Below are 565,651 nucleotides of genomic sequence, written 5' to 3'. Positions count from 1 at the left end.
TGTCCTTGCAAATCCAGAAGAATGTAGTGAATAGTGTTTTCTTTCAGTTTCCGATAGCTTTGTGCTGTCTCTAGTTTTAAACTTTGTGGCAGGCTGATTTACAGTGTTGCAAAATGTTCTGTTTCTGTGCGGTTAACTAGAAACTCCCCACACCTGCTTTTCACCTTCCTTGAGTACCTGTTCCCTGGCTTGGCTTTTCAGAGTTTTGTAGTATCAGCAAAAGCTCTGGTTTTAGCTGTCATTGATTTTTCAAGCATTTGTCCTTTTGGAGTTTTTCTTCAACAAGATGATAGCTAAAGCTGAGAGCTCTGAATAAAGCACAGATGGAAGCAGAATCAGATTAATTTTCCTGGCTGTATGCAAAATTAACACCCTGTTCAAGGTATGTCAGAGGCTGACAGTGGTTCTGTATCTGTTCATACATCTGCTCTTTAACCATCTCTGTGGCTTTATGGCCATGCACTGTTCGTTAAGCCTCCCTTTTTAAACAGGTCACGATTACAGAGGGCACTGTGGCTGCCAGCTCAATGTAACTGTGCTCAGCTGACAGTCAGCATATGTAATGTTTTGGCATTGTTTAATGTTCTTGTTTGCTTATATGCCTCTAACAGGGAACTGTTGGTTCATTGTAATCAAAATGTATTGGTAACGATGTGTTCTGCATCTTAAAGGTGGTGGTATCACTGCTAACACAAAAGCATTTTTTTCTTCAGGCTTCCAAGGAGAAATGGCTTCTGATCTCTACGAGCAAAAGCAGAGCTGTCTCAGTTGGACAAATACAAGATGACCATCTTCATGCATTTGAAAGGAAAAAGGGCTACAATGCACAAATGAGACTTCGTCAGGTGGTTTAAGAGAGAGACAGAGCCAAAGAGCCTGCCAGGAGTGGCGGTTCTCAAGCTGTGTGGCTGGTGGTGCTCTCCCAAAAATTGTTGCGTGAAAAGAGGAAGGTTCACAAAGTTGTGCAGCTTGGAAGTGTGGACCTGGTTCATACATGTGTATCCGTAGGAACAAAGTCTGAATCTTTGGATTCCTGTTATTGCTGCAAGGTTTACGTATGCATGCGAGTTTGGTGTAATTACAGCATGTTAACAAGATTTAAGCGGTGGTAGGGGAATGGGTTTGGCCGTACTGTGTGCTTTTCCAATCATGGTATGCCTTCAGCAGGCAAGTGGCTTTATGTTAAACAGCAGGAACTGTGGTGGAGTATTAAATGCCTAAACTGGTTCTGATCTTGAACCTTTGCTGGTGCACCCCAGTATTCCTGCTTGTGTCATAGAGAGAAATGTGCTGTACTGCTTAAATAAAAATCCAACCCAGCTGGTCTCAGGCTACTGTTTTGCACTTCCAGTACTGTTTCCATCTTTATGTGTTCATGTTCTGTTTGTTTTCCTCTTTCATTTGCAGATGGCTTTGCATTCCCTAGCTCATGGACTAGTGAGAGACCTGTGCCTTTAATATAAACCAGCTGTCAGCTGTGCAGAAAACTTAAGAATTCAGTAAACACTGTGGAGGGAGTATACTTGTACCACAGTAGTATCTCAATGCTAAGCTCGACTAAAATCTAGTGTGGGTGACTTCAGATTTGATTAATGTCAGCAGTATTCTTGGAGAGTGCTGGAGAAAGCATATTCTTTAATGGTTCATACTGGAAAGGTTCTGGCACAAACTAAACAGCTGTTGCAGAGGACGCATTCAAGGCAAGTCAACAACCTTAAAGCCCTAATCCCCAAGCCTGCTTTTCTGTCCCAAAAGTCAATTGTTCAGTTGACTAGGGTATAATTATTCATTGTTTGCTACATACTTAAAATAACAGAAGCATCTGCTCCTTTTTCAAACACAGCTTTCAGGTTAATCTTGCCACACGCTGTTCACACTAATGCTAATACCATTTTACCACAGTATTGAGCAGTAACGTAGCTGTTGCTTAGGCCATACTGTCAGTATAAATTGTAAATAAACTGGTGCTGTATTGCCAAATGTTCAGCTTGTTCTTGTCTGCTGGTCTGTGACACACGTGTAGATTTCATGCAATTAGAATGTAAGTTATCAAGACTGATGTTCCAAGCTCCCGTCCTTCAAAGGAAGGGCTAATACTTGCAGTGATTTAATTAGACCAGCAGTCTTGCTGACTAGCCAAAAAGGTAGTAACTTAGGCGGTAGTTGTGAAGAGGAGAACCTAAGGCATGGCATTGGGAAGGGGCAGGGTGCTTGAGGGGGAAAAGCTAGATGTAGCTCCCATGTCCCTGTCCAGTAGGGTGTGTGCTCGTGTGAGCCTTTCCCTACCTTGCTTCATTTGCCCTGCTTTTTGCAGACATGCTTCATTTGCTTTGCTTTTTGCAAACATGTTTCATTGCCAAAGGCCCATACGTTACCTGCAGGCTGCTCTATTATTTCTGCTTGTTAATGTTGTAGACTGGCTTGGCTTTCCCTCACTTCATGGACTTACCTCCCCCCACCCCCACTGTGCTCTTAAGTCCCTGCATGACCCTTCCTGGCATTTCATTGCTATTGACTGACTGATCAGCAGTGCCTTCCTCTTCCCCTTACCTCAGGTGCTGACACTGCATTTCCCCCTCTTGATGCACTGGGGTCTTGGTTCTTGCAGGTCCTACCCAAGATCTTCCCCTGTTCCACAAGCTGAAACGTGGTTATTAAGGTCTCAATAGCTGGAGCTTGCTGGCCCCTTCTGAAAAACCCAATTAATCGAGATGCTCTCCTTTACTTTGCAGTTCTATCTCCTGGAGGGACAGACCTGAGTTCTTGTAAATGACTGGCTAGATGGCTTCCTTCATGCTGTTTATTGTTTTGAGTTAGTGTTTAATCACTTGTTATTAATTGTAAAGAAGCACAGAAGCAGTCTGAGTCTGGGCCGTAAGAGGGGAGCTAAGTAATGAAGTGGTGGACTGTGGGAATTTTGGAGCTTAAAGTTTCAAACTTCACCTGCATTCAGATGGAACAGCGCTGCCTGAAGCTCTTACCCCAGCCAAAAGGAAGTGCCCTGTAGGCAACAGCTTGTTTGGGGGGCTGAAACGGGTAAGGAAGCCTCAGGGAAGAGTTTGGGAATGAACAGTTTGCAATGAAGGGAGGGAAAGGACGTTGCTGAAGAGGAATGTGTCTAAGGCAGCAGTTGTACAGACCCTCAAAGCTGATGCCACTGCCAAAAGAAAAGATCCTGGAGGCTTCTTTGGACAGGTTTTCTACCACAACTGCTAAACAATCTCTACCAAGGAATTAATTCAAAAAGCTAATTTTGTATGTATTTGCTTGTATTCGCTATGATGGGGATACAGATTCAGGTCTTTGCAGGAGTAATTAATTTTCTTTTGTGGCAACATTACTGTTTGCCAACATCAGGCTACATAGGTATGGACGTGAATAGAAAGTGGGATAAGCTGCATAGTTTACCCATGTAGAGTTTGTCAAATGAGCTTAGGGACTGTCTCTAACTGCAAAGTGATGTGTGGGATTTTTTAAAAGATTATGGATATTCAGTAGGTCTCATTGAAGGCAGTATTGGTAGGCATCTGATTGAGGTTACATGGGACATTCTTAATGGAAAACAAGGGGTGGGATGCTGAAAGTGCTGGTTAGCATATAGATAAAATATTCTGGTTCTGTTTGCTGATGTGCAGCACTTCTCTGGAGCTGTGTATGCAGCTTTCAGTGTATTTCTGTGATGCTGCTATGAACAGAGAAGTAAGCTAGTGCTTATGATAGCTTTCTGCTGTGCTTTAGAAATACAACATACTATTCAGCAAAACAAAAAAAAAGGCATTTTTTGCTATAATAGCAGCAAATAAAAGAATAAATTTCAGTAGTTGGCAGTGTTTTTCTATACTTAGAACTGTTTGAATTTCCTGCCAAATGCTAACTCAGAAGGTTTTATGGGTGTACTAACATCTCCTTGTCAATGCTGGGTTTTGAGCTTTTGCCTCTGGTACGCCTTCGCTTTCCATCACTGTTGATGCTGTGTCTATTTATAAAATAAGCTGTCATATATTCTGAGGACCCTGAAGGTGGAGCTTACATGTTTGAAAACATTCTCAGAAAACTCAGCTTGCCTTTCTTTTCTGTCCTTTTTTTTTTTTTTTTAATGGAAACGCATAGGCTTTACATTAGTTGCTTTTCCACTGCCCTATTAAGCCCATTATTCCTGTTAATTTGTGTTTTAATTAAAAGAGAAATAATAGAACAACCCAACTGTTTGCTCCTGGGTACAGTCAAAGTCGACTGGTGAGAACTGTGGAGTAACTTTTCCTGGGCTGGGTCTCTGCTGGTGAAGACTTGAATGCCTTGCTCTGTCCTGGCTTTTTAAGGCCAATATTTAAGAAGGTGTGCTTAGTGTTTTATTCACCCCACTCTCCCACTTTCTCATTGGTATAAATAGGACCATTTAGTAGCTTAGCTGGATTTTGAGATTTGGATAGCTTTTTCTATTTCTGCCCACTGGGTAAATCTTTATTTAGCTTTTGAAGTACTCTGGTACCCTTCTCTTTTTCTAGGAAAAATCACTGTTCAGTCAGAAGTCAGCTAGTCTGATTTACTGTGTGAACCTGGCAAACTTAAGTCTGTTTAGCTCCACACTGCATCGCCAAAGGCATGTTCGTGATGCATGGACTGTTGTGTTTTGCCAGGGGTTGGTGGAAGGAATTAAGCAGACAGCTGTTTTAGGTAGTGTGTCCTTTGTAGGTTGAGGGAGTGGACTGGGTGATCTCAGGATCTCTTACAGCATCTTTACTGTTCATGTATCTATGACGTGACTAAAATAGTCCCTGATTTCAGATGCTTTTCTTGTTGAATGATGAACATTCTGGATGCCACAGTGATGAAGCCATAGAATCAGGTTTGAATTTGCCTGTTACATCTTCTGCATGTTTGATGGCATGAAATGGAAATTTACCGTGTATTAATTGGCTGATACTTCCTGGTAACAGATCTAACAACTCCTACTGTTAATGCTTGGTTTTATGTGCAGATAGACTTGTACTTGAATTATAGAGGCTGTCAAAGAACAGATAATGAGCCTTTTCTGTCTCAGCCCAACAGCTGAAAAGAGCAGGTTGTTTTTTGCGACATCAAAGAGTAAATCATGTCCTCCACAGACATAGCATGTGTCGGCAACAATTGATTCTGCTGGTGGATGTTTGAAAAATCGTTAAGTCCTTTACCCTTGTAAAAATAGGCTCTGTGTGGCTCTTTGCAATGTAATATCTTCATTCTTTTGAAGAAGTGCCAGAGTGATGATACTGTACTGCAGTTTAGTTTTCAAGAGAGGAGCTAGACTATTTCTTCAGAAAGAGCGAAAAAGTTCAAGATTTTAAGGAACTTTTTGTAGGAGATGGCAAAGGAATCTGTTAGAGCTAATTGTCTTGGTTTACAGGTCTTTCCAAGAGCAAAGATCTTTAGAAATTGTCTGAAACTAAGTCTCTAGGGATGCAGATACCCGTGCAGTTTGCCCATGATTTTTTGGGGTTGTTTTCTGCAACAAGCTTGGAAAAACATGAGTAATGCCTTTACATTTGTATTTTGTTTTCATTATTTTTTTTCAGATGTTTGTTTAATCCCTAGAATAGCAAGATAAGTCTGGGAGCTTTGATTTTTTTTCTTTTTGAGTTATTTTGCAGTGAATGGATCCTGTTAAAAAGGATCCTAATGCCAAAGGGAGGGATTGGTTGCACAGATGCTAAGAGTTCAGGCAGATACTGCTGTGTTCCCACTGGCTTTCGTGAATTTGGGGGAAGACCCGTTTTCAGGGTTGGATGAATTTTCTATGATTCAACCTCCATGCTCTCTATACAGTGCCTCTAGTGAAGCAGAGTTAAGGCTAGGCTGCAGACTTCATTGAGGAGGTTTCTGCATAGCTAGGCTCAGAATAAAAGAGCCACGTGGTTGCCTGTTTGCCTATGAAGCTTTGTTCGCTGTGCTCAGAAACCAGGAGAGGACAAACCCTTCTCACATTAGCATCTTTCCAGTTTGCATTTAGCTGCACATGAAGCAGGTTTTGCAGCAAAACAGAGGAGACGGCGACCCATATAAATCTTGTAGTGGAAAATTACTTTGTTGCATTTCACTGCACAAGCTGTCCAAAAGCTGCAGGTAATGTTTCTGAGTGAAGAGACCCACTGCCTGCCTGGAACTCCCATTCAGGAGCTGGGAGGCTTGCTCTGAATGTGCTTTCACACGGTTGGAAGGCTGATAGGGTGGATTTTTTTTTCCCCCCTTTTTTTATTTTCTTGGCAGAGAAGAAGTGAAATAAAAGATTAATTGGCTTGAGTGGCTCAGATGGCCTGTGTGGAGGGTGAAGAAAGAGTGGGTGATTCTTTCACCCTTTAGGACCTGTAAGAAGGGGGAGCCCTGTGCAACACCACTGTCCAGACTTCCTGTAAGAAGGGAAGATGAACGTTTTTGAAGATCCTGCCTGGGCTAGGAGCCATCTCTTGTTTAAAGCAAGACTAGCAAGAAAGGCTGGAAGGCTTGCCAGTGACTTGATGTGTGGGCTGTCCTGTGGGTGGCTGCTGTGTTTTTGTATGTCTCTGTGTGCCTTGGGGCTCAGTTGCACTTTTGGGATTGTAGAATAGGTCATCTTGGGTACCCAAAGTTTACCCAAAAGAAATTTTTCCTAGTCCTTTAAATTCCTTTTGACCCTCAGTTTTTTGAATACTTTGCCTGTGTCTTTGCTTCCTGATTGTTACGCTCTTGATCCTTGTCTGTGGGGAGAAATGTATTGATTTTTTAAAAAAAAGTTTTCTGTTAGAAAATCAGGGGATTGTGTTCTAGTTTTGCCATTGTGTTATTTATTTCTTCCTCTACTACTTTTAAAATCATTTTTGTCACCTGGTAGTCAGGAGGTACCTTGCGTGACCAAGAATGAAAATGCTCTTGGTTTTCCACATCCCATGCTCTGAGTTCCTGCTGGGAAAGAATTGCCAGCTTGCAGTTTGAACAGCTGATGATTTAAGGGACACCAGAGCAAGCCAGAGAAACAGCATTCGCTGAAGAAACGTAGTCTTGTACTCGGGTGTCTGGGAATGGTTTGTTTTACTTCTGCTAGATGACCGAGGCCATGGGGGCTGTACATTCATTTGTCTGTAGGTCCTTTGGGCACTGCAAGCCCGGTGTGTCTATGTATTTCTCATAAATTTTGCTCTTGCTTGACTGCAGCTCTGATGATAAGTCTCTTGTTTCACCCTTGGCCTGTCCTTTCACCCTTGTGGTACAGCTGATAAGGAGATTGTGATGGAAACTGTTCTGGTGTACTTCTGATGCAGAAGTGATTCAGGTGCTCTCCAGGAGAAATTATTTTGATCCAAATCTGTATGCAGTATACGCCACAGTAGTATGGTCATTGGGCACGGGTTCAGAAACCTCTCGTGTTTTCTGGAGAGGAGGGAGAGACACTGGTACTGTGAATTGAAAGATACCCATAGTAAATTTGCCTTGGTTGCTCTTTGCAGACATGCTGTGATTGTGCACCAGGGTTGAAATCCCTGTTGTGTAGACAGTGCAGTACTTAATTCTTTGTTTGGCAGTTGTTTTTCATGGTGAGACAAAGGATGTTTGTGCCTGCAGTTCCCTTAGGCTGGTAAAGATAACACTCAGGAGAAGCTGTCATGAGAGGACCCCCAGCTCTGCCTTGCTGGCCAGGTACTGTCTGCCCAAATGCAAAATATGCTCGTTCTGAGTGAATACAGGATCTTTGTCCACATGTAAATTACCAGGCAAATTTTTATGTTCCTGATGTTGCACTTTCAGGAAAGACTTTCTTCTTTCAGATTTAGGTGTGTCTAGAGAGAGAATGTATTTTTCACATCCACTTTGGAAACATGTGTGAAGCAAACACTGCTTCAGATTTTGCCAGTGGCTGGACAGAATCCAGAAGTTTGACAAAAGCCTTTGGTGAATTAAAGGAGAAAATGTGATGTCAGCAGGGATTTTTTTTAGATTTTGGAGTGACGGCATTGGGTGTTTTGGGGTTAGGTTTCTTTCTTGTTCTTTTGGTTTAGACATTACTTTTATTGTTCCCAGAAATCCATTTATGATATTGTTCAATGTCTTCAGTTTGTACCTGCTTATTCTCTAACTCATTTGTATTTTGCAGGTAAGACTGACTTAAGTTTCCTGGTGAAAATGGGGTGAAAAGTATGTTGCTGCTGCCTTTGCCTGTGCATACCAGCAGCCCCCTGTGCAGAGCATTTATTTCCTGAAATTGCTTTTCTGCAGAGCAAGAGCAGTTTAATTTAGCTGAATTGCTCACTAAAGACATACCTGATAATTTTGCAATGCCTGTACTTCAGCATGTTGTCTTGGATTTATCAGGAGGAAAGAAGTTGTTTATTGATGGATAGAGGCCTTGCCCTGGTTGCATTTTAAGTAGACATCTCCCTGGAGATGAGGTGTAAATGTCATGTTACTGATTAGCATTTGGTATGGGGTACCTGAGCGGAGGAAGAGATGCCTTGGGTCAGTCTCCAAAAAAAGAGAAACTAAAATAATTCCTGAGCTCTGACAGAAGTAGTTGGACAACGTCATTCACAGCGTTTTCTGTTCCTGGTTCCAGCTTGTGGTTCAGTCACACTAAGTGCTTTTGCAACCCAGACATCCGAAGAGCCTGTGTTTTGATGTACTCTGGTTGTGGCTGGAGGAGTTCAGACGTGACTCTGGGGCCTTCCTAAACAAGCGGGGTTTTCTTCATGCAGGGCTGAAATCCTGGCATATGTGGGAGCCCCCCAGGAGAGCTCTGTTTGGCTGCAGCGGGATCTGCCCCCCCCGGCAGGACAGCTAGTGGAAAGCCCCATCCTGCCTGGTTGCTCACCACGTCACTGCTCTCAGTGGGAAGGGGTGAGTGGCAGTCACCTCGCAAGTGTGAGGCGAGAGGAAACTGCCAGGTGGTGTCAACTGAGCAACCAGCCAAATGAGACAAAAAGTTTTAACAAAAAGACACTTCTCTCTTTGAAGAGGGCTAAATTATATCCTGATTGCTCAGCATCTAAATGCAGCTACCTACCCTTCAGTGATCTCTCTTCCCTTTCTCTTCCATAAACCCGTTCCAACAATGGAAATAGGCAGTAGGTGCTAATTGTGGGGGTGGTTGTGGAAAGCTCGTTTTGAGAGTAGAGAGCTGTGATCAGTTTAGCTCAAGCAAAACGTTGTGTGGCTTTTTTTCCAAAGTTGTGGGGTTTGTGTGTGTATTTAGCTGACCTTACAGCATTTCACAGTGGACTGGTCTGCAAACCCTGGCTCTGGGGTATGTCTGCTGGGCCCCTCTCAAAGACCACAGCTGCAGGCAGACCACGTGTTGCTTGTTCCTGCTTGTGCGCTTGGGGCCTCTGCCACCTGCTCCTCTATTTGCTGCTCTCCGTGGGGCAGAGGTGGGTCAGTCTAAGGCGTTGGTACTCACTAATGTTCTTCTAAAGCCCCTGTTTTGTATTTTCCTCCTGCCAGTCCTTTGCTGTTTCTGCTCTCCTTAATACTTTGGGAAACTGGGCTTGAGGTGTGGAAATGTCACTGGAAGCCTGGCTGGCTTTCTTCACCTCTTCATTGTCGGGTTTGCCATGGGAAGTACTAAAATCTGTTGAACCTTTCATCATGGGCTTGTTGCAGCCAGAGCTGGTTGGCAGTGTCTTAGTGATACCTTTTTTTCCCTTTTGGAAAACAGCAGTTCCTTTAGCTTGTCGAGAAAAGTGTATGGCTTTTGAGGGTAGATGTTTCTGAAGTCCAGAATATGGTTCCTGGCTGAGAGGAGACAGGTGTGATGGAGGCAGGTTTTGACAGACAAGAGGATAGCCCATTCCCTGTGACTGCTCTAGAAATCATGCCAAAAACTTACCCAGGGTAGGGTGTTGGAGTGTCGTCTTTTTCACTGTTCTGAAAAACTGTTCCTGAGAGCCTTAGCTTTAGCCTAGGGCTACAACAGCTGTTGAGATGTTGAAGATATTGGTGCATGATCAAACTATTTCCATCCCAGTTCTGTCTGTACAACAATTTTTTGTAGAAATGCTTAAAAAAAGAGGTCTTCAGGCTCTCTTAGAGTTTCAACTAGCTGACAGTGTTCAAACCCTCTCAGCACTAGTGTGGAGCAGGTTCAGTGTGTCAGCTCCTAAACATTGCCAAGTGGGAGATTAATAATTTCACGTGTCTTGGAAAAATTGATCTCTGCTTTCAGCTGCCAGCAGTTCCCGATAGGGAGAACTGGTTGCTCACTGGCATGCAACATCATTCCTGCTCTAGACTGGTGGGAAGCAAAGGAAGTTGCGTTGCCTGAAGGGTTTACATGTTTTTCGTTCTTGATTGCAATGATAATTGAGGGCCTCAGTGTTTCTGTCCATAAAATGTTAATGAACTAGATCATTAGAAGTGTACTTTTATGTACATGCATGTATATAGATATATATACATATGAGTGTGTATGTGGTAATTATTTTGAGGCAATAAAGTATATTTTTGAGAAAAATTGTTTAACTAGCTGCTGTGTGATCCCTTTAATTATTTTTTTGTGGTAGTGGTTTGGGTTTTTTTGTAGCTTACTCTTCCCAGTCAGAATACTTAGGAGAAAATGGAAATAAAGCGTTGGGGCAATTGTTCCAAACTCTGTCTGGACTCAGAAAATGATACTGCAGATATAAAACATTATGAAATTTCTTAACTTACTTGCTTTCCACGGTGATAAGAGGTATGAACCCTTTTAGCTGGACAAGGCAAAATGTCTGCTTCAGTCTGGACATAAGCTCATGTGTAATTTTATTTGTCTCATTACATATAGTTCCTCAAAATATGTGAAAATCTAACTGAATAAAATCTCGCTGATAGTGATTTAAATGGGAAGTGCAGTCAGGCTATTTTTGGAGACAAATGTAATGCATTTTTTAGAGATCTTGAAATCTGTTAAATCAGTGGAAAAAAAGCCCTTTTTAGGGAGTGATTTCAAATATAATCAGTGAAGTTTCTATTCCCTTTTTCTAAGCTGCATATCATCACCTGACAGTGGTTGCTTCTGCTTCTCTCAAACAACTGAGGCTACATAAACAGTTTAAAGTTAGTTTTCTTTAAAGAGTAAATGGCCAGATTTTCAAATACACAAAGAACACAGATTGTTGTGAAAATTGTTTCATAAAATTCCTGCTGTATTCAGAACTGTCTTTCTCTCTCTTTTTTTTTAATGCAGGCGATATGGATTATGGTTTCGGTTGCGGAAGTTAATAATCTGGTTGCTGGGAGTGTACATAGCCATTCCATTTCTAGTAAAACTTTGCCCTGCTATTCAGGCAAAGCTGGTCTTCCTAAACTTTGGTAAGTCACTCAGTCTTTTGGGATGGGTGAGGGGTGAAGGGGAGAAGTGTCTATCTTTCATTTGTCTGCTTTCACTTTCACCCTGCATGTGTACAGATTGTGATGGGTATGTACTTTCACTGGCTGTAAATTGTCCAAACAACGGTTTGGAAAGCATTCTCTGTGGCCCTAGTGGTCTTTGTACCATGTCTTTACATGAATACAGTGACCAAACTGAAGCCAACTTTCAGCCGAAAGGGCCTCCTTCAGGAAAACTGTGCAATATATAGAATGCATTTTTCTGAAAGGTTCAACAAAGTTGCATGAATAGACAGCAAGCCAGTGAAATTAGATCCAGTGAATTGTTTTCCAGGCAGTGACTCTTCTAAAATGGTTTCAGGCGAGAGTATTCTGGTTGGGACAGAAGGGGCCTGTTTATGCAGTCAGACAGTGTTTTCCTTGTGTCTGTTTAGCCTTTGCATTTGGTCAAACTGGTGGTGCAGTGGATCTGGCAGGCTTGCTCAGCTCCCAGGTTGCCCAGCGTGGTCTGAGTATCCACAGGATGGAAAATGATGGAGCATCACTGTATGAAAGATACTTCTTTGTGATCTAAATTTGTCTTTAAACCTTACTTGTGTTTTGTAAAATTAAGTTTTGAAAAATATCTTCCTTTGATTGTAGAAGCTAGAAGGACCAGCTATGGATGTGTTGCTTTTATGTAACTTACATCATTTTGGTTGCATGCTCTGTATATTCTAACGCTTTGGATCACGGTCACTGTGAAGTGTGCACATGTGCAGGCCAGCTCTTGTGCCTTGATTGTCAGAACTGACAGCTGGGTACCGTGAATAATGCAGGTTACTTCCATTTTCATCACCTTGATTTTCAGTGATGATTTTAATTTGCCCTTGCAGAGCTTCGTTGGGTCTCCCTGAAGTTCCTACCTCTACTAATTCCCAAGCGACTGAAATAATTGTCCCGTAACTTTCTTGTACTAGTACTTGCAGTAATATCACTGGAGCATTGTTCCTACTACTTTATATAATGGCAGTCAGATTTTACTTGTAACAGTACTTCCATGAAAAACTATACAAAATACATTCTAACACACTTAATAGAAGTACAGTGGCATGTTTGAGTAATTCTCTACTGGAGAGTGACATTTTTCCTTCAGAGGAGTGGTGTAGGGTTTGCTCTGTCATATTGTTTTTTAACTTTCTGAATATAAATCACTACTCCTCACCCATCTTTTTCTCCTCCTTTTGTGTAGTTTGGGATTTGCTTCCAAAACAGTAGCGCAGAGCTTCAGGAGTAAGTGCTTGCATTGGTTTCTCCAGATAGCTAAAGATGAATTGATAGCCATGCTCCCATGTTACCAACCAAACCAAGGTCTGGATTTGTTCTTGTGTACTTTAGAAAACGGAGATTTCTAGAAACATAAGTACAGACCAGATCAGATTTAGTGTATTGGTATGATTAACAAATCATGTGATGTGTTGATGTGATGTGTTGTGATACCAAATAGCTCTGGAACATGTCACTAAAAAAACCCTTAATGTGCTAAATCTCCATGTGATGTATGCCTATATGATGATGATGGCGATCTGTTTGTCTGTGTGTGTAGATGGACCATCCCAGTGACAAACGCCATACATAGAAGTAGCCTGTACTTCTGTATTTTTCTCTTGCTTTGAGGTAGATGCTTACCTGATCCCCATCACTACTATTGGTACGTTCCTGTTCTTATCTTTATAATACAAAATCTGGCAAGAGAAATATCTGGGAAAATCAAGGCACAGAGAAGTTGGATAATTTTTCCAGATCACTGCTAGAAGTGACTTGTGTGCCTGTCCAGACCTTGACCGCAGAACTTGCCATCTTCTTGGAGTCATCAAGTTCTGCAGTGCCAGTGCAGTGACCCAGTGGGTCTCTGGTGGCAGGCATGCTTTGTCTGGGACTCTTCGACATGCTTTTGCATGAGAGCAAACAGACTTGCACAGGTATAGATTTTCAGTTGAAGGAGCCAGATTTGTCAGGTTAATATCGGCTGTTGTCTCCTTTGGTTTTCATGTTTGTGGAATATTTACTGATTTTTTTTTTTTTTTTTTCGGGGAGGGGGAGGGGATGAGTGAAATGAGATTTGACTGTCACCATTATTAGTGCTTTGGGTGTCAATAGCACAAAAACTGGTATGTTAATTGTTATGCCACTGAATTTCAAAGAGACAGACTTCCTGGTTCTGCTGGAGTGGAGCTCAAGTTTACGGGAAAAGCCTGAATTATTGGGAGAAGAGTCCTTCAAACTGCTGGATGCTGTCAGTAGTTAGCTATGGCATCGCTCTTGGTGCTGGGTGTGTCAGAGGCTGCCTAGAGAGGCCATACAGCATTAGTGATGGAAAAGGAAGCATTTAGGCTAAGCACATCCCCTCATTTAGCATATTGCACAGTGTCTGTAAGATGCAGCTTGTGAACCAAGCAATGGAAGACAGAGTATGGAAAATGTTTGGGGTTTGATTTTCCTGATGTTGCTCACGTTTGAATCATTAAATATAACAAGCAATGAACAACTGTGTATTGTGGAAGTTGGGGAACGTAAAACATTTGGAAGAGTGAATTGAGGTGTAAGATTTTTGTTTTGAAGTTTCTGGCCTAACTTGATCTCTTTTAAATGCTGCAGTGTCTGTGAGACATGGCAATTATTTGATAGTCTTTGGAGAGTGGGCTAACGAGCTGCATATTCTCCTCAGGCTCAGGAGGACAGTGTTTAACACAATTTATCTTAGTCTTACAGGACAAGAGCAATGTGGTATCTGTTACTATAATGCAGTATCTCCTTTAGATTGTTGTATTATAGAGACTGAAACCACAGGTCATCCTGAAACATGTTACAGCTCTGGAATGCACCCTTTATTCCAGGGAGTTTGTCCATCGGTAACATCCTTTACAGCTACAATGCAAACAGTAAAAGGTCTGTCAAATAAGCTAACCCACCCCATGGACGCAGCAGGAGTGACTGTCTTGTGTCTGGGAGATTTACAAAGCAGACTGGGCAGAGATGATTAAATGTGCATCCCAGGAAGCTTTGTCTGTCTTCTCCACCTCTTAGTTTTAGCCTGCTCGCTGGTTCTTTGATGGTTCTTGTGTCTTCTTACCTTGCTGTCTTGTTCATGTTTTAGTTGCAGCTGTAGCCTGTTCATTCTTTCTCACAAAAAGTATTGAGGTCTTTCCAGCACAGTGGATCAGTTTGTATAACTCTCCAGTACCTTGGTAAAGCAGTTTTGTAAGAAAATAAAGGTAAAAATTAAAAGGTTTCATATTATGGTGGGTTTCTTTTCCCCTTTTTCTGTTTTTGTATTGCAGTGAGGGTCCCATATTTCATTGACTTGAAAAGACCACAGGATCAAGGTTTAAACCACACCTGTAATTATTATCTGCAGCCAGAGGAGGATGTAACCATTGGAGTGTGGTAAGGAAGCCTGTTTTGTGCAGTTTTTGCCACACATCTTTATCCTTCTTTTTGTCCTCAGTGTTGCCTATCCAGTATTTTTGCTCTCTGTGTGACAGCTAGTGCCTGCTCTGATTTGTGGATGCTTGTGTTTTCCTCTGCCAACTAACTGAGTTTGTGTTGAAAAGTATGTGAATCTCTGGAGCTTGTCTGAACTGGAATCAGTAATGCATGAAACACAATTAGACAACCTGTGCATTCAGAGAAACTTCGTAATTTGGAATTGTAAAGGTTACAGGTTCTGCATTACTACAAAGATCGTGTCTCCCTATCAGATGAGACCCAAGGAATTAAATTTTTGTCATTCAACTGCTGTTCATTTTTTGCTTTGCAAAATAAGTGTGTGGGAAGACTGGAAAACAGGACCAAAGTGTTTCAGAGTAGGAGGAAGAATATTCTTGTATAAAACATATGTAAGATTTGGAGAGGGGGTGAGAACAGAACACACAGTTTACTCTGCTAACAAAATAAGTGACAGTCTCAGAACTCACTTGTCATTCCGTCCTCATGAAGATGATTTTTTGGTCCCAAGCAAGGGCAGTACATTTTAGCTCCTTGTTACTCAGGATCAGCTCAGATGACTGGTTCTCCTGTCTGAAAAGGTCTGCTTTCAGTGCTTCCTGTGTTGTTACACCAGCTCAAACCAGCCTCTGCATCTGTTTCTCATGATCACTTTCTATTGTGTCTCAACACCAGAAGTTTCAAAGCCACAAGAAAAGTGCCTGCTAGCTTTGAAGAAAAAGAAGTGCCTGCAGTTTGAGTATGTGTGCAAGAGCAGCAAACACCTGAAAAAAAGACTAGGCACCATGTCAGGTGTGGAGGTTAGGAGCCTGTTCCTTAATACAGCCAGGGATGTTAGATCTGTAAACTGTAGCATTTGGAGTTTTCAGTTATGTGAAACTTGTATGTATCCCCTAGTGCAGTAGAGATTTTCTCTTCCCTTGAGGGTATATGACCTTTTGAATGGGACAGTAATATCCTGCTACATAAAGATGGCTCCTTCCCTTTCAGTGGATTTTGGTGAAAGATGTCTTTAGAAGCCAGAAGTTCAGTCTTTCCAGGATAGGCTGATAAATAACGGTTTGTATCTTCACTTGGGCGATTAAAATTCTACCTGTTAAGCTGTTGAATAAGTTTAGATTGCAATCTTGAGATTTTGTTTCCCTTACAAGTGTACTGTGTATCCTTACTGAAATGGAACTTGCAGTTGTGGTGGCATTTCAGAGTCAGTGTCATTTGTCTTGATACTTACGAGATAGGCTACAAACTTTTCATTAAACCCTTGCTTTAATGCCAGTGTGTGGTCTTGTGTTTGGTATACTTCTGGAACAAAGCCTTCAGCCTGCTTTGTTCATAAGCTTGCAAAAGGCTTGAGGCAGAACAGTTGGAGAAGTTGGGTCTCATAGTTATTAGGGTGCTTTTCCTTCTCCAGAACACATGTCTGCTGGCTGCATGCATGCAAGTAGACTTTTTACATTTTGTTCCCCTTGTGGTGGTTTGTCCTCTGATCTTTACATCTGGGAGGAAGGTGTGGTAGGTGGAGTTTGCCTGTTTTCCAAGCAGAAAGGCTTCTGAATACTTAAGTTACTTCCAGCAACTGTAAGCTAGCCTCCGTCTCAACAGTTTGAGATCGCTGTGAGCATGTACTCTCTTTCAGTGGTTGTCTTCTGAAGTAATTATCCAATTTAAATGCCTACTTTCTCTTCCATCTGTCATTCCTCTCTGTCCATTCTACTTGTGTTGAATTCTTCCTAGCAGGCTGCCCAGCTATATTACCTACAGAATAACAGCTGTGAGTTAAAAATTCCTGTTTCTTCTAGATTGTAGCTTTTCCAGCTAAAATGTTATACCTTCAAGAGCCGGGTGTATGAAAACAAAGTGCATGATCTTTTAATCGGATTCTGAGCCCCTCTTTTTCCTCAGATTGACTATGGAGTCAGATGTGCCTCTTACCAAACATTCTTTCCAAAACTAGTTGACTTTGATTATTCTGAATATCTGCTGACCTAGCTGGGAATTTTGTTTATCATATATAAGTATGCTAATTGAAGTAATTGAGTGCCATAAAAGCTGAGTAATTGAGATTCCTTCTCAAGAACAGCAGGAAGTTTAGTAGTTGTGCTTTGATTTTGCCTGTCAAGTTTGATGTCTTGCATAGCCTTGGGTTTTGAAGGCAACAGTGGTGGACATGAACATGTAGAAATAACCCTAGCCACTGCCTTTTAAATTTGGCCATTTGTCAGCTAATCATGACGGTTTTGTTAAGGGGGTGTGTGAGGTGTGTAATCCTGAGTTAGATTTGATCAGAACTCAAAATCTGAGTGGTAGCCACCGAGTAGCAGCAGGACAATATAAATTTTCCTTCTGTACACAGGCATACGGTCCCTGCAGCCTTATGGAAGAATGCCCGAGGGAAGGACCAGTTGTGGTTTGAAGATGCTTTGGGTTCCAGCCATCCTGTAATCCTTTACTTGCACGGCAATGCGGGAACAAGGTGAGGCACAAAACAGTGGTGGCTTTGTTTCATGCTGTGTTTTCCTGGCTTGCCACAGCTTTGACACATTGGTAAGAAAGATGGGGACAAACTTTATAGTAGGGCCTGTAGCAATAGGACAAGGGGCAATGGTTTTAAACTAAAAGAGGGTAGATTTAGACCAGATCTGAAGAAGCGTGTTTGTACAATGAGGGTGGTGAAGCACTGGCACAGGTTGCCCAGAGAGGTGATAGATGCCCCATCCTTGGAAACATTCAAGGTCAGGTTTGATGTGGCGCTCTGGCAACCTCATCTAGTTGAAGATGTCCCTGCTTATTGGGGGTTGGATTAGATGACCTTTAAAGGTCTCTTTCAACCCAAACTATTCTATGATTCTGTGATTAAAACAAAAAAGTATCTAAAAGCAGTTTGGTGCTTTCCCTTTCTTTTAAAAGGAAAGTGTGTATTAAGAAATGGTGCCTCTCCATTTATTGAATGTTGGAATAGGTTTATTGCAGTTATCAGAAATATCTGTATTGTAGTTTATCTTGAATTGCCTGCTAGAAGCCAAGAGGCTGTAACACTTGCTAGATCAGGTAGGGAGAAGTACTTTTCGGTGTAGTGATCTCTGAATCAAGACACGGGACAGTATTAGTGCTTCTGTATATGTGATTGATGTGCATTAAATAAACTTTTCAGTTCCTTTTGTGAGCTTATTTTAGTAGTTAACACATTCTGAGGGAAGGAAAATCAGAAGGAAAGAGAAAGGTAACGTGCTGGTTTCATTTAAGTGTTGCATACATACAGGACATTTGTCTGGAATAAGAGCATTTCTAAAATTTGTATTTTTATAGTTGACCATGTGTATCAGCTAAAGTAGTAGGTTGCTTCTCTATGCTTTGTTGCTGGATGCTAAAAAACATTAGAACAGTGTGAAACTTTCTGGATGTTTCTCAGAATCATGTTCTTACTGCCACATCTCTGCATGATACAGTGCTTTAGTTCATTTATTAGAACATGTTTTCTTTCTTACTAATCTGCATCTTACAAAGCGTATCAGCCCCTTTCCAAGTTTTGAGTGCCAGTGCATGTTCTTTTGAAGCTGATGTCTGCTCAAAGGTATCTGCAAGAGCAGAAACATTGCAGAAATAAAAGTTCTATGATGCAAAGCAAAGAAACTTTAACTGTGCTGGTAGTGAAGTTTTCCTAGCCTTTACATTGCAGGAATGTTGCCCTTTTTCACCTAAATTTTTGTTTTAGCAGTGTTTTCTTTTGGTACAAGGGCATGTTGTGGAATATGCATGCTGTGAGCCAGGAAATGCATGAACAAATGGGTTTTTGGAAACAGACCTTGTTTCCTTGTGCTGATGTATTACAAGGTTTAATCAAATTGTTGCATTATTTTTCAAATACTGCTTCGCTTGGTTTTCTTGCCTTTGGTGTAGCAAATGATACTAATGGAAGCTATTCTGCAGCTTAATGGTGGTAATTTGGGACCGGTATCTTTGTTATGTGTATATTGATTAGATTTAAATCTTGGCTCCCTCAGGTGCCACTGTGATGAAGGAATGAGATACGGATCGATTATGTATTTTGCATTTTGATTTACTCTGTGTATTGGAGAAGTTGGAGGTGTATTGGCTTTGCCATTTCAGCTTAAATATATATTGCTGTATGTTTCTACACTGCGTATTCAGTCTCTTGTCAAAGGGCTGCTTTATTGATACAGGCTGCATTAACCATAAGTAAAAGGCACTGCCTCGGCTTTCTGGTTTGCCCGAGTGGTCTGGAACTGAGGCAAAAATGTTATGTTTACTTGATCCCCCTCTGTTGCACTTTGAGGAATGCATGTGAAGGCACCAATGTATGCACGTCAAAGGTGACTATTCAAGCAAATGTATCTTCTTCTTTAGACTTCTATCGTTCAAAATTACTTAGAAGCAACCCCTTGCATTTTGCCCTGAGTGGTTTTGGCTGCATTGGGTATTTTGTAGTACCGTTGGAGCTGACAGCTTTTTGCCAGCAAGTGCATGTGTTCTTAGAGGGAGGTCTGGAAAGTGGCATTTTGATTTAGAGGCTGCACTGACTACACCAGTCATAGTGTGAATGTTTTAGAGTTTTCATATGAATGCTAGAGTAAATCTACTTTTACATCAAGAGTAGACTAAAGTTTGGGTTAGCCATGTCATGTTGTGGATATATTTTAAAGCATGTAATGGCACATTCACACTCCTTTCCATTTTATTGACCAGATTCCAGTTTATCAAAAAACCCCAAAACATTAAAGCAGATTCTTCCCCTGGACTTAATTGTAGTGTTCAATTCTGGTTTTCTCTGCTCAGTCTTTTGCTCATGTCTTTTCTGCCTCTGTGCTTGGAGCCAGGTGAGAAAATCCAGGGGCCAGCTGCTTGGGTTAATGTGGTGAGTTCTGCTGAGAGCATCACACCTTGGAGAGCAGGGTTTACTGGCTGGGGAAGCACTGGTGGCAGGAATTGCAAGGTCTGCAAAGCCAACAGGGATACGCTGTTTTGCATGTATTATGGCTTTTTTTTCCCAAAGGTAGGAGGGTGGCTTGAAAAGTTTGTCTTTACCTGCTGCGATAAGAGGTTTATAGGGAGAGGTTGACTTCAAAAGTATGTCCTAGCTCAGCAAAGCCTTGCTGTCTCCTTGAAGCCTGTGAAAAAGCACTCAATGGTGTTTCTAATGTTTGGCATGTTTGTGTTAAACTGGAAGCCTGAGGCAATTGGGAAGTTCTGTTTCTGGAAGCTTAAATGTTCACATGTGGTTCGTTTTTTTTTGTTTGTTTGTGTATATTTCCCTCCTTCTCTTCATGAATGACTTTTGCAAGAGGAGGGGATCACCGCGTGGAGCTTTACAAGGTAAGTGGCTACCTGTGTTGCCCAAGCAGTTACATTAACACATCAGAAGTGCAGACTTCAGAAGACTGCTCATTACCCGCCTGTTGGCAGTGGGGTGCAGCTTAGGGCTCTCAGTCTCCTCTGGGTATGAAGTGTGTATGGGAAGAGGGGTCTGTAAGCCGTGAGCACACTTCCCCGTATTAGAAGATATTTGAAAGGCCTTTTACTTGCTGATGTTAACTGTCAGCTCCAACTCAGCTGACCAGGTTCTTTGCCAGGAATACTTTCATAACACAGTTTATAGGGAAAAATATTATATTTAATCACAGCCATAATTTGATTTATTATACTAGTATACTAATTTAAGGTACCATTTAAGAGTATTCTTTGATGTGTTACCAGTCTGTATATACTCACAATCATGAAATAGAATATTTTCAGTTGGAAGGGACCTACAATGATGATTTAGTCCAACTGCCTGACCAATTCAGGGCTGACCAAAAGTTAAAGCATGTTAAGGGCATTTTAAATGCCTTTTAAACAATGGCAGGCTTGGGGGATGGACTGCCTCTTTCAGAAGCCCATTCCAGTGTTTAATCACGCTCTTGGTAAAGAAATGTTTCCTAATGTCCAAGTTAAACATCCCCTGGCGCAGCTTTGAACCATTCCTACATGTCTTATCACTGGATACCGGGGAGGAGAGCTCAGCATCTCCCTCTCTACTTCCCCTCTCCAGGAAGCTGTATAGAGCAATGAAGTCACCCATCAGCTTCCTTTTTCCCAAACTAGTCAAACTTAAAGCCTTTAGCTGCTCCACACAGGATGCTCCTTCCAGCCCTTTCGCCAACTTTGTTACCCTCCTCTGGACACATTTAAGTCCCTTCGCATCCTTCTAAAATCGTGGGGCCCAGGACTGCACTCAGTACTCAAGGTGAGGATGCACCAATACTGAATGCAGCGGGATAATTGCCTCTTTTGACTGTCTGGTGGTGCTGTGTTTGCACTCAGAATGTGGTTTTCCCTCTTGGCTGCCAGGGCACACTGCTCACTTGTAGTGAGCCTGCTACCAACCAGCACCCCGGGATCCCTTTCTGCAAGGCTGCTCTGTAGCTACTCCCCTCCCAGTTTATACTTGTGGCCAGCATGACTGTGTCATAGGTGCAGAATCCATATTTTAGACTTGTTAAATTTAATCTCATTAATTGTTGGCCAACGCTTCAATCTGTTTAGATCCCTCTGCAAGGCTTCTTGTCGCTGAAGGGAGTCAAGTCTGGTGTCATCAGCAAACTGGCTAATGATGCACTCAACTCCTGCATCCAGATCATTGATAAGTCTGTTGACCAGAACTGCTTCCTTGCTGCTTTTGGCTGTGCTGAGCAGTAGGATTTGGGGGTAGGGCTGTGCTTTGGGTCTTAGACTTGGATTAAGGAAAGCTGGAGGCCTCTCTGGGGGGCTGGACCAGTATGAGGTGCAGGTCAGACTGATGGTCCGAGGAGGTAAATAGAGGGAGAACCAGGTGCTGAAGGGCTGTCTGCAGGAAGGGGGTGGGGGTGGGGTGGGGGGTGGGGAAGGTGAATATTCAGGTGGAAGAAGGCAGAGCTGCAGAGCTGCCATGGGGACAGTGACCTGGGGTGAGCAGCAATGCTCCTCTGCTGCAGGGGTAGGTTGCCAGAGTGAGGGGGTTACCAACCCTAACAACACAGCTGCAAAGCATACATGAGTGCAAACAAAAGAAATCTATGATGGAGATCAAAAAGAAAAAAAAATGTTTGAGTTGAGAACATTATCAGTTAATTATTTATCAGCAATTAAGCAGACAGAAGTTGAAGGAACAGTTGAATAATAAAGTTTGTAGTGGAACTGGGATACAGTTGGCTTTGAAAATGAAACATTAGTCCTGTGTGCATGATTGCAATGGATGTGTTAAACTTGGCATATTTTTTAAGAAGAAACAGGGGATGGTAAAAGTCTGGTTTAAAATGTAACAGCTGCTAATTAAAAGTGCATTTATTTGTTATTAAGAAGAGACGTTGCCAATGCAGCCAACACATAAACATGTATAGAAGATAGGTAAACTGTCAACAGGTTAAATAATTTTTTAATTGCCTGGAAAAGACTAGCTTGCATGAGATACTAGCAGTAAAATAGCACTGTAAAAGCTGAAAACCAGACTTTGCAAGAAGGAACTTCGGGTGCTACATGTCCAGTCAGGGGGTCCATTAGGTAAGTGAGCATATTAAAAAATGGTATATAGTGATTCTGATGGAAACAGCTGTCCTGCAGCACCTAATTTGTTAATTAATATTTTACCTGATTATTCTGCTCTTGTTACCTGGGTTGCAGTGGTATTCTATACTGTGCTGTTGTATATACATAACGACGTCTCTCTGTGATGTTGGCATAGTTATTTGCAAGAGGATGTTGGAAGAAATGGTAACATGTGAGTGCAGATGCTGGAGTGGAACAACTGCATAAGGCCCTGTGAAGGGCCTTTGCTCTGAAGTGCACACAGTATGGACCTTGTCACCTCCAAGGGAACCCCACTGAAGGATCTGGAGCCAAAGAAAGAGAAACAGGAATTGCTTAAGAGAGCTGAACAGCAAAAATCAAAGAAGCTCTGAGTGACTTTGAAGCTGTTGCAGTTGCATCTGCTAATATAAATGCCAAATAACTGTTAGTGGGAAAATGGCATTAAAAAAGGGTAGTAGAATAGCATAACCCTATGGCTAGTGCCAAGAAATAACACAACTGAGTGCAGCAAGGGTGAACATGATGTAACATGTTATTGTGTGTGTGGGAAGCAGAAAGCAGCAGAGCAAACTGTGATACATACGTGAAGTTACTGGCTTTACATCTTCAGATGACCATTTAGATCTGAGTGGGACAATGGAGATGCTTTCTCAATTTCCAGTCAGGTGTCAGTTGTCAGTGTAAGCTCCATTTTTACTTGTATGCATCACTGTGTGCCCCCAAATTATAGTAAATTGTCTAATTGTTTATAACTCCACCCAATATCTATGTAAGCCATTAAGGTTAAAATTATACTATTCCTTTAGAAGGTAACGCTCAGCTTACAGGTATCATTGCAGTTGTATGCTGCGATAGTCCTAGTACCACTAGGTGTGTCATTTAAAAAATTGCAACAAATACTAACCCAGCTGTTAACACTGGAAGTCCAGCTTGTGGTGCAGTGAGCCCTGAAGGTAGTGAATGTTACGCAACCAGCAGGTACCCGATTTGCCGCGGCACTGTGCTGTCCAAACCACCAAGCACTGCTCTGGCCTGCAGTGACCTCGAGAATGGTGTCCTGCCATTGCAGGGGTTTTGAATTTGTCTTTGCATCCTGTAGTTGTCATCTTCATAGCAATTTTAGTCTTTGCGCGAGCTGCATTGGCTGTAAAATCAAGCATGCAGCAACTGAGTAATGGCAGTACATTACAGTGAAGACCTATGTACTGCCCTCAGACCTGTGCCGGCTATCAGGAGGCACACTGGCAGGGTAAACACTCAGAGAAAATCCATTGCTTGATCCTGGTGAGAAGCCTTGAGCCACAGGAGGGTCTGCAGTATCCTAGCTGGGCTAGTGAGTGATAGCCTGCAGTTGGTGGACTGTCAAAAAGCAAAACTGCAGCCTTGTGACCCAGTGTGTATAGGATTACCACAGCTGGTTAGATGGCTGAGGCTTGTAAGGCTTCTTCTGACCTTGCTTTGGAGCACCCAGGTGCACTGTTTTGAGCTTGTTTAGCCATAAAAGCAATTGTCTAACAAACAGGTGGCCACTGGCTAGCTGGTTTTACTTTTGCTGAGCTTTGTATAAATACACGGCATAGCTATATCTACGCTACAGATAGTAACACTTCACATGCAGATAGTGTTGTAGAGAAAACCGCTGTAATGTTTTTGTGTACAAGTTACAGATACAGTTACTCCGTGTCAAAGGAAACACTGATGGCACCCAGCATAGTGTAGAGGAGCACAGGCCTGGTATGACAGCAGCAACTCTGGAGCAGGGGACACAGGGGGCATTGCAGAGGAACGCAGTTATGAGTGTGCATGGAGCAAGGCACAGGCTGACTCCAGATGGCCCTGGGCTGTTCACAACCTGCCAGTGGTCAGCTAAAGAGATGCAGACTTGGGAGCTGAGCAAAAATGGGTTTAGAGGTAACGAAGACAATGTGTCCAATGTATGTTGAACATGCCCTGTAAAGTGTGATTTCATGTTACATCCCAGATCAGACCAGTGAAGAGAAAGAAACATCCAGTGCGTGTCTGAAATGGATGAAAACTAGCCCTGGATGGATCCTAGAGGGAAGTGGGAGAAACCATCACAGTCCCCTCAGCAAAGGAGCTGAGTAGCCACCTTAACTGAATAACCCCTCTTTTCCATGTTATCCTCTTTTTCTCCCCCGCCCCCTTTTTTTTTTAATGTACTAATTGAGAACTGAACGTAATTGTTCAGGTTATCAAGATTTCAATTACACTAGAAATAGTTTTGGTTTTACATACGAGATGATTTCCTTTTGCCCATTAGAAGGTTTAGAATATAGTGTAATACTGAGATTGCTTTTTTTAGTCATGTATCATGTGAAAGCAACAACATTTTAATCTTTTTCTGACTTTTTGTTGTTTTTTTTAATCTACTGTAGACCTGTTTGGTTTGTACTGAGCAATGGTAGCTTGGAATGCTAGCACTGTGTTTACCAAGGCACTTTTCCCAAGCACGTTGATCTAACATTTCACTTGCTTTTAACAGATTTTGTTAGGATTACCATTGACTGCAACTTAAATCTTTGTGACAGAGCAATTGCATGCTTTGGATGTATATGTTTAAGCCTTCTGAGACCTGAAGCGGGCTCTTACATGTTATGTTAACATTCGTGCCATTTTGAATAACGTAAATTGAAGCAGTTGTACTGTTTCACTGGAAAACCTGAACATGTTTGTAGGGGAAACAGGATATTTGTGGATCCTAAGGCCAAAGTTGTTAAAGGAAGAATCAATGTCTAAAATAGCCCGATACAAGGTCTAGGAAACAAATGGAGTAAAATCAGCAGGCTGAGAATAACTAGTGTTTTGAAAAGCCCAGTGCCTGCTACACTAAAAAGCTGTAAGTTGTCACTCTACCATGTCAGGCTGATAATGCTATAAATTGGATCCCTGCACCTTGGCCTGAGGCAGAAGCTGTGCAAGTCTCTGAGATGATTTTCTGCATGTTTCTCTGCCCTCTAGGTTCTCAGCTCCCTCGGGTACCATGTGGTCACGTTTGATTATCGAGGTATGTGGGCTTCTTTTATTATGAAACACTTTTAAATATCTCTTTCTGTAGAAGCAACAAAGAAGTTGCTCTTTTTTTTGGATCTCAGTGGAGCTGTTGATTTATAAATACTTGCTGCCAGCTAATTAGGTGTGGTTATTGCTTCTTTTTTTCGTCATGGGTATCCAAAGGACTTCCAGAAATTTCTTTCCAGTGCCTTCCTGTGTAGCACAGCTTCTTGATGTCCGGCTCTGTGGATTGGCTTCTATCTGCCCTCATGCAGAGGGCTTGCTAATTTGGCAGCTACAGAGCAGAGGGTGAGCCAGGCATGTAAACTGTCACAGCATCCAGTTAAGGCATCCTCCAGGTGGCAAACTTGCCTATATGTAGTCTTTTTGATATGATCTAATTGACTTTCCTGAGGTCTCACAGAGAACTGAAGCTGCACTTCTTTTTTAAAAGCCGATAGGTAAGACACAGAGAAAATGACTTGCTGACAGTTGGTAATGTCCTTGGCAGAAGTCGTGACTGTTTTACAACTCTGTGCCACCAGCAGTCATGCATCTGCTGCTCTTTTTCTCCCTTCTTAGTACTTAAGCCATGCTGCAGTGTAATGCCACTGGAGATCCAGGAAAGCAATTAATCTGTTGTGTTTTTATCAAGAAGACATCCGGGAGAGGTTTATTTGTAGGAGCTTGCCCTGTTTTTCAGTCCTGCTGGCAGCTGCTTTTCTGGCTGCTTATTAGGTATCAGAAGGGATGTGGGATGCTTGCTGCTTAATGTAAGGTGTGTAGACATGCTGCAATAGCGATAGAGCCAAAACAGTCAGGAGTCAGTGGAAAATTGCTTGAGGGCATTGATCGAACAGCATGGACAAACTGATGTTATAACAGTTTTGTGAAATGTGCTCGGTTTTTTGACCCTAAGCATCCAGTTCTGCTGCTGCTAGACACTCCACTGACAAATTAGTTACACACATGCAAAAGCAACTAAGGTTTGGGAGCTGAGCTGTTGCAGATGGTTATGTGCAAGCACACAGTGTGGCAGTGTTTGAGATCCAGCTTTTATTTTTGTTGTTGACTAAATCCACAAAAACTCCTTGGCAGGCAGCAGTTACCTTGTTTAAATGACTGCAGATCAGTCAGGACTTTCAGCCCCAATTGTAGAGGTGCACAGTGAAATAAGCAGAAACTGTCCATGTCTTGGGTCCCTTTGCAGTTGTGGATGGGTCTGCATGGGAAAAGCTGGCTGGCTTTGACCAGTTTGTACAATTATCAGAGGGGCTATTTGTTTTTCAGGCTGGGGTGATTCGATAGGCAGCCCGTCAGAGAGGGGAATGACCTACGACGCCCTTCATGTCTTTGACTGGATAAAAGCAAGAAGTGGAGACAACCCTGTCTATGTATGGGGACACTCCTTGGGCACAGGGTAAGCATCTAATCTCAGCGGGACTTAGCAGCGTCTGAAAAACACTAAACAACTGACCTTGAATGAAGGTGCTGTTTGCCATTGTCCCCAGGCTGTCTTGGCTTTGAGTCTGTGGCATAATTGCTACAGATTAGCTTCCCCTTTGCTCTCTACAGTGGGAGGAGGGCTACAGTGAATGACTATGCAGGAATTGATCTTGAACTTCTGTTGCCCAGAAGGTTATGCTCAAAAAAAGACAGAGTTATATAATGCAGATTGACCGAGTGGTGCTGCACTGATGTCTTCTGGTGAACCTCTGTGTCCTTCAGAGCAGAACAGGCTTCTCTGGTACTCTGAAAGAGTATTTTGGACCAGCTGCACGTGTACGTGAATTGCCCTTAAAAAACGTTTTCCTCCTGTCCCAACAACCATGCTGTGTGTAATCTTGCACGTGCCTGCATGACTACGCTGTTGGCCATCTGCGACATATGTGATCATGCCTGGCACAGGGAAGTTCAGTGTCAGGTGTTTTTAATTTTCCTTTCCAGTGCTGTCTGGAGGTGGGTCGTGTTCAGTAGGCCCACAGCATGTACTCTTACACCCTTGATCTGCGGAGGAGCAGAGGGCAGACACAAGAGTGACTTTTGAGTTGTGCTGTGTGCAGATTGAACTGTTTTGAGACCACAACAGCTTGCCTTGCTGTCCAACAAATGTGTTGCTTGGACATGGAGGTATTTCAGGATAGTGTCTCTTCGTTGTTGTGATACTAAACATCATGCTTTGCTTGTAAGAAGGCAAAGACTTTGGCTCTTCCTCTATATTTTTGCTATGTCCAGGTTCCCTTGTTGGGTCAGAGTGTGTTCATGATATTTCCCAGTGCACTGCAATCTGAGTGGCCTGGGAGTCTGGTCCCCAGCTGAGTTCCCTGGTGACTGTAGCCAGCCTAGAGTTTGAGGTTTTTGAAATATACTGTGCTTGGAGGATTCAGCAACTTTGGAACTATCCCTGTCCCATTAGGGAGGTACATGAGGGAGACCTTGCTGCTTTCTGACCCAGCTATGGAAGCTCTTTGCAATGTCACCCTGGGACACTGCGCGCCAGCTGCCTGGAACACAGCACCCCTCTGCCCATACTCCTGCATTCCCTCTTTCTTGCTCAGCCTTTGTGGTCTTGGGATAAGAGGCTATGTCACACTGCTGCAGATCTGCTGGGAGCCTGAGAGCCACCTTAAAGGAGGTTCTTCTAAGTGTGCTGTTTCTTTGGACTTGTTTGCTTACCTAAGTGCTGTCACCTGATGCCATTTGAGACAGCTGGGGTATGGGAGACCTGTGAGAGCCCAAGCCATTGTGGGCTGGCTGTCCAGACCTCAGACAGTGAGAGGGGTCGACATTATGGCAGTTGAGTTGTACCTCTGCCACCTACTACTGCTAGAGCTTGGTGCTTTGCAGAGGGCCTGCGCCAGATTAAATGCTCATTGTTCTTCTTTACAGGGTTGCAACAAATCTTGTGAGGCGCCTTTGTGAGAGAGGTAAGTCTGGCGGGTGGGTGCTCTTCCCACCCAGCCCGGGTCCTGCTGGCATCCCAGATTTCCACATAAGTTTGCGGTTGTGACAAGGCTGTTCTTGGCACACCATGTTGGCAGCTGCTCTTATAAGGCAGATGCTGACCTTGCTGGCTCTCTGTCTGCACCCCTGCATTTCAGCACATTGCCTTTGGCTTTTCAGAAACGCCCCCGGATGCCCTGATCCTGGAATCTCCATTCACGAACATACGGGAGGAGGCGCGAAGTCACCCCTTTTCTGTGGCAAGTACACAGTGGCTCTCACACTAGTGACTTGTAACTGTATGCTTAGAAATTAACCTTCAGATGTGATGTAACTGAGCTAACTGCATGACTTGTGGGGCAGCAGTGATACTTATAAGCGTCAGGGGCAAAGAGCTGCACTTAAGGCAGCTCCTGGGAACACAGTACAGTAAGCAGTACCAGAGCCATGTGTGAAGCCTGCTCAAAGAAAACAGAAACCGTGATCAGAAGGGGCAGTAAATATAGAGGGGAATATAGATTCTGCTCTCAGCAATGGGCAGCCCTTTCCTTTTGTGTTGTAGCTTCTTTGTTGCAGGAGGCTATTCTGTGGGCTGCAAGCAAAGCGATGGCAAAGCTGGGCTTTTCGTGGTCACTGCCCCATCCATGTGGCCTCTTTGTGCTTGCATGGTTTCCCTGATGAGTTCATTCTGATGTGGCCATCTCTTCCATCTGGCATGGCTGTGAGTTGGCTTTGAGCTGGGCAGACACCAGACTGGGTGTTGGATGTGGCCCGGTTGGTGAGTTGCCCTGGGATAAACCCCTCTTTCAGGAAGACTGTTGCCAGCAACAGCACGATACATAGAGAGCTGGACCATACAAGCATCTAGAGAGCCTGCTCCTGAGCAGGCTGATGAGATGGGCCTGAAACAGGAGAGGAAAAATAATGCTGGTGGAAACATGGACCATCTCACTGCAGAAAGTGCAGCCAGCAGCTGAGGGATGTTACTGGGGTGGTAGTGACCTGCCCCGTTACTGCTGTTTGTATAACTGTCCTGCTGGTGCCTGCCACTAACTCAAATTTTTCCTCTCAGATATACAGATACTTCCCTGGCTTTGACTGGTTCTTCCTTGACCCCATCACGACAAGTGGAATTAAATTTGCAAATGATGAGAAGTGAGTTCCCTCTTTGTCGGAGTTTCAGCTGTGGCTGCAGTGAGCCATGGCAAGCATCAAGGAGGATAGACATTAGACTGCACTCCTGACTTCTTTTTTTTTTTTTTTTTTTTTTTTTTTTGTTACACTTGCTGAAGGGATTTCAGTCACTCTCACAGCCCTAGTACAGCACAGCTTTGCACTGTGGAGCTCTTCCTTTTTTAATTGTTCTTAATAAGGACAGGTGCAAACAACAGAGCACAGACTTCTCAGGGATATGCTGGTTTGGTCCATGGGATTTATGCTTTTCAAATGTACGTTACATGTTAAACAGTATCATTGGGACACTGAAGGTTTGGGAAGATTTCTCTGTTGTACATTTGCATAAGCTACCCTGTGTGTAACAACATGGGGTTTTTTTTTCACTGAGCCTTTCATTCAAGAGCCTGAGCATTTGTGAGTTTGGTTTGCAGTACTGAAACCAAACCAGACCTTGGGAGGATGATGCTGTGCAGCAGGGTGAGGCACTTTTCTCTAGTCTAGGCAGCAAGTAGCTTTTATGAGGATGCCTTTCACTAGTAAATTTTATATAGATCAAATGAATGGTGGTCAGATAATAGGGTTTTCAAGATCTGAACTGCAGTTAATGACCCACAGGACAAGTTTGTCATTGCAGTTTCCTTGAAAGTCAAAGTATGTTGATGGTAGAGAATGATGGGATTGCTCTGAGCTTTTATGGTGTTGTTTTCTCTTTTACAGTGTGAAATACATTTCATGCTCCCTACTCATCCTTCATGCTGAGGATGACCCAGTGGTACCATTTCAGCTGGGAAAGAAGGTATACACATGTAGCTCTGCAAACTGATCTGGTGGGAGGAAGCGGTGTGGATAGAATGATATTCCAGCCAGGCAAAAAGTCAGCAGTGGGAAGGTATGTGTAGAAACACATAGACCACAGGGACTACAGATTCTGTGGTGTTGGAGATGGCAAATCAATATGAAACGGAGCTAGAGCTAGCAAAGCTGGTCAAGCCAGGTCCAGCTGCCCAGCTGAGAGGGGTGCTGGTTTGGTAGGGGTGGCTCTGGTTTGGAATGACATGTGTCCCTCACCTGCCTCCCCTTGGACTCAGCTTTACAACATTGCTGCAACGTCACGGAGTTTCCGAGACTACAAGGTGCAGTTTGTTCCATTCCACACAGACCTTGGCTACCGGCACAAGTACATCTACAGGAGTCCAGAGCTACCTCGAATACTGCGGTAACAGCCCAGCTAAACCGGGGTGTCCTCTGGCTTGGGCATGGGGCTGGGGCATGGGGCCTTGGGGCATGCTCTGACATGCTCCCAGGATCTCTCTTAGATGTGTAACAGGTGCCTGTGTTGGGCAGCTCTTCTGGGCAGCTGGATACCCTCTGGTCTCTGGTGTGGCTGAGATCCTTGGGCTGGCTTAGCACAAAGTCAGAGCTCTCCACCTCCCTGCAAAGCAGGTTTTGGGAAGGGAAGGTACGGAAGGCTGGGAGCAGTTCTCCTTTCTGGCTCATCTTTGCTGTAAGCTGCATGCTCTGGAGGAGTTGTTTGCAGAGCAGCTACTTCTGCTTGCCTCTTCTAGTGGGAGCTGCTGATGGGTGAGAACAAAGCTTGGTGCTGTTGCCTGTAGCTGCAAATGCACAAGCCCTGATATTTGCTAGGGGAATGGGAAGACTTGCAGGCTGCAGCATGCCACCAGGGTGTGGGAGAGCTGAGTGTCACTTCTGTGTCATTTCCTTTCCTAGGGAATTCCTCGGAAAATCTGAACATGAGCATCATCACTGAAGACTGGCTGCTTGACAGCAGAGATTTTCCTTTCTTTCCTTCATCTCTGTCTTTCCTCCCCCCTCCCTGTTGGTCAACCTGCCATTATTCTATCCCTGGCACTAGAGGAGGTCAGGGATTCCCATTCTGGTCCTGATGCGTACCCTTGGCAACTCCAGCTCCCGGCATCGACATCCGTGATGGTAGAAGAAAGAAGTTGTTGGCTTCTTTTTTGACATGGATGGATGGGTGGTAACAGCCCAGGAGCCAGTACCAAACGGTGAAAAATGTAAGCACAACAAAGCCTGGCAGATGCAGCGTGGTACCACTGAGGACAGACATTCCTAGGACACGTGTGTCATGACCAAGGGTGTTTCTTTCATTTTTAAACACTGCTGCTGTTTTTGAATCACGTAGAGACTCATTTGTAGGCGAATGGCTTTTGCCGTGTCTTCATACCACAGTTGTCTTGCTTGAGTTTGAGGTGTTCTTTTTCTAGGAAGTACATGTTTTGCCTTTCCTTTTTGCTAAGTGGTTGTATTTACAAATACACAGAAGATACGCAGGTGGTGGGAGAGACTTTTATTTAGCTCTTCAATCACGATGTGTTGCAAGCGTTGGGCTAATCACACACATTTGGAAATAAAATGAAAGATTTTTTTTTTGTCCTTCCTTTTCAAACATCTGTTTATTGGAAAATGTTAGTGCCCTTTTTTCTGTACCTTTTTCCTTCTGATCATCACTTCTGCTCCCATCCCTGCTATCCTCTGTGGAGGTCCTCCCCTTTTTCACATGCACTTCCTATTAGGACTGAAGTGACTTAGGTAGATGAATTGCAGACTTGGGAGTTTAAGCTGGAAAGTGTGAGATTACTTTTTTGCTTGATCTCCCCCTTCCACAAATGTGGGCCTGGGATATGGGAATGGTTGTCTTCCATTCTCCCTGTGCATACCCAGACAGACATGTGCTTCCTTTGGGTGGGAAAGGCAGGGTTTTTCCTCAGCTACCTTTTAACTCCTTAGGTCAGGTTTTCGAGTTCCTGGTGGCTACACTGTTCCTCTGTAGTTAAAAGCAGGCAGTGGTATGCAGTTCTTGATGCAAAAATAAGTCTGGTGTGTCCCTCCACTTCCCTTCTGTGCTCTGGGCATCCCAGGCACTTCCAGTAGCACTTCTCAGCCCCTCTCACAGCCATGGGTCGGAGCATGTTGTCTGGGAGGCAGAAGGGGAAATGAGCCTCCCCCGCGGGGAGAGGTTCTGGGGGTGCCCTTGCCCTGCTTGGGGCTAGAACAGGGGCTGGTTTATGCCATTAGCAAGCTGCACGCTGAGATGAGAGAGGGTCATACGCTGGCTCTGTGGTGTGCAGCTGGGGACCTGGCCCTGCCCCCATCAGGCTATATAGACAATACCAGGTGCTGTGGGTTTAGTCACTAGTGCTCAGAGTGAATTGTGCTGCCCGAAGAGTCTATTCAGGGGTGTACAGCATAGTGTAAACTGCTCAGCATGTATCCATGTTGTATCTGCAGGCTCATACTAGTTGCAAAGCAGACAGTACCTTGTTCTTGTACTGAGATTCTTCTGCCATAGCGTGGTTGTCCCTGAGGTTTCTGACCCACGATACTCATAAGCTAACTGTGCCACTTAAATTATGTTTGACGCACTTGTATTTATTGCACTGACGGAAGAGAAACACTTACTTGGCTCTGGAGAGTGACGTGCATATTCCAGCTCATGCTGCTGCTGGCAGCTGGCTTGGGGCACAGCGCAGCTCGAGCCGGAGGCTGGCGGGGCTGCCTTCCTCCCACGTGACAGAGCTGAGGGTCCAGCACGGGAACTGCTGGTGTTGGTGATCCCAACACCGCCATTCCCATTAGTAGGCCAGTGATATGTCTGGAAAATTAAACTGAAATGTTTATCTGAAAGTGGTGTAGTTTTAATAAAGGCATTGACTGCTGATCACTTCAGCTTCACCTGTATTACCTGGCAGTTTCTGGGACACTTTTTTTTTTCCCCCCCAGCTGGGCAGGTCAGCTGGGTGTGTGGCAGGGCTGTGGTAGGGTTGTGCATGGGAGATGAGCTCGCAGCTGGGACTGGGCAAGTCTTTGTGACTGCTGCCAGGTCTGGGTGAGCAGCTCTTCTGGAGCCTGGTGGGTCTGTGCCTGTAGTCTGGCTGCAGCCAAGGCTCTGCTTCCCCACTGGGGAAGGGGGAAAGGGGAGCTGCCCGTGGTATTTCTAGCACGGGAGCCCTGTGTACCATTTGCAGGGCAAAGCCAGCACTGTAATGCCCACCCCAGTGCACACAGTGAGCGTGGCAGGTGTGCAGGTAAATGGCTTTGGCCCCGAGTAGCCCACTGCAGCCTCTGGTAGCAGCTCCCTCCTGTACACCCTGTGCACTGGCAAGGCTGATGTTTCTGCGATGGGCATGCTGCCCCCATGACAGTGCTAGCACCATGCCAGCTGCAGGGGACCACATCCCATGAAGCCGTAGCTGGAGATGGCCAGCTTGGCTTCAGTTCTCATGGCCTGAACTTGTTGCAATCTGAACCTACAGGCAGAGAGTAGTCACAAGTCAGCCCAAAGTCAAACCAGCAGGTGTTCTGGTTGTTTTAATGAGTTGGTGTCACACAGGGGAGTACTGGTGTGCTACATGACATTACTGGTGTTAAATTCTGACCCCAGCACCGGGAGGGACAGGTGGACCAGCATGACCCAGCTGCGGAGGGGGGCAAGAGCTGTGATACACATTCAGCCCCTGGGCAGCACCCAGCGTACAGCTGTGCCTGGAGAGCCCAGAGCCTTCTTGGGACACAGGACCCAGCTGGTGGCAGCCGGGACCTCTGTGCAGATACAGAGGCTGGAGTGGCTTGTTACTGGGCTTGTACTTAACAGAGAGGTGTGGGAGGAGGCAACGGCAAGCTCTGTGGCAAGGAAGTTGCTGATCCCAGGCCCTCTCCTTGTGGCACACAGCGTGTGAGATGGGCGCCTGCACTGGGGCCAGCTGCTTTAAGAGCCAGCCCTGCCCCCTCCAAGTGTTAGCAGGGAAGGGGGTGACCGGAGGGGCAGACTTCCCCTTTCCCTCCCGAGCTCTGGGGCTGGTAGACCCGCTGGAGGAGGATGCGAGACAGGCCCTGCTGGCTCAGCTGCCTGTGTGGCAGGGGGAAGGAGGCCAGGCCAGACTGCATGCAGGGAGAGAGGGGAGGATTGACTTGGAAAGCCCTTGTTAAGCATGGAGCACAGCTGTGGAAGACTGATCTGTGGTCATCTCACTAAAAGCACTATGCAGCACATGCAGGCTGGATACATAGGTACAAACACAGGGTCCTTTCTCCTCTTCCCCAGCTTCTGTTCCTCAGTCAAGGCTCCTCAGAGCATCCTTCTACCCCCCCCATGCCCCCAAGGGAAAGGCTTATTTCTGCAGAGCTGAGCCCGTGTGACTGGTGGGGAAGTGCAGGTGAGGCCCCCTCTGCTCGCATCAATCCCGGGGGAGGTTGGGGGGTGGGATTTTTGTGGCTGATGGCTCCACACCCCAGATCTCCCGGGCGTACTCCGTGATGGTTCTGTCACTGGAGAACTTGCCCGAGCAGGCAATGTTCCTGATGACTTTCTTAGTCCACTCCCGGGGGTCCTGGGAAAAGGAGAGACAGTGTCAGCAGTCAGCCCCTCTCCCAGCTCTGCCCTGCCTCGCAGCCTTGCAAAGGGCACACACTTGGCTGGCTTCAACACCACGGCATGGGGCTGCTGAAGCAGCCAAACCTGCTCGCCCTGCCCCATGCCGCCACATGTGGTGTCTGTAAGAAGGACTCTGCAGCAGCACACTCATCCCAGCGCCCCCCGGCCCTGCCACTGCACTGCCACGACCAAGGACCCCATCCTCCCCCTGGTAGCAGGCAGCACTTACCATGAACAGCTGGTCCACTTGGCCTTGGCATTTCATGTACGCCTCGTAGTCTGCAAACACCTTAAACCTGGAACCCAAGGCAGAGTAAGGCTGGGCTTTGCCTGCTGCAGGGTCCCAGGGGACCAGGCCAGCTGGAAAGGGGGCCTGGGCCAGCTGAGAGCAGCCCCCCAAAAGGGGACACTTGCCAGAACTCACCTGTCGTGGTACAGGAGCATGTTCACAAGGTCCCTGAAGCAACCAGGTTCTCGAGGGGAGAAAAACCCACTGCTGATCTGGTCGATAGCCTGTCGCAGCTCTGGCAGGCGCTCGTAGTACTCCCGTGCGTTATACCTGTGTCCAGCAGAGACAGGCTGTAGGGATCGGTGCTCGCTCCCGGGGCCAGCACCCAGAGAGCAGGACCCAAGATGTCTGGGGCAGGGAGGGCAAGCAAGGATGTCGTATGGCTCCTGGGTGAGGGGCCTTGTTCCCGGGGCCATGTCCCTCAGCTAGTGGCTCTGAGACTGTGCACGGTGCATGAAATGCTTCTGTGCCCTGGCTCACGTCCCATTCACAGCCACTGTGCTCTGGGCAAGCTGCTTGGGCTGCATCCCTGATGGACCATCCACTGTCCAGCTCAGGGTGGAGGCTGCCTCCAGCCCCCTGCTTTGTTGTGCTCCAGCACTGCCCAGGGAGCAGGGTGTCCCTCCCAGAGCTCAGAGCTGGGACCTGTATCCCCATCTGATAAGCCCTGGCACGCATCAGGCCCTCCCCAGCACCAACCCTTGGCGATCCAGGGCTTCCACATCCTCCACTCGCATGCCAAAGATGAAGAGGTTTTCTTCGCCTGCCTCCTCAGCCATCTCCACATTGGCCCCATCCATGGTACCAATGGTGAGGGCCCCGTTCACCATGAACTTCATGTTGCCTGTACCTGAAGCCTCTGTGCCAGCTGTGGAGATCTGCTGGGAGAGATCTGCTGCCGGGATCACTGCCAGGTGCAAGAGAAGTAGGAGTTAAGCCTTGGCACACTGCAGCTCCCCAGGACCTGGGCCCAGCACAGCAAAGCAACCCTGAGCATCTGCTAGTGGCTCTGCTGACCTCAACCTCCGTCCAGGCAGTGCGGCTCTGGGGCAAGAGCCAGGCTCAGCCTTGCAGCCCCAGGCAGCTGCTGTCCCTCCTGCGTGGAGCTGCCCTCCTGCCCTGCGTGCAGCCCTCAGGCCCGTCCGAAGGGAGGGCCAGGTGACCAGCCACGACAGCCTCTCAGGCCAGCCAGTTTCTGGGCTCAGCTGGGACATGCCCAGCTCCTGAGACATGCTTACACAAGACCAGACGTACCCTTCTCAGCCAAGGATACCCGGTAGTTCTCCAGGAAGATGACCTTGAGCCTGTCCCCCACATAGGGATCGTTGTTGATGACCTCACCGATGGACGTGATGAGTTTGATGATCATCTTGGCCATGTGGTAGCCAGGGGCTGCCTGAAGAAGAGCAGCCCAGAAATGGTGAAGACTTTTAAGGAAGGGAGAACATGAGAGGTGCCACTGCGGATCCTCACCATGGGGAGAATCCAGGCCTCACCCCTGCCGTTCACATGGATCAGCAAAAACACCCTAATGGGAGAAGCCCTGGGCCACAGGGAGAGAGTGATGGGGCCTTGTTCAGTCCGATTAGTCCACCAAGGTGTTTCCTGAAGAGCCCGCCAGCAGACACATGCTGGCTAACCTACAGTGGGCCCAGCAAAGCCACAGAGAGGGGACAGCACCTTCAGCACCTTCCCCACGCCCACCTTGAGCCATGCATGCACCACGCCTGGAACACACATTACCTTTCCTCCGATCATAATGGTCCTGGGCACAAAGGATTTGGATGAATCACTTCTGATGCCTGGAAGAGCAGGGCACAACAGCACAGAAGTGGAGATAAACTGGACGGAGATCACTGCATGCCCCAGAGGTGGGCTGGCGTCCCAGCCCATGTCACGTGGATCCAGCAAACTTGCAGGACCCTGAAGCCCAACCTGGAGCGGTGCTGGGCGAAAATGAGCTGCAAAGTCCTTGGGGAGCTACTCAAGCCAGCAGGATGCAGAGCTCCCACAACTCGCCTCTCTTCGGGGCCCAAAGGGAGCACTGGGGAGCGGGGTTGTAACCTGCCCCAGGTCAGCCCTAACACCTGCAGTAGAGGCATGGGGGTTGCCTGGACTCTGGACCCCTGCTGGGCTGGAGATGTGGGCTGTGAGCTCTGTACCACCCTTCAGACCCTGTCTTCCCTCCAGGAGAGGGGCACTTCGTGCCAGGAGGGCAGAGCTAGGCTTGGGAGACCCTGGCCACCAGCCGGCATGCTTTTAGATGGGAACCCTGGCAGTGAGAGGCCAGGGGACACCCCCTACCCACGAGCCCAGGCAGGACTTACGGTTGTAGAGGGTGATAGCATGCAGGCAGTTCAGCAGCTGCCGCTTGTACTCATGGATTCGCTTGACCTGAACATCAAACATGGATGAAGGGTTGATCTTGACCTTGTACTGCTCCTCCAAGTAGGCGGCAAACTTCAGCTTGTTCTCCTGGCAAGAAAATCTGATGAGGAACAGGCATGGTTTCCAGGCCTGGTGTCAGAAGTCAGTGTTTGCTGCTGGGCTGTTCCTGGGAGCATGGTGCCTTTAGCCACCTTCCCCCACCTCCAATGCACATTACCTGTTTGACTTTCGCCACGTCCCTGATAAAAGTCTCATTATTGATGAAATCCAGTAGCTTCTTCAGCTGGCTCAGATCCGTGATAAAGCCTTCCCCAATTTTCTGAAAGAACAAACCACGAGAGGGATGTCCCACCTGTGAGACACCTCACCAAGTCCACAATGGTGCTGCCCCAGTCCCACCACGAACTGGAAGAGGCACTCTGCCCAGGAAAAGGGGCAGAGTTTCTTGTGCAACTTTACTTTTCTGTGTCATCAGGGAGCCCAGCAGTGCAGGGGAAACAAGGCACTTGCAAAAACCCAAACAAGTCCCTGCCTTTCGCGGAGCTTTAGAGGCAGGGTGTGTTTGTGCGTGCGTGTACCAGGGCCTCCTGGCAGCTGGAGATACGGATACATTTAACTGCAGGACGTTACTCAGTTATGGCGTGTCACAGCGTGAAGCACGGGCTTGGTAACCAAAGGAGACAGAGCTGGGGCTGGAACTCCAAAGGAGCTCCTTTGTGCCTGTGAAGCCGAATGCTTCCCCAGACACCCCATCTCGCGCCCCATGGCACTACTCAACAGGTTATGTGCAGCCACCGTGAGGGCAAGGAACTAACCCAAACTTCCGCAAATTTTTTGGCCAGCTAGTCCATCATTGACTTTAAAGCCCTGCCGATACCTCATGTCTACATGTGCACCAGGCGTGCTCCTCCCCAGGCGCCCTCACTCACACCCACCAGCGTCAGCCTCTGCTATGATCAGACCACACGAAGCGGCGATCTGAAGCCAACGGATCACGCTCAGCCCCTCAGTTCAGGTGCTTGCCACTCACCTCAGCAATAACGTCAGCCAGTCCTGGGTTGCACAGCAGGAGCCAGCGCCTCGGCGTGATCCCATTGGTCTTGTTCTGAAACTTCTCTGGCTCCAGCTCATAGAAATCTTTGAACCTGGAAGCCCAGAGAGCTCTGAACCACCCGCCACCACGCAGAGCTGCAGCTGGGCCCCACCATATGTGCTCCTGACCCAGGGCAGCCTCTGCACGTCTCTCCATGACAAGCGTGAACGCTCTGTGCCGCCTCCCGCCCCCACCTCGGCTGCAATGCCCAGGGTTTCACCAGCTCCAAAGGAGAGTGGCTGGACCTTGTGTGCATGTGAAGGAGATAGTGTCCCCAGCCTGCCGTGCCCAGCAGGGCACCCCAGGCAGACCCTGGCACCCGATCCCCCCAGCTAGCCCCCCCGGTTTGCGGGCACAGCCCTGTGAGCAGAGAGTGCGTGTGCCCTGGGTGTCCCCCAACTCACACCGAGTTCTTCACAATGTCCGAGTGGATGCGGGCCACACCGTTGACTGCATGAGAGCCAATCACACAGAGGTGCGCCATATTGATACGTTTGCAGTCTCCTTCCTCGATCACTGACATCCTCCGGAGACGGTCAATGTCCCCTGGGTAGAGAGCTGCCACCCGCTGCAGGCAGGCAGGGGGGCGTCAGTCCCCCATCCACAGGGCCTCGGAGCATTCCCACCCCAAGCGCACCAGAGCGCCCGCAGCCTGCAAGCAGCCTAGTCCCTTACATCCAGATGCATCTGGTTCAGGGCGTAAATGATCTCGAGGTGACGGGGCAGCAGCTTCTCGAACATGGAGACCGGCCAGCGCTCCAGGGCTTCGGGCAGCACCGTGTGGTTGGTGTAGGCACAGGTGCGTTTCGTGATCTCCCAGGCCTACGTGACAGACGGGTCAGCGGGAGGGGAAAGGAGACCCGTGCGAGGGCAGGACAGCAGCCCTTTTCCCTGCAGGGGCCAGCACAGACCTTCCAGCTCCGCTCACCTTGTCCCAATCCACTTTCTCCACATCCACGAGGATCCGCATGAGCTCTGGGATGGACAGGGCAGGGTGGGTGTCATTTAGCTGAATAGCCACCTGCAACACAGACATGCTGGGCTCAGATCTGGCAGTGACAGAATGGTGACAGTGCCCTGCATGGTGGGGTTGGGGTCAGGGTCAGCCCCAAGCCTCTCCTCATGGCAAACGCCCCAGGTAGAGAGCCTGCTCCCAGGGACAGAGCTATTCAACCTTCACAAGTTTTTCTCCAAACTGCAAAATTTTCCGTGGGAAAACAGGCCTGGAGATCACCTGCTTTCCAACCCAAATTGCCAAGGTCTTTGCATATGTGCCCCCACTTGGTCCTGAGCACCCTGCTCCCTTCACGACAGGCAGGTCTGGCTGAACTGCCCCCGCCCGCCCCACCCCTCTCTGCCCACAAACTCACCTTGTCTGGGAAGGTTTCAAAGCATGTTCTCACAGGGTCTCTGCAGCCAAATTTGGAGGACTTAAAGCGGCGGATGATGTCTTGGAGGGTAGCAGCCACCACAAAGTACTCCTGTTTCAGCCGCAGCTCCTTGCCTTCAAAGAACTGCAAGCGCGGGGACCACAGCCATCAGTGCTGCAGCTGCCACCCTCAGCGGGCAGCCAGCCCCCTGGAGATGCTCCTGTCCCCTCTGACAGGCTTCCAAATGGGCCTCACAGGTTCAGCACCTCATCAGGGCAGACGCAGATGTTTCTCATGCTGCCTCTAATGGGGCAGCTGCTGTAGGGACTGCCAAGGGGCTCAGCATCCCACACAGCTGCCTCCAAAGAGAAACAGAGCCTGCCGCATCCACACTACTCCCACAGAGCAAGTGCTGCTCTGTCCCTCACCGCAAGAGCCTTCGCAGGGTTTCTGGACCAAGGATCTTGGACTCCCTGCAACAGGAGTGTCTCTGGACAAACCAGCTGTCTCCCATGCGCACTACACTTCATGCTGGTCTGCTTTAAAACACCAACAGGAATGACAGGGGTGGGGGTAAAGTGCGGGAGACGAGCTTTTCCAGTGCAGATGCTAATCCATGAGTAGATAGTGAGGGCTCTTCCCTTTTGGATCTAGTGCCCAGTCAGTGCATGGTCTGGGTCAGTCCCTGCAGTGAGAAATCTCTTGAACTGGGGATGGAAACGAGTCCCTCCTCATGGCCACCTCTGAAATGACAACTTACTTTTGCAAAGGGTGAGCCACGTAAATTAGCAACTGCCTTGAATTTGAAGGCATTAATACATCATCCCCTCCTTGCAGCAGGGAACAGAGCAACTGTACAATATGGGCCAAACTCAGCTGCCATCAGTCAGCAGAGCCCCCCTGGAGCCAGCAGAGCTGTATGTTCACTGAGAATTACAAGGGCAACCTACTGTATTAAAAACCCTCAAACCAGAACAATAAACATCAGGTGGCCATGACCTGGTTCCAGGGTTTGCAAACAAGGTGATGCAACTACAGGGAGGATGGTCCCGAGCAGCAGGGAAGAGGGGCAAGAGAGTCACTCACGTTGTCATTTGGGTACAGGACTCTGGATATGTTTTCTGCCAGGTTTCTGTCCAGCACTGCCTCGATGTAGTCACCCACGTTGACTGCAGCAAGCAAGAAACACACAGAGCACTGCAGCAGCTGTAGAGGTTCAGGCAGGTCCCCCACACTGTGCTTTTCCCTCTTCTCTTGTAGAGAGACAGGTAACAGGGACATTCAGGCTGGTGTTAATAAGCAGGAACGTACGTGTGAAAGGCTCCAGAGAGATGGGAGATGGGCTAAAAGAAAGGCACATCTCCATGCAGGTTCTCAAGACACATATATTAGGAAGGATGGACAGAAACTGAAGACAGATAGCAGCCAGAGAAGGCAAAACTGAAAGGAAGCAAGTGACCAGCCATCTTGCTTAAGGACTAAGGAGAAATGGGGCTGGGCAAAGAAGCACAGACAGCAATCATGCTCAACTCCTAAAGGGTACAAAAGGCAGCTCACAGTCACAATCAAGAGACATTATGAGGACTCAAGAGCCATCACCTCTTGTGCCACACAAGCTTTCCTGGCAGGGCTGCTTGGACACACACCTCTCTGTGCTTGCCAGTATGGAAGGATAAATCAAATTAGTCTGCTCTAAAATCTTCCCCTTCTGTAACAGGCCAGCACTGACATTTGGTATGTGAGTTGCCCTGCATCTGCTCTTCAGCACTACAATTAGAGCCTGAAAAATGCACTAGAGAGGTCACACATAGATCCAAAGGAAACCAACAGTGAGGTGGGCTTTGCTGCCCTTTTCCTTCAGCACTGAGATGATGCTGCACAGAAATGACCCTCCATGGCAAGCGTGGGTTTGTGGCTCATTTGGTGATGTGGGGAATGCAGTGGCAGGTGGCTTACTGCCTGGGGAAGGCATCGGGCAGGTTTTAAGAGCATGGTAAGTGTGATGGGGATGGGTGCTCTGGCGCATAAGGGCTCTAGAAGGGGTTGGAGACAGCATGATCCATGAATGCACACACAGCACTGTGTTTTGGAGGCAGCCAGGAGATACAGATAAAGCAGGCCAGGAGGGAAGCACTGTGCCAGGTGCTGTGCTCACAGGAAAAACTGCGTCCCAGCTGGGCCGGGGAAGGCAGCGGAGGGATGGCACTTACACTCTTGGAGGTTGAAGTCATTGGGGGCTTTTGCAGACCACAGCCTCATGGTGTTTACAGTGTTGTTCTTGTATCCCGGCACTGGTGTGTCGTAAGGCATAGCAAGGACAACCTGTGAAAGGACAGTATCCCCCTCTGATTAGCAGCACGGTGGACTCAGAGAAGGTGGGAAAGTGGCTAAAACCTCTGCAGGAAGAATCCAGAGGGCACAGGCAACTCCTGGCTGTGGTAAGACTCTCACCTCACTAAAACACACCTGCTGAGCTTCACAGACTTCCCTGCTACCATGGGCACTTCCAGCACCCACTGGCAAAGCATTAATAGGAGAAGCAGAGCTGTTGGGAGCTTTACTGACAAACTGGAGTTACAAGCTCATCGATGAACTGTAAAACAGAGTTGCAAGCAACCTGCTGACCTTCCTATACCGACAGGTATACCCATCAGTTATCCATCAGAGCACTGCAAGCACCTGCAGCTGGCCGCTGCGATTCCCTCTGTGCCGGGGCAGGGCCAGGGCAGCAGGGACCTTTGTGTTTCCATCTGGGATAAACTCCACAGCCTGCAGCCTGCCCGCGAGCCTTCTGCAGCCTGCCAGGACCAAACCCTACCACCGCAGCACCATTCCCAGAGCAATTCACCCCACGTTCAAGGTTTGTTGAACCTGCCCAGGTAAATCCACCGAGATCTCCAGCCCTCAAACTCAACAAGGGCGTGAAGCTACCAGTGCAGCCTACAGAAGATGCTTAAGCATGAGAGTGCTGCACACATGGCTACAAGGTGTAACACTGGGGCTCCCAGCTCAGATTACACTAGCCAGGCAAGGCATGGGTCTGCTTCCAAGCTTGTGTGTTCCAGCTCACTGCTGTGCCAATACCTGCACGCCTCCAGACCTGCTGAGCAGCAAGGCAAGGCACCCCAACCTCAGCCTGGAATGAAGAGCTTGAGGGCTTATGCCAGCAGAGCTGAATGGTGCTTGCAGCTTAGAGCGAGGCCCTGATCCTGCAGCACACAGCCTGGGCCACCTCTCTGGCACTGGCAAAAGGAGCCAGCATTCTCCCAAACAAGTCAGCTTGTACTGGCACAACAGCCCAGCAGCCAGAGGCTGTCCCCAGGCAAAGATGCAAGATGCAGCAGAGAACTGAAGGAGCTGTACTCACAGGGCAGGAAAATCCTGGCAGATGAGTGTGTTGGCCCTGAACAGCCGCTTTGTGCTGGCATCAGCAACACCTCCCTTCTGGGGAGAATCAGCAAGAGCTCAGGCTCTCAAAGCTGCTATTACCAGCACCGAAGATGGAAGCAGGCAGAAAGCTGCCTGGCCTGAGCCACGGGACTGGGGCACACATCACATGGACGGAGCGATGCTATATTTGGAGACTGCGTCTTTGGCTTTTTTGAGGCTTTCCAACTCGTTCCCTTAACAGCACTAGCTGAAAATTCACCTCCTTGTAGGAAGCAGTGTTTCCACTGCGCTGCTTGAGATCCCTGGAACCCTGGTCTACTGCTGGGGTCAGAAGAGGAGCACACTGAAGGCAACGGCACTCGGTCCCCAGGTGGATGTCTGCTTCTCTAGAGAGCTCTGGCACAGTGCCTCTAGGCCAGGGGTCCTCAAACTACGGCCCACAGGCCAGGTGCGGCCCCTCAGGGTCCTCAATCTGGCCCCCGGTATTTACAGAACCCCCACGCCCCCCCCACTGGGGGTTGAGGGGGGAAACCAAGCAGCCACAGATGACCTCCTGCCACTTCATCCGCGCGCCAGCCCCCTGTTTAAAAAACTTGAGGACCCCTGGGCTGTTCACAGGGTTGTGGTTGAACCTTGGGGCTGTGTGTGTCCTCTGAATGGCCTAGGTCAATGCACAGCCTTTGACAACCAAGGTCCCTGGAAAAGGACCTGGTTTACTTCTCCTCTGAGTGGGCCCAGGCAACTCTGCAACTGAGCTTCAGCTCTTGGCGCTGAAGAGAACAGCTTGGCTTTATGACTGTGTGCTCCTCGGATGGCCAGAGCTGGCTCACCAGGCTGAGAGACCCCTGAACGTCATGGGAACAAGGCTAGGTCATGCCCCTGAATCCCAGAGAAATTCATCAAACTTCCTTCCTCCATCCTGGGCGGTGCTTAGGCAGGAAAGGCTGAAGTGTCTTCAATCCTCTTAATAAATCTGCACCTCTTTAAAGCTTGCCTTCCTCAGCTGTAAGACTGGAATGCATTCGCAGCACAGCAGCCTGTGCCCTGAGCAGGCACGTGCTCCCGAAGCACAGCGTCACCTCCCCAGCTGCGGGAGGCTGAAGAGGCGTTTGCTCTCCACGATGCCACAAAACGAGGCCTCCAGGCAGCATGCCTCCAGCCTCCCCTGACAGCACCCTCCCTGCCAGGCTGCTCTGGGAAAGAGGAACTTGCTCTGATCATAGGAGTTAAACACCCACAGGATTGCTCCATGGCCACCCCCACGGCAGCAGCGCCAGCACCACCTGGAAACTCTTTGGGTTTGAGCGAGCAGCAACGTGGACGGAGCCCAGCATGGCTGCCAGGAATGCAGTTCTCCGACATAAATCCACGGATGACTGTGGGGCTTCACACTTGAGACCAGTAGAGAAGGAGGCCCCAGCCAAGGTGGTTACAGCTCCAGCTGAGCACCATCCCTCTTTTTCCTCCCGTCCTGCTGCAGCCCTGGCCAGCAGAGTCACTTTTGTAATGGCAAAGGCAGCAGAGAGGTGTTGCCTGACTGGGAGAGAAGCCAAGCCTGACCACCTCGGGCACTCCGGGGATGGACTCGCCCGCTCCGCGCTGCCCTGGCCCACCCTCCCCCTGCCCAGCACCCAGGGGGACGCTGGTACCTGGGTGTCGACCCACTTCACACCGTCGGGGGTGTGATCCACACGGCCGTAGAAGTGCACGGGGAGCATGTACTCGGGGCGAGCTTTCTCCCAGGGATTGCCATAGCGCAGCCAGTCATCGGCCTCCTCCACCTGCAGGAACAAACGGGGTTCAGGCGCTGGCTTGCATCCAGGTGAGGCTGAGCCAGGCTCTCCGGAGGCAGGCCGGTTGAAAAGCAAAGCTTTAGTAAGCTGGCTTTAAAAATGGATATGCAGAGGCCTCTAGAGGACAGCCGGGCTTTTTGAGACATGGACGACTACATCCCAGCTGGTATAAACAGCTCAGCCTCTGTGGGCTTCACAGAGCTGTACGGGTTTAATCCATCCAGCCTGCACAAGACTCAGTCTTGGGGCCTTCACACCCAGTCCCACCGCGACAGTGGGATACACAGGATTTGGTTCCCTAGAAGCCCATTGTTGCTGTTCCTGGCCACAAACCATCCCCTGTAACCCAGGTCTCGTTACCTGCTCCTGCCCTCTGCCAGAAGGGATTTCTTGTAGCAGCACCCGTGGGAGCGGATGGACTGGGCAGAGCCAGCCAGGGCGGGTGGGCAGCAGAAGCCAGAGGGGCTGAGGCAACCTGGGGAGATGCTCTGTGCGCACAAGCATTTCTGCCAGGTGGGGGGCTGGTCTGAGCCACAGCCCAGCATTGCCACCACCCCTGTTCTTTTTTAAGTAACATTAAGTCAGTTGCAGGGGATGGGTTTTTTTCTGTTTTCACCATTTATAGGGCCCCAGAATTACAGCTTCTTGGTGGGGAAGGAGAAAAAAACCAACCCTCAAACCTCTCGCTCTCCTTGACTTATGGAGAGCTATTTTAAGAGGAAAAAAGGTCCTTTATGCTCAGAAGCAAGGCAAGTATCCTAATGGAAACCCTTTCCAGACATATACTAGAGAAAACAGCCAGCTGGGGCAGTTTTTTAGTCTATTTTCACTTGCAAAATATTACGACCATTAATGCTACAGGACAGTCCCCGTTTAAGCCCCCACTGCCCATCTCCCAAGGAACCTGTAGGAGAAACGACACCCCAGGCACATGCCCATGTTCCATCATGTTGAAGTTCATCCTCCACCAGGGCCCTTCATGAGGTGTTCAGCCACATCTCCATCCTTTGTCTGACTGTGCCCCCTCACTGCCAGGCTGGATGGGCCCTCAGACTGTGACAGCTGTGCCGTGGAGCCCTGGGCAGGGAGAGCTCTGGCCCAGTCCCAGCCCACCCCTACTCCAACACCACCTTGCCACGCTGGTGACTGGCGTGGCTGAGCCTGCATGTCCCTGGGTGACATCTGCAGCACACCCCCCACTGCCCTCATCGCCTCCCTTTGCTCACACGCCCCCCAGGCTCAGCACCATTGGCGGGAGGGGACAGCCCAACTGGCACCAGGGGGTGGGCTCCAACGCCCGACTTACAAACAGCTCAAGGCACCGCAGCACTGCCTGCATGGCCAGGCTTTGCCCACAGGCAGGGGTGGCCACTGCAGCATGAGACAGAAAAAGAAAGGGTGACTTGAGTTTGCCAACGTACCTGCCAGCCATCAACAATCTTCTGATTGAAGATACCGAACTCGTAGCGGATGCCGTAACCATACGCCGCCAGCCCCAGCGTGGCCATGGAGTCCAGGAAGCAAGCTGGAAAAGCAGAGCATGGTCACATGACAAAAAAGCTCACCCCTGGCCCGCTGCACCAGCTAGGGCACTCCGTGCATGGGGGCAAGGAGCTGCCAGAACCAGTGCTGCTGGGAACATCTATCACTCAGAGGAAATCCGCATGCAGAAGGGCCAGCCTGCAGCAGGACCCCACGCATGTCCCGCCTGGCCATCACAAACACCCCAAAGTTGGTGACAAGGACAGATCACCAGAAACCAAAATCCAGCCTCATCACAGCGAGAGCTCTTCTAAGCTTGCCTGAGGTGCCCACGCCTGGCCCGACACCTGCCTGCCTGGTAAAGCTGGGCTTCTGACCCCGATTCACAGCTCCCACCAGCTACTTTGCTATTATTGCTGGCAAAGCAAACCCTTCCAGCCCTCAGCCCAGGGCAGCTCTGGTAAACATCAGCCACAGCATTTCCTCTGCCCTGGGGAGATCTCACCTCCAGCAGTCCTGTGGGACAGGAAGACTAAAATAGCAGCCAACAATCTGCCTATGTGAGAGCTGCTTGGGTGCCCTGAAAAGTTAAGAGATTTCACAGGGAGGTGAGGAGAAAGGCTCCAGACAGCCTCTTCCAGCCGCAGCCCCACCTGCTGTGCTGCAGACTGCATCTCCTGCTCGCACTGGGGGGTGTGTGTGTGCTCGTTTCTGGCCAGCCAGGAGCAGGCAGGAGGGCACCACGCTGCTGAAGGGCTGTGGGGCGCTGAGGGCTGAGATATGCATGCTGCCCTGCAGGCAGAACAGCCTCCAGCCACGCCACCCTTGATCCCCCTGTGCTCTGCGTGAGGAGGGGGCTCCCCTCTCCCCATATTACCTGCCAGGCGGCCCAGGCCTCCGTTTCCCAGCCCAGCATCTTCTTCAATTTCTTCCAGCTCCTCCAAGTCCAAACCCAACTATCGGGGAAAAGAGCCACAGCAGAACACGTCACCAGCCAAAGCCCATGGTCACCACTCCTCTCCAAGGAGGGCAAACACAGATCCCAAAACAACCCACACTGCAGGAAATTAAACCCATGGGGGTCTCTGCATCCTCCCACCCTCCCCTCCACACAAAGCATCTCACCAGCCTCTGGTCCCCAGGCAGCCCACTTAATTGGAAAACAATTTAGAACCACCATCAAACATCGCCTTCCCATGAATTACGTTTCCTTAGAGACCTCAAACAAAACACTTGCTTCCTGGCAGCCCCTCATGCCAGGAGGCCCTTCCACTGAACTCGCTGTCGGAGCTGGGATGGCGAACAGCCGGGTCAGCACACAAGGGACCCCTGTGTCCTCCCAGGTACGCACGCTGCCCCTCTGCTTGCACCTGCCCCGTCCTTGAGGAGAGGCACAACCACGCTGGCAGCTGGTTACGGCAGCGCTCGCCATGCTGCTTCGTGCCTTCCTGCATCATGCCCAGCCTGCCGCCCAGACCCTTGGCCGGAGCCCACGGCTGGATGTGTTTATCGCCTCAACTGCAGCTCTCAGGCCATTTGTTCTCCAGCCTGGGGGCTGCCGCTGCCAGAAGGCGGCTAAGCATGCCAGCAGCAAGGATTCTCAAAGAGCCAAGAGATGCTGCCTCTTAGGCAGGCAGCGGTATCTCACCTTCCCACCTCAGTGCCAGGGGGGACAGCAGGGAGTCAGGCCAACACCATGGGTGCTCCCCAACTCTCTCCCAGTGCTTCAGTGGTCTGCAACCACAAGCCCAGAAAGCCTCATGCATGGCTTGATGGGGTCACAAAACCTGAGGGGAATTCTCAGAGTCATGGTGGACATGAGACCCCTTGATCCTAGCCAGCCACTGGCCGTGACAAGCCCCACGTCGCACGCTACAGCGAGGGAAGTCTCCACTTGTGTGTTGGCCAAATCAGCAGGTGGAAAATGCCTTGCAAAGGGACTTGAGGATCCTCCCAGAAAAAAACCAGCCTGCCGTCCAAGGTGCGACAGCTCAGAGAGGAAATGTGTCAGGTCCCTCCCTGGAAATCCCTTCCCATCTCCCGGCAGGGAAAGTGCTCACCAGGACATTTCATCAGCAATCACAGCACTGAGGGACAGTGACAGAGCCCAGCTTCTGCTAGACAGTGTAACACGGATCAATCCGGTGGAGCAGGGGGGAAGAGGGGAGGGGGAAATCAAGATTTTGGGTGAGAAAGCCCAAAAACTCAGTCAAAAAGGGTCACTGTCCTGCTGCAGAGGTGGCTGCAAGCCTAAGTAACCACAGCCTCCCATTTATGATTGCTTTGGTTGTACTCAGCGGGTTTTTTTCCAGTTTGAACTCATCTGATGACATTTTAATTCAAGCAAACGATTTCTTCCTTCCCAGCGATTCACGTTTATCTGGCAGCGCCACTGCAGTGCCTTCTGTACCTGTGTGTATGAGCTGTAATTTGGTGCTTTGGTGCTCCAGTTTCCCCTTCCGGCCCAGCCTCCCCCATCAGACTACATCTCCCGTGATAAGCCATCATCTCTCCTAGTAATGGAAAGTTCTCTGCAGCCTGGGACTCCCTAAGTCTTTTGGGATACTGGGTGTTGCTTTCTAAATACTCTTCTGGATTTTCCCAGCCAACACAGGAAAACGGTGGTTTGAGAAAACCATACTCCAGCTCTCAAGGAACCCCAAGGTCCTCCCATGGCCATCTCTAGGGGATGCAAAACACTAACAGAGAGCCAAGCCTCGCCTCCTTTAGTCAAAATAACACATCCTTAGAAGGAAGCCCTGAGCAGCGAAGATACCCAGCCCTCCACATAGGAAAATATGGCCAGTCCCTCAGGGGAACCCCGGTATCCCCAAGACTTCACCTGGTAAATGGCTTCATCGCAAGCGTTCTGCAGGCCCAGGTTCACCATTGTGTTCTGCAGAGTGCGGCCCATGTAGAACTCCAGGGACAGGTAGTAAATGCGCTGGGAAGGCAAAGCAAGACACTTACACACAGCATAGCACTTCACTTTCACCAAAACTGCTTAAAATTAAGAGCAGACCTGAGTGTTTCCCAGAGTAGGAACGCCTTCCCGAAACTGGCTCTTGGCGCCTGCCCCTGGACACCACGCACCAGTTTGTTTGTCAGAAGGCTCTGGTGTGGGATGCTAGCCAACCCTCCACCAACGTGTCTCCCTGCCAACAGCCTTCTATAGAAAAATCTTGTTGCCTGTTAAGTGTTTCCCTAATTAACTTAGGGCAAGAATTATCTAGGATGCTGCATGGTATCTTTACACACCGTCAAGCTCAGCTGAGGCGATGCTTACACTGGGCTTGTGAAGTTTTCCCATGCTGAGCTGAAGCTGACCCACAGCCTGCCGGAAGCCGGAGCGAGCCCCCCGGCCCTGCACGCCGGCCAGGCCCGGGGCCAGCCCCCTTCCTAGCAATCTTCCAGCGCTCCCATCACATGGGTCCTCCTGTTCCCCCCACGCCGAGTTTCACACACATGTTGAACAAATAAACTGTCCCATGGGCAGCAGGGTTCCTGGCATGACGTGCAGCACAGGCTCCTCTGCGGCGACTTTCCAAGTTTCAGAGGAGCTGTGCCTGCGCCGCGAAGGCTAACAACAGCCTGCCTGCAGGACCAGAAGCAGGATGTGCAAACTTCTTCCCTAACTCAGATTTATCAGTATAGATATTTTTATAAATAAACAGGGATTTTTAACAGAGAGGTAGCCTGACTTCAAATCGTGCTTCTCTTTGAATCTCTTTCCTTTGTAGCTGGGACCTTTCCCCACTAAGCAGTGGGATCACGCACTCTGCCACCTCTGCTGGGACTCTGAAAGGGTCCATCTGTTCCTTGGGGCTCATCGGAAGGACTGAAAACATCGCACAGTTGCATAAATACTCTGCTCCTTTCAGTCTCCTGCAGGGACATGTTTCTTGGGAAAGTCTGTAAGCACAGCGGACAGTAAGCAAGCCCTCCCCAAGCTCCTCTTAACCTTTATGGGATCTGTACAATCTCTTCCGTTAGTGCAGCAACATGGATCAGAGCTCATTTGTGCGAGTAAGGATAAAAGGGAGAGCTCCACACACCAGCATCACCCCCAGTGCCTGTACAGCCATACCGGTCTGACAGCGCAGTTTGATTCTTGTGTCAAGGCAATATTCATAACCCCGAGAAAAAAGCTGATGTGGGGAGGCAGCTGCCTGCACGTCGGGAAGGTATGTGCCTTTTCTAGCACACACCTGCCCCCTGGGGCTCTCCGGTTTAGTGCTGGATCAGGTCATGATTCAAAAGGCTTAAGGCTTCTGAATAATGTCCTGCAGCCCCTAACACCTCCTACATCGCCACCCTGACTTGACAAGCGTGGAGGAGAGGAGGGAGCCGGCCAAGTCCCCTGGGAATCACCAGCTCCCTGGGGTGCGGTGACCTGGGACAGCTTGTCTGGTTTGCCCAAGGCAGGAAGCTCCTCTCCAGCCTGGAACCTGGGCTGCCTGTGGCCACGCTCTGCAGGAGCTCAGCCAGGACACAGCTGTGCTGAGGCATGTGCCGAGACATGGAGGTGATGATGCCCACAGGGGACACCACCGCGGTGGTGCAGGTGCGGGACACGCCTGTGGTGAAGCATGCAAGAGTAGCCAGCAGCATCGAGGCCTGCACGATGACACGCTTACAGGGGGCTCACAGGGGACATGGCTGTGACAAGGCACAGGGTGTCACAGCTGTGGAGATGCCCAAGGGGGGATGCGACTGCAGCACAGCTCATCGGGACAGGGCTGCAAAGAAGCCTGTGGGGATGCAGCCCTCCACGAGGGATGCCACGCCCATGGGGACACAGCTGTGGCGAGACATGCGTGAGGGACACATCTAGGGCAGGCCTGCAGGGACACAACCATGGTGAGGTGCAGGAGAGCCACGGCCTACGGCAAGGTACACACTGGGTACGTGGCCACGGCAGTGCCCGTGGGGACACTGGGTGTGTGCAAGGAACACGGCCCATGGGGAAGAAGCCATGGTGGGGTGCATCAAGGCCGTGGCACAGGGCCGCAGCTGTGGTGGTGCCCATGGGGACACAGGGTCCGTGCAAGGGCCAAGGCTGTGGCGGTGCCCACGGGGACACAGGGTGCGCGGGCGGGGACACGCACGACTGTGGCGGTACCCACGGGGAAGAAGCCACGGCAAGGGGGCCCCGTTCGTGGGAATGGCCCCGGGCCGCGGCGGCGCCTGCCGGGGCAGATGGCAGGGAGGGCGCAGCCGCCCCGTCCCGGTCCCCGTCTCCCCGCCGCGGCGGGCCGGGGGGGCTCACCTTGGGGTCCCGCTCGTAGTAGTGCTGCTGGGTGCGGATCCAGCGCCCCACCAGGTGGTCGCGCACGGTGTGGGCCAGCGCGAAGTAGTAGTCGCGGGGGGTGGCGACGTTGCGGTCCTTGACGAGGGTGAAGTGCAGGTGGCGGTTGAAGCTCTTGCGCACCTCGGCCACGTCCCCCAGCCCCGCGATGCCCCGCACGCTGATCTGCTTCCGCCGCTCCCCGTCGCTCAGCGGCGCCGCCATCCCGGCGCTGCCCCCGCCGCTCCCGCTGCCGCAGCCGGAGCCGCCGCCGCGCCTGCGCCTGAGCCCGCCGTGAGGCGGGGCCCCGCTCGGCTGGCGCAAGGCCCTCGGGCCCCGGGGCAGCGGCCGCCCTCCCCGCCCGGCCACCGCGGGGTGCGAGGGTGGCACCGGCGGCTGGGGATGACATAGGGGACTGGGATGGGGTGAGGGACGGCATGGGGGGACGGGGACAGCATCTAGGGCTGGGATGGGGTAAGGGGACGGGGATGGCATGTGGGGTGGTGCAAGGGGACTGGGATGGCTGGAGGGGACAGGGATGGCATCAGGGCACTCGTTCCTCAACCCTGCAGGCTCTGGCGTTAGAAGGCACACCACCTCCACCACCACATTTTCATTTTCAGTCGGAGTTTTATTGCCAGTACAGTGGGGTTCAAGCACCCCCAGTACACTCGGCCGCAGAGGCAGCAGCACCATGCGCCACTGCAGCACCTCGTGCTGCCCCAGGGAAAGGGGACAGCTGTGGCCATGAGCCCATGAGCGGAGACAGGCGCTGCTGGCTCGCCAGGGTCTCTTCTGCACCCCCAAAAGACCAAGGGGGTCTGCTCTGAACATCCACACAAACACTACACAATTCCACAGTTAGATTACAAACAGTGCAGCACATCCCCTCCAGTTCCTGCTGCCTCCGAGGTTGCTCCCATCCAGTGTACAGGGCACTGCTGGAGTGGTGCATTGCAGCTGCCCTGCCACGGCTCAGTGCAACCACAACATTCATTTATCCCAGTGAGATGCATCTGCAGGAAGCGGCACCCAAAACACCATGTACATGCAATTCATCCTGGGCCCTGCACCAACCTTGCCAAGACAAAAGCACCTGTGAGGTCCAATAAGCCATGCACAGGGTTTATTTTCATGGCTGCATCTTGTTCACCAACCTTAATCCTGACCAGCTCTACAACTATCAAACCCACCATCAGCCCTGTACCCAACTCCTGAGCCTGGCTCATCCAGATCCAGCAAATCCCATGTTGTCTTCCAGCATCCATCTTCCAACAGCCCCGGAAGCCACATGAGGCAGCAGGCTTTAACCCCGCCGGCCACAGAGGCTCTGACTCTCAGTCCGTATCAGATTCCAGAGTGCTCCTGTGCTTTTGTTTCAGCAACTGGAAAGCACGGCCCAGACTTCCACACTGCATTTCAAAGCTGCTGCCTGTCAGCATCTTTGCACACACACACACAAGTTCACCTTCAACCACAGAAGTAGTAAAATAAAAATCATCACTGAAAAATGCTGACAAACAGGAAAAAACACCTGAAATCAGGACGGCAAAGAGTTCCTTCTGGTGTGAACATTTCCTACAGCGACTTCAGCACAGTACAAGCACATAGTACAGGCATATTCCAAAATGGTGCATTTTTCTCATAAAGATCATAGTGTCCTACAGAGTCCTGGTTTTCCTTCAGCAACGATCAAGTTTTACATCAAGTTGACTGCAGATGCCGTCAAATCAAGGCTTATTCTTTAGACACTGCACTCTGCACTGTCAAAAAGAACTAGTGATGGAGGGAACTGGCAGGGGGTGGGAGGAAAGGGGCCTAGTTTATGATGACCAACCAAAGGTCTCTGGAAGCCAAAAGCAGGCCCTTCAGGAGATTCTCCAAGTTGGGCTTCCAAAAACTGAGATTCCCGAAAGTCGCCTCCAAGAAGCTTCAGTAGTGCAGCCTATTGAGTGAGTCGATGTAATGAAAAGTGGCTCCCAACGCCCAGCTCGTTTCAACATTGTCAATCTTCCGGGCAAGCTGCAGGAGGGGAGAAAGCCCAAACCCAAACAAAAAAGTTAAACCACAATTCTTTGGGAGAAGGAGAAGCATGCAAGTGCAGAAGGTTATCACCACCATGGGGACAGTGTCCCTTCACCCCCAGTCACAGAGCAAGTGCTGTAGCAAGAAGGCAAATCAAGGACCAAGCTACTCGTGTGGCAACTACCGCCTTGGCACCCTCCTGCACACTTTTCCCAGCAATCCACTCTGTGGATCACCTTAAAGACTTGGCTCTTCGGGAAGCCCAGCTCTTGCAGGAGGAAGGTGATGTACGTGAGATCCATGCAGAGAAACGGGCTGCTTCCAGGGCTGATTTCCATGGTCTTGCATACTAAGGAGAAAGACAACAGTGTCTGAATGCACACTGTGAGCTCAGGCCTAGCATCAGCCCCGCTTTGAAAAACCTCAACTGAATCCATAAAACACCCCCTGTTAGCTGAGTTGTGCAGTGATGGAACCTGTGATGATGCAGGTGAAATGACATGCGCACATCAGCAGAAGCACAAAAGCTTTGTCATATTGGAAGGAAGATCAAGGCTTTCTGTCTCTCCCCTAGGACAGCTCAGTTTCTTGTATCTCTCCAGGAAAGGATGAAAAGGGCCTCAAACTTTTCTTCTATCTACTTTAAGCCTTTAAACATCTGAGCGACCTCAGGTATGTTATGTTTCTTGAGCTTAAGCACTCAAGAGATGTTGACAAAACCAAAGGGAAAAAAACCCCAGACAGACAAAAGAAAAGACAAAACCAAAATAAACCCCACTTCCTTTCTCAGAACAAGTTACACAAATGGTAGTCCAGAGAGCAGAACTGCAACAATTGTTCAGTCATTCAGAAAGTTTACCAGAAGTGACTTACCATGTCAGTTTGATCAAAGTCTCAGTTTGTGGTATTAAGAAAAGAATGTTTACATTTGTAAATCTGCATAGGCAGTTCTCTCTACAGCTGATGAAGCGACAAGCTACAAACCGTTTTTGCCCCTTTTCAGATTAAGCATATGAACAAATCTTGAGACAAAAGGAAAAATTAAACCAGATTAGAACAGGTTATGCTAACAGGATGGGAATCCCCCACATCTATTTTGAAAGCATGATTTCAAGACAGCTGTTAACTGGGAAGTTTATTAGTAATTCTTGAGAGAGTTTTGAAATACAAGTATTATATGTCTTATGTGGGCTGCAAAAGCAAGAATTAATACAAAAATGGTTGAGATTTTCAGAAACAAGCATAAGTGCTGGTGAGATGCTACGGAAAGAGGAGCTCGATATTTACTTAAAACAAAAAAAAAATCAGGCTTCTTAGCATGTCACACATTTGCCACCTGAGTATGAATTTACACACAATTACTAGCATGTGTTTGTATTTTACTTACCGTATTTAGCTGCAATTTCAAAATCACTGACAGTTAAGCTTCCTCCCTTCTCTTTATCTAAAAGAAAAAAACCCGTGGTCTTTATTTTTTTGTATAAAGGCAATTGCAGATTCAAGTCATAAAAGTTGGAAATCAAACCCTGAGTCATTGAAATCAATGACAAAACTCACACTTGCTTTAAAGGTAAAAGAACCTTTGAGAGATTCTTAATGTAGATTTAAAAGCTTCGTTTTATGAAGAACTTTTAGCTTCGTTTCCTAAAGAAACATACTTTACAGACTCTCTCACCTTGTCCCCACATTTGTGCTGCCCTGCCCTGTGATATCTGAACACAGTTAACACCTTTGACCAGAACTGACAGGGCAGTGGTGCTCTGCAACATACTAAATCTGAAATTCTTTATAAAACAAAGTGGCTGAGGAGAGGGCTATGTTTGTCCACACTAGCTTGAGAAGCCATCATCTGCTTTCTACCACTGACCACCACAGCCTTCTACACACCAGCATACCACTGGAAGAGATGGGATGTATTCTGAATACATGTGGAATTATCTGAAAATGTTCATTGCATCTAAATACAATTGGTGAAGTGAAACACACAACCCAAGATCACTTCACTGCCCAATAACTTTTGTTTACCATTATGAGGACTTTTTTCTATTTTGGATTGTAGAGTTAATCAGACAACAATGATTTCTGAAATGCAGTTTGTTTAAAAATCATTACCAGAAGTTGCCCAAGAAATCTGTTTATCATTATGAGAGCTTTTTTTCTATTTTGGGCTTTAGAGTTCATCAGACAACAACAATTTCTGAAATGCAGACAGTTTGTTTAAAAACTGTTAGCAGAAGCTGCAGGTTCTATTCCACAGCCCCAGTCCCTTCTCCTATAGAAATTAAATAGTATTCAATATCCAGCTGAGACCAATGCTGCGCAGCAGTGTAACACCAGACCAAGTTCCATGACAGCTTAGCAAAGCATTGTGACATGTATAAGCATAACTATTTCTTCCATAACTTGTCATTTAAAATGAAATGAAGCCAGGAGCAACCGTACCTATAAGACCAACCTCTGCTGCACGGTCATAGTAGTAGGAGAAAGTGTAAAAATCCAAGTCTTTCACTTCCTCAGCTTTATGCACTTTTTTGTAGAGCATCTTTGCCACTTTATTAGAACAAGACTCATACAGAGGCTCACCTAAAAGGAGGCAAAGAAACCCGGCATATTATAGGCAGAGTTACGTATGCATGCAATTTGTTTAGGACCTGGCAGGGAGCAGGCTCTCTTTTGCACAAACTTCATAAGGTCTTCACAGAGAACTGAAATGTGCATTTTCTTCCAATGGCAACATCTACCATCCTCAGGCTGGGGCTAAGTACACAATAGATCAGAGATGGACCACATCATTTGAGGCAAAAGGATTCTGAAAGCCCTGTTGAGCGATTGCTCAACTCCATCTGCATTGCTACTGGCAGCTTTACTGACTGGACAGACACACCACAACAGCATAAGAGGAAAGAGCTGCAGAACTGCTTTAACAGCGCATCAAGAGGAGCCAGACAGAAGAGTAAACAGAGAATCTAGTGCCTTTGCAAGAGGCTGACAGTATATTATTTACTCTGTACTAGCATGCTGGCCTAGATAGGAAGAGTGATAGATCACTATACCTGCCTTCTGTCCTTTAATTTTGTACACTATCTCAGCATGTTGCCATTCAGATTTGAAGCCAGGTGGCAAACAAGGGCTGATCAATTCCTCTCCTTCTCCTACTGTCAAAGTAAAACAAAGCTACATTAGGGAAAAACATAAGGAGTTAATTTCAGATCCCTCACCCCCAGCCCTTCTCCATATTGTCCCACAGCCTCAGCAAGGCACCTCCAAGCCCCAGTCACAGCTCGGATGTCCCACACACCACCACCCCCAAGGCTGGCAAGAATCCAGGTCTCCTGGGATCTAGCAGTGTCACCTCCTGCATTCATCTCAAGCGCACCCAGCCATGGTGACAGGGCTCCACATACCACTCGGGAACCTTGAGCCCAGTGTGAAGGGGGCAGACAACTCCTCCCCCCACAACAGGGCTACGTACCCCATGCTCAGAGCCAAGACTTGAGGAGTGCCCATAACTTACATGGTTTTCCCTCAACTCCTCCTAAAATGGCAAGCCTTGCCGACATCAGCCCAAGTCCCAGGTAACTGCAAAGGGATAACAAAGCACCTGTGAACAACAAACATCCTTCCTCTGATGCTGCACTGACAACTTCGCTGGGACATGCCAGTCTCCTCTACATGTTCCCAGTGAAATGGCTCGAGTCAGCAGCTAACACAGAGAAGGGGAACACTGTGACAACCCCCACTCATGTTACCCTTACCTAGAAGGATAATCTGTCTTTGAAAAAGCACAGGCAACAGCTGTCAGCGGTAGCCTGGCTCTTGAAGAACTGGGAATGCTGAAGTGACTCCTCTAATGTTTCTCCTACTCTCCTCAAAGGCAGCACAGCCTCTAGCATACAGAATTTACTCTTTCTGAGCCCAAATACACCCCACAGCATACGTAGGTGGGAAGAAGCTGCTTCCCTCTGCCCAAAACACTGGGAGTGGGGAAAGACAGTGAGAAGGAAGGAATGGAAAAGACAAAGTGCTATGAACAGACTGCAACTCCCACTCTCCATCCTTCTGCGCTGCTCGGTGGTGAGAAGGTAGAAGAGTTGGGAGTGAAGCTGAGCCTGGGAAGAAGGGAGAGATGCAGGGAAAGTGGCTTTGATTTTGTTCTTATTTCTCATTATCCTACTGTTTAATTGGCAATTGATTAAATTAACTTCTCTAAGTCAAGTCTGTTTTACCCATGTCAGTAACTGGTGACCTCCCTGTCCTTATCTTGACTCACGAGCTCTTTGTTGTATTTTCTTCCCCCTGACCTGTTGATGGAAGGGGAGCAATAGAGTGGCTTGGTGGGCACCTGGCACGCAGCCACCAAAGTTAATCCACCATAACGTGGCTCAGGTTTCTCTGCTTCTTCCCAGCACTCATTCGCCAGGACCTCACTCCAGCGAAACACCTAGCTCTCACTGGCTTCATAGAAAGCTTCTACATGTACAATGGGCCCTCTTTCCCACAACTAACCTGTACGAATACAGCTTGTAGGTGGTGTTAAACATCCGAAATGAAGTTGTATGGCCAGCTGGTGATGTCTGGAGAGTTGCCTGGAGAGAGAAAAAGACGTCACTGCAAGGTTTCTGCCAGCAGCAGCAAACATCAACAACACGATCTTCCAAAACATTAGGAAAAATGTGAAACAACCCTTGCAAGGTTCAGAGAGAGATGATGAATTTGCGAGTATCTGGATTTGACTGCTGATACACAAGACAACCACAAGACATGGGGCTAAAATAGTGTCTTCACATGACAGACTCTAAACTGGTTACATTTCTATTTTTATCCAACCAAACTGGTGTATAAAAGAGTTATTCTAATTAAAAAGGAATCCTTATTCCAGCTCTTAACTGCTTTTGTCAAGAAGCTACAGCAACTGCCTTGTCACATGATTCCCACTAGGGAAAACTGTGTGCAAAATAATATGAAAGCCAGGCACGCATTAACTTCCTACTCAAGTGAATTCAGCTGTGAACTTCTACAAGCCAGAGGAAAAGCACATCACTGTGCTTGCCAAAGAACAAAGGACCAGCCTGTGGCGTGAAAGGGTAATTATCTAAACCACTTTGCAGCCTCTTCCCCAAGTGCACCAGCACAGCTCTCGTGTTTGTGGGGAGCAAAGCTCGGGCAATTAAGCTATTCATGCTGCTCATATCTTAAAACCATCTCCAAGTACAGAATTTCCACATCCTGGACCCTTCACATCCCCTGTCATTCTGCTGTTAAAGAGCATGAAGTCTTGCTTAGCCCAGGCTGGGAGACTAGATACAGCATCCCCACCTGCTGCTTTTTGTGCAGCTTTACTATGAACAGGATCTCTGCTTGGGCCAGAGCCTTATGACCACATCCACAAGGCTTCCAGCTCACACACCACCTATAAAAATGCCACAACAGGAAGCTGAAATGACAAACATAATCATGTACTTTTTACTGCATAATAACAGTTGCTCCTTAGAAAACATTCATTTGCAACTGAGTGAACTCAGGAAAACCATAAACAAGGATTGAGAAGGCATCTGTGTTCTTAAAACCCAATATAGGCCAAACGTTGGACCTGAACTCATCAACAGCATTGTCTCTGAGTTCTTCATTATAAGCAGCACAGACTGAGAGTCAATGATTAAGATGCTCAGGCAAACGCTGCATTTCCCCCCAAGATTTTCACCACATGCACCACCAACCCATGCAGCTGGAGTAAGAGGACTCACAGAGCTGTGAGTGCCTCCATGATTGACTACAACAAGGCAGATGTGACCAGGTGAACTGGGTTTTTCTGTCAGAAGCATGGGCTCTTGTCACACTGACGTGTTTTCAACGGAAACAAATCTGAGCAGTTACAAATTTCTGCACCAGCATTTCCCAACAGTGTGCATGTTTGCATTACCTCGGTGCGTGGAAGGAAGGTGATCTGTGTTGATCCACCACCCAAATCAAGCATCCCTACACTTCTCTTCTGCGGATCATCTAGGCTACCTGAAATGTGTGACAGAAGAGAGAAAGCCACGGTGGGCACCGTGAGAAACTGGCTAGGAACAAAACCAGTGGTAAAGAAAGAGGACAATCTAGCTCCATTTGTCAGCTGCCAGCCAGCACTAAACTATACCATTATCTACTGGACGCTTATTTTGGCTTTATCAGGGTGACCTGAAAATCTTCAAGTGACAGTTTCTCTTATTTCTCTGGTGGCTGTTCATGCCCTAATTACAGCAGCTTTGTTTATTAGGATTCCTAAACATTTTTCAGGGGATGCAAGGAACCTTTTGCAAACTCTACTCTGGTAACCACTTTGTAACACAGAGGAATGTGGTTTTCTTGGCCGCCGTTCCCTGGTACCTTAGTGATATTTTGCAGATTCCTATGGCCAGTGGGGTGACAGACTGAAAAGAGCTGGCCTAAGATACTCTGCTCTCTTGGAATTCTTCCTGCTGCCAGCCCAGAACTCTCTTCTCATTTAAACACAGTTCTTCTTAGATCCTTCAAACACACTTTCCTGACAAAGACTACTGTGTACCAAGTACCTCAGTATACCTCATGATTGCTGATGTTTGAAGTTCTCTAACCCTTCTGGTATTTCCTGTGAGCATAAAAAGCTTTAGAGCACTTGCCATATTGCTACACACACACCGTGAGCTGACCAGAGCATGCAGACAGTATACTGCTTTACTTATTGTCAGAGAGGGCTTCAGCTTCGTTTTTTCCTCACTCTTCAGCTACCCTTTTCTAACTCAGCAGCGTAAACATTTGTGGTATTTCTATGTTACAAATCTGTAAGGAAGTAGCATAGCACTTTCTTTCACTCTGTGCAGCTGCCAAGCATATCTAGAATACCCAGATTAAAAATTTAGCCAGAGCTAGCGGCAGACTCTAAAAAGGAATAAAATGCTCTGGTAGCCTACAGTGAATTGGAAGAAAGGCTACATTAAAGATCTAGGAAAAGTGATTAAACTCCGCACTCTGTCAAGTAAATGGCCGAAACCCTAATGACTTAAATAGGCCAGGCCAAAAACTTATTGCCAGATCTTTCTTTCTCCCACTCCACCCCAACGCACGAACAAATCCCATGCAGGGGCAAAAAAAAGCATGAATTTCACAGTGTTGGTCATATCTTTATGCACATGCTCATGTACACATACCTGTTAAAAAATTTATTGTGATCCAGGCTGAAATACCTAAAAAGGAAAAGATTCAGGAGACGTGCTGTTAGATCATACCATTTCATTTTATCTAACAACAGTAACAAATAAGGTGAGCCGTATTACAAGATCTTCCTGCTTTAAGCATTTTTAAGTTTTCGCATACAGTTTAACTGCACTGTCAACAAAATAATCAGCAAACCCAGACCTTGTCATCGAACAACAGAGAGAGACACCAGAGACCATATGCCAGCAGCTCCCTTGTCCCCCTTTCACAAATGGAGGACTTCTAATAAAAAGTCTCCAAAGGCTGTCTAGCTGGGACCTAAGCAAGAAGGACCTTCAAGAAAGCTGAACAGGACTGGCTCACTGAGCTCCCTGACCCACCTTGCCCCAAAGCTAGTGTTTCCACAACTGTCAGCAGCTGTCAAAACCCAAGATTAGACGGACCTTCTATACCAGAGCTTATGTGGTATTTGGAAGAGAAGCCCTGTATATGAAATGCCTGCAGAACTCTGTATTTTACAGGTCAAAAACTTAGGTGAGAAGTCACAAAGGTTTCAGTCCTTAGCTAAAAGACAAGGAAATGACTGACACTCACATTATTCATTTTCTAGGAAAATATCCACTGGTAGGCTTTTGTTTGATGTCAGACACTCGACTTTCCTTTTGAATACTTAGAATTTTCATCTTTTCAGTGTTCTAATTTTTCCTGTTTTCCTCTAAGTATTTTTGTGTGCCGTACTGTTTCACTCGTCTTCTTGATTTATAAACCTTTTCTCCCTAAATTAGATGAATTAGTGGGCCTTATTTTAACAAACCCAAATATTTATCCATGTGGTTAAAGCTCAAGGCATGCTAGGGAACATGGCCCAGTTCAACCCTTGGCTGACCCAAGGCTGTCACTACTATTAATGATTTTAAAACAACAACAACAAAAAAGAAGAATTACAATGTCTTTCTTCCATTAAGCAGTAAAAAAGAAACTCACGAACAGCTCCAAACAGCTCCAGCTTTCTTAAAGTTTGGTTTCTAAATGGATTTAAAGCATGTTTCAACATACAGTTACTTAGGATTTAGACGCTTCTTCTAATTATTTTAGATCAAGACTGATTCTGGGTTCTGTCTTCAGCATTTTTTGATAAGCATCAACTTACTTCAGCATGTACTTCCCTCTCTATAAAACGTTTTTTCAAACTGAATTCACAATCACACTTATTAGATCATTTATAATTAATATTATGACCAAATACTTCCAGAAAACTCTGACTAGCATTATCAAGAGCACAGTAGGCAAAACCAGTCCTCAACAAGCAGATATTCAGAAGCCTTTTCCAAAAGCGCTGACTGCACAGTGGCTTCCTGATGATCCCAGAGGAACTGCCTGGCACTCAGAGCCTTAAAAATCAGGACAGAGTTCAGGAGTACAAATTGGAAAACGTAGCACAAGATCTCTTTGGCAGGCACTGCCTGAGGCAGCACAAAAGCTGTGTCAAACCTGCTGCTTGTGGGTTCCCACTATGGTGAGTGGGGACTTGTCACAGTGCAGCAGGAATCTCCACGACTGCAGGAAGGCTCTCCGCAGGTTAGCTTACCTTCATCGGTTCCATTCATTATTGACACGCAGTTGTCCCGCACAAAGAAGGGGGAGGCCTGAAAAATCTCCTTCACCTGTAGTTCGCATAAAAGCTACACTCAGAGAAATTTTTTCAGTTGGGAAGCAAGATTTTTTAAAAACTCCGAATTCACACAACTGCTCCTCTTCTTGGGCCAGATCCTGACTGCCACTCACCACTTTGTTTGAAGTTCAAGAGCCCAACAAACATCAGCCTGCGCTCTGCTATAAAAGGTCAGCAATTCACACACCAGCTGTGCAGTTTGGTCCAGAGGCAGGGATGGATGTGTGGGTTTTCAAGCATGAAGACTGCTCAGAAATGCCTTTAACAAGGGATGGACATGGACAGGGAAGGGAACCCAGAACACTTTGCTGCAGCTGGCGAGCCATAGGGTATTATATATGCATGAGAGAAGCAGAAGATGGACACCCTGGCTTTCATGAATCCCCCAGGGAATGGCATTTTTAACAAGAGCATGTTGGCTGTTAATGGTCCTTTACACTACAGCCCAATGAGGTAGCAAAGCCCAAGGCTTCCAGAGTCCTCTAAAATAAAAACTGCAGCACTTCCAGCTAAAATGCAGTGTGGAAAAGAGCAGGCCTGCTTGCAGGCAGCAGAGAACAATACAGACATTGGTTTCAACCACGTCACATTTCTTCCTTCCAATTACTGCCTAGAAAGAGTACTTACTGCACACTTAATAAACTTTTCCCACAGCCATAAGGTCTAGAACATAGTATTTTGGGTTGTTTTTATAGTATTTAAAAATATTCAACATATTTAACATGCCCATAAATACAATTTACATTCTAACCAATCAATGTAACGGAGCAACCTTGCAGCATCAGGCTGATAACATGACCAGTCAAAGAGCAAAGAGCCTATAGCAGCATCCTGGTCAAAACCACCAACAAACATGCCCAGTAAGAACAAGCCTGTGGTGACTGTTAGGAGTATCTCATTACACTTGTTAATGTTATTCATCTCCAGGCTTATCTGGAGCTGTCATCATTCCTCTCTGCTTGTACTCACGCAAATTCTCCCATCAACCCCACCAGAGATCAAGGTGGCTCTGCAGTGCTTTCAGGGTTAAATGATAGAGCGGCTCATGTACATGAAGATGAAGGACATAAAGATACCTTACACAGAAGGGACCAAATTTTGCTGTAAATTTCTGGAAACAAACTGAAAGACAAGAAATACTACCTTATCCAGCAACTTCTGAGCTTTCTCTCCCGGCAGCAACCGTAGGCCAGCTGTGGCTTTCAGGACCAGAGGAGTAAACTTCCACAGCTCCATCGGAACTTCCCTCTTCGCCACCTCCAGGAGCTCCTTTATTCCCTGGCCACTCTGTGAGCACAGAAAGGACAAAAAAAAAAAGGCATCTTAGAAACTCTTTAGATTTGCCTTTCTTGGAAGGGTAAAAGGGTGATGAGAGGTAAGATTCACTGTAAATGTGGAACAGAGACAAATGAGTATCACAATGGCTCTGGAGAAGGTGGAGGACTCCCTATCTCCTACAGCATGAGACCTGGTGGATATAATGGGGATCAGCCAGCAACACGTCAAAACCAAACACAAAGAGTCACTTCGAAAAAGTGACAGAACTCTCTGCCACTGAATGTTTTGGCTACAAATGGTTCAAAAGCCAGTATAATGAATCCTTGGGGGGAAAAAGGACTTTGGAAGCAGTAAAACACTATGAGCTGGGTGTAAGTCTGGCTCAGGAAGTCCCTAAATCCCCATGAGCCAGAAGGTAAGGGAGACAGAAGTCACTTAGTACTCAGCCTGGGTTTTTATACTATTTTCCTGAGAATACAATTGCAGTCATTTTTGGAGGAGGCTCTGCTCCAATCCAACACAGCTTTTTTGTCATTTTCTTAAGCGCATTGACGTTCTTAAGGCAGAGATAGGAAAAACATCCACTGCGCTTAATTAACAACATCACCAAGCAGAATTAGATGTGTTCTGTTCCTTGCTCCTCTGCATGCTGACCAACTTTTACTGTAGTCTTGTATCATTTGGAGACACTTCCCTGAACTGACAGTTCAGCATACTATGCCACAGCAAGACATGGTTTGCAGGGCACATCAAAACCAGAAGGACCAGGGGCATGTACTTTTACAGTAACAGAAACAAAATTACCTTTTCGACATCATCAGCATATGCAGATAGACCTGGCTTCAGTGCTTTAAATGTCTCACGGGTTAATTTGGGAGTCTCTGTTCAAAAGCAGTATTCCGCATTAAGTAGTGGTACAAACAATTTTGCATACATAAAAAGAAAACACTTTTACATATTAACATAATTATGTGCTAATGGAATTCAACTGAATTCTCTGTCTAATGAACTACCAACAGCCACCCAACCTTTAACCATAGCCCGTACTATGGAACTAACTCCTGTGAAAACCATTTTTAAGTATCATAACTGTTTTCCAGGTGCTGGTGTCCACTATATACATATTTTTCATGCACATCAGACAATCATCAGATGGGTGCAAGCTCTGTTTGAGCCCTTACACCTGCCGTGTGCAGCTTTCCAAACAGCACCGGTAACACCCCACGTTTCAGTGTGCTCTGCTGTGGCTAAACTTGACTCCAGCAAAACACACCAAGTGGAAGCTTTACCACCATTTTCAATGGCAGCAGAGGGGGTCAGACTAAGTAATTTGGAAACCTGCAGTACAGACAATTCTGTGAACCTGCAGGCAAGAGAACGTGAGGTTGACAACACCCTCCTCCTCCTGTACCCAACTACACTCCATAGTTTCCTGCAATATATTCCCAAATTGTGTTTAAAGAGAAGCAGGCAAGGAAGAAGCAAAGATTTGGGAATACACTGAAAGAAGGAAATCAACTGACTGCGTTTTAACACCTTGATAGCTAAGCCTACACTACCTCATTCTGCAAACGTAAGGTGCTCCCCACAGGCTAATCACACCATACACCACACTGCTAATCCTTAAAAGCATCCTCAGATCACCTACTAATATGGGTTCTTTCATCTTGAAGTTTCACAAATAGGAGCGACAACATCTAAACAAATGAAGCTTACAACTCCAGAGGAAAACTGGAGCTTTTCTGTACACCTGTCTCACTTCTCAGCAATGTATCTGTTCAGGTGGAATACACAGCAACTTTAATCAAACAGTGAAGTTTTGCAATTTAAATCCAACACTGAAGCCAAGGATACGCTATACCAGACTGCAGCTGGGAAGCAGCTCACTGCCAGAAACTAGAGGCAGCCAGCAACCTCTTGGTGAAAATCTGAGGAAATAAGGCAGTTTGAATTTATAATCCTCTCTTCCACCAAACAGTGTGATGAAAAACTGTTTTTCTTCAGGGTACTGTTCTAAAGGTACAGCTGCTATTTAGTTCACATTCTGACATTACAACATTTTCTGCTTGTTGACTGCTTTCATAATTTCATCCAAACCCACATGCCTGAATCATAGTACGCTTCCGGATGGCTCTCTAGAAAGAGCTGAAGCATGTTGCTTCAAGCAAGCCCTAGAAAAGGATTGTCAATAATCTGCTCCATAAGTTATGGAAGAATTAATCTATCATGCAATGAGCAGGCCATACCTTTAGGCTGCTGTGTAAATTTAAAAATATGGATGCGAGTTCCTGTGCTTCCTGCATCAAACATAATTCCATAAAAGACTGAGAGATCTGTAGTCACTGCCTGATGGTTCAGTTTGTCTCCCTTGCTCTCAGCAACTCCTTCTGTGGCTCCCACCATTGATTTGGAATCCAAGTGCCATTTTATGTACGCAACATAAATAGCTATGCACGCCAAAATCCCAAAAGCAAAGAACCGCTTTGATATCTTCATGGCTTCCATTTGTCAGATGTTTTATTTCTTCCCTTTATCAATTGCTTTATTTCTTGTCCTTCATACACAACCGGTAGCTCCCACATCACTCCTACATCCAACAGGAAAGAAAAGATATGTATTATTTCCTAAACCTCATGAAAGGGTCTGAGTATGATGGTTATTTGATAAGGAGTAAACTTGACTTGAGCATTAGTTAAATACGTAACTGTTAGTTGGTAACTAACCCTGTGGTAAGGAAGTTGGGCATGACAGTCAAATTAAGCAGTAAGTCACTGCAACAAACAGCCTAGTAAAAAAACCTTACACACAGGGGGTGACAGGCTGCTGCTGGAAAGTAAAAGAATTTATGCCAGCAGTTCCTGCAGCATCTGGAGTAAGGCAGATATCAGCTACTGTCTTCAGTGCTCAAATCTATCTCTACTATGCCAGGAAAACCTGCAGTTAAATGCTTACACTTACCCCGGTAGGACAACATAGACTCCTGCATTCAAAAATCTGGGAATCATCTGTGAATCGCTTGCAAAACTGGACCTAGCAGCAAAATCCCTCTCTCCTGTGTTGCCTGTCCTAACCATCAAATGCCTTCATAGCTGCTGGATGCCTGCAAGAGTGTACACCACTTTCCCAATGGTTCAGAAGGAACATATCCATCATCCTTCAGCACGTCACAATCTACAGCTAATTTTAAGACATGAAGCTGCAGAAAACTTTTCCCCATTGCTACTGAGGCCTAAGAAGGAACAGAGTAAGAAGAGTTCAGAGAACCTAAATACAGTAACTGAGGTGGGAAGGGACCCATCCAACCTCCTGCCCAAAGCACAGGCAGCTATGGGGACCGGCATGTTGCTCAGGGCTACACGCAGCTGCATCCTGAAAACCTCCCAAGGATGAAGATCGTGCACCCTCTCTGGGCAACCTGAATCATTTGCAGTTGCTGCCGTTAGTTCCCACATGGTGAAGGAGGTCCCAGAAGACTGGACAATGGTGGTTTAGTCAGCATTTGAAAGGCAAGAGGGAAGAACCAGGAAATTAAGTGTGACACATGCACCCCCAGCTCCAATACCAGGGAAGAAACCACAGCAAAACACAAAGCAAGAAATCTACAAGCACTCACATAACATCATCCAATATGACTAAAAAACAGTATGCAAATTACATATTATCTTTCCTTTTTTGATAGTGCAATGAAGAACAGAAAGCCAACCAATTGATGAAGTTGACTTAAACAAGGTTTTGACATGTGTAACCTCATGCTATGGATTCAGGAGGTGTACAGAAGGCATGAGGGGGAGGAATCTAAATTCAAGGTGATTACAGCGTATCGCCAAGAAAGGGTAAGGCAAAATATTATAAAACCGGAGGCAAGCAAAACCACAGGCACGGATACACGAGAACAGACCAGCCCAGGGGAAAGGCACCGTCGGTCGCCATGGCGCAGCGGGGAAGCGGTGGCGCGGCGATGCGAAGCCAGCCCGGGCCCCGGCAGCACGCAGGCGGGCGGCGATGGCCGCTCCAGCGCCCGGTGCCGCAGGCCCGGCAGCACCGCGGGCAGCCAGCAGCGGTCACGGGCAGCAGCCCGGGCCCCACCAGCCGGAGCGGGCAGCGGCGGCACCGCGGGGGCGGGGAGGCTGGCGGGAGGCGGGGCACGGAGCGGCGCACACGCCGCTACCGCCTCCGCCCGAGAAAGGGTCGGGACGGCCCCCCCGCCCCCGCCGGCGCCGCCGAGAGCTGCCGCAAGGGAGGAGCTTCCCTCAGCGCGGCCCAGGGTGGCAGCGGCTCTCGGGCAGGTACCCGCCGCGGCAGCCGGGCCCTCACCCACGGGGGACCCCTCGCCCGCGCCCTCCGCGACTCCCGGCCGGTCCCGCTGCCCGCACTCACTCCACCGCCAGCCCCGCCACGGCCACGCCGCTGCCCCGCCCCGCGGGCTGCCGCCCCTCGCACTGCGCAGGCGCGGGGCGGGCGGGCGCGGCGGCCCCGCCCCCCCAGAGGTGGTGCGTTGTGGCCGCCCCGGGAGCGGGAGCGCCGCGGCCCGGTGCCTTCCGTGAGGCGCCGCCCCGGGTGCCACATGGCGGGTTGTTAAGCACACACACCCAGCGCAAGACCTGCAGAGCCTCTTGGTAGCGCCGACGTGAGGAGAATGTGCTTAAAAAAGGGCTAAATGCCGCAGAAACAGAGATGTGAGGAAAAGGTGTGAGAAACAGTCCCCCGGGTGAGGGTGGAGGCGCCGGGTCCCGCGGAAGGCAGCCGCAGGGCAGGCCGGGCCTGTGGGAGCGGAGGCCCACTAGCCCTGGGACAAGGCCGCCCAGAGGTGCCTGCAGCCCTGCTAGGCGCCCTCTGCTCCCCCTGGGAGATCCAGTCCTGGCAAGAGCTCTTCACCTGTGAGTCTGGTCCGGTTCTGAGTCAGAAAGCGCTGGTAGGTGTGAGCAAAGGACACCCTTGGGTAGCTACTTGGGCTTTTTCTCCATACTTGGTGTTCCTCTAGCAGTTTTTCTGCTTGAGTAATTTCCTTGATGGCTCTTCTTCCACCTACATAAATTTGTCTTTCACCAGCTAGAATTACTCCTGCAGCAGCTTGTTGCTCCACCCAGTCTGGAAGAATGAGGAGAGGCCCTTTGGGAGAGAGGATGTGTGAGCGAACAGCAGCAAACAAACATGAGGCGTGAAGATAAGAGATGGAGACTGCCTTGCTGTCACTCCTGCAGCTCCGCAGGCATTTGTGCCGACAGACCCCACTGTAGGAATGAGCGCAGAGTTTCTCAGGGTGTCACTTATTCCAGTGACCCTCTCATAGCAGTGTTTGAAAAGTGAATTAGTCATTTTTTCCCATTCCTGCGGATAGCAGGCATTTTTCAAGTACTGGTTACTGTTCAAATCAAACTCCCTGTTTTCCCCAGGTAAATGAAACTGATCTTTCCAACTATTTTTCTGTTTTAATGTTGTTCAATTATATTTAAAAGAAATCACACTGTTAATGGGAGAATACTGCAAAGGAAGATGAAGGCACAAAGACTTCAAATCTTTAAGATCTGTGGCTCCCTCATGACATGATTGCAACAGAATCTATATTTAGCATCTAGGTCTCCTAGTCCGTAAGCGAGACCCTGGCACTTAGTGTAGTTTCTCCACAGAAACCTGTCTGAGTCTGCAAGCAGCTTGGAAAAAAACAGCTGAGAGTGCTCTGGTAATTCTGTAGGTGTTAATCCCAAAATATCTGCTGTAGCACTCCTGTTGGTCACAGCATCTCAGGAGCTGTAAACCCATTGGCAAGAAGGTAGACAAGAGAACTTCAGCAAAGATGCAACCTGACTGCTGGGTAAATGCCCTTTATCTCTGGGACTCATAGGGAGATGACACTTGCAGCTGGACATGGGTGATTGGTCTTGGTGGTCTGCAGTGTGGCATCACCATATTCTGACCCAAAATATGAGATGCTGACATTAAAAATTGTCAGGTTTTCTGGTTATTGCTGTAGCAGCTGTAGCACAGCAATGCTTAGTGGCAGTGTGAAGGTTAATTAAATGCAAATAAGATGGTTTTCAGGTAGCTTTCGTCTGTCTGAGTGATCCCCTTTTGGTGAAACAACAAAAAATGGGGTAGTGAGTTTCAGGCCACGGAGCTACCCAGGCCTGGAGTTGTCCTTTAAAGTGAAAGACCAGGGAGCCCCATCTCAAACCCTGTGGTTGTCGCAGGGATTTTGGGCTGCTGTGAAAATTCCCACCAAGGAGAAAGTTTCCCAAAACCCAGAACAGGACTTCAGTCCCTCACACTTAAAAATACACTCTTGTCTGAGCTCGTTACAACGGGGAGCCTGCTACATGAACAGCTTATTTCTTCTTTCAGTTTTGCAAGAAAACAGGAATACTTCTGGAAGAGTTACTCAGGTTCAAGGACTACTTGCTATTTTTTCAAGACAGAAGATTTATGCGATATCCTAAGATGTTTTTAGGTTGTATTTAGGTGTTTTCCTTAGCAATATAATGTTTTTCAGTCCTAATGAAGGATGCTCCTGTCACCGATTGCTATAAGATGCAATTAAAGAGCCATCAAAACAAGGTGGTCTTCCCCCTTTTCCACTAGGCCCTCATGGAAAACAGGCGAGGCCAGCAGAGAGCAGTATGTTACCAGGAACACCATTTGCCCAGGGCCGGGGCAAAATAGTACAGTATTTATTTCTCATAGTTGAAATACCTTGCAGATGCAACATGTGAACATAGATACGTTCATAAACAGGGCTGCAGTTAGGATTAGAGATTCCTAAAAGTGAATGTAATGCTGGGTTGTTGTTTTTTTCCCTCCTGTGAAACGCATGATTTATGTGCATGGGGGACAGTTTTCAGACTGTTCTTGGAAACCCCCTTGCCTCATTTGGGGACCTGGGACCAAGTGTAGATAGTTTATGGGTTTGCATTTGTTCCTGAGACTTTCTCACACACAGTACTGTGGTCATTCCTAGGATTAACTCAGGCCATATAGTCTGAGGTTTGTAAAAAATTTCCAAATATTTCATCTACGTATTGTATATACTACCTATATGTGCACGTTTAGATTCATAGCTTGGTGTATTATATCATACCTAAGCTGAAATGCAGCTTATTGGGAACCAATTATTTGGGAAATGATCTCTCTCACTCCAGTCTTATAAGAACAACTGTGTTGGATTTCTGAATGAGAATTAATAAATAGTGGTCAAAGACAAATTGTACAAATGTGAGAAACTATGTAAGTAAAAGGTTATTTCACCAGTTCAGTCATGACTGCTGCAGACAGTAACAAGATTATATTGTAGATCTAAATACAAGGTCAGTATTTTTGGCACACTGTACCCATGAACAGCACATGATTGGTATGTTGTTTTGTGCAAGCTGGGTAGTAACATCTGCTAAATTACAGAAAATGCTCGATCTCCTCACACCTCAGAGAGGCACACAGGAGTTCAACCAGCTGACATGTGGACAGTGATGGAGTTTGGGCTGTCTTATGTGGACCCAGATGCACATGTGTGGCACATGAAAGCTGCATAGCTAATTACACTCCCTGTGCAGAGCGTGTTTCCCTCGGCACTGCTGCCCCTGCCCTGCTTGGGGACTGGCTCTTCCAAGCAGCAGCGCAGGTTCGGGAAATCCAAAGGGGTGAGGAGCCTGTTTCCAGCTTGTGGCTGGTGCTGCTGAAGCAGGTGTAGCAGCCCACAGGTGCTCAGGCACCAGCCTCCCAGCTGCTGTGGCTCTGCATCCCAGTTCCCAGCTGTCTCCTGGGTCCCAGATGCTCCCCAGCCACTTAACCAGTAATGCTTTTAATATTATTGCATGTTTAAGGTCCAAAAGAGTAGTACCCCAGGTAACTCCCTGAGGCATTTGGAGATTTTGGGGTTCCTCTGCTAACAGCAGTCCAGGAAGCCAGAAATCCTGTCCCACAGCAGGCTACGTTGGGATTGTCTGAAGAAGAAAAATATTTTGGAAATACTAAGGGAAGTTAACAGCAACTAAACCTACAGCTCAAATTCCCATCCAAGAGTCATTTTCTCCCTTCATCTCAAAGAACAAATTATAATGCTAACCTTTTACATAAATTTAGCAGAAAAGTGTGATGATCATTCAACAGTGAACGTTAAGCTTGTTTCCCTACAGATCTGAGTCTCACAACCCCTTTATCTGCCTGCCGCAAACCACACACCTGTAGTGTTTGCTGTGGTATTTTAACCCCACGTCTCCTCCGTACGCGTACCCCGAGCAGGACAGGCAGCTCTGCAGTTCTGTCACTTAACCTGAAACCCCGCATGGCACTTGCTGCCCTCTGATGCCCTCTACTGTGATTCTTCCTCATTCCTCCCCAAAATTTCTAGCAAGGCAGGACTTGCCACATACTGTGGCTTCTCTGGAGCTGCATCTGTCCCTGGTCAGAGGGCCACGGTCGAAAGTACTAGATAAATGCTGAGTTGCCGTTTCCTTTCCTACAGAGAAAACATATTTCTCTGTCTGCTCTGGATACCCACCAGTTCTTGTCAAACTCATAGAAATTAAACCTCTTTGAGAGTTTTATGTTTCTGGAAATTGTGGCTGAAACTGGTAACTGGTTCGATAGTTTTGGAGGGGCAGTGGGTGGGCAAAACAATCACATAAGCCTCCGATTCTGAGGAAGTCGGGATCAAAACTTGCCTTTGCCATATTCACATGTAGCCCTGCCGCTGCCTGCTTTGCTTTTTGAGCTCTGACTTTGCTTTTCTAATGATGCTCCAATGATTTCTGTGGTCTGAAGTAATATGCCTTTTTTTTCGAGCTAAAGGTATTGTGTGGCCGTTAAGTTCAGACTCTAAAGCACTCTAGAGTTGGGCCAACTGAATATATTTTGCCCTTGCTCTGCGATACAGTAGGGTATTATTGATGATCTTCGTGGCTTTGCATTGGATTTGTCTAGAATAAATGCTGGATGGGCTTCACTATGTTCTGTGATCGTATCACAGAGGGTGTCTCCCAGGGGATGTCACAGATGTTTTTGTTAGTGGTTGTGGCTGTAGTACCACAAAACAGAAAAAAAAGTGGGTCTCTGCTGTTCCTCACTGCTGTTCACAAGCCATGTGCAGAAATGAGCTGTTTTCAAAATGCTGCCTCAACATGGTCTTTTTGGTGCCCTACAGGCTCAAATTCTTCACAAATTTATCTTGACCTACATAATTGACCTATATTATGTGTCTAGTTGTTAAATAGGTTGCACTAATTAGAAATATGAATGGGGATGGCTTAGTGGTTGTTTATTTACATTGAGGTGTGTGCTTGTTGCCTGCAGTGACGTATGAGAGAATCATTTCCAGATTTTCCCCCTCTGCCCCCTCCACATTTGACCTGTGCCTTAGATTATTGCAATAAAACATGAATTGATTCTGCTTTCAGAGAAAAAAAAATTAAAATTGTTTTTATTGCTCTTTAGGCAAGGGGATGTCCTCTAGCACGTCTGTATGCAATGAAATTAAGCATGAGGGTGAAAATATAGCAAAATTTTCAAGCCCTTGACTTGCAGGGCAGCGAGTAGGGGCTGCATGTGCTTTGCACTTTGGTCACTCTATTGAGACACATTTCTAGGCTGGGAAACAGCATTACGACACCTGATGATATTTAAGCATTTTATAAGGAATAGGTATATTTCTCCTTGTACCTGTGCCTCAGTTGCAGACTGTAGGACCTGTTTGAAATCTGGGGTGACATTGAAATGTGGTGAGTTTAATAGAATGGCACCTGCTCCCAACAAGTATGAATTTTACTTTTGACGTTTTAGACCGAGGTCCGAAGCTCGGCTGATTGGCCTCTAGGGGCAGATCCGGATCACAGCTTTAAAACAGATGTCCACTACTACAAACCCTAGCGCTTGTATTAACAATGCTGTCAGGCGGTTTCCACTGCTGTGTCCTCATTCATCCAGACAGAGTGCGCAGAGTGTAATCTAATTAAGGAGAATTCCCCAGTTTTTTTTCATGTCTGCTATCAGTGCATTTTTAACTTCTCCAGATTCATGAGAAATGCATCCATCTGTGGGCTATCAGATAGCACTGTGTTGAATATTATCTGCAATTCCTTCAAGAAGCTTGTTTTGAAGAAAAAATGGGTGGGGAGGATAAGTAAAGTGAAAATTGCTACCATTTTTACCTGCTCACAATTTCAGGAATTGTTCCCCATGTCTCATGTTAGGGATGGGTTTCCAGGCAGTCAAAAATGTATGTTCTACCAGTGGGTGTGTGAGCAAAGTGTTTGTTCAAATATGTATATTATTTATTAGCTAAACTGGCTGTCAAGTGACATAGCTTTGTCTAGCTGAACAGACAGCCTGTGACTTGTCCAGGCGTTTGTTAATAAAGATTTTTATGATCTGGTCACAATCTTGGAGTCAGCTGTGAATATTCTGAGGGCGAAGAACGTCCTTTCTCACCTTATCATTCTGCTTCCTCTGCAGAAAATTGGTCCCAACCTTTTCTGTAGAGCTTTTGAGAGCTTATTACTGTATGATGTGTAATGTTAAAGTTCAAAAAAGCAGCTTTTGGTAAAAATGCTCTGGTTTTGAACAACATTTTGTGCATGATATTTGGAACCTAGAAAGATTTAGCTTCAAACTGACCTCTTGAAGTTCCCATGCTCAAACTAAGGCCAAATTTGAAGTTTGATCGGGTTGCTCAAAACCTTGTCTGGTTGAGTTTTCAGCTCCAAGGATGGACACTATTTGGGCCCTGTCCCAGAACTGAACCACCCATAAGGTGAAGTTCCCTGATACCCGGTAGGAACATGCCATGTTCAAGCTTGTGCCCATCACTTCTTGAGCTGTTACTGAAGATCTCTGGGAAGAGCCTGGCTCTGTCTTCTCTTCTTTAGGTCGCTGCAGATAGCAATAAGCTCTCCCCTTTACCTTCCCTTCTCCAGGTTGAGCAAACAAGTGCTGAATGGAGGGGTAGGGTCTCTTCCCTCTCCTGCTGACTCCCCTTTTGCTAACACAGCGCAGGGCTTGTCTGGCTGCCTTTGCTGCAAAAGCATGATCAGCAGATCCTGGTCAGCTTGGCCCCTGGGGGCTTTTCTATGAAGCTAGCCCTCAGCCTGTCCCCTTGGGTGGGGAGTTCTGTCTGCTCTGGGGCAGGACTTGGCACTTGCCTTTGCTGGCCCTCACGAGGCCCTGCCAGCCCACTTCTCCAGCCTGTCGAGGCCCTTCTGCAGAGCAGCCCTGCCTCCAGCTTGGTGCAGAGCACCAACCTGCTGAGAGTACATTGCATCCCATCTTCCAGGTCACTAATGAAGACCTAGATAGTATCAACCTCTGAAGAATGCCCTTAGTAATCAGCTGCCAGTTAGACTGCAGACTACAGACAGTAGTTGTGGGTTTTGTGCAATGATTTGCATCTTCACATAATTACTTGTTTTCACACTGTTTAGTTTCATCACAAATTTTCTGTCTTACCATTTTTTCAATGACTTATAGGAAGCCTGTTAGAAGCAATTTAAAATTATGAAGAACATAAAACTGAAAGTGTCTGTCTTTCCTTAATGTTGATAATTCTATTGCTCGATACATATAGAAACGGAAGTACAGAAATAAAGCTGGCTGCCAACTCCCTACTACGTATATCACACAAGGTATCCAATCTTAAAATTAAATCTGACTTGAAGAGTTACAAGCACATTCTTCTTCATTGTATGAAAACATGACTGGGTCAGATTGAAAAGCAAAAAGTACCTCTAGAAGCCCGTTCCAATGTGACAGTGCTGTCTGAGGCAGTACAGCCTTCTCTTATGCTGCCTGCCTTGGGCAGCAAGAGGAGCTGAAGCTACGGAGAGTCTGAGATGCAGCTCTGTGGGTTTAGCTCTATGAAACTTTCATGTTGGCTTTATGGAGGGGGATGTAAATAGCTGTTCACAGGTGCTGTTCTTGTATTTATCTCAGAAGCTTCAGAGGAACACACAGGAACAAACCTGGACTTTAATTTAGGGTATCTTCAAAAAGATGGCATTGTATCCAGAGGACTGTGCCCGGCTTAACCATCTGCGTCAGATCCGAGTGCAGTATTGATTTCTTCTTCTCTGAATGTTGCTTCTTGTGCCCTGAGAGCCATTTTTTGAGGTGTTCTGCTGTGCCAAGTGCCCCTTGAGGAGGAGTTCACTGCTCCCAGTCTTCCCTGAGGTTTTGCCCGACCCTGTACATTAGTGATGAATGCTTAGTCTCATAAGGGAGAATGATCCAGAAAGTCACTTTTCCACTCTGAAACACTGTGAACCTCTCATTTGTTAGGAAGTGCCTGAAAGTTTTGTGTGTGAAATAATCATTGTGCACCTTTGAAAGAAAAGAAGCATTCTCATTTAGCTTTTCATTTCTTGCACCAGCTACTGACAAATAAATATTAGTGTCAGCCAGTTGTTGGCCTTCAATCATTCATGCCTCAGGAGCTGAAAGAGTGTTCTCCAGTATTTCTGAGCTTCCTTGAACCTCGATTTTCAGTGGTTTAGTTCCTATGAAATGAATGTATTTTCTAGTGTCCCAGTGATAAATTCACTGTTGATTATAAAGCACTTGTATATAAAAAAAGAATGCAGAAGTGCCTGGATGAATAGTTATGATCAGCTCAGAGAAGCAAGCATAGAAAACCTCTGCTTTTCAACCTGAGGCACTTTAAAGACTTTTTTCCACAACCAGCTTCCCTGCCTTTTAAGAGCTGGGCCTTTTGGAGCACCCACCTTGGGCAGTCAGAAACACAGACACTGAAAAACATTAATTGCTTTTGAATATAGAGTGTCTTCTCTTGTGCCACCTTTTTTCTCAGTAAATGGGGTCACCTACCTGTCTTCTAATATAATTTAGGAAAATAAATCTCTCCTTGCAAAATGTAATCTTAGCCTCTCTGATGAGCTCAGTTACTTTGATATCGTCATGCAGAAAAATTATGCTGTAAGTGAGATTCTCAGAAGTGACTTTTGACGTTACGCACCTGTGTGCTGGTTTAAGCCACCTTCATGCTCAACATGAAACTCAAACTGCATTTGTTGGAGGACAAGCAACTGAAACTGTTGCTACGTTTTAGTAGAAAGTTTAACTGTGGTTGTCTGGAAAGGTGATGTATTAATAAGTTAAAATATTCTGGTTGGGTAGCTCTGTGAATTTAGAAAAGCTATTTTTTGATTCAGCTAATGAACTGAAAAGCTCATCAGTTGCAGAATAGTGTTTGAAATACCCTAAAGGGACCCATTCCTAAAATTGTCTTAGTTAAAGTCTTTGGTGAATAGTTTGGCATGGTTTTGAGGCAGTCATTGCCTCAGCTCATGGCGCAGAAAGCATTTGCAAGGAGGCTTGCTCAAAAGAGCATGCAGGTGTCTGTTTGCGGCTCTGGAGCCTGGTCTGCAGAGCGACATGCTGAAAGCATGGTTTACAGCAAAGTTTGAGGGAACAGGGAGGGCCCAGCATTTTCACACTCTCTTTGAAATCAAAGCCAGTCATTGGAGAGAGTGGGGTGGGAAACAAGGTAAGAGCCTTTAGCCTTGCCAATGCCGGCTTGAGGGCTGGGTCTTCTGGATCAAAGAGTAGGCAGGACCCCAGACTTCACCTTCCCTACACCCCAGTTGTGTTCCTCTGACTTGGGAAGCTGGGATAGTGGGGAACCAGAACCACCTGCGGTGAGTGAGTGGCAAGGGGAAGGGGCAGTGGCTGTGTGGCCTGCTGAGGATGCAGGAGCTGGGACGATGGAGGGAAAAGCCTTGGGGCTGTGTCGTGCTGATCTGGCTGCACCAGCCTGCTCCTACCCCTCCAGCTCTGCTGTCCAGCCCATCAGAGCTACCAGGGAAGCAAAGCATAGCAAAACCAAGGACTTCCCCAGTGGCAGTAGGGCTTGCTCGTGGTAGGGATGCAAAGCCAGAGCAGATCTGCAGAGGCCTGCTCAATAAAGGTACTTCGGCTGGCCTCTGCAGCCTGTGGGTGAAGCTCTTCTCACAGATGACTCAGCTGTTTGAAGAGCACAGCATCCCAGAGGGATGGAGGAGTCCGGTGCTAAACCCTCCCCTGTTTTCCCAGAGTAAAGGGAAAGAAAAATGCTTCTGGGTTGACCTGGCAGCACTCCATCTGCCCACCTCCCATGGAAACCACTTCACCTCTGGTTTGGCCTCGTGAATAACAGGGATTTGAATTTACCAAGCGAAGTGATCAGCCCCTCCAGCTTGCTATTCATTACTCCAATTAACAATCAGTTGCCTGAAAAATGGGCCAATCTGTTTCTTGGATAGCGGCATAGAAAATCCACAAGGCAAGCCAATTAGCATACCAGCCCTCACCGTCTAGGGAATTTAGTTTAGTTATTTGGTTGATCTAAGTACCAAAATATTGTTGTTTTGTTATGGAGCATATAATGTTTGTTAAATGGCCGAAATCCCCTGAGGCCCATATGCTGCTGATATTCTCTGCGTCCTTCTGAGGCACTAAGGCAAAACTGTTTTGTCCCGCACATGGCCCCTGTATTTTCCTGGCATGGCACGGCAGCTGGACGCAGGCAGAACAAACCTTCGCCACCCGGGGTGGGCGGGATAGCTTCCCTCCGAAATAGTTGCACACTTGAGCAAGCCCATTGTCTGCCCAGAAAGCATTTCAACCGCCTCTTACCAGGCAGCCGCCACGTACAAAAACTACGCAGAGCCAGTGTTCGGGCAACCTGTCTGCACAGCATATTGTGTGGGGGCAATTAGTTTGCAAATTGCCCATTTGCACATCCGTGCATGAATTGGTTACGTTGCTCCCACAGGATTTATTCTTCTTATCATTACTATTAAGGAAGAGCCATGAATAAATAAGGTAATTTGGACAAACGCCTTTCTCCCCACATGTACACAGCTCTCGCTTCATTCTCGGAGCAAACACGCGATGGGTGGGATGCCTAGGAGGAAAAGAGCAGTTCCCAGGGATGCTGCCTCGCTGTGTTTCTAAGTCTCTGGGTTGATGCTGGTGTAATGGTGGCATGTGTTGTGCAAAGTTTTTTGCTTATTTAATAGCATGGGGTTTTTTTTGTGGTGAGAGAAAATATGTGACAGCTGTCAGCTTGTACTGCCATCGCTGGTGCACATGCTCTGTGCTCAGAGATGTGACCCCAATCCTGTAACTGAACCACTCCTCCATTTCTGGGGAAATCCTATGTTGGGATTTCAACAGCCAAAGGAGTACCAGAGCCACCAACATATTCAGCCTGATTTAAAGATACGAGGTTTATTCTGGTCTGAGTTTGCTGGAGCTGGTAGAGAGTCATGTTGGAAGGAAAGGAGTCCAACTGAATGGACAGTCTTGCTTAGTGTTCGGCACCTCATTTAGTTTTCCAGTTCAAAAACTCAAACTGCTACCTAATCAGTAGACAAAAACTATAGATGAGGTGTGGGTCTGGGCACTTTGGTTAGACGTTTCAATTAATCTGCACGTGCCAAAGAAAGAGTTTGTGCTCTTACCGCCTTTGATAATCTCTGCAGATGTCTAAGGGTCCAGTTATCCAGCTTTGAACCTGGTGATGTTTCTTCACCATCACGAGGAAGGACAAGGGCCCTCCTGAGCTGGGTTTTAGCTCAGCTGCTTACCTTGCATGCCTTGCAGCCTTAATATAGATATTCAACTCCTGCTATATCATCACCTCCTCGACCACTGGATTTCAGCCAGATGTTATGACCCTTGACTGTCCAGGGACTACTGCCAGAGCTGTGAAAAGTTATAGACAAGCAAGCTGTGGTCAGGAGGTGTGAATGTGCTACATGAACATCTGCATTTCTTCTGGAAAATCTCAGAGGCTGCTGTTGTAGATGGTCTGTACGACTATCTTTAACTTCAAGTCATTGGTCAGGGTAAAGACAGAAAACTTGCTGCTCTGCAAATATCTTTGACAGCTGTGAAGACTTCTATAAAAATACTGGTTTAATAAGAATTTTCTCTTGAATTATTTAGCATAGCGCCTGACTTTAACAAAGGTCTGTGCATTTGCACTAGGTCAGCTGCTTCGTTCCTGTCCAGCCTGGTTCTGGTGGCTTGTTCTCGGACACATAACTCTGCTCTGGCACATCTTCCTTCACCACATTCATCCTTGCCTGTTTATTACAAGAAAAAGACATTAAAAGCCCACAAGCATTGCTGTACAGATGCATGGTGCTGAATTTTCTAGGGTGCTGTGAGCCTGCAGTGTGCATCACTTTCAGTGGGAATTGGGTAGAGTGGGGCATGTGAAAATCAGACCCATGACATGGGTCAGTGTAACTGGTCTGTAGCTAGCAGCAAAGCAGCCCAGGTCACATGGTGTTTCCCAAACAGCCGGCATCTTGCTGAGGGAGGGCAGCAAGTGATGACCAAGGCAGCATGATTACCATGCTTCTTTTGCGGTTTTGTAGGACTAGACTATTTTTTCCAGTAGACTATTTGGAAGGCAAAATGCAAGGACTCTTCGTTTCCAATTACAGAATTTTTGAAGGCAGAAGAAATTACATCTTTCCTGACCTTCTCCTCCAGAAATTCAACATGTATTTTCTTGTGCACTGATTAGGTGAGTTACCTATGGCAAATCCCCCTCTACATCTCTGTCACTCAGTCCCCGGGGGCCACAAAGCAAAAAAACCAATAAAAAACCAAAACAAAAAGAGAAAAATCTGTCTCTGCCCCATATCTTTATGCCCTAGTTTTTGAGAATGTCTTTTCTGAGGGTGAATAATTTTACTGTACCCCATGTACACATAACACCATGTATGAGCAGCTAAGTTCATAGCTATTGCAGCTGAGAACAGTCCATTTTTTTGCCTGCTGTAAATAACATTAGGGAATCCATGGTAAAAAATATATCCCTTCTTTCTTACCCAAATTCATCTCACTTCAGAGTAAGACTGTTGCAACCATGGCATTTTATTCAACCTCTTCTTCAGCTGTTTTAGACACCATCCTAAAGGACTGTCTCCAGTCAGCATCCTTTTCCGTGGAGATGTAGACTTGTGTTTGGCTGTAGCTTTTGTGAAAAAAATGATTTATTTCTGTCGGTTGTGGTTAAATTTTTCTGCATACCTGACCTGTCCCTGTGCTATTTAGTGCTCATTTTTAAATCCTCTGCAAATGTGATGAAAACCCAGTAACATTTAATGTTTCTTTGCAGCCCAGGGGTTAACCAGACTCTACTGGGCTGAGAATAGGCTGGTGTTGATTTGAGGATTTAGCAGTTAAATAGATTCAAAACTAGTCAATATAGACACAGTCAGTATTTTATAACACTCATTTCTTTTAAACCAAAATGAAATCAAATTCCTTTGAGAAGATGTAGCATTATTTTATCAACATGCTTACATTCTTTGAGCCAACTTCTAATCTGATGGAAAAGGGATCATTTGTCTTTCCTGAAACCATAAAAAGCAGGACTTCCCTGGCACTGTGTTAGCTCTCCCAAATTATTTGCAAATTAAGTTATCTGTTTTTGTTGGAGAATTTCCCCTTGAAAAGTGAAGGAGCTGGTAGTTTCCTGCAGCTATCACCAAAAGGTGTGACCACTGCTTCTTCCCTTGTTTAAAAATACGAAAGTTTATTGACTAAAAGAAAATTATTCTGGATGGTGAACAGCAGCTTAACAAGCAGTGTGTTGTAGGAAAGCTAGCTAACAAGCAGGAGATCATGTTTGCTCTTGGTAAATGTAGAGACTTCCTCCTTACTTTCTTTGGCTGTATTAGTCACAGTCCTTTTCGATGCTGTCTTTATATTCTCGTATCGGTCCTCGCCATTTCCTGCCTGCCAGCTGGTAACCACTGGTGCAACGACTTCATTGGAGCTGCTGCAGTTTAAAGCAATTAATGATGTAATCCTATGCCTCTTCCCATTGATGGTCCTAAGATTTAAGGAGCTCAGGCTGTGTGTGGTGTAATGAAGGACCAGGACCCCGCTTTCCTGCTGCAGGCCACCACGCTCTGATCATAACTGTGGTTCAGATGCTTTGGGGAATGGGTAACTGCTGCATGTTATTAAAGACACGCAACTGAAATAATAATCGGATAAAAGGATCATTTATTGTCAAACGATTATGGAGCTGCATTATGTGATTTTGTATCTTTTCCTTCAAAATCTCTGCATTTCAAACCAGCTTGTCGTTTTACTCTGTGCCACTAACACTTTGGTATTACACAGGAGTATATTTCACATGGTAAATTCTGTGGAATATGGATTATGTTATCAGGAAATAAATAACAATTTCTCAGGTTGGCCTTGGCTCTGCTGGTGATAATCGTGAAATTATTTGTCCTTAAGCTACAGCAGCAGATTGGATTCTTAAAAACCAAATAGGGAAAAATGCTTTTAGAGTGATTTCCTTACAATAAAAACATGATAGTCTTAAAGCTAACTGATAATCTTTGTGAGTCCATTCCACGTGAAGCAGGGGAGCAACCAGATTCCCAGCTGATGTAAGTCAGCGTAGTCCCATTAGCTGACAAAGCTGGGTCAGTCCACAGCGGCTGAGATACCAGCCCCGTGACTTTGAAAGAATCATCGTCTTGCTGGCAAAACCAGGGAAAAGACTATAACAGGATTTCATGAAGGCAAATAATATTAGAGAGCAAGTAAGACGGGCTGGGGACTGAATAGGACGGCTGTTCCATTTGTCATTTATTGAGATCTTTTTTTATTGGAACATGCACCAATGTGGGCAAGTTGTCTCGCAGAGCTGCTCAGGGCTGTTAACCTTTTGTAGTACTGTTTAGTATCCATCGCTATAGTGGAGTTAGACTCACAAACAGTACACCTTTAATAATAAAACTCCTGAGTTAATCTCCTTTAGAGGTCTGTGTGACATTACTAGCTATAATCTAACCCTTCCAGGTTATTGTAGATGCACTTATGGGCATAAAACCTTCTTTGGGAGAATTAGGTATTTTCTCATTATGCACGCTAACAGCTTTTCACTGAATATTACCAGATTTCCATGAAAATCTGTTTGATTTTCACTGACAAGTTGCAGAGTTTACCCAGTCTATAAAAGAGGATCTTAGGAATTGTCTCTAATGAGTTGCCCTCTAGCTACCTTTGCATTATGCAGGTGGGAGACTCTCCGGTGAACTGATGGACAATGAAAGCAGTTTGTGTCAGCGTGGGCAGATGCGGGACACGTGTGGGGAAGGAAATGCTGAAGCAGATGGGTCCCTGCTGTATATGGAGCCATTTCAGGACAACAGCCTGGTGGGTGAAGCATCTACCCATCTCCATTCCTCACTCTGCCTGCAGGACTTCACTGTCATGTGTCCTGGGAAAATGTGTGCCCACTCAGGCTGACCAGCTGCCTAGGAGATGTTCAAGGTTTGCAGGGTTGCACGTAGACACCTAAAGTCTGAACCCCAGGCAGCTAAAGCCTGTATTGGATCTGATCTTTAACACCTGTGTCTCAGCTCCTTCAGGGAAAATAATGCTCCATTTCTATGCCCTTGTATGTCCAGGTTTAGCAGATTCTCTGGGAAAGGGACCTTCTCTTGCTTTGCTTGTCATACTGTTAATAAATAACCACAGGAAGGAGACTGGAGTTACCGCGGCAAGAGGAGCTGCGATTGCATGGCTAGCAGCAGCAGGCACCTGCTGCCGAGGAGGTGACTCCTCATGGTGCCACAGATCCCTTGCTGATCTTGTCCCCACCTGGGACACTCAGAAATGCACGGGCAGCAGGGATGCCTGGGTGGGGGGTGCCCAGGCACCTGCCCTCCGCCTCGGGATTGGGATCGGGAGGCAGGCGCTGGCCGCTGCCAGCTACCGCACACTCGCCACAAGGCAGGTCAGGGAAATCAGGTCACAGCAGAGATGGGTTGCAGCTTCACCATCTGCAAAAGAGTTTGAGAGAGTCTGACATGCCAGGTCAGTGGCGGATGTCCAAGGCTCTGGGAGCACGGGAGGCTCTCGTCCCTCCTGGGTTATGAAGGACAAGGACGACTCTGCTGGCAGATGATGTCTCCAGTCCAGTCTGCAGGGTCTTGCCTGCACCCAGCTACAGCTGCAAACCAGTGCTGGTCTTGTGCTCTTCAGGTACTGTGCTGCTGGAATATTTGTATTTATAGAAACCTTTGTTGAGACTGTAGCTGAGATGTGATTATGTACCAAACTCTGAAACACAGTAAGCGGAACAAGCTGGTGCACCCCCATTTGCCACCATGGCTTGAGCATGGCTGTGGAGGAGAACCAAGGTGGAAGATGATCTGGTGTTTAGTACTGTGAGCTCTTAGATGGCTGTCTTGTGAAAAATGGTCTCTGCTCCAAGAGGCAGGTACACAGGACAGACCTGGCAGGGGTGTTCCCTCCATGTCCTAGAAAGCCAAGCTGTCCAAGGGCTCACTGAGAGCTCATGGCCAAGCTGGAAATCCAACTGAAGCCTCTCAAGTGCTTGAGACAAGTCGCCTCCACCTTCCCTTTCTAACTAGCTCATCTCAGGTCCTATGGCTTGGGCAGCTGCCCAACACTGGAGAAATCCCAGGCTGATCTGTGAAACTCTTGCCAGCTAGTTTTGCTTTGGTTTTAATTCATTGCTTTTGTTTTTCAGAGAGTCATTCAATGGGGCTTGGCTTGAAGAGGGGCTGAAATGCCATCACACGCTCTGCACCTCATGAGAGGAAGTGTAATTAAGCCACCTACCCCTTAAGCACACAGCCCACCTTTGAATAATCAGGGGAAGCCACCAAAAGGGTTAAACACTTTATTTAGATGGCTTTGTTTGTTACGTGTGTGCTTTGCTTGTTCTGAGAATTAACGGAAGATAAGCTAAAAGTTCATTTATAAGAGTATTAAAGGATAATTATGATGGAGTAAAAGCAGCGGGTCAAAAGGCATTATGATGAACAGAATCATAATACAGGGCTTGGGAAAATAAGCTAAAATGTACAATGCCTAACATCACTCACTGAATGCCATGGGAAGTGTACTTCAGTTTTCTCTCTGCTTCTTCGCTCCCAATCTAAATTAAAATTGCGTCTATCAGCACCCTGCTATTTGTGCACAAACACATAGCGATAATCAATCGTAGTAACTTAAATTAAACTTTTGGGTAGGCATAAATATGTGACCTTTTAATATCAACAAAATGATAAAAAAGATTTGGTAGGAAATCTGTTTCAATCAGATTAGAGGAGAAGTGGGTAAAGCTGATTACAAGCCCGCTAAACACAGTATTTGGGCAGTATTTGTTCAGAAACAATAGCGTTAATTCTACTTTAACAAGTATTATCTGGAAAATCAATAATTAATGGGAACCCATTATCAACTTGTAATTTAGCACAGAGATCAAGTTGCGAGAGAAGTGAAAGCGAGTGGACAACCTGCTTTTACTTGACCTGTCAAGCTGATGGATTAACGAGTGACAGCAGGTTTCATATTATTTTAAAGGAGATGTGGTAGAAGTAAGTCAATTTGGGCCTCTTGCTGTTTGGCACCACGTCGCCCTCCTGCTTCCTGCCACTCTGCAGAAGAGCCACCTTACGCAGACAGGTCGCTGCAGCCCAGGGAATGATGTCTTCAGTGGCACTTGGTTCTCAGACAAGGGGGGCCACCACCCCTGAATCCACAGGGTGCACACAGAGCAGTGAATGGAGGGAAGAGAGGCAGGCAGAAGGGTGCTGTTTGCAGATAGCATGCGGTTCCCAACTTTCCCTTGGTTTCCCAGCAGCTTGGCTTCCCAAGCGGGCATCCCCCTCCTTAGCATCTTTCTGCACCTCCCAGCCTGCCCAGGTGCCCCCTGCCATTTTCTCTCCGTGGCTGACTGGACTTGCGGCGACATGTGTGAATGCACGTGTATGGCCAGATTCTCCCGAGCCAGCTCCTCCCTTCCCCCACCATATCAGCTCCGTTTGGAGGAACAACCTTATCTGTCCTCTGCGCCACGTTGGGACCAGGACATTGTGCGTGGGCCAGAAGTGGTGTGTGTGCGACTTGTCGCTGGAGTAGGTCATTGCAACAGATGCCAAACAGATAATGGTTTTGCAAAGACAACATGCTTCCAGGGGATACAGATGTTCTGATCAAGGATCTGCGTGTCTGTGTGTGTGCGTGCGCACATGCATCTCTCTGGGTATCTCTGTGTGGGTTTGCCGAGGCTGGAGCAGGCTTTTGGAAGAGCAGCATCGCTGTTTGCTAAATTTCATGTGGGGAGCAGTAAGCCACCATTTCCACCTCACTGCCAGTCCACCCGTCTTCTCCTGGGCAGAGACACTTTCTTCCCCAGAGCTGTTACCTGCCTGGCTTTGGGTAGAGCAGGCTGCGGTTCGTGGGCTTCAATGGTTTAGCAGAACAAGAGAGTAAAAGGAGATAGGTTGGGGACAGTGGACAGCAAGTAAGCTGGTGCTAGAGGGCTTGTGGAGCTCCCAGTGCAGCTGGGCACAGCTATGCAGACACCCCAACTGGGATGTTCAATGGTCAAAAATGGGATTGAGGAAGCCCCTGCTGACACAAGCGGTGGGCTGTGGATAGGAGAGAGGCAGGTGTGCAGGGACACGCACCTCTTTTAGCAGAGCAGTGGACAGAGCTGGAATAGTGATACCTTGGGCTGGCCTCACATTTCCCACCAAACCCACCCGTGCTAGTGGTGCCGAGGAAGGACACCACCACAGGAGGAGAAGCCCAAGAGCTGTACTTGTCTCTCTGCTTCCACTGGCCACGTCCTCCGTCTCTGAGCTGCGATGACTGTCAACCTGGTCCTTCCAGGGTGGCCGAGAGGCTGATGTCCAGACACTGACTGGATGTGGCCCTGGGGCATGGTGCGCAGCCCACGTTGTCATGAGGGCTTCTTGACAGCCAGCAGGGCGGGATGCTCTGGGCAAAGGGAACAGATTGAAGGCAGATTGTGTGGGTGAAGCAGCACCGTGCTACAGCTAGGGAGTGGCTTCAGAAATGGCATTTAATCATTCAACATTAACAGAAGACATCTGTCACCATCCTCAGTGGTGACGGGGCTACACAGCAAAACAATATGTTCCGGCCCTCCTAATCACTGGAAAAACACTACTTTTTGCAGAGTTCTTTTAGTGCCCGGCACAAATCCTTCTATTTTATTATAGCAATCCCAGCCAAATCCTCCAATAAATGGAGTTTTTATTAATGTGCAGCTGTTAAATGAGAAAAAATAAAACTCAGAAATAAAAATGAATCCCTGAATAATCGGGCTGATCCCAGGCAGTAAGAACAAGCAGGCCAACCACATACTTACAGCTTTTTGGTATTACTTAAAAATACGGTCAGGGCTTTCCTTTCTCCCTCCATTTTTTTTGCACAGGACTGATTAGATTTTGCTCAGGAAGATCTGAGCCACTTCTGTGGGCTGGAAGTGCAGCAAGGAGGAGTGAGAGGTGCTGGGATGAGGGTCGCATGCAGTGCATGTGCCTGGTCTTTGCTTGCTGCCACGGTCGGGAGGAGGGTGGTGGGGTGGCACTGAGCCCAGGACAGCTGGGGTCCAGCTTTGCAATGAGGGATGCGCTTGCTTCTGTGCAAAAGTGAACAGCAGAGAGTGTCAAAAAAAGGTGGAAGGAGGTGAGTGACAAAAGCCTTGGACCGTTGCAGCTCACATCAGAAGGATAGGGCAGTTTGTTCTAACCAGTCACAGCCTCTGGCTCTTTGCCTTGAATTGGAGCTTTTCAGGTGAAATGTTGCTCCCCACAGTGCCATTTTGCAGTTAAAAAGGAAGAGAAAGTGATGCCATGACACTGTGGCGGGTGAGGCAGGTGCTGAGCTGTGGGGAAGAGCAGCACCCACCCTGGATTTGGCCTTGAGCTCTTTCCCCATGCACAGGTCCCCATTGCCAAGGCGTCTGCAGCTCCCCTGTCACCAGCGGAGAGGCCTGCTGCGAAGGGAGCAGATCTCCTTTTACACTCACTGTTGCTGCTGGGAGACCTGGTGCAACTGTGCTACACCCACGGAACGGCCATGTGACCGCAGGAGTGCTGGAAGCTGGGCTAAACCAGGTCCCAGGCTACAGTCCAGCTGGCAATAAAATGACCATCAGGGGCCGCTTCCTGATGGCTCCAGCCCAAAGGAGAGTGCTGAGTGAGCAGAGACGTGGGAGACCTGCTGGAGCTGCCATCAGATGCCTGCACGTGTTTCCAGGTAGCTGAGACCTCGGGCACCCACCGTGAGGGGCCCACCTGGAGCTGAGCCTCCAGCCAGAGGGCAAAGCCAGCCCAGGCAGCTCCCTCGGGGCCGACGGGGCTTTTGTCCTGCCCGAGGCACTCAGACCTGAACTGTGGCCATGGGGACGGTGCCTGTCACCAGCGGTCAGACCCTGCTCACCCAGGGGTGCTGCCTGGTGAACGCAAGGCAGGAGGGAATGCCCCGAGCAGATAGCACCCTGCCCACGAAATGGCACGACCACCTCCGCTATTCATTCTGATTAAATTAGAGCCAAAGTAAAGCCCTAATTCTTCTGATTAAAGCTTAGAAGTTAAGCTCTTCGGGCAGGATGCGTGCTTTGCCCTGTGCTCTCCTAAACCACTTTGCCCATTCGATGACAAGACACTAATAATACACTCCTATATGTTTGTTCTCAGACACACATGATGCCCAGTCCATAGGATGTATGAGGTTCCTGGGACTTCCCACCTCCTCCGTCTGAACAGCGATATTTATATGTGGTCACCTGGCTATTTTCAGAAGTGGGGATGTAGGAAGAACTGCTCCAAGGAAAGCAGAGGTCCAGCTCTGCCAGGGTTCAGCATTTAGATGGCTTGGGCTTTTCCCAGAGGAATTGCCCTGGGAGAGACACCCCAGCCCAGGCATCGGCTGAGGTGTTGGCCACATGCTCACTTCAATCAGGTGCTCTACAAGCGTGGGATGTGCCCGCAGTCATGGCCCTGCAGGGAGTGGGTAAAGGCAGCTAAGGCTACACTGATGATTTCGGGTGTCAGTGACAGAAGCAGGTTTAATTGTCACTGTTTTAGCCTCAATGAACAGGTGTTTTACCCAAGGGTAGCTCTGTCACCAAGCTTTGCTCGAGTGGTCTGTACCCTGCTTTTCCACTCTGCAGGACTTCCTGGGGATGGGATCATGCATGAGGTTCACCTGCATTGCACTTGCCTTTAAAGAGGAGCTCCTGGCACCCGTGGGGAAGCCTATCCCTGGGCGAGGCCTGGGCTGTGGTTTCACCAAGGACTGGAGGCACATCCTTAGGGGCCCATCCTCCACATATGTCCAGCTTCTTGCAGAGAAGCTGGGAAACTTCTGCCTCTTAACATCATGCATGGGGAAGCTCTCCCATCCCTTCTCCCCTGCACCACAGCCAGAGGCACAGCCTGGTATTGTTTGTCACAGATCAATGCATTTACCCATGTGGAAAAATGTCATTACCACCAGAGCTTGGCTTTTCTTTCCCCTTGAACTGCTCCCGCTGTGCTGGTGAGGGGCTGGCTAATTGCCTCTTTTCTCAGGTTGCCCCTGGGGATGGCTGCCCTGCAGCCTGCTGTGCCGCTCATGCCTGCCATGGTTCATGCTGGTGCTCTCAGGGCTTCCCCTGGCCTGACCATCTCCTTTGCCAAACAAATGAGCACTCAGGCACCACACAGGGCTGTGGCACTCTTCGCTCTTCGTTACACACCCCCTTGTGAGCTAAAGAAACAATAGGAGGGTCACTTAAAGAGAGAGGGAAGGATGGGCCATGGGCTCCTAGCCAGGAGTGGAGGTGTGGGTAACCCGCTGGTGTGTGCTCCAGACCATAGTGGTGCTGGGATGGCCAACAAGAGTAAGGGGTAGTGGGGGTAGTACCCCCTCAGTGGCGAGTCCCCTCCTGTGTGGGCTGCATCCACCCCCAAGGATGCTCTGCTGTGCCCAGGCAGCGAGAACCCCAAAGTGGAGCTGGTGCAGAGGTTTCCTGCCCCAGTCTGGAAAAGGCAACAAGAGCAGAGGGGAGGGAATTGCCCAGGCTTTCTGCTCCTGCCACCGTAGGTTCATCTCCCAGGGGGCTGGAGAGCTCTTTGGCTGGCTGAGCCTGCAGCAGCCTCACAGGAGGGTAAGGGGCGGATGCTGAAGGAAACCGATAACCAGGCAACTCTTCCCTGGTGAAACCTGAACCTTTCTAGGTACCCAGCAAAAGGAAAAAAGAGCCTTCAATGCCATTTCTAAATAGGAAGAAAATACATTTATTTTACCACCAAAACCCAGTGAAACCTCAAGCTGCCTTGGGAAGGGAAGACTGCAGACAGTGATCCTACAAGGGAGAGGTTTATTTCTTCCTCTGAATCCTTTTCCTCCTTCTTTTTTTCCCAGAGTGTGTCAATACCAATAATATAAGTCCTTAGTTGAGGTCATTAAGTAACTGTTCATTGCTGGCAACATTCAATCTGTTCATTTTGGACAATATGTTCCCTTTTGGCATCAAGGTCTGCCTTGGCTGTGTTGGAGGAGTCATGTCAAAGCAAAGACCGGGAGTTGGTGGGAAAAGTGGAAAGTCCTTTGTGCTAAAATCTGTCCTTTAATACAGGAAAAATTAATCCCACAAGAAAATTGTACATATTTTACAACTAGGTGCTGCCAATGAAGGAGCTGAAGAGAAAAGAACAGGAAAAGGTGGCTCAGAAGTGATATTGGTGAGAGCAGGGCTGAGCTGTAGCAGGAGAAGCAGGCAGGGGGAAGTCCGTGCATGTCGAAAGCTGCTCTTTCTGCATCTGAGAAGAAAATTGCAGAACGCAGTGTGAAAGCACAAAAAATGTGTCCCTGGGAGCATGGAGGGAAGCTGGGCATGAAGAGCTTTCCTGCAGGGTCAAGTAAAATGGTTGAAGCGAGCTGCAGCAACCCTACCTCTTATATTTCTAACACCAAATAACATGATTGCCTGTGAAGGTGAGATGGCCAAGCACGTCTGGCTCTGCTCGTACGAGGGGATCCATGCACGGGGATACATTTTATGTTAGTTTTCTGTTATTTCTACATGTCCTTTAGAGGGTCTGTTTGGGACAAGATTGCTTCAGCACAGGGTCATTTGCTTGTATGCTTCCAGGTGGGCTCTGAGAGACAGCCACACGCCAGTCTCTTTAGCTAAAAAGACACTGGTTTATGTCTCTTGGGAGGGAGTCCAGTCCTTAATTGGGGGGGAGGGTGTGTGTCTGTAAAATCCATTAATGAATTACCTGCTCTGTCTGAAAAGGAATGGAGACGTTGCATGGTGTTGGGAAGCCATGCTCCAAAATCTCCCAGCCCTTCTGCCAACACCACCTCCTCGCTTGGCTGCAGAGTGCAGAGAGATGGCAAAGCTTAGGGTATCACTTGTCACGGCGGCCCCAGAGCCACATTGCTGACCCAGCCCAGGCTGGTGCTGAGGAAGGGACCCGGACCTCTTTGCACAGCCAGGTTCACCTCCAAGCAGAGGCGCCGCACTCGGCACCTGTTTGCATTCAGGAGAGCCCGTCTCGGAGGTGGTATTAAAGGGAAGAGTGAGAGTAGCCGCCTGCGCGTGTGGTGTCCTCTGCTTTAATTAGGTTCACTTCTTTCATGGCAAGTGCTGTCATACCGAGCTGAAAAATCAATACCATATGGCACGGCACTCAGATAGCAAACTTGGAGATTAATTAAAGGAGAAGTAATTCTGTCAAGTCTCATAGCATAGCGCTTATGATGAGGCATGGCTGAACTGGTTTGGAAATGCAAAGGCTGGGCAACACCTTCAGTCAGAGCTGAGCTGGACTGTCCATCACTCTGGGGTCAGAATAAAGTGGCATCCCTCTTTCTCTACTGCCAATGGAGATACATTAGAAATACTGACATCACTGTTTCACATTTTCCTGGATTTCCCTGAGTTTGCTTGTGCATTTTGTTCATGTTTTTTGTTTCCCTGTGTGTGGGTGTGTGTTTTTTCCCTGTGTTTTGTACTGTGGGGCCAGCCACTTGTGTCCAGCTTGCTGCGGGTCCGGACAGGGAGGTGGGAAGGGATGCATTTGTTCCAGGAGGCTTCTGCTTGGCGAAGTGCTGGGTGTGAATGCAGAGAAGGTGCTGCCTGGGGGCAGACCATGCTCCTGGGCTGGGAGCCGGGAAAGCCATGGAAGTCAGCAGAAAGAAGAAAATGCAGAGAGAGGTTCAGATGTTGTGACAATGAGCACTGGGCAGGCACTTAGAGAGGGGTGCCTTGCAGTCTGCGTAGGTAGGGGTGTCTGGGAGGGAAAAAGGTGGTGAGGTGAGAAGAGGTGAGGCAGGGAAAACCCAACCTTCAGATCACCAGAAGGTCAAGCAGTTCTCTCATGAGGACCATCTGCAGCCTAGGCACTTCTCCATCATTCCTGCACCTCCTGGGACCGGTGGCTTCTAAACTAACACCATTGTCTCTGAGCTTTTCCAACAGCCCTTGCAGTTGGAAAGCAGTAGCAACAACGCCCATGGCACCTGGATAAGATGCCTGTGCTAGGATTCGGCAAGATTTGGCTCCCAGCTCTGCCCCTGCCCAGCTGCCTGGCCATGGGCAGGTCCCTTCCCTTCCCCTTGCCCATTCCACGGGGTGCACAGATCCCGTCACTGCCGACATCCTCCTGGCTAATGCACAGCAAGCTCCCCCATCTAGACGGCAAATGCTAAAACTGTGGATGTCAGTGGAGATAGTCTGAAAGACCTTTCTGGGCTTTAACTTTTTTTAACTTATTTTCACGTCATGCCATTATTTGATTGAAGGCCGAACATCTGAATGAAGAAACTGGCTGACAATCTTCCAGTCTGGAAGTTAAGATTCAAAGTTCAGTTCCAAACCCACTAAGGTCAGTAAAAATCTTCCAGGAGGTTTCATTGTCCTTGGGTCGAGACCTTCATGGGACCAAATAACTCTCTGTTCTCCCAAATGTAAAAGAAACCTGAAGTGGTGGTGAAATGCTGTTTTTCCATTATAAAAGAAGGAAGGAAGGAAAGCAGGAAAAGAAAAGAGGGAAAAGAAAGAAGAGGGAAAGAGAGAAAGAGAGAAAGAAAGAGAGAAAGAGAGAGAGAGAGAAAGAGAGAAAGAGAGAAAGAAGGAAAGAAGGAAAGAAAGAAAGAAGGAAAGAAGGAAAGAGAGAAAGAAAGAGAAAGAAAGGGAGAAAGAAAGAAAGAGAGAAAGAGAGAAAGAAAGAGAGAGAGAAAGAAAGAGAGAGAGAAAGAGAGAGAGAGAGAAAGAGAGAAAGAAGGAAAGAAAGAAGGAAAGAAGGAAAGAAGGAAAGAAGGAAAGAAAGAAAGAAAGGAAGGAAGGAAGAAAGAAAGAAAGAAAGAAAGAAAGAAAGAAAGAAAGAAAGGAAAGAAAGAAAGGAAGGAAGAAAGAAAGAAAGGAAGAAAGAAAGAAAGAAAGAAAAGAAAGAAAGAAAGAAAGGAAGGAAGACTAAGAAATCTGACTCCATTGGTTGGGAAGTTTCATTTCCAGGGCATGTACCCGAGTGGGACAATGTCTACCCCTCTTTTGGGAGATGCTGATTTAATGAATGTGGCAGCTATTGTGCGTGCTTGGAAGCCTCACAGCCGTTTTTCTTCTGCTGATATTTTCTTTTCTTTTCTGCTTTAATGAGTGTTTCTCTAATTGACTTGATGATTTCTGTTTAATTAGCACATTTTGGAGGAATGATCAAAAAATAATAAGATAAAGTAATCAGACAAGCATAGTGCGGAGGAACAATAGTGCCTTTGTGGGGCTAATTGGAGTGGACAGTCCATCGGCTAGTTTGGGGCTCCTCACAGTTGGATATTCCCAGCCTAGTTGTGCTGTGTGCCCAGGACTTCCAAGCACCCACATAGACCCAGCTCTGGTAGTCATTTCAATTAGCTTTAATGAGCTGTGAATGAGCACCAAGGAGAGCCAAGCCTGGACCTGCCCAGTTTTGCCATTGCCCAGGTTTGCAGGAGGCTGCGGAAGCAAACGGAGTTTGCCCAGGACCTATGGTGGCCACAGGACCTCGGGTACCACCGGGCAGAGCATCCCTGGGGAGGGCTGCGGCCCGGCTCTCGCACGGGAGGGGGTTGCCTGTGGTGACGTCAGATGGGAGGGTAAAGGGGACTAGAAAGCAACAACAAAGTGGACTGGAAGCAAAAAGCACTGGCTGAAGGAGCAGCCAGAAATCAGAGCTATGGCTGTGATGCCTGCTCTGCCTGGGTTTCTTCCCAAACACCCTGTCTCTCGTGTTCCCATATATATCACCTAAGGGTTCAAACCTCTGGGACAAGCCCTGGTCTCCTCCCTAGGAGCAGGGACAGGGCTTTCCATAGACTGCATCACCTATAGCTCCTGGAGTTACACCAGGCGATGATCTCTGCTGGCTCACAGATGGCCAGTCATGCCTCCAGTCAAAGTTGTAGGTGTAGCACCTTGATGGTCATTTGTTTGCCCAGTGTTTGGCTAGGAATTAATTAGGTGATGAGCTCCAGGCTGCTGTGACAGCTGTCTGTGTGCGGCACTTCCCAGCAGTTTGATTAAATCTGTGACACTCCAGATGTGAGCACCCTGTGCATTGGCACATGGTTTGCTCTTCAACTTCACTTAAACCACGACTGCTCTTTTGGTTTTAATCAAAGGCAAATGCCTTAAGACAGAAATCTGTGCAGAGGAATTAGTAGGGATGTCTCTGGGGCATGTGGAGAGGGACCCGGAAAGGGACCCCCCCCAGCGCCAAATTAGGGCTGCCAATGCACTTGTAGTAAGCTTGGCTGGCAATGCTGCAGCACGAAGCAGGTGGTGCGCGTGGCCAACTGTGGCTGCACTTACCCTGCACACCCTCTGCCTCACCTGCACGAACCTAAGCTAGAAAGGAAGCACTTTCCGCCACCCGGTAGTGCTGGCAGCACAGATTTCCCCATTCACTTAACCGGGCCATGCCACCTGCCCCTGCAAATCCATCACCCCAAAATAGAGGATATTTGGCCATTACATACACCTACTCCTAAGTGGCCAGGAGTGCACAGATAATCCACTGCTCAGCCCTGGCTGCAGCCAAATGAGAAAAATCCCATCACCCACGTCAGGAGGAGGAAGCCCACCTGTAAATTGGAGGTGGGGATTTAGCCTTGCAAAATATGGGCATGCCTCACTGCAATGCCTCCCACTTTCCTGCCTTCTCCCCTAGCGCTAGGCTGTTTCTTAGCTCCTTCTCACCCATGCGTCAGAGGCAGTGTTTTCACAACAGCCATCACTTCCCCATGCTCCCAGCAGGACATGGAGGAGGTGAAAGAAAATGCCTTTTCCTTCTGGCCATCCTTACTGGGGCAGGGACCTTCCCCCCAAGCTCCCACCCTTGCCAAATTGCCTGTGCTGCCGTCAGCCAGCTGCTCACCCTGCTGCACTCCACCCCTGGGCCACCCTACACCCAAGCAAGGCACACCGTGGCCACTAGCTAGCCATCTGGGTTTGCCCTGCAGAGCAGGTACCTGAGGGCTGTGGCTTCAACATCATCCCTGGGGACCAGGCTCCAGCCTCACCCCCGCACCAGGTTTCTGGGATCTGATGGAGGCACACGGCATGGAGCCGGCGGGGAGCACTGGGCTGGGACTTGCCAGTGCTGGTCTGAGGGGTGTGTGTGTGGCAGGAGCCAGGCTATCGGAGCGGGGCTCTCTATCCGGCCAGGAGCAGAGGAGCCTCTTCCACCCCAAGCTGCTTGAAACTGTCAGATAGTCCTTTATTATTGACCCGATTCATATCTAGACCAGGGAGGTGAAAGCTGTTTTATCCCATTACTAATCCCCTGTGCCAGGCCCTTCGATACCTTCTCCTTGCTACACGTTCCTCATCGCAGCAGCAGGTGGTCGCAAGGCGAGCGCACATCCTTCCGGGGTTTCCCCAAGTTTCACATCCTCCAAAGGCAGGGGAAACCTCGGGATCCATCATTGGCTGAGGGGGCGTCTGCCAAAATGTTGTGTGTTATCTGTAATCCCCCAAGGACTTGCAGGGCTTGTCCGTGGTGTTGGAAGGGGACAGCCCCAGGCACCTATCCCACCCCTCACGATGCCACCCCGTAGGGTACTGCAGGGCACAGTGGGTGTCTGACATGGCATTGGACCAGCCACAGGCTGGAGGGGACACCTCAGAGACTGTCCCACCTTGCTGTGCCCCTAGTCCTGCAAAGTGCAGCAGGGAGCAGAGCACAGGGGTCGGGGGTGCTTCAGCATCGGCCACAGGTGGCACCCACCACTGGAACACGGGTCTGCACTGGGACCAGGGTGCCGTGGTCTCCTGCCACCCTGGCTGGAGTCCTTGTGGAAGGGCTGGATGCTGGGGCTCCCTGGGGCGGCTGAGCTGGCTGGCACAGGTGCCCTGCCCACGGCAGGGACAGGGGGGCAAACCCCGGGGAAATTAGAACAAGGGGCGATGTTTGATGTTCTGCTCTTTAAGCGATTAATAATCTTTCGGCGTCGGAGAATCAGCTGAAAATCTTCCCTGGAAAATAATGAGCAGAGAAACATTTACTGATTAGTCTAATCCTGGCTAATCCTATCTGATGAGCATATATCAAGATATCCTTTAACTCATTTATTGTCCAAGGACCGGTGGAGATGCCCCTCTCCACCATGGCTGGGGGAGTGGTGGTGGCAGCAGGCCTGTCCCCCCACCCTGCCCACTGCCCCGTGCCAGCAGTGGCCGCAGCCCCTGTCCCCTGTAGCACTGCACCGGCCACCCTCCGCCCTGGGCAGCAGCATCGTATCCAGGCCACCTCGCCAGCACGGGGAGATTTAATCGCTATTTCCATTTCTGCATCTATCGGCTTTCTCTTGGGTTTGAGCTTTTATGTTTCATAAACTGATTAGGAGCAATTATATGCACTTTATCCCCAAACTTTCCAAATGCCTAGGCCATATGCATATTTAAGGCTTCATCATCTCTCCCAACAGCTCAGCCTGAATGTAAACTGCTGAAATCAAGCTGATTCTGGGACAATGTCAAAAATTAGGGGTTTTATCCACTAATATCTGCTCGGACAGGAAATTTGTTGTGGGTGGTGGCCGGATTATGGCTTCTAATTACTGTAGCAGATCCTCCCCGCCTAGCAGTGAAAGTCTCTGATTCGAGCAAAACTGTGGCAAAACTGGTGAAGCAAAGGTGCCCGAGGGGACCCCAGGGTGCCCCATTCCCCCATGAGGGGCTGCCCTGGGCAGGGGTTCCCCAGGCACCTCTGCATCCCGAGCCCATGGGGACCCCAGCTGGTGCCTTCGGGAGCATGATGCCCATGCACCTCCTGCTTCCCTCACACCCACTTGCCTCTCTTGGTGTGAGGCAGGATGGTCCGGAGGGTCCCCCCCTCCCCGCCAGCCCCCAGCGCTGGCCACGGCAATTATCCTAAATGAAAGTTATTGTTCTGCTAATCCCGGGAACAGCTTGCGAGGGGAGATTTGGGTCTTTCTTTAATAATGCAAAGTTAATGCGGAGTCCCCTTGTAATTATCTTTATCAGAAGGACCCTCAGTTAATCTGACGGTCCAGCAAAGGCCCAGATCAGGCGGCCCATGTAAGCCGGTTGTAAATCGTTTCCATCAACAGATGAAGGGATGGGCCCGGGGGGGAGGGGGGGGGGGAGGGGGAATTGCAGCCCAGGTGCAAGAATCTGGGAGCAAAAGGGAGCACCGAGGCCAGGCACCTCGAGGTGGCCATAGCGGCAGGACACCTGGGGTCAAGGAGGGTCCTGCTCCCCAGCCCCCCGCCTCCCCTACCCCCGGGGTGCTGAGCGATGGTGGTTGTGGGGAGTGATAGCCGGGTGGACGCCCGTCTGGGTGTGTGGGGCTGAAGGGCCACAGGGTGGGATGGGGTTGCTAGGGAGGGGACATGGGGACATGGGGACAGGGCAAAGGGGTCCGGGGAGAAGACCCGGGGAGGGAACCCACGGGGATGGCAGTGAGGCTTATAGGGGACCCCGGGGTGGCTGGGGGTGGAGGGCGGGGCGGGCCCACGGGACCCGGGGAGGGGATGGGGAGGACCGAGGGGCGGGGGCCGAGGGGAGCAGAGGGAGGGGCGGTGGGAGGGGGCGGTGGGGGGATCGGGGCGGTGGCCGGGGGGGCCGGGGGAGGGGCGCGGGGCCCGGGGCGGCGGGGGGGCCGGGGGCCGTTAATCCGGGGATTGGGGAGCGGCCCCCCCGCCGGCCCGCGGTGTGATTGGAGCCGGGGCGGGCCGGCGGGCCGATAAAAGGGGCGGCGGGCGGCGCTCCCCGCTCCGGGCCGGGCCAGGCGGCGGCGATGCCGGGCCGGGCGGAGCCGTCGGGGGGACGCGCGGCGGCGGGGCCGGGCCTGGGGGCCCCGGGGACGGAGGCGCGACCGAGCGGCGCGGGGCTGCGGGCCAAGGGCTTCGCCATCACTGACTTGCTGGGGCTGGAAGCCGAGCTACAGCCGCCCCCTGGCCCGCCCCCCGCTGCCGCCGCCGGGGGCTACGAGAGTGGCGGGGCGCTGGGGCTGGGGCTGGGGCTGCTGTGTGGGCTGGGGGGGCCGGGAGCCCCCTGCCTCCTGCCCGCCCCGCTGCCGCTGCTGCCCGCCCGCGGCCCCCGCCCGCCCCCCGGGCCGCCCGCCCGCCGCCCGCCGCCACAAGGAAAACATCTCCGGTGAGCGGGGCCGGGGGGCGCGCACCCGCGCACCGGGGGGCCCGGCTGGAGCCGCTGCCCGAGCGGCCCCGGGGAGCGCCCCCCCCCGCGCCGAGCTGAGGTCGGCCCCGGGCTCCCCTCACCCCCCACCCCCCCACCCTTTTGGCCCCCCGGGCTTCCCCTCCCCCTCTCCTGGGATGGCATCGCCCGTGCGGGGCTCGGGGCCCGGCCGTCGGTTGCCGTGGGAGGGGACCCCAGCTGCCTGGGGCGCTGGGCTCGGTCCCCTCGCTGCCGGCGGAACGTGACTCTCCCCCTCCCGCATGCTGCTGCCAGACGAGGACAGCCTGTCCGGGGATGCCGGCGAGCTGAAGATGTCTGCAGCCCAGATCAAGAGGAAGAAACGCCGGCACAGGTGGGGCCCAAGAGCAGGGCTGTCCCCATCCCACCTCTGTCCCCAGGCTGGGGCGGTGGGAGTCCCCAGGGGAGGAAGGAGAAGGGCCGCAACTGGGGTGGGGAGGGGATTTTCAGGAGGAAGACCTCGGTGGGGGGGGGGGCTGCCAGCCTGGCCGCTTTGCCATCAGGCTCTGGGCTGTGTGGCAGGATGCTCTCTCCTCTTGGCAGGACGGTGTTCACGGCTCACCAGCTGGAGGAATTGGAGAAGGCTTTCAACGAAGCTCACTACCCTGACGTCTATGCCCGGGAGATGCTGGCTGTGAAGACGGAGCTGCCCGAGGACAGGATACAGGTAGGTGGCTGCGATGGGCCCCTCTCCCTGCGGAGCCTGTGGGCTACTGATGCCCAGTGGTCCCTTCTGCGCTGTGGTCAGTGAGTACAAGTGGTGGGAATGTGGTGGTGGCACTGAAATGCAGCGGGGTGCTTGTGGGGGCAGCTCGTCTTCTGTCCCCCTGGCTCCAAACAGGCTCCAAATGGAAATGCAGAACCAGAGGACTGAGCTGGCCCCAACAGCTGCTCACTGCCACCAGCTTGGCTTTGTCCTCCAGAGACCCAGGCAGGAGCTAGTGCGATTCAGGAGCTGCTGGGCTAAGCCGTTTCCCACCAGTTTGCTTACTAGCTGGTCTCTTTGAGGAGCATGTGGCATTTTAGAGCCTGATCCTGCCCTGCTGTGGAGCAGCTCATTGGCTTAAGAATGGGTGGTGGTCTGGGCAGTAGCCAGGTTGTAGCTACACCTCCTGAGCCTTCACGTGCAGGAAGGGGGTGAGGAGGGGGACCTGAGCATCCTCTGTCATCACTGGTCACTGCATTACGGACCCCCTTTCCTGGAGAGGTTGGTGCTCCATGTGGAGGCAGCAGAGGGGCCCTGCGGGCAGGTGGAGCCTAGGGTGACTTTGGCTGGGATCATGCTCCTATGTCAAAATCAGCCTCGTGTAATGTGTGCTCCCTTTCCCCCTCACCTCCCCTCTCTCACTGACACCCACGTGTGTGCCCTCCCTGAACCCCCTCCCCACACACTGTCCTGGCCACCCTCACACTGCCACCTGCGTGTCCACACCCTGTGCTCATATGCCCAAACCCCTCCACGCACGCGGCCGCCCCTTTGCCCTGGACACACACTCCTCTCTGCCTGACGGGCCCTGGATGCCCGGCCATGGGGGCCGTCTCCTCCCCAATCCCACCCCTCCATGCTCTCCTGGCTGTTACCCCTGAAGGTTTGGTTTCAGAACCGAAGAGCCAAGTGGCGGAAGCGGGAGAAGTGCTGGGGCCGGAGCAGTGTGATGGCCGAATACGGCCTCTATGGGGCCATGGTGAGGCACTCCATCCCTCTGCCCGAGTCCATCATCAACTCTGCCAAGAGCGGGCTGGTGGGATCATGCGCCCCGTGGCTGCTGGGTAAGTGGGAGCTTGGGGCTGAGGGGGTTGGGGGGCAGCCTCAGAGCAAACAGCCCTTAGTCTTCCATACGGCTGCCCTCACCCTTTCCTAGAAATGAACAGGGCCTCGGCGTGAGCTGTATGCGGGCTGCCAAGCACCCTGACTTTTCCACTCCCTCCTTGCAAAGAACAGCTGAGAAAGGGAAAAACCTTTTACAGACGAGTCAGACAGGTGCCCGCACGTGGTTAGGTATCATTTTCTGGTGCTAGTAGCCATCGTGGGAGCTGCAGTGTGTCTAGGAAGCCATCACCCTCCCCCCCCAACTGGAGACAATGCTACCTCAGAGCTACCTTCCGCTCATACTCACCTACACTGAGGTAGCACTTGACATCAGGCTGGGACAGGCTGTCGCAGCACTGCTCTCCCTGTCTTCCCTGCTGCAGGGGAGGTATGGACCAGTTCTACTGCAAGCCATCCTCTCGGGCTGCAGAGTGCAGGTAGCCGGGCTCCAGATTGGGAAAGGCTGGTGACTAGCCTGAGTTTTCCTTGGGGTGCAAGCGAGAGCTGAAGGAAGCAGAAGGAGGGCAGGAGGTGATGCTGAGTGGTCCCAGGCAGATGTAAGCAACCGGTGCCCTTGGCTTTGCTCTCTCCCCTCTGCAAGGCATGCACAAAAAGTCCATGGAGGTGAACAGGAAGGCAGAGAGCCAAGAGAAGCTGGCAGATGGCTGGCGAGTGGAGCAGGAGGAGGAGGAACTCAAAGGGAAGCAGGCCAGTTCCCAGAGGGGCTCCGACAAGCTTGGCCCTGCAAAAGGTTTGGAGGACACAGCCATCGACCTCTCCAGGACAGCCAGGCATGAGAAGAGGGGTGTACTTAGGCAGTGCATCAACGGGGACCCCCCCACGGAGCAGAACGACAGGGACCACTGAGCTCAGGCCACCCCGCAGGAGGCCAGACCTCACAGCTTCCTGGCGAGATAATAATATTTATTGAGAGATATATATATTTTTTCTTAAATAATTGAACTTTTATCTGAATTCAGGGCATTTTAAAACTGGGCACACACACCCCCTTGTCCCCTCCTTTCAAGCTGTTCACTTCTCAGCAGAGCCAGGGTGGAGGGTGGGAGAGGTGTCTCAGTGGGGCTGGGAGCAGTGTGATAACTGGACTGCACTGTGGTCAGCACAGACCATTGCTGGGGCAGAGCTGCCCTTCCCCTCTGGGCTGTGGATGCTTCCCAGCTACCCAGGAGCACACAGCGCAGCAATGCAATGGGATTCGCTCCGTTCTCAAGTGTGCGGGTGCAAGGACGGTGCATGAGTTCACAGACGCCTTCTCCGAGCACTTCCACTGCCACACAGTGCCTGTGCGGCGAGTCCCTCCACTTTGAACACACAATTCTTCCACCTCGAGGAGCAGCAGAGCAGGGTTTTTAAATGCGGTAGCGTTCATCCTCAAGCTGGTGTAACCCGACAGGACGTGCCCGTTTATACCTCCTGAGGATCTGGCCTGCCAATGCAGCCTTATCACTGGATTTACACTGTGTAGCTTCCTTAACTCATGTTTGGGAGAAGGGGGTAAAGCCATTTCTGTTTTTGCAATGATTTTGTATACTCTTGAATGTTATCTGCTACACTATGCATAATAGAACAGACCTTTTTTAAAACCAAGCCATAGTACCCTGGAGCAACTAAAAAAAAAATTGTGAATTGACATAAGAAGATATTTTGTAATTGTCTGTAAAAAGTGTTAATGTCAGAGCTGTTTCTTGGTCATCCTATATTTATGTCTGAAAGCACTTTAGTGATCTGGATTTTTGAATGTGGCTCTCCCTGTTTTGTCTGCCATTTATTTATTTATTACACATCCATAAATAAAGTTGTGGTGTATATTTGCTTTTCATGCTCTGCATTGCAGTTTGTACCTTCCTTTGGCACTTCTCATGGTAGCTGCTAGCTGTGAGCAGATCTTCCCCAGCCTCGTGCTTAAACTGGGCCGGAGAGCTCTGCTGAGGCAGTGTGGTCGCTCCAAGGGGGCAAAGCCAAGCCCTCATGCATCTCCCCAGAACTAAGGTCTAGTCCAGTGGCCTACACATGCCAGAAGGTGATTGATTTGTGTCAGCCAAAGAGCCAAACCACAGCTGATGGGTTAGGAGATGATCCGAAACTCAGCCAGCTCCTGAGGGAAGTTGTGGGGAGGAAGAAAGTTGCTCCATGCTCCCATGCATTAGGGAAAATCCTCCTCAATACAGCTTGAGTGGGAGGTTCTTCACTGAAATGTTTCCCGCCCTGATGGCAGGACAGGCACTCTGCCTCTCAAGTGTCTGTGCAGTGTGCTCTTCCTGTTGCTTTGGAAGGTGCAGAGCTGGGCCGGTGTTGCCACATCCTTGTGGTTGAATACAAGGAGCAGCTGCCCACTTGGGCGAGGTGAGCACATAGTGGGAGGTACCGTGGGGGGCACCCTGGCCTCCCAAGGAGGCACACAGAGCAGCCGCGTGGTCCCAACTGCCCAAGCACCCTCAGCAGTGCATGCGGCCACCCAACTGCCTGACTCCTGGCTCTGACGGCTCCTCATCTCACGGCTGGGCTGAACTGGCCCACGCACATGCTGTGACAGCTCTCCTGGAACACCCCCAGTTTCATCTACCAGCCAAACAAACCAGAAAATTATCAAAAGGTTTTATTAAAATCTGAGTAATTCCAATTTGGAAAGTTCTGTAATACAGCTCAGGGGGTGTGTGGCCATGTAACAATGCTGTCACCTGTCCCTGCTTCTGTTGCTGGACCTGGCTTCTTGCACACAGGCAGCCACAGGCTGTGCTGGGCAGGGGGAGAGCAGTGGATGCTGGCTGGGAAGAGCAGAGCAATAAAAAGTGGCATCTGCAGATTTCCTGCTTTTTCCCCTCCTCTGCTCGGCCAGCCCCCCCGGGTGCCAGGGGGAAACATATGCATGGCAAATACAAGCTTGCAGCAAAAAAAATTGTTTGATGGGAGGGGGGGGGGGGCATATGGAGCAGCAGTTCAGGAAAGGACCAGCCAGGGCTTATTGCAGCAGCAATTAGGCTCACTGAGAGCCGAGACTTAGCACATTGGAGGCCTAATCCTGCCTGAGCAGCATCTGCAAACCTTTTATTTGGGCTGTGCCATGCTGGCACTGGATGCCTGCAATCTTTTTTTTTTTTTTTTTTTTCCTCTGCCCGAGTGCAGATGGCCTGGCTCTTTGCCTTGTGCTGGGTGCAGTGCTGTGGGAGCCGCAACGGCTACAAGGTGAAATACCCCAGCATTGTGCCGGATGCAGACAATGCTTCTGGTAGTGCTGGTAGGCTCCCAGCTCTCACTTCACACGGTGAAGGAGGAGCCGTGGGGAGGGCTGCTGGCCCAAGGCACTCTCATGTGCTAGGTAAGTAACCACAGGTGCAGCCAGTTTTGGGGCTCAGATGTGCCCTTGCCCCGCCACTCACGGGGTGAGAGCCCAAGGGAGGCCAGGTGAAGGTGATGCTGTGGATGTCAGTGACCACGCAAGGCTCAGCTCCTGGTTACCACCAGGGGCTGGCGGCAGGGTATGATGGAGCAATTCTTGGAGCAGTCGCAGTCATTCAACTCTTAGTTGCCTGTGCTAAGTCCAGCAGGGAAGTGCTCGCTGTCCTCCATATGTCACTGTGGATGTAGTGGCAGTAGGAGTAGGACAGCACACTCTTCTTGTCGTTTGCTTCAGATTTGATCTGTCCTGAGATTAGTGGTAATCAAACCCAGCCACAGCTCCTGCCAGCACTGGTTCAGGCCAGGGTCGGCTGCAACAGCACAACAGAAGAAAACCTGACTTATGGCAGTGGCTGCCACTTGCACACATCTCCACCACTGCAGCGGGGCTGCCTATGCAAGACCCAGCAGCCGTCCTGGTGACCACACCAGGGCCTGGCTGGCACGAGCTTCCCTCTGTGAGGGGCCCTGGGGATCCCTCAGCCACAAAGGCTGGGTTCACTCAGGCAGGAGAGCCCTTCCATGTGGCTCAGGCAAGAGGAGTCAGTAACATCAAAGCCACCGTTCAGCAGCTGGCACTGCTGCAGCCTGCCTTCAGTTCACCAGGGCTGCTGCCCGTGGCACACCCAGATCTCCTCGCAGCGCTGTGTGCTCGGCCCTAGCCAGGGACTTAAGCAATCCGCTAAACCAGTCATGGGAAGAAGGGACAAGGAAAGGGAAAAAGGGACTAAAAACGAGATTATTTTGGTATCTCCCGCTTTTAGGGGATTGGAAGCTGACTGTCAGGCACACACGTCTGGTGGGTTGCAAGTGGGTGGTGGGGGTGCCCTGGTGATGGGCCCAGAGCAGGCTGGAAGAGAGAATGCAAATGCAGGGCTGCATCTGCAGAAGCATTTTCAGGGTGCCATTTCTGTACAGCTTCTTCATACAACTTTCTAACTGGCATTTTGTCTCGGCTGATGCTCCCAAGCGGCCGGCTGGATTTTCAGACTGGGAGGTTAGGAAGCAAGTATGAACATTTTGTAAAGTGCTCCCTCGTGCGGAGCCAGGCGCTGGGACACAAGCCCGGCTGGAGCGCTAACCAGAAAGAAGCCTCACTCCTTCCCCCCAGTCCAGCAGAGCCCTGTTCATCTGTGTGCCGACACGCAGGGATGCCTGGAGGCGGAATTAAAGAATCCTGCGGGGGGTTGTTTTTCATTACTTGCTTCTCAGACTGCCAACAGATGCTCGGTACAACGAGCAGCCCCTTCCCCAGAGTGAGCCAGCTTCTGGCAGAGGACACAGGCGCGGATGAGTGGCTCTGAATTCCTCCTGGCTGCTCCTTCTCAAGGTTAGTCCAGCACTAAGACCAAGCACGTTCTTACAAATCAAGCGCATGTCTTCAGCCCACAAAATCTCACCAGGTTGGCACTGGCAAGGACAACCCGTTTTGCTCTGGGTGTGCACCATTTCCCTCTCATTCCAATGTCAGCCGGCGTGAGGCTCAGGGAGGGCTGGGCAGCAAGCCTCACCTGCCATTTTTGGCCCCATTCCCCCCCTTTCCCACCTTCTGCAGCCGTGGCGCCAGGGCCCGGGGAGCAGGGCCTGGGTCCGGGGAGCGCCGGGGCAGCGGGGCCTGGCGCAGACCCTGCCCGAGGCGAGGCCCCCGAGCCGCCGGGCGAGCTGCCCGTTGCCCGTGGCCGGAGCTGCCCGTGGCCCGCGGTGCCGCGCTGCGGGGTAAGCCGCTGCTGCACACCCGCCCTACGCTCCCGGCCGCCCGGGGCCGCTCTGCGCCGCCGCTCGCAGGCCGTGGCGGAGCCTGCGCGCCGCGGCACTCTAGCCGCGCCCCTCAGCGGTGGCGGGCGGGCCCGCCCCCGCGGCCCCATGGCGGTGGCGGTGCTGCGGCGCTGGACGCCCCGCCGGCGGAGCTAGCGCCCGGCACCGCGCTGCTACTGGCGCCGCCGCCGCTGTGCGCGGCGCTGCGCGGGCGGGGCGGCGGGCTGGTGCTGGCGGTGCGGCCGGCGGGGCGCGGCGGGGCGCAGGCCGTGCTGCTGAGCGCCGTGGCGCTGGAGGGCGGCGGGCGGCGGGGAGCGGAGCTGTGGCTGCGCGGGGCGCTGCTGCGGCGTCTGGGGCTGGCGGCCGGCCGGCGGGTGGCCGTATGGCCCGTGGCGCCGCCCGCCGGCCCTGGCCTGGGTGCTGCTGGGCTCGGCGGGGCGGGCGGCGAGGCCGGCGGGCGGCGCGGTGCTGGCGCGGCGGGGCGAGGCGCTGCCGGGGCCGGGCCCAGGCCCGGGCCCGCTGGTGCTGGAGGCGCGCCCGCGCTGCAGGGCTGCTGGGTGCGGCACGCGCACGGCGCTCGCCCCCCCGCCGCCCGCCGGCGCCCCTGTCGGCGCCCCGCCGCGCCGCCCCTCGTCTCCCGCTTCGCCGCCGCCGGGCCCGGGCGGAGGCGGCGGCGGCCCCGCGGTGGCGGGCGGTTCCCGCGGCGGGCCGGGCGGCGGGGCGGATGGTGTGGGTGAGCCGGCGGGGCTGCTGGCGGTGGGGCGTTTCCAGGGGAGTGGGGTGCGGGGTGGGCGCCGGGGGGCGGACGCGAGCACCTGGCGGCGTTGCTGGCCCGCCCGCCCGCCTGGGAGTTCCGCGGGGCCGCCCGCCGCGGCCTGCCCGACGGCGCCGCCCTGCGGGCCCCCGCCTGGCCTTCACCTAGCTGCGACCCCGCCGCTGCTGCGCTCCTCCGCCTGCGGGTGAGCCGGGCCGGGGGGCTTGGGGGTGGCCCAGGGGGCTGGGGGCCGGGGTGAGCCGGGCCCGTGGGTGGGGGGCGGGGGGCGAGGTGGGCCGGGCCGGGGGGCGGTGAGCCGGGGCCGGGGGCTGGGGCCGGGAGGCCGGCGGTCTAGCCAGGCCTGGGGGCTCGGGAGCTGGGGTCGGGGTTGGGCCGGGGTGAGCTGTGCCTGGGGGGCTGGGGGCTGGGGGCTGAGGGCCGGGGTGAGCTGAGAGCCTGGGGGCTGGGGCCGGGGCCAGGCCGTGGTGGGCTGGGGCCAAGGTGAGTTGGGCCTTGGGGGCCGGGGTGAGCCGGGGCCGGGGGGCTGGGGGCCAGGGGCCAGTCTGGTGGAGCGTGACGCTGGGCCCTCTCCCCCCACAGAGGTACGAAGGGCCGGGGCAGCGGATGGAAGGGCAGCCGCTCCGTGCTGGCCGTGCCGCCCTTCGCCAAGGAGCTGTGCCTGGAAATGGTCGCTCGCCAGCCTACAGCACCCGAGGGGGCTACGATGGTGTCCTCTCCAAGCACTTTGAGACGCCGCGGTGAGCTGCCCAGTGTTGTGGGGCCCTGGGGTGCGCTGGTGGTGCCAGGCCCGAGGCATGCTGCTGGCGCACCCCCTCAGCACCTCGCTGTGGATGCTTAGTAGGCTGACGGTGTCCCCTTGTGCTATCTCCTCGTGGGCATGCTTCGCTGGCACACGGCGCCTCCTGTCCTGTCCTTCCAGAGTTGTCTTCAAGTCTCCTTCCTCATGATCTACCACAAAGTGGATCTGCCTCTGGCTGAGGGACTGTGGGCTCCCAGGTGCTGCCCGCAAACCTCCGTTCTGGGGCACGTTTGTAACCCTGCTTTTCAGCCTCGAATGGAGTAATCGGGAGACGGGATGTGTTGCCATCCTCCCGCACAACACCTGCCCCCAAGCCTCTTTCATCCTGCTGCTGAGGCTTTCTGCTGGAATTATACTCACCTGTTCCGGGGATAAGGAGGCTATTTTGTCTGGAAGAGGCACTCTTAAATGGCACTCATCTTCTGTACCCTTCCCAAAGGTTCCTCTTAATAGTCTGGATGCACCTACTCGTACCAGTGTGTGCTTAAACTTTCAGTGGCTATTTATAGTTTTATTTACAGGAAAGGAATGAGTTGGTACGAATAGCTGCATTATTTTCTGTAAAAACAGTTGTGATATGGGGCAGGGAAAACACACAACCAGGATTTACTCTCTGTCACTGCTGAAACTCCCTGCTTTTTTTTTTTTTTTTTTTGTAGGCTTGTCCAGGAGGGAGACATCCTGTGTGTTCCAACATTTGGATATGCCGAGTTTTTAGAAGTAAATGCAGACAAATTCCTAAGGTAGGTGGCAACCTCTGTGACACCGGTACTGCAAGAGAGAAGATACTTTTCTGACACCAACTCTCTTGAAATGAGACAGTTCGTTCCATTCTGATCTGTCCCTGGATTTCAGAGTTTATCTGCCTCTTCTTAGGGGAGAGGGAAATGCTTTTGTTGGATTATGGAAGGCTGCAGCTAAGAGGGAGGCCTCCCTTAGCTCATTTGAATAGTCATGGAGGGAAGGAAGGAAAAAGAGAGAAACTGATGAGGAAAAAGACTAAAGAGGAAGGGGTCACTCGAGGACAGCCAGTGCTACATAAAGAAAGCAAAGTGGAAGCTGGGCTTGTAAACGGGTGACAGACAACAAAGTGTGAATATAACCTCTTACAGTTCACCTTAGGATAACTTTCTGTTTGGCTGCCAATTCTGCCTTTCTTGGTTTTGCTCATATGGCTTTGAAACAGTTCAGTGCTAAGTGCAAGTCAGCACTCTGTCAGGATAGGGGTGCTTTCGGTGGGTTTTGGCTGGTGGCAATGTAAATGCTTCATCTGTGTCAGAAAGGGGGCTGCCTTGGGTAACTGATGCATGTTCTGTGAATAATTGCCTTGAATCATTCATCTGGGCTGTACCAGTGACATGTTGTAACACTACCCAGCTCCGCTATGTATTTTAAAATTCAGTAGTTTTATAGCACTGCTGTGATGAGCATTTTCTAGGCTGTTCCTCAGAGGGAGGCAGGAAGCACAAGTCTTCTGTTGTGGAAGCTTCTGTTACATATTAGCCATGGGGCAAGCCAGAGAAGATAGCAGAGTTCATGGGACCTAAAGAGCTTGGAACTGTGTTGGGGTGCAAGTGATAGAATTACTCAGGGTGGAGAAAATCCTGGAGGAAACCTCTGCAGATCCCTTAATCTGTCCAGTGGGATATCAATGTGGATGTGTTTTTCCTGTGGGATGTTCAGGGCAGGGTGCTTGTAAGGCCCTTGTGGTTTTTGGGTGAGTGCTTGTCTGCAGCTTAGAGGACTCTGTGCCGTAAGATTTTACACACTGCAGGTGAATCTCTGCGGAGTTGTTGTGAGAGAAGCAATGGCACAAAAAGGAATGGCTTGAGCTCCTGGATAGGTGAAATAAGGTTAGTACAGCTGCAGTCTTGCAAACTGAAGCCACTAGCAGAAGCTGTAACTGTTGACAGTCCTGTTGGTCTGCCTGGCCAGACAGCAGAGCAGGATCCATAAAGGATCCATGTGGGGCCTGGGAGAGGGCAAGAGTATCTCTGCTTACCTGTGCCATTCAGCTGTTGTTTTGTTGACAACTGTGGTGTTCCTGCCTTCCAAGATCTTGATGCAGCAATTTAGACTGCTTGTTTTTTCCCTTAGGTGGCCAGAGCTTTACTTCAAAGTGAGGAAGGTTTTAGGCATGGTGGAAGGCGAGCAGTCGGAGGGTTATCTGGTGGACACCCAGAACACCTCTCTCTATCTGGTAAGGTCTCAATGGAGAGCAGGGAGGGTGTACATGAGATCCAAGGCTGAGGTTGTGCTGTGGGTGACGAAGGGGCCTGTGGAGGCCTGGCATTTCAGGACAGACTTTGACACTTGGTACCTGTCTTTTCTCAGGTGGTGTTCCACAGAGCTCTATTTTTCCTTTCCTCACAGGTGGGTTCAACAAACAGCACCGTTCCATCTGCCCCAGCCTATAACAGCCATGAGTTCTGGAGCAGTTTGTCTCCTGCTGGACTTTCTGATGTCGTGAAGCAGCTCTGTGAAGCTCTTCGGCCTCACCTGACCAGTCGGTGAGCCAGAATTCCTTCTAGCAAGCCGAGGCGAGCTGGAACCCTGCTCCCCAGTCAGTGGAAGAACTGCCTCTGTGTTACAGGGCAGGTGCACTGAGCGGGGCCGGCAGCATACTCCTCTCAGGGCCAAGTGGCAGTGGGAAGCTGGTGGTTGTCAGAGCTGTGTGCAGCTGCCTCAACCTCCACCTTTTCAAGGTAATTCCTTCTGCGGTCAGTTGATTGGCAGATTTATAACATAGAAAGAATTATGGAGATGTTCTTTAAGGTAGCCATACCCACACCCCTGCTGCAACTGTGACACGAGCCTACCCAGAAGCTGCTCCCATGCGCATGTGCAGAAAAAAGGAGTGCGAGTATGCTGAGCTTAGCTCTGCTGTGGATTATGACTGCTGGTGGGCTGAACCTCAGAGCAACCGTTTGGATCAGCCTAAAGGTCCATCTAGCCCCATGTCTGAAACTGGCTGGTAGCAGATGGTCAGGAGCACAAGCATGAAGAGATGTTTCCTCTGGCATGTACTCTCCACTGCTCTGTAATCAGTAATTTAGAGATCTCTTGGCCCAGGGGTGTGTGTGCATTTGTACCTTTCTTTACTGATTCTTGCTATTATTGCTGTCATCCTGCTGAACTTTACCAATACCTGCAATACATGGTGGTATTTTATCAGACTGACTTGCTGTCAGTTGATAGGGCATTGAGTTGATGCTATACCACAGAGCTTGGCAGTAACTGAAAAGGGGTGATGAAGGCAAGAACTGTGGTGGCAATGGGCGTTTTCAGTTGCCCCTGCATAGGCTAGGCAAAAGGCATGTTAGAAAGTGAGGCAGAGATGATGCTGAGATCTTTTCCAGCTGGGTGAGGGGCCTAGAAAAGAAACGCAGCCCTGGGTTTGATAACAGTATGTGTGCCAGATCTGGTTCAATATCTCACGGCCTGTAGAAGAGCTGCCCTGTAACTGTGTTCACATTCACCACCCTCCCAAGAGCAAAAAAGCCCCCAGATCTTCCATAGCAGTGCTTGGCTCCTGAAAGGGGAGCAACATCAAAACAATGTTTCTTTAGAAAGAATCAGCCAAGGTAAGGAAGTGTTACACCTGCTGTGGAGGTGAATGAGGGATGCCATGCCACACCGTGAGGCCACTGTGCAGACTGTATTGGAATGGGCTTGAGAAAAGTAAATGGAAGACAAAACAGATGAACAGCAGGGAAAGGGCAGTTGCTGAAAACAAGAGGCATTCTTCAAGGGGCACCAGCCTGTAGGAGGTTAGAGTGAAGGTTAGAGTTGGCACAATCTGGGATGACTTCCAGAGGGTTTCTGAAACGGAAAGACTTGGAAGAAGGAAGATGAAGAGAGCCAGAAGGTTTCCCTTTGTTGTGGAAGGAAAATGTAGGCTGCTCTTTTTTGTGGATATTTTAGAGTAAACTTGTAGAAAAGAAGCTAAGCATTTTGGATAGTGGGTTTTCTTCTGTTTAGAAGTTGGGTCCTGCTAAGTTGACATCAGTCTCTTTAACTGTTTCTTTTCTAGCCAAGTAAAACCGTACAAAGTGGGTCAGTGGGGGAGGTGGATAGAGCCTTGAGCAAGCTGCTGTGCAGCTCATTTGGACATGATCCTTAGTGGTGCTGAGCTCTTACTCTTCTGCAGATGTGCTTAGCTCTGGGGATCCAGTACAAGATTGCAGAGACTTCACAGCATCTTCAGATCCATGTACAGGATATGTTTGGGTGCACTGTGGCTCTGCCACGTCCTGGCAGGTGGCCCTCAGGTTCTAGTGTGATGCGCAAAGCTGCAGCTCTCGTTTAGTTTGAGTGCTGCTTTTTAAGACTAACGCTCTTACTACTGAAGCCGGAGGTATTTGCTTTTCTCCTATGCCAGCTCTTACACCCTCCTTTTCTCACTTAGTGCCCGTGCTTATGTTACTGTTGCACCTTCTCTTCCCTTCCTCCTGCTGTTCTGGCCTGCTTTTCTACCAGGACACAGTGTATCTTCCGGTACCGTAATCTCCAGCACTTGACCGATCAGCAGTTTTTTATCTTTTCTCTCTGCCCTTCTGTACTTGCATACAGATACTGCTGCCGTTTGGCTGTGCCTGCCAGAACCACAACTCCTGGGTTTTTTTCTGTAGTACACAGAGCACAGGAGTTCCTCTGCTCTGCTTCCCCATCCTTACCCTTTACATCAACTCTTGAGACATTCTCCCTGCTCCAGGCTACCCTTTGCAAGAATGAGGCCCAGGGAATCCCAGTGATGGTTTGGCTCTCCCTATGTGACCTCGCAGCAGCAGGAGGCAGCACTGCCCATTTCCAGCAGTGTTCAAGCCTCACCAGTCACCCTCTCCTTTTGGATGACTTGTTTGCCTTTGTAAACAGTGTCTGGGCCTCTAGCCACCCCTAACTTCCCCCCCGCCCCGCCCCATACCTTCTACCTTCCTCCTGCACTTTGAGCCTGTGCAGCACTGGGTTGAACAGTTTCCTGAGCCTCCCCCTCTGCTCTTTGCACTGTTGCACTGAGACACTGTTCTCCCTGTCTTGGCCACTTCCATGACTCCTCCATCCCTTCCAGCTTAGGTTGCTGAGCCGTGACACATGCTGTATCGATTTCTCTGGTCCGTTGGCCTCACCTTTGTCAGACTAGACCCTCCTGCGCCCCTCACCTCCTGTAGAGAAGCAAGAAACAGCCATTTTTCCACGTTGGAGAGTCCTGAATGTGTCTATTTTGAATATGTCCTGAATGTGTCTCTGGGAAACATCCACTTATATCTCCTTCCAGCTGTGAATTGTCCTTGGAAAGCTTTGTGGAAGTGAACGTTGTCCTAGATCCCCCCAGCTGTGCGTGTTGCAACCACCACAGACTGTGTGTTGTGTGGTCTGTCTCGCAGGTTGATTGCGTTAGTTTGTGCAGTGACACCAGTGGAGCCACAGAGGAGAAAGTACAGATGGCCTTCGCCCAGGCCCAGCAGTATCATCCATGCGTGCTTCTGCTGAAAGACATTGAGGTGCTTGGCAAAGACCGGGACAGGCTAGTAGAGGATGCCAGGGTCACCACTACTCTGAGACAGCTGCTCCTGGACAGAGACCCAGCACTGAGGTATGGACCCAGCAGGTTTTCTGTAGGCATCCAAGGTGATGGTTTGCTTCTGGCATTCCTAGGGCAGCAGTCACTGTTACATCAAGGTGACTGATTGTTAATGTGCCTGGTTTTATTTTTAATCTGGTGGACTCTTTCCCAGTTTTGCTTTGTTTACTTCAGAGGACCCTTGTTCTTTCAGCTTAGTGGCAGAGGTTGTCATGGAGGTTTGTTGTCTGAAGCTGGTTTCTGAGTTGTTCAGATGCACAAACCCATCATGTTTGCTGTGAGGCACACCAAAGGTCACAGCAACCCTGCAAGGGAGCTGGGGGCCCAGGAGGATCTTGAGGCTGATGACTGGTAGCAGGGTGCAGAAGGGAGTTATCAAGTGAAGATGTGACTTGAAGGCTCTTGACTTCGACACAGAGCACCGAAAGCAGTTCAGTGGCAAGGTGGAGGTGTGTGGCTGCAAGACACCTTGGCCAGTATCTGTGTGTTTCTTGGAGGAAAGGCTAGCTGTTGGGGAGCAACTTGTTAGTGATGGCAGTGTAAGAGGGGAGTTTCCATAGAGCTGAGACCATGCACTGTCCCGCTTTTCTCAACAGCTGCCCTGTCCTAGTGATCGGCACAACCTGCAAGCCCCAGGATGTTCCTACAGATGTGCAGACTGCTTTCCTTCACGAAGTGAAAATGGAAGCCCTGTCAGAAGAGCAGAGGAGGTTGATGCTGAGCATGCTGACAGCCAGTATGCCTCTGGGCAAAGAAGTGAGCCTATCCAAGCTGGCCCGCAGGACTGCAGTGAGTGAAACCACAGCAGCATGTGGAGATGGGCTGGCTGGGAGTGCTGGGCCAGCCTCCTCCACCTGGCCATGGAGAAAGGGAGCAATTCCCACAGCCCAGTCCACTTCTTCAGTGGTTGACCCTGGTCCTCAGATGTCAGCTTTAACTGCAGGTTTCTAGTGCCTAAGGACTGCACAGCTTTTGCAGAGGCATTGGCTGATGCTTAGCTCTGCTGGAAGACAGAGCCAATAGAAAAAAAAAAGAAGCTAAAGCCTTCAACCAGGGCACAGATGTGCAAAGAACAGCTCTGCAAGGAATTTTTCCCCATACACCTTTTATGACCTAGCTGGAGCTGTGTTCAGGGACTGAACTGATGCTGTTTGTTTCCGCATTCACAGGGTTTTGTGCTGGGAGATTTCTGTGCCTTGTTATCCCACAGCAGCCGGGCGGCTTGCACCCGCATCCAGACCTCGAGGTAGCACAGGCAACAGGGCAGGAGGTGGGGTGGGCAGGGGCTGCAGCCAGCCTGGTAATGCTGGGAGTGGGGCAGAGCCTGAGTCCTTCCCTTCTCTTCCTTTCCCAGTTTCCCAGGTGGACTGAGTGAGGAAGTGGAGAGAGATTTTTGCACTGCTGGGTTCCCAGTGCTTGAGGAGGATTTTAGTGTTGCGCTGGACCAGCTGCACAGCACCCATTCACAGGCAGTGGGAGCCCCGAAGGTAGGATGCTGGGGCAGGGGAAGGGTGGTTGGCTCTCCAGAGCTGTGCGGCTCAAGATACCTCTCTCGGACCTTGCCACATGGGGGGGGCTGTGCTTTGGCACATCACTTCCCGCTGTGTCCTTCCACACAGTCCTCTTACTTTCCCCCCACTAGCACTTTTCACCCTCTTGGCTTTGAATTTGGTGAGGGAAGCCCTTGCTGCTCTATTTGGAGAGCTCAGCTGGCTAGTGCCGTGGGGGTGCCAGCTGTGCAGCTCAGCCTTTCGAGGGACAAAGGCAACTGCAGGCTGGCTGCCCTGCTGAGCTCTCTCTAGCCGTATGGGATATGGGAACAGAGAGGCTGGGGCACAAACTGGTGCGGGAGAGTTTCCCCTCATGTGTGAGAAGCCTTGTACTTGATCCCTGGCCTTGGATACTGCTGGAGCCAGCACTGGTTTTTCTGACAGCTGGGCAGCTTGAAGAGCTTGGGCGTTCTTCAGGGAAAGGGGCATGGAGTATCAGAGAAAGCCAGCAGACTCAGCTTCTTGGGAGGGGCGTGATCTGCCTCTGGCAGCTTGTCACCCCTGGAAACAGCATTTGGGGTGACTGCTTTTGCTGGGTAACGTGGTGTTAGGACCAAGTGAGGTGATCGGAGCCTTTTCTCGCTGCCTTTGGGTGCGAATGACAGAGCTCGGCACAGGGCAGGAAATGCTGGCCTCCGAGCAGTTACTCTGGTGCTTTCCCCAGCTGCCCGCTTGCAGTCCTGCCCTAGCAGGATGACGCTTTGCTGGCGTCATCACCCAGGAGCTCCTCCAGGACTTCATTCATAAATGTACTAGAGACTGAAATGAGCTCTGCTCTGAGGCACGTTTGCCAAGTTTGCTGTAAGATGAATAGTAACCACAGAGCATGCTCGGCAGTGAGTGGTGTGAATGGGAGCTAATTTTGTTTGCATTTTACAGTCCTTTATCAATTTCTCAGTAATTGGCTGCAGTTCAGAAAGCCCATTAGCAAACCTGAATACTCTCAACACACATAACTTTAAATTCTGTGCTTACATGTTATGGCTAGTCACGCATTTCTTTGCAGTTGTAGCCTGAGCCTCCTAGAAAGAACTAATTTCAAACCTCCAGTTACTAGCAGTGTCTGCAACATGTCCTAGACTTACAGTGTTCCCCCCTGAAAACAACCCTGCTGCAGTTTTCCAGCTCCTGTGCTAGTGTCTGTAGGGCTTTTTCTAGTGAGGCAGTATAAGCAAGAGTGCAGAGAAGAGGGCAACTCTTCCATTCATTGGCACTGAAGAAGGAGGGCCTGTGGCCTTTTGCTTTAAAAGCCTTTTTTTCTGGAAATCCTTCTCTTGTCTGACCTGATTTTCCTGGTGGTGGACTTGCTTGGACAGCTGCAGAAATAGCATCAGATAACATCATCTCAAGTGGCAAAGGCAGGAGAGCTAAATTGTCTGAGGGGGAAAGAATTTTGCTCTAGCCTATTTTTAAACTCGTGGTTTGTGCTGACACCTGTTCTGCAGCCAGCCAGCAGCTGGGGGGAAGTGTTCTGGGGCTTTGCTTTCCCTGTGCACTCCCAGGAGAGCTGCTTTGGCGCTCAGGAGGATCAGTCATGCAGACTGTGGCATTCCTGTTATTTCTAAAGCTGTGAGCTGAGCAGAAGCATCCTCCAAAATTGTTTTGCTCAGCATAAAGCGGCACAGTTCACCCTTCTCAAGTTTGCTGCCTTTCCTCTTTTTGCAGTGATCCTTTGCATGTTTGCAGTTGACCCCATCCCTATCTATTTCGTGTAAGCATCCATGGACTTTGTTCTTGCATCCCCCTTTTCGAAAGCAGCTGGTTTTCTTTACAGTGTCCTCCAGGATGTCTCTCTCGCATCCTTCACGTGACAGAGGTCCTAGTAGGCCAGGTTTTGTTGCTCTGGTGTGAAGCCCTTGCACAGCCTCACTGCCCTGGGACAGAAGGTGCCCTGGGTCTGTGTTTCTTTTTCTTTTCTTCCCGCTGCCTCCCCTTGCCTTCCCTCATGCATCCCAAGGGCTGCGTACAGCAGGTCTCTCTCGCCGCAGAGCTGCAGGCAACCCTGGCAGATACTTTCCCAGGGTATTTTTGCTGATACGAGGTGCAATGAAGGATTGGAGACAAGGTGGCATGCTGTGAGTGCAGCTTGCCTGGGGACACATGGAGTTTATTTTCCCCGTTACAAAGCTCAGGAGAGGGGAAATGTGGATGCTGGGTGATCCCACAACTGGGGTGGCTGGGCTGTGCAGCGTGGTGCTGACTTGCTGCATAGCCAGACACAGCTGACAGCACAAGGGACTGATGACTGGAGCAAGCGCTGCCAAGGTGTGCTCGGGACTCAGGAAGAAGTGCTGATGGGGATTCTTCCTCTCTTGGCAGATCCCCTCTGTGTCCTGGCAGGATGTTGGTGGGCTCCAGGAGGCAAAGAAAGAGATCCTGGACACTATCCAATTGCCCTTGGAGCACCCGGAGCTGTTGTCACTGGGTCTGTGCCGCTCTGGTCTGCTGTTGTATGGGCCTCCAGGGACAGGGAAGACCTTGCTGGCAAAAGCCGTGGCAACCACATGTGCCATGACATTCCTTAGGTGAAGAGTGGGGGGGTCATGTAATGGGACTGACATTATCCTGGCAGCAGATGGGCATCCTCTAACTGGCTCCTTCTCCCTGCCCCACAGTGTGAAAGGGCCAGAGCTTATCAACATGTACATTGGGCAAAGTGAGGAGAACGTGCGTAATGGTGAGGAGATGCATCCTGCTCCTGCATGTGGGAAGATGGGGCTTTTCTGTGGTGCTGGAGGGAAAGAAGTGGTGCTTAAACCCCTCTTCCCAACTCCCACCCACACCTGCCAGTGAGGGCATGAACCCAGCTGTCTCCGATGCCCAGTCTGTTCCCTGCTGTGCTGCAGCTTCCCCTCCTGTCACTCTTATCCCTGGTTTTCCTGATGGGACAATAGCCCCTCAGAGACACAGCTGAGCCTCAGGGCCCATTGTGCTGGGTGCTGCCTGTCCCCACTGCTACTGAGCCCCTTGGGCAGGAGCAAGTTGGTGGTGGTGAGGCAGTGAGCTGCTGGTTTCTATCCGCAGCTCTTCCCTGCTGGTGATACAGTGGGTCCTGTTGCTGTTGACTGCTCCGCCAGGTCTTTCTCATCTTTTGTGCTGTCTCCTTCCAGTGTTTGCCAGAGCAAAGGCAGCTGCACCCTGCATTATCTTCTTCGATGAGCTGGATTCCCTGGCCCCCAGTCGTGGGCGGAGTGGAGATTCGGGGGGTGTCATGGACAGGTGAGTGAGTATTGTGTGTTCATGGGAGAGCAGCGTACCCACCGCAGATGGGAGGGGGATGTATGGGATTGCCCTGCAAGGCAGAGTCCATCTGAGCTATCTTTCTCTACTTTTTCCCTCCCTGCTCCCTTCAGCTCCTCTGCATGGCCTGTCCACTCTCGCTGGACATTAGTACTGCTGTTTGCATTGCTGCAGATTCCCGATTGCCCAAGCTTGTTGTGCAAACATTTGGTTAAGACAGAGTCTCCTCCAGCTGCTTCTGTGGCTGCCAGCTGCTCCCTTTGGCCTCTCCAAGGTCATCCTTCACACCCCTACTGTGCGCTCCTCCCATTAGCTGCTGTGTCCCTGCGGTGGGAAACCTTTCAGCTGCCTCTTGTAGAAGCAAAGTCTGTACAGCTTGGAATTACCCAGAAACAAGGTTATTTCCCCCAGGCCTCCTCTGCTGAGCTGATGGTCCTCATCCAATGTTCCTCTCCATCCATGAGGGATTTTGCAGAGTTTTCCAATGACACCGTGGGCCCCTGGCATCCATCTTCACAACCCCAAACCAGCAGCTCTGGAAGGGGCTGGGTATGGTGCCCATTGGTCACCTCAGGTGATCCCAGAACCTGGTAGAGATACCGCCATTCCAGAAGGTCTGTGCCGTACTGTGCTGCCAGACCAGCCTAAGCCATGTGGCCACAGACTAGATCTGCAACACATGCTGTGCGCAGCCCTGAGGACTGTTTGGTGGTGTCACTGGCCTGGCACGGCCGGTCAGGGCATTCTGGCAGCAAAACCTGCTGGGCAGAACCACACAGCGGGGAGAGTTGGGACCAGTCAGCGTGTCTGAGTGGGGAACCTGAGCTGCAGCCCTGCGTGCCTGCCTGTGTTTGGTCTGTGTTGCCGCTGTCTGATAGTATAAGCATGTGTGCCCACCCTGAACGGGTTAGAGCCAGGCACAGGCCCGAAGGGCTGTCTTGGTACCGGGGGTTTGCGCTTGCTTTGCAGTGAGCTCAGGCGCTCACTGGCTGTGCTCAACTGGAGGAGCTGGATGGCTCTTCAGGGAAGAGAAATGTGAGCTGGAGCCCAAGACACGGACCTGGCAGTGGCCTTGCTGGTTCCTCTTTTTGTTTGGCAGCTGAGGGTGGCAGTGGGTGAGTTGCCAAGGCCTAGTTGTGAGTGTCCTGTCTTACTCCCCGCAGAGTTGTCTCACAGCTCCTGGCTGAGCTTGATGGCCTTCATTCCACCAGAGAGGTGTTTGTCATCGGAGCTACGAACAGGCCTGACCTCCTGGACCTGGCTCTGCTCCGGCCGGGCAGGTATGTCGCATCCTGCCCTGCCTCCCTGCAGGGTTGTTCCCCCGAGCTCCCCCAGGCAGTGATGAGCTTGACTGTGCCCTCAGCGTGTTCTCTGCACAGAGACATTTCCTAGAGCCCCCTGGCTCTGGCTTGTGGGGGCAGTAGGAAGCCAAGAGGAGGCCGGTGCCTATGGCTGTAGCAGCAGCTCAAGATGCCACTGCTTGTTATCCCCTGCCGCTCTGGTTATCTCCCCAGCCGTGCAGCAGGGTAATAAGGGACCTGCTGTGGCACCAAACCGTTGGGAAGAATTTGCCTCCCAGGGCACGTTCCTCAGAGCAGGGCACGTTCCTCAGAGCTGCCCCCCAGCCTGTCCTCATGCCTGCAGCTTGCCCATCCTGGGGCAGGGCTTCGTATCTGCTGCTGCACCTCACGTGGTTCCTGTCGGTGTATTTCTCCTGCCTGCCCTGGTCCCTCTGAAGCCCTGCCCTCCACTGCACTGACTGCTTCGCCCCCTCAAGCTTTGTATCATCCACGAACTCGGAAGCAAAAGGAGCTGCCCTAGGGCCACTCTTCAGTCTCTGGTGCACAGGGCTGAGCACCAGTGACAGGTTTGTCTTGGCCTGTTCTCCACTGTCTCTTCTCTCTGCTGACAGGTTTGACAAGCTGGTCTATGTGGGCATAAATGAAGACCGGGAGTCGCAGCTGCAGGTGCTGAGCGCCGTCACCAGGAAGTGAGTGACCCTGTGCTCTCACAGTAGCCTTCTGCCACCACCCAGTGGGTCACAGCCTTCCTGGGGTTGATGCATAGCGTGCTCCAGCTTGGCTTCATGTCTGGGCCCTGGGGAGCACCTGAGTCACTGAGCCACAGCCAGCAGATAGGGGAAGAGGATGGGCAACTTCCATCAACTTCCAGCTGGAGGCTGGTTTTCCTACAAGATGGGAGCAGCTCAGCTGGCTGTCCAGGCAGAAGCGTTGGCAGAGTTCTCCAGTCCCCATACCACATGCTTTTTTTGAGGAGCTCAGCTGGATCCTAACAGTGTGATGAGACTGCAGGGCAGCAACATAGCAGGAAGTTCCTGTTTGCTTCCTGCAGGAGTTCCCCTGCACATCTGCTGTTTGCAGGTCTGAAGGTGAAGGCAGCTCCATTCGTCTCACTGCCCCTCCTCTTATGATGCTGAGGGGTGTCCAGCCTGTGTTCTGTGTGTCTGTCCGAATGCTGGTTGCGTGGGATCACCAAGCAGCAGGGTTTGGCTGCTTCCCCGGCTCCTGAACTGTCTTTGGAGGCAGAAAAGCAAGCCCTGCAACTGAGGTGCAGAGGTACCACCCACCACAGCTGGGTGAGCAGCTGTGACTCTGCCTCTGCAGGGAATCTGTCATGGATAGCCATGATTGCTGCTGCCTTTGACGATAAGCTAGCAGGAGAGGCCAGGGCGTGGGCTGGCTGTGAGCATCTTTTCACACCGTGTGGCTTGGCAGTCGTGCCCTCCAGCACCATGCTGTTGTTCGTGCTGAAGGAGGCTCACTGTCTGCAGCGTGGCTCTGATGGGATGGTTTGGTGTTACAGTGGTTTATACTGTCTGTAATTAAACATGTTCTTTTCCAGCCCTGGCTGTCGGCTGTTCCCAGGCATGTGGAGTGCTTAATTTCTGTGAGTGAGAACTTCAAGTTGCCTTTGATCCTGCTTAGCAGGAGAGAGGACCTTGCTGTGGGGATGTTTCAAAGAGAAGTCACTGCGTTGAAAAAATAAACAAACCAATCCCTTTTTTATTATTTTTTTTTTTTTAGCATGCAGAGCACTGTCCAGAAGCAGCTAAACATGGGGCCTCTGATTCCTCCTGCCCAGTCACGCTGGCTGCCATGTCTCTCCTGGTCTGCTTTTTATTGTGGATTTTACACCTGCAGTTTTTCCTCTTGGCAGGTTTAACTTGGATCCTTCTGTGAATCTCACCACCATTCTAGAAAAATGCCCAGCTCAGCTGACAGGAGCAGACATCTACTCCCTGTGCTCAGATGCCATGATGTGTGCTGTCAAACGCAAGGTGGAATGGATCGAGGAAGGTAGGAGCCTGGCCCCTACCTGTCCCACACATGCTGGGGTGTCCCAGCACAGGCGCAGGGAGGAGAGTCGCTGCTACCAGGAGCTGGGCTGTGTGAGCAGAGCCTTGGCTGCTTTGGGACCCCGTCTGAAGGCTGGACTCTGGGTTACTGGCAGGCAGGCACTGTCTGCAGCTGTGATCATGTTCAGTGCTTGGCCCCAGGGTGAGGGACACAGGTTTTCCTCCCAGTCTCCAGTGGCTGGAGAGGGGGCTGTTGGGTCTTGCCAGTTGCCCTTGTGCTTGGCTCTCAGGCTCTCCCTGTTCCCTCTCTCATGCAGGGCTGGATACTGAGAGCTCTGCTCTGGTCCTGACCATGGAAGACTTCCTGCAGGCTGCTGCAAGGCTGCAGCCGTCCGTCTCTGAGCAGGAGCTGCTGAGGTACAGACTCATCCAGCAGAAGTTTGCTGCCTGCTAACGCTCGGCAGGGCTGGGACTGCTGGAGTGATGGGGACAGCGCGTTAAGGGGTGCGAGAGAAAAGGCACAAACAGGCACCCGCCTGCTCCTCTCCGATGTCTCCTGGGCCCCCTTCTTTCAGGCATGGGTGGAAGAAGTGGTTGTGCGGTTTCTCAAGCCAAAGCCTCGTGTAAGCACTGCTCTGCTCAGCCAGGCTCGTGGGAGGTTCTGTGATGGTCCCTCACATCTCAGGGTGCTTTGTGGCTGTGTGGAGTGTATCAGGGTGACTTCCCCTGCGGGGGGGAAGCTGAGTCTTACAGTTACGGGCAATGTAGGCACATCTCCATAGGTGACAGAGCATTTTTGAGGGAGCAAGGCCCAAACTGCACCCAGTTTGGCAGCAAGAGTAGGGCTGGCAGCAGTTGCTTGTTGGGGTGTCAGCTGCCTGCAAGGGGTGCTGGCCAGAGGGCAGCAGGACGCAGGGCACCACTGCTGCAGCTGGCCTGGACTCGGCGTGGTCTCTCCAAATAAATACAGGCTTTTGGTACTACATACGCACTGCCTGGCCTCGGATCTTTCCTTGCTGGTGGTGCCCGTGGGCTTGGGAAGGCCCTTGTGAGCCCTGCGGGTAGGCTAAGTGCTGCAGAGAGACCATTGTCCTGCAGGTAGAGGGAGGAGTGCACCCATGAACCAGTGGGGTCACCATCCTCTGGCAAAGGCTGCCAGAGTGGCTGGACCTGGAGCGGATGACAAGAGGCTGAGGGAGCAGGGTTTGCTCAGCTGGGAGCTGAGCTCCCTCTGCAGAGGGAGCCCAGTTTCTTCCTGGAGGCACTGGGCAACAGGCTAAGTGGCAGCAAGGGGAATGGCTGCCGAATTCCCAGACGCTGGGAAAAACTTGTCACAGGAAGAGGGTGGGCTCCAGCCTTGGAGATCCTCAACCCTTGGCTGGAGCAGCCCAGAGCTACTACGTTGTGCTGAACACCAGTTGGCCCAGACTCCTACCATGAAGTCCTGTCTCACCTCCCGCTGCAGCCTTGTGGCAGCTGCCACCACCACCGTCTGTCCCTTGCTTCCCAGCCTTTGCCGAGATGCCAAATAAATCTGCACTTGAGCCGCATGTGGCGCGCAGCTGCCTCTGCCAGCTCCCCGCAGCTGCCGGTGTGGCTCCTGGGCAGCCCCGTTAAGCTGGGGGGCCTGTGCCTGCGCCCCCTCATGGGGCCACTGGCGGCAGTTGCGTCCCTGAGCTCAAGGGTGGCTTTTGAGGACCAGCTCCATGCTGAGCTTCCCCCCCCGACAGGCCGGTTCCCCAGGAGCTGCTGGCATTCCATGCACGAGGCCCAGGTGCCGCATGCCTGTGGCCCTGTTGCTCCAGCTCGGGCACCTGTGCGTGTTGAGGCAGCACTGGCCCTGACCGCAGCACACTGCTGGATCTGGCCACCACCTCTTCAGGGCGGGCCAGGAGGGAGCTGCAGCAAAAGCGCCAGCGGTAAACTGGAGCCTTCCCCGCCCTGGGAGCTCTGGTGGGGAGTGTGGGTACCCCTGGATGGGGCTGAGGAGTATCAAAACATGGGGTCAGCGCATGGTTGGAGGGTGCAAGGGAGAAAACCAGTTGCAGTACCCCGCAGCGAGCAGTGCTGCAGCAGGCCCAGCAGAGATGTAAAGCCATCTGGGAGCCAGCCCACCCTTGCCTCTGCTTTAAGAGGAACCCCCTGCCAGGCATGACTGGCACCTGCAGCTGAGGTGCTGGCGGGTGAAATGGTGCCTGCACCCACCCCATTGCTCCCCCAGGCTGGGCACCTCCTTCCCCAGGAGCCCTGAAGCGGCTTGTGGCCACCCCCTCGCCCCATACCCTGCTCACACACGGACACACTGGCTCCAGTAGCTCTCATGAGTGCTCTTAATCAAGGAGAGGGGGCTCCCAGGTGCCTTTCGGCGATGTCCCCAGCACCCCCACTTGTCCCCAGAGCCGCTCGCAGCTCTTGGCCACCACAGTCCCATCTCTGTGGCCCCCTCAGGCCATCTTCTTCACTACGTGGATGAAGTAGCAGGGGACGTGGGCCTGCCCTGGCGTGTAAGGCTGGAAGTCTCCCAGAACGCTGTGCTGGCACTTCCCCTGGAAGGCGCCTTTCAGCAGGGCTGTGAAGGCCTCCAGCCGGTGCGGGTAGTACGAGAGCCGAAACTTGCTGCAAGGAGGCAACGACGGTGAGTGAGGCATGGCACCAGGTGCTCACCCCGTGCCAGGAGCCACCCCCGCAGCCCCTCTCACCTCAGCTCTGGGGCTGCCCCTGCTTCGGCAGGGGGGACCTGCACCGTGTAGTCCAGGGTCACCATGTGTGCTTTGTTGTTCACCAGCAGCACCGAGGTGGTGATGTCCTTGGTCAAGTCACTCTGGGGACCACAGGAGGATGTCTGTGTTCCGCAGGGACTCAGTGGCCCCCAGCCTGGGCACAGCCCTGCTCCCTGCCCCTGCCAGGCCCCCCCCCGGGCCAGGGGGCTGGGGCAGAAGGGAATGGGATGGGGCAGGGTCTGCCGGCCACCCACCTTGTAGTAGATGTTCTTGCCAGGTGGTGCGCAGCCCGTGGCCAGGATGTGATCGTAGTTGCGGTGGTCGATGACCAGGACGCCCCCGGGCCGCACCATGCTGGCAATGTTCCTCAGGGCCAACTTGTGGTCACTCTGGTCCCCTGGGGAGGAAACCATGGCGTCCCCAGGCACTGGCCAGCCTCTGTGGCACAGCCTGCAGGGCCCCATCTTGCCCACATGCATGCACACCCAGAGCTGCCCCCACCATTCCCCCCGCCCCAGTCTCGGCTTGGAGAACCCACAGCCCCACCCATAGTATGAGATCAGGCACGTTCTCAGCCTCAGTGGGGCAGAGCAGGCCACGTGGGGAACCCACCGCCCGGCCTGTGGCACAAGTCTGGGTGTGCCTCCAGCCTTGCCAGAGATGTGATACGGCCGCACACGGCTCCACCACCACCACCGGCCCCAGTGGCCCCGCTCGCACCACAAACCAGGGCACAGTCTGAGCCTCTCCGCAGACACGCATGACACAGCAGCTCCACTGCGTGTAACCAACTGCCCTGCTCACTTATGGCATGAGTTAGGGCACGTCCTCAGCCTGCTGGAAGATGCTGTGTCTCTACGTGTGCGTACGTACCCACACCCCCACCACAGCTCACCTTTGAAGTCAGGCAGGTGTGCGAAGGAGTTGCCCAGGCAAATGACCGCGTCAAACCCATCCCCCGGCTTCTCCAGGTCCTTCTCCAGTGTGAGCCAGTTGGCCTCCTCGATGACTGCAGCACGGGGGCGAGGGTGAGGGCAGGGGCACCCCACCTGCTCAGCAGCCCCCGCCATGCGCCAGCCCCCCACCCCAGCGTAGCCCAGCCCTCCCTTGGCCCCTGTGGGTGCTGCAGCCGGCCTGGGGCCAGTGGACGGGCGAGGGCCGTGGCCTGGGCTTGCCAAGCGGCCGGCAGTGGCAGGTCCCTGCCCGTCCCTGCAGCGAGGCCACCCAGCCGGCAGCACCCAGCGAGGGGCCCGAGCACCGCGTGGGGCCGGGGACAGATGCCGGGGACCTGGCGAAGGCCCCGGGAGGGGCTGGGGCAGGGACCCCTCCCCGCGCCAGGGTGGGATGTGGGTGTCTGCACGCCCCTCCCGGCCCCCGCGGCCCCCGCACCCCATCGGTCGAAGGGCTCCTCCTTGCGCCGCTCCCAGCGCTCCTTCAGCGCGTACTTGAGCATCTTGTCGCTGGCGTCGACGCTGGTCACCTGGAAGCCCTCCTCCAGCAGCATGATGGAGTCCACCCTGGGGACAGGGCTGTCAGCGGGGCCGGGGGGCGAGGGGGGCGAGGGGGGCGGCCGGGGGCGGCGGGGCGGGGCAGGGGGGCCCCGGGGGGCGGGCGGGCGCGGGGCGCGGGGCCTCACCCGGTGCCGCAGGCCACGTCGAGGACGGAGCGGCAGCGGTGCTGGCGGAGCAGCGCCAGGAGCCAGCTGCGGTACTCGGCCGTGCGGCCCCGCGTGTCCCCGATGTACAGCTGCCACACGCGGGCCGCCCGCCCGTCCGCGTACTGGTCTGGCAGCCCCTCCGCCGCCACCCCCAGCGACCGCGTCCGGTACACGCTGTCCACCATCCCGCCGCGCGGCCCCGGCCCGGCCCCGGCCCCGCTCCGGCCCCACTGCACCGGGCCCCGCCCCCCGCCCCGCCCCCGCCCCCCGCCCCCGGCGCCCGCCAATCCTGGCCGCGCCAGCCCCCTGCGCCGCCGCCAATCACCGCCCCCGCCACGCCCCCCGCGGGTCAGGGCCCGCTCGGCCGCCCCCCGGGGTCCCGCAGCAGCAGCCCATCAAGGGTCCCACATCAGCGGCCATCAGGGGTCCCGCATCAGCTGCCCCTCCCCCTCAAGTCCCGCACTAGCCGGGCTGGGGTCCCACATCACTCTCTAGGGGGTCTCACGCCAGCTGGGCCGGGGTCCCACATCAGCTGCTGCCCCCATACATCCCACACCCGCTGGGCTGGGGGTGCCACATCAGCAACCCATCAGGGGTCTCACAGCAGCTGGGCTGGGGTACCGCAATAGCTGCTCTCCAGGGATCCCGAGCAGCCAGGGTGGGGTCCCACGGCAGCCAGGCCAGGGCCCTGCATCAGCTGGGCCGGGGTCCCACAGCAACCACCCCGCCAGGGCCAGAGAGTGGTATCGGAGCCCCCGCCCGCAGCAGGAGCTGCCCCTGCCCTGGCACGGCGGGTGAAGCAGGGCCAGCAGCGGCGGTTCTGGGGAAAACGTCTTTATTTACAGTGTGGCAGGGTGCAGGCACCGCGGGCAGGACGAGGAGCCAGCGCTGGGGCAGTGCCTGTGGTCAACTGCACCTGGAGCTGCAGCAGAGAGGCCACAGGGCTGGGCCGGGGGCTCCGTGCCACCCCCCTGCCCAGAGGGTTGCACCCAGGCTGGCAAGTCAGCTCCAGCCTCCCCCATGTCGCCCATGCTGCAAGTCCCTTCTCCTTTGGTCCCCGCCAGTGCCAGCAGGGTAAGAGCCCCGGGGGCTGGGGCTGTGTGCCTACAGCTCATCGGCCGGGCTGTGGGTGAGCGGAGCCTCCTCCTGCACCCCGCTCTCCTCCAGGGCCTCCCCCACAGCCGGGAGGCTGGCAGCCCCCTTGCTTTCAGCCCCCTCGCTCTCATCCTTCCGGCTCTTCTTCTTCCTGCTCTTTTTCTTGCTCTGCTTCTCCCCCACACTTGCCAGGTCACCCTTCTTGCCTGTCCACTTCTCTGCGAGGCAGCCTGGGGAGGAGAGGGGCAGAGGGAGCCCTGAGGGAGAAGTGGGGCTCCCCCTGCCCTGGTGGGGCTCTCCCCCATACTCCCTAGCACACCTGCGCTGCCCCTGGCAGCAGCCAGGACTTACTTGTGTCCTTCCCTTTTAGCACGTGGTTGGCACAGAGAAACTGTGAGAGATCCTCTGTCTGGTGGTTCCTGTACCAATCCTCGATCACGTCTTCATACTCCTCCACCAGCACGTCGCACTAGCATGAAGACGAGAGCCTAGATCCGGCCACGTGCTGCCAGGGCAGGACAGGGCCACGGCAGCGGGTCCTGCTGACACCCCCATTCCCGGCAGTGCACCCCCAGATGCTCTCTCCCCTGTGCTCCAGCCCATACGGTCGCTGGAAGCCAACCCCACCATGCCGGGTACCTGCTTTTTGAGGTCAGCCACCTCAGCGGAGGTCTCGTTCCATAGCTCATAGGGAATGTCCATCACCACCTTGACGCCCTTGTGCACCAGGTTGTGCAGAGTCTCGAAGGTCTCTGACATGCCCTGGGGGAGCGGTGCCACCCAGTGAAGCAGCGCTCCCCCCACCTGGCTCCAGCTGCCCCTTCCCGGCACCAGCCACATGACCGTGCCCAAGGACATGGGTACAGGCAAACCAGCTGCAGTCAGGGTCCCCAGGGCATCAGCATCACCAGGATGGGGCTCAAACGGCGGCCAGTCCGCCTCTACACACCCGGTCCCAAAAACAACAGGGGGACATGGGCCAGGCAAGATGGCCCCTGGCTGCCTCCCTGCAGGCGAGGGTGGCGGCCTGCCCACCCCCTGAAGGACAGGACCCCACACCTGGCCTGGGGGACAGTGCTGGGGTACATGCAGCCTTGCACCCTAGGTGCCGGCAGGGGATCCAGGGGATGGGGCAACAAAGCCCAGCTCGGTGCCCCTGCAGTGCAGGGGTGGGAGGAGGGTTTGGGAGCAAGGGGCTGCAGGACAGCCCTCACCTTCGCAAATCTGTTACTGCCGCTCCTCTCTTTGTGCAGGTTGTAATCCAACAGGCGCTTGCAGATGTTCTCCGTCACCTCGATTAACCGGATGTCCCTGCACGGAGAGGAGAGGAGAGAGGGCTCAGGCTCGGCACAGCCCCCCAGGAGTAGCCCCAGCCCAGCCAGTGCGAAGGGGGAGTCCTTTGCAGCTGCCAAGCGGAAGGGGCATCCCCCAGCTGCCCACTCTGCCCAGCCCACCAGCCCTGGCACGGTTTAATTTTCTGAGATGTGCACAGTGCAGCCTGCCTGCAGGCTCCTGAAGCCCCCGGCCCTGCAGATCGCAGGCAGTGACAGCAGCCCCTGCGTTCCCCCCTCACTTACGACTGCGTGTACTTCACAGCAGAGCCCTTCCCATCCAGGAAGCCATACTTGGTGTCAATCACCTCCTTGGTCTTGCCAGTCTCCTCAAAAGCAGATTTCAGCTCCACTGCCACATACTTGCACACTGCAGGAAGGAAAGCACAGGCAGGTCAGGGGTTTTCACCGCTCTGGTGGGCAGCGTGACACAGAACAGCAGTGGAAACAAGCACCAGGAGTCGGGTGCACCCAAGCTACCGTGAGCAGGAAACAGATGCCTCAGCTATTCAAAGAAATAACTGGGTATGGCTCAGCCAATTCCACTGGAGATTCTCTGAAGAAGGAACACCCCTATCAATGGCGTAAGAGCATCCACACAGCCAGCTGCTGTGGCACAGCTGAGAAGGCAGACTGCGCCTGCATGTTTCCCAGCAGTCCCAGTTCGCAGCCACCAGAGCACTGGCCTCTGCACCACAAGTTGCTCCCTTCCCTCCTGGAACAGCATGGGGCCTTTTTGCAATGCAAACCCCAGTGTGGGTCATAGCCCCGCCTTGTGACACCAGCACAACCCATCCCAGTCCCTCCAGTGCCCTGGGGACGTGAGGGCTGTGCTGGGGATCCAGCAGCTGGCAGTGCTCAGCGAGCCACGTGACAGGACAAGATGCTGGCCACAGACTGTGCCACCACATGAGAGGCTGTCAGCCCCAGCAATGCTGCACAGGGCACTGCCTGCAGCAGAGACTACAGCACCAACAGAGCGCATGTTTGCTTTTATGAAAACTAAAAGGAAACAAAAGCTTTATTCCTTCTGTAACAGGATCCAACAGAGCTATAGAAACATAGAGCAGAAGAGAAATGTCTCAGGAGTTTACAAGTGGAGATGTGGAGGGATGGAAGCCAGGCATGTGGTCCTTCCTCCCCTGAAGCCAGGGTCCCAGTAGGCTGGAGAAAACTTTGTCCTGTGCTGTGGGCTCCTGTTTGCTAGGAGCCATCTCTTCTTCAAGCCCCACTTTGGGAGAAAGGTCAGGCCCCAGCAGGAACAGTCTGACAGTGACGAGCACTGCATCTTCTCCCAGGCAATGGCAGGAACAGAGCGATGTGCTGCAGGCAGGAAGAGAGTGAGGTGGCTTTTCCAGGGCTGCTGTGCGTGTGCCAAGAAGCCCTGCATGCACCTCCTGCACTTTCCTTTCTCTGCTGACACCAGGGGCTGGAGGTGACTGCAGCCATTTCTCAGGTGGAAAGAGTGCTGCTCCCTGCAGCCCCTCTGGACTTGGGCCTCGAGAATGTCTCTCTCCACACACCTGCTGCAGCATCCCCACACACACCAGGAGCACTCACTGCTGGGTCCGGTTATCCAGATGCTGCCCATGGCTATCGCTGCGTGCTGACACAGGTTCCAAGCCTGGGCAGGAAGAGGAGCAGTGCGTGGTCAGTGCTCGCTATGGTGCTTCTCCAAGGTTACGCAGGTGTCACAGCACAGCTCAGACAGCAGTGTCTCCAGAGCTGCTTCCCCTGCAGGGAAAGCTTTGCAAAGAGCTCTAGAGTTTCATTTCTTCCTTTTCTCTTTGCTGCCAAGCTCCATGTGTCCCTGCACAGCAAAGACAGAGGAAACCACGGCAGACAGCAAAGCTCTGCCCTGGATTGCTTGCAAAGCCTTTGAATCCTTGTGAATCAAGTGGCTGCTCAGGGAGGAAGTACAACTGGGGCTGAACTGCGAGCAGCAGAGACAAGCAGCCCCAGCGATGACCCGCCAAGCAACGTGCCTACTGGAAACAGCAGCGACTGCTGGGGCGCCCCTAAACCTTTCACCTAGGGGACAGAAGCCAGCCACCAGCAGGGACACGCTGCAGAGGCTCTGCTCCGCTGCCGGGGCACCGCAGGGCACCCGCTCCCACCCAGACACACAGCAGCAGCCGCCACTGCCAGGCGCCCCTGTACTCTCCAGGGCCCGGGGATAGCCGGGCCTACCGCGGGGCAGGCCGCAGTCGAGCGTCAGGGCCTCCGCACCACTAATCCCCCGACCCGGGCAGCCGGCGGGCGGGATTCCGCCGCTAAACCGAACCCAGGCGCTCCAGCGGGGCTCCCGGGACCCCCCCCGGCCCCGCTTACCCTCGCACTTGCTGGGCAGCCGCACCCAGTCCGAGTCGTCGCCTCCTGCCAGCGCCGCCGCCAGTAGCACCAGCGCCGCCGCCGCCGCCATGGCTCCGCTTCCGGGGCCACGCTTCCGGGAGCGCCCCGCCCGCCCCGCCGGGCAACCATAGCAACCGCGTGGCATCGGCCAATGGCAGCGGCGCGCGTGGCCCGCTCGACCAATCCTCGCCCGCCCGCCGCCAGCCAACCCGAGCGATCCCAGCGCCTGCCCGGCCGCCGTTGCACGGCCCGCGGGCCGCCCCGCCGAGCCCCCACGTGGGTGGAGGCGGGAGCGCGCGTGGCCCCGGTCCGCAGGCCGGGGGGCGGGCGCGCCCCGACCCTTCCCGGGTCCCCGACACTTTCCCCCCCCCGGAAATCCGGAGATCTGCCCTTACCCTCAGGTGGCTGGGGTCCCCTGCCCCGCACCCGGATAACTCGGGGCCCCCTCCCTAACCCAGGTAGCTGGGGCTACTCCCCGGCCCCCCGGCCATGCGGGGTCCCCGCCACCCCCAGACCCGTCGCTGTAGCTGCCCTCCCTTCCCACCCACACAGGCTTCACTCCCTGCACCCCTGAACAACACAGGGTCCCGCTCCCTCCAGCACTTGGGGGGCTCCCCCCCCACCTCCAGAACTGCTCGGGGCCCCCCCGCGCTGCCCGGCCACACCAGTGGGACTCACCCCTCGGGGCGCGCCTCCGCCTGGGCCCTCAGCAATGGGCGAGGAGGACCGAGGTGAGCAGGGCATCGCAGAGCGCGACCTTCAGCAGCACCACCCGGGTGGCCACCAGCAGGGCTGCCGAGGTGCGCGCTGGCGGCACTGCAACAGAATAGACGAGGTGACACTTGGCACAGGCGCACCGTGCACCGTTGTTCCCATGTCCCCTCCGGGGCTGTGACAGGGCCAGCGCAGGGAAAGCACTCCAAGACTTCAGGTCTGACAGGCTCCCTGGGGGTCCGTTGTGGGTTTTTGTCACCCTCACATCCCCCTTGTGCTAACCCTGAGAGCAGGCTGGCTCCGACCCACCTTCCCTACTGAGATGGAGCTTCATCCCACCTAGCCAGCCCCACGATGCTGTGGGGACCACCCCGACTGTGATACGGCCCCAGTCAGCCCCCTGCCAGCAGCCCAGCAAGGTTTCCTCCCCGGCACCAGCACTCCTGCCGTGGCAGGGCCTGGAGACTCACCTGCCATTCCACCAGGACACGGCTCTGCTGCTGCCTCATTGCCTGTGGGATGAGAGCACGGCTGAGGAGGCAGCAGCAGGTCAGTGCCAGATGTACAGCGGGGCCAAACGCAAACCCCTTCCTGTGCCTGCCTGTGGGGCAGTGCTGGGGGGCCCACACCTGCTCCCCACCAGCCCTGGAGCCCCCATCCTTGGGGGCCACCAGTGCATAGACAGGCAGGGGGCCATACCTGTGATGTGGATGGGGCTGGAGCTGTGGTCTGGGGCGGTCCTATTGGGCCCCACATGGCAGGAGAGATCCCCCTCATCCAGAAGGTCATCGGGGAGGAGGGAGACAGTGCACACAGTGCCACCATCCTCCTGGGAGACCCCATAGGCAAAGGAGTGCAGGGCGCTGCCGTTCCCGCCAGAGATCCAGACGGTGTGCCCTAAGCCAGGGGCCAGGTCACTCACCACGCAGACCACCAGCTGCCGGCGCTGCCCAGCCAGCACCATGCTCAGCGGTGGGGCCAGGGTGGGCAGTGGCGCAGCGGCCCTGCCAGCTGGCAGTGGAACAGGGGTTAGGGGCACTGTGTCCCAAACGTGTCCTACATGCAGCCACCAGGCTGGATGGCCTGCATCCCTCCCGCCTGTCCTAGGCCTTGTCCCTCCTGGGGGTACTCACGGGGCAGCAGTGGGAGCAGTGCGGCAGCCAGCAGCACCCAGGTCACCTCCATAGCAGCCACTGCCTGTGGGGCTGCCAAGGGCTCAGCCCCAACCGTCACCGCCAGCTGCGTCACCCATCACCTGGTGTCGCGGTGGGGCTGCCTCAGCCTGGCAGCTCCCGCTTCCCCCGGCGGCGGCACCGCTGTCCCCCGGCTCCCCTGCAATGGCGCTGCCCGCCTCCCCCACCAGCAGCAGTGGTACCGGCCCTCCCCTGCAATGGTACGGCCCCGTGCGGCCACCACCCCCACCCCCCCCCGGCGCTGCGGTGGTACGGCCCGCCCCGCCATGGAGCAGGAGCAGGCCGCGGCCCCGGCGCCAGCCCTGGCCGAGGTGCTGCGGCTGGTGCAGAGCGGCCACGAACCGCCGGGCGTGCGGCGGCCCCACGTCTCGCCCACGGGGGACAGCCCCACGGCCTCCCGCCTGCCGCCCCCCCCCAAGCCCTGGGAGCGGCCCCCGCACGGCTCCGCACACAGGTGACGTAGAAACGTACAAAAAACTTTTAACAAGAAGCGTAAGGGGGGAGGGGCCATCAACCACCGGCGAGTCGCAGGGCGCCTAGCCCGCAGCGCCGGCTGCAGCCAGACCCCCGCCTTCCTCTCCTCCTCCAGGCAGAGGAACGCACCACGGCCACTGTCCGGCTGCCGCGGCGTGCTGGGCTCCGCGGCACCGACCGCGCCCAGGGCGGCCCCGGCTCGGCCTCCTGTGTCCTGCGGCCAAAGCTGCGGCCTCCTGCAGCAGAGCCTTGGGCCTTCCTCGTGAGTCTCAAGCTTATGTCTTGAAATAAAGCAAACAAAATATGTCCAATCACTTTTAACACGTATCCATCATTAAGGCATACGTTTCACAAGGATTTTTCTTCAAAACAATCTTCTTTTTTTCATCATTTCCAGCATTCGTTTCATGCTGGCTCATGACCTCTTCATCTTTGCAGCTGCAGCCAGTGCTCTGAGAACAAAGAACCCCCACCACTCGACCCAGCAGCCCCGTGGGAACAGTGATACTGCTTGATTTCCATACGCCACATCTCAACAGCTAATGATACTTTCAGGAAGTGCAAACAAACTTCAACAGAGCCACATTTCCTCACTGTTCAGCTTGGAAACAACCCTGTCTCAAATACAAAACGTAAAATTAATCTTGCAAACGTTCAAAGAACCTGAGAACTGACTTAAAGGTTGAAACCCGCAGGGGGCAAAAGCAGGGCTGACACATGCCTCTTCCTTCGCAGCATCATCACCACTGTGCTCAAGGACTACTCCACATTGAGCTTTGTTTTTATGTTCATGGCTGCCAGCTCTGCCACAAAGTAACGGAAGACGTGGGGCACAGGGACAACTTCTATGGTATCCACCTTGTTGCAGACAGAGCAGGAGTACCTCCTGTTGCTTGTCACAGAGGAGGAGTGCGGTGGTTTCTCCAGCACAGGAGAAGTCATGCTGCCACAGCTCATGCAGACATAGGCTATGGAGCCATCAGAGCAGTTGAACAGGCGGTCTTGCAGCAAGAAAGATGTGCCATGAGCCAGCAAAGCATCACGCTCCATCTCGCCAAAGCGAATCCCACCTTCCACATTCCTCCCCTTGATAGGCTGGTTGGTGACAGCGTCTCGGGGCCCTGTTGTCCTCACCTGGAACTTGTCTGAGACCATGTGGCGCAGGCGCTGATAATACACCACTCCCACAAAGATCTCTGCTTCCAGCTCCAGGCCACTGATGCCACTGTACATCTTTTCCGTCCCAAAGAAGTTATAACCTGCGCTCACTAAAGTCTCACCAAAATATTTCAAAGCCGAGTTCTTCTCCGTGAAGGTGAAGGGAGTGGCATCATAGGCAACGCCATGCAGTGCCGCTGACTTCCCCGCCATGCTCTCGATTAACATCCCAATGGTCATGCGGGAGGGAAAGCCGTGAGGGTTGAAGAGGATGTCTGGCACTATCCCATTCTCTGTGAACGGCATATCCTCAGCTGGCCAGAGCTGGCTCAGGATACCTTTCTGCCCATGACGGCTGGCAAATTTGTCTCCAACAGTTGGGTTTCGGGGAACCCTCACAGTGATGCAAGCCTTCTTGAATTTCCCAGTGCCACGGTCATTACTGCATAACCTGATGTTGTCTACAATGCCAACTTCCTTATTCCTGTGTAGGTGGAGAAACAATCACAGCAAAGGTGTCAGATGTGCTTTTATCTAGGAAAAGCAAATGAAGGAAAAGAAAACAAACAGCTTCCCAAGTCTCATAAAATGCCTTGGGACAGCTGGGGACACCACCATTCTTGAAAAGTACTATTCAGTAGTGAAGGAAATCAGACTGCATAAGAGTTAGAGCAAGGAAGAAGTACCCTGGCATCACACAAGTACCATTCATCTGCTTTTTCTAATACTAGAAGCATAGCTGCAGGTGATCAGGTAATGTGCCACCCATGATTTAAAATAAAGCTCATTTAAACCACGTTCATCTGTATCACAGTTTTAACTGGGAGACTGCACCCCAGTGCCATTTGTTTGTGTTAAGGCAGCAGTCCCTCTCCCTACCCCCAAGAAATTTGCACCATCTTTGTGGGATATAAAAATGAAGAACTGGGTTCAGTGGAAAGCAAAGAGGAGAGTTCAGAGCAGGAAGAGAAGGCAAAGTGTGAGCTGAGAGGGCTTTGCCAACAAGTTCAGGGTGTGCTGCTTCTCCAGGTGAACCCTCACCCTGATGTTCCATGTGCCCCGTGTCTGCTGCAGGATTTACTGTTGTTACAGAACTTCCAGCCCAAACTCTCCACTCATTTTGGAGATGACAGCTAAGGAATAAATACTCTTTGTCCCATGTTAAGACAAGATTACTCTTCTCCTTTGAAGTCCTAATAAACAGTGTTTGCAGAAGGCCTATACCTAAGTTTAGCTTCTATTTCAAAGCTATTATTTTGCTGTGTTGAAATGCAACCAGGGTACAGGCCATCACCAGAAAAAAAACAGAAATACCCCTACAACCGTGCTGAAGCCAAAGCCTCTGTCCTCTCTCTCCTCCAAGCCACACGTAAGATCTAGCAGTGTCTGCAGCACTTAGGACAGTAGGGAGAACTCCCTCTTAAGGGCCCAGGGTCTCTTGGCAAACTGGGGGCAGCAGCCGACACAGAGCTGGGAACCTTGTCTCTCTGTAGGAACCGAAATAATTATCTTATTTGGACCATCAATAAACAAAAGCTCAATGGCACAGCAGTAAAATGGTTCTCTAGATAAGGAACCTGAACTAAAGCTGGGCTGGCATGAGATAGCTAGGAAACAGGAGCGTGAGGTGGGAGAGCCAAAGAGGGTTCCACAAGTGCAAGGACAGGGCTGAGCTTACAGATCCCCACCACCATGTGCCCAGTCTCTTTGCCATGTTCTGTCACCACGACGACTAATTCTATGAGTCCACAGCAGTCTCCTCAGGACAGCTAAGGCACCACTTATCACAAACAAACCTTCCCAGTAATGCCAATTACTGCGTTACTCAAGTGCTCCTCAAACTACACAGTGTTATCCTCACTCTATCAATGCTGTAGAGAGACACAGACAAAGCCTAAAGTTGTACAGATGACTGGGAGCACAGGATGCATTTAAATATATCAGGTTTTGTCAATGTTTTTGCTTCCCTTCCCTGAAAGAATTAAGAGCATTTTAATGAAAGCCTCAGCAGCCTTCTCTCTTTCAACTGAAGTTAAAAAATCTTGCAAAACTTTGCCCCAAAATATCCCAGGGGGAGGGAAGGGTGTAGTTAACACGTTTTAATCTAGCGGTTTGGAAGCTGCAGTGTTAATAAAAATTGTATTTGAACCCCTAAGCCTGTAACAACTTTTATTACAAGGTTTTCTGGCAAGTCTCTGGGACCAGGCACTTCAGTTTGGGTTTCTGTTTGGTGTTTCTTTGGGTTTTTTCAGGCAGAACACCTTATGTGAGTCAATTAACAAAAAGCTACAGAAAAGGACTGTGGGGCATGTGCAGAGGAACAGTCCTTGGGAGGCAGCAAGATATTTCTGCAAGTTTTTTCTTTTTACTGGCCTCACATTTTCCTCCTGGGAGAAGTCAGGCTCTGCAGCACACATTGGCTTAGAGAAAAGCCATGATACACACACAGGAGTCACCTGCAACATGAACTTCATGCTCCCTCTGTCAAGACATGGACAGTATTGTGAGAAGGAAAGGGAACACCTAGAGGAAAAAACACTGAAGCTCATCAGGGCCAGGAGCTCTCAAGACTGCTCACCACCAAGCATGCGGGGCCAAGAGGGACAAGCTGTACTTACGGATAGTAGATAGTGAAGGTCTCCCCTGTGTTGAGGTTCATGTAGCTGTAGAAAGGGTCCCCAGGCTGTAGGAGAGAGCCAACAAAAGGCAGTCCATCAGCATCCAACTTCTCTGTAACATTCGGATCACCGAGCCTGATGCCAAATACTAAATTGTCGCCTGTCCTGCTGGCTTTAAGGGAAAGGTCAATGCTCTCCATCTTGATAACGCTTCCATAAGCAAACCCTCTCTGCCAGGAAGTTTTGTTCACAATCTAAAAAGAAGAAACAAAGGCCTGTTAAACGCTTGCTAATAACTTCAACAAAGACAGCATTTACATTCCAATCCCATGTGTACCTTTTCAACATTGCCTTCCTAAACAAAGCCTCCCAGCAAGTCACTGGTCCAAATGGCCCACATCTCTTGTAACCCCAGTATTTGCCAATGCTGGAAGCCCTGCTGCTGCCTTGCATAAGGGAGGGAGCTCTGCTCTACTCTCAGTACACCCAGCACTACCTGTGCAAAAACTCTTAACTGCTGTTGCTCCTGTATCTGCCCTAACAGGCTCTGTGGACTAGCAGAAGCAGAAAATGGTCTCTGCTCAGCTAGGTACCACTCTTCTTCCCAGTCCTCCACACCAAACTCCTTTAGAGGACAGCAGGCTCTGTTTTGGTGGCTTACCATTGCATCTTCCATGTCATAGCCGCTGTAGGAGATGACAGCCACAATTGAATTGGTGCCGATCGGGTAGCTGTCCATACCATAATAGTCATACATGCTGGGCCGCACCAGAGGGCTCTGGGGAGTGTGAAGGTGGTACAGCTTGTTATCTGAGCGATCCTTGTAGTTATAAACTGGAAACCCCATGGTTTGCTTTCCTATAAAGAAAGACAGAAAGTTGCATTTATTCAGGATCAATTCAAAGTACATCTGTGTTTCATCCTCTGTGTACCTTGTTAAGAAGAAAGCGGAAGAACAGTTTAGAGGGATTATTGATCTTAAACCCCTTGGAATTTAGTAGTTGTCCTAGTCCAGCTACAAAAGTTTCTAAGAACCACATTACTCAACTCCTTTCACGGCATTTCATAAAGGACTATTTGTAATTTTGTGTCTTCTCTGCAATTTCAAAATCTTCAATCAGGTTGGTATAGTGGTTTTTGGTTTGTTTGGGTTTCTTTTTGTTGCTGTTGGTTGGGGGGCTTTTGTCTCCTCTCCCCAGAGCTTCCCATAGTGAGACACACCTTACTTATTTCCAGGCCAAAAAGTATTTGCTGCTGCAGTATCAATGTATTGACAAGGAAAACAAGTTTTAAACAGTCATGTTGGTACTTTCAGAAAGGTATGAAAAAGTGGTAGTGTTTTAAGGACATCTTTCTGATAATATTGCCAGAAATTTAATCTGCTAGCAATGGTACTGAGGAAATGAGAGTTGCTCTCGAAATCCCTACCTACACACTTAGCATGATTTTTTTTTTTTTTTTACAAAAAATAAGCTTGTTGCACATCACTTGCACCCCAGCAGATTGAAACCCCACTAAATACCGTATCCCAGCTTCTTTCAGACACCAAATAAATCAATTTAAATCTTTCTCAAATAGTTGTCAGAACCTCCCCCCACCCCTCTCCCGCTGCCACAGTGCTGTATTACTCTCTTGCTACAGATGCCAAGCAAGTGTCCTCTCAACAGCTGCACTGTCAAAGACTGCAGCCACTCACTGAAAACAGGTGGCAAGGAAACCTCACACTAACTACTGCAGAGCATCTACTGTAGCTGCTGGTTAGAAGTAGGTTAACCTCTGTCAGTTGTGGGGGATGAGAGGACTGTTGGTAGCACAGCTGTCAGACACAAGCAGCTGGTGCCATGCCCTTCACTTGTCTATACGATCAACAACATCAAATTAAGAAAAAAAACCAAACAAAACTTACTTTAGTAACATGAGTGCAATGACCTAGAACTGCCCACTGGAAGGCAGCCAGGATGATGAACTTCATTTACTTTGCCATAAAAAAAATAGCTGTTCAGAAATGTCAGTGTTGAAACGACGACTGGAAAGAGCTGTTATTTGGGAATGCAGGAAGACACAAGAGAGAATTTTTTGCCCCCCCCCTCTTCCTTCTTGCCCACGGACTTGTAGCACCTAATAAGTAAATATTTTAAGTACTACAGCACTTACCCATCTGGCACTGGTACATGTTTCTTGGACTTTGGTTGTGGTCAGAGAATGGGATGAGATTGGCCACCACGCTCAGAATGCTGTGAGGGAAGAGCTCCTGGTGAGTGGTCACTTTGGGTTCCACCTCTGACTCCAGCGAGGCCACATTCATGAAGATCTGCAAGCATCAAATGGGACAATGCTCACTTGCTTCCTTCTTTTAAAGGGAAGGAAGCAAAACAAAGCTGCCTCAATGTCTTTTTTTATTCATTTCAGTTTTAGCTGTGGTTGTTGCCTTCACCTTAGTGAATTAGCGGGCAAGAAAAATATCAGACAGCTATTAAACTACTTATCACAATCACTGACCAACTGCAAGGAAAGCAAGCATGGGAATACAAAAACTCCTTCCTGTCTCCTGTTTTGATTGTTCCAAATGGCCAATTTCTCTGGCAAGCCAGTGCTTGGCTGCCCGCAGCCAATTTGGAGAACACAATGTAACAGAGGTGAGACCATACACACAAGACAGCAATCCTTCACCTTAAAAGCTTTGCAAAGTTAGTACTGAGAAAGCAGCTTTCAGTATTTCAAAAAGATCCCTACAATCCATCTAAGGCATGGAAACCAATTAGCACAAGGTGAGAAAAACCTTTGGCCACCTATTCTAGTTGTTCAACACAAGCTCCCTATGTCCAACCCTCAGCTGCTTTCACAAATATTTCACAAAAAAACCCACATTGTTTTTGATGCCAGGTACATCTGTAATAGTCAGCACTTTATAAAAGAAATAGGCAAACCCCACCTGTTCCAGAGTACCGATCCATTCAGTCCTTCCATAGAACAGGTTTCTGACAGGCCGCACCATCCGGCAAGGGGTAGTAAAAATGAACAACCCAGGATAGAGGCTGGGTTTTCCCGTCATTGGGATAAGGACCACTTCTGCCCGTGCAGGAAACCTCTTCTCTTGTGTTATCTGTTTGTAAAAAGAAATACCGATTTAGAAACAGAAACCAACACTGGTTTAGTTAAGCTGAATCCAACACAATGAAAACATCAACCAAAGGTGTAGCTACTAATATAAAATGCCAGAGAACATTTAAAAATACTTCTAGAAAAGTCTCCACCAAAGAAAGGACTGAATAAGTCTATCTTACCTTTTTCAAGAAAAAACGACTTCATAAACCAGCAGACCAAACATATGGATATAAGCAAGAAAAACAGAAACGCCCACTCCAACACTAGCATACAGTCAAAGATAACTTACTGGTTCAGATAAAAAAAACCACCCAACAAATTAATGGAAGTTTTAAAATACAATTCCAAACATGCCTATTTTTGACCACTGCATATTGAGGTTGTTTAGCTAGGAAACATTTTAGACAAGACAACCTTGAAACGGCGAAGGGTTTCTGCAATCTCAGGAGCCAACTCCCGCTCCACCCAGCCCACTACAGAGCCGTCCAGCACAACTCTGTAACACTCTGTGTAAGGCTTGCTTGGAGTTGCATCGATGGGGGTGACACCTGTAAGAGGGGGTCAGTAGAAGGAACAGTCAAAAAAGCAAAGAAAACACAGAAGTCATTTCTGCAGGAAGACTCAATCCACACCAAAAAGCTTTCCGAGACATCAAAAAATTTCAGATTGACAGGGCAAAGCTGTAGATCACTTAGTGGAAAATACGAAGCATGCACCACTAAGAATGCCATTTCCCTCCTCACTTTTCTGACTGAATAAGGACTCCCATTACTGTGGTAATCACAAGTGAGCTGCAGTTTAATTCAAGTCATCAGCAGCATTAGAAAGTCACTGCTTGGTCCAATTTCTTAGAGCTTGTACTGTGCAACCCCTTGTGCTTAAGTGAACATCTTCACTCTACAGCACAAAGCTAAGGGAGATTTACACTGAACTTTATGGTCTCCAAAAGGCTGACACACCTGTAGAAGCAAGGTGCTACATACCACTAAGCAGAAGCACAGCAAGTACAGGTTTAACTCGATTTCACCTTCTCAACAGTGTACAGTGATGGTATCTGGAGAACCTTGCCCAGATACAAGTTTGCAGAGCAGAAAGGTGAAAAGGAAGACTGCTTTGTTCAGTGATCAAGCCAGTAAAACATACCAAGGGAACATAACAAGGGTGGAATGTCTGTCACAGGTGCCATCTCTGTCACTATTTCACACACAGCTGTCATGTGGTTCATCAGACCGCAGGGTTCTCCATCTGGGGTGTCCACAGGGCACAGGAACCCCCAGGATTCAGGCAGCAGCTTGCGGACAGTTGTAGTTCTCATTTGGGAAAATGCTGCCCCTCTGTGTATGCAGCGGAAGTGGGAAAGGTAACGAATGAAATTTAGCTTGTCACCCACCACACACAGACCACTGTCCTGTAACATGCCCAGGCCTGGGGAACAAAATGGAAATTTTATGTCAGGATGTCATTCAGCTGTAACAAATTAAGTATGATGTTATAAGGCAGTTCCTTATTTTTCACTGACAAGCCCTAAAGATGCTTACACAGGACGCCGACAACAGAAAGCACTTGTGCTGTTGCTCGTGCACAGGCAACTCTGTGTCCTGTAAGAGGCCCAGAGACTGAATTACAAGCTATTGCTTAAAATCCAGCTCCTTTTAGAAACACGTAAAAGTCATTCCCAGTGCAGTGACTTGGGGATTTGCAGCTGGTACTTTGTACTGAAGGTCTATGGCCTTCTGATTTCATTGCATTTTCTAGTCAACATTCCATTACATCACCACACTAGGCACTTCAGGGAAGCACCAGGTGAATTTGAAATTACATTAGTGAAGGCATTTCTCTCCATTTAAGATCACATGACCAGTGGGGCTGTCCTGACACATAAATGCCCCTTCTCTGTCTTACACTGCACCTTTTATGAAGAAATAAGTCTTTGGAGGAAAAAAATATGGTTGTTGTTTTAGACAATGCTAAATTTAGTTTCAACTGTTTATCTGAGTAGAGGCTTTGCTTTAATAGCTAACCTGTTTACACCATGCATACAGTCTATGCCTGAGGAGAAATCTTGCCTTTCTCTTAACTATTCCTTTGCTCAAACCACTTTCACTAATTCAGTTATGCCTGCATAAAAGCAGCTGTTTTCAGTTAAGAGCTCAGTTTTATGTTGTCTCTCATCCTGTTTAGCAGGAAAAAAAAAAAGGCTTCTTCAGCCTGAAGATTTACCCGTTTTAGATCGCAGGTTACCAGTTGCCAGAAGATATTCAAATGGCTTGGTAAAGTCTGTTGCCAGGCCGAATGCCTTCACCAAGCTGTCTGCATTTATGCTGATATCTGCCTTTTCTGTTTTTTTCTCCAAAACAAACTTAACAGATTGAAGCCAGCTTTCAAGCCTCTCCTATGGTTTAAAAGTGAGAGATTTAAATTTAAAACAGGAAAATAAAAGCTCAAGGTAAAACTTCAGATCAGTTGGATGTGCTACAGAAATCCTCTGAAATCAGCAGGATGGACAACTTTTAGCGAGCTGAAAGTTCCAGCTGTTTCCCACACCAACTTCATTTTATCAAAACACTTCACACCAACACAGACTTGTACAGAAAAACCCCATCCAACAACTTAGTAATCAATCCCACCCAGACTAGTGACGAGCCTGGCAAACAAAGTACAATAACAGAATTTCATAAACAAAACCAAAACCAGAAACTGTACTATAATCTGACCGCAAGAATAACTCTACTGATTAGCCTGCTAAATACAGTGATGAAGTAAACCCAAATTATTAAGTAAGTTTAGATACCAAAACTTGAAGGCCATGGACACACAGTACTCAGATGTTGCTGAGATAATGGACTGGATTTTCATTTAAACTGTAGTTTGATCACTGCTGTGATCTTTGATACTATATAGAAACAGGGAAAAGGACATAAGTTAGCCAAGAATGCTTTGAACTCTTAGTAAAAATCTACTCTATACAGCCACACTGTGTCTAACTGTATGCTCTATAGTCTATGTAGGATCTTTACATTCAAAAAGGGGCTGTTAACTCACTCCCTCTGCTGATCTGACAGGCCCAGGCAGGAAAGCAGCCTTACCTGGTTCCTGGCGGCAGTTCCATATAGGGCTAAAATGCTTCACAGAACTCACTATTTTATTTCTAAACTCACTGAAACCACTCAAGTATTAGAGAGGTTTTAGTACCCTTTCAGAAAAACAATGCTAAAGAAAATTTCAGCTAAACCAGAAAAGAACAGTTAAAAAAAAATATCTAATAACTCAGAGAAGTATCTTTACTTAGGGATGGGAACTACTGCTTCACAACAATTTTCATGGGATAGGCAAGCTTCTGAACAGGAATACCTTCCTCCTGGCAACCTGCAATGACGAATCCCTAGAAATAAACTGAATTCAAATTGAATTGGAAGAGAACAGGAAACTGCCTTTTTACATCACCGGTGATACATTAACTCTGTAAGTCAGAAGCATGCTATCAACTTCTTGATCGATAAAGGAATTTAAAGATGGAAGAGCGACGACATCATGAATCATCACTTTTGGAAGATAGGGGGTGTGGGTGGGGAGCAGTTATTGTCTTACATGGCCATGTGAAACAGCAGCAATACCACAGGCAGGTCTCCACCACTCCCATATCAATCAATACAACAGAAGTACGCTCTTTCCAAACCTTCTTCAAACACCAGAAGGATTCATATTCCTCCTTCCTGAGACTCCCACCCTGAATGGGGCACTTTCATTTGCTCTGGAAGGCTATGAAGCTCTGTATTCCAGGTTCCAGGTTTTGTACAGGCTGTTCTTCAGCATATTCAGCACCCTACACTGAGACAGCCAAGCCTTCCTCAACTACACTGCCTGGTCAGACTACATCCAGCATGCTCTCAGCCTTCATAGCACACCCAGGCTGCCCAGCCTGGCCTCCAGACTTCTCCTGTCCCCATGGTCACTGTGGGGTCAGGACTGGACAACCAATACATTCACAGGTTTAAACCCCACAAGACCTTACCTTTAAGAACATAAGGAAAAGCTGTCCTGGGGTAAGCACTTCTTGATTCATCAGACTGTCTGGGTTATCCTCCATGCACTCCCCTTTGGCAAAAGCATACAGCTTCCGGGTCATCATACAGAGCAGGTAGAATTTTTCAGTTCTGTCTGTCAGGTGTATGCAGATACACTTGCTGGAGGAAGAAAGGAGGACAGCTAACACTGTCTCTTCATGCTAGCAGTTCTTCAAGTTTTTCCTAAGTAATTTTTTTTTTTTTTTGGCTAAAAAGCCTGACAAGGCACAGGCTTTTCCAGTTGCCCTTAGAAGAAAATTTCAAGAAATAATAATAAAACCCCCACAAATCCAGAGATGGAGCTGAAAACCAATCAACTTGCCTTTTAAGGGGCTAGTTTTATTAGGGATATACCTGGATGATTAGATGAAAATGAACCTTGTGGAAGACTGATTTTACACACCCTGACGTCAGATGTCCTTGTAAGTACAGTTCATGTAAACAGGTATTTAAGTTAGGACCAGTCAACAGCTGGGGTCTGCATGTTATTTTACAGTAGCTGTGACACCAAACACACACAGGCACATATCCACATACGTGCACCCCACCCCGAATCTGAGCTGCTTCTGTCAACGCTATCAGTGTCCTGCTGCAGAAAACCCAAATGCCCACTGCTATCAACCCATGTGTGGAAAACTTTGGGCTGAACACCACTCTAGCATAAGCAAAAAGGCAAGCCCCACCTAATTCTCACTAAAGCTGATCCAGTGCTGCCCAAGATGCTTGAGATCACTTGCACTCCAAGACACAATAGTCTTGTGTCAGCACTCAGAGATTGTTACAGCTTTTCACTTCTGCCCTACGTCGCCCTCTACTGAAGCCTTCGCAACGAAAATCGGAGCGATTCCAACTTTCCTGAAAGTACCCATTCACATCCTAGGTACAACGTTCTGTGCTTCCAGCTGGTCTATGGACTTTTAAGTGGCCCTCTGAGGCACATGCAGGCCGACCTTGTGTTTCCAGCAACCTGACCACTCCCTATGTACTCGAGGACCTGGGCACCCCAAATGATCCTTTTCCTGTGCTAAAAATCCTCTTAAAGAGCAAACACATAATTTACTAGGAAAATAAATTATTTAGTTGAATGCCTGTCACACCAACAGTCTCAAAGCCAGCTCTTCCTTCCTTTCTAACTTATTCCATGGAAGAAGCAAGATTTTACAGCATCTAATTACCATTTTAAAAGATAAATGTAATTCTTGTCATAGCTGCCAATGACTGTGTGACACTAATAAAGTGTTGCAAATTGCAGTGCTTCTGTTCAACGGCCTCAAGCAGTCACAGACCTAGTTTTAACCTTCTCTTTTTAAATATTCTTATTTTTCATCAAATACATCAGAAAATCGTATCTAAATAGCAAGTGACACCTGAAATCATTTTGGGGATACCTGTATCAACCCACTAAAACACATATTTCTGAACACCACAAAGATTATCGGAACAACCTGGAGTCTTATCAGAAACTGTCCCTGGCTATTGTTCTATAAATGCATGTGAAAACCGTAACAAAGCCTGATGCCATACGGCAGAGCACTCTTAAACCTGCCTATAATTTCAATATACACTGAATCACATGCTCCTACATGCATACATACATACTTCAAAATGAAATCTGCCACCTGTTCATTGCTGTACCACTCAGGAAGGTTAAGTTTTACTCTGAAGCTCCTTCCCAGGTATTCGAGGACATTCTGCTGTGTCAAACAGCCTGCATCCACTACTGCTCTCATCATCTCAGTAACGCAGTTCACATAAAAGGTGTCACTTTCCTTTTCTTTGACCAACTCTTCAAAAATCTTGTAGTCTGGGAAATTAACTAATGCCTGAAAGACAGATGTGTATCAGATCAGAAAAACATGTCATAGCAGCACCTGTCCATACAATACAGCAAAAGAACTAGGGCACCCCACTAACCTAGGTTTCCAGTCCTCTGGAAATATCTTTCCACCATGCAAATGGAAAAATACCCTGGCATTGAGGTGCTTAGAGAGTAACGCAGAGGATATTCATACCTCGATGATGATCACAAGTACTCCCAATCCAATGAGACCCTTGGAAAAAATGGAACTTGCACCCTCAAAATTTACAGGTTTCTTTTGTTTAGGTAAAAATTACTACTATCTTTACAGAATGAATTCACATGGAAACATGAATTTAATTCACCATTGTCTCAAGCTGCTACTTCTCATGAAAACCAAAAGGCAATTCAGCTCATACCTAAATCCAACATTCTTAGTTAGCTCTTTGTGTTATAATGGCTTCCTAATAGTTTTCTAATTGTCAGAGTTAAGCAAGTACTCTGTCCACCAATGACTTCTGTATTTACTGACAAATGTGCCTCAACCTTAAGTAACTATTTGTTCATTACATTTAAGCAAGCTTCAAAAAGTTCAGGAAAAATTGAAGGCTACATGAAAAACCAAGGTAGATTTCTTTATGAATGGGGGCAATGTAAGCTCAGTTCTGCTGCTTGGTAGTCATGATACAAACAATCTGGAAGCAGCCTGAGCACATGCTGCCTCTTGTACAATAGAGAGCACTGGGATGACCACACAGCAAGAAGACACCAGAATTACAGCCAGAACAGAAGCCACAGCAGGACCTGGATGGGCCACAGGAAACAAGTACAGTGATGCAGGGGGAGGGTGGATGCTAACCCACCATGACTACTTATGGCAGAATTTGAACTTCAGACAAACAGCCTGCTTATCCTGAGATCCCATGAGCTACCAGAAAGTTAGTACAATTTCTTTGCATATTAAAACAACAGCTAATCAGCTACTTTTGGCAACTACTTTCGCTGAAACAGAAGTTAAAGAAAAGCATTCAAGGAAAAGTGAAATGCATTCTGCAACAGCAATGTGAATACAGCAGGCTGAAAGATACAAATTCACCAAGGTCGATCTACACGATGCTTCCATCATGTAGCCACTGATTTGCTCTAACAATTTGCTGCTGTAGCTGAAATACACTGCTGAAGTGCTCTGCATCTGCCACCAGAGAAAGCATGCTTTTACATGGTAATTTAAAAAGTCTTGGCTCAAGTGAAACTTTTGCCTGCTATCCAAAGAACACTTTACATCCATCAAATGTGCTCAAACAGACCCTTCCAGATCTTCACTGCTTCCAGTTCCAATCAGAAACAGCATTCTATTTTTCTCCTTACAAACAAACAAAAAAAAAATCCATTCACTGTTTACTTTCAGATGGGACAACCTGACTTCAATCATTAATGTTTTTCACTCACCAAACACTCAAGCTGTCATCCTGATCTTTCACATTAGGTGACAAACATTTATATCCTCCAAGAGCTATTCATCCAGAGCCTTTATCAGCAAAAAGCCATGAAACCCATGCGTAACTCTCCCCTCCTCTCCTGACTCCCCCCTCCACATTCCTTTTACATTCCTGTTACATTACAGGCATAAACCTGGTTTCGACTGTAGTTCTTCAGTCACTATAGGAAGGATGACTGAACATACTTAACATGGAATTAGCTTCTTCTTGTTACTTAAATAAAAATGCTTAGCAAAACTGCCGTATTTATTCAACACAGAAAGCACGAGCATTAAGTGTTTACCTTCAGAGCAAATCCCAAAGGAAGGAAGAACAACTCTTTCTGAAAAATGAAATTCAACATGACACAACCATTTTCCAAGTAGTGAAGGTTCATGTTTATTGCAGTGTGCTCATCCTTAACACAGTGCATCACTACTCCTGCAAAAATTAACACAAGCAAAGAACAACATGAGCTGTTACAAAACCAACCAGCTGCATTGCTGTGACATGTTCAAACAGGTGTGAGACAATTCATGAGAGAAACTTTGGTACTTCGTGGCTGAGAACAGGAGGTAGATAACTAGCTGCAGCATCAGTCTGCCATTTCAAATAAATCTACCAGCTCAATTCAGTTCTTAGTGGACAAATGTCACAGGACAGCCAGCACACTTGCTGAGAGGCTTGGAAGATGCATAAAGTTTTCTTGAAAAGGAAAGCCCCAGGCCCCAACTATTCTGCCTGTAACTTTAGGTTGTAAGATACAGCAACACACAAGTGCTCTTCCTAATTGTACTCCGGTCATTTTCACATCCCTGTGTTCGGGGCGGTACCCGCGTTTCCTGGTCCTGCCCCCTGCTATCCACTGCAGGACAAAGAAAAATGAAACAAATGGGACCGTTTAAACTGGCACTGCCTTGAAATGAATTAACGTGGAATTATGGTGTGTGCTCAAGCACCACGGTCCAGTCAAAGCAGCAGCTAGTAACACCGGAGTTTAAAAACTAACTTTTCTGGCTTAATTTTAAACTCCTTTTACTTAGTGTACATGACAAAGGTATGGGTCAGCCAAGGATCTAGTTAACCTGCTTTCATGTACATTAATCTGCCATCTTGAAGTATGGATAAACAAATTCCATTAAATCAGTCCAGTTCAGAAGTTTACACTGACTTCTACTGAAGACAGGGTTTTAGTTACACCTTCCACAAACCAAAAGGTTACAGGTACTGTGAGGCCTGGAACACACCACCTCACTCAGCATGGTTAGCTCAGACAGCTCCCACAAGGCAAGCACCTGCCTCATGCTTGCACCACCACAGCAGTGCTCACCCTGTATTTTTATATTTACTAAACCCCAGAAACATCATACAAGAACTACAGTAAAACAAACTACCAGGAGTTAGCTAGGTCACTCCTGTTTGTCCCAAGCAGTTACTAGCAGGATGCTGCAGGAAACTGTTCAGCTTACCGTACTCCGTGAAACCAGGGCCTCTGTTTTTCCATTTGTGTCTTGTCATCGCAAGAGGGAAATTTCGCCTGGGCATAATCAGCATCCTAATAACTTTTTCTAAGCCATTAATTATGAAGTAGCCTCCCATTTCCTTGCAGGAGAACAAAAATTACTTTAACATGCTTAGAAACTCATAACCCAGCATTTAAAGAAAGAGACAAAACCGCTTGTATTATACTGTGTTATACAGTAAACACAAAAATGTAGTGTTTTAACTTGAAACACATAGCAAGACATACGTTTCAGCATTGCATTTGGAAAGGCTGCACTCCTTGCCAGTGACTATTAAGTATAAATGTAGCATAAAGTGCAAGGAAAGGGATGCATATTCCACAATTTAAAGGAAGGAAGAAAAAAACAAACCCAACAAAAAAACCCTGTGTGGTCAACTGAGTGGATTTGGAGAGCTGATGTTAACTATTTTTTTAATAAATAGTCTGAAGCTCTCATTCTGAGTTTATAAACCAGAGGGATTTTCAGTGCAGAAAATCTCCTTCTGGTCACATACAAACTTAACACTGATAAATGTATAGCTCCCCAAATGGTATGGCATTAGACACAAGGTGTTTCAGCAGCAAGTAATACCATGAATAAAGATACAAGTGGCATACTACGGGGGCAGCAATAGTATGCCACTATAGAACTTCTTTCATAGCTTGCTCACTCTTTTTGTGAGCGCAAAATACAGCACTAAATAATTCTGTACTCAGTTACCGACAGCTGACATGCTACTGGGGAGACAAGGAAAGAGCTGCCAAAGACAACTGAGAATAAAAATGTCTCTTTCAATGTCTGTTCTCTGAATCTTTGTCTCCAGATGCCCATTCACAGCAACACAGCCTCAGCTGCTGGTTAGCAGTTGAGAAATCATACACTGGAACTGCAGGTGTGAGCACGAAACAGATCCCTCTATTCAAAGACAGCTATGACTGCAGTTTTTTCAAGATGCTGTATGGAACCACCGTAAACTGGGTATGTTCAGAGAAAACAGCAAGCGGAACTTGAAACAAAATATAAATGCTCAAGTCTTGTAAAAAGAAGCTGGTCTGATACACTGCTCATGTAAAACGCAGATTTTCCTGACCCACCAAATCCCCATTACCTCTTCCTCCTCATGGTGCTGCATGAGCTCTTGCGGAGAAAGATTATAGAGATTGCACAATTTGGACTTCACCATGATTGGAATGTACCCCAGGGGCTGTTTAATAGTCCCTTGTAGCTCACCATTCACCGACCAGCTAATGTCAGCCTAAAATGACACAATGCAAAGAGTGAGCAAATTAAGTCGCCCTTTTAATCTTTCCTGCTATATCAACCATACATTTAATATAACCACAACCTGTTTAACAAACTTCTGTTGCTGTAAAATGTAATAATACAAAGCAGAACTAGTAGATACATGCATAAAGATGATGCTCTGGAAAACAGTCAACGTGGGTTTACAGGTTGAAGAAAATCATACAAGCCTAGAAGAAGGTGAAGAAGCTGTTTAGTAGAGTGGAACAAAGTTGATAGAGCCTACTTTGCCTTTCAGACACTTCAACAGAGCAGTCTAAATAAAAAAAGGCAGCCACAGGATAGGAAAGGAAACCTCAGAAGTTAGTTAACAGCTAGAAGAAAAAGTGGAAGAAAACAGAAAGCGCTCAGTGAGAGGACTTCCAAACTACAAGCTTGCAGAGACCTTTCCTAAGATTTGTTCACTTAACATGTTCACAGGTAATCTGAAAAGTGAGAAAGAAAAGTGTGTGTGAAAGAAAATGATTTATCAACAGTAACAAGATCCGGCAGCACACATGCAGGAGGACTCCTTTATCGTACAAAACAAGGTAATGAAATGCACTGCAGGCATAAACAATCCTAACATTATATGCAGGATGACAGGCTTTAAAAGAGCTGCTGCCACACAGGAAAGAAACATCAGCATAGGTTAACTGAGCCTTAGGGATTACTAGGGAAGGGAAGTGTTACTGTGCCCCTCTAAATCCACAGTGCAGCCTCACACTGACACCTCTGCACAGTTCTGGTCTCCAGCTTAAGCGATGACTACAGGTACAAAGTGGCTCCCATAGCAGCAGCAGCTCAGCAGACAGGGGCCTGCTTCTCACCTTGGGGAAATGAGAAGGGCAGAAGAATCTAAGGGAGGGGTACATGGTTAAAGGCAGCTCAGTGGCAACAAGAAATGATTACACACTGCTGATTGCTGGGCAAGGGCTGGCAGCAGGAGAGACTAACCAAACCTGTCCCAGCACAAGGCAGTACCTTCTCACACAAGGCACAGCAAAATGTTTTGTTCCAACTGTTCCAAGCACTTACAACTAAACATACACTGGAAAAACTGATGGGAAAGAAAAATAAAAGCACCTCTAGCTCAGGAAAACCCCAGAGTCACTGGGGAAATGGCAGTGAACAATCTCTGACTGCTCCACTTTCATCTTCACATAAGATGCTACACTTACAGTAGCTTTTATGACTGTTAAGTTGTAATGCTTCGGACAAAGAAGAAAAAAAAGGCTGAAATCGCAAGCAAACATTCCTTTGCACCGGGTGCCTCATGCAAACGAACAGCTCAGACACAACTGCACAACTTTAAATGAAAGCAGCAATGGCTGCGCGCTCCTTTCACGGTACAAAGGAGAACACTTGTTGGAGGTGCTTCTCCTTCTATAGGGAAATTTCAGAGCAATTCAGGATGAACATATGATGTGAACAAGAGCGATTCACAACCGCTGACTTCCATGCGGCAGCAACACTGCTTTTGAAATCAGGGTTCCCGCAGGAGCAAGGTATGGCCTGCCATGCTCTCTGGGATGACACAGTCTCCTTCCTCGGAGCACCGCCGGGGCCCGTGTGGAGGTAGTGCGGCAGAGCAGGGCCCGGTGCGGGGCGCAGCTCCCGCCCCCCTCGCGGCGGACGGCACCGGGCGGGGGGTCGCTCGCCAGAGCCCTCAGGGACGCGGGAGGGGCCGTGCCCCCCAGGGCTTCCCCGCGGGGCAGGGACCGCGCGGGGCGGGCGGCAGCCGGGCACTCACCACGATGCGGCCGCGGTAGGTGCTGCGCAGGCCGCGGCACTCGGCGGGGAACACCCTGCGCTCCTGGCACAGCGCGCCGGCCGGCACGGCGGGGGGGGCGAGGGACACCCCCGCCAGAGTCAGCGTCACCCGGCTGTCCTTCAGCGCCAGCTCCAGCGGACACAGCTCCTGCAACGGCACCGGCACCGGCTGCAGCGCGGCGGGGAGCGGCGGCAGCCCACAGCCCGCAGGCCCAGGCCCACAGGCCGTGAGGCCGCAGGCCCAGGCCCGGCCCACCCTGCTTCGCCCCCCAAACCTGCACGGCGCGGTAGACGCCCTCGCTGACGGCGTAGTTGAAGGACCTGATGTGGGCACCGGCCAAGTCGCGCCGGGCCCCGCTGCTGCGCGGCGGCCGCGGCCGCAGCCGGTGGGGGTCGGGGTCCGCGCTGCGCTCCGCCATGCCCGCCCGCCGCGCGCCGCCTCACCGCGGGAAACGGCGCGAGCACTGGGGGGCGCTGGGGGGCGCTGCGGCACAAACGGCCGCGTGCGGCGAGCGCGCCTGCGCACGCCCCCCCCCTTCCCCTCTCCCCTCCCCTCCCCCCTCCCCCCTCCCCCCCCCCCCCCCTCCCCCCCCCTCCCCCCCTCCCCTCCCCCCACCCCCCCGCGTGCAGCCCACCCTCGCTCAGGGCCCGCCCCCCGCTGCCCGGAGCCGCCCCCCGGCCCTCCCTGCCCCACACAGCTGTGCCCCTCTTCGCTGCCACCCATCCTCTGCCCCACCACCGGCCCCAGCCGCGTCATGGCCCCCCGCCGCCACCCCCAGCCGTGTCCCCCCACTCGGTGCCCCACAGTCACCCCCAGCCGTGTCATGTCCCCACTGCTGCCGCCCCCAGACGTGCCCCCAGCTATATGCTCCTCCCGGCAGCACTGCTGCACGACTGGGCCAGCTCCTGGGGTCCTACGTGGCAAGGGGGGTGTGCGACACCCACCACAGGGGGGTTTCCCAGGGGACCCGACACCCCAGGACCCGCTGCCACAAGGACACGCTGCAGCCTGTGGGGTTTGCATGTTTTAATTAATGATGGTTTAGGAGAGATGTGGGTAAGAGTCACCGGAGACTCACAAGCTCCGCCAGCCCCCCACACACATGCTGATGTGGGGGTGGCTGGTGACAAAACGGAGCCTGGTGGGTGCCAGCACTGCTTGTACCCCGCCGTCCTCTCAACACCAGGGTTTTCCAAGGGCTGCCGCGGTGGGCACTGGCAATGAGACACGATTACAAACCTACACGCAGCACAGCATCGCTCTGCTGGGGGAGAGCTGCACGTGGAAAGCAGGAAACGCTGAGAGCAGGGACATGCAAGCAGTCCTGACGGGTGCTGGGCACTGCAGCACTGGGCAGCCAGGCCACATGGATGAAGAGGCTTTTGAGCCTTTCTTAAGACTTCTCCGGCATTTTCTGTGGGCTGTGGCCAGCCACTGGATTGTGGTTGCACGGTAATCATGACCAAGCCGCTCTGAGACAAGCCACGTGGGAGCTACCTGAAACCCAGAGTCCAGCAGGGAAAATGCAGCCAGAGCACCTGGGCCTGAATCCTTCATGGCTGACGTGAAGTGACACAACTAAGCCTAGCAACATTCTGCAGTGTGATAGGTGTCTTCTGGAAACCCAGCACCATCCTTTGCAAAAGCTCAGGAAACAGAGCAAGACCTTTTCTATTGACCTTTTAGCTGACAGATGCTAGAAAATATTGTTGTGTATTCCTAAAAAAAGAAACAAAAGTCTCACAAGGGCTTGTGAGCATCACTTGCAAAGTGCTCCCACAGCTGCAGTGCTCAGGCCTCTGCCAGACGCATCCTCTGCTCCACCTCGTAGCTAATATTTTGGGCAAGACCTTAGGCACTGTGCTCCCCATCCTTTATCATCTACCTCCTGCGCTTTACTTGGGGAGCACTTTGAGAGCAAGTGGTAAATATACGCAATAGCTGCTGTTTTCCTCCTGAGGCTGTTGCTTATTTCTGAAAAAATCAGCAAACAAGTCAATGATTAAAGCATCCCTGAATCACTACCTCCCCCAAGCCCAGCTGAAAAGGCAGGGTATGAAATAGCTGCATCACCTGTGGTCGTGGCTCTACCATCAAGCTGAAGCATTCAGCTGAGCAGCAAAACCAGCCAGCTGCTGACGTGGGGGTGAAAAAGGGGGAAGAAAAGGCCTTGGAGTTAGGCAGCAGTTCACGAGTCACTGCTCCTCCCGGGTGTGCCAGCTGCTCCAGGGGGGCCGCTGCTTCTGCTTGGGTCCAGGCAGCTTTCTTGCCCTTATCGCACTATGTTGGCAGGAATCTCATGTTACTGTGCAGTAAGGGAGTGATGTGGTTTTTCAGTTTCCCTTTTGAGGGGAAAAGGATGGGTCTGGCACTCCAGAAAATGAGCGTTTCTCATTTCATTATGATGGGGAAAATTTTCTGCCATCTCTGCTCTGCTCTTGTTTGTCCTAGAGCTTGTGAGAGCTCAGTGTCTCCTCTGTCACCTCAGGCACATCCTGGACCACAGCACTTGCTATCAGGTCTTCCCTTTGCTGGGCAAAAAGATGTAATTTTTAAGCTCACATGAAAATGTCAGTGGAGATGTGGTGAACTTTGCAAGTTGAGTAACAACCATTACAGCCTACATTTTACCTTGTAGCATTACCCCTACACTTTACCTGGCCTGTTGTGAAATTTTGACACCTATCTGCTATCATAAAGTTGAAAAACCCAACCAGTCCTTCCTTCCCCAACAACCTTTCCCCAGCTTATCACCCAGCATTTCCTGTCTCACAAATTCACGGTCCCTCTTCTGAACACCCACAAGGCCCAAATCCAAAGACAGACCTGGCACTGGGGATCTCGCTGGAAGCGAAGCCACCCGCTGGCACCTGCAGAGCAGGGGAACAAAGCTGCAGCCCCAGTTTCACATAGCTCCTGCTCCCCGTCACTTCTCAGTGTGCACCAGTGTACCCTGCGTCTGCCACACCCCCTGCAGATGCAGATCCATGCTGTGCTTTGCGGCACAGACAACTTTGAGGGGCTTGTGTGGCGCTCTGATGTGCCCTCTCCGTGATGCTTCCACAGGGTTTTGCTAAGCACTCTGTTCTCTCCTGGATTTCAATGGCCCTGTGTGAAATGGTGCCGCTTGTGGATTCACAGCATGTTGCAATGGATGTCCATCCCATGATGGCATGATCAGATCAAAATGCATCACTCCAAGGAGGCCTGAGTGCTTCAGTCCTGCCTACAGAAAGGTGCTAGGATCACCTACTGGCATAGACCTCTGAAATCTCCATTGTGAGCAGAGATAAGTACACCAAAGCGCTAGGATCTTCTGAGAGAGGCAGAAATTCCATTGCTTGGTTCACTTCCCATTACACACAGGCAGCCACAAGCTTGTAAACTCCACAGTCTCTTCTTGTTTGTTTATTTTGGGTAACAGGAACCAGTTTATTTTGGTGTCAACCATCCCTCCCTGCCAGAGGCAGCAGACACAGCCCTGAACACCCCTCACAAAACTTGCTGCTGTTACAAGTGCCACCGTACTCTGCAAAGAGTTCTAGCTTAGGAGAGATGTGCTGGATGCACACTGAAAATTCAGATAACCCTTCACAGGGTGGTCAGCATGCCAGGGATTTAATTATATTTCAAAGTACACATTAGCTCTGAAATTCAGGGACCACAAGGAATTTAACCTCCCCTCCCATGCAAAACATCTGCCTTCCCAGCTGTGTGGCAAGCCTATACACAAGGACTCTCTCCCCTGGTCTACAAAACCTCACCCACCTTTCCCCTTGCTGGGACTGAGCTGTGGACTGTGTTCAGGGCAAAAAATAGCAGTATTTGTCACATGTAGGAGAATAAAATTGGTTGGATCAAACAGGATAAACATTATTTGGGTTGAAAGATTTCAGATTAAAGCCTCAAATGCAGAGCGTAAATTCACTGAAGTGTCTCGGAGGAAGCTGAGATCGGGTTTCTGCTATCTGAAACACTTTGAGCACAGAAGTGATGCTAGAAAACCTACAGCCTGCCGGTGAGCCCCAAAAGGGGTGTCTCTACCTCTTTTAAACAGAATCCAACTGCATCAGACTGGGATGGATACTGATTCAGATCTCATTAGGAAAAGGGATAACTGTAAATAAACAAAATTGCCTTCCTTGTATGGGTTAATTCACCATCTGCATTCAGCACCCTTTTGCCAGCTGCTGCCTGGGCTGTTCAGCCAACCAGCTTGGAAAATGACCTAAGGAAACTGAATTCTTGGGTGCTCCTGGTTTTAGGCATCCTGCGGTGCAGGAGAGCTTGCTCCTTTCTATGTAACAAAGCAGGAACAAAGGAAAGGAGTCACCTATTTGGAGCTGAGCTAAGGCACTAATGATGCAGTAGGTGAGGAAAGAAGAAACACAGCAGGAGGAGGGCAACTTCCCAGCCACGATGTCCCAAGATCATTGTTCTCTTTGCTCAATTCCCTTAAAAAACCCAATGTTATCTCTATAGAAAAGGAGGAGCTAATACAGTATTATAGTATCCCTGTTGGGGTTTCATTTTAAGGTTATTATTTTTTTGTTCTCCCAGAGAGATTTGCTTCAGGTATCAAAGTCACATGAGCTGTTTCTGAAGTGGATTTTGGTGAATGCAGGCAGAGCTATCTGAGCAGCTCTGGCTCATCACAGCTCTGTGTGGATGCCTGATCTGTTGTTTTTCCCCATGATTTCCCAGAAAATAAGAAGCCTGCCTCTGTCACTTTTTGGCATGATACTGAGATAAGCCACTGTGCTGTGCTGACCCAATGGGTGCAGTCTCTCCTATGCACAGCAGACGTGTTCCTGTCGTCATCACAGCTTGATAAAGATCGATGATGTCTGGCTTGTCTTCTGCCCTGTGTCGTTGAGGGGGAAAACGCTAGAGATGGCTACATCCACAATTCCTTGGCAGAGCTCTGCATACAGCTTCCTAAGAGACGAGAGGGAGATAATCAGATGCCCAGGCAGGACAAACCAGCAGAGCCCCGACCAATTTTTACATAAACATGCGTTCCTCCTAGCAAGATCTACAAGATCCTGCTCCCATTACGGGTAGCTCCAGGGCAGCAAACAGGAGGGTGACATCTCTTCTGCCTCCTCCCTGCCTACCCCAGCAGCTGTCTTCTTTTCAAAGAACTGAATCTCCAGCATTGCTCTCTGCCAGACAGGACCACAGAACCCATTATCTAAGTTTACTGTCAGAACAGGCTCCTGGGCAGAGTCTCCACATCCTCAGGCCTCAGACCTGAGTCACCACAAGATGCATGGGGGTAGCCAACAGCTGAGTACCCCCTGTACCAGCCTTCCAGCTCAGGGAGTCGTGATTTATCACATCAGACCCCATTCACATGGGGATGTGCCCCATAGGCACTGCTCTGATGCATTCATGGTTTGATGAAATGCTGCACTGCGCTGCAGCTGCGCACATCAGCTTGTGACCAGGCACAGAGACTTCACAGGACCCTTCAGAAACGTGGGATGTGTTTCACCATGGCATGGCTCAGGCAGAGCAGCATTAGGGAGGAGAAAGACAAGGTGTTTGAGAAATGAGTTAACAATAGCTTCACTTTCTGCTGAAGGAAATACATGTGTAATCTCCCTGAACATGCTGGCATCTGGGACATTTTTAGCACCAGAGCTGTCTTTACTAGGATTAACAATGTCTTTCACTCTATGTCTTTGGGGCTACATGACAGTAAGATGCTTTTTCAGCTCCTGGGAACATTACTGCTTTCAACAGCCAATTTTTGTCTCTTAAATGGGAACTGTGTGATTTGGGTGTTTCAAATTCACATAATCCTGAGGAGGAGAAGACATAAATAGCCAAAACCCTACCTCAGCTGCTTTTGATGGCTTCCACGTGCCCATGGAGGCACAAAGCAAACGGGGCATTGCTGCAACCCAAATCTACCCAGCAACAACCAAATTCTATCCATACAGCAACACAAGGAGGTGCAATGCAGTATTGCACCATGGTGCACATGGTGAATAGGGCATCCTGCACACATAAAGCTCACTCAGCCCTAGCTCTGAAAAGGCTGCTGAACAGGCTCTCTGTTAAGTTTGACCTGAATTTTTTGTCTACTGTTAGCGGTGATGTAATCTAATTGATATCTAATCTATGTCTAATCTAATCAAATTCTAATGTAGTGATGTACAGCCTGTTGTTTGGCTGGGCCTGTGTACGATACAGATGCCCATTTAGCAAAGATTTCCAGTCTCCCGCAGTTGTTTCAATCACATAATACAGCACCTCCAGCTGTGCCTATGCAGAGATGCTCATGGCCACAGCTGTTGGGCTGACCCAGCCTTCCTGTGACTGGCGGATGCTTTGATCCAATGTCTGCAGCATCCACAGTGTGCTCTGGGGTCCTGCTGCCTGCAAATTCACTCACTTTCAGCTGCTGCACTTAATGCTACTCATCATGTGTTCAGCTAACGACCAGCCACCAGTGGCTTCACAATAGAGTCTGAGAAACCACCTGTCCCCCAGAGTGTTAATTCAGCAACATAACTTCAACTCAACAGCATTGGTAACAATGACCCAAGTTATATTCAAACCCATTTGTCCAAAACCTGAGGTTAGCACCCCATCTCACATGGGAAAGAAGATGGGGGATACCAAATACAGTGACAGGAGCAACAAACTTCATTCAGCTGGCACTTAGAGCAGTGCCTGGTATGGGTTAGCCTGGAAAACTCCTCTGCCTTTCACTTTCTTCCACCTTTTTCACTGGGAGCTAGGTCCCAGCCATATTTTTGGTGAAGCAATGAATGGTGGCATCACAAGGGTACTACAGAAACTGATTACTCACTGGGCACATGCTGGGGCCCCATTAACTTCTATCAGCCAGACCTTCAGCTCCTCATCCACCATGAAGTCAAAGCCAAAGAGCTGGAAGCTCTGGTAGTGAAGATGCTTTGTGCTGATTGCAGGCTCTATACACATAAGGCAGCTTCTGTGAAGGTAAAACAGAAACCCAAGATTAAAAGCCCTGCAGACACACCTGCCACACTGCAGCTTCTGAGGGCACGTGTATAGCACAGTTGAGTGGAGGGGTCCCCTGGTGCCCTGGGACTGCCTCAAATCACAAACTAAACCAACACACATCATGGTGACCAGGTCCATCGTGCAATCATCAAAACACATGTGGGGACACACCTGAGTTAACTCCTAAAGAGCTGAGTAGTAGCATCTACCCTCACTACCTCACTAGGCAAGTTGAAAAACATGATGCTCAATTTGAACCTGGAGCAGAAGGCAGAGCCACAAAGGGCTGCACCAGGTCCCCAAGGAACTGCCACTGACGGCTCATTTGCCTCTGAGTCCCTCAAAGATTGTGCCATGTCTTTTGGTGTAAATAACAGCAATGGGGTACTTGCAAAGTAAATTCCACCGTAAAGGATCACTTTATCAAGACCTGGATTCTCTGCAGGACCATGACCTCCCAGATCTCTCTCCAGGCACGTTCTGTGCCCAAGAGATAGCTGGCTCTACGTGGACTAAGATGACCTATGCCAATGAGATGTGCTGCTGCTTGCTGATGTGGGGGGAAGCAGCGAGATCCTGCAGACTTGAGTCCAGCTTCCCTTCCCCTCTTACACCTTACACATTTTTTAATCTCAGCCTCTCCCAGCCCTGTCTTTTGACCCACCCTCTTCCCTTACCAAGTGATCTCACTCCATCCCTCTTCAGCCACAGCTGACAAAATGCAGACACACTGACACATACCCTTGAAAGAACAGCACCTAAGGAGGTCCCTTTTCATTGAGCAATCACATTGCTCAAAAACATTTGTTTATGGCTTTTTCTTAATCTACACAACTGAAACCCTCCCTTGTTGGGTCTGTGCTTCCCCAGCTGTGCTCATACACATTCCCAGTCGCTGAAAGGTTAAGTTCCCCTATACAACAGGCAGCTGACTACCTTATTATGTGTTTGATTTGCAGTAAGATGCTATTCTCAAGCGTTGTGTTCAGGGCATCCATCAGATACTGGTTGAACTCCTCGAAGAACATTTCATTCCCTTCCTCATACCGCCCGTAGTTTTTGGAATATTCCTTCTGAATGCAGTGATTGGTCAAGTGGCAGGTTTTATCCTGGAAATTAGCACTGTTATATGGTTCGGAAGAGGTCCGCAGGACACCCTCTCTGTAGAGGTAGATATTATATTGATGATCCACAAGAACCCAGCTCCTGGGGAGCGAGAAAACAAACACTAGTCTCAGTAACTTAAAAAGAAACAGCATGAAAACGAAAAATGGTTATTACAAAAGCAGAAAAGGTTACCTGATGTCAAACTTGCGATGCCCTGGCTCTAAAAGCAGAGGCCTCTCCAGGTATTTCTGAATCACATGCACTTGTCCCTGCTCATCAATGAAGTCCAGGAGCTCTGCAGCCTCTGAAGAAATCAGGATCCCTTCCCCTAGCATAGAAAAACGAAGACAAAATTAGGTAGAGGATCCTCCTACCTTTGCTGGAAGTTTTTCAGGGCCCAAGTGAACCATGGCTCATTTGCCCAAAAAGCCACATGACATGCAAGTACCCATGTCCCCAGGGCTGGTTGGCACCCAAGTGATGTCATGCTTGCTGAATATCAAGCAGTTAATCGCAGATGGATCTCCCTGTTAGCATGGCATGGGGCATCTGGCTCCCCAGTAACCAGAGCTAACAGAAACGGGAACCAAGTGTACTGAGATGGCATGGCCTGCCTGGGGCTCGTCTGCAGGGGAGTGCCTGCCTAGGTGCAACAGCAGACGGGGACTTTGGCAAGCAGTGAGGCAACTGCTTGGTTTGGGGGAATCTTCTTCCTTTTCCAGCAATTTTTTCACCTGGCCTTACCAGGGGTGTGGGTAGCAACAACACTTGTTGAATTTTGTTTTGTTGAATTTTGTTTTGTTTTCCCCTGTTTTTCAGCAGTTTGGAGAACAGGGGCTTTGGCAGGTTTTTGGGTTGGTTTTTTTTTAGGAAGGTTTTTGGGTTTTTGTCCTAGACTCAGACTTTCTGCCCCTGCCTGGCTTCTCGGGCTGCCAGAGGCAGTCACACTTCTGCAGTGTTGCCTTGCTCATCAAGCTGATTTAAATCACTATTAAAATCATTGCTGAATTAGGAAAAGAACTATCTCAAAATGCTCATCCACATAGTATTTTCCCCTGCTGTGGAAGCTTTTCATTAAAGAAATTACATGTGCCATTTAAATACTGCCACATTTTGGCTGAAGCTGTCACTGTCCATTTCCTGCAAGAGTCCAGATATGAAACTGCTGTTGCAGAGCAATGAAGAGGGAACAGATCCCTTCTAGGATTTGATAAAGGGATGGCATGGTGCCACATGAGGGATAAACCAGCTCAGCTAAAATTATCTAACACTTCTCTGGCATGATGTCCAGTCCTCAGGCATTCAGTTGACTTTTTGGACTAAAGCTGATGACTTAGTCTTAACTTTGTGCTGAGCGTTTTGGAGGAAATAGTGAAAAGAAACACTTTTCAAGGGAGCAGTGTGGGGAGAACGCAGGTTTGGAGCACAAGATTTGACAGGATCATCCCATGGAAAATGCTCCGAGCTGTGATTCCTGAAGGTCAATGTCAGTACAGCCCTGCAGGTGCTTTCACTGCTCCCTGCTCTGCATACAGGAGTCACAGCTTCCCAGCCCTACTGACCCCCTACCTGTCCTTGCGTTCTCTACCAAAAGGAAGTCCTTCAAATTATCTCTCACCCATGTTTTATGCAAAGGGGGAGATTTTTTTAGTCCCCTGATCACAGCAGAGCAGGCACAAACTTGCATTGGTACAACTGCAGGCTGTGCGCTAGGGGAAGGAGGGAAACAACATCTCTGTAAGTCAGTAAAGCCCCTGCCTTGGGAAGATCAGCAGGCACCTGTCCAGCACTAGACAGTGAATCAAGGGAGAGGTCAGCCTAACTGTGCACCTAGTCAGCAACCCAGTGAGGCAGCAAAGCAGCTTATGTGGGGCAGCTGTCCCTCCTCTCAAAGGAAACATCAAAACCTCTAGCTACAGTTGAAAAGTCTCTCAACTTTTAAGTTAGGACATCCTAAACCTTTAATTTCCCTTTTACTGATGGACAACCACACTTCCACTAGACCTGTCCTGAGTTAGGGGCTGTGCCCGAGTCAAGATCTGCCTTGGCAATTAACTTCACCAAGGTTTCTTCTTCATCAGAAGTAATCCCTAGACATTGAAAACTTCCCTCTAGAAGATTAACATGAGGCTCTTTCCACCTTAATTCCCAGCTTATGTTCTTCAGCACACTGATAAATATGAAAGTTTACCCTGCTTTAATGCAGAAAAGGTGGGATCACACTTGAATAAAGGATGGAGAGTCTAAAACTCCCCAACCGACAGCAAACCAAAGCAATGGCCTTTTCAGTTGCCCACAATGACTCTTTGCCAGACTGTTAGACCATACAAAAACACATTCCCCCACTGGCATAATGAAAGGGCTCACTGCCCCTTCCTCCCTGATGAAGATGAGCATACCCTTCTGACGCTTCTTGGTAACACAGCCAAGAGAGCACAGCAACGAAGGAAGCCAGAATGAAGGACAGTTTATCATGCAGCCTCCTTACAGCCATCTCTGGCTTTCACACTCTGGTGATTTTAGAAAGACCGCATCAGAGATGACTCTGCAAATTTGAGTAATACATGTTGGCTTGTTCCCTTTGGAAAGGCCAGGTCCTTCCTCGGGCTGGGCTCTGCTGCCTGGGGCCTGCACACATGGCAGGGCCATTCTGATAACGTGCCCATGACACCGCTGAACTGACAGACAGCACATAGCTACCAAATTATTACATCTATAGCTGTGTCCGGCCGTCTCATCTAACTGCTCATTATTTCTGTAGAGTAAGCAATGCAATGACCCTGGCACAAGAAGGACACATTACCACTCCATTGCCTTATTCAAATTAAAGGGACATACAGGCACTGCATTGCTTGTCTTTGCTCTGGTACCTTCCCCTTAGGCTTGCACGTAATTTTGATGCACCAAGCTCGTGGCTGCTCAGCCAGTCTCTCAGTGTGACCATGGGTAGGTCACTGGCACCAGGCATCTGCGTTTGGCTGAAAGACAAGCAGCAGTATTTCTGCCCAGGTGAAATCAGGCTTAGCTGCAGCACTGAGAGTTGGGGTCCTTGCCCGTTAAGCCTGCTGTCCTGCCTGCTGCCCTCCCCCACACATTCCATTCTGCTCCCTGTTATCACCTGCTCTCCAAATTCCCCTTGCCTGCTGCCTTCTCCCTGCAAACTTTCCTGTGTTTTTGAGGTGCATGTGTAGAAAACTGGAGGTCCTTTCACTGCCATCCATGTCCCAGGTAGCATGTGCACGTTATAATGCTTGCCAGGCTGCCAAACAGACAAAGAAAAGCCCTAAGCTGGCTTAACTGGCATGGATTTGGTAGGTGAAGCCCTTCACAGACAGGCTAGATACCAGCTGGGCTCAGCCAAACCCCAGGACTCTACCGATCAAGTAAGGAGTAAGGAATAATGAGCAGGTGGCTCATTTTGCTGGAGAATGAACCTTTGGCACCAGCTGAAGACTTGGCGATCCACACATTGCCTTCTTTGCTTTCCCGCCGCCTGTTGTAAGCTGCCAAGAAAACTTCCCGCTCATCTGTCCTTGTGTTGTTTATGAGATGGCGAATCCCATTCTGTGCTGGAGCCACGGGGGTCTTCAAGTTTGTTGGGTAAATCACATATGACTCAGGGAACCATGTGCAGGACTCCGATAGTTCAGGGCTTGTCTTGATTAGCCTGGGTGAAGAGAGACAGGCTGTTAATCTCCAGAGTGCCTCCACCTGCACAGACATCATTTAATAAGTAAAAATCATTAACTGTGCTCTTTTGTTTGGTGATGAACAACAGCTTACAGATAGCCTGTGCCAAATTACTATATTTTCCTTAGACCCCTGAAATTAGGGCTTCCCTAAAGATGATATGGCAACCTCAACCTGCAGCCGAGCACTGCTCTTTGAACTAGACCTGCCTGCTTTCATTAAATACTTTGTAGATACTGGGGATATCATGAAACAATCAGTGGAGGAGTTTCCACTTAACTAGAGCTTATGGTGCATTCCCTGCATTGTCTCTGCACAAGGGAACTGAAGAGGTGCGTTTGCTAACACAGAACAGGGCAGGAAGGATGCTGTGATCACAACCGGCAAAAGGGAGGCCAGGGCAGCAATGTTCCCTAAGGTGCTGCTTAGCTCTTGATCCCAATCCCCACTGAGATCCATTCAGGTATCCCAGTTGTGCATGAAGACCACCAGGAACCCACAGAAAGCAAGGACACCAATCCACATTTCGTGTCCCAGGGTGTCTGGGATCCCCCTTGCATCATGCAGCCTCCGATCCCTGACACATCTCTACCACCAGTAAAGTCTAGAGATGCCAGGAAACTCCTGTCGGTGGAGGCCAGGCCTGTTTTCTTTCAGTCAAGGGAGCTGCCTGCCTTTCTGAATGCTCTCTCTGTGCTTTGCTTAAGGCCTAAAGTAGAGCTCATGACTTGTTGACTCTCTCCATGCATTTCTGCCTCTCTGTTGAAATGCCAGCCAGTCAGCAACACCCTGGGAGCCCCGAGGAACATCATTTGTAGTCCCTTGGGTTCATAAGCAGCTTGATCTATGGTTGAGTCCCCAGTTGAAAAGGCCAGCCAAGCTCTGGGAGAGAAAAAACAGGTGTGGAAGACTTTTCAGCACTGCCTCCAGACCACAAGCCACAGAGAAGTCCAGCTGGGGAGCACCGTGAGTGCTTGTTTAAAAAATGCTCTGCTAGTTCCTGACAAACACCATCACCACTGCAAAGAAAGCACCTGGAACTCTGTTCTTTGCAGGGGAAGGAGAGAGAGGCCTCGGATCAGCACACAGTCTGCAGGACTGCATCAGCAAGAGGCAGCACTTGGAACAATGTGGAATCAAATGCCTGAAGGAGGCCGAAAGCTCTGACATGAAGATGCCTTAATGGCCGCAAAGTTTGCACAGGGACAAGCGTATTCTGCAATGAAAGCTCCTCTGCATTTCCCCAGGAGACCCTGGTACAGCCGGTCATGCAGAAATAAGTCCCAGAGCTCTTTCTGGAGATGTCTCCAAGCATTTGTTTGACCAACAAATCTGATTAGCTAAAGGCATATTAGTGTCTCATCTCTGGATGAAACACAGAATAAAAGGAATAGGTTTTTAATTAAATGTCTCCAAGGAAAAAGAGCAGATACATTATTTTTTTCTTTTGATTTGGCTCTAATCTGATTCAATACACTCTATGGTTTCAAGCAGACATAATTCAGTGGAAACAGCACTTCCCCTGAAGTTACAAAGAGGTCTTTCTGCACTCAGATAGCTTTACAGACCAACAGAGGAGTCAGAAGACAGCATGTGCTAGGACACTCCCTGGGCAGCTGTTCTGTGAAATACCCTCCAAACAGGTTCAACACTCAACAACAGTTAGAAGAAAAATTTCTGCCAATCCCATGTAACATTTCAGTGAATTTCTTACTTCACCAGAGATGCTTTGCGGCACAGCTTGTCTGCTCCCCTGTAGTAATTCACCAGCTGCACAAGTCCAGGTTCATGGCCTAAAATGGGGGAACAAAGAGATCAGTCAAACTCCTCACTTAATGAAGACAAACCACCTGCTTGGTGCAAAGGATCTGTGCAGTAGGGAAGGGAAAGGCGGCTGTTTCCTTGCCCTGCATCATAGAAACAGGCTCTAAGCTGGTGCTGGCTCCTGCGGTTTCCTTTCTTTTAATTATGAAAAAGCATGCATTTAACCAGGTCTAGTCTGAATCCGATACTTCCATTTTCCAAAGGAAAATAATAATTTCCTAATTCACATGGAACTGGCAGCACCACCCAAAAACATTCTCCATTTGCTGGTGGGAGTTTTTAAAAGCCAAGATTTCAGTTACTCTTAAATGCAGTAGAAGGATGCAGGGAACCACACCATGCTGCAAAGATCACAGCTTGGGAAAGGGCCTTGTTTCTTTGTCACATGCAGCAAGATTCCCTGTTGGACCCATTATCACAAAACACTGGGAAGCATTAGAAGATTGGGAGTCTTGCTTCCCTCTGCCAGTTTGCAGCAAGCCCCCTCAGATAGCTGGGGTGGGAAGGAACCTCTGTGGGTCTCTGCTCTAAACACCTGTTTGGTCAAAGTCTGAGTAGCTCAAGGATGAAGATTCCACTGCTTCTACAGGTCCTTGTTCCAGTGCCTGACTTGCCATCCTGTGTCCCCCTGACTATCCTGATGGCCCCTGCTGGAGTCACTCCAGAGCATCTATGCCTTCCTTGCAATGGGAAGTCCCAAACTGGTCCCAGTATCCAGCTGTGGCCTCACAAATGCCAAATAGATGGGTATCTCCTCATCAACACTAGACTTCACACCACAGCCTGTACTCCTTCACCTTCTCACACTATATGAATGCTTGTGCTCAGCTGGAAGCTCTCTAGGGGGGACAGGACGGCAGCAGGTGTCCAAAGGGTAACGCTAATCAAGGCAATGCCACACAGCCTCTCTCACGTAACCAGTGCAGCTGAACACGGACGTGCAAGAGGCAACTGATGCCTGGGGCAATACCTGGGTGACTGGTGACAACAACCGACAAGAGCATCAACAGGGAAAACATGCCAAAAAACTGCTCTGGTTTTAAATGACCTAGGACCAGGGTGATCCCCCAAGCATGGCAGTTACTTCCATCTCCATCTCCTCTTTTCAAAGAAAATGCTTGTGGGAGTGATTTATACCCTGAAAAAGGATTCAGGGTTTTAGTTATCCTCCTTGGGGTTTGCCTGGGAAAAAGGGCTTGGGGCAAACATTACCTTAAAGATGAGGCAGCTGCAAGATCACAGAGAGTGAATATCTATTTCCACTCCAAAGTCACAGCCCTGACCTGGATCACTTTTGTGTTCACAGATCTTAAAATGTAAGATAGCTGAAAAGCATCTTCCAGAAAAGATCTGTAACTTCAGACACTTCCATGTATAGTCAGCACTGCCAGGCACTAATTTACTGAAATAAATTAGTAAAAAACGATCAAATTTCCTTCTGTTCTCAGTTTTCGCTTGACTCCTGGAGGAACTGAGGTCCAGAAGGAGATACCACCACTCTGGGTGGCTATGCTGCACAGTGGTCAGCCCATCCTGTTACCAATGACAAGAGGAATGGGGCTGGTGGGAGGGGGAGGATGGAAGTGGCTGAAACCACCTGCTTTGAAACCACTGCTGCTGGATAACTGACCTGCTGGGAGGCACATCCGTGTTGGTTTCCTGAGATTTCCTCCATGGAGCAGTGGGCTGCAATGTGGAGCCTGGTGGCTGGCAAGGAGGGACCACTGGGCAGAAAGAGGAACGGATTCTCGGGCATATTGTAAGGTCTGCATCATGCACTTAGCAGGGTTAAAAGCTGCCAAGGCACTGAGCAAACTGGCAATTCTCCCGTGGCTGGCAGGGAACAGTCCAGCATCCTCTGCTCCATGAGGCCTCTGCAGTCTCTTCTTCCTCTCCCTCCCCCTCCTTAGCACAAACTGCTTTTCCATTAGATACAGCCTCGGATGCAGACACACACAGCTTAAGGGCACAATCATCCAAGAATTAGGCTATCAGTGAGAGCAACAGAAGCCCCTGCAGCTGGACAGAAGCAGGGGTACATGCTGAGAGTCCCCACGTCAAATGACTGAGCTCAGCCCCTAAGTAATGCAAATCCCTACAGTTCCCTGAATTAATGTCTGCTTGCACTGACTACACCCTTTATGAAAACCAAACCATGTCAGCTTTGATGCAACAGTTGCTCAAGAGAACAGCTTTGGGAAGATGCACCAGAGAAGATACAGCTTTTTGGAAGAGGTACCAAAATAACCATGTTATTTTTGGTCTGAATCTACTGATTTCAGGCAATCAGCTCCTGCTGTAGGAGGATGAGTTAAAGAAGCCAGAGCCATAGCATCATCCCTTCTCCATGGGTTATAGATGTATCTTGGCCCAGGCATCCCATGGCAACACATGCTGAAGAGCTCACTGAAGCACTTCCATCAACCCAGGGCTCCTTCGAAGGATGGAAGGGGTTAGTAAGAGATGGCCACGAGCCCACCACAGCTGAATGTGCTGTGCAGGCCTGCTCACAAAGAACTGTACTTGTTCTGCAATGAAGCCTGATGCTCACAGGCCCTGCCTGCTGCCCACATTAAGGCACAGGTCTGCTTGCTGTGCCTGGCTACTGTGTGTGAGCGTCTGCACTGCTTAAGCCTCTACCAGTGTTTCCCTGCCTGCTGTAAACACCCTGACACAGGGAGGTGACCAGATGGCATTGCCATGTGATGGGGGACTTTCTACTCACAAACGTACGTGGAAACAAGGGAAGAGTTGCTGGAGCTGATGACTTTCAAAGCAGAAAGAGCGGTCAGTGCTGGGTCTTGACTGCAAGAAAGCAGCTGCAAAAGCCGCCCTACCCTGGAGCTTCTGGGGCAAGGGGGCTCCGATGTTTCTGCAACCAACAGCTGTGCAGCAGAATCACCCCAGGAAGGAAGCAAGCAGGGCCAAAGGCTGGGGGGAGGCCAGGAGGGCCCTGCCAGCCATCAGATACAGACATAGGGGACTACAGGAGGGAAACGCACTGCTCTGATGGGGTTCGGCAGAGTCCTCCTGCCAAACCTGAGAGGCCTGGTGACAGGAGCCAGTGCAGCAGCTGGCATCATGCATGCAGACCTGCTAGCCTCACAGCTCCTAACAGCTCACCCTGAGCCATGGACAATGACAGTGCATATCTGCTCCCCACTGTGCCCTACCACGCTGCCGGTACCTGCCTTGGCTCTCCCCGCTCGCAGGCAGCTCATGGCACTGTCCCTCCCTGCTCCTGAGTTTCTTCCCACCTGGTGGGGTGGAGGGCTGGGGGGTGGCTGTGCCAGCCCTGCCTGCCAGGATCACAGTGCACATGCAAGCAGGGGACAGGCCCGCACAGGGAAGGTCCTGGGGCCCCACGTGCTGGCAGTGTGACAGAGGGGCTCAGGCAGCCGGGGAAGAGGTGATGTGGGGGGCTCTGGAACACACACACGGGCTCTGGAACAACCCTCACCCTGTGCCAAGCAGGGACTAGATACACTGTCACCCCCACCAAGCCCCTGCAGAGGCACCAACCGCCGCCCCCCCGCCCAGTCTCAACTCAGGGTCGAGGACCTGAGGCTCAGACCTGTTCCCTCAGCTGCCCCACACCGCAGAAGCCCCTCCGTGAGAGGGGAGCTCAGCACCGCGACCCCTGCCCACAGCAGGCGGGGACGCCACCGGCACGGCCGCGCTCCCCCCAGCCCGGCGGGGTGACTGAAGCCCCCTGCACTGGTGAAAACAGCCCCCAAAGCACTGCTGTGTGTGTGGGGGGTGTGTGTGCACCCTGAGGGTCTGCGACACAAGAGGGAGGGGATCCCCGGGCGGGGTGCGTGTTTTCGGGGGGGCAGCGGTGACAACACGCTGTGGGAGCTCGGAAGGGGGGTCCTGGGAGAGGGAGCCCCTGAGCCCTAGCGGGGGCAGCAGCCCCTGGGCCAGGCCGGTGGCCGCTAAGGACCCTGCCGGGGCGCCGGGCAGGGGCTGCAGGGGGACCCCCGGCCCCCGCCCTTTGTTGCGGGCGGGGCAGGCCGGGCCAGCGGGCGGGTCCCCGCGGCGGGGAGCCCGGCACGGGACAGGCCCGTGGCCCGGTGACAGGAGGCCTCCCTCCCACACCGCGGGGAGGCTCCGTGCCGGCCACGGGGGGCGGGGGGCAAGAACGGGGACCCTTACCCAGCCTGCCGAAGGGGAGCCGGTTCCTTTCGCCCAGCATCAGGTTGAAGCGCGGGTTGTCCCTCCGGAGCCGCCGCCACTGCCCGCTGCCCAGCAGCAGCCGGCTCACCTCGGCGTACACGCTGCTGCCCTCGTCCCGCACCACGAAGGTGTACATGGCGGCGGGGACGGGCTCCCCCCACCCTACCCCCGGCAGCGCCAGTAGCGCCCCAGGCCCATGGGGCCCCGCCGCCGCCCAGGCAGGGCCCTACGCGGCCGCCGCCGCCTCACTCGGCTCCTCATGGCCGGGGCCGCCGCCCCCACCAGCCTGCCCGGGGCGGGGGCTGACCCGGAAGTAGAACCGCCTCGGAAGAGCGGTGACGTCAGCGAGGTCGCCCGGCGGGCAGGGCTGCTGCTGCGGCCACCGGGGCTGCCGCGGAGTCTTCCCGCCTCGTGTTTTGCGTCCGGCTGCGGGTTAAGCAGCTCTGCGCGGGGAGGCTGGGTCGGGCTGGCCCTCCCGGGCCGGCAGGAATGATGGGGCTCGTCGTCGAGGGCCTCGGGGAAGGCGGAACAAAGAGCGTCCCGTCCCGGTGATGTGAGCCGTGCGCGCTTGGCCTGGCCTCGCTACACTGATCGTCAGCGCCTCCTGCCCATGGCCTTGCCCTGGAGCTGCGCTGACCTCGCGGCGCTAAATATCGTAGCCCCTAAGGGAAAGACCCAGGCCCGCTAACTAACCCTGCCTCAGAGAGCATGCGTATGGTCAAATAAGTTAGGTAATGCAATATGCAAATGTATAGCCAATCGCCTATACGGGCCTGCCCAAGCGCGGCAGGATTTTGTACGTAGTGGTAATGCGAGTACTGTGTGTGCTGCGCCAGCTTTGTTTACCGGCATCCAGACTCACGCAGCTGTAATAAAACAGTGTCTTGTCTCCGTGGATGAGATTGGCTTGTTGCACGCCGGGAACGGATTTGCATTTTAGGGACAGCACCTTGCGCTGCGCCTGTGGCGCTCAGGCCACTTGGGGGGCGCACCCCCCCCCCCCCCCCAGCGTGGGCTGCCCTGGGTGCCGGAGCCCATGCAGCCGTGCCCCATGGCTGCAGGCCGCTCCAGGTGCTGCTCCAGGCTGTGGGCGCAGCAAGGTGTTGGTTGCCGTTGTGGTCCCCGCAGCCTTGCAGGCTGGTGGGACATGAGTCTTGGTCTTGCCACCAGAGACATGGGCTGGGGCATTGCCAGGTGTGGCCTGGCCCTGGTGAGGGGCTGCACGCAGCCTTGTGTACCCGCACAGGCTGCTGTCGCCACACCGGGACGTCAGAGACCTCGGGGGGTCAGCCAGCATGCCATCCAGCAGGAGCCAGACAGGCTGGAGGCAACAGGAGCCCCATGACATTCAGGATGAAGGGGAAAGTCAGCCGTGACAGAGGCTGGAGCCGGAGGGACTCTGTGAGGGCCCTGGGAGCATGGCAGGCACAGCTCTGAGCCCTTGTGGCAGCAAGGCAGGAATTCTGATACAGATTTGTTGGCCTCTGTCTAGTTATAAATAATGTTGACCAATTTATTGTTTTGGGGATAGCTCTCTTTATTCCTTTTGTTACCCAATTTCGATATTGTTCCAATAGTTGCATTTGTGTAGCTCTATTGAGGTCCCAGAGGGGGTCATAACTGGAGTGCTCTGATAGAAGCATCTGCAGTTGCTGAAGCCTCAGAAACATCTGACCCGCTAGTAAGTGTGTATTAGAGAAACGAAGGTAGTTCTAAATTAAACTATGTCAACAGAAAAGTAGTTGATAGAATCCCTCAGGCTGAAGGAGAACTCAAGGCACTTCATAACAAGAACATTGAACCTCTAGAACAAGTGAACCTTTAAATATTATTACTGCACCGTGAGTTTACAAGAGTGGATTAGGACTATTTCTCCAGAAAAGTGTGTCTATTTTATGTCTGTTTCACTTCAGGATTGGCCTTTATTAGTACTGCTCTGCAACTGCTAGCACTAAGAATTTAACCCAGTTTTTGTGCCAACAGGTTGTTTTAGCCTAACTTTCACTACAGGTTTTCAGTTCTGTATAAAGTGGTTACAGGGGAAACTGTTTCTGAGTTTGGCCATTTGACCAGCAGCCTCAAAAAGACTGACTGAATTTTGCTTTTTACAACTCGGAAAATTAAGAACAGGAACCAGTTTGTTCTCACACCCCCACCCCCTCCCCCCTTTCATCCCATGATACATTGACACTTTGCAGCGTTGGACCAACATTTTTGGAGACCTTTAGCGTTAATCCATTGGGGACAGTATTGGGCTGCTGGACAACCAATGCAAATATTAATAAACCAAGAGAAATCCTTAGATTTGATTTGTTGAGGGTCATTTGTACATACGAGCTACATCTCCAAAATGTGCTTTATCCTACCAGACAGCTTCCCTGCAGTTAGTGAAACCCTTGCCTAGAGTGGTTGCTTTACATAACTGATCTGTTAAAACATGGAATGCCTGTAGAGTTGTGGCACTGCATGACATCTACACGGGACTTGCTTCAAAAGCTACGACCAGGGAGCCTCCTGGCTTCTCAGCAATGCAAGCTCGGGGCAGGTCCTCTGGCCCATTTGCTTGGCATTCATGCTTGATGCCTAAAAAAAGAGGCAAAACACTCAATGTGGTATTCCAGCATGCTAGTAATCGATCAAATGTACTTGGTAGTAACATTAGAAGAGGCCATCGGGTCACCAAGCAGGTAAGCCCTGCCTTAGCTTAGGCATTTGGATGGTTTTCTCTGACGTGTGTCAGAGCAGACATCTGGCTACACGCCAAATAGCAATGCAGAAATACCGGGGAGAACGTTTTCACTCCATCCGTGCTCAGACTGTTCCCCTTTTCGCTGCAGGCTCTCTCAGGAGCGCATCTCTCCTTTCTAGGGCTACCCTGGGTATGGCGGGTGAGGAAGCTACACGCAGGCAGGCTCCAATGGCTGACTCGGCTCCCGCTGGCTCTGGAGAGGTGGGTGAAAGAATCAGAGTGAGCATCTGGGCTGTAGAGACCAGAAAGGCTTTGCTGCTCCAAGGAATCAACAATGGATTCTTTTTTTGGAGATCAGGGAGCCCAACCCAAGCCGTCTGATGTGGAGAAAAGCTGAATTTCTTCAGGATTTCTTTTTTTTTTTTTTTTTTTTTTTAACTTCCACCTGTGCAGCACAGCCTCCCTGGCTAGTTGCAGTCCACTGGCCAGCTGTCGTGTGAAGGCTGGCACTGCTGCACAACGATCCTGTCTGTCTTGCAGGCTGCAAGATTTTGGCCCAGTGCAGCAGGAGGAACTGAAGGGGGTCGGCGCTCTCTGGCTACAAGCCAGGCCGACTGAGCATGAAATCTCTGAATGCTGCAGCAAGATGTTTACTCCTTGGTTAACGGTGTCTGACAGGCTGAACAGAACTTTGCTTCTCCACGTGGAGATGCAATGCCTTTTGAAATGAGTAATCACAACCACATCTCTAGATCAAGCGCATTGTTAATTCCTACTGTTGCACAGGGTGTTTGAGATCGTGTCTTTCAACAGACACAGGCTTGAACGTCCTCTGCCACAGCAGCAGCTCTAGAAGGAAGCTAATGGTTTCTAGCCTGTATGGTGCAGATGTGCTGCTCTGCATGGCACAGCTGTGGTGTCACAGACACTGCAAAACCTGCTCTTGTCCTGCGCACAGTTCTAGTGCCTCTAAAATTCAGTCAGACGGTGTAAGTTTTAGCCAGAGCTCATTTGAGCTGCATCACAGGGCATTTCACTTGTGAAGTTCTCATCTCTCACTAGTATCTCAAAAAACCCAGCCATCCACAACCAAAAACCAAAGGCCAATCCAGCATCCAGCTGCTTTGGGAGGTGGCGGGAGCAGCTGACGGGGCTGGAGAGCATTTGCCAGCAGTCAGTGATGCCCTTGCCCTAAGCTGGAGTGGCGAATTTTGATCTAAGTCTGACGCGGTGGCACTGTGAGGTCAGCAGCTCTGTTGGTACCAGCGCATTGTTGGGGTTGCCAGGTGAGGAATGCAGGGCGCTCAGCTCCGCCCCGGTCAGCTCCGGGGCACATTGGTCTGGCCCTAAAGCCAGCAGAAGGACGTGGGTACATGTTCTCTGGACCCTCGTTTCTGTTTCCTGCCAGGAAGAGGAAATCCATCCCTTTTCACCCTGCAGGTTAGGAGTAATCCCTCTGTCCCGATGGGGACCATCCCAAAGTGATGCTGCGTTGTCAGGAGGGAGGGGGCTGGCACCAGCTGTGCTGGGATGGAGCCGGCTGAGGCCGCTGAAATCCCAAACGACTGGGACGGGCCGGGATAGCGATGCCTGTAGTATCAGCTGGGATCTCGCGCGGTGCCCTGGTGTAGAAAGTTGGTCCTGCCGGGGGGAGGCTGGTTCCAGCTGGCGTTGGCAGCCTGCCCGCCTGCCGGCTCTCTGCTGCTTTGTCTGGGATGCTTGGCGAGGCGGGCAGGGAGAGCTGGGCTGCTGGTTGAAACAGCCCTCAACAACCCCCCTGGGGGTTGGAGGCGACGTTTTCATTGCCCTGTCACCCCCTCGCTGCACCAGTGCGGATTCGGCTGGGAGTGAGTTCGCCGCTGTCGGCTGTGAGAAAGGGAAAGGCTCTGAGGTCTCTCCCTGTGAGCACTGAGGTTTTGAAAAGGTGCTGATCTCCTTAGTTTTATTCTTATTTTTGCCTCCTCCCTTTCCAGCCACTCCCTCCGTCCCCAGCCCACAACCTCTTAAAGAGGAAATTCAATGATGTTGACAGTTCAGCGCGGGGATGGGAACTCCTGATAGCCGAGGGCTTGATGCATTGATCACGAGAAAGCGCAGCCTGGCACCTCCTGGGGAGTGCCCCTGCGCAGATGAACTGCCTGACTGCAGCATCGGGGGGGTTGTGAGCCACGTGGAGGTGATGCCCATGGGGGAAACGCACGAGTGGGACAGCGGGGAAGAGCCTGGCTTCCAGACTCGGGACGGGGTTCGGTTAGCGATTAAGAAGAGTGGAGGCAGCAGCATCTTCCTCCGCGTGGGGCTGCACCCTGCCTGCCAGGTCTCAGACCAGGCAGTACAGTCTCCCTGCGGCTCCGTGTGTTATGGGTGGAGAACCTGAGCGTGGAGAGGAGGGTGGGAACGGATGCCCGCCAGTTAACAGCAGAGGTGGAAAGAGAAGCACCACATCCAGTGCTCCCTTTGCAAGTTTCGTTTCTTCCTGTGGGCATCTGCTGGGGAGATGAGATGGTTAATGACCATGCTTTTGCGCTTTGTTGGCTTGAACTTAGGCCTTTTCCTGGTGTTTGCATTGCAAGGAGATGGTAGCGTCTTGGTTCTCTGTGTGGCGTCTGTAGCATCATTGCTGGGGTGGTTCTCGTCACTGGAGGCTGGGAGCAGCGACCCAGTGGGATGTGGTCACTGCGTGTCCTCCCTGCCAGGCTGGGCAGAGGCCAGCAGTGCCGCAGGGTGCGGCTGGCAAAGGGAGGCGGCCAGGGCTGCTGCAAAGCTGGGGAAAGCTCTCCCGTGCATGCTTTCCCCTTCCAGGGGGGTGTTCTGTTCCAGAGCTGAGACCCTGGATGCACTTCCACCTGCGCCTGGGTGCAGAGATAAGGCCAGGTGGCCCAGGGAGAGCCCAGGTCTTGGCCAAACTGCACCAGGCAGTCTGGAAACGGGCTCTCTTACTGCCGCAGGGCTGCAGGGATTGCCCAGGGTCGTGCAAAAGCGTCCCATTGGACATGGCATGGGCACTTTGCTCGTGGCTGTCTCTGATTGCATCCCTGGTTTTTTCTTCCCCCTCTTTGGTTCTTCTGGAGCTTGCTGCAGCCAGCGCAAGCAGCCCCTGCGGTGTGGCTGGAGCACCGTGCGCAGGCAGCGCAGCGGAGGAGCGCAAACCTGGGAGGGGGCGGGGGGTGTCAGCAGGTTGCCCACACAACACAGATGGACATGGGAAACTCGCTGCTCACAGAGAGGCTGTTGCGCCTCTTTGTTTTCCCCACTAACTGTTGTTGTGGTGTCTTGCAGGCACAGAAGAATAAGGCAGGATGGATGTCTATGACCCTCAGATGCTGAATGTTGTGCTCTTTGGAGGTCTGATGGTGGTATCAGCCATCGGGATCTTCCTGGTGTTCACCTTCATGGAGAAGGTCCTCCGTCCTTCTGAGGAAGCCTTGGCCAAGCAAGGCAAAGGGCTTAAGAAGACTCAGCAGAAGGAAAAAGAGAAAAAGAAGAAAGAGGAAGCTGTTGAGAAAAAAGGAAAAGGAAAGAAAAATCAAGAGAAACCTAATGGACAGGTCCCAGAGGCGCACCAAAGTGCTCCAGTGGTCAGCTCTGTCACCCTAAAGAAAAGCAATGTTCTTCCAGCCCATGAGGAGCAGAAGCATAATGGACCTGTCAAGAAGGTGGCTGCATCCAAGAAGAAGAGCGAGCCAGGTAAGGCCAAGTTCCTCTGCATATATCCCCGTCGGGTAAGCCGGCAGAGGGATCGGAGAAGGGCTGGAGTCATCTCGTTCCCTTAGCAAAGAGCTGGAACGAACCTGCCTGGTGAAAGGCAGGAGACGACCTTGCTGCTCTGCATCACTGGCACCGCTGCGTGGAGCGACAGTCCCCCAGCGAGGCTGTGTCACAATGGAGTCCAGCTTCTGATGCCCACCACGTCTCTGCTCCCTGGCTTTAGCAAAGCGTGCCCAGCTCCGTCTGGAATCGATCAGTGTGATGGAGGGCGGTGGCAGGGCGGCAGGAGCAGTAGCAGAGCCAGGCAGAGGTGGCAGCTGGCTCAGGGAACGCTTGTCTGTGGTGAGCGCCGTCCCCAGCGCTCGTCACGTTGCTTTCAGTTAGAGAGGTATCAAACTTGGCTGTGGACATCTGGGCGGTTGCTGGCGTGAAATGGCAGTTATGGGGTTGAAGTCAACTGAGGCGATGCTACTCAGCCCTGCCGTTGGCTCGAGCGCTCCCAACCCCTCCTCTCTCCTCCCCAGCACCTGCGGACTCGGATGGGCCCCTCTACCTGCCCTACAAGACGCTCGTGTCCACTGTCAGCAGCACGGTGTTCGGCGAGGGGGAGGCCCAGCGGCTCATCGAGATCCTGACGGAGAAAGCGGGCATCGTCCAGGACACCTGGCACGCGGTAGGGCTGCCAGCAGCGCCGTGTCCACCAGGGCTGGGCCAAGCCTCCGGGGGTGCGGAGGGGTGAAGGCAGCCCGTTTTCGGGCAGGCTGTCCCCCGAGGGGCAGCCTTAGAGACAGGAGCTGAATTTTCCCTGGGGCAGAGGGCAGGACCCTGTGCGTGTGGGGTGGAGGGGTTGGATGCGGAGGTGGTGGTCCCCGCTGATGTGCCACCCTGCGCCGGCAGGCCAAGCAGAAGGGTGACCCTGTCACTGTCCTGAAACGCCAGCTGGAGGAGAAGGAGAAGCAGCTCGCCACCAAGCAGGAGGCTGCAGCCGCTGCCAGAAACAAGGTGGAGGAGCTGAGCCAGGTAAGTGCCGCGCAGCCCTCCCGGCACCCCTGGCACGGGCTCTGCGCCTCACGGCTCGCCGTGTGCCTCCCTCTCCCCGCGTCTTACCCGCCCTTGGAGGTGAAGCCCAGGGGTTCTCTGGGCCCTTCATCCATTTGCTGTTTTCTCCCCCAAAAGGGGAGGAGATGCCCACCTGAGCTCCTCTCCTGGGCCTGATCCAGCCCGGGGAGGCACGTGCCCTGTTGGCAGCCGCAGCTGGAGGGGGCTAAAGCCGTGCCCGTAAGAGACTGCAGCTTTCTGCTGCTTTCCGGAGGACAGTAAAGCCCTTCTCATCTCTTGGCAGAGCCCCTGAGCTGAGAAGGTGTTGATCAGTCCCTTTTTAAGGAGCCTGGTGCTCTTTACAGCCCCCTTGCCTGGCTCAGCCCCTTGCCTCCACCTCTCGTTGGGTGTTGAAGTCAGAAGGGACCCCCGGCGCGTCGTGCTCAGCACCTCCTGCCCCGCAGCCGCCAGGACCCTGCTGCAGCAGGTCCATCTGCCTGCAGGCAGGAGAGGAGAGGGCGAAGCCACCCTGTGCACTGAGTGCTGTGCTAAGCCCCGGCCTGTGCAGGCAGCCCAGGGCAGCGGCACGGCATCACCCAGCCGGCCAAGAGAGCACCCCTGCCTTGGCAGGGGGCGGAGGGGGGGTGTGTTTGGTTTGTGGGGGTGTTTTCTTTTTTTTGTTTTCCTGCTTTGCCCCAGACTTGATGTGATGATATTGATCCTGGGGCCGGGGAGGGGAATAAAATTCCAGGCTGTCACTCCTGTCTCTTAGCTGGCCCAGTGTGGAACAACAGTGGCATCCAGTGGCCACTGAGCCCAAAGCTTAATGCAGGAGGAAATGTAAGTGCGGAAGGGTGTAGCTGGGCCTGGGGGCAGCGCCGAAAGGGTTACACTTCTTAAAGTCTTCTGAGCCAGGAGGCCACTTGTTTCGAGTCCCCTTAAAGCAGGGGAGTTCCTGCGCTGAAACTGACCGGGTGGCTTCTCTCCTCGAAGGAGCTGGCGGCCGAGCGGGCCAAGGCGACGGCCGTGGAGGGCAAGCTGAAGGAGCAGCTGCTGGCCCGCGAGCAGGAGATGGCAGCGGTGCAGGCACGCGTGCAGGCCAGCTACCAGGACCATGTCAGCGAAACGCAGCAGCTGCAGGGCAAGGTGAGCCCCACGCGGTGCTCTGCAGCTTCCTCCGCTGGCTGCCGGCTGGCCCTCGGTGGCAGCTGCCTGGTCTTTTGGAGAAGACCGAGGTGGACGAGGGGGCCAGAGCCTCGGGGAGGGGCGAGAGCCCCGCAGTGCTCCTGAGCCGTGGTGCTCACGCTAGAAGAGGGATGTGGGAGCATCCTCACGGGATGCAGCAGCCGCAGGGGCTGTCAGCATCAGCAGACACCTCGCTGTGGCTTCCTTGCCCGTCCCTCTTGCCCATGGAGTGGGCTCCTCAGGGGAGAGCTGAGGGGCTGGCAGCGGCGGCATTAACCCCTGTTGGTCTCTCCCTAGATCCGCACCCTGCAGGAGCAGCTGGAGAATGGCCCCGACACGCAGCTGGCTCGCCTGCAGCAGGAGAACTCCATCCTGAGCGATGCCTTCTGCCAGATCAGAAGTCAGATGGAGAGCAAGTAAGACTAGGGCTGGGGGTGGGGGCAGAGCCTGGGGCCGCCCTCTGGCAAGCCCTGGGGGGGGCTGTCCATCAGGCTTGGCCACCCCCTTTCTGGAGGGTGCTTCTACAGACGCCCCAGCTAGCTGGAGGTAGAGGAGGGAGTGAGGAAGAGATTGCCAAATGGCTTTTGGCGGCCTGGCAGGGGAAACAAGGATGCTTTTCCCAAGTGGAAGGGCAGGGGAAACCCTCTCTGCTTTGGGGTCACCTGTGCTGATGTTACATAGAAGTTACAAGCCATTAGTGACCTAAAACCTAGTTTTGAAAGTAGTTTTAATAACATTTTTATTATTATATATTATATAATATATAATATGTTTATTATTGAAAAATAAAAATACAAAACCCCCTACCAGTAAACAGTGCAGGCATATGTTTATAATAAAATCTTCATACTGTTTTGTACAACCAACCGTTTGTTCCCCAGGGAGCTGACGCAGCCACGTCGGGGCAGGCAGAGCCCACAAATCTGTGAAAAGGGAAGACTGTGCTTGTCCACCAACTGGTGCGATTATTTTTTCCTATTATTTTTTTCTTTTGCCTTTTTTTTTTTTTGCTTGTTGGAGTGAAAGAAGTGTGAAAGTGAGACCCACCATGGAAGGAAGCCTCTCTTTGATGGGTGGCTCTTGGCACGTATCCTTTTGTGTATTTCTGGGTGTCAATGCAATTAAAATGATGTAGTGAAAAGAGCTTATCCTTGCTTCATTTTCCCGGTTATTATTTATTAATTTTTTATGAAGTTTGCAAGCCAGCCAGGTGCTTGGGGTCAGTGAAGAAGGACCCTGCTGTGGCCAGGAGCAGATCCTCTATTCCCCACCTTGCTTGCTGTGCTGCAAAAAGCCATCCCCTCTGTTTTTTCTGCAAGATACACAAAGGAGAGAAGCCTTCCCTTCCAGCCACGTGAGTTTTCACGCTGACGGTGCACCTGAGGTCCCCTGCCATGGGGACAGGGCACAGCAGCACAGCCATGCCAGCCCAGCACAGGCTGCTCCTGCTCGCTTGAACCTCAGTGCACCCCTGAAATTCTGTCCCTGTGGGTCCTGTGTGGTGGTGGTCCTTGGGTACTGCCCAAGGGTATGCTCTCCAGCCTTCTGCTCGCCCCTTGTTGTGGCTTTCCTTTTGAAAATCCACACATACCCACCCTTTTTTCCCCTATTTTTTTCTTTTTTTCTTTTTTTTTTTAATTTTTTTTTTTTCTTTCAAGTTGGTTTCTTAGGAAATGGCAGAGACCACGTCACAGCTCGGTGCCTGCCTCCTCCCAATAAAGCTGCTGAGCCCGGCACTGACATCAGCGGGATTTGAGGAGCTGGTGGGGGGAAAAGGCCCCCAAAGTACTTGATGCCTCTGGGGTGTGTGAAGAACCAAGGCCAGGAAGGGGGATGAAGGCCAGACCCGCCTCCGTTTTGTTCCTAGAGATGTCAGTGTGTGCTCAACCTCTATGTTAGACACACCAGACTCCACGCAGGCAGGACTGGGTAGACACGTGTCCTGTCCCCCCAGCACTGCAGCTTTTGGGGTCATGATGGAGAAGGGATGTGCAAATCACACTTGGGCTGTGGGGTATGTGCGTGACCTGTCTCTGATCAGGCAAGAAAAAGGGGTCCTGCTGAATTCTGGCTGAGGGAACGGCAAGCTGAGAGCCCCCCACCCCCCACCCCCCTCCAGACCTGCCTCCCACCCTTGTCCAGAGGCACCGAGCTCTCTGGGGCTCTGCTGAGCAAGCAAGGGCTGCCGCTCCCAGAACGTGGGGCACCCATCAGTGCTGAGCTCGTCAGTGCTCATTGCAGAAATGGGCTGAGCACCTTCGGGGGGTCACGGTGAGCCATGAGAAGGACCACCCCCGCCTCCCCAGATTCGGTGGGTGGCTCGGTGACACCCCTCCATCACTGCCTGCAGTCCCTTGCGGGACAGGAGCTGGTGGAGTGTCGCACGTGGCCAGAGGGCTGTGTGTCCCCGGCAGGTGGTGGCCCCAGCCCCTTGCGTGGCAGCTGAGACCCCACACACTCATTTACAAGCCCTGCTGCTGCTGCATCCCCCAGCCCTGTTGTACGTGCGTAGGCTGCATATCCGGCAAGTACCCCGGGCTCTGGCAGGTCCATCTCCCCGCACCGGAGGGACAAACCCGGTGAGCAGAGCTTTTCCCCGCAGCCACCATTAGCCTTCAGTTTCTCTTCCTGGACTTTGTGAATCATGGGGAGAACCTCATGAAGCAAAGACGGCCAGTGACAGCACTGTCATGTCAGCAGCATGCCTGGCCCGACACCTTTTGCCTTTGGAAAGCCTCCAAAAAAGAGGGAACACCTGGATTTTACCAGGATTGCAAACTAGGCTGGAGCAAGCTGTTGAGTGTATCGGGGTGGCCATCACCCTCGTAGAGCCCCTGGTAGGAGGAGCCCCGCAGCAGCAGGTGCAGCAAAGTGATGTGATCTTTCCATTTTTCAGCTTTTCCTTTTTTGCTTTTGCAGCAAAGATTTCCTTTATTGTAAGCTCTTGTGCAAATCTTTATTGCCTTCCTTCCCACCTTATGGCTTATCTTGTGAGTTGTTGATACTTATAAACAGCCTAAAATATCTAAAATTATCTATAGTCTTTAAACCTTATATTGATATAGTAAAAGTTAAAATAAAAATGAAAGAATCCTAGATAGTATCTATAACTGTTGGCCAACTAGATGGTGTATAGATCGTATGATTTTTTTTAACCTTTTGCATTCACCATTGTTGCAGATTGCATTTGAGTTACCACATGTTGAATAAGTTGGATAGAACAAGAAATAGTACATGACAAAAACAAAAATGTGGCTTAACCACTTAAGACAAAAGCTCTCTAAGGCTGCTATCAACTTAATATTAGTGTGTTTCTTTGGTGATCCCTATTTTGACATACCGTCTATGCAACATCTAATATTTTTCGAATATCTCTCGCCTCTATTCCTTGGAGTTTTTGTAGTTTCCACTTAATACCATTTGATGTGTGCCCAATAAACAGAGTAGCCAAATGCCCTTTTCCTTTTTCTGATTCAACATCTAGAGTGGTATATTTCCTTGTTGCTTCCTATAATCGATTTAAGAAATTTGTTTGGGACTCTTTCTTATCTTGCTTTATTTCATATTGACAGCTTTTGGGGTGGCATTATGTATTCCAAATAATATAAAATTTTGATATCATCTTATCAATTTTCTATCATCTCAGTCATTAGGGTTCCATGGGGATCTGTCAAAGGGAAATGTAGTACTGCCCTTCGAATCTTGTATCTTTCTGTACTGTCAAATAATATGTGCAATATTGCATCTGTATCTTGCCAATCTGGGTTTTGTGTTTTAATCATCATTTCAAATGCACTTGCCACCTTTTCTGGATCAAATTTCCAGCTGCTATTTTCCAATTATTCAAATCAGTAATGGAAAATGGTACTTTTATAAACATTGGACCATCATTCCCTGCTGCCTTCTGCAAAGAGGCTTGAATCGCTGATTTCAGAAGATCTTTCAGTATTGATGGTTGTCAACTCCTGGTTCTTTTAGAAACAGGAGCAGGTGTAGGGTCTGTTCCCCTACTGTTTCTGATTCCATGTCACTATTATTTTCATGTGTAACTTGCAACCTAGGTGCAGTTAACCTTTCAAAATCTTCTTCTATATTTTCATGGGTTAATTTTAGACACCTCTGCCCTATGTTACAGGCAGAGCAACATTTTTTCAATGTTTTATTGCTCTTGTTATCTTTTCCTAATGTCAAAGCTAAAGGATCCACTGGAGTGAAATTAATTCCACATTTTTTCCGTCACTCTGGATGTTGTCTTAACGTGAAAAACATCAGCACGTATTACTTCATCCCCTTTTCTTTCTAGTCTTAGAAATAGTATTAACTGTAACAACATATTATAATTCAAAGTTCCATTTACTGGCCATTTTTCTCCACTCTCCAATTTATAGAGAGGCCACTATTGATTACAATATTTTATCAGATCTTCCCCCTTTTGGATGATCCTCCTAGGGAACCAGCAATTTGTTTCCAGTGATGTAAAATGTATCCCAGTGGGCTTTTCTTTAATATTCCTTTACTCTGTTTGTCTCCCATTATTTCCAAATAACAACTGACTCCCTCACAAGGACCACAAAATATTTGTCTTGCAGTAAAACTGTGTCTTTCACATACACACTCTCTCTCTCTGGGCTAGCCCTCAATCACTCAGACAATAGGTTAGGATACACAAGGTGTTGCACACTTGCAACATATAACCCCAGTGGTTACAAAGATTTAATTGGTTATTCTCCACCTTAAATTTTATTCCTAATTGTGGAGGAAATATGTTTCTTCACTTTGACCAGTAGTTCCCTTTACCGTTACAAAATCATTATTAATAGGTGTTAAAACCTGGTTTAAGACCTAAAAGCCCCAGAACACAGAGACATTTTCTGCAGGACTGGTGTCCTGAACAATCTGATGTAGGAGTAATTCCCTCCTGGCTTTTTGTCTGTTGCCATCCCCCTGAGGGCCTGGGAGAGGTGGAAAGAAGGAAAGAGCTTAGCTGCTGTGCTTTTAGGACCTGGACATGAAACCTTAGGCAGGCTGGGGTCTTAGCCCTTCTCAGCTCCAGCTCCACCTTGGTTTTGCCATGCATTCCCATTGCAGAACAATGCTCTGATAACAGACTACTTCTGCAATGCTGAGAATTTCAATATTACATTCGAGTTACCCTGACAGCAGTCTGTCCTCTTGCTAAGTTGCATGATTTACTATTAAAATGGGTAACGTAAGACATTGACATGGAAAACATCTTCCAGTATGTATCGATAGCTAGACTTCTTGGCATCTGGAAGGACAACTGGGAGAGCCAGAATAGTGAGAACCCAGGAAACTTAAAATGCACACAATTCAGTGATGGCTGGGGTGGGAGGACAGTGAGGGATCCTGCAGGAATGCAGCATCACCTACAATTGAGACAGTGGTGAACAATTATGGGGGCTGGGGACTTGCAAAAGTATCTAATAAAGAGAAATCCCAGCTCAAAGAGCTCTCTGGTTGAAAGAATTGTACAAAATGAAAGAGAGCCTTAGGAAAGAGAAGAGGATAGCTATCAGTAGCAGCATGTTTCACTAGGGAAGAGCTAAGATTTTATTTCTAATTGCATGCTACTCTTTGCAGTTTTTGGATGAGTGACAAAGCTCATACTGAAAATAAATTCACACAGGGAAATTCCTTAATCAGTTCTGTAAGACAATGCCATTAAATCTGAGAGCATGTCAGTCACGTGCTGTGCAGTTACCTGGGATTATGTGTCTTTCAAAATCAAAGTCTTCTGAACTAAGGCAAATCAGTTGTTACCATAACCAGTCATCAAAGCACGCTGATGCATGGTTAAATCGACTAAGCAAATTTGAATCAGGCAAGTCCATGTTTGTATATGGACAAGAAAAAGTAAGTATGCCCTTGTAAACCTCATGAATCCATGTCAAGCAAGGTGTCACACCTGCAAGCCTTTCTTGATCATGGTCCAGGGGTCGCAGCATGGTGTGACTTGGTGTGAAGTGTGGAAGCCCCAGCTATGTTTCCTAACCCTTAGAATGGTACGAGGGGCAAGCCCATGGCCTTCCTTGTGAAACACTGCACTCTGAAATACAGAGTCATCAGCCAAGGCTGAATGAGAAATCTTATAACTTGTTATTTTTACACATTTAGTCAGAGCTACTGGCTTTTTTAAATGCAAGGGAGAGTCACGCTCAACTTCTGTCTGCCACAACATGCCAGCTCATCATTTCTCACATGATTAAACACCATTTTTCTGTCGTAAATCAAAAGGGCTAATCATCTCTTCAACAAATACTAAGAAACTGCTTTTCAAAAATGGCATGCTGGCCGGGATAAGAAAGTGGTCTGGATGCGGGAACACTGGGTGCACATGGAGGTGCAGCTGGACTGTGACAGCAAAACACAAGGCTCATGTGCTGGTGCTAAGGGTTTCCTATCTTCCTCTTTCGGTAAGACAAAAACCAAAGATACTAAGAAAGAGATCAATATTTAACAAGCCACAAACTTCTATACCCACTGGATTTCACAGCTGAATTTTGTTACCCTTGAGAAGGTCAAGACAAATCATGTGGACCAGATAAGCCGGAGATGACAGATGTGCAGCCATCTAAGCCTGGCTGTGAAGGGTTATGAGCACTGACTATGCTCTGGTGTTTCTCCAAAGGAAGACTAGCTTCTGTCTGGCTCTTGAGTCCTGCCTAGAACTGGGGCATCACTTGAGCTTATCACTATCCCCTGGATGCAAAAAATCATCATGGACCAAGGTCTTGATATTTGTGAGCCTGACTGCAAAAATATGTTTTTAAGACAGAACTCAGCACAAGATGCAGATTTCAATATCAGCCTCATACCCTGAGCTTCGGAGTACTGAGGACAGGTGGCTATTTTATAGGGTTCTCCTTCCTCTTTATTTGTTCAGTCATCTAGCTGAGAATCTCTGCTCCATCCTTTAGACCTCTGGGGTCAAGCAAGAATGGATTCAGACCGGTGGGTGCATGCCTACTTTTCCCAATGTCTCACCCTTGCCCACGTTCCTGTAAAACTGCTGTCAGAGCTAAGACTGACCTGAGAGCAGAGCTTTACCCAGGGGAAAAAATTGATTATGCTGATTATGTTCACCCACATTCACCACTGGGGCTTGATGGCTGAGAGTCTTCAAGTTTCACATGTGCACTAAACACAGCCTAAGGTGGACTAGGCTTTTGTGGTTTTGGATAACACTATGTGCAGTATCTCCAGTGCAATATGAGAGGAAAATATGCTAACTAAATACTATTCATGTGTGTCTGTTTTTCTGCCAGCACTGTACCAACACCTGGCAAACGCTGCAGCAACCAAGGTGGCAAATGCTAAGCTGCACGAATTGCTTGTGCACCTGCATGCTCTCGTTTCTGTTACTGGAGTGATGCCCCTGCCTTATTTTTTCAGGCTATGCTTCTTCCTCGCTGCATATTTAGTCCAGTGTCCAGTATATTCAGGCTTCTTGTCACGGCAATAATGAATGGAAAGACACCCCACCTAATGAAGGGGATTTCTGCCCTGACGGGAGCTGAGCTGCTGCTTTATCTTTCAGAGTGGATGTAGCTGCTTTCTAGAGTAAAATGGAGCATTGCACCCTGTGGACCACAGTGCCTCAGAGACCACAGGCTGAGCACTGCTTCAGGTATCAAACAGAAGTAGAGAATATCAAATAAGAGAGAGAGAGAGAAAACGAGAGAGGAAAACCACATCTCTGGATCTTCAGTTTCTCACCTCTGGTGAGATAGTGAAGTCTTTCCTTCCGTTCATTCTTGCACTCTCAGCAGATGCCGCTGAGCCTGTTTCACTTTGCCATTGGTGATGAGCCACTGGACAGACTCTGGGACCCACGTGGTGTGAGGAGAGAAGACAGTGTTCCTGTTGGAGCTCTGTGTTTCTTACCCTGCATACATGGCCCTGGTCAAAGAGAGGGGGTCTTCTCTATGAGACTTCAACCTCAGCTAAAAATAGTAACTGTGGTGCATGAGAGTAAGAGTAATGGTACACCCTTGTTACACGTACGTGTGTTCTACCCTAAAGGAGTGCAATCTGTTAATTGTAGTATGTCTAGCCAAAATTTTTATCCTGCGATCTTTGGTCAGAGCTTGAATTTTCTGAGCTGGTTGAAGTTTCAAACTCTTACCTATCAAAATTAGCCCCAAGGAGTTTATATTTGCAGATTCGTGCTTTTAGGGACTCTCTAAATGTTGAAATTGTAGCGTATGTAAAATTACCATGTAGAAAGGATTTAGTGAGCTCTATACTTACTTTGTTAATTGTTAAAATTACTTGTTTTTCACAATAATCAAAGCCTTCTGCAAAAGACAGTCAACTGGGCTCTAGATCATTGCGGCTGCGGCCCCCAGTGAAGCATCTACACTGGTCACCGAGCCACAAGGGATACTGCACTGCTGCAGAGCTGATTCGCCACTCTGAGGTCTGCTCAGCAGACCTGTGTGGGGTGGGGGTCCTGTGCCTTACATTGCCATCTGTTCCAGCAAGAGATCCAGCACTTGGCATAAACCAGCACCTGCAGCTCCCTCTCTTTGGATTTCTCTCTGATCTTGCATCTGGCTGCATTCATGGCTGCATGGCCCAGGGCTTCCCAGGGCGCAGTGCAGCCCACCTGGCCTAGAGGGGATGTGGGCTTTGTGCGTCTGCAGAGCACTCTGGGCCCAGAAGGCACTGGAAATACCCCACAGTGGCTACATCCTGCTAGAGCAGCCAACGCCTACCCAAATCCTCCCGAGGGAAGCAGAACACAGAACCTGCCGTTCTCACGGAGGCTTTCAGCTGAGCGTCCTGTGCAGCCAGTAGGAAGACTTGCAACCTTGAAGAAATATGTGAGTATGAGGTCTGCTGAGGTCACACAGTTGTCAAAATCTCTCATTGGAGTCTCCCACTGAAATGGTCCAAGACCAGATCCCTGTAAGGTGTGAGTGATTAATGTGCCCTCGATCAGGTTACAATAAAACTAATGAGCAACTGCTGTCACTGTTCCAGCAGTAGCTGAGAATGATGTGTAGAGCAAAACCACTTGCAGAACTGGTCTTACTGGAAAGTGTTCAGCTCCTTCCCGTAGGCATACAGCCCAAGCCACCCAGGGACACAGGATAACTCATCTCCATAAAATGCATTAACATAAGAGAAAAAAACAATCATGGGAAATGTAGGTTCAAATCTATCTGTGAATTTCGCAGGACTCAATTTTTTATGGCTTGTTTTTATTACATAAATATGTAATTTATATTTTTATATAGATTATATTTATATTTATATATATGTTTTATTATACAATTACTTAAATTCTTCCACTTCAGTTTCGCTTGGCTCTGTACGATCTTTTTTTGTGTTTTTTCCCCCTCACCTCTTTCTAAAAATGCAGGCTGGGAACTTACAGAAACTGTGAGCAAACTCAAGACTGGGGAGGTATTGCATGTCACTGCATATGTCCCACCGTCCTCCTGCTGAGGACACGGCAATGCTTATGAATTGTCTTAGGGGTGTATTTGAAGGGTGAGAACTCAGCCTCAGAGGAAAGGGGCAGATACTTTGATTTATGCCTTTTGTTGTATGACTGGTGAGCCTTACCGAGAACTGGGTAGCATAGATTGCAAGTGTTAATGTTGCAACGTACTGATAAGTGGCTGTTACATGTTGCCTAGACTGTTAGAGCATTAATTAGACTAACAGTAAATTGTAATTCTTGGATCCTCCCAAGAAAGATGTTCTTTTTGGCTGCCCATAGTGAAGTGGCACACATAACGATTTCCAAAACTCTGTTCCTGTGAGCTCTGTTCTGTCTGGTAGACAAGTCCCTACCTCCCCATTGCCTGGTCGAAGTCCCCCTGTACTGCTGGGCACCCACAACCCCGCACACACCTACCCAAAGGCAATACAATAAGGGAGATGCCTCTCAGGGCCACCACGGTGAGGGTCCGTGTGATGGCCAGCATACTGTAGGAGATGCAGGCAGCGCTCAGCATCCCAAACATGACAGAGCACACAAGCAACAGCAGGAGCATGCTTTCCGTCTGAACCTGCCATGAGCACAGGCTGGGTTACAGCAGCTGGAAACCTGTCACAGGAGTAGGGTTTGAAATGGGGCAAACCAGAGACTCAAGAAGGAAAATTAAAATATTGCCCACTCTGCAAAAAGCACAAGGTGCAGTGTCCTGGGAGGAGGAAGTGTCTGCAGATGTAGCTGATGGTACAGGGGTACGATCTGATTCTGAGGGCCAGCCTACCTCGTGAGCACCAGCCATGAGGCTCTCCGATGGAAAGAGCCACACTGATCAAAACAATGGTTTGGGCTCCGCTGTTCAACACCATCATCAAATGCCAGCTTGAAATCCCACAGTGCTGCCCACCCTGCTCCCTCCTGTGGCTGTCCCAATGCCTGGCTCATCATGTCCTTCCCTGACTCGCTCAGGACCAGCCACTGCCACCACTGTCAAGGAGGACAGAGAACTGTGACACCTTCACCCCAAAACTTGGAAGGAAAACAAAGATCCCAAAGCAAAATAAAATGAATCCAATCCACATATGCAAATAGCCCTGGTGTCCTAAGGGGTCTATGAGGAACCTGCTGCGAGGTCATTCCTAAAGGGTTTGGGAAGTTGTAGGACCATCTTACCCCTGGTGCAGAGTCCTCTGTGGAGGGTGGGCAGAAACACAGAAAATCAAACGCACACAAGTGCGCATGTATACACACACAGACGCAAATACATGTGTATGCATTTCTATACAACTTATGAAAACCTAAAAATCAAAACAGAGCACAAGGTAGATATCAGTCTTCTGATGAACATCAGCACTGCATGTGACAAAAAATGAGGTTCAAAAGCATTAAATTAACCCTGTCAACAGGTAACGTTCAGTCTATAGGGACTGAAACCCTGCTCTGATTCTGGCATTAGGGCTCTATTGGTGGCCACCAGAGAAGGATGGTGAATAATTGCTCCAGGGGAAAAAGTGATGTGCTGGGACGTAATGCCACAATAACATCCCTAACAATGATCATAAATGACTTAATGTGGCAGCTAGTTAACGTATCTGCTGGAGAAAAAAACAACCTGTGGCTTGAGCCTGGGCAGCTTGCTGGATCTGCTTTGATATTTAAGCAGAGCCAGTTTGCAAAATTCATCGTAATGCCCCTGGGTCGGAGCAGGAAACACCCAGAAACACACCAGAGCTGCAACCAGTTTCCAATAGGGTAACTGCCTAAGGAAGAGGATGTATTTTTTTAAATGAAGATTTTTCTTGAAAATACAGTAAGAAGTGTATAAACCCGTAAGATTCCCTGCAGGGTGCAAGGCAGCTATTTATGGACCCATTACTAGACTTTCTCAGCAAACGCACGCCACCTGCTAGGAGAACTAGAGGCAAGCTGGCAGGGCTGAGCTGCAGGCTACAGCGAGCTGCTAGAAATAACGCTGCTAAAATTGTCTTCAAAGGGAGAGGTAGGAAAGCACAGCTTCTGAAAGATTAAATGGAGAAAATATAAAAGGAGCAAACTGCACAAGCATAACAATGAAAAAATACAGCCATTTTCATAAATACCCCAGTCTGGAAGTCTGCCAAAGCATCATGCAGCCCATTTGGTACAAGGACAAGGTGCAAAAGGAGTGTTTGGGAAAAAGCAGGCAATAACAGAAAAAATCAATATATATACATAAATATAATTTTTTTTTTTTTGCTTATGTATGTTCACAGTGAAGGTTTTTGGAGAGTTTACCAGGGTAAAATTTGTCAGTAGAGATGTTCTCAAAGCCAAATGTCTGCAGTGGCTTAGAACAAAACAAACCTGAGCTTAATCAAAATGCCAGGACCTGGAGCAACAGAGATGAACTGTGAGCACGAAGGGGTGGGACCTCATTTATGCCAGAGAAAAGGAAGGTTGCTAATGGGACGTCAGCTTCTAAGGGGTCTTAGGGGCTCTGTGGGGCATGGCATGACATCTGAGGTGTAACTGATCTTCCAGACTGACTGCTGATGTGCTGGTGTGCTGCCCCTGCTGCGATCCCCGGGGCTGCCAGCCTTTCCCAGTGTCAACCCTGCCCCCAGGGTCAGGTACTCAGGTGGGCAGCGCGCCCCCAGCCTGGCTCCGGGCTGCTGACGAGGGCACAGATGGCTGTCCAACCTCCCTGAGCTGCCCCCTGAGCAGACTGAAGGGTCCTGCTCTGACTGATTGCAAGTCAAGCCATGGCTTGGTCTTTTTCATTAGCTTCTCCAACTTCTCTCCATTTCTTCTGTATCATTTTGGGATGGGGAAGGAAAACTGCACATGGTATTCAAGATGTGGGGCCACTATGCATGTATGTGTTACTGCACAGTGATAGCCTTTTTCATTTTGTATTCCTTTCCTAATGATTCTTAATTTTCCTAATAATTCTTAATTAAAATTCTTCTTTGCCAAGTGCATGTTTGACTAGAGCTGTCTGTCATAACCCCAAAGTCTTGCTCCTCAGCAGCTCTGGTCAGTTCAAAGGCCTCTATTTTAAATGAGAAGTTAGAATTGCTTCTCTTTTTATTTTAATCTACCCTGAAACGTTGTCTTCTGATGCTCCCATCCAGTAGCAGAACTTGTGAAGCTCCTTCTGCAGTTCTCCACACGCAGGTCTCATCTCTACCAGCCTGGCCACTCAGCACCACCTCCTCACTTGCTCCTTTTCCAGATCATTTATAGTCATGCTGAAAAGTGCACAAATCCAGGCACAGGTCCACATGGGTCTCCATCCATTGTCACAACCAAACACTTACATCTCCTCCCTCCTTCCTCCATTTTAATAAATTATCTAATCATGCAGAGACCTTCCTTCTTATCCTAGGGCAGCTCAGTTTCTTTAGGAGCCTCTGGTAAGGAAAATGCTTGAAATCCATGTAGATGCCTGCTAGTGCATGTGAAGAAATGGGGTGTGTTCATGAGGCATGGATCCTCTGCAAAACCCCACTGATTCTTCACTAGTGTGTCACACCTACCTGTGCACCACCAACTCGATCTTTCAGAACAGTTTCTGCAGATTTGCCTGGTACAGCGAGAGGTCGGGCTGCTGGGCACACAGCTCCTGAGGTCTTGGTGGGACACCAGTCAAAAACTGATTTTAAACATGTCACTTCCCAGCCCCCCACTGCTGGTCGCACAATGCCGACCGTGCCGCAGCTTTTTGGTCTCCAAGGTGGTGCAGGGTGCCGGGCTGACCACCCCACTCCTGGCAGTTCACTAGCACTCACCCCTGTATTTCTCTGTGCCCCCTTCTGGCAGCTCATTTCAGAGGGACCAGATGCTCCTTTGACGCCTTGATCTTCTATTGGCTCTCCCCCCTCACTACCCATCTGAAACACAATTTCTCATTTTGCTCTAGTGGAGACCTTCTCTTCTGCCTTATTTTTTCCTGCTCCTTTTCCTGACTCTGAATTTCTTTCCCTCCAACTGTGCTATGAAACTCTTTCAGATACAAAGCCATGGCACGCAGCTTGAAGACCAGCCAGGCGTCTGGGTCCTTGCACACGTGTGCCCACAGACCTGCAGGGAAAGATATGGATGTAAAAATTCCCATCCTCAGCTCTAAGTCTCTCGGTGCTTCGTGCTGTGAAGCTGGTTCCCCTCTGCTAGGCAGTGATTTTATAGCCTGCTGTACCCTAACGCTAGTTTGCTCCCGGAGGAAGGAAACGGAGCGGTTTCCTGGGCAGGAGGCTCAGGCATGAAGTGATGGACAGCGGGCAGCGAGTGTACGTCCTGATGGCAGGCCAGCACTGCATGTTCTCTGGTAGGTTCCCTGGTTCTACTGTTTGCAAAAATACTTAATTCCTTAATCGATGCCCTTTGTACGTTATTACTCAGCTTTTTTTTCAAGTTTACATTATCACATTCTAACGTTTAACCAGAGAGAGTGGATTTGTTCCTGTCTTTCTCATTGCTCAGCTCTTGAGGAATGTCCCCTGCTTTCAAGAACCTCCCCTGCCCTCCTTCTCAAGCAATGACAGAGTCACTTTTTGCTTTCTGGAGACTCTTTTTTTGCAGCTGTGGCATGCATTTCCTCCGAGCCTCTCACTTGGGTGTCCTTAACCAATTTCCATGTAACTTGCATGGAGGTAACTCTCTTAGCATCTTGTTTTGGCTTTTTTTTAAACATTTTTAGACAGGTTTGTGGTTTTTTTGTTTGTTTGTTTGGTTGGTTGGTTTTCTTACATTTTAGACATTTTTTGTAACATTTTAGACAGTTTTCATATTTTCTGAAATTGGTCTCACAGTGGGGTTTTTTTTCAGTTTTTACTGTTCCTGCAGCAACAAAAGCAATGCACTGCTCGCTGTTGCAGTGCATCGTACCCTGCTGGAGGCCAGAGCCGCCTCCCTGGTGGGCTGCTGCCTGCCTGATCCATGAAGCATTAGCTCCTGAATTGCTTCCCTCTAGGACTTTAACCCAATTTTCAAGGGAGAGGCTGGATCCTCTGTTTGTGATTGTGCTTTGTCCTTTCTCTGCTCCTCTGATTGCCTCTTGCAGGTCACTGGTTTGTTAAGTTCGTGTCACAAAACAGGGGCCCTGGAGGAACAGCCTGAAGGGGATGAAACCTGTCCGAGAGGTATCCGAACACCATGGCCCCCATTGTCACGCCAGCAAAGAAGAAGGTTGCAGTTGCCTGGTTCAGTCCGTGCTGCTCGCACACCAGGTCCCACTGGAACACAAGGCCACAATGAAACTTAGTGCCCAGCCCAGGCCCTGCCTCGCCAGGTGTACCTGCCCTGGCCGGCTGAGTGGGAGGATCCTGCACTGAACCGCAGCAGGATGGTGCTGGGCTCCTGGAAAACATCAAGTTGCATCGTACAAAACTCAGCCCAGTTATCTATCGATGTTGTGACAGCCTCTCTGTGGACACTTGCTGGCCATCGTCAAGCTTTCCTGGGTTCCCCTCACCATGGAGCACTCCCCTTACCCCTCTCCTGGCCCCTGCCATAGGTGCTCTCAGCCTGCCCGGGCGCTCGCCCCCCGCGGCCCCCTCTGCCAGGCTCCCTGGTGTGATGGGCACTGCGGGTGCGGGCTGTGCCGGGCGCAGGATGTGGCTCAGCCCACACCAGGCACCGCTGCACTGGTGCCCAGCTGCCGTGCCTGGACCATTCCCTTTGAAGCCCCGTGCAGCAAGGCAGGAGGGCTGCAGGGTAGGCACCCCATGCTCTTGATGCCACCCTGCTGGTTTCTTACTGAGAGGCTGGCCCAGCCATGCTTCCATCATGTCACTTTCCTGGAGGTGCAACTGCTGCTAATCATTACAGAACGCTGGGCCAAGCCGCAGGGTGGATTTTCTGTATGTGCAGACTTGGAGAAACTTAATTTAATCATCAACCCAGCCTTGCAGCCTCCCTGCCAAGGCCAGCCAGACCTGCAGCAACCTTTCCTGCTGCAAGAGAAAAAGACTCCAGAGAAAGCCCTGACCCCTTGAACATGTCCCAAGGGCACTGTACTGTGGGTGCAGCATCATGAGGCTCCGTGCTCAGCACCCGTGCTGCATGGGCCACCCCTGCCTTTTCCCCCCGAGGGTGACTCACACCTTTCTCCCTGAAACAGTGCAGAAATTGGGTCCAGACCTGGTGCACATCTGACCCTCGCCTCCATGCCTGCCCAAAGCAGGGGTGGTTGGTTGGGTGCTGGGGAGGGAGGAGGCACCAGCTCTAGGCTAAGACTTGGCCCTGGGACAGTCAGCGCTATTGTTTCCAACCCAGCTGTGCCCCTTTTGTCTGACCTAATTGTCCTCTTCCCTAAGACCTCCTGTAGTCTGGAGGAAGGTAAAGTATTAACACCCAGAGGTATCACTGTTAACCCTAGCAAAGTGTTCCAGAAGGTGAGTGGTTAATGTTTGATGGGAAGGGACCTCCAGAAGGCTCAAGGCTGTGGCTGGTAGTATGTCATGTCTCTGTGGAAGGCCCTCTGAGAGCCACTTGGCTTGACAGCAGGAGACACTGCTGGTGGGAGGAGGGAGGCAGTGTGATCTGGGGAGAAGAGGAGGAAGCTGGAGATGGGAGAGGAGGGATGGCCAAGGGAATAGAAGTTTCAAAGTGTTCAGAAAATTAAGACAGCAAGTCAGGGCCTCATGAAATCCTGATAGGGTGCAATCCTGTGCAAATGTCATGGGACTCAAGCAGAGAAAATCCTGTATGTGTGTCTTCCCCCCCTCCCCCCAATCTCTCAATCATCTGGAGAAATTAAAATGTTTATAAGGATAAGTGTCCACTTCTAACTATCAATCTAAGCAAGATACAATAATAAGGATAATAATAATAATAACAACAACAATAACAACAACTATAATAATATAACAACCGAACAACAATAACGATAACTAACAATAACAGTAATAATAATAACATAAAGTTGGCTTCTAACTCTGAGCTTCACAGAACTTCCCCATCCCAGGACATCTTCTCTAAACAAGTAATTTCCACTGCTTAAAATGCAAAGAGTCCCCTCTGATTCTGTGCACCCAGCGAACACCTCTCCATCTGCTCCTCAAAACACTGAGCTCATTTCATTTTCTGCTAGATTGCAGGCCAGGCATTACCTGGGTGGAGATGGTGGAGGTGAACTGTGAGTGGTCATAGACCCATCCGCGCTGGCAGTGCTGGATCACCGAGCTGTTTTCTGGTTGCAGAGAGGAATTGAGCAGCAGGTGAAACTGAGGCTGTGAGAACATCTCACAGGACCTGAAAGTGCCATTGGGCTCCCAGGAGATGCTGATGAGCAGAACTTCCTCCATGGTGAGATCTGCAAATGCCTCCTGGTGTGGAATTGCACAGTGATGAGAGAATGTAGCAGCAAGAAAATTGTGCAGCAGGAAATGCATGGGAAGGTTGATTCTGGGTAAGCAGAAGATACACAAAATAAAAATCTGGAATCTTCCAAAGCCACCGATGTCCAGCAGGAGATCCTCAAATTTCATCTTTTTTGTGGAGTTTGCTCATTCAGAGCAGCTACATACTAAGGAGCGGCAACATGAGCTTGAAAAGCGCTCTGTCCTTGGAGCTCAGCCTCCCCTGGCTCTTCATACAGCCACCTCACTGGACTTTGAGATCTTGCTGAAAGGTTGTCAAAAGTCACAGCAAAACTCTCCATCGGGGGTAGAGCCAAAGAAATGATCCTGTGTGCACACAGTGCAGCCATTGCAGGTGGACCCAGCAGAAGGCACCTTCTCTTTTTGGAGTCCTTTCCTCCTGCTCTGGTTTTGGAGAGGGAGATCCACATCAGGAAGGCAGCTGTGGGAAGGCTGCTGTGGAAGTATTGCTGTTTCTAGAGTGAGGGTAACACTTCTAGTGTGGACAAACTCTGTCTAGTGAGAGCTGACCACAGGCCGGACCAGCCAGGCCATAAAACAGGTCCCCGGGAGGGCGGGAGTGACCCTCTGTGTAGGGATGCCCAGGGGCACCAAAGCTTGGTTGCTGTGCATCAGCTAAGTGGGTTTCAGCACCGTTTGTGTCATCATGACCTGGGAGCAGGGAGCATGGAGAGGCTCAGAGGGTGCCCCGGAGAGAAGAGAGATGAGCCTCTGGATGGATGCAACCATGGAGGTAAACATTCTGGGGAGAAAGGGTGGGCTGTGGGTGAGGGCCACCAGTGTCCTCCAAAGGATGGACAAAGTCAAAATATTTCCCCATAAAGTCCCTGTCTCCACCTGGGAAAGTGCTTTCCCAGGACACATACAAGGAAGCGATGAGAGCTGCAGTGCTGGCGGGTGGAGAGGCTGCACCTGCCGTGTTAGGGCCACAACATACTCCCTGCAAAGTCACAGCCACATGCTCTGGGGACCAGTGCCACCCCTGCATGGACCTTGCACCGTGGTCCTTCCACCACCTGCTTCAGGGAGTGGTTTCCTGAAAGAGGTGGGTCTTCAATGAGAATTTCCACTCTTATGCTCTTCACCAAGAAAACGAGCTCTTTGTTCAGCTACAGGAGCGAAGCAGAAGCATACAGGAGTGAAGCAGGGACATCTGGCAGTGCTGTGCCTCCAGGGTTACAGTTGAAGTTGAAGTAAAGGACAAATTATTTTTATTCATCACTGGTCTTCTAAGAGCAAGGAACAGAAATTCTCAATATGCGGTGGCATGTTTAAACTGCAAAGCAGCTCCAGCCTCCCCGTCAGAAATGAAGCTGCAGGTCATTGCTCTGCAGCTGCCGGGGCTCCACTCCTCGCACGGCACTTGCTTAAAATGTGCATCAGTTGGTTGCTGTGTTTCTCCAGCCCAAACGCATTCATTTAACCAGTCACCACCTCTAGTTAATGACCACCATGTGTGCAACCACTGTGACTGACTATGCCCTGCTACTTAGTTAATTAGACCCAGGACCTGACGGGAATGTGTTGGGCTTGCCTGGCAGCAGTGGGAGTGGGTGGGCTCCTCTGCTGCTGCTTTCACGTATAAAGCTGGAAAGAAGCATTTACTTTTTACTTCACGTGTGTGCAATTTGCCTCTGCATTATTTCTTTCTTCTCCTTGTTGGGATGCCAGTTACTCATCAAGAGGGGAATGACTGAGTCACTGGTGTGCTGGCTTTTCTGTTTCCAGCAGGACTTTCACAGCACCTTGTGTGACACTGGAACAGTCTGGGCGGTGGAAGCAGCGAGGGCATTGATCTGCTCCTTCAGCAGTCAGAGCCACCCCATGGGCAGCTTGGCTGGGGCAGAGTAGCTGGAGAGCTGATCAGCTTCTGCAGGCTGGTCCTTAAATGGTATTTTTCTCCTATAAGAAAGCCTCAGATCAGGAAATCCTCCCTCCCCTCCGAGCTATGCCTGACTGCCCTGAAAATATGTGTCTGTCAGAGCCGGTGAGTTAGGCTACCCTTGCACACAGGGGCAGAGGTGTCCCCAGCTAAGCGCAGCTCATCACGGGCTGGGATGCTGGCAGGGTGCCTGCAGGAGGGGGATGCACCACACACAGGAATGCTCCGTTTTATCTATTATTTGCCAAGGCAGTTTGGCCTGCGAGGTCCTGCAAAGTTGGCCAAAGCCAGCTGAGGATGCCTGCAGTATCACTCTGAGGTGCACCACACTGCAGCAGTGTGTCCAAATGCTCTCGGCAGGACGCATGCCCACCAGAGTTTGAAGCTCCGTTGGGGAAAGCAGAGAGGCAGCCCATGGAGAGGTCCTGGGGCTCCTGAATATCTTTGCTTCGTGTTAGAAGAAAGCAACTTCATGCCATTCTGACCTGGTGCCACATTAACAAGACTTTCCACTCCTTGTAGTTGCCTTCTGTGCAGCCGTTTCAGTTGGTTACACGAACAAACGACAACTGTTTTGGAAGTCAGCTGGATCTGGCCAAAGCTTCTTTTCTTGCCTATCAGAAACATGAACACTGATCCCACTTCCCGATATGAAACAATGTGAGAGACTTCCATGCCTTCAGCCTTGTGTGATCGTGGGTTCACAGCCGCGTTCTCACCCCAGTCGGACCCCCAGACCAGTCTCGTGTCCCTTCCTACAGTCATCTTACGGAACGATTTTCTTTATTTTTTCATCTCACCAGTGCTGTTGGGAAGCTGTAGCAAGGCAGAGGTTCAGCCTAAATCATTAGGCTGCATTTTACTGAGGGGAGGGCAAAGCTAAGCTACTCCTTCAGCCAGGGAAGGAGCGACACAGCAGGAATGGGAAGTCTAGGCAGGATCAAATGTTTTCTGGGGTGAGATATCATCTGATTAAATCACTGTCACCTGCAGAGGGTAATCCTGTGGGAACTAAAATGTTGCCAGGGAGCTCAAGACACACACCTCTGGTTCAGGGAGCAGCACGAGGAGGGGATGAGCCAGGAGCTGAGGGGGCCCCAGCACTGGCTGTGCTCCCTTGACAGGGCACAGTCCCACGGGGTCTAGCACAGCCGGTAAAGCTGGGGATGGGACAGGGTCCAACACAGCGAGGGGATGAACTGGGACCAGGGGCCCTCCAGGGAGCCCGGGCTGGAGCAGAAGAAGGGGCTGGAGGCAAAGCTACATGGTCCAAGGTCTGTGTAGCAACCAGGGCTGGAGATAAGGACATATCTAATGCAGATCAGGCAGGGATGGAAGACCCAGACCTGAACTTAAGTGAGGTCCTGGGCCATGGGCAGAAGGTGGATGGGTGGCAGGTGCAGGGCAGTTAACAACATCTGCTCCCTTGAGACCCTGCCATGCTGTATGTTAAAAGAAATGCCAGGGCTTTCCATCAAATAGTCACACAGTGCTGCCTGGGGAGCTTGGAGCAGGCTTCAGCGCTGGCTGGAACGCTGGTTTTGGGAAGCAGCCTGTGCGGATGGTAAAGGTGTGGGAGTAGATGTACACACAGCCACACGCTTTCTTGCACTGAAAGAGCCAACAGGGAGACTGGATGCTACGGGAGGTTTGCAAGTAGTTACCGAGTGGGTGAAGCGAGGTCTCACGCTTGCCCTGCGAGTGTTTGCCCACATGGCTGAGTGCTCATCACATCCCAGCAGCTCCACAGCTCCGTCCTGCCCTCCCTCCCTCTCCTAGGCCGTTCCCAATGGGATCCTCTCCAAAAGGTGTAAAGAAAAGCTGCAGCATGCCCATGGGTACTGCCTTCACTGCACAGCACCAGATCTCCAGTGTTGGAACTGCTCTGCCTTCCTGCACTGCTCACCTTCCTCCACTAATTACCTCCCTTCCACCAATTTTCTCATTTAAACCTAAGCATCCCCTAGCTCCTCTCTCAGGTGACCAAACATCAGTTTTGATTTTTCTGCCCTGTGTTTGTGTAGGGATACTCTGGACTTGCAGTTTCAGCAATACAGGAACTGACTCGGGCTTTGACCCCTCGAATCAGTAAGAAACTCATCCAGCACTAGTAAGAAGCCTGGGGAAGGGTGTAGGAACAGGGCATTTACCTATAGTATACTTTCCAGATGGTCTTCTTGCCTACAACCTGTTCCTTGTTTGAGGATGCGGTTTTTGTGACTCCTTCTGTTAGAGGCATTGTCGCTGGCTGGATGGTTATTGACAGCTTTCAGTTTACAACTATGCTTTGGGTTAAAATGCCACAATAATTTTATTTTTAGGTAATTTTATATGCCCGCAGACAGCTTGTATGTCATGTATGTAACTGCTGAGGGGAATGTAATGAATGCAGATCATGTCTTTGTTATCAGCTCATCCCAGTACACAGGTTTCTGAAGTTCCTTAAGTCATCTCTTTTCACCCACATCTTGCGACACGTGTTAAACTTAAAAGCCTCCGTGAGACCCTGCCTCGGCAGCGCTGGCTGTTTCCAAAATGTTCCTCCTGCTGTCCGTCTTGGTGTCCTGCTGCTCATGAGACACCCCCTTGGAGCTGTGGTCTGTGCTGTGGGGGCAGTGGCTGGGCAGGGGAGGCCTGTGAGGCTGCCTGCACCGTGCCCAGCTCAGTGCTCGCCGTCTGCAGCTCCCACTGGGCTCCTGCCCTCCGTCAGCCTTACCGAGTGCGTGGTGGTGGCTTTGGTCTGCACCTCATGCAGCTGGGCTTTTTTTTTTTTTTGGGGGGGGGGCATTTGTTGCTGAAATTGGAGCTTGGTGGCCTCTTGACACCACAGACACACTTGCCTGGGCTTTGTCGGTCCATGCGTTTGCAGTATTCCTGGCAAAGCCATGCCTGGGTCTGCAGTGATGGCTCTATCTCAGCCCGTGTCCCCCGTGGGCAGCTCTGGGACAGGCCCTGGGAGGGTGGCTTGGGTGGTTTGCTCTCAGGGTAGGATGAGCTCCCTGGCTGCTGTTGTGCTGTGCACCTCCAGCCTAGCCTGTGAGCACAGAGCCCCACGAGCAGCCCTCCCCAGCCTGCTGAGCAACCTGGTGGGACCCCACTGCCGACCCTGCTCTGCGCGCGGGCTCCCACCAGAGACCTCCCGGGGTCACTTTCAGCCAGAATGATCCTATGAGCCTAGGAACATTATACCACAAGGTTTTGGTATAGTTTAGCCTGTTATTTTAAATCTGAGGCTTTACTTCATTGTGTTTTAAATACAAATTAGTGAATTTAGGCAGCTGACTCAACTATGTCATTTTCTTCTTGAGCTTTTTTTGTAAGTATGAAACCTGTGTAGATGCTGCGTCTGTTGATCTTTAGGTGCCCTCTTCAACCAGACCCATTTAGCAGCCTCCCTGAAGCTGCAGGCCTGAAGGACCCCTCCTCACCTCAGCAGTCCTTGGGTCCAGCCAGCTCCAGAGCCCCACTTTGGGAGTCCATCCTAGCCACCCTCTGGACATGAGAGGGCAGATGAAGGCAAGGCCAGAAATAACGAGCGAGAGCTGCATTTCCTTGCAATGCAGGCTTCCCCTACCATGCTGAGGCACCTCTGCAGCTTGCCTGGTCTGGACTGAGGCTTTTCTTGTCTTGGGATATCTCAGGCTGCCTGCATCAGGTCTGCAGAAGAAAGATCTCTGTGCCCAAAAGCCACTTTGGTTTCTTCATCTGTGTCAGCCAGTCCAAGAAAAGATAGCGCCTCCCCCTACAAATCTGTCTGTTCTTATTTTCTGAAACTGTTCCAGTAAGAGCAGCCTGTTTTAGCTTCTTTCTCCACTTGCCTTCCTGCTTGCCAGAGTGCCTCAGCCAGCGCTGTGCTGGCACCTTGCATACCCCATGCCTGCCAGGGGACCCCTCCCCCCACCGCCTGGACTGGGGGATGAAGCCTGTCGGGCAACCCCTCCTGCTGGCAGCCAGCCCGTGCCGGTCCAAGATATTTCTCGGTTTCACAGTTAATGCTGCTCAGCTTTAATTTTCATCTGCCTATTCCTGACATGGACTTTAAGGAGCTTCTTAGATCCCAGAGTTTCTTTCTATGGATTTCGCTTCTGCACCAGAATCAGTTTTCTTTTGGCTATGGGAGAAAGAATAAATTCTGTCATCATAGGAACATCTTTCCAAGGGAGCACTTATTTTTTATTCTTTCATTCACTCTCAGCATTTTTTCACAGCTCCTTAAAGCCGAGAGGAGCTGACGGTGTTCTCCTGTCGGGCTGGTGTACCCTGTGGACACCAAGCTTCCTGCTGCTCCCCATCACCCCCAGTTGGGTTTCCGTGGGCTGCTTTATCCCAGCTGGGCTCAGTTGTGTCCTGGGGCTCAGGGGACTGGCAGCTCCCACCTGTGAACTACGCAGCTCAGTGCATACATGTGAAGGCAGCGTGTTTGGGGGCATTTAGTCAAGTGCTGTATGTGATTAGCTATGCAATGTAGAAAAAAGAAGCCACCATATCTGACTAACAAAGATAACTTCCTGAAAATCACGTTGACTGGTACAAATTGTATTCTTACCCCATAGGATTTTTATCAGCTAGAATCTCAGACAAAGCACTCATTTGGTGTGTTAGACCATGCTGATGCTACCTGAGGTATTTAACCATATTCTCACTGTTTCAAACAGGTATTTCAGTCCCAACCACAGTCATGCAATCAGGACAAAGTGAATTTAAATTTCACGTCCTCCCCATCTCCTCTTGCTGCTATCTGGGAGCGTTAATCTCTCATAAACACTATTTTAATCAGTGATTTCAGCCACATTTAGATTATTTTTAATACCATCTTCAGTGATAGTGGCCACACATTCCTGCCAAGGACTTTGTTGGGGTTTTTTTTGCTGTTTTTTATTTATTCATGGAGCTGAATATCATTTTGCTATTTGCAATATCCAATTCTTCTTTGGACGCTGCCTGCTTTATTTCTGCACCATTTGATCTCTGCAATTCATATCAATGGCTGATGGACTTGCTTTGCTCACTTTTTGTAGCAGTAAGGAAATCTGCTTTATTAACTAGATTGCATTTACTGTGTTATTTATGACATGGGAATCGTGGCACAACTGGCAAGACTCTGGCTGTCAGCCTCATTCTTGCTCCTTATGCCTTGTGGATGGCCAAGTGAAACTCTGGGGAGGAAGATTTTCCCGGGAGCGTCGTTCCTGAGAGCAGCTGAGCCCACCTGGGGGTGCCCAGCCCTGGTGCATGGGCAGAGGGGGAGCCCCTGCCAGCTGGAGCCTGAAGCATCACAGAGACCAGAGCAGGCACCAGTCGTGCTCCTGGCTCCAAGAGGAGACCTAAAGAGACATTTTCACAGGACTTGGGTGTACTGCAGACAGTTGGCTTGCAAGCCAGGGAGCCCTTTGAAAACACTGGTGAGGGTGAGCATGGAAAGGAAGACCTCACCAGGCAGTGAGCTGTACAGAAAGCTATTTATAAACTCTTTATTTTTTATGCTTCCGTATCTAGCAGCTCTCAGTTTCCTTCTTTTAGTTTCTTTTTGACATGCAGTGATGTGGTTCCAGAGGTACAGTCCTTTTCAAGCTGGCATGCTCACCGGAGGGAAAAGGCACCAAGACATCCACTTCATCCAAGTCCTTTGTGTCACGTTCAGATACAATTGTCTAGAAAGCTCCTCCTGGGGTGATTTCTTTCTTCCCTCCAAATATGAACTCCTGATTTTTGTTCCTCTATTAAAAGTCATTCTGTGTTCATATTCTTCACTTCTAAATCCCTTCAAACTCACCAGTACAGTGAGTTCTCAGGATTAAAACCTTCCTTTGACATACAATCTGAAAGGTAAAATGCTCAGGAGAGAACCACTGCAGCTGGTCTAAATCCAGCCCATGAAACAGCAATGCCTCTTCCCGCAGGAGATGTTCACCTCCATGCTGTCACAGGGTCTGTCTGGGTCCTGCCTTATCAGCAGGATTTGTGAAAACCTCCCAAGCATTCATCTTTCTTTCTACTACTTCTTCCCAAGTCCTTGGGTAATGGCCACATGGTCATTATTTGGACACTGCCAGGATGTACCCCCTCCCATACCACCTGCCACCCCCTGATGCCCACCCCTCTGCAGCTCCAGCCCAGTCAGCTGCAGTGTGTGTCCTTTGGTAAGACACGGAAGGACCTTCACACAGAGGAGCAGAGAAATCCAGTTGATGGAGCTATGTGTGAAATGTGCTGGTGTTGATCACATGATCGGGGTCATGTGCATAGAAACATGTGCATAGCTGCATGCAGGGTGACCTGAACCAGGTGGGCCACACAAGGGGGCTCAGGGGAAGCTCAAAAGATGGTTGTATCACCCAGCTAGGTTCACCTCCTGTTCCGTGGGGACAGGATGCGTAAATGCCTTTGCATTTACTGGTGGTTTAGCTCTTATTTTTGCTAGCTTAATTCAAAACCCTCAGCTCAGGGTTCAGGCTTCTGGGAGCTAAGGACCAGATTTGAGGCCAAACCCTGGTTCAAATTTAATGAGAATATCTCCAAGTTGGTGGAAAACCCATTGTGAGAGAGTCCGTGAGCTAAAGCAATGCCAGCGAAGAAAACTAAAAACACAAGCAAAAGTGAGATTGTTGAGATGGTGACACTGAGCAGCACAAGGACTCACAGACAAAACCCTCAAAGCAGCAGAGAAACCAAGATGGCAACTGAGCAGCAGCAGCACGAGCCTGCGGTGGGGAGCCACGGAGGCTGACAGCCAGCGGCCAGCAGGCATCGGCTGCACCCTAACCGTGCCGTCCGGTCACGGATCTTTAGCCAAGGGATGTGCTTGAGCCCTGTGCTACCCGTCTGAGGCTACAAAGGGTAGCTCTCTGCTGGTAAATGGTCTAATCCTGCAGGGTGCTCAGTAAAGGTGCCCAAGTGAAGGTGGTGAAGGGGTATGGATTTATCAACTGATGAAAATGATCCTTCATTTCAGGAACAGCTGCCCTGTTCCCTCTTCCACAGCCCCTTCCCAAGCCCAGGCAGCGTACTGGGCCATGGTCTGCACAAGGGAGCTACTCGCAGCTTGCACACGGTGAAATGACTGTTGTAGGAGCTGTCCTCAGCTTACACGGCAGCGTGAACAGTCAGACCCTGCCAGGTCACTGCTGTGCTTCTGCTCCGTTTCCAGCTGGTCAACGCACAGGTCCGGCTGCAGCCGCTGGCCGCCCTCAGCACGGGGACAGATGGCGCCAGTGAAACTGTCACGGGGCCAGTGGTGCTCGCCTTGGGAAGACCACGTAAGGCACAAGAGCAAGAGTCCAGCCGTGTCAAACTGGCCCTGGCCAGCTCCGGAGTTCAGTCAAGGTCCCCCAGGCAGGTCCCAGAAGGACTGCACGGACCACCCAGGCGTGGGTCCCGCAAACAGCTGCACAGATGGTATTCAGCTGTGGCACCTAGCTTTCTACCCTAACAGCACCTTTTTTGCTTGTTTGTTTTGTTAAAAAAGCAGGCTTTGCTCTCCAACAGATGCTGTTTGGAAGCGGACAGCTGAGCCTGCTGTCTGCAGTGTGTTGTGAGCAAGGTTCATGGGGAAGGGGCATGTCTACAGTGCAGAAATGCACGAGCACCAACAGCCCCACTCTGGTGCGTGCTTCCAAGCTGCCCCTCCGACGCTGCCTACTGGCATGAACCGCAAACCACCGGAGGAGAGCCAGCCAGCCAGCCTTACCACTGCGGCACAGCGAAAGGCTCCCAGCAATCGGACAGCCCTCAGCTTTGGTGCACCTGTTCACATGCACAAGGCAGGAGCCACATCACAGATGCTCATATTAAAACAAGGGAATGCTCCTGGTCCTTCCCAGCATGCGTTTTGCGGGTGGTTGCAGCCAACTGAGTTGTCATGATGCAGGAAAAAATAATGTACCCTGTGGGGAGATTTTACGGCAAGTTGGGCCACAGCTCTGCAGGAGGTTGCAGGGAAGGCACGGGGGCCACAGCTGCCACACAGCTGGGATGGAACCCAAGCGCAGCCATAGCCAAGGTTCCTTGCCAGCAATTCAGGTAGTATTTCTGCTTCACATGTGGCAACACCAATAAAAGGGAGAAGACAGCAATGAAAAGGTAGACAGGCTTTTAATGGCATGATCAAGAATCCCCTTTTAATAACAAATCTAATAACAACTGTGTCTGATATGAACAAGAAATGGCATCATCATTTATTTTTTTTTTTTTTAAGATGTGATCTGAAGTTACGACAAATTGCCAGGTGGATCTGTACACAGACAGGGCCTCTGTGATGCATGCCAGATTTTATGGCCAAGAAATTTGCCATGCAGTTGAACCAGACTGTGGTTCCTTGGTTGGAATTGTACATTCTGTTGCAGTGTGTAAACATTCTCCAGCTGCTTTCCTAAAGGACGCAAAGAAGATATGTAGAGAGATTTAGCCTTGGGACCCAGTTGCATTTCCAGCCAGGCAGTACCAAGGAGCAGAAGTCCCGTCTCCAGGCCAAAAGACTTCATCAGACTGTGCCAGAGGCAAAGGGACACTGCCTTGGTGTGCCAGGTACAGTGTCTGAGTGTACAGTTACATGCTGTCGTGTTAAAAGGAGATATACAAAATCATCTGCATTTTCAGCTCCAATTCCTGTCCGCAGAAGAAGCAGCCCAGGTCCCAGAGCACAGCAGTGTCACCGACACTGGTGTTCATACACACAGTTTGTCCTGGACCCCCTGCCTAGCCCCCCATGTTCTGCAGCACTCCCCCAAGCACTGGGTACGTGCCAGCCCCTGCCTCCTCCAGCGACCCCATGCCAGCCCCCGTGTGCTCGGGGCAGAGGAGGCAGGAGGTGAGCCAGAGGCGGAGCAGCCCCACGCCAATACCAGCCCCACGCCGATACCAGCCCAGCAGCACCCCCACCAATGCGGAGACCTCACCCCTGCAGCCCCCTCTGGCTTCGGAGCTGAGGGCAGGAGGAGTTCTCACCTTGGTCCCTACCAGGACCCCACCTCTAGGTTCACTGCAGTAGCTCCTTTTAGCCCAGGGGGCATCTACACATACTTTAAACCTGCTTTCCGATGTTTGCAGCTCCAGAAACTGTGGGATGACGATCCTCCTTATAACCCGGAGCACCAGCCCGTGCAGCGCAGGGCTTGCTGCATGGGTGGGGGGCAAAATCTGCCTCAAAGCTTTGCAGGAATCCAGGGGGGCTTCAGTTCCCCGGCCAGAGAGGGACTGCAGGGAGTATACAGTGGCTTCAAAGACAAGATTCCCTAGAGGAGGTAAATTAGGAACAAGGGGACAGGAGAGTTACGGTGTATGAACTGCTGTTATTCCATGGGATTCTGGCTGTATTCAGGGTCACAGCTCACCACAGCCTGCCACCAGCCTCACAAGGAGGCCAATCCCAAGGCTCAGGGAGATGCTGTCAACCTGTCTCAATGTCAGCTGGCTCTGCTGTCACTGTCTGGATGGTCCCAGCCCCTCAGAGCACAGTGATGGGCTGAGGAAGAGGAAAACAACCCTTCAGGGTTCTGCAGAGGACCTCAGGAGCCAGCACACCATGAGCCTACGGGCTCCTGCCCAGCATCGGTGGCACAGGCACACACTGTGGGAGGAAGGGGCCTGAATGGAGCCCAAGCTCTCTCCCTCGTGCCCAGCTGGCTGGCAGATGGAATCAAAAGTGGTTGCAACCTCCCAGGCGGTGCCCGTGTGCTTTGTGAAGCCAGCCGTGCACTGCTCCAGCACGGGCACGTTTCAGCTAAGCCAGAAGAAACTCATTCGATATCGAACTCATGTCTACAATGGGACTGCTACTGTGTTCACAAGATGAATTTAACTGCAGTTGATTGATGTGTGGGGCAAGGCCTTAGGTGGCTGTTGGTGTCTGTGCACATGGGATACTGGTAGGATCATGCCATGGGTCAGTAAACTATACAGAGAAGGAAGAAGTGCGCTAAGGGACCGTCGAGCTGCTACCGGAGCTGGTCAGGCTATCAATAGGTACTTAGCCATCTTCTTATAGAGGATCTACGCTGAGAAAATATCTCTCTGTTGGAAAGGAGAAACATCAAAGATTTTCTTGCCTCAACACAACTTGCTTTGCTTTGAAGCATTTCACTAGCGAACAAACCATGCTTGTGGTAGGCAAGGGCAGACACGTGAGCAGGGACTCCCCAGGCCCTGACCCATGCCACACAGACACGTGGCAGTCATTACAACTCTGATGGCAAGCATGACAGCTGCCAGCTAGCCAAGCTGGGGTGTTTTGCCCCCGTTTCATGCTTAGGAGAGTGGAGCCCCACAGCTTGCATGCGTGGTACCCTGCTCCTCCATCCACACTCACTGCGCACAGCAGTCAGTCCCGCACACATGAGAAGTCACACAGTATCGGGGCACGTCTTTGAAGGTAGCAGGATCCTTTTCAACCTTTAGCCACTATATATAATGGGCACTACTTGTATTATATTGTTATAATAATATATATATATTTTATAATATTCTTTACTTAGAAAGGGCAAGCAAAGTCTCCTGCCTCTCACAGATTCCAAGCACAACTGACTCAGGGATGTCTGCTACTGAAACACCTTTTGCACCTAGACAAGCAGAAGTGTTTGTCCTGCCAACCCGGCAAAGCAGTTAAGCAGCTCCATCCATGTGTCCATGCCCCTCCGTGGCATTAGTCTGACCGGTGCCATCAGTCCTTTTGCTCCCTCTGCTCATATAATCTGTCGTCACACTGGCTTAGTGCTGAGATCTGTCTTTCATATTTGTCACTTGGCACTCTCCCCTGTATCCCTCTTCCTTCACAAGCATCTCCTGGCCAGACAGCAGCCACTGACTCATTTTTACTAGCCAGTGTGCTGTCTTCTCAGCTGGCTGATAAGAAGGAGGTGGGACCTTCGCAGACCCCAGCAAAGTGAAGACTCTCAGCAGAGTGTTTGCTTTATCTCAAGATACTAGGCAGTCCCAAAGACACTTCTGGTCCCGACACAAACAGGACCCCACAATGCTCCCCTGAACAAGACCTACCCTTTCCTACCTCCCATGCACATGCACGCAGCGATGCAGGCATGGTGGCAGCAGGAGGCCCCTTGAAACACACGAGGGCACAACCACCTGCAGCTGGCCAGGACAGACTCTGCAGCAAGGACACTGGCAGGGAACTACATAGTGTCAGCCTGTTCCCAGAAATACCTAAATGTGGGAAAGTTCTGGGAGGTCTGCTTCTCCTCTCCTCACCCCAAACAGTTTTTATTCTTCCTAGCCATTTCCTCTGCCCTGTTTCAGCTTGATCTCTTTGATCTTCTATTCTTTGTGGTGAAGCACAGATGCAGCCACACAACACCAGCAATGTCTGAGCAGCCCTGTGTTGTCCTTGAGGCTTGACAGAGCTTGCACACTATGGTTTGTGGCAGAGAACAGCAGGGTCTTGCCCCTCCCCACCTCCTCGGATGTGACAGCCTACCATGTCCTGCGATGCCAGACTGGATCGTCTGGCATCCCTTAGCCACCTATCTTCTCCCCAATGTCACAGGGCCTCATCCCCTCCCGACCCCAAACAAGATCTCCCATGTTTATTCCAACCATGGCAGGTGCCCTTCCAACCTCCCTGCAGGGCAGAGGAAGGAGAGAGGACCCAGAGGAGCTGATGAGCCTTCTGCGGGGCTGTTTTCACAGTAACACTAGCAGGGAGCATCACTGCTGGTCCGCCTGCCTGCCAGAAAGCCCCTCCAGAGGGACACGTAAGAGGAACGGGAACTGTAACCGGGGTGTGCTGAGCACCGCAGCAGTGGGGTACCCTGGGGTCATGCTCACCATTGAGCAACTGAAGGGCATAACCTCGAAAATCAGAGCCAGGGAGGAGATCCAGAGCAGCACCCATATGGCAGGGGCTTTTCTGAGCCCTCTGACACCTGAGAGAGGGATCAAAACATCACCTGCAGCATGCAGCCTGCCGACAGGGGCTTGTCAGCAGGCCCTGGCATGGCAGTGCCCTGTGACTGGCTCTGCCAGCAAAACACAGCTCTGGGGACCACCCATTAGCAAGCTCACGATAGCCATGCAACTGGGAAAGCCCAGCACTGAAGCTCCTGTAAAGAAGCTCCATGAAGGAGGCAACGTGACACCTAGCCAAGATCACAGCATCACTGGCCACTGGGAAGGGGAGCAGGTCCAGAGACCCAAACCTGCGGGATACATGGGGACAGTCAGGCCTTGCAGGAACGACCCTTAGAAACTTCTCGGTGCCAGTGCAGGGCAGGTGCTGAGCGGGCTCCCTGGGCAGCCAGCAGTCAGCCGGTCTCGCTGCCAGCGCTCCCGATGGCACAGCCCACTCCCACCCGGAATAACTGGGGGAGCAGCCAGGGACAGCAGGGAAGCAGGGCTGTGCTGGGGCAGGGAGCCTGGCAGCACAGCGCCAAGGAGATACAACTGGTGCCAGTCCCAGACCTCCCTGGACCCAGCTGCACCCTCAGACCAGCCCTGGCAAATGGCTGTTATTTTCCATGCTGGAAATCTTTCAGTGGCTTTCTGAAACCTGGTGGCTCTCCAACACCTGACGGCTTTGGCATGTGTCTGCCAGAACCAGGAATCTATTGCACCGAAAAGAGAGACGATACTTTGGTGTCACCACCATCCTGCCTGCTACTTGTGGATAGGTCATGGTAGGAAGACCTCTTAGAAGATGACTAGGCTTCTCAGAAAATCTTCTGATCAGAAAAAAGTCCCCACATTCCTGTGAAAGTTTTTACTGGACAGTCGTTTCACAACTAAAAGCCTGCCTGATTTCTTCATTCACCATTCTTGGCTACACCATCTTCCCTGCTTTCATGTGCCACATGGAAGATCTCTGCCCTGGAGCTTCCCTCCTGACATGGGTATAGCTGGGCCATGGAAAAGTCTCCTTTAAACTCCCCCTTGAACAAATACATTGGTTGTGCTTTGTTGGCCTCTCATGATAAGGCAGGTTTGCTAACCCTGTCAGTAGTCCTGCAGCCCTCTTTCCAGGCTCTTTCAGTGTCATTTTTTGGCACATGCACCTAAGACCTGGATGGAGCACCTGGTAAAGACCTCATCACGACAAAGCCTTACCATCTCAAATGAATAGTCCCCCAACAAATGAACAGGAGTGCCATTACGGTTTATATTTCTGGAAAGAATCTGTGTTTGTGTTTATTCTGTTTTCTAGTTTCTAAACATGCAGGGCATATTTAGGTTGTAGTTTGACCCACACTTCAAAATTACCTGAAGTTCTAGTGCCACCAGAAGTGGTCACACCCTCTGTCCTCTCCTTGCCCCATTTCTGTTGTGACCAAACCTGATGAACGAACCAGCTGAAAACCAAACCAGAGTGCTCAGTGCCACACTGGATCAGCACTTCCAGCCACTTCCCCAAACAGCTGCCCCAGTGTAAGGGGGTGGGACAGTGCAACGAAGCAGCTGGAAGTTGGAGGGACATTTATTTTTTGGTGGCAGCATCAGCTCCATCCATCAAATCACAACCTGACCTTGGAGTTTCCAGTGCTTCTCTGCAAAGATGAGGGCATGGGTTTAGGCTAGAAGCTATGCTTCTTACTCTACTGGGGTGATCAGCATCGATGGAAAACAGCAAACACTTTGAGCTAGATGAAGTAAATTCTTAGCATTGGCAACACTTGAGACTGTTGTATAAAGAGGTAATTCCCGTCGTGTGTTTCTGGACATTTCCCTGTTCAGTTGTCCAAGCAGTACCCTGTTCTCCCAGGCACCCTGTCACAGCTCTCAGGCTCCTTTCCAGAAGAGTATGAGTGAAACACCTTCAGGATTCCTCAGACCTGATGGCACTCAGTGTGACTGTATCGATGTTCAAATGAATCAAGGTTACTACTGTCCAGATTCCTCTATCAAGCTTTTTTTGTCTGCAAACAGTACAATATTTGCAGCTCGTTGCAGCTGCCAGAGGGGGTGTACAGAGCAGCCGTATTTTTGTTCTGCCTCATGCAAAGCCTCTTTTAGGCATGACAGTGGTGTGAAACCCAGAGTATTTGGGTCTGGAGTGTTTTCCCCCGTGAGGTGTGGGGAAAATCTTGTGGACTACCTCAAGATCTTGCCAGGCTCAGACAGGCATCAGTCCTCCTGGCTTTCACTTTCAAGCCTTCCTAATTAGTCTGGGAGCTAAAAAGTTGATTGATTTAGTTCTAGCTGAGCACTAAGCTTCTGCTCTGATAATATTACTTGAAGAGCATAGCCCTTGCTTTTACGTTCACATGGTTGGTTCTCACGCAATGTGTGGAAGTAGTGAGACCTGAGAAACACAAACCCAACCTCCGAACCTCCGCAAGCCAACCCACCTACCCTCGGATTGAAATGCACAAGGTGCCCACAGCGCACCAGCAAACCTCTCCTCGCAAAGCAGCAGCTTTTGAGTATACTACAGGATAATATTTTCTCACCCTGCCATGTAGGGGAACTTTCTACCACAGTGCCAAAATTCATAAACACCAAGAGCGTGACAATAAAGCACAAGGAATTCAGGTGCAAGAGGCACCCAAGCTAAAGGCATCCAGTGACTATTCACATCTTCAGGATGGAGCTGTGTTGGGTGGGCTACGGGTCTGTGGCACCAACCACACGCAGGTTGAGAGGAACCCCACTGCCTATGTTGGGAGATGTGGTCTCCACAGATCACGGTTTGGTATTTGAGACAGAAGCAGCTTCAGTGTGCTCCCTCCTGCGCCAATTAGCAAGCACTCTTGATTTCCCAGAAAGCTGCCAATACATTCCTACTTCCATCTAAATACCCACCACACAGGCATCTGCTGGAAGAGCAGCAGTGTCACTGAGCACCCACACCAGGTGGCCTCCTCTGTGGGACATGCTGGAGCAGGTAGAAGCACCCAGCAAGACCTGCCTGACTCCTGGTCCCACCTGCAAAGGCATCTCCGGACAGGAGAGAAGAGTCCCCTCCACCCCACGCCTGCTCTGATCTCAGCACAGAAGGGTGCATCCATCCCTCTCGGCTCAGCTGGTGACAGTCCCTTGCTAGCAGGGGGGCAGGAGGCGAGCCAACACATAGGTGGATGGTGGCGGCCAAGGCTGGCATTTCCCACCAAGGAGAGAGGAGGGAGCTGCCTGCAGGACAGGAGCCTTCCCCTCCAGCAGCCCTGGCTCTCCTCACCTCCGCTCCTCCTTCCAAAGCCAGGGTGGGTGTTGGCGACCGGTATTGCTGACAGAGAGAGGGGAATGCCGGGGGAGGGGGCAGGATCAGGCACTAGGCAGGCTGCCTGGGTCACTGCTTGGTGCTGTGCGTTAGCAAGCGTGAGCTGCGGGCTGGATGTCTCCCTTGCAGAAGGCTCCGTGGCTCAGAGGCTCTCAGGCCCGTGGGAGCTGATTGCGATGGTGTGGGGTGAGAGTGAGTGAAGCATTGAAGTACAGCTACTGCTATACACTCGTGGGTCCAGCGTGGAAGGCTGTGCTGCAGCATCTCGAGTGTATACTATATGCAGAAGTTACCCAGTCCGTTGGGCTGGCAGAAGATCATTATCTGGCAGCTGCCTTACTTTCCAGGGACACCTGCTTTCCTTTGGTTGCTGGACTCTGAGTCTGGGTTTTTCCCCTTTGTCGTTTTTTGGCCACACCAGGAGAGGGCAGGGGCTCTCCTGTCGGCCCCTGGGCCTGAGCTGGGGGCTGAGGTCGGGGGGAAGGAGGAACTCGCTGAGGAGCAGTCCCTGGTTTATGCTGTCGGCAGGGAGAAGGGCTTTCCCTCCGGGGCGGCAGCTGGCTTCTGGGGGAAGCACTGGGGTTTCTTGAAGGAAGGACAGGGCTCCGAGGGGATGCACAGCTGGACCTCTGTGAGCTGCTCCGTGGAGGAAGAGAAGTGGAGCTCGATGAAGGAGGAAGCCGACTTTGTATTTGCGCTGTTCGGCACTCATTAGGGAGGCTTCCAGCTGGTCTCTGTGCCTGAAGCCTGCAGGGGAAGAGAAGAGGGAGGATGAAGGGGAATTTCTGCAAGGGGCTGCAGGCTCCTGGCAGGTTTGGCATGAACGTGGCTGGGCAATTACAAAGGGTCTCCAGCACCAGGAGGACAGGAGCTGTGCTGTGAACAAGATAGGGCACTGGTGTGAACTCCATCCTTAACTCTCAGTGCTGTTAACTAATGCCTGCCCTGATCCTCCAGCACCCCCTGGGACAACACCTTTTGGCCGATACCACATATCTGGGGCTCTTCTTAACCACATATCTGGGACTCTTCTTAACATGCAGCATGGATGCAGCAACCTCTTTCAAGGCAGGAGATACAGTCTGGGAATGTGAGCATGAGCTGGATTGCACCCTCTGGCCTCTGATGGCAACTGTGCTGGAAGATAAGCCAACCTACAGGGATCCCCTCCTTTCACCCCACACCTCTAAAGCAGAATTTTCTGGACCTGGGGCAGAGCCACAGTAGCAGCTCTGCTCCTGGGCTGGACCTCCAGCCCCAAGGCCAGGCAGAAAAGCCAAAAACTGGCAAATTCAGACGGTCTGCCTTCACTTACATCTCTGTGCTTATTTGATAGGGAGCCAGGTACCTCCAAAAAACTTAGGGCGCAGGGATATGTAGGGAAGTCAGACCATGTGGAGGTGGCCCAGGCTGTTTCAGGTCACTGCCAAAGCCCACGCGTGTGCACTTCCTTCTCTCCAGCTCTTCCTGTGCTGGGCATCTTCTGAGGCAACCGCAACCGGCAGCCTGGCAGCCCATGCTGCTCTGATGGCCACAGCCAGGCCAGGCCTCCCTGCAGTCGCGGCTGTGCCTGGCAGGCTGCAAAACTGGGAGCTCAGCACCGCAGGGGTCTGCTACTAGCAGGATCAGGCCAAATGAAAGAACTTGTGGAAGGGAAGGTGGCCTCAAAGCCAGGGCAGGTGAAGAGAGGCTTGACCCTTTGGCCAGACTGAGGCAAAGAAGACAGAGAGGTGGGAATCTCACACACTGGGGGGGCTGAAATGACTGCAGGGAACAGGGATGGGCCATGCATTCGAGACAAGCCGAGGGGAAAGCAATTGGGGGTGAGCAAAGCCCTGGCTGTGCCTCCTTACCAGGGCCAACCTTCTGCACTGCCCACTCACTGTTTGGTCTTACCTGTACGCGACAGCCGCGTCCTGCGGGGAGCCACACAGTGCTGACATCGCACCGGCCACCGGGCTCTCGATCTTTGCCACCTCTAGAGGTGTTTTCACCGGGGTGATGGGCCGAGGAATTCTGCTTTTTGTGCTTGTGGGTCTCTCGTGTTTCCCAAGAAGGGCAGCCCTCTCCTTCCCTGCCTTCCTTGGGATGGAGTCATCAGAGTCGTGCGTGTCCTCCTCAGAACCAGTGGCCGACAGGGTTTCTGAGGCTCGCCGCCTCTCATCGCTGGAGGATGCTGAGGAGGAAGCCCCCGAAGCCAGCTGAAGGAGGCGGTTTTGCCTCTTCTCCATCACTAGGCGAGCCAAGTCAGGTTGCTTTGCCCTCTTATAAAGCCTCTCTTTGGCCGAGAGTGAAGTTGAAAGGTCTGAGCCGGTGTCCTCCTCAGAGAACAAAATGGGGATCCGACTTCTGTACCTGGAGGCCAGAGGTCTCCTGGGGCCCTGCTGCGGTGTGTCAAGGAGGGTCTCTGCTCGCTTAAGGTGCTCTGCCACTGATGCCAACTTCTCAAGCTCAGGCTCCTTTGTAACCATCTTGCCAGGCTCTCCCAACTCCAGTGAGAGCACCACTTTGTCAGAGAGCTCTGGCTTGGTGTCGGAAGGCTTCGCCATACCATTAGGAAGTGCCAGCTGCTCCCCCACTGTCTCTGAGGTGGTTTCAATGTGATTAGCCGAAAGTGCACAGCTCTCCGTCTCTGCTCCTTCTAGCCCTGAATGTATGCTTCCATTCTCTACCAGCACCAGGTTGTCCTCCAGCTCTTCCTCGATAATGACCTCCTCAAACTGGCCCGGCGGGCAGTATTCCTCATGCCTCATCAGCTGGCCACTGGAAGACATGACATTTAAGTGGGTCTTTTCAGCAATGTGAACAAATGTGCGCTCAACTTTGGTAAAGGGGGAGGAAGCTGTAGCCACTGCCATGGGAGGCTTTGGTTCAGATTTAAGGATTGAGGACAGGGTCCCTGGCTCAGACACATCCAGCTGGCTACCCATAGGCTGTGGCCGCTCGCTCTGCGGTGTCAGTGCAGCAAGAGTGCCCAGGTCGACTTCTGGAGCTAAGTCTGCGGTGACCGGAGACTTTTTCAGATCACCTGGTGAAAACAGCACGAGTGTTTTTGAGCCTTCCTCCAGCTCCAGGTCCCCATCAGCAGTGGACGCTCGACCCTTGGATCCTTTCTGGTCATCAGCCAGGAGTGTGGATGGTGCGCACTCCTGGCTGCGCTCTGTGCTTTTTTGACTCAGGTCGCTGCTGGAATCACTGTGCATGTCAATCTCATCCCCTTCCTCCTCTGCCTCCTCCTCCTCCTCCTCCTCCTCGTCGTCCTCCTCCTCCTCTTCTTCCTCAACTTCTTCCTCGTCCTCTTTCCCATTCATTTCCAGATAAGGTTCCAGAGGTTTGCAAGGGGCAGTCAAGACAACATTTGAGAAATCAACTTTCTTTATCCTCTGGGATACCTTAGGCTTTTCCCAGTAGTCTGACACATCTTTTCTGAAGTCTTGATAAGGCAAACTTAAAGGCACCGCCTTGGGCAGACCATTCATTTCAAATGACTTCAGCATATATGCCTGCAAGGAGACAGATGTGACAGAAGAAAAGGGTTAGTATTCAGACACAGCATTGACACAGAAGACATCAGGATCAGCAGCAGCAGGAAGTGTCAGTGGGAGGCATCTGGTCCATCACACTTCCAAAATACATGCCTAAGCAGCGATTGCTCCGTCATTCGATTCGTGCCAATCTTAGAAAGGAGAGATTCACAAATACTTATCAACAAAGGCAAAAAAACGTGCCAAAGGAGTTTCTTTGTTAGCAGTCTTTAACCTGGACCTAAGAGAGCTGTTTACAAGCAGTTCCTCAGGATTTTTTCATGTTTCCCAATCTTCTGCAGTATTTATACATTTATTTCTGTGCTAATACATTTACATAATCGCTCTTTCCTTATTGGAACCATTCAGCAACTCTCTTTTATGCCTAGGTCACAGTGAACCCAAGGAGCCCCTCTGGGCTAGGTAGTTTCCTGATCGATCACTTTCCAGGTCCATCCACCACTGTCCCTGGGGCAATAACACTTGTAGCACTCCTGTGTTCCCCCGGCATGCCATTTGTCCCCCCTTCTGCTCCCACATCCCTCCAGCAACTCCTAATTTTGTCTTCTACAGGCTTCTGCTTTCACGAAAATGATTGGCAAGTCAGTCACAAAAACTGACATGAAAAGTATCATTATCAAAGATGTTGGGGTGTCCAACCATGAAAGGCAAGGGGAGGACAGGACAGTTGGTGGAGGCAGTGCTTCTCCAGCAGTAGCCTGTGGCACAGATACTGCCCGTAAGGTGCCAGGCTGTGAAATGACTGCAAATAATACTAACAGAAAAGCAGCAGCTCACACATACATGCACACACTTGACCAAACAAGCAAAAAAGGGCAAAATAAATAGGAAATGCCCACCGAAGTTTGGCCTAATTAACAACTGGTTGTAAATGAAAGCCCCAGCAGCACCACTCTGCAAAATGAACTTTAAAAAAATCATTTAGGTCACCCTTCTATAAAGAGGGCTGGAAAGCAAAAGCCTCTCCACAAATGCAACCAGTCAATAATGCATCACATGTTGCCCTTGAAATGTCTAATCACGAACAGAAGGGCTCCAAACATCTGCGTTTCCAAGCAGCATTAACAGCATCAGATGATGTTTTGGCTACATGGCTAAACAAGCACCTATTTAGCTGCGTGGGCTACAGAGCTGCCAACAGCTAGCACGCTCACCTGGCTATGGGAACGGACCTTTTTGTCTCTTGCAGGGCAGGGAGAAGCCCTCAACACCTTTTCAGTCCAATGACACAGTTTGAAATTGTGCTGCAAATCTGCATCTTACTCTGTGCAGAGCAACTACTATTGGTATGCCTGAAAAATGTAAGATCTTCATCCTCATGTGTAACAGGGACATTTCAAATAGACTGTTGGGCAGCATCAAGCTGTTATGCATGGTGATAACTTGTTATCCGTTTTATTTTTTTTTTATATCTTACAAATTAAAACACAAGCTGGTTTGGGCAATCCCTCTGGAGTCCAAAGCTGCTTCTCTTCATAAAAGCTGAAGCCTGGCCCTGTATCAGCCTGATCTGGGCTTTCACTGACCCACTCTTTCTATCAGGATGACAGAGTGCCACTTCAAGTGGTAAGAGGGGCTTACCACCCTTTGCAAAGGAAATTACCCACTCAGCTTCTTCCCTCAGGCATTTCTTGGAAATTAGTCCATTCGGCAGCCAAGACTGGATTCTGCCTGTTGGCTGGATTTGGTTTTCTCAAGAAATACACCCACAGTGCTACCCCTGCAGTCTGATCAAACAAATGCTTCCCCAGTGGGACTGGGACCGATACAGAAGCCTTGCCCAACACCATGCCTCGTGCTGAGCCTCCCAAGGGAAAGAGAGTTCCCCATCCCCAACAACAGTTCCCCTGCTGCTCTACTTCACCCCATTTTCTAGATGCTGTGGTTGATGGCACAGCTGGCAGATTGCTGGTTGCTTTTTGCATATATAAACCTTCAAATCTCCTCTCAGCTCTGAGGAGCTTGTGTCATCTCATCTGCTTTCTGGTCAAGGAGAACTGAATCCAGCCATGCAGTGCACATTCTATATAAGCCAGAGACATGGTTTCTGTGTCCTGCAGTCTGTCCCACCAGCAACCCTGTTTCCAGCAACCCCTCTTTCATCAAACCTCTTTCCCTTGCAAGACGTCAAGCTTTTTCTCAGGTGAGACTGCACTAAGCAATAAGGTGTGACATGGAGCTGGACAGCATGACGTTGTTGCAATAAACCCAGCTGTTGTTTCCTCCTTCTGCTCTGGTCGCCCTCTGCTGTCACTGAGTCGTGCTGTAAATACCTTTCTAGCCTTCACACACTTCCACATCTGGCTGTACAAATTCCTTGCAGTATTTAGCAAATGGACTGCCTTTCTGTCTGTCATTTCATTTTCCCCATGTATTTCCTACTTCCTTGCATGGACACTGCACCCTAAGCACAACAGTGATTGCTTGGCTTCTACCCACCTTTGGGAGACTTGGACTGCTTGATCTGTTGTACAACCCCAACATTGCCAGAATGCATTCCTTAAAGCAGCCCGAGACTGTGGTTGTTTTGCCACTGTAAATGCACACCACAGAAAACCCAAAGAACATGAATATGCCAAAAAATATGGAGGACAGAAGTTACTTACAAACCTAACTAAAAGAAACTCCATTGAAATGCCTCTTGGGTCAAAGATTATTTTAACACAGGTTTTCTTACCTTCATTACTATCATCACCTGAAGCTGTTAACAAGGAAGGCTGTCCTAGGGCATCAAAGTCTGAGACTGTCTTCGCTGTTGAGCTGATGTGATCAGCAGCTGGCTGCAAGTGGCTGCCCTGCTGAACAAGGTGTTCCCAGTGCAAGCCCCTCACTAGAGATGTTTGTCCCCTCTTCTGACAGTCATCATGTGCCTTTTGTACTACAGCACACTCAGCTGCTCCAGGGCTATTCCCCAAGGGCTGGAGAAGAACTTTCCTGCTGTGCTGTACCAATGGGGAGGAACTGTGGGAAGATGCCCTAAGATCTGGAGTGGAGAGGCTTAGCCTGTATCTTAAAACTGTAGAATAACAAAGACGTAAGGGATCTCTGGAGGTCTCTGCTCCAACCACTGCTCAAAGCAGGACCAACTCAGATCTGGCTGCTCCAAGCTCTGTCCAGATGAGTTTTGAGGATCTCCAAGATCCCACAACTTCTTTGGGACTCTGTTCTAGTGTTTGAGGCTCTTCCTGGTGAGAAAGTATTTCTTTATATCTAATTCCTATATCTAATTTTCCTTTCATGCAGTTTGTGTCCATCACGTCTCATCCTTTCACTGTGCCCCTCTGAGAAGGGTCTGGCATCATCCGGTAGTTCAAGGAAGAAATAAGATCCTACCTCAACCTTTATTTCAGGTGGAACAAACCCAGCTCTCTCAGCCTCTCCTCATGTCTTAAGTTTCTAGTTCCAGATCACCTCGGCAGCCCTATGCTAGGCTCATGCCACTGGGAGCAGGAACTATGCCATGAGCTGAGGCAGCCACCAAGTTTTAAAAAGCTACCAAGACCATGAGTGAGGAGAGCAGAGCCACACTGGAGCTGGCTGGATCTGAGTCAAAAGGAATTCCTCCACCTCCAGCAAGCTCTGACCTCTGCCTGCAGAGTCACAGCTCCTTGGACAATGAACCATTTATTTCCCACCCACCTGGGCTCAGATCTTCACTCCTGACTCTCTCTTGACTTGCCAGTCAGTTGCCCAGGAATGTGTATGGCAGTATTTGTGTCTGAGCGTGTGTTCCCCACAAAGTCCTTGCATTTCACCTCTTCAACACTCCATCTCTCCATTTAAATGGAGACTGCGTTTAAACTCCATTTGGCTGGTAACTCCTTTGGGTGACAATAAGTATTTGGAAGGCAGTAAATGTCCCTGCTTTGCACAGAGGCCAGAGTAAGGTTATAGAAAGGAAGGAAAGAAAAATACCTATTTGTTCATATTTGGCAGAGGCAGAAACCTGCCCCTTCAAGCCCATCTCTGCCCCTGTGCTCATGAACAGCTAAGTGGAGTCTGGGGGGTTTGTCTTCACTGTAAACTGGTGGGATTTCCAATTAGCAGGATCATTGGCACTAAGACATCCTCAGAGGAGACTTGCATTGCCCAGTATGGGTGGCAGTAAAGTTCCTGCATCCCAGTGATGCTGCAAATACTGCAACAATCAACAAAGATGCAGACTCCACTTCGCTACAGCAAGTTTCCAACTGTGCGTTGTAAGTTCCCAGGTTGCCCTGTAACAGGAATGTAGCTAGGCGTGCTCTTCTCAGGCAGCAGCACGCAGCAGTCTCACGCTGGTCTGTTCAGGAGCAGTACTGGCATCCAGCTTGTTAACGTGCTTGTGCATGTCCTGCCCAGGTCGCTACAGCAATGAAAGGCGATGGCAGTGCCTGCTCTGCCTGGATGGCTTTCTAGTGACCTCAGGACTCATGAGGGCATAGAGAAGAGAGCTTACAGCTCCCCCTGTGCCTGTGCCCCCGCAGCAGAGCAGTCTGTGGCATGGCAGAGACCGGGCCCAGCAGCCACCTAAAAAGCCTGCTCTCCCAAGTGGCTCTGCACTGATGTCAGGGAAAGGGAACAGTTTCCCACATAAGCCTAATCAATTTTCCCTTAGACTGTAGAATTATTTTTTTTCCTCTTCCATCTCTTGGTTTTAAACATTTTAAATGCAATAATTAGTGAAATAAAAAAAAAACAACAAACCACCAAAAAACCCCCCAAACAACCCAAACCCCACCAAGTACAGGAAAAAATCACAGTTGCCTAACACAAGCCTAGGGAATGCTGTATCTCTCTCATTTACTGTTCTGTTTCAGACGATGCTCTGAACCATGTCTCAGACCATGGTTACTGCTATGGTATCAGTGCGTCCTTCTGCAGTGTTGACAGATGTACGCATCTGCCACACACCAACATCCCTACAGAGGCAAAGCAAAACACACTTGGAAGCATTCGTCATGGAGCAGATGGGCTTTGGACCCTGCCTGCAGGCTGACTCAGAAGAATCCTGACCCTCCACACAATTCCCAGGGGAAAAAGGGACTCAGACACTGTACTACCCTGTAAATCAGAGACCACAGCCTAATCCTCCCAGACCATCACTGTTGGCACAAGCTGCTGTCTGCTTTGGAGGACTTGTGGTCTTGTGCTTCTCCTGCAAGGGGGACAGTTTCCACCACCCTTTCCACAGGCATCAGAGCCTTTGTAGGCACCTACTGCCTGCAGCATCCCTCTCCAGCCACTTCCAGAAAACCACCAGATTAGTAACTGTGCACTTCTCACCAAAGCAGACAGGGTCTACCGCCGTGTTCCCTCCTCCAGCCTGATATCCAACAGCCCAACAGCCACTGGGGCTGAGCCACATGTCACTCTACAGCAGAGTCTGCTGTCACAGGGGGTCACGGTGCAAGGCAAGCATGGTCGGATCCATTGAGCAGCCCAGGCAGGAGCGCATTACTTGTAGGACAGCCACAATTTTGCATCCACCTCCATGGGGTTTTGGGGCCTGGAGGGTCTGGAAGTTTACCAGGTGTTCTTAAACACCTTGTCAAATGTCTGCTGGGAGACAGCCATCCACCTGCCCTATGCACACCACGCTGCCAGCCAGGGGAAGATGCCCAGTGTAAGAAACAAAGACAAATGTGATAAAACGTTTCTGCTGTGTTTGTGGGTGTTGAATTGTACCAGCTTAAGTTTAGCCAGTTTGGATGGTGGGAATCATTAAGGCAGAGCTCTAAAAACTTACAGAAGTTGGGGCTAGCTGTATTCTGCTGCAGCAATATGACCGGGTTCAAGTCAGTGGCATTGGTACTAGCCTAAATTGATGCACATCGAACTCGCAGTGTGGCTTTTCCACAGTATGTGAAACACATCTCCAGCAGTCATGGAACTTCATTTCTGTTCCCAGATCCGTCTTAACTGAAAGTTTTCAGTGATCACATTAGTAAAAGATAATTAAACGCTCACTGTTCTACCAGAAGTCCTTCATCTCCCTGCCCAGTGCTCCCCCGTACCCAAGGACGAGCAGGGGACAACCTTCCCAGAGCCGGAAAGCAAAGGGAGTAGAAAAACAAAGCAAGAAAGCAAACAAAAAAACCCAGCCATCACCAAGCTGCTGCCTTTGATTCTTTAATAAGGTTTTGGTAGTATACAAGCTTTTTTTTCTCCTCCCCCTCCCCCCCCCCGCCCCCCCTCCCCCCCCCCCCCGATTGTCTGGATTAACATACATGGATTTAAAAAAGGCACAAAATCCATTGCACAGCTTCTTTTTTGTTTTGTTTTTGATGACATTGCCTGTTTGTTGTGGTTTCAAGTGTAGGATTTTACAGTACTCTGCAGCATTTACAGCATGGTCTACATACAGGTAATCAATGCATGCTTTTATACAGGAGACAGAATTCAAATTCTCTCTCAGTATTTCTATATACACAATAATACAGTGTTTTTCTTCTGAAAAAAGCTTTAAATCGGTCTTGCATGCTCGGTGTGCCAGAAGAATTAGTGCAAGCATATATTACAGTGTTATTGCAGTACAAAAAGGGGTTGACCTTAGGCTCTAAAGGGATTAGATACAGGAAGAATAAAAAGACTCAAGGAAAACAAGCTTTGGATCCCTTTAGTCAACTACGTCCTTCCAAATAGATCCCTGCTCAGTACTGCCTTTAAAGCTACAGCAGGCTGCTTCCCCATGATCTCCCTGCTGCCCTCCCCCTGAGACAAACTTCCCCAGCTTCTTCAAACCTTCTGTTCCTAGCAATCCATGAGAACTTCTGGCAACTTGAGGAAGCCCTTCTGCTGTGCCTCCAGCTGCTGGAGATCTGCTTGAAGGGGACTTCCCTGAGATCCACTGCTTCAAGCAAGCTCAAGCCTCAGCAGATGAAGTTTCTCAAGCAAACCAGGAAGCACAACAGGTTACCTACAGCTTTTGTCTCCTCTCAGTAGAAATGACTACATCTACCTCCTACTTGAATAAGCAGTTGGTTAAATGTGGTCTGGACTCTCTCCTGCTTAACAGCAACTGAAGTCTAACAGGTGACACAAGGTAATGCAAAGGAAGGATATGCTGGTCCCTGAGATTCTTCATGGGAGCTGGAAAGTCCAAGAAGCAGAAATCAAGTTCCCGACATGACGCTAATTGTTCCATTGGGAATGGGAAGAGGCCTTAGTCCTGAGAGATGCAGATGGCACACAGACAGCAAGAGCCATAGTCCGGTCTTCTCCGTAACAGCTTTGATTTGGATACTATCAGGACCTTAGCATATCCTGGAAGTGACATTATCCTCTGCCAACATAGACTAAGCTTGTTTGGGACTGGGAGATCTGGCAGGATTGACAACAGTGAGTGGAAAAAAAATAGAATCTGAGTTTCTGAAGCAGCTTTCTTCAAACCAGCATCAGATGAGGTAAAAGTAGCAGGGGTCTTAGAGCTGCCACGCTTGCTTGCAGGATCTCCGCATTCCAAGAATCAGCACCATAAGTGTCAGAGAGATATTCTTCTTTCCAGCATCTGACCATCAAATGCTCCACAGCCTTTCTCTTTTTTTTTTTTTTTCTTTTCTTCACCATGGTGACTAGGACAGTCCAGTCCTATGCTGGGTGAGTGCTCTGCTCCTCCCTATTTGTGCTTTCGTATGTTGTTAGGTTTGTGCCAGTTTTCCTAGCGTCTTGGACAGAAGCAACAGCTCTGTAAAGGTGGTACGCCTGCCACTTAGCTTCCCACCCCTGCACCCACCAGTGTCTCAGCAAGAGTCAAGGCAGAGCTCCCTGTGTGGGACCACCTCATTTTTATCAGAGACTCAAGAAATGGTGAGCAAAGTGGAAGGAAATGATAATCCAAAAATTATTCTAGTCCCAACTTAATAGCAGCAAGAAAGAAGAAGAAGAAGGATATTATGAAAGTTAAACATCTTCCTTAGTCATGAAAATAACCAGAAGTCAGCAGTGCTGAGTAAGAACCTGATCTGGCTTTTTTTTCAGGAAGGACCAAGCTGAAGGGGCAAGAGCCCCATGGAAATCTTCCTTGTTTCACTTATTCAGAGGAAATTTGCCATTACTGTGTTTCATGCTGCCAGATCAATTAATTGCACTCAATAAAACTGAGAAACTTGTTGGAGTTGTTGGAGGAAGCCCTGGGGATTCTTATGAGGCAAGTGCACTAGATGAGGTAACCAACTTGAAACACTTTGCATATGAAAAAATAAAACCTCCAAACATAAAGCCATTTTCTTTTCAAACACTAAAAGACATGCAAGTAAATGTAAAATGGGGATTGCTTCCAATCCCCAGGTTACATGGTTAGCAGCTTGTTTAAAATGTACATTCATTGCAACATCATTTTTTTCAATGGCGGCTGTAATACAAAGGAGTTGCAATACATCAAATAACACTTAGAAACATTTCCCAGAAATTAAATCTTTGCACTGTCCCATGGAACTGCAAATGCAGGTCTGTGTGTTATAGCAACCCAAACACAAAACACATGGTATAAAAATGAAACAAAAAGGAAGGTAGTACCGCAGTGATCAGCCTTTATGCATTTTATTTAGTATTTTAACATTACCCAGAATAGGTGTTTGCATACTAATAAATTACGTCCCAGGTGGCAGCAGTTCCTGTCACCAGAACACTCTGCCACCAACTGATGGCAAAGGGATGTGTATGCTACAAGACACTGAATGAAGAAAACTGGACTGTGCCAGGCTGCTGAAATCAGATCTGCAAAGCGCAAAGGAGGCCAGGTGTGCCATCTGAACCTGACACCACAAGGATACTTTCTGTAACCGACTGAGATCCTTTCTTTGCAACAGCCTTTTGAGCACTTGGATGTGTGCAAAGTGGCCCACCCCGGCACAGAAATGCTTCTGTAAGGCATGACCATGCGTGGCCATTCACACTCCACGTGTGTGTCAGGAACATAGACAAACATGCATACAATCAGAAATGGAAGCTCCAGCAAAATGCACCCAACAGCACCCTGGGGACCAGAGTGACATCAGGAAGCACATCTGGCTTACTTTGGTCAGCCTCTCCAGAAACTGTTGTCTCCTCCAGTCACTTTGGGGAGGGCTGGCAACTACAAGGGGAAGCAGGTCAAGAAGAAAAGCACCCCATGTTCCCAGCTGAGAAATACCTGGGGCAATTTAATCACTATAAACACTAACAGGAGTTTACGGATTTTCAAGGCTTCAGACCTTGTCTGCTAGGAAAAGCAGTTTTATTTTCTTCAGCTAGCCTCCTGAAGCCCATCTGTTTACTGCCAAGGAGAGCTAGACAAACACACAATAACTATCTCCAAATAGTTCTTTCCCATTTGTCACCAAAGGAAAAAGGGAAAAGGAAAAAATAAAAGCTTCTCTTTTGACTAGACTGGGATAAAAGAGCCCTTTCTTATTCAATGTGAAAGTTGCGAAATGGTCTCAGCTCCAGGTAAAGTTCTGAGAGTGGTGAGAATAAATCTCCACTGACAACCATTAATAAAATGTGTCATTCATCTAACCCAGCGGTTTACAATAAAAATAAATCAGGTCATTGACGCAGTGTTCTGTGGATGTAATACGAAATGTGACTGGATACCACAGAGACTCCCAAGACTCCATGTAGCCTAAGGAAGAGATGCTCGACCTGCTGGGCAAACTTGGTGGGTATCTGTCACCAATCCCTCCAGAGCAGCAGTTAGAAAATTGCCCCCTATTTTCAAGAATAGTCTTGTGCCGCTGCCAAGCACTTAAAAAAGATCCACATATACACATCACGGAAGATTAATTGATGGAAGTGTGAGAGGGAAGGACGTTAGAAACCAGGAAAAGGACTGAAAGACGTCTTTCCATGCTTTCTGCTCTTCAGTCTCACAGTGTGCCCTATTGTTGAGCTATTTTACAATACAGGACTAAACTAGCAATGGCTATATTTTCTTGCCTTAATTTATTTACATAGGATCACAGCACCAGATTCAAATAGTGCATTTTTACATGAGACAGCAAGTTAACTTCCTGGTGACTTGCAGTCAAAGAAATGCTTCAATGATATTTGTCGTATTTGGTATATAAGTCCCACCCTCTGTCCTCACAATTTCCAGATCATGAAATAATATTCTGCCTCCTGAAATTCTCTCTGTGCAGTCAAACTCTCGCATCTGGCTTCACCCTGACATGTTCTGAAAAGGATTTATTTGCTGCTGACTTCCTCCAGTGGTCCGGCACGCCAAACAGCAGGGAAGCAGCTCACAGGAGAAATAAAGCACTTGGGGATCCCTTGGGTTCAGAGGCCACAGGAAGGTACAGCACTGGGACTATTGGTTTTGTTTCTGAATACACTCTGGAAAGGCTAAACTGAGGTGTTTGCGCTTGTTTCCCATCTGATTGCAGAAGTCGCCTACTAAAAAACAAATGACCAAGTCTCTCAGAAGAGGCCGTACGCTTTGGGGTAGTGTGGCAAGTGATGAAGATGGAACTGAAGCCTGGTGATGCTACCAAAACAAAAGGTAGTTAATGAGGTACCGATGAGGTAGTTCAACACTCCCAAGTGAACCCTCTGGAGGAAAGGCTGAAGCACAGAGCAATGTCCCAAACGACATTTGTTTTGTTTCTCATCTCAAAGTGCCCACAGCCTTAGAGGAGTTAGAAAAGAAGGTGTATGTTAATGGGCTTCAGTCACCTTTGGAAAAGAAATGCAGCCCAGCTACTGAAGAGTCACTCAACCTCTCTGCCTCGTGAGCAGGCTGAGAAAGGTGATGAGGGCACCTTTGCTTATTATCACTGATCCACTTGAAACAATAGACCTCTTTCCAGAAGTCCTATGTGCAAAAAATATACCAAAATCTGATTTTTTTCACTTCAAAAAGGAAAAAAGATTGACTGGTTCTTAAAGGCACTTTGCCTTCTCATAGAACACCCGGGTTTGAGTGCCGCAGGAGCAGCTGGGGAGAGCTAAGTGCCAAATGAGATTGCAGAAGAAACACAGAGCTTGTTTAAAACAAGATAATTTGATGGCCTAATGCCAGTGGCACAGCCCAGGTGAGGGAAGAACTGTCATTATTTGTGCCAAAGCCAAGAACACCAATCCTCATGGAAAAAATCCACCACCCTGTGGTACCTCCAGGTAAGACAGGCAGTGAGGAAACACCAGTGTGAATTAAAGTTTAGAATCAATGGACAAAGCATCAGCTCTGTTGCACTTCAAATTGCCCTGGCCTGGCTGTTTGAAATAACCTATTTATTTCTATTTTTATTTGGACTCCTTCCCTACAACTCCCAGGCTGGACAATGGGGACAGGCACTTTTGCCAGTCCAGAAAACATGCAGTTGGAAGAGCTTCTACAACCTGCAAATGGAGTTAAAGACATTTTCTCACTCACTGAGATCAGGCACTAATTTAAATGGAACTTAGGGACAAACTCACAACAACAGAAGTGGTGTTTAACTGGTGATCTATGTGGTTTGCAATCACAGATGGTAGCTCTGTCTCAAGGGAGAGGGCGTTGCTGGCTCTCTAAAATTAGCTGTTCATGTACACAATAATTTTGGGGAGATTGCCAAGTCCTAAGGATACCACGACCTGAAACTTGTGAAAATGTCCTGAAAATGGAGGGTATCTTCCATCATCATCTTTGACATCAAACTGTCTTTAAACAACATGATCACTACTCCTCACAGAGACTCTGTGCCGGGCCAAGACTGCCCCAAGTGCCACAATATGCCATTTTCCACGGTTTCCTCCCAGGAAATCAGAGGGAGGGAAGGCAAGAGGCTGATCAAAGCGCTACAGGGACTACATGGTGCAACATGAGACAGGCAACGCAGAGGTAACTGGTGCAGGAGGCAAGCCTTGCATACTCTTGGGAATGGCAAAGGTAGGAGGCAGTGCAGGTGCCCAGGGATGCAGTAAGGATGAGAGGGATGCCTCGTAGTATGCGGGAGATTGCATGAATGGCAACAGAGGCAAACCACAGGGGCAGGTGAATGTGTGTAGTGGGAAACGCAATCGCAACCGGGGCGGAGTAAAAAATGTTTGTCACATGGGGAAGAGATGGGATAGGCAAGGGTGAATGAAAAGGCAACTAGATCTAAGACAGCTTCTCAAGCAGTGAGGCGAAGACGAGGGGGGCTCTGCCTCCTCAAGACTTTGTATGTGAAGCCTACCAACAGCTCTGGGTTACAGCTGACTCCTGTTGTTCTTGCATCCAGATTGAGGTTTAAAAATAAACTAATTGGGTGGCAGCTGAGCAGTGATATCTCTGCTTATGGAGCAGTGGACGAGATCCCAGAGGAGAATGTCAGCCAGTCCTCGAGTCAGCTGCCTTATCTCAACCCAGTCTGCAGGACAACATCCAAGTAGAGCTTCTTCATCCTGGGCTGGGAGGTGTCAACTGCCAACATCCTTCACAGCCAGGTGGTGCCTGCTGCCTCCCAGCACTGGAAGGGAGAAGGTGTGCTCCAGCCCTCACCCTCAGCTGAGTACCTAGGAAATGAAAGGCAGCTAGAACAGCTTCCTATGCACTCCTCAAAAGTCATCTGGACATAGGATTTGAGAGGTGAGCTGATCTGCCTCTGTCCTTGGGGACCCTAAGAGAATCACCACATGAACTACAGGAAAAAAGCTGAAGGAAAGGTCTTGGAGTCAACATCTCCATGTGGAAAGGAAAGCATAGGTCCAGGCTGGAAGTCTCTAGGAAGCAGAAAGACACTTAGCCCAGCAAACACAACCTCTGAACCGGTTTGTCCTTTTTGGAGCAACAGTCTTGCAGCAGCCTTGACCACCACAATGTCCAGGTTCAGACCCACAACAAAGAGAAGGAGTGGAAGAGCAAGAGATACTTTTCTTCATGAAGAGGTTGCACAGGGATAGGATTATATCACCTATACGGCTGTCTCACAGGACATTTCTATCTTACATTCTGTCATCACTGTAACAAAAGAGACTTCAGTGAAAGAGGTGATGCGACATAACTCTTCCACTTACCTGCCCCTCAACACTGGCAAAAAAGTATGGGAATGGTGGACAAAGTCAGGTCCACAAGGGGGACTTCCTCAGAACGGGTATATCAGCAGGTTGCTCCTACGCAGATACACTGGCATCTGCAAAGCTGCTCCTTTGTCAGCAGAGTTTATGTTCAGCCAGCCCCTCCCCCCTAAAACCTCCACTGAAAGTGAATGTGTGCAGGCATAACTACATTTACCCAATTCGTGCTAGGTTAACCCAAGCATTTACAGTAACATTTTCAGAGAAATCACGTCTCATTAGCTCCTTCCTATGGGAAGGAGTCTGGGGAGAGAGTGATAAATAGGAAACGTCTCCCATTCTGCATAGAAAGAAAGTGAAAGGATCCAAGAGACTAAGATATAAAAAGATGGCTTTTGTATGTATGTACGACTGATGTGCAGTTGCTCACAGAAGTAGAGCATGAGATCCTAGCAACAGCTACCTCTCCTTCTGATGCTAATGATCTCTGTACTGTAAAGGAGTGGCAAATACTCATTTCAATCCTCATTTTGGATTCTGAGAAGAACAAGCACTATGTATAGTGGGAAGTAAAAAAAAAAGAACACCTCTTTCAGGATGCAAACCCTGGGTTTGGGCCCTTCTAATGAACACAATTTGCCTAAAGAGTCTGATGCTGAAAGGGAATCTTATTTCACTAGTATTGATTTACACTGACTTACTGCAGCTGACGAATTTGAGGAACCTTATCAAACATAAGAGGAAAAATAACTAGTGCCACTAACTTTTCAGCCTGTAGCCCCATGATCACTTTTTGTGTTGACAGCCCTCCATCAGCTGTTTTTTCCCCTGCTGACCCTGGCTTGCCAGTGCTGTCAGTTGTGCACGTGGACAGTGAACCAACGTGGGAAATGAGCCAAAGCTGCAAACATCTTTCCTTCTCCCCGTGCAGGTCTGTGCAGCCACATGAACACCGGCATTGGCACAGGGGAAAGGGCTGAAAGGGCCGGGTGGACTGGGGTGGGGGTAGGAGGGTACCTCTTGGAGAACCGACACTTCTGTTCCCCTAACTTGACCATGAAAGGGCAGCCTGCAGTGGGGAATGGCTGCTTGCCACTGCCTTTGAGCTTTCTAGTTGTTTGGGGTTTTTTGACAACTGATTTGGGACATATTTACATTTATAATTGCAGTCATTATAAATGAAACACAATAAATAAATGCAATATAAATGTAATCTACAGATTTGTTTTTTAGAATCGCACTGTAACTAGTTTTAATATTAATTTATTACATTTCCATATATATAAAAAGAGAGCTATTTTCACATTTCTTTAATTTGCCAGTGTTCCTCAACAATATGTGGATTCCACAGTAATTATTACAGCCTTAGATGAAGATGTTACAAAAATCTGCAACTTGACTATTTTTAATACTCTCTGCATACTACTGTAACATCAGGATTCCAGCCATTAGCACCAATTAATTTGTTTAGAATTAAATTGTAAAAGACATATTGATCATAAAATAAAACTTCCCATAAAACCCAGGTGACAGCAACATGTCCAATTATTCTGGTATAGAGCCCAAATTCAATGGTTTAACAGGATTGGTTTAGAAATCAATATCCCACCTTACAGAATCTGAACAGCGAATAATTCAGTGTCTTTCAATGATGTATTTCAGCAGTTTACCACCCATGTCTTTAAAATGAGCATCTTTCTTCTAGTTTGACCTCTGTTACTTTACCTTCCAGCACCTCGACCCATATCTTTGCCTGGCAGATTAAAAACCTCTTTTGCTCTCTCCAGGCAGGTACTCCTAACAGCAATCATGTCACCTCTTAGTCTGGTCTTTAATGACAGACTGCATTTCTTCAAGCTCATTCTACAAGGCAGGTTTTACAGAATCAAATGATTCTTGTATTATTTCTCCTTTTTTAGGTTTTGAAAACATTTTTTAAAAATTCCAGACAAGATTTGGATTCGATGTCTGGTAGTGGTCTCACCATTACAAAAGATCTCTCCTCTGCTCACATCTTCATTTTCCTGCTGATACATCAAAGAAGACTTTTTAAATTTTTGTTTTGCTGTAGCAGCATAATGAGAACTTACATGCAGCTAATTATTCCCTCTAACTCACATCTCATTTTGGGAGACAGCACCTCCCCCCAGGGCACAGTTTCTCACACTCTGTGCACGTGACCTATATTCTTCGTACTTGAAACATGACCTTGTCCCTGGCTGAATGTAAGAATTAGTCTGAATGCAAGCCACTTATCAAGTAATCCAGATCTTTCTGCAGAGCTGGCCTGCCGGTATTATTTTATCAAGCCAACCATATTCCTCTCACTACAAACTTTCTCCTCAGTCATTTCTTTTCTCCTCTTGACAGCCACTAAAGGTATGGAATAGTGCTGAGCTAAGGGCAGAAGATCAGGAGTCCTAATGAGAAACATCCCCACTTGTAAGAGATACCAACATATAAACATATTTTGTTTGGTTAGTTGGTTTAAAATTTATGAATTATTTTAATTAGAAGAAAGTCTTACTGAAGTCTATATAAATCAACTACCTTTATCGATCAGACTTTCAGACTTAGAAAAAGAACAGTATCAAGTTTACTTGGCAAGAACAGTTTCTATATATAACCATGATGAGCAGCATTATATCCATTAGTACACTTCAAATTTTATGTATGGATCACCTAGTCATTGTTTTTGTCTGAAATGGGCAGGTTAGGGTTTATAAATACCCTATTATTTTTTAATTTAATTTAATTTAATTTAATTTAATTTAATTTAATTTAATTTAATTTAATTAAACAATTATTCTGTTTGTTCCCTTTTTTCACTGGCAAAACTAAAAATTGTTTTTTAAAAAATTAGAACAACAGAAATTTTCATTCCTAAAATCGACCTTGAAAAATGAACATCAGTATTTTGGAGGTGATGAACTAAAAAATTATTAAGAGCTACTGATTTTAAATCTACTTCTTTCACAAATTCCATTTTCTCCGGAATCTGCTTTTCCATTGAAGTCTCCTGAACATGGAAAAAGTAACATCAAAGTAGAGGCTACTTAAGGAAATCATCCCTTCTTATGTCACTTTGAGAAAAGCAAAGTCTTGTTCTTTCTGGTTTCTGTGCTCAACAAGAGAAGAACTGCCAAATAGGATTACGCTACTGGTTAATTCAGACTGAGGATTTCTGGCAATATCCAGTGTCTTTTTTGAAAATAAAACTGATCAATAAATTGCAAATAAAAATTTTGTCTGAGCAGTGAAATGTCCTGTAAACTCATTTTCTTGCGGCAAATCAACAGAAATTGATGTCATTGATTCAAGAATGACTGTGGGAAGAGACTGGTCATGCCTTCCCAAGGAAGGTGTGCTGCCCTCCCCATGGCCATCCCTGCACTCACCGGGATGCTCTGTGGGCAGGCGGGATGCAGCGCATGCCCAGCCTGCCTGAGCGAGTCCTGTGGCGTGCAGACCCACCCGGCCAGGCCCTACAAGCTTCAGAAAGCACTGCCCACCCAGTCTGGGGTTGAACTACCTGGGATTGCTTATAGAAGGGTGAATCTGATATTGAGGGAGCCTCAGGCAGGGCACGTATACCTACAGAAATCAGTATTTGGAAGGAAGCATTCACTGTAACTCCACTGGAAACACCTTACCTATGCATAATACCTCCGTGTCACAACTTTCTTCCCGCACCCATACTTATCCCACACCATTATCACATCTGCCTGAGCTTTCTAGATGTTATTCTTGTCTGTATCCTGTGCTTATGTACTTTCTGCTGAGCATTTTACTTTGGACTTGCACTTTCCTAAAGCCCTGAGCACCAGCAATGACCCCTTCTTCTTTAATCTTAACATCCATACTGCCTCTTCTCCCAGAACACTGGACCAAAGGCTCATTTCAATAGAAGACAGCTACCACATTCACTTAACTACAGGTGGTCTTCATACAGCCGGCATTCTACATTGCAGCTATCCTGAGAAGGGCAATACATCGTTGCAAACCCCAGAAATAAGGATACTTGTGACAATTTAAATTAATCGCGATTTCCCTTTTCATCTGAAATTCAAGTCAAGTTTTAGACAAGGGCTCCAGGAGCTCTGTATACCAAGTGCTGAGACCAGTTTATTTCTCAAGTGAGATCTGTTATCACAGGCGTTTCCAAGCAAGGCCAGGAAGCAGGGCTGCTCTGCCACTGAAAAGCTGCAGATGCCTAAATTTTCTGGAATTTAGAAACAGCTGGATTAGTAAGAAAATCCTTGCTATCCAACTCTTGACAGTCAGCGCCTCTGGGGGAAGGCAGGTAGATTTGGAGCAGCTTAGGAGTGCAGAGCAGACAAACAGGTCCACTGCCATGTAACAGAGGCAAAGCCAGAGAGACGGAAATATGTGGTCACTGCATGGAAACAAAACTGCAACAAAACCAAGGGGATTTCCAAAGCCAAAGCAACAAAGATACATGATCGTAACTCCACAAGAGGGACAAATCCTGAGGTCCTGCCTCAGGTGAGCTTCCAGTGGGAGTCTGCCTATATCTAGATGGAGTAAAAACTGCCTACAGATTTGGCCCAGTGTAAGATACCAACAAAGATGCTTGAACTGATTTGCCTGGGGAAGGTAACGCTTGCTGATACCTCCACGGTCTCTCCACTCCAGTCATAATTTGACAATGTTTGTGGCTTGATTGCATGTGTTCAGCGAGGCAGCCCTGCACTTCCTACCCCAAGGCTGCAGGTTACGCGAGCGAGTCTCTGAGATGAGCCCTGGCATCCACCTCTTTCACACATCACACGTTCACCATCTGCGCTCTCATCTTCGGCCATGCTGCCACCCCTCACCCAGGCTGCTGGGAGGTTTAGAAAGGCAGATGTTTTCAGTCTCTGTGGGGTCTGGTTGCAGGGGCTTTGGAAGTTACAGTACCTTAGGCCAGTTGTCTGGGATTCAATATTGCATTATGTAGTGACACATTGTGGGCAGGTGGGATCTATTATTGCATTATGGAGGCTGCTGCTTCCCTGAACAGGCTATGTTTTGTGTGTGAAGCGGGCCCACACCTGCTGGAGCTGGGACCTGGAAATGCGGAGGACGGAAGGCATGAGTCTGTGGTTTCCTGCCGTGAGGGGCATATGCCTGCGGTGGGGCATGCGCACAGGGCTGCTCTCCGCTGAACGGCTGCGCTGTATGAAAGTGCCACCAACGTGAGGGTAGTGTTCTGTCTCCAGGGTTGAGGAGGAGAAAACGGAGGACGCCAGTCTTCTCAGGGGGCTGTACCTCGGGAGGGAGTGCTGAGAAGGCCTGTCCTCCTCCAACTGAAAAAGACCAAGAAGAGTGGAGGAAAAGGTGTCAGGCAAAGACTTGACTCGCCCCTGGTTTGTGATGCGCATGCTGCAGACATCTTCACTGGCGGATGAAAAATGCTTTTGCTCTACGTGGGGCTTACCTACTGCTCTGTGTCTACAAATTCCCGGGGATCCTACAGGCACCATGGGAGCCTGCCATTACAGAGGGCCTGCCATGCTCTCCCCAGCCACACGGGGACATGAGTGACAGCAGCAGTGTCAGGCTCTGCTACGTCAGTCCCCTCCTCTGGCTCTTCAGGCCACACGCCTCACCTCTGTTCCTCTGGCATCACTCATCTTGACATGTCATTAGGCTATCCATACATCTTGCATATAGAAACAGTCAAACTCTGAACACACTTGGAAACCATGTGTATGAGAAAAGGTGAAACACCTGGTACCAAAATGATCCTATGGATTTAAAAATGAGGGATTCTTAAGGGCTCTTTCAATTAGTCTTATTAAAACTGCTGCAGGGATTTGCAAAGGCAACTTTGGGGGCTGTTAGTGGACTTTCCTTTTCTCACACTTGCACTGCTGGCCTCCCAATACACTTCTATATTGAGTACCTGCAGGGGGAGCATTAATACTTGTAGTTTTGGTAAGCGGAGGACTGGCAGCAGCTGGAAAGGCAGGCAGAGTGTAATTCTCCTTTCAGTGAGAAATTCAAAACACAGAGCCGTGGGAGGACGTGAGGAGAAGATGCACATTTAGGTCCCTTTTCTGCTTCTGTGATCCTGGGATGGCCAGGAGAGGTAGGAAAGCATACACATAGGGCAGCTTGTGCCAGGATGAGATCGCAGCTCCTACGCTCCCTTTACGCAATGCATTAACAGGAATGACTTCAGATTCTTCACCGTGAAAATGCTAAGCTGTTCCTCCCCTTTCTACCTCTGCTATGAAACTAGTGCTTTCACAGGGGTTAACAACCTCAGTTTCCAAAACCAGATCATCATCCCTAGAATTACATTTTTCCTTTCAAATCCATTCCCTTCCTTGTGCTGCATTTCTTTTCAGGAAGTCTCTGCAGGTTTCAAAATGTAATTGGGAAATGTGAAAAGGCAATATTGTATTTTATTAAGCCAACACTGCTCTTCTTACCTTACTAGAGATGTTGCCCTTGCCAATGATATGAAAAAAAAAGAGCTGAACTTCAGTCTCATCTCTTTCCTGTCACCTTCAGTATCTTTGCAGTGCTTTGAGGTGGGTAGCTTATCTTCATATGTCTGAGAACTACTCAGCTTGTGGTGGGCATTAAATGTGAAAAGCAATTACTCACAGTCCTGAAGGTACTGCATAGATCAGACTCTCAGATGTAATGCTGTCATACAGAGTACTTGAGAGAGAAAGAAATTCTAGCCAGCAGCTCTAATTTCTCATAAAGACAACCATCTCTTCTGTGCGTAGATGGTGTAGAAATTCAGTCCTGGGTGTACTGTTTGTAGGCTGCACAACTAAGTATACTGGAATTATTTTTGCTCCATGTTTGGGCTCAGCATATTGTACAATTTCCAATGTATGTATCATCCCAACGTGGTAAAATACTTCTCCCATCAAAAAGGATCACTCTAGCTACCCAGATGGACCTCCTTTACAGCACAGGACCAAGGACCTTGCCCAGGCCACGACAGGACAAACTGCAACACCCCACCAGCAAGCGCACTTAGCTGTTGCTACCTCCTGGCTGAAGCTGAGGTTACAGACACACCACTTTTCTTCGCTGATGCTCTAATGCATAAATTACACTGTCAATGCTGGAGGTGCTGCCCCCTTTTATCCCTTTGCCCTTGGCAGCAATCAAGGCTGGATCACCTTCCATCAGGCCTATTCTGCTGTTTGGACAGGAGCAGTTTAACACCTCTAATGTGAAGTTCCAGAAAAATACGTTGATAGAGCTCGATATATTTTAAAAATATAAAAAGTAATTTGGAATTTCTGCTGGGCTTAGGGTTTTGATTGTTATGACCTGTATATATGTATATATAATGAGCACACATGAGCATTACTTCTCTTATAGTATCACCCTTCTGCTCATCCTTTATTCCTAGCACAGGACAGGAACCTTGAATCTAAAGAGTGTGAGGGACAGAGGCCAACTCTACATACATCCTTCTCCATCACCTGGCAAGTTCTTCCCCTGTGGAGGGAAGCCAGAAGAGCTGAATGTCAAAGAATTGCATCATCTACGATAGGCAGCAAGTGCAGCTCAACACTGAGTGAGGGGCAGTGAGAGTCTGCCCCTCTTCTGCAAATGTCCATTTCTCATCGCTGAGAAATGGTCCCTCAGGTCCCCTCAGAGCAGCCACAGATGATGCTGTAGAAGGGAAAATAAACCAAGACACACACCACCTTTTCACATCAAATTTTCCCTGCTGCTTTCTTCCCCAGCCTACCTCTCTGCCCAGGGTTATAGCCAACCCTGAGAGCTTGCTGTGTTTTGCTTCTACCTATTGCTTGATTGTTTCAGCCTGGCTTTTCTTCTTTCTGCCTCAGAGCCAGTGAAGTTGTAGTTTCTGTCCTCTCCTCCTGCTGCCTGTAGGCACCCTCTGGGAGTGACAAGGATTTCCCTCATCACTACCCCAGGGTCTGAGGCCACAGAAGCCCAAAATATAACCCAGAGCAAGCCCTGCTCAGCTTTCAGTCCTCAGTGCAGATCAGAGTTCCTGCAGGTAACAGACCTGAGGCAACCCAGAGCTCTGCACCACATGAACCAGAAGACACAGTACAGATCACCCAAAACGTCCTGTCTTTGCTGTGAGGCAGCCCTCTCCTGTGTCTCTGTGTCCCTTTCCAAGGAGTATTTTATATCACCAACTCAAATCAGTGGAGGAAGCGTACTCCAGCACACTGGAGTCGCTGAAGTGGCTGTCCCCTGACCAGCTGTGCTGCTCCTGAGGGTATCAGGCAATGTCACAACTCTAGCATCCCTCAGATGAGGCACTGATGACGTTCAGGAGCATGGGGGCACCCGTAGGCTCAGCACCAGAACAGAGAGTATTTTCTTGGCTCAGTGAGGGTCTCAGCACAGTTTTTTACAGCAGAAAACAAGGGATTATAGGTAAAGTTGGACTCCCAGGTGAAGCTGGCCCAGGCAGCCTGTGCAATGTGCTTCCAACTGCCTCCTGTCTTACCTACAGTGTTATCAACACAGGTCTTCACACTGAGCACCCTTGAGTGATCTCTCAGCAAAGATGCCAGCAGTGGGGTATGGCTGGGAAGGACTCATAAGCTCCATAGCTGCTGCCCTCTCAGGGTCAACACATGGACAATTTTAAGTTCATTTGTGGCATTCTCCTGGCTGTGGGAGAAAAGTGGCCTAATATAGCACCAAGGGAGATTTTCTGAGTGATTCTAACTACACGGCTAAATTGGTGAGGAAATACACCACTGCCTCTTTACATTGAGACCTTTTCTAAAAGACAAACTCTTGGTTCTGGGAGATGGGAATGTAAGAGACAGTGTAAGCAAAATGCTCTCTGAACTCTGCAGAATACATCCAAGAACAGGTAAGGAAGAGTTAATATGAGCTCCCACTATTGCTTAACTTTTCTTGTGTTTTTTCAGTACAACATCATTTGGACAGGCATATTTTAGGCAGGCAAGTCTCGGAATATTTTGTACAATGCCAACTGCACTAGTGATAAGGGAGATTCACAGTCAAAAAATACCTATGATCACACACCTACAGTCAGAAGTAATTGCTAAAAATCATAAATGCATGAATGTTTGTATTTCTTTCCAACACAGAAGGCAGCAGTAAGTTGTCATCTCTGTCAAGTGTCAGTGAATTTACTCAGCATATTTAAGACCTTGACAGATTTTTAAATTACATTGCTAGGTGTGGATATAGATGATTTCCAACAATAATAGCAATCCTATGTCAGAATTAATATGTATACAAAAGTGCAGCATCGATCTTTTTTTCCCACTCGTTTTTAGCTATTACTATAGCCTTATCTGAACCTTAGTGCATAAAAATAAGCAGGGATTTATTAGAACATTCCTGAAATGCATACATTAAAGTAAACCCTAAGAGCTCTGTTAAACAGCTTTCTTGGTGCTTGGTGCTGCACTGGGTGGTGCACAGAGAGAAGGGCTTGGGCAAGACATCATTTCATGACAGACCTGTTCTCCCTCTCTATACCAGCACCTCCCATGAGGTCTACACTCCACTGCAGCTGCCTTCTTGTCAGCTGAAACTGGGAGATATCCAGTATGTCAGAATATTTGTGTCAGAAATTCCCCCAGGCTATTCAGAGCCTCCTCTGTACTTGACTTGCCCCACAGCAGCATCTGCTCACACCGTGCTCCCTCTTACACCCACGCACTTTCATAAGGACACCCCCCCACCTCACACTTGCACTACAGTGTCCTTCTGCCAACAGATTCATGTATTTGAACAAACACCTGAGCTCTAAATTAGGATAACTCCAGGAACTACAGGCTGGTGGTCAGCCTGGAAAGGGCATGGAGCAAATCCTCCTGGAAACCAGAAGGAGAAGAAGGTGACTGAGAGCAGTCAGCATGGATATATGAAGGGGAAACCATGCCTGCAGAGCCTGATATCTTTCTGAGATGAGATGAATGGGTGGGAGGTTGTTTACCTCGGGTTTTGACACTGTCTTCTGTAACATCCTCATAGAAAAAATGATGAAATATGGGCTAGATAAGTAGACAGTGAGTTGGACTGAAAACTGGCTGAGCTGCTGGGCTCAAAGCATTGTGCTTAGGGAAACAAAGTCCAGCTGGAGGTCAGCCACCAGTGGTGTAGCCAGGGGTTGACACCGGGGCCATTACTGTTTGACAACTTCATTAATCACTTGGGTCATGGGACAGAGTGTACCCTCAGCAGGTTCACAGATGATACAAAACTGGGAGGAGTGGCTGACACACCAGAAGGCTGTGCTGATATTCAGAGGTGCCTGGATAGGCCAGTGAAATGGGCAAAAAGGAATTTCATGAAGTTCAACACAGGGAAGTGCAAAGTCCTGCACCTGGGGGGGAACAGTACATGCTGGGCACCAACTGTCTGGAAAGCAGTTTGACAAGAGAAGTACCTGGAGGTCCTGGAGGACACTAAGCTGAACACAAGCCAGCAAGGTGCCCTGGTGGCAAAAAAGGGCTAATGGCCTCCTGGACTGCATGAGGAGGAGTGCTGCCAGCAGGCTGAGGAAGGTGATCGTTCCCCTCTACTCAGCACTGGTGAGGCTGCAGCTGGAGTGCTGTGTTCCAGTTCTGGTCTGCCCAGTACAAAGGAGACAAGGACATACAGGAGATGGTCCAGCAAAGGGTCACAAGGATGATGAAGGGACTGGAGCACCTCTCATTTGAGGGAAGGCTGTGAGAGCTGGGACTGTTTAGTTTGGAGAAGAGAAGGATCGGGGAGGGGGGTGTTCTCATCAACACTTATAAATACCTGATGGGAAAAAGAAGGTGGATTCAGACTCTTCTTAGTGGTGCCCCGTGAAAGGACAAGAAGAAATCCGCAGAGACTGAAATACAGGAAATTCCACTTAAACATAAGAAAAAGGGTTTTTACAATAAAGGCAATTGAACACTGGAAGAGGTTGCCCAGAGAGATTGTGGAGTCTCCATCCTCAGAGATACTCTGATTGAACACTGTCCTGAGCAACCTGCTCTGGTTGATCCACCTTGGAGCAGATAGTGGGATCAGATGATCTTCAGAGATCCCTTCCAACCTCAACCATGCTGTGTTTCTCCCATACTGTTTTTTTGCCAGAAACTAACAAATAATGGCTTATATATTGGAGATAGAGAATGGAGGAACAAAAAAAACCATTAGAGCAGGGATTACCCGTTTGCTCTCAGTTACTAGTCTATGGACACCAATGGATGATCACCAGTTTTTGGGAGATGAGAACAAGGTCCCAAATGGGTACAACAAACCCTATAATCTCATTCATGGCAGTTCTACATTTAGTGACATCTTTGCCTATCTTAAAGGCTCAGTTCATATTAAAAGTTAAGGAATATTTACTCACACACACACACTGTCTAATCACAGTTTCAATACAACCCAGAGGAAGCCCAAGCCTCAGCTACAGGAAACACCTGTCATTGGCAGTGAGGCCTTCAGTGTTCTCATTAGTTAAATCCTCGGTGAAATTCTTATTAGTGTCCCAACCAACAGTCCCTCCATCTCTGCTGTACCTATGGAGAACAGGCTTCTGCTTTCCTTTAGGCACCAAGTAATTTTTCCTTTGAGAGTTAACAGTTCTTTTTGTGACAGCAAATGGAAAAATATGGATGTCACTGCAAAGCTGTGAATATAGAGGCAACTGAAGGTTCCAAACATCAACAGAAGCACAACTGAATCACAGCCAGCCAAAGAAGTCTAGTGTTGGCCTATATGTACAAAGCTAGGCCCAGGAGTAACTAGAGGATATTTCAGAACACAGGGACCAAAAATGTGCGGTCTGCTGGAGAACCAAGGCTGTCTAATACATTAGTAGTTATCACCCACAATCCCATTAATTTACTTTTGTTGCCTGCTTTTTAAGTATCACTATGCAGTGATAAGCAGCCTTCATACTGCATCACACTCAACTCCCCCAGTCATTTCACACAGCAGTACTATGTGCTACGGCCAAGAAGGCACCTCCAGCCTTCCTTAGCTATGCTAAACATGTCAATGAAGTGTCCCTGCTGGTTCTCACAGCTGGTTCTTACCAGCCAGCCCTTGCCATGTTCATCACATCTTGCACATCTTGCACTGACCAGCCTAATAAGTGTACAGACAGAACAAATACACACACACCCTTCTAAACCTGCCAATCTTGCCTACACAATCTCTAGATACCTGGGGCTTCAGCATACTGCCTTTATACAGCAAACACCTCCACGTGGACCCTTACAACTGGACACAGACTCCACGACAAGCCTGTACTGCTATTACTCCATGCTCAGCGGACTGTCCTACTTGTGCCTGCTGTCAGTATTTCTGTCCTTCCTTTAAATGCTGTAGCCTCACGCACCCTATCAAGGAACACCTGGCCTGGCAGGCAAGGATTTGGTTTGATTCTCTTTACGTTGTTTCTTGTGTCATTCATTTTTGTTGCCAAAACTAACAGTCCTTTTTTTCTTGTACCTCTTTGAAAGCCACACAAGAGAAGAATCTGGGCAAGGCCTGAACAGAAGAATGTTCTTTTAACATGCTCCAGTTCAGTGAACGCTCCCTTAGAAAATATGCTCAAGAGGGAATGGGAGGTGGAGTTAATGGTCTTCCAGAGCAGACTGCATGAACGCCTGCCCTAGGAAAGGTATCACCGTGTACCTGACCCTGAGACTTGCCTGCTCTTTGCTGCTCTTCACTGCACTTTTGGACCCCACATGTATGAGATTCTCATTAACATACAAATACAAAAAGCCCTCAGGAGAACAATTTTATTGTCTCTTGCATGAACACTCTGGGACAGCCTTCTTCTGAATGTCTGAGAAATGAAGATTAGATATGACAGAGGAGCTCTGAGCCTAACAATACATCATGTTTTTCCAGCTAATCTAATAAATTACTTCCCACTAAAAACTGATCTTCTTTATACCTTCAGAGTACCACAGAAAAAAGCAGACTGAAAGAAAAACAGACCTCTACAACTATCTGGAAAAAACACAGTAGGTAAAGAACTTTTCTATGAGTAAACACCTGGTAGCAACAATACCAGTCACTAAAGTAAGGTTGACAGGATCTGATTGCTGGTTACTCTGAGGTTTTTATTAGGTATTTAGAAGAAAGTTTAATTTCAGGGAGTTACTTTATGATTTTCATTGCTGCAGGCCTTCCCAGTGCTGATGTATGGTTAGATTAGTGAGCATTCTGTTGCCATACACTGCTGTTGCTGCTGAGAAACTTTGTGGAGAAGATTTGCTAGTGACACCTTCATACAACTAAGTGGTCGTTAACAAAACACTGTGGGAGAGCAATAAGAGACTGATTAAAAGGCACCCACAACCACAGCTGTACTCCCCTCTTACCCCTGTGCCAAAATAACTGAAAGATCTTGGTAACAGTGTGTCCTTAGTAGGGGACAATGTTACTAGCTATAGGGAGCAGTTCTAAGGTGTTCACAACAGTTGCAAGCACTGTCAGGAGGAGTTTTGCAAGAGCGTCCATGCTTGGAATCACAGACTTCTCCAGCACAGCTGAGGTTCCCTAAGGTGATGCTAACCTAGGCAACAAGGTACAGACCCAGGGATCTTACCTGTCTCTGAGGACCAGTAGGTTCAGATTCTCGTCTCCTTTGTCGGATAGCTGGTGCTGAATGTAGGGGGGAGTGGGCTGGACTTCCTGTCTGCTGTTCATGTTTACTGTCAGATACTGTTTGAGAAGGTCCTTCATGTCTGTGGGAACTGTCCTCCTCAGTCACAGGCTGCATACCCCGACTTCGCCCATCATGCGTCTTCGGCCTGACTGCAGCATCTGTCCCCAGGCGCCTTCTCTCCTCACCCTCTTCAATAGGTCTTAGTTCCTCAGGCTCCTCATCCGTGGTTCCAGAGGTGCTTGGCTCAGCACCTGGGTGAAAGTCCTTCAGCTCTGTCTCCTTATCAATGATAACCCATTCCTTGCTATCAAAGTCCTCCTCCTCTGCAAGTGGCACTGAGCGGAAAGCATTGCTGAGGGCTTCATGTTCCACTGAAGCAGATACATCCATCCTACCACTTGCCTGCCGGTCAGCCTGGGCAGTATCAATGGACAGCATCTGGGCTGGCTGGGAGGAGCATACAAGCCGTGACGGAGAGCCAGGTAAATCCATTCGAGATCTAAAGACAGAACAGGAAGCCATTAAAAATACATGAGGTTTGTTTGTGGTTAAAGTTAGGGATCATAAGATGTGAGAGAAAACACGTATAGTCCTTCTCACACATTTCTTGGTACACATCAGAAAGATAGGCTTAAGGAAAAATACTTGTTTAGAATCTACAATGGCATAAAGATATTCCCCCTAAAGTGCTTCAGTATGACAGTCAATCCTTCCTTGATGACAGGATGGTAACCAGTTTCCCCCAACAACACCAATATATTCTTTCCCCTTTGGTAAGTTCTACTGCTTTGGCAGGGGAGGGGGGAGCACCAACCCAAACCACCCCTAAATCCTAAATCTACTGTTTGATTTAACAGCATCTCTGCTGGGCTTCTATAACCTTTTCAGCTGCACTGTGCTATCTCTATGGTGGCCACTGAGGCCTCTAAGGTGACCACATGAGTTCTTCAAAGACAGCAAGAACCATTGATCCCACTGTGCATAGATGACCTCAAAATACTTTGGAGGAACAGGAAGGAAATATGGCAAATATTCTTTTACAAAGGGTGGTATAATGTTCAGTGGCTCACGGTCTAAATAGCAGCAGCTTCTGCAGCTGTGCAGAAACACCTTTCAAAGATGCCCTGGAAGCTCCCTGTGCCCCAACAGCCCTGGCAGCAACTCAGCTGGAAAATCCTGTGGCAATTCTGTCTTTCTGCTCCACAGTGTTATGATCCGTGCTTCTCATTGGGCCTGCACCTGCTGCTTCCTTTGCTTCTCTGTCTACCACCGAGGCTAGCAGCTTGCTGCACAAAGCCAGAGTGTCTGCTGCCCAGTGAAAGACAGCTGCAGTGTGTTTTACAAAAGGATTTCGACAAGGACCATACAGGAGCCTTGCAGACTCTTCTGGGAAAAGCCTTCCATGTGTGAGAAAGCATGAGGAGAAAGAGAAATGACTGACCATCAGGTGAGGGCTGCTAAGCAATACTAGGTATCTTTAACACAGTGGAAGGTCAGAGCTGAGATGGAACGAATTACAAGCAAAATCGAAAAATTTTTGGTGAAGAAAGGGGAATTAGAGAAAGAGGTGAACCAAAGTTTGATGTAGAGAACAAAGATCTCAGCAAAAGCCATCTGATGGATCTGAAAGAAGCAAGCCTGTATTTGTTAAAGTCTTAAAAACTTATTATTGTGAATAGGGAACACTAAGTATGCAAAGTAAGAATTAAAAATGGTCTACACTCTGTGTGTGAAGAGCAACTGGATTTTAAAAAGCTGTTGCTAAAAGGATTTAGTCAATGTCTTCATTCATTCCCCAGCAGAGGAGAGACACCTGGAGTAAAAGATTTTACTCCAGAAAGCCAGAAGAATTTCCCAGTGCTGGGAGTCAGGTCTATGTTGTGAAAAGACAAAAACAGAATAAAGAGAAGACTGTGTGCCAGAGGGGGATTGTTTTTGCACCATATTTGGTGCAGGCTGCTTGGAAGATGAAAAAAAGATCTTGATTTTAAAAACAGGAGCTGAAGGAAGAAGGCAGGAGAAAGAGACACCTTTTGGATGATACCCATTTTCTATACTAAGTTAGCATGATGCTGAGTAGACAAAAAGAGCGGGAGAAATAAAGGAAGAAGTTAAAAGCATTCAATGAACATACAGGACTAATGTTGCTGACTGTTATAAATGCGGGGGTTTTTTTCTCCTTCCTACTTTAAAGACCCTTTCTTCTGGGCAAGAAAAAGAAGATGTAGCAAGACCCAAGATTTGTTATTCAAACTCTAAATTATTAATAGCAACACAATCAATCTTTCCTGAATTGCAGCTTTACAGCATTAAAGCTTCCCTCAGTCACCCAGAATAAACCAGTACCTAACAAACTGGGGGTAGTGTTAGGGGATCATCCTCTCTCTAGCTCTTTCTGACCCTCCTTCATTTCCAGCTACCGTCTCCTTGTGACTGTTCTGCTTGGCTGAAGTCTGTCAGATTTTCTTTGAGAAGGTGGCTTGTCTCTCCTCCACCTCTTTCAGAGAAGCCACCCCACCAGAACATCCTAGAGCCACAGTCCATGCCCTGACTTGCAATGGGAAAAGGACGGCAGAGTAACAAAGGATGTGAAGGAGGTTACCAGCACCAAGGACTTATGTCTGGTAATGTGTTCTACAGCACACAATAGTTTAAAAAGTTTCTTTTCATTATTTTTATAATTCTGGGGGTTTTGTTTATTTCTTTGCTGTGGATCTGAGAGAAGGTATTCCTATTACCCTCAAAATCATGGTGTAATGTGTACTTCTCACATGCAAACAAGTGCAATGCTATATGCTGAAAATGGAATACTATTATTACTATTAATGAAAAATAATGAAACAATGAAACCCACGAGATCAGGATCTACCAGCTAGCTCCCAGAATACATGCATCCCTGTATGTACACTAAAAAGATCCATTCTTCCCTCCCACCTCAGGCCAGCCAAAAGCTTTTTGACTGTTTACATTATCTCTGATTTGATGATTTGACTTCCCTCTGACAAATATCCATCCTTCTGTCTGTGGAGTTCAGCCCATCCAGGGACAGGATGAGATTCATTCCCACTTACTCTCTTTATTAACAGACATGAGTGTCTCATCAGAAAGATCATAAAGCCCATGAACACCTCCACCCAGAAATGAACTTCCAGTGCTTGCTAATCTAATGATTATGTTGGTCTCAACAGTCAATCCTCAAGACACTGCTAAAAGCAGCAGGAGACTACAGAGGGTGAGCAAACCTTCTTTCATGTAGATCTGCTTTGCCATCAGCTGTGGAGAGGCGTTCTGACTCAGGGCTGTTCACACGGCGGTATCTTAGGGAGCGCACTTGTGCAGTAGGGGACTCTGGAGGCACTCGGACAGGGGAACTGGGGCAGACGCCATTTCTCTGCTCCTCTTCCACCATGCACTGAGTCTGTAGGGTGTAAACACAGAGAACCTCAAAATCTGACCAAAGATGCTGATTTCCCATCCTTCACTGTTCTGTGCTTTCTCCCAGGATACAGTTTCAGCTGCATTTTCACAATCTACACATGCAATGTTTGAATGAATGCAAGGGCCTATATGCCCTGGCAATTCTCTAGTATTAAAACAAAGTATAGATTTTAAATCAATTCAAATATGCACACACCTTTACAAGGTGGCCTTTGCATTGCAATTACCCTGAATAGTTGATCCAAAGGAGTTATCATGGGCTAACCTACATACACAAACCCTAACTGCTTATCCAAGATGTCTAAGAGCCCTTGTTTGTCAATATTTGTCTGTGCAAAGTCCGTGCATTATATTGTAGTATATATATACTTTTACTTCTGATGAACTTGATATGACTAAGCTATCCTAATTCCCAAGATGGTTTGGCATTTTTTTGGTTTTTAAATTCTTGGTCCTCTAAATAAGTCCCCAAGGACATATACTCAATTGCAACATCTGTAAGAGCTTTCCACAGATCCAAGGTCACCCAGGGACCTGAACATGCCTGTGGACACTTGTGAGCATTGAGTGTTCATACTTTACCAGTACATATTTTCTGTTTTCAAATGGCCTCAGTGAACTTGTGTGGGATTTTTTGTTTTTTTACATTTAGCAGCAGACAAAAGAGCAAAAGTAGGTGCCTGTAACACAGCTGCCTTCTGCCTTCCACTGTGCTGCTTCCCCTTGGAAGAGAAGACCTGCTTAGACAAAAGTATAGAGGCAGAATGGTCCAAGGACTACAGCAGCAGTCTAGGATTTGCTTTCAGCCCTGTTGTGCTGCCAGCCATGCAATGTCAGCTGCTACACACCGCCTCTGTGTGGGAATGTGCATTGAGGTGCCAGTGCCAGTTCCTAGCACGGAGAGTGTTCACCCTTCTTTGCAGCATGCCCTACATTCACTTGCTCTCTGTTAATGCCAGAGGCTCTGAATGTGAGCAGGATTCTCAGTAAAATGCTGCTGATCAAGACAGCTGCCTTTGTGCATGTACTGTGTATATGGCAAGTCAGTCAGTGTCCATAAATTAGCAGATCTAAACTGTCTAGGCAGGGTTTGGAATGCATAACTAAGGAGCCTTTGCAGCTAGGGAGAGTGGAGGAGAAATTTCCAGCATTACAATGAAAGCACAATAGATAATAATGATTTAATGTATAATCCATTCAAGCCAGGAGAAGTTTAGTGACAAAGGAAGGCTGAATGTGTTTGTGAAAGGAGCAAAGTGCTGATGTAACCATAGGGTAACAGGCAGCTTGGTAAGGTTCAAGAGCAGAGAACTGGGGGAGTGTGCAGGAGAGCAGGAAGAGGCTTCTGGAAAAACACAGAATTAGAACTTTGATCCAGTAGAGGAAGGAGAACCAGAAGAAGGATTTAGAGAGGACAGTGACATTAGTCAAGTAAACTGTCCTTAGCATCGAAATGGGAGAAGTGGGACAGAAGGAGATCTGAACTGTGTGAACAGAGAAATAAGGATGACCTTAGGTATCGGAGAGAAAAAAAAAGGCAAGATCTACGCATCACCTAAATACAAAGAGCAAGACGGGGAGAGCCAGAGTCCTTCTAGTGCTACAAGACTGGAAGATGAAGGATAGTGAAGCTGTGACTAGCAGAAGGGTGCTGCTGCCCCCGCAGTTCTGAAAGACACAAGAGATGCCTGAGATTACAAGCAGAGGTGAAGCTATGCCCTTACATATCAAATCCGCAGCCTCCTTTTTTTCTCCATGTGGTGACGGTGACTTAAAAACTGATTCTTTCTCAGAGAACAGTCAGACTAAAGATAATAAGCCTAGCAGAATGAAAGGACAGGCAAGAGTCAGACTAAAGATAACAACCCTCACAGAGAGAAAGGACAGACTTCTTTAGCTTTGGAGAGCATGATGCCCTGGGCTCTATTTCATAGACTGCTGTGTAGCTACAGAGCTTGTCAGGACTGAAGTGCGCATTGCCATGCTAATTCCCTAAGCTCCTTTGCCAGTAAACTGACAAGAAACAGCATATCCCTTGGCAGGAGAGTCACCTGGTCATGCTGTAGATCTTGCAGAAACCTCTCCTGCCTCTAACTGCTGTTATATGACAGGGCTTGTGAATGACAGCACTGAGTACCTAAGACATGATGCACAACTAACAGGCAGAAAGGACATTTACGACTCCCTTGTGCCCATCTCAGTATGACTGAAGAGCATCGAGTCACCTGGTGGTTCAAAGGAACAGAAAAACACATAGGAGTTACCAGGATTTTTCTGTAATACTCTTTTTTTCCTTGTACTTTGTAGAAACAGAACTGTTCCACTCTACCAGGCTTTTCTTATTTCATTTTTCAAATTTTCAAATGAGAACTTCTGGGAATGCAGACAGTTTACCAGTGGGAGACGAGAAAGTGATTTGAACTTGGTTTACAACTTTCTGTATTGGGGAATGCTGCTGGCAATGTTCCATACAGATAACACATTGATCCAAATGATCTGCACCAGTGAATTTTAAGCAAGTTAGATGAGATTATTTCTTGTCTATGAATAATGTTTTCTAATAAGACTAAGAATAGTGGAGATACCTATAAGGCTGAAAGGACTAACTCTGTGCCAGTATAGACTGAAGTGAACTCTGGTCAGACCCAGAAGACCGGCAGATTTAACAGGCTAGTCCACAAATGTCCATTAAAGACAAGTTTGTGAAGTGAATCCGATATGCCCTGATAATATTTTAAGTCTGTTTGATGAAGGTTTCTCTGCTAACAGATTTTTTATCTGTATCATGTATCTGATGTCACGCCAGGTGACATTCTGATTTTTAAGCAAGACTTGAGATCAACACAACAAATACTAATTTACTCACAATATCTAAGTGGATCTAATAAATAACTGATAGATTCTCATACTTAACATTTTCTATGGAATCACCATTCAGTGGGGATGCCTCCAAGAAATTAGGTAATATTTACAAGAAAAGACTGAGAAACAGCTTGGGGATTATGAGGAACACCAACAGAAGTACACACTTCATGCAAGCTAAAAAATCTAATATGATCTTGGAATGCAGAAATATGACAATATTAAGTGATAGCTTCTTTCATTCTTCACAGGGGTGAAACCATTAGTAGATGCTCTTTATAGATTGTGCTGCCCTTAGAAAGGAAAGTTAAGAACTGGAAGAGAAAAATCAATGATAATTCAACACGTGGAAAAATACAGCTTATGAAGACATCTCTGAAGAAATTTATTTACCCAAGACGTTAGGACACAATAAAATTTTGGTGTACAATTTCCAAACCTGGGACATTTCTGATATTGTTTCAGCTATGCAAGGACAAGAATTCCATTGCTTGAAGTATCAAGGTCCTAGATAACAGTATGATTGTACAAAAGATTTACTCTAGCATTATTGGCCCCCAAAATGTCATTTGCATAAAGATCCAAATTAATCCCAATGGCTTTTACTCTGTAAAAAAATTGTTTGCAATTTCCCATTACCACAGGGAAATTCCAGTGCTTTTTGGTCTGCGCTATGTAGGATGCTACACAAGTAGATCTGAATGGCTTCTAGCAGTCTATGAATCCATTACCCTAAATCCAACAGCCACAGGAGACAAATAAATGTTCTTTACTTTGCTGATGCTGATCCTGAGTTTGTTGCGATTCACATCTGTCTCTTCCCAAACTTCAGCCTCATTGAAAGCCGTGTTTGGAGCCTGACCGAGACCTTCCGCTGGCCGGCCTGACAGGATGGGGGGAGCATTCTCTTGATCACTCAGATGTTCACCCTGTAGGACATCCTCAGTGTTCTCACGAAGTAAGTCCCCAGGTACTGGAGTGACATTAACCACCCTATGGAAGAGACAAGAAGAAAGTTAAATTATTAGTACTTAAAGAAGGAGGCCTATTACACTGCCCCACAGAAACTTCTTTGCAGCTTTTAGGGTATTACCATGTTGAAAAAACAGGCAGTCCAGCATTATCCCAGATATGACATCCTGAAACAGAATGGGAGGATTCCACCTAACATATAGTCACAAAGACAGTGGGATGGATCCATGAAAGCATCTTGGGGCCCTTGATACACAAGCTGCAAACTTCTTCAGAAGCACCTATTACACAGTATTTAGCTAAGAAGAAACTTTCCCTCTTCACATGAGCAAATAAGGCTTAATAGGCCTTACAGCTTTTCTATAATATTACTAAGAATTAGTTATCCCTTAATGCCAACCCCTTCAAAAGCACCAAGACAGACCAGTGAACTAAGCTTTATCAATTTTTGTTTGGACTCATTTCCATCTCTGAGCACCAAGCTCTGCGTACCTTTGCACCAGCACACACAACACCCTGTAAAGGTCAAGGGACTGGTGCTGAGGCGTGACCAGTGCGTGCATTCTGCTGGATTCACCTCACTATCAATCACAAACCCACCCCACAGCAAGGCAGCAACTGCCTCACAGCAGGCACTCTCACAGAAGCTCCAGCCATGTGTGCCATATAATATGCAAAATATACAAGCATATGGCCTCCATCAATCCTGGCTGAAAGTCTCCAGACATCCCTCAATGTGAGTCCAACCCACACACTCATGCCTAGTAGAAAATGTGTTTACAGGACAGTAGCAAGGTTCTAAAACCGGGTTCCATCGCCTCAGACACATGGTAATACCTATAAAGTCAAATCAAGTAGTAGCCGCCGTGCAGCTCCAACTTCCCAGGATCATAATGCCTTGAAATCTTTCCAAAATGAACTTGTTATTGAGGATGTCCATATTCTGACTGGCGCAACTGCAATACTCACCCAAACATGGCTGCTGTTTGCCTGGTGTTTTGCTGTGGTGGAGTAGAGGTACTAGTGGACAACAGGATGTCTGTACCAGCCTTCTCCCAGTCAAAGGCTTCATTTTCAGTGATGCCTCTTTCTTTCATGCTGTTCTCGAAAACGGACATGATTAGCTGGAATAAATTTACAAAAACAACGTTAATAGCTGGGGGTGGCTCTCACAGAAAATCTGAAGTATGAGCATGAGGACCAAGCGTAGCTTACAACCTCCATCTTGCCTATGAAAGGTACCAAGAAATGGAAGCAAACGTTACAAAATGGTATCAGTTGTTTCTCAGGCTGGGTTTGGCTCGGTAACGGAAATTTCTTTAAATCTACAAAAGAAGTGCATGCAGCATTTTGACACTGATATGATGAAATCTTGCAGTTGGCTTGTTACTCTAACTCTAAAGCCTTAACTTCAGCTCAGCTTTCCTGTGGATTAGACATATACAGAATAGTACATTTGCTATGTAGATTTCAAGGGCTGCCAGAAGACGTAAACACAACAGGAAAACATGGTCCTAGGATGGAGACTCGCTGCAGTGTCTGGCTCCAACACAGCTTGGTCAGGAGCCCTATGATATGCTTATCCACAGCGTGGCCTGCCACATTTGGCTGTGGAAGAAAATAAAACTGCAAAAGGGATGATACATTTTTCTTTAGAAGACAGCAGGTACAAATGCTCATGCTGATGTGGTTTATGCTTGTTGCTTTCTAAGAACAGATATTCTTCAGGGAAGAATGAAACTACTGGCAACAGTGCTCTGTGCATCAATGCGTTACCCAGGGAAATCTGATGTTCTACTGTCAAAGGGAAGATGGATGCTGTAGGCCAACACAGCCATGTGTGAGGTCCTGTATTTCTAATAGAATTATTCAGCTAAACAATGCAGATCTGAGAGGATTCAGCCTAAAGTTTGTATGAAGAAAGAATATAGTGACAGATACATTTGGCTTATGGCATAGAATTAGCACTAAGTTATGACTCAAAATTACCATGAACAAACGCCCTACTTGTTTGCATTTATATCCTAGATCTGTTTATCAGCATGATCAGAAGGCTGGCACACCTGCCATTTCCTACTACCTACCACCAAACTGCAGTAAAATGCCTATTTGCAACTTTCAGTTAAGCCATCTTTCTCCTCCTTTTTTGTGACCTAGAATCCTAGAATTTGGTGCTCCACTACTGCAGTGGCACTATGATTGATGAAAAGAATCCCCAGAGTTGACTGTTGGTCAGACCAAGGAACAGGTAAAACCTCTCCAGAGTGGACATGACATGACAGTGGTAGCAGCTTCTTTGACTCGAAAGGGAATTTACTGTTGTGACAATTTAATACGATAGTATTGTGTTTCTGCTTGTTAGCCTCATGTCACCATGCCCCCTTTCACCTCTGATGGAAACATGTCGTGCTGCTGCTGTTGGCAGGGAATTTCTTGCTCAAAACTGAACAGGAGTAACTAAAGGGTCACAGTCTTGCTTTTAGTAAATGTATTTCTGGTATTTAGTAACCTTAGATGGATATTTTCTCATTAATCTGCCTGATTACATTGAGTACATAAGCTTTTGGACTACACATATCTTATGGCAAAGAATGTACCAAATTATGTGAATAATCTTTGTTCGTACAAACCTGTCACCTGCTAATTCCACTTGGCAGCTCATTTTCATATCAGAAGAAGCAGAAAACATTCCCTTCTTGCCACTCTGCCTTTGATTTTAAAGATGTCATGTACATGCCAATCCTCTTTTTCTCAGAGTGTACTGTCCTAGTCCAATTAGTCTTTCTGTATCTGGAAGTGAATCTGTCTCTAGCCCCCTTGTCACCCTTCCTGTCAACTTCTCAGATTTCAAGATATCCTTTTTGAGATGCAAGAATGGAACTACACACAGTCTGTAAGAGTATGTTTTGTACAGATTTACATGATAGTATAAGGATATTTTGTTTACCCTTTAATACTACTCTAATTACTCTTAGGATTATATTTGCTTTCTGACTGCTACTTTGGCAAGGATTGCTGTCAAATGTCTTCTAGAAATTAATACCCCCACATCCTCAAAGCCTCCTTACATTTGTAGACTCATGCCCTTACAAAAGCGATACGGACTTCTGCTCATTAGATCACCCTCATCCACCTGTCCACTAATTCCAATCTTTATCATGGTTTCTGATTCTTTGTGATGTATACATGTGTGTCAGAAACTGGTATCTTCTGAAGCCATTTAAAAATTAGTACTGCTTCTGCCACCTTCCATTCCTTTGATTCTGAAGCAGTCTGAAGTAAGAAACCACCTGCTAAAATTAGAAGTTCAGCTGTCTTATTCTTAGCAATCCTTCATGCCATCAAGGACCCACTCAGTCAAAACGACTTTTACCTTCTTCTATAATTTCTGTAATGCTTGCATTTGACATTGCAGGCCATTCGGGATTTTACAGACATCTATTGTATTCCCCGTAAGGTCCTTTTTTGCAGGCTGAAGTGTCCTCAGCTGCCATTATTCTCAAGCTGTTCCATGGTCTTACTGAGGTCTTCTCTGAACCCTTGATACTTCTGATGAAAGGTCAAAGTTTTTAAAGGAGGAAATTGGAGTGGGAAACTGCACCATGGTCCCATCACCAACCATTGCTCTCAGAAGTCATGCAAAGACTTACTGGATCCTGTCTGGGGATCCTCTGCCTGAGACACAGTATTACTAGGGACCAGAAGAGTTTCCACAGTCACTGTAAGCCTCCCATGCCGAGTTTCCTTCCGCTGGGCCCAAGCACAGCTAACTTGGCAGAGCCAGGAGGAAGATGACAAGACATCCCTCACTTACACAGGATGTCAGATAAGGAGTACAGCAAGAGCCTTGGCAGGAGGTGCTACAGATGCAGAAGGCTGGAACTCAAAAGATCTTTAAGTTGCAAGGGAACTCAGGCAATGACCTAGCTCACCCCCTACTCAAAGCAGGGCTTACCTTCAAGTCAGATCCAGTTTCAAAGTCAGATCAGCTTGCTCAATGCCCTGTCAAGGGCATGCCCTGACTATCTCCAAGGATGGGAAGATCCCACTACTGCTTGACATCCTCCTGGTGATAACTTTTCCCAGTATAGCTAATTGCAGTTTCCTTTGTTGTGGATTGCATCAATTGCATCTCATCCTTTCACTGTGCCCCTCAGAAGGGTCTAGCTCAGTCTGCCTTACAGGTAGCAGAAGGCAAAACTAGGATCCCCTTTGATCCTTCCCTTCTTAAGGTCAAAGAAACCCACTTCTCTCAGCCTCTCCCCTTATGCCATGTGCTCTGGCTCCCAGTCATCTTGGTGGCCTTCCACTGGACTCACTCCAGTTTGTATGTCTTTCTTGTACTAGATGCAGCTTTCCTGATGTGATTTAATAAGTGCCTAACAGAAGGGAATAACCATTTCTATTACACTGCTGGTGCAGAGGAATGAAGCTGGGTTTATTAACATTGATAATATACAGCTGTGGGCTGGCTTCAGGGGCGGTGGGTTGGCCAATGCAGATAAGGTGCAGCTGTGACTGGTTCTGTTAAGAGGCCAAGCACCCAAGGAAGAGAGGGGAGGAAGAAGCAGAGAACATGTCTGGGATGAGGAGAGGCTAGGAGAAGGCAGCAGAGGGACTGGCATGAAGAGTATGTTGGTATGAGATGGTAAAAGGCCTTGTTGCAGCCAGCTAGTTTGGAGAGTGCTGCGACGTGCTGGCTATGCTCTTCCTAATATAGCCCAGCATGCTGTTAGCTTGCTTTGATACAAGGATACACTACTGTTTCAGTCACCCCTAAGATGTACAGCTCTGCAAAAGCAAAGCTCCTCCCTTGCCAGTCAGTTGATCCCAGCCTGTACTGTTCTATATGTTTATTCCATCCCAAGTGAAGCGCTTTGTACTTGCCTTTGCTGAGCCTTGTGAGGTCTCTCTGCATATCAGTACTACCCTTCAACAAACCAGCTGCTTTTCCCAAATTGGTATCTTCTGTGAACTGGCTGAGAGTGTGCTCTGTCCCATCACTCAGGTCTTTCATGGAGACACTGAACACTGTTAGTCCAGTACTGTTTCCTGAGCGGTATCACTAGTGGTTAGCCACCAACTGAACTTTACATTGCTGATCACAACCTTTTGACACCCAGCAATCCAGACAATCTGCCACTAACCTTGTGGTCTACTTATTCAAACCATCTCTTTCCAATTTGGCCACAAAGACATTATGAGAGACTGTGCAGATAACGTTCACTGCTCTCTCTCTGCATCCATGGAAGTCATTTCCTCACAGAAGGCTGCTCAGGTTGGTCAGGTATGCTCTGTCCTGGATAAATCCATGCCGGCTCTTTCCAGTCCCCTGCTAATCTTTCATATAGCTGGTCATGTTTTCCAAATGTAGTTATTTCATAATGAACCCAGGATCCCTCTTCAGCAAGAATATTGTGCCCACCATAGCTATGCCTGTATACACCACTCTATTAAGAATTCTTTAGTTTGTATACTATGGACCTAGCTTGCCCTATTTTCTTGGCAGTAACAGACCTAGCCTTTTGGTGTCTGGACAGAACACAAAAACAAAGGAAGTGAATATAAAGCATGTGTATACATGAACAATATTATTGTTTGGTTTTTTTCAAAAAAATCATGAGTAATCACTTGATGGGGTTGGAGGCTTAGGTGAAGGCTGAGCTCAGGTGGTAAGGGAATGTAGGAAAAAGTAGTAGATGACCAAGTAACATTGTTTCATAAGACTTCCTTGATGCAGGAAGATATTCCAGTTTCTCTCTACTGGCTGAGAATAACGCATATGTCTGTCATCCATGCATTAGGTAAAAAAAAGTTACATACACCTATTTGTAATCTAAAAATTAGGCTCAAATCATGAAGCTACCAGACAGGACTAACCTCCAGTACACCCAGCAGGTCTACACCATATGCAGACGGGGACCTACTGTTATCACAGTGCCTGTAGTTGGCCTTACTTGGAAAAGAGCTTCTAAGTCACAGGGAAGTTGTGGTGGAAAATAGTTTGGATAGGTCTCACTGTGAATTCCTCATATACAAAGGAAATGCTGGCTGTTCTGGAATGCTGGGAGGCAGCAGGAAAGGCACAAGGCAGTATCTTTCATTCAGACTAGCTGCACTGTACAGCAAGCACTCCACCTCTCCAGGGTCCAGAAAGAGGAAGGAGGCAATGACAACATATGCAGATCAGATCCTCTTCCCCATCTACAGGGTAAGCAGAGATTCATAGCACCTCAGTGAGAAGAAACAGAGAATTTTCTCTTGGAAGGTTATCAGAGTCACGGGAGAATGTTATTGAAACAGGGGCAGAGCATGGACTGGATCAGCTTTGGCCCTTTAGGGCTGTTCAGACTCCTGCGGCTCTTATTGGTGCAGAGTTACCAACAGAAAGGGGTAAGCAGTAAAGAAAATACATCAGATAAATCAAACTGTGGTACAGCAATGGGAACTAGGGAACCCTTGTGGCATCTTTTCCCGCCCAGCACTGGACAAGGACTCCTGAATCGATAGGTGCAGGCTGCTGAGGGCATGGCTTGTCAGACCATGTGCCAGGTCTAGACCACGTCACATCAGAGCCTGTCAGCTTCCACCAGACAACGTGCAATTCCAACTCACTGAGTACCAAAACCACTGGTGGGATAAAGAAGAGGCTCAACATGTTTCTCTATTAATGATGTTAATGTCCACGAGGACATAAAGCTTAATTGCACATTTTGTAGTAGCGCAACATGTTCTGGGCTGACGCCTAATAGAATGAGGGGGAAGCAGCCAATTGTGCAAAAACTACCCAATAAATTGTCATGATATATCTTGTTAAATGCCTTCTCCTGGACAAGGTTCAGGAAATGAATCACAGTCAACCCTGAAATATCAGGTGAAAAAAGTTCCCAAAACAGTTACGGATTGTCCAGATGCTCCAGCCTTGAATTCTCTGGGGCTCATCTACGAAGATGTAATCTTCAGGCGTGGCAAATTGCTCTGGCTCAAGTTTCTAATCTGCGCTATAATCCCCAACACAGTATTGAAGAATAAGTATTTGGCACATCTCTTCAGTGGCAGGGGTTCTCTTTTGACAAGGGAATGTTCATGATATGTGTTTGTAAGCCCTAGAGGGATGCCTGGGAAGAAAACTTAAGCTTATGAGGGAAGACTTCCAATGCCAGCTCAAACTGGCACTGGTTGTCCACAGGGTGTCTTTCCCAAATGCTCTGACAATATCTGGTATTGACTGGCTCTGAAAGGGAGAGGTCCATGTACAATGCTCTTAACGTCCCGCACCTGCTCTGGATGAGTACAAGACAGTCAGTCTCTTACACAATCACAGGTGATGTGATCACATTTTCTTGGGCTAAGTGCAAGTCACAATCCACCAGCTGAGAGGATCTGATGGGCTCCCAGGCAAAGGTACCTCAATTTCTATAACCTTCCAGAACCAAAGGTCACTATTCATTTTCTAATACTCACCGCAAAAAGATGGATCTTTGGGGAGAGAAGCCAGCCACCTCCTCAACCATATCTGAAACCACCCCTCTACCAGTTGGGCTCAGCATGCAACTGTAGTAGCAAAGATTTTCATGCACCTTTCTAATACCCTATCTTCATTATGCCAGGGAAAAAGCATGTCTCTTGCTGTCAAATGAGCCAGAAAACCCAAAAATGCTGCTCTAAAGCCCACATCCTCCTGCTGTGAAAGTGCTAGAAGTTCAATGCTGATCATGAATCAACACTGACAACGATCCATTAAAGGGACAGGTCTGATGTCAGAGGCCGTGAGCCCAAGAAGTGCATAAACACAAGGTGCAAGCAAGGTCCACCACGTGACAGCTCAACTCTGTTTTATTCTACCATCATTTTCTTCACCTATGCCTAGGCAAAGCTTGTGCCATCTATCCAACAGAGTAATGGTCTCCAGTCACACTTATTCTTCAGTTACAGCCTGGTACCTCTCTTCTGACACGATCTCAGGGGCTCAGCACTGCGATGAAACTGCCACTCAGCACGAAGTGTGCTTTGGAAGATCTAAAATGCCAAGGGAAGGCAGATGACTACCAACACCTTTTGATGGCTTGGCCTTGGGGCATAGGTGTCAATGGTCCAGAACTAGACAATTCCCATGGATCTAGAGCCACCGTCTGTGACCAAGTATGATCTTGGCAACTTTCACTACCATGGGGAGAAGGTCAAGGAAGAACAAGCTCGCTATCCCATCAGCTTCTGGGCCCAGCTAAGATCGCTGGCTAATTAAGAGTGAACCTGCTGCAGACACACGGTGGAGTAATCCCCTTTTCCTCCGCAAGGTGGAGGGAAAATCCAAGGTGACTACTTGGATGCTGCAGAGTGTCAGCTGTAGTCCTGAGTGTCAGCAATGTTATTTTCATGCATTACGGAGGATTATGGTCTTTCCAATCAGAGCTGGTAGCGGAAATGACAGTAGGGGAAATGACAGTAGCGTGATTACTTAATTGAGGCAAACAAGAGATAATCATGGTGGCTAACAAGTGTAAAAAAGAAAAAACTAATCACAGAGGGGCAAGGGTGTGAGTAGGAGAACTTGAAAACTAGGAGACACAGAAGAGAGAATTCACACAAAGAGAGAAAAATCCATAAGCCAGGGTGGATGGAGAAAGAGAGAGAAAGAGAAAAATACAGCTCTGAGTGGTGGGAGAGGACTGGGGGTTTTTTTGTGTGTGGTTGTTTTTTCAGGTTGTTTTTGGTTTTTTAAACAATATGGAGAAGGAAGGATGGGGGAAAGGGAGAAAGTCATGGAGTCACTGAGATGAAGTATCTGCATTGCATTCCATCCCTAAAACTTTTTTCCTGTGACAGTGATAAACCAAGTCTAAAGATAGCAGATGCAGTTCCTTTTTCCTTCATGCAACAGTTAAGGTGTGCTGCACAATGGTGGTGAAGGCTATAGGTGTGTTTCACCCCTCCTCCTTTCCCATCCTTCACACTAACATATCTGCTTAGATGGACAATTGCAGATGCTGATGGTGGCAAAGCTGAAGAAAAAGATTGCAAACTTCAGGGGATGGACCACTTGGAGCAAGGAGGACAGCAGCAGTGGCCAGGCCCCTATTGTCTGTCTCCATTTAAAAAAGAGCAAGAAAGGAGAGGCTGACTCAGTACGGCTCTTCTTACATTCATTTCTGGCCTCTTTCTAAAGTCAAAAGCATCTTATGATATCCAGCAGCCTGCAAAGCCAGAAGACAGATATCAGGAGAAGTTAGAGAGATAATACATCAGAATTCAGACAGTGAGGGAGGAGGGACCAGTCAGAATGATCTTACTATCAGATGCTCACATGCAGCATTTATGCATCATTCCCCACTTCAAAATGATGGAGGTGGGAGAGGAAGGATTTTACTAAAACTTCATGCCACTGCAAAAGAAGCCAAAGCTTTACTTGGTACACTGAGATAGGAGCAATCCAAACTGCCTTGCCACTGGATAAAACAGGTAGAATATTGGAAAGTCTTATGAATGGAACAGAACATTGTACTTGCAGTTTATCACTTCATGGGCTACATACATCTTGAACATGCAATGCTGGCAAGTCCTCACCTCACAAAGGTACAACTAGACAAGGTTCAGAGGGGGACACAAACCAAAGGTGTGGAAAGCTTTCCTTCTGAGAAAAAAGCAAGTAAGTGGACTAGGATCCCTTGCTCTGGGCAAAAGAGTAACTGAAGAGCAATACCATGGAGGTCTGTAAGATTCTGTGTGGCTGGGAAGCAGGAGAGGGGCTAGGGACCAATGTTCACAGTTGTGTCCGAGATGTAAGGGGCATTAAACAAACTGGCAGGTGGCAGGTTTAGAAGAAAAAGAAGAAGGTATTTCTTCTCACAGCAAACACGAAGCTGCTGTGCCTTCCTGTTACATGGTGGATCCTAAAGTTTTATATGAATTCAGTAGGAGACTGGACAAGTTCATGGAAGACAAGTTCATTGAGAGCTACGAAATTCAGAGATATTTTTGGTTTAGGAGTTTCTTGAGCCTCAAGGAACCTTGATCCTCAAGCTTTGAGAACTTGTTGAGAAAATGTTAATGAACGCTTTTATAATCTTCCCACAGCCAACACATGCTACAAGGCCAGACAAACCTTTTCTTCAGCCCAGTGAAGCTGCCCCTTTCATCATTTCTCTCAAAGAGAACATGGAGGTCAACTCAAGCTGGATAGCTATATGAAACACCAAACCTGCCCAGCTACAGGACAGCATTTGCAGTCATAATCCTCACCTGGTGAGGAGTGTATATCTTAAATTGAAACATATTAAAGAGCTAAGAAAGGAATTGGTGAACTGTAACTTCAAATTATATTGATATGTTTTATTCTGTTTCCTTATTTCTAATCTTGTAATTCCAATTTTTAAATAAACCATGACTTCATATATAGACATACTTCCCCAATTTCCTTAATTTCGCTGAGGGAACGGTACTGGTGACAAATTGAAATGCCATCTGATATATTTTTTAATCTTTCACTGTAATCAATCAATACAAAGACATCTCTGGAACTGAGATGTTTGGAGAATTTGCTGGCTGGAATAGACCTCCAAGTCGAGCTAGAAGAGAATCAGTATTTGGTGGCAAGCTGCAGGTGCCAGACATTTGTGGGGAGTTCCCTTTTGGAGGCTTCTTCCCAGAGCTGCACCTGCAAGAAACTGAAGGCAAAGAGGCAATTCACAGCTTCAGACAAATCCCCTACTGTGAAAGATCTGCTTGTGATTCGTACTGCACTAGAATTGTCTGGAAACAACTCCTTTTATTTCCACCTCAAAGATGGCTTTTCAGTACTGTTAGGGCACAATTATTTTAAGATGGAATAGAATATAGGAGGATGTAGGTTCAAAAGGAGTTTTGGAGAGCACTAATCCAACCACCTGCTCAAACTAGGGCTAATTGGAAAGTCAGATCAGGTTCTTCATTCAGCTGACATCTGGAAATCCCCCAGGATGAAAATTCCACAGCTTCTCTGAGTACCTGTTCTGTACTTAAGAACACTCATTCTGATTTTTTTCTCCCCTAGATTTAGTTGCAATTTCCCTTTCTGCCTCTGAGAAAAGTCTGCCTCTGTTCTCCCCACAACCATCCTTGAGGCAGTGGAAGACAGCAATCAGATTCCCTCTTTGACTTTTCTTCTCCAGGCTAAACAAATCCAGCTCCCTCTCCATCTTCTCAGTCCCCCCTCCATCCCCCTATAGCCCTCCATCTTAGGGACAAATATGTTGTTTTTCCACTGTACTACCCAGAAAGTATTTGCCTTTTTCTCTTTTTTTAAAAAGGAGTGGTTGCTATGCTGCAACACATACATGGCTAAAATACAAAAGCACTGTTGGAGTTTGCTGGAACACCCTCCTACCATTTTCCCACTCATTCGATGCACTATCAACAGGGGCAGGCACACGTATAAGACTGCACTGATCTGCCAGTAAGATGTTGGTTTCATCACTCTGTCTTTAATGTACAGAGCAACCCACTGTGATAAAAACAGGGACACAGAATCAAATTGCCTCTGTTATATTGTGTTAATTGAGCTACTGCAACTGATCACATATGCTGATAGTAAACAGTGAATGGAAGAAAAAAATTGTTAAGATGAATGTTAAAGAAACAGATAATGACAGCTAAAGCCCATATAAGTCTACAAGAAAACAGAGGGGTTGATGTGCATGTTGGGCTATTGGCCTAGGCTCTTTGTAGACTTTGGCAAGCTGTGCTAAAATTCTGTCACTTTGGACTATCTCAAAACTTCTGCGTTTTAATGAAAGCCAAAAGTACTCTGCTGCTTGGAAAGAGATTTCTGGTCTGGAGTACAGGATTATTTTTGTGGTGGTAGGAGAAGAAAAAACTTTTCAGAGGTTGTAGAATGGTACAGTCCAACCACTTTCTCCTGGTGCTAGTAAAGGTATTCCTCAGGCAGATATGAATACATGCATGGAAAAGTTAGAAAATCCAAATGCCAATCCAAAGTGCCATGCATCAGACTGATAACAAAGAAAGGCTCCTACCTGATAGTCTGGCTTGGTGAAGTAGTCTAGGCTTGCAATATGATCCAGAAAAAGGTGGAACTCTGAAGGCATGTGTTTTAGCAGCATTCGATGTTCGTACTTTTCTTTTATCATGCCAACCTGCTCCTGGAAAAAAGAAAGTATCTCAGAGCCAAGAATCTCCTCTGTTGCTTCATATTCGTGCAGTCTTATGATTCCTGAAATACCATCTAGTCTTAACATTCCTGGAACATGGCCTCTTCTTTGACCAGCACTGTGTCTACACACTTCTCCTGTTTGGTGTTCCTAGCAAAGTGACGTTGACCACTGCAGGCAAAGGTCAAAGGTCAAAGGGGAATGCTGAGTTGGAAACACTCTTCAGCAGCTGCCCCTTTAGCGGGGCTTTCTGCACAGCTGACCTGTTTCTTTCCAGGGATTTTATTCTGTAGTACAAACTATTTCCAAGACAACATGACCAGGTAGCTTTATTCCATTTAACTTTCCAGTTGTGATTCCCATTTGGCTTGTTTGGCACAGCAAACCGTTATCCTCCCGCCTTTCCAAAAGTTATATTTGTCAAAAGGACAGCTCAGTCTTTCTGCTTTTGCTGTTTGCTTTGTAAGAACGAAGTCAAAGTTACTTGATCAAATATGATTAATAACGTACATAAGAAAAATGTCTAGCTACTCCAAATAAGACAAGCTCCACACTGTACATCAGAATACACAAAAGCAGGCTAGCATCTTGCAGTAAGACCTGATGAAAATCAGGTTCTGGCTTTATTTCAGCAAAAAGCTGCACTGAGCTAAAGGAGGAATAATAAGTCATAATAATAAAAATGTAGCACCCTATCTTAAGCATGGACACTAGGTTTCCTACCTTATCTTTGATCTTTCGCCACGGAAGCTGACCAACGGCAAACTCCACCAACATGTAAAAGAGGGACCACAGATCATCATGTCTACCCATCTCCTGGAGAGAAGAGAGACAAAGACTGAGGAGCAAAGTTCCATGCTGCTCAGCAGTCCAGGTGTGCTTTCCAGATGAGCTACCTCATTTTAAAAAGCAGGCAGAGAAGTCGTATTTCCCACTCAATGATTAAAGAAGCCAGATTAAAGGCTAAAGATGCCAACTCAAGCATTTATTCAACTTGGTAAAGTCAATACAGCCACCTGAATAGCATCATTTTTATTCCTTTCTGTGAATATATTAGGAAAGAGGTTTTCAGCTATACAACAAAGCACAAGTTTTCCATAGGATATTCCCTCACTGAGTATACAGGAGTGGAGTATTTATTAATATAAAACAAAATATTTCTAGGAATAACCTAGAAAAAGGAAAAAACCCAAACTCTGTGTAGAAAGTCTTTTTTATTATTATTTTTAAGCTAAATATCATTCAAACACTTTTCACACGACAACATTTACTCAAGGGTTTTTGCAAAACACTCATCATCAAGCACCACAACAATTTACAGATTTATGTTTCCACACACCACTCTCCTCCTGGCCTAGCAAATGGGAAATCAAATCATGGGCATTAAGGCTGAAATTGCCAAAGCACATGAAGTTGTTTTTGGTGCTCAACATTCAATGTCTAGAACATGATTTCTCAGAATAGCATGCATTACACAGCAATTTTTGTGTCCAAATATACCTTCAGCTGATGCCAGCTATAGCTGGCACTATTCAGCTCTTCCAAAAATTTTACCTCACGTGTCTCAGTGTCTGCTAGGAAATAGAATGAATTCATGGTGGAAGTCAAATGCTCTCCCCACATCACACTTTCCACCTTCTGTAGACAATAACTTCTTTTCCTAAAAACCCTGAAAATTCCTCATATGTAACAGGTCACCCTAAAGACTCATCCCAAGTAAGGCCAGAAACCTGGAGGTAATGCAGGAGGCCTGACAGCTTCCATGTGGCAAGCACTTAGCAGCAGAACCAGAGAACTTATGGTTTACTGTCCACACAGCAATGTTACTGAAGAATGTGGGATGAGACTTCTGGGAGCATTTAGAATGAAACAGGCCAGACACTATGAAAATGATGGCTCTTTTCAGGGGAAAAAAAGCAGAGCTTTCATTAGGTGGCTTTTCACCTGATGGCTTGATGTTAGTATTAAAAATTCCAGGTGGAGAATGGATTTGGGGATCGGGCACTTGGTAATTCACAGCCAAGTTATGCTAGAAACTACCAGCAAGCAGCCTGGCACTTGACCTGATTTCCACTTTAGCATGGGTTGTTTATTTTTCTCTTAAAAAGCATCTGATAATGCAGTAATTACAATTATTAAGGCTGCCAACTAGAGAGGATCGAATATCTGAATCATAATTTTGATTTTGCAGTCAACAGCCTTGACCACCTCATAGAACTGATCTAATATGCCAACTCCTGTAGGGAACAAACCAGAACTTACACCTCTGACTCCTCTGCTCCTGAAAACAGGTTTCTGAAGAGAAATAACCTTGCTGTTAACTCCTTATAACCCAAAAATACTCACTCGGTTTTTATGTGCATTCACGGAAGCGTAGCGGACTGTTCCTCGAAAACCAGCAACATTGCGAGGCTGAAGGGAGACAACAGAAAATCTCAGAGACAAAGCAGATTATTAAATCCCCTGTGCAGCTAACTCCTGAGAACTTCTCACCTACACTGCTATTTCGTAGGTACCCAAGGGATACAAAGCTCTTACTGTCTTCATCTGCTCTAGCAGCCAGCTAAACAGACAGCATTCTCCAATTCTGCATTTCTTGAAAAGCTTATTTTACAGAGAGGGCAAGGTGGTTACAGTGATAGGTTAGAATAGTAATGGTCTAGACATAGAGCTAAGAACATTATTCCAAGATCATATTTTCCTTTTTAAACTCCAGGTCGAAGGAAAAGCTAGTAAACAAGTGCAAGTGCAAAACTGAGTCACAAGCTAAGCAAAGCCTGAGGGCAGCCTGGTCAGGGCAAGAACAGGGATCCCCTACTCTGACCCAGGGCAGATGACCATATGCATTTGCTGACACTGCCTGTCCACATCCTTTGTAAGATGAAACAAATTAAGAACTTATGACTTTCAGACTTCTTGCTTTTTTCCAGATTCTTCCCAGTATATCCATTATCTTTATTTAACTATGTATTTTTTATTTTCTCTTTCTCCGATTCTGTTGTTCTTTGTGTCTTTGGGAAGTGAAGGCTTGATATAGTGGCCTTGGGAAGAAGGTGGTCCTCCTGTAACTATTCATCCGAGCTGCAGGCTCTCTCTGCTCTGGGGGCTGAGCAACACTTCCAACTCTTGCCACTGCTGCCTCCACAAGAACATTAGACTGTGTGAGTCCACTTACTGAAGATGTCATCGTTCTGAAAAAATTGCATTTAAATAATGACATCTGTCAAATCCTTTCAGCTTAGCTAGAAGCACCAGAGTTAACAGCAGTGCTTTCAAAATTCACATGGCAAAACCAGGTTCAGGCCCAGACACCTTCCATCACAAGGTGAAGCTTGGGCAAAGAGCTAAACATACTCATAATTAAGATCCTCCTCTTGCAGAAATTTAAGCACATTAACAACAACTCTAATTGCCTAACTTGTCCCACTTAGGTCAGTCAATTCATGTTTCTTCTTTCAGCTGTGCCTATGCTTTCAGAAGTAAGCCTAAAACTCTGTATTTTTATTCTAGGGCACCCTTCTGTCAGTTTAAATACATACAATTCAGTTGCTTCCTTTTAGGTACAGGGAAGTTGCTGTGAGTTTCAATACTCTCCGAAAGAATAAAACTTCAAATGTTTTTTAAACAAGTTCACCAACACCGTGCCCCTAATACACACGTGAATAGTGTATAATTCAGCTCTTAAGTTATAGTGACTCTAACCAAAAAACCCCAAAGCTACAAGTCTGTCTTACAACTCCCTTATGTTAATCAAATACTCCACAAGGAGAACACGTATGTGTATCCCATGCACTTAATGCAGCACTTAATCTTGCAGTACACCAGCCTGAGCTAAAAGCTACTCATTTAGCAGCAGGTAATAGCTGATTCATGATCATGTACCTCATTCCTCCTGGAGCATACATTTAGGATTCCCACTGACAAATGACTGCAAAGTATTTTTCAGAATTCCAGTGAATTCACTGATGTGAATTCCTGAAAAGCAGAATACTGGCCACTGGAATTTATCTGTTGGAATAAGCCATCACATATGTGCTCTACGTATTCAAAAGTAAGAGGATGTTCCTCTTTTCCATTATGAATGGAAGCTAGTGTGTTTGGATACTTTTAATGAGCCGTAAAATAAGAACATACTGTGAACAATTCTAGTGTGTAACCTGTAATCTTTTCAAAACCAATATTGTTCAGTGTTTGCAGTCCATGGGAGTCTCTCTTTCACGTTCTTTCCCTATTTCAGTGTCTTCAGTTATCAACTGTGAATGTACTGAACCAAGTACCACATGTGCTGGTTTCAGTATGATGGGCAATGTCTCTGAAAATCTCTTTAGATTAATAATTACTATAATACTTAGTATTTCCGACAGAGAGGCTATCTTTGCAGTCTTTAATTAGATTTATTCTGAAATGAACTCTAGGCAGTTTGCAAATGTACTCCCCTCCTCTTTTAGAAGCAAGCCAAAAGCCCAGCCATCTTTCAGCTGTGCACCTGTCCCAAAACCAAGCCAGTCCTGCAGCTGAACCCAAAGGGCTCTCTCTCCAGTCCTTTCTCACGTGGTACCACAGCAAAAGGAGAGCACTGCAACTGAGCAAGTCTTTGCAATTGTTTTGACAGGATGTTTAAAGCTTTGAACAGAACAGGCAGATGCTAACTGTGTTAACAGCATCTTTCCCTCATAAAGTTTTCACCTCTTCTAACTATATTTGACTGCCCTGCCAGTCACAAGGCAATTAGTCATGCCTTTTGACTGTGTCACTTATCATTGCAATCAAATATTGCCATGGCTGTGGAGATACCTTGTTTTTCATCCAAACAAACAAGCAGCTCCTGCCTGGGCATTTATTGTAGCACATACTGTATACCCAACTGTTATTGACCTTTCTTCTGAATTCATCAAGATTAATTTTCCAGATGATTTCTTTACACACTTCATTTCTTCCAGTTAATAAATTTCATCCCACCACTGCACTGCCCAGTAGTGGAAAAGAGCCTGGATAAAGTGTACTTGCTGTCCAAACTGGTCCACATTTGACACAGAACTGGACTTGTAACAGTTAGGAGCTTCAGACTATGGAATCTTATATAAGCCAACTGATTTGAATACACAGAATGAGATGAAGGTAATACGCTAGCAAGCTGAAATACAATTTTAAACCATACATGATTTATTTTTTAATTTTTCCACATCAGTATTACTATCCAAAATGTTACTCACAGTAAAGTATATCTCTTCCTGCATTCAGATTGTGTCTAGCACAAAGCTAAAGTAATTTATTACACAGCGCTGTCAGGGAGATGGCAGAGATATGAAGTATATTGCATTGTGTTAGAAGCTTGGTTTAAAATGAGTTTTACCTTGGGAGAATCTGTTAAATCACTACCACAGAGCAAAAATTATGCTATGTGTTCCTTTCAATATATTAGCAATGTTTACTACCTCACAAAGAATTAGGTAACAAAATCCTATACATAGTGGATGCATTGTTCCAAACTGTCCTCTTTTGCACCCATCAGCTTTTCATCATTCTCCAGTTCAAACACTCATGATCATTTGTATTTTACGTGCCAGCAGTGTCTCCCTTAGATTCACATGAAGTCTGTCTTTCTTGTATGTATTTCAGGAGTGCTTGTATTTCCAGATTAATCTGAATCCCTGCTCCTTACACCACATTCATAAGTAGACATTATTCCTCTTGCCTCACTTGTCCCTAGATTGATATTTCGGATGTCCTGGTTTCCAGCTTCCATCCTCAAAACTTCTATTTGGATGCCAGTACTTTCCTCCTGACATTTCTTATGCCTGTGGTATTCTCATGGAACATGACCACTGGTTTATCCCTAACTTTCTGGAAGCCTGCGCAAACACCTCATGAGATCCACCACCTTTGCACCTGACAGGTCTGCTGTCATCTAGGACCATTAACCCACCTCTCCTGGAAACAGAGGAAGGATTTCCAGCACTAAGAAAAGGAAAAGAGAGTGTAGATTGAAGAGAAGGTGGTAAGGGGAGAGAGGAAATGCTATAGATCATGGGAAGCACTTGGAGATATATCTTGGATTGAAATTACCTGCTTGAAAAGTTGTGATAAGAAGGAAAAGTGAAAGGAAGCTTTAAATAAAGTAGAAGGAAATATCTCTGTGACTTCTAGGAATCTTCTGCTTCCATCAGTTAGACTGATGGGGTATATGCAGGGATATGTATCTCCACATCTTCTGTGGAGACAAATTCTGCACCTCTTGTATGTGTTTTGACTTGCTAACTTAAACAGCAGCACTTTGTAGAATCATTAATGACAGCAGCATACTTTATCCCAAAGGGGAGTCACAAATGAATAGAAGGAAGCTGGAGCCAAAAATGTAAGATAAGAGAACTCCCCTCCCATTGCCTCTGAAACCCCAGAATTGTCAAAACCACAGTCACTGGCACCACCCAAATCTCTGCCAGCCCCTCAGGCAGAATCCCAAGTGTTCTAGGCCTCTGGCATCACATACATTTAGGTAGCTGTCATGATCCTGCTGAAAAGCGAACATATCATGAGGGAAAAAAGAAAACCAGGTGTAATTTGGACTTCCATATATAACAAAAGCACAAAATAAAATGAAAACCCAGAAGCATGGTGATGGCTCACTCACAACTCATAGCAGAGATGGTTACGAGCAGCGGATGGGAAGCCAACGCATCAAACACAGCCTCAAAAGAAGAGCCCAAAAGAACTGTAAAACAGAGAGAAACCCAAAGAAAAACATGATAAAAAACAACAAAATGAGAAAAAAATTAAACAGAAATGAATTAAAAACCAATTCAATATTGTATCCCTCCAGAAACCTGGGTCTCTTGCTTAGCTGTTGCCATCTCCCAGCATCCTCCTGAGGTGTCTTGGCCTGGGCTATACTTAGTTTCATTCAGACAAAAAGCATTGAGTGGCCTGTGAGACTTGTGAGTGCGCTGTAAAGTGGTGAGAGGGGTCCCTCTAGGGACTAACTTCCCCCTGCTCACACATCACACCTAATACAAAAACCAAAGTTGAGAGCAGATGGGTACAGCCTAACCACAGGTCAGTCGCATGGTTCTGCCGTGGTTTTCCGTCCTAAAATTCTCTGATATGTACACCTCCCTTCTTCCCCCAATCAAATTGATCTAATAACCAGCAAGTGGATTTGCTCTTCCTTGTCTTTTGGCCTTTTCACCCATAGCGAGTTCCAAAGTTAGCGTGTAAGTTTCTAAATCCCAACAGAGCTGTCCCCTTCCCCGTTTGAATTGTCATGGGTTCCCACCCAAGATATTTGGCTTTTTATGCAACCAGCACCTTGCTTTCTCACCAGCAATCTCCATACAGTCACTGGCTTGCCAACTTTACATGCTTCACAGCTGCCAGCTTCAGGCATCTTCCCCTTCCCTGATGATTGCTGCAGTGCTCCACCTAGAAATAGCGGGGTCTCCGCTGTCTGGTGGGGTGCTGCATGGTGGTTTGAAAGAGAGCAGAATGAAGGTCAGTGCTGCTTCCAGGCCACGCGAGCAGTCACTGTATCTTAAGATATGAACTGCACAGTACAGAAACATGAGGGACACCCTGATCAGAGGCAAGAGCTCATATTATAATCTAACATATAACCTTAAAACTCAGTTCAGTAAAATGAGAATAGACCTTGGCTGGGAGATACTTAGTCCAACAGAAATCAACTAATCCAAAGCAATCAACCCAACGGAGTTTCTTATTTGAGTGTCAGTATTTGTCTTCTCTAAAAATGTGCAAGTTCTAAGAATTCCACAGTTTTTGCACTTTTAACAAAGTTGCTTAATAGTCTCCTACTATTCCTTCCAAAGCAAAAGGCCCAAAGGAGATGAATTAAAATGCCATCTTTCCTTTTTTACTTTAGGAGAATTCAAAGTTTCCAATGGACTTTAACATCAGCAAAGACAAAGGGAATAATCTTGTCTTTCTGAATAGCATGCGCCAACCATCTTATCATGTGATTCCTGAGCCAGAACTTGTGCTGAAGATAAGGATGCCTTTCTCACATCAGAAACAGGGCTAAGAATGAGCATTTTTTTAATCATAAGCTTATTCCAGGTGTAATCCTATTACTCAATTATCATTCAATTTTTAACAAGAGAATTTTGGCCTCAGAGCTGCACTTGCTTCTTACATGCATGGTCCCCCAGGGGAATAAGTAGCACAGAACACTCCCATGAAAAGCACAGGGAGCACTAAGTGAGGAAGAGAAGTTTGTCATGCACTGTAATACAGAGCAGGGGAACCACTGAAAAGGAAATGTTTTGGAGAGCATTTTGGAGTATTAGTCATTCTTATTTGAGATTTACAGATCACAATGCCTTCCTGGAATCAGATGGAGAAGATGGTCCTTTTCTACCAGAAGGAAGAAGACAAAAGACAGTCATGACAAGCACTAAGATGCAGCAGAGCTAAGCTCAAATCTCTCCAACCCTTGGTCAGACATGAAAACCACATCTCCCTCCTTCCAGAGTACACCCTCCCCCCTAAGCCACAGCGTGCTTTGAGATGCAGGTCTAAGAACATCCATGTTGGAAAGGATTCCTTTTGCATAGAATAACTGAATATTTATTATCAAGAGAGAGAAAGGGTATGATAGGCACTGTGTAACCTGCAGCAAATGCACTTACCTGCTGGAGGGGAGATTTGACCTGCAACCCAACTCAACGTTCACTCACCCAGGGAGTGAAGCCCCTGTTTCCTTTACCACCAGACACAGTAACAGCTTTCTGTTCCTCTCTCTGTAGTCCAGTGGGAAGAAGAATCAGAGCTTCAAGTAGAACAGCATCAACCAGAAGGAACGACACATTCAGAAGTGCTGTACCCCCCCTGCAGCTTGGCAATAAAGGCACTCAGAAACGGATAACGGGAGCTTGGTTCCCTGCAAACATATATGGGATTTGAGCCTGAGTTGTCCTTCCTTTTGCCCCACTCCTGTAGCATAAGAGCTCTAGCCAGAGAGTTGCTACATAAATAAAACCATCAACACCTGATGTAGATGATTTGAGGTCACCCTCACTGAACCAGGGCTTCCAGGGGAGGAAAAGAGAGAAGCAGCTAGTTATACAAGATACGAGAGCCCCTGCTTGTTATTAGATTTTTCAAATCCATCAGCTAGTCTGCTTTTCATACACTTAATTTCAACTGCACTAGCTTTCTGTAGTTGTAATGTTTTAAACCAGAACAAGAACTCTTTTCTCAAGTCCAAATTTGCTACTCCAACAATGGAAGTATCAATGAGAACCTTTACATAATTTTCACAGTGATCTGCTTTATAACTAACCCATGCCCACAGAAATGGCATTTCTATAAATATATCAAATGTGCAATATTTTTAAAGACATAGGTCCTTTTTTTTTCTCCCCTTTCCCACATCTCTGTGTGAACCAATGTGGCTATGCTGTGCTTTCAGCCTTTTACCTGATGACCTTTTTACAATACGAAGTTCAAGACAAAAATTATATCCCTTCCTAAGCTAATGTAGTACTCTGAGTACTACAGCTCCACAAATCTGTTTATTTTCCTGCAAAATGTTTATCTCCTAGATAACATTACAGCTTTACATACATTTCAAGTGCAAAGTAAGCATAAAAGCTACTGGGCTGCTCTGTTGGAATATTTGGGGTCTTGGGATGTAGGAGTTAATACCCTTTGTGTTATTTTATAGCTCATTTTCCACTGGGGGGGAAAAAACCTACTTTAGTGGAAAAAAGTACCATACTCTTCTCATACCTTGTTCACTGCAGCAAAGTTTATTTTTACCACTATGCACATTTGGAAAATAAATACTTTTTTTCCTTTAGCTGACATATTTCTGCAGCCTTCATCATGCTCGTCTAAACAGGCTATGCACTGTCCTGCCTACAACATCAGCTTTCTGCCCACTGGCTCACAGAGCCACCCTCGCACATGTGCAGTATCTTCAGCAATGCACTGCAAACTACTGCAGTGCAGTCTGAGCCACGAGGAGATCGAGATCTAATCAATGGGCTGCAGCTGACTAAGCTAAAAAAATGCTTGCTGAGCATAACAGCCCAGTGTCAGATCCTGCAACGGGGGGTAGACTCCAGGAAAAACATAGCCTCTCCTATATTTTCAAATAAATAATTAAGACCGTGCTGCTACACCCTCAACCGCTTTCAATTAATAACTGCGGAGCCACAGTGAATATATTTCTGAAGGCTGGGTGTCAAAGACAGAGGAAAAGTATAATGCTTTCTATACTGCACATCAGTGACAAAACTAGCAGACCTGAACAAAGACCAGTAATGATTAAGGAGTTATTGCCCAAAACCTGACCTACATTAGCACAGACGACCTTCATGACTCAGAACACTTCCACTAAACAAGCATATGTTGTTCATCGTATTATCTGTATAACAACATTTATGTCTATTTTCCCTTCCAAGTTTAAATTTTCTTCTCAAGTCTTACTTCTCCATATTGAACACATTCTGCTAGTCCTGCTCTCTTCTATAAAAGTTAATGCAAGATGCAAATTTTGACTTGTGTGGTTTCCATAGAAGATACTTTCTCAAATTAAAAAAAAACAAACCAAATCAACTTTTCATTCATTCATTCATTCATTCCCCAGTTGCTTACCTCTGTTGTCCTAAGAAGTGCATCAGCACTGACTGCTTATACTGCTGCACAGGTGGGTTGTACAACCAGGACATCACAGTGAATAAAACTGCTCGTGTCTCTATCTGAACTATGGCAGAAAGTTGCATCTAGAGGAAACAACATTTAAATCCCTAAAAAAGCTCTCTCCATCCTGTAATACCAAATTTGTAATGGAAAGTTTTGGGATTCACCCCAAAATGGACTACTTTTTTTTTTTTTCTGGGGGGGGCGGGGTGGGGGTGGGGGCGGTGGAATTACGAATAGAAAACTAGACTTTTTTCTCAGAACAGTACCCTCTGTATCTGAAAGTACTTACTAACTAGAGCTGATCTAACAGATACTCTCCACGAGTCATCTCTTCTTAAGCAGATCTCCGAGCTTTCCAGGACTGAGAAACACATGGCTTGAACTACTGCTCACTTCAAACTCACTTGGATGGGAACCCTCATGCTGATAACAAAGTAAATAATGCATTAGTATAACCATATAAAAAACTATGCTTCCTTGCCGCTAAAGGTACAAACCAGCACAAATACTGGGAAGATCCCATGAGGAGATCCCAGGTGTTGTGGAATGTGGGAGGATGCAGAACATAAGCTTGAAAAACAAGGACAGTAGCCTTAGATGAGGCAATGGGATTGCTTTAGGTATTAAGGGAAGGAAAAACTGCTTTCTATATATCAGTAGTCTGGACAAAGGTCAGGGTGGTCTATGATAGCACTGCCCCCAAACTACTCATATTTCCCAATTTTCTTCTCCAACGAGGCAAAAATGGGGAGCAAATGTTCTGCAGGAATACCTCTGATATGGAAGAGAACACCAGTTCTTTCTTTTAGGTCTTTTTAAAATGTTTCTAAACAGATTTTATATTTACCCACTTCCCAGCTGCTGGGCTACTTTGTCTGCAGGCAACCACAAAGTGAGGCCACTGCAAAAATGTCTGAGGAAAGCAGCTAAAAAGCAAAGCATGCTAAAGCCAGCTCTTTTAACAGTAGATGGCAAAGATGGCCTGCATCCATAACTGCTGCTAGCATCACATTGTGACCAACACAAGGAGAAAGCCTCTTTTGTAAGGACGAGGCCAACAGATACTCAGTCCACCTCAGATGAGTCTAAAGTTTTCTCTCAGGTATGCTGTGAGAACTCTGAATATCCACCATCTCGTCAAGGGTCACAGCAGTGATCTCTGATTTGTCCTGGTGAATTTTAACGTTTGAGCACCTTCTTGAAAGCTGTTGAGTATCAAACCCGTGTTTTCATGAAGTTATTCCATAACATCATTCTCACTTATCAGTGATACCTGTGCCAGCTCAGAAGCCACTATCACATATGTGAAATCAGAACTGCTCTCTCACACCATGAGCATCACCTTTTATTTACACAGAATTTCACCTGCCAGTTTATAGCCCCCCCCCCCCCCATTTTCTATAGCTGCCCCTTACTTTTCCCACAGCACACTCTGTCCCATCACTGCTATTTAGACCAGTCTCTGACCTGCACACACGTGCTCTATTACTCTTCCCAATGCATTGACTACCTGTGGCAGCAAGTGGTGCCTCAGGAATAAATGCATCCCTTTATTTGTCTAAATTTATCACCTGCTTCACTGAATATCTTGTTCCTACATTAACCAAAGAGAACAGAGGCTCTCTCATTCGCCTCTCAAGACTTTACAGTATTTTACAGACTTTATGAAATTCCTTTTACTCACTTTCTTGTTCAAGTTATAATCACAAGCTTTTCGATCCCTCTTCATGCGAGTTTGTCATTACTGTCTTCTGAATACTGTCTAGCTCTGCAATACCTTCTCTGAAACTGGATGGGTGGTATCTTACGCACCATCAACTGTTATCTCATCTAGATTTGTATAAAGGCACTAAAAAAGATTTTGTAGCTTTCATCATCCTGTTCCATGTGGACTATAACAACTGCATCACTGGCTCGATGCGTCTCAGCTAGTAACCTGCCTCCAGCCCTCCAGAAGGTGCTTCTGGATATCCTACAGGTAGGGTACACGTAGTTGGGCAGATGCAGTCCCTTTGCATTCTGTTTAATTGGGCATGTGCAATACTAATTTTTAAAAGGTATAATGTTGGTTCAGACCCCATGTACCAGAATGAATACTTGAAAGTCTCCTAAAGAACAAGATCAGTAGAAATGTGGTTAGCTGGGATGTAATGAGGAAAAGTCTACACAGCTTTTCTAAGGGAAAGCAGCATATCACCATAAGTGTTCTCTGCATGATTTGTGTATATAGACAAGGGAAACCTAGTTCATACAGTACATCTAAGTTTTAAAAAACATCAGCTCTTGAGAAAGTCCACACTTCAAGAAATTATAGCGCAAATGACAATGTTTCTCTCTCATTTGAGAGGTAGCAATTACGGTTGTCCTTTAAAGAGGCAACAAACTCAAAGACCTGCACACAAGAGCTTCATGATGCAACCTGGTCAAAGTTATGTTTTCAATTTCCCCTCTCCTGTTACATTATTTATCATACAGTGAGACAAGAAAGTTTTGAGATCAGCCAACTTCAGAATTTGATTTCCTTTAGATCAAAGTTTAACTGTGATATTCTTGATGTTTAACAAAAACTTTGGCACGAAAAGCATGAAAATTTTGATTTCGTTTCCCCCTCTATTTATGGTATTTATAAGCAGCACAGTAAAGAGGCAACTAACAGAGCCATAGCAGTTGTGACAGCAGCAAGCAAAACAAGGCTACAAAGGGGCCCAGAAACTTCGCTCCAGACAGTGTGGACCTGACGGAGTCTGCAATGGTGGTGGTGTTGGGCCACAGGGCCTGGTCCCCAGCATGGGCTGATGCAACTATGTTTAGCACACTGGAGACCTCAGCCCAGAAAAAGCCCCAAAGAAAGAATGTGGTCATCCACAATGGGCTGCAGAGAGCACCTGCTGCCTCTGCAGTGGCCTCATTTCTAGAAGTACTTTGGTTGAGGTGCAAAGTTGCCAGGTGAAGGAACTGTGGTGAGGTGGGAAAGAAGGTGAGCAGACTGTGTAGCATCAGGGAGGGTGAACAAGAGATCAACAGAATCTCTGCAGAGCCTCTGAAAATCATAACCCTTGTTATACAAGTAAAAAGGGACAACTAGCAGTTGTGCTTAAAGGAGCAACAGATGGAGAATCTGAAGAGGAGGGAAGCTAGCAGCAGAAGGAAGGCTCCAGCTCCACATGCAGACCTGCAGTTGCAGAATTGATTTAGTAACCTGGGAACTGGTGAGGAGGAACAAGACCTGCCAGGAGAGCCAGCTGAGCCTGAATCAAAAATCCCTACCAAGAAGCAAAAGGTGAATGATGGTCACTGAAGACTTCTTCCTGCAGGAAATGGAAGCCCCATCTAATGGCCTGACTTGATGTCTCAAGAGCTTTGTGGCTTGTTGAGGGCCTACATATGGGATGATAAGGACAGATTGCCAAGGTTTGTGTGGCCCTCTGACTATTTGTCATTGCTGCTCATTCATGGGAGCACCAAAAGCACCTGTTTTCCAAGGGATGACTTTGAGTATACTAATTGTGACTGATGTGTGGGCATGGGGGCCCACGTGCTGTCCTCCTAAATCCTGCCAATGAGTGGGAAAGACTTAGGTAGAAGTGCATGCATCCTATAATTCAGCACCTAGCTATGAAAGACAAGGCTTTGGCTTCTACAGCCATGTGTCTCTCTTGAGGAAAAAGGACTGTTGGTGAAAGAAGGGACCCGTGTGACAGAGTGGCAAGACCAACTTTTGTGATAGCTTTGCATCTAGGCTTGCTAACCTAGTGAGAAGGGCTTCAAGCAGGTACAACAGAATCTGAAGAGAAATGGAAAAACAGAGGCTGTGAGGAGGTGCCCCGGGAGATGATGATAGAAGCTCTCATGCCTCCCCTGAGAAAGCAGCACAGCTGGCAGCCCACCTCAAGTCCCTGTCCACAAACATATATACACATGAAACAAACAGGAGTAATTAGTGGTCCATGTGTGATTACAAAACTATTATCTCACTGGGATTACAAAGACTTGGTGGGACAGCTCACATGTCTTGAGTGCTGCAATGAATGGAAAGGACTGAGAAGGCAAGAAGGTGCATTTGCACAGGAGTGGCTTGAATGTATGAAGCTTTCCTTGGAGCAGGTGATGAGACAGTCACTACTGATGTGTAAGTGATCAGCACCAACTAACACAGGTAAGCACCTGCTACTGACTACCTGATCAAGAAGGGAAAGTAGATGAATCCTTCTTTAGACAACTGAAGGAAGGCTTGCAACACAGCAGGCTTGAATAACTCCTGCATCTGCCCAGAGAGGCAATATGGTGGGGTGAAGCAACCCAGGAGTTTTCTGGTGAGCACTGAGCATTGAGCAGAACCAGAAAAACAAGACATGAAGGTTCAGAGTCACACACAGACATGGGGGTGTGTGTGTGAAAAGGACAAAAGGACAACAAGGAACAGGAGCAGAGTTTCTTCTCTCCAGGATTAGATCATTTGCCCAAAGTCTGGAAGTCTTAGGTTCAATAACCTCGTCTTCTATCTCTCCTGACAGCAGAGTACCACAAACATCATGTATTTAAGCCACAGGCAGAACAGAAACAGGTGTATTGTAATGTCTTTCATTGAAGCTTTACACCCTTGCACAAAATTAAGACATACTCCCTAGAAAATGGACCTCAGGAGTCTGTCAGCCCTGGAGATGGCCCTGTTTACTGTGACTAATTTTTCCACTCTGTTTCCATAAAGGTGTAAGTATTGAGCACAAACAGATGTTATTAAGGGTAATGGACAAGGAACACTTTATGAATTATCACTGACACTGCTCCCTTGAGAAAGGGGAAATCCCAGGTCAAACACACTCTGCTGAGTACAGATCACAGATCTTAACTGGTATTTGACACCTTTCAAAAAGGAGAGTGAGGCTTGGAAGGGCAGGGAGGAGCAGTACAAGAATCAGCATCTCCTCTAGCAGTTTTGTCAGCTGCCTGTCTTTTCCTTCATTTCCCTGTCTTCAAAAGTGTTTGGAAACAAAACCCTCTGGAAAGAGTAAATTTTTTGCACTAGCAGCCTGTCCTGTTTATCATAATAGCCCGAGTCCCTCCTGCTAGCTAGATGTTGGTTCTGATCCAAACGCCAGAAATGCTGATGGTAGCCAAAGTAACAGCCTTCAGCCAGGCCCTAAGCAGTTTGCAACACACAGCAGACACCAAATGGTTACGTAACTGATGCACATCTGCTCTACCTGTCCAAAGGAGTAACTGTCAAAGACTGACTTCTACAGCCCTTGGAGAAATAGGAAGTAATGAGACTGTTGAGAACAGCTGAGTTCCCCTGATTGGTAACAGAGGGGAAAATTGTTGCTGATGCTTCCTTACACATCTTCTGGCTCCAGCCATCTTCTGTCTTTATAGTGCAAGCTGAGTTCCTACAGATTGTTATCCAGGAGATTTTTTAACATCTGACAAGGGGCAAGAGGTAGAGGGGTGAGACCATTCCTGTGGAAGCAAATCTGCATGACAACAGCTTTTCTCCAAAGAGTAACATTTGTGCTAATATTAGCATCCCACATAAGGTAGATCAGTTTTGTTTCCCTAGAAGCACAGAATAAATTCACATTCAGAATAAATTTGGATATAGCTAAGCCAAGTGGCCCACAACTTAACAAATGCCAAGCAATCAAGGTGCAAAAACATACAAACCAAATATGCATGACTCATCAGAATCTTAGCAAATTAACAGCTCCCTAGGTAAAAGCTACTGAGGTAGCCCTTGAAATTCAGGAGTCTGGAAAGCCAGAGTGGGAACAGCTGAGGATGAAAGAACTAATGCTCAATGAAGATCATGGAGGGTAGAAATGACCCCACCTCAGAGCTTTGTTCAATCTCTAGGAAATCAAAGTGAGACCTTTTTTAGTGATAGTCTATGCTATCTGCCTTTTCATATAAAAAAATTAGTACTGTTTGACATCAGTGAATTGCACATTAAAAAGTAAATATGTAAAGTCAGTGCCAACACAGATTTCTAGAGGTTTTTTGCTCCACAGAATCACTGGCTTTTCCCTTTTTAAAAAGTGACCAAAAACAAAAAGGCAAAAGGTAAGTTAAAAATCCATAACAAAACCACATCATCCTAACAGCCAGGCCCATTATCTGTACTACCAGCAAGTCATTCAGAGTCTTTCTGAAAAGCTGACAAGCAGGACTAAGATTATGAATTTCGGAGAATGTGAAAATCAGCTAATACTTTTTAACGTATCATTCATAAATTATGACAATGCTTCTGAAACCGTAGGAAACTGCAGGGAACCTACTTGAGCAGAAAAAGTCTGTTAATAAATGAATACAATTAAAAGCAAAATGCAGACATGCTTGCAGAAAAAGAGAAAGTGAGGTCCTTCCCTCATCTATCTTGTGTATTGTACCTCAGAACCAAATCACAAAAAACCTAGGCTCAGGATGATCATGTTATAAATCTGGGAATTGTATTCTTCATGGATAAAGGAACTGAAGGAGAATGGAGAAAGAAGAATGTACCTTATTGGCTTGAAATAATCTCTTTGGCAAAACAAAAGAAAGTTCTTAATTAAAAAAAGGAAAAAAAAAACCACCAAAAAATCTCATTTCAATTGTCTTCATACTGCCCTTCAACCCCATCTCCTTCCTAATCCTCAGTGCATTATTTGGGCAGCAGTCACACCATGTTTCTTCAGGCAAATGTCTCAGTCTGGTAAGTGGGACTCAAGAGTGGTATCAGAGAGCAGGGACACAAAAGGATCAAACAACCCAGTGACTATAACAATGCTAAAATGGGTTGAAGTAAATATTTCTGTATTTTTTATTGTATCACTTCTGTCAAAATGCCTCACCACCTGAGGTGCAGCATGGGAGAATAGGTACATTAGGTATATGAGACTCTACCCCATACGATCCCCCCACATCCCAAACAAACTGAGACTTTTCACCATTTTCAGCACACTATGCTCCCATCCCTCTGGGGATCCTGCTGTCTTTTTTCAGGAAAAGATTATGTGTCATTAGCCCTTCTATAAGACCCATCTGTGGCAAGCAAGCAACCAGCCACCAGAATAATCAGAATTAAGACCAACCTTCTCAGAGTCCTGCATCCTAATAAAGCCCCACCTCACCCACACCAACCCAAGCAGGACACAGCTTGCGAGACACAGCTGAAGAATCTTTTGCCCTGAAAAATACTAATGTTGTTTCCAAAAACAGGGCCTGGGAGTATTCTCTAAGGATGTAGCAAAACAAAAGTAAAGTAACTTTACCTTAGTGGGAGAAAGGAAGAAAAGAGAGGATCCAAAAGAAGAGACATCTGGAGTAATTAGTTTCTTCAATTGTAAAGAAAGAACAGTGTTCAAACAATGGGACTTGAAAGACAGACATAAAACATAGTTGCTTCACTGAAGCAACGAAGAGATTTTGCAGAAAACCAAATGCCAGTTTCAATCCATAATGGGCTTGAATTCTGATTGCAGAAAGAGGAAAGGAGTGTGGCTGCATTTTGAAAAGGGCAATATGGAGAAGGGTTATCCCCAAACTAAACAGCATTGACAAGGAAGATCAGCAGCACATAGTGTGTGTCTTTTTAAGAATAAGGTGCAGACACAACCTTTGCAGCTGCTCCCATCTACAACTAAAAAGAAAAGGTTTGCAATGTCCAACTGAAAAGACTTACAAAAAAAGAAGAAAAAAATAGAATCCCCCAGCTGTGTTCATCTACTAAAGACACAAAATCTGCTCACTGGTCTTTGTTTTCTTCCCACTCCCCAACCATATCCTGCACTACAGAGTCTCCGAATTTAGCTCTCACATTGTCAACATTTTCCAGAACAACAATTATCTTGCAGATGGAAAAGATGTGCAGACCAAAAGGTATAAGCCTAGGATGAGAAACAGAGAGACTGTCTGAGCCCACCCTGCTTGCACTGCATTGGAAAATAAATCTAGGAATGCCTGACTAATACTAGACCATCTGAAACTTAACGTATCCTTATGAGTGACCCCAGATAACACAGGACTGGTAAAAGCACTGAAGATAACATACATACCACATGGTGTAAGTTATGCCCCCTGCCCTTACCTTCCCTCTAATACTCCTGCTAAGAAATTTGGACAGAGGGCAATATACACAAAACTAAGTGAGGCAAGGCTGAGAACAGCATTACAGGCTGCAGTTCACAGTAAGCTCGGCCTTAGAGATCAGGTCAGCCTCTAAGTTCTAGCAGTTTTTTCATAAAAAGCTTTAAGAACGCACCAACCTGGTTCCCCAGATTGCAGAGAACTGAACTAGACCAGCCCTCTGGGACTACAGAAATCACATGGTCAGCACTGGGCTCACCCTCTTTGCTTGACCATAATGTACTCAATAAGTATTCCAAACCTGTGGAAAACATGATTATCCTAAAGGGAGGAGGGCGGGGGTGGGGGGGTGGGGAGGAGCCACATATTTTGTAAGACAAAACGAGCACCCCTTCTTAGATTCCCAACTCAGTTGAAGTCACCTGCTGCCTCTCACCTTGCAGAAAATGTAGTCCAATATAATGACCAAGTACAACAAACACAAACCAATCACAAAATCTTTCCATGCCTAAGCAGTGGCAGAAGTGGAAAAAAAAATCACTTAAAATTTACTTACTGGCCGGACTTCACCGGTAGTGTTGGTATACTGACGGGCCAGACCAAAATCTAACATGTAGCACTTCCTGTATGTTGAAGGTAAGCGGCCCATGGCAAAATTGGACTAGACAAAGATAGAAAGAAAAAAATCAATTTGATACCAGCAAGTTGGATAAGAGTGGCCATTTCTTAACAAAACTTTGTCATGTAGCCCCATATGCCCCTGGCAGAAACATAAGTCAAAGAGAAGAATTTTCAGATGCATCTTAAACATCATGATTAGAGAATCACTGCCATGTCAAGAAGTTCACTTTGCAGATAAGTGACTGTGGTCTCAAAATAACTAAAATTCACATTAGCTTAGCTAAATTTCAGCTGATATGAGAAAGAGCTAAGTTTAACACCACTAGCTCTGCAGTGAGAGCTCCATCACTTGCGTAACAGGCTGTAGTTATTGTAGACAAATTCTTCTGTTTGTGGCTCAGCTGCTAGTGCACATTATTCTGCCCTAACTCCCAGAATCTCCAACCACTGTATTGTGTTACCTAATTTTATCTGAACATTCAGACATCTGAAAAACACTGGGTTCGGTTCTTAGTAAATAAACTCACAACAAGCAAATGGAGCAGCTTGTTTTTAACCCCTATCTTAAAGTTATATCCTTTACCATAATGGATGGTTGCTGAAGGATTTGTGGCCAGTCACATCACTGACTGATTTTCAGCTGAATCTGATCAGCCAAAACCAGCTGATTTTAAAAGCAGCAAATGATTTTTCTGGAAGGAAGATGGTCTCAGGGATGGTGTAGCAGCAAGTGTTCAGGCCAAGCAGTGAAGAGCTGCAGGAAAAAGACTGACTCCTACAGTGAGGCGTGGAATTATTGTGCCTCACCGAAACAGGTGACCAACACTGTGACTATGTTTCTGACACTGGAAACTGTGCTCCATTTTTTTTGTCAATTGCTCAGAAAAGATCAAGAGTATTATTTAGCTAAGTCAAATACATGAAATGGCATTTATTCAAGTGATGGGTCATAGAGAAAGACATCCCTTCTGAACCCCTTTTATAGTAATAATTGGTTGAAATCCAAAAGATTGTTCAAAATCAGATTGCTTCATCATGGGATCTTGACTGGTACAAGTATGATTGACAGCTACTAACCCACCATGGAGCAGCCTCTGCCGATAAAACCTAGTTTGCTGTGCACTTACAGGAATGACAAAACTATACTACTGTTCTGTACTTACAGAAAATAGCCAATGTGTCAGAGAGTAGGAGTGGGCAAGGAGGCCTAAATGCCTCCACTGCAATCTACCCATATTCAGATTGTCTTTATTGACCCAAGTAGACCAGACAGACATAAAACGAAAAGGAAAATTTCCAAAACAACATACAGGCTTGATGTCACGATGCAGAAATCCCACAGAATGAATGGCTTCTATTGATTCCAGGATCTGTTTGCCTAATCTTAGCGTTGTGCTCAGCGTGAAAGTCCCTCGAGGCTGACTCCTTCTGAGATCTGCAAGATTTCGGCCCTGAAACAATCAATAAAATGCTTAAACCATCACACAAAAGCACAGCATTTCACAGCTGCAAGTTCTAACGTGCATTCCCAAAAAATGAAGAAAGGCTAATCAGGCAGGTGCTCACCTTATGTCTGCTTTATTTCTTGTATAAGATCCTACAATACTTCATTTTAACTTTTAAGTTATGTACTTGCTGATAAGAACATACCAGAGCATTATCTTGGGAAGTCAGCTGATGAACTGTTTGGGAAATAGGTTCGGCACAGACAGCAGTGCCTCAGACTGTGTGAGCCCAGCATCTCCTTACTGCTAAGCCCTGACTATATAAAAGCTGATCTAAGAACAACTTTTGATTGTTCTCTGAGCTGTCTAAAGATTAAAGCAGTTCTAAAGATTAAAGGAGTACAAATATGATAAGCAGATCATGAACTCACTATCTATTACACCTCATAGAAGTTTCATCAGAAACTCTCTAGCACACAACTGTCTGGCTCAAGCTCAAATCAGCATTGCTGTGACAATGCCACAATGGGGAAAGCTGATTATCAAGAAAATTATACCCAAAATCAGGAGAGGAGGATTTTTCCACTGACTTAAAAAATACTTATTACAAAAATTGGTAATTTACTTCCAGGTAATGACATTGGGGGTGGGTGGGGGGGGGGTGGAGGAAATCTACCAGCTAGGCATGAAAAAAAGACAGTTTGGGGAGGCGGGGGGGTGGGAGGGGAAGAAGACAGACTAAACAACAGAAGAATCACAAGTGTTCTTTGATCCCTGCCATCTCAGTTTTGCCTACACCTCTTTAGATTTGTTAGATTTGTAAAGGGAAAGGTGTTAAAATGAGTATAAGCCATGGCAGAGTACCCCTTAATGCACAGAACTAATGCATTTATCAACTGATAACATTAAGAATAAGAGTCCACTGTTTCAGAGAACATGCATCAAGAAGAAAAGTTATAGGGGCATGCTGATTATCAATATACTATAGAATCTCTTGATGCTGCTTCTGCAAAGACATACATGCTTATAATACAAGTCAAACAAAATTCACAACAGAAGATATATGAAAGATTCCAAACATTTGATGAGAAAACACAGATTGCTCTCCAAACCAGTGAAATGCCATCTATTCATCCATCCGTTTCTAGTTCTCAAGTTATTTACAGACATTAAAGGGTCAACTGAACTGGCTCTTTTAGCGTGTGACTAATCTCTCGAATCAGTTTGACCCAAGCTTCACTTCAGGACTCTGGTCCCTTGAACAACCACACTCGACACAGGTCAGCTAATACAGACACAGCCAAGCCACAGCAACTGGCCAAGGTCTTCTCCTTAGCATGAACAAAATAAGACTAAGCTACTTCTCTAGTGCTTATCTTTTTTTTATTTCTGTGACAGCTTACTTAGAAGCAGTACAGATTTGTCATCGCTATCCTGAAAGATCCAAGTTACTGAATAGACGGCAGATCTTTCTTTCCACTGTAAAGTGGTTCCTTGGACACCAACTCTCTTACCCAATGGTAACAGGGAAAGGCAGATTTTTTTCAGAGCTGCACACTGTGCCATAATTTTCCCCAGCTGGTCTGGGATACTGCCTCAGGACACCTGCTCTCCAGAAACAACCCAAGACATGTGAATAGCCAACACTGCCCCCAGGAAAAGACACACACACAAAAAAAGAGCATTATTTTCCAAATAAACACCATCAGGCTGGCTAAGACACAGAGCAGATGCAATGAGTTGCAAAGGTTAGAGTGGAAGCCTCAGTCCCAGTGACTGAAAAGGAAGGAAGGATTGCATTACACAAGTCAGAGGGACACATAAAAAAACATGTCTCAGCAGACCTTGAAGTTGAAGGAAAATTTTAGCCTGAAGAGTAAAGGTGCAAAACTAATGCTTTAAGTGTCTAAGTCTTCATTTGCAAATAATGAAATGATTTTTAGCTCTGCCTACTCTACGTGCTCAGCTACATAGTCAAGAACAGGCTAGAAAGTAAGAGATTTTGTGCAGAGCTTTTTCCAAGGTATAGTCATCTTCATCAGGTTTGTTAAGGACAGGACTGGTGATTTAGGAGCCTTGTTCCATGAGCTCCAGATTAGCCCTTTCAAGACTCATATTCACACCCACACTGCAGCAGCGTCAATAGCCAGAGCTGGTTAGAGAGCAAATGTTTTTTTCCTACCCATAACAGCAGAAGGGATGCCAACGGTGTGTGAAAGGCAAACCCAAGCACCAGGAATTTACTGGTTTTATACATCTGCCTTCCAAGTAGAACTATCGCTTCAAAAGAATCAGAAGTTTATTTTAAAGTATTGTGATCTTCCTTCCAGTTTATGCAGCAGCTTACTTCTCATTACTCAGTACTTCAACCTTCTTGCTTTTCTTCAGCATGTCCTATCACCCGAATGATATATAAAGAAACATGACATGGGCTGTAAGCTCATCAGGGCAAGGGTAGGCTTGTATTGTACAATCATACAGAGCTTTGCACAGCAAAGCCCTGATCATACAAGCTGTGAGAGAGATAGGACAATTCTCCCTGTCAACTCTTATGTCAGGTGCTGAAACAGGTCAGCTTCCAAGGCAACTGTGTCAGAAAGAAGCACCTTTATTTTGAAAGTATTCCTCTCAAGCCAGGGACAAACTCCCTCTCCTTAAAGGCCTTTCTTCTATGTGTTTTTGACTCTGACATCTCTTCCCACTTGTTCCCCTCCAACTCTTTCTCCTGTGACTGTATGCTGTAAAAGAAAGCTGCTTTCAGGAAAAAGAAAGCTGTTTTCATGACAGTACCACCATTTTTGGGCTCTGAACATCTACCTACTTATGTTTTCTTGGTTTCATGCTAAACCATGCAGAGATCCCTGCAGCTCCTGCTGTTATTGTGGCTTGTGTAGACACCAATGCAAGACCTCAGCTGGCTAACCCTGATAGGAGTAGCTGGCTGTCTAGCTGGACAGTCACCATGTGCTGGCTACCCAAGTATTTACTCATATTGACTTAATATCAGCAGTGTTCAAACAGGAGAAAACACTTTCAAAGCTGAAGCCAAGCTACGGCTGAGCTTGGTAGAGATGGGGGAGCCAGAGATCACTTCCTTTCATAAAGAAGACTGTGCTGCTGGTGTGACCCCTGGCTCCCACTGCACTCTGAGCTCTGATACAAGACATGTATTTCGAATGTTGCATCACCAGCTCAGCAGGAGATATTTCAAACAGGTGGCACTGCTGCACAATACTGTGGGTAGCTCCTGCAAGCTCCGAATTGAGTGCTTTTCCCAACAAATTGACAGAAAGCTATCTTAAACAGAAAAGCAGAGCTACTGAGTATCTTTGCTCCTCTTGATAACTGGAGCTATCCCAAGGGATATCAGAGCAACATCACCCTTCTCACAGTTTCCCACTCCACCCACTTTCTATGTACAACAAAGTCTCTACACCAATGCTTGGCCTTATTCTCTCACTGTAAATCCTTCCCTGTTATGCCATCTCCATGGGAGGGGGGGAGAGGGGAAGTACAGAACTCACCTGAAGCTGCATGACCACATAATTAAATTTTTCATTCCTTCCACAGCCAATAAATCTGCAAACATGATCCTTCCCTGAAACGAAACAGCAACATACAGAATGGAATGTAAGATAACAACTCTGTGATCACAATTTTTAGAAAAATGGTTTCTGATCAAGGGCTTGTAACCGTAAGTGGCATCAGGCAGGGAGTTTTGCAGACTGATTTTGTTTCTACTTCCCAGTCTCATAGCTCAAGAGAGTAATGACATTCAACAATAAAACTGCCTGTGAAACAGCCTTGAGTGGAAATCAGTGTCAGGGATCCTCGAAACCCCAAACTGACACAGGGCACAAGTAAGAGTGTGACAAACTGCAGTTTATCCTATCACCATGTGCATGTAACACCACTACAGCTGCCACTATCCCTGAACTAAACCATGGGTAGCACACATGACCACATGATTTCACAGGTTCACTGGCAGCATGCTTATGCTCACTACACCAACTTCGCTCCATAAATGCTTTTACACAATCACCACTGCAGTTACCTATTAGCATTTCTTACCCTGAAACAGCTAAACTAATGCTACTTCAACATGGACAAACCCTGATTTTAATAGTCAGAAGCATAAAGATGCTTATGGAAAAACTCCATTGAAACATTAAAGCAATTTTATAATAAAAAAAAGAAATAAGGCTGGACAATTTCTGGCATGGTGTTAGAACCAACCAACCACCCTGCAACATTCTGCTAGTCCTCTAGGTTCCTTCTCTGTGGTACAAAAGTGCTGCTCCAACACCTACATTTCATCACATGGCACTAGGCAGAACCTACCTTTAAAAAAAAAAAAAAAAAAAAAAAAAAGACGGAATGGAGACTGGTTTCAGATCCTGACCTGTAATGGATTTGTGATGGTGTGCTCTCTGTATTAGCAAAAGGGGAGGTATGATGCATGCATTCCTCTAATAGCAGACCACTGATAACAGAGTAAAGGTTGATGCGCACCACAATGATGAACATTTGGTTCCTGGTGGGGTTTCCAAGCAGGGAAATGGGCGAGTATCACTGCATAGCTTTGCCCTGCATTTCTTTGTAGCACTTGAACAATGGTGATTTTAATTAGTTTTTAACCCGAAGCTTATTGTTTGATACTTCCCAGTTTTAAGATAAAAAAAGAACATGAATGTATACAGTAATCAGTAATTGCTTTTGCCTGCAATAACCCTGAGACCCTGCTATTGCTCTCATCATGCACACAACAGACCTAGGGCATCAAAAACTGTTTGGGACAGCAAGACGTGACAGAATAGAGACCTGGAGGGCAGCAGGAGACAAAGCAGCAGCTTTCTCACTAGAAAACCAGAGCTTTGACCAGAGCAATACATATAGCTGTGGAATATGGAGCTCCATCACAGGCCTTTCAGTAAAAGCATCAAGAGCCTGCCCTCCAGGGCCCAGCAGCATCCCACTGCAGGGCACCCACACTTTCTCTCCTACCACAAGGAGATAACAGAGCTGCTGGCAACCAGAACTGGAGGGACAGAGGCCTTGGCTATCCCTTGCTCCCTTTGGAAGAGCAATCCTAAAAATACTAAACCTAATAAACCAACCAACCAGCCAGCCTGCCCACCCACTCATCCACCCTAGTATCCACCTATAACTGGTTAGATAAGCAGCAAGGTTATAAGGCCGCAGATCATTCATGGCTCTGGCACAAACTTAAGGACATTGTCCAGTTTCAGGACTGGGTGTGCAAGACCATGCTGAAACCATCAAGGAATGTCACAAACCACCGTATTTCAGGAAAAGATATTCAGAGATCAGGAAATTACCCTGTTCAGTATATAACAGGGCAGCTTGCACACTCTTCCTTGGTCCTTTTTCTCACATATCAAGCACATATCCTGTGGGTGGCCATGAGTACTGGGTGCCACTAGTTTCATACTACCTGCAAAATCATTGCAAGTTCAAGTGTTGATTTCAAAACACAGTGTTTTGGTTTTCTGAGGGAATTCCTTGAGACATTGTCTGGATGTAGCACATGTCCTGGCCTGGGCATAACCCAGAAGGGACCGGCCAGCAAGCCTCAACTGCCCTACTGCCTCAGCATCTTCCTGCTATGGGTCCCAATACGGACCACCAGATTTGTGGCTGCAAAGTCACAGATATATCTGGATAACCTCAGCAAGAACAAGTTATGCTGCTTCAAGAGATTATGATACCCACGTGCTTCATCAAACTGGCAGCCTGCACAGGTCTCAGGCAGGGTGGACAGGGCAGTGCAGGTCCACACTCATCTCAGACCTGACTCCTTTAAGTCTGTACAGATTCTCACAGACCAGCCTGGCTTACTTACAGACACACTTTGCTTTGTTTTGCCTTTCAAAGCACCAGGAGATAGATATTGAGGCAACAACCAAAACAATGACTCTTCTACTGGCAATGAGAGCTACTGTGTGGTAAAAAGGGTAAAATACTCCAATTTTTACTTGCTTTTATTGTTCTAAACAATTGCAATAGGCAGGACACCATGTGCTTTTTATTGCTGTAGAACTACAGACAAGAACATTAAAACCAATCCTCTGACAGGGAGAACTAGGCCACCTAAATCAATCATTTCAGCAAAACAGAAGTTGTAGTGTCCAATACACTTGATTGTGACTGAAGATACACCCCTGCTAATTTGGTACTGCCTTTTGTGATTTAGAGTATATTCCTGAGACTTTATTTTTTTAAATCAGTTTCCTCCATTACATTTTTGTTTCTGGATCACAACATTTTACAGAAAGAAAAAACATTTACATTTTTAATGTATTATCTTTGAGAACTGTATGCACGTTTAGGCCAACAACGTTTCTGCTTACTATAATTTTTGAAAAATATGAACTGACTTACATCTTGATGACCCACATCCCCAAACTGACTCAATTTTATACTGAATCCTCCTTTTCAGGCTAAAATGGGTTCCTACCTGACCAGTTGGTCTTGGGAATTCAGACTCTCCCTAGAACAGCTCTCCCATGCACTATTCTGCAAACAAGCAACACCAGGAAAAGAAGAAGAAGAAAAGGGGAAAGGGAAGACTGTAAATTCCTGCATGAAACAAAAAGAATGTGACAGAGTGTAGAGAAAGCAGGCCGTATTTAGAGGTGGTGTATGTCCAGCCAGCTGGTAATATGTATGGGATAAATGCTTGCAGCATCAGTGCCTCTGGGCTTCCAAGGCTTTTACCCATTTTTCAAACAAAGAAGTCACCAGATTATAGCTGTTTGCTCTCCTGGAGGACTTCATGCCATGCTGAAGTAGCAGATGGAGGCTGACAGTCAAGTGTGACTTTGGGATTCCTGCAGATCAGTCCTGAGGCTGATTAGAATTATGAAGCCCACAAGGACAATCATGTTAATAACATCCTGTGCAGCCAGGATGAGGGAGCCATCATACTTTCCTTTAAGGAAGAGGAGATAGCCCTCTTTCCTTGCACACACCCTCCCCAGGCATGAAGATCATAGTACAGAGAGCAGAAAATTGTATTTTAATCCAGAAAAATATGGGTGTGGGGGGGAAGTTTTGTTTTTCAAGGTATATTTAGTATGGGGAGCCTCACAACTGTTCTACTGCACTAACTGCCAAATCACACTTGCTTGTTGTCTAGACTGTTCCACTGAACAGCCACTCTGATATTACAGAGGGTCACAAGCTCATACTTTAGCAAGTAAGTCCTCCATGTGTATTTGTTTATTACTAAAGAAAAAAGCACCTGTCTTCCAACAAAGTAAAGGAACAGAGCAAGAGATCATGAAGAGTTTTGGTCTGTTAACTAACTAACATAGGTTGGGGGAATAAATTAGCCTGATGTTCACTAACACTAACCTGAGGAAAGTTTCAGAGAACATGTGTTTTATTTTGTTTCACATGTATTCATTTTTTCATTTTTCTATGCATTTAGTTAAGGCAATGTTTTAATGTTCACCCATAGAAAATTTTTCTTTCTATAGTTGCCTTTAAACTACAATGCACATAATAATCTCCCATATAATCCTGGGTAAGCAATACAAATGCTTCATTACCAAAAGGATCTTTGCCATCCTTGTTCTGAAGGAACTTAAAAATTACAGTCAATACCCATGTCCTCATGTATAGAAATAACTTCAAGTAACTGGAAAACCCTTCCATCGTAGGATAGATACTCATCACTTGTAGAGATATGATTAAAACCCCCATGTTAATACTTAAAAATTTCATTACATGAAAAACTTCTATTACACAGCACTTAAAAAATTAAATGATGATCCTTTTGTGTATTTTTCCACATAGATCAATTTCAAACTGCTAGAAACCAATACTCATTCCAATCTTCGACTCGTTTAAGCTCTTAAACATTCCTAATGTATTTTCAATACAGCAATGAAACTAGTCAAATAAATACTAAGAAAGAAATACGTGACATTATCTTTGCAATTAGAAGTATCTTTTATTTGTTAATAGATTCCATATTCCCAGTATTTTCACCTGCAGAAAACAAATAACCACTCTTCTCCCCAAAGGAGTTCAAGATTTTAGTATTTTAAATTTATGCTAAAATTATTTTGTGATTCATCTTCATAGATGAGCTGTCTTACTGCTAACAGTCCACCCAAAACACTGAAGACACTTTTACTGCATAGATTATCATAATTCTCATGGCAATTATTATTATACTTCTAACTATTACCTTACCAATTCTTGCATGAAGTTCAAAAAAGCCAAGTGTAAGGTCCTGCACGTGGGTTGGGGCAATCCCAGGGACAAATACAGGCTGGGCAGGGAATGGATTGGGAGCAGCCCCGAGGAGAAGGACTTGGGGGTCTGGTGGACAAAAAACTCAACATGGCCCAACAATGTGCGCTTGCAGCCCACAAAGCCAACCGAATCCTGGGCTGCGTCACAAGAAGCATGGCCAGCAGGTTGAGGGAGGGGAGTCTCCCCCTCTACCTCACCCTGGTGAGACCCCACCTGCAGTACTGCGTTCAGCTCTGGGGCCCCCAACACCAGAAGGACACGGACCTGCTGGAGTGGCTTCAGAGGAGGCCATGAAGATGCTCAGAGCGCTGGAGCACCTCTCCTGTGAAGACAGGCTGAGGGAGTTGGGGTTGCTCAGCTCCAGGGAGACCTTACAGCAGCTTCCAGTACCTACAGGGGCCAACAGGCAAGCTGGAGAGGGACCTTTTACAAGGACATGTAGCAATAGGACAAGGGGGAAATGGCCTTAAACTGAAAGAAGGGAGACTGAGATGAGATGTTAGGAAGAAATTCTTTACTGCGAGGGTGGTGAGGCACTGGCACAGGTTGGTCGGGGAAGCTGTGGATGCCCCATCCCTGGCAGTGTTCAAGGCCAGGCTGGATGGGTAAAGCAGCCTGGTCTAGTGGAAAGTGTCCCTGCCCGTGGCAGGGGGGTTGGAACTAGATCATCTTTAAGGTCCCTTCCAACCCAAACCATACAATTTCCTCTGCAGTACAAGACCAACACTGGCATAACTGTGCGAGTCCAGCAGTGGCCACCAGACTGGTTGCAGGAAAAGGAGAATGTGACATTCAAAGAAAGCGTCAGAGAACTGGGTTTGTTCAGCCTTAGGAAAACAGCAGAGGGGGATCGAACTGCTGGTCAGAGCCACCTAACAGAAGAGTGCTGAGAGGATGGAGCCTGACTTTTCTCAGAGGTGTATAGAGAGGCATTGGACATGAGCTGCAACATGGCAAATTACGTGGGAGGATGGCCAAACCTTAGAACAGTGGCCCAGAGAGGCTGTGGGATCTCCACCCTTGGAGATCATTCAGAACTTCACTGGAAAAGACAGAGAGCAACCTGATCTATTTCCTTCTCCTTGGAGCAGGAGGCTGTACTAGAGACCCCAAGAGGTGCCCCACTGTGTCAAATACTCATTTTTCTTTAAAACCTGCTTTTGCATCAGCAGTGACCTCTGACCTCTATAATCACAAATTCAGCTTAATTCCAGAATGATCAGTCAAGTTTGGTTTTATTCAGGTAATACATGAAGTATCAAAACTTATGGTATACTGCTGGCCCAAAATAACCAGCGTGGCACATACAGCACAACACAGCAGCTCAGCCCTGAAGACAACTGCATAGGAAAAGCCCAAGCGCTTAGTGACATAACTTGCTTGACTTGGCACTGCCAAGGTCTCTATTACATGCCCAGTTGTGGACATTTAGCTATACAGTTGTCTCATCAGCATTTGGAAAGCTGCAGCTGTTTCTCATGCTCTGCATTACAGACATCAGATACATTTTACAGCTATTGTCTATTTTATTCACCTGTTAACATTGGTATCAGGTTTACCAGCTTATCACAGATTTTGTATTGTGAGCATATTGAATTCACTGCTGTACAAATATTCTAAAGAAATGGAGGATCCATCAGGACCAGAAAATGAGTGTTATTTTCATCATCTTCCAACTTTACTTGAAAATAGCGTCTGTAGCTTGCAAAGCTGACTAGGATACAGTTTTCTTTCATTTGCAGTTAGCAAGTTTCATCTCTGGCCAGACAAACTAGCTGACTTCAGGGCCTCGTCAACTCAGCTGGAGACGAGCAGTTTTCAACATGAAAGAAAAAAATTCTATGCTGGAAGTAAGGCTTAAATAACTACATTACCCAATAGTAATCAACTAGGATTTAATCAACTGCGTTAACCTGGCTAGTGCTTCTGTAATAAATGAATGAACTAATGGGCATAAAAACAAAAGGCTGGTCATCACCTCCTAAATGAACAGTAAAAGGTAAAACTGTCTGACTTTGCATGGCATAATTTCCTCTTCTTGTTTCCCAAGACCACTAAAAACTTTAAGATGAGCAACTGATACCAGATCCCACACAGGGCAAGGCAGAATAGTGAAGGAGCAAGAATTCAACACTGCCTTAAAAAAAGGAGCGTTTTAAATCCTCTTTCATCCATCCTACGTCCTTCCCCCATCCCATGACACCATGGTTGACACAGCAAATATGTGGCCCAAATGCCAGTTTATTCAAACACCCATAGGACTATTCCACATGGAAAAATGCAGTGCTGGGCAGAGAGGCTAGAGCTGCATCAAATGCCTGAATGTGCCACTCTCTAACAGCCTAAAAACCTGCCAAGGGTCATTTACCCAGCCTTCCAGCCTTTGCAGACAGCTTGCTTACATCAACCTAGCAAAATCCTATAGAAACATATAAATGTGTGTACAAAAGTAACAGAAACTGAACCACAGAGATTTAAGGCACCACTTTAACACGAAAAACTCATATATGCAAAAAGAAAAGACTAGGACTGGCAAATGATAAAAAGCAAGCAAGATCCCTTTTCTTCCCTTACTCTTTTAGGGAACTCTTACCTGTCCAATCCCTGGCAGTAAACGGGGAACAAGCAACACAGACCTACTTCACTACCTGCTGTAATAAAATCAAGTACTCAAAAACTACAATGCCTGTGACCAGGCTGCATCTTGCACAACTACTCAATATGCAGAAGATCTCTGCACTGCAGAATAAAATTAATCAGTCCTACGCAATGAGATTGGTTATGCTGAAAAGAAGGCATTTACAAAGAGAATGACACACTGAAGAGAGCTTAGGAATATCTGGCTGCCAAGTGAGGTCAAAGGCAAGTACCTGGGGCCTCATAGCCTCACACCAGGGCAAAATTGCCACCACAGATGAACAGAAAACAGTGCTCAGGACCAAAATAATCTGGCCATTTTAACTGACAATCTGACTATTAGGTTGCTCCAAGGAGAATCCCAGCAAAGGAAACTGAATGCTGTGGCCACATCCGTAATTTTGGGAGCCTGTGGACCAGAAGGCATCTGAAGTAAACGCCTCATGAAAGATCCTCTTTCACAGTCCTAGTCTCACAAGCCCTCAGAGTGCTCCCAGAGAGACCTATCAAGAAGTGGGTAAGGACCGGGTGAATTCTTTTGAATTTAAAGCATCTGCTGCTAGGCCTCACATAGCCCCAGCTGAGCACCTAGAGCAGACACAGTGCCTGGTTTGGCATGTAAAGATGGTTTCCATACCCTGCTCCGCAGCAGCCTGAAAGCTATGGAAAATAATCCACTGGATTTAATCAGGGATACTAGTTCACTATTTCTGCAATTAAAACTGATGTTGGAAAGGCAGACTGACACTGAGATAGCCGAAGCCAAGCACCTCAAAAGCTGTGCAAGAGCTGTTCCAACAGAGCCATTGTGTTTTGATTAACCTCAAAGACCTCAGAGATGGGAAACACAGTCTGGATAGTATTTCACAGATGCTCCTTTGCCTCCTGAATGCTGCTCCACAGCAAATCCAGGGTGGGGGAAAAAAAGGTCACAAAGCGAGCAGGTAGGTTTCCATCTGTCTGTTTTCCAAAGGGTTAGAAAAGCACTGAAGTTGTGGGAAAACACCTGCTCTTCTAGAAGTGACAGGACTCCTCCTTCCACATGTTCAATCACAGGAAACTATCCCATTTTTCTTCCCCATGACTCCAGAGAGCAGGAGTCTCAGAGCCCTGTTTTATAATAGAAATGAGGTGTTAAAGCAAGCCCCCATACTGCCTTAAATCACAATTACCACATCAGGTGTTGTTCACAGAGTGGCTTTGGGTCATTGTAAACTTTTCTGAGCAAACAGACCCAGAAGCTCCATTCCAGATGCACACCAAATAGTCCCCAAATCCTAAAGGAGACAGCCCAAACCAACAACTAGTCCCTCAGACACAGGGACCAGATTAAAACTAACATAAAGCCAAATTCCCAAAACAAATGCTGTTTAGTGTTAAATCCCCAAGCCATATATGCTGGAGATGTATAGTCCTGAGTCACTACTTCTATACACTGATCTGCTGGTACTATACTGCTCATTAGCGCAGACATAGCTTAAGAGGGTGAAGAAAAGGCCCTTCTTGCTCTGGATAAGCAAGTTGATAATTTATTTAACAACACAGGTCTTATTTCCATTTGCTTTTCAACATATGTCATCAAAAGGCTTGTCTAAACAGCAAGACAAGTGCAGATACAACTAAACCAGCAACCTTTTCTGCTGAAGGCAAGTTGTATCTGCAAGAAGTACTTTGCCAATGCAGCTTAGGCTTGGTTTCAGAATGCTTGACTGCAAAGTAGAAAAGCCCGGTAGCTTAAAAGTATATGCAAATGGTACAATCATAGAATGGTTTGGGTTGGAAAGGACCTTAAAGATTATCTAGTTCCAACCCCCCTGCCATGGGTGGGGACACCTTCCAGTAGACCACATTGCAATCATATACAATTATCTCATTTAAAGGTAGTTTTACAGTAGTGATTAAGATAATAAAATGATGGCTTGATACTAAAATAGTATTCTTCTGACAGGGAAGTTGTATTCGTGCAGAAGTTCCCTGTACAGATGTGCCAAACCACCCCTGAAACAGTTTATGAATTTGTTACAGGCAAGATTTTCATCCCTAGTAGGACAATTCTCTATTAGCAATCTATAAGATAATTTTTATTATCTTTTTATATACTATTACTTTGATTTATTATCTCTACACTTGCCAACTACATACACACCTTTCTTATTGCTGCACACCATTAATTTTTCATATCACTTCCATATTGTTTGTTGCTTACTGCATGTTAGAAATAAATATGTATGTAAGAATTTATTACTGCACAAGTCTACTCTCTGATATGGTTACTAGGACTCTCCATGACACCCAGTAGCTGGGAACTGCACAGCAGCCTTCTTCAAGGATGGAAAATTTTCTGATCCTCCAGGTAAACTTAGTCCTGTTTACTCCTTCATCCATGGAAGGGACAGATGAGCCAGAGATAATCAAGCCCGACAGAAGTGGTGAGCAACCCCTCCAGTCAGGCTGAAAGGGTACTGTGGGAAAACCGCTTGGAGGGGGGAAATTATAGAAAATCGGGACCTAATACAAGTTGTAGAATTATAACAACCTTTTTAGGGAAAAATACAGTTGCTGCTTTGGGATGGTTGGCAGGCATGGAATCTACTCCACCATGATTCCCTAGGCAACACAACCTGCTATCCTAGAGGAGCAGTGGAGGGTGGAGTGGAGTGGAGACACCTCAGCCAGGCTCTGCTCTGCTCCGTGCAAGGCTGGAAACTTGATGGTACCATACAGCCGATAAGCTGCATAGCAGCTGTCAGACGGAAAATATGTGAGATGTCTGTTGCTGGGCCAACAACTGTGGCACAACTATTCTCCTTAGATGAACCTTGCTCATTATAATCTCGTTATGATACTAACACGCACCTCCATCCCAAAGTTACCCACCTCCAAGGTATGACCACCTCTCACCAAGCATGCACTTTCTATTTCTTATCAACTATGTCTTTAAATGAGAGAAGTTTACACCAATTAATAATGAAAGAACGTATGACTAAAGTCACTCAACCTCCACCTGAGCGTAAAGAAAAGTATAAAAAGTGAATGAATGAGGGGAGAAGTTAAGGAAGACTCCATCATAACTTCTGGGATTAGTTGACAGGCTAAACCTGTCTTCTCCCCCATAGGGATGCCTGTTGGGTAAGAACTTTGACTTATGCACACTACTAATTAATTCTAGCTGTCATTAGTAATTAAGGTTTTGGTTGTATATAGTTTGGTTGTATATCACTTCAAGCTTGTTTTTGCAGACAGTTCCTGTCACCAGCAATCACAAATGTTAACTTGTCACGATTTTATAATGAAGAGTGTTATTCTGTGAACTGTTAGTGTGAGCCCTTTTTGGGCGCTGGCAGTTGCCAGCAGCGGGTAACACATTCAATCAAAGTGGGCAGACCCGCTGAGGGGTCCCCCTGATGCTGTTGGCATGTTTCCCTGAATGGCAGCTGAATTGCCCTCCGATCCAGCAGGACTGGTCAGTGAAGGGTCCCTGTAATGGGACGCTGACAGACTGGTCGGGCACAAGGCTCTCAGCTTTCCTGGGGCGCTGATAGACAGATCAAACACCTGGGGTTGAGAGGATTTCCCCCCCACCCTTTCACGTGACAGGTACTGATAAACAGCAAAGGACTTCACCTACAGCAGACAGTAGACAAACACATGGTACAATCTCAAGTAAGAGAGAGGTCCAAGGTCATAATTTGTTGTGGTCACACTGCTTCTACAACAAGGTATTATTGCCAGAATGCCACCACATGGTAAGGATTTGGAAAGACTGCCTTGTTTTCAATGGTGACTCCTCATGGAAGAGGCCTGGCATCATGGAAAATCCCATCTGCTCATGCTGCAATGATGATACAGGTAAAATCAGGCACTGTGGAGGGTGCAGGCCTCCTTGAGCAGCAAGGGTGGTAATACACATTGTGTTACTGAGGTCAACATTCCTAATTGTAGCAAAAAGAGAATGCAGTTTCTCTGCTCCCCAAGCAAGCTTACCAACACACACTGAAAAAATGGCCGTGTCAGAAGAGTGAAACAACAGGATAACGTAAGCCAAACAGTGTTTGACAAAGATGAAAAAAAAATGTTATCTTGTGGTGCTCTGATTAAAATTGGCCAGATAGAGTAGCACCAGAGAGAATGTCCTGAGCCCTGCAAGCCCAGCCTGAACAAGGAAATACTACAGCAACTCTGTGGGACAAAGAGGTTTTGATTTTCACTAAAATAGTCCAAGAAAGGCAAGATAAAGACAGAAATTTTGCTAGAAACTTTTTGGGTAAATGTGTAACAACAGGACAACTGAAAGCTTCAGCTCATCACCTGCTTGAGCAATAAAATCTACAAGCTGACGTCTCAAGTATGTTTCACCCAAAGCCTAAAAGGGCACCACTGCTGGCAGCTCATAGCCCCAAGACAGTACAAAGATTTGGAAGGTTGGTCAGAAGATGATCTATGATCCTTGCAAGTAAGAATACAAAGACATTAATATTTAAACAGATAAAGAAAAGGCATTATACAACAAGAAAAATAAAATCAAGTTAAGAGGAGGACAGTATGACTCTGCAAGACTGTTGAGAGATACTGAAGTGGCAGTGATCTCACATAGCCCAGCACAAGTATCACAGAATCATTATGCTGGAAGGGACCTCTTGAAACGACCTAGTCCACCTGCCTCGCTCAAGCAGGGTCAGCTAGAGCAGGTTGTCCAGGGCCACATCCCATTGGGTTTTGAGTATCTCCAAGGACAGGGACCCCACAACCTCTCAGGGCAACCTGTGCTAGTGTTTGATCACCCTCACAGTAAAACAAGTGACCACCCTCACAGTAGAAAACTACACACGCTGCTTATTAGAAGGTATACTCTCTAGAAGAGTCATTAACTGACCAGTTCCCCAGTTGTTCTGTGTGGACTACCAGTGCAGGAAGGAAATGGTGAGGGACCTGCAGCTGTGTTCCTTATGTGGCTATTCCAGAAAGTGTCTCAGAAAGTCTTACTGTTGGCAACAGCCTGCAGTTCAAACCACTCAGGAGCTACTGCACTTAAGAGGTCAAGCTGCACGCACATCAGGTCCTGAAGCAGGTCTGCACTGTGGGCTAATGGTCAGCCTTCTCTATCCCAAGCTTGGTGAAGCTGTAGCAACTTGGAAGACCCTGATCAGAAGCTCTGAAAAGAGCAGCAGCTCATTAGTGCTTTAATGTTGGTGTGATACTTAAATAGAAAACAGTAAAGCTGTACTACTTAAGAGGGACTGCAATGTTCAATTCCACCAGAAAAGCACAGAGGCATTTCAGACAACACTGCTCCTTTGCTTTTCACCTGGAAAACCATGAACCGGTGATATCACCTATGGTAATACCAGCAACTTACTCCATCCGCCAACTGTTTGGTTAAAGTCAGTGTCTCCCTTTCTGAAATGTTTCTCACCTCTTCACCACAGCTTACAGTGAAAACATACACAATACATGATTCCCAACTCTCACAACCTAATTTCTTATTTTAACTTTATCATTTATTTCAGAAAGGCATTTGGGGATTAACCTTGAACCAAAAAAGCTAAATTCTTCACAGAACAGCTTGATTTGTAAAAATATGGCTGAAGTAATTTGTCATTCTTAAATGCGGACAGATGATGCATAGCCAATTCTGCTGCTTCTCTTTTCTGTCCCTTAATATTTGCTAACTGCTTTGCCAAAGGATTTTCCCAATCCACACACCACCCCTCCCTCTCCCCAATTGCCAGGATCATGCTGTGTACAACTGTGGGTGTTTTTTCAAGCACTTGGTATTCTCAACTATTTTCCAGAAATAAACACTGATGACAAAGCACAAGATTTAGTTAACACCTTGCACATTTTCTGATGCTAGTTCTGATTTGGTGACTTCAGGTCATACTTTTCAAGTATTCCCTGCCCTGGATGTAACACATATTGACACTACCCAGCACGATAGCATCGTCTCTTGGTATTCTAACAATCCACCTTTCTACACAGTCACACCCTCACTCAATTCACAGCAGTTCCAAGTGTACAATTAAATGCAAAAATCTAAATCTCTGCCTTGCTTGCTCTCACTACATTGCTTTCAGCCCTCAGCCACCTGCTCTGCTGTTCTCTGGGAGCTCTGTGTATCCAGGCCTTTCACAGATCCACAGCAAGCTTTCTCCTAATGACCTGCGTTAATTTCTCCTTTGTTCTGATTCTCTTTACACAGCTTAGCTGCATCTGTTACAATGCAGTGTATTCAAAAAGGCCTTATCAGTCCTCTTAGAAGAGCTGAACTGTGGAAAACTATTTGAGTTTTGAAAAGAATTCACTGACTTTTACCTAGAGGCAATCTGTCACAAACCTTGAGTAGCCCCTGCCTCTTAAGACCTGCAACAGTCTCACCCTCTAATTCAATCCTATCTCTGGAGATTTCATATGAGGGCAGAGGTGTAGACATGGACATAAGGCCTCAACGCTACTTCTGAAGCATGAGCCCTGGTGATAAGGATACTACTCACTGCTTCATGGGAACGGGTTTCCTCTGCCCAAGTGGGAATCCTGTGAAGAGGAACATCCCTTCAAAGGCATATTATACTAGAACATGTAAACCGTACCAGTCAACAGCTGGCCTTGCCTTCACAAGGAAATCCATGCACAATGCACTTCAGCAAAGAGCACTTCTCAGTTCCTCAAAGGCAGATTTGGAAATCACTTGTTAACATCCTCCCTTCACTGTTCCTTCAGCCACGAACAACTGCAGCAAGACTGCTCCCTTGCACCCTTTGGTGTTAAAGTGTTATCTCGTCAGCCTCTGCCATACCGGCTGGCATCTTTCACCCTGTTCTGCTAGTTCTCTCCTGGGAATGACTGCAACTTTAAAGATCAGCACAGGAAGTTTTTACTTTTACCCTTATTTATAGTTTCATCTGAGCAAACAGAAAACAGCATCCTGGCATAAGGCAAGACCCCCTTCAGTGTTATTTTTTAAGTTGGACATCAGTCAAGGAAGGCTCCAATTTTGTGCTTCCCAATCTGTTTGAGACCTGCTTATAAGCTTTGTCAGGTTCAGCTATAGAAATCGATGGTCCCAGGGCTGACTTTCACATCCAAACCAATATAAAGCTGTGTTAGGCAAAATTAAGAATAGGCATATTATTCAAAATAACATAATTCAAAACCACTGCTCCCAAAACTAAAAGACCTAAAGTCACTTCACACTTTGCTTTCAGGACAGTCAGGTACATGAAAAATTAACTAATTGCCAGTTTCCCTATACTTCATGTTACCTATTTTTTGCACTCATCTACTAGTCAACCATTTTACTTGGAGATTCTGACATTCTCACAGTGCTATATTCACAAACATTGTCCCACTCCTCTGGGAGGCAATCAGCTAACCTAATTTCTTAGTCAGACATGTTTGCTCTATTCCTTACTGTCTAATCAGTATCACTAGGCTGCACAGACTAACATACCAATAGTTCAGTTTAAGGCTCCTCATTATTCTTATAGCCTGGTGGCCATAAACGGTCCCTGTAGCTGGAACTCACGTAAGTAGGATGCTTTGCAGAATGCAATAACTTTCTGAGCTGAATGACGTAACATAACACCATGTATAGATGGAAAAAACATTGGCAACTTCAGATTCTAACTGTTAACGTGCGCAGTGACCTTCGGCACTTCCGAAGAGCTTTCTCCCTTACCTTGAAGCTTTTTCAGGACAGCCACTTCCATCTTGAGAACTTGCTTGGGCTGCTGGGCTGATTCCACCTTCAAGGCCACATTCTCACGGGTCAACAGATCCATCGCCTCATAGATCTCCCCAAAGCCACCACCACCAATCTTCTTCAACTAAAAAAGTACAAAGAGGTTTGATACATTGTGCGAGAGAGACAATATCAAATTGGCTCTCACAGAGTCAGGCACTAGCTTCTTTACTGCATAGGGAGAACAAACTCAGCTCCTAATCTGTACTGTGCCCAAATCCCTTCACTGCACAGCTAGGCAAAAGTCCAGCTACCCACTTGACTGTGCTATGTATAAATTCTTTGCTGTAACAACAAAGAACAAGCCTAGCAAGTGATGACATGTAATACATTTAAAAGCAAATGATAACGCCTATTACCTCAATAATGTTCTTGGCTGTTCAAGGAAAGACCCTTCAAGGAGATAGTGGAACCACTATCCAGACCACTGTAGATAAGAACTGTCATTCCCTCTCAACAAACACATCTCTGCAGTAAAACTCAACCATGGTAGTTGGAACTAGTGCTTTCAAGAAGTAAGTTAAATGAAGTTTACATCTCATTCACAAGATTGTAAATACAGAACAAAAAATCCACTGGAATATTTTACAAGGTGCTTGACCTGCTCTGTTAGTGAGGTTACTTCAATGTCATGTTTCAGAGAATTGCCAACTGCATTACTTCAAAAGATACGTACAAGCCACAAGTACAACTCCAATGTTTCTCATTCTCTCTTTCTCTTTTTTTCCTTTTTCCTTTTAAACCCCACCAAATGATCCTTTTTGTCTCTCTGAGCAAAATTGAAGACTGTTTCACAATAGAAGGATATCACTACTTGGAAATCAAAAGTTTCAATTGACATAAACTCAAAGTCTAAGTTTCAGCATATTTGTTATGCACCTACTAGAGATAGATCATCTGCCTGTTCTGGAGTAGCCACCCACTGAGAGAGCAAGACAGGATCTCCTGCCTATCCTAGAAGGTGATTCCTTGACTCTCTTTCTGCTGAGACTTGACAGCATATGCACATATAGTTATACATACGTATGTATAAGACAGACTCCTAACGTGTTGTAAGTGTCAATGTCTATGCCAGGAAAATTATTCTATATTTGTTTATGTTAGATATATTTAAAGCACACTACGTTGCCCAGGAACAAATTCAGTTTTACAGCAGAGCTAGATCAAGGCTCCTTTGATCTGCTTAGCACTTGTTCATTGAACCTAGCTGCAGCCCTTCCCTTCAGCATTTTGTGTTCCCTCTGTTCACAATTGCTCAGCAAGCCCCGAGTGCTGCTTCTTTCCAAAGGTAGCAATAACACTTCAAGAGAAAAAGTAGTCTAAATCAGGCAGACAGTGACACATATCTTACACAACATTTAATGAGGTTTAGATGATATTTTAGTGTCTTCTGCACCACGGAAGGCCTGTCCTGTGCATCTGTCCAGTTTGCCTCTCAAGGGCAGGGGTTTTTCCCGTCTTAAGATGACACAAACCATTTGCTTTTCTGGCTCTCAGGTCAAGAAAAAGAGCTCTGCATGAAGAATGTACTACCTTCTGTATTAACAGCCTGACTATTGTCTCTGAAGCTATTTCTTGATAACCCTTTGCAAGTTGCTGTCTGGAGCCATTCTTCTCCTTTTACTTGTTATTTTTCCTCACAAACTTCCACTGGGCTAAACAGGCATATTCATACAGCAAACAGCCCAATAACTAGGTCAGCACATATTATTCATAAATTATTACAGTGCAGCCCTACTTCTACTTGGAAATTCACACTAAGTGAGCTGGCTATTAAAAATCTTTCTGTCAATACAATTGTACATTCTGCATAGCAACAACATGCCAGCTAATACCTCAGGATTCAGTACACAAGATCTTCTGTTGCCTGACACACTAATAACACAGAAGGGAAAGGGCCAGTAAAAGCTGCAGAAGGCAAGAAGTTTAGTCAGGATCTGAAGGACTTTGAAGAAGATTAAAAAAGTCTCAGTGGGAAAAATGGGTAACATAACAAGCAGAAGTGAACAGTAATAAATATAACAACATATCTGGGATAGAAAAGAAACATAGGCTACCCAAACATCTCTCTGGGCTGCAAATTCAAGAAATGGATCTGAGGAGAAATATTGCTGAGCCAGCACAGTCACACACAATGATCCTTTTCCATTCACTGGCCTTAACAGAGACAGCTCCCACGCCCAACAGTTGTCAAAATGCAAAGCTACTACAATATAAATGGAACAGCACAGCAATATGATTATGATAGCAGCCCTATAAGGTTCTGAGAAAGGTCTAGTCATGTACAATGCACAATATCAATCACCTTGTTACTCGAGGCTCTCACTGAGTTAAGAGTAGTTCATTTCAGGATGAAGGAAATGATCAGGAGCCTGGAAAAACAGAGGACAGACTAGGACTGCTACTTCAAAAAAAAGCAAAAGAATATGCGCATCCAAGAAGCAGGTTCAGGAAGGTAGGTACAGGTATTGAGACTGCTCACCTGTGAAAACAGCCAAATTGGAGGACCCATGTAAATCTACAGAGCAACAAATCCAAGATCACATAAGACCAACACCAGAGCTTCTGCTGAATCAGAAAATTGATTTTATACACACATTACAGCCAATGGATGTACCTCACCGTCCAAGAGCTCTCAAGCTGCCTCTGCTTCCTCACATCCTTTGTCATCCTCTTATGGAAATTATCCTCTGGCATACTTTTCCCAGCACACCAGATGGTCCTATTCATCATTACCAGCACTGCCATCCTCCTTGATTTTTCAGCAACATTCATAGGCCATCAGCAGCCATTTCCTTTTCTGTTTTGCAGAGCTAGTTGCTATATTGCAACTCAGGGTCTTGGCTGAGGTCAGGGGTTTACCACACAGGCATTTCCTCATTGCTTGGGTTCTCTGTGGGAGTTCACTGTCTAAGGTGAACTCAGCACAGCCTTCTGCTGGACATGAACGAGAGACAGGCGTATACCACTCAGGAAAATAAACCAATAATGAAACTGCTAAACACAAAGTCAAGAAAGAAAAGGGAACATCTAACAAGAATCACTTAAGTGGTAATCATGAGTCACCAGCCCATACTAAGTCTCACTGCTCTGGGAATATTATCTTCTGATCCTGTTTCCTACATTCCACTAGTCCATTTACTGTTAAGACTGGGACACAGGCTGACAACACCAGCAGGATTCAGTCTACATAAATGCATGAGCCTATATGTGAGCTGGGTGTTCAGGTTTCCATTACAGCCTGTGGAATCAGGTGAACAATTCATCTGACCAAACACAGGTATCTATTTGGACTTGCACACAGACAACAAAACTAAGCAAGCTGCATCTCAGACATGATTTCAGTCCTTTCAGCATCCCACTAATGGCCACATGACCATACAGCTCATTGCAGTGCTTCTTCCATATTCTAAGAGGTTTCATGCCACATTAGGCCCTTGGAGTAAACTGTTAACAAAAAGACCACCCTACTCAACCCCTCAGTGTGGCAGTGTCCAGTCAGGGGGTTCCAGGAAGTCCCCAAGCTGGAATTCAATCCTGTCCCTCAGGATTACCAACACAAAACAGTCATGCCCTGTTGGGGAAAGCCACTCCCAAAAGCCCCTGTAGATGCATCAGTAGTTACACAGGATACAGATGGCTCCCTTTGAAGTGTCCTTTAAATATCCTGAAATATTTTTGATTTATCTTGACAAGACTCTTGCAGCACAATGCTCCAGAACCTATTAAAAAAATCACCAAATAAACCACACAGCCTTTCCATTAAGCACAAATCAGTACTCTCAAAGGCACAGTTCAATACCCAAAGGCAACACACCCCACCCTACCAGAAACAGCCTTCAATTCCAAATTTCATCTCTTATTCAGAAAGCATATAAGACACCGCTGCTCTAAACAAAGTTTGCATTCCAAGGATATTACATAAATACCAGGCTTTCCCAGAAAAAATGCTCCAGGACCAAGGCACAAGTGGTTCAGTCTTGGGATTGGTGGCAAGGTCAGGAACAAGAGTATGTGCCCTGAATCCAGAGTGAAGGACCGAACTGAGAGCCGACAACCTATGCTGAATTCAGCCAGGGTCAAGGTTGCCACCCAAAGGCTTCAAGTGCTGATAAGGTAAACAGTGACTAACTGTGACTGCTTTTTAGGAGCACTTGTATAGTCAAGCTTGCAACTCCTGCAGCCCAACTCAATGGGCTACTTGATAATGATTAGCAGGCCTCATCTGACTTAACAACAGGAAGAGTGGACCTACTTTTACCAAACTCTCAGAGTCCACTCAGCTTGCTTAGGAAGACTGGAGTTACACCGATGAAGGGAAAACCAACTTACATAAAACAGGCATGAACTGAGAAGCCAATCAAGGAGAAGTCAACTAGCCACATTCTAAATTATCTGAAGACCAGCCAAAGCCCACTTACAGCCATTCTGCACAGAGTGAGACCAAAACAGGCCCCAAGACTGACAAAGCACTTTCCTTGTGTTAAGTTCCCTCTTGGAACCGTAAATGGCCTTTGTGACCAAGACAAGGTGAAGAGTTCACAAAAGTTTGTGGGGCTTCTTCCAGCAAGGCTTACAAAATAAACAGAGGAAGGACAAGTATAACCAAAGCTTCTGTTCAAGAACCTCAGAAACCTGGAAGAAACCAATGCATAGATCACACCTGACAAAGAGTGTACACATGTACAAGAGTCCCCATTTTGTATTGAAAGCTCACAGGAGCTGCCAGCTCTGTCTTGCTAATGAGTCTCAGTTGTGAATCCCCAAAACAAAGTGTTTAGGTGAAATAAAGAGATACACCCATTCAGCTTTAACACCTACATCTAGTTCAAAGCATACACAAGTTAAGTTTGACTTTGTTCCCTCCCCTGAACAAAGCAGTTCACATCATTCAGAGCACATGTGGATCTAGTCACCCTCTGTGGTCTGAGCAAAAGTCACATGGTTCCAGTACTGTTCAAATCTCATCCAGTAAAAGCATCAAAAATATCTGCAAGTAAAGAATGATGACTCAAAATAACACTTCTTCAAGTCCGAAAGGTTTGATAAAAAGCATAAACAAGCCTTGTCATGCCTTTCTCCAAAAATAAGAACAAAAATATAATTGCTGTCGGACAGCCAAACCTTACTGACTTAGAGCGACAGGAAAATGAACTATCAACAGGCTAACTGCAGAGAACTACATCTTCATTTGTCAAAACTTTGTCAGCCAGCATATAGGAGGAGGAAAGGAATTCAAGGAATACATTACACAGATCTAAAATTAGAAATTGGTTCAATACTGGAAATATGCCAGCACTAAGAACTACAAGGTTCAAGCAGATGCCCGGCCAGAGACAGTCACAATGGGAGGACAAATTACACAAAAAACCTTCTGGCAGCTGAACCCCAGGATCACATAAATATGCCACACACCTGCCTGAGCAGGACCCATCACTCACAGCAAAGCTTGGACTGTCTGGCTTGCATCCTATGGGTTAGATTCAGAAAGGCCTATGATAAAGGAAAGCAAGCTACTACTGATGTTACTACTGTATGCTCACTTTAAGTTACACTTCCTTTTTCATCTGTCACTCGATCCTATGCTATCCATTTCCTTGGACCAACAGAGGTATTTTAATACTTTTTCCAGATTACTTTGAGCACCATACAGCTTGGATTTCTGACTGGTCCCACACCAACATCAAGCATACCTAGGAAACAGCACAAGCCTGCCTAAAGGGTATGCACTTTGTTGGCAGCAGAAATGACTGTTCAGTGAGACTCACAACACACACAACTCAGCTAGCACAAGGGCAAATTCCCACTCTGAGTAGAGCTGGGAATTAGAATTTCTCATTTACACCCTTTAGCAAGTTATATAATTTCTCTGGCCTTTCAAGTGGGGTAATGACCTCACTGTGGTATTGAAGACTACCGTCAGCCAACATTATAAAACAGGCTATTTCTGTAGTTACAAGTAGTTGTTGTTGTTGACAATATAGCTGCACATTTGTATATTTTCTAAGGCAGACTTACTGGGTAGAGCTTCTAGCACTCCCCAGTCACAGATTCATGCAACAGCAAAGTCACTAAATCCCCATTTAGTGCCTCTCTCAAGCCTAAAATTAGTTTGAAATATTCCCCTATGAACACAGCTGAGTACATTTTAGGCTTTATTTGGAAGTTTTGGTGCTTTTAAAAGTCCTGCTGTTTCCAAGATCAAAGTTACTTTGTTTAGACTGTGTTAAAAAAATACATCATTTACAGAAATTCTAGCACTCCTGTCTATGAAGGAGAAACTCAAAGACTGATGAACAGTAGGAATGGTACAAGCCAAAGCCAGCTAGGGTAAAGGAGAATGAGGAAGAATGAGTATTTGCAACTCTACAACTGAAGCCCTGGCTTAGCATCTAAATGCAGCTCTGCAAAGAATGTGAACTGATCTGACCAAAAAGTAGGCTCTGAGGAAATTTCGAGGGTCAGATAAAAGCTGCAAGCAGTATTTGCTGAGAAGTCTGTAAGCACAGAGCATGTTTCAAGTCCTGTATGTCAGTTAACCTGCACACGTATCATCCTGCCAAAACAAGTATACGTGCTTCAGCCCAGAGCTGTAAGAGCACAGCAAGACTTTCCTTCAGCTATGCCAGAAAGCTTTGGGAGGGGGATAGGGGTTGTCTCCATTTTGGTATCTAATCACAGAGAAAATTGAGATTCTCCATCTGCTCTCAGGAAGCATGGAGAATGAAGAGCAGTTTGAATTGCTTAAATATAAATTGACTATTCGGGGATAGGCCAGACAGAAAACTGAAGGCTGTGGAGAAAGCAGGAGCAAAGTGCTAGGATGAAGAGAGGCAGGCAACGGGGGAGTAACGAGAACAAAGCAAGGCAGAACTGTGCAGGGCAATAAGAGATACAGGCATAAGGCAAGGCTAATGAAAGGATAATATGTTGTCTGAAGTGGGCTGTTGGAAATAACCTATCCACAGCCTGGAACTGAAGTGAGTTCAGGGTCCTGAGTCTCTTCAGCCCTCTGCTCCTCACAGCCCACTGCAAAACTCACAAGGCAGCTCTACCATAGCTAGTTAGCGCAAACTACTTAGTGCTATTACTACAAATCACTTGTAGCTCAAGCTAGCAAGGCTTCTGCTGTGAGTTTAATGATTCAGACACTGCTCGTAATTCAAGTTAAAAATGGACACAATGGCACACATGAGATTTAATTTTTTTTCAGCTTTTTAAAAGTTCTGCTTTAAAGCAAAGCTTTAAAAGCCAGAAAACAAAAATTCGCAGAAAATACAGAATTTCAGGAAGTATGAATGGTACACGATCCTTTCACATGTTATATTCTAGTTTATTTAACTGAGGTGGTAACATAATGCTACTTCCCCCACCATCCCAGAGACCTCACTTTATGACTAAAGAGAAAGCCTTATATGTAAGAGGAACTGCATCCGCTGAACAAATCTGGTGGCAATGAAACACATGTCTAAGAGAATGAGATTCTCCCCATGTCTGTAACACAGCATTCTTGCAAGATTCTGGTCAAGCTACTGAAGTCTCAGCACACAAACTACCATTAATCACATGCTCATCTGCTGAGTGTCTAAGGCAGGACAGCCAGGTCCAATCTATAAAAGTGAGGAGCGTACCTAGATACCCATAGTGTCTAGCAGAGTTGTGCTTTTGTCATTAATATTAAGTAGTCTGTAAGAAATAATAAAAATCAAGATGTAACTAAATTTGAAACCCAATCTGTAAAAGCAAGCTAATAGTTCTCTCTTGTATCACCTGGTAAAAGCATGATTAAAATACATCTATCTATCTGTATATCTGGCAGAGACACTACAGCAATAAGAAACATGAAGAACTGAATTTAAATGGCAAACTCATGCCGTTAATGTAAATGGATAGTGAGATATGCAGCCATGCAATGAATACACAAAAGATGAAATGGCTGCTAATTCAGTGTACCCCATCCAGCTTGCACAACAGATGAGACAGTTGTCCCATGAAGAACTCAAACTCTTAATAGGATGATATCATTTTAAGAACTATCCTAATAAATTTATACAGAAGTTGTACCAACAAGCTAATTACAGAATTTCTGACTTTTGAGGTAGCTGACATTCCAGTCTTAAACATTTGCTTTTAAATTATTTTATTGTAATGCAATGTATTTATATGCATGTCTGTAGTATTCTTGTGCTACAGTAATTTGAAATCTAAGTTTCTTACTAGAAGATGACTCAGCCTGCTGCAACAGTTCAATCCTACCTAAAAATCCTTGGCAGGTTTAGTCTTCTAAAAATACCAGACAGTCAAACACTAGAGCAGTATTAACCATCTTCTTGCAGTATCTTACTAACATGTGAAACTACAGCACTCCACTGCTCCTTGCTGGAGTCCAGGATTAACTGGGCAAGTTTCTACACTACTACAGGAGGAGGAGATCTGTTTGGGCCACCAAAGGAAGCACAAAGCAGGAACTACTCACCACTTTCCAGCGATCTTTGACCACATAATTGGCCGGAAGAATGTCGACCTGTTCCCCTCCTCCACTCATGTTTGGTTCGTCCTTGATGACTGCTGCTAGGCACTGCATTTGCCAGCCAGAGAGTATTTTAGTAGCTCCCAATTTAAATGAGCCATTTATCTGGGGAAAAAAGGGGTGGGGGGAAGGAATGACAAAATTAGTACAGGTCACAGCAGAAGTACATGCTACATTTCCACAGGTTTTGCTTATGACTAAATCAGAACTGGTCTCTTAGGAAAGAAGGCAAACTCACCTTGCAAACACCTGAGCTCACTCCATGCATAAACTTGGCAGACGCAACCATGCTTCAAGTCAGCAGCACAAATTAAAAGGGTGACAATTACCGGCTATATCATGCAGGAGTCCAGTGCTCTTGGGCCTGACAGCCAACAAGTTAACGAGAATCCAATGCCAAATGCTGCAAGAGCTGTTATTGTTACCAGGCAAAAAGGTCTTGCTTTAACAGAGCAGCTGCTACATAGGCAGTTTTTATGGCTTTCACTGCACAACATCCAACACAAATCAGAAAGGTTTGCCAGGTATTGCATTCAATGAGCCTAAAAGCATCTGAATAGGGTAGAAGGGCCTTTACAGAGCCAGGATTACAGACACTATCACCATGATGAACAGCCAAGCAAAGAAGATGGGGATGGTTAGAAAGGGCTTCAGCCATGTATAAATTAGTCCTCCTCATAGCATACATACAGTGCTAAAAATGATCCAATTAAAATACAGAGAGATATCTTGCTCCTATGATGTTTGCATTCTACCTCATGCCCCTTTTTCCTGCTTTTATAGGGAGCTCCAGATAGCCTGTGCTGAAATTAATTTTGTTTTGAAGTTTCTTTGCTATAATTCTTTTATAAAAATGACTTTCAGATACACATTAACTCCACTTTCCTGGAAGAAAATTAATTGAAACAGGACTAATAGAAGATTTTCCTAATGCATTTAATCTCTTCCTGTAGGATATTTTTCTGGCTTTAGAAGTAGGCTGGATCTCTTATTACCCATGGATCTTTTACCATGCTTCCTTTGCAGTTTTATAGTCCTTCCCCCAAAATATGAAATATTTTTCTTCCTAAAAATGAGTGTTACTATAGCACTCTGACTGCAGACTTAATACAATTAACAATATAAATACAGAATTAGAAAGAAAGACTAGAGCTGGTCATTCAACCATCACACTTCTTCAGGCCCAAAACAAGGGAAAAGTTACCAATGAATTATGAGCTGAAGCAGAGAAAAGAGCTCATTCCCTAGCAATAAAAGGACTGAGAAGGAAGGATAGGAAGTGATCAGTGTGTAGTGTGCACAAGGAAGCAGCAGACAGAAGTATGTCAAAAGTGCAAGACATAGAGGATGATCAAACAAAACATGAACAAAAGATCTCAAAGAGATCTTCTCAAAAGATCTTCACAAAAGAAGACTTCATTCTAGATACAGACGATAACTACATGGAAAAAAGGAGCAGCAGACTAATGCAGTAAGAGAACTGCTGAGAAATGTTCATACAATCTGACATCTGCTAAAGGACAATCAAAATGATAGAAGAGAAATAAGAAACTGAATATTAAAGAAATTCAGAAGAAACGTGTTTCAAAATGCTCCAAATTCTCATAGAAAGAGTCTTGCATCTGTATGGGGTAGCAGCTTTTTCAGTCACCAGGTACTGAAGCAACAAACTGCAAAGCTCTCCAAGGAGAAAGTACATGCTGTGTTTGGCTGCATGTTTGTGCTCCTTCTTAACTAATGAGCAAGTCTAATGCCATTCCCAGGCTCCTTCATGCTCACCAGAACATCTGAACTGACCATCCAACCCTACCAGTGAGCTCTGCATATGCTGTGCACCCAGCCTTCCTGCACATCACTACAGACTGCATGGGAAAGAGCATCCCCACAAAAATATCTTTATGGGCTAGCTTTTCTTCTGTTATTTAAAGAAAAGTTGTATTTAAGAAAAAGAAAAATTATAGACTGTCCCAAACCCCCAGTATTACAAAAACATAAACGCCTCAACATTAACACACAAGTATAGAGGCAGGTATCTCCCCCCTACTCTTGAAGGTCTTTGGCATCACTTCACAAAGACAAGTGCAGCTCAGTGCAGGCTCTGGACTGCAGGGGATGCAAAGGCAACTAAAGATCCAGGACATAGGGGGGTGGTGGCAGCAACGAAGACAGGTAGAAAGAAGTTTAGGTGTTTTCCAGAGAAGTCAGCCATGCACTATTTTGCGCTTTGAAGCAAAATACCTAAAAAGTACGGTACATGATGTTTGCATTAGCATAATATAAGATTTTGGTCTAGTGACGAGTGGTGGAAAGTATTCTCAAGGAATAATTTTACAAGAGAGACAGAACATGAGGGTCTGTGAGCACACAAAGGTAGGCAAGGTAGAACTGCTTTCCCTAGTGCCCTATTCCACTTTCCTTTATCAATGTTATAATACATGCGTACAGAGATAACATGTTTGCTATTTAAAGGAGTCACATAAATCTTCACTGGCTTTGAAACACAACAAAATCCTCCTGGGCACCACCATGAATAGCAGCCATTTGGCAACACAGAATTACAGAACTAAGTTTACTCTGGTATAGCCAGAGTGATGCAGCCAAACCAAAAGGCAATTTAATTACAGCCTGAGACAAATTTCAAACTGTTTTAGAATACAGCAGCAGCACAATGCAGTGTTAACATATCAAATTTTTTTCCTGAGGTAGTACCAATACTGCAGAAACATGCTCAGGCCTATGAACCAAGGGTTTACCAGAGTAATGCTGAAGTGCTGCCTACACCCATGGCAAGACATAACGCATGTTAACTTAGTCCTCTAGAAATGTCACAAAGAAAGGGCAAAAAAAGGGATGAAGCTACCTTTGGGCAGAAAACAAGCACATTTAAATTACACTTTTAACTCATGCATTATTTTAATTCCTTCTAAATCAATAAAATATAGTAAAAATATTGTTTGACTAGCATCAAAGCCTGCAGCTGAATCAAAGCCCTGCTGGAGCTGAATTTGCTAATATAGCTACAGAAGACAGGTGGCAAAGGATGGTCAGTGGGGTAGAAGTAAGGCTCTACCATCTCTTCCCCAACACACAGCAAAGAGCATCATTTCTGCATGTTAAACATTAAGTGGAGTTAAGGGCAACTGGAGGAGAGATGAGAGGATTATGTATCTCTTGAACTCTGGTAAAGCTGTTCCTGATTCAAAGGGTGACAAAGCAGATGAACTTTGACATATCTGCATGACTTTTCGCTTTAAAATCTACAGACCACAGAATGTAAAGATACGTGATTTTGAAGATAGTCACTTCACTAGAGAAGACAAGAACTTTTAGACTGTCTTTTCCCATAGGAAATGTACAGGATGTCAAGAAATTATTGTACCCCTTTCCCATGAAGACAGACAGGCAAAAGAGCACAGCAAACCTGGATACTGTAAAACTGGCTTCCTAGAAATAGCAAGTGAAGCAGAAATGAAAGCAGCTGTGAGAAAGAAACAGTGACAACAAAAGGACCAAATCCCATCTCTTGGCCAACCTCAGCATGAAGAAGTGTGAAATCAGCTCTTGCATATTGCTGTCTCTTCCAGCCTACACCAGAGAATCTTTATAGTTTTATAAATTTAGTCTTGGCCTTTAAAAAAGGAAAACACATGCTTAAACAGGCTAATAAGCCTAACAATATATTCTGACACGCTGCTCTGCTAGCTATTCCTTCTATTTGGCATTGAGGCAGTTCGTGTCAATAGCACTTGCAGGTAAATGGTCTTATTTTTAAGGCAGCTTACAAAAATCTGATGCACTATAGCAGCAATTACTTAGCTGACATGAAAATCAAGACCCGGCAGGGAAGCATGACTGGGATAGGCAACAGGAACAAACTTAGGAGGAAAAGTCTGCAAGAATTTCAGTGCAAGGCCTGATGTTGCAATTAGTGTGGCAGAGTCTTACATCAAACGCATCTGCCTTGTTCACACGTGTGTTCATCAGGAGACAAACTAGACCAAGCAAAAGTAACTTCATACAAGTTGTTAAGCTGAAGAACTCTTCGCTGCAGATGCTAAAAGCTTACATAGATTCAAAAAGCGACTTGACAAATTCACTAAAAATAATAATAAAAAAATCAATTAAACAGTTACATACAAATATTCCATCGATACCTTAGGAAGCCTTCAATGCACAAATCACTGAAGGTGACAAGAGCATTCTGTGGAGTTATTTTATATGCTTTCCCTGTTCTTATTCTCTACCCTAGATATCCACTCTTGGCAAACTTAGGACAGGATACTGGCCTAGGTGGACCTGTAATATGACTCAGTATGGCCAGACCTGTGGTTTTGTTGTTTACGTTCAGAGGAAGTATTGTATATATGTCTCCTTAATTCCTTTAAGGAGGTCAGAGACCAAAAAATAAAGAATAAATCAGCAAGTCTCATATACACAACTCAATTACCTATCTTACAGCATTCTCTTTCATGCAAGCAACATTTTAAACATCTTTACTGGAAAAATTATTTCCTAATTTTAGAGGATCATAGCATTCTTAAACTTATAAATATGGAGCATTCCCTGTCGAAATTCCTGACATATATACGAGATCTTTCCTAAGTGTTATCTTACTTCAGTTTTAATACACTGTGGTAGCAATGCTCAAAATACAGCCAAACTCAAACAAACATCAAATTGAAAACTCATCAGACGCAAGGTGGTTATTATACAGCAGAACAGAGCTATGGAGGTCTGTCTCTCACCATCTTACTAAAGGTCCTGGATAATCTTAAGTGGCTTAATCTCACTGTGGAGAAACTGCAATATCCCACTTTATTTCAGGACACATCCTCAACTCCGGAAGCCTACAAATTAGAACAATTAGAACAAGTAAAGTTTATTTAGACTGCTGTAAGCCCATGACCCTCTTGATCAAATTCTCCACCATGAACATGGGATCCACCTTAAGAGCAGATTCCAATGGTGTTTTAAAAAGCTGATGCAAACTACAGATTTTTAGGTGAGACAAGGCTGGACAACTGCAAAAGCAAAAGAAGTAAGGCCAGTAAAATGCAGTCTAGAAATCAGATCAATCTCCCTGTCCAGTACTTGCAAGGGAGGAAGAAACAAACAAACAAAAAAATAGAATTTAAACATAATTTTGCTGTTCCCAACATGAACTTTACTGGCATTAAGCCAAAATGAAACAGATCGGGTGGGGAATGAGAAGAGAATATAACAAATGGGATTGAGAGTGCTTAGAAGCAAGAAAGAAAAACAGCAGAGTTTCCAAGTGCAACTGAGCAGCAGAACTGGGGCTCAGTTAATGGCAGCATTAACTGCACACACTCAGGATCCCTCACTGTTTTACATGTCACCTGCTTCCAACACGATACCAATTATAAAAATGAAATCCCTCACATTAAAACAAACAAAAAACCACCTTCAATCTTTGTATAAGTAAGTTATACCATGCACTAGCATTCTGTTATTAGGGTAGAAATGCATATGACAGTACAGGAAACAAATTGATAAAAAAAAAATACAACACACTGGACTAACAGCCCCTCAGCCCTGGAATACATCATACCTCCTGCTGAACTTGAAACAGCAACTAAAAACAAGTCATACGCTGTTAGGGTAGGTCTGACAGCAGGAGCTTGCAAGGTTCTGAATTGTTCCTTGAAGACACATATCTTCCTTCATTGCCTGCCTCTGCTGTAGCAAACCCTGCTTAGAGAGCAGGCTCAACTCCTAGCAGCTGCGGCTTAAAGTCTCCTCTGTGACATATTCTTCTCATAGGCATGCAAGGGCATCAGCCTTAGAAATTCTGGATTTGCTATTCACAGCATTTCATTTCTGTAAAAAACAAAACATCTAAAGGTGAGGTTGCAAGATACTGAGACTGTTTTTCACCTTTGAAAGGTTTATGACCATTAAGCTGTGACTGGGAAAATAAAAAAAAAAAACAAGAAACCACCCCTCAAAAAAACTGCAATCAAGACAGACAGGTCCAGATTCTCTGCTAACACAAGGCTGCGCTGAACAGAACATACATAAAATATATTTAGTATAACAGATGGACGTTGACAGCATTATTATGGCTACCTGGTTGCGCAGCCAACTGCACGTATTATTGCCTGCACAGTGACTTACATGTAACAGCATAGGACCTAAGCAAAACAAACAAAACCCCCAAAGCACATAATTTCATACTGCCAGAGACTGTATTCACATACATTACAGAACGGTCAGACACACCAGTGATTCCTGTGCCAAAACCACCTATCTACAGGGAGAATCAGCACAGTTAATTATGACAACAAATCATTAGGAATGCACCCCCCGATAAGCATGCCTGCACTGCTGGCAGTTTACGTGATCCTAACCCTCTCCAACTACATCCCAGCAGCAAAGCTAAAAAACTGGGGAGCAGGAGGTTTGAGAGAAAAGTCTTACTGCCTTCCACCTATCTCCCTGACAGAGTTGCTCCAGCTTCTGATACAAGCAGAAAATTAATTCCAACAACAGGAAATCCCTCTAATATCATAACCAGCTTAATCTCTACTAATTTATCAGACAAACATTATGGTCTGCTTACAATAAACATTTAACTGCAGCTTAAGCATATCTACCTGCAAAGTCAATACAGATCACGACCTGCAAAACTTGAGTGGTCTGCTGGTAGTCAAAGCAAATACATCTGAATAAAAAAAGCAAGAACTATGCAGAGGTTATACTTAATGGTATCAGACTCAATCCACACCTGACACCACCAGAAACACTACACAGAGGGATGTTTTCATCACCTGAACCTGAGCCAGTTTGTTTAATTGTTCCTCAGGTAATGTGTCCCTCTCTGAAAAGTCCTGTCCCGTCTCCCTGCAGAGTGCTTTTGTGGGGCACCTGGTATTTATCTTCCTTCAAATGTGGCCACTCCCAACTCGCTTTTCGGAGCTGTGGTCCTTTCTTGTGTACCTTCCTTGAGTCCTTACTCTTGGAGAACAGTATTTTACCTTGAATAACCAACTCAGCCATACAGCAAACATAACATCTGTTGCTCAATGGTCTTGTACACAGCCTATTATATTGTTATCAAAAGGCCCGCAGCCTGAGAGCAAACATTTTGAACCTCCATTCCAACGAAAATGGTGCTCATCTTACCCATTCAAAACATTTTATGGTTTGATAGACGCAGTCACCATAATTATCAGGGATTAAATAAACTTTTCAAAAAAAGTATTTTGAGGTTAGGAACGTAACAGTAAGTTCCTGATCAGAGATTTGGTATTTTGATACAAATTCTGGAAGACAGGGTCTTTTGCAGGGAAAATTAATGTATTTATACATTTGCCACATAGACTTCACACTGCCAAGCACTTTCTAAAATTTAATAAAAATTAGTGTAAGTGAAGCAACTGCCTCTTGCTGCACTGATACATCATATCAGAATAAATAAGACTAAGTGGGACAAAATTTTTGTGGTTTTCAAGCCCATTGCTGATCACAATAGAGATTCTGTTTGTAATTACACAGAAGAGATTTCCTGGGACTGACAGAAATGTTTTATCATGCGAACTTAAATTCTCTCTCTACAGCCCTTCTGTAAACATTTTCCACTTTTTTTTAGGGAACTCTCCCCCCTGTTAGGAGGATGCTCAGGAAAGCATGTTCAACCTTCCTCTGCCCCTTGCAAATCTACCATTTCATTCTCTGATCTGCAGCCTCACCATTTTTTAGTTTGCAGACAGCTGGTGACTTGCCCGAAGGTGATGTCCTCATGGCTGACCCACTTTTTCTTCTACCCTTGGGAAATCCCAGTGCATTCTCAACCATATTCAATGGTTCCTTGCGCTTTTTTTCTCAAAGACAAAAGTCCCCAGAGGTGTAAACCCTGGTTTTAGATTGGAAGCTGAAATTTCATTGTTATTTGAAAGATCTACAGTTCTAGAGAATTTGTTTCCTTTGAAGTTATTATCTAAAGACAATATTAACAAAGAAAACAATAACACCAAGGCAGATACTAGCTGTGGCCTGCACCTATTTCTCTCTATGCCTGAACATCCTAGAAAGACATACGAACACTCTTGTATGTGCAAGCACAGTCTGTTTAATTTATTCCTGCACTGCTGTGAGTCAGTTTCCAAGGAGAAATTCTATTACTAAGATTATGGAAGAGTTTTACAAGCTGGTCTGGACTGCCTCTGCATAAGCCGTTTCCACATATGATGCCATCTAGTCCACAACTGTTAGTACCCGCTTGCATTCTCCCAGCCCGTGCAAATAATGATTTCCCATCCATAAGTTTTCCTACCTGTTGAGTTAAGCAGTTCTATGACTTAGGCATGTGTCTTCTCATTCTGCTATCAGATCTTACACCAGCTTGTTGTGCTCAACAGAAAAATCCCTTGAATATTATTCTCAGAGGGAAAAAAAAAAAAAAGAAAACCAAAACCCAACCAAAACTTCAAAATGTGTTCTTTAGGGCAGATTCTGTAATAAAACCATATTTGTACTTTGCTCCTTAAATTGCCAGTGCTATGCCAGGTAACTGGATCCTGACAAATTGCTTTTACACAATACAGATGGTCACAATTTGTTTCTATAAAAAAGCATCATAAACCTTATGTCATACCTGAATGTAAAAATCATTTTATTTCTATTCATAGCTGTAAGGAAGTAATGGAAAACTAGATTTTGTACGTGAGCTGGCCAAAGCTCATAACAATTTTTCAAACTGATCTCGACCTGAAATGGGTAATTGTGCATTCTGTGCTCAGCTTGCCAGAGTAAGCTGGCTGCTGGTGAATGCTTGTAATAATACTCCACAGGCAGAACAATTACTGGTTCAAGCCCAGCCCAGGCTTTTTGGAGGGTGGGGGGTATGCGTGTGTGTGTATAATTTCACAACAATCAGAAACACAGGTAGCAAGGTTAAAGAAAATGTTTTGCAAAAGAAGCAACAACCACACTAAAAATACAAGCTTCTAATTTGCCATCCAACCTCAAAATTGGCTGCAGACACCTACATGACCAGATACCCTGAGCCCTAGAACCCAAGTGTCTCCTGCCAATTCCCCCACATCAGCTGTCACAAGTGAGAAAATACTTGACCACCTGCCCTTTGCATCTGCACCTTTTACATTTTGTTTTCTTTCCTGTTAGCTCAATGCCTAAAGCCTCATCTCTGCTTGACAAGCAACCGCTCCTCATTTCTTTCCAGACATGGAGAACAGCAGAAAGAAAAAGTGTGCCTTCCACAAAATGCTTCTTAATACAACCAAACTCATGCTCAGACATCTATGAATAAGTCATACAGCTCATGCATACAGAGCACTGCACTGCTACAGACAGGAACAGAAAAAAAAGGGAGGCAATTCTGTTCTTGCCTACAACTGGGGAGAGACAGTGAAGTCCAATAAAAGGTCAGCATCCATGCCTCAGAGTCACTAAAAAAGCTGGAGCTGAAAAAAAGGCTGAAAGATGCCTTCCAGCCACCTGAAAACTAAACACTTTAAAATGCATGTATCCTATCCAAAAGGCACACTGGAAAGCAAATTAATATATTGCAGAAGTATCTCTTTATGATGAAAATTTAAGAAACTGAAGGGATCTCCCATTCCAGCTACCCTTCTGCTAGAAGCTAAAGCCTGACAATTGCAAATTAGTTTTTCATGGAAGTTTCTGTTACAGACTTAGTTTTTCATGGAAGTTTCTGTTACAGACAGGACCTAGAACAAGGGAGACAGTGGATTCTAGATCTCTTGCTCTTTTCAAACCAAGGCTAGGCACCTCTTGCTCTTCTGTGATCAAGGCCTGACACCTTTAAAAAAGGCATGCTATAGCTACTGCAAATTTTACTAAAAACAAGAACAACAAAAAAAACCAAAACCAAAATTCATGGTTTTGGGTGCTTAGACACTACCGAATGAAAGTTGAGAATCAATGGAAGCACTGTTACACCACATTACCTACATTCCCTCCTCCATAAAGCCTACAAACAGATGCTGATCCTGGATCCACAGCTTCAGGTTCCTGGTTAACCAATCTAAAACCCTACCTGCAATGAAGAGAAATAGTTGCCCTCTCTCCTGCCAGCTCTGAACTCCTGCACGCAGGATTCTACCATCGGCCAGTTCAGTGACTTGTACCAGCAGAATTCCTCTTCCTAATAATAACCTTACTTCCTTGGCTTAGAGCTCCTTGAACTGGTTCATTGTAGGGTCAGTCAAACGCAAGTGCCAGCACGATGGAGGAGTGGTACCTCAGATCCATTTCAGCCTCAGTCAAGTGCGCTCCATGTTCATGTCTGCAGTGGGAAGCCCTCAGCCTTCCATGGGATCACAAGATTCAGCCACTTCTGCTTAAAAGCAGTGGAGTAACTCTGCTTGATGCCAATTCCGCCCCCCCCAAGGAAAGCAAAATAAACCAGTTAGTTTTGATACCTTACTTGCATAACCCCTAAACTAGTAAATTCTAGAGTCTAATGCAGCTAGGTTATGTTAAAATAATTCAAGACATAATGAAATCACAAAGCTCTAAGTCTCCTAACACTGTATCACCACAAAGGTGACTTCTATTCTCTGACTGAGGTACTTCAGCAAGCAAGCAATAAGCACCTTTCTCTTCTTCATGAAATCTGGGAAACAACACGCAATTTAATGGAATGTCTAATCAAAAGCATCACACTGATGCCTATGTGAGGGTAAAAGTATAAAACAGCTACACTGTCCCCTTGTCTGAGTGAGCAGAATATGCATCAAGAATTTAAGCTGCATGTGAAGACCATGAAGTAACTGTAGAAGCAAAAAAAAAAAAAAAGGTTACGTTAAAAGAAGAGGGAAACAACAAAACTACCTACTGACTGCTCTCCACTACCTCTAAGAAGGCTGGAAGCTGGGACACAGGCAGCACTAAGGTGAGATTGCTAGAGTCTGCTTCAAGTGCCGCATGCACCTCTGAACAGAAGCGTGTGCGCCTTATGGTCCTCAGAATCTGCGTATTGCTTTTTGATGTCAGGGGTGGACGAAATGCACAAATCAGGGTTTGGCAAGGGGGAAGAACTTCAGATATGTTCCTACCTTCAGACTACAAGGAGGGGAAAACACCTTGTGGCAATAGACCTTAGGGTGACGAGCAATGATCCTGTTGGTGAGATCTCCTCACTCGATGGTGGTATCCTATCCTCTTGCACCACAAACACCCACCCACTGAGCAGAGGAAAAGGAAGGCTGCAGAGGCAGCTCAGATATCTGGCAGGCAGACAGCTGAATTTGTCAGGCAAAAGGACAGTACGGCAACCTGCCAGTCAGGTGCAAGAATGGCATATCAGGTGCTGGGAGGCAGATTCTTACAAAGAACAAGTTGAGGTATGGTATGATTGAGGTTTACACAATGTAGTTCTATGTGGAGAAGGTGAACAAGAAATGACTATGCACCACTTTTTTCAATGCATTAAGGAAGCAGCAGCAGGCAACTCTAGCAGGTGGCATGTTTGAAACAAATACAAAGCACAGAGGAGTTGTGCAACACCCTGCTGCAAGACACACTTGAGGTTAGCATTTCCATTGAGTCCAAAGAACTGGACATATTAATAGAAAAAACAACTAAGAAAAAACGAACCAACCAACCAACCAAAACCGGCCAGCCCAGAACAATTGAATACGATGATAAAAATCTCAGCCCAAAAAGATTTCTTAACTGATGGTGACTGAGCACTGAGAGAGCACTCCAGGAAAATGCAACTGCCCAGCAGCTCCAACCTCTGCCTCCCCCTGGGGCATTCAGCATCAGTCACAGTTACCCACAGGTAATATGCTGGGTGGGCTAATCCAGAACAGTCACTTCTGTATCACGCCAGGGAGAAGCTGGCAAGCATGATCCATATGGCTTTCAATGGTATAAAGGCCAAGAGTGATAGCCTGGATGAAATCCCAAGTTCCATAACTTCTGATGCTGGGTAAGGAAAAAAATTGGCATAATTTTATAAGAAACAGCCCCCTCCCAAAGAGCAGTTTCAGGGGTATTGATATTTAAATGGTACCCAAAAAACCAAATAGATGAAATAAGTCTTAAAAGTAAGGTGGGGAACTAGGACATAAGGATTCAAGGGAGAACGTGGAGATAAGATGTACCCCAGGAAACTGTTAACAGGGTGTCATTCTCTAGTGCTCCAAGGAACAAGGTACACAGCAGAAGGTCAGGTCACACAAGGGGAGGAAGAGTACTACATACTGAACTAAAAAATAGACTTAAAGGAGATATATAAATGAATTGTATCAAATGTGAACGGAAAAGATGTAGAACTGCCCCATCGAACCAGAATAAACAGTATCGGTGATTTGCCATCGGTGAACAGACAGGCTGTGCCTTTAGGAAACAGGCAGCAATGGGGAACTTCCATTTCCTCATGGAGATCAGGCCATGTCACCAAGAGGAAATTTTAAATAGTAACTTTGTAACTCAACAGTAACTCAACTCTTTGTTGAGTAAGAATAAAAATACGTCACTTAAGAAAAAAAAAAAATTCTTTGTCCAGTGCAATTTCTGCTTGGTCCTTTAAATTGCTTGATTTCAATCCCAATTGACTTACCATACAAACAAAAAGTCTTTAAAAAACAGAAGATATGTACAAAGGAAGAAAACAGAACAAATTCTTCCAAGTTAAATATGACATTTTTTCTTGATGGTTTTAAAGAGATCATGCAAATTTCTACAAATAAAAACTATGTATTTTGCACCCATACCGACCAGAGGCCTGCCAGCCAGTCTGCTGGATCACAGACAGACAAGAAAGAAGGCTGAATAGAGAGACGATGAGAAAGAAGATGCCAAGTATTTTTGGTTGTTGTTTATTTCAAAGAACTCTGCAGCGGATCTGGAAAATCAGTCTTACTTCTGCACCAGACTTGTTCAGAAATTGAAAAATAAAACTAACTGGCAGGCAGTGGGGAGAAGTTATAATTTAGAGATTATTACTAAAGGCCAGGTGCTTTTAGTAAGACTCAACAAGCACACAGATCAGGCCATCTCAGTAACAATGCCTCTGGACAGCCAAAACCTTCTGGTATGGCATCAGACAAAACGCCTCAAAAATTAGAGATTTCCCAGGATAAAATTGAAGTTTCTCTAAAACTCATAACTGGCTAAGAGAGGAAAACACAGAGGAATGCATAGCTAGGTTTCCCAATGGAGTGCTGTTACCAGTGGAATGACACACCTTGCATACATACAAAATTATTCAGGCTAACAAATAAAGACTGAAAAACTGCAGACTGCAACCAATAAGAGTGTAACTAGGGCAAGCATGTTATATGCGTCCTCTTAGCTTTTCTTTAATCATCGTCTCTTGGTCATTGGTAGAAAAAGGACTGGAGCAATATGGGGTTTTGGCCTGAGCAGTTGGGTTTATAATCCTATAATCAAAACCTTTTCACTAGACATCAACTTCTCCGTATCCCTTTTGCAATCTTTTCATATCTGATTGGTAGGCCACTAAGGCTTTCTACACGTAGAGCCTCCGGGCTGACGGTAAGCCTCCTAACATTTACTGTCGCACGGACTGCAAAGAATCCATTTTCATCTGTCACGGCTGACACTAAATCTTCTTTCTTAAGGCTAGGTTGCCCCATTTCTCCAGAGAAGAGGAAATCTGCACCCACAGGCATTCTCTCTGTTCCCCATTGCACCTATACAGCTGGAGTCAGCCATGATCTGCAGTTTGTTCCTTTCATATTGTTCACCAAATTAAAGATGACACAGCTTGACACCAAAAGGAAAGGGTTTCCAAGCACATCTTACTTGATTACAACTACAGTCCATCACGCTGCCAACATCTTCCTTCTCAACTACAACAAGACCCTTTCCCATATAAACAGCTCTTGAGTAGTGAAGATGACTTAATGAAAAATAGTGTGGAACTGGGCAAGACCAAAAGGGATTGTAAAACTGATGAAAAAAATGTAAGGTGGCAATTATCTTTTTCCCCCCCTATCAAGTCTAATATATTGAGGTATCTGCTGGTCTCCAAAAACCCAGAAAAGTTCATGTGAAAAAACACTTGATACACTGAGTTCTAAGATACATTGATATTGCTAGATTATTTCCCATAATTTCTGGTGTAACTGCTGTGGGTCTCAACAGTGGGATACACAGGATGTATGTGGGTACTGTTGTGGAGAAGACCAAGAGCTGGTCCTGTATGCCAGATAGGATCGCCATTTCCCAGCTTGTAGCTGGTGAGACTCCTGCAGGCAAGGGAGTCTCAGTTTGGTTTCAGATGCACAGTGTAAAAATCACATAATTTCCCTCACCTCCTACCTCCCCCTCCTAACGCTTCAATAAATGTCCAACAGATTCTCCTGTTCTTCCTCTGCCCTAGGTAGGGAGGCCTCATAGCTAGCTTTCCTTATTCCTCTTCCAAATCAATCTTAATATTTACTCCAACTGAACGGTGCCCTAAAATGACATTTCAGGATGTTTCAGAGGAATACCCACTTTTTGGCTATTTTTGATGGAGGAAGGGGACAGAAGAACTAGTCATGCCTATCCTGTGTCTTATTCAGTAAACTAGCAGAGCTTAGAGATCCTTTTAGGAAATGACTCCACAATCACTTCAGCAAATACTGGGCTGTACCTTGCAATGTTCAAAGAAGGAGATATTAACAAAGCCAACAAGCCCTTAAAAATGAAGGACCAGTTTATGAAGCCCTTAAGGACTTTATAGAGACATATTCTTCTATAAGGCCCTGGTTTTTGTCCTCTGCTCTGTTTTCAAAGTGAACCAATGTTACTGGAAGGTCATTATGGAGCTCTGGCAAATGAATCTCATCTAGGACCTTCCCAGGATGGGAAGCCATTCCTGCAGAGTTTATCCAGACCCTGCACGTCAATACATACACAAATAAGACCAAAGCACAAGACTGACAGGACACAGCTGAAGAGGTGAGCCCACAGCAAGACCCACAAGAGTCTTAAGTGGGCTACTTAATAAGCTATTAAAGTCACGTGGCAATCTTTCTGTAAGAGAGGGGAAGAAACAGCATAAAGAGATCCCAGCACCAAAGATAAAGAGGGATGTGACTCTTCCTAGATCTGTCCGATCACTCCTGCTTCGGAAAACAATGAGTACCAACTGATTCCATCAGAGGAGAGCTCCATGCTGCCTACTGCAATGTAGAGATACACTTGCTTTTGCCACCAAACATTGGGGATGGAGAGGGAAGGGGGAGGAAATCCACACATGGGCCATGAGCGCCACTTTACTAGCATCAGCCCTGGGAGCTGGTGAAGTAGATTTCTTAACACCAGAGACGCTCCTTTCTGGAGGACCAAGAGCACTGATGGGGATTCAACTTTCCTCTTGCTAACTATTCCAAGAAAAAAAAGGTTAGGCAGGCATCCCCAAGACTGATCCTGACAAAACTGTCCTATGAGGGTGTGCTGGTTTTGGCTGGGGGGGGGGGCTGTGTTTTGTTTCTGTGCTGGAAACAGTGTTTGTAATACCGAGATGTTCTAGTTATTGCTGAGCAGGCTTACACAGCGCCAAGGGCCTTTCTGCTCCTCTGACTGCCCCACCAGCGAGCAGGTTGGGGGTGCACAAGAAGCTTGAGAGGAGACACAGCCAGGACAGCTGACACCCACTGATCAGGAGAATATTCCATACCATATGATGTCATGCTCAGCAGCCAAACTAGGGGAAGAAGAAGGAAGAGGGGGACATTCAAAGTGATGGTGCTTTGTCTACCCAAGTAACTGTTACACACAACAGAGCCCTGCTATCCTGGGGATGGTTGAACACCTGCCTGCGATGGGAAGTGGTGAATGAATTCCTTGTTTTGCTTTGCTTGTGTGTGTGGCTTTTGCTTTACCTATTAAACTGTCTTTATCTCAACCCACGAGTTTTACCTTTTCTTCCAATTCTCCTCTCCATTCCACCAGGGTGGGGGGAGTGAGCAAGTGGCTGCATGGGGCTTATTTGCCAGCTGGGGTTAAACCATGACAGAGAGAATGATAATTCCAGTGGTTTTCTTTGCCTGTCAGAGAAGTGGAACTTTGCCCATTCCTGAAGGAAGGAGATTATCATAAAGCATGCAAAACCACACAGAACACAGAAGTAACAGGGTGGACACCACATATACCATTCATGAGCATCACATCTCGAAAGTTTCTGGTCCCACACACAGCAGCACGAGAATTCTTGCTATGAGTTGGATGATCACTGGCACACAAAGGAAAAAAACCCCAAAACATTAACACATCATTCCTAACCTGCCCCTCTTATACTGAGAGATAGTCACAAGAGAAGCTGATAGATTGAAATGTGATGAATATCCACTAGTGAGACAGTACTGATACACACTGCCCTGTAGTCATAGCATCTGTATAGGCACAGCATTAGCACACCTTAACTCATGCACAACATGAGGTAAATTTCACTTATACAAAGCAAAAGTTCTCAGGCTGTCTCAGGCTGAAAGTCTCTGTTGTGACTCACTGAGAATTTTGTCGCTAAAAGGTGGCATTTTCAGTGACAGTGCAAGGAATACAAAGAAATTTATGTGCAATGGTAAAATTAGGAAACCTTTCCTTCTATCAATCAAATTGTCTATACTTCCTTCCTGCAAGCCTAAGGCAATTCAAAAACACAGAAGAAAAAATTTAATACGCAGCTGGTTTCGACTGCTCAGAAACATGATACCAACAGGTACTGAAATCCTCGCCCCTCAAAAACCACTGCGGGTCTTGAACTTGGCATGCAAGTAGTTCAGCAACACTGATGGAGTGGCAGTGTCATTCCAGCGCTTCATATAGCATACTGGTTCCTCATTAGATACACAATGCACTTCAAGGTCATGCTGTTCATCTTGAAAGTTCTCAGTGGGTCAGACCTAGGTTACCGGATACCTGCCCTCCTGGCACGCAGGGAGAGCACAATGACTACAGTCACATTCACCACGGCAAACTTGGGCACCATGAGCAATAAAGACACAACAGCAGGAAAACGTCAAGCTAAAAAGCTGCAGCAGACACGGCAACGCACACAGGAGTAAAACCTCCCACCCCGTGACAGCTAATGAGGAGAAACTCTCAGCCTCCTGCCTCAAACCCAAGCACCAAAGAGTTATCCCATAATAATGCAACAAGAAGGCTCCCTCCCCAGAGGCCCCTGCCAGATGGGCTGGTTTGCCACCATTCGGATGAACGGGCACCCATTGACACCTGGAAGCATGCTCGGCTCCTGGCGCCGGCCTGGCCTGGCTGAGGGAGCTCACCCCTGCCCGGCCCTCACCTGAGGTACCCCGCAGGCCCTGGCCCAGCACAAGGCCGCCCGCTTCGCACCTCAGCCCCCACCTTGCCACCGGGGGCCGGGCAGGCATTGGAACTGCCCGCGGAGCCTGTCAGGGCGCGGGGAGCCGGGGCACCCCGCCTGAGGCCGCCCCCCCGCCCCCCACGGCGCTGCTGCCGCCCGCGCCCCTGCCAAGACACCGCCCGCCCCCCCACCCCCGGGACGGGCATCCCCCGGGACCAGCCCCCAGCCCCGGCTCCCCCCGGCCCGCTGCCGACCCGGGCAGGAGGCGGCGGGCTACGGGCCAGGGGGAGCGCCCCCACCCCGGTCCTGCCCCTCACCTCAGGCCGCCCCGCCTCCCCCCGCCAAGGAGGTGGCCGCGTCCGCCCCTGCACTGCAGCTGCCGGCACGCCGCGGCCCCCCCACCCCTCTCGGCAGATGGTTCGCCCCACCCCGTCCCGTCTTCTCATTGGCCAAGGATCCCGTCACTCCGCTATGAGCCCGCCCAGACCCGCGGGCATGCTGGGAGACCGAGTCCTCAGAGCCCGGCCCTTCCACCGCTGCAGCCGGCACCGGGCGGAGCGGAGAACTACAGCCCCAACAGCGCCCCGCACAGCCCCGGCGCGGCCCGGCGCGGCCCGGCCCGACCCGGCAGCCCGCATCTCCCCAGCCGCCGGCAGGACGCCCCCTCCCCCGGCAACGACCGCAGCGGCCGCCGCGACCCAGCCCGGCCCGGCTCACCTGGCCCCGCCGCCGCCGGCGCCTCCCGCTGCGGCCGGCGCGGGCAGCGCATGCCCCGCGCCCCTCAATGCGGCCCGCCGGGCTCGGTGCCGCCGGCCCGGCTCGCTGCGGCTGTAGGGCGGGCCGGCCCCGGGTGCATCCTCCCCCTCGGAGCCGCGGCGGGCGGCGGGATTCGCCCACAATGCACCGCGCACCGCACCGACAGCATCAGCCTGACATCACCCGCGGGCCGCCCCCGCCCCGCCGGGCCCGCCCCGGGCCCGCCCCGCCGTCACCGGCACCCGGTCCCGGCGGGGGTCTGGGCGCCGCGCCGCCACCGGGCACCGCACTGCCGGCACAGCGGGGCTGGGCACTGCGGGGCGCCGGGACGCGAGGGGCTGGCACCGGGCCGGCGGGAGCTGGGCAGGGCAGGGTACCGCCCCGCCCTGCCACCGCGACCGGGACCGCCGGCAGCGGCACGGGCACTGTCGGGACGGGGACTGGGGCAAGGCTGGGCTCCGCGCTGCTGGCAGCTGCGCTGGCATCGGCGCCATGCGGCTGGGCACCGCACGGCCCGGGGACAGGCACCAGCGCTGCCCACACTGGGCCAGGTGCTGCTGTGCTTTGACTGGGACCAGCACTGGGCCTGGCACTGTGTCACCAGGGCCGTCCCACTGGGCCTGGCACTGTGTCACCAGGGCTGCCCCACTGATCCTGGGACTGTGTCACCAGGGCTGCCTCACTGATCCTGGGACTGTCAGCAGGACTATCCCACTATGCCTGGAACCATCTCACCAGGACTGTCCCACTGTGCCTGGGACTGTCACCAGCACCTTCAGGGCAGAGCTGGGCACTGCGCTGTTGGGACCAAGGCCAGGGTCAGCGCGTTGCCTGGGGCTGGGTGCTGTGTTGCACTGGCAGCACCACCAACATGGGGCTGGTGCTGCCCTGGGCTGGCAGGGGGTCAGTCCCAGTGTGGGGCTGGTGCTGCTGGCCTGGGGGTTTTACTCCAGTGCTCTGGGACCAGGACTAGCTCTAACACCCCTGGCAAGGGACTGGTGCGCTGTGCTGTGCTGCTAGTGCCAGAGTCTGAGCTGGACACCACACTGGGACCAGGACCAGCGCCACCAGCATTGGGCTGGACACTGCACTTCCAGAACCAGCACCGTCCCCGGCTTCACAGGGCCAGATCCTGCCCCCCTGCCCTGCCTGGGAACAGCAGCCTGCAGCTGGGCGCAGCACCAGTGCTACCAGCACTGCAGCACACACAGGAATGTCTCACGCAAGTGAGCTTCTCCCTGCAGGCAGCTGAGTGGGGCGCCTGTCCCTGGGCATTCCCCTGCTCCCCCACCCCGAGGTACACAACTGTGCCCCTGCTCCACATGCCATTCCACACACTCCAGCTCACCGCTACTCATGGTGTACTCAGAGTACAGGTAAGTGTGCAGCTCCTACAGATGTACAGTGTGGTACACATGGCTGGGCTTTCTTGTTCCCTTTCGCCCCAGATGTGTGCTGCAAATTGCCCACACCCCCAGTTGTACCTCATACCTGTGCTCCAGACTGTGGATGTGCACCCGTCCTGTGCCCTATAGATGCTCATGCAACACGTTGCAAGGGGTGCTGCGCCAGACCCTCCCCACAGACTTGCTACACGCCTGTGCCTTCTTCCTGCCCCCACCAGAGTGACCCAACCCATTGTCCATCCCTTGTTGGAGGTTCTCATCTGATCTCATGTGTGGGATGTCACACCAGGTCCCATGGAGCTGTGGTGCTCCCCAGTCCCTTGTGGGTTGTATCTCACCCATATATATATATCTGCACTCATATACATATACCCAGGACTCCCAAAGCAGTCCCTTGGGGCCAGGGTGGTAACGAGGGGGATACGTTATGAAGATCCTTGCAGACATGCCCGTGCAAAGGTAGATCTACCACAGCTGTGGCCACCACCAGCCACTCAGACCAGGGAGTCCAGGGCTACCAGGCTAATTCCTCTCCTGGCTGGAGGTGGCCCTGGGTCCCCTGCACTGAGGACTTGCTCAGTGGAAGCATCCTGCAGAGACTCCAGGGAGTCTTCAGCCCTGCAGCAGCTCATCCCACAGGTCCCAGGGTGTGACACAACCCTTCAAAGGCAGTTACATACTTATGCCCAGGCCCCTGTCATTCTAGGTCGATGATTGACAGATGATTGGCAGTTGCGGCATGAGCTCTCTGTGCTGCAAGTCAAGTCCCCATCACTTGTATCCCCACTCACTGGCTCCTGGTGCTGGGTTTGAGAGGGCAAAACAAAAGGAGATGGTGAGGGAGCTATCTTCCTCTGCAAAGGTCCTCTCCGTGCCCTTCAGATCCCTTTCTCAGCAGGCTGGTGGAGCACCAAGCATAGACCCAGAAGCAGAGTTGAACTGGAAGAGGCTGTGGTGGTTCTGAGTGCACTGATGTCCTTAATGGCCCTCACTGGCCTCAGCGGGGGCTCTGCCCACACCTTGCCCACAGGACCGTGAGCTCCATTTCAGCTCAGCCTTCCATCCCTGCCTGAGCGATGCTGTGCTGATCTCCAGCTCAGCCACAGATGTACCTGTCCATGGACCCTGACCTGTGGTGGGACTTCCTGGCTTGAGCTTGGGTCTGTCTTGTCAGTATGGGCAGGAGTCACTGGACAGTGTCTGTGCCAGGCTGCCAGCATGGGACCTGATCCTGGTCTGTAGCTTGACTGCCTGGCTTGACCGCACACCTGCTTCAGCACCACAAACTTGCCTGATGACTTGAGCTCTTGGTTGAACCTGGCAACCACCACTGCATCCACCTTGCTTGGGTACTGCGGTGCTGGGTGCTGGCTAGGGAGAGAGCTTCAAGATTAGAGCAGGGACTTGTCCAGGACACTTTACAAGATTTCCAGGGATGGAAAGACCACAGCCTCTCTGGGTTCCTCCACCCCCCTCCTGGGAAAGAAGTTTTTCACGCAACTAGTTGCAACTTATGTCTCTTTAACATTGACAGGGGAAGGCCACACTACTTGATCAGCTGAAGTGGAAGTCAAGCGAGAGGTGGAGGCTTCCTAACTTCCTCAGTTGTTTCTACCAGGCAACTGTCTGCCCATCAGTGGGCCTCTGCCATATGTGGACACTGGGCCCAGAGCACCAGTACCAAGCTGGAGAGGATGGAAGAATTTGGTGCCGAAACCTTCGGTCCCTCCTCCGGGTGGGCAACCCCAAGCGCTGCCCAAGAGGAAGCCAGCAGGATGAAGAGGTTCATCAGCAATGATTTTCTGGAGCAAAGCACATAGCAAAACCAGTGCAGACTGTGCTGGTGCAGGAGAGGAGCCACATGGCAAGGACAGTTCAGTGTTGATCAGTATCAACAGCAGCACTGAATCCCTTTGGTCTGAAATCCATCCTTGAGCAGGAAGCTCTTGAGGGTAGGATAGCTGATGACCTGGTCGGGTTAAGGATGAGTGTGATGGAGGGTATGGGCACTAGCAGAGAAGGATACCCAGAAAAAGCAGGGATCTTTTTTGGTACTGACTGCTTCAGTGTATTACTGCACTGGCAGTGGCAAGGAGTCTCCAGTACTGACACTGTGCTAGGTACTGGGCTCTGAGCAGTGCCACTGGGGCATCGGTTCTCTGCTGCCAAACATGACATGCCCTCTATGGCCTCTGGACAGACAGCCTGGAGGAGCACCAGGTGCCCCTGTGCCCGCACCCTGTGGGTTGCTCCTGCACCACGCAGCACCACCATGCGTGTGGCAGCCATGCCCTGTGCCAGGCATTGCAGCCAGACCTCGCATGGCAGACACCTGCACTCACCTCTGTCATTTGCTGGGTTTGCACCTTGGTCCAGTGCTACACACTGCTCCCGGGCGGGCACAGTGTGCTGCAGCTGCCTCTGGGCTCAGCTGGGTGCTGGGTCTCCAGAAGCCTTATCACAGATTTAAATCGTGCATCTTGAAACATTCTTGGGGGAGAAATGCATTTATGTTCATGATTTTTTTAACACTTTTAAGTGGTTTTTGTACTGTGTACAGCAAATGCAAACCTTGCAGACAATTTAAGGGAAATATGTGCAATCTCATGAGTTAGATCTTTGGAAAAAGGTGCTATAATGTCAGAGATGGTTTTTTAGTCTCTTTACACCTGCCTAAAAGCATTTTAGTTATCTGGATTTTCCAAGTATTGTTTTTCTCCCTTGCCAGTTGCAGGGCATTTATTACACATTCATAAATGGGAGTGCAGCAAATGTTTTTTATGCTGTGTAGACCTTTATTTCAGGTGTGGCTGGGTGTGAGCTGACCTGGCAAAGATTCACATCCCCGATTAGCCGAGTACTCTGCTCCTTCAAATCCACTGTAGTTGCTATTGCTTTGGACCCAAGGTCCGTGCTGATCTGTGCTGCTGAGTTAAAGTGGTACGTGAGCAACTGCATTTTAGCTTCATTTCATCCCTGCTTTAAACCTCCCTCTGAGCCTTCTCCTCTGCAGATGGAGCTGAATGGGCCCACCAATCCACTGGCACAGCCACCTGGGAACCTGTCCAATTTCATCTGCAGGCCCAAATGTAGCTGAAAATGATCAAAAGATTTCATTAAAATCTGAGTTAATTGTGACTTGGGAAGATTTCTAACGCAGACCAGCATATACATGACTCTATGATGATGTTTTTCCTGGGCCCTGCCTTTCTTTGTGGGGCCAGATACCAGCTGTGTGCATACCATGAGGGAAGACCACTGGAAAATAGTTAGGAGCAGAATGGTGATGACCAAGTGGCAGTCATGGGTTTCACCATCATCTTACTCTCCTTTTTAGGCCATTAAGGGAAAAATAGAGGGACAAGCGATTGGGAAGCATAACTCATGTCAAAGAGCTGCTTTGATAGAACGGGTAGAAAGGCAGTCAGAGGGCATCTGTGTGCACGCCGGGGGCGTGGCTGTGCCTGGGAGAGGGGCACAAGCAGAAATCCCCCAATACTGTCCCTCTCCCTGGTGGGACAGGACGGGTGCTTTCCAGGCTGTCACACCGGAGAGGGGAAGCGGTGGACTGCAGGGTAAATGTGGGACAAGCCCATGGAGTTCCTGCGGCACAGAGGCTGTGGCTGGGACCAGCCTGCCTGCTGCAGCCCAGGGCTGAGGCTTCAGATTGTCTCCAGAGGTGGATGTGGAAAAGCCAGCCAGTCTTGCTAGGATGCCAGAGGCTTCTTAACCTGGCAGGGATGAAAATCCTGTGCCCAAGTGCTTCCAGCCGAAGGTCCCCACCCAGCAGACACCTCTGGCTGTGCTCAGTTTTATGCTGGCACTTTTAGGGCTTGCACACCGTGTTGAGTAAATCTGGTATATGTTGGCAGGAATCGAATATGAGGCCAATAAATAACTGCTGGGAGCAATAAGAATAGGAATAGAAAGATGTGGGATGTTGGGGATTTTGGTTTTGGTTTTGATATTTTTTTTCTATGACTCTGATCAACAGATACCTACAGCCAAACTCACCCCCTACTCAAACCACTGCTGGCTTGGTTCATCAGTGCCTGCTACGATACCAGTGCAGAAAACCCTTCACACATGCCGAGGGCTGCGGCTAGTCAGCAGGTGAGCCTGTTCGCTGCTAAAACCTCTTGCAGGGCAGTGAGGCTGCCTGGCCAGACTGGGAGGCCGTGCCAGGGGACTTGCCTGTGGCAGGGAATGACAGCTTCTGCCCAGGCAGCCACAAGCTGTTGGGAGCTTCTGTAGAGGTGGCCTCTGCAGGTCACAGTAATGGGACTTCTCCGGAGCTAGTAAGACCAGCGTTGCTGTTTGGACTCCATAATGCCAGAGGGTCTTCCAAATGGAGACACAGCGAATGCAGGAAGCGATTCCATAACCTGTCCTTTATCCAGCACCAGCCTTTCCCGGCATACTCAAGCACCGTACTCAATGAGAATTGCCATAATACCCCTTGGTTCTCAAAAGTCAACAGCCTGATGCCAGCCTTCACTGCCAGAAAGGAGAAGGAGGTATCGCAAAAATCTCAGGGAACTCATCTCCCCTCTCCTCAGCTCTCTTGGAGGCAAGGAAGGCGATCTGGGGTTGTGCTTCTCCTGCTCAGCTGCCCAGCTGAATGGGGTGATGGGGTGGCCTCCAGGCTGGATTACAGCCGAGTTGTGTTGATGATGGTCATGGCTTGCTTTGAGGAAAAAGACAGTCAAAACTTGGTGGGGGGTGGGGAGGGGGGTGGGGGCTGGAGATGGTGGTCTGTTAAAGCATGAAAAAAACCCCAGCTTGGTGGTGGAAAAGGAAAATCAGTCTCATGTGGAAGAAAACCAGAGAAGGGCACCATTCCCAGAAGATGTCAAGGTCTGCAAATGAAGCAGCTAGGTTTTCAGGCCAAGGAATTTAAATTCATGTTCAGGTTTTTTTGACAGCTCATTTGCTTGTTTTGTGAAAAGCATTCCTCTGAAATCCTGGGGGGCGGGGGGAGGGGAATGGTTTGCATATAAATAATATTTGATAGAAAACTAATGAGCAACCCTTCAGCAACGCGAGTGAAAGGCAAGGAGCGCTCCATGCCGCGGTCCGGCGCCAGGTGGCACACATCTGCTGTTGTCCTTTAGCTCCTGGGCAAGCCCGGACACCTGGTTGAGGACCCGGGTGAGGAGTCCCGAGCGGTACGAGCAGCGATGCCAACCTTACAAGGAAGTGAAGAGCACATTTATTCTTGTGCACTACCTATAAACCACAGCTGCAAACGTCAGAAGTGCTAGAAACCCAAATCCTGGTAAAATCTGTATTATTTACCTCGATAAAGTGTCTGGTGATATTTCTAGGACAGGGAACAATGATGGTTTTATATAAAATATATAATTATATATAGATTTATATAACTTTACAACTTTAGCACTGCCAGAACAAGCTTCAGCTTAGCATAAAGAGTAGGTTCAAGTTTTTAATCCTGGACATGAACGTGCTTTCTCTGCCCAGACACTGGGAGTGAGTTAATCTGGCGCTCGGGTAAATCGGGCACTTCTTAAGGATGCCCAGACCCTCCCGCTCTAATGGGATTCATCAAACTCTGTGCTGGGAGGCTGGACCACAGCGCCTAAAAGCATTGGTTTGCTCATGCCAGCAAAGAGGCACCTGCTGTGCGCAGGGATGAAGCTCTGAGATACCTGCTGGGAAACCTCGCTGCTGCTGTTGGGGTTTGCACTGGAAAGTCAAGGTCAGATCTGGTCCTGAGATCCAGACGGAGGAAGAAGCGTGGTGAGAGCGAAGCCAGGAGCGACGTGCTGTGGCAGTGACGATGCGATGCTTGCAGGGCTGCCAGGCAAAGAGTGGATGAGGGATTTACCCCACTTCGAGAGAAGGGACAGGGGTGGGACACGTGGCAGTGTGGGAGGGCATGGTGTGTCGGCTGCCTGCCCAGGTGCACCACAGCTTGCACTGTGATGCTGCTGTGCAGAGGCGGTGCTGGGTGCCCAGAAGTGCTGTGAGGGGCATCAGCTGTTTGACAGGACAAGAGGCTTAGGCACCACCTGGTGCTGTGTGTGTTAAAGCCCATGGCTGTCCCTGGGCATGCCGGGGTGTGCAGGGGTGTACCCCTGCCTGCCTGCGGGTGATCTTCCCAGGGTGGGTACAGGGGTATCTCTGCAGGTGGCTCTGGGGGTGCAGGGGGGGTCCTCCCTGGGCTGTCTGGACATGGGGGTGTATTTGGGTAGGTGTCTCTGAATGGAGTGTACCTGTGTGGGTGCTGTGGGTGTTCCCAAGACTGTGAGGGTGCAGGGGTATCTCTCTGGGTGTGGGGTGCTCCCGAGGCCCTGTAGGTGCAGGGTTGTCTCTGGGTGTGGGATGCTCCCAGGGGTGACCCTGGGGTGCTCTTGAGGCCATGTGGGTGCAGGGGTGTCTCCTGGGGTGCTTCAGGGCCATGCGGGTGCAGGGATGTCCATGGGTGTGGGGTGCTCCCAGGGGTGCAGGGGTATCCTGGGTGGTGGCCATCCTGGGGCCATGTGAGTGCAGGGGTGTCTCCTGGGGTGCTCTAGGGCCATGCGGGTGCAGGGATGTCCATGGGTGTGGGGTGCTCCCAGGGGTGCAAGGGTGTCCCTGGGTGTGGCATTGAGAGAAAGCTTAGAAATAACTAGATTAATAGGATATGGAAAACTTAGAATAATTAAAACTCTCATTGTATGTACTAAGAAGAGCTTCACAGTGTGACTTTGCAAATTAGGCCCGGTCCTGGGGCCCTTTGTACTGGTAAGACGGACCTGGGATGCGCTGTGTGCCGATAAGAGGACACTGGTATGCGATCTGTCCTGGGTTTTGGTTTCGAAGAAACTCGAGGCAACGACCCCCACCAGGAGACAGAGCACAAGCGCAAATGGGAGGAAACTTACCTTAATGACTTCTCAGTAGACTAATTATCCTAACCCAACCTATTCTCGGGCATCTATTGAATATGTATGAATGTATAGTTAAAATCACACGTGCAGAAAGAAGTCGGGGCAGCAGGTGCTTTTGGAATTATCCACCCTGATGCCCACCGGTGAATTAAACATACCTGCTTTATAACCTGTCCTGAGTTACAGAGTTTAATTCCGCACGTCAGCGTGACCCTGGGGTGGCGGGGGTGCAGGGCTGTCCCTGGCTCTGCGGGGTGCTCCCGAGGCCGTGGGGGCACAGGGGGGCCTCCTGGGGCGCTCCGGGGCCCTGTGGCTGCAGGGCCGCCCCGGGCCCGCCGCAGGCCCCCTGGGGGTGCCGGTGGCCGCTCCGGGAGCCGCCGCCGGGGGCAGCCCCTCCCCGAGGCGGCCGCTGCGGGCGGGCGGGGCCGGGCCCGGGGCCGGGCCGGGCCGGGGCCGAGGTCGGGGCCGGCCCCCGAGGCAGCAGGGCCGTGCCCCATGGAGTTGGCGGCGGTGGCCCGAGCGCGGGTGCTGGGCGCCCTGCGCCGCCCGCTCTCTCCGCGGCGGGTGCCGGGCTCCGGCCGCCGCTGCCGCAGCGACGCGGGGGACCCGGCGGCGCTCCCGCCCGGCGGGTACCGGCTCTGGCAGGAGCGGGCGGCCCGGGACCCCGCCGCGTTTTGGGCCGAGGTGGCCCGGGGGACGCTGCGCTGGGACAGCCCCTTCCACACAGCCTGCCAGCCCGGGCCGGCGGCCGCTCGCTGGTTCCTCGGCGGCCGCCTCAACGTCTCCGGTAAGGTGTCCCCGGGACCCCCCGCCGCCCCCCCGCGTCACCTGCGGGCCGCCCGGGACGTGTTTCCGCCAGCGCCCCGCTCTGGGGAAGCGCCCCGGGGGGCTCGGCTGGGGGGCGCTCGGGGAAAGTTTGCCGGGGGTTGCGAAATGCTGGGGCGCAGGGGGAAAACCCGGGGGGCAAGGCTCTTGCCCCGTGCTGCTCCCCCCGCGGCTGCTGCTGCAGGAACTCCGCCGCAGCGGCGTGCAGCGTCCCCGGGCACGGCAGCCCCCCCTACCCGGCGCCCCCGCCGCGGGCACGGTGCGACCCCCGGTGTGAGGTTCGGCGGGGCTGAGCGCCGAGTCCTGCGGGCGGGGGGCAGGGGGCTGGGGAGCTGCCCGGGGGAAGGGGCCGGGGGGGCTGGCTGGGCCGGCTGGGCATGAGCCCCCCGTGTGCCCGGGTGGCCGAGGGGGCCAGCAGCACCCTGGCTTGTGTCAGAAACAGTGTGGCCAGCAGGGCCGGGGCAGTGACCGTCCCCCTGCGCTGGGCACCGGTGATGTTGCACCTCGGATCCTGGGTTCAGTTCTGGGCCCCTCACGGCCAGAGGGACACGGAGGGGCTGGAGCGTGTCCAGAGCCGCGCAGGGGGCTGGGGCACAAGGCTGGTGGGGGGGAGCTGGCGATGCTTAGCTTGGAGAGGAGGGGGCTCAGGGGGGACCTGATCGCTCCCTGCAGCTGCCTGACAGGGGCTGTGGGCAGGGGGTGTCTGTCAGTCTCTTCTCCCAGATAACAAGTGACAGGACAGGAGGAAACAGCCTCAAGTTGCACCAGGGCAGGTTTAGGTTGGGTATTAGGAAAAACTTTTTCATGGAAGGGGTGGCCAAGCACTGGGACAGGCTGCCCAGGGAGGTGGTGGAATCACCATCCCTGGAGGTGTTCAAAAACCGCGTACATGTGGTGCTTGGGGACATGGGTTGGCAGTGGATGTGGCAGTGCTGGCTTAACGGTTGGACTTGGTGATCTCAAAGGTCTTTTCCAACTAAAACGATTCTGTGATTCGATGATTCTTTTCTCTCTTGAATGAGGAGCTTGGCCTTTTCCTCCAAGTTCACCACTGACATATAGGTAGAGAAAAATTTGCCGTGACGGTGCTGCCTACCTCCGAGTTCCCTCCTGGCCCTACCTGCCCTGAAGGCTGTTCAGTGCTGCGGCCCCGCTTCACCCGGCAGGGTAAACCCCAGCCCTGTCTGGGGTATAACTTCGTGGTGATGGCTTTTAACAGGGATGTATGTTTGTTACCTTCGTTTCCCATTCCTGGGAGAGTGCTTGAGTCACTCGTTCAGTAGTGCAGGAGCCATGTCTGGCCACCTTTTTTTCCCAGCAAAACCCTCCTCGGGCCTTCCAGAGGATGTAGGGGAGCATCTTCTCGCAGGAGATGATTCCTAGCAGTGGATCAGAGTTAGAGGTATGTGTACAGCCCTGCTTCCAACACCTAGCATTCAAAGGGACTTTAGCCAGACTTCAGTTTTCATTGATTCCTGTTGAAAGGAAGAGCTTGGCTGAGCACAGAGACTTCCAGGGATCTGTTTCTTTCCCCTTGCAGAGTGGGACCCACACCTTCTTCTAGATCCCACAGGGGCAGGTGTCTGAAATGCAGACATTGCTGGGCCTGATTTTAGGTCATGTCTTAGGTCTGGTTCTTCAGCAGGCACTAAATGCTGCTTAATTTTCTTTGCGCAGGTAAAAAGAAACGGTAGGCCTCTGAAACATAGATGCACAGAATTAAAGTTTTGCTGTTGCTGGTTTTCTTCCTTTATAACACAATGAAGATGGTACTCGGCCACAGCTGGTTTTCTGCTGGGAGGCTCTGGCTCTGTCCCTTGGTCTCTTGATTTGAACCCTGGTTACGGAAACAGGGCAACAGTTGAGGTCCCTGCTGAGGGGCGCCCTGTGCGCCCATGTCCCAGCATGGCGGCACCGCAGGCATCTCCATCACCTGCTGCTTCTCGCTTGGGGAGACCTTGCAGCAGGGTCTGGGGGAACTGTGAGCTTCTGTGTGTCAGGATTTATGGAGAAACCATTAGAGTATAATAGTAAGTGGAAGGTCACCGAATTCTATTTTGTAAAACAAGCAGAAAGTTCTTGTAAGCCTCAGATCAGGAAGGAAATAATAGCATTTGGCCCTGGTTCACCTGCTGGTTCTTACTGAACAAAGAGCTAAGGCTCTCACTTGGCTCAGCTTTGGGGTTTGCAGCAACAAAAATTCCCTTGGAAGGCTCGTATGGCTGCTCAGGAGTAAGAAATGCTGCTTGGGCAGTGAATCCCCGTTAATGTGATTTACTGTAGTGTGGCACAATACGTGAGGGTGTTGCTGCAATGAGCTCGGAGGTGGGAGTTGCTGAGCGTGGTGGACCGAGCTGCCGGAGTTCCAGTTACCTATGGATGGACAGCAGGGCAAACCAGCATGTAACTGCTGAAAGCATTCCCCCTTAGAGCTGTTGTCCTCCTGTATAGTGTTGGGATGGCCCAAGAAATGGCTTTACCTCCTCTATTTTTATAGTATTGCTGCAGGAATTTACATTTAAAAATAAATCAAGAGCTGAAGAGCACTTCATTTTTTTGAGATTGACAGTCGTTCGTGTAATGAAATATCCTGAATTCTGCAGGATTTCTCTCTCTTTGCACCTTGGGGGTTCATTCCTGCCCTCCATGTGGTGGTGTAAATCAGCTGTGATCATGGAGCAGCTGAAGCTGACTCCTGGGCTGCCGTGTACTTAACTTCACAAATTGCGACAGCAATAGGCAGCTTCTGTTGCACGTAATTTTTCAGGAAAAAGGCAATCCTTTCCCACCAGTATTAATGTTTCCAGGAAATATGATATGAAGCTCAGCAAATGTTTTTAAGGGTTTTCTTTGAGTTATACAGCAGTGTGCCTGACTAGTTTTCGATAGTTGTCTGTTGAAATAAAGTAACCGCCTTTGGGAGATTATAATGAAGTAAGTAAGCGTCGTTTAGACTTGGAATTAATGCATTACAAGGTTAATCTCTAACCATCATGCAAATTGCTGCTGACCATGCAGGCAGATTTCTTGGGTGGATTTTCTATAAGCTTCTTCAGGGTGGGTGCTTTCCCCTGTGCCCACTTGAGCATCTCACGTAGTTTGTTTAGGTTTCCTCTACCTCAAGTTGCTGGGGGGGAGAGGTGCACCTTCAGAAGGTGATTTTATACCTTAAAGCTGTAGGAGGTGTAGTACACAGCTTGAGACAAATTCATCTTTCCCAGATGCATGGTAATGCGTAGGTCTCTGTGCCTTTACGAACCTAAAGTTTTAGATGTTTTCAGTTAGCTGAGATTCAGCTCTTTTGTTATACCTGGGAAAAAAATGTTTCAAGTGAGCTTTAATTAGAAGATTCAGATGAAGCAGTGCTAAACATGCAAGCTGGGGAAGACAGTCTGTCAGATTTATATAGTGAACCTCTGCTCTGAGGAGCAAAACCAGCAAAAGAGTATCTTGTCTTTGTGCTGCTGGGAGCAGGGGGGAGGTTTGGGCTGGTTGAAGCTGAGCTGGTGGGTCTGAGCTGAACTGAATCAGCTGAGGCCTCTTGTGGGGGTGCCCTCTCAGGTAGCTTTACCAATTAAATGTGGTATTTGCAGGCTACAGATACGGCAAAGGACAGCTTCACCGGTGCTGCAAACGCTGTCGCCTCCAGCGTTACAAACGCATGCGTGGCTGGCTAGCCAGCTAACGGTGCTTCGTGTTACGCTGGCTCGCTGTGACGCTCGGCCAAGCCACGTTTACAGAGCACCTTGCATGTGGCCAGGCTTTGTTCAAACCTCTGTTTTCTTACAGTCAATTGCTTGGATCAACATGTCGAAAGGTCTCCAAACAGAGTGGCTTTGATCTGGGAGAGAGATGAGCCCGGCACTGCAGTGCATGTCACATACAGGTATGGCACCTTCTCGCTCGCCTGGTGATGCCTGGGGGGGGTGGGGGAGGTGGCGGGAAGGGCTGCTGCTCTGTATCCGACCTCCGCGGATCTTGGCTTTCTTCCAGGGTACCCCGGCACGTAGGACACGTGGTCACGGCATGGTGGCTAGCTGGTGGTGTCACCACGAGATAGCTCCTGACAAAGGGAGGCACGTTCCCACGAAGAAATTACATTCTTCATGGAGAGGGCTCCCTGATCTAAAACACCTGCCTAATAAATGTGTTACAGGGTGAGAGTACAGTGGATGTCAGTGACAGCTACTGAAAATTTCAGATTGAGATCTGCATCATCTTCTGGTTATGGCATTAATCAGGTCTGCCTGTAGATCCCCTCCCTCTGAGTGGAGGCTTTTAGAAGAGAAAGGCTTGGGTTTTTCTCCCTGGCTCAGGTTCTCATCTGCCAGTTCTCTTTTTGCTTGTTAGAAATGTTCATGGGAAGATTTCTGTGAGCAGCTTTTGGTTTCAGCACAGCAGCAGATGTCTTGGCGCAGACATCTTGTCTTGATGGCCAACAGCATGATGCCGAGTCCTGGCTGGAGGGAATTTGAAGCTCCCTGTGTCCTTCCCCATCCTCAGTGCAGTTTAGAGCAACCTTGAGGCTGCTCTGCATGACACCTGCTTGTAATTGCTGCTATAGATCGCAGTGTTTGTTGGAATACGGCGGTTTTCAAGTATGTTTCTGTTCTCCTTGCTATGTGCCCTCTTTTAGGAGACAGGCCTGCCTGGCAGGAATGCCTTTTACATCATCTGTGTCTCTACTCAGAGTTAAAGGGTTCTCAGACTTGTATGTTCCTCAGTGCGTATTTTAGGGAGCCAGATGTTTGATCTGCTGGATCTCAGGGTGCCACCTGCTCGTTCTGCTGGATCAGAAAGCAGAGGACACCCAGGAAGTCCTGGCATCTGGCTCTTTTACAAAATGTTTTCTGTAGCTTGTTGGAAGTTGGGATGCCTGGTTCAACTTGAGTCTGAATAGGTTCCGGTGGTCTGGTTCACCTCCAGAATTAAAGCTCCTGAAAACATTATTTGTTGGAGCGAGGAAGCTGGTCAGCAGGGAGGAGTGGGTGTACAAATAGCTTTGAGAGGTTAATGCTCCATTCAACAGAAAAAAAACACTCTCTGATATAAAGTTATGGAAGAATTGAATTGGTTTTAGACTTGGTATTTTTATTTGACAGGTGGTGAGGGCATTTACGTGGCTCCAAACGTGTTGTAACCGGCTGGGTAGCTTGGCTAAATGCTTTGGCTTTTGCTTTTGCTGCTGTGGTGGTAGTAAAGGAGATGGAATGGAAGATTTCTTCCAGGGTTCGGGGTGGTGTATGTACTTCTGTCACACTCTTCATGCCCCAGACGTGAAACTGGGGATAGGTGAGAGGCAGCAGTTCCGCTCCGATCAACCTGAGGAGGAGAGCAGCCCATCAGATAGCACAGCCTCATGCAAGGCATCGCTGGCCTCCCCCATACACTGCGCTACCTGAAATGTTCTGAGCTGCTCCAGACCCTCAAACCATCTTCTTGGGACCCCTGGAGATATCAGAACACCTTTCTGAACAGCAACAGGATTGTTTTTTAACTGGCCATGCCAAAATGTGTTTGGAAGAAAGCATATTTTCAGCCTGTGGATTGGTGGTTGCTGTGGCTTGAAGACAAGTAACCCACCTCTGAATCCCTCTTTGTGCAGCCTTACAGAGGTACGGTAACTAGCAACCAGATGGAAGAACATCCAAGTGGGAGACAAGTTGACAAACTCTGTTTTCCAAGTACTGCTTGTATTTGAGAGCCTTGTTCCTCCTCCTGCCTGAAACTCTTGGTGAGATGTGACCGATTTCTCAGGAGTCTTTGGTCCTGTGACGTGGTAAAACAGGTCACTTGATTCTCTGCTTATCTCATTAAGTCAGGAATAGCTTTGTTGAAAACGGTGATATATGGGTGTGTATGCAAGGAGACAATCAGAAGTTTTGCCTGCTCTGTGATCTTTGGGCTGCCTTTTTAAAGGTTTTAAGTGGGGCAGTAAGGTTTTCCAAGGTGTGCTGGCACTGACCTCCCTTTGAGGCTGAGCTTAGCTGAAAACTTTGCAGTACTGTCTTGTTTTAGCTTGAAGTTTTGCTAGAAGAAGTTCAGCTAGAAGAAGGAAAGTATATCAGAAAAAGAGGTGGCCCCGAAGTGGTGATGCTGATGCTGGCCGAGTAATCCTCTGAGAGCCTTCTGTAGCAGGGGGGTCTCTGCCTGCCAGCCTTGGGGCAGGACAGTCCCAGCGTGGAGAGGGAACAGGAGGGATGCTGCCTATCAGGAGGATCCGAACTCTGGTGTCTGTGGCAGAGCTGTGCCGCTCTCCTTAGGATCTGGGTGGCTGTTAATGGGACAGCAGCCTTAAAGTCATGTGTGAGGAAGGTAAAGACTTAATTTGGCTGCTGCCTTATGGACCAGCTTTGAGGAAAGTCCTGGAATCTCAGCTGGGAGGTGTCCAGGGCTTATGTGCAGAGAGGTACAAGACACCAGTTTTTTGCATTATCCACTCTGCAAAGCTTGGTGCTGTGAGCTGCTCTCCTGATGGGTAAGGCCTGGGTGGCACAGGGACAGACGTGGGTTCTCTGCCTTCGCCTCTGGGGAGCTGTCAGGGGCAAGAAAACAGCTGAGCGCTGGCCCCTTGCCGGCGAAGGAAGCAGGTAGCTGTGCAGGAAAAGGGCTGGAACAGGCTTCCTCCTCCCTTAGGAAGGGGAAGGCCTGGATCAGTGACCTCCTCCATGCACTGCAGGAAGTGCAGCTACGCTGGAAGGTGCTGTCCCAGCGTGCTCATCACTGGGAGAAGTAAGAGACTCCGTTTGCTGCCCCACTCACTGCCTGGCTTGCAGCAGGCAAAGAGCTGGGGCGCCATGCTGTGAGCCAGCCTGCATCCCTGTGCACACTTGTCAGCAAGGTGGGCTGTGCTTATGCAGCTGAGTTCGAGTGCTCTGTGCTAGGAGAGGAATCCAGACATCTCCTTGTTGGCAAAGGTACCCAAAGCCATGGGTGAAACATTTCAGTTTTGCTGGAACTATGGTGGCTGCCCTTAAAAGCTCAGTTGTAGTGATCTCTCACTGCTGAGTTTTGTCCTGTCTCTCTAGCTAACACAGCTCAGCCTTTTGGGGAAAAAAGTGCCATGGTCCCTCTTGTGCTTTCCTCCCCACTCTCATTTTTATCAAGTAGAAACTCAGCTGAGTTTCAAATTATCTCCAGTTTTGAGTGTTTAGGCAGGAGGCTTGGTTTTTTACTGCTTTGTGACAACGGGGCACGCAACCTTCCTGGGATCTGGTGGCTGTAGTCACCAAAGTGGGGACAGGTCCTGCCAATCTGTTATCAAGAGGTCCGGCTGTCCACCCTGGGCACATCGGTAGGGCAGTGGCGATGCAGCAGTTAACCCCCAGGAGTGTGCTGCTGTGAGCAGCTGGCTGAATTTATTGGGTCCAGCCAGGCTGGGAGTGTTCTGTCCTGCTTTGTGGATGTTATCAGGACCCAGGAACTTTGAAACATTGCAGAGGAATTCCCCAACACGCTACTGAGCCTGGGTTTTAAAGGGCACTGTATTATCAGGTGCATTATAGAAGCAGGCGGAGTTGGTGGCTGCAGCCTCTGTAAGCTTAGCAACAGGGAACGTTACAGACAGCAGCTAAAAGCCATGCCAGACCTCCCGCTGTCTCACATGGGGTTATTTATTCTCTCTGGTGTTCCCTTGTGTGCCACAGTCCCTACAGTTTAGCCACCTGTGAGCCAGTGTTTCCTGGCACTGCAGGATGCGGTGGATCCTGCTGGAGGGAGCTGCGTGAAGCAGCGGGCAGCAACACGTGTTAGCTGACCTGCCCGGGCTGGGGGCTGCAGGTGCGGCTCGGTGGAAGAGGGTTCGCTTACAAAGGAGCTCGCTCTGGTGCAGAACATGTCACGGGCAGAGGGAATGTTCAAAATGCAAAACACAAAGGAGAGAGGAAAGCAGAAGCTGAAGGGCCAGAAATTTGGGTCCTTGGTAGCTTTTTGTAGGGCAGGTGGGAGAGAAGTGGTTGGACATCTTCATTAGTTACTTTGCAGCTATACCTTCAACAAGCGGCGGATGGTGGTTCCTCAGCCCGGGCTGAAATGGTCAAAATTGTGTGAGAGATGTCAGTGAAGTGGTGTTGGTGAGAGATGTCAGTACAGGCTGGAGCTGGAGGCCATGTGGGGACTTACCGGGCTGTGCGGGGAAGGTGTTTCTCATTGACATCAAACTCTTTTCCTTCTTTCTGGTGTTGGCTTCTTAAGCTGAAGTTGCAAGTAAATCTTGCCCAGGCTTTTGGATTTCCCCATCCAAGGCAGCTCAGGGACTTTTCACTTCCTCACCTGAGAAAGGTCACAAGGGCTTTTCCTTGCCTTGGGTTCAGGATGTCTGCAGGAAGGCTGGACAATCGTGTTCAGCTTAGCAATTGAACGTGCAGCCAAGAAGCCTCACATTGAGCTTTATATTTTTCAGTTATTTTCATGAAAATGGAAAAAAAATGTTGACTTTTCCTTCTGGTGAGAAAAAGGAAACACGTTTTCTCTATTTAGCAAAAAGTGAGGGAAATAGAAGGTGAAACTGAAGCACTGTCACAGAAGCAGAATAGGTTTGTGCATTATCCTTGTGGCCAGAACATTTACCCAGGAAGAAGGGATGGGGATGATGACCTACTGTGTCTCAGGGAACTTGAATCCACAACTCAAATGACAATGCCCACGGTGCTGTGACTGCAGGCTACAGAGGCATGCTCTGAACTCTGCTGCTCCGCAATAATTCATGTAGAGCAACTGCTAGGAGGTGAGCTATGAAGGTATTGGGCTAAGAGATGCTCAGATCTGGGTGGGTTGTATTTTGGTGGGGTTTTTTTTTGTTTGTTTTGTTTGTTGTTGTTTTGGGTGGGTTGGTTGGTTGGTTTGTTTCACTAACCTGTTTGGGGTATTTTCAAGTAGTTTCAGCCTGATCCCGACTATGGTTCCAGGAAATAAAATGGTCACTGCCAGAAATACTTAAACCAGCTGTGTACTGAGACAGCAGAGAACGTGGCTTGTGCTGAGCCTCCCAAACAGGCACTGTAAAGCCCATATACAGCACTGAATATATTAGGAAAAAGTCTAGAAACACTTTGCAAAAGGCTGTTTCCCAAAGAAAGTCTTGGTGTGATTTAAAAAGAACTAGCTTCCTTTGTTTAGAAAGCTGCAGGCTGTCTTGCTGTGGCAAAAGATAGCATCAGATTCTTGGAAAAATGTTTCTGCCAGGCATCCCTAAAATGCATCAGAGAAATACCATGTGTTGGTGATGGGCTTTACAGGAGCTGTTGTAATGGGCTTTGGAAGCACAGGCACCGCGCTGTCCGGGGGAGGCCTTTGGGAGAAATACGGTCTGGTAGTTACTGAACAGAGATGTTGTAAAGATAAGGGAGAGAAGTGCTGCCGTCTGTTAGATTAAACAGAAGTTCTGGCCTGAACAGTGATCTGCTGGCTCTGCTGGCAGGCCAGCCTTGCAGGTCTTGTGCTCAGAAGTGATGCTGTGATAGCTGAGGAGATGCCTGCATCAGGGGTGATGAGTCTCTAGAAGAGAAGAGTGTTAACACTCACCATCTCATTTATGGGCAAAAAAGGGAAGCACACCTTATACGGAGAGCACCAAGAGCCTATTCTTAGTATTACTGAACCCTTAACATTCTAATCATATTATTCAAGTTCTAATTATTACAGAAAAAGGAAGAAAGAGGTCCTGTTGGTTACCACTGATGCCACTTCTGTCCAGCGTCACGTTGACATTTCTTTTACTGTTGTTTGCAGCGTGGGGCTGCCAGAGCCTGTGCTCCGTCCCACGCCTGTTGTCCTTCGTACCACCTCCTGTGTCTCCGCTTCTCAAGACCTCTTACCATACCAGGCCTGCCTGCCTTACATTAGGGTTGTTAACCCATGATGGTAGCATAAAAACATAAAGACAGATTAAAAAAATTGGCTGTGGTTACCTGGTCAATTAGAAGAATTGCTGTTACAGCTAGAGCAGGTGAAACAAGGCTGCAGGTAGGTCAGGAAAGAGATCAGGCAGAGCAAGCATCGCAAGCTGCATTCCCGAGCCCTTGCAAATTTGGGACGTGTTGCTCGCCACGGCAGTACTGTGTTACAGGGCGGCTGGGAAGCAGTGGGAGCAGCCTGCTCTGTCCCTGGAGGAGATGGTTTTCCAGCGGGTTGTGACATGAAGCAGCTGTGCAAAGGGCTTGCTCCAAAGCTGAGGGAAACCAGCAGGCTGTGGGTCAGGAGAGTAAACCCACGAGCTCTGCGACAGGGTGGTCGTTAGGAACCTGGCAGGGGAATTTCTGTGCAGCCCAGCCTCTCCCTGTGCATGTTTTGTGCTGGCACCGGGGGGAGACCCGGCGCTCTGCAGAGCTCTTGTGCATGGTGGTTAAAGCCTGTCAGTGTGTCATTTGCACCACGAGCAGGTGTGTCGCTGGGGTAAGACAGTCAGTCCTTCCCTCTGGGTTTGGAGGTGTGCAGGGTGGGATGGGTAAATTCACATGAAATCCATGTTCAGCCGTGATCTACCCTCACATGCAGTACAGTGAATGGTTTGAGCTCGTCTGCATTTTCAACTGAAAGATGACATTCTCTGAAAGCAAGTCCAGAATCTCCTCCACGTGTGATAATAACCTTCCCTGCCTATGTTCTGTAATGCACCTACACTCCAGCTTGCTTTGTTTTACAAGCACATGCTATATGTATGTACTGTTCTTCCTCCTGTGTAAACGCCCTCACCTCCCAGGCCCAACGCGTTGCTGCTTCCCCGTTTCTCAGCTTTACCCTGATACTTTACCCACTGCAGTGGCGTTCTGCTGCCTGGTTTGCTCTCTTACTTGCTCTCAGCTCTTACAGTCTGCTTTCGCAGAGGATCTGCAGGCTGTTGCACCACGAACTGAGTTGGCAGTTTCTCTGCTGTCTCTGCCCAGCAGGGCCGGGCGCTTCCTTTTGTCGTGGCACGTTTCCTTCTGCAGTGGCTCTGCTGAGATCCTGCTGCTGTCTGCCTGCTTTGTGTGCAGGGGGCCGGGTGCCCTGGCACCCTCTGTGTGCCCCGTGGCTTCACCTGCCTCCAGTGGCTGTCCTGCCTGCCTCTGCTGAGCATCGTGCCCTGCTCTGCACTGTCTGCTTGGGCAGCTGCGCTGAAATCCTTTGGAGGGTAGTGAGCATCGCTTGGGATTGATTTTGCCTTTCTCCCTCTTCTTGTGGTTTGCAGGAGCAGTGCATATCTGCTCTGAGCCTCTGGCCACCCTCTGTCCTTTGCTGGCGCTGGCTGAGCCCTTTCAGGGTAGATGTTTTCAGCCTCTGCTGTTTCTGCCCTTCCTCAGTACCCCACGTTGCGGTGGGCAGAAGCTCAGTGAGGGTGCCTTCCTACGCCCTGTCTCACCAGTTCCAGGGTGACAGCATCTAGCTCTGATGTATGTTTTCAGTAGATACGCCTTGCCACTGCCACCCCTTCTGGGTGTGGATGGGAGGCAGAGCCCTCCCTGTGTGCAGCCCTCCAGTGTTCAATGGCACAGCGATGCTGAGCTTGGCAGAGCACAGGTGCAGAGGGCAGTGGCCACCGTTTCCTCCTACTTGGATCAGTGTGGCCTGTCCCACCTAGTTCTTCAGGGCAGCGAGCCTGCAGGGTGCTTGTTGCACCTGGAGGCACATCTAGGTTAGGTACTAGGAATGTGTAACCTGCTGGCATGTGCTTGTTTCCTGCCGGTTAGATAGCGAAACGTGCGTGAAGGGGACAGGGGCACAGAATTTCTATGACTCCCTTTCTTGAACTGGAGGGGAAGCCTGAGCTGCTGACAGGAGCCAGAAGACACGCCTGATGCTCAGGGCTTTGTGGATTTCTTTGCTGGAATTCTTGGCTTCACCTTCTCTTTGCCTTTGTGTCTGTTCCCCCATGTGCTGCACCACCAAGGGACCCCCGGGGCCTTTCAGAGCACAAAGGAGAAGGTAAAGGGAATAGATCCAGGGGTTAAAGGCTTGGTCCTTATTGTCTATCAGCTTGCTCACACCCGCTCTTTAAGCAAATGTTAAATCGGGGTTAATAATAAAAAAAAACCACAATGGGAGCTTCTGCTGTCACGGCACCGAGTCCTGAATAAACAAGCGCACGATGGAGCTGCTCAGACAGGGCACCCTGGGCAGAGCTCGGTGGGCGTTTCTGTTCAGAGGAAAGAGGCTGCAGCTCTGCAAGCACTTAGTGATTTCCTTCGCAGATAAGTGGGGGTTATTTTGCTTTCTCACACGGGGGTTTGCTTCACCTCCTGTGCCCTGCAGTTGAGCCACTTCATTTTGGTTTGGCTCTTTAATGTTTATCCACATAGAGACTTCTCTCTAAGGCAGCATCAGATGAATTCTGGACCAGAGGATGTGACCTTTTAGGACAAGGCACAAAAACAAACGTTGTGTGGGAAGAAGTCATTATTGTCCAGAGTCACTCTGTTCATGAACTTTGTAAAAGTAAGCAAAGTAACGCATCTAACAGACTGCATGTACGCAGATGGCAGGAACAGCCATGAAGGGCTGAAGCCATGAAGAGCAGGTACTGAATGCTGCCTTTAGGGTTTAGGCTGATCTCCAGCTGTAAGGAATTGGGAGGACATTTGCTCTGCGGTAAAGCCACCTGGTATCTGCGTTCTGCAGCGTTGTGGTCTTTCTGTGGTGGCAGCTGCTACCAGAGAGCAGGCACTGAGCACGGCCGGCCACCGCTCGGGGTTCCTGTGCTCTAGGAGCGGTCTGTTTGCTTAATGCGACAGGAACAGTCTTAAAATAAGTAACAGAAAGTGCTGTGGTTGGGGTTCGAGGCTCGTTTTCCAGAAGGTGATAGGGAAGTGGTATCCCTCCAGCCATCACTGTATCTGCCTTCGTACTTTATGGCTGTGTTACTTCACTGCCCTCCCAGTGCAGATGGAGTTTTACCCTAAAGAAGTAATTTGCCAAGTTATTCTCAGCCCATGGTTTCATTATGACATCTCCGAAGTGGAGTACTTGGGCTTTGCCTATTTCCAGCTGGAATTGGTTTACAAAAAATAAATGAAACATTTTTGATGGACCAGAAACATTTTATTTTTTGCAGCTTAGCCACCAGCTGAAAAGTGGTTTTGTTTGGTTGTTTTTTCACAGCTACAGTCAGTTTTGGGAGATAAGGATACATTGGTAGATTCATGCTTTGCAGCTTTTTATGGAATGCAGACCCCCAAAATTCATTTGTTTGTTAACAGTTTCTGGAGCCCCTGGTGTGTAGCCTACAGACCCCTTCCGGGTTCACAGGTGACAGACTGAAGATGGCTGTGCTGGGGAGCAGAAGATACCTGTTTTCTCCAGGCCATGGTACTCAGCAAGTTCCTGAACCCAGAGGACAATTTTCATTCCTGGTGGACTCTGCAAGTCTCATTCTCTGAGCTGGTGGCTGGCACCAGTAGGGATGCCCCTTGTGAGGGTCGCCTCCTTCCTTGTTGTGACACCACTCCTCACCTGGCAGTTACCTGTCTCCTCCTCAAAGCCCTTCCACTGCAGGCACACAGGGCTGTTCAGTTCCTGACAACACCTTGGTCCAGGCACGCCTGCCGGTGCGTTTTTCCCCCGTGTGGGCATCAGAATAAGTGTGCAGTGCTCAAGTCCTTCCCCACAAACTGCTTTTTTGTTCCTTAGAGGATCATTTCTGCCATTAAGTCAGTGTGTTGCAGCAGCAAGCCCGGTGAAAAGAGCCTTTTATTGCTGTTCTCAATGTTCCCAAGTTCCTCTGTGTGGGACTGGCTGCAGTTTTGCTTGGAGCCGTATCTCTGTTCTGTGAGGCCGTTGCACTCTGCAGCACAGCAGGGTGAAGTGACGGGACGAATTCGGGCTGTGGGTGATCCAGCTTTGAGTCTTGTAAAATCTGCTACTTACACAAGTGTCTCAGGACTTCTCCTTTTCATCCTTATGCATGCAAATGCATTGTTTACCCTTGCAGCTTAAAGAGAGTTGCTAGCTGTGCAGCACTTCCAGCAGTTCCCCAACATAAACAGTGCTGGGAGGCTTTGGACAACGCTTCCATTGCACCTGGAGTTTATCGCACGTGTGTTCCCAGTAGCTTCTGACTGAGCCTCGTAGATAAAAAAAGGCATCAAAGGTGGCTAAAGAAGATGCTGACTTCTGGAGGCAGCAGCGTAGCCACTGGCTTGCTGGCTGCTGTGCCCACAGCGGAGCCCGGGCCTGCACCAGTGGTGCTTGCTCATCCCTCCGCAGCATGTGGCTCTCTGCCCCCCTTTGCTTCTCTCCGCAGTGGCAGGAGCAGTCTGGCTCTCACCGCACCCCAGGCCACCGTTCTTTAAAGATGTGAAAGCTGGCGTGCCCGATACTGCTGAGCTGACAAGGTCCAGAGGTGATGGTGATGCCTGGCTTGGTTCAAGTTCATCCTTTTTTTTTGCTCCCCCGCATAAAACAGGTTGGGCGGTCGCATGATAACATTGCTTCTGTGCTGCAGGGAACTTCTGGATCTGACTTGCCGTCTTGCCAACACCCTGAAGAAATATGGGATACAGAAGGGGGACAAGGTGGCCATCTATATGTCCGTGTCTCCCTTGTCTGTGGCAGCCATGCTGGCTTGCGCCAGGATCGGTGCCATTCACACTGTGGTCTTCGCTGGATTCAGCGCAGAGTCCTTAGCTGGGAGGATCATGGACTGTAAGTAGATGCAGACGGGGGAGCTAAACCCCTCTGGACACTGCTCCGAGGCATATCCCAGTTCCGTGTTTTCTTGGCAAAAAGAGAAAAGGTTCATTCTCAGCTGGTGGGACAGTTTGCTCTCCTTGCAGAGTCCTGTGGAGAGCTTTCCTGTAGTGGCAGATGCAGTATTCTCTGCCCTTAAAATACTTCATAAATTGTTCAGTGTTCAGTCTGCACTGGGTTACTGCCAGACAGCGGTGAAGCTGGAGGGAAAACCAGAGCTTAGGAACGGCCTGATTTGTTCTTTCGCAGTGTAATCGCAGTGTTTCTTTGATACTGCTGCACTGTGCTAATTCTGCAGTCTTGGTTGTGATACTTTGATTTATGTATAGCACTGGAGGTGCTGGCAGCCTGCCCCTGCTCTGTTAGCCGCTGTACCAACAGCCAGAGCTGTTCTTAGCCCAAAGCACTGGTACTGTGATTATGTAAAAAGTAATGCTAAAAATACCAGCAGAAGAACAAAATAGCAAGTGGCTCACGTCCTAGCAGTCACATCAGTTTCTGTATGGCTAGTGTGAGGGAGTAAGTCTTAAAGCAATTTTCATGCGCTTTTTTTCTTTTTTTCCTGTTTTAGTAGAGTTAATCTATAGAGAGCAAGTACAGGTTTTAGCTGTCCCACACTTTTGGCCGCTTTGTGCGGAGGTGATGGGTCAAAGAGCCATTCCTCCACCACCACAGCTCTGTAGTACCATGGCGTGGTACAGTTCAAAGTGCTGTGCTGGGGCGCTGCTGTGTGAGGTGGCTGCCGGAGGTTTCCCCTCGAGGGACCGGTGAGTTTCAGAGGGCTGCGGGTACCGGAGCAGGGTGATGCCTCCGGGAGGCTGCCGAGTTTGGTGCCGTTCAGTTTGCAGTGGACGCTTACATGTGGCCCTGGAGAGAGGAGGAGCAAGGGGCAGAGGTGCTGGCTCGCTGCGGTTGCAGGAAGCCTTGTGCTGGTTGCAGCACGTGAGCTGCTGGCCTAACGCAGCAGGATTCACCATAGCATGGGTAATGGGGAAGAAACTGTTCTGCATGTCAATTTTGCTAGGAGGAACAGAGGCGTTTAAATTGCAGTGAGTGGTACTTGGGCTAGACATCGGGAAAGGCTTTCTGGTGTTCACGATAGGCATTGGAGTGGACTGGTGGTGAGATGGTAGAGCAGGTACCATGGGAGCATGTTAGGAAGGTTTGACTGACAGCTGTCAGAAATGGTTTAGCTGGAGTGGACCCTGCTTTGGGGTAGGGGAGATGGACCAGATAACCAGTGGAGTTTCCAGCTGCCCCTAAACTCTGTGGTCTCAGGTTTTAAAGTGTTTTTGTCAGTGTCACTGACTGTTTCTGATTGATAGAAGTTCTAAGTATTTGTCACATATGTTGTCCTGTACATCATCCCCAAAAGTAATGAAAGCAGGATGCACATACTAATCTGGGAGACAGGGTAGTATGTCTGCTAATGCTTTCTCTTTTTAGCTGGATGCAAAGCAGTTATCACCTACAACCAGGGAGTCAGGGGAGGCCGGATTGTAGAGCTGAAGATGACTGTGGATGAAGCTGTGAAGAACTGCCCAAGCATCAAACACGTCTTTGTGGCTCAGAGGACAGATAACAAAGTCCAGATGGGTGACTCTGATATTCCCCTTGAGGAGGTATGTTGACGTTGGTAAACCTTGCCTGTTTCCCCTGATGTTTCTTGAAGTATGTGATGTTTACTCTGCTGGGGGAGCAAAATATGGTGCACTAATAAATGTAAGGACCAGCTAACACCTCTGAGTAAGACCTCTCTGAGAGACCTGATGCAGGGCTGCTCAGAACAAGTGTGTGAGAGTCTTGCTGAATGTATAGATCGTGCATACTTTGGCCTTTGATCCGTGGTAGGCTACGCTGGGAATTGGCAGCCAGGGAAGATCAGGCAGTCTCCATGCTTTCCCTGCTACGTGTGCCGAGCTAAAAGTCTATGAAGCAGCGGCTGCACTGCAGCTTGGCACTCTCGTGTGGCCGTACCAGGTCTGCCGTCGATGACTGTACCCCGGGGGGCTGATGGATACAGCTGCGTTGCAGTGACAGCATCTGTACGTCCCTGCAGTCACCCAGCTCTGCAGACACCCACTGCCACTCTGGGTAACTCCTTTCAGGTCTGAGTGTTGGCTAGGTCAGCTTTCTCTTCATCTGCAACTTTGAGACCTGAGTTCTGCAGATGAAAAGGAGCTGCCCCTTATGGCATCTGCATCTTCATCCTCAAATGGATTGCCTGTATTTTCAGTCTGCTAGGATTGTGAGTTGAAGTGGCTTAGTCTGTATCTGATTCTTCTCAGCATGGGCAGCGGGTATGCTGCTCCATTCTAGTCATCTTGCAAACAGTGCTGAGATTTAAGGAGCGAGTGTTTCCTGAGACTGAGCACACTAATGCCACTGCTGCTGCGGTCATACTGTGTTCAGACGCTCTGTTATGGTTTGTCATACGCACACTCAGACTGGACGCTATTGAAAGGCAGTGCAGAAATAATTAAGTTCCTGGCAAGGCTTTAGTACAGCCTATGGACGGTGTCATGGTTGCCCTGTGATGGGACGACAGTGGTGGCCTGGGTATGTTTAGAACCTGTGTTTCTTGGGGGAGAAAACAGCTGTTGCTTTAATGTATGTAGCTGGTACATATGGGACTGCAGCCTAACGCAGAAGTAGTTTTATCAGTTCACTGGCAGCAGTAAACAGAAACTACTCATCGTAATAATGCCTGGAAGTCACCCATCTGCAGCTAAGATAATTACTCAGGCGTCCCTGTGCTGGTCACATGAGATAGGAGCAACTGCTAGGGCAAGTTAGACAGAGAAGGCAGGTTTTAGTCGGAAACTCTTTTACTCCTTCTTACTCCACAAAGCGCATTCTGATGATTTTCCTTAGTGTGCAAACAGCCTGAGAGGCTTTGGTGACCCAAGAGCTGAGCTCAGCCCGTGGTCAGTTTGCAGTGTCTGAAACACAAGAATTAAACCATTAATGCTGTTAACTGTCATTGCTGATCTTTACAGCCATTGTGCTTTCCAGCTCTTGTGCAGTGGCTTACTGCACAATTGGAGTTCATGTTGTGATGGAGCATGAGAACTCCATCTGAGTTTCAAAACCTGGCAAGTCAGCCTGAATTGGCAGTGCTGAAATGTCACAATAAATACCTGAGCTGAGCAGGACAGCTGTAACTCGGAGGCTAAGAATTACATCTGACACTGTCGACTCTGCGTATTTTATTAAGCTTTGTTTGTCAGACACTTTTAAACAACTGGGCCTGCCATTGGTAGTGTTCACTTGTAAATACAGCGTGTTTATGGCATAGCCTTGTAAAAAGGTTCTACCTAAGAAATTCCTTCAAAGAGCTACTTAATAACCCTTGCAGGCATGATTATTCATCTAGGACAGTACAGAGCCTGAGAGAAGCAAGCCAGCTGTGCTTTTTTTACAGCCATATGTTGAGCATCTGGAACACACAGCGATTATTGCAAGTTTGTATGTGGATAAGAAAAAACCTTAACTTCGTCCTGCAAAATCTTACAGTCTGGGCAGAGAAGCCCTCTGCTGCTACAAGGTTCATCTTGCTACAAGCATCTCTTTCAGAGCATGTTATTTCCCCTTGCTCTGCTGGACTGGGCACACAAGCCGGACCAAAAGTTGGCTCTGCCCTAGTAGGACATCACATCCTTCCCTCCTGTGGCTCTGACCGTAGCGGTGAGGGAGAGGATCTCACCCACCTGAGCAAACCATGGAGCATGAGAGGAGGGACGGAGGCAGGAGCGTAAAGCACTCTCCTCCTCACCAGTAGAAGCAATTGGAATTTGAGGATCAGTCCCTCAATGATGATGGCCAGAGAAGGGAGGTGAACGCTCAGTTTAACTGCAGCACTGCAGTTTTCGAGGGAAAGGGAAGGCCCTAAACAGTACCAGCCAGCTTTGCTGCTGCTGTCAAGTGTGGTTCATGTTTGCAGTCCCGTCTTTTTTTTTTTTTTTTCTACTAGCAGCTTGCAAAGGCTTGAGATGTAAGCTATGACCTACCATTTTCTCCTGAAATGTTATTTTATCTGGCCAAATCCCCTTGACTTCTGGACCCAGCAGAGGTATCGGTGGAAAGGCTGGGTGCTGTGTGTCCGCAGGGACCTTTCTGCTAGGTGAGCACATATAACCCATGATACACCCATGGAAGTCTGTGAGGGAGCAGCAGCAATGGTGGTTCTTGTCTCTGGACACTACTGACGCGCTTACAGGTGTGGGAGTATTGGTTGGCTCCATATAACCTAAGTCTTTCTGCCATTACCACCTTTTTTTTTTCTTAGGAGATGGCCAAGGCAGCTTCTGTATGCACTCCAGAGAGCATGGACAGCGAAGACGTGCTTTTCATGCTGTATACCTCGGGCAGCACTGGGAAGCCCAAAGGAATTGTTCACACCCAGGCTGGATATCTGCTGTACGCTGCTGTCACGCACAAGGTAAACTCAGCTGCATCCTCTGGAAAAGGTTCGCTCACCTTCCCACAGTACTAACGAGTGTGGTGAGAGGTGCTGTATTCGGTGTTCACTGCTCAGCTGGCTTATGGGGTGTGAACAAACAGAAAAACGTCTGAAAACATGTAATTAATCTTCAGGATTTGTTTCTGGGGAATATAATACTATGCAAATGAGAGGCTGGAGTTACAAAAGGAAGGAAACTGCAGTGCTGCCACTTTTGCATTTAAAATGTGCTAATGTGGCAGGCCAGAATCTGGGGACATTAAAGTGATGTGGCTGAGGAGATTCTGGTAAGTATCTTACTGGCATGGGTAGTGTGAATATTACTGTGGTATTTTTTTCAGTAGGATGCTGGCCTTTTTTATTTCAGAGGATGTGAACTCATAAAACAACCTCTTTGCGTAGCACTTGTCTGAAGATCAAAGATTACATTCATGCTCTGTGGTTGCACCTTTCTGCTGCTTTTCTATGTGATCTAGGCTAAATGTTTTAACTCCCTTTCTCATGGGAAAAAAAAAAAAAGTCAAGGGACTGCTTCTTGAAGCTTCTGGTCCGAGCTCTGCCTATGAAAAGCTAACAGTGAGATATGGAGAGGACTGTAGTGAAAGATCTCTACCTGGGTGTAGTGGTATCGCCCTGTTTGTAATTGTGAATTCAGGCAGAGGTTTTCTTTCCTTGAGCTGACACAGCAGAATTTTTAGAAGATCTGAATGTGCAAGTATCAAGACTTCTCTGCATGAAGGGTATTTGTTACATCAGCTTTTCTATGTGACAACATAATCTCCAAGGCATCTCTTTCTTAGTCCAGAAGGTAGACCCTGGCGTGCAGGGAGGCACTGTATGCAGCTGTGGTCCCTTTGGGGAACTTCAGAGCCTGAGAGGGAAAGGCACTTGTGAAAGTAAGGTGAGAATGGCTCTCCTGGGTAGAGGGATCAGCTGACATGTGTGGCCTCTGTGGTCTTTGCACACTCATGTGTGACACTGGTCACACACTCATGGGGTTTTCTTTTAGTTCTGATCCACTTTCTTTCAGTTAAAACGTAAAGCTGATTCTGCCTTGTGAGTCAGGACCTCTTCACCATATGTAGAGGAGTTAGATTTACAGTGGGAAGCATCTTCCATAACCAGGATAAGATAATGAGTTCTCAACAATCTTTATCTTGAATTTGATCAGCAGGGTTGCATCTGGTGGCATCGGGTTGCAGGTGGCATCTGGAAAGCAGTACGCTGATAGAAAAGCTGAGCAGCTAAGAAAATTTCTCAGAAAATGTTTTATGGTCACCTGTTGGTTACTCCAGCTTTCTCAGGGAAACCTGGTGATACTGGTGAGGGGTCTGAGCCTCCGAGGTCTGCAGCTCCCTGCAGTTCAGGGTTATGCCTCCCATGTGGGCTGCCTGGAGTAGGTGACCTTAAGTATCCAGGGCTCAGGGCTTTGGTTGTAGCTTTGTTGTTCCAATCCGAGCAGCTGCCGGTACAGCCGTGCTCCCTATATGTTTGCAAAAGCATCCAGGAACCTGGGAGCCCTGCTGCTGCTCCCTCTGACTGGCTTCTTCCCCTGGGTCCGGCCTTTCTGCTGCTGTCCCATGTGCCTGCCTCCGCTTGCCCTGTTTGCCTTCCCACTCCCGCTTGGGTGCCCAGTCCAGCATCTCACCTTTCAGCTCTTGGCTGCCTGCCAGCAGAGTGGCCTTACGTTTGTCTTTGCAGCACGTCTTTGACTACCAGCAAGGCGATGTGTTTGGCTGCGTGGCTGACATCGGCTGGATCACGGGACACAGCTACGTTGTGTATGGACCGCTCTGCAACGGAGCCACCTCCGTCCTCTTTGAAAGCACTCCGGTGTACCCTGACCCAGGTGAAGAGGTGGTGGCCAAAGGTTTGGCTAGACATGGCAGTGTGATAAAGGGCATTTAGAAACCTGGCCGGTGTGACCTGCCTGCTCCGGGGAGGGAAGATCTATTTCTTTGGAATGTGTGTCTACGGCATTCAGGAACATCTGTGTGTCCATAGTGGTGGTGGGGAAGTTGCCATTGGTTTTCCTCTGAACTCACAGCAGGCATAGCTGTAGCTTTGGCTGTTAACCCTCCTGCAGAGCACTGGCAGCGGTGTGTCGGTGCTGGGCAGGTAGAACATCTCTTGTGGTTTTGCAGGTCGTTACTGGGAAGTGGTACAAAGGTTGAAAATTAATCAGTTTTATGGAGCACCTACAGCTATACGTTTGCTGCTGAATTATGGAGAAGAGTGGGTGAAGAAATACGACAGATCTTCCTTGAAGACCTTGGGATCAGGTAGTGGGCATGAAATCTTCATCTGAAAAAGACAGGGAGTTCTCGCTGGTAAAATGAAGGTACCAGAAGAGCTCAGCTGACCGGATGGGATGTGGTTAAAAATAGATAATAAAGCAGGCTCCGGTCTGGCTTTTCATATATTTTTCTCAGCAGAAGGAGAAGCAAGCTGAAGCTGGGGTTGTTGAACCTTAGTGTGATTCCCTACTTCCTAGCTTATTTTGCAGAATCACATTCTTTGCTAAAAAGATTTATCCAGTGGTAAATGATATCACTTTGGATTTCACTGGCATAGGTGACCCAAGCAGCATTTTCTTGCATTATATACAGTCCTAGAGGTTGTTATATGTGACCTGCATTGATTAGTTACTTGGTCTTTCTGGAAAAGGGTCAGTCCTTGGTTATGTAAATGCATTGCAGTCCTTTGCACATCCCAGCCAAAACGCTGTAAGCATTCTGCTTACAGATTGGGCATTCAGCAAAATTCCCCCAAAGGGAGAACGAGCTGCCCTCAACCCCGAGGCTGAGGCCGCTTCCTCTCTTGTGTTGGTCTAGTGGGAGAGCCCATCAACAGCGAAGCCTGGCACTGGTTCTACTGGGTGGTGGGAGAAGGGCGCTGCACCCTCGTGGACACGTGGTGGCAGACAGGTAAAGCCGGCGGGGGGGGCGCGGGGGGGCCTGGCTGCTGCTGGGGGCTGGGGGTGGGGGGGATGTCATGCCTTTCAATCTGATCCAAGGAGTCTGCTGAGAAACCCCTCCTGGCGTTCTGGTCAGAGTCACTGGGGAGTTTCAGCCCACAACAGCCATGTAATGACTTATAAAAGCAATGTTTGGGGATTTTTGTATGTGTGTGTTTGGGTTTTTTTTCTTTTTTTCTTTTCCCCTCTAAATGTTCTTTGATATTTTGAATGCCAGAAAATCTCAATTTGTTTTAGAAACAGGAGGCACAGACTGAATTTCTGGGTAAAGCTGGGAGTGGGCAGCTTGAATCGGAAACCTCATTTTCAGCTGTTTACCCAACTGTACTGACCTTGGTATGGTCTTATCATGAAAAGGCATTTATAGCACCATCCAGCCACAATCTGTACTCAGATGTGCTTTGTTTCCCTCTCCGGGAATGCTTGGAGGAGGATGGAGGGCTAAGCAGCGTAGCCGCAGGGACGCGGCGTGGCTGCTCGGGCGGGCTGGGGGGCTGGCTGGCAGTGGGCCGGGTGCGAAGGGGACGGTGGTGCCACCCGGCTGCCCGGGAGCAGCTTCTCTCAGGAGCAAAGCAGCATGCCATAGCTGCTTTGGCCCTGGACCTTTGATGCCTCAAAAAGGAGCGTGCTTCTGGTTTGGCAGCAGGCTCGGCCCAGCTGTGTGCATCGGTAACGGCTTGTTTTCCATTTACAACCTGCTGGACCAAGAGACCGGCTCTCATAAATCCCCTTCCAGCTGGAGCAGAGCTGGTCCCTGCCTCCTGCCCTCCCTGGCCAGCAGCAGAGAGAGGCCACTGCAGCTCCTTCCCGGCTCCTTCCTCAGCACCTGCTCCTCTCTTCTGGGCACCAGCCTCCAAGAGGTGCTAACGGTGTCCTGCAGTATGTCCTCGGGTCGTGAACCACGGTTTGCCGTGATAGAAAGAGCAATCTAGATAGATAGATAGAGCCATGGACTCTAAGGATGTAGCACAGCTGCTGGCATTCTGCCTTAGCTGAAAAAAAGCCACCCCAACTCTTAAATTTCTAGCTGCCGTTGGGCAGAATATTTATTCTCTTTCCAGTCAATTTTCTTTCTTTCTTTCCTGCTCTTGATTTCATCCTTATTCCTGCTAGCAGGCTCTCTCTTCAAGGATCCCTGTGGCCCATCTCAGTGTGATGAATTAGCTTCTGGCACACAACCAAGTTCCATTTTAATCCAGACCAGACTTGCAGACTCTTTTAATTTCCAGATTTGAAATAAAACAACCTCAGAATTCAGAGCAGCAACGTTAACTACTGTCTACTTTAACTACCGATCTCTTAAACCATCTGCGTTCTCACATGCTGAGCAGAAGGAGAGCTGACTGGCTAGGTCCTATATGCTTTCCTCCTCACTGCTCTGAAATAAAATGCCATGGAGAAGCAGTTGATCACAGTGGTGGAGTTGAGAAGAATCTCTTTTTGCCTCAAAGGTTTTTCATTTGTTTGTCTTCGGTTAACTGGTGCGTGCAGTGTGCATGCAGTGCTTAATGTTTCCTCCAAGGTACAGGGTTAGATCTCTTCATTAAACATCATTTCTCCAGAGTTTTTGGAGCAACAACTGTCAGATGAGGGGTTGAAGAACATTTGCTGGACAGTCTGTAACTGCAGTATTACCTGGAAGCAGGCACTGTTTTGCATAGTTACCAGCTCCTGGAAGCATAATACAATGATAAATATTCATTAAATGGATTTTGTTAGAAAGCAGAATCAATCTTTCTCCACAGCTGATGCTACCAATGAAGAGGAAGCCAAATAAACCTTGGAAATATTATATACACCATTTGAACGTGAAGGGAGCGTGGAAGATCATAGAAACAGTTTGATGGATGTTGCTTGTGGTCCTGTGGTGTCACCTCTCATATAAGATTTCAATATCGCTTGTTAATTGTGCTGTTGTATGCAGTGTCCTCTGTGTTACATTGCTTTCTGAAGCAGCAATGCGTTGCCAGCTAATAAAGGCTGGTAGGCATAAAGATCAGCAAATGGTGATTTAAGAATCCACTTGAAAGTCATTGGATGGGCAGATGAGTGAGATAGCAATTATGAGAAGCAATTTAAGTAGTGTGGTACGTGCAGATGAGGGTGGTGAAAATTCCTGTGGCTCTTACTGTTAAAATATTAGGTAGTGCTGTGCTGTGATCGACAGTAATAGAAACAAAGCTGTGTTGGAGTTTCAGGTGTAGCCCTTCACAGTGCAGAAGAGACACTAGGTATTTTTACTTCTGTCATTGGTTTTGTAAAAAAGGTACAGCTGTGAACAAAAGTGTGGTTTTGAAAGACATCCCTGAATAGGCCCTGGAAGCTTTTGTTGTTGGCATCATCTTACAGCAATTTAGACTGGGCTGGTGCTCCTGAGGTGGATCCCCCCAAAACAGTTAGTCCAGTCTGTCTGTGGCGGTGAGGATAATGGTGGCAGAGCACACACTCAATGCTGCTGCCAGGGGTGACTTACCCAGGGCAGAAGTTAGCCTGTTCTGATGCATCACCCCCCCTGCTCAGACTCTGCTGTCCTTGCTGAAGGATTGCATGGATTTGCACTGTGCTGACAGCACGGGCACAGGCAATGTGGAAGCACAGCTTTTCTTCTGCCAGCTCTGCCTCTAAAGAGACAGACTTCACCAGGGCAGGGTGGAGCCTAGAAGCCTTCCTAGCTGTCATCTGTCAGTGGCTAAAATTGGTACTTTTAAACCAGTTTAAAATAGGTCTTTACCATACAAATAATTGTTAAAGCATGCTTGCCACCATGCAGGTCCCTTTGCATTGTGACTTTACAGCCTGATGTGCAGCTGGCTGCAGGATGTGTAGCATGTGGCAGAACCCATGCTGAAACATGGCTTGCAGCGCTGTATTTGGAATGAGTACTGGCTGAGGAAGAGCAACCCTCAGTTTGATCAGGTTCCCTGCTCTGATGCAGATTCTGTCTGTGCAAACAGAACAGCAGGTGTTTGGGGTGCTTTTTTCTTTTTCTGAAAAATTCAAGGTGATCCTTTCAAAATGAACAGAACCATGTGAAGTGGGTGCATGCCTATCAATGAAATGTGAAATAATTTTATGTGTAAGCCACATATGAAATTATTTTCTGCAGGTCTGAAGCTTAGGCTTCCTCAAGCAGAGCCTTCCTCATCGCTATGTCAGGGCAGCTGGATGCAAATTCAGGGTCAAATTCAGCAATTTCAACCACTGGTTTCAGTTTTCACAACCTCAGCAAAGCTAGTAGAGGAATGCACTCTCCAAGTGGCAGAACATACCTTTATTTATGGAGCTGTATTTTTAAAGCCTAATGCTCCTTTGGTTTTGTTTCTCTCTCGTGTTTCTGAATTAGTTTTAGAATAGAAAAGATCTGATTACAGTTGGAATCTGATTTAGTGTTCATCCCAGCAGGAATGATAAACGATGATTAAAGGGTTCACTTTTGAATAGAAAATAAGCTCAACCTACCTGTAAGGGTTGCATTAATCTCATACTCTGTAATAATAGTAATTCAGACTCCTGAACTGCTTTTCATGCTACCCTTAGACAGCTGTGAGAACAGCACCGGGAGATAAATCCCCTGACGTGCTTATACTCTCCCTATAAAATCACTTCTGGGGTAGGAATGGGGCTAGTGAGTGCCGCCCGCCAGCAGGTAGCCCTGTTGCGGGGGGCAGCACCTGCAAGGGCGCAGGCACGCGCTGAGGTGCCCGTGTTCATTGCTGGTGAGTGGCTGGAGAAATGGGTTTGTCTGTGAGCTGACTTGGTGTAGGGAGCAGAGTATGGGGCTGAATCCGTGGGTCTTCCTTGTGCCGGATGGATTTGTCACAGACAGGAGTGGGAAGGCTGTCGACTGCACGTGTTGTGGCTGCTGCTGCAGGGTCCGTGGACCACGTGCTGCAAAGCCAGTGGCTGTAGAGCCCTGTACTGCTCTCCTCTGAGCCTTTGGAGGGCTAAGTTGGACGTCAGCGACCCTGATGCTCTGGGGTGCGGTGAGCTGCTTTTCCCCTGAGGCAGCTGCTGACCACACTCTGGTCTGTCACTGCTGTACACAGGGGGCAGTGATTTTTGCAGCCAGCACTGAATGCAGCATTGTGCAAACAGGGAGTAGGAGTAGCTCTTGATCCAAGCTCACCAAGGGGGGACCTGCCTGCAGCTCTCTGCTCTCTACCTGCTGCAATGTCCTCTGTAGACAGAACAGGCCTTGGTGGTGTCATCCTGGCTTGCCAGATGTTTTTCTGTGTTTAAGCCTTTCTTGTATTCACAAAGAGCTCTTGGTTTATCAGGTTTGTGCTGCTTTCAGCTGGCTGTGCTACTGGTGTGGCATCATTCCTTCCCAGTGGCTTTTTCTTGCAACGTGGCTTCAATATTCTATTCTCTAAATGAGCTGGCATTTGCTTTCATCCAGCATCGGATGGCCCCCACATATTTGTTTTTCATTATTCTTCCAGAAACTGGTGGCATCTGCATTGCCCCACGGCCTTCAGAGGAGAAAGCTGAGATCGTTCCCGCCATGGCTATGAGACCTTTCTTTGGGATTGTGCCCGTGCTGATGGACGCGAATGTGAGTTGAGGCTGTGCTGGGTGCCCAAAAGGGAAGCCAGTGTGTGTTTCTGCCTTATTATCTTTCTGATGGCAGAGGAACAGGATTTGAAAGGATGTTTGTTCCTCCATTAAAATGGTAGAATAGATGAGCAATTTATATATTGAGCGTATCTCAAATGTCCATACAGGTTGCCAGCTGGGCATTGCAAGCTGGCTGCAAATCTCTAGCAGAGTGCTTGCGTTTTCAGCACTGCTTTTATGGTCTTACTGCTTCTGCTTAAGAGCTGCCACCTCTATTTGTGAGAGAAGTCAGAAGTCACAGCTCCTGGGAACCAGGGAGCTGAACCGTTGGAGCAGTGCACACAGCATCCAGTGACATGGCCAGACTGGAGCAGCCAATGGGACCGGTGGGGTTTTCCAAGAGAAGTGCAAGGCATGTCTGCGAGAAACTGGTGCTGGTCTGTGAAGCTCTGCGGAGCGGTCCCCATCTGTGCTACAGTGCTCTGTTAAACAGCAAAGCATGTAATCGCCTCCATATATGGTTTGGTAAAGGAATGTGGCAGTTAACAAAAGTGAAAGTGGAAGGCAGGGGTCCCTGCTATCGTCATCCCAGGCATCCTTTGGCTGTTCACACCTTTGCTGGTATCACCCTCCAGAGGATCACAGGACTCACTTTTCTTTTATCTGCTGTGCTGCTGGCCTCAAGAGGCGAGGAAGGCATGAAACAGTACATAGCAGCTCCACAGTGGATTTGTCTTCTGTGCCTGTGGTCCTCCACTGACGGTCTGCAGTAGGCAACAAGGTGACTCTGGCCACATCAGTGACAGAAAAGCCACTACTATTCCTTTTTTGTTCACCTGAACCTCCTTCCTGTGCTTGAACCTGCAGGGAAAGGTTATAGAGGGCAATGATGTGTCCGGTGCACTCTGCATTGCCCAGCCATGGCCAGGCATGGCAAGAACAATCTATGGAGATCACCAGCGATTTGTTGATGCCTATTTCAAAGCCTACCCAGGTAAGGAAAGTGCCAAGGGAAGGCAGTTTGCACTGCAGTATAAGCACACTGAATATTTTCAGCAGCAGCACTTTGTGATATTTCTGTACCAGCCAGACCCTGGTTGCTTGGGGTTGTGTGTCACGCGTGTCACAAGCATGCACTAATGGTCTGAGATAGTGTTGCGCTTTCTAGCTGGCAAAAGGGGATGTATTTTTTAAAAAATCGTAATGCCCAAATTTTAAAGGTCCAACTACCTTTTCTTTGGTGCCGTTTATGTCTCACTTGGAAACAGGTATACTGGATGGGAACACGTCATGTTCAGCTGGCTGAACATAAGCCAGCAGCGTGGCCGAGTGGCTGAAAAGGCCAACAACTGGTCTGCTATCAGAAACAGTGTGGCCAGCAGGACCGGGGCAGTGACCGTCCCCCTGTGCTGGGCACCGGTGAGGCTGCACCTCGGATCCTGGGTTCAGCTTTGGGCCCCTCACGGCCAGAGGGAGGTGGTGGATCACCATCCCTGGAAGAGTTCAAAACAAAGTGTAGATGTGGTACGGAGAGGCGTGGTTTAGTGGTGGACTTGGCAGTCCCGGATTAACAGTGGGACTTGATGATGTTAAAGGTCTTTTCCAACCTAAATGATTCTGTGATTCGATGAAAGTACTGTCCGCATCGCTGATGGTTCACAGGCTGTGTTACATCCTTCCTTTGTATAACGTGGTCAAGCTGTATCTGGCAAGTAATTAGAAGTGGCAGGGAAACATTATTTTTTTTGTAGGAGATTGGACAAGACCAATGTCTTCACTCAGGAGCAACTGAAAAGGATTTGAAAGCTACAAGGTAGACAATAATTAGAGACACAGTCCTGCAAATTGTACAAAATGTGTTGGAAAGCAAGAATGGGAAAGTGGTAGAAGAAACTGAATGATCACATGGTCCCTTGTTACTGACTACATGTTCACATCTGAAATCTTGTTGATATTTAGTTGATAGTTGTTTGGTTGATTTGGAAAGGCAGGAGCCATGACTGAAAGTTCTGGCAAGAACCACCTTCAGATTTCACAGCACTAGCTGTCTGGCGCTGCTCAGAACCACCACAGGAACAATTCAGATGTGGACATAGCTTTGATGAAAAGCCAACACAATCTCTGTCACCAGATGTGCTGAGTGACACTGGAGTTTCCTGGAACCACTGGGTTGTCTTCAGTTTCTATCAAATGTTTTAGACCCTCCAAACACTGAGCTTATCAGGGGTGGGGGGGCATTCAGCTAATCTGATGGCAGCATGCCTACCATGCTCGTATGCTGGAGGGGAACTTTTGTCTGGGATCTGAATCTTCGTTAGCCAGGAGGGAAGATGGCTTTTCATCTGTCCCAGTGTAAGTGATTAAAAAAAATTGGCAGTGTTCCCATGCACAGAATGTAATGGAGCTGCTGCCTTTCAGCTGAACAGCGTGTTTTCTACGAGTGCTGAGGTGCAGCTAGCAGCAGACCTGAGTCTGACCAAGTAGCCTATGGCACGATGCCAAAAGGCATTTGAAGGGGTTTTATCTCGGTGCTGTATGCACCGCTGCTGTGCAGCTGGGGGTGTGCAAAGCCTAAGGGGGTCGGAGGGCTCCCCTTGGTTTTGTGAATCCAACAAAGCATCGCTGTGTCGTGTTGCTGGACTTGGTTTCACTACAGGGGCATCAGCCACTGGCTGCTGCTAGTGGCCTGCAGTGGTTTTGCCTTTCTTGGCAGAGCTGTGGGCTGCGCTGTCTTGATGCAGCTCTGGTGCTTACTGGGAGCCGGCACAGCCCAGGCAGAGCAGAGGAAGGCTGGGGTGGCAGAGGGGAGTGAGACATGGTGGTTGGCAGGTCATGCAGCTGCAGGCTTAGGAGGCCCTGCAAGCTGCCTGATCCACCCTGCCCTACTCGCCATTCTAGAGCATCGCCTGTTCTGCATCGCAGCCCAAAGCAACAGGCTGGCGCACTTCCCGCTACTGACCACCCACGTGTCTTTGGTGCAGGTTACTACTTCACAGGGGATGGTGCTTACAGGACCAAGAAAGGCTATTACCAGATAACGGGGCGCATGGATGATGTCATCAACATCAGTGGACACAGGCTTGGGACAGCAGAGATAGAAGATGCAATGGTAAGTTCCAAGCAGGTAGAGGAACCTGGACAGGGCATATCTGTGGGGCAGGGTGGCCCTTTCAAAGAAGCTTTATAAATTTAAACAAGCAGGGAGTCTCTTGCCTGCAAGCCCCTGCCCCTGCATACACATGGCTTGATGCATAATGAATAGCAAAAGTGCAAAAGGAAACAGCTCCCCTATTAAGGAGAAAAGGAGGCAAGTGAGAGAGGAGTCACAGCGTGGGCACTCTCTGCAGTTGAGCTGTCAGAGCTGTTTCAGTGATGTTGTACCGTTGCAGTTGGCATTTTGGATGCTAGTGGAGTTCTAGTGCTGTGCTGGTGGAGGATGCTATGGAATCTCCATAAGGGATTCTTTCTCCTGTTTGTTCCTTCCCCTCTGCTAACACCTAACCTCTCCTTCGCAAATCTGTGCTACTTGCTCATCTGAACTAGCTGAGTATGCCTGAGAATTTGGTAGCGGTGAATGTGAAGCAACCTTGATTCATCTCAGCTGCAAAGCTAGCCTGTCATTTTGAGAGAAAATAATATTATAGCTCAGGGAATTGAAAACAAAAAGTCCTCAGGGCATTTATTTTCAAAGCTTGACATGAATATTTATTTCTATATTATGTGCCTTGCCTGCAAATGGCACTTAAATATAATACTTGATAAACCTGAGCTGTGTTCACATTGCACACAGGATCCTACTTTCTCCTCTGTAATTTTTTTGTTTGGGTGGGTTTCTGATCATAGGCACAGGATCTGGTTCCTCTCCCACTCGTGTATATGTATATGCATATATTTATCTGCTTTAATTGCTCTGTGACGTTTTCTTTCATATTTTAATATAATTTAAGATAGCATAATCCAGTCTTTGTTGTGGGATTCAGATATGCGATTTCTTCCGGTGTGCATGGCCAAATTGTTGTCTTACTGCAGAAGGATGTTAAATTAAACTCTGAAGTGTGACAGAATAAATCACTGTTGTGTAACATAATAATAAAAATACGCATTTGGCAAAACAACCCTTCCCCCCTTCTGGGAAGATGAAGAAGCCTGATTTTTGCTTGTGATTTGGCCACGGACCGTCACCACCTGGGACAGTGGTCATGCACACACAGAGCACAGACAAATAAAGAGGAAGCAGGTTTCCAGCTGGGACAAATTCAGCTCGGTGTGCAGTGGGATTAGCGGGGAACGTGAGAATACTACTTTGTGTGTTTAAAGCAGGGGCGGTCCAGCCCATAAATGCTACTCCCAGAGGTGTGGCTGTGGCCACCAGCTGACCATGCAGCAGGAAGGCAGCACGCACCTTTCCCATTGCGCTTTCAGCAGGATCTGCCAAGGGGAGCCTGAGATAATGGCAAAGTGGTTTTTTCCTAGAGCAACTGGTGCAAACTCTGTAGGGCTTGAAGCAATTGTTACGCTCTTCATGTTTTTCTTTCACTTTTTGTGAAGGCTGATCACCCTGAGGTCCCCGAGACAGCTGTGATTGGGTATCCACACAAGATCAAAGGAGAAGGTATGTGAAAATCGATGCCCTCAGGTGACACCTAGGTACTTTCCTTCGTTTCTAGCCTGGACTGCGTGTTAGGAGGTGCCTAGGGCCATAGGAGGGCAGTTATCCTTAGGCTGGCTGGTGTTGCAGCCCCAAGAGGCAAAGACAGCCGTGGAAATAACTGCACGTTCCGAAGCTGGGTGCAGGTTTTATTCCCTAAACTATTTTCATACATAATGTTTGTATGTGTAGTAGAGCTTCCTTAAAAAGGATCATGCTCGGATATGTCCTTTGACCAGAATGGGAATAGCTGAGTTGTGCTGGCCAGGTTTTCATCCCAGTGGCACTGGTGATTTATGTTGAGTTGCCATTGTTACTGAGATCAGCCTGGTCCATAGATGCCAAGACAAGGCTGGGCCATCATTTGAGGGCTGGAGTCTGATTCCCTTTTGGGAGTTTCTTGGCAGTCTGGTTTTCTTGGCAGTCACTAGGTTGCACACAGGAATGATTTGAAACCTGCCTTGGCAGTTGAATGAGCATCCCTGGTCTTGCCAACCAGGATCTAATATGAGGTGTGTGGCTTCTGCTCCTTTGTCTTCCAGGTGCCTTTGCTTTCATAGTGCTGAAGGAGCAGACAGCTCATATAGAACGTGTCAAAGAAGAGCTCAAAACCATAGTGGCTTCCAAGATAGCAAAATATGCTGTGCCTGACCACATTCTGGTAAGTGGGAGACTGTAACTGGTACCAGGAGCAGGAATGGTCACACAAGCAAGCCTCACCTTCGTGCCCACAGTGCTGCTGTTGTCCCTGTCTGGCAGGAAAACAGAACCAGCTGGAGGAATCCCTAGGTAGGGGAGGGCAGGTGCTGTGGTCTGTGTGTGCTCCTTCTCCATGCTTGAGCATCAGCAGTGACCCAGGGGGCAGCTGGGGTATTACAGCTGCTCCAGCCTGCAGAGCAGCCTTCTCGGTGGGGCTCTTGGTGTGTTTTAATGTTACCCCAAGGCTGCTCCATTTGGGCCAAGCGCTGAGCAACCCTTTAAATGGGATGCACAGAAAGTGTTGAGAGCACCGTGCTTGGTAAGAGCTTGGTAAGGAGGGGAACCCCAGGCCCACCCTGTGCCTCAAGATGCGCTTGATGTCCCTGTTTACTGTGCAGCAGCATTACTGCTCTGTATGGCTCTTGCCCTCAGCTAACCCCTTGCTGAAGCCATGCAGCGCTGTGCAGTGGATTGGATAAAACCCCACCAAACTGTAGAGAAACGTCACGACCTGCAGTGTCGCTGAGAGGCAGAATTATACTTTCCATTGCCCAACTACTTTGTGTTGATAATTAGCATCTACCCTGGATCTCAAAGCACTGGCTGCATCTGTTGTGCAACTGGCAGCTGTCCAGCCTAACCCTGGAAGCACTGATGAACTCCAGGCTCTGTTTCAAGCCTCACCTTCCAACAGCTAGTTGCCTTTGTGTGCCTGGGGAGAATGCACAAAGCTGCCCATTAGCTGCTCCCCAAGGCCTGCCTCCATCCCTTCCATGCTCTGCTTGGAGGCAGTGACCACACCACTTCTTTGAGTGGCTCTGCTTTAGCCACATGCTTGGAAGGTGGACACCAAGCCACAAGTTAGAGAATGCAACAAGAGTAGGCAAGGGTGGCTTGGTCAACTTGGAACGGCCCAGCACATCCTCAGTGGATTGGACTTTCAGGTTTGCAAGGAAACACCTGTTTCCCTGTGTTTGGGGGTAGTCCTGAGAGAAGCCCTACAACTCTTTCCTTGCATGTTAGTTAATGCTTTGGAGTTTTGTAGTCTACTGGCCTGATCATGTAGCAAAATGTGAGACCTGCTAGCATCTCTGGTGCCTGAGAACTTTAGAAACCCCAGGCTGAAGTTTATACTAAAGCCTTTGAATCTGCTGCTAAGTCCTTTGCAAGAAGTGTAGCCAAGGCATTTAACATGCTTCTGGTTATGAAGGCAGGCATTTAGGCTGACAGATATAATTGGGCAGAGAGAAACATCAGGAGACAGGAGTTACTCCTTGAGCAGGAGACCCTGTAGCTGGCGTGCAGTACTGTGTGCTTGATATTCCTGCCCTGTAAAGGGGAATATGTCTGTCTGTTCTGGTAATGTGTTGAGATCAGTGTCATCATCAGTGCCTGAGTTGTCAAGTGTAACTAGCTTTCTAGTTCAATAGTTAACAGCTTATTCAGGACCTGATGTGCCAAAGAGCTGTATGTCCTGCAGCACCCAGCCTGGGGATACACAGCAATGAGTAAATGGGGAACAGAGTCCACTTAAGGAAGAATAAAATCTATAGCGCAAGGGATCGATGCTAGTGACACTAATTTTCTTGAACATAAACTAGTGTGCTGAACGGCCTAGTATTTTCCAGGAGCCTGAAGTGAGCTGTGGCCCTGAGCTAGTGTGCCAGGCTTAGGGCAGTTCAGCCAAGTGTCCTTGTAGTTCCCAGCAGGACGCAGGTTCTAATACAGGTGTGTTTTTCCCTTCTCTGCAGGTGGTGAAACGTCTTCCTAAAACCCGATCAGGGAAGATCATGAGAAGGCTGCTGAGGAAAGTAGTCACTGAACAATCAAGCAACATGGGAGATGTTACCACACTTGATGATCCAAGTGTTGTCAAAGAGATATTGGATGCTTACCAGAAATACAAGGAGAAGAGTTCCTCATAACCAGCTGCTCTGGAATCTCTGTCCTCTGGTAACATGGAAGGTCTCAAATAACCAGGCAAATGACATAGTTCTCTTGGTGTTTTTTTAAAAACTTGGTTCCCTTCTAGGGGAACAAGATTTTACACTCCGCAACATATTTTGAGATGCATAGAGCTAGGAGCAATCTGCAGTTTGGCACAGTCAGTGGGCTCCCTTTCATTGCTTTTAGGGCTGTTGTAGAGCAGCTGTTGGTGGTTTATGTTAGCTATGATGACATTTAATACTAGCTGAAGCAAGATGCGGATGTTAATGTTTCTGATTTTATTGTTATTGTACGGGGAAATGTTTTTATACAACACTTTTGCTGTTTTAAAAGAAGCCCTGGAATACACTTCTTCAGTTTTGCCTTTAGCTTGGATATCTGAGTTCAAGTAGCTGTATTTCACGGCAGCTGTGGTGCCTTCTCAGCAATACTGGGTATTCTATTAGATGTTCCACCTGTGTTATTAGGGAAATGAGAAGGACATGCCTAGTCTGATAATTCTTGCGTTGTTCTAATACCTCCTTCAGCTTTCCTCATAAAGATTTGTTCCTACCCCTATAACTCCTGGGACTTGGCAGAGATGATAAGCCTGTGTCCCTTCATGTCCCACCTAGGCAACCCAGCACTAGCACTTCCAGCTGCAAAACTGAGCCACAGAGCCTACTGCTGGACCTCCTACGTGTCCTCAGTGCATTGCTGGTTGCGTAGGAGGAGTCTGGTCCCATATGTTTTTATTGTGCCTTCAGAAACTGAGATGACTAACTGGGCTTTTAAAGTAGCTGTCCTCTTCCTCATGGGTGATGACAACTGAATCAGTGTTGTCCATTGTGGTTCACTTCTGCCTGTCAGGAGTGGGGGTCTGCAGCTGGTAAATCTCTGCTGCCAGTTGGCGATTTGTGTAGGTGCCTTTGTTCTTGAAGTCTCTGTGAAAAAGGATGATGTTTGCTTGCTGTCTGTCAGAGAAGCGTTGGGAAACAAAATCCTGAAGTGCTCAGCAGAGGTTTGAAGCTGAGACACATGCTGGAGGACTCACTGTGACTTCCCGGGCTGTGTGATTTCTGACCAAGGAATGGTTGGTTTAGCCCACTCCCAAATGACCTGTAATCTTGTTTGCTTCAGCAAAGACAGGCACCCAGTTTGGAGGTAGGTTGGTTCTTGTGTCAGAAGTTATGACTTAATGTTTGTCATTTCAAGTGGGGCCCTCCCACATCTGCCCCCTCCACACGCTGCTGTGCTGATCTTCCAAAGAATTAAGTGCCAGGTGGGTACCCGAAAATTGTGTAAATTCACCAAGAAGAAGGAAGTACCTTTTGGATGCTGTCTGGAAAGTGATAGCAGCATTCCAGACCAGCAGCCTCAGAATAGCAGGGAACAATAGCCTTTGTCTTTCATATGCTTTCAAAACTGCAACTAATATATTCAGTATTTTATCTCTGGACTCATCACGAATACGTTTTGACTGAAGCACTCCTTATATTTGGGCTGTTAGGAAGAACTTGCTGGTAGGTCTCCTGTCCTCCACTATACCACTGAAGGTCATGAAAAAGCCTGTAGGTGCCGAATGCCTTTGAGCCTTCTGCCACTGCAAAATTTGGTTTAAGCTGGCTGAGGGGTTCAGAGTGGTTGGAGGGGCCAACGAGCATGCCAGGAAGGCATGGTGGAGGGACTCCTCCCCTCTCCCTGGGTGCAGAAGCTCAAGGTATGTGCCAGTGTAGCGTGCACTGTGCTGATCCTGGGAGTGTGTGCCACAAGGGCTCAGGCAGAGCTCCTCCATCTTAACCTGCCAAAGTCAAGTGACTGCTAGCCACCGTTCCAGTGCTGTGGCTGGGGTCACGCCATCACATCTTGCAGTCCTGCCTCTGTCTTTCTCAGATGACAATCTACTTATTTTCATGGAACTCTGGGTTTTGGCATGCCAAACCCCTGAGTAATTGGCAGAATTGCCAATTTTTACCCTAGTTTTCCAGGGGTGAGTTATTGCTGAATTTAACAGGAGCAGCACTGCCTTTTCCAGTGGGACCATGTATTGGAAAGACAACCTGTGCACCTAACTGGTGGCAGGAAGGAAATGGCTAGGCTGCCCTGTAGGGCTGGGAGAATAGTGAGTTTTTTGGCCAGCAGAGATGCTGGTACCAAATGGGGAAGAAGGCTGCTCACAGTACGATGTGTTCTTAAAGACAGGCCTGTGTCTTAGAACCCAGAGTTCTTCTGAGTACACTAGCTGCATTTGCTTTTTCTTAAATTTATTTTTTATTTTGTATCTCTCTAGGGACTGGGTAATACAGTAGGGAATACCATGCTTTGTTAAAATTCCCATCCTTCTGACTGCAATCCATTTTTGCTTGAGTTGAGTAGACACCCTGTGGACTTTGTGGGAAGTCAGAGATCCAAAGGTTTCATGGAGTTGATGAAATGTTAATATTTTAGGAGACAACCACTATATATATCCTCTTGTCATTGCAAAAAAACCCCAAACCTCCAGAAAAAACAAAACCAACCGCCCACCCCCAACTTCCTTAAGTGATTTTCAAGTCGGAAGCCACCAGGAGTTAATGGTTTTGACAGAAAAAAAGTAGACTCCCTTGTTTGAACAAGTTGTCTCCATGTAGTCTGAAATACACTGTGGAGAAAAAAAAAAAAAGTTTTGAACAAGGTTACACACTTTCCTTTTAGCCAAGAAAGCATTTCCTATACTGTGGATATAGCATTTCCTTGTCCTATTGACGTGAAATTTCCGTGCTAGCGTGTGACCCAGTGGTCACAGACCAATGATCTAATTCATCTGAACTGTCTCACAAAGACTAGCTATATGAGGAACCATGTGCTCTGGTGCATTGAGATGTTCGTCATACAATTCCTCTGCTCAGGGAAAGCGTGAGACAGGCATGCACCCTCACCTGCATCCCTGTTGTCATCATCAGTGCCTGAGTTTAACCTAAACCCCTGGGTTTAGGGACCACAGCTGCCAGTGAGGTTACAGACTGACCAGGTAGCTGTAGCACTCCAATAAATTCAAGGCCATGCCAGCCATGGTGTGGACGGACTGTAGTTAGAAACAAGCTTCATAATGTGAACTTCAGAAGCCTTAGAAGCATCTTTGCTAAAATTGTCACCAGCATGTGCAAGGTCAGGGTGCCACATGCCTGCCACCCAGTATCATGATGTCTGCTCTGTTTCTTCCTTGCATGTTTCCACAGCTGAGCTGTGGTCCTTGGGATGTCCATCTGCTCAGAGATGACTTGATACCCCTCAGGGTATTCATAGCATGTGGCGTGTTCTGTGGTAGACACAGCTCCTGCTGGGTGGCCTCAGCCCCTGCCTCTCCTAGTGAAACTGCACTTCTGCGAGTATACCAGCATCAGCTCTTGGAACTAACACCCCATGCTCAGTTCATCTAATAGCACCCTGAGGCTGGTAGAAACAGAGCTAGGCAGAGCTTGGAAGTGGTACTTCTTACAAAAAAGAATACTACTGCACTTCACTGGGTAGGCTACTCATAGAAGGCTTTGCCAAACATGGAATTTTTCAGCCAGAGAAGTCCCCTTTTCTTCTTTTCCCCCGTGATCTCTGCTAACCACAGTGGTTGCATTTGCAGTGCAAGCCTGAGATGAGCTTTGTATTTTTGTTGTTTCCTGGACGTCAGGAATATCAGCACTGGTGCGTGGTGACAGTACTTTCTGTTTCACATGCAGCACCTGCCCCAGGCTTGTGGTTCAGGTGAGTTTAGCCTGCGGAACTGGCACCGATGTCCTCAGTTCTTGAAATGCTAGGAAGGAGGTAGCTTGTGAAAGACCCCAGGTCTGCAGGCTGAAGAGCTGATCTTCACTAATCAGTGAAGGCGGTAATGATATATGGAATTCTTAGAGTGGGGCCATGGGACAGACTTGGAGGCAATTGCTTTGTTTGGAGAAGCAGAGCTGTTGAATTCTTCTACACCTTTGTGTGTCCATGAGTAACGTGTGTGTTATTTGCCAGATCGCCTTTGTAGCTTTGTTAAAAGAGATCCAATTTTTCCTATTGCCGTTTGTTGCAAAGAGCACGTGCTTGCTTTTTTTCCCCTACTCTGTTTTGCCAGTGAGACCCAGCCATGGTGCCTTTTCCCCCACTGGAGACACAGACCATGATTTTCTTAATTTTAGAAAGGGAAGATCTGTCTTTGTAGAGGTGTGTGTTGTACAGTCTAATGTTAAGCCTTTAATTTCATTTTGTTTTCTTGTAATCATGCTTTAAACACATTTATTGTCCTTGACCAAAACCAATTTCTTCAGTGATCTCTGTATTCCTATTTTCATTAAAGGAAGTGTCTTTCTCTGTGTGATGGGTTAGCTGTGTATTGTGGGTGCCTGCCCTCCATCCCCTAAAGCGTCTGGGACTTTTTCAGTTCTTTGGACTTGCTTCTGCCTGTCCTGGTTATTTTAGTCTGTCAGCACAGACCAAAGGAAAGCAAAAGGGGTTTGAGATCAGGATGAATCATCGTGTGGCCCAAATTGCTGTTTTGCTTTACTGCTTTTCTCTAAGCAGTAGCTCACAGGAAATGAGTTGCTGCCAGAAAACTGCCACTGCAAAACAACACAAAAAGTTGAAGAACTAGCATTGCAGTGTCAGTAAACTGCATGTCTTGTGTAAATCCTGAGGTCCTACTGCTCAACACTCGTATTCAAGGATCGCCTTCTCCAAGCTCAGCAGCGATGCATCCCAACAAAGATGAAGCTGGGCAAAAATTCCAGGAGGCCTGCGTGGATGAACAAGGAGCTCCTGGACAAAATAAAACACAAAAAGGAAGCCTACAGGGGGTGGAAGCAAGGGCAAGTAGGCTTGAAAAATACAGAGAAACTGTCCAAGCAGCCAGGGATCGGGTTAGGAAAGCCCTGATAGAATTAAATCTGGCCAGGGATATCAAGGGCAACAAGAAAAGCTTCTACAGGTACATTAGTGATAAAAGGAAGACTAGGGAAAATGTGGGCCCTCTCCAGAAGGGAACAGGAGACCTGGTTACCTGAATGTGGAGAAGGCTGAGGTACTCAAAGACTTCTCGCTATGGTCTTTATGGGCAGATGCTACAGCCACACTGCCCAAGTTGCAGAAGGCAACGGCAGTGACTGGGAGAATGAAGAACTGCCTACGGTAGGAGATCAGGTTTGAGGCAGTCTAAGGAATCTGAAGGTGCACAAGTCCATGGGACCTGATGGGATGCATCTGTGGGTCCTGAGGTAACCGGTGGATTAAGTGACTAAGCCACTGTCCATCATATTTGAGAAGCTGTGGCAGCCTGGGTGAAGTTGCCATGGACTGGAAAAGGGAAAACTTAACTCCCATTTTTGAAAAGGGAAATAAGGTGGACCTGGGGAAATACAAGCCAGTCAGTCTCACCCTGGCAAGATCATGGAGCAGATCCTCCTGGAAGCTTGCTAAGGCACATGAAAATAAGGTGATTGGTGACAGCCAACAGGGCTTCACTAAGGGCAAATCATGCCTGACAAATTTGGTGGCCATTTATGATGGGGTTATAGTGTTGGTGGATCCATGGAAGAGTGACTGACGTCATCTACCTGGACTTGTGCAAAACTTTTGATGCTGTCCCTCATAACATCCTTGTCTCTAAACTGGAGAGACATGAATTTGATAGGTAGATGACTGGGTGGATAAGGAATTGGCTGGGTGATTGCACTTGATGAGTTGTGGTCAACAGCTGAATGTCCAGGTGGAGACTGGTGATAAGTGATGTTCCTTAGGTGTCTCTACTGGGAGCAGTGCTGTTCAACATCTTTGTTGGTGACATGGACAATGAGATCAAGTGTACTCCCAGCAAGTTTGTTGACAACACCAAGCTGTGTGGTGCAGTTGATATGCTGGAGGGAAGGGATGCTGTCCAGAGGGACCTGGACAGGCTTGTGAGGTGGGCCTGTGTGAACCTCTATGAAGTTCAGCAAGGCCAAATGCAAGGTCCTGCACGTGGGTTGGGGCAATCCCAGGGACAAATACAGGCTGGGCAGGGAATGGATTGGGAGCAGCCCCGAGGAGAAGGACTTGGGGGTCTGGTGGACAAAAAACTCAACATGGCCCAACAATGTGCGCTTGCAGCCCACAAAGCCAACCGAATCCTGGGCTGCGTCACAAGAAGCATGGCCAGCAGGTTGAGGGAGGGGAGTCTCCCCCTCTACCTCACCCTGGTGAGACCCCACCTGCAGTACTGCGTTCAGCTCTGGGGCCCCCAACACCAGAAGGACACGGACCTGCTGGAGTGGCTTCAGAGGAGGCCATGAAGATGCTCAGAGCGCTGGAGCACCTCTCCTGTGAAGACAGGCTGAGGGAGTTGGGGTTGCTCAGCTCCAGGGAGACCTTACAGCAGCTTCCAGTACCTACAGGGGCCAACAGGCAAGCTGGAGAGGGACCTTTTACAAGGACATGTAGCAATAGGACAAGGGGGAAATGGCCTTAAACTGAAAGAGGGGAGACTGAGATGAGATGTTAGGAAGAAATTCTTTACTGCGAGGGTGGTGAGGCACTGGCACAGGTTGGTCGGGGAAGCTGTGGATGCCCCATCCCTGGCAGTGTTCAAGGCCAGGCTGGATGGGTAAAGCAGCCTGGTCTAGTGGAAAGTGTCCCTGCCCGTGGCAGGGGGGTTGGAACTAGATCATCTTTAAGGTCCCTTCCAACCTAAACCATTTTGTAATTCTATGATTTTCTTGTGTGATGCAAACAGAGTAATTAGAACAATTAGTTACCATTAGTTGATACGGATGGTTCAGCTGCTAAACTCCTTGTCCTATGCACACTGTGCACAGGTAGAAAAGGAGTGAAAATGGGATGTGTGTGGCGAACATGAGAGACAGCAGCATGTAGAAAGTGAGTGTGTAGCTGTCCCAGAGCGGAGCAGATGAGAAGAAATTTGTTCCCAGGTGCCATGGATCAGTAAGTGCCCAGAACACATCCTGTGCAGGGTGCCGTGTCCATTAAGAAGCAGATTGTGTTTTGCCCTCTGCATACCATGTGGATAACTCTATAGTTGTAATGCAGGGACAGGCACCTAACATCCTCATTAGCCACTTCTCCAGTTACCTCCAGCAGCTGCTTCTGGAAAGCTTCCAGCGCCACTCTTAGTTCTTGCAACCCTCTGGCAGGTGTCTCCCAAGTTACAGAAATGGCTAGATAGAAAGGCAGGTGCCCATCTCCTCACTTCATGTTTCACTACTTCAGCTGCCCTGATTTATTTACTGATAATTTGTTGGTAAAATGGAGACTGTTTCCTAGCCTAATACAATTATATTCAGAGGCTGTTTCTGTGGCCAGTTAAAGTCACATAAACTGATTTCAACAACAAGCTTCTGGTTTTAAACTTGGCAGGAACAGATGACTTTTTCTGCTTGAAAACAGACAGTTCGGGGCAGGAAATTGTCTTCTGGCTGAGTCTAGAGGCACACCATGTTTTTCATGGCAGTGAGTTTAGCCCTGCTTTGTCCTGGATAGAAGCATCTGGGGATGTAACCACCTTCTGGGGTGGAAATGGTCACAGCCATGCAAAATTACCAGCCTACAAACACTGGTAACAAATGATCTGCCACAGCAGATTTCTCATTCTTGCTTCAATTCCTCTGTAGCTGTTGTGTACCTGCCTGGACTCCCTGTGTCTGCAGTGACAAAGCTGACTTCGGCATTTTGGTTTGTGCAGGCTGGAAGAGTGGAAACCCAGTGCTTTTTAGTGCTTATTCTGCACCTGGCATGCAGAAAACTCGGTTTCTTTCCTACCTATTGGACCTTGGGGATGCCATTGTACTCCTCCGCGCCTCAGCCCTGTGTGCCCTCAGGGGTGACAGCAGCCTCGCAGCAGGGCTGGGTGCCCTCGGGGGTCCTGGCTGAGGTGGCTGGTCAGACAGGCGGGTGCCTTTAGGGAGCAGCGCTGCTGAGTGCTCACAGCAGAGAGAAATCCCCCCCCCGCCCCCCCTTTCCTGGCCGAAGCCCCTCTCGGTGGGAGAACCCACGCGTTTCCCTCCCGGGCTGGGTGCCGAACAGCCTTTCCGGGGCTTCCACCCGGGCTTGGTGCCGGCAGCCTGAGCTGGGGCTCGGCGCGCTTGCTGACCGCTGGGTTCTGCGGCGTTAGCAAAGCCGTGGGTCCGGCCTCGGCCCTCCCGGAACGCCGCCGCGGCGGAGGAGCCAGGCAGCCCCGGCACGCCTGGTTAACACCGAGGAGCGAAGGTGGTGCTGGGGGAGCCGGCGGCGGGCAAAGGCGGGGGTCACCCCCGGGGGCACGGGCCGTGAGGGGCGCAGGCAGGTGGCGGGGCCGGGCCGCTCCCTTTCTCACATCGGCTCTCCGGTAGCCAGCGAGAGTGCCGCTTCCCGGGCCGCAGAGCCTCTGCCTGCCCGCCCCCTCCGCGGGGACACGCGCCTCCTCCCCCGCGGTTTGCTAGCGCCACCTTGCGGGCCCTGCGGCCGGGGCCCGCCGCGCCCAGGCCTCGGCCGGCGGAGAGCCGGCTGCGGCAGCCCCAGGAGGCAGCGCTGGAGCTCGCCGAGCTCCCCGTGGCGGCGCGGTGGCCGTTAGCCCGCGCTGCCCACCGGCGGGGCGGAGCGGGAGAGGCGCCGATGTGCCCTCAGGCCGGCCGGTAGCGCGAAGGCCCGAGCGGCTAGCGGGGGCGGGGCGTAGGGGCGGGGCTTGTGGCTGAAGGGGTGGGGCCAGGGGCGGCTCCGCGGGTGTGTGTGAGAGGGCGGGGCCGGCGGCCCCGGTGCGCGGCGGCGGCGGCGGCAGCATGAATGAGGCGGAGGGGCTGCGGCAGCGCCGGTCCTGTCGCCCGCAGGTCATCACCGAGGACAGCCTGGTGCAGGAGGCTAAGGACGGCAGGTGGGGCTCGGCGCGGCGCCTCCTCGGTGGGCGGGGGGGCCTGGAGGGGCCTGCTGTGGGAGGGGGTAAGGCCTGGCCTGATGCGGGCCGGGGGGCGCTGAGGGCCCGGGCCGGGCCTGGGTGGTGTGAGGGGGAGTTGGGCTTGGCCCGAGGGAAGGGCTTGGCCTGGCCGGGGGTGGAGGAGGGGGGGGCGGCTGGGGGGTTGCTGTGGGGGCGGCTGGGAGGCCCGTCCTGACCCGGGCCCGTGGGGTGGCGTTGGGCCCGGCTGAGGCACCGGTGCTGGGAGCGGGCGGCCCTGGCGGGGGTCGGTGCCCCGGGGGAGGCTGTGCTGGCGGGGGAGGGGCTGGCTGCCCCGGCGCTGAGCCGGCCGCCTTGCTTGGCTGGCAGCGCAGGTCGGTGCTGGGGCAGCCGGGGGTGTCAGCCTGCGGGGACCCCCGGCCTCCCCGCTCCCCAGCCGGGGCTTTTCTCCCAAGTGCTCCCGCTTCTGCTGGAGACGGCTGACGGAGGGAGGAGGGTTTTAGACAGGGCCTGACGCCTCCTTTAAGACCAAAAAAAAAAGTTTTAATTTGTGGCTGGTTTTGTTTGTTTTTTCCTATGAGTCTGTTTAAGTACTGTTTGTCTTTTGCTAGTCAAGAAATAACAGTTATCCCATTGTGGCTTGCACAGATCTATTGTGCACGTGATTAAATCCTGTACAGCTCTGGTTAGTCTGTTTATATTTGGCAATAGTTTAAAGAGTAATCTGCAGCTTATCGACTAGTCTCTGTGTATCTGAAATAGAATAACCTTATAAACAGTCCATTTGTTTGTGGCTGAGTTCAAGAACATTCCATTTACAATTTTCTGTGTAGGGATTTTATACAAAACTAGCTTCGCTGTAACTAAAATCGATAGCTGCGCTAAGAAAGTGGTGATGTTTGCTTTGCCTTCTACAGAATAAGGTAGTTGATGACTTGTAATACTTTGGTTCACTATTATGTGTTTTCCTGATCTGAGTATCTTGCAGATTCTTATCTCTGCCCTTCAGGGTCATCGGAATGAAAGGCTGTGTATGATGGCTTGCACGCATAGGCCTCTTTTTGAAGAAGACTCATCAGCATCTCTCAGCTTGAGAGACAGCTCTTCCTGGCCTCAGCCTCTCTTGGTAACTTTGCTCAAATCAGTTAATTTCTAGGACTCCAGCAATGATCCAGAGTATCCACAGGCCGTATTCTCATGCTACTGTCCTGCATGAAACCAGTGGAAGAAATTCCGGAGGCTGCCTTTTTTCTGGCTGAGAGCTTTGGCAGAAAATCTTGATGATAGTTGCTTTCCCTTTGGTCCCCCAGTAGTTCCTCTGCCAAGAGGATGAGGCAGCCTGGACTTCTGGCTATGGTGACCCGTAGTATCCTCTGTGTCTTCTGTATGCCTACTGTGTCTTCAAGACCTGGTGCGATGGCTTCTCTTTTTAGTTTTTGGTGACCACTAAATTGCTGTTGTTATACCTGGAGTCCTGGTAAGTTGCATTATTGAGTTTTGTGGCTGGAGTCCATGTAGGATTAGTTGTCAGAGACACAACTAGCAAAAGATTTCTGTTTTGCTTATCAGTGCTGGTGAACCATTACTTCACAGATTCTTTCCAGTGACCAGTCAGTGACTTAGTTGTCAGTATTTTATATTGGGTATGTTTTGTTTCTTTACTTTTATAAGGGTTCTGAGCAGCTGACTTTTTAATTGCCATCTTTTTTTAAACTTGCTGGTGTTTATTTAAATTCTTGTAGTTTCATCACTGTCTAAAATAGGTCTTATGTTTTGCAGGCTTGAAGTGTGAGTTTGCTTGTCACCTCATTCTTCCTGCCTTTTTCCTTTATTGTCAATTTCTTGCAAGTTTGAATGGGGATCAGGAATATGGCCTTTACGTAAATCATGCTTTCAGGAGCTCTTAATTAAGTTAGCTTTGGCAGATGAGTTCCCATTCATCTTTATCTGCTTCCTTTTGTGTGAGCTATTCTCAGCTGTCACAAAGATGCTCGGGTGTCTGTTGACAGTACTTTTAATCTCTTAGTTTTGAGCCTTCGTCTTTTGAAGTACAGTGGAAGGACAAGCCTGACAAAGTCTTTGTCTTTGTGAACTTGGGGATCGCCTGGTATCTCTACCATCCACTCTCAATTCCACATCCAAAAGGAAAGAGACTGGGAGGTTGTTGCTTCTTGGAGACATCTGCTGTTAGAGTAGGAAGTGCTGAATTCTTCTAATTAATTACAAGGGCAGTCTGACTCTTGGGAAGTATGAAGAGGACAGTGTGGATGAGGAACCTTGTTTGAAGCAGTTTCCCAGCCTGGTGCAGCTCAGGTGGAGATGGGCTTAGTGCTGTAACACTATTGAAGTTCATGATGGGAATGCTGCATTCCTGAGTGTGATAAATAAAACTTATTTTTTAAAATATCTGACAGCAGGAGTACTTTGGCATGCTGATGGAGAGGAAGTAGGCTCAGGTGGTCAGTGCCTTGGGGGAGATGGGGAAGGTTTGGTGGCCAACAGCAGCTGTGCTGACAGCACTTCTTGGAGCAAGCTGAACTGTCGGTGGCTTTGGGCTAGCAGCAGCAGCAGTTCTTGTCGTGGCAAACTGTCAGCATCCTTGTAGCAGTCACCTCGGCAAAGCCTGGTGTTTTGGGCAGTGGCTTGGGACAGGCCTCCATCCTAACTGCCTATGTCTGGTGCCAGAAGAGAGGGGCTAGCAGCGATTGTGCCATCACGGAAGAGATGGGACGGATTATGAATCGTCCAACTTCTGTACATTGTGCATGCAATCAAGCAGTGACCAAATGCAGGCCTAGTTCTGTCCTTGCTGTTCTAGCCGATGATCCCAAAGGTTACCCTGATGGTGATATCAGTACTGCAAGCATGTGTCATTAACTCTCCAGTTACGACATTTGGGCTCTGGGCAGTAGTTCATATTTCCTACTGCCTGGATGATTGGCTAATGAAGGGCTAAACGGTGGAAGCGGTCCAAGGATTGATGCAGAACCATCAGGCACTGTTTGCCTTTATTTAATTGATCCTGCAAGGAGACTGGCTGGCCGTGACAGTGAATTATTCAGAGCAGCTAAAACTGGGAGCTGTTTTTCCAGTTCAAGGCTAGGATTTGTTGAGCGTGGCACTGTGCTTTCCTCTGTAAATGCCTGATAAATGCCTCTAAAATTGTCAAGAACAAAATCTGTTTTTCTCCAGGTTTTTTTTTTGTTGTTGTGTGTTTTCATGGTTAAATAGAAGATACGTAATTTCTTTTGTGTGCTGGGGCTTGGGTTTCAAACCGACTGCATGTAATGTTTGTTGTTTTAGTTGAACTTTTCATCTAAAATTTGTGCTGGGATGGAAACCATTGTCAAAACTGAAGATCAAGTTAAAAAAATCCTAACCAAACCACACCTCCCTGCCATTTCTTGGGTGGCTTTTTTTTTCTTTTCCTTAAGTTAGCTGTGACTTGTAGCGTGCATGAAACCTGTGGGTGAGAATACTCTGCCTCATATGATGCCGGGATGCTGAGACTGAATAAATACCCCTTCCTGTTTTCCTAAGGAGTTCAAAATGGACCTTAAAGGTCATTCAGGATGATGGTTGAACAATAGTATTTCTGGTTCCTTTTCTGAAGAAAATAGGCTCTTAAAAAATTTTTAAAGGTTATTGGATCTTAAAACAGCTTAGCTTGTTAATCCTATTTCTTGTCTCGTTTTGGCAGTACTTACAGCAGCAAGGTGTTCCGTGTTACCTTCTTGACTTTGGCTGCATCTCTGACTGTGCCCCTGCTTGGAGTAACTGTTCTACTGGATTGTCCTATAGACCCTCAGTCTATAAGGTAAGCTGTTGCTTTGAAATAAACATAATATTTGAAATAAATGTTACTGAAGCATAACTTCTCATATGTGTTCTGTAGTGTTTTGGAGGTTAATTGGTTTGTTTGTTTGTTTTTCCCCAGCAAACCAGAGTGAGCTGTGTAAAGTGGTTCTAACTGAATTAAGAAACTGGGGAGTAATTGCAGAGTTATCCGTTGCTGTGGCTTGCTTCACATACCCAGTCTGTTTCTGAGCTATCTTATGCAGTTGTGTCACTACTGATCATTGGAGGAGCTGAATTACTTTCTTTGATCATTAAACTAGAAAATTATTTTCTGTTGTTGCGGCTGTCAGTGGAGCTTATGATTTACTTACGTGCACTGTTGCCTTGTGAGATGAGAACTGCATTTTCCGTAAGGACCAAGCCGTACCCCTTGCTGTTGTAGTTCTGTCAGCCTATTTCTCTGAGGGTGGAAATTGAAATGGATAACCTGACTGGGTTGATTTGGTGCTTTGTACCAGCGGAACCATATGGTGATGTTATATTTAAATGCAGATCTCGTAAAGTAGTGCAGCTAGGTGATTTCTGCCCTGTCTGGATTCATAAACATCTGAATCGAGATCTGTATCAAATGTGTAGTGTAACAGCAAATCAGCTGTGAGAGATGTGACCTGTATTGGGAGAAGTTGTGTGTGAAATGCTTTGTTAGCATAGGGTGGAGTCAGGTTGTTCAGTGCTCCTGGCATTTTGATGTAAGTGAAAATGCTTAATCTGATAGGTATTTATGATCAGCTTGCTAATTTCTTAATGTAAAGGAACAACAACGCTTTAAATATCTCTGGAGTTGAAGGAAACTGTTAATGTGGTTGGGTAGTACTTGCAAGTCCTTCCAATAGGCTGTTAGACATCACTGCAAGTCATAGCGAAACCCTTTCTGTTGTGGCTGGGTTTAACAAAACCCGATTCCCTGAAATGGATTGCAACTGAACAGTAATTCTGAAAGCCAACAGGATGTGTCTAGAATGCTTTTCCTATTATGTAGTCCTGGTCTAATTGTGGGCCAGGGTAACAGTGTTCTGCACACTTACGTTTCTTAAAACTTTAAGTCCCTTGTACAAGACCAGGAGAACTGTTCTTCCTGCCCAGATCACTGGCTTATATTGCTGTACATTCTTAATTAGCTTCTTACCTGCACTGCCAGAAGTGGTTCGGGTCCGTACATTAGATAGGATGATTCTGTGTCATGTTTGTGAAAAGTTTTGAAAAAGCTCGAGGAGGTAGATGCTGTCTGAATCAATCCCTTTGGTAAAGAATGCTTAGAAATCTTGTTTGCCAGCAGTGGTGCTATTCCTGTAAGCTGCTGGATATAATGAGGTATAAAGGGGGGAGGGAAGCAGATGTGATCTGTGAAACTCCATGTGAAATTCCTGCAACTCTGGTTTATTTCAAGTTCTTTCTCTATGAGCCTGTCTTGGTTAATATTGATCCCAGGGAGGATATTCTGCTTGCAAGTGCAACTGTCCAAAGTTCCCGCAAATGAGTTCTTATCTGAAGGCCTGTTATTCTTATCTGAAACTCTGTAATGCTTGGAAGAAGGGATGGGAAATGACTTTGTTAGCGTTATAAAGACAACTCTGCTTTAAATCTCCTGTGGGCAGGAGTTAGTAATTCAGTTGGTGTTGCCACTGCACTAATACATACTTCAAGGAAAGTTTGCTGTCTGTAACCAGACAGATAAAAGTATGTATCTTTTTTCTCCTCCTGAATTGTGTTGTGAACCTGTTTTCCTCAATTGTCCTGGCTTTTATAGCTTGCGATTTCAGTTGACTACCCCCCCGCCCCCAAGTCACTGAAGCTCTGGAAATTGTAGTCACTTTGACCATGTGAGTAGTAGAGTTGCGATGTGGTTGGTGACAAATGTTCTGGATCCTGTGAACCTGGGCAAGTGTTGGAGTGAAACCTTGTATTTTTAAGATTCTACAGGTGGAAGGCATTTGTTTATGGTCATATAAGGAGTTACTTAACAACAACAACAACAAAAATTGAAAATTCTTTCAAAAAGGCCTAGGGAGCTTTAGCTTACTCTTGTGAATGAACACTTAATGAGCTTAGCACCCTGGGCGTGTATGCAGCTTTTAGTAATAACTTTAAATCCTTAACTCATGAAGACTGAGCTGCCTTATGTGTGAGTTTTTAAGAACCTAAGACTGAAACGTACTCGAATTTGTCAGCACAATTAAGGCTGGATTTCAAGCACAGGGCTTTGGAGCCTGATATTTAAGTTGAAGCTGCATAGGCATCTTACTATTTCCTTCTCCGTATCTCTGTAGTTAGTTGGAAATCCAGTTAGCTTGAACCTGGTTATTTATGTGAAAAAGGGCTTGTAAGATTGGACCTTATTTTGTCATTTTGAGGTTTCAGTTCAATACCCTTTAAGTTTCTGTGTAACTTACTCCTTTGAGGTGGTCTTTCTCTATGAGAATGCATTCAAGTCATGCACGAGAATGTATGCTTCAGTGTGGTACAAAAGCACATGTTTCCTAGTGTTCAAACTACCAGAACACTTTTTTTCCCTAGTTGTATGCTAGTTAGTAATTAAAAAATTTTTTTGTCTCTGTGATGAACGTACTATACAGTGTCAGATCTTGGTGTATTTTAAAATGCCAGGCTTTTAAATTTTAAAACTTTTTTCCTCAGATGTTTTCATATATCTACTTAGGAAAGATACTCGGGTACAAACAACCTATTTGGCTGAGTAAGGGCGCAGTTACTCTTTTGTGTTGTGGCAATGCAGAAATTCTTTGCCTTTGTGTAAGACAGATTAACTAGGAACATGTTTTTGGACTTGAAACTGTATAGCTTCCCAGATACATCTTAGGAACACATTAACACCAACTTCTCTGATCATCAGAATGAATTATGATCCTTAATGAACAAGAGTAAATTTTTCAGCTTGTTAGCTGTGTTTTCTTTTTTGAAATATACTGTTTGTAAAGCATAGGTCAGGTTTGCAGGAGTTGGCAAACTAGGAAAAAAAATGATCCAATACGTTGCTCAAAAGTGTTTGCAGAGATTAGTGCAAAGGATCATGAGGTCTGTGTTCTGTTTTGTAGCTTGAAGGAGCCTCCCCTCCTGACCGGTGTGCTAGAGCCCAATATCAAGCTACGTAAAGCCGAGCGGCTATGGGAAAATCAGCTGGTCGGACCCGAGTCCATTGTCAATATTGGGGGTAAGCACTGCCAAAATAAGCTTTTAAGGAAGGGTCTTCAAATGTTGCTCCATAGACTACGGTTTGTTCAGCAATATAGCCCTACATAACAAACTGGAAGTTATTTTAAATGTTCAGGTTTTTATAAAACATGTGTTATGCAGCAAAAGCTGGCTGCTATGTACTGCTTTTCTCCTCTTTCCCCAGTATAAAATAAATCTTGTTGCCAGATTAAAAATCCCTGTCTTCCAGGGCTGAAAGTATCAGCAATGTAGTCGGGGCGTACTTATGTTTGAAGGAAGTGGTCTCATTTTTTCATTTGGCTAGTTCTTAACTGGGAAATAATATTTACAGGGTACTACCTACTCTTTGAATGCTTATTGCCTCTGTGGGAGCTGAGTTTTGTGGTGTTCATTTTTGCTTTACATGGCAGAAAAAATGTAAATGTGCTGGTTTATCAATTTGATATTTTAGTGTGCCTGCAGGCGTTACAGGTGCCATCCTTCTGGCACATGTGTTCTCCCCAGATCACAAACCCATGTCACCTCTGAGCAGTTTCTAATGAGGTGGCTGGACTCAATGGCATGACAGCCACGTAATAGGAAACCAGCTTTGTGCAGGGGTTGTTCCCCTGTGCCTCCTGAATGGGGGTAAGGCTAGAAACTACTCTTGACAGGAGTCCTTGATTGTTTTAATATGAAAAGGAAAGGGTGTGGGAGCTGCAAGCAATGCCTTTACTGAAATATCCTTCAGTACAAGAGGTGCTTAGTAGCTGTATCATTTATTTTCTTCTGCTATAGCTTCTAATAAAGTAGTAAAGTATTTTAAAATTATTTTACTTGGCAAGGAACAACTGTAAATTCCTTCCTCAGATTATGCTTTTTCTACCTAGCTCTGTAAACGGTGTGCTAAAGTGACTACCTGAAGCTACTTTTTTTTTTTTTTTTTTCTGTTACCTAATTTCATCAATCTCATTGGAAACTCCTTACTGAAACCTTTCTGCAAGGGACAACTGAACTATGGGTGAAATAATCAAACTGACTGGGAATAAGTTTTGTATGAATAAACATTGAAGTCTTAGTCCCTTTTAGAAGTGTAATTAGCAAACTTTAAATGTCAGCTAAATTGGAGATGGAAAAGCCCAGGTAATAGACTCTACTAATCCAATGGTCTTTCATTTAATTTGGTTGTATCAAAAAGTTTTGTGTGTTGTTTGTGTTCAGTGAGTCTGTCTTGTGCGATCACATTGCTTGGCATGGATATAGTCATTTGGCAATGCTTTTTATTTGAGTGGTTGTTAATTGCTATGGTTTTTGAAATTCTTCTCCAGAACTGATACAATACGAGCATTGACAGGTGTCCAGTAGCCTATGGGGACTGTATCAGAATGAGAAGGTTTATCTAGGCATTCTCTCATTGAAGAGTGGTAAGATGGATGCACTGCCTGATTACGTTTTATGATGATGTAGAAATTTTCCCAGAGGGATCTACCCAATATGTCCACCTTTAACCAAGGATTTGGACCACTAATGGATGAAAAGCTTTGTATACCATATTCATAACTCCTAAGGCTTAAATCCTGTCTCTTCTCTTTGAGTTGCAAGAAATCTAACCAAATACTCTTTATTTGCCTTCATCTTCCCCTTTCTTCTTTATTCTTTTGCTATGACTGAGGAAGACTGTTAGTTCACTTTGTCTTAAACATGAATTCTGCTTCGTGCTGGTAGAAGCATCATGTGGAAGGATGTTTGCCGCTGCTGCTTTGTGATCAAGCTAATCACACTGGTTGTTTCTGCAGATGTGCTATTTACTGGGACAGCTGATGGGAAGATTATCAAGATTGAAGATGGGGAAATACAAACAATAGCCAGAATTGGCCATGGTCCTTGTGGTGAGTGACAGCTTCTGAATATAATGTACCTGAAAATGTCTGGGTCAGAGCTTGTGTTGATGAAATGTGTTCTGCCTGGGTTGCTCATGCAAGTGCATGTCTTCCTCTGTAGAGGTTTTTAGCAGAAGTACTAACACACTGTATGAATGAAGTATGAGTGCAAATATGTATATAAGCACTGGAAGGAAAAGCAGAACAAAGGGTCAAAAGAACAGGAATGAGTGCTCTTGATAACAAAGGACATCTGTTCCCAGCAGTAAAATTTTAGTCTTTTAGTCCGTCTAGAAAAAGCATGTATCCTAAACAAGAAAAAAATGGGCAGCCACCTGGCCTTATATTTATGGAAGCTGAAGTCAGCAAGATTCTGAGATGAAGGACCACCCCATAAAATGAGGACTCCTAAACAAGTGTGAGGGAATGAACTCTGAGATAATGTGTGAGTGGGAAAGATCAAATTATTTAGAGATTTCTGAAAATAAATACCACCTTCCCCATCTAGGGAATTTTTCCTTGTGTTTTGCTGTACTAATTTCCCATCCTCTGTTTGTAAGTACAGTGAGGGGTTGTGGTGGCTGCACCTACTTTAGCAGAGATCTTCCATTGGTCATGATATTTGTTTTCTCACTGCTGAATTGCAGTTATTTCTTGTTGACACCACATCACACATCACTTTCTGAACCGCTTACTTGCTTCATTTAGTGAGATTTCTGGAACTGAGTGAGAAAAACTGGTGGTGGCTTGTTTATTAACAGAACCATTTCTGTGGGGAAGCTTAACGTTGGCCATCTTGTTCTGTCTGGGCGGTCTGAGAAGCCTGGCTGGTGTGTGCTCAGGGCTTTGGGTAGCTTTGTTTGTGGTAATGATGTAGAACCTTACAGGAGGTGCTGGTTGGCAGTTAGACAGTTATGGACAGGAACTGTTGCTGTCTCTATGTAGCTTGCATTGACACGTTCATCACTTTAGCTTTGTAATTTTACGTGGGTGTTCCATGTGGTTAGGATCTGGATTGATTTGGAAGCCCTCTTATGGCTGCCTAACAGGTAGGAGAGCCTTGGCGCCCACTGCCAATGAAGTCTGCTGCCAGCTGATTGGAAGCTGGACCCCCAGCGGCTGCGTGGGGGTGAATGTGGGTTGAGGTGGGTGTGAAGTCACCTTTCACTGCTCTTTTCCACTGGACTTGTACAGAGAGCCCTACGTTGAACTTGGGACAGGTGGGAAGGTTATGCTGCCGTATTTCTTTGGGGCCAAAGAGGTAGTGGGGAGCCTAGACTTCAGTTTTTGCCCTCCTCAAGTTGGGGAGGGAAGTGGGAAGACTGTAGTTGACTGCCTTCTTCTCCAGGAGTTTCTCTTGCTAATCTTTCAAACCATGGATGTCCTGAAGTTCTCAGTTCTTCAGGACTCAAATAGATAAATTCTTCAGACTTGCAGTATTCCCCTTCCTCCTCATGTAGAAGTCTTCAGTGTCTGTCTTAGCAGTTTCATGACAGCATTGGACCCTTCCAGAAAAAGAAAGTTCCAAGATGTGCATGTGTGTGTTTCTTTTTTTGTTGTGTGGGGTTTTTTTTCTTTTTAATATATATATATAAAAAGAGAGAAACTTGCAGTAAAACTGATTCCTTCTGAGAAGCAGCATTTAGTTAAATCCAATTTTCTGACATTTCAGCCCTACTTGGGGCAGCTGTTACCTAGCTACCAGCCTGGCAAATTCTATGATTATCTCTAGACTGGTAAAAACATGGGGATATCTATTTCACTCACACCTAGGAGAGCAAGAATAGTTTCTTTAATGAATGTGTGTGGTGCTGGCTGCAGAGTTTTGTTAAGCTACAGTGTGACCTATATAGGTAGCCTGAATGTCTTGTATTTATTTCTATTTGGAAAACTATTTAAAATTGTTTTCTAAGGAACTCGTGAAGATGAGCCAGCATGTGGAAGACCACTTGGCATCAGAGTGGGGCCAAATAACACCCTTTTTGTGGCAGATGCTTATTATGGACTCTATGAAGTTAATCCCGGTACAGGTATGACTTTCCTGCTCAGAAGTTCTTCTCTTCCACTGACAGATCTGGGCTTCATTTGCAGTTTTGCCAGACACTGCAGGCAAAACAGCGCCTGCCTTCTTTCTAAAGTGGTTTGGAGTTGTCTGGGTGAAATATGCCATGCAAGAACCTGATATTTATTTTCTTGTAGCAATCACTTCCTCTATCTGTCTATGTGGGTCAGAGTTACCAGTGGCTTATCTTGTGGTGACATATGCTTTTGCTTGTCAAACTTGGTACCTCAGGATCCATGAATAAAGCTCTGTGTAGCTGCTTCAGTTTTCATACAGGGGAAGAAAAATATTGCTGTTACAAAAACTTTTTGTCATGCTTGTTGTACTTTCATTTCTGCCTTGATCTCGCTGTGTGGAAGTGAAGAGCTCTTAACTTCCCTGTAACCCAAATCTGTAGAAAGTGAAGAAAGATGTATTGTGGTGTGGCTGAAGATCAAGTGGCTTGTTCCTGCTGAGAAAAGCACTGTTGCATCGCGCCCTTCATTGTATGTCACTGAGCCAGATCTCAGTTTTAGGAGCTGTGCTGTCATAAAGCCATAGTTGCTTTTGTGTAGGGTTGACTTTCAGTTTACATCTTCAGATTGGCTTCAGGTGGGGAGAGGGAGGCTAGCCAAATGCTATGTGAAATGTAACCGAAGGGCTCAGACTGTGTGGCTCTAGGAGGTATAATCAAGGTCTCCCCTTTTGATGGCAGATGGCTACCAAATTAGCTCAGTCATAACAGAAACAAGCAAACTAGTAAACCCTGAAGAGTATTTTCTCCTGGCCATTCACACTGTATTGAGTTGTTCCATTACATCACAAAACCTTATTACTTAAGAGGCACAAATGGAAAAAAAATGTGAAGTGCCTGCTAATTTCATGTTAGCATTAACTCATTTCCAAGGCAGGACATGCAAAAGCTTGTCTTGTATGCTTTTTTTTCTTTCTTTCTTGTTTTTGTAACCAGGTGAAACAAAAATGCTTGTGTCAACCAAAACACTAATTGAAGGTCAGAAGTTGTCATTTGTGAATGATCTTACAGTGACCCGGGATGGGAGGAAAATCTACTTCACTGACTCCAGTAGCAAATGGCAAAGACGAGACTACTTATTCTTGATTATGGAAGGCACAGATGATGGGCGGCAAGTATCTCTTCCCCAAGGCATTTAATTTATTGTAAGCTCAGCTGTAGGAATGGACTTCACTACTTCCTTGGTCTTCAAGCTTTTTCTCTTTATAAACCACCTGTGTAAATGCTGCACTGTCCAAGAGAGGATGAGAAAATGTGTGGATGTTGCTAACGAGACCTGCAGTAAAATAAATGAGATTCCTCTTTTTCCTTCAAGAGGACTTGCATGGAACATGTATCTTAAAAGGGGAGGTGTTAGCTTTATGTTCAGCCTAAATCCTTCATGAAAGCTGTCAGTCTCAAGTTGGCTTGGTATTTCTCTTTGTTCATAAACAAATGCTTCCTGGTTCTTGTGCCTTTTTAACTTAGGTGAAGTTCATGTAAGAGATGATAGAATGCCTGGAGTATTAAACCAAGATGAATAAATAATTTATCTTCACTCAAAACCATATATAATGCTTTCTTTTTAGCCTGCTTGAATATGACACAGTAACAAAAGAAGTGAAAGTCTTAATGGTGGGGCTGAGGTTTCCTAATGGTGTCCAGCTCTCTCCTGCAGAAGACTTTGTTCTGGTGCAGGAGACAACCATGGCTAGAATCAGGAGGTGAGTATGACTTTTCTGAAATTATTACTACTCTCCATTTAGAGGTAGTTTAAATGAGTCGAATGACAAAAGAAACCCTGCACTCTATTTGTGCCTAGTTATCAATGGCAAAGAAGGTGGCCTTCATCAATACTTCATTTTTTTTCTTTCACTGTAAACATCTGAACTGCATAATCTTTCCATCATGGGCTCCTTGAGCATAGTGGGTAAGCTGCCTTTTGCCCGGGGAGAGGTATGTGGCTGTGCTGTGTTTCCCTCTATGAAAATGAGGAAAAAAAATAATTATTTTTATTTAAGTTAATTCCTTTTGGAACTTTTATTTATTACTTAGGACATGTTAACTCAAGTAGTTTAATCCTACTATCTGTAACTTCCAGGTATTATGTGTCTGGGCTGATGAAAGGTGGAGCAGACATGTTTGTTGAGAATATGCCTGGTCTTCCAGATAATATCAGGTTAAGCAGCTCTGGAGGATATTGGGTAGCTATGTCAGCTGTCCGGCCCAATCCTGGATTTTCTTTGTTGGATTTCTTGTCTGAAAAACCATGGATTAAAAGGATGTTATTTAAGGTAAAAAAAAAAAAATAAATTAAAAAAAAAAATCACCTTTGGTATAGGAATGGAAGTGATAAATATTTGTTTGTCCTGTTTCTTCCTCTTCACAAGAAGATTTCTAAAATTTTTTTAGTGCTGTGGTTAAAAATGTGGTCCTCCCCAGGGAGAACAGTCCTTATATATTCATAGGTAGTAAAACTAACATTTGCTTCTCTGAGTAGCAGGTACACATCTCTTAATTTGTCTTCCATCTCGACCTCAGAAAGAAAAAGAGACTATCTCTGCTCTAGCCATGCAGCAACACAGGATCTACACTGGGATATGTGAAGACTTCACCTTTGTACCTGAAGTGCCTAAACTCCTTATTGCCAGGTGTCTGGAGAGCATTTGGGAAGTCTGACCTGGTCTAATGACTACCCTAGGCATCCTAGGAGACAGTGTATATGTTATGTGTGCTGCTAGGTGACACTTTGTTCTGACTCAATATGTCTGGTTTTATGTCGTAACCCCTTTAGGGTGAGAATGAGCAAGTATAATGTATTTTGTAAGGAATATCTGATGCTAAAGAAATGGCATGGTGCTTCTTAAACAGTACAAAGACTTGACAATACTTCCGTTCTCAAAAAAAAAAAACAAACCAAAAACCAAAAACCCAAATAAAAAAAATCAACAAGTAATGTTTAGGATGGAAGTGCCATTTCAGCTAAGGAAACTGGGCTGTCCCTGCAAAACCTGTTATCTCTCCTGGTGCAGCGTAGCAGCCTGAACAAACTGATGCTATGGGGAGCAGAGCATGATGCCTGCTACTTGGCATCATGTGCACCAGAACAAGCTGATGTCTCTTGCATGGACATCCTTTCAGCCTAGTGATGGAGTAAAGTATGCTTCTGCTGGTCTTTTTTTTTTTTTTAAAAAAAAAAAGTTGGCTTTTCGGATGTTTATGTGTTAAGCCTATGTAATAGTGTTTACTCAAAACGTGTGCTTGTGTTTTTAGCTGCTTCTTCCAAGGAGTGTGGAGTGGTCTTTGTGTAAGTGTCTGAGATCTAGCTGTGGAGGACAAAATCTGTTGTTGTTAACTTTCTTTTTTTTCTTTTCTTCTAGTTGCTGAGTCAGGAAACTGTGACAAAGTTTGTGCCCAAATATAGCCTTGTTGTTGAGCTTAGTGAGACAGGATCCTACCGAAGAAGCTTTCATGATCCCAATGGAGTGACGGCAGCTTATGTTAGTGAGGCACACGAGCACAATGGATATCTTTACCTGGGCTCCTTCCGGTCTCCGTTTATTTGCAGACTTAATCTTCAGCATGTTTAACTGTCCATCCATGATAAAGTGCCACAGTCCTATAATACTCCAGAGGTACAAAGGAGACATGTGTTTGAGGCAGTGTGTGACTAAAGACAAAACGTGAAAGTCTGTTAATGTGCAGTAGCACTGTTCTGTTGCCACAGGAAAACATACAGCTTGCTGTACTTGTCCTCTTCCTTGGTTTGACTGCTCTTGCTTTGGAGTTGGCATGTGTAATTATTAGTATCTGAGGAGTATGGTGGGGCATCTTCATACGGCTGTGTGCTACTCGAAGAAAATCCATTCCTTTTCCATGCCCAGCCCTGTTTGGAGTCATCTTAAAGAGACATCATCTGTTACCTTTAATGCAAGTCTGTGTTGCCTTACACTGGAAGGATTTGTGATGTATGGAATTTAATTGCGTATGATTTGCATTGAAGAGGATGTCTTGCATGTGTTTATTTCTGGTTTAGAACCTCCTGTTTAGGAGTGATTACAGTGCATATTCTAATGTCATACCATGGTGCTGTGGTAAGAGGCAGCAACATCCAGAACATGCCTAGAAATCTAGTTACACCATTTGGGTTTCTTCAATTTCAGCCTGTGTAATCAACATCAGATGCTACAATTAACTGTTAATCAACATGCAGAATCAAATTTGATCGTTAAATATGGACTCCTGTGTTTCTTTTAGCATTGCAGTCAGATGATTAATGAAAGTTGTATTTTCTATGTTATTAAAGACTAGTGCCAGTGGGTTTAAAAAGGGTCACTCGTAGTGTTTCCTCTGTGTTTACCAGGTCCCGTAAGTCTCTTGTTTGTTATGTAGGTGGCTATTCCTGTGAGATGCGGGAGGGAAGAGGGCCAGCTGCAGGAATCCTCCTCAGCACGCTTTGTATGGAGAACTGGTAAAGGCTTTGGGGAAGGCTGAGGTCTGAAGATGGATGTAGACTGAAAGGGCCCCTGTAGAATCTGGTGAAAGTGGATGAGGAATGCTTTGGTGGAAAATTTTGGAATGCCATAGTAGGTCATGGATGTTTTCTGACGTCTTCCAAGGAACCGGTTTACTTCTGTTAACAGATATTCTGCTTGGTAAATCCAGAGAATGCTTTTCTGTCAACTACTATAAAGGAAAGGCTGCAGTGTTACATTTTAAGTAAGAAGTTTTGCATCTTGAAGAGTTGAAGGGATTAATTACCTCAGTAGCTCTGATTTAGTGGATTGATTTGTGCTTTGGGATTAAAGACCTTGCTGCTCTCTTCTTCTGCCGCTGGGTGATAGTCAAACATAAACTTCTGCTATTGCTCAATTTCCTCACCTTTGAAAAGGAAATAATCCAGATTTGCTTGATAGGTAATGCAAAGCACCAGAGAAGGGGAAGGTGATGTTTAAAATGTGATCTGCTTTCACTAGCCTTCTGCGCTTGACTATTAATGGAGGGATATGCAAAAAAAGTGATTCTTTTTTGTCAGTGCTTCTGTCAGCTGTGTTACTACCAGGCTGCAGCAGTCGTGGTAGCTGATGGCTGCTGAATCAGGCTGACTTATTCCTGCAGAGGCCGGGGGCTGCAAGCCCCTTTGCTTGATCTGGTGGTTGCTGAATTTGTGAGGGAGCTCAGTAGGAGGCAAAAGAAGCCCAGTGGGTGAGTTGTTGCAGGCTCTGACCTTTGGTCCAGCTGAGCCCTATCTTAACAGTTTGGAGACAGAGAGAGAGTGATACTGTGGTAAGCTTGAAAGGCTGGGGTGGTGTGGCCTGCCCAGGGTGGGCAGACTTGCTGTGGGAACACTGAAGAAGGGCTGAGAACGGGACGTGCTTGCAATGTCTCGTTCTGGGAGAAAGCAGGAGGGCAGGCAGTTCGAACAGCAGCTGGTGCGTGTTGCTCTGCTGGTCCTTGCAGCTGTCTGTCCCATTCTGGTGGGATACGAAATTTGAACTTGGGATCATAAATTGGAGTGGAAAAATCAAGTCTGCTGTAAGGCTTGTTTCATTCTGGTGCTTTGGTAGCCTTGGGGCAAGCACAGCTTTGCCTGTTACTGCGTAGTTACCTCTAGCGATTCATTTGCCGAGGTGTCTGACCGAATAACTTGTGCTGTCTTTTGTAATGAAGTGGTAGACCTTGGCTGTTTTGGCATGCCAAATGTGATGGCTTTTGTGTGACTAATTCCCTTTTAAGACACTGTTCCTGAAGTTAAGAAATGGGAAAGTAAGTTAGTTGTAGCACTGCTGATGCCTGAGGGGAGGTAAGATGTATGAAGAGTTTCTCTTGAAAGTGTTTTTTTGGGTTTTTTTTTTGTTCTGATCCTTTTTCTGCTCTTCCACCCTCTCACTCCTTCCTGACCACTGTTGGAGACTTAGTACACTGATCCTGTGGCCCCACCAAAAAGTTCTTGAGTCTTTTTCAGTTCTCTTTGAGCTCAGTGGCAAGTACAGAAGACCCAAAGGCCATGCAAATAACTTGCTTTTGTTGGGGAAGGAGAAAAGAGAATGCCAAATATAAGAGGTGTCTAACAGAGTATGGCTTTGTCTGGGGTGACTTTTTTGGGTGGTCTAGTCCAAACTATCTGTTGTGGTTTAACCCCAGCTGGCAACTAAGTACCACGCAGCCGCTCGTTTGCTCACTCCACCCCCACCCCCCCCCTCCGCCCTGGTAAGATAAGGAAGAGAATTGGAAAAAGGTAAAACTTGTAGATTGAAATAAGAATAATAATTGAAATAAAGTAAAATATAATTGTAAGGGGCAGGGGGGAAGAAGAGGAATAAACCCAAGAAACAAGTGATGCATAGTATGACTGTTCAGCACCTGCTGACCCATGCCCAGCCAGTCCCCAGGCAGCGATCAGTGGCTCCTAGCCAACTCCCCCAGGTTTATATACTGAACGTGACACTCAATGGTATGGAATATTCCTTTGGCTACTTCAGGTCCTGGCTCTGCTCCCGCCCAGCTTCTTGTGTACCTGCTCACTGGCAGCGCACGGGAAACTGAAAAGTCCTTGACTTGTTGCTAAGTAATATTTATACTAATTAAAACATCGGTGTGTTATCAGCATTATTCTCATACTAAATCCAAACCACAGCACTAAGAAGAAAATTAACTTTATCCCAGCTGAAGCCAGGATACTGTCAGACAGTGGCCGGGCAAAAGTATCTCGGGGCAGGTGCAAAACCACTAGAAATGGTTAATCTTCATGGCAGAACTGAAGGCCAGAAGCAGCTTCCTCTAAACGAAGATTGCTAATGCCCTTAATCATCAGGGCTGTTGGCTTCTGAGCTCTTCTCTTAATCCTGTGGTAGCAGGCTAGCAGGAAGAGTTGTTGTGCCAGGTGCCACAGTCAGGAAAGGAGGCTGCATACCATGAAGATGCTGGAGCTGCCTGCGCAAGAGTCACCCTGTGGGGAGCAATTTACCTATAAAATGCAGCAAGTCGGTGGTAAAGGCTGGTGCTGTAGCATGGAGGAAGCTGAGCTGATGCCTTGGGCAGTTGGGTTTCCTGACCCTGGCATCTCATGAGAGTTTGGTGACTACTTTTTCTGGCTGGTGGTGCGGGTTCTTTGCTGGCCAGACCTCGCCAGCTGTAAGGAGTGGGCCTTTTAGCTACAGCTGCATTAGAAATAACTGCAGGCAGACAAAAGGTAGGCTCTGCACTGAGGGCAGGAGGTGAATTCTGGGGTTCAGGGGCAAGCAGGAATTTGTACTCATAAAAGTCTTTATAGTTTCCGATGTCTTGCCCTGCCTGTCCTGTATGCCCTGGGCAATAGAAATTTGTCATTGTTCTTGTCTGTGCTTTGTTAGAAAGTGGCTGAATACCTGTCAGTCTAAATGGGTTTGTCTAAAGGTTAAGCCTGTGGACAGTATGTGCAGTTCTTTCAATTTAATTTTTCTGAATGAATAAAGCCTGTCTGTCCAGCCTCTACAAATAGAGTTCATCAAGTACACGTCTGGTCAGTCAGCAGTTCCCTTTAAAAAAAAAATAAAATAAAGACCCCTGAAGTCTGTAAAGCACCGAATGTAAACTGTGGTAGGTGGCACAACTTTATCGTTCTAAGCAACAAACTTTGTATGGTCACAGGCTGCTTAACCAGGCCATTGCTACTTCATTTGTCATAAGAATCTTAACATTTCATTTTAGCTGGAGCTTCATGGACGTAAATATGGGTTGGCCTTTTCCTCAGAGAGAGGGGATCTGGCTGTCTCCTGTGTCTTGATAGTGACCTGGAACTTGTCTGCAAGGTTTCTCAGCACCGTGCTTGGCCCTGCAAGTTAAGAGCTCAGCCTGAAGCAGAGCAGGATGGCGGCGTGTGAGGCACCAAGGTCTAGGAGAAAGTCAGTATGCTTGGCTCTTCCTGGTGAGAAAGATGTCTGGCCCAAGACTGCTGATCCCTCCATGGCTACTCAAATTGAAAGGAGGCCAATTACTGTTATGATGGCTGCTATGTTGGTGGGGGACCAGCGTGGAATCGCAGTACCAGGTAGAGGTGTCATTGTGCAGTTGAAGGATCTTATGACATGTATCTGAATGCAGAGTCTGCACACCTCCAGTGCAAGGAGACCCAAAGCCTGCAGAGGCTGGAAGGGGTGCCTTTCCTGAGCTCAGGTGGTGGTGGCTCCCATTCCTGGTGCTGTGCCGAATCCTGGTAGTCCATCCTTAATATGCAGAAGTAGGGTGGTATGTTGTTGAATCCGGATGAAACAGGTTGACTGACACACAGCTCTTTCGTTACTCAGTGTAATGGTTGCTTAAGAACAGTATTTTCATAGATGCTCAGGTGATTTTAATCCCTGGTTGTTCCTAGAATGCGATCTTCCCAGAATAATGCAGTAGCATTAAAATACCTGTGTGTGGTGGGTTGACCTTGGCTGGATGCCAGGTGCCCCCCAAAGCTGCTGTGTCAGTCCCCTCCTCACCTGGACAGGGGAGAGAAAATATAATGAAAAGCTCATGGGTCAAGATAAGGAGAGGGAGATTACTTGGCAATTACAGTCATGGCCAAACAGACTTGACTTGGGGAAATTAATTTATTACTATTAAAATCTGAGTAGAATAATGAGAAATAAACCCAAAACTTAGAAATACCTTCCCCCTGACCCCTCCCTTCTTCCCGGGCTCAACTTCCCTCCTGAATTCTCTACCTCTTCTGCAGCAAGCAGCGCAGGGGATGGGGAACGGGGGCTGTGGTCAGTCCACCACCATGCTGTCTCTGCCACTCCTTCCTTCTCAGGCGGAGGGTCCTCACACTCTGCCCCTGGCCCAGTGTGGGGTCCCTCCCATGGGAGACAGTTCTCCACAAGCTTCTCCAGCATGAGTCCTTCCCACGAGCTGCAGGCCTTCATGAACGGCTCCAGCATGGGTCCCCCCCACGGGGTGCTGTCCTTCAGGCACAGCCGGCTCCAGCCTGGGTCCCCACAGGGTCACAAGCCCTGCCAGCAACCCTGCCCCAGCCTGGGCTCCTCTCCCCACGGGTCCTGCCGGGAGCTGCTCCAGCGTGGGCTGCCCACAGGTCACAGCCTCCTCTGGGCATCCCCCTGCTCCGGTGTGGGGTTCTTCCTGGGCTGGGGGTGGGAGTGGTGGGGATCTGCTCCCCTGTGGGCTTCACAGGCTGCAGGTGGGTATCTCCTCTACTGTTGCCCTCCCTGGACTGTGGGTGGAGATCTGCTCCACCATGGACCTCCATGAGGGCCGTGGGGAATGGCCTGCCTCACCATGGTCTTCCTCCCAGGCTGCTGGGGAATTTCTGCTCTGGTGCCCGGTGCCCCTCCTGCACTGACCCGGGGGCTGCAGGGCTGTTGCTCTCACACAGTCTCACTCCCCACTTCTGCTGTGACTTGTTGCACAGGGTTGGGTTTTCCCCCCCCTTCTTAGCTGTGCTGTCCCAGACACTGTCAGTGGTGGGCTCAGCCTTGGCCAGCGGGGGGTCCCTCTTGGAGCCGGCTGGCACTGGCTCCGTTGGGCATGGGGGAAGCTTCTGGCAGCTTCTCACAGAAGCCCCCTCCCCCCGTAGCACACCCACCCTGCTACCAAAACCTTGCCACGCCAGCCCAATACACTGTGGAATGCACAAACAGGTGTAAATGGCCGCAGCTCTTGTGCAGACTGTTGCTGCTGTTACGGGCTCCTTGCACATGTCAATGGCATGTTACAGTTCCAGGTGGGCAATGACACACCTGCCTGGAGCATCGAGGAAAGCTGGAACAAGTCAAGCTTGGAAAAAAGCAGGTGTATTTTCTCTCTTGATGGTATTGGTGCGGCAACAGGACACTTTGCAGCTCTGAGGCTGGCTTTTCTCCAGTGTGAACACATAGGAAGAAGCAGGAGCAGTATCTTGTCTGAGCAAGATTGTGTTTTGGTGGCAGGAGAAAGGGGCTGGGGTTCCCCAAAAGGGGAGGAAGCCCTCTGTGCACAGCTCCCAGAGGAGCCCGAGGGTGACGCCTATGCCTCACACAAGCTGCTTTTGGGACAGACTATGGCACGTGGGAGAATACTGCGCTGTCTCCTGAAGGGCTTGGGGAAATCTTTGCTTTAGCATAAAGCCCTGCAAGTAAAATGGCTTAAGGAAAGGGAATTAAGCTGTGCACTTTAAAGATGGGTTTTGTTTTGCCTTGTTGGTGGAACACATGTTTCTAAAGGGCACAAGTACCAAGAAGATTTTGCTGAAGCTGTCTAGAATGCTGCTCCACAGCTAACTGCCTTTTCCCTTTGCCGGAGCAAACTTCTATAGTAGAACTGCTGGGAGAGAGCTCCTGCGTGCCCCTGACACCTTTATGCAAAGGTTGGTATCTCAGTATAAACAGCCGATGAAAGTGGCTGCAAAGCCTCGGTGTAAATCTGGTTCCTTTAAATCTGCGTCTGCTTTGTGGCAGTAGCCTTTGTAGATGAACTAATGAACTCCTAAAGCTCCTGGGTCTGTCTGCTCGGTGATCACAACAGAGATCTGAGGGTGCTGACCCTTGGACCTTCTCATCTAGCTTGCTTACAAAACGGAATGCTGCGAAAGCATAAGCACACAGGGCTGCTCTTTTTTGCTGCTTGCTTTGAGGTAGGGACTGAAAAATTTAGCAGTAAGTGATTGAAGTTAGCTATATACAGGCTGGGCTTTCTGGGGTTTTGGGGGGTTGGTTTTTTGGTGGTTTTTTGTTTGGGTTTTTTTTTTTTTCCCCCCTCCCAGCCAGCAGAAGTCGTGTCTCCTTATCTAGCTGCTGCCAGTTAAACCTTGTCTTGTTCTGTGCAGCTGCATGCATGACTTCCCCAGCTGTCAGTGGGTCCTGGAAGTCAGTCAGGTTGTGAAATTGGGTACAACTGATGTAGAAAGGCCTTCCGGGTCCTTAACATGGAGCTACTGATGGGAAGAGAATGCAAAGTGAGCAGCGATGCTTTGTTTGGGTGGCAGGCCCTTGTTTCCTATGCATTTAAAAAGTGGGAGTGTGAGAGGAAATATTTGCATAGCAAAGCTTTTGAGCAAATGCAGATCTCTGTCGGGGGATCACTGGGCATGGTGAAGCTCAGGCAAGCTCGGTTTGAGCAGCACTGTGTGCATGCAGGTCTCCCCAGCTAGTCCCTCCCTGTGGCTGACTGTTGGGGAACTCTTGTTCCGATGAGGCTGATTATCCTCATAAGCAGATGAGCCAAGAAGGTATGTCATGCACTGAGCCCAGTGCTTCCAGCATACTGGAGAGAGATCTGAACCTGAAGGAAGCTGCTCCTTCAGCTTGTTTGTAGCACTCCTGCATGGACCTGTACCCCTGAACAACTTTGGTTGTCCCAGAAGCTCTTGACATCGCTGCTGGGATTGTTTCTTTTTCTTCAGCATCTGGGGCTGGCAGGAACAACTTTCCCTTCTCTCCTTATGCCCTAAATTTTTACTAGAAATACTTATTTAATTGCCTTTGTAGCCTGGAATAGATGTCAGAGCCTCAGCAAGCTCTGCAAGGGTATGAACTCCCTGGAGTGAATTGGTGAACCTTGTTGTAAATTCTAGCAAAGATGCAGAGGGCAGAGACATTGGCTTTTTGACTGCTGTGTGTAATCGTGATTAAATGGTACTTGGGTGCAGTTCTTAGGTCAGCGCTAGCAGTGTCCTCCTGATGCAGGACTCTAATTGCCTAAATCCTTCCTGAGCGAAGTGCTCTGGAGTGGTACGAGCAGCACAGTTGAATTTAGCTCTGCTTCTTTCTTTGGTGCTCATGGATAACTCTTTTTATCTGCCTGGGGAGATGATGGATGCTGCTATTCCAGTGTGCCTTCCTGTTGTAATGTTACAGTAAACACTTTGCTGCAGCTGTAAACATAAGGCTGATCTGTCTTTCTCAGAAGGTGCTTGTCTCCTTTCCCACTGTGTTGGGTGCAGTGAGCTCATCTGTGTTGCAGTAAATTCTGGCAGCGGTTCCATGTAAAACACGCTCCAAACAAGCCCGTTTGGATAAAGAGGTCTGACCCGTCTTGCTGCATTTTTCTTGAGGCAGCAGCAAGAGCACGTTGGGTTTGTCAGCCTGCCTAAAGCCAGCTTCCCGGGCTTTAACCATCCTTCCTTTGACAAACGGGGGAAGTGATGGGTGAGGAGGCTCAGCTGCTCGGTGGCGTGCTCCCTTGCCTGCATCCCTGCACAGGCGCACGCTGTGTCCTGCCCCCTTGCCCCCATTGTGGCGTGTGGAACGGCTGAAGGCTTGCGTTGCTGAGCACCAAGCTGTCCTGCCAGCTGAAGGGAGACATGTGGATCTGTCTGGCCTGCTCTGGAGCTGGCAGCCCAGTTGGAAGCCCTTGGCACTGTGTGAAGCACCCAGCTGAGTGGAAGAGGGATTGAAACCATTTCTAACCTTTTTGTGGTTCAGAGATGGCTCCTCTTGTCCTCTTACAAACTTAGCTGTGGCTTGGCTTTCCTGCTTTGTGGACAGCTCGAGTCGGCATAGCTGCCTTTCTTTTTCCTTGTCTTTGGCATCAGGCTGGCAGCCGTGGCTTGTGCAATGGATGAGTGTAGCAGCACACTGCATCCATCTGTGGTCCTTCTGCAGGTTTCTTCTGAGCACTTCTTTTTCTTTTCCCAGCTATGAGACTGCTGCCCCCAAAGATGAGGTGCAGCCCAGCTGCTTCTCCAGCACTGGGTGCTGGGGCTGAGCTGCTGCTGGGGCAGCTGCTCATCACAACCATGTTTCTGCAGCAGAGCTTGGGACTCGCCCAGCCTGCAAATGTTTGCTGTGGGATTACCTGGAGCAGAGACCTCAGCTCCTTAACAAGATACCTCTGTCTTAAGGTCTCTGGACCTTGGCCTGGAGCCCTTCACTAGCCTTTCCTGGCCGAATGCTTGTTATAAAGGCTGAATGTGGGGGTGTCACTGCTAATACTGCTGCAGAAAGACAAGCAGCCATCAGAAGCAAAGGGATGTCTGTGGGAAGGAAGTGTTCTTTGCAGCTTAGGTCAGGCCCTACGCATTTATAAGTGCTGGTCTATGCATGAACGAACATGGGCTCAGACTTCATTGCTGCAGTTACCCAAATCCTTCTGAATTTTAGTGTAAGCAATGATTACTCATGCATGAAGAATGAAGGCTGAAGGAATGGTAGATGCCCACGTAAAGAAGACCATCTTTCTACTAAACTTGAATATAAGCTGTGGTCAGCCAGAGATTGCATGTCTGGTATTAACCTGAATGGAACGACATTGTTCAGCCTCAGACAAAATATGCTTTGGGAATATGGAATAAATTTGGTTTATTTGGAATTATAATGCGGAATAAATCTTGGCATTTGCAATGATGCCCCTTCACACTATAGATTAGCTTTTGGTTAAAGTAGAAGGTGTCGGGGCTGTGGGTGTGTTTCCAGACAGCTTTATCCATGCTCTTCTCTTGGAGAAAGAACAACGGCCTCACACCTTCCTGACAGCTATATCTAACTTGTTCTCTAGCGCTGGAGACTCTTCAGACTATTCTTTTTGTGTGTGTGTGTGTGTGTATCCCCATGCAAACTATCCTATCATTGTAAACCTTTCCTCAGTGCTGTAGTCACATGTGCTGTGGTTTACATCATAGGTGTATGAAGATTCATCACACAATAAAGCAAGTCCAACCGAGCCTCCTGAGTGTGTTCGCACCGCCTGGGCATTCAGCTGGAGCATGGATGGCTCTCTACAGAATGAACGACAACACGCTCTGGTCTGCAGTTTAGTTTTGGAAAAACAGATACAAAACTTGGACAGCAATAAAGTCGGTGAAGGCGGGTCTTTTCTTTGTCACTTTTAAGCATCTTTCTCAGGGGGAAAATAATGGTGTGCTTTGAGAGAAAAGCTCTGTGGTGGTTCTGTACAGCCGTTCCCCGCTTCAGTTTTGGCCTTGATAGTCCAGGTAAGGAGAAACTCATGCTGGTAGATCCCCTGTAAGTGAGGTTCTCGTGGGGAAAGGTGAGTCAGTGACAAAGAGAAACAGGGACATAAGCTTTATGTAACCAAGGCATTATCCAGACCTCAAAATAGCATCTCAGCATCTGCAAATAAAAGATGAATCGGTGACAAAGTTTGGGTGGCTGCTGGCTGCTCTCAGCATTGTGGGCTGTGATGGGGCTGGAGAGAACAGCATCTCTTTGTCTGCCCCCTTTATCCTAGGAAAAGTACTGTTTGCTAAGTAATCATATCTTAGTGGGAAAACCCGTTAAGGCTTTTTTTTTTAACCCAGGAAATCTCTGTTTAGCACCTGCTCTATTTCTGCATGCTTTCACTCAGTTACCCGGGCACACAGGCTGGATGGCTGTGCCTGGCTCGGCTCCTGGCAGGCAGGGGCTGGCGCTGGGTGCATGAGAGGTGCTGTGCTGCTTACACTGGTGACCCCACGGCACCCCAGCGGGCTCTGCACGGGGGAGGCTTGTACATCTATGGGAAGATGGCAGAGCTGCTCTGAAGGTGACTATACAGCCAGAGCTGGCCAAGAATCACCTGCAGTTCCTGGGTGCCCCAAAGGAATTGGACACGTACCCGTTGCAGGTTTTTTTTCCTCTGGAAGTGACAGCTGTCCAGGCTGGAGTGCTCCCTCTTCTCACACACGGTGCGTCCAATTTCCACGTGCAGCATGTATTTCAGCCCTCTGACAATCTAGAGAAAGCAATTTCCTCCTTTAAAGTAAGGGCAGGGGACAGGGATGCCAACATTTTGGTTGGGCATAGAGTGCTACATCTGTGAATTGTGTGCAGCGTTGTGGGTTGACGTGTTTTGTGTTGTGTTACTGGGGTTGGGGCAGCTGGGTGGGCTGGAGGGACCATACCACTTATCACGTGTATCGCAGTCCTGAGGAGGATCCGGGCTCCCATGTCTTGGGTGCTCTGTAGAGGTGTCTGTTGGTAAGTGGTTTGGAGGGCCATCAGGAGCCCGAGCTGCTCTTACCTGTACCATGGCTTTGTTTATTTGTGATTCCTTGAACAGAAAGAGGTCGTTGGAACTGTTGTTGTATCTGTAAACCCCGAAGCGAGCTGCCTTGCGCACGCCAGGGTTGTTGGTGTTCACCGGGACAGGGAAGCCAGGTTTCGTGGTTGAATGTGGTGGTGGTATGTAGGCAGCTGAAACAACACAAAACGTGAGTGCAGAAACACAGCCGATGCCTGAAACGGTGGAAGCTTCAGCACGCTGAACCAGTGCTGAACCTTCCTGCTTGTCCATGCACCTGCGCTTCAGAAGGACCTGGCTCGCACCCACACAGAGAAATTGTCCTTTGTGTGTCTGAAACAGGAAAACAATCCTGTGCAAAGAAGTGACGTGAAACGACATGGCTAGGTGTAGTAGCAGAGCTCAAACTGACTTAGAAGAAACCAGGGCATCGCAAATATCATTTAGAATGTCTCTGCTACAATTCCCAGCTCACAGAAGGCCCAACTTTGAATCTAGTCATAAAGGGAGATTGTGCTGCTCAGACTACGGAATGATTTTGATAACGTGTCAAACACTGGCTGCAGGGTCCTGCTGCCCTTAGTTGGCACGCCAGGTTTAACTTGTAGACGTCTTTCCCACACTCCTTTAATCCTTTGATGGCATCTTGAGGTTTTTGTTTTAGGGGGATTTAGGTGGTGATAAAGGTGAGGGGAAGACAGATGCTGACCAAGGAGAGGGTGTCTATGTTCTCAGCTGGGCAGGGGCAGAACTTCAGCCAGCTCCCTGGTGTCCTGCAGAACAGGCTGCTTTGGCTGCTGAAGTGCTGCTGCCCTGGCCCACATGCCAAGGACCATTTTTTCACAGCCATGGAGGAGAAACGTGTGTAGGAAGTGGAGGCTGGGGGGTGGAGGGGGAGCCCATCAGCTTTCAAATTTGAGCACGTCTTTCTACGCAGCCTTTATTACTATATATTCTTGGTTGTGTAGCTCATTTCCCCACATCCTTCTTTGTTTCAGTGATTTAAAAGCAGCTCAAAGCTTACAGTTGATGTTATTACTTCCTCCCCTTTTTACATTTGCCTTCCCCTCCATTTTCCTGCTTCTGAAATACAAACAAGGAAAAAATCCTCAACCCATGCAAGCTGCCATGCAGCCAGGGCTGATGCTGAGACCTGTCAGTGCAGGAGGTGGCCCTCAGAGCTCGCGCTCTGTGTGTAGGCAGTGAGCCTGCGTGTGCATGTGCACGAATATGTGCACACAGAGCTTGTACCAAATTTGCTGTGAAAGTCATGCTTTTTATCACCTCCAGCTTTTTTTTTCACAGCTAGATCTCACAGCCAAGCACAGAGCAGACTCTGTATTTAAGCCAGTTTGTACTGAGAAACCCCAATAGGGGAGAGAGGGACGACTTGATGATCCAGAGTCTATATTAAAAAAACCCAACAAATAAATAGCATTATATGCCATCATCTGCACAGGAGGCTGCAAAAATTCAACTTTCAGGTTGATTACGTGCATCCTAGTTACACTATCACATCCTCCCCTGCAGGTGCTAATTGCTGCACCCCCTTGTAACACTGCTTAGGGATTCAAGTGTTGACCTGCAAAGGAGAGACTCAGTTCCACGTCCCTCCTCAACCCAAGGATGTCCAAATTCATGTCTTACACCGCAGCTACCTTAATGACCATCACATTTTCTTGCAGGTGGGAGCTGTGAGACCCAGGCCACATGTCTGAGAGGAGCGGATGTTCTGTAAGCAGCTTTCTGTCTAGTGTGGAGGTGACAAGCTTTCCTGTCCCACATCTCTGATCTGCGTTGGGACTGGGTGTGCAGCCAGTGCTGGGCAACCTGGCAGTGGTTTTTTTGCCTAACAGCCCAGAATCCACTGTAGGTCCTGACACTGTTCTCGGCAGTGGTGATACTTTCCCATGGCAGCAAGGGTGGGATTCAAGAGTCACAGAAACTCACGACCGTGCAGCCTAGGGCTGAAGCTATTTCTCAGGCAGCAGATCTTATCCAGTGCTCAGCTCATGGGCAAAACTTTCTGAAGCATCTGTTAGTCCTCTTGTCCTGAACAGAGATTCTGCTTGGGTGTTAAGGTGGTGGGACCCGTGGATGATGTGAGGGTCATGCAGGACCTGCCTGAAGTCAGAAAGGAAGTTTGGTACAGAGCAGGATCTTTGTTGGGTCTTGCCCATAAGGCCAGCTGTCCCCCTCCTAGGGGATGCCCTGCTTTTTCCTGTGCCATCAACACTAACCCGATGGCTTATAGGAACTAGCTCTTTCCTGAGCTCACCTACCAATCGAGCAGGCTGGGAGCAGGTCACTGGCTTGGGCTCCTCTGGCTGCTCTCCAGGACCTTGCCTGAATCTGTGCTCTTATGCCTGCTGGAAAGTCAGATGTGGCAGTGATGGGGATTTGACAGCCGATACTGTCCCTTGTAGTAGTAGGAGGTAAGTGCAGGCTTTTTCTGTCTTAGCACCAGGTCCTGTTGTGGTTTAATAGGCCTCAACACCTCCTGAGTCATGCTGACGTCTTTGCCAGGCATGGGGTGGCAGGGTGAGGAGGCTGGCTGGAGTCACACTGTGCGTATGGGAAGAAAACTATGAAGTGTGTTGCTCAAAGCAAGAGTCAAGGCCCCCAAGTGCCTTTGTTCCTGACTCCAGTGCCTGGCAGATCCAGCAGCGTCACACGTGGCATGTGGGGAGGTAGGATTATGGCCTGGCAAGCTGGACTGTGTGTTGTGAATGAGTAGCGGGCTGGTACTACACCATGTGTTGTAGGCAGGTGGCAGGCTAGTATATTTTCACTCCAGTTTTCACCGGGGTACTGGGCACTTCATCTCTACGCATTGCAGCTTGGTGTTGAAAATTGCTCATACCAGAGCAAAGTGGGTGCAAAGTGAGTCTTTTTGGAAGAATTTTACCCTCCCCTGCCCCCATTTTCCTCTGTTGACCCAGATTCCTCAAGGCTAGGATTTTTTTTCCTTTATGTGCTTTGATTCTTAGTCAGGTCACTGCATGGCACACATGCTGGTCTGAAACAGCCGTCACTGTTTGGAATAGTGAGCACCACTGCATTTCCAAAACCTCGAAACTCTGGTGTGAGGCACTTGTAGTTCTGATGTTATTCACCACGTTTCCTGACAGCTTCTTCCCTGGCTTGGCCCTTAAGAGTAATCACCCTAAAAAGCTGAACATGTGTAAGGTGATGGCCCCGTGCCAGGAGCAAAGCAAAATGGCCAGAGGGCCGGACGGTGCAGGGCTCTGGGCACGGCGGTACTGGGGAAAGGCTCCTCATTGAGAGCCAGCTGGGAGCAGTAGCACCGCATGACTTGGCCAGGCACCGACGATGCTCAGGGTCCCGGAGGATGTCATCTCATGGCCTGGGAAAAACCTTTTTCTGCTCTACAGGGAGATGCTTAGGGCCAGAGCGTTTGTATTTCAGACTCTGTCCTTGTTTCTGCGTTTGGAAATGTGGAGAGGGGAAAAACCCGTCTGCCCTCCTCCTCCTCTTCCTTCCTTCTCCTCATCCTGTTGGGCAGTAGTAGAGCAGGCTTCTCTTGCTCCGAGTTCAAAAGCAACTGCCGTTATTAAGCAAGAGAGGGCTGTTCTTGCAGGAAAGAGCTGAATGTTGTATTAAGCAGCTCTCTCTTGCCCATTCCTCATTGAGGAATAATTTGGGAGCCCTGTTCCTGCAGCATGAGAGAGCAATCCCATGGATCCTTTCTCCCAGCCTGTAGTGAAGCAAATAGGCAGATTGCAACAAGTTGCCTTTTTTTTAGAAAGTGCTTTCAAAAACTCCTCCCCATTACTAGGAACAAGACTAGGCTTTATCTTTACGTGTAAGATGCACCAAAGTTCCTGCACGCCCCTGCAACCCCCAAAGGAAACCACAGCTGAAGCAGAAAGCTGCTGACTGGCCGAGCCCTGTCCCTGGGCGCGTTAGCACTGCGCACGGCAGCCAAAGTAAAACTGAAGTAGAACTAAAACCTTCAGAGAGCAAACACCCCTGCCTGCAGCTCCCGTTCCGAAGATTTAAGGCCAGCTGCAATCAAGAGAGTCTCCTTGCTCAGCAAAGAAAGAAATTATATGGAGTAAAAGTCAGTTAATCGGTGCTGCAGCGCCCATCTGTAGTTAGCAGTCAAATTGTTACCCACAGTCTTGTGATTTAATAGTCAAGGTCATGCAGAGTTTAAACACTGACAAATAAAACTGTGAGCTGACTTTAAAATCCTTAGATGATGTCCCTGGATAACGTGGTTCCCTGCAAGGGGAGAAAGTCTTTTATGCAGTTGATTTCCAGCTGCAGCCTGAACCCTGCAGCGCTGAGCCAGCACGGGCAGCAGCCGCAGGGCTGTTATTTAGCAGCGCATTAGGAAGCAGCACTTGTAGGACCCAAAGCACAAGGAAGATGGAAATTATTTCCTGCTCTTACCACCTGAAGTCCTGGAGAAGCCCCAGACTGCTAAACAGCAAAGTGTGGCGAAGCTGCAGGTGAAGTTGGCTGCCATCTCCACCGCGTCCAACGAGGAGCCGGCCGGGGCCCCGCTTCCTGCGGGGGAAGATGCGCTCCCTCGGGGCGCTCATTGGCTGCCAGGGCAGAAAAAAGTCACCCGAAAACCCCTGAACGTCACACTGATGCGGGCTTCTCCTGCTGATGGCCACGTGCCTGCAAGCCCATCTGCAGAGCTCTGCCTCGGTGGTGGTGGCACAGCCCTGCCTCGGCTGGGGGCTGTGCCCTGCAGGAGCACGGGCAGGCGCGTGCGGTGGGCACTGGGACATGGTGTGGGCGCGAGGAGGGTGACAGTCATGGGCTTTAACGTTCATGGGGAAATTAATCCCTAAGGAAGGGGCAGTGAGCCATGGGGGGGCAGCTCCTGACTTGTACGGGGGCGTCTGCATGGGGAGAAGCCTGACAGAGGCGATGCTTCCCCTGACATGGAGATGTGGGGCTCGGGTGAGGGAGACAAGGGGGTTCCGGGGGGTTTAGGGGGCTGTGTGGAGCAGAGCCACGGGAAGAGGATTTTGGTTTTGGTGGCAGAGGAGAACCATGCCCCACGTTTGTGTGTTTTGACAGGAGGAAAGGGCTGCACTGGGCTCAGAGGAGAGGTTTTCTCCAGGGGCTCTCCAAAGAGCAACAGAAGCATGTGGAAAGGGGTGGTTTGGCGCTCTGTGGTTCGCAGAGCTTTCCAGCTCTGGGGTCAGGTCCCCCCGTGTCAGTACGCAGCCTGCAAAGAGCTCCTCTCTGGGCAGCACTGGCCTGTGCCGAGGACCTCACAAGTGTGGGAAAAGGGTTTGGTCTCCAGACCTTATGATGCACCTGGAATAAGCAGCTGCCAGATTCAGGAGAGTGGGAGATGAACTGACGTTCACTGGAGGGCCGGGAGTGGTGGCCCTCAGTCTGTGCATTTGGTTCAGGTGAGCAAGGCATTGGTGGAGCACTCGCCCCAGCACCCAGCTGAGCTCCCTTTGGAGCAAAGACATCTCATGGCCTGAAGGAAAGGTCTAACAGGGCAGTGTGGGTGGTGCGTAAGAAGGTAGAGGAAAATAATCTTAGTGCTTCCTTGTGGGAAGGGATTAGGTAAATCCTCTGTTGAAATATCCCCACCAAGAAGGAATGAGGCAAGCATGGAAAGTTGCATTTATCATCCGTCCTACGTGCACAGAGCTTCTGAATCAGATTCCAAAGCCTGTGGAAAACACTGAGAGAATGAGAGGGACTATGCTGGGTGGGGTTTGCCCCTGTGCTGCCACCTTTTTTTTTTTTTTTTTCTTTTGGTTGGCTGGTTGGTTTTTTTGAGCTCACACAGTGGCCTGTCCCTCAACAGAGGCACAGGCAGAGGCTGATTCAGGTATCTTCAGCTCTTCCTTTCTCTCGAGGACTGTGCTCTGCAGTTCCCACTTCACTGAGAGGCTCTGGGGGAGCGTCTTGGGAAGGCTCTAGTCGAGCCCCCCAGCATTCAAGCAGGAGGTGGCTGGGACCCTCGTCATCAGATCCCAACACATCTCCTGCGTGTTGCAAGAGCCTGTTTGTCACCCTGCCACATGACGCACCAGAAGGGGGTTCAGCCTCCCTGCGGGACCTCCACCTGTTCTCCCTCTGCTTCCTGGTGAGCTCACAGCCCCCGGATTCGAGCTGAAAGGGACCCCAGTGTCAGCGACTGGGGGGGGGCGGGGGGATCTTTCTTGGAGTGTAGATTCCTTCCTTACTTAACACAAGCGCCCCGGGACAGCAGCAGCAGCCCTCGGGAGGGGTCTGGTGGCAGTGGGGACACTGGCTGGCGGGGCTGCGGAGGTGCACGAGCCGGGTGGGAGGGCGGCGCGTGCCGCAGCTGCAAGGCCGCTGCCACTAGAGGGCGCCAGAAGGCAACGGGCTGTGCCCGGTCCCGGCCCCAGCAGAGCCCCCCGAACCGCCGCGCGCCGCGCCTGAGGGCTGGGGGGGCTGGGGGGCCCTCCCGGTGGTCCCGGCTCCCGCAGAGCATCCCGAGCCCCCGCTGCTGCCTTACCTCTGACCTGAGGGCTGGGGGGGCTGGGGGGCCCTCCCGGTGGTCCCGGCTCCCGCAGAGCATCCCGAGCCCCCGCTGCTGCCTTACCTCTGACCTGAGGGCTGGGGGGGCTGGGGGGCCCTCCTGGAAGCCCCTTCCTCCGCACAGCAGCCAAAGGCGAGTGCAGACCTCAGGGCAGAGCTGTCCCCAGCGGAGTGGGGACAGACCCAGGGGCAGTGGCCCTGTTTCAGTCTCAGCCAAACCCAGCGATGCCTCGGAGGCGGTGGGTGGCTTTGAGGGACCAGCCCCTGGGAGGCCGGTGGGTGCCCCGGGGCAGAGGGCACATGCGTGTGGTCTGGTGCGAACCTGGCTTGTGCCACCTTCTGCCATCCCACTGCGGTGGCATCTGTCCTGGGGAGCTCAGCACCCACTCTTTGCTGAGGAGCACCCTTCACTCTGAACAGGGTCTGTAAAGCCAGACAGTGACTTAAAGCAAGCAGCGCGTGTTTGCAGAGGGCACCTTTTTTTTTTTTTTGCCTTCTTCCCTCTCCCCTTTTCATAAAATTGCTTGTTTACAGCTCTTCCAAATCAGTTTTCCTTTTTCTAAAAACTTTTATGATTCTGGTGAGGAAGTTTTTCCACTTCTTTTCCCCTAGGAAGTAACAGAGTGCTAACGAGCATTAATATTAATAGTGCCAGGTACTGTTATGTAAAAAAACCCCCGAACAACAGAACGCCAAAAACCTCACCAAAAAACTCCCTCCCCCCAGTATCTGACAAACAACATCAAACTCCTCCAAGCCCCCAGTAGGCAAATATATGATGTTTTTCTTTGGGATTTTTTTGTGCCATGAAGGAACCTGGGACTGGAACTGTTGCCCCTTTGCCATGTGTCATTCCAAGCAGCTGCCATCTCCCGGGACACTGCTCTGTGCCCCAAATCCCTCTGTGGGACGAGTGGAGCAGTGTGATGTCTTGTCTGACATCCAACCTTGGAAAACAAGTCAGATCCTCTTCTCGTTGAAGCCCCCTCGGTCACTGATGGGAATTTCACCCACTTTCTCTGGGATGCAGGTGCAGACCACCTGCTGCACCAGCACGGGCATGCAGTATGCTCTGCGAGGTAGTTTACACTTTCTATAAACTCCCCACTACGTGGCTGTTCCTTTGTGAGCAGAAATCCTGAGCAGGGATGAGAGTACATGAGCAAGGAAAGGCTCGCTGATTATCCCAGGGTAAACAGAGCATTTGCTTTAAGCAAATAGCTAGCCCTGACTCAGTCTAAATCAAGCTTGTGATCTTTCTGCATTAAGCCAGGTTAAATAGATCTTAAAAGACTTGCACGTGTGAAGAATCCTCATGTTCGTCTTCGCGTGAGTAGAGGATGTTTATCACAAGTCATGGGACATTGTCTGCTTTTCCCGGCGAGGGAATCTGCAGAGTCTCTTCTCTCAGGCTGGGTTACTGGAGGCTTTGGAAACAGTGCAACTGTGGAGATGTTTCTGATTAAAATAAAAGAAACCAAACAACTTTTATTATACAAAAATCAAATATAATTATATCCGCCTTTTCTATTGAAGAAGCAAAATCCACAGTACCTGAAGTTTGATTTCCCCCCCCCGCCCCTGGCATTTCATGAACAAGGTAGGCTTCTTCAGCATCGCTTTTTTGCTTCTGCCATTCAACTCAGACCTTTGTGTAGCATAACCCAGCAGTTGCTACCGTGGCTTCCTGGAATAATGCCAGTGGGGTCTGCAAGGGGTCAAGTTGGAATTACACACCTATAAATGCAATCAGCATCTAGCCCTGCACCCACAGCATTTCATTATCCATTCTGACTCCCTTTTGGCACTTCACGGATCAATGGGGAACTGTAAGAAAAATTTATCTCATTAACTTTTGGAGGATGATTGGAGTGTGTTTGAATCGTGCTTTCAAAAGTTTTAATTAAGACATATTTACTGGTGTCAATAGTTGGGTGATTTTTTTTTTCCCTTTAAACTTTTTTACATTTTCCAGGCCTTCATCTGATCCCCAGGGCAACTAATTTAGTTGGCTTTGCTTTAATGAAGGATATGAGCAAGAGGATGCTTTTTTGACTCTCAGCTGGAATAAAGAAATCTCTGTATTTCACCATTTAGTAGAATAGTACATGGGAAAACATGTGTCCCTTTGGCAGAGTGGCAACAGCAGGCTTTGAGCCTCAGAGGTGAAAGAGGTGGCACGATGTCATCTTCCACACCGGAGACCTGCACTTTGCAGATGCTGAAATACGCTGAGGTGCAGAGAAAGGATGGTCTGAGGAGGAAGGACCAGGATAAAGAATTCAGGTGAGGACTCAGCTGCTCCTCTGCCTTCCTATAGCAGGGACACCTTCCCAGCCCGTCTTTTGTAAGTGGAGAACCATGCGGCTCACAGCAGCAGCTTTGCGGTACAGGGTCACATGGACAAGCTACAGGATGCTGACACCCTTTGGAGCAGGCATGTGGCTGAGGTTTGATGAGGTGCAAGGGAAGGAGGAAAATGGTTCACAGCACGTGTGCCTACGTAGGATTAAGTCACCAATGGTGGCCACAGTCGGGGTTATGGGTCTGTGTACTTGGTAGCAATAGGATGCAGAGGAGAAACTTGGGTTTGACACTGGATGGGTTGGCCTCACCCCAGGTATGTGTCTCCTTGTGCTCCCTTGTGTCTTCTGTCAGATGCTCTGTAGCTCCAACACCACACCTGTGCCTCCACTGCGAAACTAATTTTGCCATGCAGTTCCAAGGCTCATGCAGTTGCATCTGTTTTTCTACCAGCTATAACTTTTGAACTGATGAATTTCAATCCAATACAAAGGCAGGCTGGAAGACCTGGGGATTATCTGGTTAACACACATTTCTAGAGAAGAAAGAACCAAACTGATGGGTGGGCTGAGGTGGGGTTGGGGAGCGCAACTGTGATGTTTAGCCTATCTGCCAGCCACACTGTCAGCTGAGTGCAGAGATTGCCTATAGATTGCACTGTGAGCATATTTATAAGGGATGGCTGTATGTAAAGACCCCTCCATATTTTACCTTGGGGCTATTCTGTTAATTTTGAGATGAGGAAACCTCGTACCCCCTCCCTCTCCACCTGCAGATTTGAATTAGTTCACTCCTAGGACAAACCTGCTCCTCCCTACAACCGCTGCAGTGAGGAAGGAGGTACATGTTTTGCTGAGTTCCCGGTGCTGTTCCCACTACAGCATCCAAGGTTTGCTACTTGAATTTAAAATCAGCTAGAGCCCCATTATCTCAGTAAGAACAAATCCTCCGTTTCTAACAGTAACATGACATACAGATGCCCAGGGCAAAGGTCCTGTTAGCCCTGAACCTTCTCTTGGAGCACAGCCTGGAGGGGACCATTACTGTTCTAAACTACCTTGCAAGTATTTCAAATCACCTTGTTCTCAATCCCATTTGGGGACCACGCTTTTGCTGGGAACTACTGATGGGGAGAGGCTGATGACCCTGCAGATGTTCCCTGCCTCAGTTTCCCCCACTGACTTTTTCTATATTTTGCTGGTTTTACAGTGGCCACCTCATCAGAGCCTGCTTTGTGACAGAGCCTCTTGGTAAGATCATAACTTGAGACGAGTAACAATGAAGCGCTGCCAGTTCAGCTTTTGCCCCTGTGGCACCTTGCTTTCTCAAATGTCAGCCTGCATACAGCGGCTTCTCTCCCCACTCTGCTAACCCCCCTACCCTGCATGGTGCTGAGTGTGGTCAGACACCAGTGCAAGCCCCTGCAAACCTCTTAGCAAATGTGACGGAGAGAAGTGCTGGCTCAGCCAGCTGGCTGGGGACCTCTTCAGAGGAGACCAACCTGGTCAAATAGATCTTTTTCTTATCATCTTGGAAAGTCCCTGGGAATAGCCACAGGCTTAGGTAGACGCTTAATGTTGCTAATTGTTTGTGTTTCAGTAGTGCTGGAGGTCCCTGCTGTGGACTAAGGGTCTGTCGTGCAGGAGGTCCATAGAAAGCACCCACCAAATGAACTCGTGAGCTCTTTCTGTTAGACACCAGCTACCACAGTGGGCAATTAGTTAGCAAGTCTCTGGCTAGGTCACCGATGCAAGCACTCGCAGCTGCTGATTACAGCTGCTTTTCCTCCCATCCTGTCACCCTGGAGGGAGCAAGCCCCTGTTCCTCTGCAAAGCGAGAAGGGGCTGTCTTGGTGGGGGAGGGGGGAGGCTGGGTGGTGGTATATAATCTCAAGAGGGGTGGGTAATGCTGGAAAAGGGAAATGTGGTCTGCTTGAGTTTTGCATCCAGGTGCATCTGCATGGCGATGCACACAAGTGCAGATGTAGATTTGTTGTGTCTTGCCCATAAACCTGTTCAAAGGCAGTGGCCCAAAGAGGCTCTGAAAGCCCCTTCTTGTCATTTCAGGATAGGAGTGGCCTCAAGTAATTTGGTATTTGTCTTCCCAGATGTCTTGCAAATTAATTCATTGTGTGTTTGCCCAGCCTACGCTGGACCTGTGGAAACGATACAGCATGTGCTGGGTACTCGGGACCAGTTGGTCCTTTGTCCAGGACACCACTGGGCTCCCCGCTCTGTTTGCACTCACTTTTACCACCTGCTGGCATTCTTACTGCTCACTCTCATATTTAATAATTCTCTCTAGACAGGGCAGATGCTTTTGACAAGAGAACAGCAAATGTTGTGATCGGGATAAGAACAGGGTGTTGGGACGGGGTGCTGGAATGCGGGGTCCCTGTGCTGTGCTGCATGCCCTGCTCAGAAACACGGCTGGTGGGAGCGATTGCTCTGGGGCAGAGGGGTCACCAAAGACAGCGTGTGCCACACTCACTGCATCTTTTTAAACAGGATGATCACTTCTTTTCTGTGGGGCAAATTGACTGACCTCACAGCTCTGGGTACATTGAAAGTATTTGCCATGGTGTCCTGCGGGCAGGGATGTGGGGAAGCTGAAGAGGGTCAGAGCTGCTGAGGAGCCGTTTGGGTAGCCAAAGCAGGGCTTGCAGTGAGAGGCTGTCTCAGGCTGGCAGTGGTCAAGGGATACGTTTCAGATAAACAACGCGTTTTCTATATTCAGTCTGGGCACAAGCCATGAAAAAGCAAGTGCAAGAATGGGTGAGGCATGGTGGTGCTGCAATGTACGCCTGGGTCTGCAATGCAGTGCGTGCTGCAGGTCTCCCGGTATGAAAGGAGACAAATCTGTGCTCTCTAGCTGTGTTTAAAAATCCCATTCACAACTCTGTGGAGCTTCTCCATCTGGCAGGTACCCAGGTACTCAGCACTGCTGAGACTTGGATCTGACAGCCCCAGTCTGCCTCTGCTCTGCTGTGTCGCCTGTTACCACCACTGCCAGCTCTGACCTGGTGCTTCACAACCCTGAGGAGCAACCATAAGCTGATTTGAGGCAGGGCTAAGCTATAATTTCATATGCAGGTGGCAACACCAACATGTACAAAATGCTCCCAGGGCTAGGAAGATAGTGTTGCAGGTGTTTTCCTAAAGAGAGCAGAAAATTGAATCTAATTTAAAGGAAGCAGAGAGGTGTCCATTACAGCGATAATGGACCTAGGCAGGGGGACAGCTTTGTGCTGCCCCTCTCCTGTGAGCGGTACCTGGGGGTGCCCAGGCTCTGGGCAGCAGATGAAGTCCTCCTCCCTTCCTTCCCAGCTGCTCTGCATCTCCCTGCAGTTTGGGCAGAGGCCAAAAAGCCACACAAGTGTTACCTACTGAAATCCATCACTGAGAAACTTGGTTAAGCCAGTTCTATAGCAACAAAAGTGAAGAATCAATCAGAGCTTAATTATCTTTCTGGAATGAAACAAGAGCTGAACACAACAGCAGTTTCGCAGCAATTCACATCCCTGCCCTTCCACTCCGTCTGAAAGGTAGCACAAGCCTTTTCCTGCATTCAGCTTTTCTTTCCCTTTAACACCAGATAATCAGCTTAATAAAGAAAAGATTGTCCTTACAACACAACAGAGCCTTAAGGGGGAGAAATCTGCCTTGAGGAAAAAAAAAAAAAGAAAAAGAAAAAGGGAAAGAAAAAAAAAAGTGTGGCTCACATATAGCAAAACTGTTGGTTCTGCACTGGTGGTGTTTGGAGAGTCTGGGGAGGATGTGTGAATGAACATCAGCATCCTTCCCCGGGAAAGAGGAGCGCTGTGGGGCTGCTGGTACAGCCTGGGCCATCCACTGCCTTTAGAAGTGGGAGATGGAGGAGAGTTTGAGGAAGTTTTTGATCATTTGCGCCAAACCAAATCTTCAAGGCCCTTGTCTGCAGACAAAAGGGAGTTCTCAAAAACCGCTCCACCTGGGATGACAGTTATGACAGCTTCATTAGTGCTGATGAAGCAACCCAGGTAATTAACAAGGATGGAATAACTGTGCTTAAGTTTTATAAAAGAATCCAGAAATGGCCCTAGCCTCCGTGCTTCAGGGTACATATGAGCTGAGCAGTGATGGTCAGGGGACAATGTGATGCTTGGTTACCCCACCTCCAGGTCCCGTGGGATTTCTGCACTTTTCTCAGAAGGAGCAAGTGCTGCTTGCTGTTGTAGACTGCCAAAATGAATTCAGCCATGCTGGAGACACTGGTTGGGAATGGTCTGTGAAAAATGTTCTTTGCAGTGCCAGAATATATTCCTGTGGACTGAGCTCTTTCAGGTACCTTAGGTGGTTTTTTTCTGTTTTCCCCCAGAAATATAAACCCAGAGGAAACCAGAGTGCTTTGGGTTGCGCTGCTGTTAAACAGGGCTGCTGCAACAAGACATGCCGTGTGCGTGCCGGCGGAGAAAGCAGCGCATGGGGAAAGGGGTAAAGTTGTGTGTTAACACTGACATCCCTCTGGGTCTGTCTCAGTTTCCCAGCACACCGGCAGTACTGGGTTTGCAGTGTGTGCCCTGGGTGCATCCCAGCTCCATCGCTCCCTCCCAGGCCCACGACCAGAGCCCCTGGCTCAAGGACGCCTCTCCTGTAGAAGATCGATGTGGTGGGAACCTGTGTGTTGGTAGTGGGTGTGTTGCCCTATGGTCCTTCAAATTGGCTTTGCTGGGCTGTGTTTGAGAGTGAAAGGTGCTAAAAGGTGAGGAGACACCCCTGGCAATGGGAGCAAAGCTGCAGGAGGGGAGCAGATCTTGAAGCTCACCTTCTCTGACCTTCTAAGCAGCTGTGGGCATCAGGACTTATCTTTCTTTCTCCAGACTGCTGACCTTTCTGAGACAGTGGGATGTCAGGCTTAGAGAGTTTCGGCAGAGATCACTGTGTGGCTTTCTCTGTCAAAACCAGCTTCTCCCTGCAGAACTTAACTATTGTCTCACAAGCTGCCTGAGAAGACCCGTTGCCAGCATGAGTGATGTGGCGAGGCAAAGTGAGATGGAGACCCTGCAGAGTTTCTGCGCGAGGCAGAAGGAGCTGGAGAATTTCAAGTGAACACTGAGGTGTAAGAAAAATCCCCTAGATGCTCAGAGAGGTTGCTGCTCTTCTCCCTGCTACTGCTGGGCATCCCAGCATCTCCACCTCAGCATCCTAAAGAGCCAGAGAAGCTGGGGACAACAGCCATGGGACACTTCCACCAGGCAGCAGTTTCTCTCAGCCTTACACCAGTGGTTTGGTCCCCATCTCTTTCTCACCAGGCTTGTGCCAGCAGTGTTCAGCTGGCAAAGGGGATGGGTGGGCAGCCAGTGGGACTTACACTGCCCAGAAGGAACTCAGGCTCAGGACAATGTCATGGCTGTGGCTGCGGGCACCGGGGATAAAGGTGAGGGGAGTGCCAGCTGGGTCTGAGGGACTGAACAAGTGTTGTGTCGTGGTGCGATCAGCACACATTTGGGTGAAAGGCCCCTGAGCTGAAGATCTTGACAGAGGAAAGGATTTGCCCATCATTAATACCTTGTGAAGCTGAGGGACCGCAGAGTTAAGGGATCTGCCACTGGAAGGGCAGCAAGATGCAGCCACCAATTTGTCCAGCAATACCTTGGAGAAAAAAACCCAGCGAGCTTGGAGATTTACAGGGTAGGTTTACAAGGATTAAGGAGGCTTAGGAAAGAGTAACTTTGGCCTGCAGAAATATAAATGTCTTTTGCCATAGGTACCCTCAGCCTACAGGGTGTACATGGCTTTGCCTAATGAAAGGCCTTGTCAATGAACTCGAACACATGCTCTCTTGCCAAGAGCTGCTTACTTGTGGGCAGACATCATTCAGAAAGCCAAGGAACCAAGGCGTTTGTGTGAAAGCTCAGGGAAGCAGTTGTGTCACTGAAAAACTGGGAAGATTTAATCTTTTTTCCTTTGTGTGAATATATTTTTCTTTGTAAAACAGCAGGGTAAGAAGTACAAGGTGGAGCAGACCTGAACTCAGAGTCTGTAAATTGCACTCCTGCTCTGAACGGGGCTGAGGGTCCAGGACCCTGTGTGCCCCATGGTGCACCGCAGACGGGGGTCCCTCTTGGGGATGATAAAAGATGACGTGCGTTGACCTTGGAGCAGGCAGAGCTTGGCACAGAAGGCTAGACCCTTTCTGGATTCAGCCAGAACCAAAGGGTCCATATCCCTCCCTCTGGACTCCTGGGCATGGAATGGGAACGGCATCAGTCATGCAAGCGCTTGGTGCAGTCTGGTTGATGCAAATGCAGTTTCCATCCTAGAGCTTCCTTTAGATCTAATTAACATAAAATGGTAAATCATCATTGATAACTTGGTGTGTCTGCCTGACCTCAGCTCTGGGACCACACTGTTGAACTCTGCAGACCTGCAAGAAAGCCCGAGCCAGTAACTAGGAGGGCTTCCTCCTGATTTACAGGGCCTGTGACCTGTAAGTCAGCACCTATTTAATTCTGTTTTATTGTCTGTCTTCTGTAATCAGCTTAAATGGGAGAAGCAACTGAGTACTGAAAGTGAGTTCACTAAATGCTCTTGCATGCATGCGTGAACAGGAAATCTTTTTGCTTTGCTTTGGATTTGTTTCGTTTTGCTACGCAGAAAGTGCAGCCATTACTGAGGAGCTTTTGGGAATCGCGCAGGCGGCGGTCAGGGTGCTGGGGTGCCCGGTGTGTCAGCCCTGCCACACACAGAACCCGTCCAGGGCCCTGAGCTCTGTTACTAGCTGTTGCAGACAGCCTGAGCCCGTCATCAGCAACTGCCCATTGCCCTGGCACTGGGTGAGGCTTGAAAACCTTCTCCCCGGCAGGGCAGAGATGCCCAGGTGGCAGCGGGTCAGGGGTATCTGTGGGGCTGGAGCGGGTGGGTTCTGGGGGTGGCAGTGCACCCTGTCCCCCGGTGTGCTCGCCTGGAAGGGGTGAAGCCAAGGCAGCACCGCCTGGGCTGGGAAGGGTGGCGATAAGCCTGCTCTCCGCCGTCGGGGGTGGTGTGGGGGGTGTGGGGGGAGGTTGGGCAGAGCTGCAGGTCGCTGTCACCACCAAGGGCCAAGCAAGAGGGGAAAAGGGGCCCCAGAGCAGCACCGAGACCGCGCAAACGGCGGCTCCGGCCCGGAGGGCTGCAAGGCCGGTGGGGGCGCGGGGGGCGCTGGGGCCAGACCCACCCGGAACGCGGCCAGCGCGGCCCCGGCGGGCGGGAGGGGCTGCGCGCTGGAGCGGGAGGGGAGGCACGGCCCCACGGCCGGGGACCCCCCCACCGCTGGGGACCCCCCCACGGCCGGGGAGCCGCACCGGGGCCGTCCGTCCGAGAAGGCGATGCCAGCCCAGCGCGCCGAGCAGGCAGGGCGAGCGCGTGCCGTGCCTGCGTCTCCTGCCCGCCCCTCCCCCCCTGCGGAGGGCAGCGAGGGGTCTCTCCCCAGCTCCCCCTATTCCAGGGGCTCCCGCCGGGCCGGCTGTGAGCTGTGCCCCAGCGCAGGGATGGCGCTGCCCGCAGCGGGTCTGACTGCAGAAACCCCAGCTGCAAGGTGAGCCCAGAAAATCTGCGTGAAGTGTAAGTGGGAATGGGGGAGCACGCTGATTTAGAGAAGTCGAAGGCTGGATCCACAGAGAGGGTGTCATGGCTGAAGGAAGAGCTGGAGCGTATCTGGGGGCCTTCTGAGCTTGGTGGTCCTGGAGGGGGCCAGCAGAGCCTTGCTGGATCACGGGAGGGCAGCCAGAGCGCTGGGTCTGGTAAGTGCGTGTGTCCGGCACCGTGCCGGGAAGGTTTGGTGCACAGGCTGGCCTGTGGCCGCAGGAGCAGTGGAGCTGCATGGCTCTTGCCTCAGCAGGATTTGGCCATTTGGCCTCACTGTGGCTGGGCAGCCTCATCCCCTGCCCCTCCGAGGGCTCTGGCTGCGGTGCTGAGGCCAGATGGGATCTGGTGCTGCTGTAGCCTGGGGTCAGGCTGAGGAAACAAGACGTGAGAGAGGGCTGTGTGAGAAGGAATGGTGAGAAGCCTTGTTGGCGTCTCCTCTCCTTGGCTGTGGACCTCCCGTGGACCTGACTCTGGTCCTTGCCTGGGCTGTGCTGTAGGTGTGCCTGTGCCTGGCCCTGTACCTTGCTGAACTTTGTGTTGCTTTGTGATGTGGCTTCCCAGCTTGACTGCCAGCCTGCGTCTTCACCACCCACCTTTCCGGGGAGTGCTGGACTGTGGCATTACCTTGGGTCATGTCACTGTGCCTGCTCTGCTCTCTGTGTTCAGGCACTGTGGGACTGCACCCTGCTTGGTGAAGACACTGCTCTGTCTTACCCTGGAGTCCCAGCTCCCCTTCTCTCAGGGAACAGCCCCCCTCTTGCTGCTCCCTGACACAGGCTGTGGGGACACCGTGAATACCCATGCAAGCCTCTAATAACACTTTCCACCCTCCTGACCCTGTGGTGAACAAGTCTTTCTGACAATCTTTGGAAAGTCAGAGGGGCTGAACATGGGTTGAGTTTGTGCAGAGATGCCCACAGGGGAGGAAATCTGGAGCCTGCAGTACCACTGCAGCTTGAATCAATGGGGCACGGTGTTCCCAGCAAGCATTTTTCACTGGCTGCGTGTGTTGGTCCTTGTCTGTAAGCACATCCTGATCATGGTATTGCAGACGCTGCCCTCAAACCCCACTTCATTGCAGCATGATGGGGGGTACTGGAACAGGGACTCAAGCTGTCCAGTCCAGGAGGAGCTAGAGTTATCTGCATTTATAGAGATGTCAGGGTAGTTAGGTGGCTTGAGGCACTTTTGGGGAGAGCAGGTTAAGATGGTGGGTAGGTAGCCAAAGCCAAATACTGACTTTTCATTAGGTGCATGAAGAACTTGTCATACCTTTTGAGTTCCAGAGCTCCACAGGCCTTGAAGAAAGCCTTTCTTCAAGGCTCTGGCTGTGTACAGGACATCAGAGCAAAGGTCCCCAGCACAGGGCATTAGAGGTGTGGTGGCCAGAGGAGCTGACTGCCCCCCCCCCCCCCCCCAGACACACACTGCACACCCTGCCTGAGGAAGGCAAGGTGTGCAGTTCTGCCTTGGGGGCTGGAGGCAAAGTAAGTACTGCACTACCCGAGCACCTTTGGCTGCATCCGCATGGCAAGACAGGCTGCCTTCATGGAAACCACAGCTCTCACCTGCCTTCTGTATCAGCTAAACAGACCCATGGTCACAACGCATGTAGATCCCTCTCCCTCTTAAAAAAAATACCCAACCCACCCACAGAACCCCAGGATCTCCCTGGGAGAAGGTCAGGTCTGTAGGTGACTTCCAGGCCATCCATACTGCTGTGTTCCCGTTGCCACAGTGGGAGCTGTTCCCTTACAGACGATTCCTGTAGAACTCACAATATTCATATAAAACCAGGCGCTTCTAGGGAAATAACGGGCTGATTACAAAGCATATTTTTGTGGTTAATTTGTATTCCACGTGGCCTTTTCTGCGCTAGTCCTTGCCAAATGGGAGCTAGATATTTTCCTGGAGCTACGGGAGAGCTACAGGGGCAGGAGCAGCAGGGCCAGGACAGGGACCCTGCTCCGTTGTGGTGCCTAAGTGGCACTGCAAGCCCATAATACTGTGTCAAAAAGAAGTCTGATGAAATGACTGCCCAGGGGGAGGAGATTTCAGAGGGCTTCTTAATAGGAAAAGATGAAATACGCAGTGTCTGGAAATGGAAGTAAGCAAAAATCAACCTGGAGATACAATGTAGATTTTTAAGTGAGAGTAATCCAGCCACTGAGACTGATTGCCAATGGGCTGCATTCTCCATCACTACGAGTCTTTAAATTAAGGGGACATGACTTTAACAACTTGCAGGCACCATGGCAGAAGAATTTTAGGACTTTGTGCAAGGGCATTAGATACAAGGGGACCAAGGAGTCAGGCTGCGTGCATGTGTGGGGAGTGCTGCATCTCTTCAGCAGTGCTCCTAGGACAGAGCTCATTTTGGGTTGGATATATCTGGAAGAGAAAGGACTGACAGGACCAAGTTGGCGAGCAAGCTGAGCAGCGGGCATTTAATAAATCAGCCGAAGACCTGCACACCAAGCTCCCCCAGGGCCATCTCCCTGGATAAGCTGAGTGGGAGCAAGGGCAGAGGAGGCTGTTAGCAGAGCAGTGTGAGGAATTGGTTGTCCAACTCCTTGCCTGAATGCCTTATTGCACGAAAATAATTTTTGTTCTGGATAAAATGAAAACTTTTCTTGAACCTGCTGAGCAGTGAAGATAATGGCATTTCCCACTCCCAGCTGGGGGCCTGAGCCAGAGTTTGCTAGATTCATTGAAAGTCACCATTATCCAGCAGATGGCTTAATGTAGCCATTGCATAGGGTGGGTGGATGCAAGGTCAGTCAAAGGGGCAGATGTAAGATAATCTGTGCAACCTTTGTTTTTGGACAGTTCTTCATTTTTCAAGGACATCTCCATACTGGAAGCTGTTTCAGAGTGTCTTTTGTAAGCTAATGCACTGCCACTGCCAGTTCCAACCAGGAAACCATTCTTATTTTAGAGGAATATTTATCTTACCTTGTATGTCCATGGTAGTCAGATGGGCTTTTGAGAGAGTACACATTCAGAGAGAACCTATAGGAAGTGTCATCTAAAATGTCCCAGCTTTTAGAAGAAGACATAGAATTATGTCTACAGTATTGTAGGAATGTGCTGTGTGGGAGCATACCCCACTGCCTGGTTCACGTTGCTGGTTACAGCACAGTGCCCACAGGCAGGAATGTGGTGGTGAAAATGCACGAGTCCTTTTACACCAGGACGAGCTGATAGTGCCTCCTGAAGTGGAGGGACCCATATACCCCTGGAAGTGCTTGTGGGTTTGATAACCTTGTCCACCCGTCAAGGGCATCCCACGTGAATTACACGCAATAGGCAAAGCACAGAGCTTTGACCTGTGACGAGGCTTCATAGCCAAAGCCTGGGTACGTTAGTGGAAAGAGCATCAGAAGATTTTGGATAAAGCCTGTTGGCTATAGAGCATAACATTTAAGAGAAGGCAGCTCTCCAGCAGGATCTCTCCCAACCTGGTGTCCTCATTTAATGGGTAGTTGTCTCTGGTCTCTTCGTGTTGCACCGCTTGCTGAACTGCTCTGTTACCTGTACACGAGCTCTGCACTTAGGGGTGCTCTTCACTTTACAGCTTTGGATTTTAGTTATAGCGTTGGCTTGTGCCTGGCTACACCATTAAAAATAAAGAGAAGTTTCTTTGCCCACCTCTTCTCCTTAAACTTCTGTATTGCTGCATTTTATGCTGCACACATTCAGAGGGTGGTAAATTCAGTCATTTTTGGTCTAAATGTAATTCCTTAGTAATTGCCATCTATTTATTTTTATTGGTAGCAATATCTTAGGTTTACGAATGCAAGGTCTGGACTCTTCTGGCAGTGTCTTAGGAAAGGCTTGCTTAATAACAGTAAAAATGCATTTGGGAATATTTAAATTAGCAGCAGAGATCTCTCTTTTTTGGCTGGACATGTCAGAATTCACTCCTCAATAAGGCCATGAGGGGCTGTAGGGGACGGAGAGCCGGATGAAACCCTTCTCTCTGTGAAGGTTTAGGGCATCTGATCAGCTGAATGATGCCTCGAAAAGCACAGCTGGAATGAGACTCAGAGCCTGAAAGGCCAAACGTGGTGGCTATTTCAGCCTTGCAATGAGCAGCTGCTCCAACCCAGCTGTGAACTTCCCTTCCAGTGCTGCGGGAGCCGTTGCGCTGGTGACCTTTGGAGTGGGCTCTTACTGATGTAAAATTTCCTCATTCAAACTGAGCATGGCACTGGGAGCACTGGTTATTATTGTAATTTTTCTGTCCCTGCCGCAGTTTTCTTTCTCATCTTTTGATCTATCCACATCAAGAACAAACAAACGCCCCGAACTCACTTGGACCCACATGCCCATGCAGCACAGAGCATCTTTGTGATAGTCTCTCTGAGCAAACTTCAAGAGAAACGCTGGGTAATTTTCATCTCCATTTTCATCTCCATTTCACCATCAGGTCATTAAAATGAGACAAGTAAAACATCTCAGAGTAAAAATGACAGACACAAAAGCAGGTCTTTAAATATTAGCAGCTTTAAAATGAATGCTTGATAAAATTCTCTGCTGACTTTTGATTACTGGTGCCTTTTACAAAGTTCAGCTATAAGATTAGAATCTTTTATTGTGCATTCCCAGGAAGATAAAACACAGTTATTGCTAGTGCAGTTTGGCTTCTATACCCTTAACAAAAATGCCTGTTCCGTGGTTGCCATATGCTACGAAAAGGGATAAGATTTTAATTACCAGTCAATAAAGTCCGTTACCATTTTTCATGGTAATAGACCTAAAAGAAGTTATTTTTACTCACTAGTTATATAGTGCCTCTTAAAATGTCAGTGGTTAGGTACATATTGGGGTCACTGAATCTCAGAGAGGTGTTTATTTGCAAATCACGTACATTTCCCTGCCACCTCTGTTCCCTGGTAGTGGTTTCTACAGAGGGACACGCAGGGTCCTGCGAGCCCCATGCGCTGGGTTGTCTGGCACCGTCACTTGCCTCATGCCAAAGCTGGGGACAGCACTAGCAATTTACCAGTTGGACTCTGCGCGAGCGTGCGTTGCCTGTTTGGGCACAATATTCTGTGTATGGTCTCTGCTGTTGGCAGGAATGCTTCCTATAGGGTCCTTGCTTTTATTGCTGCTTCTGGCTGTGTCCAGGAAGCCGTAAAGTGTAGTAGAATGTGAGAAATAGTTTAAGTAAGTCCTGTGCTGCTCATAAACACTTAACCCTGCTTTTCAAGAGGAGTACTTAATCAAGGGGAGGAGAATATGAAGTCTCTTCCAACTCACTTGGGCCATAAATGAGCCCTTTAGCACGGGTAAAGTGGGGTGCACAGAGAATTGCTGCTGTTTCTGCTGGCTGAGAGAACGGCTATAGTGATTGTTCTTGGACAACTCCATCTCATTAGGATGGTGGGTCTGAAAAGACTCTTAATTCCTGGAACAGAAGGGGACCACAATGCCAATGGTGCAACTGATGCTAAAGTGGTAAACCCAGACCTGTTCCAGTGCCGATTTGCAAAGCCTTGCCCCAGGCATCCTGCTATCACTGGTGGGGAGAGGGGGGGTCCCTCCAGACTCGTGCCTTTCCTGTGGCTTGTTCTTGAAAGGTGCCTGCCTTTCCCTCCCTGGAGAGGGCATGGAAAAGGCAACCAGCCTCCTCACTCACATGTTGAGCATCTCCAGCTTCCACATTGCATTTGGAAGTCATGCTAGTGAGGTGAGGGTGACACAGCTATTTATTTAGACATTCCTGGGGTGAACAAATTGCTAGGATGAATGCAGACAGCACCCTGGAGGAGTGTGAAAGAGGATGGACAGGAGATGTTTGTACAGGGGACATTCAGACTGGAGCCGAGCATGGAGGCATTGCTGCAAACACAGCAGTCTGTGTAGACAGGGGTAGGTCTTTGACCCTTGAAGACCTTCAGCTCAGCCAATAATTCTGGGTCATTGCTCTGCACTAATTAAATTTATCTGGGAAACTCCTGGGGGTGTTTCAGTTCATGTGGGTGCTGCTCTGTTGGGGCAGTTGTGAAGGAGCGTGGCTTTGTCAGAGCCTCGGGCTGCCTGTGGCTGGGGGAACGTCGGCATCGGGGAGGCAGAAATTGCTTCCATTAGCATCTAAACGGTTCTGTGCCTGTAGGTGACATATAGGCAGCTTCTGAGGACAGGGGGCATGATGACACAGTTCTGGGAAGTTAAATACAGGCAGATTCGGCACTGGGGACACATGATTCACAGGGAGGGGCAGATCCCGTTACCATTACCTTCCAGGAGAAGGGCAGCTTGCTTGCATGAGCCTGTGCGGGGCTTTACTCAGCTTTCTGGGGGACTTCCCTGCACGAGCAGACCCCAAGGTTTCATTTGGGCTGTAAGTGAGTCAGATGCTGTTGGAGGTGCAGAAGCAGAAGCAGGTATTACACTGTGCCTGCAGCAAGCTGTGGGGAGGGGAAATGGCCATGAATAAACACATCAGCATCTGGCCCGAAGAGACTTCCTTGCAGCCAGCAGGCTGACAGAAGGGAAGTCCAGGGGGACAGCAGTGGTTAGTTTGACTCATTGATCGTGGCAGGCAGTTGATCTAATTTCAGCTGTGGTGCAAAGCCCTGGGCGAGGGAAGTGTGAGGACCGTGAATGTTTGCTAGAAAAACAAACAGCATCATTCAGAGTTAAGAAGGTGCATGGGGTGTGCTGGACGTGGGCTGCTGAGAGCAATTTGCTGGAACAGGGAGGACATACAGCCTCTGGGTCCTCAAACAGTGACATGAGTGGTGACAATGGGTCTGGGTCTTCTTCCTGAACTGGTTCATCTGGCTGCGCAAGGAAGACCCGATCCTGCAGTGGGCTCTGGACAGGGTCAGCAGCCTGCCTGTATGAGGCAGCTTACGGGTCGGGACTCTATCCTGAGTTTAATCCTAATGCACACACCTACCTTGATGACATGCCCTTACATACTGTCTGTGCCTGGGCAGAGGATGCTCAGAAGGTCTCAGCAGGGAAAGTTTCCTTCAGCCTGACCTACATCAAAGATACTGAACTCTTTGCATTGGCTGTGGGGTTTGTGTCTGGGTTTTAATGATTCTGTGCATTCTCCAAAGAGATTAAGCCAAAGCATGGGTCCGAAATACTGCTGCAGAGAAGTAGCTGTGTTTCTTAGTGCTTACACTAAGTCAATCCGTGTGGCTCAAGAAAGAGCTGTTGTACAGTCCTTCTGAATGTTGTATGCTCTTTGGGCTGATGGCTGTAGCTCAGGTCAACAGGGTCTTTTCCAAAAGCTGCTAAAAGCAAAGCCTCCTTAACAGGAGGCTCCGGGTAACTGGGACTTTCAGGAAGAAGCTGGTTTTAAACATCAAACATGCAGAGCTGCTCTCGGCCAGGTCCCAGCTGCTCTGCACCCACCAAGCACTGTCACCTCGGCTGGGCAGAGCATGCTGGGTGCTTGGTGAATAAGGTCTAAGATAAAGTTGCTGTGTGTACCTCGAGGGGGAGAGACCATCGCACTTTTTTCCTCAGTTTCCCTTCTGTGAAATGGCAATCTTCTCCTGCAGGCTTCAGCCCAGCAGCAGACCAGGCTGGGGAAAAGATGGGATGCTTCCCTGCACACTGCCATTTGCTGGGATTTTGTCTGCATCAGCATCCGAAGATTTAGCCTCCCTGGTTGCCACAGCATGCAGGGCACAGACAGCCTCATGTTCGGTGCTGCTGCAGTTACTGACTATTGCAATAATGTTGTCTTTGCTCTCCGAAGTGGCAAACGGTTCCTGACCCCGGCTGTTAGACTCCCATCATAATGTGGCTAATAACCAAAAGAGCTTTTGCACATTTTTTCAGGCCATTTCACAGGCCATCTGGTGAGCCTGGCTGTAGGTGTGCAGGCAGGTGGAGGGTAGGCATCCAGCTCTAGAGGCTTAACTTTAAAGGTGGCTTGCAAAAAACCACATGCTGCCACAAAGCACTGAGATTATCTCTTAGTGGATATTTGACTTGGAAAAATAAAACAAGCGAAGCAATGACAGCAACAATAAATCTAAAGGAGGAAAAGACCCTGAGCCCTGTTCTGGACTGCCAAAGGTTCTTTGTGGTTGCTCCTGTAGCAAAACAGGCATGAACTCCATGCTACCAAAGAAGACTGCAAATGGGTGGCAGGGAGCTAAGCAAACAGTGGGGCACTTGTATGGCATTGAACTAAGCCATCTACTACTATTCCACCATTGCTAGGAGGAGACCAGGAGAACCCAAATGCCAGGCTCTGCGAAGGGTACGCCTGCAGAGTTATAGCCCTTTTGCAGCTTTCTGACTGGGTTCGCTCAGCAAGAGGGACAGGTGGCAACAATTTCTGCCATTAACTGCAAGCCTGGGATCCATGTGCACAGACAGCATCTCCTCCTGTCAGCTGTGGCTGAATTTCAAGCAGTTAAATTTGATGGATATGGGAGACAGCAGGCTGTACTGTGAGACTGGAAAAGCAAGGCAGGCTGCTGGAGAGGTGGATGAACTGTGGTTTATTGTCAGGATGGAGATTTAGTGTCAGCATTTGGGACTTTTGCCTGTCCTGAGTGTGTCTCTGGGCTTCGTGTTCTCCATGGTGCGTACTGAGGTCAAGGCAGCTTTGCTGGAGGAGCATGCTGGCTGAACCATGGATGCCCAGGGGCCGTGAAGCTGGGGATGTCCCGAGGTGGTTGTCACTTTTGGGAATGAAGGCAGGAAGGAAAGAAACACTTTTTCTGCTTGGCACACTGTGTCTGTTTGGGTGACAGAGGCAGCCGATGCCCAGCAGGTTGAAAGCCACCACTTCTGCCTTTGCTCAGCCTGTCTGCAACCACCTCTTGAATCCCAGATTGCACAACATCTTGCACCAGCCACTGGGATGGGGGACTCCAGCCAAAACCATCCTACTAGCTAGAAAGATTGTGCTGCAGGGAAATAGTGGGGTGTCCTAGGAATAATGAGCTGTACCATGCCCTTTCGCGGATTGTGGGTTTGGGAACTCTGCTCCTTGTGGCTGGTGACACAGGAGAACATGCTTTGCCCTTCTGCAGGGCCGGGCGAAGGGGGCAGCTGTGGATGGCCACCCCCACCGGGGTACCTCTGCTTGCAGCGTTGGCAGGAGGGCAAGCTGGGCTACAGAGCAGCTGAGGGCTTGGTGCCCAGACACACCAGTTTGCTCCAGAGCTTGCTCCGTGATTCCAGTGGGGCTACGCTGATTTACGGTGACACAGGAGTGCGCCTGCCGCCCTCAGTGGTGCTGGAAGTTCTCTGGTGGCCATCCACACCCGCTGCCTCCCAGCTCAACTGAGAGGTGGAACTCCATGCTGCTGTAGGCACAGGGACCCTAGGCAGGGTGATAAACAAAACAATGCAAGGGAATGCTTCCAGGCACTCTCACGTCACTGTTACTATTACATTTTTAATATTCCCAATATGGTTTTTGACCAAGGCCAACCTAATGCTTAAGTCTCAGTTGTGAGCCTGGTAACTGAAAAAAAGGGGGAAGAAGATTATCATGGGTCTGATGGAAAGAGCAAACCTGTGATGGGACGTGTCAGGAGGCTTGTGGGATTGTGTAAAGCTTCTTATCAGATGTTTAAAGGGGATTGTATGAATATACAAAACCTTATGGGATTTTTAATGGAAGGGCCAGAGTCAGGGAAGGGGGGGATCAAAGTGAATTGGGGAGGAGCCAGCATGGGAGAATGGGTGGGAGAGGGGATGAGGGCCCTGCTGTGTGTAAGCTGGCTGCTGGCGGTGGTGCTGAGCTGGGTGAGCCCGTGCCTGCGCATCAGCTTGGCCTGGCCTCGCATTAAACCTGATTCATGGTCTTTTTCTTTCTGCCTCTGTCTCAGTGCATGTGAATTCGCGTATGTTCACTGGCAAGGCTCAGGCCCAGCTAGTGGGTGGGTGGCAGACCAGAGTGTGAAAGCCCAAGGCTGGACACAGAGTCAGTGAGACTCACGGTCTTGGCATGGGGTCGGATGGAGTGGGTACCTGGGGTGGGGGTTTCTGCTGGTGCATGTGTGCAGGTCTGTGGAAGGGGAGCGTGGTGAACTGTGTGTGTCTGCTGGTGACCTTCAGTCCTGATCAGCTGGAGGGGAAGGGGGGGAACAGGTGGGGCTGCTCGTGCTGTTCATGTTCATCTGAGTGCTGCTGATGGTTTTGTGGGGGCCAGCAAAGGCCTTGCTCTTTGTCCGTGCTGGTCTGCCCAGTTGCTTGTGTTTTGTGTGCATCTGCATCCTTTGGGACATAGGACTTGCTGTGTGGAGACACCCACACATTCGGAAAAGTGGCAAACAGACTGGTGAGGAGAGACTCCTTAGGTCTTCAAGCCCACTGGATTCAGCTTCTCCTAATGTGATGCTTTTTAGAATCAGCTTTGGAAAATGCTGTTGCTCCCTAGGGAAATGTATTTCAGCCTGGTACCGTAATGGCTTTCATGGAGGATTTGTTGCAAGAACTGCAGGTTTCAGCAGAACAGGCGTTTCCAAGGTGGAGTCAGCAATTTGCTGTAGTTATGGGACAAAGTAGCGAGTCCAGCTAATCTGTGGAACCAGATTAAACATGGACCATTTCCAGTTAGAACTTTGAATGTGATTGGTAAACTTCAAAAAACAGGAAGCCTTCATCTGAAAATCTTGGGAAGTGCACTGTAGCACCATATCTTCCAAACCTAAAACGTGTGCTCATGTCCACCTTCTGCACATGCCATATACCCGCAGTGTATCTCAGGGAGGCAATGTTTTGCATTGCCAACACTGAAATAAGCAGACCAGGTATGTTCTTTCCTGTAATGTAATGGTAAATGGATTTTGCTTCTGAAAAACCATGACATTGATTTCATACAAAGTGACAGTCTTGTCTCATTACTGAGATTCCTTTGTTGTCTGGTGAATTTTAATAGCAAAGGTCTGAAATCTGATGATTAACCCCCACCCCCAAAAGAAAAGAAGAAGTTCAGAGCTGTGTCACAGCCTTAACAGCAGATTCAAAAAGAAGCATGACAAGCAGTGTTTGGGAAGGAATTCACGCTGTATCTGATGGCAGCGTATCTCAAACAAAAGGAAAACATTGAAGAAGGAGAGAGAGGGGAGAGAAATCTTGGATGGCAGAGGCATTGGCACCAGGCAGGCAGAGTGTCCCTACCAAGAAAGAGCAGATCTATCTGTGTGTCGAAATAGCCTTTGCTCTGGCTTCACCCCCTGCCTGTGCTGCGGTAGTATCTCCCAGAAAGTGGTCTTTCTCATATTTGGGTCTTCACTCTCCCAGCTCCAAAGGATCAGCATCACTTCCCTAAATTCGGAGTGATTTGGGATAACTGGGTTAGTTTTATGCATAGGATGTCTGATGTGCCACAGAGAGCTGGATTTCCACCAGGGTGGATTTGACTTGTGAACTTAACATGTGTGTGCTGCTTCTGAACTTCTGGGATGGAGTACAAAGCCCTTTGTACGGAACACAAGAAGGAAGGAGGGAGTACAGCATGTGTACAGAACATGCTAAGGAAATTTAGGGTAGAGGGAAAAACCACTTTGGAATCGGCAGGGATACTGGGGTAAGGCCTGTCTAAGATTTCTATAATAGCGGGTTATCTGGGACCTCTGGGCTCATCCCCCTAAACGCGGCAGCTAGGAAGCTACATTCTCACTGGGAGCCTTTCAGGATGCAAGCTGTGCTGCTTCATCAAAGGGATGGCTGCTGCTTTAACAAGCCGCATTAGCCCAAGATTGATTGTCCTATTCACAGCATGAAAGATCAGTGCCATTTGCAGCAGTGAAGGTCTGCCCCGCCTGGGGTTGCCGCCAGCATGGGTTTGTCAGGCAGCTGCTGGCACAGCAAAACGCTGGTGGGGAGCCGGCTCTCCCGCAGCTGAGCACCGTGCTGGGGACATGGGCAGCCCGCTGCCTCCCATGCTGCCTGCTGGGATACTTGCAGCCCTCTCCTGTGGCTCTGTGACTGAGTGCAAGTGAGAATCACGCAGTTTGGGATCCCTTGTGGGCAGCTGTGCAGTCCCAGTCCTGTACGGGTGTTGTCTGCATGGAGCAGCAGCAGGGCTGGGGGTGGAGGGCGCAGTCCAGACCTTTCTCTGGAGGAGTGAGTCCGTGTCATCTCCCAGACTGCATGGCTGCCTCAATGCAGCACTAGCCTTCTGCTCGTGGTTGGGACCAGAAGGGTAACTGGGGCAGGGAGGTGATGGGGTCACTGGTGGGGGCTATCACAGCCTCCACACAACACTGTATTGCCTGTGGGGCTGGGTCTTCATCCACCTGGGAAGTCCTTCCCTTGGCTGGTGGATGGTGAGTCAACGCTGACCTGGTGTCATCCCACGTGTAAAGGCTGAGCAGACCCCTCAGATCAGGCCATGAGGGGAGTGGTGGTGGGATGTAGCAGGGTGCAGCTTTGCTGAGGATACGGACAGAGAGAGAAAACTCTGACCTGCTGCAGGGCTGGGCTCTCTGGGAAAGCACAGAGCATCAGGGATTGAAAGGCTCAGCACCACAGTCCCAGTGGCTGAATACTTCTCATGGACATCTCACACTGGTCTTCTGTGCTTCTGCCAAATGGTCCTGAAGTATTTCTGTTAACTGAGTCCCACAATAAGAAGGGTTACATGCAGGAGAACAGAAGTGCATGGAGAATTTATAGCTAAATGAAAAGCCAGCGTGCCGAGTTGTGTCTAACTGGTTTCCAAGACCCAGAAAGCCACACAATGTCCTTTGGCTGTCCCTGCCTTTAACTAAGAGGGCAAGTTTTTGGGATCCCTGGGAGAGAGCGAGTTCATGTGACAGCAGATTAAGAATGTGAGGCCTGAAGCAGTGCCCTTCTGTTAACTCTGAGCCGGAGGAGGCCCAGATTTGGTGCCAAGGCTATTGTGAGGCATGCTGGAGGCAGCCTTGCTGCCACGCACCGCCAGGCGGCTGGGCCTTACTTCACGGCCGGCTGCTTTTTCAGGTGACTCCCCCCATCCCCTGCTCCCCCCACCTTGTGACATGGCTCAGAGGAGGTGGGAGTCTGCAGCTTTTGGTTGGTTTTTTTTGTGTTTGGTTTTGTTTTTTGTTTTTTTTTTTTAAAGATTTTTAAGATTTTAAAGCTGTTTTGAACAGATCTGGATGAAAAAACTAACTGTGAAAGAAAAGTGAAAGTCTTAGGTGGGTATTGTAAGTGTACAGGCAGAAGTGGCAGTGGTGGGGTGAAGCAGGGAATAGCAACAGCAGCTGAATCTTTCATAGATTTCTTGCTGAGACCCTGTGTTGGCAGGTCAACATGAAGTCTGTGGTCCTGTGCTAGTTAGGACCAAATTCGTATTTACTGGGCTGCACTGCGTTTTATGACTGGAGATTGCAGCTGGGTCCAAGGAAGTGACAGTGGAAGGTGTGATTGCCTTCTTTCAGTGTTTCAGGATCTTTTCAGATGAAAGACTGATGTTCTTAACTGATCTTCATGTTTTTAAGAGCCTGTGTTTGACCGTCTGTCTCCAATTAGTTCCTTCAGCCCTGCAGTCTTCTTTCTTTGAAGTTCTTGCACTTCTTTTTTGATACATTAATAATAAAAGAACCTCAAAGCATTCTCAAAGTATCATTTCTCCTGTTCAGATCGGGATAACGTCACGCCCCTGGGAAGAGGTGGGACAAGACATGTGAGGCAAATTTTTTCCCCAGACTTCTTTGTCTTAAGAACCATCACTATTTTCTCTCTAAGCTATACAAGATGTCCAGGATCGTGCTGTGGGAGAGGCTCCGGGCAGGGCACAGAATCAGGATTTGGGAGATCTGGGCTCACTCGCACCTCTGCAGAATGGCTCCTACCTGTCACTGCATAATGTTGCCTGTAACTTTCTGTTGCTTCTGGTGCTGTCAGGACCTGACCAAACAGAAATGGGCTCTGCAGACTCTGCAGCCCCTCCTGGGAGCGTGACGGCCTGTCCTGAAGGGCAGCTCTGGTGCAGTGCGGCTGCAACCTGGGGCCACGCTGCTAGGATCGCAGCCGCGGTCTAGCAGTTGCATTTAAGCTCAGGCTCTTTGCCTTGTCCCTTCCCTGAGCTGTGCTGTAGGTATGCCCACGCCTGGTCCTGTACCTTGCCGATCCTGACCTCGCATCCCTGCTTGACCTTGAGCCTCTCCCATCACTACAGACATGCCTGGTGTCCATGGCTGCTCTCACTGGATGTGTGCTGCTCTCCTCCTTCAGGTCCTGTGGGACTGTCCTAGTTGTTAAAAAAAAGGATCTTGTGGATTTGTCTTTCTGGTAGTGGCCAGAAGAAATGAGGTGCACAAGCGGTTGTTTGTCTTTGGAGGTCCTTCCCAGCTTCTGGCAGTTAGGGTGGGAGCCTGAAGGTACAGCTGATCAGGCAGGCATTCATGAGCCTACCTTCTCTCAGCACAGTGAGTACAGTAGACCTTTGTGTGCCAAATAACTAAGTCCCCTTCCCCACCTCTGTCATGAATTTAAAGGTTCATTTTGGTTCATTTTTTTCCACAGACAGATTTCCTGCCAGTCTATGTGAGGTGAGTGTGCTGGGCTAGTAGCTTAAATGGTCCAAACAGCAAATATTGCATCGTTGTTTTTCACTGAACCCCAAATCTTAAAAGCTTTCCTTAAAATATCCACCTGTGCTAAGTTTCTGGATCTGAACTGTGGGTTGGTGATTTTGTTCCTTTTGGTTTATTTTGTCCAAAAGCTGTCAGGTGGAAGAAATTTACTTGAATACCTCTGGAGAACAGGATTTGCTAGCTGACTTCTCTGCTTCATTATTGACAAGGAGAGTTAGCTTTACTGTAACATGCTCCATGTACATTGGAAATGTACATACTGTACATGTAAAAGCCAAGCCCGAAGTAGCAAAGAACAATCTTTAAACAACTCTTATGGTCCATTAGCCAGACAATAACAGCTGGTGTGTAAAGGATACACTTACAAAGATCTCTTGGAAGACACCACAAAATATGGCTTCTGAAAACTTTCTGTAAAATTGCAGGTGTGTGCATGATTTGTGTAACTAGTAGACAGTATTGTTTACACATGCACATGGTTAAGAATGATGTGTTTGCCCTCACCTTTGTGTTGTGTTGGAACACTCTGAGACTATGATCAAATTAATTGAACATGCATCATCTTTTGTCATTTGCAGAACTCTATATGAGATGCCTATATTTGGGTGGTTGATGAGTTCTTTGGAGTCCTCTCTTCCAGCAGGTATGGCATGTTCTTTAATCTTCTCCCTTTCTGAGCAGAAAGGAGTCGAAGAGAAGAAAAAGCATATGAACAAGGGGAGAAGAGGAGGCTGAGGTTCACATGTGCTGTATTTTGGGGAAGCTAAGTCTTCTTTTCTGTTTATGGCCTTTCTCCTAGACAAATACACAGGAATTTGTGCTGATGGATCAGAGAGTCACAGAAGGCATCTCTGAAGACTACCTAGGTCAAGTTCCAGAACAGCATCAGCCAGAGCATGCTGCTCAGGGCCCGACCCATTAGCTCTCAGCTGACTCATGATCCATCCCAAAGCAAAGCTTCACACATTCTTGCTTCTCTCTCATACAAAAGGCAACTCCCCCTCACAGAACGATAGAATCATAGAATTGTTTATGTTGGGAAAGACCTTTAAGATCATCGAGTCTAACCATTAACCTTCTTTGCTGTTCCAGCGAGTTCTGCCTAAGGAGCTGTACCCATCCATCACAGTCCTCCAGCCTGGAGGCACCACATGAGGCACCATGTCTCCATGATCCAGATGAGACCATAGCCCTGTAATGGCACACAGCCTTCCAGTTCCTCCTGTTTGTTCCCCATGCTGCCTGGATTGGTGTCCAGGCACTTCAGAGAAGAAGATTCTTCCCTGCTGATTTCAGGGAAGAATGTGTGAGAGCTTTCCCCATGATTTCCTACCCTGTAGGCAGATATGTAACTGTGTGCATACTCTGGGGCTGGGCCCTGTGCAGCCCTGCACCGTTGATGATGATGAGGTCTTTCTTTTCCATATCGCCCCGCAGACTTTGCTGTCAATCCACTACACCACTTGCTCAGCTGGAGGTTGTCACACCTCTCTGCCCTGATCCTTCCTAGTTTAAAGCTCTCCTCACCAGGTTGCCAACCTGTTGGCACAGCTGCTTTTCTTGCACTTAGGTGGATTCAAGCTCCCTCTAGCAGCCCTTGATCTTCAGAGAGGGTCCATGATGGTAACAGCCCTGTTGTCATCTCCAGCTTTGCAACAAGCTGCTGATGTGCAGAAATCAATCCATTCTTCCTCAAGCTTCTCCCCGCACCCCCCCACCCCCCCACCCACCGCCCCAGCCTTCCCATTCCCTTTTAGAGGCAAGACTGAGGACAATTCCACTTGGGCACCCATGTCCTTGGCCATCATCCTCAAACCTATGTAGTACTGCTTGATGCTTTCCAAGTCTCCAAAGGCGATTCTGTTGGTGGCCACATGAATGAGCCGCTGGGGATAACAGACCTCTGAGGCTTTTCTAGCCTTCAGACTATCCTCACTGTTCTGGGTCCTACCAGATCTCCCTAGGTAGCACCGGGCTGGCGGATGGGGGTCTCTTTCCTACACAGCAAGCTGTCTCCTATTGCTATTACCACTTTCTCCTGCTGCCATGTGATTTAGGCTCAGTTGCCTCTGATGCTGCTCTGAACAGAGCTCCCAGCCCCTCATCCGTACCATGGCACCAAATCTAATCTGTAGTTGTCAATGTGCAGGTGGAGCAGCAGGCTTCTGCCTGGTGCCAGAAGTCACCACCAGCTTCCAGGCTTTTCCACTGTGGGAATCTCCTTTTCCTCACCCAACAAGTACAGACCCTGAATGGTCCTCTGTCTGTGCAGTTGAGCATTCATGCTCTTGTAGGGTCTTGGAGAAGGACCTGTCCTCTTTTTCGTATCAACCTCTGATGCTGTGCAGACTTCCCACCTCCTCCTGCAGCTCCTCAACAAACGCTCACCTTCTGCAGGCACAAAGACCATTTCCCTTGTCCCAGCCTCACTGAGGGACCCAGGCATGTCCTGCAGTGCTGCATCCTTCTTCAGGAGCTCAGCCTGTGCTGAGGCCTCTGATGTGTCAGGAGTAGTTGCTGCTGTTGATGTTGGACCGGGACCTGTGGTGTGTCGCCACCAACGCTGAGCACACAGACACTATCCTCAGCAGCACGTCTGGCTCCCCTCTGTGTGCTCTTCTGTGCAAACTGGTGCATCTGTTTGCACCTTCTGTTACAGCAGCACAGACCAATTTTTGGCACTATGTGACCCAGTGCAAACTCCAAGTGGTGGAGATGCGAAGCCTTTCTTATTCCCAAGTTCGGGAGCATGGCAATCATGGAGCAGGAGAAAGACTCTAAGGGCACACCTGCAAAGCACAGGTTCCTGCTTCTCCAGCCTCCTCCTGGCTGCATAGATCCCTCTATATGGAGCTTCACCACCTTTGCATCACTTCTACTTCAGTGCAGCTGATAAAAGCCCAGGCCTAGATGCTTCTCTGTCATACAAAGCCTTGGCCAGGGCTCATCAGGTCCAGCACAGCGTGATTGTAGCTGTACTCTTTGGGCAGAGGACTGAATGGAAAAACAGGCTTGGAATCAGCAGATAAACTATTTTCCCTCTGAACCACACTTTGAAGAAGTAAGATGTTGAGATACGTTCTCTGTAAACAGATAAGCATCTAAGAAAATCTGCCTTATGCGCCTGCTTGCTCTTGCTAGTACAACGGCCTGAAAAACTCTGAAGATGGGTTTACTACTTACTTCAAGAAAGTCAATAATATCACGCTGGGAATAGCTTCGAGTCAGCCAGGGCCTAATGTAACATGGCATGTATAAGATTCCAGAGCTGGATGCCATCTGCTCACAGAGAGCATTGGATCGCTGTAAGAATGTCAACAAATAGGCTTGAGGAGCTTGTGAAAATGAGGAGGGAAATAGTGAGCTCTAGGGTGTAGGAAAATGATGATTTTACTGTGTGACTTGCATTCATGAGAGTGGTTAGTTTGTTTTTTTAATCGGCTCCCTTCCCACTGTCTCTGGGGAAATGCCTACAAGAGGAGAGATGAGTCCTGGAGTTGAAGTGAGAGAAGCATGGCAATGAGACTGGCAAGCTGATCAGGCAAGAAAATAGCTTCCCCCCAGTCTCTGGAGCCATCACCTGTGAACCCCCAGAGAGTCAGGGTTGATGGGTTAGTGGGGGAAAGGAAGCTAGTGCGCATTATAGCTTGTAGCTATAAGATGTCTTTAATGCAGCTCCCAGTATAATCTGGGAGGTACCTAGTTTTAAAAAAACAAGCAATATAAAAAATGTGAAATTTAAACCCCAGGTGGTAAACCTAATAGGAATGTTCTTTGCTCCAAGAGTCAAGATAATTGTACTTTGAAAAATTCTTTTGGTATAACATTAATTTTGACCTTTCCGTGAAGTGTGACATAAACATGTTTAAAATGGATATTCATGCTCAAACCATTTCCATTACCAGCTAAAAAGATTTGGGTGTTATGTTACAGTTAAGCTGTTTTAAATAAACAAGCTTTCTTGCTGTGCTGTTTTCGTGCTGTAATGGAGGTGCTTAACAGACTGCACAGGTTTTACCTTTTCTTCCTCCTGTGTAGAAAATGAGACTTTGCTGTTTTCCAACAGTTGATGCTTGAATACATACATACAAAATACTTGGTGTGTATGCAGATTGCCTGTCACAATATTTGGCTACTTTAAATTGTTGTCACTAAAGACTAATTTTTTTCCTGACCCCTGCCCTACTTTCACCTGTGACAGGTGAAGAATGGTTTATTGATGATAATAAGGATTATTAATATGCATCAGTTTCTGATTGCTGTTTTATTTCCCCACTGGACACTTGAAGGGCTGTTGTGTGGATGATGAGGCTAGATTGTTCAGGCAGTGCTAGCCGACGTGAAAACCTGGAGTGTCCCCAGGCTGAGGTGTGGGAGGCTGGTCAGTTTGAGGGGCAGCCCTGGGGCAGGTCACTGTGGGCAGGGGGGCAGTATCTCCGTCCTTGGAGGTTCTCAAGACCCTGCTAGGCAAAGCTGCAACTGATCTAATCTAGTTTTGGTGCTAGTGCTGCTTTGAGAGAGGTGATGGACCTGCAGAGGTCCTTCCCACCAACGCTTCTGTGAGCGTATGATCACACTCTTCCTCTCCTTTGGTCTCCGGAGTGGGACAACAGCTTCGTTATCTCCACTTTGTGGTGCCTAAGAGTGAGCACAAAGGTGCAAATGTATGCCAAAGCCTGGCCTCATCCTTCTCCATTGACATCTGCTCCTTGGTGATTCCTGCAGGGACAATTCATGCCCAGTTAACTCTAGAAGTTAACGGTAAAAGCCTTTTGCAGGAGTCCCAAAGCTGAGGCTTGGTGTCGGTGCGTGTTGGAGACCATGGTCCTCCATGGAGCCTGGGGAGTGGTCCCCTCTGTGTGGTGGGCATGGGGTCCATGTCCACGGTGCCTGACACAGACTCGTGTGTGTGCAAGGTGAAAGGGTAAGGAAAGGCTGGAGCTGCTGTAGCACAGGGGGCAGCTTTGGAGGTGTGGCAATGAAGGAACAAGGTTGTGAAACTTGTCTGCATAGTAAGTGGACTGCAGGTCTTACTGGGGTCGTATCCCAAGTCGGTTGAGCTGAAGAGTCTTAGCTCCCAGGAACGCATCCCAGAAAAACCTGCTTGTCTACCATCTGTTTGTAGCTCAGTATTTCTTCCTCCATCACCATTTCTGTGAGTTACTTTGGGTTGTCCTTGAAAGCCAGGAGGTGGAACAAAACAGGTGAAGATGAGGTTACTGTCGTGGTACTGCTGGAAACTCATGTTCGTAGATCAGTGTAATGGTAATGGCATTTGGCAGTTTACCAAAGTGGGGCTTTGCTTATTTTAGTTGCTCTCTCTTTCGCTCCAAAGTAATTTGTGATGATGTGTCCCAAGAGAAATGTATAAGGTTGCTTTAAGGATTAGCCACTAGATCCAGCTATTCCAAGAGTGTGGGCCCTGGAAGTGGAGAAAACCTGATTTATGCTCCCAGTGCCTGAGGCTAGCCTGGGTGACCTGCAACTGTGAAGAGAACTTTTCTTTGGGAAACCAAGGTATATATTTTTGTGAAAGGAACAAATCTATAGTTTTTGCACTGACTCCTGTTTAATTTGTTTTTCTGAAGTACTCCTGTCGTGTGCACACACCACTGAATGGTTGAGTTTTACCTGAGATTCAATGAATGCATTCCTTTTTAGTCTGTTATTCTCTTCTGTGGCTCAGTGTTTGGTTACATAGTGTGTTATCAAAGCTTTAATTACCCAGAAATCCCCTTACACTGCCCTCCCTTCCAGTTACCACAGGTCTGCAAAAAAGACACTGCAACAAAAAGCAAACTTGGAAGGTGCCTGAAGTACAACAAGAAGTGGGGAAGGAGGAAGAATTACAGATTGGTTTTGACATGCAGATTTTGAAGACAACTTTTTAACAAACCCACTTATACTAATGTTCAGGACACGGTATATGATAGAAAAACTGCAGAAAGGCCTAAAACCTAAGCCAGTTCTGTTGTCATTCCTGGGCACAGTAGCTTGAGCTATGCTTGGTGTTTCACCAGGAAAGCTTGGATGAAAAGATGCTTATTGCACTGTTTAGAGAGCCCCTTTTTTCATACTTCAGTTGTAGAGTAAAAAAGGCCTTTTAAAGAGCAGTGCAGGGCAGCATAAGGGTACAGGAGAACAGGCTGCCGGCGCTGAATTTGTCAGCTGAGTCACCTTTCTGGGTCTGGAGCAGAAGGGGAAGGTCTGGCGAAGGAAGAGATGCTGGCAAGAACAGAGGCTGTGAGATAGGAGATACCACAAGCAAAGGCAAGTAGCTCATCTGCTGGGGTCTGCCTGCACCTCAGCTGGGTGTGGGGTGTACACGGGTGTGAAAGGGCAGAACTGCAGCCCTTACACCAGAGATGTGGGCATGGGCTAGGCTGGTTTCATGGGGTAGAACGGATACAACCTCCCAAAATGACTCTCCCTGAGCCTGTTGCTGCCAAGTGTGGCTCAGACAGTGGTGCTAAACTGCTCTCCCTTCCAAACCTTTTGCTTTGGGGGCTGTTTCTTCAATGCTAGCACTTTGCTGGTTCTGCTCCTCCAGCAATCATCCAGCATTGCTCTCTTCTCTCTCCTAGGACTTGTTGCTCTACTCACCTCTACTGCTTTACAGCCTGAGTGTTATCTCCTTCCCCTTATATTCGGGTGAAAAGTCAGACTGGGTTTTGCTGTTGTTCCTCTTATGTGTTGTAGTGGTTGGGAACTTCTTTAGAGGCTTCCACCCATAGCTGTCTCCTGGGGCAAGCCAGGAGGGACTAGCTGTGATTATTTCCTTTGGGGATCCCACTGTTAGCAAGGGTTGGCCTCCAAGCACCCATAAGCTTTGGAGTTCACATTCTCAGCAGCAGGAGCAAACGCACTCCCTAGGTGTCCCAGGCTTGATCAGAACAGATCAACCTCTCAGCCTTGCTGCCCTAACAAAATGCAATCCCCACATCCTGCTTGCTTGGATGGAAGGGGTAAGACAGCTTGAGGAAAAGCAAGAGCATCCACACTTAAGCTACTAAAGTCTCAACGTTGTTGGCCTTACTTTTGCCCTGACTTTGCACTCCTGGTGATAGCAATCAGTTCTGCAGCCACTTCACTGGCCTGGGATTGCCCTCTGAGACTGGCCTGTGATCATGCACAATTTTTCCAGGATGTAGAGGCTGAAAAAATCAGCCCAGGGATCCTGGGGTCTTTTCCTCCTTGCCTCTTTGATTCAGACACTGAGGTCACGCTGGAATGAGAGCTTCCCTAATCTTCCTGTTGTCCTTTCTTTCAGTGTCATACTTTTCCTTTTGAACACAGGAAGCTCCTGACAGCAGTGTAGGAGAGGGATTTAGTAGATGCTTATTTCTGCTGCTGAGAGCCAGGGCTGGGACAAAATTGACAGAAGTTGGTCCTCCTGCAAGGAGCCCAACTTGTGCCCTTACAGTCCGAAATCCTCTGCGGTAGTTCAGGGTCTGGCTGGCATCAGCAGGAGTGGAGGCTGGAGGGGCATTTCTCCATGACGTTGAGAAGATGAAGGAATTACTTGTTTCTAGTAATTTGGGTAAGTCCAGCTCAAGTGGACAATGCAGGGTCCAGAAGTTAGTGGGAGCTGTGGAAATACACTTTTCCTACCATCCCACAGTGACAGCAGTGTCCTCGAGATGTTGCTTTCCTGCTCCCCCAGCAGTGGCTCCAGTAGTCTCGGGAGGCAAAGGCATGGGATGACAATGAGATGTTTTCTACCCCTCAGGTAGTATCGTATGTCCCACAGCCATTGAGAGTGGAGAGCGGAAGTATTGACCCACCAGCTCCCGCATGGTCTGGCTTTTGGCTAGCAGCTAAACGAGCCATCAGGATTATCATGCAGCCCTGGTACACAAGGCTAGAAAATGCAGCCCAGCCTCTTTTCCCTGTGTCGGTACTGCAGACTAATTAGGCACCTTTCTGCTGTCAAATGAGTTCTCAGGTTTTCTTTGCTCATCCCCCTTCTGAGGATGAAGCCCTTTCAGTGCCCCTTGCAGTTAACCTTCTGCCATGACTAACTGGATGTTGCACAGTGCACAGCAGCATTTCAGTGGTGTGGGTGAGCGGTGCGGTAGCACAGCTCCCAAGTACGACAGGACAAATTGTGTCTCTCAGAACACGCCGAAAGTCCCGCTCCTGCAACATGTCAGTCTTTCCATGTAATCCCAGCATGTGAGGCAAGTAGGCTGCGCTCTTCCCAGGGAGTGCATGAAGCCACGCACTTCGGAGCAGGATGAGAAGAGAGACCTTCCTGGGCTAGTCTTATGTGTGGGACATCGCCTTGATTTCATGAAGCATCTCCTTAACGTCTGCATCCCACGCCCACATCTTCCCTTTTTTGAAAGGCCACCTTGGTCTTCCACGTGGTAGAATAGGCCTGGTTAACTGAGAAAGGAAAAATCCCTCTTGCTCTGGCAGGGTTCTCAGATAGGAAATGATGTTCCAGCTGTGCAGGAATTGGGGGTGTGGTGTTGAGGGGGCAGAAGCTGATGACACTCAAATCCACTAAATTCTAGACCTGCTGTTAGCCACAGTGGGGAAGGAATCTGTCTTTTGAGTGTGACCAGTGTGAATCCTGTTGCCTTGTTGATTTGTTCCTGTAGGGTTCAGAGAAGTCAGTCCCTAATCCAACAGAGCTGTGTTTGTACAGACTGTTTTAATTGCGGTATCCAGCTCTCCTGTACTTAAATGCTCTGTCAGGATGGCTGCTTAGTGTGTACTTCTAGTGACCTTCACTTTAATTGTCTAATTGCTTGCAGTTCATTTGGATGATTCCAATAGTGCCTGCTAGCTCTGATTAAAACTGGTTTCTTTCCAAAAGTATCAAGTTTCTTCCTCTCACTTCTTTGCATAAGTAAAACAAATATCCAGATGCATGCTGAAGTATCCTGAAACACTGCTATGAGCCGGATGGATTGAAGAGCTGAGGTACCTCTCCTTCTGCTGCCTTGGGAGGATTTGGGGTTAGTTGTTGATATCTGCAGGTCCCCAACTTGTGATACTGGGCTCCAGCACTTCCCAGCACAGACAACATGCTGCATAGAGGGAGTTGCTAGGAGAAGGAGCTCTTCTCATGTAGCACAGCGAATGCTCAGGGCAGGAATAGCAGAAGCAAAGGGAGCAGAAAGCAGGGATAGCACTTTGTGAAGTGGTGCACATCCCCTGGACCGGGCTGTCCCTCAGCCAGCACTCCAAGGGACAGGAGAAGACAGCAAGAGATGGGGGCTGCTGGGAACTTCTGACCCTTGGCTCAAAGACTGAAGAAAGGTGCTGGTTCCAGCTGGCAGGGCACCAGCAGGGGTCCTTGCCTCAAAGAGCAATTGCTGGATGTGCCCATGAGTGCTTGCTGCCTGATCAGAGCTCAGGAATGCGGCCACTCCACTACCCAGCTGGGGAAATGGAGGGATGGAGAAGGGCCAGGAACTACTTCGTGTCACCTGGAGGTGTAGTGGCAGAGCTTGAGTGCATCCCCTCTTCCTGAGGGTTTGGTTGTCTTGGTTCAGGGTCAGCTTAGGTATGGTGCAGACATTGAGCTTGGACAAGAGCTGTTGGAGGAGGTGCCGCTGTGAAGCTCAGCGGGGACTCCCCCTGCCTTCGATTGCATTGCATTTTTAAGCTGAAGGTCTCCCTGGGTCTGTCCTACCTGCCATGCGAGGAAATATGGGACTGCATCCTTGGTGAGGCTATCGTCTCTGCGCAGAGATAACTCAGTAGTTATCTTGCTCAGCTCCTGCTCTCCTTTCCTCGTGGAGTAACCACGCGTGCTGCTCCCTGACACTGGGGAAGGTTTGGGAGAGACCCAGCCTCCCTCACTCCCGCTTTAGCCACCAAGACAAATCTTCGAGCAGCAAAGAGAGAACCCAGGAGTCGTGGTTCCTGGTGCTTTTATCTGTGCACCTTACCTCATCCCATGGAGCAGCCTGCACCTTCGCATCAAAGGGTCAGCCACAGCAGAGCAACCGGGTGGGCAGTCCTGGTGCTCGGAGGCTTTGGGATGAGCAGGCGCGGAGGAGTGCTGACCCGATGGTGCTGGGGGCCCTTTCACAGTCAAAATCTCCTTGGAGGAAGACAAGAAGTTCGCAGACGCTCAGCTCTAGCACTGCAGGACAGGAACATGATGCTTGGAAAGCGTCTTGCTGGGAATTGCCCTGCACTGTGTCCTTGCATATGTGGTGGTGTGGGGAGAGGCTGATTGTGATGTGGAGGGTGTAGGCTGCTCTGCGGGTGTTTCTGGAAGTCAGATGTCTATGGGGTTTTTGTCTCAGTTCAGGAAGCAGAGCAGAGCTTCACGTGGGCTTGTTGGCTTCTGTGAAGTCTCCCATAATTTCAGAATGGTTGAGGTTAGAACCGACCTCTGGAACCATCCCTTGCTCAAGTACGGTCACCTAGAGCTGGTTGCAGAAGAACATACCCAGGTGACTTTTAAATATCCCCAAGGATGGAGACTCCACAGCCTCTCAGGGCAACCTGTGCCAGGGCTTGGTCACCCTCACAGTGAAAAAGCGTTTTCTGATGTTCAAATGTAACCTCCTGTGTTTGAGTTTGTGACTTTGTCTCTTGTCCTGCCACTGGGCACCTCTGAGAAGTGCCTGCCCCCGGATGCTTTGCACCCTCTCTGTCTGTCCTTGGAGATCTCCAACACTGCTGTGGGACAAGACCGTGATCCTGGCTGGACCCACTTTGAGCTGGAGGTACTAGAGACCTCCAGAGGCCCTTCCATACCTTCATTTTCATGTGGTTTTATGGCAGAGCCAAAGGACTGTACCTTCAAGGTACCTCCTCAGAGACCGGTTAGGGGACCAAGCTACAGCTCACCCAACAGCTGCAGCACTGAGTGAAAAAATACAATTACAGGCAATTTTGCCCAGGTTCCTCTTTAGTCAGAGCATACTTCTTTTTATAAGAAGCCTTTAGCTTTGATTACTGCAAACACTCCAGTCAAAGGCACTCAGCAGGTAGCTATGGCAACCCCTGAGATAAGTGGCCTAAAATATACCAGGTAAAATAATGAGGGGATAATAATACGGTTTTAGTTCAAATAAACTATTAAGTGTGACTAATGGTTTTACATTTAAAAAATATTCATACACCGTATTTCTGGGCTATAAATTAGTCATGGTTCGAGGCCCATTGTTCATCCCACTGCTGTAGGTGGTCTCCAAAGAATACTGTTAATATATGCCTCCTGCATTTGTTAACCCAGCACTCAGCAGGAGAAAAAAAAGTCTTGTAGCTCCACAAAATAAAACTGTTAAAGGGAGAAGAGAGAGGGGGGAGGGCTCAGGGAGGAAGGATTACCCATGCCGAGAGAGCTGTAGCCCTTTCTCAGAGGCTGACCTGACTAATTTAATGCCACTGTCTCCTCAATACTTTTTTCCCCCCAAACTGTCAGTATTGGACCCAAATCAAAGCTACCAATTAGCAGCTAGTGATAAATGCTGTGCATACTAGTGATGAGGCAGTCATTACCCAAGAAAGGTTATGATTTAAATAGTCTAATGTATTTTCTTAACTTGCAGCAAAGAAAAGGGCAGGTGGGATTCTCAGTTCCTGAGGAGCTGGTCTCCTGCAATTACTCCTCCAGCAGGACTGCTAGCCTGCTGGCGAGGGGGAACTGCAAGAAAGCAGAACTGAAATTTGCCGGAGCTATTGAGGCAGTTTATGGTGGGTGATAAACCTTTAGATAATCGTGATTTCCAGAATATGCCCACAACAAAAATGGGAGAGAGTCTTCCCTCTTACCTCCCTTTCTCTATGTAGGCTGTCTTCATCCTGCCCTCACAGAGCCTGTCCCTCCTAAGATTTCCTTTGCCTTCTGGCTGTGGGTCACGCAGAAGCAAACAGACCTTTCCTAACATCAGGGAAGACTTCATCCTTCAGATCTGGCAATGACCCCAAGGATTTTGGATCATAAATCCTGCTGCAATCCTTGAAGCTGATTTAGTTTGGTCGCTTTGAAACATCTAATGCCTAAAAGTTTATTATGTTATTTTTGTCCAAAGTACTGACATTATGAAGCTGATGTAGTAAAAAAAAAAAAAAAAAAAAGGTATACGTCCCTTTTTTGTGTATCCTACTTTGTTTCTAGGAAGTTACAGAAATGCAGGAAGATCATAATTATGCAAAGGGGCTCTGTTGAGTTAGTGTTTCTTATCAACAACAAAACCTATGTTTGGGTGTATTTTAGACCAAATGGAGAGGATCACATGAGGAAAAACAAAGTTCTTCTTGGGGTTGCTTTTCAAAATGGACTGTGTAATTGATTTTTATTTTTCAGAGTCTCTTCATGACCAATTTAAATTCCTCCTCTATGAGCTCTAAGTACCTCTGTATGCTTGTTTTTATCAGGTATTGCCTCTGAAAGAAGTTAGCTTTGTATCACAGCAACAGTGTCTTAAATAATGCAGTATGCAGTGTTCGATCAGCCATTACCCAGGGCAAGATTTTGCAGGTGGTGAAGGAGCAGAAGATGGAAACCCTTTGCCCTCTTCAAGCAGTGGGTCCCAGCAGATGGGGGCAGGTACACTTCAGCCCTCTGTGTGACCCAGTAGCGTTTTCCTTTTGCCTGGTGGGCTCTCCTGCCCTGTCCCGACGGCTGTGTTGCACCAGCCATCCTGCAGTGCTTTGGTTCTGTTGCTGGTTAAGGAGAATCTGGACCATCCTCCTCACTATTGGTATCGTGCCCTGCTGCCACAGGCATTTTGACATGAAGCTCGCTTCCTCACAAAGGTGCTCTGAGCAGCTGTGCTATCAGCAAAGTAGGGTGCTTTCTTAGACCTGGGGTGACCTGAGGATCAATGTTCTGCATCTGTCTTTTGATCTGTGCTTCACCCTCCCTTTGCTTTGAGAGTCTCACCCCTCTGGGCTTGACACAGTGTGGCCTGGATGATGCCCAGGATCACAAGCAATTCCTTTCCAGCCCCTGTGCCCCTTGGTCTTTGTTGGCTTTTTTTTCCCCCCTCTCCTCTGATTTCCTTTTGCTGCCTCCATGCCACCCCTTGGACCACAGAGAGGCTTTCTCAATCTCTGCTTTCATGGGCTGTTGAAAGGCTGTTCATACAGTGAAAAAGGAAAGCCAAAGCTGAGATCAGCTGTTGAATTTTCATTCTCTTGTTGCTTGGTGGCAGGGAATTAGCCTAGGAAAATCGATGGGCACTGACCCTTTCCTGCTGGCCAAGTGCTAAACTGAGTGTTTTAGCAATGACAGCCAAGCTATGCACTGCCATCCCCCAGATCTCATCCTGCTCCATCCCTTTTCCCGAGCACTGGGGCCAAAGCTGGCCGTGTGTTCCTCCCCTGCCTCTGGTTGCTGGCTGACTGTCAGCCACAGCATGCGCAGCAGGAGGCTGGGGCAAGCGTGGGTGACCCTGCAGGAAATGCTGGCAGCATAAATATTTTATATTTAAATTATTATTATCCACCAAGACTTATTTTTGTGTTAATGTAAACTAAAAGCCACAAAATAACTGGTAACTAAAAAGAGGGCAAAGGGGGTCATTCTCACACCAGCGGCAATTACCAAGGAGGAACCTGCCATAACATTGGAACATGCAACGCCATAGGAACAGCAGCGTAGAAAAAACATGTAGAAAAGTCCTAGAGGCTCTGGACAGCTCTGCTGTGGGTGTTTTGGTGAGAGGTTGCAGATCTGGGAGAAGAAAGGCAGACTGCAGGGCTGCACATGGAAGGCCCTGCGTGTTGCAAAGGTGAAGGCACTGTGCAATCCCCCCCGGTACGGCACCTCTTGTGCTTGTTTGTGCTCATCCCTGTAGCCGACGGGTTCTCAAGAACAGCCTGACTTAATGGGAGTGCTGAGGAACGGCCATGTCCCAGGCCATTTGACATTCTGGGCTCCAAAAGCATCAAGCTGCTGCACGTTGGGAACAACAGTACAGGGCATTACTCTTGCCAGCAACGTCACCCTGTTTCTTGGCTTCTTGCTTGATGTGGGTTTTGTCTGGTTTCTGTAAAGAGGGTTGTATTGTGTCATCCCATTTTTGTTTCAGCAAAAGGTGTAGTCTCATCAAAAGCCAGCTTCCTATTAACCTGTGTCAGTAAAAGTCAGCACCTCCAAATTTCTTCTGAAGCCAGGGAAGCCTCAGATCAAAAAAGCTCATCAGAAGAAGCAGTTGCTGTGAAATACAATGCATGCTCTTGGGAGTGTCCCTGTGCAACGGGCAAGTCTTTTCCAGCTCTGCCGTGGAAATGGGCAGATTGCGTGTCTGGGATCACTCAAGCAATGTGCAAAACACAGGGAAAAAATAAGGGGGTGGTGGTGTAATAATCTCCCCCAACACCAAAACAATAATAAGTGAGCTAGTGATTTCTCAAGCAGATGAGGGAGGATAGAGGTGGGAGCTTGTACCGGCAAACAGCTGTGGAAGTGCACATTTTGGAGGGCCAGAGGGGAGTGGAAATGCAGAAGTGTTGAGAGGCAGGTGAATTTTCCTAGGCTGTTGAGCAGAATATTGCACAGAGGCTGTGCCGTTACACCATGCGTTGATGGTGCAGGAGAGCCCGGCGGGCTGACACGAGAGCATCGCTGAGGGAAGCTAATGAGCTGTGCCCGGGTCCATGCCTCTGCTCTGTGCTCTGTGCAGCAGGGAGCGTAAAAAGATAGTTGAAAGAGTGTTTCATGCTTCAGTGTCCTTTCCTGTGAAAGCACAGCTTGCATGTGTAACCTGCAGTATGCCGTGCACATGTTTATAAAGTCCGACAGTTTATTACACAGACTGAGGTGTATGCACAAGCACTTCAGAAGGCGGGAGCTCATGCTCCCTCCATCCGGGGACTCCCTGTCACCCTGAAAGAGGGCAGGGGATTGCTCAGTCCAGCTGACAAAAGGTGATGGAGTTTAGTATTGGCTCTGTGCTATTGATTTTAAGTAATCCAAGCTCTGTTTGGAAGTAGGAAATAAAACAAGGGAAGAAAAGGTTTTCTGAAAATATCTGGAGTATCTATATGCTGATGAAAACGTGAAATGTGGAGTATTTTTAGCAGCTGTTGTCTGAGTTGCCCCAAATCCATTAGTTATGGAATTGGCCATTGATTTTTTTACCACCTTTAATTAAAAAAGAGACTTAATCCTTTTTAATTTTCGAACAATCCTGAATCAGAAAGCAAAGGATGGAAGGGGAGGAGTGGGAATGGCACATGGCAGTTGTATTATCAAACCTGCATCTTTCCCTAAGAATGCTTTTGGTTTGTTATAAACTTTCATTTTTTTTCATGGAGGAAAGAGTATGAAAATAATTTCCTGCCTAGCTCTTGTTGCTTCAGTGGAGAGAGACCACTGAGAGCGAGCTGGTCAGTGACTTATGGACGCCCACTCAGAAAGTGTATTGCATTGCTGTGCCCCCAGGAGAAACTTCTTTGTCCTGCTGTTTGTCGCCACTGTTTTCTTCTTCCTTGCACACAATGGTATTTCTCTTTTTTCTCTTCTGTGCCCTGTGGTTACCTCCTGCCCATTTCCCATGCTTCTTTCTGTCAGCAGCCCCAGCAGCGGCGATGAAGAGCAGAAGCCAAACAGGATGCAAGTGGTTGCATCTCAGGGTGGTCTTTCACAGCAGCTGTGGAGCCTATTGGCTTGGTTATGTGCTTCTTCCACCCAGTGCATTACAGCTGGGACCCTACAGCTCAGTGAGTGAACAGAATGTCCTACATCATCTGTTGTACTGAAAACCTATCCTAATTCAAGCGATAGCTCCCCATATCCCAGCTTCCTTCAAGCAAGAGCGAAGGAATGCTTTATTCAAGTGAAAGACCCAAAAAAGGCCACTTCTCAATCTTCCTGTGAGATGCCAATGAATAGATTGCCTCAGAAAATGAATTCTGGGCTCCACAAGTAAGTGCTTTAATTTTGGGGTGGAGGCACACATAAGAATGAGACTGATTCTCTGCTTCCCCTGCAAATTCCTTCATAATTGAGCTGCTATTAGCAACTCCAGGGCGGTGCACTGTGTTTTTATGGACCAATAATAGATGGCTGGGGTGATTGGAGGCAATCAGCCTTCAGCCTAGAATTTTACAAAGCCCCAGATGTGGAAAATGATAGGCCACTGAAGCCTTCCCTTCTCAGACTTATAAATACCCCACGCTCCAGGAAAGCAGGCCAGCTGCTAGCTAGTGGGGAACAGGCAAAAGACCTGTGGCCACGGTGTTGTGTGTGGCCTGGGCCACTGCCAGTTGCATCAGAAGGGTTGTCCTGATTGCTTTGGCCCGTGGTGTCCAGCTGGGGTTAGTTGTACCAACTGGAGCTGTAGTGAATGGTACGGACCGAGTGGGGCATGGCAGATGTGGCAATGACCTTGCAGTCTCTTGCAGTGGTAAGGAGGTTTTGTGGGGCGAAATGCATCAGTTTTGTAAGAGCAGGACATGACCGTCACTGGGGTGGGGCTCGTGGCCAGGCTGGGACCCTATGTAAATGCATTTTCCAAACTAATTTTTCGGGCTGGGTGCTACCTGCAGTGGAGCTGAGCCTTGTTGTGCAAGAGTATACTTAATTTCATTGCATTGCTCATGGGTCCTGGAGCACAGCTGTGCAAACCAGCATTGAATTTGGAGGTGCTTTCTATGCTAAAGGACGTCTTTGTGATCTGGCATTGCCCTGCAAAAATCTCCTGCTGCTGCCTTCTTCTGGTGCCTGGGAGTGGGCCAGGCACGTTGCTGTCTTCTCTCGGTGTTCAGCAGCCATGGGTGCACGCAGATCTGCACGGGTGTGTGGAGCTCGGTGGTGGTGTTCAGGGTCACCAGCTGACAGTGCAGGTGGGCAGTGTGTACAGCACCTAGGTCAGGCGGGATCCTGGGCTCAGTCAGGGCACCAGTGCTGCTGCCCTGGTGCTTCTCAGAAAACCCAAATGCGTTCTGTTACCTAGCAGGCAGTGAGCCTTTTGACTTGGAACCCATCTAGCAAATGGGAGAAATGATGGATGCTAATATAAAAAAGAATCGGCTGATGGAGGGAGCAGAATGGGGAGGCATTTAATGTTTCTCAAGTGAGAAATCACTAGGAAAGAAGGAGCAAACTGCGCTTGAAAATAGATGCTGACTTGTTTAAAGCCAGAGGAGAAACTCAAATCAAGGCGTTGTCCATTTTGGAAGTGCAATGGAGACAAATTTCCAATACTTTAATAAAGAGGAGTCTATTAACCGTAGCCTGTGCTTACCAAGGGCAGTCAGTTGTGCTGCAGCAGTGTGAGCACATTCAGAGTGCAATTCAGCCTCTGCCTGAATTGATATTGCACAGTGGTGTTAGATGCAGCACTAAGATATTCCTTTCCTGGCAGCGCTCTGCTACATCCAGGAAGGGGCTTGTGTCTCTGTTGCTCTGTGCCTTAGTTGATATTCCTAGCTGCAATCGGGTTTCAGGTGGGTCTGTGAGGATAGCAGAACGAGCAGAGGACCCTGCTGGAATTCATGCCTAGGAGCTATGTGAGCCAGTGGAGGAAGATGTGCTGTGAAAACCCTCCCCGGCCCAACGCTCAACACCGGGTTTCTCTTGTCACATTTAGAGGTGTAGGGATTTCTGCATGAAAAAATACCTGCTGGTGTAGAGGTATTAACACTATTGAGAGTCCGGTTAACTAAGGCGGCTCCCAAATCTGATCTTAGGTGCATAATCCTGTAGGGTGGTGATGACTGGGAGTTTTCCTTTTTTGACTTTTTCTTTTCCTTTTTTTTTTGTCTCTTTGCAAAAGTATTTGCTCAGTGTAGAAAAGCACCATTATCTGTGACATATACTATAGTTAGTAAAGTAAAAAATGTTGTTTGAGAGTGTTAGTTGCTGTGTTTCTCCCCATGTAACAAGGGAGATTTTGATTGTTTGGAAGAGAACCCTGGCTGGAAGGCAGCAGAGAAGTGCCTTTCGGTGGAAGAGCAGGAAAGGAGCAAAATGAAACTTGTACTGGTCTCTTTAAGACATAAAAATAAATGAAAGCATAAATCTGAGCCCATTATGGATCTGCAATAAATGTGGTGATAAATCACAGGCAGCTGATAATGTAAGAGTAATGCGTGTTTGCCATACAGTCACCACATGATATTAAAAGATAAGTGTCCATTTACAAAGCAATGATGAAGCAGTTCTGGACGCCTTGAAGATCACCTTGTAAAACTGCTAGATGAAAGGAAAAGGTCCCAGTGCTCGTTCCAAAGGAAGTGCCAGAGACACTGGAATACGTTGAAAGAAGGTGAACTGCCTTTGCTTGCCCAGCAAGGCTGTCCCGAGGAACAGGGAAACTGAGCTGATCTCCCCAACTTGCACTTCCAAACCTGTCTTCGAGTTGAAGCATCCTGCCAAGCGAGGAGGACAGTGGTTTGCTTGCAATGCTGCCAGATTGAAACTGTGCCTGAAAAGTAGTGTCAAACCTCATAAAGCATGTAGTAAACGTAAACATCAGTTGTGATTGGGATAAGATGAAATGCTAGCAGTAACTAACAGCCAGGATTAACCACCAAAAATTTTGTGTTGCTCTATAAACCTTGGGCTAGGCAGCAAAGCAATGAGCAGGGCTGCATAATTACAGTGATAAAAGTGCAAGTGTTCTCAGCACACTCAGAGCAGAAGAGTCAGATGAATACTGCTGAGCTTGGGAAGCTGTTAATTTGTTTCATTTCTGTAAATTTCCATCCTGTAGCCTCAGCTGGTACCCTCAGTTACTTAGCTTAGATCCAGTGTATGCAGTGGAGGTCTAGGGACTTGCATCCAAGACAATGGCTGCTGCCAAAATGAAAACAGAAGTAACTGCATTATTCATGGGTCTGAAGGCTGGGTGGGGTCATTATGGATGAATCCTGCCCTTCTATAATAATTCAAGCCTTGAAACTTTAGCCAGCAGTTTCCATATCTAGCCCATAGCTCCTGATTTAGTTAGGATGCATCCTTTAGCCAGCTGGCTGTAGACCTCCCGTGGTGGTGACTACCATGTCCTGAGGGAAGCTGCCAAGTGATGGGTTGTCTCACTGTTAGGTGCATTCAGATTTCGTTCTTAAACTGTATTTTGATTTTTTTGGAGATGGTAGAATTCATACGTCTCAGTAATTTTTATAACCCACGTTGAAATAATTTCATATGGGTAAGAGCTTTGGAATATGTTTTACTTTATCAGACATGTTTTCCAGAACTCTGAAGTGCATTTTTGCTCTTCTTTTGGATGGTTATTTCTTCTTTAACCTCCATCTGGAAAGAGATACAGGATATGTTGCAGTCTAAAAGTACTGCTTTGTTGCTATCTGGTATTCCCTACAGCTAGACAAGAAACATTTTGCCTGAAGTTTTTGTTGCAGGATTATTATTTTTTTTAAATTTCAATTTATTTTTTCTCTTCTGCAGTCAAAAATTCATCTGAGGGCGGCCAGGGTTTCTGCTTAAAACTGTAATTCTGTGAAGACAGAAATATTTTTGATGAGCTCTCTGCTCTCTTCTATCTCCTTTCTGTTTCTGTCATGGTTTGCAAGACACTATCTATTAGAAAAGTGAAATATCTGGGTCATCCCTGTCTTGATCCATTCATTTTGTCATCTGTCTTCAAGGTGGGTTGGTGTAATACCAATCAAATTAAATAGCTCATTAACAACCTTGACAACACTAGCTTGGGTTCTTCTGGATCAGGTGGAGATTGAATTGCTGCACGTGATCACAGCCCTAGTTGTTCCTGTCTCATTCCTTTATACCCTGGGACCCCACTTAGTGCTTAACAGCACCTAAGAGATGCTCTGATCAAATAAAAGTTTCACATCTGGATTTTCTTCTCCCTTGTCTTCCCTGGGCACTAGAAATGTTTGGCCTTGTATTGGGTGTCATGTCGTAGCCCGATGATGGGCACGTGGGAGGCGTAGGACTGGAGAGCACCTCCAGTGTCCATCCCATGTTGAGCTCTGTCTTATGTTCACTGGTCGCCTTGGGAGGCTGATCCAGAGCAGCCTGATGGGGAGATGACACATAAAACTATGGGGAGAGGCTGTGCTTAGTTTACGGGTCTGATCAGACAAACTGTGTTTCTTTCAAATTTCCTCACTTTCCTCTTGTAAATAATAGGGCTAGTATCTGCCTTGTCCTTGGTAATGAACTTAGAAATTAGAGGTGGAAAAGGCTTTAGAAAACACAGACTCTAATGCATATGCATGAGGAGTTGACAAGCATCCCTTGATCTGCTTAGACATGTTTTGAGCAGATGGATGGGCTAGCTGACCTCTGGAGGTCCCTTCCAACCCAAATTGTTCTAAAATTCAGTGAATATGAGTCATTTGAGGCTGTGTTGTTATTTTAACACGTTTGTATGCTTTTATTCTGAGATTGGCAGCTGTATTTCCTGGATTCACTTAAGCAACTGGCTTAACATCTTTAATAGTTTCAACATATTTTTTTCAAGTGCCTTAGCAAACCAATAAAGGTAATTTAAAAATCAAACATATGAATTACGTAGTGGAGCCATACCCCATGCCAGCTGATAAAATGACCAAAGTGCTCAGTGCTGTGTGACCAGAACCAATGCTGCCTCAGACACTGAAACGGGGAATCTTTGAGATCTGTGTTGGTCTCCCTTCTCTTCAACCCAGATTATTCAAATCTAGAGCCACTTTGCTTTGTGTGCGTGTACCAGTTCAGGCTCCATCCCTTGGTCTTTCTTATTTCTCCTCCTGAGAAGAGTGTGTTGGGAGCTGTTTGTTTGCCCCTGCATTTTTGTTCCTCAGAGGCAGCCTGCGGGTGGTCTCGGTTTAGATTGTGTTTGTCTCATAATTCTCTTCTTTCTAAAATGAAGAAGGGAATGGTGGTTTTGCTCTTGCAGATCAGCTAAGAAGGGGTGGGTTAGCCTTGTCGACCAGCCTAACTCCCACCCAGCCACTTGCTCCCCACCAGCCCCAGGAGGATGAGGGAGAAAATAGGAAAAAAACCCAACCAGGAACAAGAAAACTCATGCGTCGAGAATAAAGACAGGGAGGTTGCTTACCAGTTACTGTTGCAGGCAAAATAGACTCAGATCTGCAAAAATGAATTGGTTGCCACTTCTGGCTCGTCTGCCTCCCCCCTTCTCCTCCCTCCCCAGAGCAGTGCAGGTGGGATGGGGAATGGGGGGCTGCGTAACAGCTCCTCTCTGCCACTCATTCCTCCTCACATTTTTCTGCTGCTCCCACATAGGTCCCCTTCATAGGCTGCAATCGTCCAGGAAAAATCTATTTCAGCGTGAGCTCCTCCATGGGCCATAGTTCCTGTCAGGAGAACCTTCTCCAGCATGGGGTCTCCACAGGCTGCAGTTCCTTCAGGGGATATCCAGTGTGGAGTCCTCCATCAGCTGCAGAGCGGGTATCTGCTCCAGCGTGGTCCTCTTCACGGGGTGCAGGGAGCACCTGCTCCACCACAGTCCTCTCCACAGGCTACAGGGGAAGCTTGGAGCACCCCTGAGGTGAGCCTGACGAAACTGTCATTCCCTGGACCCTTCTTCTTGTCTTTCTTGAAGATAAAGAGTGACGCTTGCATTCTTCCAGTCCTCAGGAACCTCTTCTAATCACCATTAGGATGAAGGATTATTGAGATTGACCACAAAATGATACCAGCCAGCTCCCTTAGCACTTATGTGTGCATCCCATCAGGGCCTGTGGTCTTATGTATGTCCAGTTTGTTTAAGTATTCCTTGACTTGATCCTCTTCCACACAGGTACATCTTCCTTGCTCCAGACTTTTGCCTTGGTCTCCAGGCTCTGGCATTTCTGAAGCTGATGTTCCTAGTAAAGACTGAAGCGAAGGCGGCATTCAGTACCTCACCCTTTTCCCTGTCCTGTGCCACCAGGTCCCCTGTCCCATTCAGCAGCAGGCCCACATTTCCCCTAACCTTCCTTTTGCTATGTATGCACTTACAGAAGTCCTTCCAGTTGCCTTTGACACCCCTCGCCAGGTTCAATTCCAGGTGCTATTTGGCTTTCCTAAACACATCTCTGCATGCTCGGACAGTGTCTCTATGTTCCTCCCAGGTTACCAGTTTCCACTTCCAACTCCTGTATATTTCCTTTTTTTGAGGTGTTTGAAGTTTGAGGTTTGCCAGGAGCTACTTTATTATCCATGCAGATGTCCTAGCACTTTTGCTTGACTTTGCACTTCTCAGGATGGACAGCTCTTGAGCTTCAAGAAATGAAGTCCATGTAAAGAGCACCCATATCTGGAGGCTTCTATTACTAATGTTTCTTTTTTGAGTCCTTCAGGTCAAACTTTTTGAGTTGCTCGTTCTCCATGGCAGTTAGGTTCTTACCTAGAAGAACAGAAAATTATTGTCTTGGGCTTAGTCAATTCCAAAACGTGAACCTCAAAAAAACCCCAGCAAATACAGATTGGGTCATGAGATGGAAGTCCTGTTTGTGGAGAGTAATCTATGGCATTTGTAAAAAGGATTTTTACTGTTTTGCTTTGATTGTTAAATTCAAGTGTATCTGAATTTATCCTGAACTTTAACAGGGCGATACCAGTTTAGATCAACTTGGAATGTAATCTTCAGCTCCTATACACTAATGCAGCGTGTTGGTTCTGGATGCAGCATGTGTCCTCCATGCCTGGATCTCCTGGTTTGAACTTTTGTACATGTTTCTTGAGAGCTTATTCAGAAGAGAGTGGTTCAATAATTTAAATGTGGATGAAGCTATCTCTTTCTGGCAGGTCAGATCTCCTCTGCCTTCCTTTTTCTTAGTGTTCAAGATCTACCACAAATTAGCTTCGCTAGTGAATATTTGCCTTAGCTTCACTCAGAAAACTTACTTGTTGAAAGAAAGAAACTGTGTAAATAACCCTCCAAGCTCAGGCAGCCTGGCCAAGTGCCTTGTAGCATTTTTCTCTTAGAATTTAATTTGTTCTAGTGATTTAAAGTGCAGTGTTCACACGGAGCTTGGAAGCCTCAGTGCTTCCTTTCATCACTGTTTTTATCATGATCAAACGAGCCCTTATGGTGTACAGTGAGACTCCTCCACATTATTAGTAACAATTCAGACCTATAGAGCTGCTGTTTGTTTCTGGCAGGGGAAATCGGTATGCGGTGGCTCAGGAGCAGTTGTGGCCCTTTGTGCTTACAGGTGAGCATCAGTCAGGCTTATGCACACCACAGTTTTGCACAGCCCCTGCTGCCTCAGCCGGCTAACAGCAACACAGAAGGCAGAAATATATATTTTTCAGCTTGGCTGAATCTGGAGCCTTCAGGAGGTGTTAGTGGGCCATTGCAGGGAAAAAGTCTGCAGTGCAGTTGCTTTGAGTTGTACCTGATGTTCAGGCAGTTAAAGACACTTAATTAGCACTCTGCTTTCTTTAGCTTCTATGAGCACCCTATAAATCACTTCCAAACTGGAAAGTCAGTCTGACTGTCAAGCCGATTGACCGACAAAGATCTGAGGAAGATTTGCTGTGGGGTCTTTTCACAAATAATTGTGCTCAATCTCAATAACTGAAGTATGTAGGGGTTTTTTATGTGTGCATTTATTCATGTTTCATAAATGCAATCTGTTTGCAAGAGAAGTGCACATTAAAAAGCTATTGGAATTCGGAAGTATTTATCATGTTTTCAGGCTCTTTTTTTTTGAGATGTTGAAAAAATCATCCCAGCCTGCAGGAGTCTGCTGCTGCTGCCTATTAAGTATACAAAACCATATGGTGGTTTAAGACTCTCATGCATGATAGAATTTGCAGGTATAGACGGCTGAACAAAGTAAAGGAAAAGAATTTTCTTCTTGCTTTTCCTCTATTAAAATGTTATGTTTACTTCCAATATGGCTCTAAAGTATTTTTCTAATGTGAATATTGTTGGCTAGATTTGAAGCTGAGCAAGAAATGAGTAAAATGAGAAGAGTCCTGGGTTACAGTTATAATTATGTTCAAAATTCCTACTTTAAACATTGTGATGAATTTTTAATTAGAAGTTTGAAATCAGGGGATAACATCTAATTTCCGTGTTGTGAGCAGTACATTTTAAGTGAAGATCTGTGTTTTAGAGGTGCAAGGGATTAGCTATAGGGCGGCTGTTTGATCTCATAAGAAAATATGAAAATAAAGAAAAAGACTTCATCTAAGTGATGCTTCAGGTTACAAGCATGCAGGTTTAGCTTGCCGCATCACACCATAACAGCTGCCATTGCAACCCTGCTGACCCATACATAGGAAAAACATCCTGGACACCTCCACACCCTGTGATTTGGGGTTTAAATTCTGGCAGCTCCCACCCAGACACCTCCTACATGGACAGCCCTGCTACCTTCCCAGTCCCAGTGAAATCCTCGCCTGAATCTTCGAGCCTTTGGGTGCTGGGGCAAACTTCACTGGCCTTGACCGGATGAAAGAAGACCCAGTTGTATCCCAGTCTGTGAGACACGTGGACAGGGATAAGGCAATTGTTAGCTTTCTGTTGTTTTTTGATAAAGCCACTTACTTGATCTTCCACATAGCCGAGGGAGATTTTGGACACATGCCCCAGCCTGATGAGTTCATTGTTCACCAACAGTGAAGGCCTGATTATAATGAAGATGCGATGGCTGATGTTTACTGCAGGGCAGCGAGCATCTTTGTTTCCACACGTCCCACTGCGATTTTGCCTTCCCTAAAACTGTTGTCGGCATCTTCTGGAAAACATGGCCTGCATAAGCAATGCTGGCTGCAGTGTGGGTGCTGGAGGGGGAAATGAGGCAAAGATATGAATGGGAGACAGCCTGGTGCCAAACAGGCAGCTGATGAGGAAGGGCCAAACAAGAAAGCCTTGGCCCTGGTTGGGCTGTTAAAAGAGCTGCCATAATGTGGGCATTGTCTTGGTAGTAAAGCTCCTATGCTCTTTCGCCTTTTCTGGTGTCCAGCTCTATGATGAGCAGGTTAACTCTCAAATATTTGAAGAAGAAGCCACTTGGCTATACAGTACCCATCTTCCCTTTCACTTGCACTAGTTTTATTTCAGCCTCCTTTGGGCTGCTCCAGGTCGTCTTGGTTGTTGGGACCAGTTCGCAGCAGTAGGTACTTGTACTGCTGGAGAGCTTGTTCAGCTTTGTTGTGTGCATGTTGCATCTGTTGAGCCCAAAAGGAGAACTGTGGTGTTATTGCCACACTGATCTGCAGCTCCTTGGGGGACCAGCTGGCCCAGCAGGAATGACGTGCATCCCAGGACTTTGGTGAGATGAGCTCCAGCCATGCAGGGGAGATGCTCTAAAAAATCATCCTGTACTTTTAAATGCACTGATAATGATCTTCCCCAACCATAAAGAGTCCCCCTTCTGTAAAGAGAAGCACAGAGGTCCTGTTGTTCCTTATGTCACCTTCTCTGGCAGGGCAGGGCTCCAGGAGCAGTGTCTTGTATCCATGAAGTCTACCCAGAAGATCTGCCTCACACATGGAGACCCTAAAGGTTTGTTCTCTGCAGCAGCTGGAAAAGGAGGGAAGGCTTCTCCCCTAGTAGAGCCATCCATGTGGGAAGATGAACGTCTCCTCACAGCTGAGTTTTTGTCTAGCAGAAAGGGGCAACAATATCCCAAATGACAAAGCAGGCAGGCTCTGTTGAGAGCTGACCCAAGCACACACCATCCTGCCTGCCCTGTAGCCTGTTCTGCTCCCAGCAGCAAGAGGGTCCTTTTTCCACTCGCCTCATGGCCTTGAGGCAGGGAAGAGGCTCCCCAAAGGGCGCATAGGTATGAAGAGTGTGTTAGAGAAAGTGAAGCCGAAATGCTGGATGGCAGGGAGTGGTGTAGGGGACACTTAGCAGTTTGCAGACTCCAAGCTTGTGCTGCTGTTGTGTGTCCTGCAGAAAGCTTCCTGCCTGCATTTTTGTCAAGGAGCTGCAGCTCTCTTAGTGAAAGGCTATAGGTTGCTGTTTTCCTTCTCTTTCCTTACTGTATTTCTTCTTTTATCTTAGTCTTTTTTCTTTTCCTTAAAAAAGCAACAAAAGCAAAGAAACAACAAAATCTTCAAAGTAATTCAGCCTGGCAGTCTCAAGATAGCACTGTTAAACTCACCTTGGCAAGCTCCACTCCGATAAAAGACACACTTGGCAGCTTCTCGCTGCTTTTCTTAAGGAAAGTCTGCCCTTTTTGGTTTGTTAAGCACCTAAAATGCCTGGGTGAGATTACAGTGCTATCTTTTAATGATCCCAATAGAGGCTGATGCTACTTTTTCAAGGCATATACTGCCTGTCTTGTAATTGGTAGCAGACAATTGACATGCAAGTGTCTCATTTGGGGAAAATTGCAAATTAAAATGGTTACGATGCTGCAAATAGCACAGCTCATTATTCGCAGTCCTGCTTGTGTGACGCAGTGCACTACTGAGGCTTGAATACCATCAAGACATTCTGAGTGACACGTGTGGATCTCCCCTGCCTGCGGCACGGAAGGGCGTGTGGCAGGCTGGGTCTGGTCTGCAGAGTCCATGTGGTCACAGGGCTGTGTCAGCCCAGAGGAGCCGGGCTGTGGGTGGACATGGCCTTCACGCACCATCTTGGCTGTCCACCAGGAAGAAGGAGGAGCCCTTGAAGCTGAAGGGCAATGCTCAGAAGAAATGAGGATGTCGAGGGTGAGGGCCTGCCAAAAAGTTCTTGGCAGCTCAAGCTGTCTGAGCTTCTCTGCTAATGCACTTCTCTCCCCGCCCACCAGCCCCTAAATAGTTTAGGTAGCAATTTCTCCTGACTGCCTTTGACTTTTCCATGCTTTCTTGATCTCCAGATGCCAGAAGGCTGCATAGTATCCCAGGTCTGGTCTCCTTGTCACAGCACAAGTCACATGGGATTGATTGGTAGACAAGGATTGTGTCTCTTTGCCAGATCCTCATGCTTGGAGGTCACCTTCAGTCCTGCGGCCATCGCAGCCCCCATTTTGGGGTACAGTCCCTGTTCTGTGTGTTTCTCCTTTGTAGACACGTGACTTCCCATATTCAAGCTGACTCTGTGTGAGCAGTTCTGGCTCCCTCAGTGACCCATATGTCTTGGCATGGCAACCTTGTCATCATCACTCTCTGCTGAGCTGCTGGCTTTTGCGTCACTTGCCAATTTTGTCTGCATCAACTCCCAGAGCACAGCTGAAAGCAGAAAACCATTCTGGGCACAGTCCTGCTTCTCATGCCACCTCACTAGCGCTGCTCCAGTTTAATGCTGGTTTCCCTGACTGGTTGCTGCTTGGTATCTGTCAGGTAGGCAGTTTTTAATCTGTTTAGTTCATGCCTTATTGATGCTATATAGTACAATTTTTTTAAAACCAGATGTCATTTGATACTAAGTCAAAAGCTCTCTGAAGATCTAAGCCTATTACAGCTGGACAGTTCCCTTTATCAACCAAATTTGTAATCTCATCACAAAGCGAAATCAGGTTTGTTTGACAAGCCGTATTTTCCATAGAAATAGATTATATTTGCCTGTTGTATTCCCTTCTTTAATTCTTCAGAGAATGGGTCCTGTACAGAGATTTCGACAACGCTGTCCTGGGTTGATGTTACATGTCCCTTTCCCTCTGCTTGTGTTTTTGCAATACTGGCAAGACGTTGTGACCCTCCGAGGCTGCTGGGTGAGCTGTGCTGCTCTGGGAAGGCAGAAGTAATTTATCAGAAACCAAACTGCCAGCTGTGCCTCAGAGCAGGGGAGCAAGGCATCCCACGGGAGGCAGTTTGACAGGCAAAGGAGTTAGGAAAGGTGACAGGTCTTGAAGGACAGCATCTTCCAGGTGCAAGAATGGGCTATCCTGATATTGAGGACACCTCCCCGCAAGGCAGTAGGAGCCAGGTGGCAGAGCAGGTAACACACTTTCTTTGCATCTCCTAAAGAGTCCCCTACCCCTAGGCAATAACCCCCCTCATGACTTCCAGAGATCGTTGCCCCCCAGCCCGTGGGGCTGATGGCTTTCTTGCAACAGCCCTGGGAGGAACTGGGGCAGGGTGTCATTTGGTGTTCCTTACCAGCCACTCTTCCTTTGTAAGCCGGAGGCAAGATTTTGTCATGTAACCTACAAAGTGACACTCAGAAAGACAAACAGATGCATAAGGAGACTGGCTTAGCTAGGCAGGGGAATCATGACCTGACGTGTTTCACACTCACCAAAAATGGAAAGGAACCGAAGTGAAACCAGTTGTTTTGTGGGAAGTGCAAATTCAGAGAGGTGTTTTTGTAGCGCTGAGCACCCAGGGACTTTGGGTTGGGATGGGGATGATGGGTCATTACTGCAATATAGACAACTCACGTGGCTACTCTCCAGTTTATAGCTGTCCTTAGACTCCTGGAGTGGGCGAACAAAAAAAAACGCAGATGAAGGTGCTCACTTCGATGGGAACTAAGGCATTATATACAGCTTCTTGCCATCTTTACCTTTCTTACCTGCTCAGAATAAAGCCAAGCCCAACACATTAGGAATGATAGTGGGAAGCCAGCCTTAAGGAGACCTTCTTCTAAGAGCTGTCAATAAAGATTACCTTTTGTAATGCCTCACAGGTAGTCTGCTCCCTGCCTGCCTGCTGGATAAGACAGCACAGGGAAGATCATAGTGTGTTCAAAAGTAATACCCCAATCAATGCAGACTGCCCACCTGTCTGATGCAAGACAGCTTTGATAAGCAGTATAGGGAGGCTTGGTGAGTCTCCATACCCCTCTGTTACTCTGTGGACTTCTTAAAGTTCACCTGGGACTGTGTCTTTTTTCCCAGCTTTCTTTGGAAATCCCTTGTTAACCTGACCTTTTTTAATGTACTATTTTGTCCACTTGTGATGTTCTTCTTTTGGATTACTCCCCAGACTACATAAAAAGCCAGTGTTGGGATGTTGCCTCCCAGGGCTGAGCAGAGAGGTTGCCTTCCTCACCGTGCTGGCAGTGTTTAAAAAGATGAAGAAGGCTGACGTGCTTGAATGCCCTATCTTGGGCACAGCTGCTTCAGTGAAGGGGCTTCTTACCCTCTGTACTGTCGCTGCCTGCAGTTCCCTGCAACCAGATGTGATGGCTTCAGGGGAGGTAGGTATGTTCATCTTTCAAGCAGGGGAGTAGAAAAGATGCTGTGGGGAAAATACACTCAGGAGATTGACCAGGGGTGGCTGTCTCCCATAGAACTTCGTAGTCTGTGGCATTTTTTTACCAAAAGAAAGTCAGTGTTTGCCCATCTTATTTAATGGAATGGTCTCGTATGTTATAAACCATTCTCGTTGCCAGCAGGCTGCCAAAATTTCCAGATAGGCAGCTTAGGGAAGGAGAAAGGCTCACAGCAGAGGAGATGTTGGATGGCAACATCTTGCAGCAGTGCTGTGCTGGAAACTGAGGCTGGTGTTCATGCTGGAGTCCAATGCTTTTGCTCTTCAATGTCAAGTGTAGCCATATCAGGTGGGCTGGGTCAGACCTGAATGCTGAGGTCAGTTCTAACTCCTTCTAAGAGATCCAGCCGACTTACAGAGGTGGAAACATGTTAGATGGAGGTGGTCTGTCTCCTACAAGTGGCCTCAGCCATGCCACTTGGAGGGAGGAGTTGGTACCCCACAAGTTGTCTCTTCCCACAGGTAGAAAGTGATGGGTGGCTTATCCTGCATCAGGCAGAGGCATCTGGGTGTGGTGTGATGGAGGTCAGCACAGAGTCCTCCCCAGTTTGACCTCTTCGGCAAACAAGTAGCTGAGAAGAAGCAGTTTCCCATGGGCTATAGGGAGAGAGGAAAGGCACCTGGCTGCTGAGGGTACCCTGTCTGCAGGGTGAGACATACCCTGACTATGACCAACTTCTCTCCACCACTGATGACTATGGCCTAATTTACTGTCAGACAGTTTACATTGATGATGCTCAGTTTTAATGACCTGTATGTCAGAACTTGGGCAGCAGCCACAAACCACAGAGCTAGAGGACAGACACATGAGAGGAAATTATGCCACCAAGAACAGCTGAAACTGGGGCAGCCACCCCTGGGGCACGAGGTGTTTGACTGACAGTGCTTCCCCCATCCTGCAGGAGCTGCAGGGCCACGGTTGGAGGCTGCTACCTCAGCCCAGAACTTCAAAACCCATTTTCATTCTTGTTTGGGGATATTACTGGAAATCACAGGTCAGCAGTGGCTCCAGCCAGTTAACCCTGTCATGTACCCATCTGCATCCAGGTTTCTTCCCTGGGCTCGTGGAGGGCTTGTGAGCTCTCACTCAGCAGGAATCTGCCCCGTGGGAAAAGCAGAGCTGGAGAGAGGGGAACAGACTGATGTTTGTGGGTAACACATCTGAAAGCACCTGCCTTCAACCTCAGAAATCCCATTTGTTCACATCTTTTGGACAAAGCAACTGCAACTTTAGTCACCTTCCCCAAGACTAATTCAGGAAACGGAGCTGCAGGTAAAATAAAATTCCTTGACTGACCTTTTTTTTTAAAAACTCTGTCCAAATCACTAGTTGCCTCTGTTGTTAAATGCTTCATGCCTGTCTTCAGCCAGTCTTGGTGGCCAAGTATGTCAGAGCTGGGTGTCACCACCACAGGGGCCACAGCTTTCCTCCTTAGCCCTCAGGCAGTGGAGGGAGGCCTGCAGCAGCTAAGCTGTTTTGTGTTGATAACCACACCTATATAGATATTTAGATGTCTATAGTATCTGCACCATATCTACCACCATGTGTGAGCAAATCTGGGCACTATCCTGGCTTGAGAAGATCCATCTTCCCCCCCTCTCCCCATCTGCCACTGCTTTTGATGCTGCTGCTGCACAGCAGCTAATGCCTTCTTTCTTAAGTGCCTTGCCCGCTGTAGTGACTCTGACACAGGGTCTGCTCCTTGCTGTGCTCGCATATGGCAGCTGTTAGAACCAGAGTGAGCACCGGCAGGACCCCAGCCAGCCTGTGTTGTTGAAGACGTTCCCACCGCCTCGTCTGGTGCCTGGCAGCTCCGTTTGGCCCTTGTCTTCTCACAGTATTTATCACCCAAACATCCTTTTCTTGTAGGTGCAACTTCTCATACAGGTCTCATTGGAGACGGAAAATTGATATAAATTTCCTCTGAATGAGGCTTAGCTCATTTGCAGTGCCTTGGCATCAGCAAGGTGTGGTTTAACCAAAACAACCACAGCGCTGCTCATTTTCTTGGCAGCAATGCTGAGAAACTGGGTAGTGGAGCAACCCCTCGGCTGACTTTGCCCAGTCAGACATTTATGGCCTCTCATCAAAGAAAGGCAGGGGGATGTGAGCGTGCTCGCACTTAATTTTATGGTTTTTATAGCGGAATTGGTTTGACTGGAAGTTTTCACAGCATGTTTGTTCGTGAGTCACATATGAATAGGAAAGCAGAGGTGGAATCCTTTGGGGTGGTGTTTTGCAGCACAGTCTGAGTGACTTGGCAGTCTCTGTTTTCCAGGCTCCTGAGATCGAGGATAGGAGCCTCAGGGTGTCTTAAGCATCAAAGGAGGCGGCTACACAGTTCTGGAAGTGCCTGCAAGAAGGTTTTTGCAGCCCAGCTGGGCGCCTCATCCAGGTAGACTTTTGAAGGACTTCTTACGAGTCTGACGTGTTTAGGAAGTGCTAGAAATACTCCGGGAAAGGGACCTGCACCTTCCAGGTCCCCACAGCAACCAGAGAGCTGGTTCCTCTGTTTCCTCCGCAGGAACTGAGACAGAGGTGTCCGTGGGTGGTGGCTGAGGCAGCCTCCTGTTGGGAAGGAGGCTTCAGTTTCAGGCTTGGTATTCCTGAAATATGTATCTGTGACTGGTGCCTCCAAGCTCTGTCTACAATGCTGAGGTATTAAATCCTTGGCTCCATCACTGTTTTGCTTTTCCTGTCTATTTAGAGGAATATACGGTTGCTATTTAGCACATACATGGCACCAAGCACTCAGATCTTGGTAGGCGCTTCTGTCCACACTCCTCTCTACCTGTCTAAGCTACCAGAGGGTTTTGCAGATTTTCATGCAGTTTGAAGTTTTGCAAAAAAATCACGGGGAACTGCATGTTTTCAAGTATCTAAACTTGAAGATTGATCTGATACTGAGAACAGGATTACCTGGCAGCTCCAAGGTTGGAGAAAGCTTGGTGGAAGTAGGGAAAAATGTTATTTTGGCAGGCTTTTGAGAAGCATAACTTTTGGGCAAGTGGAACAGCACATAGATGACAGAAAAAATAGGTAAGGATGTAAAAAGTTTGGGTTTTTTTTTTTTTTTTTTTTTTTTACTTAAGGGATCTGTAGAAGGCAACTTTGACAGTGCCTTTGCCATCCTCTGCTTATTTTGTTTGGCATTTGCTGTTTGCTCATCCTCACAAACTTCATTTCCCTGTGTCTTTCCCACCACCCCACCCCCCCCCTTTAAGAAGCAGAGCATGAAGCTTTGCTAAACCCAAGCCTCCTTGTCTCAGGAACTTTTGCAGCCACAAATTTTGGAAAACATGACTCCTTAATACTCCTTTAACATTTTGAAATAAAATTAAACAACCTAACAAGACAATCCAATTTGTAGCTTGAAATTAAGTTAGAAAATTAAATGACACTTTTTGGGCTAGGTTTTTAGCCAGTTTAAACTGTTCCATCAGTCAAAGATATGCTAATTAGCAGAAGCTGAAAAGATCTGTCTCTGCAAAAAAAACATATAATGCTGTTAGCTGAAATTTTAAACTAACTTTGTACTTTTTGTTGCATTGGCTAAAAATACATACATATATATATGTACATATTTACAGAGAAAGAGGGACCATTTCAAAAGAATAAATTAATTTCTCTGTAGCCTATCATATTTAAACAAAAACCTATGTATCCTACGAGATAAGAAGATTGCCTCCTCTGACTGGATTTTTACAAAATAGTTTTGGGATGAATAGCCATTATCTCAATGAGTAAAAACACTTAGCACAAGTGCATGGAGATAAAACCAAGCATTTCAAAGTCCTCTGCAAGTGTGGGCTGTTTTAGCTTTGGAATTTGCAGCATTCAGGATACAACGAGGCTCAGAAGCTCCCTGCAGTTTTTGCCACAGAGCTGGTGGCTGAAGAGTAAGGCTGATACTAGATAGTTTACTCAAAATTCTTAGAGTCCCACTATTGCATGGCTGTTTTAAGCTTCCTTGTTTGTTGGTTTGTTTTTTCTAAATAATGATACCTTGGGTTCTTAAGTGACTAGATCCAAACCTATAGGCAAAGTGATGTTTCTAATTTCTGTAGACTGAAATGTGTTGCTCACGGGTGGGCGAGCAGCAGAGCACCCACCCTGTGTGTTCGGGGTTGGCGGTATGGAGGTGAGAGGCAAAAAGCAGGGAAGAGAGCAGGAGCCAGAGTGCAGTGATTGCTATGCAGCGTTCTTAGCAGCAAGCCTGAGCTTACTTCGGCCATGCTCAGCACTGCCTGACATGTGTTGGTGCTTCATCCAAACGGAGACAACTGCAAAAGAGCCCCTGGTACTTCAGGTTGGTGGTGGGAGTGTGATACCAATACAAGCTCCACCGAGGCTGTCTGGAGGCTTTAAAGGCACTGATGTGCTTGACAAAGGACGGAGTGCAGGCTGTGCCCTTGGTCCTGCTCATCCCCTCTCTTTTTTTTCTCTTCATCCTGCTGTTGAGCATGGCCCACAAAGCCTCCTCCTCATCCCTTCCTCAGGCTGGGGGTTGGGAATACTGCGCTGGCTTCCTCGCCTCTCCCCACGTCCATCTCACAGGAGAGGCACACCAAGTGGAGCCTGCCTGCCGGCCTTCCTGGGATCAATGGGAGATTAGGATCTCCTTCTGTACTGCTGTGATTGACACACGTAACCCAAGTACGGCAGGAAAAAAACAAGCCATGAGCTTGCTGGCTGCGTAGGGCAGATGGTGATCTAAATACTGCTCAGTGGCAAATGGCTTTCCAGTTAAGTGGAAGCTGCTCAGGAAATGCTCTGTCTTCATAACAGAGAAACATTATTTTTTTTGTACAAAGGACAAAAACCTTGTTATTTAGAAAAAAAACACCTCTGTAAACCAAAGAAAACAAGGTGTCATGGTTGATGTGTACTTGCATGGAGCAAACTATTTCTTGCCAGGCACTTGTATCCTACAGGTATCACAGTTTGAGTGTCTGTCTATCTGCTCCGTGCTGATGCATTCAAAGCTTTCTTGCTGATGCAACCCACATCAGCAACAGTGGAGGAAATCAACAGCCACAAAGGAAGAAAGCAAAACCTGAATTCTGAAGAAAGGAGCAAGGTATAGAAAGAAGCAGCAGATGCTGATATTTCAGGTCCTGCCTGCTTTTGAAATTCATAAGGATGCAGCTAACACTCTACAAACAAAAGTACATTTCCCTCCACTCAAATTTTAAATTCTCTAGAGGTAACAAATGTTGCAAACAGACAGTTCTTGGTATTAGTTCTATTGTACATGGTGAATGCATACCACACTCCCACACTTGTGCAGGAAAATTGAACAGTCAAAGCAGAATCTAGTTACACATTCCAGATATATCTACTGCTCAGCTCAATATATTCATTACCTGGTATTGTTCCATAGCCGCTTTCATCAATAGACATGAACAATGCCATATACAATAAATTGGCATTCATATGGTTATGTAGATTTGATAACTCCCTAAGCAAACTGTCAGTGGAAGTCCTCTGGAAAGGATGAGTTTCCACATTTTTCAGCAGACTGGGTGCAGATGGGGCCAGAGTATTGCAAAGGCTGCCTCATTCCCAGGAGAAACTGGGAACCTGCTTTAGCTGTTGCTCTGACTTGTGAGTTTGGGTCCAAAAAGCATGGTTAGATAGGGAGCCCCTGAGATGTCCCATCACCTGTGGATGCTGGCAGTTCAGCCAGCTGGCCTCATGTGTGGGTTTCGATGCAAACCTGAGAAGAGCAGCCTTGCCCTAGGAGGTGTTGCAGGGTATCTGCAAACCGCTGTGCAAGAGACTCCCGCCCATATCCTTGTGTGTTTAGTGTCTTTAATGTCACTGAGTCAGCCTGAGCACCTCTCTCTGGCAATCCATGCAGTTGGGAAGGCTCTTATGGCCACCAGCCTTTGCTGCAGTGCTGGATCTGAGCTGGGATGGGAAAGAAACCTAAATCTTGGGGGACCTCAAGTCTGGTAGTCTCCTGGAGAAGAAACAAATACCATGAGAGATTTGGTGCTTATAAAGAACAGTGCCTGCCTGATGTTTGACTGTCAAAAATGTATGTTCCAAAAGAGCACCAGAGTATCTTGCTAATGAAACACATGTGAGGAAGTCTGGGGGAAGACTGCTGCCCCTGCCCGGTTTTTGTTGGAAGGTGTATGCAGGAGCCGTGGGCTGGCTGGTCTTACGTGTTTTATTATGGGGTCACAACACCACTTTGATTGCATGGCAGAAGGTCACATGGTAACTTCTGGTAGACTGATGATAGGGGTGAGATGGACAAGCTGTTGGGTGCATATTTGGCCTTTCCCAGCTCTAGAGCAGCAGCAGCAAGCTGTAAGCCAGGAGAGCTTGGGAACAATTACTCAGTTTCTGTGTCAGGTTTTGCCATATGAAACATCTCATGACACTTGTCTCAGCATCCAGGACCCACCTCTGCCCCAGGTGCCACTGAATGGAGAGGCAGCCTTGTGCTAGGTCCATCTGCAAGGCTGGGAGGTGGCAGTAACTCCTTCACCTGCTCCCGGCCTGAATTTAGCCTCAGGGGTATTACCTGCCTCTTGCAGTTCTTTTGCAACCCACAGCAGATAAGCAAGCAGCTGAGAGTCTCAGCACTGGTGGCGACTGCTACTCTTTCTTGATTTAAAGGACCAAAGCCCAGAAGGTCCAAGGTTTCCCACAGAAACCCACTGGCTCAGGACTTAGGACAATTTGGGCCACTTCTGCTGGGCAGCTTATAATCAGAAGCATATCCCTGGATCCGCTGGCATTGCTCCTTCTGACCCTGCCTGTCTGACAGCTCTTGGCTACCGGTGCAGGGATGCTGCTGCATCCCTCATTTCTCATGGAACTGAAGTCAAGGAATGTCACATGTTTGGAAATAACCTGTCTCTGGAGGGATGTCTGACATGTGCCACTCTACCAGTGCTGCAGTGTTTGCTTTCCTCCCTGTGTAGCTGAAATGTTGAGCCTCTGTTTGCAGAATTATGCTGCGATGGAGAGACGGGATGCAGCTTGATGCAAGCAAATGTCGATTTATTGTACAGAAGCACGAGTTTATATATACTTTCAGAAGCTGCGCGTTTTAAACAGATTGGATCTTGAAGCTAAGCCTTGCATACCAGGCAATCCCCGACTGGTGGTTAACTACCAGCGATTAACAGCAAGGTGTTACCTCTCCTTGGCCCGTCCCCCCCACTCCCCTATGCTCTCTCAGCATGACTCATCATGTTGATTGTTGTGTCTGTTCACGCTCCTTGTCCTCCCAGGGTTAGTGACCTACAAGCTCCAGCACATTCCGCTCAGCTAACTGGTTGCCACGCATGGTCCTAATTTCCAGCCCGCTCCTGCAGAATTATTTTTTTGTTTACCTACTGTCGGAGTCCTGAGGGCACTGATAGGCCTTAATGACCCTGAGCAGAGACCTCCACCCATGCACCCTGCCCATGAGCCAGGGGCCCATTCAAACTCAGGCCTGGGTCCCTGGTCCCTGCCTGAGCTGTGCTGTAGATGTGTCCGCCCACTTTCCGTTGGGCTCAGACCGTTGGTCACGGGGAGCCCACGGCCACCACAGGCAGCAGGGCAGAGCCGTGCTGGCACGCAGCGGCGCTGGCAGGAGGCAGCCTCTGGCCCAGCAGCGCTGCCACAGCACCAGCACCCCGCTTCCCAGCCTCGCCGTCGCCGGCTGGGCCCCCTCCTCGCTGCACGGCCAGGGCCCTCCTCTCCCGGGCAGGATGGGCCAGGCCAGCTGCTGCTGCGGCTCCAGGTGGGCTCCCCCAGGGCTCGGGGACACGCGGGCACAGCTGGGCCACGCAGCACTGGCGTTGCTCACGCCCGCCGCTCTCTGCTCTGCAGGGAGGCTCTCAGCGACGCCGAGCCGGTGCTGAGCGCGGACGTGCGGCTGACCCGGGGCCGCAAGAGGAGCGAGAGGCGCCTTCTGCTCCTCCACGAGGAACTGGTGGTCGCCAAGTTGTGGTAAGACCCTCAGAGCCCACGTCCTTGTCCCCAGCCCCGGCCGAGGGACACCCTGGCACCAGCCCCAGGCCCCGGCCCCTCGGTGCTGGAGGCACCAATGTCCGTCCCAAGGGCAGGTGGGGGACAGGGCTCTGCGCGTGGGGACCCAGCCCAAGGAGCCCCCCTCCAGCTCAGTGCCCGCCTCTGCTCTCTGCAGACATGGCACCAGCCTGCGCCCACAGCTCCGCCTGGCGCTGGACCAGCTGTGGGTGCTCAGCAGCGGGAAGGAGGCTGCGGGGCAGGATGGACAGGAGGAGGAGGAAGGCACCGATGAGGACAGCACCTCTGTCATCCTCGCCTGGCCCACCGGCTCCTGCATCGCCACTTTTGGGTGAGTCGTGGTCGGGCAGGACAGCTTCCCAGCCGTGCCCACGCCATCCCGTGAATACTGGCCTCTGCCTTGCGTGCAGAGCTGGGCAGGGAGCAGGCAGCTCGGTGGCAGGGAGGGAGGGATGGGGGATGTTTCCCCATCCTGCATCCCCTCGTCACCTTTTGGCCCCCAGAAGGGAAGGGCAAATACAGCTGCTCAGGCAGGACAGAGCAACCCAGGGCTTGGACAGCGCCTCTGTCCCCATGACCAACGGTCTGAGCCCAACGGAAAGTGGGTGGACACATCTACAGCTTGGACAGCGACGGCCCCGTCTGCAAATGCAGGGGGACTTTGCCGCTCGCCAGGTGAGTTTGGGAAAGCAAGGAAACCACCTGCAATGGATTGAGCTGTGCTCACTTGTCCCGAGTGTCACCATGCAGGTTGGGCAGCCCACGGGAGGATGTCACCTGGACGGACAAGGACAACTGCTGGGCAGCGCCTGCTGGATGTGCTTCTGCGGGGACACGGAGAACTCTGCTGCTGCCCGCAGCTTGCAGGAGGGCAGGGCGAAGGCTGGCACAGGCTGACCCCGTGGCACGATGGCTCTCAAGAGCCTCTAAGTCAACACCTCCGAGCCACAGCCGCGGTTCCAGCTGCTGCCTCCCTGCCCATCCTGCCGCACCACACAGCACCGTGCTGCCGGTGGGGCAGCGCAGGGCAGGGCAGGCGCTGGGACCGCTGTCCTGGGGTCTCCATTGGTGGTGTCTTACTCCGTTTTCCTTTGCAGCAGGAGGGAGAAGCAGCAGCAGCAGCAGCAGCACCAGCAGGAGGAGGATGGGGCTGCCCTGGCCCTTCGCCCTGCGGCGCACCCCGGCCGCTGCCCAGGCGCCAGGGCAGGCGGGCTCCGGCTGCAGCAGGGTGCTCTTTGGGCAGCCCCTGGCAGCCCTCTGTGGGGAGGACAACACGCTGCCCCGGCCCATCCAGGTAAGCCAGCCTGGACACACAGGGTCCCCAGCCCTCCCTCCGGCTGCTCTGGAGAGGGCCTGTGTGTCCCCAGCAGCTGCGGGGACAGGGCACTGGGCTCTGCACCCCCAGAACCCGCTTCTGGTCCCAGACCCTTTGTGGCGCTTGGGCAACCATGTCTGGGGCAGAGCTCTGGTCCATTCTGGGCATTCCTGGGGAACAGCGTCCCCCAAAGAGGGGGGAACCAAATCCTGCCTCTTCCTGCCTCTGGGGGCTTATCAGAGCTTTCTGACTCTGTCATTGCAGGTGCTGACCGATTTTCACGGGCTGAACCGCTGTGACTCCTGGGCCCCTGCAGCCGCTGTTGACAATAAAAGAATCTTTTCCCTCTCCTGACCGTGTCTGCCATAGGGTCTTCTGGAGTTGGGAGCGCTTGTGCTGGGGTGGACCCTCGGGGAGGAGTTTGGCATCGTCCCTTGCCCCAGCACCCTTTCCAGCGGGCATCGGGGCTGAGTTGAGGGGCTTTAGGAGGAAAAGCAAAGCACAGAGCCACACAGGAGGGGGGGTTGGAAGGGACCCGTGGGGGTCCTCTGGGCCAAGCCCTCTGCTCCAGCACGCTCACCTAGAGCAGGTCGCAGAGAACTGTGTGCCCTTGGCCTTTGAAGATCTGCAAGGACAGAGACTGCACAACCTCCTTGGACAACCTCTGCCAGCATCGGACCACCCTGAAAGGATAAAGTTCCTTTCTCATGAGCCGATGCAATGTCATGTGTTTTAATTTGTACCCATTACCTCCCGTTGCTTTCAGTGGATACTCTTGAGAAGAGCCTGGCTCCTTCATCTTCATTCCCTCCCAGAAGGTTTATAGTTACATAGATAGATACTATGTACATATCTACATGGCTAACACCACCACCCCATCTTCCCTCCCCCTCTCCCCCCACACACACAGGTTTTCTTGTCTTAAGCGTGCCAGCTTAAAAGCACCAGGGTAAATTTGGCTTCCTTGATACTCCTTTTCTTCTGTGTAACGTCTGTGTGGTGTGTCCACCAGCTTCATGCCTGCAGTGCTGCTCCTCTCTCTGGAAATGGCTCAGAAAGGGAAATGAAGCTATGGAAAATAGCAGCCTGTGCAAAAGAACAAGTTAACTGGACTAGAACTACTCAGCTGGGGAAAAAATGGCTTAGGGAAGACATGCTAAGGATGTGAAGAATGATGAATGCTAAGGAGAGGCCATAAAGGGACTGGTTACATTTCAGCTTCCAGCAAGACTCAGCTGTTGTCTAGGTCATAGTGAAGACAAAGAGCAGGTTCCTCATAGACCATGCACTTAAAACCGCTGCTATACACTGTAGAACTTAAATGGTGTACAATCACAGCTTTTTCTTGATAAAAATCCTTCCAGAAAATATTATTCTTAAAGGTAACCACACCTGGGAACTGTAAGCCCATTGCTCCACCTGATTTGGGACAACTGTCCATCTCACTGTGCAACAGCCTGGAGCAACAGCTTTTTTCTCCTCCAAGCTTGGAAGCTCATACAACTGAAAATAGAAAATGGACTCATATTAAAACATGAACATTTTAATTTATGCATCTGATTGATATTATGCTGTAATTAAATTATATTCCCATGGTGTGTATAACATCAGGGTTGTAGTAATACAAATAATTACTAATTAACTCTAATCAGATCAGTTAGCAAATGGCAGATTCCAGATGAGTAAGCTGGCCAACAGTGTGTGGTGAGGAAAGCCAAGGAAGAATGAAGAAAAGCTAATTTGTGCTGATGGATAAGGGAGGAAGTGAAAATAACAGGAAACTGATTTTTAAGAGAACTCTCCTGCCAAAGAAAACAAGAATGCAATCTTAAAGGATCCTCTAGGCAACAGTCCTCACCCTGCAGCTCAATTCTTGGAAAAGCCTCCACTTTGACCTGTCACACTGTGCCTTGACACCCTCCCAAATGCTCCTGCCTCTCACTATGCTTTGGTGCTGAAGTAAATAAAGGGCCAGTACACAATACCTTCAGCCAAAGGAACCCTCCTAAGCTGCCTCCCAGCTGACAATTCTTTGATGATGACAAGTGATGATGGCACTTCAGTGCCTTTCTCGGCATGCCAGCAGCACCTTGGCATAGGAATTTGGGAACGAGTTCCTAATCAGTTGATCCCACTCATCTCCAGGTAACTGCAGTGCTGCAGAGGCAACTTTGAGCTGCAGAGATGGCTGGATTGGGAAGGCCCGGGCATATGTGGTGGGAAGAGCAGTGTGACAAAATACCTGGGCATGGGTGTCAGGAAGCACAGGTCGCAGGAAAGTACAGTATCTGGATGGTGCTGAAGATGCAGAGAGCCCAGCTTGAGCACACTAGAGTATGTCTCCCAAGGCTTCCTCTCTAACTAGCAGATAATCACAGCCCTCTGACATGTAATTCAGAGCATTAATCTCTTGTTCTGAATTGCCCTCTGGAGACACTGATTTCTCTCTATTAACTACTGCAGGAGCCAGCAGAGAATGAGTCCAACAGGAGTTCAATGTTTTGCTGCAGTACACACCCCAGAGATACAGACATGATCATCTCAGACCTAAGGATGCTGGACTAGCACCTGAGCAATGTGACAGCTTAGGAAATAGTTGCAAGTGTTTGGAGTTCAGGGTCTGGCAAGATCCAGAAGGCAGGAAAAAGGCTGTTGCCTGTTGCCCTTGCAGAGCCAGATCAGTTGAGGACATTGTGTCTAATGTTCAGAAGAAGGTTGATGTCAGGACTGGGTGGGAGCCAGGGGCTTGGGCAGCGTGGGCTGAACAGATGGAGTGTGTGTCTTGGTGCCTGCAGCTTCTCTTCTGAGAGCACCAGCATGGAGCTGCTTGGCTGTGTCCTCAGTGCCATGAGGTCCCAGCTCTGTCTAGCATGAGCCCCATCGACCAGCACTGGGATCATGTTTCTCTGAGCTTCTGGGTTTGTTCCAGATGTGTGGGAGCAGCCTCTGTAAGGGGAGACCAGGGCATGAGAGGAGCAGATGAGAAGGACATAAAGCATTCAGCTTAAGAGTTTTTTCCCCATTCAGGTCGTTCTCAGACCCCTGCTGGCAGGGCTAGGTCCTCACCTTCAAACTCTGGGAGTCTTTAGGACAGGGGAGATTTGTGGAAGGTATGTGACAGCAAGAAAAGAGGATCTGCCATTGCATGCACTGGGGAGTCTTTCCCAGGCAGAAGTAAATGCTGCTGGAGACGCAGGTGGCACAGGGCAGATCCTGCCATGGGGAGCCTTCTCATGGGGAGCCTTCTCATGGGGAGCCTTCTCAGTGCTTCCCTCGTGCTCTTGCTGAATGGGGTCAGCTGATGCTACCTGAAGACATGTATTGGGTTGGAAGTAGCCTGACTTCCCCTTCACATCTCCCACTGACTGAGTCACCCCGTTGCTCACTCTTTCCCTCCCAAGCCCCTGCCTGGCTCTCTAGCAGCTGCAGGCTGAGCCTGGGCGCTGTGGCTTGGCCCTACTGCCAGCTGTGCGGGCTTTGCTTCCCTGCCACGCTTTAATGCACAGCGCCAGGTGTGAGGAGGCCATCCTGTGGTCTGCACCCCGGACGATAAAAGCATCCAGGTCTGCCTTTGCAGCTGGCCATAGCAGAAACCCAGCTTCACGTCCCCACTGAGCAGGGGCGCACAGCACACCCGGGATCTGACGCGGGGGACTCGGGACATGCGCTGCTTTCTGCTTGGCGCAGCTATGTCACTGTCGGCTCAACACATTTTACCTGTCCTCTTTCCGCCTGCCTCTATCAGAGGGCACCTGTGGCTCAGTCTGCTAAAGTGTCTAACCCTTCGGCTCCAGGATCACGAGCTTTACTGCACTAAAGGAGGAGGATGTGCTTCCAAAGACAGATTGCCCAGTGCAGAGGGCTTAGGATAGCTCTTCTTCACAGGACCGAGGAGAATTTCTCTGCACATCAATGAAGTATGAGAATCTGGGACTGGGGCTTCCTATGTGATAGCCAATATTGCAATCCAAACATCTGTTTCTGGCTTGAAACAGCAAAATATTGTATTTCAGCAGTTCCTAAAAAAAAAAAAAAAAAAAGAAAAAGAAAGAAACCAAAATATTTTTAAACAGTTTGGATCTGCCAAACAAATTTTCAATTAAAAGAAAATTCAAAATGTCCTCTTGCCAGCTGGACTGCAGTTTGATGGGTATCAAATATTTTAGAGGCAAATAATTTCAAAAGAAAATAGCCTGTGTTACATCTCAAAAAGGTCAGTGAGAAATATTCTGCCATTGTGAAAGGGTTTCACTTTTTATTTTCTCAATTATAAAATGTCCTTGAAACAAACATCTTCCTTCAGCCAAGCCTTCCTTTAGATTAAATGGCATTTTCTGATGGAAAATGTTCTAAGCAAACATAAAATGATTAGAAAATGTGACCAGCTCTAATTGCTGCTGTGTGCCAAGAGTATGGCAACAGGTCCTTTTCTTGGAGGGCAGCAGGAAAAGGGAAGTTGCCTGAGCTTTTTTTTTTATTTGATGATTCAACAAGTCACTGGCTGCTCAGAAGTTACTGGTAAGAGTTCACAGGCAAGACTTCAGAAATCATCAAATGAACTAATTTATCAAATTAAAAAATAAAGCAAGAAGAAATTGCTTTAGATTGTGCCAGGGGAGGTTTAGATTGGATGTTAAGAAAAAATTCTTCACCAGAAGGGTTGTCAAGCCCTGGAATAGGCTGCCCAGGGAGGTGGTCCAGTCACCATCCCTGGAGGGATTTAAAAGACGTGTAGATGTGGTGCTCAGGGACATGGCTTAGTGGTGGGCTTGGCAGTGCTGGGTTAACGGTTGGATTCAACGATCTTAAATGTCTCTTCCATCCTAAACAATTCTATGATTCTATGAAAATTCCTGGAATCATCCTTCCCACATGGATGCTGAAAAATTTTGGCCTTAACTATGCATGCTAGAAGAACCTCAGGGAAGAGAACGGTGCAGTAGTTCATATTCTCTTTTTCCTCAGGGATGGACCACCAAGCACTGGAATAAAAGTTTTGCTCCCACCCCTAATCTACACAGGGGTTGTATCTGTCACCCAGTGGATGGAGTGGGGCACACAGTAGCTGGTGAGGTGCCAGAGATGTGCCATGGGGTTTTGCTACAGGTGACTCAGGTGACAGGACACTGGCTCTAGGAGGCTTCTCATTGCACCCAGATTGGCAGGTCAGTGTCTGTAGCTGATGATACTCACTGATCCTCAAAAGGTCTTGGGAGCAGGAGGGAAATGCCCTTTTTACTGTCCCATGGACCAAGGAATTTGCACCTTCCGTGAGAGCCACAGAGCATTGCACAGCTGCGCAACAGTCTGCAATCTGCAGCCAACCCAAATGACAATGCAGCTCAGGAAGGAGGGAGTGATGTGCAAAGCCAGACCTTCACTCTGGGAGACGAGGGGAGAATTTTCTACCAACCCCAAGGGACTGTACAGTCCTGCTGCAACACAGAAAGCTGTTGGATGGAGGCTAAGAGGAAGAAGAAGGTCTTGCCCTACCAAGACATCTGGAATGGTGATTTTTCTACAGACCATTTTATTTTAACCTCTCATGTAAGATTTTCTCATTTGACTAGCCCACCTCTGTTAGTCACAGCTGGACACACCCCAAAACTGCTTGTCACAGCCTGAGGAGGTAGTTGAACACAATGCTTTGTGACCATATCCATGCTTTAGAGACCTCTGAGAGAGCTTCTTTGAGCCCTGGTGGCTTTCTGACTGTCCAGCAGCATTTTTGCAGGCATGCTACTTCCATTCCGTCTGAGTAGCAGCTGTACCCAATGTTCTTTCTGGTCTCCAAGATGGCTCACTTCCTTGACGAGGCTGTCATTCTGTCACAGCTGTTATGTTGCTCATAACTGAAGCAATTTAGTAATAATACAAGCTGTTGCTTCGTGAGTCTGTTTTTGAAGTAAAATCTATATTACTTAGCCTGCATATTGGCTCATTTAAGCATTTATTTATTGTGATCAGTCTTGCCTCCTGGATATGTCTCAAATGAGCAAAAAAGTAATGAATGTGCCAGGGCTATAGTAGGCGTTCTCAAAATATAATGGATAAACCGGTTCTAGGACGGAATGAAGAAATGTGGCCCCAGTTCGAAATGTGAGTCAATCCCAATCCCCTGGGTGCTCAAACTCTCCTTCAGTTTGGGAGGAATTCAGAAAGTGGAGCTGCGAATTTTCCTGGACAAGCACCTGCAAAAATGGTGGTCAGCCCACATGATTTTTGCCTTTTTGCTTTGATTTGCACAGGGAAAATGAAGACGTGGTTCCCGTGGGCCCTGCAGCAGTGCTGTGGAAGGCAGGAGGCCGGGGGAGCAGGCTGCACCCGGGAGGGGGAGCTGCCCTTTACAGGGGCCTGGGCAGCCTGAAGAAGTGGATTGATCTGAACATTGTGAAGGTTGTTGAAAGCAAATGTGACATCCTGCCTCTGGGACATGCTGACCCAGCCTTGGGAAGCATGTGAGGGGCTGGTGATGGCTGGTGCCCCTGCAGCTCCAGAGGGTAAATGGCTGCACCAGCAAAGAGGGCAGCCAGCAGCCAGAGGGGAGTGATTGGGGTGATTATAGTCCCCTCTACTTGGGACAGGGGATATCCCACCCTGTCTGGGGGTCCCCAGTACAAGAGACAGAGGAACAAACCGGAGTGAGTCCAGTGAAGGCCACCAAGCTGGCTGGGAGCTGAAACACAGGGCATTGAGCAGAAGACCCAGGTGGGGTTCTTCAGAAGTCCCTGCAGACGTGAGCTATTCTATGGTCGTATATGCAGACCACCACCTCTAATTCCTAGAGATGTCAGATGACAGGATGACTCCAGAGAGCTCGTAAACAGCTCAGACAAGCTGCCGGTCCCTGCAGAGCAGTGTAGACTCTATTAAGGCTTATTTAAACACATGAGGAAATCCATGGCCAAGCTGGATCAAGACCCACCTTCCAGTGGGCCAGATCCTTTCTGCTGCAGAGCAGTGGGTGGCACGCTGCTAAGGATGTGGCAGTGCCACTGCCATGTGTGACCATCGGCTGGCCCCCACCCAATGCCAGCAAAAGATGCATTGGATGAAGGCAGCAGGGAGAAAAAAGCAGCGAACAGCTGCCTCAGAAGCATGTAGCTGGGAAGCAGCAGCGCTTAGCTCTCATGATCTGTTGTGCATTTTGTAGATGATTATCGATCAGTATTGTTTGGTTTTTTCTGTTGAAATCCACTGCAGTATTCTCTTTAATGGAGAACAAACCAGTTCATTTTCCTGTGTCTTTCTGTTCAGTATATGTTATGTGTACATATATATATGGATGTATAAGGATGTATACACCTGTATGTGTACATATATGGCCCTGGCTACAAAACAGCATGAGTCTGAAAGAGGGGGAATGCCTCTGAGTTTTCTGGAGGGACAAACTGGATCTGAGAGGTATGCAAACACCTGACCTTGTGCTGGGAAGGGAAGGCTGCTGTAACCCACCTGGTGTATCACTCCGGCTGCTTTACCTCCACACAAGCCAGTCTTGTCACTGGTCAGGAAAGTCTGTAGATGGAGGGGTTTGACCACAGCAAAATAGGCCACCACAGAGTTGTCGTCCAAGATAAGTGGTTTTCTCCCCAGATGCATGGCACTGTGGTTGTGTGGAACTGCAGATTGGATTCAGTAAATTACAGATTCTTTCCCACCTCAGACCTTATAAAATCTGTCTCCCAGAGCCCTTTTCTGCGCTTCTGCTTCCTTCCACAGACAGCGATACCCTGAAATGGCTAGAGCAGCTCATTGCGAGAACACTTGGAGGTGTCCAAAGAGGGAAATGTGATGGCACGAAACGAGTTGCAACTGCCTTTCAACAACTGCGTGCCGCAGGGTCACCAGAGCTGCTTCATAATGCATAAATACGAGACATATGTTGTCCTTCACCATATCACCATAAACTGCAACAGTGCTGGCAGCTCCTGCTTTCATTCCCTTGACACAGCGGTGATCCTGGTGTCTGTAACACTGAGTCCTGTCTGTGATGTCTGAAGCAAAACCCCATGTTATGTGTTGCACAAGAGAAGTGGAACCATGGGCTGAGGTGACCAGACTGCCTGAGGAACCACCCCGTGTTGATAATGCAGCAGCTGTGAGCAAAGCCATGTAGCCAGCAAAGAGCATTCCTTGTGCTGGCCTGATGCAGAAAGTGGAGCTGGTGCAGGATGCTGAGAAAGGCTGGATTGGTTTAGTTGAGAAAACTGACACTGTTCTTGTCATCCATCTCCATCTCTGCCTCCTGCCTTGGATTTGAAATTGTCTCAGCCCAGGACTAGCTACTTGGACCACATCTTGCCCTGAAGAAGCCAGGTATATTAACAAGGTCTCCTAGGTGCAGCCCTTCTGCAAATACTCATCCTTGGTCTTGTGTTGCTAATAGGCAAGATTAACAAATTCTGAGACTAATGAATTAAACTCTTCTCCTGCAGACTGTGTGTGTCATGGCCTGTTGTGCACTGACAGAAGCTTCACCACTGGCTGGGGCTTTTAGCAGCCTGAGTGTGTGTTCTGCAGGGTCTAACACGCAGTGCACTCTCTCTTTGTGCCCTTTCTCTGGGAGCAGTGACTGGGCACATCTCTTCCATTGCACTGCTCCTTGCTGTGAAGTATATAGGCACTTAACCGTATTGAAGAAGTCCACAGCCACTGTCAAGTTCTGTTGAAAATGGCCACTAAATTAAAAAGTCCCTCAGGTCAGAAACACCCTCCGGCCAGCCAACATCGTGTGCACTGATGCAGGAAGAAATTAAGGAGAGATTACAGAGAGGCCGCTGGTTGTTGGCTGCCTGTGAATCTCCCCCGCAGCTCACCAGGTGGTATTTCCCCAGCTGTAAAGGGGGGCATGGCACCCAGCCCAGAGAAGGTGATTGCCACTGATGCTGCCATGGGCAGGCAGGCAGGCCCCCCATCTGCCCCCCCGTCTGCCCCAGCCTCAGTGTACAGTGATGCTCCCCAGCAGCTTCACTGTGCCCTCCTCCTGCCTCGGCAGGGAGCTCATGCAAACTGGCCACCCAGTGGGTGTTGCATGGGAGATGGGAGAAATTCATTTCAGGCTGACAGAGCAATAAAGAGCGCTCGAGGCAAGGAGGATTCCCGAATGAAGGCACCGAGAATCAGTGGAGGTATCAGGGGGTTATGAAATCCCATCAGATGGCAGATGTAATGTGTAATTAGTCTCTGACCCAGCACATTAGTTGCTGAGAGTCTTTCTGTTCCCTTGAGCTCTGAGACTTTCACAAAGAGGGTTTTTTTCTTCCCTCTCGGTGAGTCTCCAGCACTCCCCATGAATCTTTTGAGGTTAATCCACAATGACATCCTACATTATACGATTAAGCGGAGCCTTCCAACCCTGGACTTTACAGCTTGATATTTTCCCTTGTAGTAGATCTTAGCTATCATTACAGCTTGTCATCTCGTAAAGGTATCCAGTGCCACTACTTTGACATTTCCTGACTGAGCCAATACGGGATGAAAGTCTCACTTCAGAAAGGGAGGGAAGCAATGAGGCAGCTGCAGCCTTTGGGAGACTGGCTTTTCTCCTTTCTCCCTCTAGAATGACAGAAACCTTTTGTAAACTGAACAGGATCTCTCTGTGTCCAAACACAGGACAGAGCACTCTGCAACCCCAAAAGTGATGTTTATTGAAAATTAAATTGCTTTTAAGCCTGGAGAGAGCATAAAAGGAGCAATGGCTTCTGAATAGCAGGTAAATTTAAGGGTCGAGCTCAAGTTGAACTGAATGACAGGTACGTTAACTCAGTTTCAAAAAGTTGCTTTGAAAAACGAAAGCACACAGAGTAATTTTCTTGGTGTCCCTCTATAGATAAATAAGCTTTCAAGGGTCTATCCTTACCTGTCAGTACTTCCTTCTGACTTCTTCCATTCATCATGCACAGCAGATGTAGCATCCCTGTCTCTCCTCCATGGTCCCACAACCCTTCCTTTCCCAAAGGAGGGGTTACAAACAGAGAATAGACATCAGCAACAAGCAACCAACAATTAATAATGGTCATCTGCAAATTGCTTTCTTAGTTCAACGATTGCTGACAACATTTCATAGGCAGTCTTGAATGGTATGGCTCTAAACAGCAGGAGTAATTGCTACAGCAACTTATGAAGATATTCCTGTACCTGACTGTAATTTGCCAGTTCACACAGGTTCATATGCTGTGGCATCACTCAGAAATGCCAGCATCATCTGGGTAAGGCAGACGCACATACTGGTCTCTCTGCCAGCTTGCCTGAGCGCACAATAGGAAGTTCACGCCAGATTTATTCTGTCTGGGGGAAGACAGGTGGGACCTGCTCTGACACAGAGCTTATATGTGGAAAGATAACATGACAGCTTATTTTTTGGTACATCTGAACCAGTGGAGCACTTGTCAGCCCATGGCCTGTAGTGGTTTGCAGCTGGTACTCAGAAAACAAAAGCTGGTGGGGTGGTTTCGGCTGCAGTGTGGGTTACACAAGCTGTTCTGTCTGAATAAAAGGACACAAATTTGATGTGGCTGCCCAGTTTCAGAGCTGTGTTTCCAGCTTAAGCAACAGGGACTTGTGATTTCATTTGCACACATACCCTCCTCCCTTGTGCTGATGAAAAGGGCTAGAAATCTCCCCACGAGTGTTTGGAAAGCTGTTTCCTGACTTTGCCAGCCTAAGGTTTTCGTCAACATCAAACAAGGTCATAGGCAGCCCAAGGCATCACTTTTACCTTTGGTTCTTGCTGTTCCTGTTGCTCTCAGATATCTTATGAGAGCCCAAACCATGTTTGTCTTTGCTCTTTCTATCTGGGCCCATCAGGATGGCAGGGCTCTACACGTCTCCCAGGCTGACGCAGAAAGACATATTGGTGTGCAGCAGAAAAATTGATTTCCACAGCTGGCATCTTCCAGGAGTATCAGTGCAGGTGGTGAGATATATAGCCCACCCAAAATTGGGGTGAGCCTCTCTTTCTTCAGAACAGTCATGTATGAAAACTGAAAGCGCTTGATGTCGCTTACATGTCTGTGAATGTGCACTGACTTGCTGAAACCACACGTCTTTGCAAGGTCACCCCAGACACTTGCTCTGCTCCTGCAGCTCTGTGAGGGTCAAGACCCTCTCTGCCAGGATGGCCCCACCGGCAGGCTGACCTGAGCCTGCTGGCCCAGGGCACACTACAAACTACAGGAAGGTTTGTTTCAGGTGCACAGGTAAAGCAAAGCTAGATCCTAAAATCTGTCTCTGCAACAGGCTGCTTCAACATCTCAGGTGGGTGGTAGCTTATAGCTGCCTCCTCAGACTGGTGCAGTGAGGTGACACGGACAGTGTTTGAGAATCAACGTTTAGAAATGCAGCAGCTGAAACGCTGCACCAGCTGCTCTCAGCCCACTGCAGGCTGAGCAGAGGGTGATATTCTTGCAGCAAGGGAATCCTTTAAGGCAAATGCATCCTCCTGCAAGCTGTAAGACAGCACCAGCACACCCCGTGTGGTCCTTCTTGCATGGTCCTTCTTGCTCTTCCACCAGCTGCTCCTGCACAGAGGTGGTTCCTCTGCTTCAGCCACATCACAGCATGTGACAATCCCAAAGCCTGAGCTGAGGAATCCCTGAGTGAAATGCTGCCTCTGCATCATTTCCTTCAAATTTCTCCTTCCTCCTCATCAGAACCTTCCTAACACTGAGAAGCAAACCCGTCCCACCCAGCTTCAGAGATCTGTGTTTAGCAGAAGCTCAGGCTGTGGCATCGGTGTCAGTGGCACGTTCTAGTCTTCATGCCGTAGATTTTTCTTTAAAGGAATATATCTGTTCTGCCAACCAGAGATGCTGCAGCGGGCCATGCCAACATCACTGACCTTAGGAAGAAGCAGGTTCCTGTTCAGCTCCTGACTGACCCACAGCCCTGGCTCAGTCCTGCAGCCCACGCTGCAGATATTCAGCAAACTAGACCCAAACTAAGGCAGAAAGCTATCAACGGGAGCTTTACCCCCACTTTGGGCTACAGCGAGTCCCAGGTCTACCTCCCTGGGATGCAAGCCCCCTCTAGGTTCCTGCTCACCCCCCTGGACTGCCATGGCAAGTGGCAGCCCCATGGTTCATGGTGGGATGCTCCAGCACATACAGCCCAGAGGCACACCCTCAACTTTCAGCCAGGTGATGCTCTCAGGAGTGCTTTTGCTAGGCAGGTCTTCCCCACAGTGCTGCTCCTGTTTACTGTCCCTTGTGGGTTCTTAGAGACATGCAAGCCTGCACTCCCCAGTTTGGCATGCTATTTTTAAGGCTAGGTGCAAAGGCCTCTATATTTTTAAGGCCGCCTGTATGGGAAAATTTCTTCTAGCTCCAGAGCTGACTTTTGCCTCTCAGGTCCATATTCAGCCTGCAAAACCATTATCAAAAATCGTAAGGCAGACCCCTCAACCACATTAAAAATGACATTATTATTATTATTGTTGGGCATGTACAATGACCTTAGAGTCTCTGTATTTGCTTTCTAAGTTTTTGAACTCCAGATTAAATTCATATCAGACCTCTCTTTTGAAATGAAAAATCTGAGTTTCTTCTTCAATACCATCTGCTCCAAAGTTCAGGCTTTGAGAAAAAGAGTGAATTCCCCACAAATCATGCTGAGATAAGGGGAAAGCACATTATACATGGCAATCTGTGTGTCAGGGGCAAAGAACAGGAGGCTGTGGTGAAAGCCAAGTCCTAACTGAAATATGTTGCCTTGCCCAAATTCAAGCTCACTGGCACCTGCATGTTGCTAAAGTGAATGTGTGCGCTCACTGGTCTCACTGCACATCTCACATGCTGCAGCACGTAGAGCCTTCACACAGGGGTAGGGTGGTATCCTGGGGGTGTTAGCTTGAATCCCAACCATCTTTCTTATGATGAAACACAGGCAAACACACTTAAATCAGACTTATTTAGCAAATGGATTAGTTGTTGACGTGTGGTGCTCAGCTTTGGGGTCTTGGATGGGGCTTAATATGGCCCCCAAAGATTCCCAAGGTGGTGATGGATGAACAGGAGCCCATGGTCCGCAACCTGCATGTCACCCATGGGCTGAGTGAGACAAGAGCTCTGCTGGCAAAGCATGGGGCTTCTGCTGTGAGTTGATCCCTCCCAACAAGACGTAGGTCCCAAGGACCTCCAGCCGTGCACACCACCTCCTCAGCTGACCAGCACAGGAGTCACCATGTGGCAGGGCTGCATCTCTGCCCCGTAACAGTGCGAGACCTTGGGAGATACCCACATCTGAATGCACAGGACCAGCCAGCTATTCTGAAGCACTCAGGACCCTGAAGGGCCACTGGGCTGTACTGGTGCATGCCAGGAGTGCAGCTGAGGGTGACATGCCCTATACTGCTGCACCTCTTTTCCCTCCCCCTGGTCTTTGTGCTTAGTTTAGACGAAAAACAAATGGGAAAAGGCCCAGGTGGGAGTCTCTTCATTAAATAATCAGTATTCAAGACAATAATCCTTGTCTGCTTGTTAGATAAGGGCTATCCTACCACCAGACAAGCTTTTCTCTCAGGTGTTACTCCATTATGAACTGAGGCAAAATAAAATCTGGACTGAGATACACGTTTGACAGAAGTCCAGGCCTGGCATACATGACCTTGTAGTCAGATAGGTCTAGCAACTCTTCACCCTTTAAAACAACCAAGAAAGAAACTTCCCATTTTTCCAGAACAGGAGGAACACTTTGAAATGGGGCAAATGTGAACCAAAGCAGTCATAGCCACCTCATCTCCAGGGGGAAGTGAAGCGGGACTGCAACACACATCCCAGGTTGGTTTTTAAAGCCATAACACACTGCTTTGGAGAGCCTGCTGTCAGCCCCATAGCTGGAAACCCTGTGCATTCTCTTGGAGGAATAAGGAGGCAGCAGATTGTGCCCTTGTCCCTCACCTCCCCAAACCCAGATACTGGCCACTGGGGCAAATACAGAGTGGGGACTCTCACTTGCCCACTTACTACTGCCTGGCTTCAAAGCGAAGGGGCTTCCATAGCAGGTGTTAGGGAAAAAAACATTGAAGAGGAAGAACCACAAAATTGACTTTACCTTAATAGGGCAACCTGGCCAAACCTCCCTGCATTTACTGGGCCCTCAGCTTTAGCAGTGGCTGAGGATGAATGATGTCTAGGAGTACGTTGCTAGTCTCCAGGCTTAGTTTGAAGCCCAACAAATCAATGCAAAAAAAAAACAAACCAAAAACTGTCAGTGATTGCAACAGGCCTTTGGGTCCAGGTACAGTATGGGATGGTCCATATGGGTGCTCCTTCAGCTGGCTGAATCTGGGGTACTGGGGCAAGTTTCACTTAGTCTAATGCTTCACAACCATCCAAATAAAGTGCCACACGGAGCATCAGCAGCTGTATACCATGTGTTTTAATAAACTGTATAACTAGCAGAAAAATAGGTTTGTATGTGTTTGCCCTCCTCCCCCGTAAAATAAAAGAAGTAAAATTAAAACCAAAATAATGCCAACCCCAAAACAGGAGAAAAAAATGGTCCCAGAACAAAGCTGACACACAATACAGAGTTGGAAAAAAAGGTCTTTGATGACATTCTTGGTAAAGAAATTATTTTTGTAAAACACAAGGCAAAAAAATGCTTATTATTTTGATCAGTTTCTCGCTCTGTGTATATATATATGTAGATACATATATATCTATGCTGATACACCCTTGGTGGGATGAAATGGTACATCTGTAAGACAAAGAAAAGTAAAATGTTGACTCCGGGGAAGGAGCAAAGAAGGAAAAAATGTATCGTTTCAGTCAGTGAAGTAAGGACAGTGCTAGAGTCCCTTACAACGTACCATTGCGCTGCTTGTCGAGGGACATGCTTGTCTCCCCATGGCTGTGCTGTGTCCCTGTTCCACAGATGAGCTGTGAGCTTGTAATCTGAGTGGTCTCCTTCACTGCTCTATGTATGAGCAGGACCCCAGAAATGTATGAAGCATTCCTTCCCCTGGTTAATTCCCATGCTTTACCATGATTTTTAATTTAAAATTGATTAGTATTTCAGTTTGCATTTTTACCCCTGGGCTTCTAGCACTGACTGCTCTGCAGGTCTCCACAGCAAGGCGGAGCAGCCCAGATGAGCGATATGCCACAGGAATGTGCCGTTACTATGATGTGACTGGATGGAGGAATTCACTTTACAACAGTTCTCATGCTACTTTGACCTCACACTCAGTCTGCAGAGCCACGTCATGCAGTAACCTCAGCTGTTCTGCATTGGGTGGGCCTGTGGGTCACATCTTAATCCAAAAACAAGGAAAGGAAAGAAAAAATATTTTTTATTTCCTTTTCTCCTTCCATGGAAACCTACCCACACAAGAATAGTAGGCAATACCATTCTACGCTGTGGTCTCTGCTTCACTCTTAGACAAATGAGTCCTGCACTCAAAAAAAAAAAAAGAAAACATGTTCTTCCTCCTGTTGTTATATTGCTCTTTCTGAGAACCAGCCACTGTCCATGCTTTCCCAGATCTCAGTGCCGTGCTTAACAAGCAAACTAAGCACAAGCTCATGCTGGCTGCAAAGTTCAGGTCACCAAGAAGGTATTAAGAAACAGCTCAGTTTGCCAGCTGCTTGTAAACACCATATTGCAAAGAAGGCAAAGGCAACGCACCCCTCTCCACACCTCCCCCAGCTTCCTTCCTTGTATTTTTTTTCTTTTTTCTTTCTCGGTTTCCTTTTTTTCTCTCTCTCTTTCTTTCTTTCGCTCTTTTGCTCTTTATCTCTTTCTTTCCTTCTTTCTTTCTTGTATGGGGGTTCATGAAGAGAAGCAAGACTTGTGCATCACAAATGGAGGAACTACCCCCACCCCAGCCAGCTTTCCACCCTACAATAATGCACAAGCCCATCTTATCCTGTACCTGCCCCCAGAAGGTGTTTGTCTCTTGATCTTTTTGGAAAATCATGCAGTCTGATCTGCTGGGGAGTTCTGCAGTGCAGGTGCTGGGCAGCTGGTTCTCCCTCTTTCCTGAGGTTCATAAATGATTGTTTTTGGACAGATAGGCAATAAGAGCCACAGCCACCCCAACGTAGATGCCAGTTCCAATTGTGATGGACAGGACAGCCAGGAAGAGTGCTCGCCGAGAGCTGGAGCTTGCATGATGGAAGTCCCCCTTGGCTACTGCTTTGTTTGTCTGCAAGACACACAACAACAACAATGCAATATATTTATTTGTATCACCTGGAAATGAAGATGCGATGCTCATTTCTTGGCTGAAACATGATCCTGGGATGTGACAGTAAACTGGCTGGAAATCAGATACTTTTTTAGTCAAATGAGGTTACTTGCACAATTTGGACTATGATGGAACCAATGGCATCTCAAGCAGTACTTTTAAGTGCCTTTAAGATTTAACATATCCTAGGATTTAATGCTATGCATCACGATGTCTCCTGAGATGGCTCAGCTGCCCCTGAGGAGGTGGACAGATGGGCTGGGAGCCAAGGGTCTGCCATGTCTCCTCCAGACCCAGCTACAATCCCCCTTCTGTGAGGTGGCTGGGTTCCAGCCTGGCTGGGAAAGGTGAAAAGGGAAAAGCCCTCTAAAAGTGTCACTTGCACAAAAACATTCTTCCAAGTCAGCTCAAATGGTTGATCCATTCTTACCTGGACAAGGACAAGACGGGCTGAATTTTCCCTTCCAGAGCAGTGCTTTTTCACATTCTGACTAGGCGGAATGACTGGCCCAGGTTCTCCACCACGGAGAGACCAGACACCATGTTACCTCGCATCCACCTTAGGCCTGAGCTTTAGTGCAGGACAAACACCTGGGAAACCAGAGCTAGTAGACACTGTTTCAGCCTTGATTCAGATGAACACTTACGCATATGAGCAAGGGCAGTTCCCTTGATTATCAGATGTGTGATGCACATGCTTAAGTGCTACTCTGAAGTGGGGCCACTGGTGTTAGAGCCATGCTCTTGTCTCTTGGGGGTGGTGCATTCCGTTGGATGTGTCAGCTGGAAGAAGAGTTTCCATTTTGATGATATTAGAAGTGGCTTTTGTGTCTTCTGCTACGGTTCCCAGTAGCTCAGAAGACTAATCCAAAGCTCTGGTAATTGTATCACATCTTAGATGTAGCTTTGAGTACCCAAGCAGGTGCCTTGAATTCAACCCGATCAGCCGAATTTCCCAGAGTTACTGGTCAGGCATTTTGGCTTGAGCACAATGAACCTCAAAAAGTTACAGCTTGTTAGTACAGCTGTCAGTAATGAACACAGGAAGCAGAATTGCAGCTGACTGCGGATTGTCTCCTGTGATGATCCCATGGTCACCTGGCATCAACGGGATGGTCACTGCAGAAAGCTACATCTGGAGTTTGAGAAGTATTCAAATATCAGTCCTTCTAATACACCCTTCTAGACACCTTCAAGCCCAGGACCCAAGACAAAAGCAAAATCACTGCTCAAAACAGGCAAAGGAAAGTTAAAATTGGACAGGACTGATCCACCCATTGAGAAGACCACCTAATGCCATTTCAGTGGGTCTCAGTCTCACAGCGTGATGAAAGCAGGACATCATTTTTACAGGCCATGATGCGATATCAGTAGGGTGACCTGGCAAGCAGTAACAGATCTGTCACCAACCAGAAAGGTCTTGTAGAAGCATATGAGGTCCATAAGTTCTAAGACAGTCTTTGTTCCCTTGTTACGAGTGAAGAATTTGTAATGCTTTTAATTGTATTTCTTCACAAATGCTTGATTTGCTGGGACACTTCTGCTTCAGTGTCATCTGTTGCTCTGTTTTCATCTTTTTTTTTTACTATGTTGCTACTCAGAACAATTTACAGCAGCCAAATGACACACTGAATAAAAGGCTTCTGGCCTTTCTGTCAATGACTATTAGGAGAACCATCTCTTCTCATTCATCAACCTAATTTTTTAAGCACAATGCCTTATAAATGTTGCAGGCAGAAACAATGTCAAACAATACATACTAAAAGAGAGAGAAACGAGGCTGCAGGCAGGAGGAAAATGATAATTTCAAAACAGCAACATATAAACAGCTTCCAGGTTTACATCTAGCGTCAAGTCCTTTAGTTTAGATGGAGAAGGCATCCTACTCACTTTGCAGAGGGTGTCTGGCCAGGCCTCTCGGCAGGGTGACCAAGGATTTTGTGAGATTCTTGTCTAGGACTGCCAAACGCTCAAAAGAAAAGCCCTTTCTGAAAAAATGCCAGGGGCTTTGAGGATGATAGACATATATGTTAGGGTCACTTAAAAGTGTTGGCAAGGAAAGGAGAGAAAGCTTTAGAAAGAGTTGGCCATTAGCTCTCCTCAAAGATTTTCTTTGAGCATCTGCTACCCATCACAGCATTAATAAAAGGCTTCAAACAGAGAGGCTCCTATTCACTGAAGTTGGGTTGGATTTGTCAGGTGGAGGTAAATGCACAGCACTGAAGCTATTTGAGCTTTTGGATAAACCGAGGTAACCAGTTTCAAGCCCCAAAATGGAGCAAATTTTTGAAAGAGCTGGAACATTTCAATCTGACATTTCTGAAATGTTGCGTTATGTTACGGAAAATTCTGCAACATTTTGGGATGACCTCTTTTAAATGAAACTTTTAGCAGTTTCAAACCAGTACTTTTTCACTTAAAAATAGATGGAAACTCAAAAGGAAAAGAAACCATTAACCAAAATGTCACATAATCTGAAAATTTGACAGTTTGTCTTGGTTGGATTCAATAAAAGATGTCGGCTCTACCCAAAATGATGTGTTGCATGACCCAAAGGGATTCAGAAGGCTGATTTGTCAAGCACTAATAGCCTTTTTTCTGATAGGATCTTCAACCTAGCAACAAACCTGCTCACAAAGAATAGCTTTTTTTCTTGATGAGTTCTCTGAGGACAGCCCTGACCTTTGTGAAAGGGTTTGACCTATGGTGCTAATCCAGCTTTTTGTTAAAACATTCAGCCCAGCCAAAACCAGATGTCTTGTCTTAGTCACGTGCTGCCATAGAGTTGCTGAACTCTGCAGCTACTGTCATTACAATATCACTTGATTTTGCTTGAGGAACAGGACTGCACTTTCATAGAAGTTCTAGTTTCCGACAAATTACCTAATCTGAGTGTGGGTTGGTTATTTTTTTTCTTTAAACTTCACGCACATTTTGTGACTTAGCAAAATCAAACCCCTCCTATATTGAATTCTGAATGTCGAGTGCATTGGTATGGGCACACAGAAAGGACGATCTTCTATTCCTCCTTTATTCCATTCAGAAAAGTTTCCACTGAGATGGAGAAATAATCAATGCAGAAACCATTTTCCATCAGTGTTAAGAGTAGTCTGAAAGGATTTGCTTATCACTGAGAAAACTCTTTGTTGCTATTCCCTAATTAGCAAAACCATTCCATTACTCCCCAATGTCACTAAACGCGAATTACAGCATTTCTGCAGGTTTAAGCTAAACAGATCTGGAAAGTAGTTACTACACAAAATGCAAATAAGGCCAATTTTAATAGGTTAGCATCTGGCAACTAATAAGCAGTTTTTCCTGAATTGTTTTAAACAGGATCAGGTCTTTGGCATCTCTGTGCACTTTGAGGAAGTCCCTTAATTTTGGTACCCATCTTATGACACAGCCCATTTGATGCCTGACACAGGAAAGTGATGCTCTGTCTGGGGGCTTGCACACCAGGGATGCCTGTGCTCTAGCAAACTCTATGTGGGAAATGAAGACAAGAATTGTCTTATGTAGATTAGAGAGCCCAGTCAGACCCGGTCTCACCAGTTTTTCCTTGAGGTGGTAGAAAATGTGATGACAATGGTTATTAAACCTAAAAAGAAACCCAGATATCTCAATGTAGACAGTGGTCAGGCTGTTCACTTATCTTCACAGTGTCAGTACCTCGGGTACTGTTAGCTGAAAGATAAAATTTGTCTACACAGAAGGACTGGCGACCTAAGCCCATGATCAAACACCACAGACAGACAAGCAGACACAGTGATTCAAGTCACGAGAACCAAAATAGGTACAAGTACAGAAAGTGGCATCTGTTGCGGACCCTTCCTGGTAATTGTTGCCAGCCACAAAACCGGGACCTCAGGCATCAAAACAAATCCAGTCTTCATTTTTGACACATTAGAGGGAAAAAGAAGTATTTCAGATAAAAATATTGAATAAAGAAAATACCCCACCAAATTCTGGTTAAAAATGAGGTCACATTTATGGTGTTCTAGTCTGCAAACCATTGCAAAGCAGGATGTGTTAGACTGATGCTGTCTCCGCCTTCACTGAACAGCCCCATGCTGTATGCCCACAGTGCCTGTGATGGGCACGCTCTGTGCAGCCCTGGCTGCCACGGGCACCCTGCTCTATGCAGAAGCCTTGCCTGAGACTACAGATCCCTGCATCCACCCAGGTGCTCCTGCTCAGTTAGGGGGGGGGGGGGAATGGGGTAATGTGCACCACCAGGGCCCTTGTCAAGCCTCTGGGGCTGATGTGCCAAATGGTACAAATGTGTTTCTCCACATGCAATGTCCAGCCATTCATACCCAGCTGGAAATGGATTTCTGTGAGCTCCTCTTCACAGATTCAGCTCTGGGACTCTCTAAAACTGTATTTGCTCTTGTTACTTCTTTGCTCTGAAAAGCAAAGCCCCAGATACGAATATTGCTGGGCAGAATATTTAGCAGGTATTAACTAGCCCATCATGCTTGACTCTGGAGGGTAATGCAGCCAGGTACAAGAATGAAGATCCAAATGCCCTGCTAGCAAAGGGCTTGATTCATTACAGCCTTTTCAAACTAAGTGCCTTAATTTAAGTAGTAAAGAATACAAACAGCTATTCTAATGGGCTTAAAAGTGGCTGCAGAAGTAAGCACTTTTCCTAATCAAAATTATATTATCTGTGGAGTTTCATGGTACTTCTATCCATTCACTTCTTCTCTTCCCTGGCAAGACTGTGGATGGCAGCCAGATGATTGATGAACCAATTTCATACAGTCTTTGGGCAGCAGCAGGACCAACAGGTTTGATAAACAGAGCAGGGGACAAGTGCAAGACATGGGATGAATTATGAGTGTGGGATAATTCATCACACAGCACCAGGGAAGTCCCCTCACTGCACAGTCAGATTAAATACTTCTCTTGCTAAGGGTTTGTGTCCCTGGACTACCCCTGCCTCTTGGTTCTCCCTTGGTCTGTGTCCTCTGGATGCCCAGATATGACTATCAACTTGCCAGCTTCTGGAACAGGTTGTGATGAAGGCTAGGGACTCCACAGCTGAAAACAGGGGCTTGAGCAAATACCAGCCCCCAGTCAATCACCTCTTTAGAGGCTTTGGAAGTACGCCAGAAAGTGAGGAGGGGCAGGGGAAGAAGGGGTAAGGAGATCTGAAAGGTTTGTCTTAGTTTGTTTAACTAACAAAATGAATGTCGTCTTGTAGAGAAACACTTTCAAGGAACTTCCCTGGAATTTCTACTTCAGCTTCTGCAAAACATATTCATCATGTCTCTGGGCTGCATGTTTTATAGGCTGAGAGAAGATGAATACTGTACCTCCACAGCTGCAAGGCCAAAAAATTCTGCTACATCTCACAGTAGTTCATATATCATACTCAAAAAATACCTTCTGGTATGCTGTATCTGAGAACAAGAAACACATTGATCACAATTATTAATCCTCCCTCATCTCCCTGAGGCTGGAAAGCAGGAATGGCTTCGTGTAGGAGAAGAAGAGTGTATCCTGACCCCTTTGGTCCGGTAATGGGAAGATTTCTTTTCATGGGTGGAAATGGCCAGCAGGGAGCAGGGATGCAGAAGCTCCATGGAGCCACTGGCCAGACCCTGAGCCTTCCTCCTCAAGTGTCATGCAAAAAAAAAGCCACAGAATGAAGAGTAACTTATACAGAAAATGCCTCTGCTCCAGTACATCCTCTTATCCTTCTTCTAGCCAAAAGCTCTGGCTACTGTTTTTAACTTGCTCAACATATACTTCTGCTGATTTCAGACTTCTGGGCAGTATCTTCCACATGCAGGCTTACACCATGTATTTTCACTATGGTGAGAAAAAGACTTCAGAGTCTTTGCTAAAGATACAGATGGGGGAAAAGGTGAATTCTGGATTTGCCTCTGGACCATGAATGATAGCAGAGAGGTGCCAGGCAGCAGGGTAAAGCATGGGGCTGGCAGACACCTGGCGTAGGGGTTGGACATGGCAGAAGAGTTGTCAGTCCTGAGGAGAGGGACCATGGAGTCCCATCAAGCAGCTCCGCAGGCAGAAATGATGAACTAAATAAATGACAAAGTTCTTCGCTCTGTCAGTCGTTTGCAAATTTCCATAGCATAACAGAAACTTCAGCCTGTGGCAACCTGCCTTTCAGGTACCAAAGAGGTTTCTGTCTTCTGGAGGTTACCATCATTTCTGCTGGGAAGTTGGCCCAGGAAAAGGACATGAGTCTCAAGCAGACATTCTCTGTTTGGAGCTTACTGTGGGAGCAGTGGGGAGCAGGCATCGCTTGAAATGCAAGCCCTTCTAAACAGATACACACACCTCCTAGGCTCAGTGCTGGAATTCATCTCTACAGATGCTTAAATTTCTTTTCCTCTTCAAAGGAAGGCATCCAGTCTGGTCTAGTCTTCAGTCTTCGGCCTCAGTGTCCAAAAGCAATTACTGGATCATCTTCAGGAAATTCCCATCCACACTTCAGTGTTGATAGATAACTTGTTTGGGATTGATGTCTTTCTTTCAGTGAGGGATCAACCCCACCCTGGGCATTTAGAAGATAAAAAGCATAAGATCTTGACCATATCCTGCTATCTCACTGTCTGGTAGCACTGAGATCCAGTTGGGATCACTGATAAGGACTGTGAGACAGTAAATGCTTAGCCCACGTGGAACTTCCCCTGGAGCAATGCTGAGACACTATGAGTGCTTGGGTAGGAGTGAAAAAAGGATGATACAGGGATGTCACCAGTGTTTCATTAACACATGGAGAGGGGATAAACTGGCATATGCAGCTGCTGCTGCTTTGCTCAAGGCTCTGCCAGATGTCCTGAGTGCTCCGCTGCACCTCAGTGACAAAACAAAACCCAGTGTGAAAACTTTCCCTGAAAGATTTCTTTCAATAATGAATCCACATTCTAGGAAACAGGCTTGTGCCCTCAGTGGCCAGAGCATACCACCATGCAATGTGAATGCACCGCACTGGATTCACACTGCTGCCCACCAGCATCCCCTCTGACCTCCCTTGCCCCCTTCCTTACCACGACTGCTCAGCAAGGCAGTGAAACAAACCACAGGCTCATCACGGTGGAGGTAGGAACAGTCACCTGTTGTAAGGCAGGCAAGAAAGGACGGGCTGGTGACCATGCTGTGTCTGGAGGAGCCTTTGGTATTGCACTTCAAGTCCATGTGCAGTTTAACATAACCTTTCTCCATCCAGCCCTCCAAGTGGCATTTCCTTCTTTGTGAGCATCACCTCCCTTATCCTGCATATGAACTGCCAGCCTTGACAAAAACCTACCAAGCTCCTGTGGCACGTGAAAACAAGTGGCCTGAATAATGGGATTCCTACTGCCACCAAATTTAATGATGTTGTATCAGTGGAAGGGGATGTACTGGGAACAATATTTATCCCTGGAAACCCATGAAATGCTCAGGAGAAGAAAGTGTGAATGGGGAGAAGAGGGTGTAAACGGAGACCAGCATGAATCTGCCTCTCCTGCATGATCAACTTTCATAGCATCTGGGTTTCAGCCATTGGATCATCTTGGTATCAATGTTTTCTGCTGAAATTTGAAAATATGACGTAGGCGAGGACATGATTCAGCCCCCGGCTGGTGCTGCCTGTGGTGCTTGATTGTGTATTCAAGTGCAGATAAAACTATAAATGTCCGAGTGAGATTTCGATACTTGGAAAAACAAGAGCGTAATAATGAGAACAGCAGGCATAAAAGTCCTGAATGAGCAGAATGCAGAGAGATGTTTTTAGATAAGCTCCACAGCAACAGCAGTTCATTTGATTGCACTTGAGAGAATGAGACCTCAGCCTGTGATATCAGGGCAATTCTGTTTTCCTGGCATATACAGGAATTTGGATGTTTACGATAAAGAAGATGAGTTCCCCCCTCCACTTTGCCTCTAGGCCATAAGCAGACGTTGCCTTTTTGTGATGAAGAAAATGTGGGAAAGGTGACAAGCAGTGAAGCCCAGTTTGCACACACACAGACGTGTGCCTGCACAGACTTACATGCAGCTGACATGGGTTTGTGTCCACACACACAGACATACACATGATCTGCCTAGAGGCTGGATGCAGCTACCTGGTATCACTAAGTTTATCAACCAATTATTAGTGACCAATTCAGTCCCAAGGGGTTCCTTTATTTGGCTGTTGGTTTCTTCCTTTGTTTGAAGACACAGTTTAAAAGTGAGCATTACTCAGGAAGGGAAATCTGGAAGTGATTCCTATTTTTCAGATTGTAATTCATGAGTGGCAAGAAGTTGCCCACAGCTCAGGGGACATCACAAGGAACCATTTGCCCGTGGTGTCCTGATCTGTATTGGGACTGACTGGACAGTGCCGCAGATGAGTCTGCATTTTGGGAATGTCACAGTCTCTTCATGTTGCATCTGGTGCACAGTCAGCAACAGAGGTCACCAAGAGGCTGTGGAGTCTCAATTCTTGGAGATATTCAAAACACCACTGGACATGGACCTGAGAAACCTGCTCTATCTCACCCTGCTTGAGCAGGGAGGATGGTCTAGATGACCTCCAGAGGTCATTTCCAACCTCAACCATTCTGTGATGCTGTGAAGACTTGAAGCTGTACAAAGTTGTGCAAGGTGTTATTCAACAGCCAATTTGTTTATACACAAATATGCCTGGAGAAATTCCTCTCTTTCACAGGCAAAACCAGGGCTTTTAAAGCCCTGTGATGACTTTGTTAGGGCTTTGTTGAAGGACCTGCTGTGGATAGGTTGGTATAGAGAGTGGATTCCCTCTGTCCACATCCAACAGTACTGCTCCGTGACCCTCCAACTCCATTTCTATCAAGGTGCAGTGTGTGGTCTTAACCTGGGTAACTGTGGATCTCAGACCCCACTGTTGGGGCCTTTTCTGTCCATGAGGATGGCCATATGACCCCACCAAGCCATGTGGGTATGTGTCTTGTGGAGGAGTGGCATCAATCCCCACCTCCAAGTTGGGGGCACAGTTTTCTGTCTCTTGGGGTGGATGAGCAGGCCATTGTGTGGTATTGTTGCAATTCAAAATGTCCACAGGACCAAGTGCGAGGAACATGGTGAGGCTCTCTGCCATTTGGTGTGACCTGCCTTTGTTTTGCTCTGGTTCCTTCTGTCTGCCTCTGGTCTTCTTCCTCATTTGTGATGGGAGGAAGACCATGTCAGCAGTTACTTTACATTCACTGCAGTGGCCCTGGACTCTCTTCCCTCCAACATGAGTCACACAGCAGGGGAAAGGGTAGGAGATGCTGCCCAGTACTGCCAGAAAGTCCAGCCCTGGACCTCCACCTTCCACTCTGGGAACAGACAAGAGAAGGGTGGCAGGACAGGGAGGTGATAGGGGTTTCTGCCTTGGGCACCCTGAGCCACATTTCGGGGAGGACAAGAATGGGAAAAGAGGGTCACAGTCATGTAGGTTTGAAAGTGTCTCTGGGGTAGTTTCTCCTCCTGACAGGAAGAGATTTGATCACAGAATGAGTTCCTCCAGTTCTGAACTCTCCATTTTCTCACCTGCAGGTGCCCCTTTTTGAATTGAAACTAAATCTCTGGGGTTTAAGTGAATTACACAATCCCCTATCTGATAGGCCATTAATGATTTTTGAGATCAGATTAAAAATTCCTGAGGTAAGATTCACTCTTGTTTGTTGATACCAGTAGCTTTCTCAACTTTGTATTACCATCAGCCATGATGGTTCTACATGTAATCTGTGTTACACTGCTCTTTACCTACTCCCAATTGCATGTGTAGAGGACATTCAGAATAGCTCTTTCTGATCTGCTGTCGGCAGAGCCCAGTTTTTAGGGCAGTGTTTTTTCCCAGCACGTGGGGTGGCTACCACATCAGTTATATGGAAGTGTCTCTGGAGGATTCTCCTTGGGGTACCATTTGTGAGACCAGCCTGCAAACTCTGGAATTCCTCTAATCCCCACCGATGATGTGGTGGGATCTTTCTAGGCAGGTGACCCAACACAAGGCATTTTTGAGAAACATTTCGTCATTTGATATGTTAATGAGTATGGTAAGAAATTATCAGGCACTGCGGACTCTGAAGCATCCAACAATGAATTGAGGTAACTTAATCCTCTTCCTTCAAGGAGTATGTTTACTTCAAATGAACTCAACTTTTCGATAGTTTACTTCAGGTACGTCCACCAAAGATTAAATGATGAAGATTACCTCTTCCATGTGAGACCTCTGTGCCCTTTTCCATGCCTTCTATTTCCTCGAAGCCCACAAAAATGACAAAACTAGGAACAAAACCCCAAAACTGTATTTTTTTCCTGGGTGACTTCTTTGTTCTCTTTAAACCTTAATGCTCTTTTCCCCCCCTCTCCTGGAGAGGTAACATAAGTGATGCAACTGGCTTTAGCAGGCCACAAAGGACCACATGACTGGAAGGGTGATTAATACAGAGGGAGAAACCTGCTTCTCTGACGTGCTCTGTGGATTGTGGTGAGTGGGATATCAGGAAAATGTCTGACAAGCACATGCTGGAAGAAAGATTTTCTGGGATTCCCAACATATTTAATCCAACAGAAAAAATCTTGGGGGCCAAGCAGAGTGACAGGCTTTGTGTCTTTTAAACACATCACCTCTTCAGTACACCAGAAAGTTTAGTGGATTTGTTTTATAACTGGAGATAACAGCAAGTAATTAAAAGCCTGATGAACCTGCAGCACTCTTGCAAGGAGAAGAACTTAAGTGGGAATATACCCCACTTAGAGCCCCGTCTAAATAAAATATTAGGGAGTTGCTTTTGATTTACATGTGGCCAGGAATGAAGCCAAACTGAAACAAAATTTCCTGTCAGTGCCAATAGACCAGGTTCTCAGTTCTCTGGAGATGCTGGAAGGATTCATGTTGATCCAATGTGGCTACAGAATAAAGCTCAAAATTACAGCGTCTCTCAGTTTGCAGAATCCTCTGGCGAGCTATCAGTGTCTTTTACATATTTCTCATTGGAAATTGCTATTTCAGCCCTAGGACTAAATGCCCATCAAGGGCAGCTCAGTGGGGCTGTGTGACCTGTGGTAGATGAGGATTTGCATCTCAGTAGGTAGATGGTAAGGCTTGATATCAAGGAGACTTGGAAGTCTAGTCTTGCTTGTGGTGGGGAGTGCTACAGATGAGCAGACAGGACTTGCTGCTGCATGGAGCCTGGATCACTTGCTGGCATTAACCCATGCATCTCCAACCCCTCCATTCTTCACCATGGTCCCTTGGTTTGATTTAAATTAAAGGATAATGCCCAGGTTTTATTCAGATTTTTAAATCAGCCAAACCACCTTTGTGTAAAAACAGGGAAACGGAGGCAGGAAGAGAGAATTGGGGTGATCCTGCAAGGAAAGGCAGAAGCTGCAGCAAACTCATTCTGAAAGGTATCCCGATGCCACTAAATTTTTATTTTTATTTTATTTTAACATCAATCAGAAAGAAATCTAACTAACTCACAAAGGATTCAGAGTGCTAACACAGAACAATTGCCGGTTTAATCATATCGCTTTAAGAGGCAAATCTGTTTACACTCCCAGAGCTTTTTGCGTCGGCCAGCTCTGCAATAAGTTAACTGCCAGGGTATGGACAAGGCTGTTGTTCTCTGCAAAGAAAGGCTTTGTTTTTGAAAAGAGGCTAGGAGTTTCATTTAGGAGCTCCAAGAGGAAAGTGACTGAATTAATTTGGGGTCTGCTGTTAGACGGGTACATCTGACACAGTGAGAAATGCTGAAGGGACCCCCCTGCTTGCAGGAATGCCAGATAGTTTGTGTGTCTGTGCAGCTTGGATGGTGGAAGAGAGCTGTCCAGCATGAGGGATGGGATGGGCTGAGCATCCCCCTCCTTGCCCTCACCACCAGCTTATATGCACAACAAATGGACTTCATCATCTACGGGAGACCTGCTGCTTTATTTGCCTGATGAGCAAAATTGGCCAATGGATTGAAAAGTTCTCAATGAAGGCTGATGGGCAAATGGACAGGCAGACAGACATCCACAAAGGCCACAGAAAATGAACACAAGCTGTAAATTACCCTAGGGTATGGGTTATGCATGCATGGTACCAGCAAGGAAATGCCTATGGCCATCATTTGCTATTGATTGCATCAGGGATGCCCTTGCACATGACAGAGCTGTAAGACAGCTAAACAGCAGCGAGCCCTGAATTCAATTCCTGCAAACTGCTGATGGTCTTCCTTCCCAAGGGCAAGCTGGAAGTGCCAGGCATGGCCCCACAGAGCCCAGCCACTTGTGGCAGGGGAAAAAAAGCAGGATCCAAGCTTCAGTCCCTTCTCTTTCTACCCACCACCACGCCTGGACACCAGCAGCAGCTCCCTGCTCTCATAGCCAGCATTCTCCTGCCTCCTGGCTTGGGTTCCAAGCCCAGATGACAGCAGCAGACCCAGCGGGCTGTCACAGAAGTCTTGTTTCAGGTGTCTCAAAGCTCGGGGATCCCCTGTGAGCAGTGACAGAGAATAGCTCTGAGCAAGATTAACTCTTTCTGGCACACATTAAGGTGACTGATTTTAAAAAGCTGATGTGTTACCTTTCTCTTCTAATTGAAATGATTAACATCTCCTCCCCACGTAAACCAAAATGTCTTAGTTTGGTTAAGAAAAACATTTCATTTAATTGTATATACTTTTTGTTTGTTTGTTTGATGCCCTGAAAAATGTTGGAGAAGAGCATAAGGGACTGTTGTCTCCATACATTTCTGACCAAGGGCAGAAAACAAGCGTAAAAAAATATGATGAAGACAAGTGTGTGATACTAGATTTTTTTAAAAAATCACGGAAATTAATTTAACAATTTCATATAGACAGTTTTAAAATATTCCACTTTGCTTTTCTTTGTTGTTTTTTTTTCTATAGATACACATTAACTGAACTTTTCAGATGAAGAATTTTGTTCCAATTGATAAAAAGGATTGGTTTTGTTCTGCTTGAAAATGTATTGATGCAGGATGCTCCTGCCTTTTCAAAATGGTTTTGAAAACCTTTTGAGACAAGAAATTTCTCAAAACAACTCCTTTCTGAAATGCATATTAAACATCTGTGTCTGTGCATGTATATATATATGCACACACATTCTTAGCAAATCAGCAAAACTTGGTGCATAAATTCTCATTTGGCTCCAATATTGGTCATTATGCAGTCAATTTTTAATTGATTTTCAGTAATGAACATGTGCTGCTGCTTCATAAGTATGACCCTTCTGAGGAAGCTGTTTCTCTTGTTGGGGCTGGAGTGGCTTTGAGTGAACAAACTCCTGTGGAGTATGGAGTAGTGATCTTCCCTATGGGGTATTTTGTGCCTGTTGCTGGATGCAAACCTGAAGCTGCCTTTGGTACCTTGGAAAACACCTAGCCTAGAAGGGAGACACTAAGAAAATAATTCCTGGCTATGCTGCTCATACTCTGGGGGAGACCTGGAAACCACATTAGGTGGTGTGATCCCTGAAGTACAGAGAAGAGATTCTCCATCCTCCATGCCTAACCCCTAAACCCATCCTTGGATGGGGAAAGAATGAATAAGGAGTGCTGTAAGACAGGCATCCTACCCAGTCACCCACCAGCATCTACTAATGGCAGCAACACCTCTGCACAGGCTGAGAAACTGAAGGACGTGCTCATCTCTTGATTCAACCCCATACTCAGTAGAGGAGGAACTCAACAAGATCTCATTTTTCACTACAGGGAAAGTTCATCAGCTGACCTGGACCAATTAATTTGTATTTGTCACCATTGCTGTTGGCACGGAAATGGAAGGTCTAACCTTGTATCAAGCTGTCAACACCCTGAAATGACTGCTCTGTCTTTCTTATGACTCAGCATCTGCAAGGCAAGAACTCCATGTTCTCCAGCAGTAACACCTTGCAGTGCTGTCACACCAGCACATACCAGCCCCTAATCTCTTGTGTACAAAAGTCCTCCCTCCTTCACCTGCAGCCAGTCCTGCATTTCAGTGGTGCAGGGCTTGGTGTGTGGGCTTTATCTCAGCCTTTGCTCTTCCCTGGAGACTTCTTACCCTTGTTAGTCATTTCTGCTCCTCCTGCTGCTCCTCAGCTCCTGGTTCACCCTCTGTCTTCTATCGAAACAGCAACCCTGCTTTTGTCATTTGTGGACGTTCTCTCCATCCTTTTAAACGGGTGCAGGCTGTCTGAAGGGTGGAAGGTGCGGTATGCTGTGTTCTTACACTGTTTCAGCAGGGAAAAAGCTCTCTGCCGAGCTGGGGCGTGGGTGTATAGAAGGCATCAGCACTACCTCCCCAGGGGCGGGCAGCTGGAAGGAGCCCAGCAGCAGCCAGAGCGAGCTGGAAAGGCTTTGCTCATTCTGCTGCTGCACTGTGAGCAGGACATTAAGTTGGTGATAGATCAGGAGAGCTCTCCAGAAAAGCTGCTGCTGAGTTACCTGTCCGAGCACCAGTAACAGCCCCTCCCAACCCAGTTTGTCTGCTGGCATCACAGAAAGACAAGGAAGACCCCATACCTGCAGCATCTTAAGCAAAAGAGTAAGTGCAGGTCTCGCAGCACAGAGCTGCTGGTTTCACCTCCATGAAGGCAAGAACATCCTGCTAACGTGCCTTCATCGTGCCTAAGTCAGCTTGTATTCCTGCCCTCGGGAAGAAAGCAAACTGGCTTGAGACATGTTTCCCCAAGGATTCTCTGGCTTTGGTACTCTCTCTTCTTGCAGCATCTTCCTAACGCCTGCAGTAACCACCCTGTAATATATTTTCTTGCTGCAGGCTTGCTTCCCAGATCTCCTATTGCCATGCTAAGAGAAAGGAGCAGGATGGAGCAGAGATGCAGCAATACTTACATTGGCATGCCGGGACTGTTTTATTTTCAATTCACGGGGCCCCTGGTCAGAATATTTGCTGCTTTGATGCTAACTGGTGGAAGGAAGAGGCCATCCCAAAGGTCTCTTCTCCCGTTAACAAACTGCCTCACAGGGGTAGGGCTCCTCCTCAGTGGAAACCCATTAGCATACAAATATAAGTCCTCATTGTCCAACAGGGAGAGCAGAGATTGCTAATAAGGATCCTTCTTAGTGGCTCTGAGGGGTCATCAACAACCTGGCCAAGTTTTTTTTATATCAAATTACTCCAGAGTGTACAAACAAGAACACAAAGTCTGCTTTTCTCTTTCCCTCTCCTTTATTGTGTTGCATACATATAGCCAGTATCTTGCTCCCTGTGATTTCACTGGTGTTGCTGTGTCTGCCAGAAGCAATGAAAAATTAAACCCAAAAGCTGCCCTCCCCAGCCAGCCGGCTTGTCTGGCAGCAGGCAGGTCAAGCCTCAACAGCCGGCAGCAGGTCCTTGCCCGTGGGAGAGCGGTGTGTCTGTGTGCGTGTCCCTGCTGCACATCCTGCACCACGCGGGGCTGCTGTGGCGAGGCAGGGAATGCACAAACACGTTCACTGCGGGGGGACGCAACCCATATGCCACACTTTTCCTGTGAAGATAGATAAAAGCCTCAGCAGGACACCCTGGTTGAACAGAGGAGGACTCCTGTGAAATGCAAACTTCAGGAGTCAGAGCTGCCTCCCTTTGATTTGAAAGGACTTTTCTTCTTGCTCTCCAGACCCTTCCCGTTAAGGTACGGGGGTGTGCTACCCTGGTCATCTGGCAGGATGACAGCCGCTACCGAGAAAGCCCCTTTCACGTGCAAGTCCCTTTAGTTTGGCTGCCTTGTGTCCAGGACTCCTTGCACCCAGGCATGCAGAGGAAGGCTATACGCCTGCCTTTGCTTTTCCTGCAAAACCCAGCGGGGATCAGCATGCCGCTACTCCAGCAGGAGCTGCCATCCATCCGCTGGGCTGCCGACAGCACACGGGCCTGTGCCCCCTGCCCGCCCCGGGCAACGGGGTCACCCTGGGCTTCACCTCAGCCCGGGGCAGGCCAGGAACCACTGTGCCTTGGGATCTGACAGGTCACGGGCCGTGTTTCTGTAGTTTGCTCCTGTCAGGGTTTTCCCAAGAGCTCATCCAGCTTGGGACAGACAGAGGGCCCAGCAATGCCCAGCCGTTGTTAGGACCTTCCTCCAGGGTGGGCACCTCGCTGACGGAGGGAGTGAAGGGCTGGAGTGTGTCCAGGGATGGGAGATGGGGCTGGGGCACCTGTCTGATGGGGGGTGGGCAGCCTAGAGAGGAGGGGGCTCAGGGGAGACATTATTGCTCTCTGCAGCTGCCTGACAGGGGCTGTGGGCAGGGGGTGTCTGTCAGTCTCTTCTCCCAGATAACAAGTGACAGGACAGGAGGAAAGAGCCTCAAGTTACACCAGGACAGGTTTAGGTTGGGTATTAGGAAAAACTTCTTCATGGAAGCGGTGGCCAAGCACTGGGACAGGCTGCCCAGGGAGGTGGTGGAATCACCATCCCTGGAGGTGTTCAAAAACCACGTACATGTGGTGCTTGGGGACACAGGTGCTGGGTTAATGGTTGGACTTGGTGATCTCAAAGGTCTTTTCCAACTGAAACAATTCGATGATTCCTGAGTAAGAGCACAGTAGCGAAGGAGATCCAGCCTGCCCCCGGAGTCCAAGTCCTCAGGACTTGCTCAGAGTGATTCTTACCATGTGGTGAGGGGGCATGAGGAGCAACAGACCCCTCTTACTCACCTGGCATCAGCTTTACACGAGAGGGTATGGGAGAGGATGGGCCACATCCAGAGGTGGTAGCAAGGGAGCAGCATGAAAGTCTTGATGCAGAGAGAGAAACTGTGTGGATGCTTAAACATCTTCCACAGTGCAACGGTGGATCTACAGGCATGCCGCACTAGCGAGGCACAAAGCCTGTCCTGGTCTGGTATCTCTGTCGCGTTTGTCCATGAGAAGATTTCAGCAGGAAGCCGTTCACGTGGGAGGGATTTGATAATTATTTCAGAGCTTGCTTGCTCTCCTCACCTCCTCCCCCTTCTCTCTTTCATCTCTCAGCCCCACTGGGCTAATACACGCTTCATGATTGAAATACATCCTTTCAGAAAATATTCCGCTAAAATATTCATGAACAACTGATTTCATTATTTGCTCAAGGCTAAATGACTTCATGATAGCTATGCAGCCAGAGGCCTAAAGCAACTGTCTGCCTTGGTGACCGTCCCCCACTGTCTCCTTCCACTCCCTCTCTGTCTCTTCTCACTTCTGTAAGCCCTTCAGGAGAGGCTCCTGCATTTTTCTTATCAGTTCCAAGGCGTTAGCTTTGATTTGTAGAGTACCTAGCACAACAGGGATCCTTGTCCCGGACAAGTGCTGGTGGCAATAAAAAAAGATACAGGCATTATCAAAAGCATCCTAATGACACTAAGTTAATTGTCCACACTTCTCTCCTCCACCAGAAAACAGCACAAGGCCAGGATCTGACCATTTCTGGAACAGGATACAAATTTTATCACAGGGTACTCTCCGAGCCTTTGTTCCCTTTCAATTCAGAGATGAGGTTCTTACAGTAGCAGGATGCTTGCTGCAAAAACACTGTCAGGGAAGATATATTGCACTTTTGCTGACGTTTCTATCTCCCACTACAGAAAAGCTGTCTGCTGATGGAGGAAATACTTCTTTCTAGTATAATTACAGGTAGTAATTCCTGCTCAGTGGAGTTAGCAGTTCCTCGCACACACAGCAGCACCCATGTGCAAAACTTGCAGAGATGGGAAATCACTCTCACAGGGCACAGCTCCACCACTGCTGATGGGAGTGGGTGCTGCATGACTTTGTCCCTGATTCCCTCAGAAAATGTCTCTGTGACATTTCAAACCTCCAGCTGAGACTGATTTCAGACGTGCTCTGTGGTATCTGCAAGCCAGAGGGTGAACAACAGTTGAGAAAAGTAACCACCTGAAGAAACTCTTTCAGGGGACATGAGCAAGTATGTCCCACAGGCTGGTACTGGGCAGAAAAAAGGGACTTCAAGTGTCTAGAGACATCTGGGGTGATAAGGAGGGAGTGGAGTGCCAGCAAACAGGAGGTTTTGAAGACAGAAGGCCTCCTCACACCTCTGGAAGCTGGTATGGAACAGCCACAACTGATTTTAGGAGCCCTGGGCAGCAGGGCAGATTACCAGCTGTGTGCACACCACTCGATATGCCTTGGTCTCTGCTGGGCTCCAGACTGGGACAGATGTGGCCCCTGTCTCTCCACTGTGCTACCTCCCCTCTTTGGCAGGACCACAGACTGAAACATCCCTTCTGCAGTTTGGTGTTAGGCAACAGGACAAAGAGCCCTGGGCAGGGGATGTTGCAGAGACTGGTGACAGCAATCTACAGAAAAAAATATTCTGTATAGCTGTGTCACAGCACTCTCAAAACCAGCTGGCTGCAACAAGGTCTTTTACCATCACATACCAAGTTAACCTCAGTAAGTAGTTCCCATGCCTCACCCCAGCACGGCCACCAACCCCCCACAAGGTCTTACAGCTCATCTACTGTTTGTGTTTCTTCATTCTCCTCAGGCCAGTCCCTCTGCTGTCTTCTTGTCTCTCCTCACCCAGGGCACACTCTTTCTCCTCCCTCTGCTTCTTCCAGGTCTCTCTTCATCAGCTGCTCCTCTTCCAAACCCCTTACAGCTATTTCACTACTTAGCAGGAACCAGCCACAGCTGCACCTTACCCACATCAGCCAACCCACCGCCCCTGAAGCCAGCCCACAGCTGTATATTATCAATGTTAATTAACCTGCCTTCATTCCTCTACATAGCTGTCCCTCCAATGCCTAACAAAGGGGATCCTAAGCCCACCAGTGAGATATCAGTTAGGTCAGACCCCTACTGCCACCGGATGACTTTTGAATGTGCGTACTTGGCCCAGGCACAAAAGGATGATGAGGGACCACCAGTTCATCTGATGGGAAATGAACAATTTCAGTCAAGCAGGGGCTGTCCTGCTCGCCCATGAGGAGGGCAACACACTCCTGCAAATTTCATTTCCCTACACCGTGCAGGAGGAGCTGGGTGAGGGAGCACAGCATTGTGCTTTGGGGCATACCTTTGCAAGGAAAGGAACTTGGTCTCTCTCCCAGTGCCATGTCCTGACTCAGATCCACCAAACCTCCTCGCTCAAGTTCTTGGGCTAGCTGCTGGAGCTGCTGAGCTACTCATAGGAGGCTGATAACAACATTTCTATCATTTTTTTCTGCTGAGAAGTCCCATGAGGGGCAGTATGTCCCCCTGGTGGGAAAGACACGCCTGGAGGTTCACCTCAGTAGAGCAAAAAGCAGTGGAGGAAATGCTCTCCAGGCTCCTGGGAATGCAGGCAGGAGACTCAGCCCCAGACAAGGCCAGGGATGTAGCGATGAGCAATCCGGATTCATACAGTAATGTCTTCTGCTGGAATGAGCAGCTGGATGAGATGTTCAATGAGATGAAACTGGATGAGGTATTGGGCATGCAGGAACTTCACAGGGAATGAGAGAACGTGCATAGTTCCGTACACCAGCCAGGCAGCAAAGGCACATTGCTAAAGCTGTTTACTGGGTGATGAGTGATGAACAGGACACTTTTAACCCCACATATTTACCAAAGCAGGGGAGCTGCTTTCTGGCACACCGAGGTGGTCATTTATCTGACCATCACCACTTCTGGGCTGGAGGGGGTGTGAACTGTGAACCAGCTGAGACACTGGCAGTGATATGGCTCCACAGAAAGAAAATCATTAATACTGAAAACAGAAGAAGCTGTGTCACCAGGCTGGAATTAATCCCCTTTCAAACAAGCCCTTCAGTAGGGAGAAAAAATGGCTTTATTATTTGCAAGCATGTGGCTCAGAGCAAAGCACCAGGTCATGACAGCAATCTCGAGCATGTTTCAGGTGCCATCGCTGCCGTTGGAGCAATTGGGCCGAGTCACTCCAGTGGTCTTTAAAAATCACCTTGCTTTCCTCTTCATGTGAGAGAGAATGAAGGTTCTCGTCCTTGCCCACAGTAAGGAAGGTAATGAAAGGAATGGCTACAGCAATTTGGGGCTACCTTGCTCTCTTCTTACAGATTCCCAGTGCTTTTGGAGAGCCTTAAATTATCTCCAGAGGAAAACACCCGCTTTGTGAGACACTGGAGTGCTAGTGCAAGGGAACATCTTCCCAGCCAGCTCTTTGCTTTGTTTTTCCCCTTCTCTTTGGTCCTAACCATGCAGATGGATAGGTTGTATAGCATTGATGTTTACATTTTACATGTAGCTGCTTCTCTGGGAGCTGAACAGTGTCAGAAGGTTTTGATTTTGCAGAAATGCCATTGGGAGGGTAAGGCAAAGGAGCTGTGCTTATTTGAGTGGAATGAGGCTGATTTATGTTCATCATTGTGTTGTCTCCCTGCCTTGCAGGCAGCAACATCTGACTCCCACTGTAGCTCTGCACACAAGTTGGATGGAGGGATGTGAAATTACATCACTGGTCATACAGCCTTTGAGGGATGGTTGCCCTCTGATACCTGCCAGCAACAGGGCTTGTGAGGTCTACTGACTGGCTCCAAGTGGGGTCCTGAGTTCAGGGCCTCTTCCCAGGGCGTCCTGTTCAGTTCTGGCTTTTCTGGGGTCTGATCTGAAGCCAGGTGAAATGGATGGGACACTTCCCAGTGGCTTGAGAAAGTCTGAACAGGTTCCTTAGAGACCTTTAAATCTGATTCCTTAGAGAAGCCTTTTAGATCTGAATTCCTTTGTAGGTTTGTGCCCATTTTGGCACAAAGTCTGTTGATTTCTCCCAGCTTCGGTATGGAAAAATCACTGTTTAATTTGGCTGAGGTGGCAGAGAGGAGCTGGCTGAGTGCACATAGGAAATGATAATCCTGTTGAAGATGTTCATGTGTGACGTCTTACAGTCCAAGATTATATGTTGATGAGAATGCCTTTGGTCTTGAACTCTAATGCTAAATTCTTTCTTTTTCAGTTCAGCTGCTCCTTTTTAACACTGGATTTCCTACTTCAGCAGCTGCAAAGGCAGGCTGACTAATTCTATTAGAGACAAGAGCAGTGCTCAATTTTCCTCTTTCTACTGAAGAAGTGCTTTCCTTTCATAGTAGCAAGGGCAATGTGAAGCTTATCCATAATTGAGCCTTGCTGGAAAGGTTATTCCAACATGATATCAACCTCTTCAGGTCAGAAGGATATTCACCTAGGGATAGCATTTCTCACACCCAACTTCTTTCTTTATTTCCATTAACATTATACTGTGATTTACTGTTGCACTTGCAATTTCCAATAAAAATTCTGAAGTTTTCAGTGCCTTGTCCAAAGAACAGAGAAGTTTGGGGGAATATGGGGGGCTGAGGAGGGGGGACCTGACACGTCTGCATGAACACCTCCACCTACTGAGTCCCAGTGAGTGCATCTTCTGTGAGGTACAGACAGATGAGGTGGGACGTGCACGTGGTATTGCCAAGGATGGGAAGCAAGATGGATTGATGCCTACAGCAAAGCATAAAAGATGAAATATATCTCATGAGACCACAAGCCACAAGGTCCTGTTAGCACTTAGAAAAAAAAATGTATTTAAAATGGAATGTAATAATTATAGAAAATTGGACTTAGGCATTGCTGATATTATTGAAATCCAAGCAAACAGGGGTATGAAGACATGTGTAAACCCAAAAGAGGTAGGTGACAATAGTGACCTTTACAGCCCAGGATCCTCCCCACTGATACTCCTGTCCCTCTTGCACTAGATATTCGGCAAAGCAGAGACACTCTTCCTCCTTGGAGCACTTCCTACCAACAGCCATCAGTTTAATTTTGCTGTAAGAAAGCCAGGAAGGAGTTCATGCCTGAAATTCCTAGAGTAGAGGCCATTTGGAAGAAGAGCCTTGGGGTTGTCAAGATCTGGTGCAAAGCTTGATTTCTTTGGGATGCAAATGCAGGAGACCACTAGCATACCCAGCATGGCCGAATGGCAGGTGAAAGGTGAACCAGGTTTAGTGAGACAATTATAGAAGCTAATTTTCAAATGTGCACTAAAATGTGCCACTCGACCTTGAATAAACATCCATATTCACATTCTGCATCAGTGCAAGTCTACGTGCTTATAATGTGATTTCAGTTAAACAGGAAAAACTTCTATCAGGAGAGAAGCAACCCTCTCAGGGCTGCCATCCTAAACCCATTAGTTTCTATATATTGGAGGGTGGGGATGGACTTGGATAAAGCATCTGCACAATAGTTTACTGAAACACACCTAACAGCCAAAATACGGCCACTAATACCTGGTATTTAAATACATGTTGTGGTTTAACCCCAGCCAGCAGCTAAGCTGAATATTTGCAAAATCAGCATTTGTTTAGGTGTTTTACTAACTGACTATTGCCACTATCCTGTAGCTGGCTGAAAGTTAAGACCATTTCTGCAGTTCTGACATGTGGACTGATCACTGCATAGAAATCACCGGTTTTAAAAACATCATTTTTTTAAGAAGAGAAGAGACCTCATGGTTGAAATTATGGTGAGTGAATGGAATTTCAGTCATTTATCTATTTTTTTTCCATTTTTTTTACAAAATTACACAAAAATTTGTGTAGCTGTGCCTTTCAAGGGTAGAAGGCATTTTAACCAGTGTTTGGTTTCAAGTGGTAGAATAACGGCACCTCACAAGTTATTGAATTCAGGGCAGCTATACACAGGAGTAATCTCAGGAGCATTCCTAGGTCTTAATAAAGGGTCTCAGTTTTTATACTCACTTGCACTAAACTGAAGTGGGTAATGTATCTATGGAAAGAAGGAACGTTTTAGATCCCTCTATAGGCAATGCCTGTCTTGAAGCGAGGGAATGAGCGACATGCATCAGCAGCGTAAAACTGGTGTCACCGTAAATATTGGGCAACAGCTTTAATAATACACTTGGTTAATAAAACATATTGGTTTTCTTCTTGAAAAGGATACAGTTATTTAAATTGCAACTGATGCTAAATTTTTTCATTATTCTGACTTACTAATTCCAGGCAAGCTCTTTTCTAGCTTATAAATGGCCAGAGCACAATATGTACTTTTCTCTACACGCTACAAGAGCATAGGTAAGCAAGCAAGCTCTTGGAAGAGTTCCCCAGGGTCTAAGGATGCACAATCTGCCAGCTTTCAACGTTTCTGCTATTAAAAATAATGGTAAATTACATCAGTAATAACATTTTTTTTTTTTGCATGCCAGGTGCCAGAAGATTGCCGAGGAATATAAAGTGGCATTTCTGGAAGATGCATGCCCTCCTCCTCTCTCAGCAAGTCAGGCTTTTCATCAGTTTCTGAGAGCAGGGCTGCAAGACATCTACAACATCATGCTTCAGCAACACAGCCTACCCACATGGAGCCAGCCTGAGCATCCAGGGCATACGGCTGCAAACCAACATCATGTGAAAGTCCTCCAAGGGAATTCAGGGATGCATAGGCTAGAAATCAAGACAGATATCCTGATGTGGGAAAGCAGAGTCTTTTTTTCATTACCTGAAGTTGTACTTCTGAAATCAGATGGATGAGTTAATATGGTGGATGGGTGGTAGTTACTGCATTGCATCAGGGGCTTGAACACAAAGATCTTTAAAACTTGTTGCCTTAATGGCACATGAAGCTTTTTCCTCTACATAGGGATATCTGTCTAGCTCTAAAGCAGAAAGGTAGGTGACTGAAGAGCAGTCCATTCATGGCAGTACAGAAAATATAGCAGACTCAGATCTCATTGCATTCCCTAAATGGATCTGGGTTTATCTGCTTCCATGTGCCAAAGCTGGATACCACTGCCCGCAAGTAAAGAGTGGAAAGGAGAGGTTGAAAAATCTTGACAGACATCCCACCTGTTGCAGCACTCTCCAAACTAGACAGCTACAACACGGTCTTTTACCATCTCATACCAACATACTCTTCATGCCAGTCCCTCTGCTGCCTTCTCCTAGCCTCTCCTCACCCAGAGCAGGCAGGCACACAACTCTCACTCTTCTCTCTGCTTCTTCCTCCCCTCTCTTCCTTGGCTGCTCGGCCTCTTAACAGAACCAGCCACAGCTGCACCTTACCCACATCAGCCAACCCACCGCCCCTGAAGCCAGCCCACAGCTGTATATTATCAATGTTAATTAACCTGCCTTCATTCCTCTACACCCACCAACGTGTTGGTTGTCCCATGCTGTTTACTCTGCTCCTCTGGGACAAACAGGGACTGGGGTTGAGTCTCTGGGAGGAGAAGAGCCACCAAGCAAGAGACGTCAAGGTTGTTCCTTGAAGACCAAGCCTGCATTTATACCAGTCATTCAGGAGGTCAATGATACTTCCCCTTCACATGCAGATGGTTAGGTTAGATAGTGTTGATGTTTTCATTTTACATCTAGCTGCTTATCTGGGAGTGGAACAGTGTCAAAAGCAGAGGGGACAGAGGTGGCTAATTGCTTATGCCAGTCAAGATTGTAGGGGGCAGGCGACAGAGAGAGAAATCATTTTATGAACCATAGCAATGGGGAAGTACTCTGTAATTGCAAGAGACTGAAAAAAAAATAAATAAAAAGCCCAGCTGTAATTAAAAGCCCAGAATAAATAGCAGGAGAATGCAAACAGCTCTCCTTGGTGCCCCTTAACTTCTCTGGAATTTGAAATTTATTGTCCTTTGTATGTTATATCCAAAAATCTACTGGTAAATTTAACAAAATGGGAAGGTCTTCACATCACACAATGGACTGGCAAGGGTGCTTTGATCCAGAAAAGCACGGAGCACTTGGCCAGCTCTGACTTCTACCCTGCCCTACAGCAACCTTCCCAAACCCATGGGAATGCCAGCACTGTCTCTCCAGCACCAGCAGCCAACGGCAGGGGTGTTATCCTGCCCTTGCCTTGTTCCTGCTGCACTGATGTATCTGAGAGCACAGGAAAGAAAAGCAGAGTCATATGTGCACCTGGATAAGAGCACACAGGTAAACGGAAGGAGCACAGTGATGATGAGCTGCTCTAATAACTACCCACTGACCAGCAAGAGACTGAAGCACCATCAAACAAGGGCAACAGCAGCCAGAAACTCAACGGTCTGCACCCTTAATAGCATTAGAGAGTTAACGTTCTGGCGCTGGAACTTGACTGTTCACACTTTTAGTTAGAAAAGTCCTTGGTGTGGTTTTGGTTGTGACAGGTATCAGTGTCCCAGATGATGCCACTGCATGGTGAAGGAGTTAGAGCAGAGCAGGACCGTTCCCAATGTTCATCTTTGATGGCAATGACCCTGATGTAAGGTAAGAGAGCAGAATGGACCTAGACCATTCCTGTCCACAGGCTTCAGCGCCACAGGAAAGCCCTGGGCACATTCAATTTATTAGCAAGGATGCAGTCAGTGTGGTCTAATCCACTGGCTCCCACTTCACTGAATCCTGGACAACCAGCCATCCTCAGAATTTCTGGGAAAGTGCCATGCCAGGCTCAACAGTTTGGTCATCACTGGTGTCATGGGCAGAGTGATCTGGGATACCCAGGTCATGGCCCGCATGCCAGGTTCAGCGCACTTAGTTTTAAGTGTGGGTAACTCCCTTTGGCTTTTCCTGTGCTTGACTCTTGAGGCTGAGCCGTGGGGCACATCCAGCCCTCGCTTGAATTAATTTCAAGGGGACATCTTAGGTGCATACAAACCTAGGCGCACTTGGACACACACATAGATGTAATATAGATACAAAAAATATCTGATGTAAATAGCTGTAAATCTGTTTTACAGCAAACGTTGAAGAGAGTTCAAAACCCTTTGGATCAAGTTTTGAGTGAGGAGTGAGGTTCATTCTTGGTTTTAGGGAAGAAATTACAGCTTTCCTGCCATTGTCAGCTGATCTCTGTGCAGAGCGGAGGTGGCATTTGTGTTTTGCAAATGGGCCTGGGCTATTTGCATGGAGCTGCAGCTCTTCTCACTGTTGTTAAGCTTCCTTTGAAACTTTCTGAAGCAGTTTGTTTACACTCACCCACATAGAGAATGACACACTCCCAGGGCTGTTAGCAACACGCGTCTGCTGGGAAGCCACACAGGCAGCAGCAGCCACCAGACCTGAGACACCTCTCAGTGCCTGCACCAGCTAGCTCTTCCACCCACCCTCCCTTAGACAACTGCAGGGACACTAATGCACCTCGTCAGGGGTCTCACCTCAATGAACAGGATCTATCCTTTGCATCAGTCATCCTAATGCACAGTCCATGGAGGAAAGGGAAAGTGAAATCTCAGGTCACGCAGCAGTACCAAGAACAAACAACCTTGGGTCCCTTAGTCCCAGCCTTGAGCTAGGGTGGCCTGCTCTTGCTCTGGTTGGTGTTTGAGCATGAACAGATAGAAATGCAGGTCCTCAGCAAGGATATTTGGTCATGAGGCACATCTGCAGCTGGGAAAGGGTACAGATGTGGTGATGCAGCAGCCTAAACTGCACTGGAGTTTGTCCATGTCTTCAGCACACAACACTACCTCTGCTTCCTGCAGAGGCACACGGAGGGTTTCTCAAGCTTCTTCCGTGCACACAGAAGTCAGGACAGGCTTCTGCAGGAGGTGAAGGGAGTTGGAGGGCCAGTGTGCATCACATCTTCCAAGAGGTCTGGCAAAGGGTGACTCAAAAAAACCCGGATCCTCTATGAGCTTAAGCAACATTGGCAGCCACATACAGGAGAGGTCTCTATCACGGTCGCTGCTAAGGGAGAGCAATATATGACTCCTTGTGGGGTAACAGAAAACCTACAAGAGGTTTGGGGAAGAGGCAGGACAGGCAGGCAGACTTTGCAGGTGCACCAGCCATGACAATCCTCACTCCTTCCCCAGGCTCTCCCCTGGCATTCCCTCAGCAAGTTCACACAGCTGGTGGAGTGAGTGCCTGCCTCTTCCAGGCAGCAGTTGCCTGGAGACCTCTGCCAGTGCTGCCCCAGCTGCCCCAGTGGCAGGACAGAGATGGGCCATCTGTGGGGCAGACCTGAAGTGGCCCAAGGACAGGACACCTCCAGGCGAGTTTGAATCTCTGGTTCCGTCTTATGAAACAAAGTCCACATGGTGTACAGGCTGCTTTTTTGGTAACCAAGAACCCAAGTAAGGACTGAATGTAGGACTCCCACTTCATATGTGGCGATCTGAATCCTTGGAAATCTCCTCTCTAATGCTGCCAGGCTTGCAGGAGAGACCACTCTTTGAGATACAAAGAAGCTGGAGATCAGCAGTACTGCTGTCCCTCAGCAAGTCTGAACCAGAAAAAACTAAGAACTTGCATATCATGAAAGAACAGACACAACAAGTGAGGCCAGGCCCCCCTGTACCTGGTGTCCAGCAGTGGGAAACAACCGATGCCTTGGGAAGTGTAAAAAGGCAGCGCAAGAGCATCATGCTGCTTCCCCTAAACAGTCCTCTAGTCTTCAAGGAACACTGTGATGGAACAGGAGTGATTTAAAGATCTCGGATCCCTTTATTTATTTTGTTACTTTGTTCATTTCTTTTTGCAGTGAAGACCTCAGCAGAACCATCAGCCTAGCTAACATAGTCACTGACAGATCTTAAATATTAATAAACATAGCTGCCTTCTGTAATTTGAAGCAATGCTCCTGGTCGGGGTGCTGCAAAACCAGCTGTTCGCTTGCATGATCTTCTGGAAGAGGACGTGCATGTCAAAAGGGGGATGTGCAGAATGTGCAAAAGAGGGTGATGAAAATAGCTGTGACTGCTGGTGGAGCACAGACTAAAAGTGCTCCTGTTGTGAGTGGGTAAGTTGCAATGGAGGAAGTAGCTGTCAGCTGGCATAGATACATAGCCCCAACAGCCCAGAAATACAGAACCCCAAGGGGGAATTCGTCATAGCTCTTTCTTCACCAGTAAACTTGCAAGGCAGAAGCTTAGATTTACAGAAGCAAACAGCAGGGCTTGGCTGGGCATTTTCTCTCAATGTGTTTTATGTTTGTTTGGCTGCATATGGAGTTTGACAGAACATGACTGCTCTCTGTGAAGATTTTCCTGGGGATGTGCAAAAAACTGCTGAGAAAAGGAAAATACTTCAGTTCCAATCCTCTGCTGCAGTGCTGCTCCAAGGCAGCTGCAGTTTGCCTGCTGAAAGTCTCCCTCTCATCTGAGGACCAGGGTCCTCACCGGGATGCCTCTCCACCATGATGCATTGTGGCCAGGAAGCTCTGGGATGTTCCTGCAGGGAGTCCTGCCAACACTCAAGAACATGAATACAAAACAGGATAGAAACATGTAGACTTTTAGCTTCAGGCTTAGGTTTTCTTTTCTTTTGCTTTGCCTAGTGCATTCTCATGAAAAGATTTTTTCTTGTTATTAAACTCTTTTTTGCAGGGAGCTAAAAAAAAAGAAAAAGCATTCTGCTTTTGGACTAGCTGTCAAACCCTTTTTGATGGCCATAAATATATCTACATAGCCTGCTGGTATGAATTGATAACCATTCTTAGTCATTCACTATGGATTTACTGAACATTTAAAAACTCACATGACAGTTTTCCTCCTGCTGCAGGAAACTACCTTTTCTTTTCAGAGCGTAGGGAGTTAATACAATGAAGCATCAAACAAGTAAATGTTACTCCAGAAATACACAACTTTGAACTCAGCAATCCTGCAAAAGCCGTTTAGCTCACAATCTAGGAAAGTCACCAGCATTGTTCATTATACACCATTTCCATAGGACGTCAGACCAAGCAAATCTGAGCAAGTTACAAATGTGACAGAGCTCTCCTGACAGTTTGGTGAGATTACCTTCACCGATCAAATGACACAAAACCTGCAGGAAGAAGTGAGACACAGAACATCACACAAAGATGAACACTGTACTCCAAAGCAAGTGAATCAAACAAAGCCGGATTGTGTAGATGGCACAAAGAGCAGCTCACAGATAACAAGAATAATTCAGAAGGAATTATGGAGTCCTGATCCATTACTCAGAGTATAGAACTTAAGTTGAAAACTAAACCCTAGAGTCTTAAAAGCACTTTTTTATGGCAAAGGGAGAACCATCACCTTGTAAAGCAGGGTCTCCAGATCTGCAAATTGATTTTTAATCATCAGACCCACATCTTCCCATCTCTTCCTTGAAAGCGTTGAAAGTTCAGAAGTGAATTTCATCCTAAGGCAAATTTTTGAAGTCTGGAAAGACCTCTCAGGATGGAAAGTTATTTCTTTGCTGCAGCTTATGCAGAAACTAATGGTGGGAGGAAACAGGCACCAGGTCTTTACTGCAAACTCTACCCTGGCCCTTGAAGAAATGAGCTTCTTTTCAGTTCCATCCGCCTGCCTCTGTGGCTTGAAAGAGTGCTGGCATATGCTTTCTAACAAAAATTGAGTGGCAAACTTGACAGGAGAGCAAGGAGACGCCTACTGCACACTTTGTAAACAGGCTAGTTCAGAAAAGCTGCAAGCACACCTGTTGTCAAGTAGCCAGTAAACTAATTCAAGAACGAGATGGCTGCTGTGTGAAATTAAACATTTTCTTTCCACTGAAATTAGTTACAGAGCAGAGAGCAGAGGCATGTTAATAAATCAGTTCCAGTGTATATCAAACTGGCATAAGAGAGGGTTTTAGCAAAACCAGTTGTAAGCTTGTAGAAATCTTAAGCTCTGCCTACAAAAGCTGCAGAGACATTCTAGACTGTTCCTCTAAACTGCTCTCCATTCCCTGCCCGCCCAGGTAAAGCAGCACTGCATTTCCCCCTCTTTACCTCCAGAAAGCTTTTTCTAAAGCCAGACCCAGACCTGCCTCACCGCAACCTGGGACTGAGGAGTTTTAGCCAACTTGGAGTTGATGCGGAGAAGAGTTTACTCCCTCCTTGTTTGCACCTGCCTGTCACACACATGGAGAGCGTTCCTGCATTTCTCCCTGTTCAACTCTTGTTCAGACTTTTTCTCTGCTCTGCAGCAGCGAGGAGCCTTAGCTGGCGTTCAGGCGCTGGTGACACTGCCGCACACTGAAAATGTAGGCAACAGCATGAAGGAAGGGCTGGCACAGGCAGAGATAATAATATGTATTATGCTGAATTTTATGTCAAGACCAGAAGGCTCTTTATTACAGGATTTTCTTCTTTACAGCTCCCAACAGAGCAGCTAATGCATATATTAGACTGTAAGCCTCTACAATGCGATCTATGTAAATCACAAATATAAAGCCATGTAATGTTCCCTCGCCGTGATCCAACATCAGCACTGTCAAAGCCAAGGGGGGCCCATTGCTGCTTTCACTGGCATGTCTTCGCTGGCAGGATAACTCCCTTGCTGGGGTTGCACCTCCCAAACCAAGTGGCGGGGGCAGCCACTGCTGGAGAAGGGACCAGCAGCTCGTTCTGTGGCAGAGACACAGGCATGAAAGCTGACGCACGGGACTGTGTAAACAACAGCCCTGCGGCGTCAGCCCCAAAAGTTCCTCAGTTGTCTCCTGTTGGAGGTACCAGGGAGCTGGAGTCTGAGCTGAGCCCTGGAGAGTGGGAACCCCAAATGCCTGAGTGGGACCCCCCAGCAGCTAGCCAGCAGTTACTGCTTGGAAATGTCCTTGCTGGCAGGAGAAACTGAAAGGGATTCAGCGAAAGGGATTTTCTGAGGATGGGGTGAAGCTAGTAGAAGCAACCAGGGGTATCGCCAGGCTCAGCCATTCCCAGTATAAGAAGATGTAAGAAATTCTAGATGGTGAACAAAGGAAGCACCAGGACAAGTGTCACCCTTGACTTTAACAATCCCAGAGGACTTGCCTTTATTCCTAGCTGGGGGTTTGCACCATAAATTAGTTCCCTGCTCCTAACCTGTACACAAACCGCCCAGCGCTGTGGTGCCACCACCACCATGGAGCAGTAGCTGGTGGAGTTTGTCACTGCACCGCTGGCTTCCCCTCTGAGGTGGTAGGACATCGTACCCCAGTCTTGAGTTCGAGGAGGGGGGTCAACTGGCCTTCAGCCATTTCTTGCCCGTTTTCTCACCCGGGGCTTGAAAGGAGGGTGTGGAGGAGGCAAGTACATACCCCATTGCATGGGAATGCTTGCAATCCGGGACGCTGGTGGCGTTTTTTTGGATAGTGGGGATGATTGTGCCTCTTGCAGCACCTGCAGGGAAACTGCCTGCAGACAACTCTTCATTTCACACTCGCCTCTGAGGAAGTGGCTTCACTTGCTGTGAAAGACGCTGTTTGAAGACATTTCACTAGAGGAAAACTGGCTTGTGAACCAATCAGGAGCCCTGGCTGCTGCAGTGATCAGTAGCATGTAATTTCATGCTAAGAGGCATTTGCCTCCTGAGGGCCATGTTAATGGAGTCCGACTGGGGGTTGATTTGGTTATCCTTCGCTGCTAGGTATACAGATATCATTTTCCACAGGCAGGCAGGCTGCATGTTAATGATCCTTCCTCGCAGGGGCTCGGAGGCGGCAAGCTCGCACAGAGATCCCTGCCACAGACAGCTAATCAGAGAAGGCACAGCATCCCTGCGGGGGTGGCTTGGTGGGAGGGCAGCTCTCCCAGTCACTCCTGCTACAGAGGGGAGGCTTAGCCCCTGCCTGCATGCTGCTGGGGCCACATCAAAAGTGATCGTGGTGGCTGAGGAGTGAACCCATCAAGCGTCCTGACAGCAGAACAGATGCACACCGCCAGAGATGCACCAGGCCTTCACGTACTGTCCCGTGGACAACGATTTCCAGTGGGTTCTCATGACAGTAGAGAACACACGTGGCCAGAAAACAAGCGAGCTGAAAAGGTAACTGTCCAAAAGGACGTGCTGGCATTTGCTGATGTAGAGCTGTAGTGCCAGCTCCTGCAAAAACACTCTCGGGACAGCAGCCAGAGGACCTAGGCTTGCAGTCAGCAGTGACAGCAGAGATGTCAGAACACCAGTAATGAACGCGCAATGAGGAGAGGCAGGGAGTGTGCCTGGCTCGTGTGCGATTTCAGCTCCTAACAGAGAGGTGCTGCGGCAGTGCACCTGCTGAATAAACGTACTGCTCACCCATACTGCACTCAGGAGCCCGAGATGTGAGCTGGTATGCCCCAACCCCACAACCCTGAAGGATGGTCCCTGCCCCACAGTGATTTGACACGCATCCCTCAGCCTTGTCTCAGGGGCATCGGGGTCCAGGTGTGCCATGTCAGGTACAAAGGTGCGATAACAGACCCTTTCTCCTCCACCAGCTTTTTTTTCAAGGCCTGCCTCTGATACTCTGGGTTTCCAGCAGATCACCTTCCTTTCTAGCAGCTGTATTTTTGGCTGTTCAACCCAAGGTGCTTCCACCAGTCACAGATGCCCCCCCCCCCCCCCCCCGCGCCCCCCCCCTCCCCATCAGGGATGCTCTAGGGCTTTATTATTCCCAGTGGGTTCAACCAGTGGTGCACAAAAAACAGTAGCTCTGAAAAGTAATCCACAAAATCTGCAAGGAAGTCACCAAAAGCGACACACAACAAAACCATTGTGGGAAGTGATGTAAGCAAGAAGAAATGGGGGGGTCATGGGTAGAGCCAGAAACAAGCCCCTTCCCTATGGAAAGGCTCGTCCAGCCCAGAAAAGCGGGATCTGTTTCAGCCTTACTTGATGCCACGTGACGTTGACCTCATTGGCATTGACTTCATGGTTCCTGGTCTCAGTCCCAGGGTGACATACACAAATGACTAAAGAATATCTCAGTACTCCCCATTCTTTAAGAGAACATTGTGTCTGTCTCCAACGTGGTTTTCTTGTTTACCATTCTAAATAACAACCCGGTGGTGGCAGACAGATGGGCAAGATGAACTTAAAGGTCTTTGCCATGCCTAATGTCTATGATTTTATGAGTCATTTCAGCCAGAAAAAAACGGAGATGAAATGTTTGAATGGAGCTAAAAAGACATGACATCAGGGTTCTGTTTCCTTTCTTTGGAATTAGCAATAAACTAAATTATGCTTAGCTGCTTATCATTAACAAAAAAATCTTTAGCTTGCTTTCTCCAGAATATGTTTCCCCTCCCTCCTAAATCAATTCAGATTCAGAGAAAAGCAAGAGGCCTTCTCTTGTGTACACACAGCAGAACAATCTGGTCTTTGAGCAAGTAATAGAATTTCAGGCATCACAAACGAATCAGCAATGTCTCAGCCATATGTACATCCAAACGCATGTAAAATACTTAACTGCAGCCTTCAGCAGTGCTTTTTGTTCTGGCTGCTTAGTCGAACAACCTGCCCTGCTGGGCTGGCTAAGATGCCCTGGTGAGGTCTTCCTGGCACAGCTGTGCGTGCCTTTCAGGGCGCTGCTCTCGCTAGCACATTTCATTTATGAGGTGAGAAGTCGGGATTTTCCTCAGTGGACTTCATGACACAGTGAAACTCGTGGTGTCACATAATTTGACACAGAGTAGTATTCATCTGCAAAGGGGCCTGAGATGGTTCAAGGACTCCATATCTTTCACAAGCATCACACGGACAGGGGCTCACCCCCCTCCCAGCATGTGCCTCTCCTTTCTCCACGGCCTTGGAGCACAGCAGCCTTTCCTCCCAGCACAGCCTGCTCCCTCCTGACACCTCCTAACCTCAGCCCTGCTCCAGGTCTTTGCTGCAGAAAAGGAGGATCACAACCTGCCAAGAGTGACAGAAGGAGGAGCATTGCTATCTTCTGCTTCTCCCATGCTCCGGCACTGGTTGAAGCACTGCCTGGCTATGAGAACGGGTTTGAGACAAAGACACAGCAGCAGACGATGGCAACCAGCTATGAGCCGCAGTTTCATCTGTAAATGCTTGCTGTGACAGCACAGGGATATTGGAGTACAATTCACCTCCTCTTGAAAGTTACCCCTTCACTTCCGACAGCTCAGTGACTCTTGAGACTCTACATGAGGAGAGAGGAGTTGGAGCCTCCCAACGCAAGCACAGGTTGCGTTAGTTGACTTGCCCCTTTTACAGTGATTAAAATGCTGGCAATTGAGAACTTCCCAGCTCATGTCAAGGTTGCTGCTTTGAGTTTTCTTCTCTGCCCGTCTCCCAAAACAGACTCCACGATACTGCTATGCATGTGGTGCAAAGAATAAATAAAAATAGTTACTATATATAACACAGTATTTCCTTCTGTAGCTGCAGGCTGTATAAACAACCCCCGAGATGTCAGACCTAAACGTTACATATTCCCTGTGCTTCTTGTCTTCCCTACATTGCCAGAGCTCCCTAATCAAAATGGACAGAAAACTTTTCCCCATACGGGATCAGATCTATTCCCCACATAGGGATTTTCCTTTTTCTCCTTAGAGGACTCTCCCTTTGTCCTTGCTGCTTTGCAAGGCTCATACCAATGCCCCTCTGACCCTTCCAGCACTGTCCCTCATCTCCTCCAGGTTTTCTACCACAAGCTCTCCCACTCACACTAACAGAGCAATTTATTTTCAGGTGTTGACAAGCATAGGCTGAAGATAAAAAGCAGACATCAGACACCAAACACCAAACATCAAGGCATCATCTTAATCTACCTTTGTGACCAAGTATGAGGATCTGCCAAAATGGCAATACAGCAGCAGATCTCCTGGTCAAAGGAGTAGATGGCCATTTGCTCCTGCTGCTGAATAACTCTTCCGAACTATTCACAGCCAAGTAGGTTTCAGGTCTTATGATATTTGTCATCTTGTACAAGTCCAGACATCACAACTCACCTTATCCGTAACCTCTACACACAGGAATGCCTTCCCCAATCAGTGTTCCATGTTTCCAGGAGACCTCATGCTCCAAATACCATTTCTCCCACCTCTGCAAAGGTAGAAGGATAGGTACCTGTTGTCAGGGCTTTGAGTGCAGCAGTGGGCTCAGCCAGGTGCTGTGAGACTCCTTCCTGCGATGACAAGGACACTGCCCTGCCTTACTGTCACCCCGGCTCCCTGTTCCCCTTCCCCGGTGGAGTGGCCCTGACCTTACTGCTCCCCGAAGCCTCTGGGCAAAGATGCTCACTGAGAAAGTGTTGGCATGGGGTGAATGGAAGTGTGTGTGGAAAAGAAGGTATCATATAGCCTACCGAAGTTTTACCCTCAGATTTACCTATGCCTGTGGCATCAACTTAAGGTCATTCTCAGTACTGACATTAGCATAATTCCCTGCTCCATCTGGTCACCTGGAAATGGAAGCTCTGGGATGCCTAACCTGGATGCCCAAGAAAGATCTAAACTAGACAACATTGCCATCTCTGTTCAGCAAAGGAAATACCAAGCAGGGTGCACAGTCGTCACCACTTGCAGCAGCACCACTGCCTTCCATCTCCCAATTCTCTCCTTATTAATGACACGGTCACACAGTGCAAAGCCAGTTCCTCCCAGCAACCCAAGCAGTGGTAGAGAGCCACATCCCTGTGGGAGCAGGGAAAGCATGCATCCTCCTGTTAAAACGAATGTCCCCGGACTGGACACCAAATAGGATAAGCAGGTCACATGTTTGCCAGAGATTACAAATGGTGGTATTTCTACATTTTACCCTTGATCCCCAATGCAGCAGTTGCTAGGAAGAATGATCTTATTTGCTCTGCCAACAGATGCAAGCACATACGGTGAAGACTCCAGGTTGGTGAGGTACAGGCTGGTAGATTAAAAGAGAAGCTAAACATACTGGAAGGGTGATTTAATGCTGACAATATTGTCACCACCCTGTGCTCATACTGGAGATAGCAGATGATGCACATTCTGCCAAAGAGATTTCACAGAGGTTGTGATTTTCCTTTCCACAGAGCTATGACAGCAATCTCTCAGCTTAATTAGCAATTGCCGAAATATGTCACACTTGGTAGGAGGCAAATTATTTTGGCCTTATCAAATCATTTTCAAACATGCTATTTCCTTTGTGGTCACAAAAACATTACAGCTTCAAATCCACAAGGGAGCTATTACAGAGGAGGGCGAAATTTTTTTGTGATAACAGCACGGCTCTGTAACAAAACAGCAAATGCAGGGAAACAGGAATCTTTGCTGCAGGTTTCACTGTGACACTGCTCATTGTACAATCATTCAGGTCTGGCTGACTTCCCAAAATGAGTGGAAGCAGCTATTTCCCCCAAATCATGTTATGGCAAGCAGCAAGTCAACATAGTCTTCACACGTATCCTATTTTGAAAGCAAAACAGAAGCTCCCCTAGCTCCCACTGGAGCTGCAAGCCTGATCTGCAACGTTGAGAGAAGTTCAGATTCCCACTGCCTGACTTTTTTCTCCTAAAGACGTCTTGATTTTATAGGCTTGATGCCAAACTGTGGCATCTTTTACATCTAAAGCTAGAAACCTCAAGGTGACTCTGATGGATACCCCTATGTGAGGGCTGTGGGGTAAGGCCACCGAATTAGGAGGCAGAAATGCAACAGTGTCAGCTCCTTCATATATTTATATATATCCTTATTTATGTCTGTTAGGACTTGGTAGGAAACGTGGGTCCTGCAGGTCGAGAACAGAGATAGTGTGAGATTGGAGGCAGACCAGGAAGGAGGACTGGTCTTGTACTGGAGGCTCCAGCCCAGGCTCCCACCTCTGTAAGCCTGGAAATTATATCAGGAGCCAGGCAGCAATGTCCGATACTGGATCATGAGCAACAGTCGGGAGCCCAGCCTAAGGACAGGTGCCTGCATTGGCAAGCCTGGCCTGTACAGAGGAAACGGTTGTTTCTCTTCCTTCCGACTGTTCACCCCTTGGATTTTTGAAGAACTACCTTGCACTTTTGATTGTTGCACTCCCATGAAGGACTCTGTCGAATGTCTCAATGGCTTTTGCTGTTCAGAAACCTTCCTGAATCCCTACTAAACACCACACCACCGACTGACTCCTTCCTCCCTTTTTTCTAGGGGGGCTTCTCTGATGAGCCAGGTAACCAGAGAGAACAAAAATCTCTCATCCTCCGTGGGTTTGCTTTTGTCACTTTTTGCCTATGAAGTGGCTAATGAATACAAGGTTGCTTTTTCAATGCTGATGAACAACTCAGCAGCTTGAATCCCACTGGCTTTCAATGGGATCCATGTTCCTCTTCTTCTCTGGGGTGTAAAGATAAGCAGAAAGGTCCCTGGCATCAAACGGCAGGTGCTAGTCTCAGCACTGAGAGCAGCACACTTCCATGGACCTGCCCTGCCATGCCTGCTCCTGGCGGGGCTGCCTAGCTCCGCAGGGCTGGGCTGCTCATTTCCCCTGAGAGAAACAGCTTCTGGTGTGCAACACACCGTGAAGGTCAGACTTACCTCCCTTCTGACCCAGCCACAGTCAGGTGTCCCTACTTCAGCTCTTCCAGGACTGTAATTTAGGTGGTTCTCACCCATCCAGCCCAGCAGCACGCAGGACAGCACAAGAGGAGAGTTAAGTTCAACCTACAGACTGGCAGTGGTGTAACTGCACCCAGCAGGACGCTGTTTTCTTTTCCAAGCTAATTGTAGCAGAGCATGCCAATATTTGTGCTTCCTGCAGGACAGATTACTCCCCTCTACACATCCTCTTCTATCCGGTAAGATCTTTTCTGGTATAAAGGACATTGATACTAAGCTTGCATTACAGGGATGTGCTGCCTGAAGTATGCTGCTTTAATTAAAACAGTATAACTTCTGCTTGCAATTAATCCCTAATGGGCTTTGAAGATTGGATCGTTCATTTATCCTGGACCACAGTAAATGGGAAATTTTCGATTTAAGGAGTGCTGGACCCAAGGGGCAGAGAGATCAACGCCAAAGCATCTGGCATCTGACTGCGAGGATAGCAAAGCAGGGAAAGCGAGGCTGTACAATGGCCAGAGTGTCTTAGTCATGGTCCCCTTCCCGAGTCACCCTGTAGACACCCCTCCTTTTGTCCTCTGCAAATGAAGAGGAAGCAAGACTCGGGCTCAGCCCTTTTTAAGGCAAAGCTGTACCACAAGCCACCTCCACACCAAATCTAGCAGAGGCACAGGCAGCCTTCAAATGCACTTACTGCTGCTTTATGCATTGATAGATAAAAGAAACCCAACTGAAATATATGCCATTATTAAATGCATTGAAGGTCAAATCACCATATAAATCCAGGAGAGTACAGGTACTTCCAAAAGCAAGCAAGTGCTGTCACTGCAGTATTCTTACCACAGCTTGTTCCTGCTACCAGGAGGAGCAATGTCCCCTCTCAGTGTATTGGCAAAACTGCCTGATAAGGTAAGGAACATCTAGACGTCATCAACATTGCAGAGATTGACTGGTTTTACTTAGCCTCCCATTTCCTGAATACTGGAAGTGCTCATCTGCCCAAGCATGGCGTGTCCTGGGTGCCCTGCCATTACGGATGGGAGGGATCCTAGAGAAAGGCCTCATCTGCAGGGAACTGCATCATCAGGAGATGCAGGAATGCTCTTAAGACCTTTCCAAATGAAGGCCTTTCTGCTCCTGAGACCCCAGTTCCCTCAGTGAAAGGGAGCCACTGTTATGCCCCATTTAGACATAGTGCGTATGGCTGAACTAGGTCTCGTGTTCACACCAGAACACAGGAGCCCTGAACTGAGACACGCATCCCATGCCACAGGGAAAAATTGCTCCTTGAGCTTACCTTGAATTTTGTTTAAATGATACTTCATTCTTCTCTGTTTTCACTATTTCTAAGGAACGTTAAGAAATGCATGGAGAACATAAACCTCCACTTGCAGTTCATGAACGAAAAAACAGGCAAATAATGTTACCAGTTCCCCAGGCTGAATCCAACACCCTGAAATACTTTTGACATTCTTTGCTGTTAATAATGAAATGCAAGGGAACTAATGCTGCTCATTCCTTTTCCAGCCAGAGTGCATACATGCACTGGAAATCTCTCTGATATTTGTTTTCCAGTCAGCAGACATACAAAGTGTGTTATGGTTTTGTTGTTATTATACAACACATAAGTTATTAGAAATGGGGGAGGGTGTCATCAGGCATCAATTCTATAACAAACTAGAATCAGAGTATCTGAAGGCTTGAAACAAGGCTGACAGTGGGAAAGATGCTCAAGTGTTGGCCAAACAAAGTGAGATATAGTAAGAATAAGAGCCAATGTCCACATGATTTAAATATTCATTTTCATTGTGGGGACACTGAAAGTCCTGGGAAACAAGAAATTTGTGTCCAAAACTCTTTAGGAGCAGCCCCCAAATGTCACAGGACAAGGCGGTCTTCACCACGTTTAACGAAGGAAAGCTTTCCAATGCAGGTGAGACATGCTGAAGGCACGTCAGGAAGGGCCAGGTGATGCTCTGGGCGAGCCCAGCTGCGGTGAGCCGGCCCGGCACAGCTGCGGGTCCAGCCAAGACTGGGAGGATGCATGGAGGCGTGAGCAAAGAGTTTGGACAGCCTCTGGAATAATGCTGTGGCAAGGTCCCATAAGGTCACTAAAGTTCTTGCTTTACAACAGCTTCTGTGTAAGTGAGGGCTCCTAATTAATTGCTTAATTAATTGTAGGCTGTAGAAACCTGCTTAGAACAATGCCATCTGTGCGACAAGGTCAAGGAACGAGGACACATTCAGCACAATTACTGACTGTGGTGTCTGAATGAAATTCAGAAATCCCAGGCTGGGACAATTACTATTTAAATGAGTTCAAAGGCCCACATCTCTGCACACCAAATCCCATTTCCTGAGTTACCACACCTGGGAGGATTTGGAAGTTACTCTCTCTGCTGTTATCAGCCCAAGGACCACCTTCAGCTTTTGTAGCCCGTCCTTGCCTCAGCGAAGGGAAGAGCTGGCAGCAGCCACTAGGCTCTGAATCACAGGCAGGCAGCTCTCCGCCAACTTTTGGTCCCCATTGTGAAGGGGGAGACATGATTCCTTCTAGAGGTCGCCAGTCAGGTGTCTGAGCAACAAAAAGTCCAAATCCCAGCCAGAGGAGGCTCCCTGAACAGACCTGGGGAGGAAAGATTTGGTCTTTCCTGCTCCCACCATCACATTTCCAGACCTCCTGCTAGAGAGAGCAGCTGTAAGGAGAGGTCCCTCATGGCAATACACCTGATGATGCTGGGATGGACACTGACATGCATTGGACATCTTTGGGACTGGGGACTGGGAATTCTGGGCAACAGCTGGTGTGAACTGCAGCCTTTCTCCTGGACTTCATGACAGCAAAGCACTCGTGCCAAGGAAGGCAGGCTGAGGAATGGCATCAAGCAGGGATTGCCAATTCCATCTCTCCTGCCCGATGCTGTGGCCCCTCTTTGATCTCTGGCCTTGCTGAGTCCCTCTGTGAACATGTGTGGACTTGCACTCACCCAAGCAACCCTGACTCCTTCACACTTCTTTGAAACAAGGTATGAAATGCCAAGATGTGGAAATATCATTCATAACTCCTTGCTCATCGTGCCCCATAATGAGCGCATTTTTATACTAAACTGGCATGGGGGAGGGTAGAAGAAAGATTTTCACAATACTAAAAAAGTGGTGGTTTTTTTCCCCCAAGCACATAAAATAATACATTAGTTTTATTACCAACAGTACATCATGTATATTGATAGGTGCATTTTAATGTCCTGCCTACCTCTGTGGATACAGCTGGAGGCAACGTATCCAGCAAATGCTATTGTTAAATTAGGAAACAGTGTTTGGGAACAATGCAATAATATTAGATAATTAACTAATCTTTCACTTCTTAGAGAAAGATTTCAAGCATTTTAGGCACAAATGAAACAAGGGCTGGAGACAGGTACCACAGAGACTGGTACGAGGTAGGGTCAAGACTCTTAGGGACTGAGGCCAGAGCTACTGAAGGAGAGTACCTGCCTATCTGTATGCCCCAGCAGCCCCGATCTCTAGGGGCTACCTCAGGGAAGCTGTTCCTGCTGGGCTCAATATTTTGCCCAGAGTCATGGGAACAAAATGCAATCTCTTCATCTACTTTAATGGGACAGGCTTATTTCTTGTTGGTCTTGTTGGCTCTCAAGCTTTATGGCTGGCATGGACTTTACAGAGGTCCTCCTGGACACTGCCACCAGCAACAGAAACCTGTCTTTTACTGTGCTACCTTCCAGGGTCCCATGATACGACTCCTTTCTGTGTTTTAGCTTTCACTTGAAGAAAGTCTTGCACTGAAGTGGGAAAGTCTGCAGGCTCACTGCTGGGACAGCTGTGTTGCTGGAAGAAAACCTCAGTGCATAACCACTGGGGAGGAGCACGATGCTCGGGCGCAAAAGCTCAACACTGGGAACCTTCTCCCTCCAGGATTTTATCAGTTTATACAACAGCTGTGTTCCTTTCCCAGGTTCTGTCTTGCAATAAGTTCTGAGACTCACCTATTTTGATATGATGGATAATCCAGTATTTATTTTAGGTTGAAAAGCATAGTCATTACCAGTGAAAATGGCAGTGCCCAGTTTTAGGTACAAACTGCACAGCTGCAGGTAGGTCCTAGTCCATTCCTTTTCAGCTGGTTCTTGTAGTTCATCCAAAAGTAAATACATGAAAACTTTATTTCTTTCCTGCTGCTGGGAAGGCAGTCAATTCAACAAGGAGTTACTATTTTCTGGCAGGCATCTTTGGGTGCCTAGATCACTAGACTCAAGTTTTCACTTCAGTTTTTCTGCAGCCCATTTGAAAGAGGTATGTAGATTGTAATCAGAAGTGATCCATTCACTTTGCTGTGCATCCAAACAAAGCAGTAATTCAGCAGCTCTCACCAGAACAGCTGCTGAAGAGATAGCAAGCTGTATATTCAAGATTAGAGTATAGCCCTGGGTCTCTGGGACATGATGATCATCTCTGAGTGGAAGAAAAAAATACCTGAATATTCTGCAGACTGATAAAAGGTTAATCTTAAGTCTTTGCTGTTGAAAACTTCTATCCATTTACTGCTGCATACATTAAACTTCAGAGGTGCGTGCCTCCTTTCATTTGTTTTTGTACTGGAAAAGGGTGTTGTCACTGTGCGAGGTGAGAGAAAGGTCCATTATGTAAAGAGCACCCAAAGAGCTACTCTAGACATACACTCTGTTCTTCTTGCCACAGGAGAATTCATTTACTGCCTTGGATGAGAGGAGCTTCATCACATCACCAGGCTTCTGAGGCAGCCACTGGAGCAGCACCCAGAGCTTTCTGGCTTTTCTGACACCTGAAGCAGACACTGCAATGGCCAGAACAGAGGGACCATGTTCCATTGCTGTCTCTTCTTCTCTCATGCTTCTTTCAGCAGGGTCACCTACTAGGGAGGTGCAAAATCACATGCCCTGGTTTTGCCTTGTACTGGCAACATACTCCTTCTGTGTGCTCTCCTGGAATATAATCTGTCCTGGACACTACCTTTGCAGGTGTGAAAAAATCAAGTGTTTAGCTGGGATATGCAAGGATTACTAACAAAAGCCCCTCTACGTTCCTGCTAACAAAATGCATCCTTTCTGCCTAAGCTAAAAACCACCAAAAAAACACTACCTAAGACTAAAAAGTTGTTTACGCTTAGTGAGAGAATCGCCCAAACGTCAGGGGGCCTGAATCCCCTGATCGATTCCTGTGGAAGATTTGTAACCCTGCTCTTCAGATGCCTATACCAGACCTGAATGGCTTTGTGAATATGCCAGACACACCAAGCTTAGTGGCAGGCATGCAAGTAACCTGTGGAAGGTGCACTGAAACAATCCTCGCTGTCTCGTAAGCCTGTGGAATAATGAGCCAATAGATGAGCAACAAAAAGTAACAGCAGGATGAAAAGAGGATGCCAGGAGGGAATAATGTTTTATACCCTTGGAGCATGATATTGATAGGTCTCTGGGCTTTGTCTGGCTCAGCATAACGCGTGAGGCATAAACGCCTGGCACAGAAAAATTCACATAGAAAGTCTGCCATTGTGCAGGATGCTCTTGCTAATAAAAGAGACACCTCATCCTCTCAGACGTTTTGACTTGGTCTCTTCTGTCCCAAAACCTCCTTGTCATTAAACACCTGCACAATGAACTAAACTCTCCAGGGAATGTTATTTGCCAGCTACCCTTCCAATTACTTAAAATTAGCTTAAGGGCTAAAGCAATCAGGCCATTCATTAATCTAATCCCTTTTTGTAGCTGTAGTCCATGACTTGGAAATGCGACCGTAAAATCAAAAGGACAAAGAGGAATGAAAAGGAAATTATACAAGACACTCATAAAGTTCCCTGGCCCAAGACCTCAACCACAGCACACTGAAATCAGCAGCTGCTGACACACAACACACTCTGAACGGCCGCTTTCTTGTGTGCATGAACATCTCTCTTCCCAGGAGATGTCTACCCCGAATGGAAAGGTTGGCATGAGCAAAGCCTTCCCAACTCAAGCCACTGGCTGGGAGCCAGCTCCTGCCTGGAAAGCAGAGAATTAGAGGTGCTGGTAGTCGATAAACCCCGCTTGAGAGTGGCTGTCACGGTCTGAGGAAGACCCTGGGGAACCAAAGGGCCACGAGATATCCTCTGCCACTCCGTCCGGGACTGGGCTTTCCCTCTCTGAAAGGAACGGAAGTTGCAAACCTTGAAGGTACTGAACCCTGTGAATTTCTGCACAGTGGTTGCACAGACTTTTTGCACACGTGAGCTTTTTGCAAAGCCAAGGGATGTCACCTAAATGTCCCTAATCAGGGGCCAGGGACATCAATTTCAGAGCTGCTCTTCCAAGAATAAGAGATCCAACACTCTCACACAGCAACATATGTTCCTGGCTATCTCAGCAGGTAGTCTCTCTCTCTCTATCACAGTTAAGAACAGCAGCCGTGCTATTTTATGCTGGCACAGACTGTGCCGTTCAGTATTCACTACCATCCTCTGCCCGGCAAATCTGCCATCTGCCTGATGGGAGCAAGGGGAGGAGTGTGGACAGGCAGCCAGCAGTGACCTCCTGCAGACCAGCCCTTGTGAACACAGCCCCGTCCATGCCCTGGCCACGCACGTGCTCTGCACACCCCGTGGGCTCGGCATTATCCTCCCAGCATTTGCCTTTCACGCTGAACCTGCACAGAGACACTCTGCATCAAGGGAGAGCTCCAGCCCCACACAAAACTGTCCTGGTTAGGACAGAGGTTATCACACCCATCTATTTAGTGCCCATGGTCGCAATCACCTGCTCCATGAACATGCCCACATGTAGTCACCATGGCAGAGAAAGCAATATCCATGTAATCTTACATTTAATCCTTCTGAACATGGATATCTCTAACCTGCCTTTCTTCAGGAAGGACCTACCTGGAGGAGTAAGCTGGCCCTACCCAAGCGATCACAACCCATGCCATGCTCCTAAATTAACTCTGGTCATCACAGCCTCTCTCATACTCTCTGTTTCCCCATCCAAACCAGCATATTTCCTTCTTCCTGATGTTCTTTTTTCCTCCTCAGAAGTGCTGAGGGATCCTCACTCTTGCTACTGGGCAGACTGGGTGCCTGAGCCCAGGTACTAGAGGGATCCACACTGCACAGATGTGTGTGTGTATATATATATATGTATATATATATTTGTATGTGTGTGTCTATATAGATAGATATTCTCACTGGTGGACCTCCATACTGCTCAGACAAAGGGAAGAGAAGGATGAGGCCACTGGTGCTGACTGCATTCGTTGAGTGCTCTGAGTGTCATTCTGTGACCTGTGTGTCAAGCGATGTATATATGTACGTACGTGGTGTGTGTGCATGTGTGCTCTGCGTGTGCGTCACTGCTGCGGGTGCATCTGCAGCCTTGCTGCTGGCTGGCCCTGCAGGCACCGAGCGGCAGCAGCTTTGCCCCTCTCGGGCTGCTGAATCTGGCATGGCGTATTCTCCTCTAAGAGACTCTGCCTCTGTGTCTAATGCACGTGCATGGTCAGCAGTTTACTGCTCACAAACCCACTCGTGGTGCTCAGCCTAAGCAGACCGGTGTGCACAGCGCTGCTCCCTGCTCGGGGGCAGACCCACTGCCAGGGTGGCATCAGTCGTGTCCACAGACCTGACAAGGGCAGGACGCCTGGGTCACACGCAGGCAGTCCCTGCCCCAACCCCCTGAGCGGACAAGGCCGACAAGGGGTGAAGCCCATCGGCACAGGCCATGCTCCCCGGGCTGAGGCTCGAGTCTAGATGCCAGTCAAAGCACAAGATATGTGTGTCTGAAGAGCCATATGCAAGTACAAGACAGCTGTCTTGTGGCAGCTAAAATTATGGTGTCATTCAATGATCCTGAAGTGCTTATCCTTGCAATCACTGCGTTTAACAGGAGCTCACACATATGCACTCATACAGAGACAGTTTGCAAGCAAAGCTGTACGAGCAGTTTGCAAGCGATGTTCACCCCATGTTTCCTCACAGAAAACCTTGGTTTCAATCGTTTCAATCTCCTGCCAAACTTCTGGCCTGAAATCTAACATGCCAGCCCTCCACAGCTATCCTTGTGTGACAAATGTGGCTGTTAAGAACTCAGCTCTTTCTTAAGGTCATCACTGAGGCAAAGTCCCGGATCATACAGCTTGCCCCAGCGAGAAGCTGAGCCCCATGGCACCAGGGTCTGAGTACCACGGGCACCGAGGGGCAAAGTCATATAAGCATGGACTGCCCTGGTGCTGGTCGGGGGACCTGACCTTCCTTGTGAATCCCTGGCTTAGTCCCCTCCTGGGTAAGAGAGCTGGAAAAGCTGGATCTTCTGCACAGAAGTGAGTGAAGGGGGAGCAATTCCCACCAGCTGAAGGGTTGGCATGTGAAGAAATAACAAATATTGACTAAACACAATCTATATACATCAGCTATTAAGACTGAAATAGGCTCAGAGTAACTCATAACTCATGTTGTCTGCCATCTGCCTTGCAACTGGAACACAGCCTGGTGAGCAGCGGACCTCCCAGGGCCAGGGCTCTCATGCAGGGACAGTGACCACCTCGGCCACCTCAGCCTGACACTGGCATGGAGCTCTGCTGGGACGAGCTCTGCCACATAAGTCCTGAGCCACTCCCTGTGAGGAGGAACTCATTTTGACTTATTTTGACTCATTCCTGACACAACAGAGTTTAATTGTCCATGAATTTATTTTAACAGGAGGGAAAGAAATGTGTGCCATGGTATTGCTCTCATTCCTAAAAATAAATGCAGGGAGAAAAAGAGGAATTGGACAAAAACACGTTGCAGGATTAGTAACCTCCACCAAGCAGGAATCCTGACAGGCCCTTATAAATAGTCTGATAGGTTTAACGGTAAACTTGACAAGACAAAAAGATAGGGTTTTTTTAACTTTTCTCTGACATCTGAAGCTTCAGACTTGCCTACAATCTACAAAGCCTGTAAAAATGAAAACTGAGGTACCTACCTGGCTCCAGATGGTGGAGATTTATGAAAAAAATAAATTAAATTAGGTTTTTTGGATCAGACGCTCTTTGTGGAGGAGAGTTTTATGGTGAAAGGCATACGAAGTTTGTATTTTCCTCTGCAAAGTCTTCCCTGCAAACTGCACAACCCCTCCTCTGACTGAGCCCTTCAGACTCAGCTATAAGTTAGGAAAACACCTAATCCAAAAACTTGCAAGCCTAAAACCTCATATGACCCATTCATAGAAAAGTGGAAAATTAGCCAATAAACACTGTCTGCTGTTAAAAATCAGAGTACTTGGAGACATTACCCATCCCAAGAGGTTACCCTCAAGCAGCGGCCTCTGGATGGATGCAAAGCCCCTGTATTTTAGCTGTGATAGCTCAGGTGAGAGGAGGAGCTGGGCATCACTTAGCATGAACCAGCAATTCCAGGCGGACACCTTGTGCCTGTGAGGCAATGGGAGTCACATCCTGATCTCACAGTCTGAAGAAGCAAGCATGATGGAAAACGGGACAGGTGGGAAGAAAATGGCCCAGTCCGGACGGCAACTTATTGGTAGCTGAGAGAAAGAGCAGGACTGTGCAGCCACAAGCAGTGGACGTAAGTCTTTTGGGGGGGTTGTGGGGAACACAGAAGAAAACAGAAAAGATAAAAAAAGAAAACCCAGAAGTTTTTGCTGTAAAATAGTAGAACTGTAAAAACCAGTTTCTTCAAACAGAAGAAAGTAACTGAGCAAGTATACAACGCACAGTGATGGTCTCAGGCTCTCCATTTTGCTGACAGAAGATGAAAGGCAGTGACTCAGCATTGCTTGGGATAGGGAGGTCACCAGGTGATGCCCTACTTGTGAAAACCAGATATCCTAATGGAAAGGCACTGGTTTTGCTTTCATAGACTGCATTTCTGAATGCACTGTCTCCCCCTGCTTGCTCAGCTCAACCTGCTGCACATCTTCACTTCCACCACGCAGGCAGACCCTGCACAGCTGCATCATCCCATATGGATGGCCTCCAGGAAGCCCTAAGCCAGCAGCACGTTGGCATGAGTCTTGGTGGAAGCACTAAGTCCCACACAGAGCAGAAACAGCCCCTGCAGGAAGAATGCTGCTTTTATGGAGCACAGGGAAAATGAAATCATTCTGTTTGTAAAGAGCACCTCTGAAACCCTAAAGCATCCATCCTCGTATAATTCTTTTGCACCATGATACAGACATATCCAGCATACATGTACTGCCAGGTGCTGCAAGAATAAACTGAAAGCACCTGTCCCTTTGGCTGGAGCTGTACTGCAAGTAGATCTTCTGCAAATCAGGCCTTCATCGGTAAATACACTGCACACCCAAAGAAGGCCAGTTTTTTGGAAAAAAGTTCAACACAAGCACTAAATTCTGGCACAAAGAATCTACCCACCAACTTCGAAGTTCCTGCATGTTACAATTTTTTCCCCAGACCGGGTCTCTTTAGTAGAACAACTCAGGAGACTTTTGAAACCATGGAATCTTCAAGAGCTCAAGCCAAAAAATAGGTCTGAATGCAAGCACCACCTGCTGATCTTTTAGTTTGATTTTTTATAAAGGATGTAAAATGTTAGAGTACCCTTTTGTATTAACAAGAGATCTCAAATATTATTCAGGAGTTTAAATTAAAAATCCTATATAAATAGAAATAGCATGCAAATAGGATGTAATGTTTTACTACGTCACATATGAAACATCGTTCCAAATGGTTTAGGCTCCAAAGTATGAGTTGGTACCCCTGCTGGTGTCAGCTTAGCCAGGTGCAGGGTTTTGGTGGTTTACACCAGATATTTTAGCTAGTTCTCAGCCACGAAAAGTTTTGGCCTTAATTTTAATTTCATTTTTCCACTGGAAAATACCGATTTGTTGGTCTTGGGGTTTTGCAGAAGAGCCAGTTTCAGTGAAGGCTGGTGGTTGCTCAGGGCCGTGATGCACCTGCTGCAGGGAAGGCAGTCAGCGAAGGCACCTGCCTGGGAACGCGGGAGTGGGCAGGCGGATGTGCCCGTGCTGCTCCATCCGCAGGGATCTGACCATCTTTCTGCAGGAGGTTTGGGAAATGAGTTTGCAGCTGATTCAGCTGTTGCAGACAGAAAGCTGAGAGGAGAGACTGGAGGAAAGGAGCATACAGGGGTGGCAATATTATTATTATTATTATTGTTAGTCGTAGTAGTAGTAGTAGTAGTTGTTGTTGTTATTATTATTAAGGGGAGAGAGATTAAAGATTTCTACTTCCAATGCAAAAAACCCAAAAAGCAGAAGTCAAAATGCTTCAGAAACACAGTCCTTCCTCCTGGCTAGATTTAGCCACAGCTTGCCTTGGTGCATCCAAGGGGTCAACTAAGAACGAGTAATTTACTGTCCCTCAACCTAATAAAAGCAAAGCACCTGCCTGACCTTTCTTACTGACAGCTCCTAGTTTTAGGCAGCCACATTCAGCTGTTCTCCATCATCATGCTAAACCAGACAGCACCCAAGTCTTCTTTTTCCAGGTCCTAAATCCTTCAGCACAACATCATCATCATTCCCTGCTTTCATGTGGCCTTTTCCACCTTCCTTATGCTCCTGTCGAGGTCTTACGGATTCCTGCTGGCCGCTGGTTCACAGCTGATGTGGATGCCCTGTCCTTGATAGACTGGATCTCAGTACATTTAGCTTCTCAGCCATACAGCTTTTTAGTACTTATTCATGTTGTTTGTTTTGCATTCACTGGGCTGGGCTGGGCTTTCATTGCTGGGATAAAACTGGCTCGCCATCCCCAGGCCTCCTGAAGGAACGCCACTGTGGGAAATGAATGGATGCACTGCTTTCCCCAGCGCAGAGCAAACACGCTGCGGATGGTGACACACTCTCAAGCCCTCCTTGGTTGCAGCATTGGCGAAAAATCTTGCCTAGTCCACATGTGTGAAGAGACACGGCCATGAACATGCTGGTGAACAGCTCAGCCTAAAGGATCAAACAGCAGGATACTAAAGCGCATGCAGATCCCACCCAGTGCTTTACTTTTTACTGTCACCATCATCAAGGCAAACCCCTTGACCCAAACGTGAGAAATCAACAGCATTCAAACAAGGAAAACTGTTGTTTTCCACTGGACAAACTTTAATTGTCTCAGAGGCTTCCAAGTTCAATGACAGGCACTTCACGTAAAGCAAAAAATCGTAGTGCTGTATCTCTTTCTTTGATATTGAAGACTAGGATGCTTCAGATCTGAAGTGCCTGCTCTGGCTTGACAAATACCCAGTGCTGGCAGATGCTTAGAGCAGGCAGATTAGAAAGACAGGTGAGAGAGTGAATGATTTTGGTGCTGTGAAGTACAGGCTGTAGTTTGCAATAGGCACTGCTACCACCAGTAGGTCAAAATATAAGCAAGTGACTGATAAGACTTCCAGTGTGACTCCTTTTCTGTCCCGTTCCATTATCTGCCATGCTGGGAAACTCAATAATATTCTGCAAGTGCTTATGAAGACATAATTGTTGAAAGAAATGACGGGGCATGAGGTGTTTGTTGGTTAGGCACAGGCTGGAAACCAGCAAGCCTGCCTCATGAAGGAAACAAACCAAAACACCAGTAAAAAATATTTCTGTATTAAAACTGGACAAGAACAGACTGAGTTAATTTTTCAGGGGGGAAAGGAAATGGCTCCTGGAAAGCAAATTTGCTTCCACAGAACAGAAATTATTGTTCTGCTCATGGAAGGATATTACCTAGCTTGCTTTTCTAGATGATAAATTTGGGAACCAATAGACCAGTTTTCCCAACGGGAAATCCAAGTGTTTGAGATACCGAGGGTGATTTCCACCCAAGAGTCATGTCCACAGAAAACTTCTAGCTGGACATTGTATAAGCTGACATGGAACCTGACCACTGACAACTAAAACCTAAAATGTTTTGTAGAGTCCTCCCTCAGAAAGTATCTCACAAGACAACCACCACTATTGCAGGGACATACCAAGGTGGGGAACACCCTGCCCTGTGTAACTGCCTCCCACTACCCTGGAGAATGTCTTGTCCACATCTGGGTTTTGGTGAACTTTCCCTGCTTGTGTGGGGTGATGGCTACTCCATGGATGCAAAACTCTGGTTTAGCAGGAGATGTTTTAACATTACCTCATGAGACAGGTAAAAGGCAGCAATTCCCAATGGCCAGAAGCAGCAGAGCATGGAGAACACAGTGAGGCCGAGATGATCTCTTGGTGGCATCATCAGGAAATTGTCTTCGCTTTCAGTGTCACTTGAGTAATCGCTCTGGAATAGCAAGGGAGAGAGAAATGTAGAGGTGCTGGTTAATAATATCATTATTTCTCTTCTGCCATGGGTCAAGGCTGTGATCATCCACCCATAAAACTCTTCCCAGCCACACCAGGGCAATTCCTCAATGTCAAGACAGGCCTCCAGCACTCACGGTAGAAGGCTTCTGGTGACCCACGCTGGGGTCTCTACCCTGCAGGAGTCTCCAGACAGGGCCAGCTCTGTCTGGAGTACCTATTCATCAGGGTCTGTGCACCCATCCTGCTCAGCCGTGGCCCCACAGTGACAGGACCACAGGAGTCAGCCTGCCCTCCTGCAGTGCCCACACCAGCCGGAGCATCCTTCAGAAGGACTTCAGGATTGGGACTGTGGCCATGGCACATCTCCCTCCCTGCCCTGCTGAAAGGCTCACCGGGGCACTAATCCCCTGTTTTAGCAGCACTCGAGAGACCCGAACGCCGTGTCTGCACCAAAATCAAACAGGAGAGACGGGGGAGCCCAGCTCAGAGGTGGGGTGTCTCTGCACATGTGGGGTGGGACTGCAGCTGCCCTGCCAGCACTGACACTTGGGAAAGCCACCCCAGCCAGGGCCACCAAGTCAGTGCTCTTCTCCCCTCCTGTGCACAGCACTGGCCAGTGGGCGTCCTTGTGACCACCAGGGGAATCTCTGTTCACTCACTCCATCACAGCCTCCATCACTATTGCATGAGCTTGAAAGCAAGAAATGAGAAATGACAGGAGATTTTGGAAGTCACCGCAGGGAGCTGAAAATGGCCCGTTTTACATGTTCATCTTTCATGAATGAAGAAAAGCGACTCTAGCCAGACAAACCAGGGTCAGTCGAGGTGGGATCTAATGCAGAGGGAGCCATAAGCATCGGGTCCCTGTATCTCCCAACTCTTCTAGAAGGTCAGGAGAATGTCAGCCAGGTATCATTCACTGGGAACAAGGGACAAACGTGGTGCAAACCTAAGCATAAGGAGCCAAGATAACAACAGCTGAAAGAGTTAAAAAAAAAAAGCATGAGTTGTTCCAGCAGCAATGAGATGCTTTGTTTTATCTGTGATTTACAGTGTGTAGGCAGAAGCGCCCACCCAGGCATGTTTCTCAGATGCCCCATGGTCAACCCTGACCTAGCAAGTTTCTTTCCTGGTGATGACTAGGACTGGTCCACAGGGGACCTGACTGTCCTGCTCCTGAGCTAGTACAACTCTCCAGCAGAGCAACGGTAGAAGAGAGCCTGCTCTCCGGTGGCTTCCTCCTCACCTTCAGGGAGCCCACATGCAACAACAGGCACCAAGGCTGTGGTCATTCCAGGCTTTGGAGTTACAGCTTTGATGTGAGAAGGATCCTGCAAAGCTTTTTAACTCACCCTGGGAGCACCTCTAGCCTGAGACAAGGTGGCCAAAACTCTTTGCCAATACCCCTTTTGTAGTTGTGCGTTCTTCACCGATGGTAGGGAAAAGCAATATCTCACTGAAAGGAAGACATCTGTGTCACGTTTAGAAACTTACTCTGTTGGGCGTAGGTTTTGTGTCCCTCTTAGAAACTTAGCAATCTGTTCAGGAGCGTCTGGCCGTTGGGCCAGAACAACTGCTAAAGTGACATTGCTCTACCAGCAAGCTCTAAGGGAGGAACTCCTGAGGAGTCTGCTAAGTGTGCAAGGCAGGGAAATGAACCCATGCACAAGAAGGTAAGTTTGTAAACCTCCCGCTGGTGAGCCATGATGGAGGGATTCTGCCCTCTTCAGACATGACACTGGCTCCAGCATCCTCCACCGCACAGCCACGCCTACTTGCAACACACAGAGGGTATTTACAGGAGGCAGCGCCTGGCCACTGCAAGTCAGGCTCTGACTTGGAAACACATCTTTGTGCTTTGACATGAGAGATGTAACCTCAGCCAGGTCCACAGTCCTTCCCCTCACCAAGTGAGCTGCGCTCCCTGCATCCAATGTGAGGTGCTGCTGTGAGAACAGATACCTATGCAAATGGTCCTGTACAGAAATGACACATTCCTGGAATTACTGAGCACACAGTGAGGATTTGCTGCTCCTGATGGATCCTTTGTAGCAAAAGCAGTTACTGCAATGACAACAACCCTCCTCAGCCTTGCTGAATACTGCTGCGTGTCCCTCGCCAAGACGCTTGGGGTTCAGCTGAGAGAACAGTGCAGGATGAAGCAATCTCAGACTCAGTTTATCCACAAGCCTTTACGTGGCTGTTATGAGAAAGAGGTGACCTCAGGAGTGCAGGCAAGACTGGAGTTACCAGAGATGAGGCTCCAGAGGACACCTCCCCAGAGCATGAATTCCGGCAAAAAGCACAGCGCCCTGCCCAGATGAATGGATTTCAGTGAATGACAAAGAAAGCAAGCAGCTCTCTGCTCTCCTCTGCACTGCTCTGCTCTCCTGTGCTCTCCTTTTCCCTTCCCTTCCCTTCCCTTTCCTGCCCTGCCCTGCCCCTCCCTTCAGCTACCTGCTTCAGGTGACAGCAATGCTTCCTCAGCAAATGTGTGCAGAGGGGAGGGGAGACGAGGATATTTAAGATGGGATACTGACTCAAGTAGACACCCCATTCCTGGAAGGACCATGGCTTGGAAGCAGGAGTCACCTGGCACAGAGCAAGGCTGTCTGTGCACAGGGTTGGATGCAGGGTGTCCTCTTGGGACTCTGTTTCACGAGGCAGCACCCCTGAGAGGGGCCACTAGACCAGGCTGCTCAGTCAGGAGCCAGCAGAAAATAAACCTCCTCTGTGATGCACCACAAGAGGAACAAACGTGATGCATGGAGAGGGAAGGAAATGTATCGTACTACAGACACGTACATAACAGGTCCAGTTCTGGCACCACCATTTCCCAAGTAAGTTGAAGAAATCAGGAATCAGAGGCAGGTACAGACATCATGCTGCAAAAAATCATCTACACAGGAAGAAAGTGGAGAAGTCAACTTCACATGTAAGATAAACTTAAGATGCAATTTCATCACAGTCTGTAAATGCCTGCATGAGCAGATAATTTCTGATCAGAGACAGCTCTTTCATTTGGCAGAAAAGGAGAAGAAACCGTAGCAACTGAAAGCAAAGGAGATGAAGAGCAGACACAAGGTGCGAATTTTTAAGAGATGGTGATGAACACTTTTCTGCAGTTGTAATAGGTTTTCCATTACATGAAGCCCTTTCTCAAACCCAGGCTAGCTATTCCTAAAAGCTACGTGCTTCACCTCAGCCGAGATACTATGAGTGAATAGAGGCTCCGCAGCCTGCCATGGGCTGCCTGTGGCAAACCAGAGGCTCGACCCGATGGTCACATAGTGCCTTCCAGTATTAAAACACCAGGCACACTGGGGAAGTCAGACAAGGTCTGCTGTGAACCACAGCTGCCAGCAACCTTTGATAGATATGCAGGAAACAGCGCTTTTGGTATTAATCCTTTTTTCTTTCAATGCAACCAATTCAGCAATGTGCACACTCTGCATACAGAACTGATTTCTGGCATGGCCCTGTGGGATCTGCTTCAAATCTGGATGGTCCAGTGGTCTGGTTTGGACAAAGACCAACACATGATGCAATGATAGTACATACTGTTTCCCTCCACCCAGTGCCTGTTTCAGTAATGCAGTTAAACGTGGTGCCCTATTCTGACCAGTACTCTGCATCCCTTTGTTCTGCCGGCGGTCTGAGTCTGACGGAAGCAATGCAGGCGATGAACCAGCATGCTGAATGCTAGCTATCCCACCGAGGGCTGCAGTTTATCACTGCTCTGTCTTAACACACTTACTCATCACTGAGCAGTGTCTGGCTGATGCTTACTTAAGAGGTGATCTCTCTGAAACCTGTTCCCATCAGGGATTTTACTTTCTTTTTTTGTTTGTTTATTTTGTCTTGGTGATGTATTATTTGTTTATCTTATTTTGCCTGTTTATTGATTTCTTCTTTACCATTTTGAGTTTTGCAGTTGTTTCCCTTAGTTGCTCCCCTTCAATTTCAAAGGTATTTAAACGATCCACAATCCACTAACCCTGACCTGGTCCTGATCGTCTTGTTTCCCCAGCTCCTGATCTAAATTGCCTTGTCAGTCCAGCAGCCAGCCTTTGCAGAATGGGTTCACAGAGGTCTCTTCTCGCTTGGAAAGCTTTTCCTATGTAACCTTGCAAAACCAAAATGTATCAGGGGTCAAAAAAACCTGGCTGCAGCTGTCCAAGCTCATTCTTCCTCCTGTCTCCTTGGATTTTGATCGTCTCCCTTGTGATGTTTTCTATACACCCTGCCTGTAGCTCATCAGTAACTTGCATTCAGCACGTTGCCACTGGAAAGGGGATAACTGCAGACAGCAATAAACACATCCATACTAAAAGAGCCCAGCTGCCACCGTCTCCTAAATCACAGCCTTTCTCTGGCAGAGCAGTAATCACAGCCATAAAGTAAATATCCCTAATCTCAGTGTGAGTGACAGGGGCTCCCTACAACCCTTTGAATTCACGGGGAAGGCACGTGTGTATGGCAGCACACCCGCGCCTTGCCGATGGCCAGCAGCCCCCGCGGAGGGGTGCTCTCAGCAGCTCACAGGGTCAGCTGGTGGGTGAGAAGGCTGAAGCTGTGGCGAATGCCTAATCGCTGTTACTCTCTGTGGCACAGGCATCCCGCTCAGGGAGAGGAGGACCTCCGCAGTCTGCAGGCACAGAGGTTCCTGCCAGGAGAAGCAGTGCAGCCTGCTGAGGAAGATGAGGGAGCTGCCCCCCTGCACTGAGCCACCTCAGCAGGAACAGCAGCAGTACCCGGCTCAGGCTGGGGCAGGTGGGGCGACCCCTCACAATTGTCTTCTTTTTGCTTCAGGGTGGACAGCTTCCTTTGGGGTGCTGTCCTCAAAGAAGCGTGTCCCATCCCCACATCCTGCAGCTGACAGCGTGCGGCTCACCCAGAGCTCCTGCCTCTGGCGGGCTGGCGCCCAGGGTCCTCACCGCACAGCATCAGACTGGCAACTCAGGGAAGTGACGATGAGAAAGGGAACCGCTCTGGGCCCTGGCTGCTATTGACACGATTCACAGGAGGGCACTTGGAGACCACTGAAGGTGACTTCCCAGCCATGCTCCCTTCACCTAGGCCTGGCTAATAAAGGTTAACATCCCTTGGCAGGGCTCAGTATCTCCAAACTCCAGTGGATTCTCCTTGAAGGGAGAAAAATAAATCGAATGCAAATGAAGTGTAATCACTTGTAACCTGGTAATAATGTGCCTGTGAAGGAATCTAGGGACATAAAGTGCATCCTATGGGGTCAGAGCAATGGCCCACTGAGCACCATGCTCTGCCTCTGACACAAACCTGGACACTTTGCAGTCCATCCCTTGTGCTCCCTCAGCACCCACTACTGTCCTGTAAGAGGTGTTAGAAAGAAAAGTGTTGCCAATCCCTTTTAATACCATGGGACAAAAGAGCCACAGCACATCCCTACATGAGCTTGGGCAAGACATTTTTTATATTGTTTTCTTCAGTTCCCTGGTTGCAGAATGGAGAAAATACTGTTTTCCCACCTCACAAGTCCGCCGCAATGACCAGTGAATCCATTAGTGAGAACAAGGCGCAAGACCCTGAAGGGAAACGGCCGTACAAGCAAGTACCTAAAGCGTGCAAGACCTGCCCTGGAAGTCATCTGTGATACAGCCTCCCACGTCTGCACTAGGCTGCCTCTTTGCCTATGCTTCAGAGCTTTCTGGAAGGGGAATCCCACCATGCTCAGCTTCCCAAGGGGATGTCCAAGTATCCTTTCTGGATACCTGCTCCCAGGGGAGGCTGAGGACACAAGTAGCTCAGGTCTTATCTGTGCAATGCAGGACCATCCAAGCCTGTGCAAGCTGGAAGCACTGACAGAAAGCATGCAAGTGATTGCACTGGATGTGCATAAACACCTCTAGGACCCTTTTTTTCACATGGCAGAAGAAACATGAGCAGGAGATGCTCAGGAATGTTGAGTAGAGGGGTTAGAGGGAACAGGACATGGCTTTAGGATCCACCTTCTAGCTCTACACTTTCATGCTCACATTCAAAGGATGAGTTACACAGCAGCATGCAGCAATTTGTAGGGGAAAAAAAAGAAGGCAGGTTTAGCTTGAAAGCACTACATTTCCTTTCTTCTTTCACTCCCCAGAACATCCTCTTTATTTCATTTTCAGAGACTGTTTCAGACATTGCTGGGAAAAAGAAAAAGGGTTTTAAGAGAGAGCCCAGATGCATTCTCTTATGCGACACATATGAATAATTTAATTTGCTGCCATCAATAGCTTGAGTTCTCTAAATAAGCCATCTATCTAGAGGTTAGGAGGAAAACTAGCAGGAGTGTAATATGACAAATGATGTTTCCGGATAAAAGATGGCACTGCCTTTACACATGAACTCTAACAGGAGGGTATTTCAGCTAGCAATTCGTGTAATATTTCACTGCCGCCACATCTGACAAGTTGTCTGTCCATTAGTTGCTGCGTAAAGAACTCATAAGATATTTATAAGCATTCCAGAGATACCTAAATAGGGAATCATTTGATTTCAGGGATGGGCACTGAAGAGAGAAGTTTAAAGCTTTGACAGAAAGCGCAGCCTTCTGCTTTCATGCCTGGTAATCGCTGGAGCAAAGTGTGGCTGTATATGCTAATAAAAGCCATTTCAGAAATGTTTTTCCCTCCAGACAATTATGATTTTCATAGGCAGTATGAATAACATTACACCAGGACCTGAGAAACCCTGCTAGTAAAAAAATAAAAGTTAAACATGGCCACATTGCTGCAGCGATGCGCAGGACCCCTGCTTAGGATGTCCCCTGCTCCTCTGCTACATCTCCCAGGTTCTTCAGAGTCCCCAGGCCGGGGGAGCAAAGAAGGTCCCTCCTTCTAGCAACTTGTCAGAGATATTCCTGGGCTGGACAGACCCATGCTGACAGGGATGACAGGTAACAGAGCAGCGGTCCTTGCAACCTGGCTGGGTCAGCTCTTCAAACCCAAATCAGATCGCTGTCAGCCAAAATAGCTGGGGGGTTTTTTCAGAAACTTTCCCTGGGGCAAAGTTTTCTGCAAGAGAACAGCAACCTTTCTGGTTATCAGGAGCCCAGCTCTCTTCAAAAACCAAACCCTGGCAGAAACACACTGACCAGCAGTAAAGCTATTTTCTGCGTGTGTCCATGGACTCCCACAAGTATTGCATGGCGGGGGTCACTACGAAGGGATGAGTTAGATTTTCCACATTTCTGAGAAGCTGAATACCCAGTCCTGAAAACCCCTAGGAAAGCACTCAACAATGAGACAGGCAATGCCAGGCGGATGTGGGGAAGAGAAATGTGTGGGGAAGAGAAATGACTCACAACCCCAGGGTTGCTCTGAATCCCAGAAGGCATTTTACTGAGATGCCTGCATTGGAAATCCATTCACCTTGCCCTGACATGTGAAGAACAGTTTTCAAGACACAACAGCTCTTCTGCACAAAGCTAATGTTTGTAAAAAGGCCTGTTTTCTCTCAGAAAGACATGCTAAAGCAGATAGGTTACAACAAAAAAACGTTCCAAGAACTGAGCCCTGATGTGCTTTTATACTATTCGGCTCCCGTCCCCTGATGAGCTGCAGCATGACAGTCAATGTGGCCAGATACTCAGCAACACGCTCCGCATCCTTGATGGCAGAACCAAATCTTTCAAGGATCTTGCAGTGGAGCAGCAAAACCTTGCACCTCTGCTGGATCAGCCTCTCTCATTGTTCTCTTTTTAACTTCTGCTCCCAGTCCTGGTGTTAACCCTTTCCACAACACTTTGGGTCTATTAGCAATTTTAAAAACCATTTGCTTCTTGTCAGTAACTGGTGGGGAAAAAAAGCTTTCTAGTGATCCAGACCTGTGCTCACTAGAGTGAATCACCAGTGCTGTGTGATTCAGGTGCTGGTTTTTTTTATTTGGACAGATAGGCAAATTTTTTGTAGTTAACAATCCGGCATGGTTCATTCCCCTGCTCAGTGACTGCTGCCCTCAAATACTTCTCTTCCATACCTGGAGTCTCAACACGTGAAGCTACGTCTCTAATGAACCTCCGTACTAGCCAAGCCCAGGAGGTCTTCACACATCTGGCCACATAGCTACAGCATCTGTCCACATGGGAACCAGAAGAACACAACACAGCAGTCACCTTTTTTGCTGGTCTTGTGCTGTCAAATGCATCTCTCCTCCCCATCTTTCTGCATGACCAGCCACAGCTGCAGAACTTGGACCTTCCTGGGATTGAAATTCCTCCCCTGGCTGAGAACCCTCGTGCTGAGCGCAGCTGCTCAGCACATTGGTCATTTGGGTCTGGTTCATGGAGAAACGTGAGTATCTCAGCACTGCATGGGGCTGGCCAAGTAGCACAGCGATGGAGACTGACACTGGGCTAGAAGCAGAGGCTTCGAGCAATTCTAGCAATGTGTGTGTTTCCAGTCAGGCGGGTACTTCTTCAGACAGACCTTGCCTCATTTTCTCCTCCCTTGCTTCATTCTCCTGACGGAGAAACCCCAACACAGAAGAGAGGGGAGGCACATGGGTGAGCACTTTGTGAATGTTATCCTCTTCTGAGCACTTTTTGTTTGTAGGTCAGGATGGCTGCCCATACACCTCTCTGCTTATTAGCAGGGTAACAGCCCACAGGGTTAAGTGAGGCTGGGAATCCGTGATGCCAAATGCTGTATGCCCATTTAAGATGGGATACATGTGACCTTCTGGAGGCTACAGTCCAGAGAAACAGGTCAGAAAGAGGAGGAGCCAGGAAAAATGATGCACACACTGTCGCACCACAGTATCAGAATTTGAAGACTCTCCTCTCTTCACTCGAGATCGCCTCAGGGGAGGTGAAGGGTGACATCACTTTCCTCAGACCTTGTTTTACAGGTGGTTTTCTAGAAACAAATGTTCTCTACAAAAAGTTCATCAAGCTCCTACAGTACCACTCTGAAGAGGCACCCAGACTGAGGGCCCTACCTTGCAATGGCACCTTAAAAATCCCACCAAGAAAAGGAGAAAGATTTTTAGTATAAAATATGTTTTCCTTGTTCTGCTTATTTTCCTGGCCTTTTTCAGCCTATGCTCCAAGAGCTGGCTAAAGAAGGGCTTGCTAGATTCGGATTGACAACAGGGAGACAGGGTTTTTTGCTGCCTAAATGTCAGGCCAGATGTGTTAATAACACCATTAGGCAATTACATGCCTGCAGCAGCCACATGCATCACTACTGCAGGAGAGAAACTAGGGCAAAAAGGCAGCAACTAGGGATTTTGTTTTGATTTAGAAAACGAGACTTCCCACAGCCAATTCCGAAATGCTGGAGAAGGGTGTGATTTGAGCTAACACCCTCACATGCCTCCGAGACCAATTTTTTGTTACCCTGTGGAGGCACTGAATGCTGCATCGGTGACACACCCAAGGAAAAACACGTCTCTTCCTACCTTATCAATACCGAGAGAAAAGAGGATAAAAGAGAAGCCAGGCTCTTGTTGGGCTGCCCCTGTGCTGATCACAGGGTGAGATGCTGGTATTGCAGCAGGTGAAAATGGAAGTTTTAGGACTTGTTAGGTCTCAGTGGAGAAAACCCCGGCAACAAAGAAACACGAGCAAATAATCCCTCCATCTCAACTTGGACATTCGAGTTGAAGCTGTGGCTTTGCTCCAGCCAGCCAAACGCTCTTTGTTAGGTCAGGAGTCTGTGACCAGCACTGGAGAAAGTTCTGGGATCAGCAGCGTTATGCTCACCCTCCATTCCCCCACACACTGGCAAACACAGATCTGTGCCGTGCTTGGGCAGCTGGCTTCAGCCAAAACTAAAAAGATTTTTTTAAACAAAAAATGCATCATTTAAAAAAGAATGAAGTTGATTTCCATAGTCTGCCCCATTTGGAAAACAAAATGTACCTTAATTTATTGTGAGCCAATCAATGAAGCATGGGAACCTAAAAGAAAACATCGCATTTGGGATCTAATGAAATGCTTCACTCCATCACAAAAAAATCTTTGAATTATTTCAGAGACAGGGGGACTCATTGCAGATTGAAACCCAAAGACTTCTGATTTTTTTGAAAACCAAAGACTTCATTCAGAGATAGAATTGTTTCGTGTTTGAGCCAGTATGCAAAACAATCTGCTTTATGTCTAGCTCGTCAGGAGAAAGTAAGAGGCGATGCTGGCCTGCTGAGTAAGACAAGCTCCATCTACATGGGCAGATGCTCCTGGCCGTGACCTTACTTAGCATTCAAGCACATGGGTCTTCCTCGGTTTCTGACGGCCCATTCAGAGGCAGGAGGGAAATGCTAATCTCTGTTAGGGCTAGTGGAAGTTTTGCCATTAGTATCCGCAGAGTTGGGACTTTACCCAACAAATAAAGATGAGCAATCGCTCGCTGTCCTGGCTGGAGGAGAGCGTGATACAGCTGATCCCATGCAGACCAGCTCTTGGAGGCTGTACACTTAACCCCAAATATGCCCTCCTCCCCGCAGCCTTCCCCACATATCCCACATGTCATCTGACCTCTAGCTCTTGGAAGTCTTCCTCTTCTTCCACATCATAGGAGAGGGTGTGAATCTTGATGTCATCCGCTGAGAGATCGATAAACTTGCTGTCCGGGTACTCCAGGCTGTCTTTGGTGGGCGAGCGGTCCTCGATGAAGGTGGTTTCACAGCACTCTGAGCCAATGTTCTCACCCCACGAGCGCAGCACGTTCTCCGAGTAGAGGATGATGTTGGGCCGGTAGTGAGACTCCACTGTCTGCTGCAGCATGTTGGGGTCCAGCAGCTGCTGCACGGGGTCATTCCTGCTGTTCTCCAGGCAGCTGGGAGAGGAAAGGCTGTCCGCTCGGCGGCTCTGGTACTGGGGGGTTGGGTACACAGAGACCAGACCATCTCGGCTCTCTGCCACTAAGTTCCTTGTGTTAATTAAACCATTCCTTTTCCCAGCTTCAGTGATCTTATTGTGCATTAGCACACTGTTCTGCTCAACCAAGCCATCCATACTGGGAGGTGTCTGAAGGAGTGGGACGGGTGGCCTTTATTTTGTTGTACCTTAGAAACACGTCACACCGGGGCAGTGGCTCCCATTTTCCTGATGAAGAAAGGAAACAAATACCAAAGTGAGGACAAAGGCAATGAATAACATATCCAGGCACCCAAATCAACTCGCCTTTGGTATCACCTCACGAGGAAATACAGCCGTACATACGCGCATACCCTGCCCAAGCTCTCCATACATATCCCCGCTTGGAGAGGCCAAAACCCCCACCTCGAATCCATGGGGTGAACAGGAGCGGATGGATGGCAATGTGTGGTGACAGAGGACTTCTTGAGATGTCTTGGTAATGGTGGGCCCTGTCAGAGAAGGGCTATGATGCCTCCTCCATCCTCCCACTGGCACTTCTGGGGACAATGTCCCTTTCCTCTAAACACTCTGATAAGAGAGATGGGGAGGAAAACCAAAGATAAAGGATAAAAGAACCATTTTCAGTTCTCAGAAACCTGCAATTGCAAAGGGTAGGCAGCTGCTGCATTCAGCTGTCAGTCTCTGCAGCCACCCTTTGCCCCTGGCAAATGCTTTAGTACCCTTTGAAAACCCAGCTGAAGGCAAAGCAGCAGGCAGCGCTCTTTACATCAACCAAAAAACCACCACCTGAAGGCGAGATCAGATCTGACCCAGGGGAATTAGAACTCCTCTGGACGGGATGTCAGATCCCTGGTGTTGCTCTGGGCGCCCTAGTTCTTCCAGGGCTGTCCTGGTGTGACAGACTGATGGGCTGTGATGGGGCTTGCCAGCGTGACCATCCCTATCCATATTCACCTGGGAGACATGGAGCCACTGTCGCTTGAGCCCCCGGGGCTGTCTGTCTCCTTCTGCACGGGGGCGACAGCTGCCCTCTGCCTCACCAGACCACCACTGGCTGTTTTGTGTGGGATGCACTACGGTGTCGGAAACCAAAAGGATGGCTCAGAAGGCTAAAAGTACTTTCTTTGGAGGCCAAACACCTTCTCATCAGGACTGCAGTTCTGCTCAGGCACAGCCAAAGGGAAATGCTTTTTGCAATAGGGATGTACCTGCCACAGCAACAATGAGATCAGGGGTTTGTTTCTGGGCCTGCCTGACCACAGGAGTCACAGAAACGCCCTTGGCTTCAAAGAGCTTCGCGTGAGATCCTCTAAGGCCAAATTCTTAAGGTAGGATTACCTGTCCCCGGTGTGCTGCCTGGAAGAAAACAAGAATTACACATACAAGCACATGTACATCCGTATGTTTTTTACTCACTGCTTTCTGTTTCCCTTTTATAGCAGAGATCCTCTAACAGAGCAATGGCTCGCAAAAGCCTAATTTTATTTCCTCCAAATAACTCCAGACTTCAAACATCTGCAGTTTCCCTTTTGGCTTGCAAGAGATATTTAAACCATCGCTAAGAGCTGGTCTTCTGTTCTTATACTAGAAATTAAGCAAGAAACTTGTTTGATGCACAAGAGAGCTTAACGAAGTATGCTGCAATGTTTGCATTCACAGCACTTGGTTTATAACGTGTAGGAAACCCATTTTATGGTGGTGTCAAATAGTTCGGTGCCTAAGTGACCTGGCAGGAAAGCTACACAAGTGAGAATACACCACGGTGGGATCCCACAGAATTTACATCTGGGGAACCTGCTGGTAAAATTAACCAATTTGCAGATTAGCTTGGAAGCTTGGACTCGGTTTCACCAAAGGATCAGCCCCAAAGCCCTCAATCCCTTTGCAGCAGATAATTCTGAAAGCACGTGCCCAGCCTTCCCAAGGAAAACTCATTTCCAAATGCAGCCACGCCTGTGCTAGATGAACAGGGGACCGTGCCCTCCTCATGCTCCCAGTGGTAACGTCGGCCCTGGCAGCACAGATGTATGGGGGTGAGGTGGAGCTGCTCTTGGAGGAAGCAAGCCATGTGCAGCAGGAGACAGTGGGTTGGGAGACCAACACACTGATGTTTGCCGTAGGACAGGTGCTTGCAGAACAACCATCTCCCATCTGCCACCCTCCACTGAGCTGGCAACCTGCAAGTCCTCCTGTGGGCTGCTAAGATGTCCAAATTTGCTGTTCAGGAGGCTTCAGAGGCTGGGTGGGATGCAGACACCTCAGCTGGGGAACACCCGCTGCTTGACCCAGACTGGGTGGGACCACTCGGTGGGGAGATGTTCTGCTGTGCCTCCAACAGCTTGCTCACAAACCTCCCCTTCCTTCCTCCCAAAGAAACAAAATAAAAATGTATCACCAGAGGCAGAAGCTGAGAAAAACTCAGCTGAGGAGTAAGTTGTCAGGAGACTGCTCAGTTCCCCTGAGCTGGCTTAAAAAATGTGCAGGGCTCCCTGACATGTGACACCAACCATCAACCCCACTGAAGACAGACTTCACCCAAAACTAAACCACCTCTCCAGCATCCCTAGCCCTGCCATCTGTCTAAGCAATCTGAAACGGTCAGCAGAAATATGCCACAGCTGCAGTAGAAATTGGAAGAAGATGCACAAATCAAACAGGTCCTTTCCCAGAAAAATGGGCGAAGAGGTCAATAGTTTGTCACCACGCCAATGGCTACAGCAAAGCTGGGGTCAGGTCTCACTCCTCCAGGGGGTCCCGTCATTCCAACAAATGCGTATAGTCCGGCTGGAGCAGCACTCAGGAAAATGCCGTTTTTAAGGCTGCTTTACTGCGTGCTTTCAGGCTGCGCTGTCAGCCTCCCTTCACGTTGTCTCTGTGCTCACCTACCATCCAGATAAAGCTTGGCTCTGGAAATGCAGGTCTCGCTTCAGGTGTTCCTCTGACAGCTGTCCTCTCTTCATGGAAAATGCTCGCTCTAATGGGTGCAAATGAGGCTCTGCAAGCACAGTGGCACCACAAGTAGCTGGTATGCAGACCGGTATGTGTTCCTCATGCATTTTAGGTGGTCATCTTGAAAGGGATGGGTTATGAGGAACAGTCACTCGCATCTCTTTAAAGTTGACTTGCATGGGGACATTCCAAAATCATGGGAAAGGAAAACCACCTTTCAGTTCTTCTCACACTCCTCAGCAACAAGAGAAGAGAAGTAAGCAGAGGCCACAGTGGAAAATGCTTTAGTGTGCCTAAGTGACCTGAGACCCAGGAGCACTTCAGAACATCACTGGGATGTCAGGACTGCCCCACACCATCCCTTGCTCCTCAGTGTTCATCAGCTTACGTTATGCAGCAGCCAAGTCCCTTTGGCTGACTAAAAGGAGGCCCGAGACTCAACATCATTTCGAAAGGTGGTTTGGTTCCATGGCGTTTGGAGTGCTGACAGGTAAGATTCTGCAAAAGACCTAAACCAGGACTGCTTATGATGGCTTTGGTACTCTACAGCTGGTACCTCCACCATCCTAAGGAACTAAGAACAACTACATTACAGGCTCAAGAATCCTCCCAAATCATCCACACTAGCAAAGCACTAGCACACCCCATAGCCTGGCTTCAGCCCGTGCCCTCTCCCAGAAAATACCTATGCTGCAGTAAGTAAGTGCCATGCATGCTCCTGAGAAGCCCAGATGGGAAAACCACCTTGTTTTGGCCGGTAGGAGAGCTGAGCAGCATGGCCACGGTCGATGTTGGACCTTTCAGCCCATGGGCGACAGGACCCATCCTGGCATGCCTCACTTATTAGGTAGGAGGGAGCCTGTGGTGTTGCTTAGACCACGGACCTAAATCCATCTGGCTGGGGCTTACCTGCTGTGCATTGTAACCGGTCTTGTAAAGCAATTTTGCAGAGTCTGAGTGACACTTTCCCCTGGAGGGGGGGGAGGGGGGCAAGGAAACTTCTGAAATGAGGAAAGGGCAAGACAGGGAGCATCCTTCCCACACAGAGCTCCTCCAGCAGTGGGGCATTGCTCAAGACATCCTCTCTGGAGTCCCACATAGCAGCGCATGCCTCGGGCAAGGTCAGCAGAGAGAGATGCAGATGGCAGCACGCAATCAAGCAAAATTGTTTAACCCTAGAGTCATTTCAATCTGTAAGCTGGCTGGCTACCTTACCAGAGCCTGACCCAATCTTCCTGGCCTTGCAAGTGTACCGCTTAATGGTAAGGATCTGGTGAGACTCTCATGTCTTTTCATTATAATATCTTAACATGGGGGAAAAAATAATAAAAATAATAATGTGGCATTGATTTTTATTTTCTGGGTGAAATTCTGGAGCGGCTGGCCATTAGGTTTAAATCAATAGCACCTTGATTGCCAGTGCATTTTGATGCATAGCTGAAACAAGGTCAATTGCTGTCTAGGGAAACTGAGAAACGGTTAAGGTACCCAGAGATTCTTCATCAATAAAAAGGCAGGATTAAGAGTGTTGTCAGCCACAAATGAAATTTCACATACTCATGTATAAAAGAGAACCTCCCCTGGGCTTTTCTCTTCCAAACCACTGGCTGAAGGGAGTTAAATCAGATTTCCAAGGCTTTTGTGACTTGCTGCTACCCCAGTGTTGGTGGGAGAATTAGACTGAAAGGCTGGACTTCATTTCACCTACTGCAGACACCCAAGGATGTTTCTTGGGAGAAATTAACTGCAGTTATGCAAGTTACACAGGACCAGTGAGTGGGCTCAGTCTCCCTTTGGAGCAACAATACCCTTGTAAAATACAGGGGGGGGACCCTCTCAGCTTAATACTAACCTTCAGATGAGTGAGGCAGGTGAAATGAGTCCCCCAGGTTCAGATGGAGGAGCAATGGACTGTGGCACGTGGTCACGAGTGATGCTTAGGGGCAAAAGGCAGCAAGTGCTTATGCAATGGCTCAGAGCCTGTCCCCTGCCTGCAGGGACTCCTTGAAGGTGGATTCAGTCGCCATCCTTTCACTAAGGTCTTTCACTGCCCTGTCCCGGGCCAGGCTCACATGTCTGTGACTCACAGGCAGGTCCTAAAATTAAGATTGCCCCAGTTTCCAGATCAAACTGCAGCCCAGAGGATCCCAGATGACAGCACGACTGAGCAGATACCCTCTGACAGACCACCTGAGGCAGCTGGAAGATGCCTCCCCTGCAGGGAGACAACACTCAAAGCGAAAAAGAGCCACTCTCATTACCCAGGACCACAGCAAGCTGACAAGTAAATGAAACTCATCAGAGCCCTTTAAATAAATGAGCTGTTCCGTCTGCTCCGAGATGCAGAGTTAATTTAACTGGTTTGATTCAGGTTTCATTTGTCTTTGCACTGTTTGAATTTCTCCCCACAAATCACTCACGGGTACTCAGGCTGACCAGAAATAATTCTGCATTTTCAGACTTGAGGCTGGAACCAGAAGGGAAAATCAAGTTCAAGCTATTGACAAAGAGTAAATCAAACTTAAATCTAATTTTTACCTTGAGGATTAGACATTTTATCCAGGTCTCTGGTACTAAAAGTGAAACCATTAATGACTATAACCTTCATTCTTTCTGACTCCTTGCATTTCTGTTTTCTCTCTTTCTTATTTTAATAAGAAGCTGCAACCAGTGCCAAGATATTTAGTTTACAATGCTGTGGTTTATTGAGCTATCACTTCTGTTACAGCAGAGCCCAGCTACAGTAGCTGCAATGAGAGCTACGCTCTGCTGGGTGTTCTGCAGGCTCCTGCTATAATGACAGTCACTGACAAACTAATTAAGCAAAGGGTGTGAGACAGAGAAACACAAGCTATAGGGAGGGCAAGGGGAGAACGCTGTGCCCTGGGCTCTGGCAGACGAGAAGCAGAAGCCAGCTCTGCTGCCGCCCACCATCTTGAAACTCCCTCGCTCCTCCGTGACCGGGCAGGACACTTCTCCTGCCTCCACCGGGCTCTCCCCTTCACAGAGCTCTAGCACAGCCGCTGGGCGTTTCAGCCTTCTGGAGACCCCTGCCAGGTACCAAAAGTCCCGTGTGAGCAGCCAATCCAGCTACCTCTGAAATACCAGGCTACAGCTGAAAAGCCCCAGCCTTTTCCTCCCAGCAGCTGGGAAAGACATTGATCCAGGCAGACCAGGCATCACCAGCCCAAAGGCCTGGTTGTCCTTGGTTTACTGCAGGACAACTTGGCGATGAAGGCAAGCCCTGGTGAGGCTGAAGGCAGATTCCCATCCACTGTCAAGGCTTCTGGCTGCGCCCGCTGCCATTCCCGGCAGATCTCGCAGAGCATCAGCCAGGAGGGGCTCACAGAGCTCGTATGACTCTGCACGGGGGTCCTGGATGTATGGGGAAAGCTTTCCCCCATGAAGACAGTCAGGCATTGGAGAAGATTGCCCAGGGAGGCTGTGCAGTCTCCATTCTTGGAGGTTTTTATGACCTCACTGAATGAAGCCCTGAGCATAGCTCACCCTGCCTTTAGCATGACATCAGCCTAGAGACCTCCTTGGGTTCCTTCAACTGGAGTTACTCTACAATCCACATCTCTCTGCTTCCACCTGACAGATTCCCATCTGTCTCCCATGTTCCCAACGAGACGAGTAACTGCTCCCATGTTCTTCTGCCAACCCCTCAGAGACTCTAAACCTAACACCAGCATGGCAAGAAGGGGCAATAATGGCCATGCCACCGGCAGAAATGGATGCAGCCTCATGACTACCAGATTCAAGAAAGTGCCGCTGGGTTTGGTGCTGGTTCCCCCAGTGCCAGCACACAGAAAGCAGAGAGGAGAAAGTTTCCTTGAAGAGCAAGCCAAATGGTGAGAGCTGCAGCCTGGTGAAAACCTTATTGTGAGAGGTTTGGAGGCTGCAGGTTTCCTGGTGCAAGCTTTCAGGTATGAGGGAGTTTTTAATGCATAATGCAATAGGCTTCAACACAGTTTAAGGCATTTCAAACATCTAGAAATTACAACAACACTTATAGACCTTTCGCTTGAAAGAAATCAGAGGCAATAGATGGATCTGGAGAGATGATTACGCAATGAAATATTTAAGGAAAGGAAAGAAAAAAAACTTCCCCACTTGTATTTTTCTTCTTTGATTTAGTTGGGCTCATTAAAATAGGTTTTGTTTTAAGAGAACACTGCTATTTCAGCAGCTGAAATTCCTTTTGACCTATTAAGTAAACTACAGGGAGTTTCATAAGGTGACACAACTAACTCACACTGGGAGAATTAGGAGTGCATGAATTTATGACAGTTAAATGTTTAATTTCTAACGGTGGAAGTAAAAAGACCTCCATGCTATTTTAGTATTACCAATATGCAGCAAATCCACCGTGAGACATGGGCCTGTCCTGAAAAGGAAGGACTCGGAGTACAGTGAAATGCCCAAGGTCACATCAGACACAGTGGCAGAGTTGGAAATAAAATTCAGGTCTCTTGATTGCCTGTCCAGAGGTATATTTAAATGTGGAAACAATTAGCATATGCATATTAGATCTGCCTGAATAATTGATTGCTTTATTCAGTAGCTGAACCAAAGAACAGGGGAGAGAGAGGAGGGATTACCTTGTGTTGACCTAAAACATAAAATGTTATCCCTGCAACCAAACACTTCTGAGTAGATGGAAACACCCTGCTTGAGCCAAAATGAAATGTAATGTTTCATTTATTTATTTTTAATCGAACTAACTTGCTTTTGGTTCCATTTGCCTCAAGTTGCTTCCAATAAAAATGTGACATGTTCAGGATTTTTTAGCAATCCTCCTTCCCAACCAGTTTTGACAGCCTCAACCCTTTGTTGAGTTCAGTCTGAATTCACTTTTCTTTTTTTTTTTCATTTGATGACAAAAGCTGCATTTTCCAACTAATAAATAACTGACCTGAATAACAGCACCTGGCTGTAATGTAATAACCCTGCCTGTTGTGGAAGGCACCAGTACGAAACCACCTTGCCACCTGCACAACTTACAGCAATTACTTTCCAAAGTGAAAGCAGTCAAAAATCAGGCTCTGTGCCTTTCTAACCGAGAAATTCATTTCACCAACACAATCCAGCAAAGCTGGGTGTCAGAAAGCTATTATCAGCTGCCTAACTGCATCTGGACACACGAACGCTATGAATCAGCCCTGACGAAGTGGCTGGTGAGCTCAGTGCGAATCTGTGCAACACCTGCATCCTGCCCTGACGCTGCATCTCCGCACCGGCCAAGCCTTGTGCACGTGCTTCGGGACGTGGTTTAGCAGTGCCCTTGCCAGTCCAGGGTTAATGGTTGGACTCTATGACCTTAAAGGTCTTTTCCAACTGAAAAGATTCTGTGATTCTATGCCCGACACATGCACCTCTCCTTCCTTCCTTCCTGGCTGCAAGTACGCATTCTCCACTCAGAGCCTGGCTGTCCGGTAGCATGCACAGCACAGGATGCCTTCACACCGGCTTGTACCACCGGGTCCTTCGCAGCACTGCTGTTCCAAGAGTCCCCAACACCACACAAGAGGACCACCTGACAACTGCATCCAGCCTCATCACATCCCTCTTGAGCCCCCCACCCTCATTTCAAACCGGGGAGACTGAGTCATGAGAAGTGATTCTTGCTTTAAAATATACCTCTCTCCCAACAGAAGGCTATGCTGACATTTCTTCTCCTTCCCTCCATCCATCCATCCCAAAAAGCTGTTCTGTAAAACTCTTGATTACGTCCAGCGCAATAAAACTAACTTTCATGACATAACATATAGAGAGACACTAATAATGAAATAGCTCAGGTCACTACCTTCAGCAGCGTGGTCAGGCTGAAGGATCTGTTGGCCAACTTGAAGAGCAGGAAATTGCACTGCCTTTCACTTCCAAAGCAAGTGAATACAGCTGTTCTCTGGAGTGTATAATTGCATCCTTAATTGTTCAGAGTGCCCTCACTGAGAAAAATCTCTTCCAAAGTGAGTCCCACAACTCTCCCGCATGGAGTCTCTGCCCAAGAGCTGCTCCAGCTCCTGGGGAAAGCTTAGACTCAGACCCACACCTACCATGCCAGGTTTGGGGCCAGAACTGTCACTCTTGTGGTTCTAACCATGACCCAGAGTGAAAACTTATGCACAGCTGGACTGCTTGTTTATTTGATAGACAAGCCACACTCACAGGAGAAAAGATGCGATGCCTCAGTCTTCCTGGTCCCTATGCCACGGAGTCTGCATAGATTCTGAGAAGGACTGAGCTACCCACAAAACCTCCTGCCTAGTCTCAGTGACACCTTGTGTTGCAAGAGAACTAAAATTCTCCAGCTTACAAGAAGGTTGTTGGTACTCTGCCCTGTAGAAACCTGCAGCAAGGCAAAGTCCCTGCCACACACAACGGAGCATCGCAACGAATCCTGAGAGGCTCACCCAGGAATATCAACATCACAGCATCACCTGGCCCTCTTGGTCTGCCTGCAGGCTGACACCAGTGCCCCAAAATGCATGTTGGCATCTGTAACCAGACTGCCCACAGACAGAAACACCTATACGTGGCTCCAGGGCTGGGCCTACTCACTCAACTCTCACTCCTGATGGGCAGCCAAGCCACCCCCCGAGCCTGGTTCTCGTTCACACCCTGCTCATCTGGCTCTACTGGCGTCTCCACACTGCATGCAAGAAGCAAAGCAGGACAAGACACCTGCCTCACACCTGTTCTGCATGTTACACCCCAGCACTATGCTCTAGGCTGGGATTTAGATACTCCTGAAGCAGGAATGATAAATAATGAGAGGATGGCACAGGAAGACAGCCTGGTGGTGCAGGCGTGGTGCAAAGTGAAGGTTTCTGTACCTCCTGCCCCAAGCAAAGCACCCCCAGGTTGTAAGTCACTTTGCTAGAAAAACAGATCTGTGATACTGTAAAATTGCTAGTGCCAGTTCATCAGGGCAAGGATGATTAGATTAAGCAGCCACTCCTGGGCAGCCTTGCTTCATCAGGCTCTAGAAGAATTGCAGAGCTCGGAATACGCTGTGGAACAAAAGCTTTAGAGAGTAAGTGATTTAGACATAGCAAGACTGGTAGCTGGAGGTAGATAGGGCAGGCAGGGAAACACTGGGAAGTAGCATCAGTGGGTGTAGATTGACATTTACAAGCCCTGCTTAACCCCCTACTCATCCCTCCCTGCAGAAATCAGAGTTGAAATGAATAATGGGGCCCATTAGACTCAGGGCATCGCTAAAGCCTGAAGAAAAATCCTATAAACCCTTCCCCCTGGGAGGAGAAGGAACATAGAACCTATGAGACTTCTGCATGGGAGGCACAGGCATTTGGCTGGCAGCACATCAACTCAGCGTTGCCTCTTGTCATCTTGCAAGCCACATGCAGTGGGGAGAAGGGAGATCCTCCCGTTGCAGAGGGCAGGACAATAGGAGCTGGAAGGTGGGTGGGTGGCATGAGAACACCGTGCACTGGGAGAGGACTGGGTCAGCCACTGCATGTAGCAGGCAGCTGCGGTGGGAGATGTCCTGAAGAAGCACGCTGAGCACAGCTGTCCTGCAGGACCTGACACCAGGCTGGATGTCTCACGGGACCTAGGATGGGCAGGTCGCCCCTCAAGGAGCTGAACTCTTTGACTATGCCATCATTGTCTTCCAAGCAAATTATCCATTTGCAAGCACTCATTCAGAGATCTTTGTTCTTCCTGGGGATTTTTAAGGGGTCTGAGCACACAAACCCCATCAAACCTCTGCTCGAATTATGCCTACTTGATGTGAACAGTCAGTTCATTTTTCCCATGCCTCAGTGAACTATAGTCTCAGAGCTTAGGACAGAAATGCTTTACAGTATGGATTTGGATGGATGGTTAATGAGGGAACTTTGCACATTCAGGTTTTATATAGATACATATGCACAGATACACATCTACAGGGATGCCATGTATAAAACTGGAAGTGCTAAAGGCATGCATGGACTCACAACTCTCATATACTGCACCACTATTCAAAAATGCAGTCTTTGCTGATGCAATGCAAATCACCACAGTTTGTCACTTTTCTGATATTAACACACCGAATTCAAAGCACGAAATATTTTGATTCTTAGGTACTAAAAGTTGGATCAGCTCCACCTGAATCCTCAGGGTCACAGACATTTATATCTGAAGAGGTGCATTCTGCTGTGATCTCATTGCTCAAAGTAGTTTCCAACTTTTACTGGAGGAAGAGTATTTAGAAACATTTGATTTGATACCCAGAGAATGTGTATTTAGACATGAGCAGATATACCCTCGCACACTTACATGCAGACACTATTGACATTTCTTAAAGCAAAGTCACTGAACATGCAGAGTATCTTCCTCCTGTTTAAACCTCTGCATTTTTTCCTCCATTGTTCCCCAATGGCACTGTATAAACTATAACCTGTAAAAACTGAAGTCTTCCAAGTGAAGAAAACAAAATTTGGAAATCCTAGTATGTAACCTGCAGTCTTAATAACCACATAGGCAGTATTAAAATCTCTCCTGGACAGAAGCATTTATACCTGCCTGCAGATACAGATATAAGGTAGAGAGAAAGATAAAAATCCTTATCCAGCTATGCTGCACCTTTTCTCTAATACTTTCCTCAGAAGGGAAAACATTTTAAATCCAGAAAGATACCTTCCTCAAGTTAAATGTGTTGTGATGCTGCCTATATACACTAGTACTGCATTACATCTGCATTTGTGTAACGAAGAGCCTTCCTGTGCCTGTGAGATTTATTCCAGAGCGTATGGCACCCATGGTTGAGATGTCTGCCTGCCCACTTAATAAAGGCAGACTTCGTTTAATCTGTACACCCTGGCATGACCTGTAGTTACCAAACTGCCAATAAAATGTCACCTTGGCCAGTAAAATCAGAAGTGGCTTATTCTTTGGAGCGAGGTGATTTGAAACTAATATGAAGAGCATCTAAATGCAGCTACTTTGAAGACGATAGCTCATTAACTATAATTAAGAGCACGTCATTTAAATACATGAATGTAGAAATGCATTCTCTGCTCTGACTGCATTTTATGATATACGATAATCCCCCTGAAAGTACCAGTTAACTCATCTTCTTGGGTTTAAGAATATCAAAGCATCTTTTAATTGTTGTTAATGCCCTGTTTATGAGGGATTAATGTCTAATTATTTGTGATCTGAATATTTAATCTCCCTGGAAAGTTTAGATCTTTTTTTTTTTCCACCTTCTTTCTCTCTCATTACACACTGAGGCTGCAGCCTCCCCTCCCGTTACTTTGAAGACACAGTTCAACAGATTGCTCTCCAGAGCAACTCCTGCCACTAGGTAGCTCCATGTTCTCACGGGGGACAGAACCCCGCAGCACCGCCCGCCCCGCACAGCCCCTTGCACCCCTCCCGCTGCAGCGCACCCCGGGCCGCGGGCGCTGCCAGCCGCGCTCCGGGAAGGATGCTGCTCCCGCGCTGCCAGTTCCAGAACGGTCTCAACGCATTTGCCAGCCTCTTCCTACTGAACGGTTCTCCCCGAGCCCGTGCGAGGTGCTTTAGTGATACCCGACCCAGAGTGATGGGACAGGCGTGGGGGACTTACCCGAGTGGCCCCTCTCTGCCACTGAACAGAGGGACCACTCCTGCCTCCTCGCCTTAAGCATCCCTCTCTCCAACTGGGCTGCCCGCAAACTGGAGGCGGGGAAGGCAGCGCCACGCACCCGGCACCTCTCGGGCAGGGCGGCGAGGGCAGGGTGGCTGCAGGGAGCCCCCCTCCCCTTTCCCGTCGCGCTGCGCAGCCCCACGCCCCCTGCCCGGCCAGAGGCTGCCTTGCCCGGCGCTGCGAGGGGAACGTGCTCCGGTACAGGGACCGGGGGGGGAGGGATTCCTCCGGGGGGGAGGGAAGGGAAAAGGAGGACCCCACGCACAGTTTCCCTTCCAGTGCTCCCAATCCAAACCTTGCCCCTGCACTGGAAAAGCCTGATCCCTTCCCAGACCCCCTCCCGGCGCGACGGGCACAGACGGGGACGCGCTAATTTCGGCTCCCGGCAGGGCACTGGGCGTCCGTGCCCCGCCCCCCCCCCCCCCACCACCCGCGGTGCCTAGGGGGGCAGGATCGCGGCCCCATATTCCTGCGCTCCCCGGGGCTCCCCCCGGAGACTCTTGGCCGCGGCGGCTGCGGGAGGTGCGGTGCCCCCCCGTCCCCGCTCGCTGCCCGGCGGCCCCGCTCCAAAGCATGGAGGGGGGGAGGGATTTGGTGCATCGCTTCCCGGAGGGGAGGGGAGGGGATGGGATGGGGTGGGATGGGGGGGTGTCACTCACCTCCCTGCAAGGTGACCCGCAGCGCGGTGCTCCCGCCGGGGGGAGCGGCGGTGCTCCCGGCCGGCGGCGGCTCAGCGCCCGGGCGCGGTGCCCGGCAGCATCCCGGCGGCGGGGGCGGCGGGGGGGCCGGGGCCGGGCAGCGCGGGCGGGCAGCGGGGCTGCGCTGCCTGCACCCGCCGGGCTGCACTGTGCGCTCAACTCGCGGGGAGGAGGAGGAGGAGGAGGAAGAGGAGGAGGGAGCGAGGGAGGGAGGGAGCGAGGGAGGCAGGAGAACCAGCCCTGCGTGGCGGAGCGGCCAACTTTCCTCCTGCAGCAGGAGCAGCCTCCCATCCCCTGGTGTGTACACCCGCCCCCCCGCCCCGGTACGGCAAAACCCTCCCCCTCCCAGCCCCCTGCCTCCTCCCCCTCCCTTGGCCTTCCTCCCAGCCGGGGGTCTCCGCTGCTCCCCACGCACCGCAGCTCCGCGCCCCTCCGGGGGCCCCGGCTCCTCCCACCCCCACCCCCCGGGGCACCCCGGTACGGATTCCACAGCCACAGGCACCTGCCAGCACAGGGCACAGCACCCCAACTCCCCCAGGTGATGGGGGAGCTCCGGCGCGTCTGAAGAACTTTATTTGTGTGGGTTTATTTTTTAGCTTGGTGACGAGGTGCCGGGCTGCGCGCTGCAGCACTGAGGGGGCGGGGGGAGCTTCCCTGCTTCCCTAATAACCACACGTAACCCGGGAAAGCAGGGTTCACTCGTTCGTCTTCCCACCCCCAGCAGGCCTGCTAGCCAAGTCATTTGCCTAAAAGCTTCTCTGTCACCACTTCTTTCTGGATGCTTTAACATCTATGGCTCGAGCTGCTGTTGGAGGATCACAGGCAGGGTTTGGATCGCTGCTGCTCCTCGCTGCTGCAGGGGGAGGCGCGAGGCCCTACA

The 565,651-nt window shown here is 48.3% G+C and overlaps 17 protein-coding genes and 3 long non-coding RNA genes across 37 annotated transcripts in view; 10 read left to right on the top strand and 10 right to left on the bottom strand.

Moving 5' to 3' along the window:
* Positions 1 to 1,325, top strand: part of LOC119156332 — an 8,951-nt gene extending 7,626 nt beyond the window's left edge. Inside the window, exons 3-4 of the long non-coding RNA XR_005107074.1 lie at positions 1 to 382; positions 714 to 1,325. The exon at positions 1 to 382 is cut by the window's left edge and continues 5,337 nt beyond it. This is a non-coding gene — a long non-coding RNA (uncharacterized LOC119156332). The remainder of the gene's footprint in view (positions 383 to 713) is intronic.
* ABHD12 (abhydrolase domain containing 12, lysophospholipase) overlaps positions 1 to 33,198 on the top strand; it is a 47,282-nt gene extending 14,084 nt beyond the window's left edge. For 3 of the 4 annotated variants that reach the window (XM_037405968.1, XM_037405965.1, XM_037405966.1), the window contains 12 exons: positions 11,165 to 11,289; positions 14,628 to 14,733; positions 17,147 to 17,266; positions 20,094 to 20,124; positions 25,333 to 25,378; positions 26,656 to 26,785; positions 28,255 to 28,292; positions 28,489 to 28,568; positions 29,381 to 29,463; positions 30,202 to 30,280; positions 30,573 to 30,700; positions 31,213 to 33,198. In XM_037405968.1, coding sequence (XP_037261865.1) covers positions 11,165 to 11,289; positions 14,628 to 14,733; positions 17,147 to 17,266; positions 20,094 to 20,124; positions 25,333 to 25,378; positions 26,656 to 26,785; positions 28,255 to 28,292; positions 28,489 to 28,568; positions 29,381 to 29,463; positions 30,202 to 30,280; positions 30,573 to 30,700; positions 31,213 to 31,252 — 1,006 coding nt within the window. In that variant the 3' untranslated portion in view covers positions 31,253 to 33,198. Of the gene's footprint in view, positions 1 to 1,407; positions 1,701 to 11,164; positions 11,290 to 14,627; positions 14,734 to 17,146; positions 17,267 to 20,093; positions 20,125 to 25,332; positions 25,379 to 26,655; positions 26,786 to 28,254; positions 28,293 to 28,488; positions 28,569 to 29,380; positions 29,464 to 30,201; positions 30,281 to 30,572; positions 30,701 to 31,212 lie in introns of those variants that run through there. The other variant, XM_037405967.1, reaches the window with a different exon arrangement.
* A 599-nt stretch (positions 33,199 to 33,797) lies between these two features.
* Positions 33,798 to 52,271, bottom strand: PYGB (glycogen phosphorylase B). The gene is made up of 20 exons (XM_037405964.1): positions 51,972 to 52,271; positions 49,545 to 49,646; positions 47,580 to 47,658; positions 46,642 to 46,745; positions 45,077 to 45,208; positions 42,248 to 42,359; positions 41,124 to 41,206; positions 40,038 to 40,181; positions 39,596 to 39,688; positions 39,343 to 39,489; positions 39,072 to 39,235; positions 38,605 to 38,719; positions 37,792 to 37,893; positions 37,514 to 37,661; positions 36,930 to 36,988; positions 36,441 to 36,582; positions 35,886 to 36,093; positions 35,322 to 35,456; positions 35,127 to 35,193; positions 33,798 to 34,853 (listed from the first exon to the last, which is right to left on the bottom strand). The coding sequence occupies exons 1-20, from the start codon at positions 52,212 to 52,214 to the stop codon at positions 34,701 to 34,703; spliced, it is 2,532 nt and encodes an 843-aa protein (XP_037261861.1). The 5' UTR covers positions 52,215 to 52,271; the 3' UTR covers positions 33,798 to 34,700.
* Positions 52,272 to 52,599: 328 nt separating this feature from the next.
* ENTPD6 (ectonucleoside triphosphate diphosphohydrolase 6) lies at positions 52,600 to 68,574 on the bottom strand. 5 transcript variants are annotated; one of them, XM_037405603.1, is made up of 14 exons: positions 68,518 to 68,573; positions 66,387 to 66,727; positions 64,945 to 65,021; positions 64,006 to 64,149; positions 62,779 to 62,854; positions 61,184 to 61,219; positions 59,935 to 60,023; positions 58,521 to 58,600; positions 57,529 to 57,593; positions 57,068 to 57,169; positions 56,457 to 56,597; positions 55,402 to 55,458; positions 54,251 to 54,363; positions 52,600 to 54,011 (listed from the first exon to the last, which is right to left on the bottom strand). In XM_037405603.1, the coding sequence occupies exons 2-14, from the start codon at positions 66,643 to 66,645 to the stop codon at positions 53,922 to 53,924; spliced, it is 1,329 nt and encodes a 442-aa protein (XP_037261500.1). In that variant the 5' UTR covers positions 66,646 to 66,727; positions 68,518 to 68,573; the 3' UTR covers positions 52,600 to 53,921. The 5 variants fall into 5 exon arrangements, with proteins under 5 accessions (XP_037261500.1, XP_037261502.1, XP_037261501.1 ...); XM_037405605.1 differs by lacking the exon at positions 68,518 to 68,573 and adding an exon at positions 68,455 to 68,472; XM_037405604.1 differs by lacking the exon at positions 68,518 to 68,573 and adding an exon at positions 68,039 to 68,422.
* Positions 68,575 to 68,653: 79 nt separating this feature from the next.
* LOC119156136 lies at positions 68,654 to 69,561 on the top strand. The gene is made up of 2 exons (XR_005106981.1): positions 68,654 to 69,052; positions 69,190 to 69,561. It is a non-coding gene; the product is annotated as an uncharacterized LOC119156136 (long non-coding RNA).
* A 28,664-nt stretch (positions 69,562 to 98,225) lies between these two features.
* LOC119155956 (visual system homeobox 1-like) lies at positions 98,226 to 102,298 on the top strand. Its single transcript, XM_037405106.1, is given in 6 exon segments — positions 98,226 to 98,555; positions 98,557 to 98,596; positions 98,909 to 98,987; positions 99,197 to 99,320; positions 100,243 to 100,423; positions 101,065 to 102,298. Coding segments are annotated over 6 exon segments (1,008 nt in total). The 5' UTR covers positions 98,226 to 98,237; the 3' UTR covers positions 101,331 to 102,298.
* A 3,445-nt stretch (positions 102,299 to 105,743) lies between these two features.
* PEX6 (peroxisomal biogenesis factor 6) lies at positions 105,744 to 121,883 on the top strand. The gene is given in 22 exon segments (XM_037405105.1): positions 105,744 to 105,762; positions 105,765 to 106,027; positions 106,029 to 106,233; positions 106,236 to 106,283; positions 106,286 to 106,391; positions 106,393 to 106,594; positions 106,990 to 107,147; positions 107,869 to 107,952; positions 109,307 to 109,409; positions 109,583 to 109,719; positions 109,803 to 109,914; positions 112,594 to 112,802; positions 113,387 to 113,579; positions 113,960 to 114,036; positions 114,145 to 114,277; positions 116,660 to 116,865; positions 116,956 to 117,017; positions 117,451 to 117,559; positions 118,744 to 118,860; positions 119,493 to 119,570; positions 120,758 to 120,897; positions 121,214 to 121,883. Coding segments are annotated over 22 exon segments (2,898 nt in total). The 3' UTR covers positions 121,351 to 121,883.
* Positions 121,884 to 123,203: 1,320 nt separating this feature from the next.
* Positions 123,204 to 125,552, bottom strand: GNMT (glycine N-methyltransferase). Of its 2 annotated transcripts, none has more exons than XM_037405108.1 (6): positions 125,253 to 125,552; positions 125,006 to 125,133; positions 124,512 to 124,625; positions 123,871 to 124,013; positions 123,596 to 123,717; positions 123,204 to 123,512 (listed from the first exon to the last, which is right to left on the bottom strand). In XM_037405108.1, exons 1-6 carry the CDS (start codon positions 125,456 to 125,458, stop codon positions 123,341 to 123,343), a joined length of 885 nt encoding a protein of 294 aa, XP_037261005.1. In that variant the 5' UTR covers positions 125,459 to 125,552; the 3' UTR covers positions 123,204 to 123,340. The 2 variants fall into 2 exon arrangements, with proteins under 2 accessions (XP_037261005.1, XP_037261004.1); XM_037405107.1 differs by having other exon boundaries at positions 123,596 to 123,738; positions 125,253 to 125,491.
* A 539-nt stretch (positions 125,553 to 126,091) lies between these two features.
* Positions 126,092 to 132,095, bottom strand: CNPY3 (canopy FGF signaling regulator 3). Of its 2 annotated transcripts, XM_037405111.1 has the most exons (8): positions 131,899 to 132,095; positions 131,465 to 131,776; positions 131,236 to 131,277; positions 127,946 to 128,069; positions 127,583 to 127,679; positions 127,008 to 127,130; positions 126,720 to 126,837; positions 126,092 to 126,598 (listed from the first exon to the last, which is right to left on the bottom strand). In XM_037405111.1, exons 1-8 carry the CDS (start codon positions 131,948 to 131,950, stop codon positions 126,378 to 126,380), a joined length of 1,089 nt encoding a protein of 362 aa, XP_037261008.1. In that variant the 5' UTR covers positions 131,951 to 132,095; the 3' UTR covers positions 126,092 to 126,377. The 2 variants fall into 2 exon arrangements, with proteins under 2 accessions (XP_037261008.1, XP_037261007.1); XM_037405110.1 differs by lacking the exons at positions 131,236 to 131,277; positions 131,465 to 131,776; positions 131,899 to 132,095 and adding an exon at positions 130,031 to 130,516.
* Positions 132,096 to 132,196: 101 nt separating this feature from the next.
* Positions 132,197 to 132,979, top strand: C12H6orf226 (chromosome 12 C6orf226 homolog). The gene is made up of 2 exons (XM_037405457.1): positions 132,197 to 132,412; positions 132,871 to 132,979. The coding sequence occupies exons 1-2, from the start codon at positions 132,225 to 132,227 to the stop codon at positions 132,935 to 132,937; spliced, it is 255 nt and encodes an 84-aa protein (XP_037261354.1). The 5' UTR covers positions 132,197 to 132,224; the 3' UTR covers positions 132,938 to 132,979.
* On the bottom strand, positions 132,419 to 151,660 carry POLR1B (RNA polymerase I subunit B). Of its 2 annotated transcripts, XM_037405455.1 has the most exons (15): positions 151,488 to 151,660; positions 151,193 to 151,360; positions 149,267 to 149,413; positions 148,123 to 148,255; positions 146,958 to 147,094; positions 144,977 to 145,200; positions 143,326 to 143,497; positions 141,534 to 141,705; positions 140,457 to 140,738; positions 139,728 to 139,861; positions 139,141 to 139,311; positions 138,363 to 138,519; positions 136,870 to 137,066; positions 136,209 to 136,462; positions 132,419 to 134,074 (listed from the first exon to the last, which is right to left on the bottom strand). In XM_037405455.1, exons 1-15 carry the CDS (start codon positions 151,629 to 151,631, stop codon positions 133,192 to 133,194), a joined length of 3,375 nt encoding a protein of 1,124 aa, XP_037261352.1. In that variant the 5' UTR covers positions 151,632 to 151,660; the 3' UTR covers positions 132,419 to 133,191. The 2 variants fall into 2 exon arrangements, with proteins under 2 accessions (XP_037261352.1, XP_037261353.1); XM_037405456.1 differs by lacking the exons at positions 148,123 to 148,255; positions 151,193 to 151,360; positions 151,488 to 151,660 and having other exon boundaries at positions 149,267 to 149,338.
* A 564-nt stretch (positions 151,661 to 152,224) lies between these two features.
* On the bottom strand, positions 152,225 to 169,327 carry TTL (tubulin tyrosine ligase). The gene is made up of 7 exons (XM_037405297.1): positions 168,989 to 169,327; positions 164,724 to 164,802; positions 162,754 to 162,986; positions 159,512 to 159,647; positions 159,149 to 159,418; positions 158,037 to 158,180; positions 152,225 to 156,151 (listed from the first exon to the last, which is right to left on the bottom strand). Exons 1-7 carry the CDS (start codon positions 169,143 to 169,145, stop codon positions 156,034 to 156,036), a joined length of 1,137 nt encoding a protein of 378 aa, XP_037261194.1. The 5' UTR covers positions 169,146 to 169,327; the 3' UTR covers positions 152,225 to 156,033.
* A 2,311-nt stretch (positions 169,328 to 171,638) lies between these two features.
* LOC119156032 (ribosome-binding protein 1-like) lies at positions 171,639 to 178,056 on the top strand. 2 transcript variants are annotated; one of them, XM_037405298.1, is made up of 6 exons: positions 171,643 to 171,959; positions 174,978 to 175,385; positions 175,931 to 176,079; positions 176,304 to 176,426; positions 177,438 to 177,590; positions 177,927 to 178,056. In XM_037405298.1, the coding sequence occupies exons 2-6, from the start codon at positions 174,998 to 175,000 to the stop codon at positions 178,047 to 178,049; spliced, it is 936 nt and encodes a 311-aa protein (XP_037261195.1). In that variant the 5' UTR covers positions 171,643 to 171,959; positions 174,978 to 174,997; the 3' UTR covers positions 178,050 to 178,056. The 2 variants fall into 2 exon arrangements, with proteins under 2 accessions (XP_037261196.1, XP_037261195.1); XM_037405299.1 differs by lacking the exon at positions 176,304 to 176,426 and having other exon boundaries at positions 171,639 to 171,959.
* Positions 178,057 to 178,527: 471 nt separating this feature from the next.
* On the top strand, positions 178,528 to 181,644 carry LOC119155900. Its single transcript, XR_005106906.1, has 3 exons — positions 178,528 to 178,588; positions 178,824 to 178,983; positions 179,288 to 181,644. It is a non-coding gene; the product is annotated as an uncharacterized LOC119155900 (long non-coding RNA).
* Positions 181,645 to 182,464: 820 nt separating this feature from the next.
* On the bottom strand, positions 182,465 to 194,564 carry LOC119156270 (solute carrier family 22 member 7-like). The gene is given in 6 exon segments (XM_037405873.1): positions 182,465 to 182,581; positions 185,367 to 185,410; positions 185,413 to 185,529; positions 187,519 to 187,666; positions 192,186 to 192,308; positions 194,187 to 194,564. Coding segments are annotated over 6 exon segments (927 nt in total).
* A 9,846-nt stretch (positions 194,565 to 204,410) lies between these two features.
* Positions 204,411 to 327,169, bottom strand: TTBK1 (tau tubulin kinase 1). 5 transcript variants are annotated; one of them, XM_037405389.1, is made up of 16 exons: positions 314,568 to 314,827; positions 313,741 to 313,842; positions 308,942 to 309,100; positions 300,403 to 300,550; positions 285,329 to 285,402; positions 281,670 to 281,810; positions 280,295 to 280,399; positions 263,362 to 263,427; positions 261,739 to 261,831; positions 260,881 to 261,006; positions 249,839 to 249,993; positions 248,671 to 248,890; positions 244,840 to 245,015; positions 241,538 to 242,096; positions 213,392 to 214,998; positions 204,411 to 212,242 (listed from the first exon to the last, which is right to left on the bottom strand). In XM_037405389.1, exons 2-16 carry the CDS (start codon positions 313,741 to 313,743, stop codon positions 211,816 to 211,818), a joined length of 4,059 nt encoding a protein of 1,352 aa, XP_037261286.1. In that variant the 5' UTR covers positions 313,744 to 313,842; positions 314,568 to 314,827; the 3' UTR covers positions 204,411 to 211,815. The 5 variants fall into 5 exon arrangements, with proteins under 5 accessions (XP_037261286.1, XP_037261288.1, XP_037261285.1 ...); XM_037405391.1 differs by lacking the exons at positions 313,741 to 313,842; positions 314,568 to 314,827 and adding an exon at positions 327,006 to 327,169; XM_037405388.1 differs by lacking the exons at positions 313,741 to 313,842; positions 314,568 to 314,827 and adding an exon at positions 309,234 to 309,411.
* An 8,654-nt stretch (positions 327,170 to 335,823) lies between these two features.
* Positions 335,824 to 374,437, top strand: ACSS1 (acyl-CoA synthetase short chain family member 1). Its single transcript, XM_037405097.1, has 14 exons — positions 335,824 to 336,130; positions 339,958 to 340,054; positions 350,585 to 350,784; positions 352,276 to 352,451; positions 355,118 to 355,270; positions 356,993 to 357,140; positions 357,436 to 357,573; positions 358,126 to 358,218; positions 362,711 to 362,823; positions 363,693 to 363,819; positions 365,807 to 365,934; positions 367,374 to 367,437; positions 368,016 to 368,134; positions 369,924 to 374,437. Exons 1-14 carry the CDS (start codon positions 335,839 to 335,841, stop codon positions 370,095 to 370,097), a joined length of 2,022 nt encoding a protein of 673 aa, XP_037260994.1. The 5' UTR covers positions 335,824 to 335,838; the 3' UTR covers positions 370,098 to 374,437.
* A 4,367-nt stretch (positions 374,438 to 378,804) lies between these two features.
* On the top strand, positions 378,805 to 394,240 carry LOC119156163 (adipocyte plasma membrane associated protein). 2 transcript variants are annotated; one of them, XM_037405658.1, is made up of 10 exons: positions 378,805 to 378,952; positions 382,671 to 382,787; positions 385,879 to 385,994; positions 387,772 to 387,864; positions 389,769 to 389,885; positions 390,867 to 391,041; positions 391,499 to 391,633; positions 392,011 to 392,203; positions 392,451 to 392,560; positions 393,290 to 393,404. In XM_037405658.1, the coding sequence occupies exons 1-10, from the start codon at positions 378,861 to 378,863 to the stop codon at positions 393,294 to 393,296; spliced, it is 1,155 nt and encodes a 384-aa protein (XP_037261555.1). In that variant the 5' UTR covers positions 378,805 to 378,860; the 3' UTR covers positions 393,297 to 393,404. The 2 variants fall into 2 exon arrangements, with proteins under 2 accessions (XP_037261555.1, XP_037261553.1); XM_037405656.1 differs by lacking the exon at positions 392,451 to 392,560 and having other exon boundaries at positions 378,807 to 378,952; positions 393,290 to 394,240.
* A 9,367-nt stretch (positions 394,241 to 403,607) lies between these two features.
* CST7 (cystatin F) lies at positions 403,608 to 409,442 on the bottom strand. 2 transcript variants are annotated; one of them, XM_037405940.1, is made up of 4 exons: positions 409,251 to 409,442; positions 404,829 to 405,001; positions 404,424 to 404,540; positions 403,608 to 403,939 (listed from the first exon to the last, which is right to left on the bottom strand). In XM_037405940.1, exons 1-4 carry the CDS (start codon positions 409,321 to 409,323, stop codon positions 403,862 to 403,864), a joined length of 441 nt encoding a protein of 146 aa, XP_037261837.1. In that variant the 5' UTR covers positions 409,324 to 409,442; the 3' UTR covers positions 403,608 to 403,861. The 2 variants fall into 2 exon arrangements, with proteins under 2 accessions (XP_037261837.1, XP_037261836.1); XM_037405939.1 differs by having other exon boundaries at positions 409,248 to 409,424.
* A 79,058-nt stretch (positions 409,443 to 488,500) lies between these two features.
* SYNDIG1 (synapse differentiation inducing 1) lies at positions 488,501 to 564,858 on the bottom strand. The gene is made up of 4 exons (XM_037405663.1): positions 564,733 to 564,858; positions 551,140 to 551,709; positions 540,484 to 540,621; positions 488,501 to 490,237 (listed from the first exon to the last, which is right to left on the bottom strand). Exons 2-4 carry the CDS (start codon positions 551,617 to 551,619, stop codon positions 490,079 to 490,081), a joined length of 777 nt encoding a protein of 258 aa, XP_037261560.1. The 5' UTR covers positions 551,620 to 551,709; positions 564,733 to 564,858; the 3' UTR covers positions 488,501 to 490,078.
* Between the last annotated feature and the right edge of the window lie 793 nt (positions 564,859 to 565,651).

This window comes from Falco rusticolus, chromosome 12 (assembly GCF_015220075.1).
Source record: "Falco rusticolus isolate bFalRus1 chromosome 12, bFalRus1.pri, whole genome shotgun sequence".
NCBI classification, from domain to species: Eukaryota; Metazoa; Chordata; class Aves; order Falconiformes; family Falconidae; genus Falco; species Falco rusticolus.
This window is presented reverse-complemented; position numbering and strand designations above follow the sequence as displayed.

What these genes read in the sequence shown, in the direction of transcription:
- PYGB (XM_037405964.1), bottom strand. Translation starts at nt 52,214, where the DNA reads ATGGCGGCGCCGCTGAGCGACGGGGAGCGGCGGAAGCAGATCAGCGTG. An exon ending in GCGATGAAGCCATTTACCAG is followed by an intron (nt 47,659 to 49,544) that starts GTGAAGTCTTGG and finishes TTTCCCCGATAG; the next exon opens with TTGGGTTTGGACTTGGAGGA. An exon ending in TGAAGTGGGTCGACACCCAG is followed by an intron (nt 42,360 to 45,076) that starts GTACCAGCGTCC and finishes GTCCTTTCACAG; the next exon opens with GTTGTCCTTGCTATGCCTTA.
- ENTPD6 (XM_037405603.1), bottom strand. Translation starts at nt 66,645, where the DNA reads ATGGAAGCCATGAAGATATCAAAGCGGTTCTTTGCTTTTGGGATTTTG. An exon ending in TACAAGCTGTATTCGTACAG is followed by an intron (nt 57,594 to 58,520) that starts GTTAGTTGTGGG and finishes ATCCCTTTGCAG; the next exon opens with TTACCTGGGACTTGGGCTGA. An exon ending in TGAAATTGCAGCTAAATACG is followed by an intron (nt 54,364 to 55,401) that starts GTAAGTAAAATA and finishes CTTTCTCCTTAG; the next exon opens with TATGCAAGACCATGGAAATC.
- GNMT (XM_037405107.1), bottom strand. Translation starts at nt 125,458, where the DNA reads ATGGTGGACAGCGTGTACCGGACGCGGTCGCTGGGGGTGGCGGCGGAG. An exon ending in GGAGCCCTTCGACCGATGGG is followed by an intron (nt 124,626 to 125,005) that starts GTGCGGGGGCCG and finishes CCCGTGCTGCAG; the next exon opens with TCATCGAGGAGGCCAACTGG. An exon ending in ACACCTGCCTGACTTCAAAG is followed by an intron (nt 124,014 to 124,511) that starts GTGAGCTGTGGT and finishes TTTCCTCCCCAG; the next exon opens with GGGACCAGAGTGACCACAAG.
- CNPY3 (XM_037405111.1), bottom strand. Translation starts at nt 131,950, where the DNA reads ATGGAGGTGACCTGGGTGCTGCTGGCTGCCGCACTGCTCCCACTGCTG. An exon ending in CAGCCCCATCCACATCACAG is followed by an intron (nt 131,278 to 131,464) that starts GTATGGCCCCCT and finishes CTCATCCCACAG; the next exon opens with GCAATGAGGCAGCAGCAGAG. An exon ending in GTGTCCTGGTGGAATGGCAG is followed by an intron (nt 128,070 to 131,235) that starts GTGAGTCTCCAG and finishes TCCTTCCTGCAG; the next exon opens with TGTGCAAGTATGTGGCAGTG.
- C12H6orf226 (XM_037405457.1), top strand. Translation starts at nt 132,225, where the DNA reads ATGGAGCAGGAGCAGGCCGCGGCCCCGGCGCCAGCCCTGGCCGAGGTG. An exon ending in CCGCACGGCTCCGCACACAG is followed by an intron (nt 132,413 to 132,870) that starts GTGACGTAGAAA and finishes TCATCTTTGCAG; the next exon opens with CTGCAGCCAGTGCTCTGAGA.
- POLR1B (XM_037405455.1), bottom strand. Translation starts at nt 151,631, where the DNA reads ATGGCGGAGCGCAGCGCGGACCCCGACCCCCACCGGCTGCGGCCGCGG. An exon ending in CCCTGGTTTCACGGAGTACG is followed by an intron (nt 147,095 to 148,122) that starts GTAAGCTGAACA and finishes TAATTTTTGCAG; the next exon opens with GAGTAGTGATGCACTGTGTT. An exon ending in CATGTACCAGTGCCAGATGG is followed by an intron (nt 137,067 to 138,362) that starts GTAAGTGCTGTA and finishes CTTTCTTTATAG; the next exon opens with GAAAGCAAACCATGGGGTTT.
- TTL (XM_037405297.1), bottom strand. Translation starts at nt 169,145, where the DNA reads ATGTACACCTTCGTGGTGCGGGACGAGGGCAGCAGCGTGTACGCCGAG. An exon ending in GCTCCCCTTCGGCAGGCTGG is followed by an intron (nt 164,803 to 168,988) that starts GTAAGGGTCCCC and finishes CCCCCATTTTAG; the next exon opens with GCCATGAACCTGGACTTGTG. An exon ending in GTCTTCAGCTGGTGCCAAAG is followed by an intron (nt 159,648 to 162,753) that starts GTTCATTCTCCA and finishes TTTCTATGCTAG; the next exon opens with GGGAAGGGATCCTGATTTCT.
- LOC119156032 (XM_037405298.1), top strand. Translation starts at nt 174,998, where the DNA reads ATGGATGTCTATGACCCTCAGATGCTGAATGTTGTGCTCTTTGGAGGT. An exon ending in CAAGAAGAAGAGCGAGCCAG is followed by an intron (nt 175,386 to 175,930) that starts GTAAGGCCAAGT and finishes TCTCCTCCCCAG; the next exon opens with CACCTGCGGACTCGGATGGG. An exon ending in AGGTGGAGGAGCTGAGCCAG is followed by an intron (nt 176,427 to 177,437) that starts GTAAGTGCCGCG and finishes CTCTCCTCGAAG; the next exon opens with GAGCTGGCGGCCGAGCGGGC.
- TTBK1 (XM_037405388.1), bottom strand. Translation starts at nt 309,284, where the DNA reads ATGGTTGCGTCTGCCAAGTTTATGCATGGAGTGAGCTCAGGTGTTTGC. An exon ending in GGCGAAAGATCAAAGATAAG is followed by an intron (nt 261,007 to 261,738) that starts GTAGGAAACCTA and finishes TCTTTTTTCCAG; the next exon opens with GAGCAGGTTGGCATGATAAA. An exon ending in GCAGATCTACATGAAAGAAG is followed by an intron (nt 242,097 to 244,839) that starts GTTTGCTCACCC and finishes TTCTGTCTTTAG; the next exon opens with ATCTCGAATGGATTTACCTG.
- ACSS1 (XM_037405097.1), top strand. Translation starts at nt 335,839, where the DNA reads ATGGAGTTGGCGGCGGTGGCCCGAGCGCGGGTGCTGGGCGCCCTGCGC. An exon ending in ACGCTGCTGTCACGCACAAG is followed by an intron (nt 355,271 to 356,992) that starts GTAAACTCAGCT and finishes TTGTCTTTGCAG; the next exon opens with CACGTCTTTGACTACCAGCA. An exon ending in CTATTTCAAAGCCTACCCAG is followed by an intron (nt 363,820 to 365,806) that starts GTAAGGAAAGTG and finishes TCTTTGGTGCAG; the next exon opens with GTTACTACTTCACAGGGGAT.
- LOC119156163 (XM_037405656.1), top strand. Translation starts at nt 378,861, where the DNA reads ATGAATGAGGCGGAGGGGCTGCGGCAGCGCCGGTCCTGTCGCCCGCAG. An exon ending in CAGGAGGCTAAGGACGGCAG is followed by an intron (nt 378,953 to 382,670) that starts GTGGGGCTCGGC and finishes TCGTTTTGGCAG; the next exon opens with TACTTACAGCAGCAAGGTGT. An exon ending in GTCCATTGTCAATATTGGGG is followed by an intron (nt 385,995 to 387,771) that starts GTAAGCACTGCC and finishes TTGTTTCTGCAG; the next exon opens with ATGTGCTATTTACTGGGACA.
- CST7 (XM_037405939.1), bottom strand. Translation starts at nt 409,323, where the DNA reads ATGGCAGCCAACTTCACCTGCAGCTTCGCCACACTTTGCTGTTTAGCA. An exon ending in CTTCTCCAGGACTTCAGGTG is followed by an intron (nt 405,002 to 409,247) that starts GTAAGAGCAGGA and finishes GTGTTGTTTCAG; the next exon opens with CTGCCTACATACCACCACCA. An exon ending in GGAAAAAAAACCTGCAACGG is followed by an intron (nt 403,940 to 404,423) that starts GTACGTGTCCAA and finishes TTTTATTTGCAG; the next exon opens with ATGCTGAGATGCTATTTTGA.
- SYNDIG1 (XM_037405663.1), bottom strand. Translation starts at nt 551,619, where the DNA reads ATGGATGGCTTGGTTGAGCAGAACAGTGTGCTAATGCACAATAAGATC. An exon ending in AAGACTTCCAAGAGCTAGAG is followed by an intron (nt 540,622 to 551,139) that starts GTCAGATGACAT and finishes TTGCTATTCCAG; the next exon opens with AGCGATTACTCAAGTGACAC. An exon ending in CCTTTTACCTGTCTCATGAG is followed by an intron (nt 490,238 to 540,483) that starts GTAATGTTAAAA and finishes TGTGTCTTGCAG; the next exon opens with ACAAACAAAGCAGTAGCCAA.